The 482,471-nt window shown below is 45.2% G+C and overlaps 4 protein-coding genes and 3 pseudogenes across 4 annotated transcripts; 4 read left to right on the top strand and 3 right to left on the bottom strand.

Annotated features, from left to right (window-relative positions):
- Positions 1-12,880: 12,880 nt before the first annotated feature.
- PEBP4 (phosphatidylethanolamine binding protein 4) lies at positions 12,881-304,978 on the bottom strand. The gene is made up of 7 exons (XM_066639716.1): positions 304,893-304,978; positions 292,753-292,880; positions 290,631-290,763; positions 186,832-186,930; positions 51,910-51,955; positions 45,372-45,488; positions 12,881-13,267 (listed from the first exon to the last, which is right to left on the bottom strand). The coding sequence occupies exons 2-7, from the start codon at positions 292,872-292,874 to the stop codon at positions 13,176-13,178; spliced, it is 609 nt and encodes a 202-aa protein (XP_066495813.1). The 5' UTR covers positions 292,875-292,880; positions 304,893-304,978; the 3' UTR covers positions 12,881-13,175.
- A 48,744-nt stretch (positions 304,979-353,722) lies between these two features.
- On the top strand, positions 353,723-353,842 carry LOC136662642 (5S ribosomal RNA; annotated as a pseudogene).
- A 15,011-nt stretch (positions 353,843-368,853) lies between these two features.
- On the top strand, positions 368,854-368,971 carry LOC136662588 (5S ribosomal RNA; annotated as a pseudogene).
- Positions 368,972-371,319: 2,348 nt separating this feature from the next.
- On the top strand, positions 371,320-391,891 carry RHOBTB2 (Rho related BTB domain containing 2). Its single transcript, XM_066639386.1, has 10 exons — positions 371,320-371,668; positions 378,839-379,040; positions 379,822-379,925; positions 380,833-381,018; positions 382,026-383,035; positions 385,162-385,280; positions 386,182-386,332; positions 387,846-387,934; positions 390,331-390,436; positions 391,234-391,891. Exons 2-10 carry the CDS (start codon positions 378,849-378,851, stop codon positions 391,464-391,466), a joined length of 2,190 nt encoding a protein of 729 aa, XP_066495483.1. The 5' UTR covers positions 371,320-371,668; positions 378,839-378,848; the 3' UTR covers positions 391,467-391,891.
- Positions 391,892-396,181: 4,290 nt separating this feature from the next.
- On the bottom strand, positions 396,182-428,759 carry LOC136662532 (tumor necrosis factor receptor superfamily member 10A-like). Its single transcript, XM_066639782.1, has 10 exons — positions 428,612-428,759; positions 410,756-410,873; positions 407,505-407,636; positions 405,277-405,391; positions 404,126-404,232; positions 403,032-403,127; positions 402,440-402,468; positions 398,428-398,556; positions 397,688-397,736; positions 396,182-397,018 (listed from the first exon to the last, which is right to left on the bottom strand). Exons 1-10 carry the CDS (start codon positions 428,663-428,665, stop codon positions 396,729-396,731), a joined length of 1,119 nt encoding a protein of 372 aa, XP_066495879.1. The 5' UTR covers positions 428,666-428,759; the 3' UTR covers positions 396,182-396,728.
- Positions 428,760-429,265: 506 nt separating this feature from the next.
- On the bottom strand, positions 429,266-429,385 carry LOC136662574 (5S ribosomal RNA; annotated as a pseudogene).
- A 29,712-nt stretch (positions 429,386-459,097) lies between these two features.
- CHMP7 (charged multivesicular body protein 7) lies at positions 459,098-477,337 on the top strand. Its single transcript, XM_066639582.1, has 10 exons — positions 459,098-459,415; positions 465,733-465,907; positions 468,833-469,018; positions 470,238-470,371; positions 472,033-472,081; positions 472,822-472,941; positions 473,357-473,455; positions 474,110-474,170; positions 474,820-474,999; positions 475,699-477,337. The coding sequence occupies exons 1-10, from the start codon at positions 459,141-459,143 to the stop codon at positions 475,761-475,763; spliced, it is 1,344 nt and encodes a 447-aa protein (XP_066495679.1). The 5' UTR covers positions 459,098-459,140; the 3' UTR covers positions 475,764-477,337.
- The last annotated feature ends 5,134 nt before the right edge of the window (positions 477,338-482,471 follow it).

Here is a 482,471-nt window from a genome sequence, read left to right on the forward strand (position 1 = left end):
GGTCTCACAAGACTTTCCTGATGCAACCAGAAGCGGCTTCTGATCGCATCCAGGAGGTGTTCGGAGGTGTGGGGAGGCCATGCGCAGCCTCCCAGACATGACTGGAAGGCACTTCCAGAGGGCTGGAAGTGGGCTCCCTCCAGATTTCATTATATGCTGAATCTGGTATCCACAGGGGATCCAGGAATGGTTCAAGTTCTGGAAATCTGGTTCAGCAGCCACCCCTCTGGCTCCTTCAGCTTCAGTAGGCATTGCTCAGGTGTCTTCAAGTTCTCAGTCAAATGGGCTAGAAACTTTTGCTTTAAAAATGTTTTTTAAAAAGCGAACGCTGTAATCATGTGCCTTTTCTGCATGCAGTGGTGGCTCTGTGTTTTGGGGAAATCTGGGGCAAAAGACCAGTGAGGCCCCCTCAGTGGTGTACTCCCTCTGCTTCAAAAGCATGTGCATACCCAAGCTACCCCCAAACTGGAAAATAGATAGGTGAGAGACCTTCTTCACTGCTGTCACTAGAATGACTGGTTGCAGTGTGAAGGAAGACTCATGCCTGCGGCTGTAACTTCTCCCCACTGCTTCCAGTAAGCTTTTGCCCTGGACTCCTCCTGACTGGCTTGATGGTGGGAACAGTGGTAGCAGGATTTGCAAAATGGCACCAGGATGATCTGCTGCTGCCACTGATTACTCACTGCCTTCTTGAAAGCTTGTCAGAGACCCAGAGCCCTATGATGAGGCTTCCCAGGAAGCATATAGCGACAGCAGTGGCATGACCTGGTGCCACCCCCCCCCAAAAGGGGCCAGCCACATTCTTCATGCAATTTTTTCAAATGCAAAAGTGCAGGACTTCCAGTTTGATTGACAGGGATTGACTCTTTTCCCAAGCTGGATACAACGTAGGCCATTTTGGTGCCGCTGTATCGCAATGCGGGAATCTCGACAGGATTGCACCGCAAGTTTTATTTATGGGTTCCCTGGAGCTTCTGGCTGGCCACAGTGGGAAGCAGAATGGCTGGGGAAACAAAGAGGCAAGGGCTGGTGAGTTTGGGGACAGTCTTGATTTTCCTGCTCTCAAGAGGCTGCAATCCTATGCACACTTACCTGGGAGTCAGTCGCATTGATGCTAATGTGACTTACTTCTGAGTAGACATGCATAGGATTGTGCTGTCAGTTACCAGCAGCCTCTTGAGCAGAGCCTGATGGAAAGCACTTGAAACTCAGCTTGCCTGGTGCAATCAGACAGAGGAAGCCACTTCTTTTCTTCTTCTTTTTTTCCTTTCCAGTGACAATGATTATGAGAAACCTCAGACGGAATCAGGAAGGGGCTCTACCGAAGTGGGCGAAACCCAAACATCCCAGAGCGTGGTCTGAACTGCACTTTGAAAGCACATGATGTGGCAACTTTGCTGAAGCTGAGCAGATTTGAGACTGGATGTGGGCCTGTCTAGGAATGCTGCTTATTCTACCTTGAGTTCTGTGACTGGCAGGCAGGATAGAAATACACAGGAACCACAAAAACCACCCCTTTCTCCCCCAGTGGAACTGGAAAAGGTACTGAAGAGAGCAACCAAAATGATTAGTCGGCTGGGGCACCTCCCATATGAGGAAAGGCTCCAGTGTTTGGGGCTCTTTAGTCTAGAAAAAAGGCACCTGAGGGGGGACATGATTGAGACATATTATAAAATTATGCATGGGATGGATAGTGTGGATGGAGGGATGTTCTCCCCCCCCCCCCCCACACAATACCAGAACCAGGGGACATCCACTGAAATTGAGTGGCAGGAGAGTCAGAACAGAGAAAAGAACATACTCCTTCAACCAGTGTGATTAATCTGTGGAACTCTTTACCACATGATGTGGTGATGCCATATGGCCTAGATGCCTTTAAAAGGGGACTGGAAAGATTTCTAGAAGAACAGTCCAACACAAGCTACAAGCCATGATGGGTATATGCAACCTCCTGGCTTTTAGAAGCAGGCTACCCCAGAATGCTCGATGCAATAGGATGCAGGTATCTTGTGGTCTTGTGTGCTCTCTGAGGCATCTGGTGGCCCACTGTGAGATACAGGAAGCTGGACTAGATGGGCCTTTGGCAGGACTCTTCTTCTGTGCCAGAAGCTCTTTGTTTTGTTTTTAAGCAGATAGGCTAATATGGAATTTTAAAAAATATTTCAGGGTGGTGGAAGGGACCGTAACACCATGATAAAATTCCTGCATCATGTGAAGAAGATGGCCAATTCATCCTTGAGAGTTTCAGGTAGGACTGAGAAAGCCTGCAGTCCAAAATACTGGAGAGTCACTAGCAGGCAGCAACAACAACATTGAGCTGGATGGACCAGTGACCTATATGCTCAATTCAAGTCATCAGAAGTAAGTGTTGGCAGGCTATGGCACTAACCATTGAATCATGCTAATTGCAAAAGGAGGGTGATGTTACCGAAGTGACATGGCTAGCCTCTCCATCATGAAGTAATGACCAAGAGGGTTGGATTAACTAACTCTTGGTATGGCAAACTATATCTGGAAGAAGTGTGGTCTGACATTATTAATTGTGCAGGAGCCAGATTGTAAAGTGATTCGGGAGCTAAGACCTGGAAAATCCAGGTTCAAATTCCTGCTCAGCCACAAAGTTTCCTGGGTGACCTTGGACCAGTCACTCTCTCTCAGCTTCACCTACTTCATAGCACTCTTGTGAGGACTACAGGAGAGGAGGAACCATAAACTGAGCTCCTTGGAGGTCGGGGAGGGGGGGTATAAAATGTGAAAATAAACTGTACTGTACAGCTTGCAGCCAACATCCTTCTTTTCTCTGTAATGAATACTGGGGCTGGCATTAGGTTCACCAAAACCATTGGACAGCAGTTGAGATCCAGGACCTTTCAGAAGGGCTCACTGCTGATCCTTGGGCCCAGAGCCTTTGTGTACTGATCAGTGGTGTCATTAGGGTTTGCATCACCCAGTACAGGAGGCCAGCACATCACCCCCATGATGGACCTCCTCCCATGCAGTGGGCGGGGCAATTCCCTAGGTAGTGGGCATGGTAATGCACCATTGCTCTGTCCCACTGGTTTTTTGGTGAAAACTTTTGATAGAATAGACATATTTCAATGCCGTTTGTTTCACTGCATTCTTCATGAAATTACACATTGATTGACATATAACATGACTGAACTGTTCAAAAATTCCAAGATTTCAAAAATTTTGACTAGTAGTGGTGTCACCCCCACCCCTCACCCCCTTCACCCAGTGGGGCCTGCACCCCCTAGTGATGCCACTGATAGTGATAACAGCTTGTTCATTTCTTAAAGATCAGTTTATTTTACTTTTAAGAAAAGCTATCTGTGTTCATGATGGCATACTATTTACGCACTGCTTATTTGATAACCAAATGAAAAGGAGACCATTAACACTTATGTTCAGGTGGCTGAAGTGATTCAGCTTTGAAAGAAGAATAGCTGGGTTAAGTCTGTTACAGCAAACACAAAAGAGAATCTTGTGATGCTGTCAAGATTAACTATGGCAGAAGCTTCAAGGACTGATGAAGTGGGTCTGAGTCCGCAAACATTTATGCAAGACCTTAATCCGTTTTCAAGGTGCCACAAAAAGCTTTGTAATGTTACAAAGATCAAGGGTTCTTGTACAACTACATGTACTCCTTGGATGTTTGTCGTCAAGCTCTGACTCTCCTCTGTCAGAACTCCAGGCACACAGCTGTCACTGGGGTGCAACCTTTACAAAGCAGTTTTTGTACGTAGGAGGCTACTGGTAGGATGTTTTTGTTGCCACCCTAAACACCCCAGTCAGACTGGAAACCACATCAACAGAGCTAAAATAAACGCTAATGTTCTGATCACATTGCTGCTAACATGGTACAGACTTGGTACAGTGAACATAGGAACATAAGAAGAACCCTGCTGGATCAGGCCAAAGGCCCATCTAGTCCAGCTTCCTGTATCTCATACTGGCTCACCAGATGTCTCCGGGAGCACACAAGACAACAAGAGACCTGCATCCTGGTGCCACCCCCTTGCATCTAGCATTCAGGGGTAGCCTATTGCTAAAACCAGGAGGTTGCACTGGTGGGTTGTGACCCACAGTTTGAGAACTGCTGCACTAGGTAATTAAGGGCTCAATCCTATCCAGCTTTCCAGCACTGAGGCAGCTGCAGTACAGTTCCAAGGTGAGGAACAAACATTCCCTAACCTTGAGGAGGCCTCCTTGACTCCTTCCCAACCGCAGGATGCAGTGCACACCCCATTGGCACAGCTACATCAGCTCTGGAAAGTTGGATAGGATTCATCCCTAAACCACTCACTTGAAGCCTCAGTCTTGCTTAGCTGCAATATGGGGATAATAATGCTCAAAATATCAGATAACCTATGGAGGATTGGAGATGGGAGATGGGGTCAAGGAGAGGGGTCACGAACAAACAAAACTATAAGAAACATTAGAGAAAGGAACACAGGGGAAGAACAGAAATATGTCTTGCAGCCTAGCCCTTACTTCTGGTATTGTTCACCTGATGGCAAGGAATAATTGAGAGACAGTTTGCAACCCTGTCCTCCTCTTTCAAATTGGGTGTGCCATCCAGGATTTCATTAACAACCCAATCCTATTGGGCTACCCTGCTGGCAGAACTAGTGTTAGCACCTCACAAAAGTCATAAATCGCATTTTGGCAGCGCACAATCACATGCTGCCAGAGGCAGGAGTGCTGGTGGGGAGGTCAGTCTTCCCCATGCTCCAACAGACACACAAAGGCCTGCCAATCATGGTAAGATGGTGGGGGAGGTGGGGGTAGGCAGAACAGGGACAAGGTGGGCAGAATGGGGAGGCGACAGGGCGAATCAGGTTTGGGAAGGGGGCGGGTTTGGTGGCAGTGGCCTCCACAGAGTCCAATGGCCCTTCCTGGACCCAAGCTTCGGAGACTTACCTTACAAATGTTCCGTTACCCAGAGGAGATGCCTGTGACTCCCCCCCCCCCAAAGGATGTAGCGCAAGTGGTTTTGGCACGGCTGCATCAGTGAGGGGAGGTGGACAGGATTGGGTCCTAAAGTAGATATTCTTACTGAGAATAAAAGGGATTTTTAAGTATGGAGAACGGTGCACTGGATTTTGCCTTGTATAGATATCCAAGAAGAACATCATTTTCAATACAAGGTAAAACCAATTTCTTGACTGTCTGGCCAAATCTGGAGGCCTGGCAGCTCAGAGAATGTTCACGACACTTTCAGAACTCATCAGGATTCCTTCTGCTGATCCTGTTGATGAACCTTACCTTACTTTTCCATTGGCCAGCGGTATGGTCAATATCAGAGCATCTGTACATGGTCAGCACAAATGGATCAGGTATGTGAATGTTCCACTGCTAAACCTCTCCCACTTAGCTCCTCCTGCCTCTTGATGCAACACCAGAAATCAGGCATCAGGGTGGTGTCAGAGGTTAACTAGTAGGCAATGGCCAAGGACCCATACCTATCAGAGGGCAAACCTGGTTAGGCTGACCCTTGAACTCCTAGTAGAGCCTGGCAGTGCTAGGACCCAATGCACCATTAGGGGATGGGTGTGGAGACACCATGGGGTCCCCAGTGCAAGGCTTATCCCCAGGGCCTCCTGCAACTTGGCATGGGCATTGCCAGGTCTTATGCAACTCCTTGAGGCTTCTGGGATTTGAAATGGTTGGTTCTAAGCAATCCATCAAGAGGAGAAGCCCCTCTCCCTAAAGGCTGGCTTCTAAGTGATTGATTTTAAAGTAACTAATTTACTATAAACTATTTTCTCATTCTCTTTTTCATTCCATTGCAAAAAACCGCTGCAATGGAAAGTCAGACTAACAAATACCAATCATACTTCCTCTGGATGCTAAAAATGATAACTGCACCGAGATAGAAGTATTACTCTGGAGGGAATAAGTTGAAATCTATTTCAGGGCCGGTCTGTTCCATTGCAGCAGTTTGCTGAAGGCTTGGGTGCTGGAGTCTAGCCTCTTCCTACAGGACGTGACGTATTTCCTTTCCATCACTGACTGATTTAGAAACAAAACTTTCTACATTTAGCCACAGAGAGAGTTAGCTTCTCTTTTTTCCTCCCTCTGACACTGATTGTGAGCAAATGAAAGAGAGTCCAAGAGGGCTGGGCTAGTTGATGACTGCACTTGAAAAAAAAAAATAAATTCATTAAGCAACAAAACCCACAATTAATGTTTTCCACACCGCGCAGATCTTGCAAACATCCAAGTGAGAGTATGTGGTTATGATCAAGGTCAGTGTTCCTACTATGCATTGTATATTAACAAAAAATGTGTGTGCTCGTCCAGGTACCCATTTTCTCTCTCTTTATATTCATTCTTTGACATGGCTACACACTCTTCCTCAACAGTTCAACATAAGCAGAATGTAAATACGGTAGAACCTTCAATTTTGACCACCTCTCTATATTGACCACCTCCTTAAGTTGACCTAATTTTCACAGTATGGATAGACACTGCATAGAAACTATGGGAGATCAACCTCTCTATATTGACCACCTCCGTAAGTTGTATCTTGACCACTTCGACCATTGCACAGAGTAGTATTAATTTACCCTCCGTAAGTTGCCCACTGAATGCGATACTGTGGGCCTGTGTTTTGTCTGGTTTGCCCCATCTTGGAAAAACAAGAAGCCACGCGACAATCCCTCCCCTACACCTGCTAGCGCGTGTGCGAAAGGGTTTTTATAGGTGGGCACACTGCACATAGCCGATAGACCTGTGCCGGCTGCCGATTGTACCTGGACATGTACCAAGTTGTGAGGGACATGAGGTTGCTTGTGCATAGTGAAGCCACTGTCCTTTCACTTTGGTTCCCATCACCAGTGCATTACTTTACACTTATATTGAAACACAACTGCTATTTTGCTGCCTATTCTGCTGGTTTGGAGAGATCCTTCTGGAGCTCTTCACAATCCCTTTTGATCTTCACCAATCAGAAAAGTTTAGTGTCATCTACAAACTTGTCCACCTCCCTGCTTATCCCTGTTTCCAGGGCACTTATGAAGATGTTGAAAAGCACCAGTCCCAGGTCAGATCCTTGAGGCGCTCCACTTTCCACCTCTGTCCACTTTTTTTTGTCAATTCCCATTGACACCCACTCTCTGAAGGAACAAACCTTCCCTTAACTGGAGCAGGCCTCTGTGACTGCCCCCCTACACATACATACATACATACATACATACATACATACATACATACATACATACAATGTGAGCACAGCAGCACCAGAACTGGAAACTTGGTAGGATTTGGCCTTTAGTCCTTTGTTTTATAACTCTAGCATTTGTAGATTGGGGAAATTCCTCCATGTTTGGTGCACTAAGATTGGCATGTGCTTAGCGATTGAGAAGCCAAACCTCTACAAGGTCAAGTGTCCTAGATGGACAGATTTGGAATGGTGTGTCCACGTTGGTTCACTCCACGTTGGGATGGAGATTACCACATTGGTAATCTCAGTAAAATTATGGAGTGTGCACATGCAATCGAGTGTGCAGGTCACTTCCACTTGTCCAATCAGGTAACTTGAGGACATCATCAAAGAAAAGTCATAGGGGTATACACCATTTAATGATGAGAATACTTTCTCCAATACCCTTTGTTATGCAATTAGGTCTTTAAGTGAACATTCAGTCCACTCTATTGCCTTTGTTGTGTAAATAGACACTCCCTGCCAGACACTTGCTGGCTCCACAGGCTACTGGAGATAGATTTCCTGTTCTTTGCATTAAGAACCTCTCTGTTGTGTGAACAGACACTCTACTGCAGGCTATGGGAGACCTGACTGCCTCATTAAGAGCATCTTTATTGTGCTTTGACCACATCATATATGCAGTCTGTCATTAATTGAACAACAACCATGATGCAGGCCTGTTTAATGCACAGCCCAGAGGAAGTGGGGGTTGTTCTCTGCCGGTCACCTGAATGATCTATTTGTTGGGAGCTTGGAAAGGGGAACCCACTTGTTCACCTGCAAGTGCAATGACTAGGAATTTCTTGAGCAGTGTAAGCACTTAAGCTAGCAACTGTCTACTAGGCTGCAATCAGGAGCTTTTTACTGCTTTGTCGGAGAAGTGACTCCAGTGTGCAAACTTCCCTGGGTAGGGCAGGGAGTGAAGGGCTTATGAGCTGAGAATGAATGGAAACCCTAGCTCCATTTGCTGGGCGTTAATGGTTACTACACTCATTTTGATGAAAACTTTTCTTTGAGATTTCCAACCAAGCTGAGGCATTTTCCATCTGCTCGCTTGTACTTTTGCCACTCAACTTTTCCCATTTTGTTAATTCCTCTTTTCTTTTGAATTTTTAATAAATTAGTTTCATTATGACCCTTTGTCAGCCTAGTCCTTGTTCATAGGTCATTCAGTGGATTATCATATCTCTTCACCCTGCAGATGCTACAGTGGGTTTGATTTTTAATAAGAATGCCTGGGGTTCAGTGCTCTCCTGGGAGAGGGTTTTTTTCTCAGGTGGTCCTCCTCTGCCTAGTCCCTATAGCTTGGGATGGTGGCAGCAGATACAAACTACAGAAGCCTTTCCCCCATTCAGCTGTTAGTGTAGTAAAAAGAGAGCAGGGAGCAGGAAGGGGTGCATGCAAGCTATCCACTAGGCATTACTCCCCTTAGTCAGCCAGTACCTTTCTTTGATAATCAGCAAAAATGCAAACAAATGTAATTGCTACCCTTAAAGGCATTAAAATACAAGGACTCTCATTTTAGGATGAGGCTCTAAAATCCATTTTTACCAAGCACTTCTTCAGTCCTACTTCTAAATGAGGTGGTGAGATACAGAAACCCACTATAACTGTTGATTACTTACATGGTGAAAAGAGCTCTGTGATACTAACTGTGCAATCCCACACATGTGATGCTCTCTTCAGATTCATAACACTTGCCAACCTTGAACTTTGCCTTTAACATTTAGTTCCTTCTCAGAAGGCAGTTTCCCAATGAACAAATCAGTCACCTGATGCTTCCTGATGAGCTCCAGAGACCATCCTTCTGGGCTCTTTGGGGAAGAGGGCAGAGTGAAAGATAAGCCCAGGGTGCTAGTCGCATTGGAGGCTTCCAGCATTACCATGCAAAATCCTGCCACTCAACTCAGATTTGAAGTAAAGCTCAATTCAAAATCCAGGCCTAATTGGAAAACAAAAATGGAATACAAATGTATTATTCCAATGGTCAGTCTTAGTTCCCCTCCCGCCCCAGTATCTCAATTAAGAGAGTAACAAGAAAAAAGGATGGTGATAATTTCCTAGAGAGGTAAACATCCGACTCTCCCCCTCCCTTTCTCCCCAAAGTAAACACACTGGCCACAAGGAATTAAAGGCCGAGAGGAAAGAATGACTAGAGTCTGACGACAGGATGTCAACAAAGCGTGACCTCTCATTTCTTCTGCCTCCTTGGCCTTAATCTGAAACACCAATTACACCCTCTGAGAATGATAAATATAAAAAAAGGAGAGGTCCCACTTTAGCTGACTTCCATGACATGCTGAACTGTCATTTCCTCTTGCTTCTAATTTTAACTCACACAGCATGTAGGGTTGTGTGTTTTGGACTTTCTTCCTCTTTGCTTGTGGTATGTTACAAGCCAAAAACTTCCTTCTTTTAAAAACCTGTTCCCTCATCTTCACCAAGAAAGGAGAGCGATAGGTCCGCACAAAGCTTCTTGCATCACTCTGGAAACGGAACCATGACAGACGCTCATGAGATCTATAAATACAATGCATCAAAAATGCACAGAATCATGACCCTTTGGCTTACAACAGTATTGTCTGCAGTCCCCTTCTTCCAAAATGCAGCCCTTTAAAAAAAAACCTTAGCAGGCTGTTAAATTTTGATAGGGATCAAATTTTGCATCTAGCCACAACAACTCCTCACATTTGTTTGCGTGCCATTCACAACTACTGCTAGTTGCATCTATTTATATTGATTTATTACATTTACATTCTGCTTGCTTTCCATCTTGGAACTCAAGGTGGCTTACAAGGTGATGCCTCATCATAAGGTGGTGACGGGGAGGGGAGGAGGGTGGATCAGGCCTGGGGGGGGATTGGCAGTGGCAATGCATGCTGAATCCCTATCCCCTCCCAAGCCTGATGCACCTCCCTGAATTAACACAAGTGATGTTGCTAGTGGTGTGTGGGCTGCACCGGATGATTCACATGGGCGGGTGACACCACTACTTTCCAAAAAATTTTTAAATCTTGGTATTTTTGAATAATACCATTATGTTATATATCATTGGAAAGGTAATTTAATGCAGAATGCAATGAAACAAACTGCATTAAAATATTTCTATTCTATCAAAAGTTGTAGCCAAAAAACCCCAGCAGGGGTGGGGTGATGGTACATCACCATACCCACTGCCCAGGCATTGCCATGCTCACTGCATGGGAAGAGGTCCATCATAGGAGTGACATGCTGGCCTCCCATTCCAGGTGACACAAACCCTAGTGACTTGTTAAGAAGGACTTGCACCAGTGATTGAGCTAGTGCAAGTCTGAGTTGACCCATAGCTACTGCTGAGGCTTACCCCATGGCAAGGGGACAATTGTTCCCTTACCCTGGGGAGACCTCCAGGAGCCAAACTCCCCCTGTGGGATGTGGGACACTGGAAGGCTTGCTGGCACTGCTGCATCGCAGCATAGTGAGTTAGATAGGATTGGACTATCAGGGATCATTTTACCACTAGTCATTTTATCATTTGATCACATGATACATTTATCACTAGTCATCTCAAATGCTGTGGTAGGGAAAGTTTTCTTAAGAAAAACAGGTATTTATGTTATACAATGGTAAATGTAAATATAATTAATTGAAATGGCAATTAAAAGCAAACTTAGGTTTCCTCGTTGGTGGGAACGGGACTTGTGCATTCTGACTGTATGCACGTTTGGATGTCAGTTCTGCTGAGTTCCATCAAACTGAGGACCAAATTAAATGTGAGGATGGAGATTCATGAATGCATCTCCGTTGCTTGAAAGTTAAACGTTCTGTAAACAGCAACTGCCAGAGGACTGATTTGAGAAAGAACTGCAGCACGGGGGAGCAAGGGTTAACGCTTTCCCCTAATATCATTTTCCTGATAGAAATTTGCTTGGACAGGAAAAATGAATGCACACCTGTATATTTTTCCTAACTAGACATATAACAGTTTAGGGCGGGTGGGAAATTTCACCATGAAAATGGCACAGAGGAGAAGGATTAAATTGCCCTTTCCCTACATTACAGTTCCAGTCTGGATTAAGGCCTCCGTGGCTGTGATTTGCAAACTGTTTAAATAGACTGAAGCTGCAAACACAGTGGGACTTGCTTCTATGTAGACATGCATAGGATTGTCCTCTGAGATGCACACATGCACCTCTTTTGTCACATCTAGTGTGGCCCTTATTCCCAAACTGGCCGCTGTGTTTTACACAGCGAATTACAGCCTTATTCTAATCTTTCATTTCCATATATGGTGACCCATGTACTGATGTCAGGAAATGAGCACCAGGACAAAACTACATGCAACGTTGCATGGTTCATCAGTCAGAATGATGAGCAGGCCTTGGCAGATGAAGACACAGTCCTAGGCCCTACATTGTTTTGCAGCTGAAGCTACTAGGAAAGGGGTAGAGGAGCCGTGAGGGTGTTTTTGTTATTAAGAAGAGCATTTCAACAGCACAGCTGCCACCATCATTGTCTTCTCTTCTGGGAGAACCCAGATGTGATGTCACAACCTCATGCAGCATTGCGATGCCACTGCCCTGGGCACCACTGCCTCTAGTAACACCTTGCAACAGTACTCACGAAGCTGTCCAGAAACGGGGAAAGGAAAACTCATTTTGGAGTGGTTGTTTTTATTCTGCAAGTGCAAGCTTTATCTCTGTTAAAATAGCTAAGATAAAACACAGGTTCAATAGGTGGTATAGCTGGATGAATAATTCTTTTATATTTACCCCCAAAGATCAACGGTCCTGAAATGATATACGAGTATGATATATCATACTTGCTGGAACACAACCCTATGAACGCAAACTACCAGGAGTCCAGACTCAACATATATGTTTGACTATGAGGAGATGCCTCATTTTCTCACAAATTCCTCCACAGTAATCAGGCCAAGAATGAGTTCACGAACACACAACATTATGCCAGAATTAGCCCTTATCATCTCTCACAACCTGTTGTCGTATAAAAGCTTTGCTGCCCTTATTTCTAAGCGAAGCAACAAAGTGAATCCAGTTGTTCAGAGACACCAGGAGCCATTGGATCTAGCTGGAAAGAGGAGTTGAAATTGCTGTGTCACCTCCTATCCCTCTCCACCAGCACTTATGAGAGTCTACTCTAAGATTACCAGCTCTGAGAGCTGTCTCAGCCAAAGTGATGTATTTGAGTGGCAGAGCCTTTTCAGCGGTTGCACCCTTCTCAAGCAATTCTCTCTCCAGTCTCTCATCCGGACCACAGTTTGCTTAGGAAACTGGTGAGGACCTTTTTGTTCTGGCAGACTTCGTAGGGCAGTCATTGAAACTTCTTAATTACACATTATTTTACCTGAAATATTTTGCTGCAGATAATTGTCTACGAGTAGTTGTTTCTAACTGTACCCCCCCTTTTTTTGTTGCTTGAAAGTGTTTATTTTTTTTTTTCCTTTTTAATATTATACATTACTCTGAGGACTCTGTGAAGCCATATGTAGGATAAAATTCTCCAATCAATAAATCATTCAGTTCTAATATCTGAAATAACTGAGGTAATAGAAATATCCTACCAGTCCAGCAAAAATGAGATGGCTTCCAAGCCTGCGATAGAAAAGTTCGAGGAAACTGAGCCAAATGCAATTTTTGTATTCTTCTTGCTGTAATATGTTAACAGGTGTTTATTTAAAGAAGGCAAACATACAGAGACTACAAGAAAGCACTACACAGTATATTTAGGTTGCAAAGGAGGACATCATAAAGGAAGACATCAGGTAAGAAAGTAGGAACAGGCAGCTTGGTTTGGTGCTCAGTGCATGAAGCATCTGGACATGTCCTTTAATGGTGAAAGCATTAATAGAGGCCTTGAAGTTACATCTTTATGAGAGCCTAGTAGCCCTGAAGCAATTTGTGTTCCAAAAGGGGAAAGCAGGAGCCAAAGCATTTCAGAGCAGAAGGAAGAATTGCTGCAGCTGCTAGTCCTCATAGTTCCGAGTGAGAAACTGAGTTGAAGCCACAGGAATTCCAAGCCCAAACCGGTCCACGAAGTTCTGCAGGTTCCAGGACCCTGGGAAAAGAGAAATGATTGAAATCTTGTGTGACCCAGGATCTTGCCACTCAGACTCAAATGTCATGCGGTAGCTGCAGATCCCTGGGTTTAATTAGGTCATTTCTGCCCAACGTTGCATATATGCAACAGGGACCAAATGTGTACACCTGTGGGCTGGGCAAAAATGGATTAAATCCATGTCTGGCCACTCATACATGAAGTAGGAAGGGAAAGGGGAGTGAATCCCTGGTACGTTGTTTAGTGTAGTGTGTGGAAGACAGATTAGGGTGAGGGAAGCTGGGAGTGGGGGTGAGTTAGCCCCTTCTGCTCTAAGAAGTGAAGTGCTCTTCCTCCCATTTTATATGCGACTGGGGATTGCAGACCTAGGTTTAAAAAAATAAGTTGACCACCATGACAGGTAGCTTGAGCCTTAGTGTCATATGGTCTGTTAGGAGCAGAGTTGCACCCTGCAAGAGACTCAAGCCACCACTACTTGAGACTGGTATACTGGCACACACGACAGCCCTGGGACATACAGTGAGGGGAATCTACCTATGCCCCAGAAGCTGACACTTCAAGACCAGTGACAAATCATGAGGAGAATCCTATGATAGCTTTTGCTGTGCACCAGCCTTCTCATGTCAGCCTCTGTCTACTCCCCCCCACCTGCCCCCTGCAAACTAAATGGCCAGGAACACATTCCAGGGTAGCAATGGCTGAATTAATAAAGTATTTTTCCTCACCAGATGAGCTTCTCTTCACATAAAAGGATCAGGCAATGTCAGTTGTCAGTCCACACCTTGCAGGTGGACCACGTTGTATGTACTGCCTTGGCAAAGGGGAAGCTGGCCTGAGGATGTGGCATTGAATGGAACCAATTGTTCTTTTTCCCAATCTTGGAAGGATTATTGATTTATTTACAATATTTTTACTGTACCTTTCCTGAATCCACTGGGAGATGCCCCAAACAGTATTTCCCCCCCTACATATTTGTATTAGAAATATTCAGTTGAGGCAGGGATTCCCTGCCTTAGGGAATGCCTTAGGGCAGGGGTTTCCAAACTTTTTGGCCAGAGGGCCGCATCAAATATGTGGCATAGTGTGGAGGGCCGGGAAAAAATTTAAATATAAAATTTAAATAAATAAATTAGAGATGGAACTTAGATGAGTGAATAAATGATGAATGGGCTCATTCATTCAACCCCTCTGGCCCTCAGAACACCCTCCAGACACAATCAGAGCATGGTTCTGGTTATATTCAGCTGAGCGGGCCAGAGGCTTTCAGGGGATAAGAGGTTGGCCACGGGCTGGAAAGAGGCTTGCTGTGGGTCGCATCTGGCCCCCGGGCCGGTGTTTGGAGACCCCTGCCTTAGGGCATTGCAGGGGTGCAGTGGGATGTCCCCCGTGGCCCTCCTACTTGTTCCTCTGGGAGCCACCATCTTGGATCTCATGAAATCTTGCAAGATCCAAGATGGTGGTGCCCAAATTTCATAAGATTTGAGTGCCGCCATTTTGGATAACACAAAATCTTGCTAGATTTGGATACTGCCATCTTGGATCTTGTGAGATTTTGTGAGATCCAAGATGGTAGCGCCTGTATGAGCCAGGAAGGAGAGGCTGCGGGGACATTGGACCCAGGTAAGCTTGGGAATCAGTGGGTTGAGGGGAAAGTCCAAAGTTCAGTGATGCAACACAGGTTTTGCATGCAGAGGGTCCCTGGTTCTTTCTCTGGCATTTCCAGGTAGGGCTGGAAAGATCATTGATATTCTGGAAAGCTGCTGCCAGGCATTGTTGACAGTACTGAGTGAAATGGGCCAAGGGTCTGACTCAGCAGAAGGCCACTTCAACTGTTGAGTGAAGAGATTCTCAATTTTAGGGATAAGAGGAGGATAGAAACTCTCCTAGGATATTTCTGAGCACCTCCAGTCTCCCAGTGCCTGCTTGGTTTGTGTGTGCTTTCAACACATTGCTGTGTTATCCCGGAAGGCCTGGCATGCCTCAGGATATGTGGGTGGGTAGGATGACGCTGCAATTTTTTCACACTCCAGGATGAATCTGGGATACACAAGAGTGAGGAGAACCTCAGAGAGCCAGTCAAACTCCTGTGGTTTTTTGACACCGCAGACTTTTAATGGCTTTAATAGTCATTCTCTCTCACTGTGAGACCTTGAAGGGAACAATAGTTCTGTGGGTGGGGCTGAGGGTATCTAACATAGAGCACCCCTGCCAACCCACAATCCTTGGGACTTTATGGAGGAAGCTACGACAGCTAGACTGGTATTCAACTAAAGAATTACAATATAAGATACATCCTCAGAGACTGCCACAATAAGCCCGCTCCTTTGACTGAGCTATAGTGGCCTACACTCAAGCCAATGATAGTAGACTCCTCTGTGTTTATCTGTGTGCAACAAAAAAAATGATTGGAAAACAGCAAGGATGCCATTGGAGAACTTCCCAGCTGCCAAAACATTGCAGGGCTGTGCACAGGCTCATCTCCGTGCCAATCTAATCTCACTACTCATGGAATACTGTGCGAGGTCATTTTTCCAGAGAGACAGGCACACGTTGGTTTCATGATTCAGAGTGTTTCTTCTTTTCAAAAAAATCTCGCTTACACACAAGTCTTCCTTATGACTTTTGAAGAACGGCTTCTCACAGCTTTTCACCAGCCCACCCTGAAGGGCTGGAAATCCCCAGCCGCCCGCGCTGGAGTGGAGAGTGACAGAGCTCCTTGGGGCTCCTCCCTCCAGTGATTTATTTGTCAAGGAAGTATGTGATTAACCCCCTGATGTGCTCTGCTTCTCAGTCTATTAGGAGCTGGCTGGTCCCGCCTCTGTTTATCCATTGTTAATTTAACTCTAGTTCAAAAGTACTGGTCCAGCCACACATGCAGGAGCGCCCAATTCTATTCGCAGCAGCAGTATCCATGAAATTCTGGCATGAAATGGCTTGGCCTGGCTATGGGGAGAAGGAGGAAAACGACCACTATTTTATTTCAAGTGTAAACCCCCTTTCCCACAAGCTTCTGATCCCATGACCCAAAAGCCACAAACAAAAAGTGTATTTCCTGAGAAACAAGATGTTTCTCTCAGTTGGGGGGTGGGTGGGCAGAGGGAGGGCTTTCATATCCATAAAGTTGCATAGGAACCTCTAACTGCGACATGCTGGAAACTGAACTCCTGGGAAACTGGCAATCAGCATGAGGTCATCACCAAGCATCCGGAGACACTGTCATGCTGCTGCGCAGCCACAGAAGGGGTCCGCACAATGATGCAGGCCCCTTAAAGGAAACACTGCTGTGGTGCTCTCATAGATTCAGAGCTGCAGAACCCAGAACGGTTTCTCATAGGTTCCTGACCTAGGACCCTGAGACACTGATGCCAACCATTGTTCTTCAACTGCCACCAGCTTCTTAGATCCCTGCTGTCTGTGAGGCCTTGAGGGAGTAGGGACACCTTCCTTCCAGGCGCTCAGTCCTTGGGTCTGGCTCAGCCTCTGGCATTCTGGCACTCTGCCAGCATTTAAGGAGGGAATGAAAGCAAAGTCATTGCAGCTCTTCATATGAAACTGGGTTCATTTATGAGGTCAGCCTTGGTCACACTGTTTCTCCCAAGCAGTTCAACAATGTGGTCCAGCAGGGACACAGCAGTTCATCATTGTCTTCCCCAGTACCTCCTGAAAGGCTAGGAGCTGTCGCTTAGATATTCTTCAAGGACGCTTAACTCTTCCCCCTTTCAGTTGGCCCTTTGGGATAAAACGTCACAGTTAAACTAGTCTTCTTGCTGTCTTTCAAAGTTAAGGGTTTTGGAGGGAAGCTCATAGCTGGATTTCTTACCACTCTCCAGCCCATGGGGTGGCAAGTCTAATTTTAAAACGTAAGGTGTGGCCAGGTGAGGGTAGATAACCCTTCCCCTCCCTTGTCCCATTGCTTGCTGCACGTTTCACCCAGCCCAGCTCTGATCCTGTACACTGTAGTTGCTCTCATTCCGACTTCCTGGAATATTGCTACACTTGTAGCAATACTTTGAATACTTGCCAATGAAATGAACACTTTGCAAATTACTTTCATTGTGGGGTAATTTGCATTCTTCTTGTCAATGGTGCTTTTGGTTGTTTGTAAGTTGTTTGCTCTTAAATTTGACCCATATTTTCCTTTTATGGGGCCACAAACCTCAGGGTACCTGGGAGACCCCAAGTACGCATAGGTGGGCTGGGCTGACTGGATGCTACTTTCCTGGATTACCCTTAAAAAATCACTATGGGAAAGTGATAGACCTCTTATATTTAGCAGGGAGAGAGTTATGGTCTCTATTCCTCCAGGGCAAGGCCTCTCTTCTAGTGGCTGTTTGCTGGAGTTTCTTCTGCATTTTTTTTTTTAAGATTGTGACACTTTTGAGAACAGGGGACCATTTCTTTCTTTATTTTTGCTTTCTAAACCACTTTGTGAACTTCTTTGCTGAAAAATGGTATCTAAATATTTGATGATATAACAACAAGAGCCCAGAACTGCAAAAAACAGCGCTTTTAGGAACACCGTACATACTGCACTGATACCAACTTGATACTTAGGACTCAGGTTGAAACTTGCATCAATTGCTCAACACCAGTTAACAACTGTGTTTCATGTAGTTTGGATGACATGAGTATTAACACAGGCACTTGTGCACTCAGCTGCATAATGTGCCCCAGTTGGGGCTTAGGTTTCACAATGATCACTAAGTGGTGGTGGTGGGGGGCACAAAGCAGGGCAAAAGTGTGACAAGTGGATGAGGAACTGTGGTAGTTGCCTCTGCAGCAGTTTCAATCGTGATCGCACCCACTACCATTTTTAAATAAAGTAGTAGTAGTAGTAGTAGTAGTAGTAGTAGTAGTAGTAGTAACTTTATTGTCATTGTGCTATAGCACAACGAAATTTATGCACCTTAGAGATACAAACATAAATATATAAAACAATTCCAACAATCACACGCTACACACTCACCCACACATTCTATACAACATGCAACACAATATAAAAACAGTATAACAGACCATAATGCCCAGGAACATGGTAACAACTATATTGCCTTATTCAACGTAATTATGTCTGTGGGATAAAAACTGTTCAGGAAGAAAAGCTTCCATTGTCTTTCAATGGATTTTTTTTTTTGCATTTAAAAATCATGCACAGAGGGGATGTAACTAGGAAAAAACTGCAGTGGGGGAAAACAACTAAAGCCCCCTAAACCCCCATGGTTTCAACCCCACCACTTGCTATGTATCATCAACCCTAAGCCTCAATGGGGGCAAGTTGAGTGATTACGCACCTGTGTAACTGGAATCTTATATTTTGTGGGGAGAGACCTCTTGTTTGTGCCAGCATAGTGTCTCTCCCAGTGACTGTTTGCTGCTCTCTTTCTCTGTGTTTCTTTTCAGACTTGGAGCCCTTAATGAGACAATGGGCCATCTTCTCATTCCTTTTGCTATGCAAACCGCATTAAGAACCATGTTGCTTTAGTTGAAAAGTTGTATATAAATATTCTAAACAACCATGATGACCACACAAGCAATGGTGGGGAAATGGGTCCCTTCTTAAGCATAATTTGAATAAAGCCAACAAAGGTTCCGCTGGGATCTTATACTATGGCAGTCCCCAGACACCCGCACACTGGTGTTTACAGGCAAGTGCGTTGCTTCAAGGGCTTAGTGTGACACCAGTCTCCACCCAGTAAACCCATTTTATGCTTCAAGTGTGGAACCCATATTCCCCAATCTTTTCACTGTGGAAGCAAAATATAAACATAAAGGTGATCTATCCTGTCCAGTAAAGTTTACTCAGACTGGCAGCAGTTCTCCAAGTCTCAGACACTCAGCAGTAAGCAAACTCAATCCTGATTCAGAATCATGAGTAGCAGAGAGATACTTACAGCACTCCCTTAATATTACAGCAGACTCTTCAGAATAACAGCAAGTTTTAAGATGTTCTATAACAGCGATTTTCAGCCTGTGTGCCACAGCAGCTTGGTGTGTCACATAAGGTCTGCAGGTGTGCCACAGGAATTTGGAGCACAGCAGCTGAAAATCCCTAAAAAATTTATTCTGGGTTCTGCAGCTCTGTTTCTAGGGCAACTGTTGGTAGTAACAAATTGTCTGTCCTTCTTCCTCTACTGAGGAAGAAGGACAGACAATTTGTTACTACAGACAGTTGCTCTAGAAACAGAGCTGCAGAACCTGGAAGGGCCTCCCGGAAATTGGAAGTGAGGTGAAGACAAGAGGTGATGACCATAGAGAAGACCATAGAGGTCAGTGTTCCTTGAGAAGAAAAATGTTGAAAACAGCTGCTCTATAAGACACCCCCCCCCCCCAAAAAAAAAATGACTGTCAGGGAGCTCTGCTCTTTTAGCAGTAGCCTGTTTCCTAAAATGATGCAATTGATAAAGCTGCAGTTTCTGCCTAAATGATGAACCCACAGCTTCCTGGGAATTAAAGTAATTTGATCAAAGCATGACACAAATTGGGATTGGAGACTGAGTTTGATTGGAGCCTGTAGCTTGTTATGATTCCATTCTCCTCTCCTTGGACCCACCCATGGTGTCTTTTAACACGATAGTCATGGGGCCCAGGAAGCCGCCTCCTTTATCTAAACTCAGATCTCACTGTTTTAATAAATGCAACCAACTGACCCTGCAGCTCTTGCAAAACAGTGAGCAAAGCATGGTTGCTTCACCATCTGCCTCTAAGGCAATGGGTCCAGCACAGAACAAGTGAGAATGCAGGTGAATGTGAATGCCTTCCCTTTGCTGTCACAAACATAAGGAGGAATCGTAGCCAAGGAGCAAGCTTGTACATGCCTGTTGGCCTCTGGTGACTCAGTGCTGGAGCATCAGGGACCCAAAGGTTTTGTGCAGTGCAGTTTTGCTACTGTGCAAGGGAGGACAGCCCCTGCTCTACAAAGCTTGCTTCCCCTGCCATGAGTCTGTTGGCTTTGAGTCAACCCCAAGATGGTGCCAGTCATGGAACTGCAGGCACCTCCTTGAGCAGGAGAGTACACATTGTGCAATACCAATGCATTCACTTTTCCCAAGAGGCCTGCCAGTCTTGTCTCAGAGCCAGACTGGTAACAGAGGAAATAATTTATTCTGTGCCTGGCCTGCTGAACTCAAGTAAGGTCCCAGGAATGCTGACCTGCAACACACACATAGAAAGAGCAGCAGTTTCCTTCAAGCCATGTGCAGAAACAGTTATCTCACATGGCAAGGCAGAGACTCTCCTTGCTTTGTGCCCACCCAGTCTTACATCTCCATTGTAAGAGGCAGCGATGCCCTGATCCGTACTTGCTGCTATTTGACCTCTACCTCCATGTCTATGGTGGTGTGGCAGATAAAGACTGATTTCATTTTTATATTTTAACATAAACATCTGAGAATGATTTTATAAAGTAAATGCAATGTTGTAATATGGCATCTGCTATGGTAATTAAAGTGATATGTATATTAAGTTATGTTTATGTTACAAAGCCCATGATGTATGTTCAGTGTAGTCCAAGAGTTCAAGAGGTTATTATGGATATCAGTGGATAACCTCTCCTTCATAGTCCATCCTATGTATTTTCTTTTGGCTACTTGTCCTGCTCATTTCAATGAGACTTATTCCTAAGCAAGTGTGTACAAAATTACAGTCTTAGATCATTGTAGACTACTTTAATTGTGACATCATCATCAAGGGCAGAACGGATTACCTTTGCTCTTTCCGAAGTTGTTGCATGTTTGAATGCTATGTTTGGAGCAGTGCTTCTCAGCCAGCAGTATCTTACAGGATAGCAGCTGGCACTTGTTACTCTGGGTGTGTGAAGTGCCACTGCTGCCTGGTTCTGCTTGGCCTGAGACGTCATCAAAAGTGGAGAGGGATGCTACACTACAACTGTGCGTTGGCAGTAAAGTGTGGCCATGTGGCATTCTGGACCCTGCACTTCAGAAGAGAGCAGGCTGGGCATGGAGGGCAGAGAGTAGAGGAGAAACCAAGAGGTAACAACAAGTGAAGCCTGCAGGAATAACTGCATGGTGAGCTGCTCACTCCTGCACACAGGAAGAAGACATATTTGCAAAGTGGAACTTGCAACAAAAGCACAAAAAGCAAAGGAACCATGGGAAAGCCCTGACTAGAGATGCCACCATATGCTCGGGCATCTTTTAAATGCTCAGAGCCTTCATGAAGAACAAGAGAGCAATTCTTCTCTCTAGCAAATGGGCAGGCTGGAGCTGAAGCACGGTCACCAAAGGTACCTGCGTGTGTAGAGGAAATGGTGGGTGGGCAGCAGAGGTCACAAAAATCTTGCTCCTTTTGTTCCTATGTTCCCAGGATTGTGTACGGTGATTGTGGTGTCTGCAGATGTCCATAATTGGGTCTTTCCAAGATTTTAATTAATTTCTTTCAGCATCTGAGCCTTTCATAAGATGAGGCATCAGAGCCAAGTGTCCCTGCCACCCCTTCCGAAACTCACACTTGCTTGCTGGAATGAGACTTCAGTGAATTCCTGCCCTCTTCCCCTACCCCTTCCTTCCTGAAAAGAAATGGATTTCTTTTATTTCTTATTGTGAATATGTGAACGCCCTTCTTGCTTCGAAACAAAATGGCCAACTGATTCACTAATCTTGAGTGCTGGTGACTCACCAGAACTCTTTAACAACCAAAAAAGGGCAGGGGAAAGGAAGAGGAAGCCACTGCGGTTCAGAAGCCTTGAACTCTGTTCTGTGTCTGAACAATGGGAGGCTTCACACTTGGCTTGGCCCATGGCTGGACTCATTTCTTGCAGAATTATTTCATGGGGTCTTGCCCTTAGCTGAGATCTTGCTTCAGTGGGAGAAGCTGTGAACACTCAGCAAACAGCTGCTCTTGCCATAGCTCTCATTTCCATTGCACAGATGATGACAGCTAAGCACAGTGGGGAAGGTACTGCCTTGACCAAATCATTGGAGCCAAAGTGCACAGAGGCCCGAGGCCCAATGCCTGCTCTGTATTTTCACCCACCTAGGATGCTATCCACTAATTTTATTCTGCAGGCCACTTTTGCTGATACACAGCTGCTTTCAGCTATCTCCACTCCCTCCCAGGACTCATGTTGGCCTCCTTCATTGCTGCAGTTCTCATTCACACCCTTTACCTGCCACCAATCACAGTGCTGCCTGCTTCAATAGCATTATCAAGATCTTGTTACACGGTGATACTGTTGCAATCCACTAGCTGTGTGAGTTGCATCAACCATTTCCCATGTAAATCTAATCTTTCTGTTGCCACTGCACTGTTGTGAACAGTGATGTAGTGGTAAATTTTGAAGTGCAGGACCTCATTGGACACACCCATAACCATATCCGACTAAGGCTGTACAACAACAACAGCAACAAAATCAACTTTAAATTTCTTCATGATTTTCTTCCCTTGTTGCTTATTCCTACTTGAAAAATTATTATATTTCATTTCCAGATGTAGCTCATTTAATCTCAATATCTTGGAGTGGGATGTAACAATCTAGAAAAGTCTAAACACTTAAGTACAGAAATAAAAAGATATCCCAGATAAAAATATTAGAGCCAGCCATTTTCAACCACTGTGCCATGGCACACTGGTGTGCCGTGAATGGTCACCAGGTGTGCCGCGGGAGTTTGGTGGAGGGTCATTTATTAATAAAATCATTGGGGATATGAGTCCCCCACCAACAGAAAGGTGTGCCTTGTCAATTGTCCAAAAACTGATGATGTGCCTTGACAATTTTAGAACCTTGTTGGTGTGCCATGAGACGAAAAAGATTGAAAATCAATGAGCTAGTCTATGCATGTTGACCCAGAAATGTCCCACTATGTTCAATAGGACTTTGTCCCAAGTAAATTTGCTAGGATTGTAACCTTAAGGTAACATGAGCTACATACTCACACAAATACTCTTGGGAAAGGTGATAGCTTTAACATATGCCCCTAGGCAAAAGTCTCAGTTTGCCTTCTGATAAGCTGACAATTTTTCTGGACCTAAATCTTTGAAAAAAATTTCAAAGGGGGTACCTGAGTGCTCCTGATGTAGGAAGAGAAGTCACCACTCTATCACAACTCCTGCTGTAGGAGAGGTCCCAGGGCTATGCTCTCCCTCAACTACACCTAGCTGCTTACTTAAATATGAAGCTGTTTACCATCACGGCCCATGAGAGTGGGGTGTGGGAGGTACATCATACCTGGGGCTGGGGTCAAAAAGGGCCCAGAAGACAAAGGAAGTGGAGGAGAATCAGAAATTTCCTGGGATCTCAGAAAATGTTTGCATATACTGTGTGGTTCACAATAGCATTCACATTTTGTGTAAGACTACATACTTTTATATATCGTAATTCATAGAAATTATGATCCAATTATCACATGAAATTAAGATCCAATGGAGAAGGGAAGGGGTCCAAAAGACACTTTGTACTCCCAAAGGGGCCCAAAAGAAACACTGTACCCCCTGATAAAATTCCTCTCCGAGGCCCTGGTTGTAATGTTACTTTGGCCATCAGCTGGGATCCAGCTCCAAGTTCCCCTTCCATCAAAGATGAGTTGGAGGGGGAAGACATGTGGCAGAGTATTTCAGTTGTGGCTACCAGGCTTTGGAACTCCCTCCCCCAGAGGTTAGTTGCCACCTTACTGGCACCATTTTGCTCTTTAATAAAGTATTTTTATTTACACAAGCGTTTGGTTGAGGTTCTCCTCTTTTTTTGCTGATAAAGTTTGACTCTTTATTTTGGGATGCCTGTGGGTTTTGCATAGTTCTCAGTTCTTTGTAAGATATGATAATAATATAGGATATATAAGATAATAATGATAATAAGATAAGACAATATAAGATAATATATTAGATATAAGATAATAATGTTTTGATCATATTTTGTATTTTTCAAAAAACATGAGTTCCCTTGAGGGCCTCTTAGAAAGTGGCAGGCAGCACGCAAATGCCCAGATAATTAAAATAAGATAAATAACTCAACAAATCCAAGGCCATCCTGCTAAGTGCACAAGCACCAGAAGAACCAGACCCAAGTGCCAGGCAGTACACTGCAAACCCCAGTATCTTAATGCATTGGCTGTAGCCACTGACAGAAGGTTTCACACACAAAAATGAAGTAACACTTTAACCTGGTATCAGCAGAGTTCGCGTTTTATAATTTATCTGCCTCATCACAGGGACTCTTCTGGGTGATGGGGGGTCCTGATGCTTTTCTGCAAAGATTAATGATGTCTCCATGGCAGTAGGCGGGAATCCTTTTTTGCCATTAACAACACCCCGAGTCTAGTGTACTTTTGATTATGCTGCTGCCAGAGCTCAGTGTTGCAGTCCCATTCATTTAACGCAAAGAGAAGTCAAACCAACACGCAACACCTGCTGAGTAGCCAGCTGGTGGGTACAGGCAGATCTTGTCTTTGGAGGATTGTCTGGGACCTCCTTAAACCTTTCTGTTTAAATCTCCCAGTTCTTAAAGTGGATGGACAGGAACATTGGGCTCACTCGAGAACTTATCCTGAAGGTCCAAAAGGATAAGACAGAATCCGTTTTAGAAGATGCATTCCGTGTTTGAGGTCAGGCTGAATCTTTGTGAATCTAAAGTAGCTAATTCTAAAAGCTGTGCAAACAACAATGGCTCAACGATGCTGATCAGAACTGTCCATATGGCAATTTCCTAGGCACACTGCTAAGTTAGAGCAGAGTTACAGCCCAATCCTGAGCTGCCCACAGCACCCAGGCTTGGCGGCTCCGAGGAGGGCTACCGCACTACCGCAGTGGGGCTACTCTCTTTAGCGCCGACCAAAAGGTCGACGCTAAAGTAAAGGCGCTCATGTAGGGTGCACAGCCCTGCACGAGCGCCCTGGATCCTGCGGAGAGCAGCTCCGTGGATCCACCTCTCTCCCTCCCTCGACACGCCTCCTGCCCGCCCCTTGGCAAGCCTCCCGCCCGCAGCTGCCAGCCTCCCCCCTCCCCAGAACGCCTCCCCCACGCCCCTGTCCATGTCCCAACTTCCTGTTCCGCAGCCCGGCGGTCCAGGAGACCACCAAGCCGTGGAACTTGGGGCACCGCCTGGCGCTAGCCCAGCACCAGCCAGCACCGGGCTAGCACTGGCGGGAGCCCCGCGGTGAGCCCCGCAAACATGCCTTACGGCATGTTTGCAATTGTGGCCAGTGGCATGGAGCCATGCCGCCAACCACAGGATTGGCCTCTTAGTCAGTTGCGAACCTACTATTAGGTCCAATGGGGCAAATGCAAATGGCGCAAGGACCTCTGGGACCCTGCAGAAGCCTCTCTGAGACTCCTGACGGGGCCGGAAACTGTGCTTCCAGTTTTCTGGAAGCACAGTTTATAACGTCGGGGAACCTCAAAGAGGCTTCCCCGATGTGGGCTAAGGTCACACGAAGCTCCTTAAGTCTCAGGTGAGCAGGGGGGTGGATTTTTGCATGAGAGGGTGGCAACAGCCTGTGGGATGGGTGCCATTGCCCCAGGTGCGGGGCTGGGGAGGTCTGCCCCTGGTTAGAGTGTAGAGTTTAGTTAGAGCTTAGTTAGGTTACAGCCAATAATAAATTAGTTATTAATAAACAAAATGCACTGGAACCCCAAGTTATAGACATCCAACCTATGGACAGCCTCATTGGTTCTCTTGCACCGACACGAAAGTGCCAGGCCAGTAAGCGCGGGTTTGTTTCGATTTATGTACTTCTGACTTTTGGACCATCCTCCGGAACGAAACTGGTATGTATCTGGGGGACTATCTGTAATTAATTCTCATTATTATGACTATTATTGATCATAGTTATTGTCAATAATAGCTATTGTTAGTCTATCATCTTGTTACAGAAAACTATCTGGGATTTTCTCTGTACATAGACACTCAGAACAACTTCAGAAACCTGAAACTCTCAGTTACCACATTTCTTCTTATGATCCATCCTCAGGTTTGAATATGAAACCATGATGATTCTGAACATGATGCGTATAGAGGGAAGCATGAGGTGGTCACTTCTTAGCCAATCATAGCTCCCTGACAACTGTACCACTAAGGGCACAATCCAAACTGCGTCCTGGGCCAACACAAGTTCCTTGCACCTGCCCAGGAGAGTCACAAAAGTGCCATCAGGGAAGAAAGGCCAGCGCATGGACGTGTGCTGGTTTACCCACACTGATTCAAGTTCTGGGAACAATGAGTTTGCATCAACCAAGCTCAGCTGGCGCAAGGGTCTGGGAAGGCATGGGAAGGGTGAGGAGGAGGCAGGAGGGTGGGTGTTCCTGGGGGTAGGCGGGCAGGGAGAAGGCGGTGCCAGATCCTAACCCTGTTCCCGGGCAGCCCGAGGCAGTCCCGGGCTGCTCAGATTTGCACCACCTCCTGAGGTGGCTGTCAGGAGGTAAGGCTGTCCCGGGGCTGAGTCCCCTGGCTGAGTTTCTGGTTGCCTGAAACGTGCGCTGAATACAGCACAGGTCCACCAGCCTGCTTGTTCCAGCGCAAGTTAGGATTGGGCTGTAAGATGTACAGTCTGTTCTCTTTATGTGCAAATGCACTTATCTGCAAGGGGCAGAACTGCCACCTACCTCATTATTTGTGATCTGCTCTCATTATCTGAAAATACTGTGCTGGTACACTGGGGTGGGGGGCTTGGCGCAGCTACGAGCATGCAGGTGGGCTGGGTGAGAGAGGCTGCAGGAGAATTATATTCCTCACTTTTAAGAAAACGGTCCGGATTGAGTCAATTTTCCTCATCCAATGGGCATTGGTGTTGGCCCAAGGAGAATCATTGGACACATTTGTGTTCACTTCCAGAATTGCCCCACCATCTTGGGCACCATCTAGGAGACTCCAACGGAACCTTCATAACTCTGGCAATGTTGAGTGGTCTCTGGAAGGCTCCCTGAGGGCTGCTCTGCAGCTGGGGCAAGCCTAGGGCAGAAGCCAAGAGACAGGTGGAGAAGAAGGACAGGTGAAGCAACTCCCTCTCCACTGCTGAACTCTGAAGCCCCACTGTTGGGCCAGCAACCATCAACGAGTTGAGAGACAGCCACCACGGAGGAGGAAGCATCAGGTATTGGAGATGTTGATGAGCCCTTGCTATCACCCAGTCCCACAGGCTTCAAGGCAAGATTCAGGTTCATAAAGTTCATAGAGTGTGTGGTGGAGAGGGTATTATTATTAATCATTAACAGTATTTATATACTGCTTTTCAACAACAAGTTCACAAAGCGGTTTATAGAGAACAATCAAATAACTAATGGTTCCCTGTCCCAATAGGGTTCACAATCTAAAAAGATGCAAAAGAACACCAGCAAGCAGCCACTAGAAAAGACACCGTTGGTGTGAGGAGGTACCCTAGAACCTAACCCCATTTTCCCCATAGGTTCTATGATTCAGTATCAGCCAATTTGATATCCACAAGGTTTTCCAGGAACTTCACTCTCGCAGATAACAAGAATCGACTAATGTTTTTATAAACACGTTTGTTGTAATCCCACTTTATGTTTTTAGGTTCACATTTAAAGCTTCAGGAGGCTTCCCTGAAATGTCCTGGAATCGCACAAGACTCTGTGTGCTCCAGGTAAGTGTGTATGTGTGTGTGGGGGGGGGGGGATTTGCGTGCAGGGGGTGGTGGCATCCTGCAGGGGGCGCTGTCATTGTTACCTTTGCCCTTGGGTGTTATTTCTATTTCCAGCTTTTAGACTGTGAGCTACTTAGGGACAGAAGTGCTAGCATTTGAGAAAAATACCATAAGCTGCTCTGAGCCCGTGGGAAAGTGCAGGATGTAAATTAAACAAACAAAGTGCACATGGCATAGACCAAGAAGAGGACAAGGTAGCTGGGTCTGTCCATTTCTTCTGCTATCAGTTGGTGTTAATGCATCATCCTCTCATTTGATTTGCTTTGCTCTCAGCGGCTGACTGTGTCAGCTCAGATTATCCAAGTCGCACACACAGATGCACCCCCTCCAGAAAGAACCTCACACGGCTCCCTTGTGCAATGAGGGCCTATCAAAGATAATCACTGCAATTCTACAAAGATTTCTTTGTCTTTAACTGCCTTGAGTGTCACTTCCATTTATTCTCCACTGACTTAACCAAGTATTGAAGACCCACATGGGCCATAGCTTGGTGCCCTCTTCTGGACAGCTGAAACTTTAGGGGTTTCAGCCAATCCACACTAATCTTGCCATTCTGAAGGCCAGCCTGAAGGGTGAAAAGTGGTTTCTTAGGTTTTAAAAATATTGATAATATACAGGTGAGAAGAAATTTTTGGTTTTGTTTTACACTCACTGTGAGTAAAAATATTTTAGGAGGCCATTTAGTTGTGGAAATGTAAACACTGACAGCTTCTGGAAAAGCATTGCCTGGCTGCATATAAGGGGGCTGGCCTTGGTTTGGCAGGCTCCACACTGCTGCCAGGTTGACTGGGAAACAGGATGGAGGCAGCTGATCAGCAGCCACTGCCACAGTCTGCACTCCTTGTGGCAGGGAGCCTGGATCAGGGCATGGAGCTGCAGGAGCCCAGTGGGTGAGAGGGGGACCCGTGGCGCCTGGTCAGGGGGACTGGGTGCCATGGGCCATGGTGACCCCCTGAGGCATGGTGGGGGTAGTTTGAGGGGACAGGGGACTAATCAGGGCATACCATGCCACCCCTCCAGGTCAGAGATTGATGGGGCATTTCCCAAATGTCATCTCTGCCATCAATGTGACACTCACAGCAGAATCCTAACTTGCACTGGAACAGGCATGCCAGTGGGCCTGCGCTATATCCAGCGCACATTTGGGGCCGACTGTGGCTCAGCTGGGGCAAGGGGAAACTTTTCCCCTTACCCCAGGGACAGCTGCAGAAGCCCCAATGGGTCTACTTCACTCTACGCCACCTGATAAGGTGGCGCATATTTGAGCAGAACAGAGCAGCCTGGAGCCGGTCCGTGCTGTCTGGGAATGGGGGCGAGGATCCAGCATAACTGTCGGGTCCTGGCCCTGCCTCCCGCTCCCTGCTTGCCCACGGTCCCACCTTCATGTGCTGGCGCAGCTTACTCGGAGGGGGGCGCAAACATGCTTTACGGCATGCTTGCAACCCTCCCAAGCCAGTGCAAGGGACTTGTGCCAGCCCAGGGGGCACTTAGGATTGTGCCCTCAGTTATTTTACTCACTTTGTGCCACTGTATCCCTAATATTCTTCTTAAAAAAAGAAAACACAGAAAATACAGCTACACACTGCTAACCAGAGGATGCAGCTTTCATCAAAACACTGGACTGTGGTTTTCAAGAGCTGGGCACTGTCACCACACTTACAAAACACACACACACACACACACACACACACACAACACCCCCCCCCCCCAAACAATATTGATCCAGCATCGATCCACAGCAAGAATGGGATTCCCTTCAAATCGTGGTTTTGGGATCTGTGGGGGCTCCCAGGAACGTATCCACTACAGATGGGTGGGTGATGCCTGTATATACAAAATGATGGAAATGTGAAGGAACCTGCACACACCCTCTCCCAGTTGGTGTCTCCTTTGCTTCCCTCCAGCTTGCCGTGACAACCGTGGTAAGGAATAAAAAGGAATAACAGAGAACCATGAGTCTGTATGTGTCCTGGAGGCTTATGTCAGCAGGGGATTATTATGCACCTCAGTGTTTGCCACCTTGTCCTCAAAGGACAAAACGATGAGAAGCTTATGAACACCTTAGGGTGCACCCCTGCTGAGTTTCCTGTCTGAATTAGTGTTGCCTGGTAGCTGAGAGACTTGTAAACCAGGATGTCCCCAGTTCAAATCTTGCCTCTGTCATGAACACAACAGGTGACCTTAACTGCCAAGTGGCAAAAATAATACTGATTTACCTTACAGGTGCATTGAAAGGAAGACTAATCTGATGTATGTGAAGCACTTTGGACACTTGGGGGTTCAAATATTAAGAATTACTACTTTTAGTGCCACAATTAGAATTAAAAATGAGAATTAGATTAGAATTTAAAATCTTAGCTACAGAGAGTATGCAGGGAACTTGCATATCCCTGCTCTTGTTAACACCCCTGAATACCTCACCAATTGAGGATGGTTCTAAAGAAAAGGCCAGCTGGCTTGTATCCACACTAGTATTTCTACTCTTGACTGTCCCCTGCTTCCATTTGAGTTGGGTTCTTTCTCATTGTTCGCCACAGGTAAGAGAACAGAAAAGAAAACCATTTTTACCATTGCCACAGTGGAACAAGAAAACCTTCACTGTATGCCCCTGTTCCTCTACTACATAACTAAGGGTATAATCCTAACCAAGCAAGTTCTATTTTGTTCAATGGGGCTTACTCTCAGGAAAGTGTGGCTAGGATTGCAGCCTGAGGGTCCAAACCTATGCAACCTTCCAGTACTAGTTTAGCCATAATGCAGCCCTGAGGTAAAGGAACAAAAGGCCATTGTTCCAGTGGCTAGGCTTTGAAAAGGTCAACGGGCATGTGGATGTGGGAGAACCCATAGACATTATATATCTGGACTTACAGAAGGCATTCGACCAGGTCCCTCACCAAAGGCTACTAAAAAAAACTCCACAGTCAGGGAATTTTCTCCACAGTCAGGTCCTCTCATGGAATGAGAACTGGTTGAAGACCAGGAAACAGAGAGTGGGTGTCAATGGGCAATTTTCACAATGGAGAGAAGTGAAAAGCAGTGTGCCCCAAGGATCTGTCCTGGGACCGGTGCTTTTCAACCTCTTCATAAATGACCTGGAGACAGGGTTGAGCAGTGAGGTGGCTAAGTTTGCAGACAACACCAAACTTTTCTGAGTGGTGAAGACCAGAAGTGATTGTGAGGAGCTCCAGAAGGGTCTCTCCAGACTGGCAGAATGGGCAGCAAAATGGCAGATGCGCTTCAATGTCAGTAAGTGTAAAGTCATGCACATTGGGGCAAAAAATCAAAACTTCACATATAGGCTGATGGGTTCTGAGCTGTCTCTGACAGATCAGGAGAGAGATCTTGGGGTGGTGGTGGACAGGTCGATGAAAGTGTCGACCCAATGTGCGGCAGCAGTGAAGAAGGCCAATTCTATGCTTGGGACCATGAGAAAAGGTACTGAGAATAAAACGGCTAATATTATAATGCCGTTGTACAAATCTATGGTAAGGCCACACCTGGAGTATTGTGTCCAGTTCTGGTCGCCGCATCTCAAAAAAGACATGGTGGAAACAGAAAAGGTACAAAAAAGAGTGACTAAGATTATTACTGGGCTGGGGCACCTTCCTTATGAGGAAAGGCTACAGTGTTTGGGCCTCTTCAGCCTAGAAAAGAGGCGTCTGAGGGGGGACATGATTGAGACATACGAAATTATGCAGGGGATGGACAGAGTGGATAGAGAGATGCTCTTTACACTCTCACATAACACCAGAACCAGGGGACATCCACTAAAATTGAGTGTTGGGAGAGTCAGAACAGACAAAAGAAAATATTTCTTTACTCAGCGTGTGGTTGGTCTGTGGACCTCCTTGCCACAGGATGTGGTGATGGCATCTGGCCTGGACGCCTTTAAAAGGGGATTGGACAAATTTCTGGAGGAAAAATCCATTACTGGTTACAAGCCATGATGTGTACGTGCAACCTCCTGATTTTAGAAATGGGCTATGTCAGAATGCCAGATGCAAGGGAGGGCACCAGGATGAGGTCTCTTGTTATCTGGTGTGCTCCCTGGGGCATTTGGTGGGCTGCTGTGAGATACAGGAAGCTGGACTAGATGGGCGTATGGCCTGATCCAGTGGGGCTGTTCTTATGTTCTTATGTTCTTTGGTTCTAGAGCAGAAGAGCTCTGATTTGTAGCCCACCTGTTACACTGTGGGGGCTACAGAAAAGCCATGACAACAGTTCTTGAATACTTATCAGCCTTGGATTTTTTTTTCTTTAACCATATGCTCGGTATTTTAACAGTTCCTCCTGAATACCAGCAACATGAGAATGGCTTGACCACAGTTTCCTCCACAGCTAAGATGAAAGAAATGGGGATTTCAATTTGCTTCATCTTCTTGGCTAGCCTCATAAAACACTCTCTTCATGCAGTTTTTTCCATATGATCACATACAGCCTGCAGTGGGAGGAACTTTGATTAGGTATCCCACCAATCTAGTAATTCTGACAGCACCGAACAGATGGAATATATTGGGAATTCATGTTTATTCAACAGAAGCACAAGGGTCTATTAAATCAACAAAAATACTAGGTTAAAATGACAGGAAGGATCTAGTGTAATGCAAGATCAAATGGAATATGTTAAGCTAAGGTTGCCAGCTCAACTCCCACATTGTTCTTGGGTCTCAATATCCACAGCGATGCATGATTTTATATGCCAAGTATACACTCCAGAATGAGTGGAATACTGCTTATCCTCCAACTGCCTTTCTTGGACTCTACTGTCTTTTTGACCTTTATGACAACATAAATGCTGGCTGGGGAATTTTATCTACCTACTGCCTTTACTCGTGTAGAAATAATAGAAGATCACACAGGGTGAAATCTTTCTCTGAGGACTGAGTAGAGTAAAACACTACTCCCTTGAAATCCAAAGGACCAGCCATTATGGAGGATGATCAGGTCATCTGTTGCGAAACAAATTGATGATGCCTAGAAAACTACCAACATTCCTAAATGCATTCTGTGAATTTGGCAGAAAAAAACCGGAGCAAAGCTGTATGATTCAGCAGCAAAGAGGCTAATCTTCCATCAAGCATTTGAGTAGAAGAGTCTCTCTGGTGAGAGTCCTGGGACAGCTGTTTGAAAGTTCAGAATATTAATGTACTAGGTTACTCCAGAATGCCAGAGTTCACACATCTCAAGCTCGATTTGCTCAATTTGCCTGCACGTGAAGCAGCACTTTAAAGCAGTACTACATGGTGTGCCTCTCAAGCATCTTCCTGTTGGTTATGAGTTAATGGTTATGAGTCTACAGGAGGGCTTTTCAACCTTTTATGTGTCTTTGTAAGTACCATTTTGTGGCAAGTACCACTTCTGGGCAAGTATCACTTCCTTCCAGGATGGCTGCTGTGTCTGGAACTGGACAGCTTACCAAACAGGCATCCCTGAAGTAAGGGTGAGACACTTTCAGTTACTCCCACATGGTCTCTCAATTCTGCATCGTCCTTCCCACCCCAATGTGCATATCTTTGGAGGGACAGGGTCTTAACTTCCACACAGTTGCCCCTTACTACTGCCCTAGTCACTTCTGCCTCCAGTGGGGCTAGGCCAGTCAGAGAAGAGTAGCGTGGTCTCTGAGGTGGCAGCAGCATTTCAAACATGTGTAGAATGATGCACAAGTCAAAGTACCTGATATCAACCCCATTACATTCCCTTCCTGTTCCTCAGTCCAAGACAAAAGTGATCAACTTCCAGATGAGCTATTACAGCTTTGGTGGGACCATAGCACTGAGCAGAGCCTCCAATGTAAACAAGGGTGACAGAAAGATCAGATAACTGATTGTCTCAAGCTCTAACGCTGTTCAAAAATCAGTTAGTTGCTAACTGCCTCATAAAGAGCTCAGCTCCTGCAGTTTGCATGTATGTGTAATTATAGGGAGATACATGTCTGAACATCGTTTTTGCTTACTGTTATTTGTAAATAAATAAATAAATAAGATAATATTTCTTTCTAGCTCTCTTTCTTTTTAAAGTCTCATAAACCTAGATCGGTCCCAATAGAGTGTAGTTTTAAAAAGTGGGTCCCAATGTTAAAAAAACTTGGGAACTACTGAATTATTAGACTTGTTTTGAATTAACAAGATTTTAGAAGAGTGAAAGGTGTAGGGAGCCTTAGGGCCCAATCCTATCCAACTTTCCAGCTCCGGTGCAGCTGCAATGCAGCCCCAAGGTAAGGGAACAAATGTTCCCATACCTTGAGAAGGCCTCTGTGACTGCCTTCCGACCACAGGATGGAGTGCATCCCCATTGGCACTGGAAAATTGGAAAGGATTGGGCCTTTAATGGGCAGGAAAATTCCAGTTCTTGAGCACTGCTCTTTGCTTTAAGTTAGACACTGTTCAATCCATACATGCCCTGAATTTTTGGGGTTGCCCAGCACCTGAAACTCCTATTGAAATAATCAGATCATTTCTCTGCATGTAGCCTTTTATCTGATCAGGAGCTGTCTGGAGTAGAAATCTCTTTGATTAGGGCATCTCATTTCTGCTCATCACTGAGGTGCTCAGCAAATAAGGATACATATGAAGGCAACATTGTATGATGCACCATGCTCTACCATGCTTCTATCACCACCATAAAATTTCTCTCAAATATTCCTGCCCATATTACAGCAAAGTAGAGAGTGCGTAAAATGAACTGTCTCAATGGTATAAGTGGTCAATTATCTTAAAGACTTAACAACTCAGCTAAAGTTTCCTGATCTATCGAGGAGAAAACAAGTGAGTCTCGTAAACAGCTGAATTTAGCTGGCAAGGAACTGGGAGGAGCAAAATAAACTGCAGATGGAATAATTAAAAAACAATTGTGGCATAATTACAGGACAACATTGTCGGGCAGCCTGGGTCTCAAGCTTTCCTCTTTATTAATTAGAGAGGATCTGGGATTAGCGTATTTAATTACTTGCAGAGATTCAATGTATCTTTCTTGTCTGAAAGAAATGGTGACTAGGAAAGGCACACTATCTCCTGGTAATTTCTCATATGTGAGAAAGACTTTGTGACACACACCCCCCCCCCCCCCACTGCAGGATGCAGTGTGTGCTCCATTGGCATGGCTGCATCAGCTCTGGGGGAGTTAGGAATGGGACTTAGAACTGGGACTTGTGAGACTTAGAACTGTCTATTTATCCATCCATCCATCCATCTTCCTCTTCTGTGTCTGTCTGTCTGTCTCAGTTCAGACAGAACACCAAGACATTGTTCAGGAAGTTTAGTGATGGTTTACTGTGATGTCTGAATTGAAAAAACAAACAAACAAAAGACTGAAAAAAGCACCTCTAATTTGCGATTGGCTAACAAACCAAAATCAGAAATAATGGTTTGAGATAACTTTGCATATCATGGAGATAAGAGAGCTAAGCAGGTGGAAAATTATAGTTGATATATAAATAAAAACTATGGTTAATGTAAACCATGGCCAGGGATAATGTCCGAGTTTAGTGTCTCTCATACTCATACCTACACTCACCCGGGAGAGGGGGATGATGATTCCCAGCATCACAGGGAATGAGTATTCTGTTGCTTCCAAAGAATGAAATTAAAACAGAATTCTACTCTTTCAGTCAACCTGCTTGTCCAAATACACAAAAGTTTGCTTTCAGTGTGGTGGGAAAAGACTGGACAATAGTCAGACTTTCAATGGGAACACACTGGTTTGAATGGAATGCTTCAGTTTAACTAGACCAGTAGTTCCCGACCTTTAGGAGTCCATGGACCACTGAGGCAAAAACTGGAATCGCTGTGGACCACATGCAATCTCCCCACCCCCTCCACACAAAAAATACAATTAAATTTGTAATAATTAAAGATGAATAAATCTTTTCCTCTCTAACACTGTTTATTATTAGAGATTAGAGATTTATTATTTATAGAGAAGATTTGTGAGTTGCTGCTTTTGTTGCCAGCTGTGACTGAGAGTGGTTCATTCTCTGCCCTCTCGGGTGGTCCATAGGGGAAGTGTCTCCTGAGCGAGTGCTCCCCCATGGAGTGCCAGAATGGACCAACCACAGCCACGGCTGACATTCAGTGCCAGCTGCAGGCAGTCTGTTCTCCACCCTTTCAGGTAGTCCTTGGGAGAGTGCTTGCTCAGTGACACACTGAAAATGATAAAAGGCAAACTTTTTTTTTCTGAGATCTTATGGACCACTTTCCAGGCTCTTGCAGACCACCTGTGGTCCACGGACAAAAGGCTGAGCACCAGTGAACTCAACTGTTGACCAGTATTCCCTATAAGGTGTGTGGCAGCACAGCAGTGCACTTCCTTCTGAGCTCTGCACAACACTGAGCTTCACAACCTGGATGTTCAGCAATGATGTGGTGATGTCAGTGCCGAACATCTGGAGGCAGCATTGTGATGGCCGTGATTCTGCACAGCTGTCAAAGGGGTCAGCGCACTAGCGTGGACACCTTGGAGCAGGGGTGTCAAGCATAAGGCCGGAAGGGGGCTGGGTGTGGTCTGCGGAAACTTTTTATCTGGCCCTCAGGCTCTCGGCTGCTTAGCAGTGCTGAGGTGTTACTGCTGAAAGGACAGCCTACATGAAAATTGGGCTGTCCTATATTTTGAATATGATCAAGATTTGCATATTTTCTCTTCTGCTATTTGCAGCTAATGAGTTCCTAAGTGAGAGGTGCTTATTTTTGGTTATGACCTGTTTAATGACATCACTTCCAGCCCTCAGCAGGCTTGATAAATGCTATTTGGCCCTCTGTATGAAATGAGTTTGACACCCCTGCCTTAGAGGGAATGGTTCAGTTGGCATAATAATAACAATTCTGCAGCCATGTCCAATCATGCTAGGCAAAACATCCCATCTTCTCTTACAGAGGGAAGGGATCAAGTTCAATGCCTCTATCACGCTGCAACCTTGTTTTCTGTTCTAACTCTACATAGGCTAAGAAAATGTCATTTTCTTAATGACAGAATGAAAGAAAATGTCACTGTCATAGGCTAAGTCATGAAAAAAAATGTGAAACTCGATCTGAAATCTGGATCTGAATCCCACAGTTGGAACCAGCTAAAACCTTATAATACAATATTAATTATATTACTGCATGATCACCGCACAATGCTGCAGACTAGTGGATCTACTGGTAGAGGGCTGATAGGTCTGTGCGTTGTGGAGTGAGGCCTTGACAATGCTGGCCTCGGAATGATGGCATTCACTCTCATATGAACCAGTTCTGCACCTGCAGGCATTTCAGAATGCTTGTAAAACCTTCCTGTTCCAACAGGCCCTCTGTTTACACTATCAAAGCCTACCTATTTCCACTGTGCTTGTTCTGTCCTCCATCGCTGTTTTTACAAGTAATGTTTAATGTGATTATTCTGCTTCAATTGAATTTGTTTTTGTAACATTTATTGTTTTAACAAGCATTGTAAGCGGCTTTGAACTGAAAGATAATGTGGGACGCATGTCTTTAAATAAACAAATGCAGGATCCAGCCGCATGAAGCCTTTCTGGCTATTATGCAACTGAATGTCAGCCCCGTGCGGCTCTGGGATTCACACTTAAGGCCAAAGCACATGAGATCTGCCATCAATTCTCCCAACTGTTTAAAAACAGCTACTAGGGAACAGACGTGGGGTCGCCCCACTTGATCAGAGCAGTAATGCTGGGAAGAGGGGTGTTCAACCCTTTCCCCCAAGTTTGGTCCCAGATTTAAACTTTCTCTTTCACAAGCTGCTATTAGCCCTGCCAGGGAGGAGGGATATCCAGGTCCAGCATCTGTGCTTGCATTTTCTTTTCCACCAAGTTTTACCAGTGGACCAGGAGGTGGCCATTATAACAATGTGCTCTTCTGATAAGTGAAGGATCCTGGCCAATTACCAACTGGATGGTGAATGTTTCTATGCAATTCACTGGATATAACTGCAGCAGTGATGCAATATTTCATCCTCATGTTGTGGGTGGTGAACGGGAATTACTGAACGAGTCAGTAATTTTTGCACATCCACGTGCAAAGAGGAAGTGCGCCTGGCTTGGGTCCCCTTAAGAGCCCTCAGGCCCCACCCTACTCTGGGCTCCCACAAATTCCCTGCAGCGGGGGGGGGGGGGGAGGAAGCTCAAATGTCCCTGGGAAGGCCAGACAAACTCCAATCCTGGTCTTGGCAGCTCATGATCAGTATATTGTTTTAGTTAATCCTGATGATTGTAAGTTTTGTTTGCCCTTCACTTAATTTTTAGTAAGCATCTGCCAGATTTTTGTTACTGACATCCTATAGCAACAATTTCAGGTTAGAGGGGCTGCCACCAAAATCACCAAAACCCTGTTGGCCACAGGGAGGTCCAGAAGAAGAGACAGTCCATATACAGCAAGTCTGTCTTCCCTTGTAACAGACCCCTCTCCTCACATAACCACATGCTCCCCCATGTCTGTCACTGTACTAATACTGTACTACTAAGGGCACAATCCTATCCCCTTCTGTCAGTGCTTTCCAGCACTGGCATAGTGGTGCCAATGGGACATGTGCTGCATCCTGCAGTTGGGTGTCACTCATGGAGGCCTCCCCAAAGTAAGGGAATGTTTGTTCCCTTATCTCAGAGCTGCATTGCCCTTATGTCAGTGCTGGAAAGCACTGACATAAGGGGTTAGGATTGCACCCTAAGACACTTAGCCCACTGCTATTACTCTCAGATCATTGAAAACACATGCCAACATCTGGAAGGGAAGGGAGAAAATAATCAACAAAGAAAACAATCAACAAAACCCCTCCTGGTCCTAGCTCAAAGTCAGCAGTCTAGAACAGGGGTCTCCAAACCCCAGGGAGTGCCTCTATCTGGCCCGTGGCCAGCCTCTGATCCCCTCTGGCCCAGTTGACCAAACACAATCAGAATTGTGCTTGTGGGGTGGGGGAATGGGGGTCCATTTAAGTGTATGTGCTTTATTTCTTGGGCTGTGTTGGTGCTTGGAGAAATCCTGGACATCTGAGCCCATTCATTCATTCATCTAAGTTCCTTCTCTAATGAATTTATTTAAATTTTATATTTAATTTTTTTTCCGGCCCTCGACACTGGGCCAGATATTTGATGCAGCCCTTTGGCTGAAAAGTTTAGAGGCCCTGGTCTAGAAAGTAACCAGAATAGCTCAATAATAACCAAACAGTTGCATCCAGTTCTGGTTGCCACATTTCAAAAAGATATAGTAGAAATGGAAAAGGTGCAAAAGAGAGCAACCAAAATTATTCCTGGGCTGGGGCACCCCTTACAACAGGGCTTCTCAAACTAGGGCGTTGAATTGCCCCAGCCTGAGGTCCATAACCTCTGTCCCCTTAAGGGGCGGGGCAGGGGAAGGCAGAGGTGCAATTCCCAGGATCGCATTGCTCAGGGACTGGCATTTACTTACCAGCCCCTGTAGCAGCCTCCTGGGGGTGCAGGGAGGCCTGTACAACCCTCAGCAGGGCTTCCCAGCCTTCAAAAAGTGAAAGTGGTGTGATTGTGCTCCATTTCTGGTTTGCGATTGCAAACCGGAGGCGGAGCACGATCATTCCGCTTTCACTTTCTGAAGGCTGGGGAGCCCTGCAGACAGTCGCACGGGGCTCCCCACACCCCCGGGAAGCTATTGCAGAGACTGGTAAGTGCATGCCAGTCCTTGCACCTCCCTTAGCTATGTGAACCTGGGGAACACATCGCTGCCTTCCCCCCACCCCCTTCCCTGCTCCCCCGCAAAGACTTAGTGGCTATCAAACTTTCCCAGAGAGTTTGAGAACCACTGCCTTACAAGGAATGGCTACAGTGCTTGGGGCTCTTCAGTCTAGAAAAGAGGCACCTGAGGGGGGACATGATGGAGACATACAAAATCATGCAGGGGGTGGATAGAGTAGACAGAGTAATATTCTTTTCCCTCTCACACAACAGCAGAACCAGGGGACATCTGCTAAAATTGAGTGTTGAGAGAGTTAGGACAGACAAAAGAAAATATTTCTTTATTCAGTATGCAGTTAGTCTGCGGAACTCCTCGCCACAGGATGTGGTGATGGCATCTGGCCTAGATACCTTTTAAAAGGGAATTGGACAAATTTAGGGAGGAAAAGTCCATCACGCGTTAGAAACCATGATGTGTCTGTGCAACCTCCTGATTTTAGAAGTGGGTTACCTCAGAATGCCAGATGCAAGGGAGGATACCAAGATGCAGGTCTCTTGTTGTCGTGTGCTCCCCGAGGCATTCGGTGAACTACTGTGAGATACAGGAAGCTGGACTAGATGGGCCTTTGGCCTGATCCAGCAGGACTCTTCTTCTGTTCTTATGTTGTTAAACAATCCTACTCAGCCTAAGTCAGTGACAGGGGCGTGTCATGGGTGGCAGATAGGATTGGACTGCTGTCTAGGCAATGCTCTAGAACACTGTAGTGTAAAGGCTATCATAGTATTTGTTGCACAGGTGGGCAGAGCAATGCAGCATCCTCTGGCACACTGCCCTGCCCTTTCCTCAAATTGCTTCCTCTGACAAAGGGCTCCCTTCCTTTACAGGTGATTAATGCCTCTTTGTGGCGGCACATCTTGCACCTGTTGTTTCTCTGGCTCCACCAACTGATTTCATGTATGACTGGTGCTTCTCTCACATGCTGCTGTGTCGCAATGGGTGAGGCTGCCACATTCCTTTATCTCGCCTTTCATCTCCCTCCTGAAATTCTGCTTGTGCAAAAATTCGCCATGCCAGGTTTTGATTTGGGAGCCAAGTTGTCCCTCTGTGCTCAGGACGTGCTTGGCTCAGCAGCACTGTTATTTTATGAGCATTGTTGCGAGGCTGTTTGTGCAACCCCTGTTGTAAATCTCATTATTCATGATTTTATCTCATGGCCTGATATGCATAATAGCTTTGAGGTGACACTGATGAAACTTTTGCAGCTCCTGGATGCACCAGCAGGGACTTGTCCTAAGTTTCACAGTCTCCAAGACCCCTCCCCACCCCACCCCACCCTCCTTTTCTGCTTTGCTTTCCAAGGGACTTCAATCTGGATGCTGTCTCTCAAATTTGGTTGTCTTTCTCAGTCCAGCCTGAATTGGCAAGCAGCAACTGGTCACCTAAATCCATTTGCCAAGCACCACGATTGCTAACATGCCAATCAGAGGAGTACCAAGAGCACGTGCCGCACGTTACCCCCATACTGCATGACACCCCATGAAACTGTGCTTACCAGAGGGAAGGCGCAGCACCCAGAAGTGATTTGGCAGTGACGTGATAATGTCATCACAATCGTGCACACCACTGAATTGCTTCCAGGATGGTTATTTCCAGCCACTTGGAGACTCAGGGGGGAAGGGAATCTGTCAGCAAACATGGTGTGGGCCTCTGCTTGGCAGGTGGTGTGCCCATCACCCCCAGGATGCGTCACCCAGGGCAGGCTCTCCCCAGTGACCTGCTCCATGCCAATTTGTGAACTTGGTTTCTCACATAAACCTGCACTGCTGAGCACACAGCAAACCCATATGTGTGACCAGTCCCCATATGTTAATTCAAACTGGATTGCTAAAAAGAATGCAGTTTAGGTTTGAAATACCCCACCCACCCATGCCAGACTCCTGTGAATTGGCACCTGTCATAGGCCAGGGGCTGGCTGAGCAAGGTCAAAACGCTTCCCACAGGCAGATCCAGTCTTGGGGTGACAAAATGCAGCAGGACTACGCTAACCAGATTTCACACTGGTATCTAATTTCAGGGTATTAGCCACAACTTTACCACATATTCAACCTTATGCAGATATTCAGTTACACAAACAGAACTTGGGAGAGTTAGAACAGACAAAAGAAAATATTTCTTACTCAGAGTGTAGTTAGTCTGTGGAACTCCTTGCCAACAGGATGTGGTGATGGCATCTGGTCTAGATGCCTTTAAGATGGGATTGGACAGTCCATCATGGGTTACAAACCAAACCACGGGTTACAAAATCTATATACTCCCTTGGTTAATGTAAGTGTTTGGTTAATGCAAGTGTAATGTAACTTTTTAAAAAAAATACAGCTTTTGGTTAATGTAAGTTAAGAAATATTTAGTTCAGTGGTTCCCAAACTCCTACAGGGAAGTTGGGAACCAGATAAGTCTTTGTGGGGGAGGGAAGGGGTGTTGCAGGTGCCACAATCCAAGCTGCTCAGGATTAGGCTGTCAGATCTGGGTCTTTCTGCTAGAGCAAGGTAAAAGTGTTCGTGTAGGGCACTGAGCCCTACACAAACGGACAGGATTCGGTGGAGAGGAGCTTCAACGGACCCACCTCTCTGCCTCCCCACTCCCTCCCTCCTGCTTGCCCTTTCCCCGCCTCCCCGTCACCCCCCCTCCCTGCCCTGTTTACTGTGCCGCGACTCAGCGGTCCATGAGACCCCTGAGCAACGGAGGATGGGTGCCTGCCTGGCGCTAGCCCAGCACTAGTCCAGCCCTGGGCTAGCACAGGTGCTGGCCCTGCAGTAAGCCTCGCAGACATGCCTTATGGCACGTTTGCGACAGTGCGCTCCAGCAGAAAGCCGGACTGCTGAGCTCAGGATTGGGCTCTGAGTCATGTTGGCCAAGGAGAATAAGGAATTGGATTAGACTTTGTGAAGACCAGGGTTGTGAAAGGGTTGCCACAGATCATAGTGGAATACAACAGATTGCGTAATTGATACAAACATGAAAAAGCCAAACATCTCCAAGCCAAAAGCAATATCCTGTACTAAAATATCTTGTTCACAGTCAAAATGCAGGCACTCTAGCTAAGGTAATACAAGTCTCATATCTAACATAACTAGATTTATTATTTATTTTAAGAGATTTATGTTCCTTGCTGGAAGATACTTTCATTGATCAATGCATTTGGTTCATTAATTAATGAAATGTAAATACATTTCCATATTGCCAAAACCTCAGTGTAGGACTCTTTGTGAGGACTGAGGAAAGCATGAGAAAATTGACAATTTAAAAAACAGAATCTAGTACTCATTTTCATTCCCTATTACGTTAGCACACCAAGACCACATAAAACATAAACCTATTTGCTTTTCAGACGTAATTTTGTCCCCCTCCCCCAAAACAATCAACTAAGCTTAAATCTTGCAGCCATTGCTAGAGTACAGAGCAGTTTTAGGATCATAATCATGTTTCTTTCAAAAAACACATCATCTTCAACAATTATTTTCCAAGTACTTCTTAGTTTTTGACAATAGTGATGTCACTTCCTGCAATATCCTAAGATGAACTTGCACAATCAACTTGGTTTTGAGGATAATTCATTAATCTAAACCAGGGGTGCTCAAACCCCAGCCCGGGGGCCACTTGCAGCCCTCGGGGGCTCCCAATCAGGCCCATGGGGAGCCCCCAGTCTCCAATGAGACTCTGGCCCTCCGGAGACTTGCTGGAGCCCATGCTGGCTCAATGCAACTGCTTTCAGCATGAGGACAAGTGTTCAAACTTTCACCTGAGCTGTGGGATGAGGGCTCCTTCCGCTACTTGCTGTTTCACATCTGTGATGCAGCAGTGGCAGTAAAGAAAAGGCTGACCTTGCTTTGTGCAAGGCCTTTTATAGGCCTTGAGCTACTGCAAGACCTCCATTCTTTCATACAAGTTCCATCTCTAATAATAATAATAATAATAATAATAATAATAATAATAATAATAATAATAATAATAATAATAATAATTCATACAAGTTCCATCTCTAATAAATTCATTTCTGTAAATTTATTCAAATTTTAAATGTAAATTAATTTTTTTCTCCTGTCCCCTGACACAGTGTCAGAGAGATGATGTGGCCCTCCTGCCAAAATGTTTGGACACCCCTGATCTAAACATACATGAAAAAGCACAGCAAAAGGACCCTTCATCTATGGAAGGCAAGAATGTGTGATTTTACACAAAGAAAAAAATATTTTAAAAAGGAATAAAGCAGCCTTATAACCAGAATTCAGTAGACCTTCTCTGACCACTAACAAGTAAGATAACATTACCTTTCCTTTCTTTACATTGATAGGCAGCAGAAACAAAAGGCAACCTACGCCTTCTTGATCATGAAAACAGAAGTGGGTTCCAATCACTATTTTTTGTCATTCTGAGGCTTGGCATCCGTGGGACTCTCCGTACTCCCAAAGACTTAGATAAGTATTCACTTAGATAAGTGAACCCCCATCTGTCCTAGCAGTGGTGTGATCCTAGGCATTGCATCGTGGCTATTGCCCCACCTCCGCAAAGACTTAATGCCCAAGTCCCAAAGTCCGAGTAGGATATTGGGAACCGCTGCTATATAATATCTGGCAGATCTGTGCCCACAGAATTAGTTGCTCTAGGAAAGGATTTAACAAAGTTGAAAGGGGAAATTTCTCAGCTAAGATACCAAGGGAGGCATTTACAAAAGGGAGCAAATAAGAAGTGAGGTCAAGTACAAGGTCAAATTACAGCCCTTTTTGCCATTTTTAACCAGAACAAATTGGTTTGATGAACTGTTGCTTGGCATACTTGCACTGGGTCGTCTTCAAACTATTGGGGATAGGGTTGCCAATCTTAAAATTAACAAGTTTGGAGCCTGGCCGGAGCCCTTTGGATCATGGGGTAGGGCAAAAGTGAGGCCCCGAGACAGAACTCAGCTGTTTTGTGCAGGGCTAGGGAAGAGTTCAGTGCAAAAGCTGTTCATTCACCTGTAAGGTGTACAGCCTTGAAAACCAGAACAAAGGAGTCTTATGGTAGCATATATCTAACATATTTATTTACTGAGGCATAAGCTTCCATGTATCACAACCTATTTTGACAAAAGTATGGGATCTACTCTTAATCAGAAGCTGAGCAGGGGCGGCACTGCGCTAAGTATAGATCCTAACTGATGTAAAGGATGCTGAGCTACAGTTTGCAATGTTGCAACAGGTCTTGCGCAGATGTACATCATTCTGGCCTGACAAAAGGGAATGCTGAAGCCAGCCCAGGATTTGTCTCCTTGTGGAGGAGAAGAAGCAGACTGAGGTGGATAAAGCAATGGAAACTATTATGACACTCAAAATGATAAAAATGGCTTTAGCTACAGTGCAAAAGGGAAAGGGGTATCAAGCAAGAGAAGACAATTTCTCGATTGTATCTTCATTACACCAATGAGCATGTCACCTTAAAAACAACTTCCTGCGTAGTTTTAAACTAAGGTTGCTTGGGATATTTGTTTTTCTGGCCTATCAAGTCAACACCATCATGTGGTCATTCGTATGGGTGCTGCCATCTTGAATCTCATGAAATCTTGTGAAATTTAGGCACTACCAACTTGGACCTCATGAGATTTTGTGATATCTAAGATGGTGGTGCCTGACTGAGCTGGCAAGAAGAGGCTGCGGGGGCAACGTGACCCAGGTAAATTTGGGAACCACTATTTGGTATGAAATTTTATGATGCTGGAAATAGACAAATCAACATGAAGAAAATTATGCATCAGTGCATTTCTTGAAAGTAATGTACTAAAGGAGCAAATGCAGACTTCCTTTCCTGGGGGCACAAAGTGGAGTCATTCCTTACCTGAAAATGCTTCTTCTTCTGGGCTCAAGGATATGGTCTCCCGAGGAGGCTGTGCAAACAGGAGGAATTGATAGCGGTGGTATCCACTTTGAGCTGGTGGGGTGGGTCGGGTGTAGTCTGGACACAGAAAATAATGTTGTTCAGAGTACGCATTGAATTAATTCTCTTGACAACAGATACCCTGATAATTCAATATCTGCAATGGGATGAAGTCAATGATAGTCTCTTTCTGATCCCTTATAATCATCTTATTTCTTGACTTTAACAATTTGTCTATGTCAGAAATGATATGTCGCCCACCCTCACTTTTCATCACATGTTCTTGGTCAGTTACATTTGGCACCCCAGCCTGATATGTGTTTCATCTTCTCTTAATCCCTTGCCCCCTCCCAGAAAATACTCTACATTTTAAAACTCTATCTTTCTCCATATACATTTGTGTGAGGTTATTCATTCAGAGGCCTAATGCCCTGTCCAGGTGATGTCATGGCTGCAATCCTAACCACACTTTCCTGAGAGTAAGTCTCATTGAACCAAATAGGACTTACTTCTGAGTAGACCTGGTTAGGATTGTGCCCTATATCACGTTACGTTGTGATATCACTTCCAGATTCTCTCCAGAGGAGGGGGTGCTCACTGCGGCAGCTTCACACCCTTTCTTTTTCCTATGAAAGAGCCTCCACAGAAGAAGGAACAGGGGCGTGAAGGCAGCGCAGAAAGAGCTTCCTCTTCCATGGAAAACCTCAAAGTGACAGCCTTGCACTGCAAGTGGTGCAAGGCAGTCACTTCTGGGTTCTCACCAGAGGAGGAGGTGCTGGTGGTTTTTGCCCCCTGTTCCTTCTCCTGAGGAGGCTCCCCTTTGAAGGAGAAGGAACAGGGGAAGTGAAGTTCCAGCTCCTGCTCCATAGCTAGGGTGGAGTCTGTGAAGTAGTCATGCGCCTCGCTTTGCCATAGTGCCCGGGACACGTGCCTCTTAGGCTCTGTCCTAGTTATATGCATTACATCAGGTTACTTTATTTTCTCCTATTGAGAGCCAAAGTTTGGATTCCTGTTCAGATAAGCTCCTATTCAGATAAGCTTGGATCAGTACTAGGATCCTACTGTGGTTTTTAATGGGCAGTTATGATCTATGGGGCAGGAGGTCTAAATCACACATCTCCTGGTGTATATGTGTGAGCTCAGAATGCCTTTGTCACCTTTCCCTACTTTCCTCCTTGCCTCCACTTTTGTCTGGTTCTTTGCCACCTGCTTGCAAGCATGCTTCTGTCTCTTCTTAACTGGGGAAAAAAAAATCCTCCCTTTAACCTCACCTACTTTCCCCAACAACTTAAGCTCAAAGTCAGTTTCTTCTCTCCAAAACCCTTTCTACTTTTAACCCACCCACCAATGGATGACATGCAAGCCTTAAAGCTTCCCTATGGGAATCATTTATTATTCCAATTTCTGCAGGGCTGGATTAAGCCACGTTAGCCCCCTTACATAGGTCAAGTCAAAAGGCCTCATCCCGTAACACTGCAAACAAAAAAGTTATTTCTAATAGAAAGGACAAAGAGAATAGAAATATCAAAGCTTTAAATTTGCATATATTCATAAGAAAAGGTGCAACAGAAATAATTAAATATACAAGAGAAGAAACCTTTATTGGCATATTTAAAGTACAAACAGTGTAAAACAAAAGATTGGATGGAGGATTCACAAATCAATAATTAAATATAACTATGTTTCACTGCCCATGTGAAAATACTTTATCTTACTTATAATTTCTTAATTAGCATATAGATGCTCTGTGTGTGTGTGTGTGTGTGTGTGTGTGTATACAAGGGGGAGGGTGACAGGATTGGGCCACTGAACGATGCCATTGTATTATGGCAGTGGTTCCCAAATTTGTCCTTAGAAGTTGGGAACCACCTAAGCCTTGCAAGGGAGGAATAATGGCAGCCATGTGATTGCCAGGATTGCGCCGCTGCTGTGGATGAAAGGGTGTTTTTTTTAAACTTACTTTTCACAGTGCCAGCCTCCTTGGAGATGCGGGGAGCCTGCAGATGCGATGTAAACAAGTAATGGATCACGGTCACTATTTTTAGCCATTCTGAGACTTTGGGAGCCTTGTGAAAGCATCTGCAGGCTCCCTGTACCCCCTGGGAGGCCAGTGTTGTGAAAAATTTGCCTTTTATTCCCCCCCCCCAGCAGTGGTGCAATCCTGACAATTGCATCACTGACTTTATTCCTCCCTGTCTCTTAAGGGGGCAGCGACAGGGCTTTCCCTGGCTGGTGGGTCACTGTATTATGGAATTACTATATTGTTGTTGTTGTTGGCAACCTTCAGTCTTGAGAGACTATGGTATCGCGCTCTGAATGGTGGTTCTGGAACAGTGTCTAGTGTGGCTGAAAAGGCCAATTCAGGAGTGACAATCCCTTCCACGCTGGGAGCAAGTGCAGTCTGTCCCTGGTCTGTCTCCCTGGCTAAGGGCCTTCCTTCTTTGCCTCTTTGCCTCTTTGCCTCAGTCTGTTGGCCAAGTGTCTCTTCAAACTGGGAAAGGCCATGCTGCACAGCCTGCCTCCAAGCGGGCCGCTCAGAGGCCAGGGTTTCCCACCTGTTGAGGTCCACTCCTAAGACCTTCAGATCCCTCTTGCAGATGTCCTTGTATCGCAGCTGTGGTCTACCTGTAGGGCGCTTTCCTTGCACAAGTTCTCCATAGAGGAGATCCACTGGGATCCGGGCATCATCCATTCTCACAACATGACCGAGCCAACGCAGGCGTCTCTGTTTCAGCAGTGCATACAGTGCATTACTGTATTAAAACCCACTGTATTATGGTATTACTACCAACCTTTGAAACGTGCCTAGTGAGCTGCCTGATAGTCTTGCACCTCCCTCAGTATGTTTTGTGAAAAAGAGCGTAACAGCAAGCTGCATTATTATGTATGCAGATGCTCCTTAACTGTTTAAAAGCCCAGTCTTTGCCCGAAGGCCCTCTCAGTTTGGATTCAAGGAAAGAGGATGTGATATGAAGGGACTGAAGAGGCTAAAATTCCCCCAGAGTCCAATCAATCAAGGGGGAAAAAATCCTTGAAGAACACCTCAGTTCACCAAAGCTATTTAATGCAAAAATCTTTTGACCACAGATGACATACTGTTGACATTTTGTCCCTTTCTGGAAATAAGCTTATGGCCCATCCTTAGGCCCAATCCAAAGGCCACTTACGCAGCTGGAAAAAGCATTACAGCAGTTTATTTATGGCTGTTGCAAATGCCACAGCGCTGGCAAGCATCTGGATCCATGCTATGACAGGGAGCAGATGCCTGCCACCACTGGTAGGTTTGCACAGGGGTCAGGAAATAGGTAGGGAGGGGTGAATCAGGGGAGGGGTGAGTGGAACAAGGAGGTAACAAGGGCAGGAAGGAGGGCAGATTGGGCCCATAAAGGGGTTGAGTCCTATGGCAGTGATGCCTGTTGAACCCTAACCCCCTTCCCAGGCCTGATCCGCCTTCATGGGTCAATGTGGACTTGCATCAGCTATAGACCTGGTGCAGATCTGAGTTGACACATGGCAGTTGTTGGGGTTTATTCTGGGACAAGGAGACAAATGTTCCCTTCCCCCAAAGAGGCCTTAACATACTGAAACTCCCCTGAGGTATACAGTGGAATTCTTGTTAGTGCTGCTGCACCACCACACAGGGAGTTGCATAGGATTGTGCTGCCGGTCCTGTCCCTGCTTGGGCCAGATCTTGCAAAATCCACGGTGGCTGCAATGGGACACATGCTTGGTTTCTGTGCCAGGTGCTGATATTATTAATGTAGGAAAGCCCATGGGTGAGAAATCTAGTAAATGCACATTCTGGCCAATCTAGGTTTTGGATTTCCATTATAGCCTGAAATAAGAGCAAACTGATTTAAGTCTCACATGTAAAAACACCTGGCGAGATGGTTGTTATTTTTCAAATGTTCTGAGTAGTTAGCTGCTGATATTAACAAAGATTGCTGATTGCATTCATTTCTAACTATACAGAGTCTGAAATGACAGAAAGCTACCCCTCAGAAGCCTGGTTGGGTGGGCATGGGTGAAGGAGGGAGAAACACTCTTCAGTTGTACTGTGATGGACAAGTTTACCCACTGCACTGTTAACATCCCTTCATTCAGAGGTATTAGCAACAGATGCTATCAATATCTGCTGTCTGGCTGGAGTGTGAAACGATTACTTGTGATTGCTGCTCTAATGTTGTCCACTTGCACCTTCTGCGATGGCAACAGGGGGACTCCCACACTTGCTTATTTCCTTGCTGGGAGGCATGACACTGGAATGCATGGACTTGCAGGCTTAACCACATGATGTTGCACTGTGCATGCCAACCCCTTTCATCCCCCCTCTTTTTATGAACCTCCTGCTGTCCCTCACAGAGCAATATTCAGTACCTGTGACCACGATATAAATAGAGCTTTCAGCTTGTCTATTGATATTTTATTTTGTCAATGACAGTTCCAATCAAAAGAGAAAAGTGAAACTGACATCTTAAAAAAAGAAAAGGAAGATGTCTGCTGCAGTGATTTTGAGGGAGGGAACACAGTCTTCTACAATTACACTTCTTTTTAAAAAAGGAAAGGGCACATGGAGTGTTTCTGGGCTGGCTCTAGATCAGAACCCTGGGCTGGCTTGGAGATGTATGGTTTACAAGGCCTAGAGTCAGCTGACTGCATGCAGCCTGGCACTGCCCAGGCATCCTTTCTCTGAGGCATTGACTTGATTAGGCTTGCTGAAGAATCTGGGCATGAGTGGTACAGTAAAAGGCCTGGAAAGGGGGGGGGGATAAAGGGGATAATTTGAACCTGGGCCCAGGGTCAGAAAGGGGCCCCAGAAATTTCCTGGCATCTTACATTTTCCAATCTTACCCAGACTAGCTGCCCACATGGGATGCTGGGGGCATTACTGTGTGCACATGGCAGCGACTACTGCCACAAGCCATACACACCAGGCTCAGGAATGCATACATTCCTTCACAGTGTCACATCTGGGAGAAAACTGACCTGCTACAGTAGCTCCTTGCTTGTGGATCTGCTTACCATGAAGGAGTATAGAGGAGCTCAGTGACACAGCTGCGCGACTGCAGCTGCTGCAGATGACAGTGTTAGTGTACAAAGGACACTTTCCATTCTAGTGTGAGCCTAAATACGATACTGATTTCCTGCAATGATTTTCTATATTTATTATTATTATTATTATTATTATTATTCATATAATATATGTTAATATATAATAATAATATGTTATGTTATGTAATAATATATGTTAATATATAATAATATATAATAAATATAATAATAATAATAATAATAATAATAATAATAATAATAATAATAACAACAGTATTTATATACTGCTTTTCAACTAAAAGTTCACAAAGCGGTTTACAGAGAAAAATCAAATAACTAATGGCTCCCTGTCCCAAAAGGGCTCACAATCTAAAAAAATGCAAAAGAACATCAGCAGACAGAACACCAACAAAAGACAAATGCAAAAGAACACCAGCAGACAGCCACTAGAAAAGACACTGCTGGTGTGAGGTGGGCCAGTTATTCTCCCCCTGCTAAAAAGAGAAGCACCTGCTAAAAAGAGAAGCACCCACTTGAAAAGGTGCCTCTTACCCAATTAGCAGGGGTAATATTTGAAAGATTTTAGAAAGACTTAGGAGTATGTTTGATTTTCTATATTACTGTATCTAGCTGCCAGCTCTGGGCAGAAAGGTAGACCTGAGCTCTGCATTGGGAAGACTGGTAGATCTGGTTTCCAAAGACTATTTCAGCTGCTGCCACTTTCCCCCTGCCTGTTTTGCTCCCATTCTGCCCATCTCCATTGCCACCCCATTGACACAAAAAGGTCTAAGGCAGTGGTTCTCAGACATTTAGTACTGGGACCCACTTTTTAGAATGAGAATCTGTCAGGACCCACCGGAAGTGATATCATGACCGGAAGTGACATCATCAAGCAGGACAATTTTTAACAATCTTAGGCTGCAATCCTGCCCACACTTACCCAGGGGTAAGTCCTATTGACTATCATTGATCAAAGAATATACAAAGTAGCTTGTTCAATGTACAGGTCTGTAACATTTTTCCAAATGCAGTCACATACCATGGTAGCATCAAGTCTAATATATTAAAAATAAAATATTGAAATGAATTGGGACCCACCTGAAATTGACTCATGACCCACCTAGTGGGTCCCGACCCACAATTTGAGAAACACTGGTCTAAGGAACCCTGTGTTGCTACCATCACACTCCTTGGATTTAGCTATCCACTGAGCTAACTGTATTTTTTCTAGCTGAAGAAAGAGAAATATTATTTTCTGTGAGGTAGGTGAAGCTGATAGAGATTTGCCAAAGGTCACTCAGGAAGCTTCATGGCTTTGGTGATTTGAACCTGGATCTTCCAGGACAAAGTCCAATTAGCCACTACACCATCCTGGCTCTGTACCTTCCATTTAGTGATACGACTGAATGATATTGGTATTCATAGGGTGTGTCCAGTTTCAGCTCACCTGTTAATACACGGCCTTGAGGATTCCCATTCTTCAGGTCAGCACCCTGAAATGAGAGGAATAATGCTGCAGATTAGCTGTGTGCACCCCAACAGAGCTCTTGGCCTTCCATTATTCTTTCTCTATCAGTGGTTCTCAAACTTTTTAGCACCAGAATGACAATCTGCCAGGACCCACTGGAAGTGATGTCATTAACCTGGAAGTGATGTTGTGGTTAGAATATCATCATCAAGCGGGAACATTTTGAACACATCTATATGAAAAATCAAATTGAATTAAACAAGTATGTAAATCAAAAGTTTACAGTAAATATAAGTTTAAAAAATTATGTAAAAACCCTCCCAAGCAGTTGCTGATCTGTTAAAAAAAAAAATCACCAAACATCCTGCAATCCTATCCATACTTACCTGGGAGTAAGTCCCATTGATATCATTGTTAAAAGCAAATGCATAGTAGCTTGTTAAAAGTACAGATTTATAACATTTCCCAAATGCAGTCACATACCATCAAGTCCAATATATTAAAAATAAAATACACATTGAAATGAATGGGGACCCATCTGAAAGTGGTTCGCGATTCACCTAGTGGGTCCCAACCCATAGTTTGAGAAACGCTATTCTACGTATATTACAAACCCTACTCAGAAGAACATGAGGAGGCAAGAACAGAAAGCAAGCTGGAATGTGAAGTATACCTGCCAATGTCAGAAAGAGATCATCCAAAGCAGGTAAACACAGGACTCAATTAGAGGCCTTTGTCTCCTGACACACATTCTTAAAATAAAGGCAACAGAATAGATAGCCATATAGTCCTGCTAAGATGGCCACTAGAGCTTATGAAAACGGATGAGTATTCTGTTGTCCACCAATTTCCATGGCACTCTTGGATGCACAACTAGCAACTGCACAGGGAAAGCACCAATCACCATGCTGCAATAGTATGCCCACATGGCTACCACAACTATCCCACTATTTCTCCTCTCCTGGTCCATGAGGATTTTGCAGGTTTAGGGAATAGTAGTTCATGATCAACTTTATCAGTGACAAAGCAACCAAAATTTTCATTCAAGAGGAATAGATGCTACTTTCCAATAGCCTCCTTGCATAAAAGGGGGGAGAGGAACAACAACAAAAAAAAAAACTCACCATGGTGTCTTTCATGACTATATGAAAATAAGTTTCTTCAAGTTTCCATAAACTTTCCTTTTTTCAAAACCCTCCTGACATGTTGTTTTCAGACTAATGTAACCGAAGGGACAGGGAGGGCAAATGTACTGGTGGGAGCTGTAGTTTGCTTGTTAATTTGTATTTAAAGTGTCACTGCCTTGCATGTAGCAATCCAGTACATTATACAGTTTCCTTGAATCACAGGCTGTGCTGTCACTGTGGCATACAGGGACTGACAGACTGATCACACTGGACCTGTTATCTGGGCAACAGGTTGCTGAGAGGCCCACAAAAGCTTGCTTTAAAAGCCCTGACACTATTGTGCGAGCAGGTATTCAAGCAATGGTTAATTAGTATATTTGCAATGGCAAAAAGGTCACCGACATGGTTTCAAAAAGTACAAATATAAGCTGGCACACAGAGATGGTGGGTGAGGTATCAGAAGATGCCTGCAGACCTAGCAGGGGCAGCAATCATATTTCTGAACTGCATCCTTGTAGGGTGTTCACCTTACAAAGTTCCAGAGACTTCAGTGCAGAAGGAGGACACTTCAAATGTGATGCTAAAATTTGCACTTAACCTTCTCTCATACTATTTGCATTATGGGTGGATGCTGTTGCTACAGTAAATCCAGATTTTATATTTGCAATATGTGCTAATCTTCCGATAATGTGAAAGAACACTTTACAAATCTGATTTTGGGACGGAGTTTCCAATTTACAGGCTAATCCAAACTAAGAGTTAAGACTGTGGAACAGAGTCTGCTGTCATAAATGGCTAGACAGTGAGGCGCACAGCATGCTGCCATTGGCCACTTTGGTGCTGCCACTACAAACAGCAATGGTGTTGACAGCCCGCTGTTGCTACCGGTTACCCACAGGAGTGCAGGTAAGCTGGGACAGGGGACAGGTGGTGAGAGAAACAATGTGGGGAAGGGAAGGAACAGTGTGGGAAGGAGGAGAAAGTGTCTGGGAAGGGAGGGGAACGGTTCGAAGGCAGAATGGGGGTGGGGGAGGTAGATCCTGGTGGCACTGCATGTGCCAGGATTCTATCCCTGTTCCCTCTCCTCTTCCCTCTCCTTTACATCCATTACAATAAAATGGCTGCTGTAGATTCAAGGAGAACCATTTGGGCAGCAGAGGATTGCCCCAAGATAAGGAATCTAAGTAGGAGACCTCTGTGGCTGCCCTCCCCACCATAAGATGCAGCACGCACTCCATTGGCATGACTGCACCTGCAAAAGAGAAGTTTAATTAGGATTGGATCCTGAGTCATACATTAAAAACAAAAATGAAATATTTGACAAGTCCATTTTAATACAAAAGTACTGAACTATATTATTGTTTACAGTACAGAAATATAAGATGCTATCTGGGGACTGTAATGACTTTCCCAATACTAATTCCTCTCTGACCTCGCAGATTCTTGATACCTTCGTTGTGCAGTTTTTCTTTTCAAAACTCAAAAATACCCAGAGGTGTGCATAAAAACATTGAAGGGTTAACACCTTCTTACGAGTATCTATAAAATAGCCAATATGTTATTAAATTGAGCTTTTGCCATTTATACCCCCAATACTTTAGATATGCAGCATTTCAGTTTACTCCATTCACTTTGAGATTTAAATGACCTTGATGCCATTTTAGTGAAACACTCAGGTTTAAAAAAGCACAACACAATGAGAAGGAAGGATGAAAAACCACTGAACAATTCAACTCTTTGTTGTAGGAGAATACACAGAGGGTGAAGTGGCACAGGCCAGGGAAAAATCTTTATATGTACCATTTTTACACTGTTTTGAGCTCAGATATGATCTCAGATGCATAAGAGGATGACACACAGGGCTGTCTCACACATTATCAGGCAGCATACCTAGAGCTGTCACCAGGTACACTTGCAATAGGACTTCAGTCAATCTCAGTTCCCTGATAAGTATACATGTATGAAACCTATGTTTGCCAGGAGGCATTTACTGCATGTACGTTTTAGATTGTTAGATGCACTTAGACCATCTTAGCTGTACATATGTGAAGTGGTCCAAAACCAATAGCCCAATTCTGCCTAAATCCCTGCACAGTATGAAGCAGCGCAAGTATGACTTCTGCTGCATCCCATGGGAGTTTCTAGCTGCTGGAGGTCTCCTCGGGGTCAGAGAACATTTATTGCCTTGCCCTGGGATAAGCCCCAGTCAGAAACAAAGCTGGGGAGGGGGTGGCGGTAAGTATGGCATGCGCCGCAACAGTAAGCAGCACCTCTCCCTTGGTGCTGGAGCCATTTGGGGCAGCAATGGCAACGTACCATTGCTGCCCTGAATGGCTCCAATGCCGAGGGAGAGAGGCTGCTTACATGGTGCATTCTAGAGCATGCTGTACTTACTGTGCCTCCTCCCCCTAGCTCCGCTTCAGGCCCCAGCAACTGCTATGGTGCAACTTGGACCTGCACCAACAATATCACTGGTGCAAGTCTGCGTTGCACCATGCAGGCAGATCAGGCTTGGGAAGGGGGTTTGGGTTTGGCTTGCACTGCTGCCAAACCCACCCTGCTCCCAGGTCTGATCCATCCACTCCCCACCCTATCTCCCCATTTCATGCCCCCCCACTCCACCCCTTGAGCTGGGTTTACCTGCTCCAGTGGACCTCCCAATGTCCACCAGCACATGCAGGAAGGTTCTGGCTTTCCTGCCAGCATATTGACAGTAATGCAAAGCACACTGAATGGGATTGGGCCATTAACCTCACAAGTGAAAACTACTGGCCATCAGACTCTTTCAGGCTCAGTTCAAGGAGTTGGTTTTGATCTTTTTTTGTAGTATTTACTCAGGCCTTATTGTAAGATATTTTGAACAGCATTTGGCACCAATATCAACGTTTTAGGTTCCATTACCTACAGGGCTAGAAAAAAATTGATATTCTTCCCTGCTTGCATAAATATTTACTTGGGATACTTGGGAAGCCTGACATAGAAATATAATATCACTTAATCCAATCCATGTCTTCTAAAATCAATTGGACCTGTGCCATTGGAGATCAACTGAGTATTTCTGCAACCACACTGAATACAAAGGAAAGATGGATTTTCACCAAACAATTTTGAAGTCATCCCTCCCCAAAAATGCCTGAATATGTGACTATGGTGCACCTCAGCTCCATTTTCGATGCTACTTTAAATATTCCAATCTAGCAGGGAGACTAAGGAGGTGAGATGGCCAGTATAAATATCCATGGATGTTTTAATGTATTTTTTTAGGACTGTAATGACTGCTAAGAGCATTATTGCTGCTCAGCCATCCAGTAGTTTTTTGCACTCTAAGGCTGCAATCCTAACCACACTTTCCAGAGAGTAAGCCCCATTGAACAAAATAGGACTTACTTCTGAGTAGACCTGGTTAGGATTGTGCCCTAAATCTTTTAATTCCTTCAAAAATGTACATGTCAAAAAACAAGATAGAGCAGGGTGGTCTCACAGGTCCCACTTTGCCAAATCAACCTCTAGTACCAATACTAGTGGTAATGCCCAATGCATCAACTGGGGTAGGTGGGGAGAGGTGGGGAGAGGCCCAGTGTAGGACTTTGTCTTATTATGTCAGAATTTATATCAGGGTTATGTCAGAATGCCAGATGCAAGGGAGGGCACCAGGATGAGGTCTCTTATCTGGTGTGCTTCCTGGGGCATTTGGTGGGCCGCTGTGAGATACAGGAAGCTGGACTAGATGGGCCTATGGCCTGATCCAGTGGGGCTGTTCTTATGTTCTTATGTAACCCAGCACCATGGATAGAGGAATACACTTTTGACACAGTTTCAAACAGATACCAGATAGGTTTTTGCCTTCCTATATCTCCTATTTAGGCTTCAAGTTAATCCAGCAATTTTCAACCTGTGGGCTGCAGCACACTAGTGTACCAGGAAAGGTCTGCAGGTGTGTTGTGGGAGCAAAGCAGCTGAAAATCTCTTCCAGGTCCTGTGGCTCTGTTTCTAGGGCAACTGTCAGTAGTAATGGTTTATCCTTCTTCCTCTGCCAGCTCTGACACCCTCTGAGGAACCTCTGAGGAACCCTCAGAGGAAGAGGGATAGATAGTTCATTACTACAGACAGCTGCCCTAGGATCAGAGCCACAGAACCTTGAAGAGTTTCCCAGAAGCTGGAAGTGACATCACAAGAGATGAAAACCAGAGAGAAGAAGGTCAGTGTGCCATGAGGGGGGAAAACACTGAAAATGGCTGGGTTAACATAAAGAAATGAAGAATTTTTCAGAATCTAGAAGAAGTTGTTTATCCTTTGTTATTTATGCTGCTGATATGAAGTAACTAGGGAGCAAAGTCAGGATGGAAGTCACTAAAAAAGAGATTAAAGAACAAGGAACTAATAAGATCGTTATTACAATCTTATTAGCATGTCTTGTGCAGATGATCTGTGCAATTTTCTGTAGCACCTGTTGCTACTGTACTTCCTTTCCCTCCTCCTAACTAGTGTTAACACTACATATCATTCTGATCAGTAAAATTCCCTGTTTATTCAATACAACCCACACATTCCAGATCTGCTAGCATACTTCAGGTCTAGCCTGCTCCAGCAGTAGCAGTTATTCCCAGTAATAGTATACTGATAACCATTTCGGATAACTCAAAACTTCTAGTATCTGCTTTCAAAAACAAAAATTACAGAAGGAATAAATGAATGATGAATGAAGAACAAATGTCTGATTCTGAGTGATCACTTTTTGGAGTCAAGGGGATGGCAGTGGCATTGCTTTTGGGTGAAGACCACACCAGGTGATGCACTGGAGGGGGATGACACTACTACTGGCAAAAAAATGTGAACATCAAATAATACCATAGAGTTGTATATCATTCAATGTGTAATTTCATGCAGAATGCATGAAACAAACCATGTTGAAATATCCATATTCTATGAAAAGCTGTGGTCAAATAACTAGAAAAGGAAAACACAACTGCCTTAAGTAACAAAAAGTGGATTTTCATAACACAAAATTGTCTGATGAGACTGACTGTTCCAAGAGCCAATGAGTTGTTATGACACACCAGGGTATCAATAAGGTGTCAGTATGAATCAGTTGACATTTCCATTGATCAGAGCTAATACCAGAATTCATATTTGCTCATGTCACCAAGTTGGCCACTGGTTTTTCATTGGTTACTGATTTGTTAGGTGACCTGTCCTTGTTATGAATAAAGAGAATGGGGGTGACACCAACCCTAGTGATGCCACTGCATTTCAGTTGTGTGTAAGATATTGTAATTTATTCTGGATGGTCTGGTACGGAAGGAGGTCTGTCATGGGGTGAAGTAATGGGCTCTCGTATCAGGAGATGCAAACCCTAGTGATATCCCTGGGGATGGTATAGTTCCTATGCTTTTAAGAGATTCATGACAGGAAAAAATTCAACAGATGTGCTCAGAAGAAACAACTTTGCCCGCTAGAAGACATTTACTACAATTTTGGACTTCTGCTCAGCCTCTGTAGAGTTTAGGGAGCAGTTACCAAACCCAGAAACAATTTTTTCACAAGTAGTCTCTCACAAATGTATTTCACAGTCTTATTTTGGAACTCCCTGCTCCTTTGACCATTCCATCAAAAGGGGGGCTTAACAAAATGACTAGAACAAGTATTTCTTTTCTTTTTTTAATTTTAGAGAATTTATATCCTACCTTTGCGGTCAAATACAGCTCAAGGAGAGCTCTCAAAGAGTTCAGCAGTGGTACATGCAACCATTTCCCCTTTTCATAAGCAGAAGGATGAATACTCTGGCACTGTTTTTGTGTCCTAGGGGTTCAACTACAGCATCCAATCAAAATTATGAGCAACCACACTTGTGTGGACAGTGCTCCAGAAACTTCTTCTGGGTTACTGAATACCTACCTACCCTTTTAAAATTTTTGATCCGGCAATGCTACCTGTGAATTTAACTGGCACTTCTTAACTCAGAAGCTCAGAACTTTTGAGGGACAACCTAGATGTGATGTTGAAATTGTGTGATTGCATCTACAATGCCTTTTTGCTTGTTTGTTTGTCTTGGTTGAAACCTGCAGAGGGGATCAGGTGTGGGGCAGGGAAGTTTTTTAAACTGTTTCTCCCTGTGCCCTGTGGTCTGCTATTAGTAGTGGAAGGGAAAACATAAAGGCACAATCCAACTGTGACATACAATACGTTTTCCCCTCCATGCTAATAAATAAGGAGGGATTTTTCCAGGGAATTCCGCATTGGAGAAATATTTAACACGCCCTCCCCCTGTGGCCTCAATCCAAAATGGGGTGTACATGCAACTATTTTTAGTTGAAAAATAAGATGCATTATCACATCTCTGATATCACATCTAGTTTTGCTTTCAGGAAGAAGCTGGTCAGAAACCAAAGCTGCCTAGATGCCTGCCCCCTCTTCATAGTCTATGTAATCTTAAGCCATTTCTGCCTGATGTCACATACGCAACAGGGACCAAATGTGTACACCTGTGGACTGGGCAAAAATGGGTTAAAGCCAAATCCAAAATGCTAGACAAGATAGTTGAAGAGAAAAGCTACCCGGAGTAGTGGAGGACTGTAAGAGATACCGCCTCTACTTCACTACTCCTGCAATAGAGATTTGGATTGACCGGGCAGGATAAATGTACCTGTCAGGCACTATATAAGTTCTCCAACTTAAGACTACTGGAAATGTCAGTGGAGTGGAAGCAAATTTAACATACTTCAATGAAAAACATGATATTGTTTTCTTTAGAAATCAGCATAAGTACAGTTGGCCCTGCTCGGTATCCATTCCAGGACCCCACATGGATACCAAATTCTGCGGATAATTAAATTTGCGGCTGGAGGGCCTCACAACACCTTCAGATGTGATTGGCAGGCACTTCCAGTCATGTCCAGAAGTGTTCTGACTGAGGCCCTCCAGCTGCGGGTTCAGCATCCATAGATACTGAAATCAGCAGGTGCTGAGTCCACAGATAAGGAGGGTAAGGGACTATCTTGGGTTCCCAAATCGGTATCTTCCCTATTTCTGGACGGTGTGCTGTGCATGTTGTGGCAACTGCCTCACAAGAGATGTCCTCTGCAAAACTGAGGTACCCCCAAACTTCTTCCCCTAAAAGTTGATACTTAAGTAGGCCCTTGCAAATAAATCACCCATGACAAAACAAAATATCAAAATGCCATCAAGACATAACTTCTGGGGAGGGGCTCCTGCTATGCATCACCTTGAATGAAAAGTCTAAGAGCTGCCACATGTCGTGGTCTGCAGGTGGAAGTTGCAGGAAAATATGCTGTGTAGGGACCGCTCCATGGTGGGGCCATGGTGTTTGTAGCTGCCCTTTTCATCTGGAATGGCCTGGTGGCACAGAGAGACTCCAGACAAGCAGCGCACATTTCTGGCTGACATGGGTATGAAGGTAGTGTTAGCAACAACAAAAAAGGCTATGCTGCATTGCCACAATAGCAGAGCCAGGTCAAACCACTTAAAAACCAGTTAGATGACAACTCTGGTTGTTAGATCATCGTAGATTTGTAAGCCATTGACTCATTTAGCAATAATGGAGCAGCCTGTGGGTTCTTCAGGGAAAAGACTTCTTGCCAGAATCTCCAGAGCCCTATTCATAACTGATCTTGGGACTTTTTATTAGCTAAATAGCCTTCGTTTGAATGGTGGGTCGAATGGAGTTGAGGCTGCTTTCCATTCACTCCCAGCAAGGAGACCGGCTCCAATCTCGTTTACTGAAGAAAGCAGATGTGTCCCCCTCCTCTTCTGGAAAGATATGGTCTGGTAGAAGAATTTCCTCATTCCACTTCAATTACTGCCTGCAGACCGCCCGCCCACAATGGAGCTCTCTAGCCCCCCTGTTGCTGACTCTTCCTGACCCTACCCGTGCATGGGGTCAGCAGCACATTTCTGTGAGTGCAGGGTGAGATGATTTAATCTTTTTATCCACTCCATCCCATTTATCAGGAGGAATAAATCACTTTCCTTGCCTGCCAAGCACACAGGGCAGTGGAAGATGGAATCAAGCTTTCCATCCCTTTCTGGAATCTCTCATTTGAAAATAATATCCTCGTGTTCACTGTTGGCTTTGGCACAGCCGCTACCACTTGTTACTGCTGTGTGGCTGGCTTGGTTCTGAAATCTGTCTTAAAAGTCATGGCCCAAGAACTTACAGTACCTATCTCATGTATGGTTCTAGATCCAGATATGTCTGCTAGATAGTGAACTATGCTTAAAAGCTGCTGAGATCTTACGATACTCCAATCTCTGAACAGCCAACGCAGGCACTGCTTTTCTAGGGCCCTTTCAAAGGCGTGGTTGAAAATTAAGCAAATATCAGTATATGGATTTGCATTCATATCTGCCTGTTAGGATGTTGCTCATGGAAATAGTTCAGTGAGTGAGCCTTTCTCTAAAGTCAGCACAGGAGTGGAGTTCCAGAAAATGCTTACCTGTAGCTCAACTCTTTTCTCTGGGGCAGCAAGTAATAAGAAGAATGAGAATGATAATATTCATTATTTATAAAGTGCTTCACCAGTTAAGCACTATACAATAATTTTATGAAAAGGAACAGATCTTGACTTCAGGTTTCTTTTCCCTAAAAACACAACACCCTAAGTAAAGAAAAAAGGACACAAAAGGAGAGGGAGGGAGGGTGCAGGACAGGAAGATATGAGAGGTCCAAGTCTCAAGAAAAGAGACAGGCCCAAATCCTAACCAACTTTCCAGCTCTGACATAACAATGCCAATGGGTGTGTGCTGCATCCTGCAGTTGGGGGCAGTCATGGAGGCCATCTCAAGGTAAGGGAATGTTTGTTCCCTTACCTTGGAGCTGTGTTGCCCTTACTTTAGTGCTGGAAAGTTGGTTAGGATTGTGCCCACAGTCCATTCCCACTACTCACAATTTGCTACCCATGAATTCACTAATCCACAGGCAGCTGGACTGACACCTCACACCATTTGCAGGGTGTTCTTGGCTATCTGTGATCTTTCCTGCCTTCCGAAGGTCTCTGCTACATTCAGGCATCCAGTATAGATCTTCAGAATGCTACACAGCACTTCAAAATGGGGCCTTAGTAATGGGCACCATTTTGAAGGTCTCCACTGTTGTGCTGGACTCTGCCATGCTGGTCTCCACTGGATTCTGTCTCTGCTGCTGGCAGGTAATCCCCTAACTGCACTGATCCAATTGGTCAATGGTTCGCTATCTGGGGATCTGCTGTGTGCTGGGGTTTTCAGGAACCTAACTCCAGAGGACAATGAGAAGTGACTGTATTTCCTCAACAATAAACAGAATGCCCAAGGCAGCTCACAACAATGAATTTAAAAAACTTAATCACATATAAAATACAAATATAAACAATAAAACCAGCAAGCAGCGAATAAAGCACTCATAACAGCAGGTGCATTAAAAGTGATGAAACGTAGTGAAGACAAACAAAAACAGAGCAGCAGAGCACAGGGCACAAGCACCATTTCTTTAGCAGCAGTCATTACAGCACAGCAAAAGCAAACCACAGTGACTAAAGCTATAGAAAAATCTAAGGTGGAAAAGCCAGACGTAAAAGCCAGACAGAAAAGTCTTAAGCTTCCGCTGGAAGGTTTATTTGAATCAGGACTGGTGTGGTGAAAGAACCCAATTATCAAGCTGAGAGAGCCCAATTATAATGGGAACCAGATAAATTGCTTCCTGGAGAGGCATTCAGCCCGCGGGCCTTATGTTTGACACCCCTGCCCTAAGGCATTGTGATGCACACTTTGGGAACCCCTGCGCTAGCATGAGAGCAGGATGAGGGCGAATGGAGAGCAAACTGAAGCAGCTGAAGGGTGGTGGGCTGGAAGGGGACAGCAGGCAGATATGAGGTGTGGGGCATCGCTCCCCCAACTCACCACTCAACACAAGCCTTTCAGTCAGCCTCATGGATGGCGGATGGCTCTTGTCAGGAGGCAGAGAGTTCCAGAGAAAAGGGGTACTAAGAGGGACAGACAGAGGAGTGAAAATAGAGGACATCACCTAAGGTTTGGTCAAGTGAAAAGCATCAGCAGAAGGAAAATGACGAGATGGCAATTAAAAGAGAAAGAAAAGAAGGAAGATAAGATGGAATCAAGGAGTGAAAAGGTTTAAAAACAAAACAGTAGAAACAGCTAAGAAATGTTGCACTAAATATAGCATATCTGTACTCTTGATGCATGTTCCCCAGTGAATCCAAATGCCCCCATTTGTGTCTTATTGGAGCCTATTGCAGTAAAGTGAAAAGTATTATAATGAGGCCAAAGAAGCAGATTCCCCAAAGGCTGGTGTCAACCTTTGTGAAGCCTTGAAAAGCGCCTTTATTTCCCCATCACTTTCTTTGAAATGGCTAAACGCACAAGAGACTTGATGGTAGGGAGCTGGGCTGGGCTGCGACACATCAATGCCACCCAGGATGAACAAATTTTACTTTAATAGCCCTGTCGGCATGTTGTCTGCTTGGAGGCTACTCAGCTGTAACTGCCCGTAGAGATTCGTGTATCGCCACACGGCCAGTACGCTCCCCTAACGTGAGTTAAGCTAATGGACACTGATGTGCTGCCATGTTTATTAATGCTAGTTGATGACAGCATTAATATTTCTTAATGACACCATTTGGGTTTAATGTGCCTTTTTTTTAATTCCCGAGGGATGTGGTCTGTGGTCAGCTCGAAACAGAGAAGAAGAAAGGTGTAGTGTACCCTAAGGCTATGGGGTCTGGGGCTGCGGGTGAGTAGGAATGCCACATTCTAGATATTATATAAGCAATTAAGTGAGGGGATCACACATGCACCAGATGACTGCAGTATCGAGTCAGGATGATTTGTCAAAGATCACACGAAAGGCTTTCGTTTCCACTCTTCATACCTCAAATCACAATTTCCACATGGGTGGGGGCAAGGAGAGCCACAAAACAAGATCTTACTGAGCACGCTCTAAGATATTTGTAACATGCACATGCAGGTGAAATCTATGTTGGAAGGGAGGGTGGGAAAGCAGAGCAGCACCCCCTTCCTATGAAGAAGCATCCCAATACCCAGGCTAGTTGTTAGCAATCTAGGATTGGAGGCTGGTTAAGGTTTCAAAAGAAATATTTTACCCGTAGGTGCTGTACATGCATCTTCTGATTGGTCAGAGGCTCCCACTACTTTAGGTCAGAGAACACTCAGGCTGTTCCCTTTGTGTGGAAGTGTGGCGAGGGGTGTGTGGTCTGCCATTGTGGAGACAGAGCACACATCCCGCACATCCTGCCTGTGCAATGGTCTGGAAGGAAGAGAGAGTGTGTGGAAAAAAGGGGCAGGAAAGAAATAGTGTTAGGTTTGCCAAAGGCCAAGGTTACATATCTGTATCTGTTGAGATGAGCTTGTAGAGCTGCAAAATTTGTTGGGCTAGTATGACCAGACACAGTGATCTCCTAGTTCAAAATCAGGAAAGAAAGGCAGAAAAGGGCCTTAAATGCAAAGCCAGAAAGGTTAGGCAGAAGCCCCAGTTAGTTTTGGGGCACAAAGCAAGGCAAAGGAGCCAAGATTGATTTCCCAGCAGAAGGGTCCCTTGAGAGATGGTTTAGTGGATGCTAGAGCTGTGGTTTGCAGTTGCACCTGAGGTTAGGGTGTGGGGGAAAGAAAGATTGGAAGCAGTCTGATACCTGTCCTGGATGCCAACTGGCACAGGGTTCTTGCGTAGCAGAGCAAAAGGGGGTGCTTGATGCATGACCAATTGGTCATGTTTAGTTAACAAGCAGTGATTAATGAATGAACAACAAACATGAGGTGTCTGTGATCCAGTTTTTTACAACAAAAATTTACATAGGGAAGCTTAGATGCTATTGTGGGGTGAACTCATCAAGGACCGCTTTTGTGTCTTGATGACCCTTGGTGGTCCATTCTGGGCTTGAGATGGGTACCCCTCTTGTTCTATACCCTGCAGAAGGTGTGGCAGAGGGTTCCTTGATTGCTCAGGAGGCCTGTGCCTTAACTATCACACAACTCTTGATTGAGTTCACAGTATGGTTCAGGGGTGCCCAAACCCCGGCCCTGGGGCCACATGCAGCCCTCAAGGCCTCTCAATGCAGCCCTCAGGGAGCCCCCAGTCTCCAATGAGCCTTTGGAGATTTGTTGCACTGGCCCGACACAGCAGCTCTCAGCGTGAGGGCGACTGTTTGACCTCTCATGTCAGCTGTGGGATGAGGGCTTCCTCCACTACTTGCTGTTTCATGTCTGTGATGCAGTAGTGGCAGCAAAGGAAAGGCCAGCCTTGCTTTGTGCAAGGGTTTTTTAGGCCTTGAACTATTGCAAGACCTTCATTCATTCATCTAAGTTCATCTTTAATATATTCATTCATGTAAACTTATGTAAATTTATTCAAATTTTAAATGTAAATTAATTATTTTCCCCCGGGCCCCTGACACAGTGACAGAGAGATGATGTGGCCCTCCTGCCAAAAACTTTGGACACCCCTGGTATGGTTGGTGAGGGAAATCCAAGGTTGAAAGCACTTTGTTTGTGTTTGCTAATGACTTTGTTTACTTCAAAGTCAGAAAACTCCCAGGATGTGGGTTATTTACAAGTTTAAATCTACTGATCAATAGTAAATCTGCTGACCAGGCTGATCATAGAATTTTTCAAAGTAAAAAAAAGGGCTGGTTGAACCTTTTGTCTCAGGCAGCCAGTGGTGTCACTAGGTGGGGTTGCGCAGACCACGATGGGACACACCCTGGGGGTGTGTGGTGTGTAACATCACTGGTGGCAAAAATTGTGGAAACTTTTTGGAAAACCTCTGTTTATGAATACTGCCATAAAATTACAAATAATTAGAAATAATTTAATGCAGAATGTAATGAAACAAACAGTGTTGAATTATCTGTATTCTATCAAAAGTTATAGGCAAATAACCAGAAAACGGCCTCATGTAACAAAAAGAGGATTTCCTTAGCTCAAAATTGACCAATGAGATTGATCGTTTCAAGAGCCAATGAGGTGCTATTATCACACACCAGGGAACCAATAACGTGTTAGTGATTGAGCGGGTGGTGGCGTCCCAGCTTCAGAGGGTACTGGAGGAAACGGATTATCTGGACCCATTCCAATCTGGCTTCAGGCCGGGGTTCGGGACGGAGACTGCCTTGGTTGCCTTGGTGAATGACCTTCACCGGGGGATGGACAGGAGAAGTGCAACCCTGTTAGTCCTGCTGGACCTCTCGGTGGCTTTCGACGCCATCGACCATGGTGTCCTTCTGGGCCGGCTGACCGGGTTGGGGCTTGGAGGCACTGTTTTGAAGTGGTTCCACTCCTTCCTGGCTGACAGATCCCAGAAGGTGGTGCTGGGGGATGCCTGTTCTGCACCCCGACCTCTTAGGTTTGGGGTGCCGCAGGGTTCCATCTTATCCCCCATGTTTTTTAACATCTACATGAAGCCGCTGGGAGAGGTCATCCGGGGGTTTGGAGTGGGTTGCCATCAGTATGCTGATGACACCCAGCTTTATCTCTCCTTTCCCCTGATTCTGAGGAGGCGGTTGGGGTCCTGGATCACTGTCTGGAGGCGGTTAGGAGCTGGATGTGGGCAAACAAGCTGAAATTAAATCCGGATAAGACAGAGGTGCTCTTGGTTCGGAAACCCACAGCTCAGGTGCTGGACTATTGTCCTGCTCTGAATGGGGTTGCACTCCCTCTGAAGGAGCAGGTCCACAGCTTGGGGGCTCTCCTGGATCCACAGCTGCTCCTGGAGTCCCAGGTGGTGGCGGTGGCCAGGGGAGCTTTTGCTCAGCTTCGGCTGATTCGCCAGCTGCGACCGTACCTGAGCTGCGCAGACCTGGCCACAGTAACCCATGCCCTAGTGACATCTAGATTAGATTATTGCAATGCGCTCTACGTGGGGCTGCCTTTGAAGACGGCCCGGAAATTACAACTAGTACAGAACGCGGCAGCTCGTGTGGTTGCTGGGGCACGCCGGTTTGACTCTGTCGAGCCGTTGCTCCGGCGGCTACACTGACTGCCGGTTCTGTTCCGGGCCCAATTCAAGGTGCTAGTTTTGACTTTTAAAGCCCTTTATGGCTCGGGTCCGGGGTATTTGAGGGACCGCCTCATTCCCTACAATCCTGCCCGTGCTCTTAGATCATCTGGGGGGGGCCCTTTTGACTGTACCGCCACTAAGAGATGTGAGAGAGGCCAGGAAGAGGGCCTTCTCGGTGGTGGCCCCCGAACTGTGGAATACCCTCCCCTTAGAACTGAGAACTGCCCCCTCGTTGCTAACGTTTTGGCGTGGACTGAAGACCTTTTTATTTCAAAAAGCTTTTAATTGTTGACAGGCTGGCTGGCGTTCTTGCTTTTTATATGAAAATCCACGGGGTTTGTTTGTTTTTAGATTTTTTAATTATTGTAAATTGCTTTTAATGATTGTTTCTAATGTATTTTTAAAGTGTTGTAAGCCACCTTGTGTGCCTGTTGGGCAAAAAGGCGGGGTATAAATTAATAAAATAATAAAATAATAATAATAGTAGGGGTCAGCTCTCATTTCCATGTATCAGAGCTAATACTAGAACTCTAATTCAGTAACACGTTGGCTACTGGTTTTTTGTTGGTTACTGATTTGTTTGGTGAATAATAAATAAATGTTATTTATTTATTTATTGCTATCGCTATTTATTATTACATTATTATTAAATTTGTGAGGAGGTCCATAAGGGGTGACACCATGAGTTACCGGCCCGTGTGACACCAACCCTAGTGATGTCACTGTAAGCAGCAAGACAATGATGATGTCAGCACTTTGCATCTGCACTGACATTTCTGTTGCAGGTTGTAAATGAAGAGGGGGGGCCTCTAAGTGTACCACTTTCTTACAAGTTCTTGAAGAGCACTGCTGTATCCTGAGGACTAGCATAGCACAGACCTGCCTATTCCTAGTGTGTTTTGCAGGGTAATGCCCCTTCTTAGTATGAAAAGCTGAGAACCTGGAGTTAAGGGACAGAAAGTTGCTGCTGGATTCCATTTGCAAGTGAAATAGGAATTGGAAGCTTGTGGGAAGGGCACATAGGAGTGTGGCTTACACCGAGCACAATTTGACCTACAGGAGCTGGTGGCTCAATAAAGAAACTTTGTTCCAATGAATTCCCCAGACTGATTGCCATTTCACTAAAGAATGGGGGGGGGGGGGGGAAGGGAGGTGTGTTCAAACACTTACAGTGATGTCGCAACCTATTAGGGCTGTCAACCAATTAAACGATTTTAGCTGGCTTTCTGCATCTCAAGAGATTAATTTATCAATCCAACTTAAATAAATATGCAAGTACCAAAACCTTTACAGGTTACTATCAGTGCTTTTCTGAAATAGTGATGTGTAAAACTTGCTATCTGACAAGCAAACACTCTTGCTCACTGTCAGAAGGAAAGACCATCTTTAATATTTTCTCCTTCATTCCTTAGTACATAAACATACCAGAACCACAATACCTTTGTAAAATAAACAGGGACACTTACAGGTCACAGCTTCAATGATTAATGATTAATAAGTGACTCATCAACTCAAAGTAGACCCAACCAATTAATCAACTGACACTTTAGCTGATTAATCTCCCAGGGCCCAATCCTATCCAATTTTCCAGCCCCAGTGCAGCCGCAATGCAGCCCCATGGTAAGGGAACAAATGTTCCCACACCTTAAGGAAGCCTCTGTGACTGCTGCCCCACCACAAGATGCAGTTGCATGCCCCACTGGCACAGCTGCACCTGCACTGGAAAACTGGATAGGACTGGGCCCCCAGTTAAGCAGGCTGATGCTTGCAGCTCTAGTAATCAAGCACAGCAGTTACAATGCGCAATTCCCAGGAAGCTGGCTGCATTTGGCCATAGTTCCTTCCAAGTATGAGTGGTTAAAGCCAAAAACATCCCACTGAATTTCCAAGCATCCAAAAGGAAGGTCAAAGAGATAGGAGGTGGGAAGAAGGAAACCACAGCCTTTCATATGAAGATGCTCTCTGCCATACAATGGAGTGTAAGATATGATATGCACAGGGCTGGACTTAGGAACTGTGGGGCCCAGTTGGAGACATTTTTTGTTGCTCCCCAGGTTCACAGACAAGGTCTGCAGAATCTTAGAGATAGAATAAAATTTATTAGAGACTTTATATTTCTATGGTTTAACACAGAGGTGTCCAAAGTTTTTGGCAGGAGGGCCACATCATCTCTCTGACACTGTGTCAGGCGCCGGAGGGGGGGGGAAAGAATTAATTTACATTTAAAATTTGAATACATTTACATAAGTATACATAAATGAATATATTAAAGATGAACTTATATGAATGAATGGTCTTACAATAGCTCAAAACCTATAAAAGACCTTGCAGAAAGCAAGGCTGGCCTTTCCTTTGCTGCCGCTACTGCATCATGGACGTGAAACACCAAGCAGTGGAGAAAGCCCTCATCCCACAGCTCACACGATCAGTCAAACAGTCGCCCTCACGCTGAGAGCAGTTGCATCGGGCTAGTGTGGGCTCCAACAAATCTCCAGAGGGCCAGAGACTCATTGGAGACTGGGGGCTCCCTGAGGGCCACAAGGGCTGCATGTGGCCCCAGGGCCGGGGCTTGGGCACCCCTGGTTTAATGGAAAGCAATCAAAATGTGTGCTGAAAAAGTGCATGTGAGTAAATGGACCAAATGGTTCAAAGTACTTTTTAACAAAAAAAACCTGCATACATGTAAGCCTAAAAGTATACAAACAAAATGTGTAGAATACCTTTGAAAAGGAAAGGTGATCTACTATTATTTAATCACCCTAGAATGGGGTCCCCTTAGGCACGGAGCCCAATTGGGAGCAATTGGTCCAATTTGCTTAAAACTGGCCCTGAATTTGCAGACAGCTTCAAGGCAGTCAACATGTTTGCTATCCAGCTGCAGTGCTGGGTTACCTTGGGATGCCTTGGCTGTGGCCATAATTTATTCCACTGCTGAAAAGGAGTAGGGGGAGTAAAATGAGCCTGTGCCCCCCTTTTTGCTTCCCTTACAATAGAGCATCTCTATTACACTTCTGGAAAACAGGGAGGAGAAGAGGGAACTAGGAAGAGGATTAGTACAGAAAGAAGGACTCCGGGTGAAGGAAAGTGGGTGTGGGAATTGATACAATAGCTGGCAGGAGTCCAGGACAAACAAATGACTGGTTGGACTTTGAGGTCTGTGAATGAAAACAGATCTCATTTGTTACTCACTTTTCCCCACCCCCCTATCTTTGCAGCTGGAACACCCACAAAACAAGTAGCACACAGGATGGAGCACAACTAGCCCTTGGCACTTGCAGACTCTTGCCCTGCCAGGCGGGCCTCATTCCAGAATGTGGTTGCATTGCTGGGTGCCATTCCTGCAGCACACTGTGATTAGACAACAGTTAGCGACCTTGCAGAGTTAATCCCAAACAAGCTGCTGCCTACTCTACCACTTGCTCAGAGCAAAGCATCATCACAGTCAGGAAACCAAATATGTTATTCTTGTGCACACTCTCCCTTTGCATATGTTGATTGTGAGGTCAGGAGTTATGAAATATTTCTTACAAGCACAAGGGGAAGGATGACATGGGCCAAACCAGCCTGAATGGCATATATCTCCCCAAGGGTTCTTCCACAAAACCAACTCTAGGGCTGGAAAGTGTTGTTTAATAGGGAAGGCAATTATCCAGATGACTGCAAAGATAGTATCTTTCAGGCAATATGTATCCATCTGACACACCCTTTGTTTTGTTGGTTTTGTTTTGCCTTTACTTCCAAGGCTTTGAAGACTGTTCACAGTGGAAATGAGGCTCTGGTTTCTGAATTCTAGGAGAATGTAAACTCAGATATGCTGCATGCTCAGAGCCTACATATATGGGTCAAGGCAGTGGTTCCCAAACTGTATGCTGTGGTGCCCTCACTAACAGGGGCACCATGGGATGTCCCTGGCAGCCTCTTCTTCTGGCTCTCATGGGCGTCACCATCTTGGATTGCGCAAGATCTCACACAATTCTCACGAGATCTCACGTGATTTAAAATGGGGGTATGTACTTGGGACAACCGGGAGGAAGAGGCAGCCATGAAAAAGGGATGTGTGACCACAATAAGTTTGGGAACCAATGGCTTAGGGGATTGGATTTACAGGTGGTTTGGGAAGAAGAAGGGGCAGTTTATTACAACCCGCCTAATGTACTCTACATCTGAGTAACCTGGGTTTATCTTACCAAATGTGCTCCTAGCCCAAGAGGCACCGCAGGCTTTGATGCCCCTTGATGTATGCTACAATTTGGTCTCATCACAAACCGTTGTTTTCTGTTGTTATTATTCAGGCCAGTTTACTGGGGATGGTTTGGAGAAAGTTGGTGCATCTTGATTTGTGCAGGGTTGGAGATGGTGGCATCAGGGGGCCTCTTAGTGGTTCTAAAACATTCTATCATATGTTTTGGGGGAGGAACATTCTATCATATGTTTTGGGGGAGGTGGATAAAAAGTGACATGTTCAGATGCATTCAGAGGTGTAACTATGGTGGAACCTGAGGGGCACGTGCTCTAGGTGCTACGCAAATGGGGTGTGTGTGTGCATGACTGCTCCCAGGCTCAGCCCTCATTATGAAGGAGGCACGAGTGATTCACCCCCATTCCTCCTCCCGTGAAGGCTACTTGGGAGCCTCTAAAGGAGAAGGAACAGGGAGTGTGAAGCAGCTGCCATGAGTGCCCCCTTCAGGGAAGAAACTGGAAGTGATGTCACATGACATGTCACATTGTGATGTCACTGCCCTGGACAATGGGACAGTGTGTTATGACTCTGGAAGTTGCATTGGACAATCTCTGACATCAGAGGACCCTAATCCTGCTGCAGCTCTCATACGCATTTTGTTACTCCTTGCCTAGGTGATTTTTTCCCCTGATGTCCTTGTATTAGTCTTGTGTCTAAACCACCATGAATAAAAGTGCCCTGATGGATCAGATCAAAGGTCCACTTAGTCCAGCATCCTATTTCCCACAGTGGAAAACCAATCATAAGCAAGGCTTGCAAGCAAAGAACCTTCCCTGTTGCTTTCAATGTTTGCAAAAAAACATACTAAAGAGGTGTACTTCCAACACGAAGCACCTCCTTTTTTGTCCAAAAACAGTCCTTTGTGGGGAGAGTTGTGAACCCAGTTCGGACAGCAGTGAGAGGGGAGTCAATGGCTCTTTTCCATTGCACTGTTTTCCTGCTTAAAATCCCTTGCCCTAAAATGGCAGTCTGCACCAGAACTGAAATAACTGCTTCTGGGGCAAATCACCACTTTGAGAAAGGGGTTTTTCAGCCAGAAAACAGCATGAGGAAAAAGAGTTAACCTCACCCTCCTTGTGCACTGCTGTACTGACCAGAATCACCACCTGTGCCAGCTGTTCTTGCCAAACAGAGGCACTTCGGGTTGCAAACATACATTTTTAATATGTATCCTTGCAAAAGTGCATTTTAACCTCAACAACTGGTATTCAGGCTGGCAGTACTCACTCTGACCCTGGAGATTCCTCATCGGGCAATGCCCACTATGTCCTATTCTCTAGGAATCCATCTACTCCCCTTTGAAACCCTGTGCAGACTAGAAACACAAACAACACCTGTCGAGTAGATCCTCTGCAGAAGTTCAGACCTCCCAAATACCTTCAGGGTTGTCCAAGGAACTAAATCCTGAAGGGCCAGTAAGATTTCTGGCTCTTGCAGGGCTCTAGATACTGAAAGGAAATTGCAAAGGGCTGTATAAACACATATCTGTTAAACTTCCCAAACCTTTCCCCTTTGTCCTTATTTTGCAGATGATTAATCTGAAGCAGGGGCTTGAAAGGTATTAGAGATTGGAGGCTAGCCTCAGCTACCCCTTTTCAGACCCCCCAGCTATTCTTTGCACTAAAAAACTACTCTCTGCACCCTTCTCATCCAGGAACTCTATAGTCCAGCAATTTTGGACCTTTCTCTTCTCATAGCACACTGACCTCTATGGTTTTCTCTATGATCTTCACCTCTTGTGATGCCACTTCTGGCTTCCAGGAGACTCTTCTGGGTTCTGCAGCTCTGTTTCTAGGGTAACTGTCTATAATAACGAATTGTCCACCCCTCTTCCTCGACTGTCAGACAATTCATTACAATAGACAGTTACACTAGAAACAGAGCCTCAGAACCCAGAGGAGATTTTTTAAAATCAGTTTTTCAACCACTGTGCTCCAAGCTCCTGCACGCCTTTCACAGCACAACAATGTGCTGCAGCACACCTGCTGAAAATTGCTGCACGAGTCTTCTGTACCACTTACGGAACTGGCTGGGGACACATATGCAGTATTAGTCCTTATACCCCTTTACATCCGTATTAGCTATGCAGGGATGCAAAAGCCATATGAAGTACACAAGCAATACAACGGACACCATACAATTAGTTCTGAGTGATGGCAGAGGACTGTTCAGTGCTTCTGCCTTCCTACTGCAGCCCTGACCTCTCACATTTCCCCTACCCAGCTGTTCTTCTTTCCCTGCACTTGTTCCTGCCCAACCACTGCCCCACTGGACCTGAGTATGGATGCCAGCTCCCAGTAGGAGGAAAGACAAGCAACAGTTACTGCTACAGCATTGTGACTGAACAAGCTTCTTCCTGTAACACTGCCGTTAAATTATAGAAACCCTCTTGCTGATTGGGTGCTGGCAACACAAATCCAAGCTATCAATTATTGACTCATATCTGTCTTCCAACTGCAGTTCCTGTCTTTTTTAGATCAATCACTGGGGGGTTGTGTCCTGGTGAGCCCTGCAGCTGCTCAGAAGCTTATCAGGGATTCCTCAATGAGGAATAGAGGTAATAGACAGGAAACTTTCTCTGAAAGTCAGCTTGTCTACTGCTACAGGTCTTTGTCTGCAATAGCACTGATTACAGCACTGAACTTCAGGTCATACAGAACTGACCCTTAATATACTGTATTTCTAAATTGCAGTAACCACTCCATTTGATCATTTTCTTAGGACTCAATCCTATCCAATTTTCCAGTGCTGGTACAACTGTGCCAATGGGGCATGCACTGCATCCTGTGGTGGGAAGGCAGTCACAGAGGCCTCCTCAACGTACAGGAACATTTGTTCCCTTACCTTGGAGCTACATTGTAGCTGCACTGGTGCTGGAAAGTTGGATAGGACTGGGCCCTAAATCAGCGTTCTCCAAAGGGGAGACCACTGTGTGCCAGTAAAAGTGTCCCTGGCACGGATGGAGCTTATCGTTCCACCTGGGGGCCTCTTAATTCTGCTGCAGATTGCCCCTGACCTTTGCAGTGGCCAGCCACTTCTGGGGTCTGTTGCCCCAGCAGGCTTTGCACTGGATTTCCGGGCATGCACAGCTGGCCGCTGTGAAGGTTGGGGTTGATCTGTGGCAGAATGGAAAGGCCCCGGGGCGGAACAGTAAGTTACATTCACCTGTGGGAAGGATCACCATGGGCTGGGGTTTGGCGACCACTGTTCTAAATGGTTGTTTAGAACAACTTGTTCTGACATGATCAGAACCAATGATCTTGCGTGAGAGCTGCTGTCTGATAGCAAGTTGTGGCCTGTTTCCTCTTTCACATTTGGTGCAGCCATTTGATTATATTTACAGTATGTATACCAGATGCAAGGGACCAATAAGAGAGCAACCAAAATGATTACTGGGCTGGGGCACCTTCCTTATGAGAAAAGGCTACAGCTGTGGTTTTCAAACTTTCCTGGAGTTTGAAACCCGCAGTAAGTCTTTGCGGGTGCAGGGGGGAGGCAGCAGGGGAAGGCAGCGACGCAATCCCCAGGATCGCGTCGCTCAGGGGGCTGCAGGGACTGGGGTGCACCCTCCAGCGGAAGTAGAGCGTGATTGCCCCACTCTCCCTTTCCCTGACCTGGGGCACCCTGCAGGCGCTCGTGCAGGGTTCCCCGCAAACAGGGACGGCTGCTGCAGGGACTGGAGGGTGCACCCCAGTCCCTGCAGCCACATCAGAAAGGAAAGCAGAGCGATCGTGCTCCGCTTCTGGTTTTGCGGAGCTGGGCGCCATCGCTCCACTTTCACTTTTCCTGACCTGGGGAGCCCTGCCGGTTGCGCATGCCCTTAAGGGGGCAGAGGCCAGGACCCACAGGCTGGGGCATCGCGACGCCCCAGTTTGAATACCACTGGGCTACAGCATTTGGGGCTTTTCAGTCTAGAAAAGGGGAGCCTGAGGGGGGACATGGTTGAGACATACAAAATTATACAGAAGATGGACAGAGTGGATAGAGAGATGCTCTTTTCCCTCTCACATAACACCAGAACCAGGGGACATCCACTAAAGTTGAATGTTGGGAGAGTTAGGACAGACAGAAGAAAATATTTCTTTACCCAGCGTGTAATTAGTCTGTAGAACTCTTTGCCACAGGAAGTAGTGTTGGCATCTTGCCTAGATGCCTTTAAGAGGGGATTGGACAAATTTCTGGGTGAAAAGTCCATTATAGGTTACAAGTCAGAGTAGGTACGTGCAAGTTTTTGGTTTTAGAGGCAGTCTGCCTCTGATTGCCAGATGCAGGAGAGGGCACCAGGATGCAAGTTGTGTCTGTTGTCTTGTTTGCTCCCTGAAGTATTTGGTGGGCCACTGTGAGATACAGGAAGCTGGACTAGATGGGTCTTTGGCCTGATCCAGCGGGGCTCTTCTTATGTTCTTAATAAGGTTAGTGACATAGTCCTATACTCTTAAAATTGTTCTGGTGGGTGTAACACTTAGGACACAATCCAGAGGTGCCCTTGGCCCAGTGCAAGTCCCTTGCGCAAGGCTGGCGCCGAGGAGGGTCGCATACGTTCCATAAGGCCTATTTGCACCTCCTCAGGAATCGGCAAGGCTGGCGCACAGAGGTGCACCAGCCTGTGGAGGCTGACACAAGCCTCTGTGCCGATTGAGGCTGCAAGTATTGCATCGGCCAAGCTTGACTCTGGGATGGGCGGGAAGGAGGCGGTAGGGAGGTGTTCTGGGACAGGGGGAGGGGGGGCCCTGGGAGTGGGTGAATGCGGGCTGGGAGGCAGGACTGGGACATGGCAGTTATGCCGGATCTCAACCCCTGTTCCTGGGGAGCTTGGAGTGGCTTCAAGCCGCTCCACTCTCCTCGGACTTGTACCACCTCCAGAGGTGGTGCAAGTCCAAGGAGACCCATAGGGGCCAGGGTGCCTTACCCAGAGGTAAGGGGAAAAGTTTCCCCTCACCTCTGGTTGAGCCACTTTGGGCCCCTATTCTGTACTGGATACAGTGCAAGCCTCTTGGCTTGCCTGTTCCAGCACAGGATAGGATTGTGCCCTTCCTCGCATGTACATGTGGCTTTGCCAGGTTTCTTTCTCTAGGCCCAATCCTACCCAACTTCCAGAAATGATGCAGCCATGCCAATGGGGTGTGCAGGGCACCCTGCAGTGGGGGGTGGCAGTCACTGTTTCCTTACCTTGGGGCTGCATTGTGGCTGCATCAGTGCTGCAAAATTGGATAGGATTGAGCTCTCTCTCTCTCTGTGTGTGTTTACAGTGAATTGCTAATTCTTCAATCCCTGACTGATGATGATTGCTAAGAATACACACCCTAACTATTTGAGAATTCAATTAAACAAAATTGCTTAGAAAACACTGAGTAGTGGAATCCCACACAGATGGTCTGATCTTCAGGATGACTCAGATTTAGCTGGACTCTGAAACAGGGCAGGGGAATCACATGGAAAAGAAGGGGGTAGGGAAATGTGAGGAGGGAAATCTGTGGGGGCTGAGACTACCCTAGAGACCCCCTTCAATGGATGAGTTAAGCAAGCAGTATTGCTCATCTTCCCCATTCAGAAGCAGGTCACAGCAGTTATGGTTTCTTGATGTTTACACCGTTTCTCATCTGATGTTTTTTTCCACTGTGAACATACTAAGTTTCACCAAATCTCATTCAATGCTCAATTAATAGTGCCTAAAATACTTGTTTTAAAAATGCAATAAAACTTTGAGATGGTTGTGAGTCAGGCAGCACCGACATGCACCAGGATCCTATCCTCTCTTTTTCCTCTCGTCCTTTCTCATTTTGCTCCTTGGACTTATATCAGCTATATAGCCTCTGTAGATCTGAGGACAGGGATGGACGTAGGAAGTGCAGGGCCCAATTACATAAAGTCCTTATGGGGCCTCACACATTTGTTTATGGGACTTCCTGCTGTATATCCCCTCCTCCACTTAATGAGATAAACCTGGGCACAGCAACCAGAATAGGGATGACATGCTGATGTCACATCACTACCAACCGCTTCACAGTGACTCGATTTCAGGCCATCAGAAGCAAGGGTAGGTGGAAGCTGTTTCCAGAGTGGCCTGATTTGGGGCCAATCAGAAGCATGGGAGAGAGCGTCACTCACTCTGCTGGCCTTTTCCTGGAGGCTTGCCTCCATGTGAAGTGCTGGTTGTGCCGGAGGCAACCCACTCTCTGCTGCAGCACCCCCACCCCTGCCAGGCACAGGGCCAGATTGTGCTGAATTGGTCCAACTGGGTCAAAGTTTGTCTTGTCTGGTCTGGTCTGGTCTGAGGAGACCCATACACCATCAGGAAGCCTATCAGCAGGTAAGAGAAAAATAATTACCTGTCCCAAGTAATCAGGCCTCCTGATTACCACCCCCACCATTTGATGCAGTGTGTACCTCCTTGGCACAGCTGCATCATTGTCAATGGTGGAGATAGGATTGGGGTAATAAATCATGTAAATAGCATGGGGAGGAAAGGGTTATTTTCTCTCTGCATGGCTGCTTTTAACACCACCCACTCAGCCCCGCTCAAACATAAGTCAGAGTCCAATCACAGAACTCTCATAAGAACATAAGAACATAAGAACAGCCCCACTGGATCAGGCCATAGGCCCATCTAGTCCAGCTTCCTGTATCTCACAGCGGCCCACCAAATGCCCCAGGGAGCACACCAGATAACAAGAGACCTCATCCTGGTGCTCTCCCCTACATCTGGCATTCTGACTTAACCCATTCCTAAAATCAGGAGGTTGCGCATACACATCATGGCTTGTACCCCATAATGGATTTTTCCTCCAGAAACTCGTCCAATCCCCTTTTAAAGGCGTCTAGGCTAGACGCCAGCACCACATCCTGTGGCAAGGAGTTCCACAGACCGACCACGCACTGAGTAAAGAAATATTTTCTTTTGTCTGTCCTAACCCGCCCAACACTCAATTTTAGTGGATGTCCCCTGGTTCTGGTATTATGTGAGAGTGTAAAGAGCATCTCCCTATCCACTCTGTCCATCCCCTGCATAATTTTGTATGTCTCAATCATGTCCCCCCTCAAGCGTCTCTTTTCTAGGCTGAAAAGGCCCAAACGCCGTAGCCTTTCCTCATAAGGAAGGTGCCCCAGCCCCGTAATCATCTTAGTCGCTCTCTTTTGCACCTTTTCCATTTCCACTATGTCTTTTTTGAGATGCGGCGACCAGAACTGGACACAATACTCCAGGTGTGGCCTTACCATCGATTTGTACAACGGCATTATAATACTAACCGTTTTGCTCTCAATACCCTTCCTAATGATCCCAAGCATAGAATTGTCCTTCTTCACTGCCACCGCACATTGGGTCGACACTTTCATCGACCTGTCCACCACCACCCCAAGATCTCTCTCCTGATCTGTCACAGACAGCTCAGAACCCATCAGCCTATATCTAAAGTTTTGATTTTTTGCCCCAATGTGCATGACTTTACACTTACTGACATTGAAGCGCATCTGCCATTTTGCTGCCCATTCTGCCAGTCTGGAGAGATCCTTCTGGAGCTCCTCACAATCACTTCTGGTCTTTACCACTCGGAAAAGTTTGGTGTCATCTGCAAACTTAGCCACTTCACTGCTCAACCCTGTCTCCAGGTCATTTATGAAGAGGTTGAAAAGCACCGGTCCCAGGACAGATCCTTGGGGCACAACGCTTTTCACCTCTCTCCATTGTGAAAATTGCCCATTGACACCCACTCTCTGCTTCCTGGCCTCCAACCAGTTCTCAATCCACGAGAGGACCTGTCCTCTAATTCCCTGACTGTGGAGTTTTTTCAGTAGCCTTTGGTGAGGGACCGTGTCAAACGCCTTCTGAAAGTCCAGATATATAATGTCCACGGGTTCTCCCGCATCCACATGCCTGTTGACCTTTTCAAAGAATTCTATAAGGTTTGTGAGGCAAGACTTACCCTTACAGAAGCCATGCTGACTCTCCCTCAGCAAGGCCTGTTCGTCTATGTGTTTTGAGATCCTATCTTTGATGAGGCATTCCACCATCTTACCCGGTATGGATGTTAGGCTGACCAGCCTATAGTTTCCCGGGTCCCCCCTCTTTCCCTTTTTAAAAATAGGCGTGACATTTGCTATCCTCCAATCTTCTGGTACCGTGGCCGTTTTGAGGGACAAGTTGCATACCTTAGTCAAGAGATCTGCAACTTCATTTTTCAATTCCTTAATAACCCTTGGGTGTATGCCATCAGGGCCCGGTGACTTATTGATCTTTAATTTATCAATGAGGTCTGAAACATCTTCTCTTTTAACCTCTATCTGACTTAACTCCTCGGCCAGGAGGGGCCGTTCGGGCAGCGGTATCTGCCCGAGGTCTTCCACCGTGAAGACAGATGCAAAGAACTCATTTAATTTCTCTGCCATCTCTAAGTCTCCTTTTATCTCCCCTTTCCCTCCCTCACCATCCAGAGGGCCAACCGCTTCTCTGGCGGGTTTCCTGCTTCTAACATATTTGAAGAAGCTTTTATTATTCCCCTTGATGTTGCTGGCCATGCGTTCCTCATAGTCTCGCTTGGCCTCCCCTATCACCTTCTTACATTTCTTTTGCCACAGTTTATGTTCCTTTTTATTCTCTTCATCAGGGCAAGACTTCCATTTACGGAAGGAAGCTTCCTTGCCCTTCACAGCCTCTCTAACTTGGCTGGTTAGCCATGCGGGCACCCTCCTGGATTTAGTGGAACCCTTCTTTCTTTGCGGTATACACCTCTGCTGGGCCTCTATTACTGTTGTTTTAAGCAGCCTCCATGCACTCTGGAGAGACTGGACTCTTTTTACCCTCCCTTTCAACCTCCTTCTAACCAGCCTCCTCATTTGAGGGAAGTCCGCCCGTCGGAAGTCAAGGGTTTTTGTTAGAGATTTGCCTGGTATTCTTCCCCCAACGTGCACGTCAAAACGGATCGCAGCATGATCACTGTTCCCCAATGGCTCAGTAACGTTTACATCTCTAACCAGGTCCTGCGTACCGCACAAAATTAAATCCAGAGTCACCTGTCCTCTGGTGGGCTCCGTGACTAGCTGATCTAAGCCACAGTCATTTAGCACGTCAAGAAATCCGGTTTCCTTATCGTGACCAGAACACAAATTGACCCAGTCAATATGAGGATAATTGAAGTCCCCCATGATTACAACCCTGTCCTTCCTTGTCACCTCCCTGATCTGTTTCCTCATTTCAAGGTCCCCATCAGATTTCTGGTCTGGAGGACGATAGCACGCCCCCAGTATTACATTGCTGCACAAGCCTGGTAATTTAACCCACAGAGATTCTACGGTGGTGTCGGACACACCTTCAATCTCTACTTTGCTGGATTCTATCCCTTCCTTAACATAAAGGGCCACCCCACCTCCAACACGCCCCTGCCTGTCCCTCCTGTAGAGTTTATAGCCCAGGATTGCGGTATCCCACTGATTCTCCGCATTCCACCAGGTTTCCGTTATGCCCACTATGTCAATATTTTCCCTTGTCACCAGACATTCCAGTTCTCCCACCTTTGCTCGTAGACTTCGGGCATTCGCATAAAAGCATTTATACATGGAATGCCCCAGGATGGGCTGCTTATTCGCTCCTTTGTCCCCGCATCCTCTCATTGTGCCAAACCGTCTATCACATCCCATCACCCTACCTTTCCCAATTTCTTCTCCTACCCTGCCTTTGTCTTGTTGTTCTCTAACCTCCCCATCCTCATCCCATAGGGATGAGGAGTCCCGAACCGGATGCCCCTCGGCTCCTGTCGGCCTTCCCCCAGGGATCAGTTTAAAAGCTGCTCTGCCACCTTTTTAATGTTATGCGCCAGCAGTCTGGTTCCATTCTGGTTCAAATGGAGCCCGTCCCTCTTGTACAGGCCCCGCTTGTCCCAAAACGTTCCCCAGTGCCTAACGAATCTAAACCCCTCCTCCCTACACCACCGTCTCATCCACGCATTGAGACCCCTGATCTCCGCCTGCCTAGCTGGCCCTGCGCGTGGAACAGGTAGCACTTCAGAGAACGCTACCTTTGAGGTCCTGGCTTTCAGCTTCCTGCCTAAAAGCCTAAATTTGGCCTCCAGGACCTCCCAGCTACACTTGCCCACGTCGTTGGTGCCGACATGCACCACAGCCGATACCTCTCCCCCAGCACTGTTTACTAGCCTGTCTAGATGAGAAGTGATGTCCGCAACCTTCGCACCAGGCAGGCAAGTCACCATGCGGTCCTCACATCCGTCGCAAACCCCCCTCTCTATGTTTCTAATAATCGAATCCCCCACTACAAGAAGCCCCCGACCCCCCTCCCGCCGAGGAGTATCCCGAGTGCGCTCGGATACGGGCCCATCCCCTGGAGAAGGGGTCCCCACTAGGGGATTGTTTCCCTCCTCTCCAGGATGACGTCCTCCAGTCCTGAGACTTCCCACCCGGGCAGCCGAGGAGCTGCACGCCTGAGGTTGGGATGAAGCCTGATCGTCCCCGGAAGTCTCCCCACGGTCCTCCTCTGGCTGCCTGCGCTTCTCCAGGTCGGCCACCAAGGCTTCAAGGGAGCGGACGCGTTCCCTGAGAGCCTGGAGCTCCTTGCACCGAGGACACACCCATGACTTATGCCCCAGAGGCATATAATCATACATGTGGCACTCAATGCAGAACACTGGATAGCCCCCACCCTGCTGCTGGCTGTCTGACTGCATAGCTTTTTGTTGTTGTTGTTGTTGTTTTATTTAGGGGTCCTTTTAAAAACCGTACACTGGATAGCAGCCCTTTTCTCTAGGGAAGAGGAAGGGCAGTGTATGGGGCCCTGGCCTCCTCGCCCTGCTGCTGAACTCGCCCAGATGCTAAACTCTTGTGCCTTACCTGGCACTTAGTTCCCGAGGCACTGGGTTCCCAGAGGCCACACACGTCTGCAGAGAGCCTCACGCGATGGCCTGCCTAGCTTTATACTCCTGGCTGGCTCCTCCCTCCTCCTTCCTTCCTGATTGAAAGGGGGCTGGCCTTCCCAGGTGAGTTTACAAAAGCTCAGGAAGGCAAATGGCTGCTGATGGGCGTGACCTACTCTGCAGGCTCCTGAATGGACTGCTTGGATTAGCCTAATGGGGCTCTTAATGGGTTGGGAATTGGCCCTTCCTAGGTCCTTTCCCTCCTAGTTCTGTTCTCTTAGGCTGGACTGTTTTTGTAACCTCAGGCTAGTTTTTATTTGGGTTTGTTTAATTATTTATTGCTCTTTAGATCCTGTGTCCCAATTTATTGACCTGTTTAGGTTATGTTCTAACTTAGATTAGGTTTAACCTGGGTTAAGTATAGGTTTAATTTAAACAAGTAGAAAAACCTGCTTTCCACTTTATCCTCCTCCCTTCCTTCGATTAAGTGCTACCTTAGGTGCAGCTAACTTTCAACTTTGATTTAAATGCCTGACCCTTGGGCTCTTACTCACGAGTAGGACTCTGCTCTTACTCAGAGTAGCCCTATGTACCTCCCTTAGGTGCTAACTTTCAATTTTGATTTAAGGTTGCTTTAAAGGTAAGGTTAAGGTCAGAAGACAGGGAGTTAGAAAGACAAAGCGTTAGAATGAGTACACTTACCTCCTCCTCCTGCTCCTCCTCCTCTCCTTCTCCAAAACTCCAAAACTCCTCTCCAAAACTCCAAAACTCAGAGGTCTCCTTGCCTTCTCCTCGCCCAGATGCTAAACTCTTGTGCCTTACCTGGCACTTAGTTCCCGAGGCACTTGGTTCCCAGAGGCCACACGTGTCTCTCATGTCATATTGGGTTTGACCATACTTTCCTCCTCTTTTTTTTTGTTTGTTTTTTTGTTTTTGCCTATTTTTCTTTATTTTTGGACACTTCTCAGAAGTTCCTGTGGAGTTCTGAAGTCTAAAGACCTGCTCAGGCAGTGGTTCACAAACTTTTTAGCATTGGGACCCACCTTTAAAAAAGTTTTACTTTACCAGCTGCTCAAACTTCTGGGATATAATGGTGATTGGGCAGCAGTGCTCTCCCCAAGTAGCAGGTTGTTTATCACTTGATGCACATGGCCTAATCCGCCTTGTAAGTTTCACAATCTACCAAAAACTGAGTTGTTATTCCTCACACTTATTTCACAACCTAGAGAGAGGGCAAAGCTGGGTTAAACAACCCCGGCCATGCGGGGGGGGGGGGGGAGACAGGGTTTCCTGCTGTTTTAGGTTTGGCCTTGGGTTTCCTGGGATTCTGTGATACATGATGGCTCTCAAAAGAATGACATGGATAGTTAAACAAATGTGCAAAGTGCGCAGCTGATAAAGAAAAGAAACAGTCGATCCTATGAATTCTTAGTTGTCACTTAAGGAAGCAATTGATCAGAAGTTCAAATTTATCTGATTGTGTATCTTATCGAGCCTCATAAGTGCAGGAATTGATTTACTCTTTTTTGTTGCTTCTATTTCTGCCATGACACAATTAGGATAACACCGTAAACCCACAGAAATTATTTTCAGAATACATAAGAAGCCCAAGTTGATCGATGACATGCAACCGGAACTGTGGGGCAGGTACACAAAACGTCTGACTCTCACCTCACCCAAAATGGCTTCCGACTGATTCCACAGCCCTACCTGCAGCCCAGGTCTAGGTCATAACAGGCCCAAAATCTTGAAAATGCCAGCTGTACTACATGACAACTAAGAAAAAATCCAATGGTATTAAATGGAACAGCTTCTGATTTAAGGAGCAGAGGAAAAAGCTATTTCTTGCACTCTGGAGCAAGAGAGTCACTGACAAGTAAAAGATGAGTAGTGGGAACTATAGACTCTGCATGGGCGCGACAAGTGACATTCCAAATCCTTTCTAGGATTCCAAAGAATTCAATTATAATTTGTCAGAATGTTGATTCCAGTTGTTATACAATACTAAATTCCATTCAAGGGCACGCAACTCAGAAAATCAAACTGTTTCCTCTTTCTAAAAGCTTGGGCCAGAATCCAAAGAACTCTGCAATTAGTTCCATTCACCCAGTGGGGCTTTGCTTTGATAAGTTTCCCAATCAGCAGTACCCTATGATATACAGCAAAGTACTTATGAAATGTAAGGCAGTTTCTTCTGTTCAAAGAAAAATGTAAATAACCTGGGTGTGTATAAGCTCATCGGGTGTGCCAAAGCAGCTCCTTGGATCTTCTTCTTAGCTTTATAATGCCTTTTTTGTTTACAAATTACATTTTAGTCTTGGCAGCAATAGGTTTAGTCTGCTCTAGAAGAACATATGTATGGTAGGAGCACCATCCCAGAACCCATGGCTGGTTCTGGAGGGAGGTGATGATGTGATCCACTATGCAGAAAGACTAGAAACAAAACATATCGTAACAAGACTCCGAGCACAATGTTGGGAAGGGGCTATTACAGCTGTTCCCAATCTTTCCAGCGGGACAACCCACCTCGTCCACCATGGAGGACTGCAATGCTGCTGGCCAGAATGACTTACTGGGTGCCTCCAGAGGCCCTTTCCAGGTCATGTCAGGTTGGCAACCCACTCTATTGGCCTCCGTGGGCCTCAGTATGGCCCACAGAAGCATCCAAGCAGAAGTTACCTTTGAAAACTGGAAGTAGATTTGGGACGCTACTTTGGGCCACTGTGAGGCCCAGCAAGGCCAACAGAATGGGTTGCCAACCTGGCATGACCTGGAAAGGGACCCAATGGACTGGGTCACTGGCCTAGCACAACCTGGGAAAGGCAAGTCATTCCGGTCAGAAGCATCGCTGGATCAGTGCCCCCCCCCCTTCCAGAACAGCTCCAATTTGGAGCCAACAGTCCTGGGGTTGAGCAGGAGGGCCCAACTCACAATCCAAATGACCCAGCAGTGGGTCGCAACTCATGGTTTGGGAAATGCTGGGTTATTATAAAGACAAATTACACCAACAAACTGGAAGCAACATAACAGTCCACTGAAGTACACTTCCTCATTGCACTGCCAGTGGTGACTGCATGTACACTGAAAGGGGAACTGTGCAAGTCCTCCTTAACTGCCTCCCCACTTCAGGATGCAGTGCACGCCACATTGGCATAGCTATGTCAGTGCTGGAAAGTTGGTTAGGATTGTGCCCTGAGTGGTTCAGCAAGTCCATGACTTCAGTGCAGATGGGCTCCTGACACACACTCTTCATACATTAGGATTTTAGGCATGGGAGTAACTTCTAGGTACCCCTCCTGCAGGTTAAAATCATAGCATGAGATGTAGCGTTCAAACCAGAGGATTGGGTGTTTTGTTCTAGGTCACATTTAGACATTATTACGGACAGATAAGAAAACAATCTGATCTTTCCTCCAAAGACTAGATCACTTGTTACCTCTTCAGTTGTAATGTGAACACCCACTCAGTTGTAATGTGAACACACTTTAGTTCATAGAAATTCCTAAGAAAGATAAAACCCAAGATTATCCACACAGAATCAGGCACAAGTCATCACCACCAGATCCACCCCCCTTCTGCAGCCTCCCTGCCAAGTTTAGCCCTCCCCATTCCCATTCCATCTCCCCTCACCCCTCCCTAGCTTACCTGCTCTTGCAGGTGGTTAGAGTACTGGTGACACATGCAGGAAGGCTCTGGTCTGCCAGCATCCAAAGAGTGTACTACTGAATGCGCTGTTGAAAAGTGCTTCACAGCACTTTTTCAGCAGTGGCCAACAGATGAATGCATGTTCCACTGTCAGCCAGAGCACAAACAGCACATAGAATTGGATTGTAAGAATATTTATAATCCACATTATATGTAATGAAATAATTGCTTAAAAATCCTCAGTTATAATTTCTTTTGGGGGGTGGTACATGCGTGACTATAATAAATGGACGAGAGTGGCAGAGCAGACACAGCAGAAGGTTCTCAACGTTGGCATCCTGCAGTACTCTTGTCACTCCTGGAGGCATATGATGCAAGGCGGACTGATAGAAATCAGTGACTATTCTTGGCTAACAGTCCTCCATAATTTCTGGGTTTCTACAACAAACAGCTGATGTCATCTCAGCACAGGGACAAACTCTCACCTATTTACAGCCTCTTTCTGCCAAAGTCAACATCGCAACATTAAGAAGGTAGGACAGCATTGGTTTCTTGCTGTTCTCTTCTGCTCTGTTCAGACGCTCGTCTTCTACTGGAATGAAGGGTCCTTGCCATAGTGGCAACTAAGGCACATGAACATCACTCTCAACCAGCGGTTCTCAAACTTTCAGTCTCTGGAGTATTTTACCTTCCTAAAGAGAGCATTGGGGAGCCCTGCCATCACGTGTGCTGAGTCTTGGGGAGCTCCAGAATGCCAGCTCATGTGTGGAGTGGCACAGCGCCAAGCAGATGGTGGCCATTTATGGTGTGCTTATGGAGCGCCTGAAGGGGCCTCAAGGAGCCCCAGGGCTCCTAGAAGCACAGTTTGAGAAATGCTGTTCTGGTTGGTTGAATATGTAAGCCCTGGATTGAGAACTGGGGCAGATTCACAGATAGAAGCTAAGTTCATAAGCCAAGGGCTGAAATGAGTCCAGAAGGGAATGGATGTTGAGGGGTAGAGCAGATAGCAGACTGAAGGACAAGTAAGCAAATGAGGAAGGAAGCTGGAAGGAGAGGTAGGGGAGTAAGCAGGGAGACAAAAGAGGAACTGATGGAACAGAGGAACTGATAAAAAGAAATATATGGAATAAGGCTGCAAAGCAACACTGGCCAGGTCAGAAATTGACTATTGTCCTGAGGCAAAGACCTAGTTTTAAAATCAAGCGTGATCCAGCAATATGAATGGACTACCTGAGTAGTGATGGAAGAGCCATGATGGAATTTGAAAACAGCATTTCACCCTTCACTCTGCTGTCTTGTGCAGCTCACTACAAAATACGTAGCTTACTGCAAGGGAGCCAGGATGTTGTAGTGGTTTTGGTGTTTGGCGACCAGATCTGGAAGATCCAGGTTCAAATCCCTGCTCAGCCATGAAGCTACCTGGGTGACCTGGGGCCAGTTACTATCAGCCTAATCTACCTCATAGGATTACGTGAGGATAAAAGGAACCATTTACACCACCATGAGGAAGTAGTATAAAAATGTAAAAAATAAATACATAAATAAGGGTGCAATCCTAAAGTGGACTTGGGCTGGCCCAAGTCCCTTGGGCTGGCCCAAGTCCCTTGGGCTGGCCCAGGAGGGTTGCCAACATGCCGTAAAGCACATTTGCACCTCTGTGGGAGGAAGCTGCATCAGCGCATCTAGAAGCGCCGACACGCAGAGGCTGGCAGAAGCCTTCGCAGCTCGCCCGCACTGACACAAGTGGCAAAGGTAGGCATGGGGCGGCGTGGAGGAGGCGGGAGGAGGGGTTTCTGGACAGGGGGAGGGCGGGCGATGGGTGGCCCCAGGGGCGGGCGTGCGGGGAGCCAGAGGCGGGGCTGGGACCTGGCAGTTATGCCACAAGCTGCTTCAAGTCGCTCCGCTTTCCTCGGACTTGCGCCACCTCCAGAGAAGACCCGTTGGGGCCAGCAGCCCTTACCCAGGGGTAAGGGGAAGAGTTTTCCCTTGTCTCTGGCTGAGCCACTGCTGCCAACGAACCTGCGTTGCCTGCTCCAGGGCAGGTTTGGATTGCGCCCTAAGTGTACAAGTGCACAGATCAGGAGACTTCTGGGTTGAATTCCAGTCAATTCTAAAAATAATTCTCTCTACATCTTGAATACGGTTAATATTCATTAGCGACTCGTACTAGTAACGTTGGGAGGTGGTGGCAGAAGAAGCAACGGATGCCTCCGGGCTCAATCCTACCCAATTTTCCAGCACCGGTGCAGCTGCAATGCAGCCCCAAGGTAAGGGAACAAATGTTCTCACTCCTTAAGGAGGCCTCTGTGACTGCTGCCCCACCACAAGATGCAGTGCATGCCCCATTGGCACAGCTGCACTGGCACTGGAAAATTGGATAGGATTGAGCCCTCAGTCAGCACCACACACACGTGCAGCAAAATATGGTTGCTGACTGGTTAGCTATCCTGGTTCAGGTATGAGTGGCTTATGTAAGTGAGTGTGGCTAGTCAGGCAACAGTTGTGCTGACTGAGACACCCTCTGCCCCCATGGCTGCCTCATGAGCGTTACTGGGAATGCAAGAATTCTTCACCCCCACAGCAATGAATGGTATGCTGTTGCTGTGCTTTGGAAAGGAGATCTTACTTATCTTAAAGACTCTAGGAAAAGACAATACAAGGCTCTCTTTCCCTGAAGCACATCTGTTTTCACTACATACAATGGCTCATCCAAGTACATGCAAGAAATGCTATTATTTTAGAGTACTGTTTCTTTTCTGACTTTGGAGTCACGTAAGGTAAGACAGAAATATCTGACAATAGTCTCTAGCTCAGCAGGTTTAATTCAATGACCAGGGCCAATATGCAGAAAAGGGTGCCCCAGGTTGTTGTTGGCATCCTTCAGTCTCGGAAGACTATGGTATCGCGCTCTGAATAGTGTTCTGGAACAGAGTGTCCTCTCCAGTGCGCGAAGCCTGGGTAAAGTTGGTATGGAGGATAGACTATTTCCTATGCAGCAAATCCCCCCTCTCCATGTTGCTGAAATAGTCCAATGGAAAGGCAGAGGCCAATACGGTTGGTTCCAGCGGCGTCGCAGGAGTTGCCAGAACGTGACTGTGTTCAGCTATGAACTGCCTCGGGGACTCCAGCTCTGGATTTTGCCTCGAGGTTGACTCCTGAAGCCTCTTCCATAACTGGATATAGCCACAAGGCCGTGGAGGTTTGGGATCAGAGTTTTCCTTCTCTCAGATGAGCTGCCTTCCCAGGCTGACGAGTTCCATCTACCCGGTGCCCTAGGTGTGTCCTAAACAATGCAAATTGGGAGCCTAGCAGGACATGCCTGCTTCAAGAAGGAAGTAACAGCAGCTGCCTGAGGAAGAAACTTTGGAAGGTGACAGTGACAGTCCATGCTAGTTGCTGGAGACTAATGTTAGCCACTGATAAAACACAGACGAATTGCACAATATATTGGAATATCTGGAAACCAGGAAATACTTAACCATCTTAGAGTGGGTTGCTGAAGCTGATGGGACACATCCAAACCAGTTTTGCCTCTGAGATGTCTGAAAACTTGAGATTAAATTTCTGCCTGCAGCGATTTGCCAAGACAATCTGATCTCTCTCAAGTGAATTGGCTTTAATGAATGTAAATGACAGAAGATTAATCAGCTATCTTCAGAGTCACTGCTACTCTCTGCTGGGTATCGATACACTCCATTCAGTGCCAGATTCCACGATGGCCAGACTGTTAACCTATTAACATTATAGCACAAACAGGCTTACTATGGAGAAGGAAGAGGGCAGGTGGAGTCTGGATTCCGTAGTTGCTATGCTGTTATGGAAAGTGGTTCTTAGGTGACATAGTCCTTGCTCTTATTTGTTCCTAGTATGTTGCATGACTCCTTGGAACCGGTCAGTCTAGAACCAAGGGTGACCACAAAGAGCCTCTCTTAGGGCGCAATCCCAAAGTGCCCTTGAGCTGGTGCAAGTCCTTTCTGCCAGTCCGGGAGGGTCACTACGCAAACATGCCTTAAAGCATGTTTGCACCTCCATTTGAGTCAGGGAGGCTGACACAAGGATGTGCAGTGGCCTCCCTGTGCCGCCGTGGGTCCCTGGATGGATGAGTTTGCACCGGACTTTCTAGGCCAGTGCGGGGGTCTGGGCGGCATGGTGAGGGTGGGGAGGAGACGGGGAGGAGATGGGGAGGTGGCTTTTCTGGGCAGGAGAAGGACAGGCAGCGAGTGGGCCCATGGGTGGGTGGGGAGCAGGAGGCGGGGCCAGGATACAGCACTTATGCCGGATCCTATCCCCGTTCCTAGGCAGCCCAGAGCAGCCTGGATTTACGCCACCTTAGTGCAGGTCTGCTGGCCTCCCAGCGCAAGTTAGGATTGTGCTGTTAAAGTAGCTGCTAGTAAGCAGTAAGCAGGCCTGCCAATGTCCTAGGACTAGAAGTGTGTTTTTTTTGTGATAATGAAATAAAAACATATAACACCATTTTCTGCACTTCTCATTTTTGTAAAAAAAACAAACACAAAACTCGAATTCTGCCAATAAGAAAACCATTCTCTAATACGTTCTCTACATTTTCTCCAACACTTCTACATGCATGTGGCTGCAGCTGCTGACACTATACCACCTATATCACCTACCTAGTACACTTTTAAAGTGCTTATAATTTATAATTCTAATTTATAAAAATGTGCCCTTGGAATAAAAACTCATAACAGTGCATTTGTCAAAAAATGAAATCTGTGAAAAAAATAAAATAAAAAAAACACACCTCTACCTAGGACAAATAAAACCATCATCTTACAGACATTAGAGAAATAAAAGCTGTTGCTGCATTTGGTAGCGTTGGTTTTTAAATTGAGTAATATATACTTTGAAAACTAGATACTGGAAAGTTTACACAAGCTCAATTTTGGAGGTCATTTTATCTTTACCCAGTTCTACTAGTTCCCCCTTATAATGGTTCAAGAATTAAGATTCATTACCTGCTGCAATTTTTTTTTCCTTTCAAGCTCTCTCAGATTCTATCATTCAATAGAAACTACTGGTAAGTGATTTTCTTTAACTACTTATCTTTTTCAGTATTTTATTCTTGATTTTTCTCCCAGAGGGTTAAAACCTCTGAATACCAGTTGCTGGGGAGGGTGGGACCAAGAGTGGCCTGAGTGGATCTGTCACCTGAATTGGGGCAGAGTCAGATTAATCATGCTTTGCTTCGCTCAACCAGATCCAGAGCCTCCGTGTCAGGCTGGCCGCCCAAGACACAGGCTCTTGATTCAATGCCAACCTTTGGGTCGCTGCAGCCATTTTTGACGCCGCTGCAGCTCTGTGTGCTGGGCAGCTCAGGACTGGGCTGCTAATTTTCTACATATCAGTGTGATCACACCTTTTGTATATCAGTAAACATACTTTTATTTTTCTGTTCCATAACACAATGGGGCTCCTCATGGTTCTGTATGAGGTCCTCTGCTTATGTTCATTTTTCTGTCTTTTTGATTCTCTTATTCAGTTCTGATAATATCACATCTACGTAGATGATAATCAGTTTTCTGTTTCTGACCTCTTGCTAATCTCTCATCTTGTCTTCTCGCCATTTCCCCATGGCTGTCTACCCATTTCCTTAAGTTAAATCTTTCAAAAATAGACTTGCTTATCTTTCCTGCGGATTCCTTCTGATCTTGCTATTTTTCTTTCTTCGTAAGTTAGAGAACTTGCTATTAGTTTTGAAAGCGCTCTTTCTTTTTAGGTTTCATTAGTAGCTGAGTCCTATTAAACACAGCTAAGACTTATTCTCGTTCTGTTGTTCTACCCACACTTTGTTCACTTTCTTACAGAACAAACCTATGCACATCTACTCAGAAGTTCGATGGGACATACTCCCAGGTAAGTGTGTATAGAATGGCAGCCTTATTTTGCATCATCAGGATCATAAGGCTTTTTCAGTTGGTCTTCCTGTTCCCTATCCCATTTAAATATCTAGGTTTTATCTTGCATTCTGCAGCCCATCTTATTTTTCCGACACACAAATATGATTGTGTTTGTCTCCTTTTAATTTCTTCGCACAAGTTACCTTTTCCATTTTTGGATAAGATTATTTATTTACTTTCAAATGTATTAGTACTCCAGCTCCTGCTTATTTTTTATTTTGTTCACCTTCGCATTTTCCTGGCTCTCTGTTGCTCATTAAGCCTTGCATTTTATTCCTTCCATTTGAATCTTTGTGCTTTTTCTTCTTTTGCTCCTTATTTATGGAATTCATTGCTAGCTGATAATGGTTAATTGATTCTCTTCCCTTGTTTAAAAAAGTTCAAGAATCATCTGTTTAAACCAGCCTATGACTAAGATGCTCTGGCTTTAATTTCAGCACGCTCCTTTTGTTCCTCCAGTTTCTAATTATTTTCTATTTTGCTTTTGCTATCTGTTTTTATACTGCAAGCCTATTTGGGCAGTTCCTACTTTCATCAGCGTTCTGCACAATGCCCAGGTTACACCACAGCAGCTGCAGCTGACTGTCACAATGGAATGCTGCTGCCACCATTGCCCAAATGCCAGGTGTGAGAAAATATGTGTCAGGATGGAGTGTGGGCACCTGAATGCACATAGGGAGTGATTTCTCCTTGCAATTCCCCCAAAAGCATCCCTCAAAAATCATCAATAAAAGGGATGCAGAAAAAAGAACATTTCATGAAAAGCACTCCTTCCTGCTTTGAGTTAGTCCTAAATAACTGGGGCACTTGGCCAGCTTTAGCCCAATTGGACCAATTTGGCCCAACTGGGGCCCATGTTGTGACAGACAGTAGGTTGCCCGCAGCTGCAGCTGGCACTATGCAGGGCCTCCCTGTAGAGGCTGGTCAGGTGAGCACAGGTTTCGCAGCACCCTTCCACCTGCCCCTGCTCCCGATTGGTCCCAAATTGGGATGTTCTGGAGGCGGTGACAAAATAATGTCAGCATGTCACTGCCAACCCACTTCCAGGTGCCATGCCTGGCCCAGGCTGCTGCCACTGCAGCAAGTGGAAAGAGGGGTGAACAGTAGGGGGGCACAAAACAAATGCGCAGAACTAGGCTCTGCAATTCCTAACGTCGGCCCTGTTGAGGTACTTTATTTATTGTTAGATTTATACTTTTTGAGTAGGGTCCCTAATGTGGTTGACAATATCCATAAAATAAAACCATTTGATTACTTAACATTGACATTTCAAAATTTAAAATAATAAAACAAAGAGACTTACAAGGAGATACTAGGGTGGGGTGGGGGAAAGAAAAACAGGATGAATTTTAAAATACTGAATTCAACAATAACAACAAAATGGCCTCTGTGGTGAGAAGGGGTCAATACAATGGATCCAGGAGTAAGGATGGGATGTAGTTGTCATGACACTTGCCACCCTACTTTGGCTCTCACATATAGGGCAGGGCACTGCCAGGATCATAAGGCCCACACCCACAAAATCTTCAGGTTTATATCCTGCATTCCATCTTTACATAATTTCAGGTTCCTCATTAACAATGTCAGGAATTTTCTTAATTGTTCAGAAAGGCAAAATCTTGGAATAACTGGGATGGTTTTCCAATATTTACCCATATCGCTTTGGTAACATACACTTTCAAGAAGAAGTTCTTTTGAAAAGGATTATCTAGGACAGGGTGGTGCAACTTTGGGCAGCCTTGGGCCACATGACCCTTGTATGATCCCCAGCTGGCTGAACACAGGCCAACCTGGAAGCAATTGGTGGTGACGTGAAATCATTCGGCAGGCCCCACACTACTCCAGCCGACAAGGGCAAAGGTGCAGCGGAGCATCTTTGTGCTTGTCAGCTGGAATGCAGCGAGGCACACTGGGGAAGGGAGCTCTCATGAGGCCTGTCTTTCAAGAGCTCCCTTTCCCAGAATCTTCACCCATCTGCAGCTCTAAACTGGAGGGGAATGGGGGGGGGGCTGCATGCCAAGGACCACCAAAACCAGCATAAGAACATAAAGAAAGCCCCACTGGATCAGGCCATAGGCCCATCTAGTCCAGCTTCCTGTATCTCACAGCGGCCCACTGTATCTCATGGCAGTGCAGCCTCATGGGCCGGGTGTTAGACCATAGTGATATAGAATTTTCTACCAAAATTGTTGAAGGAGCGAGGGTTATTCTGCACCCAAAGATCAAATAAACTGTAAATCCTTTCTAGTGTGGTTTCACTTTTTCACAATTCCACCTAGAATGGAAACACCATCAGCTCTTATCTGCCTGCCATTTTCAACATTTACACACATTAGGCAACTGTTTAATGCCCAGAGATAACAGAAGATCAATTTTAGTAGTATAATTTGATACTGTGTTGTTAACCAGTACAATCTGGCTCGTCCTCTTAGGTCATCAGAGAAGGCCTTTTTACAAGTGCCGCCACATAGGGATGTATGCGGGACGGCGGCAAGAAATAGGGCCTTCTCAGTAGTGGCACCAACGTTATGGAACTCCCTTCCCCTTGACTTAAGAATGGCTCCCTCTCTTGAGACTTTTCGGTGGGGCCTGAAGACCCTTCTGTTTAAACAAGCCTTCTGAGTTCATGGCCTTTTAAACATCTTTTTAAACATCTTTTCTACATCTCTTAGTATTTTTTACAGGCCTGATTCCTATGATCTGCTGCTCTATGCTCTTTTTATCTGATTTTTTATCTGATTACTGTTTTTATGATATTTTTATGATATTTGTTAATATGTTAATTGTTTTTATCTGTTTTTTAATATTATGTTTTAATCTGCTTTTAACCTGTTGTAAGCCGCCCTGGGTCCCTTTATTAACCAGGCATATTGTATCATTTACATTTATGACATTAATATCTTATGCTTATGCCTTCTGCTTGTATTTTGCACTGTTACATGTTGTGAAAAATGAATAATAATAAAAAAGATAGAGCAAACATTGCTAGGTTGAATCTTCAGATGGCTTTGCTAAACCACCATCTAGCCCAGGGGTGTCAAACCCGTTTCATGCAGAGGGCCGAAGTTAGCATTCAGGGTGCCTGCTGAGGGCCGGAAATGATGTCATCAAGCAGAAAGTGACATCATTAAGTAGCTGATGGCCAGAAATCAGCATCTTGCTCTCCTATAGAAGTTCATTAACTGCAAATGACAGAAGAGAAAATACACTAATCTTGATCATGTTTTCAAGATATGGGAAAGCCCAATTTTCATGTGGCCGCTGTTTCAGTAGTAACACCTCAGTACTGCTCAGCAGCTGAAAGCCTGAGGGCTGGATAAAAAGCTTCCAGGGGCCACATCCAGCCTCCAGGGCTTATGTTTGACACCCCTGGTCTAGCCTCACCTTACTTAAACCTCAGCTTTGCCCTTTCTCCACTCCTCTGTTCATGGTTGGCCTGATAGTTCTTTGCCATTTATCTTGTCTCTCTAAGGGTGCAATCCTAATTTTTGTTTAGGCCGGTGCAAGTCCCTTGTGCTGGCCCACAAGGGTCGCAAATGTGCCGTAAAGCATGTTTGTGCCTCCTTGGGAGTTGGCTGAGCTGGCGCAGGGATGTGCACCGACCTGTGGAGGTTGCATCCAGCCTCCATGCTGACTTGGGAAGGGAGGGTTGTGTCAGCCAAGCTTGGCCGACGCAGAGGTCTGGGGTGGTGGGGAAGAGGCAAGGAGGTGGGAGAGAGGCGTTCTGGGGCAGGGGAGGGCCGGGGGAGGGCAGTCCCGGGGCGGGCAGGTGGGGAATGGAGGCATGGCTGGGACCCAGCTGTTATGCCAAATCCCAACTCTGTTCCCTGAGCAGCGTGGAGTGGCTTCAAGCAGCTCCGTTCACCTCAGAATTATGCCACCTCCTGAAGTGGCGCAGGTTCAAGGAGACCTACTGGGGCTGTGGTGGCTTACCTGGGGGTAAGGGGAAGATTTTCCCCTTGCCTTCAGCTGAGCAACTTCTGGCCCCTATTTTGTGCTGGATACAGCGCAGGCCTCCTGGTCTGCCTGTTCCAGAGCAAAATAGGATTGCGCTTCACCACAACTGGTAGAGACCAGGATCTGGGGCAAAGTCCTGGACTCCTGAGCTTGCCAGTGATGGCAGCCTGAGGGGCTCCTTTCACTGGCAAATCCGTGGCCACTGACTGATATTAGGGGGGATGTCCTGACCAGGAGTGTCCTTGGCTGTGTCTGATCAGACTGAAGTGTGACACCATCTATGGCTGTAAGTTCTGTGGCCAAAGATCACAGAATGTCTAGCTTTAGTGTATTAGGTAGTCAACATTTTATATGGTTCATATGCTGAGCAGTTGAGTTCTGGAGTCTACTTTTGTGGGTTCTTTATATTTGCTGTATAAGTATAGCCAGCTGTAACCTCTTTTTGCTATTCATCTTCAATTAAAGTCTCAGTGCCCACAAGCAGGCCACACTATCAAAGGTGGGCTACACCAGTGACATGCCCACCATTTTATCATTGTTTAGGTTTTTGTAAAAAAGAGAGAAGGTGAAAAATTAGGACTGATCAGATGCAGAAAGTATGCACAGCTTCTTTCTTTCTAATAACTGTGTAGAAGAGGGAATCTCATAAAGTTCAACTTTTCTTCCCACAAGTCCACACATGACAAGCTGCACCTGCCAAAATTCCCTCTCCTGTATGCCTATGAAGAACTTGTCCTCCTTAGAGAAAGAAACAGACAAATATATATGGTTGCAAAATTTAAATGTACCAGATTGGGATCAAGGTCCTGGGTATGACCAGGCTGAAGGCTACTGCTTTACACTCAATTCCTCTCCTTGTTGGCACTAAGCACTTAGGTTTATAAAAATAATAATAATAAAAAATCTTCATGTGCCATGGAGGAAGGCTATAAGGGTGAGCCTCAGGCTGAAACACTGGTGGCATCCCTATGGACCACTCAGATTTCTACCAGTGATACCTGCTTGAGGCTCATCCAGCAATATTTGACTGCCACTGCCCTCCCCCTATCTCATGAATTACAGTCTGGGTTTATGCATGAAGGCAAGTGCTGCGGATGTGACTAAACTAACTGCATGTATTTTGTGATTTCCCCACAATCCCATTCTTTTAACCTAAAGTTGAAAACAGCAAACACGGTCAGTAATGTTGAGATAATGGGAGCAACCCCATTAAATCCTCATTTGAGGATACTAAATTAGAAATCTATTCCAATCATGTTAGAGAAGCTCTGCTCCAACATGGTTTTGATGATTGCCAGAGGAAGAGAAAATCTCAATGGCATTCCCAGAGGGGAGGCACAGCGCTCTGCAGGGCACCTCAACGTGCCATGTAAGCTGTCCCTCCCCCTCACCATCAGAGCCATTCTGGGCAGCTCTTGACTTCCGGAATGGCTCCGACCATTCCGGTTTTGCTCCAGTGAGTTGTGCCATCAAGAAAGTTATCATGTCTGCTTAATCATCCTAAATCCAAGCACCTTTTGGGAAGATACACAGAGAATTTGCATCATTTTGCTCCCACATCACATCTGTGTTCTCTCTTGTTCTCCTTTTTGTATGCCTGGAGATGAACAAATTCTGGTTTCCTCTAATTACTGGGTTACTGCTTGCAGCTAAACTGCACTTGTGTAAATAAACTCATAGCCTGGATGTACACAGTATCTTTCATTCTTCCAGATATCATATCCTTCAGGCATATCACAACAATACAGCTAATCAGTATTGCTTCGAACTCCTGCTTCTTGAAGTCTTGTGCAAATATCAATCAATCATTCCCTGTCGCAACCCTGACCAATAAAGACCAGGGTCTTTGTCACCAGAGGGGCATTCACAAAGCCATGCTATTTCATTCTAGCATAATCCAGAATCAAGTTATCACCTAGAATCAGGTTATCACCCACTTGTTCCAGTTCTAGCACAATCAACAGAATCACCACACTTCACATAAAAGGAAACTAGAAAAGAATAAGAAACCATCCTTAATCACGGGGTTCATTTTGATAAAACAGTGCTTAAATTGTGTTAATAAATAACACCAATTGCACAATAATAATGTTTATGATGGAAGCTTGTGAATGCCACTAACAGGTTAGTTCACTGGCAGAACAAGTGTCCCACCAGCTGCTTTACGGCAGTCTTATAAACCTCTCTGCCAGTGCGCAAAGCCACATACTCCTGGAGCACCAGTGGAGAGGCCAGAGCAGCCCTGCATGCGGCAACAGGTTGCCGAAGGCCCAGTGAACTGGGTAAGCTGGTCGGGGAGAGAAACTGGGGTGGGTGGTGGGTGGAATGGGTGGTGACAGCGGTGGAGAGGTAGATTGGGTTCAGGGAGAGGGCACGTTTGGCAGCAGTGGTGCCTGCTGAATCCAAACCTATTTTCAGACCTAATCTCTTGACCCGGGACTACATGGATGTGCACCAGTGATTTTGCTGGCACGGTTCTGAGCAGACTCACCCTGGCCTAGGAGGCATACCCCTGGGTAAGGGAACATTTGTTCTTTTACTCAGAGAAGACCTCCAAGACTGCCCTGCCTGCAGGATGCAGCACCAGCCTTTCTGGAGCGACTGCATCAGCGGGGAGTGGAGGGGGAAGGATAGGACTGGGCAGTTATAGTGCAATCTTGTGTGTGTCTACTCAGAAATTAGTCCCATTATGTTCAATAGGATTTACTACAAGAAAATTGGGCATAGAACTGCACCATAAGACACAGTCATTTCTGTGGTGGAATAAGGCAGTTAATTAGTACCCACTGCTAGTGACATAGCTGGTAATAAGGAATGTAGCATCTTTTTGTGTGTATGTGCAGTCTGTAAAGTTATTACTGTGTTGGAATTTGTCCCTACACTTTGCATTGTAGACAGTATGGAAAGTCTTTGAAATAGGATTGAGGAGGAGGAGGAGGGGGAGAGAGAGAGAGAGAGAGAGAGAGAGAGAGAGAGAGAGAGAGAGAGAGCGCCACTTTTTTGCAGCGAAGTCAACATAACATATCTTTTCTAGTAGATTTTAATACTTGTGTTGTGTACCGTTGCTGCTGAGGGCATGAGCGGGAAAATTCCTAATTCAGATCTCAGCTTAGCTATGAGTTTTAGGTAAATTACTAATCACTCAGCCCATCCAACTGTAATACAGGGATAGTGGCCTATCTTCCTGAAATGTTGAAAGAATTACTAATACACATCAACTCAAGGAATCCCAAGTGCTTCGTCTTTATTTAATGCCTTCCTAAGGCTGTCCTATTGCCTCTGTCTGCCTTCCTCTCTGCTCAACTTCACCCCTCGTTCAATGCCAAGACTGAATCTATCTGCTCTGATTGCTCTATCTTTCTTTCCTGCTCTTTCCTTCCCAACTTACCTGGGTCACAAAGCTCCCACAGCCTTCTCAGTTGGGTGCCGCCATCTTGAAATCTCATGAGATACAAGAAAGAGGAACCTGGGGGAATGGGGGGGAGCAAGTAGGGACACCTTGCAGTGCTCCTGTGAGTATGCCATGTTGCCCTGAGGGGTCACAACACATACATTGAAAACTCCATCCTTGTATAACACCACCATTTGTTTCTTTCCCTCTGTCTTCTTCTCCTAACTCCTGACTTCTACCCTCCTTGCTACATTATCATCCCTACCACCTTCCCTGGTTTCTCCCCTACCACCAAACAAAATACTATTTCTCCCATTCTCAAAAAGTCCCATTCTCTCTGTGCAGCTACCGTTCAGTTTCCCTTCTACCCTTTATTTCCCAGCTCCTGGATTATACCTTCTTCCTCAATTTCCTCTTCTCCAACTCTGCTTTTGTTTGCCAAGGAGAAACAAACTAGTGTATAATATATAATATAATGTTACAATATATGTTAGAAAATGTGAGATGTATTGGTACACAGAGGAAGCATTAGGCAAAAGAAAGCTTACAGCGACATCCCTTCAACAGACCGGGGATTTCTATCAGCAGCAGATGAACTCCAAAGGGGCAGGTTCTGGGCATGACTGTGCTGCCCTTGTCTACCAAAAGGTGCTGGTATTCTTGGGATTTATGTATCTGCCCCTACTTCAAGAAAATTCCAGAAGCAGTTAGATTTTTTCGTTAATTGACTCCCCCAAAGCATTTTTTGTCTCTTTGCTTTTGCATACAGGTTTCCCCCATTTGAGCCTTGCTTTATCTCACATAATTTGTGCTAGGCTTATAGAGATCTTGATAGCAGCTGTGAGTCTGCACTCCCAGGACTGGCTAAATGAGCAGGCAGACAGGCAAACTGTGAAAGTTCACCGACACCTTGCAATGACCATGGTCTTCGAGCCATGCCAACCCACATACGCTTTTGTCCCTCTGACTGACTGTAGTCATGTTCCTTCCTCCTGAAATCTCCGCACTGGCTTCTTTTCCACTCCTGGATCCTGCAGGAATTTAACATCATTACCTTCAAATCCTTCTACAGCCCTCTCCCTGATCTCTCTGCTCTTGTATTAGGACACATCCCTGTCTGTGACCTTCACTCATCCAACTCCACCCCCCCAAGTGTCTGAAGGTTTCTTGCTCCCTCAAACATTTATTTTTTATTTACTGCATTGTTAATCCCACCTTTCTTTAAAGAAGTGCAGCGTGGTGTGCATAGTTTTTCCTTTCCTTTTGTCCTCACAACATTTCTGTAAGGTAAGTGAGGCTGAGAGAGAGAGAGAGAGAGAGAGAGAGAGAGAGAGAGAGAGAGAGGAGACTGGCCCAAGGTCAACCAGGAACCTTCATGATCGAGTAGGAATTTGAACCTGGATTTTCCATGTCTAAGTTCAACTCCTGAACTACTACACCATCCTGGCTATCCATGCTTCCTTTCTTGCTGCCTGTTACACCTGGATGTACCTCCCCATAAAGCTTCCTCCCTTACTTCTTTTAAATCTTCCTTCAAACTTGACTTCCCCATAAAGCCTTTGAACCAACTGCCTAGTCACCAAATTACATTGCAACTAAACCCAAATAAGTGAACATAATACATATTGGTATATTTTTCCCCCCAGTCTTTCTCTGAGAAAAAGAGAAATGGCTCCAGTCACTTCCTTCCCTTTCCTGTTCTCCCTTGCCTCTCTTTTAGATTGTGAATCTTTATCACAGAGATCTGATATCACTCTGTGAAAAGCATGTCTAGATGGCACCATATATACATAAATACATGATTATTATGAATAGGCTGTAAAATGCTATTATTATTACTGTAAATGTTCAAAATGATGTCATTATTATTAGCCCTATTCTAATTCAAGCAACTTTTTTGATAATTTCTCAGCAAATCAGGGTCTGGATGTACAATCCTCACTTAAAGTTGTTTTGCTCAAAGTAGTTTCATTATACGGTTGTAGAGGGGAAAAACAAAACCAATTCCTGGCAGGGGCCACTGTTTGTCTGAAGTTTGCATGTTCTCCCCATGTCCACGTTGGTTTTCTCGAGCCCAGAAAGCTCACATTTATTTTAGTGTTTAATATTAGAAGTGTTTTGGGTCTTTACTTAGAAATTTGGTGATGTTTCTGTGACCAGAAATATGCTGTAGGAATGTAATCCTTGTACATCACTAGCATACCGCAAAATTAGTTTTGTTATGTTATTTCTCTTAAGGTTGCAGTTTTCAAGAACTTATCAACAACTTTGTGAAGACCTGATGTACTTAGGAACATTCAGAAGCTTATTCAACATAACATCTAATGAAAAGCGAACTCATGTTGAGTATTTATATCAAACTCATGTTGACTTTGCCCTGTGAAAAACCTCTTGTGTATCTAGGCCCTAAGTCTTATCCACTGAGCTTGTCACCAACACTGTTTCCAGCAAAGAGCAAATATTTAGTGGTCTTCCATTCAGACACATCATTTAGCTTTCTCAGCCCAGATAACCCATAGATGCTGGCTTGTAGGTCAGCAGTGAACCCAACGCTTTAAGACATTCACTTCCTTCTTTCCAAGGTCACCGCATCAGACTATCTGCCTTGATTGCTTTTACAGTTATGGCAACTACACCACCTTAATACAGCCTTCGCTTTCCCCAGGGTTGTCTTAAATAAGAGGAAAACACTATAAAAATATATTAAAGAATAAATATTGCACACAGTCATGATTCAAATTAATGTATTTTTCTGATGCACCTTGTTGCCCCTGAGGTGTACATACTGTAGGTTATTAACTAAATAAAATAAACCTAAATCAAGCCTCAGTTTGGCTCCTTGTCAAATTTTACTGAATAGGGCACTATATAGACCAACTCTGAACTAAATAACCTAAAGAAGCTGAAGTCACAGCATATAAAAGTGCCTTGAAAGCAATATGTGCCCATGTTCCTTTTCAGTAGAAAAATCTGTGCAAAACAGTACAGAGACAGAATATCTTAAAGAGTGTTGTAGATGTGGACTATCTATTTTAATAATAATAAACAAGTGTATAGCACTTACAGCAGTGATTCCCAAACTGAGGGGGGTGCAGAAACAGAAACAAGCCATTCCCCTTAAGAGGAATGGCCCAGGAAGAGGTGCCCCAATGTTGCCACAGCGACTGTGGCACTATGGGGACCCAGGAGATTTTACACTTATCTGGGGGATCATGCTGGCCTCCAGGAGGGTCCAGGAGGCTCACAGCCCCCTCTGTGAGCCTTCCCGTGGCTGCATAGAGTTCCAATTGCTGATCGAAGCCCACTTCTGGTTTCCAACTGGAGCTCTGCGAAGCCGTGGGGAGGAGGCCAGCATGACACCCCAGGTAAGTGGAAAAGCCCCTGGGTCCCCATGGCACTGCAATCATTGCATTGAGGCCTCCTCACCACCCCACAAACAGCTACTACAGTCCCAAAGTCTGAGTAGGACTTTGGAAAGCACTGCTTTAGAGTGTTCAAAACCTGTCATCCACATTGGATCAATAATCTTTATAATAATCCTATAAAGTAGCAAAGTATAAAGTATAAAGCAAAGTCCAAAGTCCAGCTGAAATGTCTGCGTGACTACTGCTTTGCCGACGATGCAGCTGTCACTACCCACTCTGTCAAAGAACTCCAGCAGCTCATGGATCGTTTTAGCAAGGCCTGCCAAGATTTTGGACTGACGATCAGCCTTAAGAAAACACAAGTAATGGTTCAGGATGTAGACTCACCTCCCTGCATTACAATCTCTGCGCATGAACTGAAGGTTGTCCATGACTTCGTGTACCTTGGCCCAACGATCTCCAACACTCTTTCTCTTGATACCAAGCTAAACAAACGCATCGGTAAAGCAGCTACCACGTTTTCCAGACTCACAAAGAGAGTCTGGTCCAACAAGAAGCTGACGGAACATACCAAGATCCAGGTCTACAGAGCTTGCGTCCTGAGTACACTTCTGTACTGCAGCGAGTCATGGACTCTTCGCTCACAAAAGGAGAAGAAGCTGAATGCTTTCCACATGTGCTGCCTCCGACACATCCTCGGCATCACCTGGCAGGACAAAGTTCCAAACAACACAGTCCTGGAACGTACTGGAATCCCTAGCATGTAGGCACTGCTGAAACAGAGACGCCTGCATTGGCTCGGTCATATCATGAGAATGGATGATGCCCGGATCCCAAAGGATCTCCTCTATGGAGAACTCGTGCAAGGAAAGCATCCTACAAGTAGACCACAGCTGCGATACAAGGATATCTGCAAGAGGGATCTGAAGGCCTTAGGAGTGGACCTCAACATGTGGGAAACCCTGGCCTCTGAGCAGCCCGCTTGGAGGCAGGCTGTGCAGCATGGCCTTTCCCAGTTTGAAGAGACACTTGGCCAACAGACTGAGGCAAAGAGGCAAAGAAGGAAGGCCCATAGCCAGGAAGACAGACCAGGGACAGACTGCACTTGTTCCCAGTGTGGAAGGGATTGTCACTCCTGAATTGGCCTTTTCAGCCACACTAGATGCTGTTCCAGAACCACCATTCAGAGTGCGATACCATAGTCTTTTGAGACTGAAGGTTGCCAACTACTACTATAAAGTAGGTCATTATTACATACCGGATCCAGAGCAGAGGGGACACTGAATCAGAGAGTTCCTGGTTTACAACTAATGGTGCAATTCTATACTTCAGAAATACAAGTCTCAGGGCCCAAACCTATCCAACTTTCCAGCACCGGCGCAGCAGCAATGCAGCCCTGAGGTAAGGGAACAAATGTTCCCATACCTTCAGGAGGCCTCTGTGACTGCCTCCCCAACACAGGATGCAGCGCATACCCCCATTGGCACAGCAGCACTGGCACTGGAAAATTGTTTAGGATTGGGCCCTCAGTGCCCAAACCTATCCCTTCAATCACCACACTGGTGATGCAGCAGCACCAAAATGGGAACCACTGCATCCTGTGGTGGGTGGTGGTGATTGCAGAGGCCTCTTCTAAGTAAGGGAACAAGTGTAAGGTAAGCCACTGCAGTGTGGAGAGGTCTACTCAAACCTGAAATTGCTAAATAGCTGTCACAAGACTATTGACCAATTCAGGGGGATCAGGCCCAGGAAGAGGGTTAGGATATTGGTGCTGCTGCTGCTGCTGGCGCTGATCCCACCCCTCCCGGACCCAGCTTGCTGCCCTCTGAGGTCCTCTAGCCGCAGGTTCATCATCTCCGGGTACTCAAATCCGCAGATGCTGAGCCTGTGAATAAGGAGGGTCAGCTGTCTACTTAAAAAGCACCTGTTGGCAACCTTCAGCCTCGGAAGACTCTGGAATCGCACTCTGAATGGTGGTTCTGGAACAGCGTCTAGTGTGCCTGAGAAGGCCTATTCGGGAGTGACAATCCCTTCCACACTGGGAGCAAGTGCAGTCTGTCCCTGGTCTGTCTCCCTGGCTATGGGCCTTCCTTCTTTGCCTCAGTCTGTTGGGCAAGCGTCTCTTCAAACTGGGAGAGGCCATGCTGCACAGCCTGCCTCCAAGCGGGACGCTCAGAAGCCAAGGTTTCCCATCTGTGGAAGTCCATTCCTAAGGCCTTCAGATCCCTCTTGCAGATATCCTTGTAATGTAGCTGTGGTCTATCTGTAGGGCGCTTTCCCTGCACGAGTTCTCCATGGAGGATATCCTTTGGGATCCGACCATCGCCCATTCTCACAACATGACCAAGCCAATGCAGGCGTCTCTGTTTCAGCAGTGTACACGTGCTAGGGATTCCAGCTCGTTCTAGGACTATGTTGTTTGGAACTTTGCACCATGCACACTTGAAAAAAAGCATACTTGAAAAAAAGCACCATGCATACTTGAAAACACACATAATGTGTGAAGTGGTGGTAGGTGTGTTAAGATACATTGTCTTAGGGCCCAGTCCTATCCAATTTTCCAGTACTGATGTAACCATGCCAACGGGATGAGCACTGCATCCTGTGGTGATGGGCAGTCACAGAGGCCTCCTCAAGGTAAGGGAATAAATGGGGTTGCACTGCAACTGCATCAGCACTGGAACGTTGGATGGGATCAGGTCCTCAGTCCCCCTAGACTTTGCAATATATCATACTGTTTCAGAATGCAACCCTCTGGGCTTGTCCTCTTGCCTTCTGCAAAATGGGAATAATAATTTAATAATTAGGCTTCATTTATGTGCAGAACTCCTTGGCTGACTGCAGTATTGTGGCAGCACATGATGCAATTTTAGATGAGCTGATTACTAAGCTTTGCTCAGCATGAGTCACATCATGACCCATTGGCCTCATGTTCCCCCTCTGAGTGGTGAAATCCTTCAGGAAAGGATTTGATGTGTGGGATTCATCCAAGATGCCTTGCCTTTGAACTGTATGTGATCCACAAGCCAAGGGGAAAGATCTTGCAAAGCACGATTGAGGCCGTCCCCCAGCTGTGCAATGGGTGTAGTGCCCTGGGACGAGATAATTATTGTTATTGCACTGGTGTGTGTTTGTAAGAAGATAAGGGAATGGGAATTAGGAGGACCCAGAGGAAGAAAGCAGTTGGAGAAAAGCCCTGGCTTCTCCAGTATGTAGGAAGGATGAAGACTTTTCCTTGTAGATGAACTGAAAAAGCCAAATGCTGGGAAAAACTGAGAAGATCCAGTGCCTGAAGTGGGCTTTTAGACACAGTTGCAGCAAGGAAGAAGTCACATCATTTTGTTCCACTATCATGATTCAACTACTAAATGAGGGCATAACATGAGGAGAGAGAGAGAGAGAGAGAGAGAGAGAGAGAGAGAGAGAGAGAGAGAGAGAGAATGTGTACTGAGAAACAGACACTTGGCCTCAGCAGTAGTGTACAGGGGGGGGTGCCACAGTAAGTACTGCAGGCACCACAATGTGTGGTGAAAGCAGTCTTTCCCACTCACCGTTGGAACCATTTTGGGCAGTGACAGTGTTGCCATCGCTGTCCAGAATGGCTCCAACAGTGAGTGGGAGGGGTCACTTACACAGCATGTTGTGGCACCTGCAATACTTACCGCAATGCCTCCCCTGTAGCTACACTACTGGTCCTCAGGTCTGCCCCTTTCAATATTCTGTTAGGAGTCCTGTGATTCTGTATGTTTTCTTACTGCTCCAACTGTAGAGAGCACAACTTTTTTAAAAAAATAATTAGTCTTCATGATGACAGAATCCCCATTCACACTGCACTCCTGGAGCATTTGAACTGAGGAGACACATGAACAGGGGCCACACTTCCTACCCAATCATTTCCTCTACACTCTATATGTCTCCAGAACACACCTGGAGAGACAACAGTTCTCCAAGTCAGAGCCGGAGCATTTCTCACAAGGGTTAGGTTTTAATGGCTAGACTTAAGCTGAAATGTACTAAAGTTTGCTTTGCTGTATCGTATTTTGTTGGGTGTTTTATTCTGTTGGTTTTGTATGATTTCCTTTTATGCTCTTATCAGCCCTCAGCCCTTGGGGACAAGTTATGGTTTTGTTGTTGTTTTTATATCCAAAGAAGTATCGGTAAGTAAAATCTCCTTTTTCCAGATACGGTCATTCCTATTTTAACTGAAGCACACAGTAATTACCAATCCCACAGACTGTTCCTCACCCAACGAGATTATTGCAGAAAAGGCACTGCTGCAGACTGAAGAATTTCAAGCATTAAAACTTGGACTCACTTTTTGGCCCCAGAATAGCTTTCAGAACCTGATTTTAGGCTTTGGAATTTCAGACTCCCACATCTTACATTAGCCTCTAAGCATGTACAGAATGTCTTTCCTTTGCCACAAAGTTACCATACCAAACTGCTGGAATAGAAGGAATCTCTTCTAGGCAGGCTTGAGCGCCGCCACCTCTCTTCAGGAGCCAAAGAACGCTCTTAAATTTTGGACACTGACATTTTAGTGTCCTCTCAGAAGTTATTTCCTGATGGGAAAGGCTTCTTTGGGCAGTTTATGAATAAGAAACCAGAACAGCCATTGGGATGCTACAGCCAAACAGGAAATGTTTGTAATTTGAGTAAAATGAGTGCATTCCCCATCCATTTCATTTTGAATCTTTTGTCGATGGGAACTTTTACTTAAAAAGTGAGCCTTTGCTTTGCTTAAAATTATGTGACATTAAAGTTCCCACCCTCTCCCTGGCTCCCCTCTGCGTTCTCTGAGCTCAGTTTCAGGCTAACTGCTTCGTTCTTCCAGACGACTCCCACTATTTTCTCCATCTTTTGCAGCCTGGCTTGAACTTCTGCCCACAGGAAATGCAAAGATCTCCAGAGGTATTGGAAAGCAAGATTATTCCAGGAGGTGCTTCACCCTTGCTCTGATGATTCAGCTACAGAATTAAGTCTGACCAAGAGTGCAAATTAATGGAACCAAACCAGGCTATAGAAGTAAGAGAATCACATATTAGCATGTGGCTTGCCAATATGACCTTCTCTTGCTGTGAAGTCACAGAGACTTGAGTCTTTTACTGTAGCAGAGAGGTTAATATTAAAAACTGTTATTATTGCCGCATGATTACAATCCTGGCAGGAGTTGAGCAGCAGTTCCTGCCAAGGCTGCTCAGACAATGCCCTGCACTTCCCCCTTCTCCTTAGAAGCCAACAGGAACATGATTCCCATGGGGCTTGGGGCTTTCTCAGCAGACAGAGAATTTGGCTCACAGAGCCAACTGCTCCCTTCCTGTGGTCTTGGAGGGAACTCACAAGTTGTGCAGTTGAGATTCTCTATTTAGGGAGCACATGGACTGCAGGATGCCATGCTTAAAAATGCTTGGCTTGAAGACGCTTGGATATTATTGAACCTTGCCAGATTGTAAGAGTCAGTCTGAGATTTTAATAACACTCTGTTAGACGCTTTTCTGCTTCAGCAGGACACATACAAAGCAATGTACAAAACAATACTTTTTAAAAGTCTACAACATACACAAAATATCCAAATTAAAAAAGAAAAACATGAAAAAGTAGGAGGCAGAAAATTATAGCATCAGCATACCAGAAGTCAAGAAAAATGACTGATAATAAGAAAAAAAGTATTCATCTTCCAGTGGAAGGACAACAGTGAGATAGCCTGGTGGATTGCTCTAGGGAAGGAGTTCCCAAAAAACATGCCATTATAGACAAGTGATTCAGGGACACTGTTTGTTCCACAGACATACTACATGACTTCAGCTTACTTTCCTCAATGCAAAATGGAAGTTAAGAATGTGTAATAATGGCTAAGCTTATCAATTCTAGTTTGGTCACCTCATAGTGATCCAAGGCAGTCTCATGGTCCACCTTCCGAAAGAACCTCAATAGAATGCTTCTTTCAGAAAGAGAAATTTACTCCCCACAAAAGCAAGTGAGCAAAGCTTCCTCACCCCATTTCCTTGTAGTAATGGGCCCCCCAAAGTCTATCCCTCAGCACTGAAGCCAGCTTCAGTGCTGATTTGGGAAGCAAACGAACAAGGCTAACCCCAGATCCTAAGCACCCACCCTTGATAACCATAGCCCTGAGAAGCCATCAGAGACAAGGGAAAATAACCCTTGACACAAAGTGTGGGCCAGCAACTTGTCAAAATAACATGAGTCTATTTTTCAAAAGAATTAAATAGAGGAAAGGGTATTAGTGAAACTACATAAAAAAGAGAGAACTTTGCAAACTCATAAGAAGCAGATCATACCGGCAATGCTATACACACTCTCATGGAAGTAAGCCTCAGTGAATACAATGAGACTTACTTCTGAGTAGATATGCACAGGATTGTGTGCATGTTGGATTGCTGGGCAAAAGCAATCTTCCAGTTAAAGGCAAAATGACAACAATAAAATCCTGACTCAGTAGCTAGACATAGCCCTGCCTAAGTTGGCACTTTCTTCAGCATATTCTCTCAGCCAAGAAAGTGGGCTGAACCCTGCAATGCACTGGCTGACCCACTGAGTGTCAAAAACAACAACAGCCCAGAGCAGCTGGGTGTTCTGCCTGAAGTCACTCTGGTTTATGGGTGATCCTCTGCTTCCTGACTGTAAGGGTCAGGACCACCTGAGCCTCCCCTACATGTCCTCCAACTTCATCAAGTGAACTGACATTCCCAGTAGACTGGTGCATGGCAATCTCAGCAGGTGGGCTGGCTCGGGGCTGCTGCCAGACAAGGAAGATGAGCATTACACAAAACAGCTGACAAACACAGCCCATGCAATCAGGCTAAATGGCAGAGGCCTCATGTTTTGAAGTAGCTGTATCTAGTGTGTATACTATTCCCCCTTTGCCTGTTCTCTGTGGAATTCTGTGTGCGCCTCATGGTTTGGGGTCCTTTTCCCTCCTCCCCCCCTCCTCTTGCTAGCAGAGTCTTCCAAAGATCCTTTGTTTACTTCATTTCCATGGCTTTCCCTGCTGAAATTCAAGAATGTCTCAGGTTACTGCTAGCTGGTCTCCAAGCAGGGGAAAAGGTAGAGATCAAGTTTCAAGGGGCTAGCACTTCTTCAACCAGAGGGCAGGATGATGCCCTTCCAGCTGAACAATAAACTCCCAAGCAAATGGAAATTTTCTCTCTCCCTCCTGCAGCTAACCAGCACTTGAAGCAGAGCAGCTCCATTAGCCAACTAGCTGAGACTGCGAATGTAAAGAGCTGGTGGTTCCATCATCAAAAGTACAAGCAGTAAGGAATCACATTTAGCCAGAAACCCTAAAATTTTATGTTGATTTTGGTCTGTAGCTCTAAGCTCATTCAAAACTCTCAGGGAGCAAGCTCTGGGTTACAAATGCATGCGTGAGATTCCACAGCACCTCGGCGACATCTGCTGGTGACTGGTATGATTACAGAATTAACCATTTTAACCAAAGACTATTCTTTTTACTTTTTCCTCTTGCTCATTTGATTCTTTGATTCCCTATTCTTTTACAAACACTTTAATACATTTTTGTATATTATTGTGAGTCTGCCTTGTTTCAGGAAAAATCATTAGGATTGTCACATCTCATTTTGCAGGCACTACTTTGAGAATGATTTTGATAGAGACTACAGAGGTGTAGTATTGTTCTAGGAGGGGTGGTTCTGACTCGGGAGCTTCTCTAGCTAGCCTGATCTCCTGGGTTGGTGGCAGCAGATCCAAACTATCAGGGCATTTTCTCAGTAAGCTGTATGTCCAAACAAGGGGAAGAGAGGGTAACGGGAAGGGAGTGAGCGCTAAGCCCTAGGAGCTACTGCCCCAGATCAGTGTGCAGTCCCTGACGGCCCTTCTCTGGACTCTGACAGCCCAGAATGACTCTGTTGAGCTCTGTTTATTTTTAATCTATCCCATACGGGAAGCTGAGGAGGATGGGAATGGAGCAAAAGGGAGGGTGGTTACCACAAACTGCTGAAACAGTCAGAGAAATACTCCAGTTGAGATGTAACTGAAATATGACAGCTACATGAAAAGCAAAGTTATGCTAGTTATATTAAATTATAAAAGGGTTAAAGAAGGTGAATAGGAAACTTCTGTTTACTGATTTCAATGACATTATTATACATATTTCAAAAGAAAAAAAAGGTCTTTTTCTCATACAGCCCACTATGCAAGCAGAGTCCTCCTTCCTGGCTTCCGCGCCTCCCTCCCCCCCCCCCCCAATTCTAAGGCAAGAATCCCCTTGGCTTCTGCCCTCCCTCATCCAGAGAAAAAGCAAAACCACCAATCCTTCATCCAATGATCATCCTTCAGAGATGGACAAGAGAGCCTGCACCCCCTGCCTCCCTCCCTCCACCTCCTGCTTGATGCAAAATGTTAACCCTTCCCTGACTCCTGGCTGGAACTTCCCTGCTGCTTGCCCATTTTGAATTATGTTCCCACAAGATGCTTCATGTGCTGAAAAAAGCACTTCCAGACAGACTTGAGTCTGCACAAGTGGGGACTTATTTCCAAGCTGCTGGCTCAAACTTGAGTTAATGCCTGAGTCAGTGACACGCCTGACTCAAGTACACACAAATCCGTGAAAAATATGCGTTTTTGCAACTTGGACTCAAGTCACCTGACTTGCATTCCCATCCCTGGCATAATGTATTAGAACCCATTTCATCAGCACACAAATCTTATGCTTTAGTAAATGTGGTAGTTTATAAGGTGCTACAAGTCTTTTCATTGTGTTTGCTACAACAGAAAAACATAGGCGTTCTTCCCTGTGGGGCCTCCCCATTTTGCTCAGCTTGTGCAATGCAATTGCCATTTCACTTGCTCTCTTTTGTTCTAAATAATGATTGAGAAAGAAAAAAAAATCTCACTGTAGAATGTTAGCACAGCAGTTAAGGAATAAACAAGATGCCATCACTCTCAAAAACAAGACTTGCACTGAATGCAGTTCAGAACGAAGGAAGTCACATTACATCTGCGCATGTATGTACAATCCACACACACTCACTCACAGCCTCCATAATTAACTTAATAGGTTTCTTGTAGTTGGCTCATGTGAGTGATGCTCAACATATTCAAGTGTTGACAAGACAGCACTGAACTCAACGCCCACATAATGGGTAAAATCAGGTGCTGAGCTCAGACACACCTTCATTGTCTGAAACTTGTAGTAAAACTACCGGATTGACATTGTGAAATAAATAATCTGGAAGCAGATCAGGATGGAGCTCAGAAATGGCAAGAACCTAGTTGATTAACTCTTCTATTGCCACTCTTTGAGGATTGCATGAAGGACACACTGTATAAACTGAGGAAGAACCCACACCTTATGACTAGAAAGATGCAGGGCTGGATTTATATACAAGCTAAGTGACAATTTAGGGCCTCTGCTGTAGATTAACAGCTGTATATATGTTAACAGAGAAATAATCAAGACAATGAAGCATTTTAACTGGAAAGTACTTCATAATGCAAAAAGGCTTACTGTAAGATATTTACGTTTAATGAGTTTTTCACTGCACCTTTGACCATGAATGCCTGAAATATAAAGGTATTTTCTTCCTCCATTGCTTTGTCTGATGGACTTACAACCACACGTAACGCATACAGTTTCTGTTCTAACTATAAACATGCTTATTGTCAGGATTATATGTTTGCTAAAACAACCATTAAACTACTTGAACAATGCAACTTAATTACAAAGGATGACTCAGGACACAACCAATCTATCAAAGTGCTCAACAGACCAGATATCCAGAACACTATAGCTACCTAAATAAATTTGAGATTTTATTAAGCATTAAATGTTTAAACAAATGAAATTACTTTCGTACTCAGCTACATTTATATATTTATTAAACCACTTCAATCCTGACTTTACAATTTAAAAAAAAATGCCCACAGTGGGTCTGTGGCACCCAATTCCACTACGCGCAGTCAGAGGCCTTGCTCAACACTGTTTTGGCCACTGTTGGAGCCAATGCAGATGAGGGTTGAAGAAGGCATGGACTTCACACAGTCTTTACACAGACCTATAGCACTGCAACACACACTTTGAGAACCTCTGCTATAATATAATGTCTAGAAATGCTACCAAAGTTCATAATCACCTCACTTAGTCCACAGCTTGGTCTAATTTGTAAGGATTGCTGGATAAGAATCCTAGTGCCATTACTCCCAGCAGTGATTTTATGATGCAGGACATAAAATGAGACTGAACTCATACAGAGTCAGAAGTCAGACTGACCAGGCAGCTAAGCAGGAACATGCACAAAAATTCTTTCATATTTGTTCTCTATTCTTGATTAATCTCTCACCAAAACCGGTTGATTGCCATGTTAACAACCAAGCCAATTAGTTGGTAGGCACATGAGCAGAAGTTCTTTAAGATTAACACACGGGTACAAACTGCAAGAGAGGAGATTCCAGTTGGACATCAGGAAGAAATTCTTGATGGTCAAGGTGGTTCAAGCAGTGGAACTGATTGCCAAGGGAGGTGATGGATTCTTCCTCACTGAAGTTATTCAAGCAGAGGTTTGACAGCCACCTGCTGGAGATGCTCTAGGACAGTGGTTGTCAACCTTTTTCATGCTACAACCCCAATTAGTTAGTTAGTTATAACAGACAGACAGACAGACAGTGAGGCTGAGAACCGCAATGTCGATTCGGCCCCCTTCCCAGGACTCTAACTGCCCACCCCCATAATGCCCTCCCAGCACTGTTCAAATATTCTTATTAGAGAGAACAGAAAGAGTTATCATGAAGCCTGGCACTAGTGAAAGCTATTTTAGCCCAATTGCTAAGAACCTGACACAATTTCCTGGTACCTGAAGGGTACACCAGATGCCTTACCTGGTGCTCTAGTCCAGTGGTCTTCAACCTTTTTCATTCCCATAAGTTGAGGTGACCCCACAACTCAGGCTTCGCAACCCCATTTGGGTCCTGACCCAAAGGCTGAAGAACACTGCTCTGCCTAGGATTTCCTGCTACAAGGAGGAGGTTGGACTAGATGACCTTGTGGCTCCCTTCCAATGCTATGATTCTATGATTAACTCCAGTGCTATGATTCTATGATAACTCCTTACACTCATTGATTGCTGTAGACTCAGTGATCAGACCTCCTGAAACAGCCATTTGTTTAGTGTTTCTCAAACTGTGGGTCGGCACCCACTAGGTAGGTCGCAAGCCAATTTCAGGTGGGTCCCCATTCATTTCAATATTTTATTTTTAATATATTAGACTTGATGTTACCATAGCCTGTGACCACAAATGTTACAGAGCTGTACTTTTAACAACTATGTATATGCTTTTAACAAAGATAGTAAACAGGACTTACTCCTGGGTAAGTGTAGGTAGGATTGCAGCCTAGGATTGTTAAAAATTTGCCTGCTCGATGATGTCACTTACGGTCATGTCATCACTTCCGGTGGGTCCCAACAAGATTCTTTTTCTAAAAGGTGGGTCCTGGTGCTAAATGTGTGAGAACCGCTGGTTTAGGGAATATCTTCTCAATCAATTTCTTGATTATTCCTTGAAAATGTTACATGTGATTCTTATCCCACATCTAGCTCTAAGACTATTTCTTGCTCCAGGATGTTTGATTGCAAGGAGGGCTGGGGCGGTTGAATTTTCAGGCAGCTCTCTCCATGGCTGCTACTATGGGGTGAATGGAAGGCAGGTGAAACCAAATTATAATTTCTAGGAAAGCAATACAATAATGTGCTTGTTCACAGCATCATCAACATGAATGCACCAACACTGCCAGTCAGGAGAGAACTCTCAGCAAAACAATGAGCTTTTTTTTTCTGAGAACTATCCAAGAAAGTTCACAAATACAGACCAGATTCTGAATTAAGCCAATGGAGGTTTGTCTCTTAGGATAGAGCCCTTTGTCTCAATGGTAGGTAGAAGAGTTTGTGGGAGGTGGGGAGAGAGAGAGAGGTGGGTTAGAACTGCACTTCAGCCTTTGAGGATAGTGTGCAAAGGTGTCTTGCCTCAGAGATATTGTTTTAAAAATACAGCCGCCTGTAAGGGTTGCAAACTGAAAAAAACAGCTCCAGTCATTTGGGGCTCACATTATAAATTAACATAGCGACAAATATGATGTAATCATTATGCCAATGAATGCAGAAACCTGTTAGTTCACTGAGCACCCCTCCTGCCTTACTTGCTCCCCTTTATGCTACTGTCAGCAATCTGCTTTGCAAGGACCTGTGCGCTAGCAATGGCTGACAGTTCTCTCCACAGCTGTGCCCTTTCTCCAGTGTCTGCAAATCATCTCCATCAGATCTCAAGGAAACTGAGGGTGGACTCCTTTAGCGGAAATGGCTAGTGAGGTTCCATGTACCTGCGGCGATTCCAGAACAGGCAAGCTGCCTGCCAAACATGTCACATCAGCTAGAAACATCTAAACCTTTGTATTGTGCCAATTAACCATGGGAATAAAAGAGGGCTCACCATGTACCCTGATCCTGGCAGGTTCAGGCACTTCTTGCTTTGCTCCCAGGCAGATTTCCTCCTCTATGTGCACAATGGAAGAACAGTGTATAATTCCCTAGGATAACTTCTTTGCAATAAGTGCTTTACTTTTCAATTTAAGGTGCTGTTAATCCAAGGAACTCAAAAAGTGTTTTGAAAGTCACAGTTCAACCTGGTGACACCCTTGAAAAGTTAGTTGCTCTTTGTTTCTTTGCTTCTACCACTGAGGAAAATGAAGAACAGAAAAGTTAAGTGGCAGCTGATGGCAGGTTCTCTAGTCTAGTAGAATACAGGCAGTGTGATGGACACTCTTCCATGGGAAAAATGTGGCATTTTAAATTCAATCTAAGGCATGAGTGCTTGAACATAGGACAGATGTGTCCATTACACACGTTAAGGCATAACACAATTAGGCTGACCCAAACCTTTGCTTTAACCAGAAGTAACTTCACTTTCTTGTTAGTAGGAAAGTTTCTACAATGATGATGAGTCATTTCAAAATAGCACAGTTTTCCTAGTACCATAGGATCTCTCTTCTGGTTCCTTCATCTGGTGGGTGCACAACTGTAAATTATTTCATCTGCCATTCCCCATGTCCCAGGACCAGAGGTTTGCTCACTTACTTTGTGTACTTCCCATCATTCTATTGAAGGAGCCCTCAAGTTAGTTCACAAAATAAAATTATAAGCAATAGATTCCACCAGAGAAAAAGTGTATATTTTAAAGTATAAGAGTGTTTTTATGAAGATCTGATAGTAAACATATTTGTTCATTTGATTCTGTCATAAGATAATGCTGCTTTCTGGTCTTGGGCCATTACCGTAAGCAGCAATATTTTGTGACAGAACCAAATACATTGGGTTGTATCCAAACCTGCCCTCCAACTCTCAGGAGCAGATTTTTGGGGGGAGGGCTGGAAACAGAAAGGGGAATCCTTAAAAAAAAAAAAGTTTGGATAAAACTCATTGAGTTGCCTCAGAAGACGGTTTTAACCTGAAGTGTGAACCTGAAGTGTGTTGAGCTGTTGCACTGCTTTATAAAAACCTTAAGAGAAGAACAGCAACCATGACCTGTTAATGCTGTGGTTCTCAAACTTCTCTAAGTTTTACTCCTGAGGTAAGAATTTGTGAAAGAGGGGGAGAGGGCAATGAAGCAATCCACAGGATTGCATTGCTAACAGGGCTGTAAGCGGGGTGCTTATACTCATGGAGGGCTGCTGCAAGCTGCAGGAGATGCAGGGAGCCCTGCGCAGCCCTCCACGGAGCGATCACAAAGCACTTCCGATTTGCGTTCACAAGCAGGAAGTGCATTGCAGTTACTCCATTTGAACATTGTAAGCCTCAGGTAGTCCTGTGGAGAGCTGCAAGGGGCTCCCTGCATCTCCTGCAGCTTGCAGCAGCCCTCCATAAGCACCCCCTACACCCTCATTAGTGACACAATCCTGTGAATTGCTTCTCTGCCCTCACCCCCTCCCCTTAAAGGGACCAGGGGACCATTACACGAGCTGGTGGGTCGCAACCCACCAGCCTGAGTACCAAATTTATTTAAGTATAGTATATTTAAGTATAGTCACTTAGCACACCTTTAAAGGGGGGGGGCATCTGGAGCAGATGGTTCTTGAGATTTTCCTGCCCTAGACCATTTAGGCCTGTTGAGTCATTTATAAGAACATAAGAACAGCTCCGCTTGATCAGGCCACAGGAACATCCAGTCCAGCTTCCTGTATCTCACCGTGGCCCACCAAATGCCTCAGGGAGCACACAAGACATGACCTGCATCCTGGTGCCCTCCCTTGCATCTGCAATTCTGACATAGCCCATTTCTAAAATCAAGAGGTTGCAAATACCCATTATGGCTTGTAACCCGTAAAAGATTTTTCCTCCAGAAACTTGTCCAATTGGCCTTCTTTACTGCCACTGCACATTGGGTCAACACTTTCATCGACCTGTCCACCACCACCCCAAAATCCCTCTCCTGATCTGTTACAAACAGCTGAGAACCCATTAGCCGAGGACCCACTTTTAGAATGAGAATCTGTCAGGACCGACCCACCAGAAGTGATGTCATGACCAGAAGTGACATCAACAAGGAGGAAAATTTTAACCATCATAGATGCAATCCTACCCACACTTACCCAGGATTTACCCATTGACTATCATTGTTAAAAGATCATTGACTATCATTGTTAAAAGACTATCATTGTAAATAGGAGCTTGTTAAAAGTATAGGTCTGTAACATTTCTCTCAATGCAGTCACATACCATGGTAGCATAAAGTCTAATATATTAAAAATAAAACATTGAAATAAATGGGGACCCACCTGAAATTGGCTCGTGACCCACAGTTTGAGAAACACTGCATTAGCCTATATGTGAAGTTTTGATTTTTTGCTCCAATGTGCATGACTTTACATTTACTAACATTGAAACGCATCTGCCATTTTGTTGCCCATTCTGCCAGTTTGGAGAGATCCTTCTGGTCTTCACTACTCGGAAAAGCTTGGTGTCGTCTGCAAACTTAGCCACCTCGCTGCTCAACCCTGTCTCCAGGTCATTTATGAACAGGTTGAAAAGCACTGGTCCTAGGACAGATGCTTGGGGCACACCACTTTTCACCTCTCTATTGTGAAAATTGTGAAAATTTCATATCTCGTTTCCTTCCTCTATGTATTGGTGGAGTTGTTCTTCATTTTATTTTTTGGTCCCTGCATAAAGCACCACAAAGTGCATGGGAACTCTATGTGCCAAAACATTTGAACTAAGTGAACTGAGCAGAAAACCACAAAAGCTTTTCTCTGGACAACGTTGCTTTCTATAGGTATTTGTTGTTCTTGGTGCTTTTGTATGGGATGAAGAGGAACAAGGGGTAGTGGGCAGATAACAGTATGAATCTAGGGCATGAGAAGACAGATGCCCACAGTGTTTAATTGCGCATAATGTTACAGAAGAGGCATATCTCGTAGTTACTTGTCATCCACTTGCAAATGTGTAGATATCAGTGAGTGCAATTTAATACAAATAACCCAGGCAGGATAATGTTCAGCATGTTGAACAACATAAGTCCCTTCTTGAATCACAATGTTTGAGTTCCTGATTGCAATGGTTAAGCCACAGAGTTACAAAACAGTTTTCAACTGACACAGATGATGAAAAATATTAGAAAAGAAAGCCTGGATGAGCCTAAAAAGCAATTTCAGGACTTTTTTGGAGCCAACCAGCATGCCCTCTACTGGCCATATTTAGCATATATTTTACTGGCAAAGGAGTCCTTTACCTAATTCCAAATCTCAAAGATAAATCCTGGATTTCAAACAGCACTATGCTGGGATGTCTGGATAAAATGAACACTTTGGACCAACTGAAATGGAATCATCCTCTTTCTTTCCCCTCAAACCCCTCCCAGGAGTGTTCAAATATGGTTTTGTAATGGGCCAATCTCTATTCGCTCTACTATACTAAGTGTATATACACAATACACAAAACATAGAAAAATACAGGAAAAACTTAACTACTGGTTTGCCATCTTGCACTGTAGTTCCTAGCTCTGTGGATTGAAATCAGCCTCAGGATTTGATTCAATGTCTGCTAAGGACTATGCGTGCCAAATGGGCAGAGACGTATCTAGACAAGTGCAAGAAGAGTACGTGCCCTGGGTGCCACTTGAGGGGGGGAGCCACTGAAGTAACTAGAAGGAATGGGGGAAGCCAGACTGCAGGGCTGCCTCCTCCGCATGTTTTGGCAGCCCCATGGTTCAGCAACCGCCCCTGTTCTTTCTCTACTGGAGGCTCAATGAGGGCCTCCAAAGTAGAGGGAATGGGAAGCAACTGGATCGCAGGGTTGCGCCGCCACCCCATCCTGCAGTTGAGCCGCTATCCTCATTCCTTCTCCTTTGGAGGTTCAATGTGGTCGCCGTCAGTGTCTCCTCCCCTGAAGTGGAACCCAGAAGTGATGTCATGATGCGGCGGCATCACTGCCCCAGGTGCCACTGCCTCCAGTCATGGTTCTGCAAATGGGCATCAAATGCTACCATTGAAGGCATTTTCTCAATTACTGGCATACAAAAAAGGCAGAATCCGTGAGTTCTGCTATGGCTAAGTAGGGTAAACCCAGTTCATGGGAGTTCACTTGCTTTTGATGTCCAAGGTTGCTCCTACTCTCAATTCTCAGAGAGGAGTCACACAGAGCCACAGCTACCCATCTTAAGGTCACAATTCTGATGAGGAGCAGATGCGATCAATCCATTTCACAAGTTATACGGCAGCAAACCCAGGTTTATCACTAAGCATACACAGCACAACAACCAATCTTGGTAGCCCAACAAATATGCCTGTATGGTTACACAATTATAATGTGTATTTGTACTATTCACACTTTACAGTTGAAGATTTTGTGTTGTACTGCTGTGGCAGAATACATTGCTATACCAAGCTGCCAGTCAGACAGGTAGTCCAATCCTATTCTGCGCTGGAATAGGCAGGCTAACTGGCTTGCGCTATATCCAGCATAGGATTAGAGGTGGCTGGAGTGCAACACAGAGTAAGGGGATATTTGTCTCCTTACCCTGGATACTGCCCCAGACAGCCCAATAGGGCTACTTAGATCTGTGCCAGTGAAATTGCTGGTGCAAGTCCAACAGCCAGGTATAATGCTGGGCTGCTCAGGAGGGAGTTAGGATCTGGCAAAAGTGCCAGAGGTTGGTCCCATCCCCCTTTTGAGCCTAGTCTGCCCAACAGTTCGCCTCCCCTACCCTACCCCAAAACACCCCCGTTCTAACCTCCTACCACCCTCCCCACCCCCTGTGACAGCCTCCCCAGTCGGGCACATACTCCCCCCCCCCCCCCCGCAGACTGGATCTGACATGGGGAAGCTGGTGCACATCCTTATGCCGGCCTCCCCAACTCAAGAGTAGTCACTCCCAGGCAGGTGTAAGTGACTTACGTCAGCTGAACGCTACATTAGGATTGTGCTCTAAGGCCCTCTTTGTGAGGAATGTTTTTTAGACATTTACACTAATTGCATCTGAGGTTAAATTGATGTAATGTGCTGCCTAACATATAAACCTTAGCCATACTGGGCACACTTTCATTGGAATAACTGCATCAATGAACTTTTTGCATTGACTATGGAGGTCAACCAATTACAGTGATTTTTATTTGATTAATGAACTACCTTTTTGCCAATTAATTAAATTTAAATAAATTTGTTATTAACAGGACCTCTGTATATGTGCCTTTCTGAGATACTGAAGGAAAGATAAGATAAATGGCAATTTAATAAACAAATAGCCTCAAAAATACATATTTGCCTTAACTCACAGCCCTAACAATTAAAACTGCTCCACAATTAATCAGCTGAAGATTTTGTTGAATAACCTACCAATTAAAGCAGCATGTGCAAATAAGATCACACACCCCACACTTCCATGCATACACACTCACATTTTACTCTACAGTCTCTTACAGGATGGAATTTAACTGGTTCTCAAGCTAGTTAAGGCTTCTGGCATTTTTGAAGTCCACTCAAGTACCTTATTCAGTTAAAAGCTGCTCTGTAGTTAAGGGCTGCAAGACTCAACTGATCTCCTCTAGCAAGATGAATGGGACAAGAAGCTTTGCAGCTTGTGTGACCAGCTGTCCTGTTTTTTTCATTCAGATTCTCTTGCAGGGCTCTCCACAGTTCTCCTTTCACCAAGAAGCTGCGGCTCAGAAAAGATGAATGAAATGGGGGGCTGTGAGGAGATTACAGGCAACCAGAAGCATAAGCCCATGTACTCAGAAAGGTGGTCACAGGACAGCCCAGGCCATTCACAAACTGTGTGGGCTAGGCTGACAGACTGCCTGAAAGGACCTTTGAGAAAAGAGGTCAAAAAGAGGAACTTGGCTTGAATCTGTGGCCTCATGAATCTGGGGATAATCAGACTTAAAGGATAGTAGTCACACTCTAATAAGGTTCAGTGTAAATACTGGGGTTGTCATCAAAGCAAGGTGGCCCCATCTGGCTCATTAACTTAAGTCTTCCATGTGAGGACAGATAGCAATCACATTTTTGTAAGAACAACAAAGAGTCCTTTTTGGAGGGACTGCACCAAGCCCTAACAGACAGCATCATCCTCCCCGAGCTCTGGAGTGCTGTGATAGAACCCGCATGGGACTCCGAGTCAAGCTGCGCCGCCATGCGGCCATGCAGCTTAGGGTGCAATCCTAACCAACTTTCTAGCACTAGCATAGCTGTGCCAGTGGGGCATATGCTGCATCCTGCAGTTGGGGGGCAGTCATGGAGGCCTCCTCAAGGTAATGCAATGTTCGTTCCCTTACCTCAGAGTTGCATTGCCCTTATGTCAGTGCTGGAAAGTTGGATAGGATTGTGGTCTTAGAGGGAGAGCTGCAGTCCACTTCATCAGATAACTGAAGTGTAATCCTCATGGGAAGGGCTGTGGCTCAGGGGAGGATCATCTGCTTTGCCCACAGAAGGTCCCAGGGTCAATCCTTGGCATTATGAGTTAGGAATGGGAATGATTCCTTTCTGAAACCCTGGAGAGCCCGGGTGCTGGGCCAGCACTAAGCCCCACAAACATGCCTTACCGCACATTTGCAACAGTGTATGCTGGCAATAAGCTGGTGTGCAGAGCTCAGGATTGGGCTCTTGGAAGTTTAATAAGAGAATTACAGTCTAATCCTATCTTGCTCTGGAACAGGCAGGCTGACTGGCCTGTGCTGTATCCAGCACAGGGTAGGAAATGGATCCAGCACAACTTGCTCTTAGATTCTTCTTTTGTTCACGTATAAAGGAAGTAGGTTGTTCCTATAGCTCATTTGAGGACACAGGGAAATTGTTGCACCTGACTGATATCTTTGACATTATCTTTTTAAAATTATGTTAACATAAGGTATATTTGTTTGATGTCTTTTCTGTGAGTCTCACAATTAACTTGGTGATTCAAACAGGATATTCTCTTTATCTCCAGTTAAAGGCAACATAACGGGATTTTGAATATATATGTGATCTGTTTACAGGTTACGTTCTGTTAAAGTGATATCGGCCCCAGTGGGGCCCAACGTGAGGCATTTTTGCAGGGGTGCTACCCCCTGCAAGACTCCCCACCCACCAAGCGGCCACAGTACAGAGTGACTGCAGTGAGCCCAGAGCTGATTGGGCCATGGTGCAAAGCACAGCACCCAGTTTTTGTATTAATGGCAATAGTTACCTATTCATTTCCAAATATAATCTAAAATGCAGGTGAGAAACTTTAACACAGTCTAGAACCAGATCACTTGAAGGATTGCTTTCAGTTAGATGAACCTGCCTTGACTGGCTATAGAGACTCCATTTGGTCACCACTGACTTTATGATCTGCAGAGACAGGGCCATCTTGGTGACAGCTCCTCAATTATGGGATGATCTGTTTGGTGGGATCTGACAGCCCTTACTATAGGTGAACTGCTAATTCATTTTCAATTTAATAGCTATTTGGTCTAATTTCTACTGCCTTTGCAGCATCTAGCTGTCCTTTTAGTGTTACTTTTTCCATTGCCTAGGGTATTATTCTTAATTAGTTTCTTCAATGCTTAAAGAAACCAATTAAGGGCGCAATCTTATGTCAGTGCTTTCCAGCACTGACATAAGGGCAATGCAGCTTTGAGGTAAGGGAACAAACATTCTCTTACTTTGAGGAGGCCTCCATGAGTGACACCCAACTGCAGGATGCAGCACACGTTCCACTGGCACCCCTATGCCAGTCAGGGCCTAGGAGAGGGGGGTAAAGGGGGTAATTTGTACCAGGCCCAGGGTCAAAAGGGGGGCCCAGAAACTTCCTGGGATCTGACATTTTCCTGTCTACTCAGACTTGTTGCCCACACTGGATGCTGGGGACACTACCAGGAGTGGGGATGCTGGAGACACTACTGATGCCACATGGGTGGGTAGCCCTGGGCTCCAAAGACTTTTCCAGCTGTCTCTACTCTCCCCCCACCCTGTTTTGCCCCTCCCTGCCCCTATTCTGCTCACCCATCACCACCCTCCCCCACCCTGTTTCACCCCTCCCCCTTTGCAAAGAAATTTTGCAAAAGAAATTTTGTAACCCCTGATAAAATTCCTCTCAGTGGTCCTGATGCCAGTGCTGGAAAGCACTGACATAACAGGATCAGATTGCACCCTAAGTGTATAATGCTTTAAATATATTCATGCAGAAAAGCAGTTAACAAACAAACAAAGTATTCACATGTCTTGTTAAACAGAGAGCCCTGTAGTACTGTGGTATTATTGTGGATGAAATTCTGAAAGCTTGACAGCTAAAATAAGATTTCTGGCTCTCAGTATTGGTTGTATTTTTCCCAAGTTTTTGACTTGACTTCTTAATCTAGTCTCTCATTTTCTCCCTGGTATTATTCTATGTTCATTTTAACTTCACTGAATTTTAACCTTTTCTCTATATTGATGCCTCCAAGGTTCAGGTCCAAACACTTATCGTCTTACCAAAACATGCTGTTCACAGGCCTTCCCTTCCTTTGTTATAACTTATACACATATAAAATCACATAATCTATCATTGTAATGTAACATTTTAAATCCTCTTTTTTCTTTTTTTCTTGCTTTTGGGCTGTGTGGATACTTATTTATTTGTATTACTTCAAAATAAATACACAAATAAATACCACAAAGCTCAGGCAGACCCATTAATTTCCATTTTGAAAGCTATTGCCTGTACGATCTTTCTTGTTCATAGTTCCAAACACATCTTCCCTCTTGTGAAAGGAAACCATCATGTATGAAGTACTCTGTGTGCTTTTAGAGGATGTGCTCTTGAAGGATGTACACTGGGGCATGCATTAGTTGATGAAAGGGATTCCAGTGTTGAGTTTACTGGATAGGAGCGCATAATGTGGCACATGTCTGAGACAGAGCCACTTCAGACATTACATTTTTAGGTTAGTATGTAAGACAACTATTCAGAAAACTAAAATAAGTAGAAGTGTGTTTTTTCAATGATAACAAAATAAAAACACATAGCACCACTTCCGGGCTGGACTGGGGGGTGCAAGGGTAATTACTGTGACTGCATCTGCAGACACTCTATCACTTACATTACCTACCTAGTACACTTTTAAAGCTATTGTAATTTATAATTATAATTTATAAAATTGTGTCCTTGGAATAAAAACACATTATACCTCTTTCTGTACTTTTCCTCCTTGGGAAAAATCAAAATCTGAGAAAAAATAAAAATGTTTTAAGAACACGTCTAGAAATAAGACAAACACAGGTATCATCAAGGAACAGGGTTAGGTTACAGCTGCCTGTGGTGTGCACATTTGGTGACCCACCTAAGTTTGCCCCCAACTAATGTGTGAAATGACCCATGGGAAACCAAGCAGCCACCTGCCATGGATCGAGTCTGCAAGCAGCAAATTCACGCCTTTGTCACAGTTTGGAATGCTTTTCTGATCCACTGCATGAGGATAGCAGCAGCAAGGAAGAGAGACAGAAAAGACCATTTAAATTCCCTTTAACCACCCACACATACACATAGCCATGCACAATCTATGTGCCACCAGCCTCCCCAATTCTGTTGGGGAATAAAGCATCAAACATGCATAGAAATGCATTGCCCTGTGTGTCTTTGGCCCGTTGAAGCCCCTTCTGCTCACCGCTCTGTTTATACATGATAGACAACTAATTAACATCCAAGCCTCTTGAAAGGTCTTTTCAGAGGTAATGTACTGACAGATTATGTCAGTAAGGAGCACTGATTTGTCTAAGCAGTGATCACATTGTTTCAGACTGAATGAGGTGAATATTAAACTGCTTTAAATGCACTCTTCATAAAGCACTAATTACATACTCCCGGGGGAGAACAGGCAAGGAATACTAAACAGCAGAAAAGTCAACAGAGTTCTTTTTATAGTATGTTGCTGGGTTCTGTGTTTTTCTTTCTCTTGCACTCACTCTTTCTCTCTCCCTCTTACAGTAAAATCACAGCACGCAGAAGAATACACATTTATAGCACAATGGTTCACATCTAATTATATGGCAATCATTAGTTTTAAACTGGCTGTATTATATTTCCTTTGATATATTGTGCCCCCCAGCATCACTCCACATCAAACATTTCTAATGGCAGATTTTCTCCTCTTCTCACAAACCATTTTTTCACTTGAATTTGCTTATTGTCCTTGTTTTTTCTTGTTTTTTTTTTTAAATATCTGATTTAAATTGGCAGGAATAAAAAGGGCAAATGGGGGGGGGGAACGTCTGTTTAAGCAAAATACAAATCCACATGCTCCCTCCTGGAATAGTACATTTTATTAACAACTAGATACTGTATTCATTTTTTTAAAATTAAAAAGAAGCAGTAATCATCCAGCAATCCTTTCTCATGGTTGCTGCTGAACCCCTGGGTTCAACTATACAGCTATTCCAAAAGCATAAAAGGTTTTGCTCTTTTTTTTTAAGTGCAGCAAGGGAATTAAAGTAACTATGAGCAAGATGCTAACTGCAAATAAAACTCTGACAGTCTATTATTCTAAATATATCAAAAGAAACAGGAAGAGGCAGTGCTACAGCTCTACTCCCGCCAGCATGTTCTCGAAATTTGTCTGATGAGTGCATGGAACACAGCGCAGCCAAGAGTCAGAAGAACCGCCCAGGATGCATTCTGTATATATTTTCTAGAGCGCTTCACTCTCCAAGAACATGGAGTGAGAGCTGCCAAGATCTCCGATTACCCTTTTAGACCTCTTTTCTTTCTCTCTGGAATGATGTAGTGGTTACATGTGAATTGTTAGGCCAGAAATTCCCAACCAACAATCTGCCTCACTTGGTGACTTTAGGCAGGCCACAATCTCTCAATCTCAATTTGAATGCATAGTTCTGCATGATCCTACCTTAAAGGGCTATTGTAAGGATCACTAAGGTAAAGTCTGAAGTGCTTTGAACACAGCATTAAGGCACCATATAATGTTCAATATCATAATTGTAAACATGGTTCATTGATCTACTTGATCCTTGATTTATTTTGGTTCATATAGTCAGGGAACACATTAAATGAGTTATGATGACTTTTGAATTCCACTGGACCATGAAACTATCATATGGTCATTGTAACATATGCAGTTTGTTGTACATTTGATTCAATACAAGGTCAGAACACCCTCTCTCTCAATGCATGGCATGGCCACACTGCAAGCCAAAATAATCCATTTCCAATCTTGCTGATTTGCTCTGACACTTCTCTGGTTTCCACAGACATCTATGGAAGTCCTGGATCATTTTTATTTATCCATTTATTTCAAAAGTTTCTATCCTACCTTTCAGGTTTAGAAAGCTTCCAAGGTGATATACAAGGGATATATCATCCCTATGGGACGAGGATGGGGAGGTTAGAGAACAAGACAAAGGCAGAGTAGGAGAAGAAATTGGGAATGGTAGCTTGATGGGATGTGATAGACGGTTTGGCACAGTGAGAGGATGCGGCGACAAAGGAGCTAATAAGCAACCCATCCTGGGGCATTCCATGCACAAATGCTTTTATGCAAATGCCCAAAGTCCTCTTTTCTTTCAAGAGCAAAGATGGGAGAACTGGAATGTCTGGTGACAAGGGAAAACATTGACATAGTGGGCATAATGGAAATCTGGCGGAATGCGGAGAATCAGTGGGATACCGTAATCCCGAGCTATAAACTGTACAGGAGGGACGGGGGGGGGCGTGCTGGAGTTGGGAAGGGATACGTTAAGTTAAGGAAGGGATAGAATCCAGCAAAGTAGAGATTGAAGGTGGGTCCGACTCCACCGTAGAATCTCTATGGGTTAAATTACCAGGCCTGAGGAGCGAAGTAATACTGTGGGCGTACTATCATCCTCCAGCTCAGAAATTGGAAGGGGACCTTAAAATGAGGAAACAGATCAGGGAGGTGACAAGGAGGGACAGGGTTGTAATCATGGGGGACTTCAATTATCCTCATATTGACTGGGTCAATTTGTGTTCTGGTCACGAAAAGGAGACCAGATTCCTTGACATGTTAAATGACTGTGCCTTAGAGCAGCTAGTCATGGAGCCCACCAGAGGACAGGTGATGCTGAATTTAATATTGTGCGGTACTGAGGACCTGATTAGAGATGTCAATGTTACTGAGCCGTTGGGGAACAGTGATCATGCTGCGATCCATTTCGACATGCATGTCGGTGGAAGAATACCGGTCAAATCTCTCACAAAAACCCTTGATTTCCGACAGGTGGACTTCCCTCAAATGAGGAGGCTGGTTGGAAGGAGGTTGAAAGGGAAGGTAAAAAGAGTCCAATCTCTCCAGAGTGCATGGAGGCTGCTTAAAACAACAGTAATAGAGGTCCAGCAGAGGTGTATATCACAAAGAAAGAAGGGCTCCACTAAATCCAAGAGGGTGCCCACATTGCTAACCAGCCAAGTTAGAGAGGCTGTAAAGGGCAAGGAAGCTTCCTTCTGTAAATGGAAGTCTTGCCCTAATGAGGAGAATAAAAAGGAACATAAACTGTGGCAAAAGAAATGTAAGAAGGTGATAGGGGAGGCCAAGCGAGACTATGAGGAACGCATGGCCAGCAACATCAAGGGGAATAATAAAAGCTTCTTCAAATATGTTAGAAGCAGGAAACCCGCCAGAGAAGCGGTTGGACCTCTGGATGGTGAGGGAGGGAAAGGGGAGATAAAAGGAGACTTAGAGATGGCAGAGAAATTAAATGAGTTCTTTGCATCTGTCTTCACGGCAGAAGACCTCGGGCAGATACCGCTGCCCGAACGGCCCCTCCTGACCGAGGAATTAAGTCAGATAGAGGTTAAAAGAGAAGATGTTTCAGACCTCATTGATAAATTAAAGATCAATAAATCACCGGGCCCTGATGGCATCCACCCAAGAGTTATTAAGGAATTGAAGAATGAAGTGGCTGATCTCTTGACTAAAATATGCAACTTGTTCCTCAAAATGGCCATGGGGCCAAAGATTGGAAGATAGCAAATGTCACGCCTATTTTTAAAAAGGGAAAGAGGGGGGACCCGGGAAACTATAGGCCGGTCAGCCTAACATCTATACCGGGTAAGATGGTGGAATGCCTCATCAAAGATAGAATCTCAAAACACATAGACGAACATGCTGAGGGAGAATCAGCATGGCTTCTGTAAGGGTAAGTCTTGCCTCACAAACCTTATAGAATTCTTTAAAAAGGTCAACAGGCATCTGGATGCGGGAGAACCCATAGACATTATATATCTGGACTTTCAGAAGGCATTCGACACGGTCCCTCACCAAAGGCTACTAGAAAAACTCCACAGTCAGGGAATTAGAGGGCAGGTTCTCTCATGGATTGAGAACTGGTTGAAGACCAGGAAACAGAGAGTGGGTGTCAATGGGTAATTTTCACAATGGAGAGAGTTGAAAAGCGGTGTGCCCCAAGGATTTGTCCTGGGACCGGTGCTTTTCAACCTCTTCATAAACATCCTGGAGATAGGGTTGAGTACCGAGGTGGCTAAGTTTGCAGACGACACCAAACTTTTCCAAGTGGTGAAGACCAGAAGTGATTGCGAGGAGCTCCAGAAGGATCTCTCCAGACTGGTAGAATGGGCAGCAAAATGGCAGATGCGCTTCAATGTCAGTAAGTGTAAAGTCATGCACATTGGGGCAAAAAATCAAAACTTCACATATAGGCTGATGGGTTCTGAGCTGTCTGTGACAGATCAGGAGAGAGATCTTGGGGTGGTGGTGGACAGGTCGATGAAAGTGTCGACCCAGTGTGCGGTGGCAGTAAAGAAGGCCAATTCTATGCTTGGGGTCATGAGAAAAGATATTTAGAACAAAACAGTTAATATTATAATGCCATTGTACAAATCGATGGTAAGGCTACACCTGGAGTATTGTGTCCTGTTCTGGTCGCCGCATCTCAAAAAAGACATAGAGGAAATGGAAAAGGTGCAAAAGAGAGCGACTAAGATGATTACTGGGTTGGGGCACCTTCCTTATGAGGAAAGTCTATGGCATTTGGGCCTCTTCAGCCTAGAAAAGAGACGCCTGAGGGGGGACATGATTGAGACATACAAAATTATGCAGGGGATGGACAGAGTGGATAGAGAGATGCTCTTTACACTCTCACACAACACCAGAACCAGGTGACATCCACTAAAATTGAGTGTTGGGAGAGTTAGAACAGACAAAAGAAAATATTTCTTTACTCAGCGTGTGGTTGGTCTGTGGAACTCCTTGCCATAGCATGTGGTGATGGCATCTGGCCTGGATACCTTTAAAAGGGGATTGGACAAGTTTCTGGAGGAAAAATCCATTACGGGTTACAAGCCATGATGTGTATGTGCAACCTCCTGATTTTAGAAATGGGCTATGTCAGAATGCCAGATGCAAGGAAGGGCACCAGGATGAGATCTCTTGTTATCTGGTGTGCTCCCTGGGGCATTTGGTGGGCCACTGTGAGATACAGGAGGCTGGACTAGATGGGCGTATGGCCTGATCCAGTGGGGCTGTTCTTCTGTTCTTATGTTCTTACAAGGTAATTAAAAGAACAAAGAACCAATACATTAAAATTAAAGCAAAACAGCAGAGCAGCAGAGCTTAAACTACCAAAGCCCCAGTGAAGCAGAATCAGTGCATAAAAGTATCTTTCAACTTAAGGCACCGTATCTGTGGTGAACAGGTTGTGAGGAACCTACCCTCCTACTTCACAGTGTGCCATTTACAATATTGATACAATATATTATCAATATAATGCATTGTACAATATGTCAATGCCATTTACAATGTATAAAGATCTTGGATCATCTCTTGCTCAGAAATGACTGCTGGTCAACTCAGCAGAAGACTAAATTACTGATCACCAACAGCAACAGAAATACAGACCATAAAAGTTGCTTCCTATATCTTTGCTGCAAAAGAGCATCAAGAATCTGTAGATGGATGTGTTGCTGATGGTTTTATGACAGCTGATTTCTGATTCGTCCTACTTGACTATTTTATTTCACATTATTATTTATCTGAATTTTCATATTTTGCTGGGACAGTTTTTACCAATACATTTCTTTGGATTTTTCCCAGCCTGCTTACTGAATTATGGTAAATGAAAATGTCGGTGGCAAAGCTCATACAGATATGCTGCTGGTTCAATATCCTGGCAGGTTCAACCCTCAGGGCACAGCCACTGCCTAGAGACAGAAGCTAGTCTCTCACAGACACGAATGCAGAGCATGTTGGCAATGATGAGCCCCAGGCCCCCCTCTCTTCCACATGTTGTGGCAGGCCTTTATGGCCCCAGCCTTTTAGGCACAAATAGATATCCAGTTTTCTTACCCATCACCAGCTCTTAATATTCATGAACTTGGCTCAGGAAATGCTTTTGGTGGTAATAAGGTCTAAAAGCAACCCTCAGGGACATGATTTTGTGATAGTAAGATAACACGGTATCAAGCTCCCATAATAATTATGAGATAGAAAAATGCACTTATCCATGACAACAGAGAGGAGCAGAGGTTGGGTAACAGACGGATGTGCTGCCATCCCATTGAGTCAGCTGACAGGGGCTCTCCTACTTGCCATCAACTAAACTCTTGGTAAGGATAATGAAATTGTCTCTATTTAGAGTGATGTCTAATGTTCTTTGCACATGGGCTCTGTGGGCTATGTTTCCCAAGTAGGAAAAAATAATAATAAGAGGGTATTTAGATGCCTATTGCCTATTGATAGTCAACAAAAGTTCAGCAACTAAATTATATGTTTGTATTTTGAAAATTGAAAACCTCTCTCTGCTTCCTAAATTCATTAGCAGCAGCATGCTAGCTGTCAGCCCTACGTACACTGCTTGCCGGCCTGTGCTCTGAAAGAAAGGGTTTTACACAGAGACACATGGCACCAGCCAAGAGCTCCTTGATTCCTACCCAGGGTTATGAAACTGGATATTAAGAGAAACCTCATGAACCTGCGGTTCTGTTTTTAGCCAAGTTATGAAACTTGCCTGCTGGGGTCAGGGAAAGAGAAGACCAGGAACAATACGCAGAGCATAGTTAGTGGCACAGGTAATGGAGAAGTGAAGTATGCCTTGTCAGTATCTGGAGCAGTGATTTTCAACCTTTTTCATCTCGCAGCACACTGACAAGGCACTAAAATGGTCAAGACACACCACCAGGTTTTTGACAATTGACAAAGTACACCATGCTGCCAGTGGGGGGCTCACATCTCCCACTGGCTCTATTAATAAATGACCTTCCCCTAAATTCCTGTGGCACACCAGTGGACCACTCACGGCACACCAGTGTGCCACGGCACAGTGGTTGAAATGGATGATCTGGAGGCTGGTGAACTATAGCACTACAGGCATGCCCCCATATCCACAGGAGATCAATAGATACAAGAAACCTTTATTGGCATGTTTAAAATCCAAACAGTATAAAACACAGGAGATCAATTCCAGGGAGCCCCTGAGGATATGGAAACTATGGATACGGGGTATGCCTGTATTAATAGAGGCCCCCGTGTGCACCCTCCTTTGCACCCATTCTATAAACATTATTTAAAGGCTTAGTAAGTAAGTAAGGGCCAACCCAATCCTGAGCTGCCCGCAGCGCCCAGACTCAGCGGCTCCGTGGAGGGCTGCCGTCGAATCCTGCGTTCGTCCCCTTCCCCCAAGTAAGATAAGCAGCCCCACAATGAGGCTACTCTCTTTAGTGCCGACCAAAAGGACGGTGCTAAAGTAAAGGCGCTTGCGTAGGGCGCGCAGCCCTGCAAGAGCAACCTGGAACCTGTAGAGCACAGCTCTGCAAATCTGCCTCTCTCCCTCCCTGTCGCCCCTGCCACCTGCCCTCTGGCACACCTCCCTCTGCCCCCGACCACACCCCCACCAGCCTCCCCCCTCCCTGGAATGCCTTCTCCCCACCCCTGCCTCCCATTCTGCAGCCTGGCGGTCCAGGAGACCACTGAGCTGTGGAACCCGGGCAACTGCCACACGCTAGCCCAGCACCAGCCAGCGCTGGGCTAGCACCAGCGGGAGCCCAGCAGTGAGCCCCGCAAACGTGCCTTATGGCACATTTGCGACTGTTCTCGGTGGCACAGAGCTGTGCCACCGACCACAGGATGGGGCTCTAAGTAAATAAGTAAGTGTTTCTTGCTTTAAACAGGGAGTTATAAGCACTCAAGCTTATAGCCCAAAGAGAGCAAGATGCCAGCAGCCTGAGTACCTGTCAAAAATAGACCATATGCTAAACAGGAAGTGGAAGTTTACTGCTTCCTGTTTAACACTGGGTCTGTTTTTGTCAGGCATTTAAGCTGCTGGCAGCCTGCTCTCTTCACGCTATAAGTTTGAATGATTATAGCACCCTGTTCAAAGCAAGAAACACTTACTGGTAAGCCTTTAAAGAATGTTGTGTGTGTGTGTTATAGTTGTTTGTAAAATAAAACAAAATAAATAAAAAACCAAATAAATAAATAATGTTAATAGGCATGAAGGGCTTGCCCCCCGAACCTGTGGATAATGGAAACTGCTGATATTGGATCTGTGGATACAGGGGTCTGCCTGTACAGGCTTATAGTTCTGCCTGCCTTTCTAGCACTTTTTGTGGCACTTTGGTAAAAAAAAGTAGCTGTCACTGGACTAGAGCAGGGTTGCCCAAACCCTGGCCCGGGAGCCAAATGCAGCACCTGGGGACTCCCAATCCGGCCCGTGGGGAGCTCTCAGTCTCCAATGAGCCTCTGACTTGCTGGAGCCCACGCTGGCCCAATGTAACTGCTCTCAGTGTGAGGGCAACTGTATGACCTCTTGTGTGAGCTGTGGGACACGGGCTCCCTCCACTGCTTGATGTTTCACATCTGTGATGTGGCAGTGGCAGCGATGGAAAGGCTGGCCTTGCTTTATGCAAGTTCTTTTATAGGCCTTGAGCTATTGCAAGACCTTATTCATATAAGTTCCATCTCTAACAAACTCATTTATGTAAATTTATTCAAATTTTAAATGTAAATTAATTCTTTTTTTCCTCGCCCCCGACACAGTGTCAGAGAGATGATGCCAAAAAGTTTGGACACCACTGGTCTAGAGCATTCAGCATTCTTTCTCTACACTGCTATTCCATGAAAAAGCATTTTCTATCAGGAATGATCCATTGAGAGTGAGGTCAAAAGGAAGAAGTCTGCAAACCACATGTGACATTGGCTTTATAAGTTATATAGGTCTTCCTGGAGACTTTGCTGTCATTCATTTTCAGTAACTCTCACTTTAGTTGCTTTATATATTTAAAAAATGCAGCTGTAATTAAAACATTACACAGGCCTACACACATTTTGTTGTCGTAAACGTTAGACCTATTCTTGGGTATATTTGGGGTGCTGAATCCAAAAATGGCATCCCGTTTTACCTGATTGGCTCTAGTTTTGGAGGTACAGCATAGCCACCTTATTTGATGCTTCAAACAGCTTCCTTGTGAGGAAGCAGATGCCAAGGCATATAAGGTGGCTATGCTGTACCCCCAAAACTAGAGCCAACTGGGCAAAACTGATGCCATTTTTTTTTATTCAGTATCCCCAAAATATCCTAAATTCATTCAAGCATCCTTGGAAGTTGATTTTTTTGTAGGCCTTATCCACTCAGGCAGAAGCCTCCCCGTCCATTTTCTCTCCTTGAACTTGCACTGGCAAACATGCTGGTGCAGTCTAAGGAGACAATTGAGGGTCAGGGGGACACAGGGATAAGGGGATTCCCTGTTGAAGCCTCCTGGCCTGCCCACCCCTACCTTTGGATGCAGTGTTTCCCAGGTTGGCATGGCTGCGGTGGTGTGGTGGTGGTGGTGAGAATAAAATTGGACTCTCAGTAAATGAAGGCTACTCTAGAACACCTCACAACAGCACATAAAACTTACTAAAAACATGACAGTTTCTCTGTGTACTGTCTGATTTGGTCTCCTGGGCCTCTCAGTGAGCCTGCACCAACTATTTAGCAAGAGCAGATCTGAATAGACCCCCTGCACTGTGAAGGCTTTATCAGAGACCTCTGGGATTGCCCACCACCACCACTGGATGTAGCAGTTGTCATTTTGGTGCTGCTGCAACAACAGGACACACACACACACACACACACACACACACACACACAAGGATTACGCCAGTGGTTCTCAAACTCACTGGGAGATTTTGGGCTTCTCTAAGTAGTTGCTGGGGAGGGGTAGTGCCGGCACTTCCAAGATTGTGCCAGCACCAGGAGGAAAAGTTATATTTTTAAACTTCAAACACTTACTGGGGAAACACTATTTGAAAACCAGAAGTAGCTCCTGATTGCATTTCAGGGAACTTTAGAGGCATAGGGAGGTTTGCACAGGGGTCCGTGGACTCCCTGCATGCTCCAGGAAGCAGCAGTGACCCCCGGTAAGTGTTTAAAGTTTAAAAACAGAACTTTTTCCCCCATCACCTGCACAACCACAAGTGTGCCAGTGCTGCTGTCACCGTCACCCTGCCCCTTAAGGGGGCAGTGACAGAGCTTCTTTGGCTAGGGCGCCATGACACCCCAGTTTGGGAATCTCTGAATTAGGCTCTTATTCTGCTTTGTGATTTAGGTACAGTCTGAAAGTAGGGCTATAAATAAATAAATTAATTGATTGATTGATTAATTGATTAAATGCAAGACAAGACATGTTCCCAGTGGTTGATATGATTGTGCATAGCTATCCTCTGAGGTGCAAAGATTCCTTGGAAAGGAAGTGTCATCCAGCCTTTATAATTTTTTTTCTCTCAAAAGAACATGAAAGAATCTGATAATTACTTCTATCTACCACTCAACTGTACTAATTACCAACCTATTTCTTCACAGTATGACAGACACAGGCTCTCCAAAACACATAGAGATAAATTAGCACTAATTGGTTTTCCTCTGGCTGTTTGAATTAGTATTTAAAGCTCCAATTACAAAGCAGAATAATTACTATTAATGTCCTGTCGCAGTACAAAAGGCAGATATCTTGAGAACAAAACCAGGTGTGTTATTACACTGATTACAGAATATTTAACCTGGCGCGTTAAAGACAAAGGCAAAAGGAAAGACAATTTTTTTAAAGGGAGATGGCTGGAACTGGAGATTCCCGCTGGGTCGAGGGCCCTTCAGAACCAAGGACAGTGGTGGTATGTTGGCATCAAAGGCAGCATGCCGGCATCTGAAGAGGGGAAGCCGCTGGAACAAAAAAAGTGCTTTTTGACAGAAAGCAAACAGCGGCAGTAGCAGGTGGGGGAGCAGAGCCAGCTCCCCGACAGGAAGGTGTGTGAAGCATCTTGGCACAATTCAGAGGGAAACAATGGGAGAAAAACTTGCCTGCTCCTCAGGCAGGCTTTCCAGCTTCCACTTTCCTGACATTTCAATCACACTAAATTGAGAGACATTGGGGAATACAAATAGCTGCCATCTCTGCTCAAGCTCAGAAGCACAAAAAGACAATGAGCCTTGGAACTTGAAAAATCTGTGCGTGGGGGGGGGGGTCCCACTTCTCCCATTTGTCACTGCCCTTGCTAGTTCTACTCCCTAAGTCTGGTGTTTTGCTTTTCCTAGGTGGCCTCTGTACAGGACCACTGAGATAAAATTTATCAGGGGGTATAAAGTTTCTTTTGGGCCTCTTTAGCAGTACAAAGTTTCTTTTGGGCCCCTTCACTTCTCCACTGGATTATAATCTCATACAATCATTGGACCATAATTTCTATGACTTACAATATATAAAACTATGTAGGCGTACGCAAAATTTGAACACTAGCCTTCATGTAATACAAGCAAACATTTTCGGAGATCCCCAGAAATTTCCGGTTCCCCTCCTTTCATTCCTGCACCCTCTCTTTGACCCACGGCCCTTGCACCCCCACACTCATGGGCCCTGGTGGGATTGGAAAATGTAAGTTCCCAATAAATTTTTAGGCTCCCTTCTTTGGTTCCTGGGCCCCCTTTTTGACCCTGAGCCCAGGTACAGTTTACCCCCATGCATGTGTGCAAGAGGCTGGAGGACATTACTGTTCATAACGATTGCAGATAAACCTCTGCAAAAGAAGAGAGGACATCAAATTGGGTCAGGTGCACAATGAAAGTGGCTTTAGCTGAAAAGCACAGATTTAAACAAAATAGTCAATCAGGCTTTATATATGCCAGGTACAGAACTGTCACATTTGGCAGGCAGGGGAAGGGATGTATGGTTCCTTTGCTTTCCACAAGCCTCACTCATTTCCACTCCATATGGTCTACATACCTGCTCCCAAAAAGAGATATTGGCCAACTCAATTCCTTGCTCCAGTCCACTACAACAGCAACAGCTTCAGTGGTTAACGGAAGGAAGAAAGGCAGGAAGGGAAACCAGTAGTTGAATGGGGTTGAATACAGGGCAGGATATGTGGTATGGAGGTTGAGCAGTCGCCTTGTCTGAAAAGGCAAAGCAGGATCAGCTTGGGTTTCACCTTGAATGGGAGACTGGAAGCCACTGGTTAGAGGCGAAGAAATGTGGAATGGCAAGAAATGGATAGCATCCTGAGAACCAGCCTGAGGTGTGTTTTGCAGCTGCCCATGGAAGCTTGGAAAGCACAAGACCCAGGACAATGATTGTACCTTGAAGGAAAACATCTGGAGAAATGGAGAATCCTATCAGTTTATCTTATAGAATAAAATGTGTTTTAAAAAAAAACCATTTAAAAAAATGGGTTTATGGTCAGTTTGCCAATGTTTCTGCAAGCCTTGATTCTGCAAGACTTAAATGTAAGAGTCTTCGAGAAAAGTAGTCTATAAATACTAATAAATAAATAAATGTGCTCCCTACCTCTTGTGATCCTGACCATCAAACTCTCTTCTATCTACATAGTGCCATCCTTGGCTTTATTTATTTAATTTTTAAAAATGGATATCGTGCCCTAGCCTCACAAGGACGCTCAAGGCAACTAGCAATAAAGTAATTTGAAAAACAAAACCAATAGATAAAAAGCAGTCAACAAATCCACCTCAGTAATGCACATCAAAAGTTCATTAGCAGTTAAAGAAAGAAGCAGTAGCTTTTCAGAAATTGTTTCCTAAAAATCATCAGCAAGAGAACCTGACAGACAGATAAAGGGAGGAAGTTTCTGAAACAAGGCATTACAGGAGTCACATTATCTGATTACACTAGACTGCAAAGGAACATTGAGAACTGGCTTTTTAAAAATACTTTCATTAAGCTGAATAGGCACTTCATCTTTCTATTTTGTTTCTGTTCTTCTACAAATATATGATACAAAATTGTAGAGGTGATACTAACTTTTTCTCATATGCTCATGTATACATCCGAGACCCCATCCACAGGTCTACATGAGCATTAACCACATGGACTATTCCTTCATCTGGGAGGTGAATGTTCAGTCAAATTCACATTACTATGCAGTAGTGATTCTCAAATGTTTTAGCACTAGGACCCACTTTTCAAAACAACACTTGATCAGGACCCACCCAGCTTTATGAGACAAAAAAAAAGTTTCACTTTACCAGCCACTCAAGCCTCTGTTTTTACCTTGTTTACTATGGTGGGGGTGGGGTTTCTGGAGCATTTTTTGACATTTGTCAGACTGGGACTATTTTAGTGATCATGTGTTCCTCTTCACCTGGCCTTTGATAGGAGCGGAGGCATGGTAGCCTAGTCGCAAGTAAACACAAATGTGGCTCATTTCCACTTTCCATAGGGCTCAATACATTTTCCTTGTCAGTTTGGAGGGGAATTTCCTTTTCAAGAATTTGGCGGGACATGCATTCATTGCATCAAGATCTCTCTGGTGGCGTTGTGTTTACTCTTGGCATACCATCTGAAGTGTACTGCGGTATGTTCACCTACTCATGAGTAAGCATGGAAATGCTATTCCATTTCTGTTTCCATAGGTTTCCATATTCCTCAATACTGTCAGCTGTCAACTTGTCAGTTTTGCGACACCAAAAATCAAGAACCACTGCTATACAGAAACAAAATATTACCAAAATGCCAATAGGGGCAGCTGGGGCTTTATACAGGGTAGGGAGAAATATACCCCTTACCCCAAGGAGACCTTCAGCCACCTCCTGAGCTGCACTGGATGCAGTGTAGGCCATGCCGCTCTGTTGAGTCAGTGCAGTTTAGGATTGGGCTGTAAGAATGCTTTCAAGCATTTTATTCGTTCTCCATAAAAACAATGGTAAAATACAAATACAATAAAATAAAATCATCATCATCATTATCTGCTGCTGCTCAAAATTATCATGGGGCCCATGAGATAATTTTTTAGAAGATTATCACCAATTTGGGCACATGGTCTCAAAAAAGTTCACCACCCTGCACTAGAGACTATCTCCTCTCTCTACCATAATGCGTTTCCTGACCCAGAATACCCTCTTAACAATATAATTTGTGTACAACAAAGCAACATAAAGAGACATTCTCAGTGATGGCTACACCAATCATGGCATCCCTTTCCACCTGATATTTCTGAACGTTCTTCCAACAAAAACCCCAATTTTTATTTTTAGTAGAAGGCAGCAGCCAGAAAGTGGCCAGAGATGCACCTCTTTGTCATGTTAGAATTGTCAGGTGCAAGTAGGAGGTGAACAAATAGTGAAAAGCTTCAAGGCTTTCCAAGACTACATCTCATGCTTGCACCTGACAGTTCCAACCAGAAAAAGACACAGGATTTGTCCTTTTCTGGCCACTCCCTGAAGTAGGGAATCATTCACAAAATACACATAGGGAATCAAAGCATCAGTATGTTCAGCAGCAACAGTTTGTTTAAACTAGCATCTGCTTCTGGGTCTAAGCAGGTAGGGGGCTATTTTTATTCATTATATTTGTTTTTAAAACAAACTGTCGCCTGCCCAGATCCTTTGGGATGGTGTGGCATGCAAATTGAAATAAACAACTTGTATATACTTTTAATAGATCTCTGATGAATGCCAAGCTACAGGGTTTTTGTTTTTGTTTTTTGGTGACTCTGTACAGCAATTTCAGTAGGTGAGAGAGGAGGAGCTTTCCCACATTTAACAATGAAACCATGCCCCTACTGCATGTTCAACTTGGTGTATACTCTTGATCCCCCTTCAGGAACCATGTTCAAGCAATTCCCTTTCAAGCTTTATAAAAAAATAATGTGATGGATTAACCAGAGGCCAAGTCTATGCAGGTCTCTTTTGGCTCTCTTTCTTACTATTGGATTGGAAGTTATATTGTGCATATCAATTTGATGAATGGGGTCATAAAAAATTCTAAAACAAATTTAAACAAATATGTCTCAGTAGAAATACTGTGGAGGCTGTGGGGGGGGAGTGGGGACAATGGATACTATCCAGAGGTGCCCGTAAGTCACATTTGTGCCTCCTCGGGAGTTGACAAGGCTGGCACACAGAGGCGCGCTGGCCTACGGAGGCTGACTTTAGCCTCCATGCCAAAGGAGGCAGCGAGTCTGACAGTTGGTCCAGCTGACGCCTGGGGCGGGTGGTGGGCGACCCCAGGGGTGGACAGGTGGGGAGCAGGAGGTGGGGCTGGGATCCAGCAATTATACTGGATCCCAATCTCCGTTCCTGGGGAGTTCAGAGTGGTTTCAAGCCGCTCCGCTCTCCTCGAACTTGTGCCACCTCAGAAGGTGGCGCAGGTCCGAGGAGACCTATAGGGGCCAGCATGCCTTACCTGGAAATGTTTCCTCTTACCTCTGGCTGAGCCGCTTTGGGCCCCTATCTTGTGCTGGATACAATACAGGCCTCTTGGCTTGCCTGTTCCAGCACAGGGTAGGATTGCACCCAATGTCTCACATCCACATAATAGATAAGAATAGAGTGAATTAACTGAATAGCCAAGAGCCTTCTGAGGCAGGTGGAAAAGAAAGCTAGGTAAAACTATCCCTGGGGCATAATTGTCCTGTCTTGGTTAAATAGGGGGAGGGAGGTACGTATTCCAGCACTTGGGGGGTGGGTGGGACAAAGGACATGTGGGTTCCAGCATTGGGAATTCAGATTCAATACTAATTTAAATATTTGTGCAACTCTGAGGAAAGTTTCTGTTGAAAAAAGAAGACAGATTCATAATAACACGTCTAACATAAAGATTGTAAGACTATGAAGAAGTTTTCTTTCAGTCTTGATCTACCATATGACCATGGACAGCTCCACCTTTATTGCCCTGACAGGTAAGAGGCTGAAGGTCCAATCCAACTTTCCAGTGCTAATGCAGCCACAATGCAGCCACAAGGTAAAGGAACAAATGTTCCCTTACCTTGAAGAGGCTTCAGTGATTGCCCCTTAACTGCAGGATGCAGTGCATACCCCATTGGCATGGCTGCACCAGCAGTGGAAATTTGGATAGGATTGGGCCCTCAGTAAGCTTTCTGATATGCTTGTAGCTCCTTGTACACCTTCTATGCATATATATTTCACAATAGGGTCTTCATCTATGCTCATATATCTACTGTCATACAAATCTTAACCTCGCTATTCCAACTGATGACCCCCTAAACAGGTTTGGTGACAGAGGAACTAGAAAAGTCCTTTCAAATTCCAAAAAAGCAAAAGAACAGAAAACATAACTTAGTCTTGGAACAGCAAATGCATTGTTATAGATCTCACAACCTTCCCAAAGCTGCGTGGATTAGCTATTTTCTTTAAAGCCTCTTAAACTCCGGACATTTTATCACACTTACATTAAGTCTTCAAACTCCAATAGCGCTTCAACATTAATAACAAAGTTGACAGTTCCCTAAATTCTGAATGCTTAGAAAGAAGCTAATGTGGCTGGTTCAGGGTAAAGCAAGACAGTTTGCTTAACTGTAAGTGCTGTTCTCTGATGGGTCTTCTGAGCAGTCAGTTACACTGTTCAAGTCTGCGCCTGTATAGTGCATTTCTGGAATCTTCCAGAGTTTTGGTTAGGGAGTGGGCTTGGTTTCTGCTCCAGCTCTAAGGGATGGAGCAAGTTCATTCCCACTGAGGACACAACAAACTTAACATGGAAGATCCATGAACAGAATCTTCCGTTTTTGTTTTTAATGAACAACTTTTTCAGAGGTGGGGTTGGGATATGATCAGAGTCATGATGCAAGTGAAGGAGGAGTCATCTATTGCCTTGTGACATCTTCCTGAAGAAAACCACCCCACAGGCTATTTTGCCCTATAGGGTAAAAGAGTACCTCCATGCAGTAGAGCAGCCAGGGGGGCAGCACAGTAAGTACAGCAGGCACAGGCTGCATACTGTAAGCAGCCCCTCCCACTCACCATTGAAGCCATTCCAGACAGCAGTGGCAAAGTGCAGGAGACTCTTTCAATTCGACAAGTGCCTGCATGCTGCTGTCACCTCAAATTGCTCCAATGGTGAGGGGGAGGGGAAGCTTACATGGTGTGTTGTGGCACCTGCTGTACTTACTGCACTGCACCCCCTCAGCTTATGCTATAGCCTGCATTTTTTGCCCCCTACTGGAAACAGTGGTTTCTGGGGGAATTTCCTCAATTACTTCTTATTGCCCCTTTTCAAAGAAGTAGATACAGCAGTAGGAAGGGGGACTGGAGTGTGTGAATGCACAGATAACCAAAGAAGATAAATTCCAGGCAAGTAACCTCTTTCTTGTTCCTGGTCCATGTGCAGTTCCACAACTGGGTGACTGGCAATCTGATTGATCTGGTGGTGAGTGATGGTAATACTATGGCGGGCAACCCTTCCAAAAGCAGCATTGGTACAAGCCCTGACATTACAAGCACCATGTTTGATGTAGGTAGAGGGGTTACCTCGAAGGCTAACACAAATGGTAGCCTTGTGGGTCTAGGCACAGGTCCATGGAAGACTAATAGCCCAATCCTATCTGGAGGTTACTCCTGCTGCTGTAGAATAGCTGTGTATGGAGCGCAGAGCACTCAGTCAGCAGCCATTTTGTGCGTATTGCTGCAAAGTGCATACTCTGGGATGCAGTGCTGATAAAAAGGAGACAAGGCTTAGATCAGAAGCAGGCAAACATTTTGGCTCAAGGGCCACATTGGCATGTGGAAATCGTGCAGCCCTTAACGCATACTTGTTATAATTACCATAATAACTTGCCATAATGAGTTATTATAATTACCATAATAATATAATTACTTTCTATTCCAGTTCTGTGAAAAAATGTTGCGCTCCATTCCTTTTTGAGCACATGACTTCACTGTCCACCCCCCTTATTTTAGCATTCATTTTTTAACAGGTTCTGGGAGAAAAATATAAAGTTTTACTTTTTTGCGCTCTCTCTCTCTCTCTCGTTTATGGCCAATACTTTTAGACCTGCATTGCTCCCAGACACACTTGCTAATGCTCAGTCCTGGCATGGCTGATTGGTCAGTTCATGCCTGTTCCCTTCTCCATGCACACACGCCTCAACAATGCATCTGGGAGAGAGGCTGCTACATTTGGGTGGGCAGCACCAGCATCGGTGTATGTGCGCACAGGAAGGCCAAATTGTTAACCACAGATGGGAAGCAGTCAGAAAACTAGGTTGGAGACTCTGACAGGCCAGATTCGCACCCCCTCACCCCAGGACTATGTTTGCCCACTTCTGCTCTGGATTGAGCATAAAAATAAGATTATCTTGCAGGGCATGACTTTTGAGTAAAGGGCTTGTGTGCATTCAGAAGAAGAACTCTGATCTGCAGAAGCTCTCAGTTGGAATGTATCCACCACACCATAAGGTTTAAGGACTTGAAGTTATGTTGCAAGATTCCTTCCTGTGAAAGGAGATTGGGGACTGCAGGTAGATGAATGAGTGCCCAATCCTATCCAATATTCCAGTGCAGGTGCAACCATGCCAATGGGGCATGCACTGCATTCTGTGGCAGGGAGTCAGTCACAGAGGCCTCCTCAAGATATGGGAACATTTGTTCCCTTGCCTTGCCTGTTCCCTTGCCTTGGGGCTACATTGGGGCTGCATTGAGGTTGCACAGTGATGGAAAGTTAGATAAGATTGGGCCCTGAGGGAGCCCCAAGACAGGCAAAGTAGCCTGGTGATTCATGCTTGTTTTGCCCACCACGGAGCTATTAAAATGCTGTCTGTCTTGTTGATCAATCGTTTATGGACTAAACAGAGTATTAGAGATTGTAGGTGGGAAAGACATACAAGAGGTCCTGTCCACCTTCTTATGAACACATTCTCTAAAGGCCTCCTTTCCCTTACCAACTGCGGAGCAGAAGAGAAAATTGTATTTTACTTCTCAGACTGCAGTCTCCCAGAGCACATAACATAATATTTTAGTAAAAACATTAACATACAACACAAATAGTCCATACAAAAAGTACAAACCAGTAGCAGCAGCAGCAGAAACTCTCAGTCTGATAAAATAATGTATGAAACCGGAAAATCTAAACATCCTGGGCAAATAAAAAGGCCTTCACTTGGCACTGGCAAGACATAAGAACAAGTGCGAGACAAACCTCCCTGGAAAGTTCGGACAAAGGCACAAACAGGCTCCCTGTGCAATGTCTTCTCAGTCGCTTTTGGGCTCCAAAAGCGAGACTGAGATGCACCACGAAAACCTAATCTGGCTGTCATTGCAATGTCCCAGTGCAACCCCTGAGGGCAGTGTTCCCAAAGTGAGCATAATGATGCCCCAGTGTGCTGCAGAAAGCAGCTAGAGATGCTGCCATATCTTCTTGACCATTTGTGAACAGTTTCTTGTTAGTGTTGCACAAGGCAACAGGAAGCAAATTGGAGGACTGCAATCAATGCGATGCTAACAGTGGATAGCACAGGAGACACCGAGACACAGAAGAGCTGCAAACAGAGACAGATAAGAAGAGGTGTTTGTTTTGGTGAATAAGATAGGAGTATAGCTTAAGTCTTACTGAACACAATGAGCTTACTTCTGAGTAAAAAAAACCCCACAATTTTCAAACGCCTCTACAGGTAAGTTATTTGTGTGATGGGGGGGGGGATTTTCTCCTCTATATTTTCTGAGGAGCATTGGAGGCCCAGACTCCATTTCCTATCATGCTGCACTATGGAAGAGCTTTGTACACACCTACAAATATACACATACCCATAAGAGATGATACCTCTGAGCATGTAAAGAGCGCCTGTCTCTTAGGTGCACTGCCCATTTTCAGCTCCCTTGCTTGACAGCTGTGGTCAACAGCCAGGTTAAGGGAGCAGTGAGTTGAAAAAGTTTGGGAACCACTGCTAGGGGGTAGTCCAACAGAGGTAGAATTGATGGCACCACCTCAAGCCTTCCCCCTCAACCTGGGGTTAGCAAGTTCAATAAGCATCCATCAGTGCTGGAGCACATTGCTGGGAGAAAGGGGTGCCAACTGTACCTGCTGCCCTCTGCTCAAGCACACACTGACACATTCAAGGAGAACTCACAACATTGGATCAAACAGTAACAGAGAGCAAGGAGGCACATAGCTCTTAGCTCTTGTCTTAACCAGACAGACAATGTTCTTTGAAATATAGGGAAAGTTTTATTAAAAAGAAAAATAGGTAAAGTACAAAATGAGGAGATTCCTATGGTCAGAGGCAAGACAAAAATAAATCAAACACAGTTTCTAACTACCTGTTTTCTGCTCTAGGAAATTCACCTACACAGGTCAAAGAAGCGGGATCTGCTCCATCATCAGACAGAGGGATGAGTCATCTTAGGTAGTCGGTTGTGATATCCAAAATAAATGTGCAACCTTTATCCCATTTTTTCTTTTTAAAAGTGTATAAAAAGTGTATTTTGGGTTTCAGCCTTTCTTAATGACTGGTTGTATGGTGGGAAAACTAACCTAGCTCTTGGGACTTCACTTAAGCCAGTCAGGAGGGTGGATTCAGTCAATGACCAGAAACTAGAAGGGTGCCAAAGGGTCCTTCCCTTTTATTCTAAAAGGTATAGATGCTAAAGTGGATGACTTTGCACCATATTCCCTCCAATAGGTCATCTAAAGGTATTACCAAGCCCTCTTGTCTGATGGAGAGACACAAGGGGTAATGAATTCACAACAGAGGCACTGAAACGCAAATTCTGGTTTGCTTCTGAAAACTGGAAGCAGCTTTCAGAGGCTTCTGCAGGCCATTCGGAGGCTTCCAGAGGCCTATAGAGTGGTTTGCTGGCCCAGCATGACCTGGAAGAGGCCTCTGGAGCCACCAGGATCATCAGCCAGAGTGAGAAAGATTGGGAACCGCTGGGCTAGATGATGCAATTATTATCTGAGACTGCTTCTCTGATCTTTACAATTTTGAGTGTCTTTTCATTAGGAAACTTTTACTTTCAGTTTGTAAGTGTGGTTATCCCACCAATATGTTTTTTACAACAGGAACATTACAAAATTCAAGGAAGTGGTGATGGCTTTTCTTTATCACTAATGACTATATTCATTATCAGCTACTAGCTCTGGACATACCAAAGAGGTCCTGAGAGACACCCATGAAACTCAATCTTAGTTTCCTAGCATCACTCACAACTTAATCCTATTTGGGCCTCGTGCTCACAAGGTCCTTTACTGCTGCTGCAAAAGACAGATACCATATTGTGGAACTGGGCCACTACTGCAAGTGGCAACGGCTCTGTGCCAGCAGAACCTCTATATCCCCTGGCACCAGTAAGTTGGTGTGGAGAGCAGAAGGGAGGCAGGGATGGGGAGGACCTTTAGGAGACCAGCGCAGAATGGGAGGTGGAACATGGGCTGGAAGAGGGAGGTACTGGCAGCAGCAGAGAACATTCTCAGCAATGCTGCTTGCATGGCAGTCATGGGAAAGAACAGTGGGAAAGCTCACCCCACCATCTGTAGCAGACAAAAGCTCCCTCCACAAAAGAGGAAGGAGCAGTGCCAGCTTTCTGACTAGAACTCTAGAAAGTTCTGCAAATGCTCAGTGCAGGCACAAAACCCAGTTATGGTGCTTCACAGAGACCACAAAGACAGCCATTTCCATAGCAGTTTTCAAAATGCTGTTATTGGACATCCAGCTGCATTTCCTTTCCTTTCTGTGGCAAATGCTAAGTCAGGGAACTTGGACTGCAGAGATAGACTCATTGAGCATGCAGACTGTTTTACAAATACATACTCTTTGTGGTGCAGAGTGCTTTACGCATACAAGACACATACACACGCTCAGTTTCACAGCATCATCAGTGAGCTGACCTGATGAACCAGACAGAGGTTCCCTCCAGTCAGGGAAGATCTGGATCAGCACAGAGAGCCACCTCCTTGTCTGAGTTTGCAGAGCCTCTTCAAACTCCAAGCTGCATCAAGATGAATCTGCACAGACTCGTGGGTGTGCAGTGAGTGGGGAGAGGGAGGGATTTCTTTTTAAGAGACAAGGTGGGTGGAGTGCGGGGATGCCAGCTGGCAATGGTCTATATTTCTACTGACAAGGCTCTACCCTGTAGGTGTGAGGAATTCCAATTAAATATGCAGCCTATTTGTCTGTGTGTGGGAGAAGGTTTGCTATGAAGGAGGGAAGCCTCACATTCAGCTACAGAGCTAACTGCTAAAACAAAAATTAGCTCCGTTCATCAACGAAAGCCAATGAAGGGCTTTCCTCACTCTCAGCTCTTTTCCTGTCTGCCTTGTTTATCTGTCTTGTATTTTTTAACTTGATTGTTAGCCGCCTTGGGTGCCCTTCGGGGAGAAGGGCAGAATATAAATCCAATAAATAAATAAATAAATAAATTTTCCTGTCTCTGTGTACTTTCCTTGTGCCTTTGGCTCATGTGTCAATCTGCTCCTGGGTTCAGGAGCCATGCCACTGGATGCAGGACCTGCATAAGATGCTGCAGAAGAGACTGCAAAAGTGACCACAGCATCTTCCTTCCCAGACAGATGGACTACAGTCTACAGTCCAGTTGTTTAGACATCCCCAAGGATCAGGTATAGATAGGATGACCCATAACACAAGCCAACACACATTTTGCTTCCTTAAACATTACACCAATTCCTGGGTATATTTGGGGTGCCGATTCCAAAAATGGCATCCGTTTTGCCCTGTAATGTCTAGTTTTGGAGACACAGCATAGCCTCTTTAGTGAATGGTTCAAGCAGCTTCCTCATTAGGAAGCCTGCACCATGGCTTCCTCATAAGGAAGCTGCTTGAAGCATTCACTAATGAGGCTATACTATATCTCCAAAACTAGACATTACAGGGCAAAACGGATGCCATTTTTGGAATCGGCACCCCAAATTCATATCAAACCACCATGAAGTTTGGGAAAAACTTTTCTGAACCTCAATTTTGTAGGCCTGTGAAATAAATCCTGACCCTTCCATCATGATTAATGTAAGTAGAATGTTCATTAACCACTTCTCAAAAGCAAACAAAAATAACATTTCAGAAGCTGGACTTAGACCTGGAAGATCCAGGTTCAAATCCCTGCTCCACAATGAAGCTTCCTGGGGTGAACGTGGGGCAGTCAATGTCTCTCAGCCTCACCTACCTCACAGGGTTATTCTAATGACGAAAGGAGGGGAGCAACTACGTATACCACCCTGAACTTCTTGGACAAAGGATGATATAAAAATGTGGAAAATTAAAACAACTAAGGGCACAATCCTAACCCATGTTGCAGCACCAAGGTAAGGGCAATGCAGCTGCGAGGTAAGGGAACAAACATTCCCCTACTTTAAGGAGTCCTCTGTGACTGCAGGATGCAGCACACACCCCATTGGCACAGCTATGCCAGTGCTGGAAAGTTGGTTAGGATTGGGGCCTAATAGTCCTATATCAGACCTTTTGAATGACCAGGAAGTGTAGTCACATAAGCATGCAACCTTATGTTATTGACTTCTAGATTCTCGATGTATAAATGTTCAGAACCAGTTCAGCATGTAAGAATAATTACAAGTATCAAGCACAGGGCAGGTGAGAGGCAGGATTTAGGAGGTCAGTTTACAGCAATTGTGCCGGCAGGTAAACACAACAGATGAGAAGACAGCAGTACATAATCAAGATAGGCAGAAAGCATGACAGAAAGACACACAGGGATCAAGCAAGTAAGGTTGAGGGCAAGGTCTTATCGAGCAAAGCAGGCAGAGCCAGAGACAAAGCAACCCAAACTCTGGGGAAGCTGAAGTCCAGCCAGAAAGTACTTCTGCTATCCATTTAACCTTTTTGTGGTGCTGACAGTTTAACGACATGCATCTGATGTAATGGACTGTAGCATATGCTTATGCAGAGATATTAGTCTGCATTTTAAATTTTAAATTATTTCTTTTCACCCCACACTGACCTCTGTGTCCCACTTGTTATGTCATTTTCAGCTTCCAAATCCAGGCTACTGGAGTAAGGAATTGTCTGTCCCTCTTCCTCCACTGGCTCCACCAGTTAGAGTCAGTTCTCTTTATATACAAATTTGCTATCAGTGAATTCACTTATCCGCAAGGGGCAGAATTGCTACCTTCTCTCAATATCCACACCTCGTTTCTCGTTATCAGCCTATGCACAGACCTTCTGGAGACTGCAGGAAGCTTCAGAATGGTGCCAGTGACTGGCGCAGACCCCTTTAAAATGGCAGCAGAAGCTTCTGCCTGTCATTTTAAAGGGGTCCACACTGGCTGCAGGCACCATTCTGAAGGTCTCTGAATACAGAATTCAGAGGTATTTTGGCACTCCCTGCTTCACTCTGCTAGTTTCGTAAGAGTCTCTGCTGGATTCTTCTTATGGTACCCTTTGCCTCCCAGGGTACCCCTAGTACCTAACCAATTGAATTTGTTATCTGTGAATTCACTGATCACTAGAGTTTCCAGGAACCTAACCCTAGCAGATAATAAGAACTGAGTGTACCCTAGAAACAGAGCCACAAAACCCAGAAGAGTTTTTCAGCTACAGGTATAACCTAATTATCCATGGATGTTTCATGGTTGGTTTTATCTCAACATGATGAGAAGGGACCTTTAAATTAAAGGGGAAAAGTTGTTTAACAATAGCCTCGTTAATGGGGACAGGGCAGCTGGCAGACAATCCATCAATCATTCTCTCTCCAGGCACTTACAACAGCTTCCCTCTGAGGCAAGCAACCTCTCCCTTCTCCCTGAGCATGTGAAAAAATGCTAAGCAGAACTGATTATCACCTCCTCCATTTTCCCCACCACCACTGCAGTTCCCACTGAAGGGATGCGTTGCAGTCTTGGAGTGAAGCCTTTCTAAGCACCTGGAGAGAGACTGATTGTCTGCCTGATGCATTACAAAGGTCAGCAAGGCTGTTTTTAAATCACCTAGCAAAAGGACATTGTTTTTTTTTAATGGATTTGCTTTAATGTGATTTTTGCCATCCACATGTGTTCTGGAAATAGAACCCTCGTGGATACCAAGACTCAACCTGTACTTTCAACCCCTGTGCTCCAGACTCCCACAGCACACCTGCAGACCTTTCATGGCACACTAATGACCTGCAGGCACACTTTTTAAAAAGTGCTGCTCTAAGTTGCTACAAGACTCTTGGTGATTTTTGCTGTAGTGTAGAGTACAGCACACCCCCTAACTTCAAAGCAGTGGAAAGAACACTCATTTCACTTGCAATACTGGGAGCCCCAGCACAGTAAGTGATGGAGGTGGCTAATACCTCTGAGCTCAGCATTTCCAGAGTAGCTGTATAAAGATGCACCAGGGTTACTACACTAGACATGTCAATTCCTTTTACCTACTTAAGGAATAACGGCTGCATGGTCAGAGCCCTACACCATGGCTTCCTCATGAGGAAGCTGCTTGAACCATTCACTAAACAGGCTATGCTGTGTCTCCAAAACTAGACATGATAGGGCAAAATGGATGCCATTTTTTGAATCGGCACCCCAAATTCATATCAAACCACCATAAAGTTTGGGAAAAACCTTTCTGACCCTCAATTTTGTAGGCCTGTGTTATCCAACAGAGATACTTCCAATTAAAGGTATCTAAGCTCCACTCTCATTTTATCATTGAAATCACCTCACAGAAAATCCCCAGGGCCCTGATCAATGCTGAATGGTGGTCACCCACTAACAGGCTACACAGAATTAATTGCTCCTGTATATGCTGTCAATCTCATTAGCAAGATATTAATTAATCACACTAAGATGATCTTTGTAATCTTATCAACCGTGCCCTCCAGCAGCAAAAGCTTTATTGATTAAACTTTTTTCTTCAGCAATTCTGGCATTCACAAATGAGATCAATGGCATGTAATGATCTTTCTTTAAATTTGTGTAGGGGGAAATCTCAGAAGAGTGGATGATGAGGTCTCTAGTAAGGTAAAACAAGAGCAAAGATTCCAATTGCACTAATTGTTACACACACAGCACAGAGTGCACCTCCATCACCCAGCCACTACTGACTGGACAAATTTATGGGGGAAAGTCCATATGGGTTCTTGCCTTGATAGTCAAATGCCCTCACACAGCTGTCTGGGGAAAGCTCTCAAGGAAAGGTGCCTATTCTAAAACTGCCTCATTGTTAGTTCAGTCTCTGCACCGCTCACAGATATGTGAACTGGGACATGCTTAGTGGGAACCCAACTAATTACTCTGAAAAGTAAAACATGAAAAAACCCACCTTGTGCTGTTAGACCAGCCAATGGAAAACTGGATTGTTGCATTCATTTGAACAAACGCATATATTAGGAACCCTTAGATCAGTATTTTTCAACCAGCGACATGTGTACACTAGTGGTACGTGAAGTGTTGTCCAGAGGTATGCAAGGGGCCGTGGTGCCTGGGGCTCTGACGTCACTTCTGGGTTCAGCGAAGAAGCGACTGATCCGAACAAAGCTGAGAGGTCATCGCTGCGCTTTTTCTGTAGTTGCTCTGAGCTTTGCCGAGTCACTTTGCCCTGTTCTTGTGAGCACTCACAAGAACAGGGCACAACGACTGTTTCTTGGAACAAAGAAGTGACGACTCTGAGGTTTGTTCGCTTACCCAGAAGTGACGTCACAGTCCCAGGTATTTTTGGTATTGGTGGTACTTAAGACCATTACAACATGAGAAGTGATACATCAGGAGAAACTGGTTGTAAAACACTACCTTAGATCATGGGCCAGTGTGCTGTACTGGTAAGATGAGAAAACTACTTTGTTAATCAGCACAAAGTTCATTAACTCCACCCATGAGCTACTTACCCCAATACCCAGGGCCAGGCACCTTGGCACCAGGAACAACTTTCCATCACGTTATGGAGGCCAGCCACAAAACCAATTAACACAGAAAGAGCTCTGCAAATTCCCTCCCTCTGCTGTGTTACACAAGAGCAGTCTTCTGCATCTGCTCATTCTTGGGAGCATTCAGTTCCTTTTCAAAACAGGATCTGTCTTGCTTTGGTGGTGCTTTTTCTCACCAGCACTCTGCACAGTTTCCCTGAACTGAAACATGACACAGATCCCTCCAAGGAATAAGAAATCCTCTCCCCTACCCCAAAGCCATTCATTGGATCAGGCCATTTGTAGATTTACTGGTTTTAAGAGCATGGAATGAAAGAATGGGGAACAGGACAAAGTTGTAACACAGAGAAACTTCTGACTCACTGCTGACTAGACAGATACTAATGTCTTTCAGAACTTCAACTTATTAATTTTTCAAGCTAGTTTGCATACACACACATCCATATATATATATATATATATATATATATATATATATATATATATATATATATATATATATATATATATATTTGTTAATTCTGCAATGAACTTTACCTTTGTATTTCTTTACATGATCATGGGAAAAATTTCAGGCTGAAGTACAGTGTGAACAATCAATTGAACAAACTTTGACAATGCCATTAAATCAAGGATTCACCATATGCCAAAGCAAAACTCTGTCTCAGTGTAACTGACATAAAAATACTGTAACAGGAATGCTTATTGTGTAATGTCAGGTATACAGATAACCATCTACAGGCTTTCGTAGCTAATAGCTAAAGATGTTTTAGTGGTTTTTAATACCTGGTGTAGCTACTGGCACACTACTGGAGGTGAAAGAGAACCCGTTGGAGTAGTGTGCGTGTAGTGAGCACAGGAGACAGAAGTGTGAGTTTTATAGCTGGCAAAGAAGGTGCCATGGGGGGGGGGAGTGATGCTCTTTTAAGATTGCCATAGTATGCCAGAGTGCTCCCATGTTCTGTTAAGCTCAACTTAATAAAGGCTCTTACAAAAATACTATAAATCTCCAGCACTCCCTTTCCCTCCATATTTCCTCATCTTCCCTGTCCTCCTCTTCTTTTTCCACTCCGGGCAGAGGCAAGTATGAGTACAGAAAAGCTCCTCCCCAACCAATCTGCTGCCAGAAGCACCCATTTCAGTTGGCCTCATGGATGGGCCAGCCTGACTACTCTACATCCTTCAATGTTGTCACAGAATTCCTACAGATACAAGAAGGGTCCTGAATCAAAATACTGCACTGTGCACTTCCTTCTGTAAATCCCACTGGGCTCCATTGGACACAGAGTAACATACCCTGTATCACACTCTTGGTTTGAAAGTACTAACATCGAAAATGCAAGTGATAGTACTCTCCTTCCCATAGGAATTTCCAATGCATAGAGATGTCTTTCTAAAAATCCAGACTCATTCTCTCAAGCAAGTGTTGTATAGCATTTTGGGATTATTTACCCAGTTAGTAGGGGTAACTGACTTGTGATACATGGAAATGAGAGCTAACTCATATTAACACCTTATTGGTCCCATGCTGTATCATAACAACATCACATTGGCTCTCAGAACAACCAGTATCATAGGTCAGTTTTGAGGTAAGGTAATCCACTTTTTGTTCCATAAGGCAGTTGTGTTTTCATTTTTTAGTTACTTGGCCATAACTTTTGATAGAATACAGATACTCCAATGCAGTTTGTTTCATTGCACTCTGCATTAAATTACCTTTCCAATGATATATAACATGATGGTATTATTCGTACATCAAAGTTTTCACAATTTTGGCCACTAGCGTCAAGCTCAACTTGTAGCTCCCCTAAAGTGTGTTGCCTGGTGTAACTGCTACTCCCTGCACCCTCTTAGCCATGCCACTGCCCTGCAGTTCAGTAAGTATCCAGAAACCTCCATCTCCTTTGTTGATGGTCTTGTTTTGGCTACAATTCTCTAAGCTCAAGAGTGAGAATTTTAGAAAAAGAGGGATAAATAAGGAGCTGTCATGAACCAAGCCAGACCAATGCTGTGTTCAATTAATACAATTAGCAAACATTATGAATTACATTTTCTCTTTAAACAAAAACTGTCTTCACACTTCAGACCTGGTGTACCAAGGCTCTAGCTTTATTCACTGCTTTGAAGAAACCATCCTGGGGGGAAAAAAGTCTATGTACTTCTGAGTAATGGAAACAATGACATTTCTTTTTTAGTAAAAAAAGAAAAGGGCAGTCCAGGTAAAAGACTGCAAGGTGTTTTCCCATGGCTAGGGATAACTTTGTAGGAGAAAAAAAACCCCAATTAATAGCTGGCATGGAAATTTGCAAGTGAAGAATCCACCTACCATATTTCTTTACTGCTTGGAGACCAGAGGTGCAAACTACTACTACTATTACAGATATTCATATTCATAATTTAGTTTGCATCAGGTAGTAAACAAGACAATTATACTACCCTCCCTTCTTCACTTTCCTTCAGTCCAGCAATGCAGGTGCAGTGACAAGAGAGCCTTGCAATACTTCTCCCCTGTTCATTATTCATTTTGTGCCATGAGGATGAGTTTAGACATTTTCTTAACCTATGCAGGTTGAACTAATAAGGAGATTTTGAATGGCAGCAGTAGTGTAGAAAGAGTGGAGGTCTGCTCCTGGTGCCATACTTCAGAGGGATGAAGGGAATGCTGCCCGAGCCCCCGTCAAGCAGAGGCCCATGCTGTGTTTAGCTGTTCCAAACTGCCCCTAATAGCACCCCCCAGAAGCACTCTGGCAGTGAAGCAATGAAATCATCTCGTCACTGCTGAACTACTTCTGGGTGCCATTTTTTGCACTTGCATGCCAGGTACTGGCAAGCCCAGACCTCCACTCAGCATGGTGAGTGTTATACAGCAGGGCGTGACTTCCTCCCCTAAGGGTGTACACACTGGCAACACCACTGAATGGAGACCACAATTTGGGGAAAAACTGCACTTCCTGAATTAGCATTACTGAGTGTGGAACCTCTAAGAGAATTCTCAACACTTCACTAGTCCAGACCACAATTTCCAAGATGCTTTATGGAAGCCATGGTAGGTAACTAGTAGCAAACCGATATTCATTTATAGTGTAGATATGCAGGCTAAACAATACTGCCTTTTGAATGGAATGTAACACATAGGTTTGATATCTGACGTTCTATACAAGGTACTTGTCCATGGATGTCATGGTTGCGATACAGCTGTGCTTCTGTAACCAGTTGTGCGACATATCTTCAAGCTTCTGAAGCTCAGTTCCACTGGATGGTAAGAGATCTCCTCTTTGTCAGTCATTGTTCAGTGAAATGTGCCACAACCATGTAAACTACTAAAGATCACAAACTGATAAGTAACAAATAGAACTACAAGCAGCTTTCAGAAAATGCTCTGTCACCTACATTTCTATAGCACAACAATCTACATTTTAGATTTGCACTGAAGTGTGCTTGAATGTGTGTGCGTGCATTGGGATGGACACAGGGGGGCATGGGTGCGTGGCCCCCACCAACAGTTGTGCCAGCAGGGAAGGACGCCAGCCAGGATGGGCAGCAAAGTTAGGTACCAGGGGAACAATCACTGGGTGAGGCAAGAGAGCAGAGTTGGAATGGGAGCCCAGGTCTACCTGGCAGGTAGCTATGGGCTCAAAGTCTGGATAGGAGCCCAGGTCTACCTACCCAGCAAACCTCAGTCATGGAGGCCAAACTTCTACTGGGAGTCCAGGTCTCCCCACACGGTTGACCTGGTCTCTGGAGTTAAGGTAGTGCTCATTCCCCCCCCCCAACACAAACACTGGATCCACTCCCACATGCATGCATGTTGTGAGTGAATACAGTATGTGCTTCATGTGAATGGTTAATTTCCTCTGCATAACTTGCATGTGATGGATTGTATCTAAAGGCAGGGGTGGTGCCAGGGGTTGGCCAGGTTGGGCACTGGTTGAGGACCCACCAGATCATCCCTGATACCAGGAGGATGGTAGTGGTAGCACCCAATGTAGCTTCAGGAGATGAGTAGGGTGCCATGGGCAACCAGTGCAGAGTTTTTCCCCAGAACTCCCCAAATCTGGCACTGTCCAAAGGTTTCCTTCCTCCTTTTAGGCAAATGCTTTTAACCTGAATCCTCCAGAGGAAGGAGCAACCCCTTCGGTACAACCCTATATTTCTAAGCTGTTGTGTATTTAAAAAAAAAAAAAATTAGAAAAGCTGCCCCAAGTATTCTAAATAAAGAATTTGTTTTAGCAGCGGTTCTCAAACATTTAGCACCAGGCCCCACTTTTTAGAATGAGAATCTGTTGGGACCCATCGGAAGTGATATCATGACTGGAAATGACATCATCAAGCAGGAAAATTTTTTTCAATCCTAGGCTGCAATTCTACTCACGCTTACCCAGGAGTAAGTCCCATTTACTATCAGTTAAAAACCTCATTGATAAATTAAAGATCAGTAAGTCACCAGGCCCTGATGGCATCCACCCAAGAGTTATTAAGGAATTGAAGAATGAAGTGGCTGATCTCTTGACGAAAATATGCAACTTGTTCCTCAAAATGGCCACGGTGCCAGAAGACTGGAGGATAGCAAATGTCACGCCGATCTTTAAAAAGGGAAAGAGGGGGGACCCGGAAAACTATAGGCTGGTCAGCCTAACATCTATACCAGGCAAGATGGTGGAATGCCTCATCAAAGACAGAATCACAAAACACATAGACGAACAGATCTTGCTGAGGGAGAATCAGCATGGCTTCTGTAAGGGTAAGTCTTGCCTCACAAAACTCATAGAATTCTTTGAAAAGGTCAACAGGCATGTGGATGTGGGAGAACCCGTAGACATTATATATCTGGACTTTCAGAAGGCGTCCGACAAGGTCCCTCACCAAAGGCTACTGAAAAAACTCCACAGTCAGGGAATTAGAGGGCAGGTTCTCTCATGGATTGAGAACTGGTTGAAGACCAGGAAACAGAGAGTGGGTGTCAATGGGCAATATTCACAATGGAGAGAGGTGAAAAGTGGTGTGCCCCAAGGATCTGTCCTGAGACCGGTGGTTTTCAACCTCTTCATAAACGACCTGGAAACAGGGTTGAGCAGTGAGGTGGCTAAGTTTGCAGACAACATCAAACTTTTCTGAGTGGTGAAGACCAGAAGTGATTGTGAGGAGCTCCAGAAGGATCTCTCCAGACTGGCAGAATGGGCAGCAAAATGGCAGACGTGTTCAATGTACTTAAGTGTAAGGTCATGCACATTGGGGCAAAAAATCAAAACTTCACATATAGGCTGATGTGTTCTGAGCTGTCTGTGACAGATCGGGAGAGAGATCTCGGGTAGATCTCTTGTTTTTTATATGAACACAGGGTTTGTTTGTTTTTAGATTTTTTAATTATTCTAAATTGTTTTTAATGATTGTTTTTAATGTTGTATTTTTTAAAGTGTTGTGAGCCGCCTTGTGTGCCCGTTGGGCAAAAAGGCAGGGTATAAATTAATAATAATAATAATAATAATAATAATAATAATAATAATAATAATAATAATAATAATAATAATAATGGTGGACAGGTCGATGAAAGTGTCGACCCAGTGTGCGGCGGCAGTAAAGAAGGCCAATTCTATGCTTGGGATCATTAGAAAAGGTATTAAGAACAAAATGGCTAATATTATAATGCCATTGTACAAATCGATAGTAAGGCCACGCCTGGAGTATTGTGTCCAGTTCTGGTCGTGGCATCTCAAAAAAGACATAGTGGAAATGGAAAAGGTGCAAAAGAGAGTGACTAAGATGATTACGGGGCTGGGGCACCTTCCTTATGAGGAAAGGCTATGGCGTTTGGGCCTAGAAAAGAGGCGCCTCAGTGCCGACATGATTGAGACATACGAAATTATGCAGGGGATGGACAGAGTGGATAGAGAGATGCTCTTGACACTCTCACATAACACCAGAACCAGGGGACATCCACTAAAATTGAGTGTTGGGAGAGTTAGAATAGACAAACGAAAATATTTCTTTACTCAGCGTGTGGTTGGTCTGTGGAACACCTTGCCACAGGATGTGGTGATGGCGGCTGGCCTGAACACCTTTAAAAGGGGATTGGACAAGTTTCTGGAGGAAAATTCATTATGGGTTACAAGCCATGATGTGTATGCGCAACCTCCGGATTTTAGAAATGGGTTATGTCAGAATGCCAGATGCAAGGGAGGGCACCAGAATGAGGTCTCTTGTTATCTGGTGTGCTTCCAGGGGCATTTGGTGGGCCGCTGTGAGATACAGGAAGCTGGACTAGATGGGCCTATAGCCTGATCCAGTGGGGCTGTTCTTATGTTCTTCTATACAGAGTAGCCTGTTAAAAGTACAGATCTGTAACATTTCTGCAAACGCAGTCACAGACCAGTATATCATCAAGTTTAATATATTAAAAATAAAATATTGAAATGAATAGAGACCCACCTAAAATTGGCTTGCAACCCACCTAGTGGGTCCTGATCCACAGTTTGGGAAGCACTGATAATAGGATTGATAAACATATGCCCCTCTCCCCAATATTTGAGAATAATGGCATTTTGTTCTTTTCCATTTTGTTTTTACGTGTACACAATAACTATCCATGGTGTGTGTGAGTGCGTTTTTAATTCCAATGCCAGAAGCTCCATAGCAACCTGCAGCTCTCAGGTTCCAACTCTGGTGCTTTGATCACCCTGCCATTTCATTTAAGACGATACATCTTGAGGTGCGAGGAGCTCCAATTAAGTATTCAGACTGTTTGCCTGTGTGGGGGGACAGGCTTTGCTGTGTAGGAAAGAAGCCTCGGCTTTATTGCGGTGACTAATCGCTCAGACACCAGTTGTCTGCTGCACTGGGAGTGGGAGCACAGAAAAGGGCTTTCCTCTGAGGTTCAGTTGCCTCTGCATTGCCTTTTCGGGAAATGTGCTATTTTCCACTCTGCTTCCGGGACTCCTTACATTAAGGCAGAAAGACACACTTGTTCTTCTAGTGGGGTCCTAACACTCTGTAAATCACTGACTCCCTATTACCTGGGGAGCAATGAACCAAACAGCTACTCACCACAGTCAGTCACCACCAGAGGCCCCAGAACCCAGGACGGTGGTGTTATGTGAAGCTGTGATGTCACTTCTGGGTTCTGTTGCAAGAAAAGGCAGCGGTCGCCAAAACAGGAGGAGGAGGAGGTGGTGGTGGTGGTGGCTTTGTGATCTCAATGCTGCCCCATTCCTTCTCCTTTGTAAGCTGAGCCAACAAAGGAGAAGGAATGGGTAGCAGTGAGATTGCAAAGCTACTGAAACAGGAGGCGGGGTCCTCTACACATACCTGCGACCATGCTGCTGCTTTTCCCAATGCCGCCGCCATCTTAGGTGGGCCTCACATGGCACACCCTTCCAGCCTGGCACTTGGGGCATCCCACCCCCACCCCCCACCTGCTACACCACTGTCCACAAAGTGGACAACATGTCTAAGGCTCCAGGCATGGCTCTGGCCCGTAGTACTACAGCAAGGGCCTGTTATCATGATATTACAGCTTGACTATGTTGCAGACTCCATCATTGCCCTCTCGTTAGCAAAGAGAAATGACTGCTTTTCAGACTAATTAAAAGGAGTTAGTGTGTGTTAACCAACCTCTTGCTTGATCATAGTTATCACTCTCTGCATCATACATAGTTTATTTGCTCATTAAGGAAGAGGGAGAGAATGACGAGATGGGTGTGTGTGCTAATTCAAAGTATGCAAATTTTACATCACTCACTTCCGAGCACTGAGTTTCATAAAATCTGAATGTGTGTGGGGAAAACCCCCATAGCCAGCATTGTTGAAGTGGTCCATGAAGCAACACTGCTACAGAAGGTTCATCAATTGTCTTATTAGAATGTACAGGTGGGACCTCAGTATCCACTGATTTGACTCACCACTGATACCGGGGTGGAGGGTCCACTACTAAATGCTTTGTGACCGGTGCGGGGGGGGGGGAGGAGGAGAGCACCAAAATTCAATTTCCTACCTTCCATTCCATTATTCAGCCCATCTAGTGGCTGAAAGTGGTATAGCATCTATACCATCGATGCATTCTGGGGCAACAATGGAGGGGCAAGAAACCTGGGAGTGGGTTTTTAAAGCTATTTTTCCACTGATTTGGTATCCACTGATTTTTTTTTTAATCCACTGGGGGTTCCAGAATGGATAACAAGTGGATAATGAGGCACAACCTGTATATAGCATAAAATCCATAATCTAACAGCTGAATCCTATCCAATCTCCTCCATGCTATTTTCTTACTGGTTTTAACTTTTCGAAACATGTTTCAAAGGGAATCTAGTATCCTCAGAATCAGTATCCATGGGGGTGGTGGTGGTAGTGCTGGAACCAAACCCACATGGATCCCACATGTACGCATTTTCCTGGTCTCATGCAACAGCTTATACTACTGCTTTTGCAACTGGCTGTATCGGAATGTGACCCAGTCTCAGTTTCTAGGCAAATGGAAACAAATACATTATTGATGGGCATCCAACAGACAAAAAAGAGCAATCTTGACCCCAGGAGCCAAAGCTGACTGCTCCAAGCAGGGGGGAAAAATTATATGTGTAGGCCTTTCCACAAGGCACATTTCTGAAAAGGGCATGGGCATGCCTACTCATGAGTAAAACAGGTGAACCAAGGATTCCAGAAGCACTGTGGCAGCTGTGTTCCTTGGTTTTATCACAGCAATATGCTCGCTTTTCTATCAGTCAAAATACCCTAACAAAAATAAGCCTGAATCAACTCTCTTTGTCCCACACATTTCAGACCTGAGTTATTTGGAGGCCATTTGAAATCTGAACAGTGTGGCTCCACTCCTTTCTCAATTCATTCCTCAAGCCTTAAATGGCACCTAAAAGTAAAAGTGAGCTTGCCAACACTGAGTGCAGCATGTGTTGCCATGGGGATGAATGTAGTGTCACACAAATTCACTGCTAACACTTCCTTCAAAGCATTGCACCGGAGAGGCAGATACCAGAAATGTGTGTTTTAACAGTTTGGAAATCTGCTTTAAAAGTTGATGGTGGCTCTCTGTACTCCAGTACAATAGTGTAGCTACACCACAACGCACGGTATAAATGCCCCTCCTACTCACCTTTGGAGTCATTCTGGGCTGTGAAATGCAATGCGCAGGAGACCCCGTTTGGCGTCCTCTGCATGTTGCATTTCGCTGCCCAGAGTGGATCTTATGGTGAATGGGAAGGGTCACTTACATGGCACATTGCAGTGTCTGCAGTACTTACTGTGCAGCCCCCTTGTAACTATGCTACTGTTCTACTATTGGAATTGTCTCCAGTACAGAGAAACTTTAGCCAGTGTAGAGTAGCAGAGTTCTGTGTCGGGCTGAGAGGCTTGATACGAGACTCGAGATCACTCTGGTCCTACCCCCCTCCTGCCCCGCTCCCCCCGTCACACATTCCCCTGCCTGCCCCAGAATGCCTCCCTTGCCTCCCCACACCTCCACTTACCTCTCCACTGCCCAGCACTACCATGGAGCTCTGGGCAGTGGTCACCCATCCTCCACCTGGCGCTGGCTCAGTTCCAGCTTGTGCTGAGCCAGCACCCACATTGGCTAGGCAGTACACATCACAGGCATGCCTTACAGCATGCTTAGGACACTGCGCACCAGCAGTGAGCCAGCATGCACAGGTCAGGATCGGGCCCTTACTCCCCTGCAATTAGTATTCAGAGGCAAACAGCCTCTGGAGCAGGAGGTAGTGAATGTCTATCTAGTAGTGGATCTGACAAGTAGTCACTGATAGACCCGGCCTTCATGATTTTGTTCAATCTCCTTTGACAGCCATCCAAGCTGATGGCCTTCACATCTCGTAGTAATGAATTCCACAGACTAATTACGCACTGTATGAAAAGTTTCTCCATTTGTCCATCCTAAATTTCTCACAAGTTATAGCACCTGCTGGTTCTAGTATTGTGAGAGAGGAAGAAAAACTTCTCTTTGTACAATCTTTACACCAAGCATAATTTAATAAATCTCAGGGTATAATCCTGGGTCACTTTTGGGCTGGTGCAAGTCCGTTGTGTTGGCCCAGGAGTGTCGCAAACATGCTATAAGGCACGTTTGTTACACTGGGTAGTCTGAGTGTGTTGCGATTCTGTCTCTGACTCTGAGCCATACTCAACCTGGGAGCTCCGCTTTTAAACAGCCTCACGAGTAATCTCTGCCTATGGGACTTATTCATTTATTCTGCAACTGATGTCCTGGGCTGCCAGGCGTCCCTGTAGCAGCTCCAACCTTTCTCCTAGCCGGTTTTTTTTTCTTACCTTACACCAAAGTGGACAAGCCCTTGAGGCACTCAGTCCCTTCTCCACCCGAAGCTGGTCTGCCACCTTTCAGGAATTGCGTTGCACCTTGGTGACTGCTGGGTGGCAGCTGTCCCATCTGGAGATGGGTCTCCTCCGGTGAACTCACTGGTGCAAGCTGGAAACCATCATCCATTTAGGCCCTCTGCCATCCATCAGCTTTTCAGGCAAGGCTAATTTTTGGGGTGCAAAAAGGCTCGGGCACCTAATTAGGGCACCAAAACTGTTGTCTTCGACTCGCCTAAAGGCAGCGTGAGGTTTGTTACCCGGAGTGCTACATCCCAATTTAACACTTGGAGGGAAGGTAGAGCAGAAAACAGCTTGTTTATTGCTGGTACCAAAGCAAGGCAGCAAGGAGGCCAGTTGCCTCAGATCATGCGCCAGTGTAGCTAGATGCAGCTAGCTTTTTATACTCATTTCAAACATAGACAAGCATAGACAAAGGGTCCTGCAAAATTGCATCCCTGCTACACTTAAACACCCCCTTTACCCCTCCTATTAGTTGTTGCTTTAGCAAGATAACGCAGACCAGCTCTGTCTGGTCTTCAAGGACTAGGGCACTAGAGAGCCAGGCACTGGGTCAGGGGTGGCTCACAGTTTCTTGCTAACAAGCATTTTAAGCTCACAAGCATTTTAGGACCAGAGTCAGAACTGATGTTAAAATGGCTTTACTTTGGTTAGAGTTTAGTGAGAGCTCTTGGCCCACATCATCAAAATGGAAAATTAAGGCTGCTGTCCTATACACCAGTGTTTCTCAAACTGTGGGTTGGGACCTACTAGGTGGGCCATGAGTCAATTTCAGGTGGGTCCCCATTCAATATTTTATTTTTAATATATTTGACTTGATGCTACCATGGTAATGTGACTGCATTCAGGGAAAGATACAGATCTGTACTTTTAACAGACTACTCTGTGCATGCTTTTAACAATGATAGTAAATGGGACCTTCTCCTGGGTAAGTGCGGGTAGGATTGCAGCCTAGGATTGTTAAAACTTTTCCTGCTTGATGATGTCACTTCCAGTGGGTTCTGACAGATTCTCATTCTAAAAAGTGGGTCCCAGTGCTAAAAGGTTGAGAACCACTGCTATGCACACTTTCCTGAAAGTAAGCCCCAATGAACAAAGTGTAACTTACTTCTGAGTAGACATGCATAGGATTGTGCTGGAAGTTCCAAACTACTTCCGACGGCGGACTTGGGTTGGGATGCAGTGCTGGCGGGGTAGTGCAGGCCACTCCGCCAACACTACTTACTTGCACTGTACCACAACATGCCTTACAGCACATTTGCAACACCTCTTGCGGATGCTGCAGCCATTGTGCCGGCCAACCGCCAAGTTTGGATTGCACACTTAATCATAAATACCTAATATTCCAAAATGAGTTGCTTCCTGCGTGGCATCCTTTCTGGTGAAGGCTGCTGAAATTGCTCATGTTTAAGGCTTTCCAGGCCTCTCCTTGTTCCAGATCCAGTTCTTATATGTTCTACTATGCCTACATACAGAAGACCCATTGACTTTGAACAGAGTGGTTCACCTTCTGTTGAAGGTGTTGTGCTTCCAGCTAGGATCCCAATTTTTCTTTCATCTCTGCCTGCTCAAACATCTCCTTCTACAACCTGACTCTAGTCATGGCCTGATCTCCTGTCTCCCAAGTTAAAAGGGTGGAGCACAGAGAGCAAGAAGTTGTGAAAGTAAAAACAAGCTGCTTTGCTGAATGAGCAGCAACCTCCCCAAAGCCAGATCACTCTGCCTCCACTAAACTGTCTTTCTTGGAACTTCTACCCAACAATGGCCCAGTTGCCAGTGCAATGCTCCGGTCAGACAAAGGATGAACACCAAGAACCTTTCACTGTATTCTGCACCAGTTTACTGCCAGCAGAGTCTTTAACTTTAACTTTAATAAATGGATTTTCCAACTGGAATAGGCTTCATCAATGAGTCCAGGGCCATCGTAGCAGCAACTGCTTTGCAACCAGCAGTTTAGAATTTTAAAGAAAAGGATAAAATATTTCACTATAGTAAGTCCTAAAGTTGGGAATTCAACTCTGATGACTTGGACTCGAGTTGCGAAAATGCACGGTTTATTGCTGACTCGTGAACTCGAGTCGTGCACGTGAAAGACTAGGAAAACCACTTGAGTCAGGGGCCCCCTCACTTGCCATTTGTCCCCATGCATGCTGACTTGAGTCTGTCTGTGTCTGGGTGTGCTTGCTTACTGTTTTCGTGGCATGAAAAACGTCGTGGGACCATCATTCAGATTGGGCAAGCAGCAGGGAGGTTTCAGCCGGGAGGCAGGGAAGGGTTAATGTTTCCTTTTGAAGCCAAGGGGAGGGGGAGGCAGGATCAGGCTCTCTGATAGAAAGGAAAGAACAGATGATCAATGAACACAGGATGGGAGGTTTAGTATTTTCTTTGGCTGAGGAAGGGCAGAAGGAGGAGCCAAGGGGGTTCTTGCCTTATTGGCTGCAAAAGCCCAGGAAGGAGGAGGAGGCAGGGAAGCTGGGGGGGGGGGAGGCAGTTCATAGTGATTACACTTGCCAAGCACATGGCACTGTTGTTACTTGGAGGAGGGAGCCCCATTGAATGACTGGCTGCAATGGGACTACTTCTGAGATCAGGTCATCCACACAGCTGCTGAGTGTGATCCTCCTCCCTCTTGCTGCTTCTCTCCAGGCTCTCACACAGTCCCTCCCACCCCATTCCTCCCTGTTTACAGATGGGCAGGGACAGCAGGGCAGTGTTCAAAGAGAACTCCGACACATACACCCTGGCAGCAGCCCCCTTTTTTCCCCGCTGCAGGTTTTTAAAGGGGGGGATGATTCAACTTGATTCCCTTAAACTACAAAGGGTGACTCAGAGTCTTGGAAAGACTCTTTTTCGAGTCGAATCACAGGGAGCGGTGATTCTAGACTCGACTCGTCAAGCTGCGCTGGACCTTCCCATCCCTGCTAAGTTCCTGGTTATGTCCTGGCTCCAACCTATGGGTTGGTTGTGAAGTCAGAACATACAGAAGTTGAAATAGCTTGCTCCTGCTGGCTCAGCGCTATTGCTCCTGCCTGAAAGCACCAGAACGCACCATCCATAACTTGGACACCTGTAACTCAGACATTCCCAACTCAGGAACCCAGTGTGCTTGAAAACTCCTTGCTATTTGTTAAATGAGATCCACATATCCAAAATAACTCCTAGAGTGGGAACTACCATGACTCTGATTCTGTATTCAGAGTTCTCAAGTGGATTACTTTACCCATGCAACACAGGCTGCAATCCTATATATACATTTCTGGAACAATGACACCATGGGACTTACTTCTGAGTAGACACACACAGGATTGCACTGATCATGGTAAAATCCAGCTTTCCCTCACACTTACTATGTGACAGAGTTGTTAAGTGTGTTAAGCCCCTATTTACCAAACATGACTATATCACTCTAGGATGGCTTTGTACTTATTTCTCAATAACTCCATGGTTCACCCTCAGAAACATCACTTCTGTAGGTACAACTGTAAGATGCACAGTTATGTAATAAACTCCCAGGTTCTAGCTGACTCAAGTACAGATGCTTTTTTGTGGGTATACATATGGAAGGAGGTGGCACAAAAATATACTTGCTATACTACTCTAGCTACCTCCTAGCCATGCTGTGTGTATAGGCACTAAGGCCCAGAGTTGTTAAGTACTCATGTATGGTGAAATGTTTAGAGCATCTTCTACAGTATAGTCACTAGGGCTGCCACATCTGTGAGTGGAAAAAGCCCCTGCCTGTTCTTATTTGCATGCCTTAGTTTTAACATATGAAAATTGAATGGACCCATTGCCTAGCAAGAAACAGTCACTTATCTTTTTAAAAGAAGAAGAAGAAAAAAGGTTGTACCACAGGTTAGTTCTGGTGACAACCAAGCAGTCATCACAGGTACATACATGTGGGCTTCCAATCTCTTTGGGCTACAGAGTCCTGTGCATGCCACCCTCTAAGGGGGGGAGTACCTTCCCCCACCCTTCATTATTTGTGCTTCTCTTTCTCGGTGACGTGATCAAAGGGCTTGCTCCCTCTGAGTAAGAAAGTCAGAGCAGCTGTCTGTCTTCGCCCTGTAGGTGGAAGGCCCCCATGTGCTCCCCTGGGATAGGATTTAGCAGGCCCTCCCCTGCACTTTACATAACTTCTGTTGCTTAGTCACAGCTTTGACACTTTTTTAAAAATGTGGAGCGATTTTCTCAGCAGCATCAGAGCACGAGTCACTCCGGTGAGGGAAGTCCCTTCCTTTCTCATGTTCCCTTGGTAACTGAGTGAATTTGCCTTTCAAATGATTCATGACCAGGGTGCAGTAGGAGTTCCCTCCTCCAACACAGAGCTCTCCCACACAGGCACATATGCTTGATTAATCATTGATTAGAATGTCTCTTCCACAAGGTAAACCTGGGAATCAAAAAGCCACTCAGAACCCTCCTCCGCCACCTCCCCACCACCCCTGCCATTAAGATGGGAGTTGGTGTCACATCCAAACAGAGCCCAGGACTTTGGCATTTAGATGGTGCATCATTCGTGAATAGAGACAGCAACTGATACAAGAACCCCTGGCCTAGAAAACTGTCTAAAGGCACACAATACACTTCTACTACTGACTGGCTTTGTAGGCTGCCTGGATATGAGAGGGCCTGGGAGCTATATGGAAGCTCTTTCAATCTTCTTGGAAGCTGAATATATATATAATTTTAAAAGAAGGATCATGTTTCCTACTTGTAGGCTATTCTCTATGAATCTTTGGCCATATGCAGTGGGTTTCTTAAAACCACATATTTAGGAGCTACAGCAGTGGTTCCCAAACTGTGAAGTGCAGCTCCAATGGAAGACATGGCGTACTCACAGAGGTGTCATGGGATGTCCCCAGAGTTCTCTTCCCAGGCACCACCATCTTGGATCATGCAAGAATAGAATGAGATCTCATGCAAACTCACACAATCCAAGATAGTGATGCCCATGTACAGGACGTCATGGAAGAAGGTAGCCATGACACCGGCAAGTTGAACTAATTGAACACCGGCAGAATGAACTAATGCAACAGTTCTCAAAATGTGGGCTGTGATCCACTAGTGTGTTGCTACCCAATATTTAGCGGGTTGTAAAACTGACAAGCTGATTAGCTAAGAAGGAAAATGTATTGAGCCCTATGGAAACAAAAAATGGAACAGCATGTGTGCATTGACTTGTGAGTAGACAAATGTGCCTCAGTCCGCTTGAAAGGGCAGGCTAAGGGGAACAAAATGTCACCAGAATGGTCCTGATCAGATGAACACACGACCCAACAAACTCTCAAAAAGGAAGTTCCCCCTCCAAGTGGACAAGAAAAATGTTTAGAGCCCATAGAAAGCAAAACTGAGCTGCACCTGCACATATACTCATAAGTAGACAACCATGCCCTGGCTCTTATTGAAGGTCAAGTGACGGGGGATGCAAGCTCATCAGAATGGTCCTGATCCAATGAACCTGGAGCTTAAGGTAGCCCCCAACACAGTAAAAAGGATAAAAACAGAGGGTTGTACAGATGTAAAGTGACAACATTTTTTAAAAGTCTCATAATGCTAGATGGGTCCTCATAGAGGGTCATTCTAAAAAGTGGCTCCTGGTGCTAAAAAGTTTGGGAACCACTGAACTGATGAATGGGTGCAGTTGAGAGTATATGTTCAGGGCCGAGTGACCCAGCCCAAAATGCACCAAAGTGGCTGCCCAATCTAGTGCAGAGTGTGGTTTGAATCAATAAGCAGCCCAAAAGGGCTAAAACTACTGTGAAGCTACCATGGGCCACATGCCCATCAGCTCCCCCAACAGGCCATTCTTTAGGTCAGCCATCTTCCTTTAATGGCACTGTCACTGCTACTCCTCCTCCCAACCTTATGTCACCCCCTGCCTTTCCAAAAGACAGAGGACAACACAGTGCCCTAGAGCCTGGGGCAGTGTCACCATGAAGTCAAGTGACACCATGTCATGTTATGTCACTTCCAGGTTCTCCCTGGAGGAAGGGTGCTCACTGCAGTGGCTTTGTACCCCCTGTTCCTTCTGCTGTGGAAGCTCCCCTTGAAGGAGCCTCCACAGGAGATGGAACGGGGGTGTAGAGCTGCCAGCATCTCCTCCATAACTAGGGCAGAGCCTGGGGCAGTCATGGGCCCCCTCTTGGTGTACTGCCTGGGGCAACAGCCCCTCAAGTTTGCCCCAGTTAAGACTCCTCCTATACCTACTCCTCCAGAGTAGACTAGTGGGCAGTGTGTTAGGAGTAGACTAGTTGAAAGGGACTAGTGGGTGCTGGGGCAGTAATGGTGACACTGCCAGGAGATGGGAGGAAGTGGCAGTGGAGGAGGCAAAGATTAAGGGTGAGGGCTGGTAAAGATGTGTGCACACTGCAGGGATAAGGAAGGGAAATTGGTGCATGGTGTACTTTGTGAACTGCAGGCAGGGATGGATTATGCTAGTGGGGGGCTCTAAAATATGTTATACAGAAGTCCTAAATTTAAAAAATACACATAAATATTAAAGCATAAATTATTTACTTCCACAGTAAACCAATTCAATTTTTTATTTGCGGCACAGCCAAATAATACGATAAATATATCTGACACTTCAGTAATAGTATTATTTACATGTAGGTATCAATTTCAAATGTCAAAAGTAACAAAACTGCAATTTAAAAGTTACACTTTCTACACTTAGCATGAGCTGCACCCACAGTAAAGTTAAATTTGAAAGAAATTTATTCTTCTCATGTTATTAACAATGTCCATAGTGATTACATACCATCCAGCTCCCTGATATGTGAACAACAGGGTTCCATACCATGAGATGAATATTTCACCAGAGACAACTTGCAAGCATTTCGCATGGGGTGTCAGTACATATGTGGGGCCATAGCATATGCTACTTGTGCTACTGGGTAAATCCAGAACGAACCACAGGGGTATGGGGGATATTGGTGCACTTTGTGCTGTAAGAACCAAGAAGGACAGTGCTTCACCATGGCAGTTGAGGTTGGAGCTGGGCCTGCCTAGTCACAGCTCACACACATTGCAGCTGGTTGATGGGCAGCCCAATCCTATCTTGTACTGGAACAGGTAGGCCAGCAGGTGGGTGCTGTATCCACAAATTTCATGTAGTTTGTGGGTCAGCCCGAGGCAAGGGGAAATTTTTCTCCTTACCCTGTGAGAGCCAAAGAAGCCCCAATGGGGCTACTCGGATTTGTCCCACCTGATGAGGTGGTGCAAATCTGAGCAACCTGGGACTCTTCCAGACTGCTTGGGAACAGGGTCAGGATCCAGCACTCAGGATTGCACCTGTAAACCAATGTAATAATAACTAATGTAATAATTATTTCCATCTCCCAAAACCTGCTGCTCAGCAACAAACAGCAGTAGGAGGCTCTGCTCGGTTGACAGAGCTCCAGCATGTGGCTTTTGCGCACTTGAAAAAGCCCTTCCACCCACCTTGAGCCTCTTACCAGCGTTTGTTGCATTGCATCTGGCACTCCCAACTTGGAAGTAACTGGTGATGCCATCATCACCACTTATGTTCAGTGGTACGTCCAATAAGTGGACCATGAAAAGTGGTATGTTGGGGACGAAGGTTGAAAAAAGTTGATCTAAGGAAGTATACCACTTTGAGACATGAGCCTCAAATTCATGTTTTACTACTAGTCAGTATCCACTTGTCTGAGTTACATCAGCTCCCCACACCTTAATTTCCTTAGAAAGGAGAGCAGTGTTACTGACCTACTTTTCACACAGGAAAGCGGATTCAGAAATGATGCTGCCTATGAATATGGTATTCTGCATGTCTGCACATGCTGTGCTATATAAGGACCATCCAGGAACTACGAATGGAACTAAGAAAGGAACATGATTTCCTAAGAATATCTGCTTTTAAAAGGGAATTAAGGTTGCAATCCTAACCACTTTCCTGAGAGTAAGCCCCATTGAACAAAATAGGACTTACTTCTGAGTAGACCTGGTTAGGATTGTGTCCTAAGTTGATAGTTCCCATGGATATCGAAGGAAATGAAAAATGTGGAGACCTCTGTAATCTCAAAAAACAAAGGGGCCTTGATAGATCTGACATAAGTTTTCTAATTGTTCAACCCCAAATATCTCTTCAAAATTATGCAGACCGAACAAAAAAAATTATACAGGTGTGCCCCGATATTCATGGGAGTTCCATTACACACACACACACACACACACAGCTATTGGGGATATGTCGATATCAGGAACACCCCCACCCTCAGATGCACTCACCCATTAGCGCTATTTTTTAAAAAACTAGACGGAGGTTAACAGGAAGTAGAACTTAACTGCTTCCTGTTAACCTTCATCTAGTTTTTTTTTTTAAGCAACCAGGCTGCCAGGAGGGCAGCTTGAAGGTCACTATGAGCTGCTGTTTACAGCCACCCCTTCTAAGCAGCTCATAGCAACCTTCAAGCTGTCTCCTGGCAACCCAGGTTGAAACTGGGTTCACACATGATCTGCAGCATGCCAATTACGAGCGAAAATTGGAAAATGTGACATTTTCATTTGGGATATGACGATGACCTCATACCACAGGTTAGCATTCCAGCCACAAGAGCAGTTTCCCCATCTGGACTGCCCACTGCTGCCATTTTCTTTTCTTCAGGTTCTGGAACAACGTCTAGTGTGGCTTAAAAGGCCAATTCGGGAGTGACAATCCCTTCCACACTGGGAGCAAGTGCGGTCTGTCCCTGGTCTGTCTCCCTGGCTATGGGCCTTCCTTCTTTGCCTCTTTGCCTCAGACTGTTGGCCAAGTGTCTCTTCAAACTGGGAAAGGCCATGCTGCACAGCCTGCCTCCAAGCGGGCCGCTCAGAGGCCAGGGTTTCCCACCTGTTGAGGTCCACTCCTAAGGCCTTCAGATCCCTCTTGCAGATGTCCTTGTAGCTGCCCAATGAGATGCAGTGATCTCTCCCACCGTCAGAAGCAGCCCCTGGCGTCATGTTCTACCCCAATCGAGCAAAGACTTATAACCGGTAAACTGCTGCTTCCTGTGTTGTGCCGGCGCCGTATGGCAAAGTTGGAGTGTCCTCTCCAGTGCACGAAGCCTGGGTAAAGAAGGTATGAAGGATAGGCTGTTACCCATGCAGCAAATCCCCCCTCTCCATGTCGCTGGAATGGTCCAATGGAAAGGCAGAAGCCAATACAGTTGGTTCCAGCGGGGTCGCAGGAGTTGCCAGAACGTGACAGTGTACAGCCACGAACTGCCTCAGGGACTCCGGCTCCGGATTTTGCCTCGAGGTTGACTCCTGAAGCCTTTTCCACAACTGGATATAGCCACAAGGCAGTGGAGGTTTGAGTTTCCTTCTCTTAGATGAGCTGCCTTCCTAGGCTGACGAGTCCCATCTACCCCGTGGCTGTTTGGTCACCTCTTACGACAAGTACGGCCAAACTGAGGGCCTGTTCTTATCCCCAGCCCCCAGGGGATGACGCAGGTGGATTACTTGGCCCCTATATATGTCATTTCTGCCATACTGTATTTGTGGCCCATCTGCATATCTAAATTTGGAAGCATTTTATCCCCACGATCTACATGGAAAGATGCATCTGCACCTATTAGTCTCTTCAGTTGGGTGGGCTGTTGTGGGACCATAGTAGGGGTAATGCAACCTGTATGCTGAACTTCCTGTTTTGGGAGTAAAAAGGGTAATACTGAAAAAATTGCCTGCCTTTTCCAAGGACACTTTCCAGTACTTCTGACTGAATGCTACAGTACCCAGATGGGAGTGTGGGTAGTTGTTGTACAAACGTACTCCAATAGTGAGAGAGCAGAGGATGTCATGCAAGGACCAGATTATAGGTGTGAGTAACAAACACAGCTACGAGGAGATCAGAAGCAATGAAGCAGCCATAAACCACGTACAGTTCACTAGATTAGAACATAAAGAATATATAGAGCACTGGTTAACACCAAACCCATAAGAGAAGATAGAAAGAATTTGCAGACTGGTGAAGGGGTGGCAACACCTGCAATCCCAGACGATTCCACCTGCAGCTCCTTCAGCCCCTCCCCCTTTCTTTTGGATGGAAGAGTCTGGAACATGGACTGTAACACCAGATTGCAAGAGCTACATTTTCTTGAGTGGTACATGCTGGTCTCTCTGGCATGGCAAACAAGCCAACTGGGGAATGCAATAGGCTAGAAGGGCTAGGGTCTAACACCAGCAAAGGATGATTTCTGGGAGGGCAGAGCTCAATAATTCATACTGGCCAACGTTTGCTTACTAGATTTTGAGACCAACAAGTACAAAATAGCCTAGCCAAAATAATACACCTGCACGGCTATTTTGGTACATTTTATCTGATTTATTCCTTCCTAGTTAAAAGAAGCTAATTGACAAGCAATCATTTAAATAAACAGCAGAGGGAATGTTTGTAACCTTTGCTTTATTGAATTGAGACAAATTATTAACCTTTGCATGTTAAATGAAATAGAAGCATCCAGGAAAAACCCTAAATTCAATCTGCATAAAGTAGGTACCTGCTGTGAAAATGAAGGCAGCGAGGCCTGATTCACTATCATCCTCAGAGCAACCTACAAAGTTGCTGTCTACAGAGGGTGGGTAACCTCTGTCACACCACTGAAAAACAAGTGCTAACAAGACAATGGTTACATATGCTGAAATTTCTTTCAGGGATACAGTTAAAATGCATTTGGGCCCTGGTCAAACTGGGAGAACTCCAAAGTCATTTCCATTTGATGAGGACTTGAAATAATGTATGAAATGATAAGAACTGGACAAACAGATGTTGTTTAGAGAGTAAATTACATCTGTCACAAAACAGCCAAAGCAGGTCATTTAATCGTCACAAGGGTTTCAGGGCTGGGTATGCTCTGCGGTTAAAAATAAAAATAAATAAAAATTCTACATAAATGTAATTCAGATTCTGAAGCATACAGAGTTGAAGTTGATGACCAATGTAAATTATGCATATTAAAACAAATAGGGTAAATTTGCCCATTTTTGCACAATTTATTCTGTAATTATTTTTATCTTGCATTTGTTGTTGTTGTTTTGTTAGTCATGGATAGTGGAAAGGAAATATGCCTGACCTGATACCTTGCCTCTTACCATTCAAACTCTTGTTCAATCACCTTTCAGCCTTCTGAGATTCTAGAGTTATTGCTCACACTTTCAAGTTTATCTTATAAGGGCTGTATTTTTGTTTCTAAAATAAAGTATCCATAAATGCTCTGAAAGAAAGCTAGGGTTCTCATAAAGGTGCATCTTGTGCCCAACACCACGGAATTCACCACTTCCACAAAAGGATAGCATATTTACAGCACTGAATAGGATTTATGAGCAAGCTTGTCTCATATTTACCTCTAAATACTGAGTTGAGTTTTTGATCATTTATAGCAAGTCTCAGTGTGTTCTCACTGAATTCAACAGGACTTACTTTCAAATGTGTCCTTAGGGCTCCATCCATGCTCTCTTTCCTATTTGTGAATGAAACAACTGTTTTGATCGGATACATTGATCAATCAATGAAGATTTCATGGGATTACAGATGAGCTCCACACAACAAGTTTCATAAGGGAACATTAATCCTAAGAGTTTTGTGGTGTGGCTTATGTTCCCTGATTGAATAATTTCTATGACTAAGCAGTGACAAAGATTCCATATTGTAACTGTAGTGTTGTAAATAGTCCCTAACTACTTTTTAATGCAAAACAAACTTGCGGTGAATCTAACATTAACTTCTGTGCTGTTCAGAAGTCACCAAAATAATATAACCCTTATACATAAAGGCAAATTGCATCTCAATGCACATTTAAAAGTATAAGAACTTACTGAAGTATCAAGCACAGAAATTGGTGCAAAACTTAGTTCAAAAAATAGACTTCAATCTTTTTCCTAAAAGCAAAATGTGGTTTCTCTACTGGCTAGTTCTCTCTGCTTCTTCATGCCTCCTTCTCAGTACTCAAAATGAGAGAAGAGGGGGCTGCCAGTGAGTTGCCAGAGAATAGATGTGGGCGAGTGTACAATATATAACTCTGAATAGCAGAAGAAAAGAAACGGTAAGGTGAATGATTATGGTGATGGGGATAAGAGTTCTGTCCATAAACTCCAGGCAACAACTCTGAAGATTTTGGAAGGTAAGTTGGGTGATGTATTTGTTTAGGGGATGGGTCTTTGCCCAAAGTTAGCACTGCAGAAAGATCCAAGTGTGTGCTATTAGACTTTGAGAGTTAACAGCTTTGCTGCTGCTGATTTGTTATCAAAGAAGTTGGTCTATTGGATAAAGTTTTCCAATGAACGTATTTGTGTGCATGCCAAGAGGAGTGCTAAAGAAAATTAAATTTAAAATGCAAAGCAGTGTCTTTGATCCAAAAAGTTAATTCTGTCATGATTGTTTGGAACTTTAGGAACATACTCAGAACCTCCTTGACCTCATTATATGGATTGGTTGCAACTACTAGGCACCCAAGGAAGACACTTTGGGCACTGCATGGGCACAAGATTCCTCCAGCATTTCCTCAAGGAATAATAGGTGTATTTACACCTGAACTCTCAGGCAGCAGTCATTTACTTAAGCAACAACTGCAGCAGTAGCGTACTTAGCTTCTGTATTTTCCATTCTGCCATCACATTCTCCTGCCTCCAACATGTCCGTGCCGACAATATGGAAATTAAGTGCTTTACTTGCTGGAGAAAGCTACTGCTGTTTGAGAATGCATGTGCAAGTGCAACCAACATTACAGCAATTCTACCAAAAAAAACCAAACAAACAACAACCCAAAAAGCCCCGTCAAAACCTCTTGTTTTCACTTACCCCTGGCTGGGCCTGGTACTTGACTTGCATGGACCCAATGCCAGTGCTCCCTACTCTCCAGGTGCCCTAAACATGCTTTACGGCACATTTACAGCACCCAGAGCCAGTGCTAAGTCAGTATAGGATTGGGCCCTTAGAGACTTGGCCCTTCCACTGCTTAGGGGTTGCAGTAAATACTGACAACCATCTTACATTATTATATTGGGGAAACAAATGTTTTATCAGTATATCCATTGACCCCAAAGTTTGAATTTCTTGCTCTGAGCAGCACAGGGATAAAGGAGTAGGAAACAATAATGCATTAATTGTCCTGAACAGCAGTTCATTTTGGGTCATGCAGCACCCAAATAAAGAAACTTATAATACCCCAAAGGATTAGGAAACATACTAGATATTCTCAGAATCTGTGCAGAGCAACAACAGATTTTCTAAGGACATATACACAAGCTAACTAAGCATTTGTACAGACAGTATCTTTTTATAGACATGGAAGCACTCTTGTTCTCTTCTAGCAACTGTTAATATACTAGTCTATCTTTTTTCATCCTGGTACATTTTGGTGATGGTCAAACCTGTTTTTCAAGTTTGTACTTTTCCCTTGAAAAAGCTGGAACAGCCACTCAGAATACTACCCAGAATACTACACCCAGAATACAGAGAGAGGGCAGCAGTTTCTAATCCTCAGGGTTATGCAGGACTATATAAATGTGTAAATTAAAAGAAACTAAAGGTAAAAACACTCAAAAACAATTTAATGCAAACTGAAAATGTTTGGTGGTTCCCATGAAGCATAGATAGTTGAAGTGGCAGTTGGTAAAAAAAACTGCCGCAGAACGGGGGAGAAGGTGGCTGCTTGAGCCTTCAGCAGCTGGTGGTAGCTGCTGCCACCCATTTTTTGGGTTGAAAAATGCAACATATTGCTGCAAGTCCCTCTTGTGCTATTCTACTGTACAACTTCTGCAGTCCCTCTTGGGTACTGTATGTGACCTCACTGGTGGCAAGTAACACTTACCTTCCACCTCCCTTTTTTTGCAAGGTAAAATGAAGCAAATTGGTTTTTATACTCCAGAACAATATTTTCCCCTTCTTCCAGTTTTTTATACAGCTATAAAGGCATTCATGCATGACTGGTGTAGCACCAGTATAACTCTAAGGGAGAATGTGCTCCTCTGGAGCCTAATAAATGTACACACTGATTTGGAATTTTAGAACAGCAAAACTCCAATAATCTGGCACTTTTGGCATCCAGATGATACCAGATATACGAGGAGGTACTCTCCTGCCCAGATCTAGCAACAAAGTTGTAACATACTTTACTGTCTTGGAGACACAATCATTACTTACATTATTGTCTAGCAGTGTGGGTTGTTCCCAAGTAGCTTCTGTAGTCTATCTTGGTGATGCCATCACCGAGCCAGACATGACTGTACCTGAACTGGGGCCGGAAAGCAACCCATACAGTTTTGTTGCTGGACTGCCGGGAGTGCTGGACAATTGGTCTTGGATTCTTTGAGTTTTACTGTATTTCTTGCTGCTTCTGTGCTCACAGTAAGAGGCATGGTTTCCAATTACCACCCTTTGTATAAAGGTGCCTTGTACAACTTCGGAGTTGTTGTTTGTTATATAATGCCCTATGCAGTATTTTGTATTTTCTGGATATAACTGAACATTTATTAATTAAAAAAAATATGGCCGGAAAAGAGAGGGGAAACTCACAACACAGTCCTAAGCATGTCTACTCTGAAGTGACTTATATTGTATTCAGTGGGGCTTATTCCTTGGAAAGTGTGTATAGAATTGCAACCTTACTGTCTTTTCACCCTTTTGGTCAATTTGATGTCTTTATCTCTTGGGGAATGTTTACTTACAGTGATTTTCAATCTTTTCCATCTCACAGCACTCTGACAACGCACTAAAATTGTCAAGGCACACCGTCAGTGTTTTGACAACAAGGTGCAGCACACTGCTGTTGAGGGGCTCAAATCCCCAAATGGCCCTACTAATAAATGACCCTCCCCCAAATTCCCACAGCACACCTGCAGACCATTCACGGCACACCAATGTGCCGCAGCATTGAAAAGGGCTGGTATAGAGTATTGAAACGTATACAATGTATAAAGTATAGAAAGCCTTATGAGCCTTAACTACAGCACTTTTTGCTGTCTCCAAAGCACAACATGTATTGGGTCATGTCTTACACTGTTCATGCTTCCCCCCTCCCCCATTCCCACAGTTGGAAAATACAAGACCATTGTGTCACAATAAGCTGAAGCTCTGCCTTGGCACTGTAGTGCATTAAGACTTTCCCCAGGTGAAGGTGGGCGTCTAGGAAAGCAGCAGAACCAAGGGTGGATTTAAGGGATTGTTCTGAAATGTGCAGAAACAATATGATAATGACAATAAACCACCATAAACTACTACTTTTATTTGTTTCGTTATATATTTCTGCATTGCTACATGCACATTCAGTTCACTGTTCTCGCTTGCACTTATTGCCTGCCCCAGTGGCTCCCCTTTTGTCAACTAACTTTTCTCAAGAGCTAAAGGAAAGCCATCCCCTCCCCCCTGCAGCATGTCTTAACTCTCAATCCTTGCAAACCTATGTGTGGTACCTAGCCCTCCCAAAAGCTATATAAAAGCAGCACTTTGCCTTAATGGTGCCCATGAAATTACCAAGATTAGCTGTTCTATTCTTCTAGTGTGCTGGCCAATCACATTTTTAGGTTCAGCATTTTTCCCCCATCAGTAATAAGTTACTGCTGTCATATTGTTCCGGCATCTTAGGCTGTGGGGCGGCTTTGTATCTCTCAGCCATTCACTGATCCTAATTCTGTTGACTAAAGACTGTATTTAAAGGCAATATAAACAGTTTGCTCTTTAAAATACACTTGATCTATAATTTCTATACATGCTTTCTCAACTTTTATTTTAAAACAATTAGCCAAAGAGCTCTTTTTTTCCCTGTGATATTTGCAGCTAGGCTGACAGTAACAGTAATTAAACCCCATCTGTTTGCAGGGCATGAATAATAACAGTTGACACTCAACTTCTCATACCATTCATGGAAAACCTGTTAAACACAGAAACTTGTTGCAGCGAGTATGTGCCCTCAGGGCCGGTTTGTGCCACCCTCACACATGGAGCTCAGAGGCATCAGCACCAAAGCTGAGATTTCTTTTTTCTTTACTCTGGAGAATTTTTTCTCCTTTATCTTGATGCCTTTATAGAACCATTTTCAGCAACAAAATAAATTTCTTCTGATACCAGCAAGCAAGTTTGGAGTCAGATAACAAAGATCTTCCCTCAAGGACTAGATAGTCATAGAAGACATTGAGGGGGATCAATCCATCAAGCACTTTTGTCTTTTCCTGCAGAGACTCTCATCTTCCCTTTGAAATCATGTTTGACTTTGGGCCCAATCCTATCAGGCTGCCCAGTCTTAAAGGTGGCACCACCACTGGGTGCAGAGGCGCCAAAGTGGCTACTGCTGAACCTCACAGCACTGCGGCAGCTGCCAGAGATCTCCTCGAGGAAAGGGGACTTTTGACCCCTTCCCCCAAAACCCGCAATGGGGTTTCTCAAGTGTGGGCCAGCTATTTTGACGGCACAGATTCCACATCAGGACAGAAGGCCTGATATGGAGTTCAGGATCCAGCAAAGCAGAGCTCTGCCAGTCCAGCCCCTCTACAGCCCCAGTTCCTCCCTCCACCCCCCAGAATGCCTCCCCCCGCCCTGAAGCCCTCACTGCTCCCCGTAGCTCTTACCTAACTCTAGGCAGTATCCAGCTGGCACTGGGCTCAGCGCTGACTGGTGCTGGTATTGACTTGACCAAGGGTATCACCTGGTACTGGGCTCAACTTTCCAGCAGCGATGTAGCCACAACACATGTGTGAGATAAGGAAACAAATGTTCTCTTACCTTGAGGAGACCTCTTTAACTGCCCCTCCACTGCAGGGTGCAGCACTAACCCTGTTGGCACGGCTGCATCAGCAATGGAAAGTTGGATAGGACTGAGCCCTGAACTACTCAAGTATCCCTAGGAATGTCAGGACTATAATTGTATTGTATTACAGATTGGAACACAAAAATAAAACCCCTTTGCATCAGGGCCCAGTCTTCCCATTAGCTGTTAAACTGGTTGGATTTTCTTAAGCACTACTGGGGTAGTAAAAAGGATAGAAATAGAGTCTGTAGAAGGGAAGGTACAATACTTGACCTCTCTGGGGCCAAAACAATAAAGAAATGTGCTTCCTTAAAAGTATACAGGCTTTATAAAGATAACATGCCATGTCCATGTGATACAATATTCTTTTTCCTATTGTGGAATGTTGTGATCTGGATTATGTGAGTGGTGGATGTATGGCTATTCAGAGAATGCCTTGCATTGGGCTGCTTTTTATGATCTACTGGACCTTTTCAGTCTTATGCTTCCGTGTGGGCACATTTCTGCTTCTTGGGGTTTTACCTGATTAACTGAAAAAAGGCTTTTGAGAATTATGCAGAAGTTGTGACACAAGTCAGGGTATCTCAGTGTTATATAAGTCAATGAAGAATTCTAACCAGTTACTCCACCTCTGTCTCTTTCCATTCAAACACCCAGTTTAATAACCAGAAAGTCATCTATAAAGGGCTCTAGCAAAGCAGAACAACGTGCAGTCACTAACTATGTTGTCGACAACATCACTACAAAGCAGCAGCATGTCCCACTGACACAGCAGGAAGCCGCAATCAAACAAGGCATACAAATTAAAATCCAATGATGGTAAAGATGAATTCAGGAGCAATAGGGTACAGATAGTGTCATATTGGGGTCTATATCAAAGACACAGCATACCATGATGTAAAGAGAGAAGAAACAGGGCAGAAATGGGGGCCTTGTCTGGATCTTAAAGACTGAAAGACACTCAAGGAGTCTGGAAATGCAGTCTTTCCACAAGAAGATTGAGCAAGAAGGTGTGACAAATGTTCTTGAAAAGGGTTATCCATACAGATGAGCATGGAGGCCTTTATCATGAAAATGTTGGGTCAACAATCCTGGCAACCTGCCGCCTTGTTGTTGGACAACTGCCTGCTACTGTAATCTGCATTTTAGTACTAAATGTGATGGCTCCTCAGGGCCATTGCTATTTTTAGTGACATACCTGTCACCTAAAACTTGCGTATACTAAAACTTGGATTTACAAAAGCAGCACTAAGTTTAATACTGTGCTGTGCACACAAATACACAATACTCATTTGAATAAATGTTTTGCAGCTCCTTTTGTTTACTTACTCCTTCTTCACTTTTATTAGGAATTAATGTCTAGTTCTTATAAACCAATGGCGTGCATGTCGATATATACACACTACTTTTCACTTCTCTTCCCCCCCTCCCTCCTAAGATCAGAACGGGAGGACTTTCTTACCAACCTTCTTAGAAATCAGTCCAACTTGTGGCAGCCAGACTGTTCAAAACTGCCTCTTCAGGAAGATTTGCTGGGATACCTCATACTGATATTGTTGCTTCTTGATGTGATTCCTGGTTTTGATCTTAGATTAACTGGTTTGTTATTTCCTTACAAGGTATTTATTCTATAGGTGATGTTAATATGATTTTTTTCCCCTTCTTTGTAAATTATTTTGGACTGTTAAGAATGTTAAAGAACCACATCCATTGGAAACCAGTTCAATAACTTCATAAAATAAACAAATCCCAAATATTTATCTTACTATAAATTATTTTATTGCATTTTCATTTGAGACTTAATTTGGCTTCAAACTGATTTGTAAGGCAAAAATAAAGCCAATACTGGTTACAATATACATTTAAATTATTTTCCACTTTCCATCCCATAGAAACATTCGCTCATGACACAAACAGTGTGAGAACGGTTCAGCGGTGCATTTAAGACTCCTGTGTGGAAAACATCTTTCCAGTGTCATGGGTTGAACAACGGAACATTCAAAGATATCCCTTATGTGAGATACGCGATAATAGAAATAATCATGCTTTCAAGTCTGGGGGTCAACTTTGCCCTCCCAGCTGAGTCGGCAGAAATGACAGTGCTCTGGCAGGCAAATTCTGCAAATGACATCCCACTCTCTGAGTACCAACACACTGGAGTTTGGGTGTTGAAAGGAGAAAGCAGGTTAACTAATGAGTCATATTGCTAATCCCTGGTGCTGTGTAAAATAAAAAAACCCCAGTCTTATTGATCCCTGCGGCTTCCTCTTACCAACCCAGGGACCAACAAACAAACAAACAAGGGTCATGCAAGCCATATGGGGGGCTGCCCACACACCAGGCAGTTTGGAAAGATGATTAAACCAAGAACCTAGCACTGTACTTTACGAGATAACCCAGAATATGCACACAAACAGCCCTCCCTCTTTCTTACCCCTCTCCCCACCAAGAACACTAGGCTTAGCCAACTTCACCACCAGCAAGCCTGTAACGCCATTCCAACAATTCCTGAAACATTCCACTACTTTTAATGTTAATAAAGCTCTTATTTGCTTAAGATAGCACCTGTTTCTATGGTGACACTTGCAACCCAGAACCTATTCATCAGCCAATAACAGAATATTCACTGACAAAGTCAACCAACAAAAAAAGAAACTGCTTGCAAAATACTTGAGATGAACGGCCCTGATGCAAGCAGCTGCCCTCACTTTAATGGGGGCCTGGTTCTTTCACAGAAGGGTGCTATAATTTGTCCCTCCCCTCTGCACAACTCTACACATGTCCAAGACAGAGATATGTACACAGAGAGATTAAGAGATCACTGCTGACGAAAACAGCCGTGCTCTCTGTGTCACAGAAGCAGCTTGCTAGCCTAACATCCTACTGGGCCATGCTTTTCACACTGCTACTGTACTGCACAGAAGGAACAGCTGTCTCTGTACCATGTTCCTCGCGGAACAGATTGTTTCCTTTGCTGTCCCTGCTGCTTCACCTTCAGGCATCAAAGCATCCTTAATGAGAACACCTGGAGCGCTAAGAGATGGGGCTACATGCCTGTACCTTAGGATTTCCACAGTTGGGATCCCATCCCCCCCCCCCGAAATCTCCTGTCGTGAAAACAATGCTGAGACTCTGAGTTAGCAAAAGTAAACAGAGATTTGTGCAGCATTGCCAGCTCTTGAATGGAGAGCAATCTATCTGGCCCAGGAGAAAACTTAGTCATTTTGGAGGAGAAGATGGGAACCAGGTCTCCTGGGTGATCAACCCAGTTGCTGAGGAAAGAGAGGCAGCACAGCCTTGTGCTTAGAGGTGATAGAATATTTAGGAATCACATTTCCTAGGTTCAACTTCGAAGTTCCCAAACTTCTGTGCATGGGGCTTTAAACAGGTCACATGGAAATCACTGCCTGTCTACGCAGTTTTGATTGCTGTGTGTCAGCTTTTAACAGCTACAAATCATTAAAACAATTTTTTAAAGGAAGCATATTCCTAGATGCTTCAAATCCTGTTTGTGCAAAAAGATTGTTGCACCCTGTTGCCAATCAAGCTCAGCATAGGGCTATTCACCCTTCATATGCCACAAAGGAAAAATTATCAGGCAGGAATCTTTTCCAGCAGGATCATTTTCTGCAATAATACCCAGATACAAAATATTTTTCCACTAAAAAGTTAAGGTAGAAATGCTTTGGACAGCATTGACTTGGCTTTGTTTTTCTCCTCTGACTCTCATTTTATTGGAATCTGTGTAAAATAGAGTTTGAGGACGTTAATTAGCTTTCCCTCCACCCCTTTATTCTTCCTACTGAATGAAAAAAACAAAACATTGTTTACTGGATCTCTGTGTAAACCAGTTCAGACTCTGCCTAGTTACTTGATACTCCTCAGTATATGAAGGATAATGTGATAAATTTATTTCTAATTCACTGCATTATCTTTTGAATATTTTAATGACATTGAATGGAATAAAAAAAGCTATTTCAAATGAACAATTATGCTGCATTAGAGTAAAGGCTGATTATATTTAAACACTGCTTGCATGGATAAGGGGACATATCGACCTCCCGCCTTTAAGAGCTAATTTGGCTCTTATCTCTAAATAATTTTACACTGCAAATTACCATGAAAACCTAAAGGGCTTTAAAAACAATCATCAAAAGATATTATTCCACTTTGTAGCAATGTATATTTTTTTTAATATACATTATTTTGGAGTTAAAGCACCCTCTTTCTGACAATTCGTGAAACATTGTCGTCAATGGTGATAAGCAGTAAACGGTGAATTGTGTAACAGAAGGTGTTCAACAGATTAGGCTGTTAAAATTTGCAACATGATGGGGGCAAAGTTGCGGCCAAAACCCTACACAAAAGTGAATTCAAAATGAAGGATTCTGGGACACTGCCAAAGTAGTGTGGCATGAAAAATGGCTCTGAGCACTTTGATGCTGGTGAGTGTAGTCTGAACTATGGGGCAGGCTTCCCCTTCATTTCACAGTTTTTAAAAAAAGGAATCAGAAAAGGGCAGAGTGATTTTGGCTGATGATGCAAATCAGATAAAGAGTTCAAGAGTGATCCTTTATTTGAGATCAAAATGACCTTAACCGTAATTCTCCCATGTGCATGAGTGCATGTGCTTCACACACACACACACACACACACACACACACACACACGCGTGCGCGCGCACGCACTGATTCTTATTGATGCTTCTCTATGTTCAAGAGTGTAGATCAAATACTCCCGCAGTGAAAACAATTAAAACAAAAGATTGTTATAAAGTTTCATGGATGTATTAGATTGACTAAGCAAGAGGGGATGTGCACACTCAAAAGCATTCCTGCCTTACTAGAAAAACGGTTGTGTGGCTACAACCAGAGACAATTCACATGATTTTAAAAATCTGAATCTCATTTTCTAGTCAAAGGATCAAGGTGGCCACAAACGGAAAGGCCCAATGTAATTCCATAAAGTCTCATTCACAGCTCAGAAATCAGGGTCAATTGCCCGCCCCATTCTGCTCTCTTCCCATTTTCCTAAAAATATTACTAACATATAAATGTAGTATTCCCCCCTACACACAGTTTTAGTCAGAATCTGTTGCTCAGCCTTTGAGCACTGCCATAAAATCAGGTAAGTAAATTTCCTCCTTTTTCAATTATAGACTTGTGGTTGTGAAGAAAGAAGGAACTACCACAGCGCATATGTTGAAGCTACACTGTACTTTTTGAACATGCAGGACTTGCTCTTTGGAAGAGAACTGCATTGAATTTCTGACTTTTTTTTTGCTTGCCTTAAAAGTTATTTTTAATTACAATAATTAGCAACAGCGAATACACTAGAAGGATCTGCATACAGAGGGAGGAATGCTAGCTCCAGCTTTTTTGCGATTAATAAATTAATAAATATTAAAATTAATGAGAGACTTTCAGGGCCCCATTGTTAAAGAATGCATAAGGATTCCTGTGAAAGAATTTGTATAGGACTAAAATTGTACACAAGCTGCCACAATTATTCTGAATGCTTTATTTCTTCAGCCAATTATGAAAATCATGGAAAGTATTAATATCCAATTTTAATTTGCTCAATATTCCCATTAACAATAAAAAGTCTAATTAAGATATCTGTACAAAAAGCCCTTGGCAGTAATTTCAGAGAATAATGGAGGAGAACGACGAGATATTTCTTTTTAAATGCAGGTTGCAAATTAATTGATATCTTAATTAGACTTTAGTACTGAGATTATTAGATCAAACCAGAGCTGGAAAAACCTAAACTTTTAAACATATTATAAAATACAAAAAGGCATAAAGAGAAATAAGCTGCTTTTCTAAATGGTGCTTCTCTGAAGGTGGTAACTCCTAGAGAGGAAGGTCAGAGACAATGCAACAGAATTAGTGGTGATGATAAACAGTAATAGCTGGTCCTCTCTTATTCTTCTGTTCTAGCATTTGCTGACATTTTAAAAACATTCCTGAATTAAATTTCATACTACTCTAGTTTTACAGAGAACCATGATTGCTCTCACTTAGAAGCTCAAAGTAAAAACATGTAGCCAAGTCGGTGGACAGTGAGTTAGTTAAAGGTTAGAGACCAGGGATGGAAACATGAGTTGTGACTCAAGTCAGAGTGGCGAAAACATGCATTTTTTCTGGGGATTGCAGGGAAGCAACTGACTGGAGTCTTCTGCACTGGTGCCTTCACTTGAAGAACAGCATGACTTTTGTTTACTGATGGGATGGGCAGAGGCATTAAGGAGTGTTTAAAGAGAACTCTGACACACACACACACACACACACACACACACACACACACACACACACACGTCCCAGCAGCAGCTATGTTTTTTCCCGCAGAGCCGCAGCTGATTTGTTTTAAAGAAAAGAGTTGGAACTCGAGTATTTGAGTTCCCAAAACACTCTGGGTGACACAGAAAGTCTGTCCATTAGAACTTGTTTTTGAATCGAGTTAAAGGGGGCAGAGACTCGTGACTTGACTTGAGTCAAGCCGTGCTGGATTTGCCCATCTCTGCTAGAAACAGTCAATCATAAAAACATAAGAAGAGCTCTGCCAGGTCACATCAAAGGCTCATCTAGTCCAGTTTCCTGTATCTCACAGGGGTCCACCAGAGGCCTCAGGAAGCACACAAGACAAAAAGAGACCTATATCCTGTTACCACTCTCTTGCATCTGGCATTCAGAGATAGCCTACTACCTACCTGCTTGTCTGTCTGTAAGTGTTTGGCTTATATCAACCTGTAAAAGCAAGACACGTTCATTCTTGGTGCTATAATAAGAATAAAAATGAACTTCATGGATGTGAGGGACGCAGGCAACCATGGATAACTGGATCCACAGACACCAAATCCACGGATTCCAGGGAATCCTTGTATAAACAAGTGGTTGAACAGCAACAGGGATCAGAAAATAGGAACTGTTCTTGGTCAACATCTACAGCTGGAACATACAATTCCCCACTTTATCTCTAGCACTTTATCTAGATTCTTCACTTTGTCTGCTTCTTACATCTATAACATATCATTAGAAGAAAATTAATTCATAAACTGCAGATTCTTGCTGCTTTTCCTGGACAGACACAGGACATTGACTCATGACAATCCAGTAACAACAATCATAACCCCAAGCTGCAAATGATGGTTTAAATGTCTGCTTTTTAGCTTTCCTGTGTGTACTTTTGTAAGAGCTGTGCTGAACTTTCATGCAGAAATTTGCATTTTCAACATGGCAGGATCTTTTGCCATACAAGTCCTATTTTCATCTAAATCTAGGATGTAAAGCACAGCTCAAAGAGAACACTGCTAATTCCCTAAAAGGGCTGATCTTTAGAGCTCCAGGGTCCTGTGTGTTTTCTGAACTCACTCAAAGGGAACAGACCAGGGAAGCTCCTGGGCCTTGTGAGTGAATGAGCTGAATAGTCCCCCGAGACCCTTGGTCAAGGACCAAGTTTGCAGAAGCTCCCCAATCCAACTGAGCAAAAGTTAAACAGTGCCTCTTCACCAACCCCATGTAAGCCCTTACCAGCCATACTGATTGATAATGGCCCTCCCATAAGGTCACATGAAAGGGTCACATCGTGGAGTGTTGGGGGGGAGTGGTGAACTGATTAGGGGTGCCTTGCACCCTGCATCTGCCTGCCAGCCTTCTCCAGTCAGCTAAAACTGAGCCACTTCAATTGGTTCACCAATCCTCTTCCTGTTTACTTGAAATAGGATGGGCACAAACAAAAGGATGCCAGTGCTCCAGGTAAGGGAGCTGGGCTCCAGATCACAGTACCTCACCCTCCTTACCCTCACCTGACAAGGAGATAGCAATTGTAGTGGAAGTTACCATCTCAGGCAGTGCCCAAACTTCATTTGGCCTGGCCCCAACTCCACCACTGTTACAGTTATGATGCTCCTACAACACCACCCCATTTTTCTAGGGAGAGGTGAGTGCCAGTTCCCAGATTTGGTCTCTAGCTCAGTGGTTCCCAAACATTTTAGCACTGAGACCCACTTTTTAAAACGGCTTTCCATCAGGACCCAGTTAGCTTTATGAGACTTTCAAAAAAAGTTTCACTTTACCAGCCACTCAAGCCTGTTTTCAATCATTCTTACTATGGTGGAGGGGGACCACTTCTGGAGTGTTTGTTGAGCTTCATGTTCATCAGATTGGAACCATTCTGGTTCCTGCATTCCCGTTCACCTGAGCATGGTTGCCTACTTGTAAGTAAATGTGTACTAGTAGCTCAGTTTTCGTTTCAATAGGGTTCAATACATTTTCTTTGTCAGCTTGGGGGGAGACTTCCTGCTCCTTTGGGGAGCATCAGATCAGGTACATTCTGGTGGGGTTGCGTTCCCCTCAGCCTGCTCTTTGAAGTGAACTAAGGCATGTTTGCCTACTCGCAAGTAAGCAGGCATGTCTGGCTCAGTTTCACTTTCCATAGGACTCAATGCATTTTCCTTGTAAGCTATCAGCTTGTCAGTTTCACAATCCACAGTCTGGAAAACACAGCTCTAGACTTTTTTGAGGTTCTTCTGCACAAACATAGATCCCATTCATGTGACTGTACAGACAATATGTGTAAGAATAATAGTGAAACCTTCAATGGAGCTAGTCCACAAGTTAACCACTGTTCCTGAGCAGAACTAAAATTAAAAGCAGAAAATGCCCAGATCTAACTGAATGAAATGTTTAGCAAACATATAACGCTGCATCTCCAAAACAACCGATACATTCTAGCAAAGAGAATATCATTGGTACTCACTCTTATGTCCACAACAAGCCAGTGTCTCCAGTAACGGTACTTTGGATGTGCTCTGTTAGGGGCATCCGGATCCACCATGATCAGAACATAATGTTTATTCTGTAAAATATATACAGAAAGTCTTAGGCAGTTATTTGGTGAGCATGTCAAGAAGCAAACTTTCCAAGCAAAACAGTTATAATTCATTCACTTGTCCGTGCCAGCAGTAGTTCTCAGACTCCATTACACTTTTCACTTTTTCCAGAACTATCACTGCATACAGAAAGAAGCAATGGTCTGTGGTCAAGCAGAAAATAAAATAAATAATTTATATCAATTTTTGCAGTCCACTGTACTGATTTTTATGCACTTTTAAAAATTAGCCAACTCTTTGGTTTCAAGACTCTGCTGAAGAATGAATGGAATTAAGTGTTGGCAAAACTGTGATAAATATGAGGTTGTGACTTGTGAACACTATAAGTCAAATTCCTAGACTTACAATGTTTACTCCTTATAGTGTTCACTTATAGTGAACTTATTACTCATCACTCCTCCTGCTGGATAATCTCCTAACCAATGATTAAGTTGTAATTAGTATGTGACTTCAAAACATTATGCCAAAATACCGTATATAGGAGCGATTTCTGTTGATATGCTGCTGGTCTACTAATGATCTCCTTGGAGAAAGAAGACTAAGAACAAGTTCATTTGAACTTGGAGAACTGCCTGAGCCATGGCCATTCTAGTGTGTGCATGCTCCAAAAAATCAACGGACCTAATTTTAAGTTAAGTGTTTATGAATGAGATGTTAGGTGCTTCACTCTTATTTACCCAATGCTAAATTACACCTGGAAGAGAAGAAAAACAAACACCCACCTCCGTAGAAAGATTCTAACAAACAAAACACTTTGTAACTTCTGAAGAATTCTAGGTTTAATAACAAATGCCTTAAGAAACATTTCATCTAAGTTGCCAGTGAGCAAAACAGCTTTCTAGAAAGACTTAACAGATTTACAAATGGTTGCTATAGTGTACATGCATACCACAGAATATTAATTGTACCTTATCATCAACATACAAAAATACAAGAGGAGAAAAAGTGATACAACTATGCACTGCAAGAAAGAGGTTTTGCTAGAGAAACTTTATGTGGTGCAATAGCTAATCAACTGGCCCCTCCTATTTGAGTGGTACTTACCATATAACTGTTTACACTACCCATGATATTTAGCAGTTAAAAAATCATAAGCATTGAACCTTTAGTGGTCCAATGTGGATAGATGTTCGCAGAGAAGGAGATGTCTCATTATGGAACAGTAGACTGAGAACCTGCATCCTCCTGCATGTGAATTTTGGGTTAGGAAAAATTTTAGGAGAATTTTAGAAGAAATTCACATATATAATGAGCTCCTTCAAAGAAGGGCAGGAGAAAAATATAATAGTGATAATGGATTGTGCCTTGTGTTAAGCCATTTCTGCCCAATGTTGCATATACGCAATAGGAATCAAATGTGTACACCTGTGGACTGGGCAGAAATGGATTTTAACTAGTGATGGTTAACCAGTTTATCGATCATATTGCTCTAGGACTCCATTTGAGAAATCTGAATGTAGAGTATGTGCTGAATACAGTCCTCTCATCATCCATAAAAGTGCTTGGAATTAAGTGGAGATCCTGAAAGGCAGGTGGAGAGAACTGGGAAGAAGGTCTAACAGAGGGGAGGGGAAATGAAGAAAGACCAAAGGAAATCCATCTTCAGTAGTAGCCTTGGGGCCATTTCAATAAGGGGAGCAATTAGCCCCCCTTCCATTCAGTATGCTGCTTCCCTGATCATATTATCAGTCCTTTCCAACTGCTGCTTTGAAGCAAAGTAAAGAAAGCTGAGAGATAAACAGGGGTCAACTCAGTCAGATGTAGACTAGCCCGTAGAACAAGTTGCTATCAGCCACCTTCAGCCCATCCAGTTGCAGCCTGACTTACAGAATTACTATAAGAGTTCCTTATATATGAAATGTATTGAACACAATACAGTGTAATATAAATGCTAATTATTACTATATTTGATTTTTAGTGCACGCACCGTCCTGTATACATTCAGAAACAAAATATAACATAAGCGGCTTCAGGAAAGTTATTATCTCTGCAGTGTAGCAGCCTGGGGGGGCATAATGAAAGCAAAAGATAAAAGTTATAAAATAATCTGCATATTAAGGCTATGTAAGCTTTACTTTAGATTTACTTCATAGCTATTTGCTTCAATATTTGTTTGATTTTCTTTCCTTCAGTTTTTTTTTTGCTCACTTAAACACCTGCCCCAGGAAGGAAAATCTGGCTTCATGATTGACACATGGGCTGCTCAATCAAAGTAGGGCAAATTTAATTTCTGTTGCAAATCAGGTGTCACCTGAACTGAATTTGGTTAAAATGCAACTGTCTAAAATGCAATTAGTGCACTTCTAGAGCCCTCGTTGCTGAAAAAGATGCATGCCTATTGTTTGTAGAAGCAAGTGGTAGTTACACATGGGAGGGCTTTCTCTATCATGGCATCCAATTTACACATCTCTCTGCAGGAGGATATCCATACCTCAACCATGCCCATATGCATCCTAAAAGTACTAAAAATGCACAGTACTGTACACATTTTCCCAAGACCATATAAAGTAAATTCTAGGCAAGCAGGCAACTTATTTCCAGATCTTGAGGAAGATACAGGGCTCAAAATGACTGGTCTGCAAGTGACCCCATTACAATAGGATCTATATATGCTCTCCTATGCTCTCAGTAGGCAGCACAGGGCATGGCAAAGGCATAGATTGATTGATTGATGTCTAGGCCAGGATGCCAAACTCATTTCATGTAGTGGGCCAAACAGCATTCACGGTGCCTGCTGAGGGCTGGAACTGACATCATTATTCAGGCAGTGACATCATTAAGCAGATGATGGCCAGAAATAAGCACATTGTTCTCACATAGTAACTCATTAGCTGCAAATGACAGAAAATGTGCAAATCTTGTTCAGAATTTCAAGATACGAGAGAGGCCAATTTTAATGCTGAGAGAGCCCAATTATAATGGAGAGTGAATAAATTGCATCCAGGGGCCTCATTCAGCACGTGGATTTTGTTTGATACCCCTGGTCTAGGCTGCTTTTCTCCTTAAGCAAGGGAACTCAAGGCAGCTTACATTCACAAAGAACAATCAAATAAAATCATACAATACAACTACCAAAACACAGCAACTAAGAAATTAGATATAGTGCAACAATTCAGTTTAAACCAAATGCCTGGCAAAACAAGTTCTAATTTCTGTGAAAACAAGCAGGTGGACGTATCAATATCCCCCTGCATGGAGCTTCCCCCTGCCATATCCCCCTGCATGGCACCCACAAGGTGGGTGCCACGACAGAGAAAGCTCTCCTACATATTACTGCCAAACTTGGTTCTGTGAACAGCAGCACACAAAAGGAGAGTCATGTGCAGGTTGAAATGCTCTAAACCAGTGGTTCTCGAACTGGTGCATTGCGACCCACCAGCCAGAGAAGTACTCTGGCCCCTTAAGTAACAGTAGCAGGGGGATGGCAGCAACATGGTTCCCCAGGACTGTGCTGCTGCCAGGGCAGATCAGGGAGGTTTACTTACCTTCTGCAGCACCAGCCTCTGGGGGGTGTGGGGAGCCTTGCATGGTCAGAAACCACATTTGGTTTTGCAATTGAAAACTGGAAGTGGTTTCAGTTTGCTTTTTTTACACTTACAGAGGCTTGGAGAGCCTTGAGGAGGGCTCCACAGGGCTCCCCAGACCCCCTGGAGGCTGGCATTGAAGAAGGTAAACTCCCTTCATCAGCCCTGGCAGCAGCATGATCCTGGGGATCTCATTGCTGCCATCCCTCCACCCCCACAAAGACTTAAGTGGTTCCCTCCTCCTGAGAAGGACTTTGGGAACCACTGCTCTAAACATTAAACGGTAGTCACCTGCTGCAGTTAATGAATTATCAGTGCAAACTGCCAGCCAGAAATACGAATCAGAACCTACTGGCCTTTCAAACTCCTAGATCCACAAACCTTTCAATAATTCCCGGCTTCCAAAGAAGTAAAACAAAAGTGAGAAATAGACAGTGTGTACCTGCACTATCTCTGCACAGCCCCAAAGTGCAGTATTATGATCAGAGGAGATGGAAATTCTTCTTGACTATTTCCCACTGCTAGCCCCCAGTTCTTTTTCCATACCTAATTAAGTTTCATTTCTGTCCTTCCGACTGCACTGAAATTTATAACACCACACCCCAAATACAACAATATTTTGAAATGACCATGAGGTAGGAGATTTTTTTTTAAGCGGGGGGGGGGGGGGGGAGAAACCTACACTGAAAAGTGTGAAGGAATTTGATTTCTAACTTTAGGTGGGTTCTTGGTTTTGCTATGGTTGTGATTCTCTCACTTCTGCGTCGGTGCCCAGCTGGTGGGAACAGAACGTGTAGTCATGGGACTGTCATCATGTGCTGTCCAGGTTAACATGTAGCATTTCTATTACTATTAACAGACTTTCTGCTCCTCACTCCATCTGTTCTTCTAAATAATTGCAGTTGTACAGACCATGCCTTCACTGCAGGCAGGCTCTAGGGAGAGGATAGTGCTTTTATGCACAAAAAAAAGTGTTAAAAAATAACAGCAAACACAAGAATAGAGCGCAAGAGAAGTTAACAGCAGGCTTGAATTTCAGTACAGATTGTGGTCTGCAAAGGCAGCGTCACACACGGCTTCAGGATGGTCAGACAAGACCCCTACATGAGCGGAAAAGGGGGTTGGCAACCTTGTGACGAGGCTGGCATCCGCCATCTTCATCTTGGTATCAAATTTGTCATTTACATCTTATAAATTATATACTCAGTGCTTGTATGGGATTTAAAAAATTGCTATAGGGCAAGAGGAACAAATGGTTTTTCAGGCCAAAGAATAAACTAAATATAAGATTAATACTGCCTCATCCCTTTCTGGTGGCAAAAAAACAACAGTGACCTACAGCAAAATCAATGGGCAGTTGAGACCCACCCAGACTGAACCCCCATGCCTAGAAGAGGACTGTTGTGATGAAGCCATCTTCATTTTCTCTGTAACTCAGTGATAAGGCAAAAAACAAAAAGCAAGATGAACTCCTATGAAGCAACAAAGCTTACAATCTTTTACACACTTTCCTGAGAGTAAGTCCCAAATAATTTAATGGGTCTTACTTCTGCATATACAAGCATAGGATTTTGCTGAAAATTCTGTTTTTCTACCCACTAGTGAGAAACAAAAACTACTAGATTCAGTTAGGTGGTTGGACTTTGAAATGGAAGATTCAGGTTCAGATCCCTGCTCAGCCGTGAAGCGTCCTTGGTGACCTTGGGACAGTCAGTCACTGTCTCTCAGCCTCACCTACTTCACAGGGTTGTTGTGAGGACAACAGGAGGGGAGGAACCATGTACACCACCCTTCCCTTGGAGGAAGGGCAGTATAAAATTGTGAAAAATAAACAAATACAAATAAATAAATTTGCATAAGGTATTGGGATGTTGCATAAGGCAACATCTAGGATGTTCTGAATGAACTAAAACTCAACAGCTGGGACAATCCACCAAATATACTAAAGAACATCTAGCACTATGACAACATAAAGGGTCATCTTTGCCTCTTTTGGGATCTACAGGGGTTCTAAGTGGACTTTATTGGATTTCAACCCCACTCTTCCATCAAGACAGTATGGTGCTTCAGCATCACAATGATCCTGTGAGGTATCTTAGGCAAAGAGATAGTGATTTGATCCAGTGAGTTCATAACTGAGTGAGGATTTCCAATCATACCTGAGTGAGCAATTCCACATCCAAACTCACAATTTGGATGTTTTATTCTGAATTCATTGTACAGGTGTGCCCCCCATACCTGCAGGGGATACATTCCCACCTACCCTGTGGATACCAAAACAGTGGATAGAAGTACAAAAAAGTGGCATCAAGTACTCATGTCTCTTCCTTTGTTTCCTGTTATAGAACACAAGAGGAGGAACATGAGAAGCAGTAGGCCAGCATGCTAGAGGAGGGAGACTCAGGGCCCAATCCTATGGGCCTTCAGTGCCAGCACTGGAGCTCCAGCACCAGTACTAGGTGTTGTAAACATGTCACAAGGTACACTTATGGCACCGGAGAAGGAGGAAGCGTCAGCGCTGTGCCTCAGAGCCTCACGGATGGCCAGCCAGCATTCTTCCAGCGCTTGCCACAGGAGAGTATTTTAGGGGTGGGGGAGACGGGGAGTGGGTGGAACAAATGCAGGCACAGAGCCAAGGAACACATTGCTGCTGCCTACCTCGGGTAAGGGAGTGTTTACTCTTTCCCCCGAGGAACCCTCTGATGGTATCCTGGCACCCACAGGATCCAGCAGTGATCATTTTGGTGCCTCTGCAGCTGGGTACACTAGGAACCATAGAATTGGGCTGCCTGAGAATGCTAACAGGAAGCAGGACTCTAACAGTAAATAAAAGTAAACAGATGATAAATTGGCATGCAGGGGGTGGAGAACCATGGGTAAGTGAATCAGCAGATACTGGGGGGCACTTGTATTCTAACTTCCTGGATAGTCATTAAAATCTGTAAACACGTACACCTATCTGTTATCTGGGAGCACCAAGCTGAACCTAAAAGGGAAAAGAATTCTATAACAGATTTGGTAATCCTTGTTCTCAGCCCTACACTATCCCTATTCTGATTCTGAAGTCTATTGCAACTACGAATAAAACAGAACACTGAATGAAACTTGGTGCTAGCCTAATTCATCTGTTATCTCATACCTGCTATGTATTATATTATTCCTCATGGTTGGAATACCTTTAATAATGTATATGCATGTACACCATTGTCCAGAATAGTTCATTATACAGTACTAGCGCTGCAGGTAGGCGACAGCAATAGTGGAAGCCTCTTCTGACCCCTGCCATCACCTTAATGGCCCCTGGGGATGTGCACCCCCACTTTCCCAGGACAAACACCATGGCAAGGAGAGGATTACTCTGGTGTGCACCATCAGCCAGAGAATTGATCTGTTACAGAGATTTCTCCTCTCCATCTCTTCCAGTTGCCTGCAGACGAGAGAAATGACTGAAGCCACTAGCCAGAGGATTCAGGAGATCCTGGATTCTATTGGCGCTGTAAACCCCCTTGGGCAGTGGTTCCCAAACTGTGAGTTGTGGCTCCCTGGGGAGCTGCAGAAACCAGCCAGGGGAGCCTCAGCATCCTCGCAAAAAACCCACTCCCCTATTGATGTATAGGATTGTAGCCCTAATGGGGAGCCGCAGCTAATGGCCCAGGAGGTCAAGGGAGCTGCCAGTTGAAAAAGTTTGGGAACCGCTGCCCCAGATATCATTTTGACCCAAAGGCAGGATATAACCTATAGATAAATATGTTGTGAGCCACCTTGAATGCCTCTCTTGCAGGAAAGGAAAAGTGGGATACCAATATTTTAGATAAATATTGTCTTTACATATATTTCTGGGCCACCAACCACCTTGTACAGAGCTCTCTAGTTTAACAGGATTTATTGCTCAAGCCTTCAGCTTTCTTGGTCCTGTATCTTACGGGGAGGGGGGGGGGGGAGAGACTTCAGAATAAATTCATGCTTGCAGAACTAGGTTCATATAGCACCTGGACTGCAGAATACCTGCAACAGATTAACCCAAATGTCACTCTATGATGGAAGATGGTGATATTTGCATTAATCTTAAAGAGCTTGCCAGAAGGCATGGATCATGAACGCTCTGAAAAATGTTTTGAGGAGGTAGCAAAATCTGCATTTTTCATTGCATGTGGCATGCATACAAACTGGAGCACCACCACAAATGAATCAACCTTGGTGCTGGGACAAAGCATCATCAAGCCCTGGAGAGTAAGTGGAAACTGTATTTTGCATTTGAACTGCTCTGTGGCAAAGATAAATTCAACAAGTGTACCTTCTGGCAAAACACTGATGGGACACACTGAACCTGTTGAATTTCTCACTATTGATTCACTATTAAACACTATTCACTGTTTAAAGCACAGAGACTGTCCAAAGAATAGATGTGTTTGCTGCAAAGGAGTTTTAGGGCAGGTAAAAATCTGGTTCTCAATGCGCAATTCAAACAAAGGGGGGATACTTCTACAATTTAATAACATGAAAAAGACTTTCAGTTATGAACCTACCAGGTATAGGCTTTCTGAGCAAGTGAAACTCTCTTAGGACTGGAAGAAGAGCTTCTATGTTCCTACCTGAAACACAGATATTTCTTGCCTGTTTTAACCTGCCCCCCCCTTTTTTATTTTTTTTTTTATTTTTATTTTTTGGAAAAATCAGACACTGTCCAGTCTGGATCCTCTGGTGCCTTAATTCCCCCATCCACAAAGCAGAAACAGCCACCTTACTGTGCTTCATTGTGATATTTGAAGGATTAATTAGTTAACGTCTGCAGAGAGCTTTGATGATGGAAGTGTTAAGCATCACATTTGAACTACTAATTGCTTCTGGATGGGAGAAGCGGCGTATATAATTTGTGTTATTATTGTTAAAGGCACGAGCTGTTCAGATTACCCACAGGTTTGGAAACTTGCTTTGAGCAGGCAGGGACTTTTTTGAGAACCATCGCCAAAGAGGCAGGCAGGCAGGCAGGGCAGAGGGAGAGGGATTAGTGTACGAAGACAGGCAGCTTGAATAGATTCAGAGGAGATGGGGCCGTTCTGAAATTAAAGACTTATCCAAATGAAAGCAAATAGGGTGTTAAGTGACACACATGTAGAGCTCATGGTTTCCTAGGTAACAAGTGCACTAGGGAACTGCCATACATGCACTACCTAAGCAGACTAGCACATATCTGCAACTACTGAACAATGCCAAGGAATGTGTCAGAATTCAGGCTGGATCTATGCTGATGCTCAGAGAATCAAATCTGGCCAAAAACTGCTGTCTCAAATGAGTGGGGGCTGAACTAGAGCAAATAGAAAATAAAAAGAACTGCATATCCACCTAAACTATAAAAGAGCTCAGAAAAGAGGTGGGCAGTTCAGGAAATAAATGGTTGTCTTTAAGTCGGTTTTTCCCAAAATGTGAGTTGCAACCCGATTTTTGGTGCATGGCGGGCCCACCAAGGCCAGGATGCTGCAGGTTAAAATGGTGGATGACCTGGAAGTTACTTCTGGGTTGCATGCATGCATTCCCTGTTTCATTGGCCGCATTACACAGTGTTTCCCAAAGTGTATGTCATGCTGCACTTCCCAAAGTGTGTCACATTTCCCAAACGCTTTGGGAAACGTGGCATGATGAGGCCAATGACAAGGAGAACTCCAACACACAACCCAGAAATGACTTCTGGGTCATCTACCATTTTATCCAGCCGTGTTCTGATCTCAGTGTGCCTTGGATCCACCATGGAACCCTGCTTTAAGTCAAGGAGTGAGCCGCACCAACTTCCAAAAACAAAACTCAAGAAAGATTTCTATATCTGCCCTCTTCTGAAAGCAGCAACAGATAAACCGAATGTGCAGAAAAGCGGAACAGCCATACTTGTTTTAGAAAAAAGCACATGTATAACCAACCCAGCCTATGATATATTTGTAGGTGCTTAAATGACTTGCGGGAGCACTTCTGCTGCAGCTTAAAAATGCACTGAAGTCGAAGCTTCACTTTCTGCACAATCAACATCCTGACTTCATTTCAGCCTTTTCACAACACTCCTGCAAGCACTTGTTCAACAACAGAGTAAGAATTGCTGTTTTGTGGGGGAGCAGCCATGTTGCTGTCGCCTCTACTCCCTGCTTATGATCAATCCTAATCAAGTTCTTTGCTTCGCGTGTTCTGCTGGCATGCGCTGTCACAAAAGCACCATAAAACACTTTGCGACTGAGAGTGATGGCGGGGAGGGTGGAGAGAGGGTAGAATGGGACAACATAGAGTGGCATGGGTCAGGCTCTGCCCCCAGATGAGTGGGTCATCTGTGGAACAGAGATAGCAAATGTTATCCTTTTTTTTTTTCCCCCCTAAAATGGTCTGATAGCACAATGCTATCCCAGCCTAGTGAACATGATGCAGGGCCACTTATGCAGCGCCCATTGCATCCTGCATGCCAAATGGGGAACAGGTCAGCCAGAATAGGAAAGCACTGAAAAAACTTTACTTATCTTCCTGGTTGCCATAAGGTCCCCAATAGGACTTCTCAAATCTAGACCAGCTCTGCAGCTGGTGCAGCTCAGAAGAGACTGCCAGGGGTTGTTTTGCTGTTGTTGCTAGAAGTTACTGAGGATGAAGGCAGGCTTCAAACCCCCCCCCCCCCAACCAAGTCCCTGGTACAAACAGGTATTGTAAAGTTGCTATTAGTTGCAGAGGGGAAAACATGTGCCAGTATGCTTTCTCCTTCTTGGCTATCAGCAGCTCTGGAAGGGCAAATCTGAATTAAGGTTGGAATACTGGGGAAAGAGTTAGCCCCCCCCTTCCCATACCACAGTCCTGATCCAAATCAGGCCTTCCCCCAACACATTTGGGGGGGGGGGAGCCTGATGCTGGCAATGCATTCATGTATCTTCAACCTCACATCAAGTTTTGTCCTTCTTGTCCTCAGTTTTATTATGTAGGACAGGTGGAAAAAACTTGCTTGCAGTAGTTGAACTGACAGGGAAACCCAATAAAAGCCTGGAGCCTTGCAATAGCCCTGGTATCTGTTACTAGGAGACAAAACTACAAATTTGGAAATCCCTGGTTCAATCTCTCTCAATCTCACAAGTGGCAGGGAAAGGAACTACCCGGAGAAGGCATACTGACCAAGGAATGTAGCACCTAGTGGTTAGCATGCACAGACCTGTTTGTGCTTCCTACTTTCTCTTTATGGGACTAACAGCTGAATGGGAAGGCCTTGGTAGTTTGTATCTACTGCCATCATCCCAAGCTACAGAGACCCAGACACAGGAGGGCCATCTGGGAACCATTCCCCTCCAAGGAGTACACTGAACCCCAAGGATTCTTGTTACAAAAAGAAGCCCACAGTAGTGTCTGCAGGGTGAAGAGACATGATGAGCCACTGAACTACTTGTGAACATGGACCAGGCAGACAAAGGGTCAAACTGTAACTACCGGTAATTTATTAAATGTCTAAATAGAAAAAGGCAATTAAATAAGAAATGTCAGTAGCAAAAATACAACCAGGAAAATGAGAAATGCCTGAGCTTGGCTGGAAAGCATAAACATTTTCACGAAAGCAATGCAATAACCATTCATACCCAGCAGATAGAGCTGAGATGCTAATCAGTATCTCAGTCCACTACTGCTCCCCACCCCTAAATGACTGGAAGGAATTAGCAAACCAGGAAAACAACATTACCCCTTAATACAATCCTCACTAGACAGCTCCTAGCTTATTTACATTGCTCAAGGAATCCCGAGTCATTACTACTGCAGGTCAGCATGTGCTCCTCTCTAAGCTCCAACAAATGACTCACCCAGATGACTGGTAGAGAGCAACCTCACTTCCTGTGGGCTGAGATATTTATAACTTTAACTTTGCATGAATAATATTATCAAGGTGCCTAATAGAACCCACCTGGATCACAAAATCCTACCCCTTGCACTCTGACAGACAGGTCTGCTACCCTATGGGCAAGATAAGCAAAGCAGGTGCCCAAGACAGAAGATAAACCCTGAATCCACATCCAGCACATGCCAGGCTCAGAAAGGCATTTTTCAACAAAGGACAAAGGCTGCTTGCAAGAGGCTGCCTCAGAAGTTTTTCACCTCTGAACTTCACAGGAGCTTCTATGAGGTTAAAAGTCCAAAAATGCAGAAAAATAGGCAAAAATGGGGGGCAGGGACAGGGGATTCATCACACCAAGTAATTCTTTCAGCCTTACCACCCTTCCTCCAAGGAGCTCAAGGTGGTATACATGGTTTCTCTCCTCTTTTTGTCCTCACAACTACCTTGTGAGGTAGGTGAGGCTGAGAGATAGTGACGGGCCCAAAGTCACCCAGGAAACTTCATGGCTGAGCAGGGATTTGAACCCAGGTTCCCCAGATCTAAGCCCAACTCCTGAACCTCTACACCAGGGGTGCCCAAACCCCAGCCCTGGGGCCACTTGCGACCCTCGAGGCCTCTCAATGTGGCCCTCAGGGAGCCCCCAGTCTCCAATGAGCCTCGGGAGATTTGATGGAGCCCATGCTGACCCGATACAACTGCTCTCAGCGTGAGGGTGACTGTTTGACCTCTTGCGTGAGTTGTGGGATGAGAGCTCCCTCCACTGCTTGTTGTTTCACATCTGTGATGCAGCTGCAGCAGCAAAGGAAAGGCCAGCTTTGCTTTGTGCAAGGCCTTTTATAGGCCTAAAGTTATTGCAAGACCTTCATTCATTCATATAAGTTCATCTTTAATATACTCATTTATGTAAACTTATGTAAATTTATTCAAATTTTAAATGTTAATTAATTCTCCCCCCCCCCCCCCGCCCCTGACACAGTGTCAGAGAGATGATGTGGCCCTCCTGCTAAAAACTCTGGACACCCCTGCTCTACACCATCCTGGGTCTATTCCTCATCCTCGTATCTGATAGGGCAATACAGTGTAATATTATTGAGCTACTTTCTGGGACTTTTGTAAGTAGTGTTGGTGGCAGGTTGCTAGAGGCCCTCAGCAAAGCCTTGCACTGCCCCCCTCCCACTAAGCTTTTCAGGGCCCAATTCTATTCACCTTCCCAGTGTTGATGCAGCTGCAATGCCAGCCCCAAGGTAAGGGAACGGTCCCTTACCTTGAGGAGGCTTCCTTGAGTGCCCTCCCCACAGGATGAAGAATATGCCCTGTTGGTATGCCTGCATCCACGCTGGAAAGTTGGATAGGATTGGACCCTCATCAGAAGGCAGAAGTCAGCAGCTCTTTCCAGGTATGCAAAGTGCTTTGCACATCTGAAAGGGCTATATAAATGCTAAGTATCATCCTTACTGCTACTGTTACACAGGACCTATTCTAGGAAAGGGTGGAGATCATTCATCCACTTCCTGTTAAAGAAAAGGAAATTTAACTCTGTCTGCAGCAGTTAAGAGGGCTCTTCCCAAAGTAAGAACTAGTACTTAGCAACTAAGTACTAAGAAAGTGGAGCTAGTCGGCTATGATAAAAAAAGGATCCTGGACTTACAGTGCAATCCTGTACATTTTAATTCAGAATTAAGTCCCATGGTGTTCAAAGGGGCTTACTCTCAGATAAGTGTGTACAAGATGTAAAGTTATTAATTAGTAACTTACTCATAGCTCAGTCCTATCTCCCACCACTCATAGCATGCTGTAGTGCTAACAGAGCATGCACTGTATGCTGTGTTTGGGGGGTGAACAGAGACCAACCAGAGGTAAAAACAAAACAAAACAACTTTTACATTTACCTGTGGGTAGGCCTTCTGGCCACCTACGAGTCACCTTGGACTCACACCAACTAATTTGCTGGCATATGTCTGAGGATAGGAAGGGACAGGGTGGGTGTTTTGTCCAATTCCCTTTCCAAACTTGGTCTAGAGAGAACTTATGCCAACTTTAAGATCATCAGTTTCCCTCTTCACTCAATAGCCCTAATCCTGCAGAAAGCATTGCTGGAGCCTACCACTAGGGTAGCTCGCCTGTTCAACCTGCAGAGTTCCTCCACTCTCCTGTCAGCAGCTTCTCCAGCTGCTGCAGCAACACCTTGGTTCCCAGCAGCTTCCTGGGCATGACAGCCACACCCCAGTTTCCAACAGTCTCTGTTCCAGTAGCCTCAGTTCATTCAGTCAGTCATCTTTCCTCCAAGCTCCTTTCAGTCTCTCCAACCTCCTTCCTTCTACAGTCACACCCTTTTCCTTCCTTCAGGTGTAGCTTTTATCTGTGTGAGCCTTGTTACCTCCAAGCAGCACATTCACTGCACTCTAAGGCCCTGGTGTTAACCCCATGCTTGCCTGCCAGAGCAAGGGGCAACTGTTGACACCACACCCTTTCTCCTCGAAGGATCTTGCACATTTCCATTACTGTGGGCTAGAAAATCAGGGATAAGATCAGGTTTGCACCTTTACTGCTGAGATCCACTCCTTCAACCCAATCCCAGCCCCTGTCTTCCCTCCTCCCCATCCCAGAACACCCCAAATCTCCCCCTCCCTGCTGCTGCTGCCGCCGCCACCACCACCACCACCGCCGCCACCACCTTACCAACACAGATGCAGCTCTGGGAGCCACTGGCAGGTGCACAGCATCTCTGACCATTTGCATCAGTTGCCTAGAAGCACACAACTGAGTCTTGTCTTATTGGCAGTCATAAGACAGCTTTGCACTGCTGGAGCATGTTCTAACAGCATGAGGTTCAGACAGGATTTTTTGTTGGCATCCTTCAGTCTCGGAAGACTATGGTGTCACGCTCTGAATGGTGGTTCTGGAACAGAGTGTCCTCTCCAGTGCGCGAAGCCTGGCTAAAGTAGGTATGGAGGATAGGCTGTTACCCATGCGGCAAATCCTCCCTCTCCACGTCGCTGAAATGGTCCAATGGAAAGGCAGAGGCCAATACGGTTGGTTCCAGCCGCGTCGCAGGAGTTGCCAGAACGTGACTGTGTTCAGCCATGAACTGCCTCAGCGACTCCAGCTCCGGATTTTGCCTCGAGGTTGATTCCTGAAGCCTTTTCCATAACTGGATGTAGCTACAAGGCGGTGGAGGTTTGGGATCTGTTTTCCTTCTCTCAGATGAGCTGCCTTCCCAGGCTGACGAGTCCCATCTACCCGGTGGCTGTTTAGTCGCCTCTTACCACAAGTACAGCCAAACTGAGGGCCTATTCTTATCCCCAGCCCCCAGGGGGCAGACAGGATTGGACTGTTAATTAAGTACTGTGGGCCCCTTTTATCCACTGACTCAGCATCTGCACATTTCAGCATCTGTGGATGCTGAGCATGCAGCTCTCGGGCCTCAGAGGACTTTCTGGACATGACTGGAAGCGGCTTTTGGTCCTGTCTGGAAGTTGTTCTGATGCATGGGGAATCACTTCTGGTTCGCACTGGAAACATCTGGTCATGTCTGGAGGTGTTCTGAGGCACAGGGCCCACAGCAAGTTACTTAGCAGTTCAGAGCATCCAACTTTCAGCAGCCAGGGGGGCACATAACTCTTGTGTGACCCCCAGCTGTGCCAACCTGGAAATAATTGATGGTGATGTAATGATGTCACCACTAATTACTTTCATGTTTTGAGTATGCTGAAGTCATTTAGTGGGCTCAGAACACAAGGAGAGGAGGCAGAGGTAGGTGTGGCGGGGCTTTTCTATCTCCCTGCCACATCATTCCAGCTGGAACGGCATGGCTGGGAGACCAAAAAGTTTTTGAAGCAGGGGCAGACTGCAGCTGGGACTGCAGACTTCAAAAAGGGTCTCACAGGTTGCATGTCGCTCGCAGGCCTCATGTTGGACCACCCTTTAGTAGTTACTTAGTAATGTTGGCTGAACATCATAATGTGGCTTGAATTTAATTTGGATTTTGCTTTTACAAGCAACCACTGGGTAAACAAGAATACCTTTGTCACCAGTGTAAGCTACTCACAGGCACATATCCACAGCAAAACCGAGGTCCTTCAATTTGGAAAACTATCCAAGAGAGTTAATTCACTCATGTCAAGTTTGTTAAACTATTTGCATACCAGAGTATAAAGATGCCAATAACTGTAGCACACAGGACTTGCACTTTACTCTTCTAAACCATACTCTGATTTCAAATGTTCCTTGATGAACTTGTCCCTTGAGTCAAACTCCTTCAGAGTTAGAACAGATTCAGGGTCCAATCCTATTGAATTTTCCAGGGCAGGTGCAGTCATGCCAATGGGGCAATGTGCTGCATTTTGCAGTTGGGGGACAATCACAGAGGCCTCCTCAAGGTATGGGGACATTTGTTCTTTTACTTTGGGACTGCACTGTGGTTGCACCAGTGCTGGAAAATTGGATAGGATTGGGCCCTCAATGACTTGCCCAAAGGAATAGGCCACAGACAGATTACCAACTCTATTTCCCATTCAACTCAAGTTCCCTACTCTAGGTACTGTAGAACGTCCAAAGGGAGCTTTCATAAACTGTGGAATCTCCTCGGATTCCAACACTACCTGTGGTGTTGTTGGATACTCTGATGTATTGATGCACCATTCACCTCCTTCGGGTTCAGCCAGTATTAAACAGTCAAATACTTATGCAGTTTATTGTTCTAATATTAGATTATTAATTCAACATAATTGTGTACAGGTGCCTAATTTTTTAAGCTGAGATTCCTGGACAGAGCCCATTTTGTCTTTATGAATGTCTCTTTTTGAAACCTAATAAAATAGTCTATGTTTCTACTCTGCCCTGAGTGCATAGTCAGACCATCATAAGGAATTATCAAGACAGCATAGAAAAAATATCTTCTCTCTTATGTCCTTTAAAATATTGATCCAATGGAGGAACAATCAATTTCTGCTTTCTTGGAGTCCACTTTATCTTCCGGACAGTGGTCTGGGAGCTAAAAATTTACTTTGGCATACTAACTGTATTCCATGTGATTAGTCAGGGTCTGTAATAAGACTGGAGCCACTTAGTAGCACAGGTTTCACAGTTACTGCCCAATCTGTGGCCACTGGAGCACCACTGCTTGGCAGTCGCACGGACTGCTAAGCAGTGGAGAGGTAAGTGGGGGTGTGGGGGGAGGCAGGCGGAGGGCTAGGAGAGGGTGGGGAGGAGGTGTTCCAGGGTGGGGGGAGGCGGGGAGAAGGCATTCCTGGGGGAGGAAGCAGGGAGGGAGGGAGGCAAGACTGATGGAGTGAAGCTTCAACAGATTCAGAGCCTCTGTGTCGGGCTGCCTGATCAACTGATCAAGCGGTATATAAATACTGTTAATAACTTGGAGGCTCAGTGGAGAATCAAGTAGTCCCACTGCGGGGCTACTTGCTTTGCCTGGGGGAAGGGCACAAAAGTCCCCTTCTTCCGAGGAGCCTCCAGAGGCTGCCTGGTGCACGCAGGATGCAGTGGCAGCCATTTTCAGCACCGCTACAGCCCCGCACCCTGGGCATCTCAGGATTGGGCTGTTACAGCTCAAGCACACCACTACGTACAAATGTGTGTGATCAGACATAATCCCTGCTAACTGGGCAGACAGCCAGCTTTTAAGAGTGGGTCCTCTTAAAATTACTAGCAGAGAACTACTGTCTATTAATTCCAGTGCAGGACTTCTTTTCCAACTCTTCAATCTTTCAAAAAGAAAAAGAAAAGAAAAGTGTGGTCAGTTTTGAGATTGGGAACCACTGTCTTCATTTCTTTTGTTATGCTTTTCACAAACTGCTCGTGAGAACTTTTTTGTTGAAAAGCAGCATGTAAGTATTCTTAAGAATAATACATTATATTTCATACAAATGATGGAGAGTTATAGCATTGACGTGAATTCCTTAAAACTACAACATTTTTTTTAAGTGTCATTGCAGACATTTTTATGAAAGTCTGGTAGGGATGGGAATTAGCAGATAAAATTGACTTGGAGCAATCCGGTCCACATGTTGGCCATTCCAGATCCAAAGCATGGGGGAACTTGCCACCCCCATTCTTTCTCTCAAGCCCATGCATACACATTCTAGGCATATATATTTTAGGAGATTCTAGAGCAGGGGTGGGCAAATGTTTCGGCAGGAGGGTCACATCATCTCTCTATGTTGGGGGCCAGGGGAAAAAAGGACTAATTTACATTTCAAATTTGAATAAGTTTACATAAATTTACATAAATGAATGCATTAGAGATGGAACTTCTATGAATGAATGAATTTTACTAAGCTTATTTGAATTGTAATACAGGTATGTAGAACCAGATGAGAATTATGAACTGTTTGCCATACACCTCTTGAACAGTGGAAAACATACTGACTGAGTCAGAAACACATGGAAACATCAAGTTGTTCAGAGGTAATGGGAGAGTTAAAATAATGCTCAGGGAAAAGCAGAAAACACATGGAGACTATAAAAGGCCTAGTATAACTTGGCCCACAGCTCACTTCTGACAGTTGTGACCGGCCATTGCAGGCTAGTCCAGGCTCCAACAGTCTGCAACAGGCCAGAGGCTCATTGGAGACTGGGGGCTCCCTGGGGGCTAGATTGAGGGTCCCCAAGGGCCGCAAATGGCTCACTGGCCGGGGTTTGCCGACCCCTGTTCTAGAGGTCTGACTGAAATGTTGTTCATTCTTGCATGAAAATTAGATTCAAGTTTATGGCATGCAATGGAACATCTAGGTGGGGAAGTGTGCCTCTTCTAAACAGAATGAAAAACAAAACAAAATTGTTTGCAGATATACTAAGTTAAATTCAAGTTTCCATAGTGAAGAGAGCAGTTAGCCTGATGTAAGCAAGATAAGAATCCTCCTCCTAAGTCTTTTTCTGCCGAGAGCTATAAATGGTAAAGTGAGACTAAGCAGCAGCATCATTCTTAAAACTAAAACAAGCAGAGGTGGAAAATAAGACTAGAAGGAAGATGCCTTCTTTCAAAGCTGCCTTAAAATTGGTTGCAATATACGATGACAAAGGCAAATTTATATTTTTCATTTTTCTGGAGATAAAAAGCAATTACAAATGAAGGTTACAGATATAAAAATAAATCTGGAAAGGACAATAGTGTTCTTATCCATCCCCCCCACCCCCATCATCTCTAACATGTACAAAGTACAAATGGGTGGTATGGTTAAAATCCCACTAAAATAACACTGCCAAAGAGGTTAAATGCAGTATGTGGCAACAAAAAGAAAAGTTAAATAAAACAAATACAACCCTTATTGGAGGAGATTGTGCTTTCTTCACTTATCAAGGTGAATAGACAGACAATAGACTGAAAAGAGAAACATAAAGAGGGGATGTAAATTCTCCCAGTGTGGCCAGTGTCACCTGATAACAGCAACTCCAGCCATACCAGATTAATTTACATTCCCTCTCTTCTAGCATGTAACCAGGCTCTTTTTATTCGAATTATGCTGTCAAGAAATTTCCCTGGAAAGAGTTTAATTATGAAAATCATGTTTAAAGCCATGCCACTTTCACTCTTTTTTCAGAGCTTGGATAGAGGCACAGAGGTGCCTATTCAGAGGCAAGGGAGCCAACTGCATTAACGAAGGAAGCTCAATGCATTTTAAAATCTCACCAACGAGGAAGTAGGAAGCAAGGAGTACCTCCGATAGAGCAGAGCCTTCCAACCCAATTACTATCACATGGCGGGACATGCAGATTGGTGACATTTGACATTTTCTGAAAAATGTTTTCATGCAAAATGGCACCTCCATCACAAATTATTTTCATAATTCTGAGATTTTGTAAATATCTCACTCAGTGACATTTAATAAAAAAAAAAAAGGAAAAGAAGCTAAAGCTCCCCATTCCCTGGCCAAAAAACTAAGGATGATCTCTGCCCAACTACAACTTATCAGTACTGTTATTTTTCTTGTCCTAGTGCAATCCTTTACCCTTGTGAGGAATAAGTCAATGATGATTTCAAAACAAGAAACCTGTCAAATATTTACTTGATTCAACTAATTTGATAGAGTTGGATCCACAAAGAAAAGCTGACATTGTTTAAAAAAAAAAAAAAGATAGCTTGTGTTCACTCCCCCAGTTTACATGCCTCATTTATTTTTTAATTTCTTATTTATTTAATGTATTCAGATACAGCTTTTTCCAAATAAAATCTGCACAAAGAAGTTTACAATAAAAACATAAAACAATACAAAATAGACAACGAAGACAGACAAAACCAGCAGTTTTGTCCTTGACCAGTCCTTGAAATGTGTCAAATTTGTGTCATGTGATCAAATGAAATTACGGTGTATCTTTGCATCCGATCATGTTCCACATGAATTGCATGGATTCATTGCATGGATTCTGTCATGCAATAACTGCAAAAAAAAAAAAATCACTGCATGACAAGAATGCTACATGTATGAATCATTTCTTAGTATGCAGACACTACCATGTAACAGGGATGTGCGGTGGGTGGGAAGGCTCAGGAGGCAGAGCCTCCCCGCCAGAGTTCTTCGAAAAGTGCCACTACCATGGGAGGCACACAAGAACTCTCAATCCATGCGCATGTATGTGGGTTGAGAATGCTTGTGCGCATCCCATGCTTTTCAGTGCTTTTCAAAGGACTCTGGCGGGGAGGCTCTGCCTCCCCTGCCTCCCTACCCATTGCATGTCCCTGCCCTGTAAATAACAGACAGTTCATACAAGCACTTTGTACAAATACTATATGTACACACATATATATACACAAGCACACGCACAAATGGTTATACACATATTGGTCCCCATCATCTGTACAATTAAGCACCTTTACAGTGGTGGCTGTCGTATTTAGCTGGGGAGAGTGATTCCTGTTGCTATTCCCCTCAGCACTCCCCCAGCATCTTCTTCAGTAGCTATTTGCTAGTTGTGTTTTTGCATTTTATTTTTTTTAGGTTAGGTGCCCTTTTAGGACAGGAATTATGTCTATTTATTTTGCTATGCAAACTGTTTTGTGAGCTTTTTTGCTGAAAAATGGTACATAAATATTAATAAAAAATATTTACTGTGTCTAAATCAAAACTATCTCCCTAATATACATAGCTATTATTGAGAAAATCAGCTGCAATCCCCCACCCCCCATCCTGATCGTGCATCTGTTCTTCATGCATCAGTAATCTCCTGTCTGGATTACTGAAATGCACTGTACACAGGTTGCCCCAATGGTAGTTCCGAATATTCAACTAGTGCAGAAACTCAGCTGCTCATTTATTGGTTAGAGGGTATAAAAGAGATCATATCACTCCGCTTTTACAATGGCCAAGAGCTCATGTAGCTTAGTGGGTGCAAATCCAGACTTCCCATGTTCAAATCTTACCTCTGCCATGAATTCACTAGGTGGCTTCAGACACGATTTAGTCCCAGCTGCAAGATGGGAATAACAACGATCCTATCTTACAGTGTATGTGATAAGGGCATCAAGAAGTACTTGATGTGTGAAGCACTTTGCACACTCACAGCCCAATCCTAAACAATGTTCCAGCACGGATGCAGCCATAATGTGTATGAGGGGCAGTTGCAGAGGCCTCCTCAAGATAAGGGAACCTTAGTTCCCTTAACTCGCATTGTGCCTGCATCAGTACTGGAGTTGGTTAGGATTGGGCTGTTAGAAAGCACTATGCAAAAGGACTGTGCTGCTTCTAGGGACAGGAGGGTTTTTTTTTAACTTATCTCCAGTCAGCACAGAAGTCCTGGGGGGTATGAGGGGGTATAAGGAGCCCTCTGCAGAGCTCCCCAAACATCTGTAAGTGCAAAAAGAAAAAAAGAAGAAAAACAGGAACTTTGGGTTTTCATCATGAAATCAAGTGTCCATTCTTTTTATTTATTTTTTTTACACATACAGGGACTTGGGGAGCTCCTCAAACCCCCCCCCCCAGATGTTCCAGGACTCCTGCGCTGGCTGGAGCTAAGTAAAAAACACCCTCCCTTACCCGGCAGCAGAGTAATCCTGGAGATCGCCTCACTGCCATCGCTCATCCCCACACACACTTACAGTGCTTCCAACTCCCTTGTAGGAGTTTAGGAAGCAATGCCTTAGAGCAGTGGTTCTTACCCTTTTTAATCCAGAACCCACTTCTGAGAAAGACAATCTGTCTGGGACCCACCCAAAGTGATGTCAGTAACCTGGAAGTGATGTCATAGCCAGAAATGACGTCATCAAACAGGAAGCGACATCACTGTGATGTTAGAGCCGGAAGTGATGTCATCAAGCAGGATGTTCTCGCCTAGAAACTCAAACTGTAAATGACAAGAGACAGTATTCCAACTCAGAAGCTTCTTCCAATTCTCCCTGCCCTCGCTACCATTGCTATCAAGCAAAAAATAAAACATCTGGAACAAAATATTTGTGTATTTATTTACTACTGTTTTTATTTCTGTCTTTATTTACAAAATCTCAAGCTACTTCTTGTATTGCGCTTGAAACTAACAAACATTGATGTGGCTATTGATACTGTGCTCAGCACTAGCCAGAAACAAGTGCACCCTACTCATGTACCTCAATACAAGAAGTAGCTTGAGCTTTTGTAAATAAAGGAAATAAAAACAGTAGTATCCCCCTCAGAAGAAAGATAAGCAGGGACGCTTCCCCTCATCTCCCCCAAGCCTAAGCACGTCTACTCAGAATTGACTCCCATTATTGGCAATGGGGCTTACTCCCAGGTAAGAGTAGACAGAATTGCAGCCTAAGAGAGAAGTTAGAAGAGGGGAAGGGTGCACATCAGAGAAATGGCTGGGGGAGCAGCACTCTCCCTGGGTGCTTCCCCCCCCCCACATGCCAGGCCTGCCCCCCCCAGCTGCTCTCTTGGCAACCAGGGATCCCCCCTCACCCCAGCAAAGATATAAAGAGAGGATGTGCTAGCCAGGGCAGGAAATTATTGTGGCTTCCAGGCAATTTCAGAGAGGGAGAGAGGTTGTGATGCATAGGACGAGAATGGCAGTGGGGTGGTGGCGGCGGCAGCGGTGCTGCTTTCAAGGCAAGCTCACAAGAGGAGGGATCACATGGGTCTGCCTCTACTCACCCAAGCCCTGTGTTCAGGTCTCCGTCTACACTCTCCAGCCCAGTCCAGCTGTGGGGGGGGGAGCTGCTCTGTCTTGCAACCCCAAGGCAGCCCATCCCATCAAGGCAGCCAAGATGACAAAGGTTGGTGGTGAGAAGCCTGGCTGGCTTGTCCACATCTCTCCCGGTCCTTCTTTGTCTGCAATCCAAGCCTGCACTCCACGGTTGGCCCCCCTGAGGGAAGCCTCCAAGTGCAGAGGGAGGTCCAGCTGGAAGGCAGCAGCACGCTTTTTGGGGAAAAGTGGCACGCTGCTTTCTTTGCACATGTGCAAGTCACTCATAGTTATGTCTCTGCTGGGAAGCTTAAAATGGCAAAGCCCAGGCTTTGCCCACTTCCAAAATGGTGCCACCTAGGTCTTTTGCCGTCTTCCAAGATGGCTGCCGCTAGCTTCTCGAATGGTGCCGCTAACCCACCAGAAATCAGATCGCGACCCACCAAGTGGGTCCCGACCCACGGTTTGAGAACCACTGCCTTAGAGGCAACACCCTTTAGGATTATCACATGTCTCTCTGTTATCAATTGCATTTCCTAAACATCCCTTTATCTTGCAAGTGCTAAGAGCAAAGGGTAAGAGCAAGAGCAAGGTGTAAGTGCTTAGAGCAAGCAATAATACAATAGTGGGACTCTCTTCCACTGTCACAAAAGACTTGCATAGTGCAGCCCAATCCTGGGTAGGATTTGGCTGTAAAAATGGATCAAAAGCCTTTCACAAGATCCAGTCTGGTACATATGAAGTCAACAACGTTTCTCTGGACTGTGAGTTTTACAAGGGTGACTGAGGAAGCAAAGATAGCCAGCAGTTGAGTATAAGTAGAATCTGTCAGGCTCACTGAGAACAGAATAAGGGGAAATTGAGACCCCTGAGCAGAGTGAACAGGCCCACTGCAGAGGAAGGATCAGAACAACACAATCACCCAGACTGTTTGGAGACAGCACGAATGAAGCATGTAAATGGAGGAAGGGAGCAAGACAAATGCTACACATATGTACATTAACTAGTTCCGTTGCTGGTGACTATGTGCAGGAAAAGGTGCATCATACTATTCCTTTCCTAATGGAGTAGGCACACATGTAGAGTTCTTGAACTTTCTTTCTCCTACTATGCTATTCTTTTTTAAGATAATATCAATTCTCCTATCCACACTTTATCCTACAAACATAATTATAACCCAAGACTATTATAAGTTTACTCAAAAGTCTCACTTTATTCAATGGAACTTAAGCAGTGGTAGCCCTGAGGGTGCCACATCCATGGGCCCTATGGGGATGGCACCTCCGTGCCCACCACAGCGCTGCTCCTGCCCTCCGGAGCCATTTCAGGGGGCAGACAAAGCCCACCATGACCTTCCCCCTGGCTCTCCAAAAGCCATCCAAGGCTTCTGGAACATCCTTAATAGTACTTCAATCAGAAAACAGACTGTACTTTTAACAGTGGCGTCGCTAGGCGGTGCAGACCGCACAGGGTGACGCACACAGGGGGGGGGTGACACCACTAGTGACCAAAATCGCTAAAATCATGGTTTGTAGGAATAATACCATCATGTTATATACCATTTGATGTGTAATTTCATGCAGAATGCAATTAAACAAACCCTGTTGAAATATCTATGATCTACGAAAATGTATAGCCCAAAACCCAGCAAGGGCAGGGCAATGGTACATCACCATGCCCACCACCCAGGGCATTGGCCCACCCCTGCATGAGAGGAGGTCCATCATGGGGGTGAAGTGCTGGCCTCCCACACCAGGTGATGCAAACCTTAGTAATGCCACTGACTTAACACAGCACCAGATGCCTCAGGCAGCTTTTGGAGCACCAGGGGAAGATCACGCGAGGTTCCATCTGATCGGGTTAGTATGGGGGGGGGGGCAGCATCTTGCGGGCCTGGCCCTGGGAGCTACAGAAACCAGGTCCACAACTGAACTTTCCCAGGCAGCATTCCCTCTAAGATAGCAGTTCCCAAGCTTACTGTACTCATAGCACACTTCTTTCATGATGGCCTATTCCTCCCAGCTCTCTTGGGCACTGCCATCTTAGAGCATGCAAGATCTCTGAGATTGTGCAGATCCCAGACAGCATCTGAGACAGCTGGGAAGAAGAGGCTGCCAAGGGCATCCTGCTGTGCCCTTGTGAGTTTGCCACAGCACCCTCAGCACTATGGCGCACAATTTAGGAACTACAGGTTAATGTTGCTTAGCGACGTTCTGATCAGCAACAGATCATATATATGATGGTCTGTTGCTGAACCCAGTTTCCCCAACTCAAGCCTCCAGAAGGAGGGGAGCTGTGCTCCCCTCACCTCCAGATGCTTTTCTGAGCCCCTGGAGGGTTCCTCAGCCTTAGAATGCCTAAGGCATAAAAACATCACTTCCAATTTCCCTCTAGAAACTGGAAGTAACTTTTTTGACTGAATCGGCCATTCGGAGCCCCACAGAGGCTGTTGGCAAACATTTGCAGCCTCTGTGGGGCTCTGAAAAGCCTCCAGCGGTGTGGGGAGTGCAGCTCCCCTCAGCTATCTAGGTTTTAAACAGGTGATATTGTTTAAGGACTGCATCACTTAACGACAGGGATCAGGAAACGCATCCTGATCTTTAAGTGATGCTCAGCTGTACTACTCTAAGGGTTCCATGCCAGTGTGCAGTTCTCAAAGGGGCACTCAGAAGAGGATATTAAGGTCCAGTGCAAAGACTCTGTTAGGGAAACTGAATCAGTCTCAAAGGACAGTTAAAATAATTTTGTGCACTATGTGATAGATTCAGTTGTCACTGCAGAAGTTCTATGAACTGAAACATGTTGGCTCCTAAACGAAAAGGTTTCTAATCTACCTTTGAGGTCTCCTCTTCCCTTCATTTCCAGAAGTAACTGCAACATGTTCACTATCAGCTTCCAAGATCACCATATACAATTTGCTTAAGCAGCAGCTGACAACATTCTCAGGAAGCCTTGGGTGCAAAAACAACTACGTGTGAAAATGAATCTCTCTCTTCATCTCTCTCATGTTCTGATGGAGAATGACATGCTTTAAGAAGTTGTAGGAATGAGGAACCATTATTTTGCTTTATAAAAAAACAAAGATTCATAAAGATGGTTATTAGCACCATGAACTCCTTCACTATGATGGGAGCTGCACAGCGGCTGTAATTGCTGAACTCCGTGCTACCAGACACCTCTAAAAAGCTAAAATGACTTTAAATGCCTAAACATTTTAAAACAAACCTTGGAACAATTCTCGCCTGATCTCTCTCTCTCTCTCTCTCTCTCTCTCTCTCCAGTTTCTGAGAACTGTTTTATGCCTCATTACCTGCACACTGTGAGTGATGTCTGTCGGTCCTAGAGCTGTAAATACCTTAAATCATGCTTCATTAAGAATATCTATGGTGCTATTAAAGAGCTATAATAGACAACGAGTTAACAGATGATTAAATATGAACTCCATTTGTGTCAGTCACCAGCTTGCAGGAAAAGGCTTTAAGTTTTTTTTTTAACTCACACTCATTAGCTGCTGATATGTGGCTCAGTCAGGTGCTGTCGGTGGAACTGGGAGAGGCAGCTCTTTTGGTGCTTACCAGAGTGTCAATAAGGTGCTCTTTAAATTAGGACCCTGCTTTTCCAACTGTGATTGTGGAAAGATGATTCCCCTTCCTTTATTGCTAGAGTTAGGATCCCTGAGGAATCCAGATGCCCCACTCCAGCACTAAACAGGATCAGCTTGTGCTCTCCTTGCTGCTGGGATTTGTTTTTTCCAAACTGACAATACTGACAGCACTTGCCTAGCTGTTTCCATGCACACAGTCAAATTTTGAGACACATGCAACAGATCAATCTTAAATGTTTGTTAGCCAGAGACAAATGAGGAGGAGGAGGAAGAGATGGGGAAACAAGAGACCAGGATGGTGGTACTCCATAGCAAACAAGATGAAGGGTACATGTATGCACCCAAGTACACATTCACTGTGTGCAATGGATCCTCCTTATCTGCAGGCTCAGCATCCACGGATATTCCGTGGATGCTGGGCCACGGCTAGAGGATCTAAGAGAACCTTCTGGACATGACCAGAAGTGCCTTCAGGTCGCATCCAAAGGTGTTCTGAGGTGTGAGGAGGCCACACATTATTGGAAGAAACATCCGGCCTCTGGCATAAACCGAAGTGCCTTCTGGTCATGTCCAGAAGGTCCTCTGAGGACCCCCTGCAGATTTAATTATCTGCAGAATTCGGTATCCACAGGGGTTCCTGGAATGTACTGCATTCTTTCTGTAACAGTTGAAATCAAGATTTAAAGGCCACTTTCCCTGACCTACTATACAGGAATACAGCCAACTCTACAATCCTCCATCAAGCCTGTGTCTAAGAGCCTACACCTGAGGAAAATTGAGGTACTATTAGTCGGAAGGCTTATGATTCAGTTTATGGATTGTCAGCCTGTTCTGGATGGGGCTGCACGGCCCTTGAAGGACCAGGTTTGCAGTTTGGAACTACAGGTCAGCCTTTGGCATCACTTGCATAGCAAAGGGGAGGCTGGGGGGGGGTACATGGCTCCAGGTGGCATACCTGGGGAAGGCAGCATCCACCACCCCCACGGCAATTCCGCCTCACCACGCAACCTGCCTGTATTCCTCTGTGCAGCCCCACGGGTTCCTCTTCCTTGCCACTACCTCAGCTTGACCCCCCCAAGCTGTTCTCCATTCTGTTGCCATGCCCCTCCCCCTTCATTTCCCAGTGCAGCCCCTACTGGCTGTGATGCTGGCTCACTCAGGAGGCAAGTTCCCACCTCTCCTTTCAGCAGGGCTTCTGGAGCATGATTCTTGGGTTGGAACCAGCCACCCTCAGATTGTTAGACCCGTTTTTTCCTTTGTAATTTTGTTTGTGCCTCCTAGCCCCACCATTGCACCCCCCCCCCATTTCTACCATAGTGGCTTTAATGCGCCTATGGAACAAAAGGACGAGCAGTAGTGTACTTTTAAAAATAAATCAAGCGGAACAAAAGATGAGCAATAGTGTACCTTTAAAAATAAATCATAACCACAACTGAAGTGTGTTCCGCTTCCTGGATCATTTGTTTTAATGTAGGCACCTCCAAGGGGGAGGAATCAACAATTGCTGCCTTAGTGGGCATATCTGAACAGCACTCCACTTCCTTCCTTGATCCATGCTGATTCTTGCACAAAAACTGGCAGCATAGGGGAGCACTGATCAGGAGCCAAAATTGGGCATCAGCTTTCAATAATCATTTTTAAACACTGGGGCAGGGAGAATCACTATAAAAAGAAGGGAGATGATCCTCCAATATTTAAAATGCCCCAGCTCTGTCTCTCTGCTGCCTCCCTGTTCAGCTATGATGTGAGCTGCTGACCATCCAGCCTCCCTACTTAGAAAAATCTGATACAGTTTGCAAGGTAAGTTATTTGGTGGATGCTGGAGGGGGTGCCTGTGCATAGGAAAACTATCTTGCTTCTTAAACAGAAATAGTTTTCCTAAATAGTAAACCCTTCTCAGCAAACCTTAAGACTCACAACCTCTGGAGTCCTTGACAAGGCTCCTGCGTGCTTCAAATTATTTGTAAAAGTGTCGACAGGCACTCAGTGTTCTACAGAGACCCCCCTCCCCCAATGTGAATTTGCAGTGCAAAGCAGAGAGTTTAACTAGCTGAATTTCTGCTTGGGGCAGAACTGGTTTCAGTATTTCCCATCTGCAAGCTCGGGATAACGATGTTCATTCGCCTTACAGTGTTGTTGCAAAGGTGACTCCGGCATGTGAATCCTTTGTACACTCAACTTAGTGTTTGCACTGTATTAACAGTTTCTTGCCTGGTTTCCCAGATCTGGTCACTGTGGCAGGGTGACCACCCTCCTCCTTTTGCAGCCGGGATTGGGACCATCCATGATTGAGTTAGTGCCATATTCACATCCTTTACCACATTGCCCAATCCTACAGTCTAAAAATCAATGTGGATAGACTAGTTATGACCACATATGGATCACAGAACAACATTCACCTTGATGGAGCCCAAATCGAGCAGGTTCAAGCATTCAAATACTTGGGACTGCTGGTGCAGGAGAAAAAAGTAGCATCCACCATCAAAGTCTACAGCAGGATTGGCCAGGCAACAGTAGCATTTGCCTCATTAAAATAGTGCTTCTGGAAGGTCAGTATCTCCATCAAAACCAAAATGTGTCTCTTCTGAACACTGATCCTGCCAATTCTCCTATATGGATCAGAAACATGGACTCTGCTCAAACCAAACATAAACAAGCTTGAGGTTTTCCTAATGCATTGCTTGAGACAGATCCTGGGTGTCTCTCTTCATGACAGCCATTGTAACATGACAATTTAGAAAAGGTGCCATTATCAATCCTCAGTTGAAGAACAAATTTAAATAAGCAGACGACAACAGTTTGGCCACATCTGAAGAATAGTAGTTGGCTGGGGAGCGACCGCCCTACTGGAGGTTTCAACAGGCAGCACAAAAGAAAACGTAGCTCAGACACATTGAGGAAGATCTAAAAAACCACGATTGATCAACGATGAGGCTAGAAATATTGCTAACAATCGCCAAGAGTGAAAGCATGTCATGAATGACACAAATCCCAGCAGCATCTATAACAGTATATTGGTTGAGAGAACAACCTGCTCCCCAAGTGCCAGCTAAGTACTGAAGAAGAACAGATGGGGCCTCCATATGCACAGATTATTTACCTGCGGATCTGGCTCAATGTGGATCCCCTGGACCTGTATTGAGACAGAGTTGGCCCAATCTAAGCCTTCTGAAGGCAACCAAAACTGTGCTCCAGTCACCTCCAGAGGGCTTCAGTCGCTTTCAGAGGTTTTAAATGGGCCCAAACCACGGATTTCATTATCCACTGTTTTCTGTATTCGCAGGGGTTCTGAGAATGGATCCCCTGTGGATACTAAGGCCCTACCTGTATATTGCTTTTAAGATAAGCATATAAGAAAAGCCCTGCTGTATCAGGCCCAAAACCCCTTTCCTACAGTGACCCACCAGCTACCTTTGGGGGGCTCAAAGTCTGAAAGGTCATAGTCCTCCCCCCTTGCACTGTCTGCTTCCCAGTGGCTGCTATTCTGAGGTAGACTGCCTCTGAACCTGGCAGTGATCAGGAACAGCAAGAAACTGTTCCTTGGATGTTACAAATAAACAGCAAAATACATGTACAGTACTCTCAGTTGAAGGTTCAAATAAAGAGGAGTTTTATGGAACAAACAAGGGCTTGTTTTTGAATTAGTTTACTACCATGTCACCAATTTAGTACCATGTCACTATAAATATTTTGAAAACAGTCTTAAACAGGGTGGTTACTGTATTTCAGAATCCAGAATCCAGAATCCAGAATCGCAGAATCGCAGAATCTGCGATCCAGAATCCAGTGTGGATTCCGAGCCAACAGGTTCACCACTGATATGGTATTCTCCCTTAGACAACTGCAGGAGAAATGCAGGGAACAACGACAGCCACTCTTTATAGCCTTCATAGATCTCACAAAGGCTTTCGACCTGGTCAGCAGAGACGGCCTCTTCAAGATTCTCCCCAAGATTGGATGTCCACCCAGGCTCCTCAGCATCATCAGATCTTTCCACAAGGACATGAAGGGCACTGTTGTCTTCGATGGCTCCACATCAGACCCTTTTGACATCCGAAGCGGAGTGAAGCAGGGCTGTGTTCTTGCACCAACCTTGTTTGGGATTTTCTTCGCTGTCCTGCTGAAGCAGGCCTTTGGAACTGCAACAGAAGGCATCTATCTCCGGACCAGATCAGACGGAAAGCTCTTCAACCTCTCCAGACTGAGAGCAAAATCCAAAGTCCAGCTGAAATGTCTGCGTGACTTCCTCTTTGCCGACGATGCAGCTGTCACTACCCACTCTGCCAAAGATCTCCAGCAGCTCATGGATCGTTTTAGCAAGGCCTGCCAAGATTTTGGACTGACAATCAGCCTGAAGAAAACACAGGTCATGGTTCAGGATGTGGACTCACCTCCCTGCATTACAATCTCTGAGCATGAACTGGAGGTTGTCCATGACTTTGTGTACCTTGGCTCAACGATCTCTGACACTCATTCTCTCGATACCGAGCTAAACAAGCGCATCGGTAAAGCAGCTACCACGTTTTCCAGACTCACAAAGAGAGTCTGGTCCAACAAGAAGCTGACGGAACATACCAAGATCCAGGTCTACAGAGCTTGCGTCCTGAGTACACTTCTGTACTGCAGCGAGTCATGGACTCTTTGCTCACAACAGGAGAGGAAACTGAGCGCTTTCCACATGCGCTGCCTCCGACGCATCCTCGGCATCACCTGGCAGGACAAAGTTCCAAACAACACAGTCCTGGAACGTGCTGGAATCCCTAGCATGTACTCACTGCTGAAACAGAGACGCCTGCGTTGGCTTGGTCATGTCGTGAGAATGGATGATGGCCGGATCCCAAAGGATCTCCTCTATGGAGAACTCGTGCAAGGAAAGCGCCCTACAGGTAGACCACAGCTGCGATACAAGGACATCTGCAAGAGGGATCTGAAGGCCTTAGGGATGGACCTCAACAAGTGGGAAACCCTGGCCTCTGAGCGGCCCGCTTGGAGGCAGGCTGTGCAGCATGGCCTTTCCCAGTTTGAAGAGACACTTTGCCAACAGTCTGAGGCTAAGAGGCAAAGAAGGAAGGCCCATAGCCAGGGAGACAGACCAGGGACAGACTGCACTTGCTCCCGGTGTGGAAGGGATTGTCACTCCCGGATTGGCCTTTTCAGCCACACTAGACGCTGTGCCAGAACCACCTTTCAGAGCGCGATACCATAGTCTTTCGAGACTGAAGGTTGCCAATACAAATACTGTATTTCAATGCACCAACAACAATTCATATGCACACTAGCGTAGCTAGAAGGGGTGCAAAACACTAAGTTTTACAGGGCGCCTCACCTGGGTGTGCAAGCAGTCCATCCCCTTTTGGTGCCATCTAGAGCCCTCCTTAGATTTTTCTCTGTCCCAGTTTGTGGAAGGTCAAGACTGGATAGGTCAGTCTTCATCACAACAACATGTCTCTCCATGAAGACTCTCATCATACACTAAGCAAATGAACAGCCCTAACCAACATCGTGATCTCCTCTCTGTTGTGCCAAGTCTGATGATCGCGTTGTCCAGGGCTTGCTCCTCAGTGGCGTTGCTAGGGAGGTGCAGGGGGTGCGGGCCGCAAGGGGGAGGCGACATGTACTGGGAGATGACGCACTAAAACCACAGTTTAGGAGCAACTCCGTCATGCCATACACACCATTGGATGCAGAATTTCCAATGAAATGCAATGCAAAAAACCAGAGTGAAATAGCTCCTTTCTCAAAAGTTATGGCCAAAAAACTGGAGAGAAAAAAATGCATGGAGCCCTATGGAAAATGAAACCGAGTCATATCACGCGTTTACTAGTGAGTAGGTGTACTTGCCATAGTCCGTCAGAAAGGGCAGGCTGAGAGGAATCCAACGACACCAGAATGGTCCCTATCCAATGAATGCAACCCCCCAAAAACACCCAAGAAGGAGGTCCCTTCCTCCCAGCTGCGAGTATATTGAGCCCTATATGGAAAGTGAAACAGACTCACGGTCGTGTTTACTCATGAGTAGGTAGATGTGCCTTGGCTTGTGATGGGGCCAGGCAAAGGGGAATGTGAGGGCGCCAGAATGTTCCCAATCCGATGGAACTGGAGCACAACAAATGCTCCAGAGGGCAGCCTCTCCCCCACCCCCTAAAAAGGACAAAAAAAAGAGGCTTCAACTGGTAAAGGAAATGTTTTCTATTTTGCACTTGTAAAGCCAGGTGGGTCTTTATCTTGATGTTTGAAATAGAAGAACTTTAAACTGGACACTGGGGAGGGCTGGAAATCTTACTGATTCTTTTTGGGGGGGGTGTTAATGCAGGCAGGCTACAGAGAAAATTCACTTGGTGGAACAGGACTGGCTCCCCTTACTTAATTATTTCTTTTCTTTTATAATTATTCATAATTTTTTATTTTAATTTGCTTGATGATGTCACTTCTGGTCATGACATCACTTCCAATGGGTCCTGGATAGATTGTCACTCTAAAAAGTGGGTCCCGGTGCTAAAAGATTGAGAACTGCTGCAATAAGGTGCTAGTAAGCTGACACATGGTATATGTGTGTGAGGCTCTGCAAGTTTTCAAAATCACTAAAATCAAAGTTTGGAGGAATAATACCATCCTGTCTTGCGGTGAGCAGTCAGAAGCAGCCATAGTTCTATCTGTTCCTATTTTTATATCTTTCTTTCAGCTTGTTGCTCCTGACAATGTGGACAGACTACTTAAAAGTTTGTGACTCACCACCTGTGATTGGACCCTTGTCCTTCATGGCATAAAGTCTGGTCAGGTGGAGTTGGGTAACAAGCTGGATGAGATGGTATATATCACAATCTAGGGAGGATGCAGCACACACTATCCTAAAGACAACTGTGGTGAGTTCCCTCTGGAAGAAACTTAACCATGGCATCTGAAATGAACCTTTTCATGGCATCTGAAGAGTCACAACTCAATTTCCAGCCTCCCGTTCTTGGGCAAGGTGATGGAGAGCGTGGTGGCATCTCAGTTCCAAATCTTGCTGTATTAAGCAAACTGCTGAAATTCATTCCAATCTGATTTTCCACCCCGAGTGACAAATTCAGAATGGAAACTGCCTTGGTCACTCTAGATGATGACAAGTGCCCTGTGCCAAACGGCTCAGTGTGAACTGCTGGTTCTCCTGAACTTCTCAGCAGCTTTTAATACCATCAGCCATGACATCCTTCTGGAGCACCTAGCTGGGACAGGGCTAAAGATACCATAATGTGATGGTTCCAGTCTTTCCTGGTGGAATGGTCATAAGAAGAGCCCTGCTGCATCAAGTCAAAGGTCCATCTAAGTCTGCATCCTGAGTCATCCACCAGTTACGTATCTCTGGGTAGGACACAAGCTGGAGATGAAGACATACTTTTCTTTCAGTGTTGTTCCTTTACAACTGGTAGTCAGAGGTCCCAGAAGGCAGTGTTGGAGGATGACTGGTTCCACCCCTTGTCTGTGGAATACAGAAGGCATCTATCTCCGGACCAGATCAGACGGAAAGCTCTTCAACCACTTCAGACTGAGAGCAAAGTCCAAAGTCCAGCTGAAATGTCTGCGTGACTTCCTCTTTGCCGACGATGCAGCTGTCACTACCTACTCTGCCAAAGATGTCCAGCAGCTCATGGATCATTTTAGCAAGGCCTACCAAGATTTTGGACTGACAATCAGCCTGAAGAAAAAACAGGTCATGGGTCAGGATGTGGACTCACCTCCCTGCATTACAATCTCTGTGCATGAACTGGAGGTTGTCCATGACTTTGTGTACCTTGGCTCAATGATCTCCGACACTCTTTCTCTCGATACTGAGCTAAACAAGCGCATCGGTAAAGCAGCGCATCGGTAAACAAGTGCATCGGTAAAGCAGCTACCACGTTTTCCAGACTCACAAAGAGAGTCTGGTCCAACAAGAAGCTGACGGAACATACCAAGATCCAGGTCTACAGAGCTTGCGTTCTGAGTACACTTCTGTACTGCAGTGAGTCATGGACTCTTCACTCACAACAGGAGAGGAAACTGGACGCTTTCCATATGCGCTGCCTCCAATGCATCCTCGGCATCACCTGGCAGGACAAAGTTCCAAACAACACAGTCCTGGAACGTGCTGGAATCCCTAGCACGTATGCACTGCTCAAACAGAGACGCCTGCGTTGACTTGGTCATGTCGTGAGAATGGATGATGGCCGGATCCCAAAGGATCTCCTCTATGGAGAACTCGTGCAAGGAAAGCGCCCTACAGGTAGACCACAGCTGCGATACAAGGACATCTGCAAGAGGGATCTGAAGGCCTTAGGAGTGGACCTCAACATGTGGGAAACCCTGGCCTCTGAGCGGCCCGCTTGGAGGCAGGCTGTGCAGCATGGCCTTTCCCAGTTTGAAGAGACACTTGGCCAACAGTCTGAGGCAAAGAGGCAAAGAAGGAAGGCCCATAGCCAGGGAGACAGACCAGGGACAGACTGCACTTGCTCCCGGTGTGGAAGGGACTGTCACTCCCGAATTGGCCTTTTCAGCCACACTAGACACTGTTCCAGAACCACCATTCAGAGCATGATACCATAGTCTTTCGAGACTGAAGGTTGCCAACAAACAAACAAACAGTCATTAGCCTTGTCATTAGCCTGTGGAATACTGAAGAGTTCTATTCTGTTCCCCATGCTTCTGAACAGTGTCATGTAAAACTGCTGGCATTCAGTTGTCTGAGATGACATGCTTGATGACACCCAGCTCTACTTCCCATTTATTTTATTTATTTTTCACATTTGAACCTGGATCTTCCAGGTCTAAGTCGAATACCTGAATTATGACACCATCCCCTCTCATTTCCAACTTTCAATCCTAGAGAGACAGTAACACTTCTGAATAGGTGTTTGGAAGCAGCTTTGGTCTAGATCAGGGGTGTCCAAAGTTTTTGGCAGGAGGGCCACATCAGCTCTCTGACACTGTGTTGGGGGCTGGGGGGAAAAAGAATTAATTTACATTTAAAATTTGAATAAATTTACAGCAGTTTACATAAATGAATATATTAAAGACGAACTTATATGAATGAATGAAGGTCTTGCAATAGCTCAAGGCCTATAAAAGGCCTTGCACAAAGCAAGGCTGGCCTTTCCTTTGCTGCCGCTACTGCATCACAGACGTGAAACAGCAAGAAGTGGAGGGAGCCTGCATCCCACAGCTCACATGAGTGGTCAAATAGTCGCCCTCATGCTGCGAGCAGTTGCATCGGGCCAGTGCGGGCTCCAACAAATCTCCGGAGGACCAGAGGCTCATTGGAGACTGGGGGCTTCCTGAGGGCTGCATTGAGAGGCCTTGAGGGCCGCATGTGGCCCCAGGGCCAGGGTTTGGGCACCCCTGGTCTAGATGATAACAAGCTGGAACTTAGTCCAGATAAAACAGAAATCCTGCTAGCTGGTGGCTCCACCAATCTGGTTAAAGGTACACAAATCTGTGCTGCATGGGATTGCACTCCTACTTTTTACTAAAAAAAAAAAAAAAAAAAGCATACAAGTTTGGGGGTCACAGATCAGCACCTGTCCTGAATCACCTATGGCCAGAAGTACCTTGGCCTAGCTTCCACTGGTGCACCAATTGCACCCCATCTGGATGAAGCAGATTTATGGCCCAATCCTATCCACTTATAATACAGGTGTAATACCAGGTATGTCTGTGCTACAAAGGCCTTGCCATTGTAGCAGCCCCTCTGCCAGCAGCTGCTGCATGGCCACCAGTGCAGCACTCAGAAAGCTGCGTGCCACCAGCAGCGCAGTACAGACTGGCCACTGGCAGGGTTCTGCTGGCAGAGAGGTGGGGATCACACAAGGATGGAGATGGGATGAGGCAGAGCCAGCAGCATCCAGATCCCAAAACCTGTCCTGGGCTGGACATGCCGCCAGCAGCCTCCTCAGAGTTATGAAGTCTCATAGGGCTTAGTGACACATTGGTAAAAATGCCCCCTTCCCACCCCTCTCACCAGCCTCTTATCTGGGACAAAGTTCAGGATGCAGCAACCACTTCCACTGTTGCTGGATAGGACTGGGCTGATAGTTTCTGCAAGTCATGCTCCTGTCATATCCAGGCTAGACTAGTAAAGTGCTTTTTACATGGGCCTACCTTTGAAGACAATTTGGAAGCTCCAATTAGTGTGAAATGGCCAGGCAATATGAACCACACCTGTACTCCACAAGTTATGCACAAGCCAAAGTGGTGGCCTGAGTCTTTAAAGCAGCATTTCTCAAATTGTGGATTGCAACCCATTCTCTGGTGGGTCACAGAATGCTGATCAGAACAACCAACACTTCTGGGTTGTTGAGCTTCCGCATTTTTTAAATGCAAAAGTCCACCACAAGAAAGTATTATCACTGAGGAGAACATTTTCATCAGTGAGAACACAACACCACTCAGCCCAGAAACAACTTGCTGCTCCAGGAAGTTGGGAAGCATACAACAATATTCAGGACATTCACTCACAACCACATATATGTGGTTCCTTCAACAGTAGAAAATTGTGGGTAATTGTGGCAACCTAAATGAAAATGTCTTGCACTGGTATTATTTTCTATACCTTTCTTTCAAGGAGAGCTTTGTAGGCAGACAGTGTAGGAGTTTCCTCTTGACACATTTGTAAGCATCGAGTCTTTGTCTTTGTTTCAAGGGACAAAAGACAAAAGCTAAACTCAGTCCAGAGAGCAAAAGATACTACTTGGGAAGAAATGTCCAAATAAGAGGCTCTCCTTTTTGCACAATCATCGACCTGAGCCTCACAGCGACATACCTGCCTATTAATAGGACCTCGGTATTTTGAGTATAAACTGCATGGTAAGAATGAAACACTTATCTCTAGGGGCAGTGTTAACCGGCACAGTAATTGAATCCCGTTGCTTCTGTTCAGCTGGATACCTACCTATGATTAAGTTAACTGGAAATGCCATTTCTGTCTTGTTCAAACTCTAAGTGGCAAAAGACCTTTATCATTTACTCCAGTCTCTTCTACTGTTTCTGACTGACCTGTCTGTCCAGCAGGCCAGAGGGTCAGGCCAGATCAGCCTCCTGGGTCAGAGAAAGAAATTAACTCTGGTTCCCTTTGGGACAGCAGCCTCTTGTTTCATCCAGGAAAAAAAAATTACACGTGTTGGGGGCAGAATCATGCACTATCCCTCTAGGACTAGTTATTAGGCTTCTTCCAAAGCATTTTGGAAGTTGCCAGGATAGACCTCTCTGCCAACCCCATCACTGAAATTTAATGCCAGTTCAAGCAGTCAGTTAGCCCTTCACCTATGACAGTTTAGATATGAAAAAAGCTTTTCCCACAACTGTTGATGCAAATCAAGAAAACTCTTGCAAAATACTCCAGTTCAAGGCACAAAAATAATCTACAGGAATGGATTTTCCTGGAGTATGTAAGAAAACTGCACAATTTTTTTTTTTTTTAAATTACAAAATCCATACTGGAAAAGCAGGGGGAAAGGAACAAACCAGAAGTCTTTTCTGCATATAATTTAGTAAGATGTGGACATAAGAACATAAGAACAGCCAGCTGGATCAGGGCAAGGGCCCATCTAGTCCAGCTTCCTGTATCTCACAGCAGCCCACCAGATGCCTCAGGGAGCACACAAGACCACAAGATACTTGTATCTTGCTGCCACTCCCCTGCATTTGGCATTCTATTTACCCTCACAAATACACACACAACCACACACACACACACACACACACACATGCACCCCAACAAACTGCATGAAACCTACTGAACACATGAAACCTACTAACACATGACACCTACTGAACATACCTTCCCTCCTACGCCAGTAAGGGGTAGGTAAAAAAAAAACTGCAATCCACAGCCAGATCGGATGACAAAAGAATTCCTGCCTGGTCCTCATAATGAGCAACCAGCTGATCTCAGACTGTAACCCAAGATGGAGTTTTTCTCCAGAAATCTGTCCAATGCCCTTTTAAAGGCATCTAGGCCAGACGTCATCACCCCATCCTGTGGCAAGGAGTTCCACAGTCTAATTACACTCTGGGTAAAGAAATTTTTGTTTTGTCTGTTCTAACTCTCCTGATACTCAATTTTAGTGGCTGTCCCCTGTTTCTGATGTTGTATGAGAGGAAAAAGACCATCCATCTACCCATTCTATCTGGTTGTCTACCTTCAGTCTCGAAAGACTATGGTATAAGCCTATAGCACCCAGTATTCTCAAGCGGTCTCCCATGCAAGTACTAACCAGGCCTGACCCTGCTTAGCTTCCAAGATTAGACGAGATTGGGCATGTGCAGGTATCCCTGCACAATTTTGTATGTCTCAATCATGTCTCTCCTCAGGTGTCTCTTTTCTAGACTGAAGATCATCAAATGCTGTTGCCTTTCCTCATAAGGGAGGTGCCCCAGCCCATTTTAGTCACTCTCTTCTGCCCCTTTTCCAATTTCACTATGTCCTTTTTAAGATGTGGTGATCAGAACTGAACACAATACTCCAGGTGTGGACATACCAGCAATCTGTACAGTGGCATTATAATATTAGCTATTTTATTCTCAGTCCCCTTTTTAATGATCCCTAGCACGAAACTGGCCTCCTTCACTGCAGCTGCACTCTGGGTCAACACTTTTATCAAGCTGTCACCAGCACCCCAAGATCTCTTTCCTGAGCTATTGCAGACAGCTCAGAACCCATTAACCTGTATGTGAAGTTTGCACTTTACACTTACTTACATGGAAATGCATCTGCCATTTTGCTGCCCATTCTCCCAGTTTGAAGAGATCCTTCTGGTGCTCTTCACAGTCCCTTCTGGTCTTCACCACCTGGAAAAGTTTTGTGTCATCTGCAAACTTAGCCACCTCAATGCTTACCCATCTCCAGGTCATTTATGAACATGTTGAAAAGCACCAGTTCCAGGACAGATCCCTGAGGAACACTGCTTTTCATCTCTCTCCATTGTGAAAATTGCCCATTGACGCCCACACTCTGTTTCCTGGTCCTCAACCAATTCTTAATCCATAAGAGGTCCTGCCCTTTAATTCCCTGACTGTTTTCTCAGTCTCCTTTGGTGAGGGACTGTATCAAATGCCTTCTGAAAGTCCAGATATAGAATATCCACAGATTCTCCTGCATCCACATGCCTATTGATCTTTCCAAAGAATTCTAAAAGGTTCTTGAGGCAAGCCTTACCCTTTCAGAAGATGTGCTGATTCTCCCTCAGCAAGGCTTGTTCTTCTATGTGTTTTAAGATTTCATCTTTAATGAGGCTTTCTAACCATCTTACCTGGACTGCTAATATCTGCTATCCAACTGAATCTTGCAGGTATGTGCTGTTTTTTGTGACTGTAACAATGATTTTGCAAAGATTCCTATTTTCAGCCTTCACTGAGCCTCTGCTAAAAGTTTCTTATGACACTGCCTTGAATACTTAAATTCATGAATGACTAGGACTCCCAAAGTGATTGAATCCTAAGCAATTAAAAAAAGGTTCATAATTTTCAAAAATATTTTAAATTTGCAAAGTGATAAAATGTCAATGTTAATGTGTTAATTTCTATCATGCCTTGTTTCTCTGAAATCTGTGAAAAATGTGAAGCTTAAATAAGTCCTGTGGAAGGGAACAGTGCATCATTAACACAGCTAGATCTATATCACAGACTGAAGCAATTACCATTCAGTGAAACACTGCAAGCTGTGAAGAGCTTTCATTACTAGAGGTTTTACAGGTCATTCACCTCCGTCCAATCTTATGCTAAAACAAGCATTTTCTGCTCTATAGATTTCAGCTTCACTTAAATCAGTAATTGCTTTGATTCTGGTACATATGGAACATGGAGTCTTCATGACTAAGAATTCTATTAGTCAATAAGTTTGCTGCTTTTATGAATCATTAGTCATCTTGTCTCAGTTCTTTTCCACACTGGGTTATGGACAGCGATCTTCATTTTCCTGTCCAGTGAAACTTGCCTTATAGACCACCTATCTGGTCCAATTATGCTTACCAGGTCAATCAGCAGGTTAAACTGTAGATTTTTTTTTCCTGCCAGAGATACATGCTTTTTTGTCATTTAGAAACAAGAGTTGAGAATAAAAAGCTTTCAAGAAAAATGATTGTGCTTCTTTGGACATGAACATGGGATGCATGTAGAGCTCTGCACTACAACATGCTGTCCAACTTTTTTTCACCAGAAACTCAAGTTAATTTTCTTCTCCCTAAAATAAAAAACCAAACTCGAAGCATTTTATTGCACTACTTCATTTTCACCCCAGCACACTGAAAAGTGTAAAAACAAACCTATTCCTAAATATCAAAACTTGCCAATTTTTAGTTCTTCATTCCTTGCCATATGTGAAAAGAACAATTTACAAGAAGAGTACAAATATTATAATTTAATTATCCTATAAAAATAAACTTTACAATTTAATTTAAAATGGGATTTGTCTTTATATTTTAAAAAAAAGTTGCCAGAAATAAATTATTCTTTATAATAAAATGCACCTCTTTTCAGCCTAAGGCCAGGGCACCAGTTAAGTACCTCTTAACCATCTATTTTTGCGGGCATAAGTGGTATTTAAACAGTTTGAAGGCCTCACTCTCATCTTCCTCCAGCAGGAGAAATGAACCAATCTTTGACAGAATGTAGCCTGCACTAACATCCTTTTTCAGAATTTGGAAAGCAAGCTACTGATTTATTAAATGCATACATAAATGCAATTCTCTACAAAGGACTATTCTGTACTTTGGACTATTCTGTACAAAGGAGTTCTGTACTTCCCCAAGTAATGAGAAGCTTCTGGATTAGCACTACTGGGCATATTTTACTTTGGATGAGAAAGCACTGTCCATCCTGAGATAATACTTACTTCAGTCTCTCTCTCTCTCTCTCTCTCTCTCTCTCACACACACACACACACACACACACACACACAAGCAGGACAGATCTCCCAGAGAACCTAGGCAGCCCCCCCCCCATGATGTGCTACCACTTTCAGTTAACTCCAGCTAAAAGCTCTCAGCTCTCTTTCCACCTCTGTTTTTTTCCAAGTTGCCAGCTGTTAAATTCTCTCAAACACCCATCAGCTCCCTCCCCTCAGCTAGAGCAGTATCACTTTCTCCCAGCCTGATGGATCCATCATTCAAAAACAATTAGATTTCCCACCTATTGGCAGACCATCTTCTGACAATTAGCTTCCATTAAGAAATCAACTGGCTACCCTGAACTATTTATTATTATTATTATTATTATTATTATTATTAACAGTATTTGCATACCGCTTTTCAACAAAAAGTTCACAAAGCGGTTTACAGAGAAAATCAAACAACTACTGGCTCCCTTTCCCAACAGGGCTCACAACCTAAAAATATGCAGAAGAACACTAGCAGACAGCCACTAGGAAAGACACTACTGGGGTGAGGAGGGCCAGTTACTCTCCCCCTGCTAAAAAAAAGAGGAGCACCCACTTGAAAAAGTGCCTCTTATCCAGTTAGCAGGGGTCTTTATTATTTGAAGAATTTATAGCCCATCTTCCTCTGGGTGAAGGTAATCAAGGCGGCTTACAGAATTAACAACATTAAAAACAAAACAAACCCCAATGGATCATTATAAACAGTTAAAATGACATTTAATTAAAAATTCCAGCCCATTAAGTCAGTTATCAAATGCCGTCCTAATTAAAAATATCTTAAGTCCTGCAGAAAGGTCTCCAAGTGGGGAGCCATTCTTAATTCCAAGGGGAGGAAATTCCACAATTGGTGCTACCGCCAAGAAGGCCCTGTTCCTCACCACTATCCCCTTCACCTTCATCAAGAGCAGCACATTCTAAAGGGCCCACTCCGATGATGTCAGAGGACAGGTCAGATTATATGGAAGGAGGCAGACCCTCAAATATTCTGGTCCTGAGCCATAAAGGGCTTTAAAACTTAAAACTAGCCCCTTGAACTGTGCCTGGAAATGAACTGGCAGCCAGTGTAATCACTGAAGCAGCAGCTCAACTGAGTCGAATTGATGATCCCCGCAACCACAATCAGATGAACAGAAGTATGGTAATCATAACATGGTGAAAGACCTGGGTGGCCTGGCATTCCTTCCCACTGGATGATACTGGCATAAAAGTGTATGTTGCTTAGTGATGTTCTGACAAACAACAGATCTCATACATGACAATCTGTTGTTAGTTTACTGTACAGCTACAATACTCAGCTGAAAAATCCTGACCTTGGTGGTGGTGGTGTGATTAGGTGGCCCCAGAGGCCTCTTCCAGGTCACACCACGCCTCCATGGGACTCTGAATGGCCCACAGAAACCTCCAAAAACTACTCCTAGTTTTCAGAAAACTACTTCTGGTTTGCTTCTGAAACTGGAACAAAAAGCTTCCAACAAAAAGGTACTTTTTAATGCATTTTTCACATAACAGAGAAGTTGTTTGACAGGGTTCAGAGAACATAACCCTGTTGTTAAGAGATATATATCTCTTACTCTTATGCCTGTACTGGCATATTCTTCATTTTGAAGTAATTTTCCTTTTCTATATGGAAACCTTTCTTTTCAGATTCTGAATAAGATTCTGAATATTTCAGATTCTAAATATCAGATTCAGATAAGATAAAAATGACCATCCAGTGGTTCCCAAACTGTGCACCGCAATGCCTCGGGGTGCCCTATAGTGAACTCCCAAGGGCACCGTGGGATGGTCCTACTGGCCTCATTATTCTGGCTGTCCTGGGCACCGTCATCGTGAATTGAGCAAGACCTCACGTGATCCAAGATGGTGGTGTCCGGGAGAGCTGGGAAGAAGAGGCTGCCATGGAAGAATTGTGCAGTGACCATGGTAAATTTGGGAACTGCTGACCTAGTCTGAATTGTGATCCTTGCTACCTAGAACTGTACTGAAGAATTTGTCTTTATACTTTCTTTGATTCTGTATTTAGCACTTTCAGTGAAGTTTAGATGAGTAATCTTCCTCCTGGGCAGGAGGTCTGGCTCAGTTGGTAGAGCTGCCGCCTTGTATGCCTGAAGATCTGAGGCTGCCAGTTCGAAACAACCGGAAGTACCCAAGAACGGACGACACACTGATATACTGATGAGCTGACCCTCGGTGGCAGAGAGAAGTTGCCGTCAAGTGGAGCGTGGGAGGCGAAGGGCCAGAGAGAGAACAGAACGGGAAGGAATCCAGCTGGAATGAGTTCTATGAAAAACTAGAACTATTCAATTGTAAAAATCCCTACGGGGGTTTAGAACAGCCTGCCTATGCAAACCGCCTTGGATTAAAGTCTGAGGAGAAATCTGGCGACCAAAGAAAGGCGGTATATAAATACTTGTATAAATAAATAAATATTCAGAAGACTGAGTGTATCCCAGTGAAGACTGCCTGACCTGCTCGGTTTTGTACTTTTAAAGGACCTTATGCACAAAATTGGCAGCTTGATGGCTAAGGAACTCTGAATTACAAAGGACACTGGAGTGTCAGTAGGTTTAGGTACATTCTGCCTTTTACACATTAACTAGGTCACTAGAATCACCTGGAAAATGAAATGAAAGACATTTGTGGTGGCAATGCAATTCTCAACCCAAGCAACAGATTAAGATTCTGCACCAGTTCACAATTGTTTGTGCATCTCACAGTAGTGACATCATCATAAAGAGAAAAAGAGATTTTATTATTTTTAGTAAGTATTCAGATTTGGACTTTGCTTGATACCTAAAGGAAGGGAGGCTATATGAATCCTTCCACCCAGAGAAAACTTGGACTGCAATCCTATGCATACTTTCCTGGGAGTAAGCCCCATTAAGTACAGTAAGTAATCAGAACCTCTCTTGGCATAATATATACATATACAAACAGACAGTTCACATACTTAAAGAGTAGTTCCCCGAATGTACGGATGTGCCACCCATTTCTCTAATGCTATTGGCTGAGCTACGATGTTTCAGGAGATGTTTTAGAAAAGCCCCCATTGCCTCAATTATAGTTAGATCCTCAGAATACAACAGATGTTTCAATTGAGTCTCATCCGAACAAACTGCCCACTTGTTCAAATAAGGAGCTAAATATTTTTTTGCGGGCCATTAGATAAAATGCACAATACAAAAACATATGGGACAAGATTCAGTCCTGCCCAGCTCACATCTACAGCATCTTTCGTTATATGTGATCTTGTTAAATCTTCCATACAGCACAGCTGAGGGGAATACATTGCACCTGGCCAAAGTGAAGGCCCTGCACTCAAAAGGGCGCTTTAACATAGTGAAGTACTGTGGCATGTGACCAGCTCTGGTAAAGATCTGATGGCTCAATGGGGAACAGAATTTGCTCACAGCACTATATAAATTCTGTGCTTGAATATCAAGTAATCTCTTTTTGATTAGTTGGAAAGCCGTTATAGCAGGCAATGAGCCCAACACCTCCAAGCTGATACCCATTAACCTGATTTTGTGAAAGACCACCACAGAGCCCACCGGGGCTAGTGAGTCTTTTAGGAGGTTGTATAGAAGACTGTTCTGATTTAGGCTGTAATACACTCTAAGCCAGAATTCACAAGCTCTACTGTGGAAGTTAGTCCCAAACTCTTCCAATCCATATGTCAGTATCCTACAGAAATGAATTCTGCCTACCAGAACAGCATCTGCCAGAAGGATTTGAAAACAATACCAAAAACTATTCAGCTGAAGCACTGAGGTGAGAATCAGGGAACCTGATTTAATTTCCAAATGTACTGTAGAGTCACTGTGCAACATGGAAAACATCTTCCAATTGCAATGCTTTCTCTCATTCAAAGTAAGACTAGTGACCCCCAGTGCCCAGGGCCAAAGGCATAATGAGGGCAGAGCCTAACAAGCTCCTGCCTGGGTGCTATGCCAAAGGGGGGCACAATTTCTCTGGCCAGCTGCAGCAGACCCCCAAGTGCTAAGAGGTCTGCTGCAGTTGGGCAGAAGCAGAGAGCTCCTGCCCAGAGCTTCCCACTCAATTTTCTTCTTCTGCTGAGCTGCAGCAGACCTCCAGGCTCAAGCCTGCTATGACTCAGCAGAAGACAAAAACTGGCCAACAAGCTGCTGTAGAGGGGAATGGGTGGGCTATCACACTGTGAGGCCGCTGCTGTCCTCCTCCGAACTGGGAAGTGATGTGAAAGCGTCACATGACATCACAATGTCACATAACCTGGGCACCGCTGCCCCCTCGTAACGCCTCTGCCCAGGGCAAATGTATAAGCTTAAGGAGTTTGAGAGTACATTCCTCTCACCCACAGCTGTGCACACCATGCCTCTATGGTGGACTGGAAGTACACAAGAGCAGCCCAGCTTTCACTCCACCACAAAGGGAAACTTGTGCTGCCTGAATCTGAGCTCCAGCAGTGGCATTGGGCCACTGACAACTATGTTACAGGGCCTCTCTAGAAAATAGTTCTCTTGGAAAGAGTTTCTTTTAAAGGAAGTAATAAATAAAATCAAAAAAATAAATCTTCTAAATGAAGTAGTAATTTCATTGGAAAGAACTGTTCTTTTTTAAGATATTCTAATTGGTCAAATATTGAGCCTTGTACAAACATAGCAGCATGATAATAAAGTAGTTTACCTAATTGTTCTAAAATATCTTTAATTACCAATTTCATTAGCGCAGCTGGAACCTGGTCCCTAGAGGTATAATAGTTCAAACAAAAGAAATGGAAAGGAGCACAGAGGAGACCTTCCTTATCTCATGCTATTCTCAGACTCATAAGTAACAAGCAGCTCACCCTCCTCATTCATGCAACATTTGGGAGGCAAATCAATTATTTGCCCTACAGCAGCAGTTCCCAGACTCTCTGGGAGACTTTGGGCCACTGTAAGTAGCTATGGGGGAGAGGAGGGGGCAGCAGGACAAAATCCGGAAGTCACTCCTGATTGCATTTTGTGGCACTTTAGAGACACAGGGAGGCTTTTGGATCGCAGGAGCGCTGGCACTGCTGCCACCATTGCCCTGCCCCTTAAGGGGGCAGTGACAGAGCTTTCTGGGCTAGGGCATTGCAACAGCTCAGTCTGGGAACCTCTGCCCTAAAAACAAGGGCCCTAAAACAAATGAGATGTAGCTATAGGGAAGCTGAACAAGAAGCTGAGCTGAAAGGACAGAGATGAAGGAACAGAAGTCTGTCTCTAGTTGTGTTAATTCTAGGTGTGATGAACATTTTAAAGCAGTGATTCCCAAACTGGTGTGTTGTGACCCACCAGCCAGGGAAGCACTCATCCCTGGCCCCTTATTGATGATGATGATGATGATGATGATGATGATGATGACGACGATGGCTTGGATACCAATCATCAATTAAATAAATTATCAGCTCTACATGGATGACCTGAAGTTGTATGGAAAGTTCCAATCTGAAACAGAATAATTAATAAACACCCCTCATATATATAGTAATGATATTGAAATGGAGTTTGTACTAGTTAAGTGTGCTGCATTAATAATGAATAGAGGGAAAATAATAAAAACTGAAGGAATAGAATTGCTCAATGGAAACAATATTAAGAACTTGGATGAGAAAGAACATTATAAATATCTGGGCATACTTCAGGCAGATAACATCAAACATACTGAAGTTAAAAGAAAAATTGAAAATGAATATAACAGGAGAATCAGAAAAATTCTAAAGTTCAAACTTAATGGTGGGAACACCATACAAGCCATAACCACCTGGGCTATACCTATCATTAGATACACTCCAGGAATAGTAGACTGGACACAGGCAGAGCTGGAGACATGATTAGACTATAAGACCAGGAAAATAATGACTATCAACCATGTTCTGCACCCTCATAGTGTTGTGGACAGACTGTATCTCCTTCACAGCTTAGGTGGAAGCGGAATGCTGCAAGTCCATCAAACAGTAGAGGAAGAAAAAGAAGGCCTTGAAGAATATATAAAGGATATCCAGAAGGATGTACTTAAAATGGTTAACAATGAGAAATTATTAAATACCAATGAAACAAAGCAGTCTTATAAGAAAGAATAAATAAAGAAGTGGAAAAGTGAGAAATTAAGCCACTGCGTGGACAATATTTGTGATGTATTACTGGAAAAACAAACATCACCAAGACCTGGCAGTGGCTCAAAAAAGGCAACCTGAAGAAAGAAACAGAGGGTCTAATAAATGGCTGCACAAGAACAGGCATGAAGAACAAATGCAATAAAAGTAGAAGTAGAAAAAACAACAACAAACAGCAAGTGCCGTCTCTGCAAAGAAGCCAATGAAAGTGGACCATCTAATTAGTTGCTGTGAAAAGATCTCACAAACAGGCTACAAAGGCACAGCAAGACAGCAGCAATGATACACTGGAACGTCTGTAAAAAAATACAAGGTACCTGCAGCCAAAAACTGGTGGGACCACAAAATTGAAAAAGTCCTTGAAAATGAAGATGCCAAAATATTATGGGACTACTGACTACCGACAGACAAACATCTATCAAACAATACACTAGACATAACTGTAGCAGAGAAGAAAAACAAGTTAAAATCATCGAGACAGCAATACCAGGTGATAGCAGAGTGGAAGAAAAAGAACAGGAAAAACAAGGAAATATAAAGATTTACAAATAGAAATTGAAAGGTTGTGGCAGAAGACCAAAGTGATTGGCACCCCCGGTGCTATTCCAAAACACCTTGAAGAGCACCTGAACAGCATTGGGGCCACAGAAATTGCCATCAATCAACTGCAAAAAGCAGTGTTGCTGGGAACAGTTTACATTTTGCAACAGTATTTAAAACCGTTAAAAACCAGGTATCCCAGGTCCTCAATGTCTGGATAACAAACCAGCCAAAATACCTGACTGTGCAAAATTCTAATCAACATTATCAGCAATAGCAGCCCAAGAACAGCCTATTTGAACAAATGCAATTAAGGCCAGAATTGAAAAATCATCAAATGATGCAAAATGCAGATTGTGCGAAGAAACCAAAGAAACAATTGAACATATACTGAGTTCCTCAAGAAGACTGCACAGACTGATTATAAATTTAGACATCATACAGTGGCTGAAATGGCCCATTGGAGTTTATGTGGAAACTAAAACATTAAGGGCGCAATCCAAACCTGCGCTGGAGCAGGCAAGCCAGGAGGCTTGCGCTGCATCCAACACAGGTTCATTGGCGGCGGCAGCTCACCCAGAGGCAAGCCAGAGGAAACTCTTCCCCTTACCCCTGGGTAAGGGCTGCTGGCCCCAATGGGTCTCCTCGGACTTGCGCCACCTCTGGAGGTAGCGCAAGTCCGAGGAGAGTGGAGTGGCTTCAGGCCGCTACGTTCTCTGTGGGAACAGGGGTTGGGATCCAGCATAACTGCTGGGTCCCAGCCCTGCCTCTGGTTCCCCGCGCGCCCGCCCACTGCCTGCCCTCCCCCTGCCCAGAAACACTTCCTTCCCTCCTCCTCCCCACCCCCCCACACCTACCTTTGCTGCTTGTGTCAGCACAGGCGCGCCAACACAAGCAGCTGCAGGGAAGCCGTTGTGGAGGCTTATGTCAACCTCCGCGCATCTAGATGCGCCGACACGGCTTCCTCCCACGGAGGCGCAAATGTGCTTTACGGCACATTTGCGACCTCCTGGGCTGGATTGCGCCCTAAAACAGCTAACAACTGGTGGGAGCATAGACCAGAAAAAGTGATACAAAATGAGAAGACGACCTTGTGGGATTTTTGAATACAAACTGATAAGGTTTTGGTGTTTTGGCGCACAACACACCAGACATTACAGTAATAGAAAAAAATTAAGTGACCATCATCAACACAGCAATACCTGGCAATAGTAGAATTAATGAAAAAGAAAATGAAAAACATCAGTACATATCAGGATCTAAAAACTGAAATCCACAGATTATGGCGCAAACCAGCAGTGGTCATCCCAGTGGTCATCGGCACATTATGTGCAGTCCCAAAAATGCTTGACTCACATTTAAAGCATCTGAACATTGACAAAATTACTATCGATCAAATTCAAAAAACCATCCTGCTTGATTCAGCACACATTATTCGCAAAAATATTACAATGTCCTGGGTGGAACCCGACCAGTAACTAACACCAAGTCCAGCTAAAGAACCAGCAGCTGTGTCATGAGAAATAATAATAATAAAAACAGTATTCCAAAGCACAGTAGCCTAAAAGAGCAGCTAAAATATAAAAGAATGAGACTAATAAGCAAACTACTAATTTTCCAATATACCAGAACAGTTTATTTCCATGTGGTAAGAAGATAAGTAGGATTGTTTTATGGAAATGATGGCATCCTCGTAGATAATATTTTATCTCACAAAAGGTAAAAAGAAGAACAGATCATAAAAAGAAGGGCGGGAATGTCAAACAGAAAAAGCATCTTAAAAAGTACTATCTAAAGCAGGAGAGATGAACAATTTCTCATGCAGGGATTGTGCTCCAATGGCTGATTCAAACATTAAGGATTCTTGTTGCAGCCTGCCTCCTCCTGGCTAAACAAGGGATGACACCTCCTCTTAAAGGGTGCCTGAGTTTCCACAGCAGATCTTCTGAAGTGTGCCAATGAGCTAGATAAAATCTGCGGACAGCTGGATTGGTCGATTAGAAAAATAGTGCCATAATACTTTTATTAGGACAGACTAAAATGAGACCAATGAAACAGAGAGCCAGCTTTTGAAGTTCATGGAACTCTCTTCTGGCACAACACTGGAAAGGAAAAAAGGGAGGGAAAGAAAGAAGGCCAAAAAAAGAGTTGCTGCTGGCCCAAGGCATGGCAGAAGCCAAGTCTGCAGTATGCTTGTAGTCTGAGGGTGACTCAGAATGTTCTTTGCACACTAAAGTTGGTGCCCATTGCTTCTCTGATCTTTTGATTTCATCTACTTAGAGCTGAATTCTATCCTTCTCCCCAACGATGCAGTGGCACCAAAAAGGAGTGCACACTATCCAGTGGGAGGGGGGCTTTGGAGTGGAAAGGGGAATATTTCCCATCAGCTCTCTGTAAGACTTCCACTCGCCAATGAGTCTCCTTGGACCTACACCAGCTCCTTAGCTTGTGCAAGTCTGAGGAGAAGAAAGTGGTGGGGATAAGATCCGGCATGTGCCATTGCACTGGATCCAACCCCTCCCTACAGCTCCCCACTCCCCATTCCTCCCCCCACCCAGTATCACCCCCTCTCTGCTCTTCCCCAATCCCCACCACTACCTTAACAGGTCTGGTGGGGATGGTGGGGTCTGTCCGTATGGTTGCGCTCTGTCGGCATCCATTTTATGCCCACAGAACTCTGTTCCACTGTTGTAAAGCCTTCTGCTCAATTGGGCTGTTAGTCTAGAAAGAGTATTCTGAATTACTATCTGAAGACTTCACCCTGTTGTAAACTTTGGCCTCTAGTAGAAACATCTTTATGTCCTTATCCCCAACATCAATTCTGAAGAAGAGTTCTGTGGGACTTGAAAGTTAACTCGGTGTTTGTGAATTTTAGCTGGTCCTAGTGAAGGTATTGTGAGACAATATCACGAATGACTCAATATGCCATCTGTTGCCCTCTTTCTTGGACCTCACAGACAGATGCTATAATAACAGCAGAAAACTGGGCAATAAGAAATATAGGACAAAACATACCATGCCCTGGAGTCACTGTCTTCTCTTAATCTTAAAGAGCTCTAGCACTGCATGGTCAGATTTATATGATTATGAAATCCTAGGACCATCCCCCCTCCCCGTTTTACGGTGGGGAAATGTACAACCTGACACTGCACCTTTTACATGTCAGCCCTCGTAGCTGTCAAAATGAAGCCATTAAAGTGACGGTACCCTCATTCCCTTGTTAAAAATCTGACTGCTCCCTTAGGCTACAATGGAATACATCGACAAATTAATGAGGATGTGACAAAGTTTATGGGTCATATTATATTCGTCTCCCATGGTTCTCCTTGCACAAACCTGAAAAAAATGACTGAAAACAAGGGAAGCCAAGGGTGAAGGACCACTGGATTTTTTTTTCAGAGCATGTGCATTCACCAAAAGAACAATCCTGTACATGTCATAATTAATCAGCCACATGTTAGACAAGCAGAGAGCATTCTATCCCTCTGGTAAGGGAGTCAGATTAAAGCCTTGTCTATTTGCTGTCTGTCTTTCTCTCTATGCAGTTGTCTTTCCTCATTCCCACTCCTGGAAGCGCTATACGGAAAGGGGGCTTGCACATTATAAACACTCTCCCATCTCACATTTCATGCCATACATCTCCAAAATATTACCAACATTTTTTCTCTGACATCCCCCACTACTCATTGGAGACCAGATGATACAAAATAATTTTAAAAAATATTAATTTACTGAATTCCAAATAGGCACTGCCATTTAGAGAGACAAAAGGTTATAACTTAGAGGGGGGGTGTGGGGGTACACACACACACACACACACACACACACACACACACACACACACACACACACACACACACACAGTATAGAAGTATTTGACTTGCATAGTGTCTCTCCTCTTTATCAAGCAGAAGAGACAGCTGATTCCCCCACATAATAAATACAAGTTTGCTACAAATACAAATACAAAGAGGGAGGGCGGGAAGAGGGTGGGGAGGAGGTGTTCCGGGGAGAGGGAGTAGGCGGGATGGAGGTGGGACCAGATCCTGATCTGGATCCAGAGCCTCTGTGTCAGGTTCACTGCTGTAGCCCTGCACACCAGGCAGCTCAGGATTGGGCTGCCCGTCAGTAATTTATATGCTCTAACCCAGACGTAGCCCGCAGCCAGCCTCTTGTCTCCTGAAAGCCTCTGGCCCACTCAGCTGAACATGACCAGAACTGTGCTCTGATTGTGTCTGGAGCATGTTCTGAGGGCCAGAGAGGCTGAATGAACAAGCCCATTCAATTATTTATTCACTCATCTAAGTTCCATCTCTAATTTATTTATTTAAATTTTATATTTAAATTTTTTTCCGGCCCTTCACACCATGCCATATATTTGAAGCGGCCCTCTGGCCAAAAAGTTTGGAGACCCCGTTCTAACCAAAAGTCATTGCAAATAACTTAAAAAAATAAAATCCACATGAGATTTTGCACTACAAATATAAGATGCACAATGCAACTAAACTATATATCAAAAACATTAGGATAATTCTTCACATGACAGCTTTCCACCAAGTGATCTCCTTGACAAGGTTTGGCGATATATTTAACATTCTTGTCTCTAACTTGCCACCGTATATAAAGCTGTTCCCTTTTATAGCCACTCAGCTAAAAAATTGCCTACTTACACAATTAGCGACCTTAACAGTTAAAATGAGATGGCTTTAAAAGTTCTAGGGCCAAATCCCATCCAACTTTCCAGTACCAATGCAGCCGCAATGCATCCTCAAGGTAAGGGTACAAACTTTCTCTTACCTTGAGGAAAGTGTGTACCCTTGCCTCCCCCCCCCCCCCCCCGCAGGATGCAACACATGCCCTATTGGAATGGCTGTATCAGTGCTGGAAAGCTGGATAGGACTGGGTCCTCAGTTTTATGGTTATTGTATATGTCATGGTTGTATCTTCTCAAGAAGTTGGGACACCTTTGGGACCGGCTGCTGGACTCCGCCTTTTCTCCTCGTCCCCCCCATGTCTTCAGGTACATCAGCCTGGGCAGTGGAGGGGGCAGTGAGTGGAGAGGGAACAGCCTCCACTCAGTGGAACAGCTGGAAGAGAAGACTGCAGAAGGAGAAGCAGTGGACCACCTGTGGGGCCAGCTGCTGAACTCCAACTGCCTTTTCTCCTCCTCCTCCCCACGTCTTCAGGTACATCAGCCTCTGGCATGCCAGAGGCATGAGCCCTTGGCAAGAGCTGAAGGGCTCTTTGCCTGTGGATCTTCGACAGTGGATCAAGAGGCTGTGTAACTCTTTGCTATGGCTCTTGTTGCTGAGCGGTTCATCATCTTTGGATCCCTGATCACCAGCCCTATACCCTCCCCTTTTATGCAGTGCCATGCTGTTTAAAGATTGGATATCTGGGAAGGGTTAGGAGGCATTGTGTCAGCATTAGGGTCTGTGTGAGACTGAATGCAGGATTGTGAGTGGGTGGTTGAGGAGGTATCATGTGAGTGAGTTTTGGTTGTGATTCAGGAGTGTTAACTTTTGGTCTTGGGTTAAGGAACTAAAGGAGAAGCTGGTGTTCTCTGTCTTGGTGAGAGAGGGACAGGGGAGAAGGTGGAAACCTCTGGCTCACTGAGACGGGGACAGGGGAGAAGGTGGGGACCTCTGGCTCCGTGAGAGGGGGGCAGGGGAGAAGGTGGGGACCTCTGGCTCCGTGAGAGGGGGGCAGGGGGCAAGAGAGTTCAGTGAGAGGGGGTGTGGTACGTAGTAATAATTTAATAGTGAAGTAAGAGTGACTGAATGCTGAGTGGAGTGTATGGTCAAGGTTGTGTGGTTTATGGGTCAACCCTGATGTCAACAAAGGGTGACATCGCGAGGGAGTTGGGGAGTGGGAGTGCAGCCACCCCATTAATAGAGTGAGTGGATTTTTTTTTAATTTTTATCTATTTATTTTAATTTTGGGTTCCAAGTTTTATTCTGTTTTATTGTTTTTTAAATGTTTTATTTTTATACATATTTATATATTTTATGCTTTTATATGATTTCGTTTGTAAGCCGCCTTGAGTGCCCTTTACTGGGACAGAAAGGCGAGATATCAATTCTATAAATAAACAAACAAACAAACAAACAAACAAACAAACAAATAAATAAATAAAATATCCATTGTGAACAGAAACCCTATTATCTGAGAATCTGCATCTGAAAATGAGCCATGCACACCAAAACTTCAACATCTTTGTCTACACCGCTCAGCTCATACAAATGTGTTTGCATTTGTCAAGTCCCAAGCACCACAGAGCCAGCCTGATAAGTGTCTTTTCCTAGCCAAGGGAAAAGCCAGATCACCTAATTAATGAATTATTCCTTTATATCCAGTATTTCTGAAGCTTTGCTTCAGATGTATGAGACACACTCCACATGTAGGAGATGTATATTGATTACACATATCAGTGAAAGGAAGAGGATAACATATTAATTGACTAATTTCCATGCAGTAGAAGCTAATTGGCTAAAACAAGCTAGTGCTAGAACAGGATTCTTTACAGCACAATTTATTTATTTATTAGATTTACATAACGCTTTTCTAAAAACCCAAATGCTGCATGTTGTCAAATACTCAGAACTAAGTTCCACTGAGTTCAATGAGACTTACATTGAGGTAAGTTTGTACAGGACTGCAAATGGGCAGCCTGATCCTATCAGGCTTCAGCGCTGGAGGGGTATGCTTGTGCCACCCAACGAGTAAGTGACACTGGAAAGGACTATGCTGCCCCATTGATGCTGCATTGGAACCCCTGGCTGCTGCTGGTAAGCAGGTAAGTGCCAAGCAGTGTGGGGGTGTGCGTAAGGTGGCATAAGGGTATGAGGGAGGTGTTTCTGGGTGAGGATGGGTGGAATAGGGGTGGGTCAGGTCTGGAAGGGCGGTGGGACAGGCAGAGGTTTCCTCCGCTGAATCCTATCCCGAGTCGGGCTTGGAAGCCTGACATGGGGCTTCTTGATTCTGCGCCAGCAAAATAGTGGCGCTGACTCAAGAAGCCCCATTGAGCAGACTGGGGAGTTATTTGGCATAAGAGGACAAAAGCCCCCTTCCCCCAAGGAGAACTCCAGCCTGCTCTGAGGTGCCACTGCTGAAAGGGGGCCTGTGTGATAATTGGGCTCTCCCAGCACCTCACAGCTCAGCAGCTGATGGTGGTGCTGGGAGAGCCCAACAATCACACAAGCCAGTAAAGAGTTTCTGTGGGGTGCAGCTGGCCTGCAGGCCTTAAGTTTTTCACCCCTCTCTAATTTCTGTACCTTGTTTTCTAAAGTTATGAAACATTGTGGTTTAAGGACACTATCTTGGGAAGTGTATTTTCCAAACAACTATTATAAAGGTGGTTTATTATTATTATAATACAGTATTTCTATATTGCCTTTCTCACCAACTCTCACGAGTGAGTCTTACAGACCCAAGGTGGTTCACCAATTTTTACAAATGGAGTTTTTACTGTTAATGTTATGTGAGAAACTCACTGATCTCTTCACTTCCTGATGTTTTCCTTCCTGTGAGGTCATAATTCTTTTGCTGACAAGCTAGTATGTGTATTAGGCTATTATAAAGGTTATTTATTATAACCTTTGGATATATTTCTACTTTGCCTGAGAATTAAAGAATTCTGCCTCGGCTTTTGACTAACCCCAAGTTTTCTGTAGTATAGAGCATACAGAGACTAGAAGACACCTACAAGAATCCTGTTCTAATCCAAAGAAAGGGGGTTCCAAGGCTTCTAACATCATATCCATAGCCTGTTTATAGGCTGCTTGTCCGGCTTTATTTTTTTAAAAATTGGCAAGTTGTGGTAGTGATACCCAACAATTAAGGACTTATTCAGATTGCTGGTTTTTATTTCAATTTTTACTTTACCATTTGTTGTTGATCCCAGCGCAACACAATATAAAATGAAACAGAACAATAAATACACTAAGGCCATAGAAAAATGCCAATAAGAGAAGAAAAAAGAAGAAAAAACCAGCAGCAGGTGTTACATTTATAGCTACTGTATTTCTAGCCCAATCACTCAGGATCAAAACAGATCACACACAGTAGAGCTGTGATTAGAGTATCCCACGTGGTATCCCATGCCGCATGTTAGGGCAATGGTTCCCAAGCGTACCATGGTCATAGCGTCTGTCTTTCACAGCAGCCTCTTCTTCCTGGATCTCCCAGGTGCCACCAGCTCAGATCGTGCAAGACCTTGTGAGATCCAAGATGGCAGCACCCGAGAGAGTTAGGAAGCAGCCACTGCCAGGGACATCCTGCAGCACCCCTGTGAGGGCGCTGTGGCACACAGCTTGGGAACCACTGTATTAGGAGAATATAATATTCTCATTAGATCAGGATCCCAGCACTGGGAAGGAAGGGGGAAGAGAGAGAGAGATTACTTTTTCACCCTTCACACACACACTTGCACATAATTTTTCTGATGAAAATCATTCTACCAAAACTGTTTGCCCAAGTGAGAAAACCTACAGATATCATATATACCATATGGGTCCCTGTCAATTTCCCTGGAGGAGGGGGCAAATAGCACCTCTGAAATGGGTTAGAGAATTAAACCTCCATCCTACCCCAGCACCAAGGCCCCAGTCCAATCTGCCACTCCTTCATGGATTTTATTTAAATTTTTTTAAAAAACTTAATCATAGATCTCCCACATCATGTCTTGTTGTACCCTCAATTAACCAGTTTAACACTGTGCCTGTTTTATCTATTTATATTTTTAAATCCCTCATTTTCTGGGGCCAACATGGCAACAACTGTCTCCATAATTTATACTGACAATGTGAAGTTTTATTTCTTTTCATGTTTGTACATTTCACCTTCCTGCCCATACTATATGTAATCTCTTCCTTAAATTCATCTGTAACAACTGCCAATGGTGGGTTACAGCTTCTCTAATTAGAAGAAAGGGAATAATAATGCAGTCTGGTGTACTGTTTGCCCAGAGAGAGGGATGGAAATCAGCAGTTTTATCATGGACATGGGATAACTAGAATGTCCCAGCCTCCACTATATGACTTAGAGTTGCCTGTACTAAAAGAAGAGAGGCATAACTAAAAGGGGAAAGAACATAGACAACAGTAGAATCCCATGCATGTCAACTGAGAATTATAAGTTCCACAAGTTCATTGGGGCCTACTTCCAAATACGTGACTAGAAAGAGCACATGATACTTAAGGAAGATCTCTCAGAGTCTTGTGCAGGAGTGAATGCTTACAACCATGCCTAATTTGGGACATAAATTACACCCCAAAGCACCATGTAGCCACATGCTTTATAGCCATGATCAGTGACCAACAGCACAATCCTATTCACATTTACACAGAAGTAAATCACACTGTGCTCAGGTAAGTATGTATACTACACTTTATAGGATTACAGCCCATGACATGAACTTCTTGTCCCAATCTTAGACTTGATGTAATAACCAAATACCAGCCATTAGAAAAGACCCTTCTACCCTTGTAAATTCTTCCTAGCATTCCATCCCATTCCTTCCAGGAATGGCAAAACAACAGTCCTTGATGTTGTGTTAACTTCCTCACTTACCACAGCCCAGAAGTCACTATGAAGCTTTAGCAGTAACCTAGTATATAGTACCTTCTCCCAGGAAACAAAAAAAGGAATTGCTATAGTGTTTACAAGCCACAACGGTTGCTCCAACAAGGATTGTTAATCTGCTCAACAAAGCAAACAGAACATATGGGGGAAAAATGTTCCAGGCCACAAGCAGCCCTTTTCCACCACATGAAAATGAGTTGGAACAATAGTTCTGAGATGGAATGATAGTTCTGAGACAGGTTCAATACCAGTAGAAAGACAAGCAGGTGCAATCAAAAACAATTCCAACAAGAAAGTAAAAGGGGATCTCAAAAAGCCAGTGGGCTCCACAAAAACCCTAGTGACCAAGTGAACATAACAAAGGACATGCATAGGATATGGAGGACAGAAGAGCTCACCAAAGAGGATGAGTAGTCCAGATTTGTTGGGAGAGTGTCAGGAATACTGAAGCGCAGTACAAGCTGAGACTGCCAGGAATGCAAAGAGCAACAAAAAGTGGTTTCTGTTTAGTTATGTTTAAAAGAAAAGAAAAAATGGTAGGCTCACTGCTTAGTAAAGGCAAAACTACTCAACTCTAACTTCACAACTGTGTTCACTCAGAAAGGAGATTGTGCAAATATTTATGCTGGCCCATTGGCCAAAGGAGGTAAGTGAGCCCCACATCCCACAATGAGTGTAAATGCGAAAGGGACAGATCTGCAGATTAGGATTGACAGGGACCTGGTTAAGAACTACCTAACTGACCTAAAATGAGTTCAAGATTTGAATCAGATGAACTGCATCCTAGAGTACTAAAAGAACTTGTTGACGTATTCTCAGAATCTGATGTCAGAATTCTGACGTATTCTCAGAATCTTAGGATCTTAAATAAATTCTGGGAGATGGTGCCACAAGAGTGGAGACAAACAAATGTACCCCATCTTCAAAAAGGATGCAGGAAATTACAGGCTCATCGTCCATGTCTAGAGTACTGATATTGGCACACATTTAGTGATTGGGCAGCCAGACCTGTCCATCTGGAGAAAACTGGTGGATTCAGTTTGTCCAATCAGGTAAGTTGATGACATAATCAAAACAAATTTACATATGTGCCAGATCACAGGTACTGTCCATTGTTCTCTGCCAATCACTGAGTGACCCATTTGTTGGAAACCTAGAGAGGAGCACTCATCTACAAGTGCAAGGCCTGGCTTCTTTAAGTAATGTAAGTAGCTTAAGCTAGGAACAGTCTAACTAGATCAGGGGTGTCAAACATAAGGCCTGTGGGCTGGATGTTGCCCCTCAAAGCAATTTCTCCAGCCCATGTTATAATTGGGCTATCCCAGCATAATTGGGCTTTCTCGTATATTGAAATTATGAAAAAGATTTGAACATTTTCTCCTTTGTCATTTGAAGCTAATGAGTTTCTGTGAGAAAATGAAGTGCTTATTTCTGGCCATCAGTCAGAATGATGGCCCTGAGCAGGGCAGATAGACAGCAGGCAAGCACTAGGACTTGGGACCCTCCTTCCTCTTATAGGATTCAGAATGGCCATTGTAAGAGAAGTTGAAAAGAGAGAGGAATGGATGGGGCTATTTTCAAAGGACTACAAAACCAGCCACTACTGGCAACAACTTGTGTCACCTTATTGTCAAAATAGCCCTGTATAAACCCCAGCTGTATGCCTCTGCAGGCAGGCCTAGGATTCTATGGTTGCAATCCTATGCAGCCTCATCTGGGAGTAAATTCCATTGAACTCAATGGAATTTACTTCTGAGTAGACATGCATAGGATTGTGCTCTAAATCCTACTGCAGTCAACAGTAACATGCACATGGATTTTATCAAATCCACATTTCACCCTTTGGCCCAATTCATTTATCACTGAAGATATTTCCATGTGGTCCAATCCCACACTGCATGGGTTAATGTCTAAACAGGAACCATCTGGGAAGGATGAATTATTTGGTTATTCTTATGCCAGTGTCACTCCACCCTGCTGAAGTAACCAAGTCATTTACTCGATCAGTGTGGTTCCTATATACAGACACAAACCGATGCAGTATGGAACCAGACCATGTGGAAGTGGCTTGTATGGTTCAATGGTAATGGATAAATCAATCCTTAGTCTCCATCTGTTCTAACCAAGATGTTGATCATGATACACACGTACCCATCCTGGTTTTAGAAGCAGGCTACCTCTGAATGCCAGATGCAAGGGAGTGGCGACAGGACACAAGTATCTTGTTCTCTTTTGTGCTGGCATTGGCATCTGGTGGGCCACTGTGAGATACAGGAAGCTGGATTAGGTGGGCCCTTGGTCTGATCCAGTGCTCTTCTTATGTTCTTAAATTTAATAATAATAATAATAATACAGGTATTTATATACCGCCTTTCTTGGTCTTTATTCAAGACTTTATTCAAGGCGGTTTACATAGGCAGGCTGATTCAATCCCCGTAGGGATTTTTACAATTGAAAGAAGGTTCTATCTTTCAAGAATCACAACAGTCCAGGTGTTTCACTCTGATCTGGTTTCACATTCTGGCCTCCATCCTCCCACGCTCAGAGCAGATGGAATCACTCGGCTTCAGCTTGTCAGCTGCTTCAAGGTCGCACGATGCCGGTGGCCTCGAACTGGCGACCTTGTGGATGTTTTCAGGCAAATGGAGGCTCTACCCTCTAGACCAGACCTCCTGCCCAGGAGGAGGTTATCCTGGGCCATTTATCCTGCCAATATAAATAGCGTATATTCTTACCTTAAGTTCAGAGATAATTTCACCACTACTGTAAAGCAACTACTTCTGGGGCAGAAAGCAGCCCATAGCTCAAAGTTACATTTACAGTCAATTAAGCAACTACTATTCTCAGTTGACACCATGTGGGATACACAAAGGAGATGAAGAAATTGTATCACAACTATATTTAGCTAAAGGTCTGGTCTAAAACACCAAAGTGGGAACTCTAAAAAGAAAAGAAAAGAATGTGTGGGATTCAAGATTCATCCAAAGCTCATCCTTCATCCCCAAAATGCTAATCTGTCTCCGCCAGGAAGAAAAAAGGCCTCTCCAAAACTAAAGTTGTCATCCTGATGCCTCTGTCTGTTGTGGTTTACTTGGGCCAGGGCCCAATCCTATCCAGCTTTCCAGCACTGATGCAGCCATGCCAACAGAGTGTCTGCTGCATCTTGCAGTGGGGAGCCAGTCACTGAGGCCTCCTCAGGGTAAAGGAATGTTTGTTTCCTTAGCTCGGGGGCTGCATCGCCATTGTAAAGTTGGATAGGATTTAGCCCTCAGAAAATTTTTGGGCTCAACAAAGGGTTTTTATCCCCTACTGCAGCAGTTTTCAAACTCTCCAGGAGTTTGAAAACTGCTGTAAGTCCTTGCAGGGGTGAGGGGAGGCAGCAGGTGCGAGGGGAAGGCTGCAGGGACTGGGATGTACTCACCTGCATGTTAGAGAGCAGCCAAGGACCAGCTGCTTCAACTAAAACATCCATGCCACTGTTGGATTTGGAACATTCGGTGGGCAAATTTATGCTAGAAGGCAACAGCAATAAATATTGTTTTATTTATCATTTGCAAAACCATGTCTGAAAAACTGTTGTCACTTTTAGACAACAGTATTCAAGAAAACTATTGACAATAGCAGCAGGTCCAGCTTTTGGGGGACCATGGACCCCAGACAAAAGGTTGAAATGTAGGACATGTCCAGGAAAAGGAGGATATCTGGTCACCCTGGCCATGGGTGACAAATTAGAAACATGTTATAGCTCTCTTCGAAAAGGGATAACAACAGATGTACAAATAGTTAGCCACTTGTAAAGTAAAAGAAATTAACACAAATACGACTGTACTCCAGCTGTTTTCAGACTCTTACACTGGTGCAGTTTCCATACTGTTTCATCACATTCAGAAATCGGGAGATCTCCACCAATGGACATTCTGGCAAAATGTTTTACACCAATTAAAAAAAAATATTTACAAAGCTTAATAATTGCTGTGGGCACCTCTGGGCCACTTGTTGAATGTTTATGCCTTCTTGACTGTAAGCCCTCAACAATATGCTAGTTTTATTACTGACTAATGTATTTTTAAAAAATTACCATCATCAGGATTTCATTACAGAGATAGGTTTCATTTTACTTATTGGTACTGAAAATAAAAATTACTTGGTGCTGAAAATAAAAAATAAAAAAATAACAGAAGTTATGTTTTATTTTAACGTTAATGTAGGCCTGCCTAAAAACTTCCAGTATAAATTAGCTGAGCCAAGAGGTGTCATGTCAATCAACTCAATCTCCCTCAACTGGTGAAATGCAAGATTTTGTGTGCCCTACTGTGGGGAGGACCATTAGCCTGGATGGCTAAACGACGACTGGACAAATTCATGGAGGACAGGTCAATATCGCTGGCTACTAGTCTTGATGGCTACGTGCCACATTCAGGGTCAGCGGAAGTATGCCTCTGAATATCAGCAGCAGGGAAGCAATGGTGGAACAAATATATGCCCTTTTTCTCCTGCTTATGGTCATCCCAGAGGCAGTAGGTGAGCCACTGGGGGGGAAACAGAATGCTAGACTATATGGAGCTTAGGCCCAAGCCAGAAGGGTTTTTCTTATGTTTATATTCTATTCTGTAAGATGGCTCTAGGAGAAATAGTTTCTCTCTGGATTCAATCTACAGGGTGAGCAAAAAATAAGTATACAGTACTGATTGGGTCATTGTATTTTTATTTTATTTTTATTTTTCATTATTATTTCAATAATAATATTTCTCCATACCTGTAAAATAAAAATAGTAATGAAAAAGGATAATAAAATTACCATGACCCAGTCAGTGCTGTATACCTATTTTTGGCCCTTCTGCCAAAAATCTTTATCTATACAAAGGCAATTTGGCAAAACAGGCCATTTACAAACAATCTCAGACTCTAATGATGTCAGCAACTTTTTCTCTCTCTTACCTAATAGCATCAAAACATCCCGCACCACCTTCAAAAACGAGTGCTTTAATAACCTGACCTTAATAATAGGATCTAGGTTTTAAAGAGACCATGAGGAAAGGGCATATCTGCACAACTGGTGTTTCTTTGCAGAGTACACTTCTTGCTATGGTGTTGTATACTGCGGGTGTAAAAATGGTTTAAGAAAACAGTGATGCATTAATGAAAAGAACATCTAACAATCTGACCAAGATACTTCAGCTTGGATAGGCATACCCAATTTTGGCCTAAATTCCACAGGATCATCTCAGAGCTATGAACTAATATTCCAGCAAAGAGAAATTGACAGAACCAGCTACAAAATGACACATTTGCTTCAAGTTGGCAAGCCCCTTTTGTCTCATTCTGCTTTTATAGCATTCAAGTGGAATTTGAAATCACTGTATGTGTTACTGAGATTGGGCACCCACTTTTCCTGCTGAGGAAAGTAGAGGATGGTGTATATTCAGAACCGCAGGACAGAAATTAAAGCCTCAAATGTGCAGTTTGCAAACAAACATAAGTTACTGAATGTATAAAGTAGCTCAGAAATTGATGCAATTGTAGCTGGTACATATCAGCATATGAAAAATCAAAGTTGTTTTTTCCTTCTTTCTTCTATTGTTATGACTAGGAAACAAAATCTGATCTCTTAAGATGATTTAATCACTCTATGATGATGGCTGGCTAAGATACAACTGAGCTCTGAGCAAAGCTAAGAGAAATAATGATTATCAAAGAAGAAGCAGCCTTGCGGACACTGAAGGACACTGATTGACAGTAAATGAAATGAAATGGCCAGATTCTGTTGACATGGTTTGAAATCCAGGGACAGAGTTGGTATGTGATAGATTGTTTCCTCAGGTTTTGCTAGAACCACCTTGCACTTTTCATGTCTTCTTTAGTTTATTGCTTTTTAAATGCCATGAGGGGAACAAATAGAACAGAGGACGCCTATTTTATACACATCATGCACTCAGTACCAATGAAATATGGTTAGATTTAGAGGAACAGAACAGCTAAGGTGGGCAAAGAGGTACTATTCATTCTGGGATCAGGAAGTCATTCATAAATTCAATGACTAGGGTTGGGAAGAATCAATGGAAGCGGCTAGGATATAACATTGTTTTATTCATCTCTGCCTCCCTCACTGGGTTGCTGCTTGCTACATCGTCCAACAAGTAAAAACCAACTGTGCATTCTCATGATATCAGTCACATAAAGCTGGTTACCGAAGAACATTTTCCTAACAGCATATTTCCCCAGCAACATTGATTGATTGATTGACTGATTGATTGATCATGTACACCTAGCCTCTTTCCAGTTCCCAAGACACAACGGTATTATTGTTTTAAACCTGGGAGGTTCCAAAATGAGAGAGGACCCACTGATATCTCCTATACCACAACACTTTTATCATGTAATAAAAATGCAGGGAAAAAACAACCAGTAATAGAGCAAGAAAAAAACTGTTTGTTACAAATGTGATGATGATACAACTATGCAAGGGACACAGTTTTGAGACAGGAGGAAGGAGGAGCTTTTCCTGAAATGCACAATACTGACATCACCCATATCCATGGGTGAATACATTCAAGCTCCCCCCACCCACCCCGCAGATATGGAAATGAAGGAATCCTACCTCCATGTCCCCCATGCCCATTAACTTTGTGTTGCTTCTTACCAGTAGTGCCAAGCAAGGCTGTTTCTTCCTTTTACAGAAGACTATAAGCATGCAAGCTTATTGATTGATTGAGACCTTTATTGGCATAAAACAATTTCCAGGAGAAAGAGACAATGGACAATATAAAATACACACAGTAAAAACATGAACGTGATTAAAAAAAATCAAACATTATACTACTGTACTCGGGGCACAAGATAAAGCATGTGGGGGGAAATTATGGGTTATCCCATTTTAACAAATTATTGGGAATGAGATTGAGAAACTAAACTCTAGCACAGTGTAACTCCTGTAGCTTTGTTAGCTACATTAACTATTATGCACCTCATCAATTCATATATGTTTTACTTTTCAAGTGAGTAAAAGGCAAGCTTATAGAATGACAAGTAGGCATGTAGCCTGAATGCTAGGAGAGACTATGTGGACATTAGCCTGGATGCTAGAGGAACACAGCCAGAATATTGACAGGAAGCTTCCTGTCAACATTCTGGTTGTGCCTCTCTAGCATCCAGGCTGCCTGCCTGCCTGCAAGTCATAAGCTTGCATGCTTATAGTGTTCTGTAAAAGGAAGAGACCTTCTTGCTTGGTGCCAACAGTAAGAAGCAAAACAAAGTTAATGAGTGCAGAGCACAGAGAACCACAGATACTAGATTTGTGGATAAGGAAGGGTGGGGACACACCTGCTGCTCTAGTCTGCTCTAAGACACGAGTCACCATCTATCACTACAATCCATCACTACAGTTGTACACCATCCACCATCCATCACTACCAAGATACCATCCATCAATACAATCATGATACCCATATTTTTTTCATTTCTACAAATCTTCAGGGTCCTAATTCTTAATCATCATGGGCTTTTCACATCTCAACTGCCAATTCAAACCCATTGGTCAACAACTAGCAGTTTGCAAGCCAAATATGGATGCTGTATGACTGTTCGCTGGTCCACTAACTTCTGGTCCACTGGTCCACTGCTTCTCTCTCATTAGCCTGCTTATTGCCTGTTTCCCTCCTCCTTCTTCTCTAATTCACCTGCAGTACCCTAATAAGATAAAGTGAAGGGTGAACATAAAAGCTTATTAATCACTTGCTTAAGTGAAAGAGGTGGCAATATGGTTGCTAAGAAGCCATTCCCATGTGTTCTTTTTTCCTTTTCTGTAGAACAGGATGAGAAGTGGAAAGACGTCCTCGTGCAGACACTGAGCAATAGGATGGAGGGGATTAGGGGAAAATAGCATTGGAGGAACATGAGGAAAGCATATATGAAAAGGCTCCCAGGAACATGACCCAATGCTACAGGACTGAGTGACAGATTCACTACAGCCAGCCATCTTGTTGCCCCTGCTGTAACATCTCTTATCTTCCTTTTCATTGGTTTTACTACAACAAGTTTGTGGTTTCCTGCTTCTGCCTCCAATTCCTGCCATTGCCAAGGCTGTTCCTTATGCTTGCAAGAGCCTCCTCCTGCCATTATCTGTTGCGTATACTCTTCAATTAACCCACAACACTCACTATCTGTAAATGAATTGTTCTGCAGTGAACTCATGATTTAAAGACCCTCAATTCAACGCGCATCAGGAGAAAGTTTCTGAAGTCCACAGAATTCCATTAAACCCTGCCTCACAGAGTTTCTTCAACAGTGCTGACAGAGTTCTGTAAGATAGGTAGGTGTGGGGGGGCTCTCAAGGGCAGACTTACTTACCTCCCAGGACTCCTTTGGGAGAACCCTCCATTCCTAGAACAACAGGAATGGAGAAAACACACTTCCATTCCTAGAGCACCTTGCTAAAGGGTAGAAAGGAGAGCACCAGACCATTGTCATGGGAGCCATGGTACTTAGGTATGCCTGCCCTTGACCTCCCTCCCACACCTTTTAGGGCACTGTCAGCATTGTTTCTCTCTCCACCAGAGCACTCTAGGAATGGAGATGGTCCTCCATTTCTAGAGCATCCTGGTGGAGAGAGGAGCAGAGCAGCAGCAGCAGCAAGGGAGCTTTTTAAGACAGAGGCTTAACAAAATAATAGGTGTCCGGATTTAAGGAATTTTCAGCATTAACAGACACCCCTTCCACCCATAGACCATAAAAATGAGGGTCTCTCTTCATTCATCTTTACTGCAATTTGATACCATGCATCCTTCTCCTACCATATCCTTCCTGCTCTTTCACTGAGCATTGATTTTCCACTATACCAAACTTATCGGGGTCACAACACCACCTCAGCCTCTTCTTCTCAGTTCAACCAGGCACCACCACATTGGGCCTCATGAGTTCCAAGATGGCGACACCCAACTCAAAGCATTCCATCTAAGGTAGACTTTTGAACTTTTCTGCCAAAGGGACTTCTGTATGGCTGCCACAGGGCCACTGCACACTGCAGAGAATTCTGGGGCATGTTTTAGGGCACATGAGTCATGCTTAAGGAGCATTAGAATGGCTTTTGGGCCCCACAGACATGAATTGAGGGAGAAACTAAATGCATTTCCTCACCTCACAGCATGGGCTGCTGTTGGCAGGAAAACACACAGCACTATAATGACACTTTTGGGGGCAGCCTCACATTAATTGTAGCATTTAAACCTTTCCTCTAAGTGCAGTTGAGACCATCTAGATCCAATGGGTACAAACTGCAAGAGGTGGAGATTCCGGTTGAACATCAGGAAGAAATTCTTGACAGTCAGGGCGTTCCGCAGATTGCCAAGGGTGGATTCTCTCTCACTGGAGTTTTTCAGGCAGAGGCTCAACAGGCATCTGCTGGAGATGCTCTAGTTGGATTTCCTCTTATAGGCAAGGTGTCTGACTAGATGACTAGTTCTAGGATTCTATTATTCTATACCCAACTCTCCCCTGTGGCTGCACTTTTCAGAATATGATCTGTAGTGGTAGGCAAACTTTTTCCAGAGAAGGTTGCCTGGCATTACTGATCTCATTGAGAAGCCACTACTTTCAGGCAATACCAGCATTACCCACAACAGAGCTCGAAACATACTGTGTCTAATAAATGTTGTTGGAGCAGAATTCAGACAAAGTGCATATTGGTTTACATGGGCAAAGTCATATGGGATGATGGTTTATCATTTTACTAGAAGCAAGGCTAGAGGAATTAGTTTGGTCTGAGTCACAGAGAACAGAACCTCCTTTTGAATCAAGAATAACAACACAAAGAGATCTCCAGGAAAGTAATTTATATAAACATGACCCTCATGGGTCAGACTTTGGACTACATACATAACAACTGAAATGAAGAATCATCAACAAAATATGGGTCCCCAGCAGGAATAATTTCTACTGTATCTGTCTGAAAATTCCATGCTCCCAATTACAGGAACTTTACAGTGGAGAAACCAACTATCTTACAGCCTGTCAAGCTGCAGTAATTACAGTGGACAGACAATCTTCATTAAATGACATCTGCTGAGTGCATGTTTTAAAATGTGAGATTCATATGTCATGGTGGTTTCCCATCATGGTAATGAAGAGCTAAGAGTGGCACATGCCTTCAAAGTGTGAGAACAGATGAAAAAATATTTTCATAAGAAAATGGGATTTTAAAATTATGGAAGTCTTTAAGGTGTGAAAGATGCTGGATTTGACAGTATTGTACCCCGAATCTCACTCCAGGCCACACATACTATGAGGCAATATAGATATACACATGTATTGCTTAAGTAAGAGTATAGCTTTCTTGCATGCAATAATAAGAATACATCAGGACAAAAGGATATGGGTTTCCACACTAAACTATGCAAAAAGTAGATAGAAAACAATCTGTATTTTCTTTTGAACTCCAGTCTGACCTAATATGTGAATAGCTAAATTCTGCCATCTAAAATGTTTTCCTTCTACTGAAGTTTCTATTTAATTGCATATTAATTAACCTATATTGAAAAACTACCATAAATATATGCTCAACAAGCTGCTTCCCAATAGCATGTGATATCACTTTATACTAGGGATGGTCAAACTTCCTTAATGTAAGAACCACACCGCGATAAACTTCAGATGTTTAAGAGCCACAAGAAAGATGTTTGAAAGCCACAATATTTAAGAAGCATTTACATTTTAAAATACTTTAACCCAGTGGACTCTCAGTTTGTACCTGCTGAATAATTATAAGGCTTGTTAGTGTTGAGGCATCCCAGGAACCCCTTTCTTTTTTTTCTGTTGAAATACCGAGTTTGGTTGGGGCTGGCTGCCACAAGCAAGGTAGCAGAGTAAAAGATAATTAGCTACTTCTTATCTTATAAATGTTATTAAAAAAAAGTTTCCACAGAACGTTTCAGAAGGTCAGACATGTGTTAATGAGAACCATGATCCATATCAGGAGAGAGATCCTCAAACAGAAATAGGCTTGGTTTAATTCCATAATCCAGATTAATTATTTCATTACTACTTCATTACCTTGAATGCATAGTCTTTGTAAAGCCATCTACCTTCCTTTCAGATCAGAAGAGGGGAAATGAAACACTTGTCCAATTCTTAGGGCCAAACTACACGTCTTCCAGGACAGCCAAATTACAACCTCCATACTTTTCCTGATCAAAACCACCACACAGATACTGGCTGCTGTTTGGCCTATGGTATAAAATACTGTCTCCCCCTCCCTCCCAGGAAACAACAGCTTGTGTGTGTTGGGGGGAGGGGATTAAGAAAAATGTGCGTCAGAGGCATCCCTGGGGTGCAGTGCTCATCCACAGAAGCACAACACACCAGAAGTCTGGAGTGACACATGATGTAATCATGCTGCCCTCAACCTTCCAGGCTATCATATTTCTTTAAAAGCAAAAAGTCCACCTCTGGACTGCCTCTGCTAGGCTATCTTCACCCCACACCAGGCCCAGGCACTCACTGGCAAGTGGCAAACACATGATCATTGGCAAGAGTATGAGGTAGTGGGCCCAGAGCAGGCCAAAGATTGCAAATGGAGGCTCAAGCAGTCTGGTGTCAACCCTTCTGGGGATGGCACCTGGTGTAGCCCACACCACCCACCCCCATAGTGACACCACTGATGCACAGGAAGAACAGTTTAAAAGCTTCTGCCATTGTAAACTAATTCTCAGCCCTTCGTAGCTGCATTTGAAATGATTAAGAAGCTGGGAGATCCAATCAAACCTCATGTTGTTTGGTCCACGGGTGTTGTTGTTTGTTTTTTTTAAAGATGGTATGGATGAAGATTCTGATGCTCAGGGGATAAGATATCTTAGAAGAGCTATCAGGCTCTCTCATCAGTTGTTTCCCAATAAAGTCCAATAATGCCCAACTTGCCATTCCACATTCCCTGCAACAGATTTGGATGACAGCATTCCAAACTCTTCACAACAGAACAGGAAATTCTGTAGCTATGCAAATTGCACAAAATGTGATTATTAAATCAATTTAATCAAATCTATTTTACATAGATTACACAGAGCCTGTGTTTATTAGCACAGAATTCCTGCTACCCGCCTGTTTATAAGGTAGGGGATTTTGACACAAGCAGGGAAAAATCTGTTGAGATTGAGAACTGTTGATTCTCTGTGATCTGCCATTGTAAATTGCAGAAATCTAACAAGGTCAAGTGGGTAGCAGAAAAGCTCTGGCTCCAACCCAGGACCATACTTATCCAGTGATGGCTCTGCTTGTCTCTTCAAGTTCTGAAAATGCCAAAAATGACAGCTGCAGCCCAATTTGATACATGGTACTTGGAAGTATGTGTTACTGAATTCCATGGTAAGTCTGCATGCAACTACAGCCTAAATTTAACACTGTAGAACCCATCTTTTCTTCAAACTGCATTAGAACCATTGGCTCATACCAACTGGATGTAAAACTCTGGACGCAATCCTTACTTGCGCTGGAACAGGCAAGCCAGGAGGCTTGCGCTGTATCCAGCACAGGACTGTGGCCAGCAGAGGCTTAGCCAGAGGCAAGGGGAAACTCTTCCCCTTACCTCTGGGTAAGGACTGCTGGCCCCAATGGGTCTCCTCAGTCTTGTGCCACCTCTTGAAGAGGCACAAGTCCGAGGGGAGCGGAGCAGCTTGAAGCCACTCCATTCTCCCTGGGGACAGGGGTCGGAATCCAGCATAACTGCTGGATCCCAGCCCTGCCTCCCTCTCCTCGCCTGCCTCCAGGGCCACCCATTGCCTGCCCTCAACCCATCCAGGAACGCCTCCCTCCCTCCCCCTCCCCACCTCTCCACGCCTACCTGTCACCCTTGTGTCAGCTCACCCGAGCCGACGCAAGGAGCCGGGAGGAAGCCAGCACAGAGAGCCTCTGTCAGCCTCCATAGGCCGGCGCTTCTGGGAGCACCGGCCTGGCTTCCTCCCATGGAGGTGCAAACGTGCTTTATGGCACATTTGCAACCCTTCAGGGCCGGTCCAAGGGACTTGGGCCGACTGAACTCAAGGTTAGGATTGCGCCCTCTGAAAAACAATCTCAATATTCTTCCCCCCCCCCCACACACACACGGTTTGTTTACAATTATGAAAAGTTGATGTGAAAAACCAAGGAAGGAAACTACTATGTTGGGTACATTTTTGTAGGAAATTGCCACATGCAGATTTGGATCAAAGCAGTGCTGACCCAGTGGCTGAATCAATGACTTCCAGGACACAACCAGAAGTGTCTTCTGCACTTGGCCTCCCTATGCCTCAAGACAACTCCCCATGCTTCAGAACATCTACTGGACACAACTGGAAGCCACCAGTGGAAGCAGGGAGTGGCTTCCAGTCTCATCCAGGACACCCTCTGAAGCCTTCTGCAGTGCAGGCTCAGCATCCATGGATGCTGAGCCCGTGGATAAGGAGGGCCCACTATATCTCTAAAACCCAGGAATCAAAAAGGTCATGTGATCCTGGCTTTCTTTTGAAACGTTAATACTGAGGAATGCACAGAATGAAAAGAAGAGTTTGCTGCATGTTAGAGAGCAGCCAAGGACCAGCTGCTTCAACTGGAGCAGCAAGAGCTTAGTGGAATCCCTTTCATAGTATTTTAACTGCCCACTGCTACTGCTGCCGCTTGCCTGAGTAGGAATATGTAGGAGGGGGAGTAGGATCTCCAGCTTTCAGCTTCCAGGGTACTTCCATTGCACTGCAGCATCTCTTTTCCTCCCACTTGCCAAATATTTGTTTAATGAGGGAATTCCAGCCCTAAGTAGGCTCTGTGGATAGCTCTCTAACTACAGGAATCTAATAAATGAGAAAAGACTAACCACTGCAGCTGGCAAAACATCAAAAGGGAGGCTGTCATGAGACTGCTGCTCTAGCTTCCGCAGATTAGATTACTGATCTGTTATTTTATGGAACTCAGAAGAGGACAGCAAAAGGAGGGGAATTTCCTTTCATTTAATACCAAGTGAAACTTCTCCTTTTGTACCTGTCCCATATAATCTTCCCACCTGAAGCATCCTTCTTGTCTGACACTGTACTTATGCAAGGCATCCAGACTTCAGCTCCTTATGTAACACTGAGTTGATGACCAGGAGCTTGCTACCAGCCTGCATATCTGCACACAAGCCAGCCTCAAGCAAGAACCAGAATCCTAGAACTCCCTTCCACTGAAGACTCACAGGGGCCAGAGCCTGAATATTTTATTTATTAAAACACTTATGGCACCTCTCTAACACTCATAGGAAAGCCCCCAAGGCAATTTACAATCAAGAAAGAAAACAGAACAACCAATAAAAGATAATGTAAAAAATACAATTAATTAGTAGCCCCAGACATCAATCAAAAAGCAGAGAGCCAGTCAAAATAACCAGAAAGAATCAAATCCAAAAAATCTAATGGAAAGCACAACACATCAGCAGCAGAACTAGTGCAATTAAAGACATGTTGAAACAAAAAAGTTTGAAAGGTACTTGTGGAACCAGCAAAGAAAGGGTGTGATTAGTCCCCTGTTTCCTGCCCTTTTCCCTATATTTTTGGTCAATTTCAATTTCCCAGAAGCTCCTATGCTAGTTCAGCAGCCTAAAGCTGCTGGGGTAGACTCTGCAGACAGCCTTTATCCTTTGTTTTAAAATCCATTATCTAGCTCATTTGTTCTTCTCCACTGGGAAAATTCCTCCACATCTGGGCAACTGAGATTGGTCTCCACTCAGCAATTGGGAAGCCAAACTAGGTCAAGGGATAGGATGGAGGAGCCAGGTGGGTTCCACTTCTCCAATCAGGTAACTTGCTTACATCACCAAAGCAAAGTAGCATATTTCGGCTTTGGGTGCCCTTCGAGGAGAAGGGCGGATTACAAATCCAATAAATAAATAATAAATAAATATTTTCCAGCGCGGAGGAAGAGAGGGGTTGTTTTCTGCCAGTCACCGTTCATTGAGAGCCCAGAGATGAGCAGCCACATGCTAACCCACAAGTGCAATGACTGAGGATTCCTTGAGCAATATAAGTAGGTTGGGAATGACTCTAGCTAGATCACCATCAGGGACCCTTTGTTGCTCTATCTCAGGGGTGCCCAAACCCTGGCCCTGGGGCCACTTGCGGCCCTCGAGGACCCTCAATGTGGCCCTCAGGGAGCCTCCAGACTCCAATGAGCCTCTGGCCCTCCGGAGATTTATTGGAGCCCCCACTGGCCCGACACTGCTGCTCTTAGCGTGAGGGCAACTGTTTGTCCTCTGCGTGAGCTGTGGAATGAGGGCTCCTGCCACTGCTTGCAGTTTCACATCTGTAATGCAGCAGAGGCAGCAAAGGAAAGGCCAGCCTTGCTTTGTACAAGGCCTTTTATAGGCCTAGAGCTATTGCAAGACCTTCATTCATTCATATAAGTTCATCTTTAATATATTCATTTATGTACACTTACGTAAATTTATTCAAATTTTAAATGTAAATTAATTCTTTTTTCCCCCGGCCCCCGACACAGTGTCAGAGAGATGATGTGGTCCTCCTGCCAAAAACTTTGGACACCTCTGCTCTATCTGTAACTGACGTGTCGTCCCCCCCCCCAATGATGAGCAGCAAGTGTACTTAGTGCTCTTACAGCAACGGGCCCAGGATTAGTGGTGCCTGGCGCGCAGGCACAAAGCATAGCATCCAAAAATAGGTTGGCAGTGACATTATGATGTTGTCAGGTCATTGCCAATTGCTTCCAGAGTACCACAATTTGCAGCAAAATTGGAGGAAAGGGTAGGTGAGAGGGCCTTTCCACTGACAAACACAGCACGGAGCTCTGCTTGCCAGCAGCACAGTAAGGATGAGGGACTCAGGGAGCACACCAGTCTCTCCTCTCCCAGAGTACCACACCTGGGGCAGCCAGCCTCAGTCACACACACCCACACATTAACACCACTAATGTTATGCATGTGCATAAATATCCATGTAAAGTTTCTGTTTCAAAGGACCCAATAGTAATCTTGACTTCTACTAGTTAAAGTGTCAGCTGGACATTGCTGCATGTATAGATAACCAATTCAAGAACAGAAAGATAAGAAGCTGCCATATATTATACACACACACAGGTCCGCCCACGTTTTGCACAGATTCGGAACCCACCGATTTCCTCATGGGTCCCCCAAACTCCTGGGCGGGCAGACCTGGGCCCTCCACAGGCGATGGGAGCTGTGCTCCCCTCACTTCTGGAGGCTCTTCTGAGCCCCCAAGAGGTAGCGTGCAACCACCCACTGCCTCTGTAGGCCTCAGAGTGGTCACTTAAACTGAGAAAGTGCTTCTTCTGGTTTTTCTGTGAAGCTGAAAGTGACATTTTTATGGCATTCTGAGACCTGGGGAAGCCCCCATGGGGATTGCAAAAAAACTGAAAGTAGTGTTTTTCAGTGTAAATATAACGGAACCCCCGTGGATAACGCAGGCCACCTGTACGGACACACACAAACCCGAGTCAGACTGGCTTCTGTATTATTAACATTGATTGGCACAAGTTCTCCAGGGTTTCAGATAAAAATGCTTCCCTCTACCTAGAGATGCTGCCAGGAACTGGGACTGTCTGTATTCCAAGAATGGAATATATCCAAGGGCTTCAGCCCCTCCCAGCAGAGCTTTCCATATATTTGAACATATGCAATTGCAGGGCTGGATTTAAGCCAACTGGACCAATTACTCCAATTGCTCCCAGTTGGGCCTCATACCTAAGGGGCCCCTGCGCTAGGGTAATCTACTCTAGTCTTGTATGTGCTTTTATATTAAAATGTGTTTAGATCCATTTGGTCCATTAACTTACATGCATTTTTTAAACACACATTTTGGTTGCTTTCCATTCTACCATAGAGTTATATAGACTACAATAAATGTTGTTATATATCTCTCAGGCTGCAATCCTAACCACACTTTCCTGAAAGTAAGCCCCATTGAACAAAATAGGACTTACTTCTGAGTAGACCTGGTTAGGCTTGTGCCCTAAGAGTCTATAGACCTTGACGGCAAATCTGGGGCCCCTAAAAATGTTCCCATTTGGGCATCGCAGCTCCAAAGACTGGCCCTGTGCAATTGCTTCAAAATGTGATCCTATAGGATGCACCAAATGCTCCATCTGAATTAGTCAGTCACCCTCTATCTAGGAATGCCATTTGAATCTCTCAAAGAAAATAAAATGAACACTGAAGATGAAGATTCTGGTTTGTTTCTTTCATATCTTTTTATCCTTGACTTTTTTTTTTAAGTTTTCAGATTGCAGACTCAGAAAACCAGTCTACTGAAGTTGAAACTACTTCACTAAGTAGCTCAGTTAGCAAACATTTGCAGCATGTTCATGGGTCTTGAACCAAAGCACTGTCAAAGATTGTTTATTGTATTAGCTAATAGCCATCACAATAAGATAAAACATGTAAATCCAAAAATACATCAAAGATACAAACAATGATAAAATGATAAAATTAAGTCAAAATCAAGCACAAAAGGCACCTACACCCATCATATTAAGGAATCTCCTTTACAATCTACCGCTATTTCCACCAGGTAGTTGGCACAAATAGTTCTGGCAGCTTTAGCAAACAACGCCACACTATAGGTGACCGATGGGTCACAATCAGAAAGTAACCAGTACAATTTCGTAAGTGTGTTCTCCCCTTGAAGGGTAGCCAAAATAGGCTCCAAAAATCTTACCCTAGGATTTTGATAAAGCTGACAATGAAGCAGGTAATGTACAATATCTTCGATCTGTCCTGCTCCGCAAATACAAAGCCTCGAATGCCTGGGAATGGACATATATCTGCCATCTAGAACTGCAGTTGGCATAGTTTGAAAACGCAGTTCAGTGAACGCCTTTCTCAAGGAGGCAAAGGTAAGTGAATATAAATATTGCACTCTTGAGTGACTTGGTTTCAGGAAACAATACAGCTGGGAAAAATTTGAAGATTTTACTTTATCTAAGTCCTGATCATTATCCAGTTTAAACAGCCATTCCCTTAGCATTTGTTTTATTTCAGAAAAGACAAAAATGTCAGTAGAAAGAGCTTTAGATTTTAGGAGCATTTGCACCAGAGTGGCCCAGCCTCCTCTTCTCCACTGCTCAGCCAAACAGAGTTTAGGAAGACGATTTTCCGGCATGTCCTGCTTTGCCTCCTCTAGAATGGAAAAATTTTAGTAAGGCATAACTTGATTTTTGTGCTAATGTTTTAACATTCTGAAGTTGGAATTTCCAGCTGTTTCTTTCATCGAAGAATACACCCAAATATTTAAAGGCAGGGACTGTATCAAATGCAGAAGAAAATCTATAAATGCTGCAAAGAGCCATTTAAATGGCCTGCTTGTATATTTACAGATTAAATGATGAAGGTCAAAGATTTGGTCCACCGTACTATGGCCTTTCCTAAACCCAGCTTGTTCTTGATGCAAAATATCATTTTCCTCAACCCACTTAACCAACTTCAGAAGGAGATAACGACAGTAAATCTTAGAACTAATATCCAGTAGACTGATTGGGCGATAATTCTGGGGGTTGGAATTATCCCCTTTTTTATAAACTGGAAAAATAATACTCCGTCTCCAGCCTTCCGGGAAAAATCCTGTGGCATTAATGTAAGTAAACAATTTGGCAAGGAAAGGGGCCCACCATTCAATGTTGGTCTTATACACCTCAGGAAGAATCATGTCCTCACCAGGTGCTTTTCCTGTTGCTAAAGCATCTATAAGTTCACAAACTTCCTGTTCCGTGACTGGGGGCCATTCCGGTGTTAATGCCAAAAGAGACTGACTATTGCTAACATTATTTTGCCTGGCATTGGCATCACTGTCAAATATATAACTAAAATAGGAACACCATGTACCGGCAGCAATACAGTCGTTCATTTTACAGTTAAGGCCCTGGTTGGGAGGTGAAATTAAGGACCAAAACTTTTTTTCATTCTTTTCCATGGCAGCTTTCCCCAGTTCCTTCCACTGAGCTGACATGTCAGCCCAAATCACTGTGATTTTAAAAAAAACAACACAAAAACCCTAGCCCGGGTCTTAGATCAGAGTTTCCTGCCTAGCCTGCCTTAAGCTTGATGGCAAACAGAGTGAGGAAAGGACACAGCAGAATGATCTTCCTTCTGTGCCACATTTTGTCTGTGCCCATTCCAAATTAAGCTCCTTCGTCAAGGACAGCTTACACAGCATCTAGCATGATGAGAAAAATCATTATGGCCAGGCTCTTGGTTGCTACTGTCATGCAAGGAATGGTCTCCAGTGCCCTGCTTGCTCATGCCCCTGGCTACTTTTCCTTCCCATAGGGACATTATTTGCAACAGTACATTATTGCCTGACTATCAATACCCTTGTGAACACACTGACACTTCTAGTGAGGACAGCCAGCAGAAAATGTCACCTTCAGCCTTGACAGAGTCAAGGCATTAGATACAGGCATAGAGAGAGAAATAAAAACATTTAGAACTAGATAAACAGCTACATGTATCTAGCCAGTAAATGAGCTCCTGGAAACATCTATAGTTTAATTTTTTTAAAATTATACACGATAATAAAAGTTATAGAAACGGAATAGATTTGGAAATTCCAACTTTTAAAAGAGAGCTTGGAAGATTAAAAAATTAAAAACATTATTTCAATTAGTATGAAAACACATTTTATTTGAAAAATGGGATAGAGTTTTGAATCTCTACACTAAGCAAAGCAATATCCAGGAGTATAATACCCTAGGTCTCCATACAGGCAAAATGAGTTATTAAACTGAGAGATGAATGGCTTGTACAGTGCAAGTTAACTGCTTCAATTAAAAAAAGAAAGAAAGAAATAGCCATTAATTTACTATCTGTCCCAACCCAGTTTCCCCTTTGAAGAGAGGCCCACCAACTCTGTGCATTTCTATGACTTTTCAAAATTCAGAAGGGGAGTTTTCATACTAATGAAATGCCAAAAAAAAAAAAAAAAAAACACCTCACCCCTCACCTTAAGAAACAGAAGGCATAAAAATAACCTAGTTGCATACAATTCAATTGTTGAAAAATAGCAAGAATGTAAATGAAGGTGCATTCTTATGTATAACAGTGTTTCCATCAGCTCCCCATGGCAGGGCAAGAAACTCAGTCTCTCTGTTCTGCATGAATAAATATGTATAAAAAATGTAATGCTGCAAAGGACTAAAATCCAAGAACTGCGATAGTGTTTCTCAGAGGCTGGGAGGAAAACAAGCCTCCAGCTTTTCTCATTCTTCAGTATTTATGTAAAGAACCATTGAAATGATAATGTGGAAATTTCCCCCCTCCATGTGCAAGAGTTCCATTTTTCTTTATAGTGCTTAGAAAAATTCAGACACTAAAGCCATCTGTACAAACTTGTTAATAGTAGCAATACAGGCATGCTCTGTCTTGCACACCGCTGATGTTAATTGCTTTTAAGATAATGCCAATTACATCAAAGAAAGGGGACCTGTACCTTTATTTTTGAGTTAGCCTACACAAGATGTTCAACACAGATCCTACTTACCAGGCCTGCATTACATTAAGTCCTCCTTATCCACGGGCTCTGCAATTGTAGATTTGAGTATCCTCTCCATGCCTCGGAACACCTCCCAGATTTGACCAGAAGTTGCTGGTGCAAACCAGAAGGGACTTCCAGCTACGTCTGGGAGACCTTCTAAGGAGGCTAGAAGGCCATGTGCGGCCTTCAGAGAGTCAGGTGCAGACCCCAGGTAGGTTTAGCAGCACCACACAGGATCCCACCAGTTTCATTACTCACAAATTTTGGCACATACAGGGCTGATACAGATACTGATACAGTATCCTACAGATACTGAGGACCCACTGTATAACATATGCCTACTAGAAACAGTACCACGTTGAGGATTCTCTATATTCCACTTATTGATAATCAATCCTTATTGATTATATCATCCTTAATGATTAAGAAGGGGTAGTAATCGAAATCCTGCAGAGTCAGCATCAAATTTCATCTTTGTTTACATCCTTTCACAAAAGGTGTGGTCTCCATTTTCTCTTCTTTATTGTGGCTGTGCAGTTGTACAACTTTCAGCCTTATTACATGATAAATGTAGCCCAATACTACTGTTCCTCCCCCCCCCCCATGCAGAGGTGCAAAAATGGCTACCACTGCATCGGGGGGGAGGGGAATCCAGGATTTCTTCTCTCGATAAGGAAACAATTGTTCCCTTACCTGGAGGTAAGCTTCCATGGCATGGTGGGAAGGGTGTCTACTCAGATCTGCACTAGCTAAATAGCTGGTGCAGGTCTGCACGGACCCGCACAGCACAATAGGTTCTAGGAAGCGAGGATTTGGCAGAAGGTGCTGCTGCTGAACCTGCCCCTTCTCAGACCCTTTCTGCGTATCCCCCACCCCTCCCAGTTTCACCTCCTCCTGCCCCCATTCAGCCCACCTCCCACCCCTCCCACCCCTCTTACTGATTTACCTGCTCAGGAGGGTGGCAGGAGAACTGACAATATGGGCAGGAAGGCTCTGGCCCACCAGCACACTAAGTAGCGCATTATCAGAGCACTTTTTTATGACTGCCGTTATTTTACAGAAGTCAGTGCCAGAGGAAGAGGTACTGTGACAATGCATGGCCTGAATAGGATTGGGCTGCTAGAGATACAACAGCAGCATACATAATCACAATGCTCATCATGTAAATATTTTTCTTGAGCTGTTTGATGCAACTATAGTTATGTGCGAAGATCCCTTAGAACAATATTATACAGTGGGACAATGTTATACAATAACTGTGGGGGGTTCATTCCAGAACCCCACACAGATAATGAAATTCATGGATATCAGGTCCCTGTTTAAATATCCCTTTAAATACAAAAAAGTGCATGAAAAGTTGGGCTTCCCATGCAGCAAAATTTCACCATTTTCAAGCCTCCTGGGTTAAAAGTAGCTCTAAAAACATTCTTCTGGGTCTCCCAACATCACCCCAGAATGCATTGGTACAGAGCTATACCACATTCAGGGCCCAATACTATCCAACTTTCCAGCTCTGATGCAGCTGCAGTGCAGCCCCTAGGCAAGGGAACAAATGTTCCCTTACCTTGTGGAGGCCTCCATAACTACCCTCCCACCACAGGATGCAGCACAAACCCCATTGGCACAGCTGCACCAGGGCTGGAAAGTCGGATAGTGGCCAAAATTGTGAAAACCTTGGTATTTTTGAATAATACTATCATGTTATATACCAATCAATGTGGAATTTAATGCAGAATGCAATGAAACAAACTGCTTCAAAATATTTCTATTCTGTCAAACGTTATAGCCAAATAACCCAAAAATAAAAACACAACAGTAACAAAAACTGGATTTTCTTAACTCAAAACCAACCAATGAGACTGATTGTTCTGAGAGCCAATTAGGTGTTATTATAATATAGCAAGGAACCAATAAGGTGGTAATATGGGAGGAGCCTGGGGGGAGGTGGCAGAGGAAGGTAGAAGCAAGCTGCTGGGGGGAAGAGGTGGATTTTTCCCCATTTTCATTTTTCAGGTTGTGACGTCACTTCCAGGGCATCATTTTGAGCTTGGCACCAGACTACACAATCATTAGCTATGCCACTGGGTGCTGCCTGCAACACTGCAGGTATCCCCACAGAGATTTCCTACCACCATTACCTCCTGTACCACTTATTCTGAACTATCTGGATGGGAGATCTTGGGGACAGAACCCCTCCACCCATCTAGTTTAGAAAAAGCGGTGGTGACAGTTTGCCAGACTTCATTCAAATTTTCATTCTTCCATGAATTCACTGGCGTGAACTTAAGAAACCTCCCCCCCCCCCCGTAACCTCTGAACCACTCACCTAAAAAACAGGAATGACAACTGAACTACTTAGGGTTCCTGTGAAGGTGAACAAGAGAAGAACTATAACACTCTGCCTGTTTTGAAATGCTATGTAAGTCAACCATCAAGTAGCCCCACGCACTGTTTTCTCCCCCTCACAGCTGAGCATGCAGACCCATTTAGCATATGTTGCAGAGAGGGAGGAAGTGTGCATTCAGCCAGCAGCAGGAGTTCCAGCCAAGCCAAGGCCAGCCTGCTCCTGTGGAAACTCCGCTCAACGGCCCCTCCCCGTCCTTGTTACACAACCTTGCCTAGGAGTTCCTGTGTGGGCAGACGTGGGCTTTCCTCAGAACTGACAACAGTTTCTCGCTGTGGCTCAGCAGGACCTGAGCAGCTTACATAAACACCGTTGCAGAGATATCCTGAGTGTGGGCTGCGCAAAGTCAAAGAGGGGGAGAGAGGGGGAAAATGGGGAAAAAAATTAGCAGTCTCACCTCTTGCGGTGGGAGTGAAAGAAAGAGAAAGATGACTCAAGTGTTTTATAATTTGTCACATTTTAAACTGCCATTTGTAGGCAGGGAATACATCTCCAAAATAATCCCCTTTCTCTCCCCCCCATCCCCACCCCACACTGTCTAATTGAGATCCTCCTCTGCACTCCACCCCCAGAAAACAGAAAAATCCATCACGGTGGCAGCTGGAGAGAAGCTAGAAAACCCCAGGACTTTTGCAGGCTGCTTGGCAACACAGGAGGATCCCCCTAATTTAGGAGAGTTACTCATTTCTGTCAAAGGCTGGTAAGCAGGCAAGTAGGAAGCAGGGAGGGCAGAGAAGCCTGCAGGGAGATGCGCTACACAGCAGCCTGCTGCGCCTGGAACTCCACTGCTTGCTTTGCTGTGCTGGCTCGCGACATTCATGTAAGCCTGTGGAGGTTGGCTCCAACCGGAGCATCCCTCCCGTAGTGGAACATTCCAGATCCACCTTGCATGATGTAGTCACGCACTTTTATCATGCTGTGATTCATGGAGCCTCTAACTGCTGGGCTTTTACTACTGCTGAACAGTTTCCATTTTCTCCGATAGCTAAGAGTCTTTGACTGCAGACCCCGATGCCAAAGAAGTGATCTATAGCGGTAGTTCTCAAACTTTTAGCACCAGGACCCACTTTTTAGAATGAGAATCTGTCAGGACCCACCGGAAGTGACATCATCAAGCAGGAAGAGTTTTAACAATCCTAGGCTGCAATCCTACCCACACTTACCCAGGAGTAAGTCCCATTTGCTATCTTTGTTAAAAGCATATACATAGTAACCTGTTCAAAGTACAGGCCTGTAACATTTCCCCAAATGCAGTCGCATCCCACGGTAGCACCAAGTCTAAGATATTAAAAATAAAACGCACATTGAAATGAATGGGGATCCACCTGAAATTGGGTCACAATCCACCTAGTGGATCCCAACCCACAGTATGAGAAACACTGGTCAATAGTAACAGTAGAAAGTCCAGTTTAGTCATTGCTAGGAAAACAACAGCGGTACTTCTGAGAGTCTTAGAGTAGCCAGGGTTAAAGGACGACCAGTCAAAATAGTTCAGGGATTGAAACATGGTAACTATTTTCTTCGGACACAATGATCTTGCCAAAGGCAACTTCCTCCATTGCTGCAAGAAAATATGGGATAGCTACAAGTTACATTTGTCCTCAGTTTGACAACTGTATTGGGAGCTAAATGGGGGGGGGGATCAGAGCAATTGTCACTGTGTGTGCATATTCATGTCTGCTCAAGAGTAGACATTACTGAAATAAACTGGATAAGGCCAAAGCTATCAGTGTAACAGAACTGAGAGCAAGAAAAAAGAATGTACATTACCACTCAAAGTATTTATACACCACTTTTCAACTAAAAAGGTCACAAAGCAATTTACACAGCAAGAAAATGCAGAAAAAGGCGAGGAACACTCTTTAAAAAGTCATAGGAGAGATGGCCACTGAGAGAGCCGCTATGCTGGGATGAATACAAGAGAACAAATACAGCAACACCTTGCGCTTTTGTCTGGTTAAAGACATGGCTGAAAGTCAAAAAAATGGGTGAATGTCAAAGCAGAGCCTTATTTAGTTTGCAAATCTACTTTGGCTGGAAAAAAAATCTAATTATATAACATATGCGAATGTGTGTGAAACCTAAATAAACAGAAATAAAAGAAAATCAAACAGAAGAATGTCTACAAAGTTTCAATGAAATTGTATAAAAAAGGAAAGCACAAGGACAAAATTCGAAATGTCATTATAATTGAAAACGGCTGAAAGAGCAGAGTGATGAAAGTCAAGTGGATGAAAGTCAAGGTATTGCTTTACTTAAAAGATAGGCTAACTAGACCTCCCTTGCCCAGCATGCCCCGCCCTTTAGCAATCAATGAGCAGCACCGCTGCTCATCATCTGCTTGCGTGTGGGGAATGCTGCATAAGGGAGCTCTCCAAGGCTGGCCAGTCTCAGAGAACTCCCTTGCCCAGCATTCCCCGCCCTTGAGCAGCTAATGAGCAGCATTGCTACTCCTTGTCTGCTTGAGGACAGGGCACACTGGGCAAAAGAGGTCTTGTGAGGCAGGCCAGTCTTGTGAGGCCTCCCCCAGGTTCCCCCACTTCACTCCAGCTGACAAGTGCTAAGGTGCTTCATGCCTTCACACTTGTCAACTGGAGTGAAACCGGGCATGCTGGAGGCTTTTCTGTCCTCTTGCCGCACTATTCCAGCTTCTCCTTCAGAGAAGGAGAAGCTGGAATGGTACAGCAGGGAGACTGAAAAGCCCGGCTGCACCCTCCTCATTTTGAGCCTGCGAAAGTCATTTGGCAGGCTCAGAACGTGGAAGTATTTGGTGGTGATGACTTCAAGTCACCATGAATTATTAGCAGATTGGCCTGCAGTGCCTCGGGGGGGGGGGGGTTACGCAAGGGTCATGTGGTGCTCCCGGTGGTCCAAAGTTGGATCAACCTGTTCTAGGTCAGTCCAACAGGATATGGGGGAAGCCAGTCAAATCAATTCTACATCCAATTCTTAAAGGAGAAAAGGGAGGAAACATATGAAGCTCTTCATACAGTGAAAGACCACTAGTCCAGCTAGTGCAGTAATCTGATTGGTCACAGCTATCCCCATCTCTGAGGCCTCAGAGCCAAACTACTTGTTACATAAAGGTCATTATTACAACTCTCCTCCTGGGGCTGCCACGGGAGCACTGAACCAGACTCCAAAAAAACAACAACCCTAACAAGTATATCAGTACAAACAATGTGCTCATAAGATGAGTTTGGTTTTCAGGCAAAGGTCTGCAATTGCCCTGAAGCTTCTATTTCAACTCCTGGTTGGGTGTGCTCAGATGCCAACGTACATGCTCAGCTTCAAGTGCCAACACATGCAGTCCTTTTGTGAGTAGATCACACATATCTGGCAATAGGCACTATAGCCATGTGGAAAAGCATGTTGTCTAGACTGGTGGATTGGTCTATTGAAAAAAATGTACTTATACTGTGCGCGTAGCATATCGGAATGCTAGTGCAAATGCGTCAGGATGGATTCGCAGCAGTCCTTCGGTTCATATGAAGTATCCATTTAGAATGGGCAAGTCCACCTGCATTCTTTGGTAGACAAACAGATGCACTAGGCATGGAGAAAGTCCCAGCGTATTATGAATTTTAAAAACTATTTATGTAGCCGATTTTCGGCATTCTGGGATGTACCTTCTCTTCACTCAAACAGCTGATAAACCCCTGGTTATTCCACAGAATGACTGTACAGACAAGGTTCAAAAGAGAATGACAGGCTGCCTCTTGTGCAAATGTTCCCTTCTCCTGGTTTGCCAGAATACAGACAGGCTTCTTTAATTGCCAAAGACAGAGCTACAGGGGTGCCCATCACCCATCAATAGCATTTAGAGGCTGGGGACTCTCCAACACCCATGGGGAATGCCAATTAGGGATTCATGTGCATATCAATCTTAATTTCATTTGGGTTCTGACTCCGTTGTCTCATTAATCTACCTCCTCCTTTACAGTAACATTAACTGATGTGCCCGGGTTTCCTGACACCATGTTGTGGGAGCTTTTGCACTGCAATGTCAGATTGGCACATTCCCATTCTAGCACTGGGGTGTAAAAGACAGTGGCTGTTGCTAAGATGCATCTGAGTGAAAGGAAAGAGATGCAACTCACACACTCTGTCTCCATTCACTGCTTTCATATAATGCACAGAAGGTATTTCTGCATTTAAGACTTGCAAAGTGATAGCTTGCAATAATTCAACATCAGGAATTCCCCCCCCCCAATAATATTCACAGCCAACCTGCTAATGAGTCTTTTTGACCCATGTGCCATGTTACCTCTAATTTTACAGCCTGTTGGGATTTGAGTTCTATGGACAGCCTCACATTTGGTTGGGAATTATAGGCTGAGTAGCTGTTCTGTTCTATTATTACGCTGTCAATCTTGTATTAGCACATTATAATATGGTACACTGAATGCATCTGTTCTGTATATCACAAGTCCTTAATTATCATTTGTTGAATCATTTTGTTTTTTATGCAATTGTTAAGCAATTATTTCATCCAAGGCGATTTAAGTTTTGATTACTGTATACTGTTTGCGGGGATCAAAGCAACAGACATCAACATCCTGCAGCTTTAAGATGTACAAAATCTCTCTTCTAAATGCACACTTAAAGGAATGGGGAAATGGACTGTTCATGACCTAATAGGTCTTTCACATCTTTCCTTCCTCTTATCCTGCCTGGAGGGGTGGAATGCTGTCTGGGATGGTTGTGGTCTGGACAGAGTGTAGGTAATAATGTGGATGTGAAGTGACATTTCTGCCAAGATTGCTCATGAAAGGAGGTTCTTATCGCAAGAGGCACCAGCAGCTCAGCTCTGCCTGCACTAAGAAACAAACTTGTTCACAATTTGCTATGTGCGTTTTTATTTGGAGCCCCAAAGTGCTTCATTATTAGCAAGCAAAATCTCAGGTAATTTTATTATCATCCATCAATCAGACACAATTCCCATTTAAAAAAAAATAGAGGTAACACAGAAAGGTGAAGAAAATTTCAAAACAGGGAGGCCTTAGAATCTGGCAGCAGGAGGATTTTAGGAAATCTGAGAAGTCCTCCAGCTCAAACTTGCACAAAAAATACCTGTTACCTTTAACATTTGGCCATCTCTAATAATGTAGTTGTATCATTCGGGTGGTGGCACAATAAGAACGAAAAAAGAATCAGATCTGAGTTGCCTCTGAGGAAGCAATTAACATGACTACCATTAGCAGGAGGCATTGTGAGCAACAAGAAAAAACATTTTGTGCAGGCCTTGTTAGTGTTGGTTGTTGTGGACCCACCCCTCCTTCTTTAACCAGGCCCATTTGGCACATTTCCTTTTTGGTTATGACCCCTTCTGAACCCTGAAAAACTGATAAAAAGGCATATTGTAAAGACAAGCACCTCTGAGAATGTGAACTGTGCAAAAGCAGCCTCTTGCTGCTCATTTAGAAAGAGGGATTGGGGCTTTCTTCCAAAGCAAATGGCAGGACAAACATATAGGTCTAAACCCAAACATCTCTCTTTTTAGAAATTAAGTACTTTCACTTCCCTTGACAGTATTCCAGCAACACAGTTCCAAAGTTTCTGCTTAAAACTGATACATAGAGCACTATCATAGTGCCAGTACAATATCTTATGTAAACACCCTCTACTCAACACTGCCTTCTTAGAGTCCAATCCTGAGCTCGGCGCACTGGCTTCCCACCAGCGTGCATGTTGCAAATGTGCCATAAGGCACGTTTGCAAGCCTTACCGCCAGGCCAGCACCCTTGCTAGCCCAGCGCTGGCTCAGTGCCCTACACGAACGCCTTTACCCTATCGCCGACCTTTTGTTCAGTGGTAACTTGAGTAGCCCCATTGCAGGGCTATTTCCCTTACCCTGCAGTAGCCTGTGGTGAGCAGGATCCAGCGGTAGGCATTTTCGGTGCCACTGAAGCTGCATGCCACAGGAGCTCAGCATTGGGCTTTTACTTCTCTACTGCTTAACAAAAGAGGGGTTGCAAATTAGAGCAAACCTTCAAATAGACACTTGCCTGGTCATCTGTGGGTTTACGGGTTTATTAAAACAATAAAGTTATGAAATCATTTATTTTAGGTCACCACTAACCAACACAGATACATTCATTGTGATGGGTATAACTGTTGTGGACTTACTTTCAAGCCTGAATTAGAATTAATGTAACAGTGACAAACCACCTTTCATCTACCTTTAATGAATGTAAAAGTGATGAACCAATGAACATTGAGATATTGAATAGGAATGTGATTTTGATTGAATCTCTAGATGAAGAGCAGTGATGAATAAGGAAGAGATCACAAAACTCAGCACAATCTAAGAATTATGTTGGCTAGCCCTAACATTTTTCTAAGATACCTAACTTTTAAGGTGCAGCAAAAAAAAAAAATCATTCAGTCAGAAGAAAGACCTGTGGCCTTGCCTGAAAAAAGCTAAGCAGGATCAACTCAGATTTTGCCTTGGATGGGAAACCAGAAGCCAATGGCTTGAGATGAAGGAAAGTGAACTGGAATGGATCACATTCTGAGAACCAGCCTGTTGTGTGTTTTGCAGCTGCCTGTGGAAGCTTGGAAAGCACAAGACCCAAGACAGTGATTGCACCTTGAAGGGAAACATCTAGAGAAATGGAAAAAAATGGGGTTTATGTAAACCACCTTGATTCTCTGTGACTCATGTCTATGAGTCTTCAAGAAAGGTGGTATATAAATACTGTAATAATAATGTATCCTTGCTTAAAACTGCTCACCTACACGTGGTTTTTCCTCTCCTTTTCTATGTAGTTACTGAGCAGCAACTGATGACAAATACAAGCCTGAATCACGCAACATATGCCATTGTCCATCTAATTTCAACAGTGAGGCAGAAGTAAAACCAAGTGCATCACAAGACGACGACGACTCTTGGCCTAAGTGAATATGGCGAGAGGACACAGAATCCTCTGAGGAAGTCATCAAATGCAGTGATAAAAAGAGAAATGTGTAAGAGTAGGTAAAAGGTAATGCCGTAAATTGCAGCTTAAAAACATCGCTGTGGGTAAATTGCTTTTTAACAAGCAGACAAGCTCTATCAATAGCATCTACCGTATGTTTTTATAAAGTGCAGAAATATGTTTTTAAAAGGCCAGTAAATAAAGTTCCTATCGATTTGATCTCAAGTGTAATCTGTTTTTCTGTCTGCCACCAACACTGGTAATAAAGCAGAATCATGTAATACGGCATTTCGGCTAATGCGACTATACATCACTACAGGGACTGCATGTTTGCTGGCGATCTATCATTTTCTATTGGGATTGCTTAGCTGTAGAATTTATAAACTTGCTCCAAATTGATGCAATGTCCAATTTTCTTTTCCAATTTATTTTTGGTTGAGCAAAGCAATATTGAGGCGTCTACAAGACAAGGTTTCCCATCTATCCAGATGTTCCCAGATTAACTCAAACTTCCTGCTCAAGCAAGTGTGAACCCCTTGTGGAAGGAAGCATGGCTAGCAGCAGGACTCTCTCCTGGTTGATGCTCTCCTCTCCTGGAAACCACAGTTATGCTGATGGCTTCTCACTTTCAACATCCCAATTGCTCTTCAAACAGAGGTTTATACTATGCTCCCACAGAAAAAGTTGATAACACGGATTCATTTGCTTAAACAAGTTGGTTTGATCAGGTAAGAGACATGGGATAGGTAAAGTTGATACTGTTTCTTTGAAGAGTAACCCTAGCTCAAATGCTCAACTACTGAACTGTGATTCAGTTTAATGTTATCTATACAGAAATCAGGTAACTATACCAATGGGCCAGTCACCAATACTTAATGGAAAACCAATGATGTAGTTCAGAAGTGTACTTTAAAAAAAAGAAGACAGGTGCAATAATTTTTTAAAAAATTATCTATACAGCAATACTTTGACTTCCATCCATTTGACTTTCATCACTTTACTCTTACAGCCATTTTCAGTTATAAACACATTTCAAATTTTGTCTGTGTGCTTTCCTTTCATCCAATTTCATCCAATCTTCCACAACATTCATCAACATTTTTATGTTTATATTTCATTTATTTCTGTTTATTTAGGCTTTGCGTGCATTATATAGTTATATACATATTTCACAGTCAAACTATATTTACAAGCTAAATAAGGCTAGTCTTTGACATTCATCCATTTTTTAAACCATCTGTGCTCTGGTCCCTAACCAGACAAAAGTGCAACATATTGCTGTACCTAAATAATGTCTCATGCAGTTGCCATGACTTTGCAGGATTACTCCAATACTGTATTCATTAATCATTCAGATCTTAACAACAACAAAGGTGGAATTGGTCAGATACCTCTACTTAGAAAACTTTGATCCCAGGGTTACAAATCAAGGTGCCCACAGAACTGTGCTTCCTTCATGAAAGCAGCAAAATCAAGACCAGAGCAGATGCATGCACATCCACCTGCAACTATAAGTACTCCTTATTCCTTCCTTATATTATCTTCAGCTGGGCTGTGTGTGCGTCAGTGGATCAATCACATCATTGCAAGATCCCTGGAGATTGTACCTCCAGGAAGCTAAGCTGGCTGATGATAAAGCAGGCTATCCCTCAGTTCAATGAGAAAGCAACCAAATTATTCCTCTCCTCCCCAACACTAATGTTTGTAATTAGTGCATTAAGTTAAATAAACCAATTCTATGTGGACAGAGATATTTTTCTGTATCAATTAACCCTGTCATATTATTTTCATTTAACATTTTTTATTCAGTATAAATGATTTTCTTGCATTGGTACCTCCTATGCTTCCCTAAAAGTTTTGCTCAAAAAAATTACAACTACAGTAAAATACCAAGAAGCACACAACAAAAATATACATTTACTTGTTGTTGTTGCCCCCCCCCCACAGGTGTATCTCCAACTCTCCTGCCCACGTCTCTCCTCTCCTTTACCCTTCCTCTCCCACTCTGTGCCTCTCTTCCTTTTCCAATCCAGGGAGCAGGAAGCACTGAGGCTGGCATATCACAAGATAAAAGGGGGCAGCATATGGCATATTGCCTCAGCACCAGGAAACCTTCAGCCAGCCCTGAAGGACGATGAAAGAGCATTATTTCCAACAAAAGTATGTGTTGATCAACACTGCTGATCAAAGTACTTTCTCTCTAGCAGAAAGTCCAGAAAAGCTACCAGTCAAACTAGTTTGCATCCAAGTTCTGTTGTCAGTGGGTTATTTCTGAAAGAAGCTTTATAAGAGCTTGTATAAGAGCTAGTATAAGTATGTATAAGAACAATACATTTCATCACTAATGAGGCCATGGGCTATGCACTAATTGAAATTTAGTTAGGCTCAATCCCACCAGATGTTTAAAGAGTCTTATTGGTTAAAATATATTTAGAACATAAGAAGAGCTCCACTGGATCAGGTCAAAGACCCAACTAGTCCAGCTTCCTATATCTCAAAGTGGCCCACTAGATGTCTCAGGGAGCACACAAGACAAGAGAGCTGCATCCTGGTGCCCTCTCTTGCATCGGGCATTCTGAGGTAGCCTACTTCTAAAGCCAGGAGGCTGCATATACCCGTCATGGATTGTAACCTGTGATCTTTACTTCCAGAAGTTTCTCCAATCCCCTTTTAAAGGCATCCAGGACAGATGCCATCACCACATCCTGTGGCAAGGAGTTCCACAGACTTATTGCACGCTGGGTAAATAAATATTTTCAATTGCTTTCCCCCATTTTTCACTCATTTAATTTGTCTTCCTCTCCACAACTTGAGAATTAATCATTTCCTCCTAGATAACCATCTATTAACCAAGGAAAAACAGCCAAATAGCTATACCACTGATACACAAAATTTTCCAAGCAAAATCTTGAACCAGGGAAAATGCAATACATCTCTCAGGCTTTGTAATTTCTTTTACATCATGGCTTAATGTTATTCTATTTGAGATGTAGTTTGTGATGGGGATCAACCCAACTCTTTTCCTTATTCTGAACCATACTGTATTATTTAGTGAAAGTATATGGTAACCATCTGGCCTATTTCCCTAGTGAATTGCCAAGTCTCATGGTCACCAGCTACTACTGCTTATTTTCAACTGGTGTGCCATGGCACATGAGTGTGCTGCAAAAGGTCCACAGGTGTGCCATGGGAGGTTGGAGTTCAGCAACTGAAAATCTCTTCTAGGTTCTGTAGCTCTGTTTATAGTGTGTCTGTCTGTAGAAGTGAATTTTCTGTCTCTCTGATGGTGCCAAAACCCAGAGGAGTCTCCTGGAAGCCAGAAGTGAAATCACAAGAGGCGAAGAACAAAGAGGTTAGTGTACCATGAGAAGCAATATGTTGAAAATAGCTGGCCCACACACATATATGTTTCCGGATTGGCAACCTGGGTGCAGTTGATTGTGCACATTGAACATATGAAGATACTTTATACCAAATCAGACCACCACTTATTCTGACTGACATTTGGTCTTTAAAGTCTCAAGAAAGAGTTGTTCCCAAATCTGCCGCCTGAGATCCTTTTGACTAGAATTACTGGGGATGGGACCATATCCCTGCAAGCATGTGCTCCTATGGTCCTTGCCCTTTAAAACTATCCTTTTGACAGAGGCTGCCAATTGTTGACACATATTCAGAATATGAACACCATCAGCTATAGTTTTGAAGAAAGTTTTTTTGTTTTTTTTTTGCAATTAAATACATCTAACCGTTCTTTGCATTTTCCAACTGCGAATGGGAATCCCACTGAAGCCTTGAATTGAGCAGGTCTTAAAATCCCATAAGCAACACCTTTAAGTATACCTTCTGTTGATGCTTCAGTGCAGAGAGTTTACCTCAAATCCACTTGTGAGCTGTCAGAAAAAGTGCCCTCGGGAATTCAGCCCCAGAGGGTCACTTTCTCAAAAGGTTAAAGAGCTAGAAGCATAAGCCTCACTTCAACACCCCACCTCTAATCTGGCAACCATCTGGCCAGAAATTCATTCATTCAGAAGGGAAGATGCTTCAATTGGACTGCTATTACCCCAACACCTGATTTTTAATATGCGTGCTGCATGTACATATACACATACAACTGCAATCAAACTTATAGCTCCTTCTCTCACTCTCTAATATTTTCCCTATCAACAAATAAATGCTACTACAAGGATTTTCCAATTAAGTCTAATAATGTTGTCTCTAGCAATAAGGGGAGATGCTCAATACTGGCATTTTTTGCTGCATTTGAAATAACAGATGTCCATTCATAAATACACACACACTCACACAGAGATGATTCTGTACCGCAGGTTTAGAAGTTTAGAATACAGTTCAACTCAACATGCATGAGGAGTCCAGGGAGAACCCTGAATGCTGCTAGGTTTAGGTTTCAGCCATCGTCTCACCTGCAGGCAGTCCTTTTTGGTGAAGGAGGAATAACGAGGGTTCCTACAACTTCAGAAGCATCCCAAGGCATTCAAAAGTTAAAATATATACATGTTTTTTAAAAAGCACAAACAATAACAACACAGGGAACACGGAATCTCAGAGTCAGCTTTCTGCTTCTGATCTCAGTGCACTTCTTCCTTTGCCTAAAATTAATTTTTAAAAAAATACTACCACATGCTGTAAACCTGAGCACATTATGTGCTATTCATCCTCACTCAAGAGAGACTTATTTGGAATTCTACCAAGCTATTCTGGAGAAGTCTAATAGTGAGTTGCAAACAGGCTGGAGACAGGAAAGTAGCACATACACCATTCAAATGGCGCTCCCTGCTGGCTTACTAGATGTCTCTAGTAAAAGAGTAAGATTTCTGTTGAATGGGTGACAGTCAAAACTAGAACTGCCTAGATAAAGTTGAGGTAATTGGAGCATTAGAGCAAAAGCACAGACCAACAATACATTAAAAAAAAAATCAAAGACAACTTCTCTCTTTTAGAAAGATGTGGAAGTCACACTCATTTCACATAGATTCAAAATTATCATTTTCTGTTTTCTAAAAATAACAAGATTTCAGAGGAGCCATTATGGGAAAGGGGGGGAGGAGAATTCAGATTACATAGGAGAATTCTTCAGGAGCACACAGATCTCTGCTTACTATGAACTAAGCATATTATCTTAACCCAGGGGCTCCCGAACTACTTACATTGGCGATCCACTGCACCTTCCACAGAGGTTCCAGGGCCCAGCGAGGTTATGACCCAAAGTTTGGGAAACACTGTCTTAAACTACAGTGCTTTTTAAAAACTCAATCTTGAAACATGTGCCTCTGAATCATGCTATGAATCTCTCCCTTCCCCTTCCAAATCTCTTTGCCTTGGTTCACTTCATGATCATCAGCCTTTCTGCAGCCTCAGGGAAGGTTCCAGAATGATTTCTGCATAAACCCTTTCCACAACAGTTACATTTTTAAGCAGCATGGATACTAAAGACAACAGCCATTAACTGACTTGTAAAATTAACTCTTAATCCCGAGGCAGAGGACCTAGCACAGGTGAAAATTATTGCCTGTACAAACATAGGGATATTTGTTTCCCTTGCATTTATAGCTGCTGTCATGTTTTATTACTCTTGCCTCTTTGAAAATATAAACAGCACAGCAATCATTGCAAAGCTAAGACTGTCTTTAACTTTCTTCCCTGCTTCCAGAGTTTTACTAACTTAGTGAACTGGATAGGACTCGCTCAGATGTACAGGCTTGCATCTTCTGGATCACTTTCTGGGCAAAGCTCCCATAAGCCAAGGAACTTTGGGTTTTCTGTGTCTGACCTAGAATGATATTTTGGTGCAGGAGTGAAGCGCTATACTGCAGAGGGCCTCTTCAATGCTTTAAGCAACACGGTTCTGAAGCACAGAAACATTTAGAGGAGGGAGCAGAAGTCAGAGAAATCCGCTCCCTAGCAAGATCCCACAGCAGAGTTAACTCTAGGATCTTGACATCTCAACCTGCTAAATTCCCTGATGAAATTTCATAGGAAATGGTGCCATCTAGTGGTCTTTTTCCAATATGGTAAAAATTTCATAAGGGTGCTAGTGTATTTAAGGCCAATCCCTGTGAGCTACAGAACTGTGGATCTGAAGAAGAGGAACTGTCCTGCACAATGCAGTCTTATAAATGAGATATCTGTATGCGCCCAGAACATACTATTTAAAAGATTTCAGTATCCACGGATGTTGAGCTCGTGGCTGGAGGGCCTCAGAGGACCTCCCGGCCATGACTGGAAGTGCCTTCTGGTTTGCACCAGAGACTTCAGGTCGCATCTGGAGACTTTCTTAGGCCATCCCACAGATTTAATTATCCACTGAAATTGGAACAGATTCCCCTACAGATACTGAAAGCCCTCTGTAATCATATTAGGCTACAATCCTATTCCCACTGACCTAGGAGTGTTCTATTGAAATATAAATCCTATAGCATGAGAAAGAAAGAAAGAAAGAAAGAAAGAAAGAAAGAAAGAAAGAAAGAAAGAAATAAATAAATAAATAAATAAATAAATAAATAAATGACAAACTAACCCATCCCACTAAGATTAATGAACAACTTGATGGTACAATGTAATGATCACAAATATTATAGAACAGTGTGCTAATAATAGGTCATAGTAAATTTAAGAATTTAAAATTACTCCAATACAGTCTAGTACCAAATATGCTTCACATCTTTTATAATAGCCATAACTTGATTTTTGACCATTTTAATATCATAAATAGATCACTAACTTATTTTAGCCACTTAAATTTTTTTGCTTGTATCAGTTAGTGGCAGCGTGTGAAACTAAGGTATTGAATGACTAGATACTGAATGTCTACCAAGTTTTGGCAAAGTATGAAATAAGCTTATTTCATGCTGCCTTATATACTTTACCTATAGATTTTAATAGAATGCCAAGGTATTTTATATAATTCCCAGCATGTTTTGGGCAAAGTACAAAACAAGTTCATTTGACCTCATATATTTTACCTAGGGATTTTCACAGAATGCCTAGGTATTTTATACAATACACCAGTGATTCTCAAACTCAAGGAGAGTTTGACAGCCTGTAAGTCCTTGCAGGGGCGGCGGGGGGGAGGCAGCAACATGATCTTGGGGATCTAAATGTGAAAGTGGAGCGATCATGCCCAACTTCCGGTTTTGCGGAGGTGGGGCGCAATCGCTACACTTTCACTTTTGAAGACATGGGGAGCCCTGCAGATGCTCGCGCAGGGCCCCGCACCCCCGGTAGGCAACAGGAGACTCTGGTAAGTCCAGCCAAGCCCCTGCAGCCCCCTTAGCGATGCGATCCTGGGGATCACATTGCAGCCTCCTCCCTGCCTCCTCAATGCCCCCGCCCCTTAAAGGGGCAGAAGACAGGGCTTTCAGGCTGGGGTGTCGTGAAGCCTCAGTTTGAAAACCACTGCAATACATGGTATTTTTGAGCACAACATGAAATCCGTGTATCTTGTCCCAATGTCTTCAACTTCGCCAACAATTTTAATACAATGCCTAGGTATTCTACAGAATGTCTACCACATTTTCAGCAAAAGTATTCCACACAAGTATTCCTTAATATCACTCAGTGCTGGTAACAAACTTGGTAACCTATAGAATACCTACAAAATGTGGGCAGATCATTTTTATTTTATACATTGTCTTTAAGTTTTAGGTATGCTGTAGAATATCTAGGCATTCTATACAACACCTTAGTTCAGTGGTTTTCAAACTGGGGTGTCATGACACCCCTGCCTGAAGGCCCTGGCCTCTGCCCCCTTAAGGGGTGGGCTAGGGAGGAGGCAGCAACACAATCCCCAGGATTGTGTCGCTAATGGGGCCACAGGGACTGGGACGCACTCACCAGTTCCTGCAGCAGCCGTCCTGGGATGTGGGGAGCCCTGGGCAAGCGCCTGCAGGGCTCCCCAGGCTTCTAAAAGTGAAAGTGGAGTGACAGCGCTCCACTTCAGGTTTTGAGGAGGTGGACTGCGATCACTCCACTTTCACTTTGGACGACCCGGGGTGCCCTACAGACACTCACACAGGGCTCCACGCACCCCAGGACGGCTGCTGCAGGGACTGGTGAGTGCATCCCAGTCCCTGCAGCCCCATTAGTGACACAATCCTGGGCATCATGTCGCTACCTCCCCCCCCGCCCCCGCCAAGACTTACTGTGGTTCAAACTTTCCCTGAGAGTTTGAAAACCGCTGCCTTAGTTTCACACAACACCAGTAACATACATTGTATACCAATTTCCAATATTTTGCAAAAATCATTCTGGCTGTTACTAAAGCAGGATTACTGATCCAATTTGTTTGCCACAATTCAACAGACATATCATGCAGATCTGGTGATAACTGCAACTGAAAAATGTCATTTATAATGTCTATAAATTGTGCTGTTCTCTCACATACTTGCTGTAAACTACTGTAAAGTGTAAAGTGTTCTGCTGTAAAGTGGCAGAACATGGAGGAGGGTTTCTCTAGCAGGTCACAGCTTCATATGGGGAGGAGCATGGTCCTTTATGTACTCCACTCCTAAGCCATTTAGAGCACAATCCTAACCAAGTTTCCAGCACCAAGGTAAGGGCAATGCAACTCTGCAATAAAGGAGCAAACATTGCCTTACTTGAGGAGGCCTCCGTGACTGCCTCCCAACTGCAGGATGCAACACATGTCCCATGGCACAGCAATGCTAGTGCTGGAAAGTTGGTTAGGATTGCATCCTTAGGACTTTAAAGGTAATGAGTAGCATCTTGAATTGCACCTGGAAATGGAACAGCAGTCATTGTAATTGAAGTAACATTGGAGCAACATGATCATACTTCCTGGCACCAGTTATGAATTATGCAACAGTATTCTGTACCAATTGTATTTTCCAAACAGTCTTCAAGCATAGTCCTATGTAAAGCACGTTAGAGTAGCCTGACATAGATGCAATCAGCACATGGGTAATCACAACCTGGTCTGAGACAGAAAAAGATGCAATTGTACAAAGGTGCCCCAAGCTAGCCACTACATGGGCCTCCAAGAGCAGTGGTGGGCCCACGAGTACTCCCAAACTTCAAACCTGGTTCTTCAAGGGCAGTGCAGCCCCATCCAGAAAAGGCTGACAAACACCTTTGTCTTCTCCAGATTTAATTTCACATTATTAGCCTTCATCTAGCTCAGCGGTAACCAAATCACAGCCTGCTGGATCTCTGAATTACCTGCAGCTCAGCTGTGACAGCAAAGCCTTTCTGTTCCATGCTGCAGCCCTCCGTTTTCACAGCCGATCATCTCAGAAACCCACACTGGGCAGCTGCTTCCGCTGCCCATCGCCACAGAATTCTCTGCACCCCAGTTTCCTGGCAGAAGTGGCTGCCCAGATAGGTAATTCGATGATGCAAGATCTGGCACACAGGCCAGGGCTTGGAGGCCCCTGATCTAACCCATTACTGAATTTGTGTAATGATTTGGGATTTCTATCGTTTCCCCAGCATCAGAAACTCCCCAATAACCTTTCTCAGTAATTTCATGTAAACCGTTGGGGGGTGGGGGGTGGACAGAACTAAACATTATGGAATGCTTAAGACCAACACCACAACATCAAGCAAAAGTTCCCTTTGGGAATCTGCTTTCCAGGAAAGACTGGAACTATCATAACACAGAGCCTCCAAGCCCCAACCTGGCCAAGGCATTCTAGGAGGTTGCCATGTTCAATGGCATCAGAAACCACTCAGAGGCCCAGCATACGTAATTCAGTCACCCTGTCTAGTTCCTAGATTTAAAATTTAACGCTACAGCTCTGGAATTTTGAACATAATATAAACTTAAAAATAACTTGGACAATTCATAAAGCATAGTTATCAAGCATTTTTTTTTACTTTGTAAACAGCGCTAGAAAGATGAAAAATAACCACTACCACACTTCAGTACGCAAAGGAGATGCTCTAGGGGAGGCTCTCAGGGGCAAACTATGTGAATCCCAAATATGCTATGTTTTTAAAAAGGGGAAAAACTACAGGAAGGAAATTTAGAGAGAAGTGACAGTGTGTGCACATGCACTTTTCCCTGCCCACCCTCTCTCTACTTCAAATTACACACTCCCAGTAGCATGTGTGGTACAGAAAGCATACATTTGGAAACAGAGAAAAGGCAGGTGGTAAAAGGGATAAGCACTCACTCCCCAGCTAATTTTATGCACCAAATTCCCCTACACCAAAGCTTCCTTTTTAAAAAAATCTGGTTGAAGCTGTGAGATACATTCATGTGAAATGTGTACTTAGCCCTTCAGTCTTCTCACCTCTGAGGGAAACATGCCAAGTAATCTCCAGTTTACAGCCTGTCTTCCTAGAGTTCCAGACAAAAAGGGAGAGAAATGTTAAGGAAGGGGAAAAAAGAAAAAGAAAGAAAGAGCTGTTTGCCTTTATCTGAGCACTAGGAAAAGTGCTCAGTACACTATGATGAACTTGGCCCAATCAAAAAGTACACAGGATTATCTCTTCTCAGCATACAGCTTGAAAACTAACTCAAATTGGCAAGCACTTCAAGAAGGTGAAACACAGCTGATCTGGAATATTCTATACCTTGTCTTGCCATGTAGTAGCAACAAGGATTTCCAAAGTTGAACAGCCACAAAAATGGCTTGCACAGCACAGGGAGAACAGATATCTATAGTGATCTAAGTAAACTTCAATTTCACCTTTCCTAGACTGGTTCCCAGTTCATTTGCTGTTCAGGAACCCAATCCTGAGCTTGTACATTCACAGCCGTCAACATCAGCCCAGTGCTGGAGGTAGCTCAGCACCAGCTGGCTCTGTGCTACCACCAGTGGACCGTTGGTGCTCCACTGCTCCACTCCACTGTGGTGCTCCACTCCACTGTGGTTGCACAGACGCGAGAGGTGACAGAAGGGTGGGTGGTGGTGTGGGAGGAGGTGGGGAGGAGGCATTCCAGGGTGGGGGAAGGCATGGGAAGGGCAGGAAGAGGCGTGCCAGGAGGGGAGAGAGCGGGTCAGGAGGGAGGCGGGATTGGCAGAGTTCTGCTCCACTGCATCCAGAACCTCCATGTCAGGTTGCAGGCCGAACATGGTGGCTTTGATTCTGTGGCAGCCCAAGGGCTGCCACAGAATCAAGTAGCCCCGCTGTGGGGCTATTTCCCTTACCCAGGGGAAGAGGATGAAAGCCCCCTGCCCCTGGGGAGCTGCTGCCAGCTGCCCTGATGCATACAGGATGCTGCAGCTGCTGCTTCAGTGCCACAGCAGTCCTGGTGCAACAGGCAGCTCAGGATTAGACTGTAAGTGAACAATGACACAGTCCCATTGAAAGATCAGCTATGACTCCAAGCCAAATAGAGTACACAACTCAGAACACTCTGAGGGCTACTTCTATATTTTTGCTAATTCAAGGGGACCAAAGTGTTACAGAGAAGTTTTTATCAAACAGAAATAATTTTAATTCAGAGGGCTTTTAAAAAATCCATTCTTTGTTAAACTGCTTCTCTCTCTCTCTCTCTCTCTCTCTCCCCCCTCACAAGAACATAAGAACCACCCCACTGCATCAGGCCAAAAGCCCATCTAGTCCAGCTTCCTGTATTTCACAGTAGCCCACCAGATGCCTCAGGGAGCACAACAAGACACCTGCATCCTGGTTCCACTCCCTTACACCTGGCACTCTGAGGCTGCCTACTTCTAAAAACCAGGAGGTTGCACATACCCATCATGACTTGTAACCTGTGATTGGACAGATTTCTAGAAGAAAAGTCAATCTCCTTTTAAAGGCATCTAGGCCGCAGGCTATAACTACATCCTGTGGCAAGGAATTCCACACTAAGCATTTTCTCTGAACTCCTTTCTCCATTAGTTCTCCCTCATTTTCTTTCTCCATTACATAGTACTCTTGCTCTTCAATCTGTGCAATACCACAGGGTGTCCTTACTCAGGTTCTCTGCAATCCCATAGCTGCTACCTCTTCTTTTCCTCTGTGTACTCAAGACATTCTCCTTGAATTACCACAAATCTCTTTGCATTCCTTTTCTGTTGACTTTTTCTCTACCATGCAGGCATTTCCCCCTCTCTCAGTCCGCTTTTCCCCCTTTCAGCTTCAATTTTCACTCTCTTTCTGTCTCTAATGCACACACACAGCAACCAAGTTTGCCAGCAAAAGCATACAAAGCTTTCATTAGCCAGCAATTCAAAACAGTAAAGGAATTTCAGGTGTAGGTGGACGACTGGCTGCAACTGCCTGGGAAAAAATGGAACACCATGTGCAACACAGATATAGTAATGCAAACAGGTTGTGGGAGGGGGGCGCTTAGGGCCAAACCACATTTATGGTAAAGGGATCATTTGATCCTGAATTGCTTTTAAAATTTTAAGTACAGGCATGTCCCCATATTCATGGGGGATCTGTTCCACAAACCCTCTGAAGATACAGAAACCATGGATATAGTGGTTCCCAGCCTGGGGTATGTGGACCTCCAGGGGTACTTCCCAGGACCTTTAGGGATACTCAAAAAAGAACTGAATAATGGTGGGAAAAGGCAGGTCTGTGTATGAATGCCTTGCACAGCTGGCAAGGCAGGAAGGAAGACAGCTAGCAGGTTATGAAAGCCCCACTAACTGCTTGTTTCTGGTCAAATTTGACATAACAGCAACTATATTAATTACAAACATTTTGCTAATATGAGGGGTACAATTTATGGAAATAGGCTGCCAGGAGGTACACAAGTGAAAAAACACTGATATAAGGGGATGCCTGTCTCAATGTTGCCCGACTCCCATGTGCATTCACATTATTTAAAGGTTTACTGGAGCTACAGGTTGCTGTAAGTGTTTAAGCTTATAGTGCAATGTGAACAGGCTACCAGCAGTTTGAATGCTTGATTAAATGATCTCTAATGCTAAACAGGAAGCGGTTAACTTCTGCTTGTCTGGCCCAGAAGACCCTAACTGAACATCTTGCTCTCTAGTTCAACCTTCTGGATACCCTGGAATGACTGTAAAAAGGTTTGGGGGAACAGTCCTTCAACTCCACTTCTAGGAGAGTCTAACAAATGTCTACACTTGTTAGTAGACAAGTTAGAGCCCAATCCTGTGCTTGGCAGCATGGACCTGTGCCACCGAGCACTGTTGCAAACGTACCATAAGACACATTTGCCAGCCTCATTGCCGGGCTCCCACTGGTGCTAGCCCAGTGCTGGCCGGTGCTAGGCTAGCATGGGGCGGTTGCCTAGCTTCCATGGCTCGGCGGTCTTCTGGATCGCCAAGCTGCGGAACGATGGGCAGGGGAGGGGACGGGGAGGAGGCGTTCCGGGGAGAGGGGAGGCCGGTGGGGGGCGGAGAGAGGGTAGGGAGGAGGCGTGCTGGGGAGGTGTGATGCAGGGAGGGGGCAAGCTGGAGGCGTGCCTGGGGGAGGGATGTGAGGCAGGTCCATGGAGCTCCGCTCCGCAGGATCCAAGGCGCTCATTTAAGGCTGCGCGCCCTACACGAGCACCTTTACCTTACCGCCAACTGTAAAATGAGTAGCCCCATTGCAGGACTGCTTACCTTACCTGGGAGAAGGGGACGAAAGACCTCTTCTCCAAAGGTGCCTCCCGCAGTAGCCCGGGACTACGGGCAGGATTGGGTTGCCCATAGACGTACTATATAAGGTATATAAGGCATAGGCCCAATTATTAATTAAAATAATAATATATCATTAGCATTAGTATTTATTATTATTAATAAATAAAATATTACTTTCATGTCTCTTTTTTTATCATTTGTACTAAAAAGTTTGGGAAACACTTCCTTAAACGGATAAGCACAGAACCAAACTTCACTTTTAATACAACACGTACTTGGATTCTCAGGTATTCTCAAACACTCATAGGAAAAAGGATGAAAATAACAGCTACTTAGAAAGGCTGCAAATGAACCAGCAGCTCCACAGTCACCCAATGAGCCTTACATGTTACAATCCTGATTTAACCCAACACGCTCCAGTTTATTACTTTCCCTGCCACTGTGTATGATATTTTAGTGTCGTTTTGAAAATCATGAGTTGGTCATAGACCCCTGAATGAAGTATAGCAGTATGAATACTGTTTTTAGGCAGTACCTACCAGGAAGCTCTTCCATACAAATCCCATTGGCAGAGACAGGAGTAGCGCTCACACTACTATGCATAAAAGGACTTCAAGTTGAACTATGCCATTTGTTCTGAAAGAAGTTATGCTGAAGTTTTTGCTCCTATAATACTGTGCTGTAATTAAGACATGCCTTGAAACAATGCACTTAAATGTAATATATTATGGAGCCACTAGATGCTGCTGTACACCAGCCTGCCTGTCACACAGGAAGCAGATTTGCGAAACAACTAACAAGACAGGCTAGAGCAGCAGTTCCCAAACTGTACATAGTGACACCCTGGGATGTCACAAGACACTTGCCAGGGCAATGCAGGATGTCCGCTGCGCAGCAAAGAGACCATGCTATGCCACTCCAAATAGCAGCTGGAGGCTCAGTGCAATGGGAAGATCTCCAGCACAGTTTTTGTGTGCTGGAAAAAGCCCTCTGGTCCACCCTGACCCACTTACCAGAGTTAGAAGCAGTGTTTCAGGTCTGTAAACCCAGAAGTATCCGGATGACATCATTGCTAGTCACTTCCGGGAGCCGTGTGCAGCATTTACAGCACAATGGGAGGGCATCATGTGTCCCAACAGTTTGGGAATAGCTGGGCTAGTGCATTAGCTATGAGATATTCCTTTTGAGTGGTAATATTTCTAGCTATATTTCTAACTGATAATATTTTCAGCTAAATGTGGAATGTTTCCTATGAGACTCCACTTTCCTCCTCCTTCAAATCATGCCTCTACCCTAAGGTCACTTTTCAGACTCTTTGAAAGATCTGTGCTTATTTTTTGTGAGCAAACACTCCTCCCAACATAACCACTTCTTCCCTTTCCACTTGGGTCCTTGTCCAAAATAGAAAAAGAAAAACAACCTGCAAAACATGTTTAATACATATGCACTTGGAATCAGCAAGGAAAAAACCTACAAGGGGGCCCCCATAACTGTGGATCCCGTAGCCACTGATTCATTTATTCACTGTTTGGGTCTGGGGGCCATCCATTATATGCACCCCTGTGTGCACCCCCTCTGGAGGCGAGGGTAACTCAGCTCTCCTCACCGCCGGAGGGGCCTCTGAGCTCAGCAGAGGCAGAGGACGCCTGTCCTTGGCGTCTGCCAAGCTCAGGCTGAGCTCTGAAGCTCAGAACACATGACTTCCAGTTTCACAGAGAACCAGAAGTGATAAATGCCTTATAAGGCAGAGCTTCCTTTGCCTCCGGGGGGGGAGCCCCCGGGACTACAGGGATTGGTGTTCACCCATATCCATGTTTTCAGCTATCTGCAGAGGGTTCCTGAATGGAACTCGCATGGATAAGGGGGCACACCTGTATAGGTGTCTCCCTATGCAGTTGCCAGGAGGGTTGTGTGGTTATAAGTAGAGGTGGGTTTTTTCAATGATTAAAAACACATACCGCCTCTTCCTGCACTTTTCATTTTTTGTGAAAGCAAAAAAAATCTGCAAAAATAAAAGAACATTCTCTAATGCCGCTACATATTCTCTAACACCTCTACATGCATGTGGCTTCATCTCCTGACACTATACTACCTATATCACCTACCTAATACACTTTTAAAGTGATTATATTTTATAAGTACAAAATGCATCCTTGGTATTAAAACAACGTAACACCACTTTTTGCACTTCTAACTTTGGAAAACATCAAAATCTGCAAAAAAAAAATAGTTTTCACTCACCTCTAGTAAAAAGGAGCTATACAGTTGCTATGCTATGCAATTGGCTGTTCATGCACTCGGTCTCTTTTAACTTTGTAGTGTATGAGTGTAGCACTTTCTGGTAACAGCAATATTCAGAATACATATTTATTTATTACATTTTTGTTCTGCCCTTCCTCCAAGAAGCTCGGGTTGATGTACCTAGTCTCCCCTTTCATCCATGCAATAACACTGTGAGTTAGGTCAGTCTGCAAGATACTGACCAACAGAGCCAGCCTTAGGAGCTGCAGGGCCCAATTGCAAACATTTTTTGCAAGACTGCAGGTTCACAGTTAAGGTTTGTACAATTTTAGAGATACAAATAATGTTTATTATAGACTTTATGCTCTATGGTAGAATGGAAAGCAATCCAAATGTATGCTTAAAAAGTGCATGTCAGTTAATGGACCAAATGGATCTAAGCACATTTTAATATAAAATTGTATATAAAGTAGATTATCCTAGCACGAGGGCCCCCTAGGCAAAAGTCCCAATTGGGAGCAATTGGTTGAATTGGCTTAAAGCTGGCCCTGTTCAATGGGCCACAGTCATTCAGTGATTTGAAGCCAGGTCTTCTTGTACTAGGTCTGACGAACCATTTGTTTAACCATGCATTACCTTGTGGTGGTACGCATATGAGATCCTAAGACAACTGTTAAGTCATAGTTTTCTTTGGATAAAATATTAAATATCAAAACCCACTTTCAAACATTTCAAAGCCTGCAGTTGTGTTGATGGTATCAAGAAAATAAATAAAAAAACTTGCAGGTGTAAAACAACTTGTGATTCAAAACAAGGACCATAGTGCTATGTTCAAAACAGCTCTAACACAATCACAAATATCTGCATATGATGATATCATTTAGGTCTTACCTTTTCTGCCCGATGGTATCGGATGTTTGGGCTACTCCATTCCTTGCTGATCCATTTACGGTACTGGTTGCAATCCGGAATATAAGTGCAGCCAACATCTCCCAGTTCTGGGTAGGAAACCTCTAAAGAACCTCTGTAAGAAATAGAATATTAAAGTTTACACTAATTATTAGAGGCTATAAAATGGGAGTGAGTTGCAGTTCAGCAGTATCCTCATTTTAATTACATCTAATATTCCTCAAAGGAAAGCTTACTTTGGATAATTTAATACAGACACAGTTTTATTTGGATTATTTAATATAGTTGTCACAACAACTGTCATATATTATAATTATTCCATGGAACTTTGATTTTAAGGATACAACCTTTCTTAATGCAGAATAACCAATAGCTTGTTTGAAGCATACAATTATGTACAGACTTAAGGTAATTAGCATATGGCTAATAGGTTCTTTCCGTGCCTTATTTGGTTCATGCCAATAGAATATTCAACAATATGCAATTGTGTTAATAACTGTTTTTATTTCGATCTGATATGAAGACCTTAACGTCATGATTAAAATCAATACTTCCACCTTAAATACGTACCTTTTGGAAGAATACAAAAACACTACTCTATGTGAGCAAAAGGGCAAATGAAATGTGAATGCTGCCCTTAGTGTCCTGTGCTATTTAATAAATTCCATGAATTGCCCACTGATGCAACTATCCTGTACTGCATTCATAACTAGAAGCATTTATGTAAGTCAGAGCTAAACAAAAAAGAGATAGCATAGCTTAGGACAGTCCAAAAATTAAATGATGTTTATAAAAGGGGTTGTTCAGTCCTGTAGATGATGGAAAAGAACTAAAGTTATGGGTTCCTCCACAAACTGATGAAGAATTAAATGTGAATAGCATGTATTGCTTCAGCCATACTAAGGTCATTGCAAAAACAGTACTAGCAAAACAAAAACAAGTGATCAATTATATCTCAGGAACATCATGCATATTTATTTATCCTAGTGAAACTGCCTTTCTATAAATCAAAGCAGCTCAAACATCTATAAAATATGCAGAATTAAAATATATATCATTATATCTTGTCCGCAGATACATAAGTCAGTGAACTATAAGCAGTGAATTTTGTATCAAAATTACATCTTCACAAGTCATCAAATAAACCTTCAATAAATATTTACCTCAACTTTAGTGCAGCCATTACAATCCTGACTTCTCTGACCAAAATGCATCTTATTTAGGGCCCAATCCTATCCAACTTTCCAACACTGAGGCAGCCACACCAATGGGGCATGCACTGCATCCTGCAATGGGGGGGAGGGCAGTCACAGATGCTTCCTCAAGGTAAGGGAATGTTTGTTCTCTTACCTCAGGGCTGCATCAATACTGACAAGTTGGATAGGATTGGGCCCTTAGAAAATAAAAATACAGATTACTTTTGATTTTAGTATTGGTATTGGTCACCCCCTCTATCAGATTCAAAATCAATTTATACTTTGGTTCTAGATATAAGAGCAATATAGTAAGTGATGACAAACATACAATGGGGGACGCCTCAAATGCACAGGTGCTATTCTGATACTTAGTGGTACCATCCCTTCTAAAACTGGGAAAGCACAATTTGAACCTCAGGCGATATCAACCCACATAACAAATCCTCAAAATATTTCAGGGTTAATTATTCCAGAGTAAGGAACATGAACCAGCCAACATTAAGCACAGTTAAGTATAATGAATTTAAATAGGAGAGCTAAGCTTGTGTCAATTTTCTTATTCCCCCAAAATTCATGTCTACCTGAAATGCTCTAGCACCACTGTTAAAAGCACACAAATGTTATCATGCAATGTTATATCATGCAACATCAGCATTGTCCTGATGCAAGTGCAACAATCCCTCCAGATGAACATGAAACTTCTATTGATTATGCGCTACTATGGTATCCAAAGAAGCAACAACCATCAACAGCAAGAGATGTTTCCAATGCAACCATTGGTCTTAATATGTTAAAGCATCCTCTCCAACATTCCAAATCTAGTGGTGGACCTAATGTGGGCGAAATTTAACATTAAAGAGAAAAACAAGCATATTCTTCCAAAGCATGTACTTATACTAATGTCTCACTTGCAAAACTTGCTGTCTTCATTGTCCAGCTTTTCAAAGACACATGTCTCTGCATTCACACCTTCTTGCACAGCAATGGCAATTAAGCCAACTGCTAAGAAGTAAGTGACCAGAAGCTTCATCTTGACCTGCCAAACACAAATAATAGAATGGTTAGATCAGGGGTGTCAAACATAAGGCCTGGGGGCCGAATGTGGCCCGTGGAAGCTTTTTATACGGCCCTCAGGCTTACAGCTGCTGAGTAGTGCTGAGGTGTTACTGCTAAAAAGGCAGTCCACATGAAAATTGGGCTCTCCCATATCTTGAAATACGATCAAGATTCATATATTTTCTCTTTAGTTATTTGCAACTAATGAGTTCGTAAGTGAGAAAAAAGTTTTTTTTGTTATGACTTGTTTAATGACATCACTTCCTGCCTAATGACATCACTTCCGGCCCTCAGGAGGCATCATGAATGCTATGTGGCCCTCCGTATGAAATGAGTTTGACACCTCTGAGTTAGACAAGGCCAAAATTCTAGCCTCCTTGCAGTTTTACAAGCTATAGGCATGTAATTTTTCCAGGTTCTACCTCAAAATGCAGAATTATTTGGCCACATGATATGATTTTTCACGTGCTCTTGTTACACCACCAGCGACAGAACACTCATTTTACATCTGTCCACATCACTTGTTAAATCACATTGCTCACATTCAAAGTTTCTGCTGTTGCCAATCTCACATTTAATCCCAATTCTTGGACATAAACTGGTGCACATTTAAACAAACAAAAAAAGCCCCTAGTACAGTGGTTCCCAAACTGTGGGAACTGCAAACTGCTTGCAAACTGCAGGAGTTGACCTCTTTGCAGGGTAATTAGCAGCTACAGTATCAGATTTTTGAATAGCTTCAGAGCTTGAGGCAATTAGTTTTCTGATCTCTCCATCACACTTTGGCAACCCACCAAAAATCAGGTCGAAATCCATCCATCCATCTGTGCATCTCAACCTACACTTTGGGAACCACTGGTCTAGGAACATGTAAATTTCTGAGCTTTCTCTTTCCCAAAGAGTCATGTTAACTCATGTTATATTAAAAGTACAGTCCTATGCAAATATATTTGTAAGTGCTACTGAACAAAGTAGGGCTTTTCCTGTGTTAATATACAGAAGCTAGCACTCCAATATAATTTTATATTTATTTTCAATTCAATTTTTCCTTTTTTATACACATTTTATTTATTCATTTGCAGGGTTTTTATCCTGCCTTTCTCCCACACTGAAGGGAGTTCAAAGCCCTTCCAAGTTTTGCTTTGTTTTTGTTTTTAATTTAATGAAGAGATTCAAGTTTGTTTTATAAACTACTGTAACTCATTCCAAGGGTTTGGAATGAAATGGCCTAGATCAGTGTTTCTCAACATTTGTCCTCCACTGTACCACTTCACATAGTTCACCTATTAGAAGTACCACCAGAAGTAACTGCCAATGATGCCACTGGCAATTACTTCTGGGTTGGGAGGCCAGATGCAATATGACAAACCCCAGTAAGAGGCTCAGATTGGACAGAATGGCTTTGGAGCTCTGCCTACCAACCCTCCTACCACTGTTTGTCTCATTGCATTTCTGGTCTCCTACCAGGTGGCAGGTGTCCGTCTTGCAAGTAACAGCAGACGCCATCTGAAGTACCACAGGTGGCACCCTCACCATTGGTTGAGAAACACTGAGCTAGATCTTTAGATGAAGTATAGTAAATTTCAACGTAAGAAAAAGTAGCAGAAAAAGAAACACATTAATTTAATGTGATTTAAATTTAAAGCTGATTGTTTTATTCTGTAGATTTAGAAGGCCATGTCATGACAAGCTCTTGCACTTTAGGATTTACCACTGACTACAATCTATTGTTATCAAGGCTGGTCAATTTTTAGTTTTCAACAATGCTGTCTATTCGTCACTCAGCATGGGAATACTTGCGTCCATCAACAGTTGAGCAGGTCCCCATTGCTCAAACCCAGGCCTTTGGTCACAGAGCAACACCAAATGGAGAGGGACTGCAAAGACGAAGGATAAAGGCAGGCTACTCAGCCAGGATCATGCTGGCACCTACCAGAGTGAAAACTATAGCAAGCCCTCACATAAAGTCATTTCATTTTAAGTCATTTCGTTTTAAAGTTGTTGAGAAAAAAAAATGGATTCCTAGCAGGGGCCACTGTCTGTGTGGAGTTTGCATGTTCTCCCCATGTCCACATAGGTTTTCTCCAGCCTGAAAAGCTCACATTTATTTCAATGTTTAATATAATAAGTGTTTTGGGTCTTTATTTAGAAGTTGGGTTATGTCTCTGCAACCAGAAAATACGCAGCAGGAACTTAACTCTTGTTTACATATTGAGCCCAAGGTAAAATTGGTTTCATTATAAACCGTTCCGCTTAAAGTTGCAGTTTCCAAGAACCTATCAACAAGTTTAGGTGAGGTCTTCCTGTACATTATATCTGCTTTTGAAACTAATGTGGTTTTATCATAAGAATCTTCTGTAAACTGCTTTCAAAGGTCCTTAGGGCTACACAACAAGAATCATGTTTCTAAATAGATGAATAATTTACACAGAGAGAGAGAGAGAGAGAGAGAGAGAGAGAGAGAGAGAGCATAGTTATTCACAAGAACAGAAAACAGAATAGAAGGAACTTCTAGACCAGTGGTTCTCACACACTTAGCACCAGGACCCACTTTTTAGAATGAGAATTTGTCAGGACCCACCTGTCATGACCAGTAGTGACATCATCAAGCAGGAAAATTTTTAACAATCCTAGGCTGCAATCCTACCCACACTTACCCAGGAGTAAGTCCAATTTACTATCATTGTTAAAAGAATATACATAGCAGCTTGTTAAAAGTACAGGTCTGTAACATTTCCCCAAATGCAGTCACACACCATGGGAACATCAAGTCTAATATATTAAAAATAAAATATTTAAATGAATGGCAACCCACCTGAAACTGGCTCGCGACCCACCTAGTTAGCTGGTGGCATAGTTTCAGAAATACTGTTCTAGACTGCAATCCTATACACACTTTGCTATGAGTAAGCCCCACTGACCACAATGGGTCTTACTCTTGAGTAAACATGCCTAAGATTGCATTGCAATCTAATGTAGTGGTTCCCAATGTTTTTTTCATTTTCATACACTTTGGCAGTCCATTTCCATTAATCGTACCTCTAGTATCAGAAAAATTTTGTAATTAATACAGTTGCTGTTATTTCAAATTTTTCAGCTTCTGATCCATGTCTGATAATGCACAAATTGATGACCCAAAGCTAGCTGTTGGTGGGGCTTTTGCAGCCAGCTAGCTGCCACCAGCTAACTGATGGGGCTTCCTTGCCAGTCCCATATGGCATCCTAATACAAACCTGCCTTCTTCTACCATTATTCAATACTTTTTTGAGTACTCTTAAAGGTCCTGGGGGTACACATACCCCAGGTTGGGAACACTGCTCTAGTGAAACCAGTTTTAAGCTGCAATCCTAACCACACTTTCCTGAGAGTAAGTCCCATTGAACAAAATAGGACTGACTGCTGAGTAGACCTGGTTAGGATTATGCCCTTAGTTATATAAGTAAAAGATAGAACAATTCCCACTGTTTACCTAAATATCCTCCTCCCCATTTAAATTCATAGTGCTAATTCTGAGTAGAAAACATGAGGGTGGTAGCTTTTCTTGTTAATTAAGAGTTTTAAAAAGTGGAATCATGGACATGAGTTACATTAAAATAAAACTCATTTCCCCCCTAATCCTCACCCAGTTCTAGAACTGGCCTGGAAAAACCCTCATTTAATTCTGAATCCCCATGTTTTGCTGTGCTTAAACACAGTACCACCAGGTTGAACATTGCATGAAGGGGCTAAAAAAAGCAATATTTGCCTGTGTGAGGGGATTGAGTCCGCTCAGTATATTTTGTGTGTTATCTGCCTTGACCTATGAGGGGAAAAAAAGGGTTCTTAACTTGTTTTTGCAAGGTAATGAAGCCTGTAGGAGTACAATTAAGTACAACATGGAACATTGTCCCTTAGGCAACAACAAAAAACATGGAAGAGTTCACACTTGCTAGGACAATGATTTTCAAACTTTTTTATCTTGTGGCACACTGGCAAGGCACTAAAATTGTCAAGACACACCATCAGTTTTTTGACAACTGGCAAGGCACACCATGCTGCTGGTAAGGGGGAATAACATCTCCCCAATGGCCCCACTCATAAATCACCCTTCCCCAAATGGCCACAGCACACCTGAGGGCCATTTGTGGCACACCAATGTGCCGCATGGCACACTGGTCGAAAATTGCTGTGCTAGAAAAAATCCAGACAAAATAAACCAGTTAAGATGGCAGCACTCTGGCAAAGCAGCAGCCATTTTTTTCTAGGAAAGGCTTTGTCCTTTCCATTCAAGTATGGCTATGGTGCTTAGCCAAGGTTATTTGTTCAGATGAATTGTCTTCTACATGGTTTAAACCAGTCTAACAGAGTGTAGGGTTGGCCAACTAACCGTTCCCTCCATCCTTTGTCAGGGATGGGAAAATATCTTGGTACGGTTTTTGCCTCAGGTAAAATTTTTACCTCAGAGTTCTTGTGAAAAATACTTGTAATTACAAATGGTCAGTTAAAAAAGGCGGGAAAGGCAGTTACAGAGGCCTCAGACCAGAGGGAGAACTCATATTCTCAGCTCCAACAGCAAAGACCTTGCCTTATATATGGAAAAACTTTTAGAATAGAGTTTCTCAAACTGTGGGTCAGGACCCACCAGTGGGTCACGAACCAATTTTTGGTGGGACATGAAAAGTTTTTGAAACTTAAAAAAAAAACTTGTTTAGCTGGTAGGAGGTATCTTCATACCCCCAACTACTAAAATGTCACATTTTCCAATTTCCTCCAGTACAGTGGTTCTCACACATTAAGCACCGGGACCCACTTTTTAGAATGAGAATCTGTCAGGACCCATTGGAAGTGATGTCATGACTGGAAGTGACATCATCAAGGAGGAAAATTTTTATCCTAGGCTGCAATCTTACCCACACTTACCCAGGAATAAGTCCAATTTACTATCATTGTTAAAAGAATATACATAGTAGCTTGTAAAAAGTACAGGTCTGTAACATTTTCCGAAATGCAGCCATATATCATGGTAGCATCAAGTCTAATAAATTAAAAATAAAATATTGAAATGATGGGGACCCACCTGAAATTGGTTCACGACCCACCTAGTGGGTCCTGACCCACAGTCTGAGAAACACTGCTCTAGTAATTGGCATGTCATAGACCAGGGGTGTCAATCTTGTTCCATACAGCAGGCTGAATAGCATCCATGATGCCTGCCAAGGGCCAGAAATGATGTCATAAAGCAAGAAGTGATGTCATTAAGCAGGTCATGACCAGTAATACACACTTTTTTGTCTCTCATGAACTCATTTGTTGCAAATGACAAAGGAGAATATGCAAATATTTTCAAGATATGGGAGAGATTAATTATCATGCTGGCTGTCCATTCAGCAATGACATCTCAGCACAGCTCAGCCAGGGTGACCAGATGTCATCAGGGCAAAAGAGGAGAAAACACCCCAAAAAGTAGCACATCAAAGAAAAATGTGGGACATGACAAAATAAAAGCTAAAAACACTATGTTACTAAATTTAAAACTACCGTATTTTTCGCTCTATAAGACGCACTTTTTCCCCCAAAAAAAGTGGGGGGAAAAGTGTGTGCGTCTTATGGAGCGAATACTGCAAAAAAAAAAAAAAAAACTCCGCCCCTGGCCCCGCCCCCTGCCCGCTCTGCTCGGCTCCGCTTCCCAGGAAAGCGTGGGTGGGGTGGCAGGCTCGCTGAGAAAGCCCACGTGTCTACTCAGAAGTAAGTCTCAGAGTCACTGGGGCTCACTCCCAGGAAAGCGGGGGTGGGGTGGCAGTCTTGCTGAGCAAGCCCCTAGAGCAGGCGAAATGAGTCAATCGCGGGCTTCTCTCCTGTCCACGCATCCCTAGGAGTGAGCCCCTGGCAGGCTTGTGAGCCCAGGGAGCGAGCCTAGGGAGTGAGTCCAGGGAGCCCAGGGACTGAGACGGGCTCCTCCCTGGGAGAGGAGGCGCTGGCAGGCTTTTCTCCTGTCCACTCATCCCTGGGAGTGAGCCCCATTGGCTCTACTGGGGCTTACTTACCTTTCCCCTGCTTTTGCACTGGTATGTATGGAGATCTGCGCCCCCCCCCACTTCCATCTGTTGGTTCTGTGTGCAAGGGGTTTTGCAATGGCCTTGCTGTGACGCCTATACAGAGATCTTACCTGCCCCACACTTTTCCCCTGCTTTTGCACTGGTATGTATGGAGATCTGCGCCCCCCCCACTTCCATCTGTTGGTTCTGTGTGCAAGGGGTTTTGCAATGGCCTTGCTGTGATGCCTATACAGAGATCTTACCTGCCCCACACTTTTCCCCTGCTTTTGCACTGCTATGTATGGAGATCTGCGCCCCCCCCCACTTCCATTTGTTGGTTCTCTGTGCAAGGGGTTTTGCAATGGTCTTGCTGTGATGCCTATACAGAGATCTTACCTGCCCCACACTTTTCCCCTGCTTTTGCACTGCTATGTATGGAGATCTGCGCCCCCCCCCCCCACTTCCATTTGTTGGTTCTCTGTGCAAGGGGTTTTGCAATGGTCTTGCTGTGACGCCTATACAGAGATCTTACCTGCCCCACACTTTTCCCCTGCTTTTGCACTGGTATGTATGGAGATCTGCGCCCCCCCCCACTTCCATCTGTTGGTTCTGTGTGCAAGGGGTTTTGCAATGGCCTTGCTGTGATGCCTATACAGAGATCTTACCTGCCCCACACTTTTCCCCTGCTTTTGCACTGCTATGTATGGAGATCTGCGCCCCCCCCCCACTTCCATTTGTTGGTTCTCTGTGCAAGGGGTTTTGCAATGGTCTTGCTGTGATGCCTATACAGAGATCTTACCTGCCCCACACTTTTCCCCTGCTTTTGCACTGCTATGTATGGAGATCTGCGCCCCCCCCCCACTTCCATCTGTTGGTTCTGTGTGCAAGGGGTTTTGCAATGGTCTTGCTGTGATGCTTATACAGAGATCTTACCTCCCCCACACTTTTCCCCTGCTTTTGCACTGCTATATATGGAGATCTGCACCCCCCCCCCCACTTCCATCTGTTGGTTCTGTGTGTAAGGGGTTTTGCATTGGTCTTGCTGTGATGCCTATACAAAGATCTTACCTCCCCCACACCTTTCCCCTGTTTTTGCACTGGTCTGTATAGAGATCTGCTCCCCCCCCCTTGTATTGGAATCCAGGAAGATCTGGTGAGGAGGTAGATGTGGTGTCAGCAGTGGCCCCTTTAAGGGTAAGGCCTGGGCATCCTGGGCACAGCTGCAGCCACTGGAAGGCAATAGGGCCCTCAGGGATATAAGGAGTACCAGAGGCAGAAAGGGTTTGTGGGTTTTGAAGGGGGGGGGGGGACGGAGGGAGGGGGGGACGGAGGGAGACTGACTGACTGACTGACTGACTGACTGGGTTTATTGAATTTGGAATCTGACTGTGGCTGGACTTGTATACCCTGATGGATTTAACTGACCTACCTGGAACCTGACCTTGGACTGTAATTTGGCTTATTGGCTCTGGACTCTGATTTGGTAACTCTGAATGATGGGACTGATTTACTTGGCATCTGTGAACTGGAACTGGACTCATTTTTGCTTGCTGCACTGGTGAGTTGCACAAGGGGGACTGATCAGCCTTAAGCGGGCATGAGGCCCAGTGGATTGGGATTTGGCAGAACATCATTGTAGCAGAAAGATAATGTGATCCCCTATTTGTGTGCACCTGCTTTTGTGAGCTTCATAAATTCTGACTCTAGTGATGATGAGTTCTTGGGATTTCCAGAAAACTAGAGTACTCAAACCTTTAAGTCTCTCCATTTGTTAATGACAGTGATAATGGTTCTTAATGCCACTGTTGACTGCTGTTCACTTTACATGGTTCAAATGTTATTCTGTTATAGTTTATTAAATATTTTATTACACTATTTGGTTCAGAATATTTTTTCCTTGTTTTTCTCCTCTAAAAACTAGGTGCGTCTTATGGTCAGGTGCGTCTTATAGAGCGAAAAATACGGTATATTACCTATAATTTATTACATATAATTTATACAAGAAGGCTCTGTGTTGCCTTCTTACAGGGACAAGGAGGTCATTTAAGTTCTTTTCCAGGCTAAAAAAGAGGACATGTCCTGGAAAAAGAGGATGTCTGGTCACCCTGAGCTAAGCAGCCAAGAACAGTTGATGATGGTGTGGAGGGAGACCCGGAGGGTCAAATAAAGAGCTTCTTGGGGCTGCATCAGGCCCCCAGGCTTTATGTTTGACACCCCTGCCACAGACCATGTGTGAACTGAAAATTTTCAGCCTTTTCTCTGACCTGGATGTTCCTAATTACACATCTTGCTCTCCAATTCAGCCTTCAGGGTACCCTTGGAATGACTATAAAAAGGTTTGGGGGAACAGTCCATGAATGTCACTTCTAGGATATAGTAAATGTCTACACACACCCACATACTATATGTAGGGTCTAGCAGCCTTAGGAGCACAGGACCCTGATTATTATTAATTAAAAATGTATTAATCAGGGCTTTTTTTCTAATGGAACGCGGGGGGACAGAAATCTGGCACCTTTTTGCAGGGGCCCCTCCCCTTTGGAGGCATTCGGGGGGGGGAGCAAAACAGAGGCATTCCCTGGGTGGGTGCTGGGGGGTACAGGGTGGGCGGGCCCCTGGCCCCTGCCTGACTGCACAACGACCTCCTTCTGCCCCCATCCCCAAGCTCTCGCCTGAGCCCAGCCTGCCTCCCCTCCTCTGCGCTCTGCTTCCCCGCACAGCTTCCAAGCCAGTGGAGGGCACGGGGGACATGTGCCGACGCCGAGGAGGAGGACGGACAGCCAGCCAGCCAGCCAGGGAGACAGGCTGCAGCACCCACCGAATGCCCAGGTACTGGCTTGGCGGAGGAGGAGGGGAAGGAAGCTGGCTGGTGCAGCCCCCGTGCCAATCTGCAGCAGGAGCCTAGGCGTGTCTACTCAGAAGTAAGTCTCATTGTGCTCAATGGGGCTTGCTCCTGGGAAAGGGTGCATAGCCTTGCAGCCTGAGAGCCCAAGCCTATGCATGTCTACTCAGAAGTAAGTTCCATTGTGTTTAATGGGGCTTACTCCCAGGAAAGTGTCATAGTCTTGCAGCCTGAGGAGACAGGCAGAGGAGGGGCTCTGAGGCTGCAGTCCTCTCCACACCTTCCTGGGAGGAAGCCCCACTGCCTCTAAGGGGACTGACTTCTGTGGAGACAGCCATAGGCTTTGGCTCTGAAGCTGCAGTCCTCTCCACACTTTCCTGGGAGGGAGCCCCATTGACTCTAATGGGACTGACTTCTGAGTAGACAGGCACAGGATTGGGCCCTGAGGCTGCCATCCTATCCACAGTAAGCCCCATTCACTAAAGTGGACTTCTGAGTAGACATGCATAGGATTGGGCTCTTAGGCTGCAATCCTAGGCACTTTCCTGGGAGTAAGCTCCATTGACTAGAACGAGATTTACTTCAGAGTAGACATACATAGGACTGGGCTCTTAATCCTGGCAGAGATATATATCTGCACCCGTTTTCACATGCTAAGGGCAGGTGAAAAGGAATTCTACGTGTGTACAACATGCTGTCCAGCCTTGCCAGAGATCCTCCTCATCCTTCCCCCACAAGCATGCCCTCCGCCAGCCAGCCAGCGTTTGCAGCTCCTCTCCAGCAATGCATAGCAGCTGCTCAGGGCAGCAGAGAACATACAATTGCATGCCAAGCACCTTCCCAATGACACAGAGTATTCTGATACCTGAATTAAACCATATTTAATCGCTTGTTTGCGAACGTAGCTGTTTCTATGTGCACCTAAGGACCCCTCTCGTGTAAGAATTCCTTTTTTGTTCTTACTCCCACAGTTGCTTAGAGTAATTTTACTACATGGAACTCATGTAAGCCATTTTTCGGAATCCATTCACTGCTTCCTCTCCTCGAAGTAGTGCCACACTACATACTACACGCTGTAAGTGCACCTGTACAGTATTTTTCCCCATGTGTAGAAAAAGTAGCTAGGGGGAAGGGGATGTGGAGATTGATAGCCCAATCCTATGCATGTCTACTCAGAAGTAAGTTCATCTTTAGGGGGGAAGCACATAAAAAATATTTTATTTCTCCAATAAAAAATGGTTTAAAAATTAAATAAATAAATAAAAAGATTAACAAGTTGTGAGTTCCTGCACCTTTTTTTTTTTTTTTTACCAAAAAAGCACTGGTATTAATTATTATAAAGAAATATTTCTTTCAAGATTTTTTTTTTTTTTTTGGTCTAATGGGTCTCAATAGATATTTAAAGTGGGTACCGGTACTAAAAAATTGGGGAACCATCTGAGGAGCTCTATATAAGCAGCTTGGTCTACTCAGATTTGAACCAGCTCAATCACTGGTGCAGAACCAGGGTAGGGCTTTCCGGTACAGGATTGGGGCACCTCCCTTATGAGAATGGTTACAGCATTTAGGGCTCTTCAGTCTAAAACAGGGGTGGGCAAACTTTCACCTTTAGGGATCCTGGACCTTTCACAATTGTGTAGGAGAGAGAATTTCAGCAGGTGCAGCTTGTCATCTATGAGAAATGGAAATAGTGGAAATGGAAAAGGTGCAAAAGAGAGTGACTAAGATGATTACGGGGCTGGGGCACCTTCCTTATGAGGAAAGGCTATGGCGTTTGGGCCTCTTCAGCCTAGAAAAGAGACGCCTGAGGGGGGACATGATTGAGACATACAAAATTATGCAGGGGATGGACAGAGTGGATAGGGAGATGCTCTTTACATTCTCACATAATACCAGAACCAGGGGACATCCACTAAAATTGAGTGTTGGGCGGGTTAGGACAGACAAAAGAAAATATTTCTTTACTCAGCGTGTGGTCGGTCTGTGGAACTCCTTGCCACAGGATGTGGTGCTGGCGTCTAGCCTAGACGCCTTTAAAAGGGGATTGGACATGTTTCTGGAGGAAAAATCCATTATGGGGTACAAGCCATGATGTGTATGCGCAACCTCCTGATTTTAGAAATGGGTTATGTCAGAATGCCACATGCAAGGGAGGGCACCAGAATGAGGTCTCTTGTTATCTGGTGTGCTCCCTGGGGCATTTCGTGGGCTGCTGTGAGATACAGGAAGCTGGACTAGATTGGCCTGATCCAGTGGGGTTGTTCTTATGTTCTTATGCCCTTCCAAAAATGGAGACTAAATAGGTGGTAAGTGTCCTGTGACCAAGCCCCAAGTATGTTTACTTGGAAGTAAGTCACACCAAATTCAAAGGGATTTGTTCCCTTGTACGTGTGCACAAGACTATAGACTTTGTTAGGTTAGCATGCTAGTTGTAAAAACAAAATTTTTAAAAAATTTCAGGTTGCACCAACCTGAGAAGCAGAAGCAATGACTGTTCTCTCTCTAAATGCAGGTCCATCTGCACCGCTAATCAGACCACACAGGTCTCTTCAAAAGAGAACAGAAGGTCTCAGAACTTCTTGGATTGGGGGGGGGGCACAAGGAATTCAAATTCAATGGGTTCCCTATCACTGTTTTGCTAGTTGCAAAAATAAAATTAAAAAATAATCAGGTTGCATCTATAGCTACTGAGAGAAGGAGGCAATGACTGTTCTCTCTCTAACTTCAGGTTCAAGTAACACAAGCCCAGGACTGGGCTGCTAATGTTGCCTGACTATCCTTCCAGTTCCAGAAATGCAACTATCATCCACCAAGCTTTCTCTTCATAATATCCTGCTACTTACCCTCTGTGTATTTATTCAGGAGTAAAACCCACTGAATTCAGAGGAATTTGTTCCCAAGTAAATGCATTTAGAATTGCAGCCTTAAATTCTGCTTCTCCCTCTGCAGCATAGTTCTTAAAGGATTAGGGAGCAGCCACATGTTCAGGAAAGGAAACACTGATCCTAAGGCTGCATTCCCAACAGACTTACCAGGAAGCAAATCCTGTTTAAGTGAGCAGGACTTTCTTCCGAGGAAGAATGTTTCAGTTTGCACGGTAGGGATATAAAACGGTTCAGGTTCTGGTCATTGTTACCTGGGACTGAGGAATCCAAGCCAGGCCAGAAGTTTTCTGCCACCAGCAAGCAACTAATCCCAGCAGCTGTGAGGGCGATTAAGCACTCAGTCATTATGTAAAGGCCTCCAGATGGACAGCTGGCAGATGCAAGGGCGGGACAGCCAAGCAGGAAGGAAAGCCGTCACTGGGTGTAGTTTGCAACTATCTCTCACATCTCCAGACTGGCAGTTGGGGAGAAATTCTGATGCAGAATCTGCCCACTGGTGGGTCTTCAACTGAAGAGCGAAGGGTGCAATGTAATAACAAGGGAACGGATGGATGCAGAATTTGAAAAGAGAGCAGTGACCTAATCTTATGCCCGTGGAAAATAAGTTGTACCCTTTGAATTCAACGTACCAGTTATGCCCTCCCCCCGCCCACAAGCTGCAGCAGAGACAATGAGTGCGCTCCAGACAAGTTGCTCTCTCCCAGTTCCCGAGCACTGTGCTAATCTGAAAAGTATCTTGGCAGAGTATTTTACTATCCATGAAATATGCCATTATTTTGCTTCCATAAATCTAACATAAGAGGCACAGTTTGGACTCCCAGAAATGAACTTTGCTCCTTCTGTGTGTGTCCCCCAGCAAGTTGTAAACAAACTGGACAAATTGCTCCCAGTTGGGCCCCATGCCCAAGAGGGCCCTGAGCTAGGGTAATCTAGTCTTGTATTCAATTTTATACTAAAATATGCTTAGGTCCATTTGGTGTATTAACACACATGCACTTTTTAAGTGCATGTTTTGATTGCTTTCCATTCCACCATAGATATACTGCAGATACTCGCCTATAAGTCAACCCCACAGATAAGTCGAGGGCAGGTTTTGAGCCAACAATCATGGAATTTTCTATGACTCTTGGATAAGTCGGGGGTTAAACTTAGGGGGCTGTCTGACTATAGTTTTGTCTGATTTTACCCGAGGCCAGATCCTGAAAAATGACTTACCACTAGGTGTTACCTAAGAACTGTAGTCTCTAATTTATTAAAAACACAGTAAAAGATCATAAGATACATTTTTATTCTTTTTTAAATTCTGGTCTTCACCACCTTTTTGTAAACACTATCAGAGTAAGTGCATTGTAAACAACATACCAGTGGTTCCTAACCTGGTATTCGTGTACTCCCAGGGACACTCAACAGGACCTTTAGGGGTACTTGAAAAAGAATGGCAGAAAAAGGCAGGTCATGCTCCAGAATGCATGGCCTGGAAGGGAGGTAGCTAGTTGGCTGTGAAAGCCCCACCAATAGCTCGTTTTTGGTCATCAATTCATGTATGAACCAGTGATTGAAAACCAGCACAGTAAAAAAGCTAAAACATAATATGGAAAGTGATCAATCACCCAGAATTTCTCAGCACACTTCTGGTGCAAAACAGTGCAAAGGCAGAGTCTTCTGTTCTTCAAGCAGATAAAAAGAGAAAACACTGTGATGAATACATGAAGTCTGGGCTTTCATATGGAGGAGATGAGGGCTTGTATTACTAGTTACAAACATTTTGCTAATATGAAGGGTACAATTTATGGAAATGGGCTGCCAAGGGATATGCAAGTGAAAAAGGTTGAACCATGAATCAAATCCACCTTTAAGGTATCTGGTGTGTTAAGCCAGAAGCTCTGCATACAGCATATAACACATAACTGGGATTGTGCAATTTAATTCACTGCAGAGAGATGCAGCTGCATATATTTGCAGCCCTTTTTACTCAGAAGTAGACCCACTGCTTTCCATGGGTGTTATTCTTAAGTAAGGGTGCATTGAACTGTAGCCTGGGAAGGAGGGTCCCATCCTGGTGTTTCAAAAAAACCAGGCTGCAGCAGAAGGAAGGAGAATAAAAGGTTAACCAATTGCTTCTAAGGAGCTGTGCCTGTCTGCTGCTTGAGAAACTTGGGGCCTATCTGTCTGCCGCTTGAGAAAGGAAACTGTTCAGAGTTGAAAGGCTTTGCCCTCTGATTGACCGGGAGATAAGGCCAAGTGATAATTTGAGCTTGATTACTTGGCAAAAATTTCACGTACTATAAGTGAGTATCTACAGTAAATAAAATTCATTATAGATTTAATATACCTCTAAGATTCTTCAGACCTGGGCTGTGAACCTGAAGCTGCCCCCCAAAATGTTTCCAATTCGGTCATGCAGCCCCATGGCTGGCCCTGCCCTCCCCACAACATTGCCACACCTGTAGCAAATAGCATAGTTAGCTGAACTTAGTGAAAAGTTTCACCAGCTGATCCTTGCACATCAAACCTCTGAAGCAGGTCAGGCATTTTTCTTATCTAGTTCTGGCTAGTTGGCAACCCTATGATTAATGGGGTTATTCCCAAGTAAGTGTCATTTAGATGTCTGCAGTCCTATGCACAACCATGAAATCTTCATCCTTGGAACTTGTGATGAGGCAGGGCCATGAAAGCCATAAGCCATTATGCCATGCTCATTAACACAAACACATTATAGTTTATATGTTTAGCAGTTTAATAGAGAAAATGTTCAAATGTTTACTTATGTCAATGAACCAAATGTTTATGCTACGCTATGGGTGTTTATGTTTAGCATGCTCACAAACATATTAGTTTATATAAGAAATAGGGAAAATGTTATATTCATATGCTCAGCATATGTTTAGAACAAAAAAAGAGCATTTTTCTGGTCTTTGTCTGAAACTGCAAAAAGAGAGAGGCTGTAAATCAGCAAAGAAATGTTTCTGGGCAAACTGTCAAAGCATCAGATAAGGTGAACCGCTTCATGGAAAAGGGAGTATAGGAAGCTGGAATTTCCATCTCAGGCTAATTGCTAGTATGACAAATGATTTAAGCTTCTCTTGGAATCAAATTTACAGCCTTGTATATTCATTATACCAAAGCATCAGATAAAGAACTGATAAAGGAAGGCAAATTCCACCTTCAAGTTGCTTCTAAGCAGAGAATTGAAAAGGAAAAAAGCATTTTTGGACTTTTAAAACATTATATTTTCAGAAGGACAGTGTTATGAATACTGAGGGACACCAGAGCATCACAGAAGTGCCAAATAAATTACTAAGTTAGCATGCATACCAAATATTCTCCAATATTTAATAGTTATAAAATGTAATTAACAGGGCATAGTGGCTTCAGAAGTGAATAGTTTAATCAAAGCATGAAATACACAGAAAGGGGGAAACTATTAAGTTTTACTTAAAGCCACAAGTTTGAAAATTGTAATTCAGAAGCAACCTTGGCAGAAATAATCTGTCTCGCAGACGGCTCACAGATATGGAATATAGGAGCTGTATCCCTGTAACCTTGAGGAGGCAGATGTCTGGCAAAGTTAATTAAGAGAGTCTAACAAGGAGACTCTAAAAAAAGTTACTCCTCACAAGATGAGAACTCTGTTTATCTCTGTAGAGACAGATTTACAAGTGAGATTAGATGCAACATACAGGATAACAAATAGGGAGGAAGCAGGATGCACTTGCAATAATAAATTATTGCAAGAAGCGAGGAAACTAAAGGTTATACACAGGTTAGAGACATTTTAATGAAGAAAACTAGCAACATTAGATAAGAAGGCCTTGGCAAAAACAAGTTATCTGTTGCCAATTAAAATGGCATTTTCTAAGATACAGACACCTGCAAATCAGCTAGACAGGAACAGAAGATAACAGAAAGAACATTCCTGAGAAAGTTCCCCAATTAAGCCAAAACATAACAAGAGCCTCTAAGCTGACAGAAGAAGCTGAATTTAGTTAAAATGATTGAGAAAGGTTTCTTAAAATCCTTCTTACAATAAGAGGTTAGTTTGTCTTGTATTAAATATATGTTTATATCACTATACGTCACAATAACAAGTCACATATAGGGAATTACACATGGGATAAAGAAAAAACCAAAAGGCTTAATTCAAACAGAGGTTAGCAGAAAACCCACAGTGATTGATGAGACCAGACAGAAAGGAATTTAGAAAGATAATTGCAAAGGACATACCAAAAACAAGTCCTGAGTAATAAATGAGTAAAGAGTGCCATCTAGTGGTTGTTCGAAACAATGTTTTCTATATGTGTCAAATGTACATTTTGCCTTTTTTGGAGTTTGTAACTTGAAGCCAACCAATCAAATGCTTGTAAAGTTATCTCTAGCCAACCCTGAGAAAGCCTCCATTTCTGATGTCACACACCAGCCAATGAGAAATGTAAGACTCCTCAGACAAAGGAGCCAGAATCAAATATAAGGGAGAGGCTCACACTGGAAAATTGCTCTCTCTGAGGGCTCTGAGAGTTCCCACATGGCTCTCATTGCTCTCTTCATTTTGGACAGGAGTCCCTGAGAAGCCCGTTGCTGGCAATGAAATAAAGCTTGCAGACAATCACCACTCTTGCTTACTGAGTTTGCTTTTGAACTTTGCTTTGACCTTGCAACAGTGAAGTCTTAATATTGGGGTGGCAATCCTAAACACACTTGCTAGCGAGTAAGCCCCATTAGACACAATGAAACTTAATTCTGAGTTAGCGTGTAGATGTCAGCCTTACTTGGAAAAGTTTATTTGAAGCATATTGAATTTACAGATGCCCTCCCATACCTGTGGAGCTGTTATCCATGGATTCAGTTATCTGTTGATCCAGGGGGGGCTCATGTCCCCCATACCCATTACAGTGCCATAGGATTTTTTTTACTAGCAGTGGAAGTGTTTCTTGCTTTAACCCATTTCTGCCCAGCCCACAGGTGTCCACATTTGATCCTTGTTGCATATATGCAATGTTGAGCAGAAATGGCTTAACACAGCAACATTTCTGCTTCGCTGAAGAACACAAAATGCAGGCAGCCCTGCTTCCTGTTAATGTTCAGTTAGTCTTCCCCGTAGCATGCAGGCTGCTTGCCTGCACATCATGTTCTTCAATGAAGAATGTTGCTTTGTTAAAGCAAGGAACACCCATGTTTCCAGTGCTACTAAACAAAGATGAAGGTAATGGGCTCAGGAGAGTTGTGGAGGCTGCTACTTACATAGGGTTCCCCTATATCTAGGGGGACCAGAGAGGAACCCCTGCGGATACAGGGGGGAGACACCTGTACTTCCAAATATGAGCATAGTTATTATAATTAGGGACAGAAAGCTGGGAGAATCTCACAGATCAAGTTTTTAAAAAAAAACTTTTAGTAGCATAGTATGCCTGAAATCTATATATACTTACATATGTTCCAGTGGACCTTACTTCTAGGTTAGATGTGTTTAGGCTTGCACTACACTTTAGGAAATGCTAAGGCTGAAATACTATACTCACTTACCAGGGAACAGGTCCTAGTAAACTCGATGGGACTTTTGAGTAGATTGCACAGGATATCACTGTTTATTTCAAAGAATTTGAAAATAAAATTATATTACATTGTTAGCTTCTACATATTTCCTTGTAATTCTATAACCTTCTAAAATATTATTCACCCTGTCACAATTACTAACAACCAGTTTATGTCAATTTTAAAAATTTAAATACTTATACCTCATCTTTCAATTTGTACTGCATTCCCAAAACCTTTTCATCATTACTGCAAACAGAACACCTACCTGCAAAACAAATTACTCCTCAAAAGGGTGTGCCATGGGACTGAAAGTGGAACCCAAGGCCATTTCCTCTGCACAGTTACAAGGCTATTCAAAAATAATGCCAGAGCTCTCTGGGTATTATGATGGATAGCTGTGGCACTGACCAACAGGCTCTGGGCAATTGAGAAACCTGCAACAACCATTAAAAAAATGTCCCCAAGAAAGAATGCTTTATATTCCGGTTATAGGATTGCCTAACTCAAAACTACAATTGTTACCGGAATACGCTCAACTGGTTCAACAACTTCTCCCAGGGTCACATGCTAAGAGTTGGCAGCAGCACTAACTCTCTGTGTGTCTGCTCACCACTGGTCTCCAATTGGTGAGCTGTGCCCCTACTAAAGTGTGTTGCACTACTACTAGTTGATGCTGTTACCATTCTTCTTGGTTTAGGAGAAATTTTAATTTTTGTGTTTTTAAGAAAAGGGGGCGGAGGGAGAAAGAAGAGAAAGATGGGCATATACAATAACAAAATTAAATGCTGTAGAGTATGTTAAATAACAGTGCAATCTTAATCATGTGTACTCAGAAATAAGTCCCATTGTGCTTAACGGGGCTTCAGGAAAATGTGTACAGTATAAGATTATCTAGTCTGAAAAGATTAATCTCTTCTGAATGCATTCACAGTACATGAATGCATACTTATATGCTGAGTTCAGTGAGACTTACTTCTAAGTAAATACACATAAGACTGCACTGTTAGCCTTTCCTTTAACCTGGCCTTCATCAGGATAGCTCCAGGCTAAGCAATGGGTGTAATTCTGATGGTAATGCATTGAAACTAGAATATTTTAACTTACAGTGCAACCCTATCTTGCTCTGGAACAGGCAGGCCAGGAGGCCTGCGCTGTATCCAGCGCAAGATTGGGGCCAGAATGTGGCTCAGCCAGAGCAACGAGGAAACTCTTGCCACCTCAGGACGTGGCACAAGTCCAAGGAGAACGACCGACTTCAAATCGCTCCAGGCTGCACCTGGAATGGGGTTGGAATCCGGCATAACAGCCGGGTCCCAGTCCAGCCTCCCACTCCCCACCCACCCCTGGACTGCCCTCTGCCTGCCCTCCCCCGTTGCAACCCTCACTCCCCAATTTGGCATAGAGGCTGGCCTCTGTGGGCCAGCGCGCATCCCTGTGCCAGCCCAGCCGACCCCTGAGGAGGCACAATCATGTTTTTTGGCATGTGACCCACCCGGGCCAGTGCAAGGGACTTGTGCCAGCCAAGGGCGCTGTTAGGATTGCACCCTTAGCTTTGCTTGGTCTGATAGTGGTGATAAAGCTAGTTCAGTAAAGAAGCATTTGGCGGGAGAGATTTGTATTTTAAAAAACAAAGGAGATAAGCTGGAATGAGCAGAGAATGATTTCTGTATGGAATTCAGGGAGAACAAAATGATAGAGAGATAATGCAAGATGCTCACTGAAATTTATGGGGAATTTTACGTAGAGCAAATAATTTGGAACAAATGGCCTATATCCAGTGCAATCCAGTCTCAGGCTTATTCTGAGCCCCAGTGTGCAAATCAATTATTACTGATTGTTTATCAAATGAACACTTTACATCTCCAGTATTCCAGGCAGTCAATAGTTTACTCATCCACACAACAACCTTGTGAGTCAAGCCGATACCTATTGTCTCCTCATAGGCTAATGGAAACCAAGAAAAAGGACACTGGCAACACCCATTTTGTAAGTCATCTATATGGCTGAATGGTTCTTGGAGTGGGATCTTTCAGGGCTATGCACAGCACAATGTGTGGTGGGGAGAGGGAAAAGCACCAGAGGGGATTAGGATCCAGCCTTGTTCTTTTTGCACCTGCTAAGAGCAGGGTAAATTGAATGCCCCCTGGCAATGGACCAAACACTTTATGAGAGTGTTTGCACCCCGATTGTCCCTTCATATCACTGTGATTAGGAAAGAAAGGAGTTCAGAGAGAAACACTGCACTATCCCCAAAACTTCAGCACATAAAATAAAGCTGTAGTGACAAGGGGCATTCTCATTGCTTCCCAAGGCCTGAAGCCAGGATGTTTTTACACTAGAGAGAACATTGGCAAGAAGTCACACTTAAAAACAAAACAAAACAAAAAATGTCTCACTACAACAGCGTTTACATTTTGCACTTAGCACAGCAATTTTTGTTTGCAAGGTCAAATGACCATGGTCTAATGCATCCAGAACCCTGGGGCTTTCTAACCCAGCAGACATTTCATTCTAAATGCATACAGTATATGCATTTGGAAGTTATTGCTAGAGAGGTTCACAGCCAGTGGGGACAGGACATGGCATTTAGTGTAAATTTAAACAATGTTTTTATTTATGAGATTTAGATGATGATTTTAAACAAAGAGTTCTCAAATTTATTTACAAAATAAAATAATTAGTTTATTCCTTGTCCCGAACGGGTCACAGTCTGAAAGAGATATAGGAAAACAGAAGAGGGGAGGATAGTCGTTAATAAGGAAATAAAGGATAGAGAAGAATATGCAGATTCCACACACCCGCATCCATAGCTATATGGATAGTAGGAGGAGGGGTGGCCATTGTTTCACCCGGAAGTGGCAACTCCAACGGGCTGTCCCTTTTGGTGTCAGCCCACCACTTGCATCAAGGCCTGGGAGAAATAATCTAGCCACCCAGAAATAGGCTGTAGAGTCAAGTGTTTCAAACGTCCTTGTAGGTAATGGCTCTTTCCCCCAGGTCTGAGTGAAGAAAACATGGCTCCCTTTTCTGTCCCCTTCTCTTCTTGCAAACAAACAAACAAAAACTCTATAGAATTTTCCAAGACCAGCAGACTGAATTGCAGCCAGGAAATCTTGTCCATTCTAATTTTAAAAAGACAGCATACAGTCTATACAATTAACAATAAAAGGCAACAACAGTATAGAGGCAGTTTAACAAAAATAAATTAATTCCCATAAAGCCTGCCTAAATAAAAATAGCTTAGGGTGTCAGAAGGTGGGCAAGGAGGCAGTGGTGGTCCTGGCCACTGTGGCACCCGGGGCCACACCTGAAGGTGCCCCCCCTCTAAGGCCTCGGGGGGGGCTTAAAAACTGGAGGTTTTTGGGCTGAAAACCGGAGGTGATGATTTAAGGCCCTCCATGCATGGTCTCTCCATCCCTCAGAGCACCTTCTGGGGAGGCAGCAGGTGCAGGCGGCCCTCAGAGCTGCATGGCTGGGGTGGCAGTAGTCCCCTCCAAGTTGTGCCGCCCTGGGTCACTTGTACCTGTGGACCTAGGTACACCATTGCAAGGAGGGAGCCCAACAGGCCTCATCATGGAGGGAGTTCCACCGGAAAGGCTTTGCCCATAGCACTCGCCAGCTACTAGCCAAAGGTGACAGGCTCCTTATGGTATATGGGAAGCTCACATGTTCAAGAACATAAGAACATAAGAACAGCCCCACTGGATCAGGCCATAGGCCCATCTAGTCCAGCTTCCTGTATCTCACAGCGGCCCACCAAATGCCCCAGAGAGCACACCAGATAACAAGAGACCTGCAAGGCTTCCTGGGAATTGTAGTTAAGAACATAAGAACAGCCCCGCTGGATCAGGCCATAGGCCCATCTAGTCCAGCTTCCTGTATCTCACAGCGGCCCACCAAATGCCCCAAGGAGCACACCAGATAACAAGAGACCTGCATCCTGGTGCCCTCCCTTGCATCTGGCATGCTGACATAACCCATTTCTAAAATCAGGAGGTTGCGCATACACATCATGGCTTGTAACCCGTAATGGATTTTTCCTCCAGAAACTTGTCCAATCCCCTTTGAAAGGCATCCAGGCCAGTTGCCATCACCACATCCTGTGGCAAAGAGTTCCACAGACCAACCACACGCTGAGTAAAGAAATATTTTCTTTTGTCTGTTCTAACTCTCCCAACACTCAATTTTAGTGGATGTCCCCTGGTTCTGGTGTTATGTGAGAGTGTAAAGAGCATCTCCCTATCCACTCTGTCCATCCCCTGCATCATTTTGTACGTCTCAATCATGTCCCCCCTCAGGCATCTCTTTTCTAGGCTGAAGAGGCCCAAACGCCGTAGCATTTCCTCATAAGGAAGGTGCCCCAGCTCCGTAATCATCTTAGTCGCTCTCTTTTGCACCTTTTCCATTTCCACTATGTCTTTTTTGAGATACGGCAAACAGAACTGGACACAATACTCCAGGTGTGGCCTTACCATAGATTTGTACAACGGCATTATAATACTAGCCGTTTTGTTCTCAATACCCTTCCTAATGATCCCAAGCATAGAATTGGCCTTCTTCACTGCCGCCGCACATTGGGTCGACACTTTCATCCACCTGTCCACCACCACCCCACGATCTCTCTCCTGATCTGTCACAGACAGCTCAGAACCCATCAGCCTATATCTAAAGTTTGGATTTTTTGCCCCAATGTGCATGACTTTACACTTACTGACATTGAATAGAAGTAGGGCAGAGAATTCAGTCAACACCTCCTGCTATAAGCCTGGCCAGTCAAGAGACAGTAAAGTAAAGCTGAAAGCAGAATAAAGTATTGCTGTCTCTGGGATATACAGGTAGCCCCTTACAGGGTGAGGTAAAAAAACAATAAAGAATTGGAATGAAGGTAGTTCAAGGTGACTTGTAAACATGAGACAGGATTTACTTTCACTTCTGGCAGAAATTAATTTTATTCTCCTTCAGTAAGAAGTAATTATTTCCTTTTACAAACTGTCTTAAATTTATGTAAAGTGCACTGTGGTCTCACAAAAGCCAAAATGTTAATTTGTTCCTGCTCAAAGCAAAAGGTATCAGAATGGTGTGGCTTTACCTCCAGCCCACAAGCAAAACTGGACCCCATGTCAGGCTACAGACTTCTTGCAAGCTAAAGGTGAGAGGCACGTAGACAACCTGAGCCTTTAATAATGTATACTTTTGCTCCAGGTTGAGAGTGGGTGTTTTTTTTTTTGGGGGGGGGGGGGGAGCTGCTGTAGTGTTTACGATCAAGTGTAACAACAGCATAAAAAAAAAATCTGTGAATCCAAATCATACCAATAGTTCATTTCTTATCTGTCTGTTATTATGAGCAGTGGAAATAAGAGCAGATGGCTGGATTAGACCAAGGTCCCATCTAGTCTAGCATCCTGTTTCCTGCAGAGGCCCCCAGTTGTCTCTGGGTAGCCCACAAGTAGGAGATGAAGGCATACCCCCCCACCACAATTGCTCCTGTGCAGCTGATTTTCAGAGGCGAACTGCCCTAGGTCTCGGAGGTAGCATACAGTCATTGTGATCCGGGAAGATTTTGACTGGCAGACTGTAAAGAACCTTGATTCAGGGCTGCTTCAGGCCCTGCACCTGTCAACAAACATCTGTGCCTGGTGAGGAGCCTTGGGAAAGATCTTGCTTTCTCCAATGCAAAGGGCACTACAAGCAGCATGCACAATTCCTTACTCGATGTTGCAGAATGGGTAATCACAGATCTATCACCCCAGGCAAAACATTCATATCCTCTCACATCACTCAAAGCAATGCTTGTCCATCACATTGTTTTCACACAATGACACCAGTCACTGAGTGTACAGTAATCACGTATAGAGAGTATAGACCGATGTACATGCTTGTTTGAACAAGCCTTCTGATTTGGGCAAGGCATGCACAATTCACTACCTGTGATTCTCCACCCCTTGTTTTTGGAAGGGGGTGGACTCTAGGAGTTAGGGCAATCACACTGCTGATACTGCTAGACCTGTGTACAGGCATCCCCTGGTATCTGTGGATCTCATTACCCATGATTCCCTGCACCCGCACCCATTACCTTTGTTTACAGTCATGCGTACTTACTTGCTTTAATCAGGCACTATAAACAGAAGGCTTATAGCAAGACAAGTAGGCAGGCAGCTTGCAGCTAGAGGCAACGATTCAGCAGACATTAACAGGAAGCAGGAAGCACATTCACTTAGTCATCCCCTCTAGCTGAAGACTGCCTGTCTGGTTGTCTTGCTATATGTGTCTGGTTACAGTGTCTAGACTCTAGGCAAAGACACTACAGTGCAGCGATTTTCAACCTTTTTCATCTCATGGTACACTGAGAAGATGCTAAAATTGTCAAGGCACACCTTCTGTTTTCTGACAATTGACAAGGCACACTGCACTACCAGCAGAGGCTCGCATCCCCCAGTGGCCCTACTAACAAATGTCCCTTGCCCAAACTCCCGTGGCACACTTACAGAACATCTGTGGCACACCAGTGTGCCACAGTACAGTTTTTGAAAATGGCTGCTATAGTGCCTTTACAGTCTCTAGTTAAAGCAAGTGTACAATTCCTTCACACAATTATAAAATACATAAACAAAGGTAATGGGTGTAGGAGAAGCAGGGAACCACAGAGATGAGGGTTCCCCTGTATCTGCGGTTTCCTGTATCTGTGGTGGAACCAGGAACCTTTGGATATGGGGGGATGCCCATACTTGGTTTCAGATCCCTGGCACGGGATTTTGTCCAAGTCTTCAAAATTTGTCTTCTTCATAGCAATTTGGATTCACACGTTTTCTTTGTAAATGTGAAAGTTGAGATCCTTATTGTTTTATTAAGAGCCTTGGAGTCAGAAAAGGAAAAGAAAGTTTTTGCCCTTGCCTCCACTTCCCCTCTCTTTATCTTTCTCACTCTCTTAGATTGCCAGTCTGTGTTCATGTCTTTTTCTTTTTCTTTTTTGGTACAGTGCACTTTCATAAATAAAATATGATGATGATGAAAATGCCTCACTGGCGTCATAGTGTGAATTGCTGCTCAAAAACAGGTTTAAGCTGAAATGCAAAGTCTCCCGTATGTCCTGTCAAGAAGACACAAATGAGTTGCATAACAGAACAGACTGAATGGAAAGAACCTGAGTTTGTGCAAACTTTCCACCTAGTGGTGGGTTAAGGAACATGCAGAAGGTGAGATCATTTTCAGATGGCTGTGATATCCAAACTGCCAGGATAGTGCCTCAAATGTTACCTTTTCCGTATGTACATTTTAAGGTAGCAGAGCAGGAAAAGGCTGGGTCTTTGCATGTCAAGAAATTGCTAGGGAAAGATCTTCTGAGTTGACAAGTTTCTAGAAAATGTAACACATACGTAAGTGATAGAACTCAATTCAAAACCTCACAATATCTTAAGTAGCGTTACCAGATACAAAGTGGGACAGATTGCCTATACTAGTGATTTTCAACCTTTTTCATCTCACAGAACACTGACAAGGCCCTAAAATTGTCAAGGCACACCATCAGGTTTTTGACCATTGACAAGGCACACCACATCCCCCACTGACCCTACTAATAAATGACTCACATCCCCCACTGACCCTACTAATAAATGACCTTCCCCCAAATTCCTGTGGCACACCTGTGAATCACTTGCAGCACACCGGTGTGCACAGTGGTTGAAAATGGCTCGTCTATACCTTTAACCATTGTATAGAAGCTGTAATTTTGGCAGGTGCAGCTCAACATGGAAGGGTTTAAAAAGCTGCACCTGCCAAAATTATCTCTTCTATACAGTGGTTAAAGGTATAGGCATTGTATCCCACTTCGTATCTAGTAACCCGAATCTTAAGGAGGATATGTATCCTAAAAAGAATTGACTCTGTTTGTTCTGAGTTTTATTACTTTTATATTATTTTGAGTATACAGGCACCCCCCATATGCACAAGGGATGCATTCCAGACCCCTCCCCCTTCAGATATGGAAACCACAGATATGGAGGAACCCTAACTTCATGCCCCCCTCCCCACACTCCTTATCTTTGTTTTTAGTCTCATCCTCTAGGGCAGTGGTTCTCAGAAAGTTTTAGTAGTGGTACCACTTTTTAGTGCTGGGACTCTCTTTTTCTATCTCACTCTCTTAGATTGTGAGTCTTTGTTCATTTTTTTTCTTTTTTTCTGTACAGATCTATAACATTTCCCCAAATGCAGTCACATACCATGGTAGCATCAAATCTGATATATTCAAAATAAAATATGCATTGAAATGAATGGTTACCCATCTGAACTTGGCTCATGACCCACCTAGTGTGTCCTGACCCACAGTTTGAGAAACACTGCTCTAGCACCAATGTTGAACATTTCTTGCTTTCACTGTTCGCTATATGCATGAAGTTTATAGACAGACAAGCAGGCAGCCACAAACCAGACAGGAACAGTCCTCTGCCTCCAGGACAATGCACTGCCTCCTAGTGTCTTGCAGGTAGACAGGCCTGCTCTTTGGTTCACTTAGGGCGCAATCCTAAACCCTTATGTCAGTGCTTTCCAGCACTGACATAAGGGCAATGCAGCTCTGAGGTAAGGGAACAAACATTTCCTTACTTTGAGGAGGCCTCCATGAGTGACACCCAACTGCAGGATGCAGCGCATGCCCCATGGCACCGCTATGCCAGTGTTGAAAAGCACTGACATAAGGGGTTAGGATTGCACCCTTAGGGTTATAGCCCACTCCACTTCTGAACAATAAGTTATTTCACAGATATCACAAAGATAGATATGCCTCATTTTCTCCCCCCCCCCCTTTCCTCTTTGCTTCTTTAAAAACGTGAACAGGGCAAGGTGATGCCTAAGGCAGCCTTTAGTCTTCAGGAGTTTAAGTGTAGAGAAATTTTGGCATGTCCCTGAAACAATAAGCAAATGCTTACACAAAGCAGGGGCAAAAGCGGCATATGAAATGTAACTGAATGGTCTGATCAATCAATGCCCATACAGCACTTCAAGCACAGTATAAGGTAATTTTCAGTAAACCAACTGGTTCGCAGTTTATGTCCGGTAGCCATGCCAAGTAACTTCGGTCTGGATTAACCACCACATATTCACACACCACATATGGCAGCAGATTCACTGCAAGAACAGACAGCCAGCACTGGAGAGATTAGGCATGAGGGGGTTTTTTTTTTTTACCTGCCAGAGTCCAAGCTACTGGATTTTATCTGCTCCATTTGCTAAAGGGCAGTTGCATTCGGTCATGCTGGATTAAGCATTAACAGTGTCTTGGACTGGAGAAGAGGCAGTTAGGCCTATGATGGAGCTCAGAACAGATGTGTTGGGGAGGGGGGAATCACACACACTGTTCTTACTGATGAGTTTAAAGGTTTGTATATGACCGACGACACTCCAGTTCTGATTTTGGTTCCCTTTTTTTGGCAGTGTCCCACCAACTTTGTCAAGGCACAGCATTACATCTTCACTAGTTGAGCTCACAACCATTTAATATCCCCTAAATCTGCTATAGCAGGAAACCTCTTGCAAGCTCCTGTTCTGCTCAGGAGATTTGAATGGATTCTGACCGCTTTTTGAGATTAACCCTTGGAATGGCTTTAAAATTGTCAGGGATGTGTTTTGTGTAGCCTGGGCACATGGAGAAGAGAGGTCTGCACATTTACTTAGAAGCATTCCAAATCAGGAATGAGCACATAATTCCACAGCAGCAGACGCTTTGGAAAGAAAATGCAGACTTGCCTTCTCCCCAGTGCTTCATTTCTGAAATGAAAGATGGTAGGCCTGATTTGTATTCTGGAGTGAATTATCAGTTTGCTGCTAAAGAACTTGAAAAGTTAGAGCTATGTCTGCCATGGCTGGCACCAGGGCCTATGAGAGGAATTTTAGCAGGGGGTACAAAGTTTCTTCTGGGCACCTTCCCAAAGAGGAAGGGGGGCAATGGGGGCAGGCAGAATGGGGGGGGGAATAGGTCAGGGAAGGGTGCTGACAGCCACAATAGTCTTTGGAGCTCAGGTCTACTAGGCTTCTTGATGCAGAGTCCAGGTCTACCCCCCCCCCATGCAGCATTACCAGCTAGATAAAGTAATATGGAAAACCAAACACACTCCTAAATCTCTCTAAAAGGCTGGGGATAAGAATCGGCCCTCAGTTTGGCTATACTTGTCGTAAGAGGTGACTAAACAGCCACCAGGTAGATGGGACTCGTCAGCCTGGGAAGGCAGCTCATCAGCGAGAAGGAAAACTCTGATCCCAAACCTCCACGGCCTTGTGGCTATATCCAGTTATGGAAGAGGCTTCAGGAGTCAACCTCGAGGCAAAATCCGGAGCCGGAGTCCCTGAGGCAGTTCATGGCTGAACACAGTCACGTTCTGGCAACTCCTGTGACGCCACTGGAACAACCATATTGGCCTCTGCCTTTCCATTGGACCATTTCAGCGACGTGGAGAGGGGGGATTTGCTGCATGGGAAACAGTCTATCCTCCATATCTACTCTACCCAGGCTTTGCGCACTGGAGAGGACACTCTGTTCCAGAACCACCATTCAGAGTGTGATACCATAGTCTTCCGAGACTGAAGGATGCCAACAATAGGAAACGGATTGCAGAATATTAGCATTATCATATTTAGGCTCACACTAGAATGGATCAAAATGAACTTCTGCAGCAGCTGTAAGTGCACAGCTGGGTCCCTGAGCTTCTATACACTCCTCCATGGTAATGGGATCCACAAGCCAAAGAGCTACTGTAGCAGGCCAGTTTCCTCCCAGATCTGACACTGTGTTAAGGAGGGTCATGGATGCTTTCCTGAGCCTGGTGTGTATGGCTTGCAGCAGCAGTTAACACTGCATGCACATGGTTGTGCACCAGCATTATGCGCTGTCATTAGTTCAGGTAAGATAGGAAAATGTCAGGTCCCAGGAACTTTCTGGGCCCCCTCCTTTGGCTCCTGGGCCCCCTTTCGGACCCTGGGCCCAGGTACAAATTAGCCCCTTTACCCCACCCTCCTCCTAGGCCCTGGCTGGCTCCTGGAGATTGTAGCAGATGGTTTCAAGTCCCACCCCAAACGGCTTCAAATGAGCCCCTTGCAGCACCTGCCGCACCTGCTATCCGGCATTACCAATCAAACTGACCAGAAGGAAGTACAGTGGGCCTCCTGCATCCGTAGGCTTGGAATCCACAGATTTTAGCAACTGGTGATGGACTGAAATGCTGAGGCATGGACTGAGGCAGTATTGGGCACAATCCAGAAAATACTTCCTAATGCAGAAAATACTGCATTAGGGTGCGCACCAGGTCCAATGGAGCGGGTTGCGGAACCTCAGCGCAACCCAGGAGTGGCTTCGGGATCTCCCGATACTGCCCGGTGGTGCTGTAACCTGTGATGTCTGTGGACTCACAGGTAAGGGAACACTGCTGCATACTTTTAAGGGGCCCTGAGCAGCCTCATCAGCTTCATCTTCATCCCTTGGATTTGAAAAGGAAGAGGGGAATTGAACAGACAAATAAAGTGAGAAGAGAGGGCTGGGACATCAGTAGGAAGAAAACATTATAGCCCAGGGCTTTCCAAACCCCATTTCAGGGACTGAATCTGGGGTCTGTGGAAAGCACCAAGAGCAGAGCTTACTGTTCTACCTCCGCACCATGTATATTTCGAGTAGATTTGGGCACCAGGATGCTCTGGGCAGTCACATCTGCCCGGACACCCTGCTGCACAGCCTTCTGGGATACTGGGCAACAGACATGACTGCCCAGAGTGTCCTGGTGCCCAGATCTACTGAAAATACATGCAGCGCGGAGGTGGAATGGTAAGCTCTGAATGGGGACCACATTTTAGTTGGTCAGCAGTCGTGAATTTGCCAACCGCTGTTCTAGTCCACCATTGTCCTCTCCTTCACACTTCCTCTTCAGTCCCCTCTTTTTTTTTAATCCAAGAAGTTAGAGGAAAGGGGGTGACAAAAACAGGTGGACTGAGGAAGCTGGCAGGTGCCCTCTCCCAACCTGCCACCTCAGGTGGCTTCATGGACTGGCTGTCCTTCACAACACCTGAACAAGGACAAAGAGTGAGCAAGTCTCACCTAATGAACCAGGACAAGAGAGAGGAGGAGGAGGCAGGGGAAAAGGGAAAATAATAGGGATACGACACCTTACATTGACCAACATTTGTTCCTTGTGTGCTTTCTGTTCTCACATATTTGGAAACCTGATCATTTGTCTCTCTTCAAACTGGTAGAAAAGATAGTGTTACTACATAGTCTAATCTGATTTCCAGAAATTTACAACTCAGCCAACGCTCAGGGGAAGTTTAAAGTGACCAGATACAAAAATAAAGGGCTTCTGTAACTTTGTGAAGAAAAGAGAATTCTGGTGGGTGCAGCTTGTCTCACAATGATGCTGAAGGACCAAGTAAAGCTGTACTTGCTGGCATTCAATTTTTTATAGCATCCTTGCCCTCCTTGGTGTCTGGTCAACCTAGGTCAGGTACACATTACCCATGCCTCCCATCTGCACAGGCCCACAGCTGGAAAGCCAAGTGCTGCCCAGAAGTCATGCCTATTATATGCCACGTGGCTCATTTTATTACGGTCATCTGACTGCTCCGGTATGCATGGACAAGTTCTCCAGAATGATCACACAGCAAAGACGGTGGCTGTGGGAGGTGACCTTGGAATCCTGATCAGCTTGGAGTTGCAGCAACCACACAGCAGCCACAGCAACATCCACGAGCTTCTGATTTTCCCTGCAGGGATTACATAAGACACCTGACAATACCCACCCACCAGCCACAGGCATCTTGTGAGAACTCTTGCCTGGGTAACATTCATCCAGCTGCAGATCTTTCACAGGAGGAAAAGCTTCTATTTTGGGAATGATGTTTTCATTTGACCTATATATACACACACTACGTACAATTTGCAGTCACAAGGCAGGTGCTGAGCACCCACAACTAGATGAGAGTCTGTTTTCTTTTGGTTCAGCAGCTCTTGGATTTAGGGTAGCGAAGGGGGTGTCAAACTCATTTCATATAGTGGGCCGAATAGCATTTGTGGCACCTCCCCACACTCAGAATTGTAAAGCCAGAATAAGTTTATAATTTAGATATTTCCATAGACAGCAGAGTGACAGCAGAGTTGCTCCGGCGGCTACACTGGCTGCCGGTTCTGTTCCGGGCCCAATTCAAGGTGCTAATTTTGACTTTATGGCTCGGGTCCGGGGTATTTGAGGGACCGCCTCCTTCCCTACAATCCTGCCTGTGCTCTTAGATCATCTGGGGGGGCCCTTTTGACTGTGCCGCCACTAAGAGATGTGAGAGGGGCAGCGGCCAGGAAGAGGGCCTTCTTGGTGGTGGCCCCCAAACTGTGGAATACCCTCCCCTTAGAAATGAGAACTGCTCTCTCGTTGCTAACATTTCGGCGTGGACTGAAGACCTTTTTATTTCAAAAAGCTTTTAATTGTTGACAGGCTGGCTGGCGTTCTTGATTCTTGCTTTTTATATGAGAATCCACGGGGTTTGTTTGTTTTTAGATTTTTAATTTTTGTAAATTGTTTTAATGATTGTTTTTAATGTTATATTTTAAATTGTTTGTAAGCCGCCTTGTGTGCCTGTTGGGCAAAAAGGCGGGGGTATAAATTAATAATAATAATAATAATAATAATAATAATAATAATAATAATAATAATAATAATAATAATAATCCTGCTCACCATGCTGCAGGTATCACTTTTACTATCATCACAACTAGAAACACTGCCATATGATAAAGACACAACGAACACACAGATAAGAGACTGAACATGACTCAGCAGTGTGATACACTGGCACATGCGGTTCATCCCATTTTCATACTTCCCAAAGCCTTGAAGTAATACTTGAATACTTGAAGTAATTGCCCTGCGGGCTGGGGATAACAATAGGCCCTCCGTTTGGCTGTACTTGTCCTAAGAGGCGACTAAACAGCCACTGGGCAGATGGGACTCGTTACCCTGGGAGGGCAGCTCATCTGAGAGAAGGAAAACTCTGATCCCAAACCTCCACTGCCCTGTGGCTACATCCAGTTATGGAAAAGGCTTCAGGAGTCAACCTCGAGGCAAAATCCGGAGCCAGAGTCCCTGAGGCGGTTCATGGCTGAACACAGTCACGTTCTGGCAACTCCTGCGACGCGGCTGGAACCAACCATATTGGCCTCTGCCTTTCCATTGGACCATTTCAGCGACGTGGAGAGGGGGGATTTGCTGCATGGGTAACAGTCTATCCTCCATATCTACTCTACCCAGGCTTCGCGCACTGGAGAGGACACTGTTCCGGAACGCGATACTATAGTCTTCCGAGACTGAAGGATGCCAACTGAACTAATACCACCACTCTGCTCAGAGGCTGACAAATTTTACTAGACTAAGGGGCTGTCTCCTCCTTTGCGGACCCCCACGGTGGGCTCAGGGAGTGGAGTTACTGCTGGGGAGAGTTGGGGTTGCCTGGACTTACCCCATCCTATAAGAAGTCACAGAGGCTTAGAAAGGGGTCTGCACCAATGGTTGGTTTATTTGTGTTAAGTTCTTTACACTCATCTGGCCCTTTACCTCACAGGAGCCAGTGCAGTGTCCATTCATAGAGATTCCCCCTCTGGTCCACTTCACAGGTGCTGGGGTGTAAACAACTTTACACCCTGCCCTGGGCAGGTCATCCCAGATGAGTAGGACACTCCATTCGCCAAAGGGTCTGTCAGAGCCTCTCCCAAACTGGAGACAGGTCCCAGCAAGAACATGGGACTGGCCAACCTTCCCCCAGAGCCCAGGGAGGAGCAACCTCTCCCTCTGGCTGCTGGCCTCCTTATGAACCCAGCAGCCATCCCTGTGAGCTCCACTCAGCCATGTGATCAGCCTGGGTCTTACTCCCAGGGAGACCTCCTGCCTGGGGACTGTGTCCTGGAAGTACTCTCTGTGTTCCCCTACTCTCAAGGAGACTCCTGCTCCCGAATAGACCTGTGTTGCTGGTTTAGAAATAAGTAAGTAAATGATCTGGGAAGGCAGGAGAATTTTTATTCCAAGACATTGTTGGCATGCTTTTCTTTTGTTTTGTTTTGAAAATGTTATTTTTTTTAAAGAAGGCAGTTGGAATTGAACACTCCACAAAAATCCTCACGGATTTTATATTCTAACCGAGGGACACTTCAAAGGAACCAAGCATTGTATCTCAGAGAGCGCTAGTTCCCACAGATACCTCCTTGCTCTCTAAAGCATTAAGAGCCCAATCCTATTCCATTTTCCAGTGCCGCTGCAGCCATGCCAATGAGGCCTGCACTGCATCCTGTAGTGTGGAGGCAGTTATAGGAACTGCCTCAAGGTATAGGAACATTTGTTTCTTTACCTCAGAGCTGCATTGCGGCTGCACCAGTGCTGGACAGTTGAATAGGATTGGGCCCTGAGTGTGCTGCAGTAACCTCCTCTATCATGTCTACACAGAGCACAGCCTTCTCTATGGTAGCGCAATATAAGTGGAACTGTTACATGAAAATCCCTTTTTGCCTTTTAGTTGTGATTTTCTCTCTATATCTGGTTATGTTACTATGGACTAAAATATCATGCAGGCTAAACTGTTCTCCCTACTTGGGAAGGCTGCGGGCCCGGACGTCCTTCCCCTTGATATATTCAAGGTTGATGCAGATTGGTGGGCACTACTGTTGGCAGACCTGTTCACAGTTGTAAATAATACTGGTATTATGCCCAACTCATGCACTCTAGCAATCATTACGCCCATTTATAGAAAAGGGGCTAGAAAGCACCCAGGGAGCTATCGCCCCATCTCTTTGCTATCCTCTCGGGGCAAGATTTACGCAAAATACCTCTTGGACAGGCTCACCAAGTGGTTGAAAGAAAATAACATTATTGGCCCAGAACAAACAGGCTTCTTACCTAGTAAATCTATTTTGGACAACGGTTTAGCCCTATCCCATTTAGTCACTAAGTATGCCAAATCTAAAAATTTCCATCTTTATGCCGCCTTCCTGGATTTAAAAGGCACATTTGACGCGGTTGACAGGGAGCTACTTTGGCTAAAACTGGACAATTTAGGTCTGGACTCCTTCTCTTAATCAGGAAGCTCTACTCAGAGACTAGCTGCTGTGTTAAATTAACACCATGTGGGAAACTTTCAGCCCCAATTCCTACTAATTTAGGAGTCAAACAAGGATGTGTCTTAGCCCCTATGCTGTTTAACATATTCATTAATGAGCTGGCTCCTCATTTGTCCTTAGCTGATGCCCATCCTCCCAAATTAGGTAATTTACCATTCCCCCTCTGTTCTGATCTCGTTCGGGGCACAATCACTCTGCTTTTACATTCACTGCTGCAGGGAGCCCTGCCAAAGGTTCGCACCGGGCTCCCCGCACTCTGGGGAGGCTGTAGGAGGCTTGGGTAAGTGCACCCAAGCCCCTGCAGCCCCCTGAGTGGCACGATCCTGAGAATTGCGCTGCTGCCTTCCACCCGCCCCTCTGTCTCCCCCCCTGCCCCTGCAAGCACTTACAGTGACTCAATCTCTCCGTGAGAGTTTGAAAACCACTGTTTTAGACCAATGCTTCCCAATCTTTTTAGCACCGCAACCCACTTCATTGTCCATGTCAGCCAGGTAGCATCCCAGAATGCCTTGTAGCACCACAGCTGATGCTGGCCTGCACGTTTTTTGCTATCCACCAAAAATCAGCTCATGATCCACTGATGGGTCATGACCCACAGTTTGGGAACCGCTGTTTTAGACTATGGGCCCAATCTTATCCAACTTTCCCTCGCCGATGCAGCCCCAAGGTAAGGGAACGTCTGTTCTCTTACCTTGAGGAGGTCTCCATGCCTGCCCCACCACCACCACAGGATGCAGCAAACACCTGTTGGCACGGCTGCATCAGTGTTGGAAAGTTGAATAAGATTGGGCCCTAAGGCTTAGTCTGGATGTGATGCACCCATGCAAAAGGGACCCCCCACTATGTGGCCAGTCACATTTAGAAGGCCTTTGGCCCATGTAGCTGCCCTGTTGACAATCTGTGGTCCAGCAGATGGTATACATGTGGACCAACGCATGGGGCAATGCAAGGTGCCAACATCTTGGGCTACCTATAGGAGTGTGTGTGACTCATGTGGTTGCGTTGTGTTTAAATTGGACCTGCATTTCTCTTATTGCATTATAGGTGATTATTCTTTTCATGGGCTAGTTATATAGCAGCAATGTGCAGTGCAATGCGGGGGTGGCAGGTGAGGCAGAACCACCCCACTGGGGTTCTTTGAAAAGTGCCGCCACTGCTGCTAGGGCTGTGATCACGCAAACACTCGCAACCCACGTGCTCCGAACAGTGGCTGGAGCGCATGGGTTGTGTTTGTGTGATCTGAGTCTTGGCAGTGGTAATGCTTTTTGAAGAACACTGGTGGGGAGGTCCTGCCTCACCTGCTGCCCTCACACTGCACGTCACTACTATACAGTATGTAAGGGTGCAATTCAAACCTGCGCTGGAGCAGGCAAGCCAGGAGGCTTGCGCTGCATCCAACGCAGATTCGTTGGCTGCAGCGGCTCAGCCAGGGGCAAGGGGAAGCTCTTCCCCTTACCCCTGGGTAAGGGCTGCATACCCCAATGGGTCTTCTCGGACCTGAGCCACCTTTGAAGGTGGCACAAGTCAGAGGAGAACAGAGCGGCTGGAAGCCGCTCCATTCTCTCCAGGGACAGGGGTTGGGATCCGGCATAACCGCTGGGTCCCAGCCCCACCCCCGGCTCCCCACATGCCTGCCCCTGGAGCCGCCCATTGCCCACCCTTCCTCCGCCCAGAAACGCCCCTTCCCGCCTCCCGTGCAAATGCGTCAACACAAGTGGCAGCGCAGGAGCCACCACAGAGGCTTCTGCCTGCATCCGCGCATTGGCACATCTGAATGTGACGACGCAGCTCCCACCCACGGAGGCGCAAACATGCCTTACGGAACATTTGCGACACTCCTATGCCGGCATAACTGCCAGTTAGGATTGCGCCCTAAGCTATGTAAGGTAGAAAGGCAAGACAGAACTCTTTTTTTTAAGTCCCAAAGGTCATAGATGTAACTTACTTTTGCACTCATAGCATGGATGTTAGCAATGCTGGTGCTTCCCACGTTGTTAGAATTGTATGCATTTGACTTGGTATGTCAAGGGATAATTCTTCTTGAGGTTTTGTTTGTTTTTACATGCTGCAAACCAAACCGAGAGCCAATTTGGGCTAGTAATGCGGGTGAACATTTTGGAGAATGAGTGAACAGGGTGACAGGAACATTTTATTCCTGGGTGGTTATGTAAGTTCTCACAAGGGATTATTCTGCTCCCAGAGATAATAAACACAGGTAACAAACATGTAGTTGTTTTGTTAAGCCGAGCCATCTTGGTTACTACCCTTGGTGGTATGCAAAGTTTGATTGTGAAAGTGTTTTTTCTCTGCATCACTATTAAGAACTAACTATGTGGTTTTCCTGCATGTAAACATCTCTAACAAAAGTTAGTAGAACCGGTTGTATAACAATGACATAACAAATTACAGAAATATGCTTTATAGAAGGTCTTTGTATATCAGGAAGCTCCTTAGGGCAGGGATTTTGTTTCATAACCTATGTCTAGTTACTACAGCCATAAGCACTGCTACTACTTCGTCCACAGTTGTAGTTCATACACTCTTTCTGCCCTTACCCATGTTGTTGTCCTTGTTCTAAGGCCTCTCCTACTGTTTCATCTGCAACATGAACAGTTACTTAGACAACAGCACTGAACCTAGCCCTACTCAGATTTACTCAAAAGTCTCACTGAATGCCATTGGTTTTACCATCCCCTAAGGAACTTCATATAGCAAGGGTAGACTCTCCGTTTATACCTGGTAAATAACTATAAAGCTTGAAAACTTTTTATTTACATTTCATAATAATTGTGATACAAAAAGGTGCTCAGCCAACATATTTCCCCAAGCCACACATTATGTGTCAAAGAGCCATGTGTGGTTCAAGAGTTGCAGCTTGGCCACCCCTGTCATTTAGGATCGCAGCCAAATCTATACTACGAAACTGAGATTTTCACCACACCTTGCCAAGTCAATATTATTTCTCACAAAAGATTTTAGGAATTGTAGTTTGGAAAGATGTAGAGAATTATATTAGAGAGCCCTAGTCTTAGATACCTCACAAAACTGGTGGTTGGTTGGCAACCTTCAGTCTCGAAAGACTATGGTATAAGCCTACAGCATCTGGTATTCCCAGGCGGTCTCCCATCCAAGTACTAACCAGGCCTGACCCTGCTTAGCTTCCGAGATCACAGTATAAGCCTACAGCACCCGGTATTCCCAGGCGGTCTCCCATCCAAGTACTAACCAGGCCTGACCCTGCTTAGCTTCTGAGATCAGATGAGATCTGAGGCATGTGTAGGGCAACAGTTTCTCTTCCATTCTCCAGTCTAATCTCTCTCTTCTTCCCCTTGTCCTTTCAAATATCCCTGCTCCTGGCTTGTGTCCCAATCAGCAAAACCACTGTCAATTGCTCAGGTGACAGCATCTTGCAAAGTTCCCAGGCACAGCCAAGAAATTATCGCTAATCCGCAAAGCCGGAAGTCTCACCCTGTTGCCACTTGGTGTGACTGCATCCCCCTCTGGCCACTCTGGCCATCATGCAGGTCTCTGGTGCCCACTATCCAGAAGGCTAATGGTGATCCACCCACTTGATGACATATGACTTCCCAATCTGAGAATCATCATATTGAGTAATCTGTTCACATGTGTATAGGATGTCATAACATTATTGTAAACATACTTCTTGTAGGTGAGGCAAGATTCCATTTAATCCGTGGGAAAGCCCTTGAGCCATCCAGAGACTGGAGAGGTATTTCTTCTCTAAGGAGTAATAACATAGCCATTGAGTATAGGCCTTCGATATGACTCATGGACCTGTTGAGTCTATATCACATGATGGTTGGTTATGCATAGGCTAGTCAACCGTTCTCCACTGTTTGATTTTTAGAGTACAAGCGTCAGGTTAAGAAAGATTTACAGAGCCTGTGATGTTCCTGTATAATTTTGAACATATATAAAAAACAGTCAATATCAATTTTAGCTTTGTGGAGGCTTGGGGAGCCCTGCAGAGGGGTCTGTGGGGCTCCCCACATCCCCCCCTTCCGGAGGCCAGTACTGGCTGGTAAACATAAACCCTCTCCCTTTATCCCTGGCATCGATGAGATTCTTGGGATCAAGTCGCTACTTTTGCCCCTCCCCCACAAACACTTACTTCAGTTCTGAAACTCCCTGAGAGTTTGAGAACTGCTGCATCACACCATCCTGGCTCTCATTAAGGAAGCACTCTGGGCCATACATAATTTGCACTACAAGGAATCATTGGTGATGTGGAAATGTGGTTTCCTGTTAGGTCTGCCCTGGAAATTGGGCCAGTATGTCCAACCAATAGGAAAGTCAATCCTAATATCAGGGCCAACCCAAGATCTCTCAGCGCTGGAGGTAGCGTACCAAATGCTGCCCAAGCTTACTCAGCAGCAAATTGGCTGCTTCCATCCCTCCTCTTCCTCCTCCCACTCCTTGGATTCAGATGCTTTGGCTCTAGCTCACCACAAACCTCTTATCCACATTTCTGTGCCATTCCCTTATTTTTCCAGTCCAGGGAGTGGAAGGTTCAGTGGTGAAAGTAGACAGTGCCTCTCTCTGCCCAGTGGATGGCCTTACACCTGGCCTATATTCCAGCTGCTTTGGGAGAATAGCATGGTCTGCAATCTCAAGAGCTACTGAGAGTTCCAGCAATATCAAAAAGGCAACGTTGAGTTCAAGACAGAGATCACTTGCCAGGGTTATGAAAGCTTTTCCATCCCATGCCCATCCCATCAGAAGCCAGTTGGGAAAAACTTCAAGGAAGGAATTTCATCTGGGAATGAATACTGCTTCCAGCTCCATGTGAACCTCCACATGCTTCCCCAAATGGGAAGGCTGGATGGAGGTCCCAAACTAGCTAGGGCCTCCCTGCTCAATGATGGCTTTTTTTAAGAAGTGGGAAGATCCCCACCCCTTTTAATACAAGGAGTAACCCCCTCCAGACAGGCATTCATTATCCTGGCCAGCTTCCCACTGAGCTCTTCCCAGCTGGCATGCGCTAGCCACAAAGAGCAAGAGTGCAAATGACGCAAAGTGGCTCTTGCAGTGCCCTTTTAATACTCCCCTTTTAATACAAGGAGTAACCCCCTCCAGACAGGCATTCATTATCCTGGCCAGCTTCCTACTGAGCTCTTTCCAGCTGGCATGCGCCAGCCACAAAGAGCAAGAGTGCAAGTGACGCAAAGTGGCTCTTGCAGTGCCAAGCATCCTGTCTCCGTCCTCGAAGGCAACCACATCCAACCAGTTCCAGCAATTACAACAAGGGTTTGATTCTGACACCTCGTGATACGGATGCTGTACAATCACTGGTAGCTAAGCCAGGCTGTCTCTGTGGCTTTGTCAGCAAGGAATTGGGCAAAATGCATCATCATCAACAGTATTTATATACTGCTTTTCAACAAAAAAAAGGTTCACAAAGTGGTTTACAGGTAAAGGCTGCAATCCTAACCACACTTTCCTGAGAGTAAACCCCATTGAACAAAATAGGACTTTCTTCTGAGTAGACCTGGTTAGGATTGTGCCCAAGGTCAATTAAATGAATGACTCCCTGTCCCAATAGGGCTTACAATCTAAAAAGATGCAGAAGAACACCACCAAACAGCCACTAGAAAAGGCATTGGGCTGGGGTGAAAAGGGACAGTTATTCTCCCTCAGTTAAATATAAGAGGAGGAAAAGCACCTCTTGCCTGTTCAGCAGGGCAACACAGGATTAGGAGTCCTTGATTAAAAGAAGTGGAGATCTCAAGTATCCAGTGGGCAAACCATGTGGAACCCTGCACTACGCAGAAGAATTCATCTGGAGCTGACACAGTGGTGGAGGAGGAGAAAGCTCTGTTTTCTTCAGGGCTGGCCCATCAATGAGGCTGATTGAGGCAGTTGCCTCAGGCAGTCGGTTGGTCCAGAGCTCCCACTTCTGTCCACCCATTCACCTCCTCTGCTCCTCCTCCTCTTTGCACTCCCTGACTTGGAAGAAGAGGGAGACGGAGTGGAAGTGTGAAGGAAAAGATTGCAGTGGGGTAGAGAGTCAAAGACACTTGGAGGCGCTTTAGCTCACTTCCCTCCTCCACACTTTCTCTTCTGCTCTGTCCTCTTCTTCTGATCTGGGGAGTAGGAGGAGTAAGGGACTGGCACATTACCAGATAAGGGGAAAACAGCTGGCTTTCTTAGGCACCGGCAGGTCTTGGGCCAACCCCAATTTCCATCAGTATCTGCAAATAGACTCTTCAGTTGCTTTTGGTCAGATTTGGCATGAGACTTCCATAATCTCCAAAACAACTTTATGTCTCCTTGGGGTTATCTGTGAAGCTAGGAGAGAGCAGTGCTTGTGAATATACTCTTGAGAGTATATATACTCTCTGTTGAGAGCAGAGCTCTGATGGGAAAACCTGGGAAACTGTGACAGTGTTGTGTGCACCAGTACTGGTTCAGGGCAGTTGTGTGTGTGGGTTGCCTAATGATGTACTAGTGTCCTGTGGGATTTATGTTACGCCATGGCTAAGAGCTGGAGTATGATGAACCTTCAATGATGGTCAGTATGTTTGTGTTCCCTGGATCTGAATGCCTACCAGATGAGGTGGTGTGAGGCGTCCATGCGGGATCGTACATGGATACCATTCCACTTCCTATCTTGTTGAAAGAGGAGGTGGCACAGGCAGAAGCTTTCTCATTATTTTATAGTGAATGAACCACACAGAACCTAATGATGAAATAGTTTTTCATCCACTTAACTGAAGTGTTGCCACATTAGAAAAGTTAGTGATATTTCACCACTGTATTTGTAATCTTCTATGCTCTTGCCCAAGACCTCCTGGTGCCTCAGATGGCATGCCAAACGCTGCCTTCCCTTTACCCAGTGATGTGCCAGCCTCTGTTCCTCCCACCCTCCAGCCCTTACTTCCCTTCCACTTTTCCTCTCTGTCCCCCTTCCTTTTGCAACCCAGGGAGTGGAAGAAGAGCAGTGGTGCCAAGTAGGTGGACAGGGATGGGCACCCCCCATCAACCTGCTGCCTGTTGGAGAAAAGGGGTCTATGAGGGGCAAATTAACCAGCCTTATATAATGGACTCTTTTTTTCTGACTACTCACCAACCGCTTCTAGTTTGCTGCTAACAAGAGAAGAAGAGCAGAGGCAGTAAAAAGGTTTCAAAGAAAACAACTTTACTTAGAATTCACAGGCATGTGCATTTCTGTTAGTCCTAGATTTGGAACAGGTAATCCTGAAGCTTTTTCCTTTGCCATTGTGTGAGACCTCGTGGTATGTGACTAGTCAGCACTCATAGAGAGAGACCTTGCGCCTTGTAAGTTCAGGACGAGAGAGTCAAAGAGGAATCAAGTCAAGCAGGGACACATCTTTACTCGTGTCACAAAGGACAAGAGTACAGGTGGGGGGGTGAGGTAGCCTCTGAGGGCCCAATCCTATCCAATTTTCTAGTGCCGGTCTCCTCAAGGATGGAAACATTTGTTCCCTTAACTTGGGACTGCATTTTGGTTTTACTGGTACTGGCAAGTTGGATAGGATTGGGCCCTGACTCATATACCTTGTGGACAATACACTGCCCCCTAGTTTGCTGTAGATTGTACCTACGTACTTCCCACCACTACCTGAGGCAATTGCTTCAGTTGACCTCAGGGATTGGCCGGCCCTGCTCTTGCCCATCATTCTCCACTCCTCTTGTGTTTCCTCTTCTCCTCCATTCCTCCCTTTTTGAATCTGAGGAGCAGCAGAGATGAGTAGATGGAGTCATGTGGGAGGCATTGCTGCCAACCTGAGACAGCTGCCTCAATTGGCCTCATGGAAGGACTGCCCTCTTCTACACCCCCTTCCCAGAGTTATGCGACCTTCAATCATCTGGAATTAAAACTTGGTCTCAAAATTCAAGGTATTGAGTTCTGTCTAGATCAGGGGTGTCCAAAGTTTTTGGCAGGAGGGCCACATCATCTCCCTGACACTGGAGAAAAAAAGAATTAATTTACATTTAAAATTTGAATAAATTTACATAAATTTATATAAATGAATATATTAAAGATGAACTTATATGAATGAATGAAGGTCTTGTAATAGCTCAAGGCCTATACAAGGCCTTGCACAAAGCAAGGCTGGCCTTTCCTTTGCTGCTGCTACTGCATCACAGATGTCAAACAGCAAGCAGTGGAGGGAGCTCTCATCCCACAGCTCACGCGAGAGGTCAAACAGTCGCCCTCATGCTGAGAGCAGTTGTGTCAGGCCAGTGCGGGCTCCAACAAATCTCTGGAGGGCCAGAGGCTCATTGGAGACTGGGGGCTTCCTGAGGACCGCATTGAGAGGCCTTGAGGGCCACATGTGGCGCCAGGGTTTGGGCACCCCTGGCATAGACATTAAATAACATGGATTGTTTAATCCAACATGGAACCTTGCAGAACCCCACAAACCAGTTCCCACAGGGCAGAGTTAGCATTTCCAATGTCTTCCAGTGGAAATCTCCAGGATAGCTGCTAGGAGGACCACATTCCCCTTTAGGCCCTAAGGCTTAGGGAAATGTGGTGCTTCTCTCCATCTGAGATCATATCAGAAACACATGATAGAGTCATGTGTAATATCAGGATATGATAGAGTCACGTCCTGGCTGCACATGGTAGGAGATTTCCACTGCCACCTGAAATGCAGGAACATGGTTACATTTCCACCCGTTCATCCACCTTGGGGCGGGGGGGAATGTCTGAAAGTTTCAACATCATTTTTGGTGCTCCCCCCAAAACTGGTGACCTTCTAAGAGCCCAATCCTGAGTTCTTCAGCGCTGATGGTACAAGTGTACCACCAGCACTGGGTGTAGCAAATGTGCCATAAGGCACATCTGCGATACATTGCACCGAGTCAGCACTGGCACTGGCCCAGCACCAGTTGGCGCTGAACCCAGTGCTGGCCAGGTGCTGCTTGGAGCTAGGTAAGAGCTCTGAGCAGCAGTGAGGGCCTCAGTAGCAGGGGGAGGCATTCTGGGGTTGGGGGAGCTCAGGATGGGAAGAGGAACCGGGGGGGGGGAGGGGGCCGGATCCTGAACTTTGTGTCAGGGCAGAAGGCCCGACACAGTCTCTCAAGTGACCGGTGCAGATTTGAGAAGCCCCATTGCAGGGCTTGGGGCTTTCTCCAGAGGAAGGGGACAAAAGTCCCTTTTCCCAAGGAGACCTCCAATGACTGCTGCAGTATTCAGTAGTAGCTGCTTTGGCACTGCGGCACCTTTAGGATTGGGCTGTAAGGTTTCCCATAGGCCTCAGAACACTTTCCAGAGGCAAATGGAGCACCATGCATCTCTCTGGAGGGTCGAGGTCGGGCTGACCCCAAAGGTAGTCAAATCAGCAGGTACTGAATCCACTGAATTGAGGATTAAAATGGAATAAGGACAAGACAGACAGACACATACATACATTCTGGAAATTCTGGAGATCAAGAGGAAATGTTCAAAATAAAGTCAAGACAGAGTCTAACTAAAACTTCCCTGACATTAAGCACCCACTTACAATCCTTCATGCACCACAGGGAAAGATCTTTCTAGAAGTTAACACTTTCCTAGTTGGACAGCAGTATGGCTTGGCTAGTGCCTTGCAAAGTCCAACTTGTGTCTTGCTTCACCTGCACATCCTGCTCTCTCCACCCAGCTATGTGCTTGGCACCACAGGAAACAGTTTCTAAATAAGTAATCTGCCCCCCTTTAAGGAGATAATAAACAGTGTTTGATTCTTTCAAAAGATTATTCCTCCAGTGTACTCTTTAAAAATATTTTTAATACCTAGACACTGTTTGTCACCATCCTGTGAGCACACAGGAAAGAACCCAAGAAGCTGCATTCTTTACAAAATGCATTATGCTACTGCAACACATACCTTTTGTGTACACACATGCATTTTGTCCACATTTGAAGTCCCCCTCTCCATTTCAGAACTATAGGCATTTCCCCTGCCCGTATCCGTGGATCCCATATCTGTGGATTCACTTATCCACGATTCTCCAGCCCCCCACACCCATTACTTATGGGTAAGTACTCATGTATCTTCCTCTGTATACTGTTATAGAATGCAAGAGGAGGAACGCGACAAGCAGTCAGCCAGAATGCTAGAGGAGAGAGATAGCCAGAACGTTACCTGGAAGCTAGAAGCTTCCTGCTTCCTGTTAGTATTCTCTTAGGGCACAATCGCAACCAGGTCTACTCAGAAGTAAGTCCTATTTTGTTCAATGAGGCTTACTCTCAGGAAAGTGTGGTTAGGATTGCAGTCTTAGTCTCTCTTCCTCTAGCATTCTGCCTGGTTGCTATTTGTATTCCTCCTCTAGCACTCTACAGCAAGCTGCAAAGGAAGAGACATGAGTGCTTTGCAACATAGTAAGTATAAGGTTCCCTTTTATCCACAGTTTCAGTAACCAAGAGAGGCCGGGAACATATCCCATACAGATATGGGGGGGGGGGGGGAGAGACACTTCTGTATTGCAATCTGCAGGCTGGGGCTTTATTGCCCATCTAGCCCAGCATCATCTTTTTCATTCCCCAATTTTTGGTTTCATTTTTTGTTTAACATTCTTATACCATAGTCTTTAGAGACTGAAAGTTACCAGCCATTTAAGAATATTTAGATATTGCTTTTCAGTAACCACAAAAAGTCCACAAAGTGGTTTACAGAGAACATCAAATAGCTCAAATGACTCCTTGTCTCAAAGAGACACACCATCTAAACATTTTTCATGTAAATCTCAGTTTAATCACACTCTAAATTTTTAGTTTTAACATCCAGGTCCTCAGCCTGATGGAGTCTTTGAGGAACTCAAATGCATCCCTGCAGCTTTTTAGCTGGTTCCCCTACTGCAAAGCCTGGCACATTATCAAAAATATCTTAGCAGTAACTGGTGATCATACTGTTTGATCACAAGTATTATTAGCCTGGGGGGAGGGAGAGTTGTAGAGAACGCCTCATAATGATGCTTGCTGCAGGTTGAGGAAGAAGCCAGTGCTAATTGCTTATGTAAGAATTATACTACGTAAATAGAAAAAGAAAAAAAAACCAAACTCTTTAGAAGGGAAACAAAGCAGGGACAAGATGAAGCAATAGCTATTCATGCACTTCGAAGGTATGCACTATCACAATCTATGACAGGATTAACCTGTCCAAGAAGCTGAGGCAGTCATCTCAGGTGACAGAAGGGTGGGGGGTGCTGCCTGCCCCAATTGCCCACCTGCCTCCATCACTCCTCTTTTTCCTGCTCCCTGGAAAGGAAGGAAGGAAGGAAGGAAGAAAGAAAGAAAGAAAGAAAGAAAGAAAGAAAGAAAGAAAGAAAGAAAGAAAGAGGAGCAGCAGATGAAGTGTGGAGGAGACAAGAATGGTGGGCTAGAGCATAACCTTTCCTCCACGCTCTCCTCTCCTCTTTTTTCATCGCCACACTCCTTCTTCTGCTCTGTTCTTCCTTTTCAAATTCAGAGACTGAGGCATTGGTACTGCCAATACGGGTGCCACTGGGGTGGGTGTCACCCCCGTGCTGCGCAACACATCCCAAACTCACCAGAAGAGACATGCGGCACCCAGAAGTGGTTCAGCAGTGATGCGATGGAATCATTATATCATTGTGGGCACTGCCAAATTGGTTCTGGGGGGGGGGCATTTCTGGCCATTTGGAGGGAAGGCCCATCTGCCACCAAACGCTACCCAGGCTTCTGCTTGGCAGGGGCTCAGATCATGCACCTGTCACCCCCTCCTAGGGTGATCAGCCCTGCCACCTGCCACCGCCCACATGCTATGCTACTGATTGGGCATGGGAGGAGAAGCAAGGCCAGCATTTTGTGTGTCTTCCCTAGACTTGGGAAGTCTTGGGCCACCCCCTCCTATAATGACAAAATCCACCCAGCCTGCCTTAGGCTGTGCTCACTCTGCTGCAGTCTGTACTTTGAAACAGGGACACACTGGGAGCTCCCTGCCCTTTTTCTAAAATCTGTTTTTTCCACCATCCTTCTGATGCCTGCAACCACATTTTCTTTGCCAATTTAGTTTCAGTTTGTCAAATTCTAGTTCTGAAAAGGCACTAAAGCAATTCCTCTAAATAGCACAGGACATGAAATACTCTCGAACAGGGGTGCCAAAACCGGCCCTGGGGCCACATGCGGCCCTCGAGGTCTCTTAACGCGGCCCTCAGGGAGCCCCCAGTCTCCAATGAGCCCCTCCCTCCGGAGATTTGTTGGAGCCTGCACTGGCCCAACCCAACTGCTCTCAGCGTGAGGGTGACTGTTCGACCTCTTGCGTGAGCTGTGGGATGAGGGCTTCCTACACTGCTTGCTGTTTCACGTCTGTGAAAAGAAAGGACTTTCACGGCAGCAAAGGAAAGGCCAGCCTTGCTTTGCGCAAGGCCTTCTATAGGCCTTGAGCGATTGCAAGACCTTCATTCATTCATATAAGTTCATCTTTAATATATTCATTTATGTAAACTTATGTAAATTTATTCAAATTTTAAATGTAAATTAATTCTTTTTTTCCCTGTCCCCCAACACAGTGTCAGAGAGATGATGTGGCCCTCCTGCCAAAAACTTTGGACACCCCTGCTCAAATGGTTCTCAAATGTTTACCACTGGGACCCCCTTTTTAGAATGAGAATCTGTTGGGAACCACTGGAAGTGATGTCATGACCAGAAGTGACATCATCAAGCAGGAAAATTTTTAATAATCCTAGGCTGCAATGTTATCCACACTTACCCAGGAGTAGGTCCCATTGACTGTCGTTATTAAAGGCATATTCATAATAGCCTGTTAAAAGTATAGACCTGAAACATATCTCCAAATGCAGTCACATACAATGGTAGCATCAAGTCTAATAGTGGTGGGGTCAGGGGTTAGTGAGAGGCAGAGCCCCACTGAAATTCCTTTTACCAGGATACACATCCCTCATCTAGCACCAGGATTAACCCATTTTTTCCCAGCCCACAGGTGTACACATTTGGTCCCTGTTTCGTATGTCCAACATTGGGCAGAAATTAAACAAATACTAGCAATTTGGATGGATCATGGAACTGGCCCAGTCAGTTCAGTGCCTGCATAGATATTCGCCTGAAGGCTAAGATAGGTGAGGTTGTTTGCAACAGCAGAGACTGAGGAGTCAGGCAGGTTGTGGAGCCTGGAGCTGGAATGACAAAAGTCACTCCATTCTGCAGAGTGAAAGGGGTCACAGCACAGAATCTGAGGTCAGGTAGGCTGTTAGGGCTGCAGGTGGACATGGTGTTAAGCCAAGGAATTTACATAGCCTGAAGGCCGGATGCTCAGAAACTGGCTTTTTCTGGAATGCACTGCAGTCACTTATGCATTCCCAAGTAAGGAGAATGCTTGTGTCCCAGATTCCTTGCACTGTAGAAGCTATTTCACTGTTCCTTCTTTTATAATTCAGATCGGGACGACTGTGGACGTTCTCAATTCCAGGAGGATATCAGTGCACACAGAGCCAGCCTCAGGAGTTGTGGGGCCCCACTGGAAACATTTTTTGCGGATCCCCAAGTTCACAGCCAAGGTCTGTAGAATCTTAGATCTAAATAAAATTTATTATAGACTTTATATCTCTATGGTAGAATGGAAAGCAATCAAAACATGCACTTTAAAAGTGCGTGTGAGTTAATGGACCAAATGGATCCAAACACATTTGAATATAAAATTGCATACATGTGTAAGCCTACAAGTAAACAAAATGTGTACATTACCTTTGAAGAAAACCACTTGTTTTAGTGCAGGGTATCAAATATAAGGCCCATGGGCCAAATGCAGCCCCTGGAAGCAATTTATTCACCATCACCTCATTATAATTGGGCTCTCTTAACTTGGCAATTGGGCTCTCTCATTTCTTGAAAATATGGACAAGATTTTCACATTTTCTCTTCTATTATTTGCAGCTAATAGGTTTTTATGTGAGAACGAAGTGCTTACTTCTGCCATCATCTCTTTAATGATGTCACTTTCTGCTTAATGATGTCACTTGTGGCCCTCAGCAGACACTGTGAATGCTAATTCATCTCTCTGTACGAAATGAGTTTGACATCCCTGTTTCAGTTACTGTGAAATGATTTAGTAAAAATATGAATTTATTTTTAATTTTACCCTAGTGTGGGGGGCCCTTAGGTACAGGGCCCAATTGGGAGCAGTTGGTCCAGTTGGCTTAAAGCTGGCCCTGAGTGCATGCAAGCCCTAACGTGAGCATGAAAACATTGCCACCTGCATCCGAATAGCCTAGCCTCTGAGATTAGTCACGAAAGATCAATTACAGTTGCAGAAGCAGAGGTGCCCCTAAGGCACAGCAGCACATAAATAAAAGGGTTAGGTCACCCCTGCCAAAAAAAACAACCAGCAAGTGGCAAATGGCACATACCTGCCTGGTCGCCACTGTCGTGGGTGCACGTAAGTGCTGGATACAGACTGTCCCATTTAAACAAGGATTTCCCATGGATTGTTTCCCACCAAACGGCAGCTTACAATTACTCCCTCCTACAATTCATGCACACAGTACCATTCATACAGTATGTCACAACATACAATTTACCCACTCCATTTCGTAACTCGGTCATTGGTTGGCTGTCTGCTCCTTGCTGACTCTACGCCTTTCGGTTCTCAATGAATCACCGTCATCTTTGACATGTTCCCAGGCGCTTATCGTTCCCTGTGGAATGCTTACCTCTTGGCTCCCATTGACTCACTGTCACCTTTCCTTTGCCTCCTCCAGCTCCTTCCCAGGAGCTCACTGCATTCTTTCTTGTCCCAAGTACCTGTATGCAGAAGTATAAAACATGAGGTGCCAGAACCGGTCAGGGCCTGCACTGGTAATTCTGTGGCTTGCGAGGGATGTGGAACTGGGGGAGGAATGTTATTGTAGTGGAGACTGGTACACAAAGATCCCAAACCACGCACCCATCAAAGTTCCTGGAGAAGCATTTCTTTGTAAACATTAGGATGAAACACTGCAATCCCCCAAGAGACCATTTTCTGCAATGTTTTATATATTACAGTCAGTTCCTGCTACCTGCAGATTGGCTTATCCGCGGGCAGCAGGACTAACACTTACTTTGTGCCATTCACAGGGTGTTGTCAGCTGTCCGTGGTCTCTGCTGCCTTCTGAAGGTCTCTAATGTGTTCAGGCAGAGCTACAGAAGGCTGCAGAGCCCTTCAAAATGGTGCCCGTGACTAGCGCAGAGCCCTTTAAAATAGCCATGGGAAGTTTCTGTGGCCATTTTAAAGGGTCCCCTGCTAGTCGCTGGCACCATTTTGAAGGTCTCCACTGCCATGCAGGATTCTGCCATGCTAGTCTCTGCTGGATTCTGTCTCCACTGCTAACAGGTAATCTACCCCTCCCCCCTAACCCTATTGATCCCAGTGATCAATGGTTCACTATCCATGGATTCACTAACCACTGCGTTTTTCAGGAACCTAACCCCAGTGGATAATGAGAACTGACTGCAGCTTTCCTCCTGCTCGTTTCATGTCCTGCCCTGATATAGGTCTTTTGGAAAAGCCCCCCCCCTTCCCCGCAGAATTCTTACACTTTTGGAGTAAGCATGATGATATGTTGTCTCCAAAAGCAGACAGTACACTGTCTACTTTTGTACACTGTTTATTCTGTACACTGTACTATACACTGACAGTACAATGATTATTCCACTTTTCTTTTGCTGCTGTGAACTACTTGGAAAATTTTAGCATGCCGTGCCTTTCTCTGGAGCTTCCAGCCTTGTTTTCAGCATGGGACCAGTTCTAGATGAGTGTTTGGCAGAGGCTGAGAGACAACAGGTACTGGAGAAGAGAGTGGAGGCATTCTCTGGCCTCTGCCATTAGACAAAGGGCCTTTGGGAGCATGCAACTTCCGCCTTAAAGGGTAACGCCATGGCAAGGGGGAGATCATTCTAGCCCCCACCATTGGCTAGTGAAGGGAGCTCAGTCCCCCCCTTCCTAACTGAACAAGAACTATGCTCCAACTACTAGCTGCCCAGAGACTGGGAAAGAGACTGGAGTCATACAGCATAGGGCTGGGAAAGCCAAGGAGCTGATGACGAACTGCAGGGCCTTTCAAGTTGTGGCACCATGTCTCTGGAATGTCTCTTCTCTACCAGAAGACTTGAGGAAGCCCACTCGTTATCATAGTTTCTGGTGGGGTTTAAAGACTTATTTATTTTGCATGGCTTTTGAGGAAGGAGGAATCTCCTAGGAACACCTTTTTAATTCCTGTTGCTGCTTTAGCTGTTTTATATTTTAATCTGCCCTTGTATCATATTTTTAAAACATTTTTAATTGTTTTATTCTGTTTTTATTCAGATGTTTTATCTTCAGTATGTTTTACTTCTATGTTGTAGACACAGACATGTTCTGAGTGTCAGGAAAGCACTGTACAGGGGGTACCTCAGCATCCACTGATTTGGTATCCACTGATTTGACTCACCACTGATATAGAGGTCCACCTCTAAATGCTTTGTAACAAGGAAAAAAAAATACCAAAATCCAATTTCCTACCTTTGTGCTGTTAAATAATTATAATTTCATTCCATTAGATTCCATTATCCACCCCATCTGAATGTGGTTCAGTATCTATATGATGCATTCTAGGGTGACAATAGAGGAGCAAAGTGGATCGTTAAAGTGAGTCTTTAAAGCTTTTTCCACTGATTTGGTATCTACCGATTTTTTTTTTAATCTATTGGAACTCCCGTGGATAACATACAGGCACAACCTGTATAAATCTTTTAAATATATAAATAAATAGGCCAGAGACAAATGGGCTCCTGAATTGTTTTCAGTCATTACGGTAAGCCTCCCTGGGGATCATTTTGACTGAAAGGCAAAAACTGAAAGGCAGGACATGCATGCATGCAGTAATAAATAAATAATATTGAGCCACCTGGAGATCCCTCGCAAAACAGGAAAAGTGGGATACAAATATTTTAAATAAATTTAATAAATACTGAACTTAGCAAATGTCCTTGGCACCAGCTGCCTTCTGGGCTTAATTCTAAATGCCTATATGAGTCACTACCTATGTTTTGCAGAAGTTCCAGCTCATATCCCACACCATGCAAGGCAACACAACTATGAACTTCCTTGACTCTTTATAGGGGCCAGCAGTGACAAGCAGGGGTTGTCATGAGACAGTATGCAGCTTGCAGCCACAGTGGGATTGCTTGGGGGGAAAGAGAGACTGGTAATGGTAGTAATGGTTAATTACTGAGCTGCCTGCTCCAAGGGAGGAACCCAGTAAAGGGGATGGAATACAGGCATCCCCTTGTAGCCACAAGCGTTACGTTCCCACTCCCCACAGATACTGAAATTGCGCATAAAAGGGAACCCTATACTTACTGTGGCACCAAAGGCTCCTGTCTCTTCCTTTGTAGCCTGTTATGAAATGCTAGAAGACGAACATGAGAAGCAGCATCTGGAACACTAGAGGAGGGAGACTAACAGCCCAATCCTATCCACACTTTCCTGGGAGTATGCTCCATTGACTCTAATGGGATTTACTTCTGAGTAGACATGCATAGGCTTGGGCTGTAAGAGAACACTATTGGGAATCAGGAAGCTTCCTGTTAGCATTCAGGCTGACTGCATCTCATGTTCCTTCTCTAGTGTTCTACAGGCCGCAAAGGAAGAGACACGAGTGCTTGGCACCACGGCAAGGAAGACTGATAAGTAATGGGCATGTGGGGTGGTGAAGAACTGTGGCTATGTGAATTCACAGATATGGGGGGGCACACCTGTTATTAGAAAAGTCGGAACCTGTTACAGTAGTTTTTGGATGCTCAGTAAAGTTTGTGGCCCTTTTGTAATCCAAACTCATTTATAATCCAATTGGGGTACGCAGCAAAGACTCCATGTAGTGTACCGGCTATCATCTCACACACTGCAGCTGCTGAAGTCTATTTTGAGCTCTTGATAACATACTGTAGAACAATTTTGTTTTTCTGTCATATCATCCAAAGAACAACCAGTTGCTTGACTTTAAATCAGAAACCATTTGCATGAGAGCTAGGATGGCTGTGGTGGTCGGTCTGATGTTAGGTTCAAATCCTGCTCAGCCATGAAGCTTTCTGGGTAACTTTGGGCCAGCCACTGTCTCTCAGCCTAACCTACCTCTCAGGGTTGTTGTGAGGACAAAAGGAAGCAGGTACACCACCCTGAGCTCTTTGGAAGAAGGTTGATTAAAAAATGTAAAAAATAAATATAATAAAAATCAAGCAAGGTCAGGCTACTCTCTCCAATCCTAACTAAGCATTCCACCAGCGAACTACTCTATTCCACTGGTGGAAGTGCTGGCCCACAGCATAATTTGTGTTCTGCTGACATGTATAATGAGACCACCAGCACATATGGCTGGCGCAAGAGGTCATCCTTCAGCAAGCTGGCAGTGGGGGTGGGCAGTGGGAGGAATGGGGTATGGAGGGGGAGGAACAGGGGAATGTTTGTAGAGGGAGAGGAGAAGAGGGAAAGGTAGGAGGCAGAACAGCGGAGGGATGGGTGGATATCAGCAGCAGTGACTTGCTCCAGTATCCTAACCCCCTTTCCTGTCCCTTACTCGCCTCGGTTCTGCACCTGCAAAATGGCTGGCACAGATACAAGGATTCCCACTGGGGCTGTGGAGACTTGCCCCAGGAGAAGGGAACATGTGTTATCTCACCTTGAAGAGACCTCCGTGACGGCCCCTCCTCCACAGGATACAGTGAGCTCTGTTGGCGCAGCTGCTTCTGGGGCGGGGGGGGAGTAAGTTAGGATCAGGCCATTAGTACAGCAAGAGGATTAGAGCTTTCCGCAAAGTGGAATGGGGTGGAGGCCATTCATGCGGAGATCTCTGGTATTAGATCCAGAGGGGTTACAAGCAAATTCCTATTTTTATCTGAGAAACTGGGGGGGGGGGGGGAGGTATGTGAATCATTAAAGCAAAGATGCATCATTTCCTTCATTTCTGCACAAGCTCTTCTACAATGATGTTGCATATTTTGTTCCAGTCTGGCTAAAAGTGGGGGAACATCAAGGGAATGTAGCAGGGAATTCTGAAGCCCTGCTCCAACCCCTGGGAATTGTATTCATTCTCCGGAGGTTTCAGAAAAGCATTGCCCACACACATTCAAGGCTGTCTTCATATTCATGAGAACTAGGGGTTGGGGTTTTGTTTTAAGAAAAGCTAACATTCTCCAGAAGCTGAATTCCACATCCGGCACCACATTCCACACTTTCCCTGGTGCTCCTGCGCAACCACAGAGTCCCAAGGTGACCTTCCAAGCATTCCACCAAGTAAGGGAGAAAGGCAGAACAGAACCAGGACAAATGGCTTCTGCAACAACTGCAATCCAAACTGCACAAATGATTGAATGAGGTCCTTTTGGAGAGGATCCAGCACTACTACTTTCTTGTTAGAAAGACTCATGTGAAGATCTCTGTTGACTCGCCCCCCACCATCATTCATCTCCATTCTCCTGCCCTCCCTGGGATCTCCAGTTGGGAGGACAGAGCAGATTCTAAACACAGAGATAGACTCCCATGCATGGAAAATTCCTTTCTGTTGAGCCTAAGCCTCTGTTGTGGTTCAACAGGTTTTAGTTCCCAGCTCTTTTTTTTTTTTTTTTGGACTGCTGAGAAAAAAACCACACACACACCAAACCTTCAGCTCCAGGGCATCCGTTCAGGTCACATGGGCAGATACTGTACATATAAAATAGAGCTTACTTGCTCATGCCACTTACACTTCAAACAACCGAGAGAGCCAGAACTTTGTTCCTCAGAGGCACTGAAGCAGATCAAGGAGCACAGAGAACGGAAGGTGTCTGAAGGCAACAAATCTATTGTCTGGAGAACTGGTGCACAGGTAACACCTGGAGCTATCACTGCTCACTTCCGCGGGGTTTTCCCCATTTTTTCCTCTCCCAATGCCAGCTCTGTGGTTGTTAAAGGGAATGGGAATTCTAAGACTTATGACAGCCTGAGATGTGTCTTTCTCAATGGTGATCAGAAGACTCGTGGAGTGTGACAGAGCAATTTCAGGCTACAGCATCTTGGGGAATGGTGCTTCGTAATTCTTTCAAAGAAAGTTTTCATGAGAATCTCCCCAGACCTTGCAGGCCAGGGGAAATGATGTGAGGCAAGAGCTTTTACATACTGTGTGATCCCCCCCGCTCCGTTGTATGGGCTATTCACTGCAAAGAAGATTCTAAGTTTTTCTATGCACTGGGCATCCAGAGATGACAGGCAGGGGACTGTGTAGGGCAGCACACTGCAGGAGGCCGCAAGTTGTGGCAACAATGAATTGTTGTGCATTACAAGCATCAGATCCTACTTGTGCCTGCTGGAACAGCATCTGAGGTATGGTGGGGGAGACCTTTTTTTTTTTATTACTTAGGCTGCCAAAATGCACAAGAGATGTTCATCCTTGTCTTCTCAGAACAAACAAGTGTCTTTCCATTTGCTCTGATGGAAGACGAAGGGCCTGATCCTATTCCATTATCCTTAGGCCAAGCACAGGAGATGTTCATCCTTGTCTTCTCAGAACAAACAAGTGTCTTTCCATTTGCTCTGATGGAAGACGAAGGGCCTGATCCTATTCCATTATCCTTAGGCCAAGCACAGGAGATGTTCATCCTTGTCTTCTCAGAACAAACAAGTGTCTTTCCATTTGCTCTGATGGAAGATGAAGGGCCCGATCCTATTCCATTTTCCAGTGCCGCTGCAGCCATGCCAATGAGGCTTGCACTGCATCCTCTAGTGTGGAGGCAGTCCCAGAGGACTCCTCAAGGTATAGGAGCATTTGTCCCCTTGCCTCGGGGCTGCATTGTGGCTGTACCAGAGCTGGAAAGTTGGATCGGATTGGGCCCTCAGCCTCCCTATGTGTTATGCAACGACAAGGGGCTTCTGTTCTTCATAATTCCCCTTTCCCTGGCCTGATACAGAATCACATCTCCTGCAGCATCTCTCAGTTCTGATTTCAGAATGTCAGGGGAGAGGCCAGTGCATTCTTTCCCACGTGTCTGCACACGGGCCAGCAAAACAATGCCAGTCATCAAATGAATGGTGTGGAGTGCCATTCATTAGAACCAGATTGTACCTGCATTTGAAATTCAAATTACATAGGCTGGGTTACAATGTGTCTGCCCTTTCCTATGTCCTCTGATAGCCTACAGTAGCCCTCTGCACCTTTAGTTATGCTACTTATGCGACTCATGCTGTTTCATGTGAAATGGAAGAATGAATTTGTAGAGTCTTTCAAGGTAAAATATGAAACACCCCAGAGAAATGTGGCTGATCTTATCAACATCCTTTAAACACTCTTCAAAGTTTTGTCAATGTTTTGCCCTAGCAGGGACTTCTAAGTATGCCTCAGGTACTTGAGGCTGGCTCAGAACTTCTCCTCACCTGGGGGACTGTACCAAATGTCCTTACCTGGTGATGTGCCAGCCTTTGCTTCTCCAGTCTCCTGGATTAGAAGAAGGAGACAGAGTGGAAGAGAAAGGGTGGAGGAGAGGAGAGTGATGGGCTAGAGACACCCTCTTCCTTTTCCAATCCAAGGAGTAGGAAGAAAAACAGTAGGGACAAGTGTGCAGATGGACATAGATGCCCCCCACCAATTTGCTGCTTAAGCGTCCCAACTTTCCAGCACCTGTGCCATCACAATGCAGTCCCAAGGTAAGGGAGCAACTATTCCAATACCTTGAGTCAGCCTCTATGACTGCCTCCCCAACACAGGAAGCAGTGCAATCCCCATTGGCACAGCAGCACCAGCACTGGATTGGACTGGATTGGACTGCTTCAGTTGGCCTCATGGATAGGCCGGCCCTGCCTTAAATCTAACCTTTGCTAGAATTCAATGGCAACATTACTCCCATCTCTAAAACTCCAACACCGGTGCTGAACCTGGGCCATACACAGCTGTATGTAGAACATTTACTATAGCAACATGCAAAGCATCCCATTTTTTTACTTATATGCCTAAGATGTGCTAAGGGTACACCTAGAACAGTAAAATGTGAATGCAATGACTAGTTACAGCTCTTTGTTAAATGTCCATTTGCTGGGGGGGCGTGAGAACACAGAGTGAGAAAAGAGAGTGAGAACACAGGTTCCCTGCAGAGTTTGGAACTGCATGTTTCATAGGGATTTAAAAAATATCTAGTCCTATATCTTCACAATCCTTTCGAGCATCTCCAATTGCCAGATGAATTAGCCTTCCACTCTAACTTCTCATGGAAAAGATACAGATGATTCACCATTGAGATACCAAGGCTTGAAGCTGAAGTTCCCTACCTGACAGTGACTGTGGACCACTGTGCCGGCATTCAGGTCCATTGTGGATCACCAAGTGTGCAGCTGTGGAAGGACATGGTGATGGTCAATGACATCATTGTGCCACTGCCAATGGCTTCTGAATAGCCCCAATTTGGGGCCAGTCCGAACCAAGGGAGGGCAGGCGGGCCCACAAAAGCGCCAGTGAGGCAACAAGCATATGGCGCTCAGCTTGCCGGCCATCTGCTAGGCCCAGCCAGCTTGTGGACCACCTTCCAAGTTCCCATAGACCACCTGTGGTCCATGGACCATGGGTTGGGAACCACTGGCCTAGAGCAGCGGTGTCCAAACATTTTAGAAGGAGGGCCACATCATCTCTCTGACACTGTATTGGGGACTGGGGAAAAAAATTAATTTACATTTAAAATTTGAATAAATTTGCATAAATGAATATATTTGAGATGGAACTTATATGAATGAATGAAGGTATTGCAGTAGCTCAAGGCCTATAAAAGACCTTGCACAAAGCAAGGCCAGCCTTTTCTTTGCTGTCACTGCTGGATCACAGATGTGAAACAGCAAGTAGTGGAGGGAGCCCTCGTCCCACAGCTCAAGTGAGAGTCAAACAGTCGTCCTCACAGTGAGAGCAGTTGCATCGGGCCAGCATGGGCTCCAGCAAGTCTCTGGAGGGCCAGAGGCTCATCGGAGACTGGGACCTCTCCATGGGTCGGATTGGGAGCCCCAGAGGGCCACAAGTGGCCCCCGGGCTGGGGTTTGGGCACCCCTGGCCTAGAGTGACATCCATAGTGAATCAGGGTCAACGGCAGCACTCCACCGTTACCACAAGTTCAACATCTTTGTCACTCAAGTCTCCTTTTATCTCTATGACAGTATTTAAAAAGGAAAGGGTGCAAAGATCTTTGGGATGATGAAATGAGGTTCCAAGAAATAACTTGGAAGTGTGAATGGGGGAGTAATTTCTAATGCAGTGTCAGCCATTGCAGGGCCAGACATCCTAAATGAAAGCAGACAGCACTCGTGAGATGATCACAACATAAAGTAGCATATCCTCTCTGGGCACATAATCAGCTTTGTTAACCTGTGGTCAAGAAGTGGTGTCAGGGTTCCCCTGACTTACCTGAGAGTAGAGCTGTCCAGGAGCCAGTCCCCAAACTGGGCAGCCACAGCAGGAGGAAGGAGGAAGCAGGAGGAAGGAGCCTGCCTCAGCCCCTGCAGCTGGCAAGGGAAACAGAGTGGCAGGCCTGCCACAGGCAGACCCTCACACCCGCCGGGAGGGCAGTAGCGAGGCCAGAGGGGATTAGCTTGCAGACTCCTGGAAGCAAGCTACAGCAAGCCGCAACTGGGTACTCAGCAGTAAGCCTGGCCTGTTCCTGAGCCCAGTGGGGGACCAAGCCAGTCCCTGGCCGACTGGGTGAACCTCCAGCAGATGGCACAAAGCTCCAGGGCTCGCTGTTGCCCCCTTGCTTGCCAGTCTACAGGGGCAACACTGCCCACGAGCCCAGTCCACTCCGGGGGTGAGGAGGTGGGAAGCACTCCCTGCAGCCTGGCTGGCAAGCAGAGCAAGAGGGAGAGGCCCAGCTGAGAACAGGGAGAGATGGCTCACAAGGAGGCAGGGGAGGAACCTAAGGGGGCTGGTCTCCAGCTTAAAGCCAGGTCTGGCCAGGGATGAGGGCAGGACTGGCGAAGACACTGGTTGGAGCAGATGCTGGCCAGCCCATGAGCCAAAGCAGCCTGGGATTAGGAGAGTCCCAGATAGTGGGGAGAAGATCTGGGTGACGTAACCCCCTTCCCTCCCAACCCTACTGTGGCCACTTGGGCAGGGCTGCCATTGCTGAGGCCAGACCATGAAGTGCCCTGCTGCTGCCCCCTGTGACCCTGGGGGTCCCCTGTGCCCCAGGCCTGACAATAAATATTCTACATAAATAAAGAGAGGAGCAATTGCACAGCCTCTGCTTTCAGCATCCTTCCAGCAGAAACAGCAGGCAGGGCAATTAAAGTAAAGTGGGACAGGAGACCCCTGTGAACCAAGACTGAGGCAGACAATCAACGGCAGTTCCTTGAGAGGCAGCTCTCTGCTTAATTTGGCTTCTGCAGACTCAGTGCCTCCCCTACTTTCGACCCTGGCCTTTGTCGTCAGGAAGGACTAGTAGTACTTGCAAATGCTTTGATTCGTTTTCTTTAAGGATACGATTCTGGGTTGATCTGTCCTAGAAACTGCATCGCAGAATAATGCCGGGTCACAAGACCCACTCTGACTCAAACACTGCAGAGAGGAAGATGAGTACTCTGCAGAAACTCAGCTCCCAGCTTCAGAGGACACAAGATTTTGTGATCTCCAGTAACAGGGTGCAAGCAGTGCTCCTGGTGGCCTTGCTCTCCCCTCTCCACCCAACCTGTAAGCAAAACTCTGGCTTTAAGGATGGGATAGCCTGGAGTAGTTTGCATCATCTCTCTCTAGATCAGCATTTCTCTATGTGTGCTCCAAGAGCCCTGGGGCACATCCTTCAAGGGCTCCACAGGCACACCATCAGTGGCCATCTACCCCCTGCCTGGTTTGCTCATCCATCATCCATCCTGCCTCCCCTGTTCATGTCCCTCATTCTCTGTCTGTTCCAGTTTTTGACTGGTATTCAGTGTTGGGCTTGGTATTGCACCAATCCACGCATGTGCCAGTGCTTTGGGATTCCGCAAGACTCTGGGCATGCACGAGGAGGGCTCCCAAAGACTCCTTTTAGTAGAAGGGATCCAGAGATCAAAACATTTGAGAACTGCTGCTCTGGGCAGGCTCAGTGATATTTTGCTGGATTTTATAATGGATTTTATAATTTGCTGGATTTAAAAATAAATAAATAATAATAATAATAAATAATAATAATAATTTTCCATGCATTGTTTCCAAGCGACCTTCAAGATTGGCCCCCACCCTGCAAAGAAGTGGCCGGGCTCTTTTTGCGATACTCTCCAACCCTGATCATTTATGGTGTTGTATTTATAGCAGCTACAGTGGTGGTCAACAGTCGCCCCAGAACTATCTGTTCAGGATAGGTTTGTTCAGATTAGAGCTTACTCTGGATTTATGAAGGAGTTGGTGCAATGAAAACCTTCCTCTCTGTCCTCTCACCAATCCCAAGGGGGTCCAATGAGGGCATCAATTGACCTCAAGACCTCTTTGATGCTTCAGATTTTGGGGTCTTATTGTTTCCTAGCTCTCAGTTTTTCTGCCAGCCTTTTCATTCCCCCACCCCCTGTCTCATGTGCAGAAACACTTCATCACTCCCGGGAGATGAAAAAAAGAGCATCTTAAGCTTGAGGGACGGCCCAAGATATTTGGATCCATGAGGCACAAAACTAAATTGACAATCTACTGTTTTCTCATAGCAACCAGGGCTGTGATACCCAAGGGTGGCCACCACACTGTGACTCACAGTAGGGCTGGGCTTCATGCATATCAGCACATGTGGTCAATTGGGCCTCAATGGCCTTCTTTTGCACAGTCTGTCCCCAGGTCAATACCAACAGCCTTGGTGGTATCTTCGGCTTGTGTTTGGTAAGCCTACCCATCTATTTTTTAGGATCTAACAAATGATAAAGAGGAGAAAAGGCAGGAGAAAGAAAGATCTGTGATTTCTCCCCTTTCTTGGCAATAGCGGAGTTTATGCAGAAATAAGAAATAAAGCAACTTGCCCAAGGCCTCACAAGGACACAGAGTCAGAGACTGAACACATTTTTTAAAGTAAAGCCACTCATTTTAAACACAAGCCTTTTCTCACTCTGCACTGCAGTTCCTACACTGCAAAAAGAAAACAACACCCTCCAAAAAACAAGGGCATTGATAACACTTTGCTGCCTTATGAATGCAGAGTGCAAATTAATGCACTGCAAGGCACTTGCAAATGAAAAGTGTGAAGTATTACTGGTAATATTATCCTATTTTTATGCAACTTTCCTTGGCAATAGGAAACAGAGGGAGGAAGCAGCAGGAGATGAGAGAGAAATGATGGGATGTGCTATTAAAAGCAAAACCATGTCCAAACAGAACATTTTTTTCACAGTTTTTTTTTCTTCTTCTTCATATGGCATCAGCAGCTCTTAATACTGTATGAGGCTGTGAATACTGTATGAAGCTTCAGTTCAGTGGGGAGTGAGGCCTCTAAATGTTTCATGCCAACAGCTGCAGAGCTCCCCTTGGACTCCACGTTTGCTTGCCTGCCTACGTGCACAGAAACGAGGCGTGCTTGCTGAACAGCCTATACACGGCACAGTCATTAGCATGATTTTGTAACAAGGCTTCTTCTTCAGTTCCGGTGACCAAGTCAAGGAATTTGAGCTATTGTCGGACACTTTGGGACTCTAGTCTGCTTCTTCGGATGAAGGTGCAACATAGGGGGTGAAAGCAGCAGAGCTGGTGCTCTGCTAGAGAAATTCTGTTCTGTGTATCGAGCCTGAAAGGGTTGTAGTGACCATTTCTAATGGTTCTTCCAGTGTTCAAATTATAGGGGGAAAGGGAGGGCAGGTCTTAATGAAACCCACTAGCCCTATCCCCTGATTCCCCTTCGTTTTACCCAAATCATGTCTTTCCCGAGCCTCAGCAACAACTGAGAAGGCCATCACAAAAGGTACAGGGGCCAGGCCCCCTTGCTTCCAGACCGGGAAGTAGAAGGCCGCGCTTCAGCTGAATGTAGGGCTATGCCTCAGGACCTGAACCCTGAGGAGGTAGAATTAATGGAGGTTCAAAGATCCGACCCGTCTGATGCACACCACACGGTGTGACAGATGGAAACGGCACAGAGATAAGCAAACTGGACACATCAGACGTCGCCAAAGCCATAACAGTCAAATATTTGATCTGAGTAGGATTTTTAGATGTGGGTGAGATGGAGACATTGAAGGGAATAATAGATGAATACTGCAGGGCCTCGGGAGCAGTGATAAACGAGGATAAAACCAAATGTTATTCTCTTGGGTCGAGGGGGAAAAACATAGAGGTGAGGGCCATGGGGGCTGTTTTTGAAATGGATGAAAGGAAACAAGAGGTTCAAAAGGTGGAATTTAAAAATTTTAGGTATAATTTTTGGACTGAAACAAAGAAGGTGGAAAGAGAACTGGAAACTATGGGCCTCTAAGGTGGAGGAAAAACTGAAGAGGTGGAAAAAATGGAACTTGAACCTGTAGCAGCAGCAACTGTTACCCTGCACATGCCTGATCTCATCTGATCTCAGAAGCTAAGCAGGGTCAGGCCTGGTTAGTACTTGGATGGGAGACCACCTGGGAATACCGGGTGCTGTAGGCTTATACCATAGTCTTTCGAGACTGAAGGTTGCCAACTAACCAGCAGAGGGTGTGTTACGTCAACGTGTATTGTGTTCCAATGGCGTCCAATTTGGCGGTGATCTATCCCCCGCCGAAACAGGTGGTGGACAAGGTTACCCATCAGGTTTTTGTTTTCTTGTGGGGCACTGCCTTCTTCCCTCTTGCCCGAGCAATGGCACATAAGAAAGTGAAAGGAGGAGGACTAGGGGTTTGGGCCCTGGGACCTTTGTTCTTGGCGACCTTTGTCTCCTATAACTTTGGTAACTGGGCGAAATGGAGGCAGAGGCCGCAAGAAGGGGGAGCCTTTGCATCTGTATGGGCCCAATTCAGAGATACTTGGGAAAAGACGACCTGGGGTCAGAAATGGTGGGCGAAAGAAGAGACGGGATACGTACTCACTCAGGCAATAAAACGATCTTTGCTGGAGTACATGAGGGAGGCGGTGACTCTGATGAAGGAGATGGGGCTCTTGGCCAAGCCGTATAAAACCAGCAGGCTGGAAGGGAAACAACTCAAGTGTTACGTGTATGAAACGACGGTACAGGAGTTTATCATGAGGCCTCACCAAGAGAAACAGCAAAGTAAGATGCACCTTTCTGCGTACCTCTTGCAGGAAAAGGTGGCACACAGTGCCTTTAGCGAGAAGAGAATCCCCTTTAGTTTATGGGAATTAAGGTGGAAGGCTTTCCATCGGGTCCGCAGGGTGGGAGCGGCAAACCCATGGTTGCAAGAAGATCAGAAGTGGTGCAAGAGGCCGAACTGTTCAGGGTCGGGACCCTCTAGATCAGAAGGTGCCCCGCCGCTGATAGAAACGGTAGCCCATTTCGTCCAAGAGTGTATGCCGGCGAAGGAGTTGTGGAGGGGCATAGCGAGGGCTTTAAGTGGCCTGAACTGACCCAACAGGCCTGGGAGACTATCGTCTCTGGGAAGGAGCTGGCGGGAGGTATGAGGGGACCCAAGAGGATAAGTAATGCGGGACAACGGAGGGGAGGAGATGATAGGTGGGAGGTGCCGTGGTCTACGGTAAGATTGATAAATCTGTATGTCTTTTTTGTACTGGGCATCCAAAGGGGCAAAGAAATAAAGGAGAAAAAGTCCGCCAACACTCAGGGATGGGTCCGCTTTGTGGTCTCCAGAGTATACAGCATCGCAGCTTACGAAAGAGTGAGAACCGGTAGAGACAGGTGGAAAAAATGGTGGGAGTGGTTAGATGGGGTGAATCCATCTATAACGTGATGTACCTGGCAGGACAAAGTTCCTAACAACACAGTCCTGGAACAAGCTGGAATCCCTAGCATGTATGCACTGCTGAAACAGAGACGCCTGCGTTGGCTCGGTCATGTCGTGAGAATGGATGATGGCCGGATCCCAAAGGATCTCCTCTATGGAGAACTCGTGCAAGGAAAGTGCCCTACAGGTAGACCACAGCTGCGATACAAGGACATCTGCAAGAGGGATCTGAAGGCCTTAGGGATGGACCTCAACAAGTGGGATACCCTGGTCTGAGCGGCCCGCTTGGAGGCAGGCTGTGCAGCATGGCCTTTCCCAGTTTGAAGAGACACTTGGCCAACAGTCTGAGGCAAAGAGGCAAAGAAGGAAGGCCCTTAGCCAGGGAGACAGACCAGGGACAGACTGCACTTGCTCCCGGTGTGGAAGGGATTGTCACTCCCGGATTGGCCTTTTCAGCCACACTAGACGCTGTGTCAGAACCACCTTTCAGAGCGCGATACCATAGTCTTTCGAGACTGAAGGTTGCCAATACAATACTGTGTTCTAGTTAAAAAGTTGGTGTAATGTGCCTTTAGTTGAAAATGTAAAATGTGATTTCTTTCCTTTGTATTATTTATTGTAGTATGAAACTTTTTAAATAAAAATCTATTCCCCCCCCCCCAAATCTATATTTCCCCTTGCTTCCACCCTCTACTGGCTGAAGGCCAAGGTCCACTTAGACAGGATCTTGCTTCCAACCACAGAGAGGTGGTGCCACAGGTATGGCCTTGCAGGGCATGTGCCTGGGGTCCACTGCCTTGCAAGGATCCACCAGGTACAATCCACACCTGTATTGCTGACACCATGGGTCACAGAAGCTGAGATAGCTAGTACAAAAAAAACAAAAAACAAAAAGGAGGGAGAATCACAGTACAGCTCTATATTTTACTAAGAATCTAGACTGCTGCGACTTGTGTGGCAGCCAATGGGGCTATTCTCAGGACTCCTGAAATAATGCAAGAGAGTAACCCTATTGGCAGAAGGGGGAGGAGGATGTGTCTGTGACGGCCCTTCCTCATTCCCCCCTCCCCATATCAGGCATGCTTGCCCCCTTGCTGCTGAAGGCAAGGGAGGAAAGTGAGCTCAAGGGGGCACATGCCACAGACGGTCTCCTTCCTACTCTTCTGTCCTCCCCTACATGTAGTCTCCTTACAAACAGAGGGAGTAGGGTTTTCAATATGAGCCCAGAATAATGCAATGTTAAGTGCGCATTCTGTTCTGTCTTTCTTTGCTTCTCTCGCTGGAGGTATGCACTGAAAACAACTGTGATCTTGGAACCAGCCCTGCTATTTATAGATAGAATCTGAAACCAAGGTTAAGCTGGATGGCCACTTAAGCACTAGCGCAAAATCCGTCTCGGGGAACGAACATTCCTATCAGATTGGTCCATGCAACAGAGAAAGAACACAAGCTCCTGTAGATTATGTAAGCAGCAGAGTTATGTCACACAGAAAGCAGACAAGATCAAAAGTACACCGAGGCTGCAGCGCCTCTCAAATGATATCATCAGTATCATCTCAGGGTGCCGTTTTATGTGAGATGTGTGAGAAGCCTTCCAAGGTGTGTTGGTCACACACCCTGAAACACCATGGCTCCATTCAGTCCTCGTGCCAACCCACATGCACGCCACAGTTAAGAACTGCCGCCCTGGCAGGAGCTTCCAAAACACAAAACAAGAAAATCAGGGTTTAGAGCTACTTGACTGCTTTTGATTCAGACCTTGGAGAAGAATTTTATCAGGGGGTACAGTGTTTCTTCTGGACCCCTTTTGGGGGCACAAAGTTTCCTTTGGGGCCCTTCACTTCTCCATCGGATCATAATTTCTACAATTACAACGTATTAAACTATGTAGGCTTGCACAAAATGTGAATGCTAGTCTTCACCACAATGTATGCAAATGTTTTCTGAGATCCCAGGAAATTTCTGGCTCCCCTCCTTTGGCTTCCGAGCTCCCTTTTGACCCCTAAGCCCAGCTATGGTGTTCCCCCCTTTCATGGACCCTGATGAGATCAGAAAATGTAAGATCCCAGGAAATTTTCAGGATCCCTCCTTTGGCTCCTGGATCCCTTTTTTGACCTTGAGCTTGGACATAACCTACTCCCTGCGCTGCCCTTTCATGGGCCCTGCTTTTGATCATAATGTGACCGCTGTGTTATCAAGTGCTCTGTCTTCAGCAGCTGCCTCAGTTCTAAGCCTCAGTTCTAATGCCAGTTCAATTACCAGTAGTCCTTGGCTGTCAGAGGTTGCAAGTTGCATGTCTGAATGCTCTCCAGTTGGCAGAGAGGATGATTGTCTTCTTGCACCTAGAAAAATCCCGTACCAAGAAGGATTGAATGAAGAGAATTCCTCTCCTCCCAAGTAGAAACATCTGAACATGTCACCTCCCATCTTTGCCCTGAAGTGATGGAATCCAGGAAAAGCTTTGCCTCCATGTTCTGCTAAGCATATCAGTTACCCCTTTAGATTCAATAATACAAAGTGGAATCCCCATAAGCACACATTAGAACAGTGGTGGGGTTTGGTGGCTTTAGTTAATCCACTCCCTCTCAGCCTCAGTCCTTCCGTCTGTAATATGGGGATAATAAGACTTACCTTACAGGGTTGTTGTAAGGATGACATCAAGATAATACGCATGAAACACTTTATATGCTCAGAAAGTGTTAAGTGTTAAAAGCAACAGGTGGTTTAGTGTGCTGAGATAATCTCTCATAAAGGTGCAATGATAAGGCATTATCAGTGTCTTCCATCTCCTTTTTTCCCCTCTGTGGTATGTGATCCCTTTCCCCATTTTCCTTGTTCATAGTGCTGTGCTATAATTCTACAAAGTGCTTGCTTGATCATTTGCCTGGGCTCAAATGGATACCATAAAATCATCTGTTTCATTGTCTCTCTGCATCCCACTTTCACGTCCCTTTCAGTCTCACAAATGGAAATTAGACTAAAAGTCTAATCCTAACCCACTTTCCAGCATTGGTGCAGCTGTGCCAATGGGGCATGCACTGTGATGGAGAAGCAGTCATAAAGGCCTCCTCAGGGTCAGGGAATGCTTGTTCCCCTCCCTTGGGGCTGCACTGCAGCTGCATCAGTGCTGGGAAGTTGGTTAAGATTGGGCTGTCAATTAGCTTCATATTCCACTGAGGCAATGTGGTCCTCAAACTTTTAGCACCAGGACCCATTATTTAGAATGTGAATCTGACAGGACGCACTGGAAGTGATGTCATGACTGGAAGTGACATCATCAAGCAGGAAACTTTTTAACAACCCCAGGCTGCAATCCTATCCAAACTTACCCAGGAGATAGCCCCATTTACCATCATTGTTAGAAGCATATATTTAGTAACCTGTTAAAAGTACAGATCTGTAACATTTCCCTAAATGCGGTCACATACCATGGGAGCATCAAGTCTAGTATATTAAAAATAAAATATTGAAATGAATGGAACCCACCTGAAATTGGTTCGTGGCCCACCTGGTGGGTCCTGACCCACCATTTGAGAAACACTGCACTAAGGCAACAGGACTCTTGAAGTCAGTATGAACTACTAAGGAGGTATTAATGCATGCTCCCTTGAGGAAAGAACCTGGAGGATCTCATCTGGTTTCTCCCAGAAAGAAACCATGGGGGATTTTAGATGTAATCATTAACATGACAGCTTCCTATTTGGCTAGAATGAACTGGAGGGCAGGAGGGTTGTGTGCCCTCATGCATATGTAAGAAACACAGCACAATTCAGATTATCTTTTTTCCAGGGCCAGCTCTAACCTTAACTTACAATTTCAATGCTTTTTGATGTATGAGTGAATTTGTAGCTGTTCTACATGGATTTTTTTTTAATGCTACAATGTGCTTATGGAAGATATGGAAGCAGGGACTGACAGAGAGTGTTTCCCATCCTACTTGCCCAACCCAAAACAGATACAGGTCATCAGTGGCTGGAGATTCTCCAGTTGCACAGAGAAGGAATCTCCTCTAGATGGAGCACTAGAGAAGCTGCCTCCAAGAGCAACTTCAGACTCATTTCACCTGCATCTGCCTTTCTTCTACTTTCAGACTCTGTTGAGAAGAGGAAGAGATGGAATTCAGAGGCAAAACCCACCTCAAACTGAAGAACAACAAACTGAACCATGCCTTGTAAGTACTCAAAGCTGCTGAGTTTCTGTTTCTCTGGGCTTTGTGATGATGCTCAATAACTATGCAACCAGTACAAGCTGTGCTCTGGAGTATTTTGCTTCTTGTATTTCACCTTTAAGGAACCCATGCATTTCCAGATATTGTACTCTATATGCAATAATTGATTCAAAATTAACTAATTTCCACATTTTTACATCACCTTTCCTCCAAGGAGCTCAGGGTGGTATACACGATCCCTCCTTTGGTCCTCATAACAACCCTTTGAAGTAGGTGGGGCTGAGAGAGCATGAGTGGCCCAAGGTCACCCAGGAAGCTTCATTGCTGAGCCAGGATTTGAACCTGGGTCTTCCTGGTCTATGTCCAACTCCCAAACCACTACACTATCCTGGCTCTCAAAAGATCATGAGATCTTAGCACAATCTCTGTTTCCTCAAAGGTTCACGAGTTCTTAGCATAATCTCTATTTCCCCATCTTCCCCCCCCCCGCACCGCACACACAGACACACGTGCACAAATTATTCAAAGTTCTAAAGTTTTTTTAAAAAGTTTAAAAAGTTAATTTCTAAGTATTAAAAAAAGCACTTAGAATTGAGAAAAGAAAGTTATAAGAAAAATATTAATGCCCATATCAGAACTTTTCTACTTTTCTTTTTCTTCTCCCTTCCCCCCTAGTACTTTAAGGGTTGGCCCAGCCACGAAGCTGGTTGAAAACTTTTTCTAGGTGAGCAGGACCCGCCAAGTGAGAAGAGGTTCCTTGCACCTCATGCCAGCCTCTTCCCTCCCCTGGTTGTAGGCTCCATCCTCTTCTTGCGCACTTGGAGAAAATGATGAGAAGGGCTTCCCTCCTTTGATGTTCAGCTCCTTTGCTGGTGCTTCTGAAGTGGCCAGTGGACAGAATGACTCCCAGCGGGGTTAGCCCAAGCAGGGCAGTATCTGGGTGCTCACACTGGTAGTGAGGTCACTACCACCTGCCATACAGTGAGGAACCACTGCCTGAAAAGCACTGCTCTATGTATCCCTATCTGAGCTCTCTGCCTCCATCTTGAATAACAGAGGTAGTCTTTTTCTAAGGGTTTAGGTGTTAAATATGTTATCATCTAGTTTGGGACTCACTTTTGCTATCAAATAGAATAGAATACCAAATAGAATCAAATAGTTTGGGGCACAGCACAGACCTAGAGGATGTTCAATCCCTTAATTCCATGAGATTTTCCCCAGCCTCAGTCACCCTCCCTCCAAAGAAGATACAATTTGTTGCAGTCTCTTTAAATTGCAATTCAGTACAAACTGTATTGACCTTTTCCTCTGCTGGAAAGTTGGATAGGATTGGGTCTTGAGGGCCCAATCCGATCTAATTTTCCAGTGCTGGTGCTGCTGTGCCAATGGGGTATGCGCTGCTTCTTGTGATGGGAAGGCAGTCACAGAGGCCTCCTCAAGGTATGGGAACATTTGTTCCCTTACCTCAGGACTGCATTGAGGCAACACCGGCACTGGAAAGTTGGATAGGATTGGGTCCTAAGGCTGCAATCCTGTACACTATGTCACTGGGACTAACTTCTGAATAGACATGCATAGGAGCACACTGTGAGAGACTTGCTCCACAAACCTATACGTAGTTACTTAGATTGTCCCATTTTTTCCAGTGGGGCTTACCCTTCAATTCATCCTAGAGTATTAAACCTCACATGCAGGTATCTCAAGAATTTGTTTGGATGGAATTTGGATTAGTCACCTGAGTTACCTTGTCTCTCTTTGAAGCTGGAAAAAAAGCTAACAGCTTAGCTTGTGGTCTTACCTAGTTTGGCAAATCTTATTTTTACTTTTTTTAGTTTTAAAATACTCGGTTTAAATTTCCCAAATTATATGACAAACCCAAAGAAAGAGGCTTAGTATAAGTCAGAGTTTTGAAACCTGAAACTGTAAAAGCCAAACAGCTCTGATGTTGCCTTGTGCATGTTTATCAAACGTCTTTTCGAAGTGAGCTGTTTCAAGATACATGCCTGATCTTGTCTGATCTCAGAAGCCAAGCAGGGTCAGGTCTGGTTAGTACTTGGATGGGAGACCGCCTGGGAATACCAGGTGCTGTAGGCTTGTACCATAGTCTTTTGAGACTGAAGGTTGCCAACCATTGTTTCAAGATGGGGGGTGAGCATGATGAGGATTCACTGCTTTTGTTGCATCTAGTTTAGTGCACTCTTCCACTGCTGCTGGCTCAATCATAAATTGCATCAGAAGACAGAAACATTTGGATGCACCATCCAGAGAAAGTGGAAACAATACTACAAGCACACCCTTATTCAGGTGGTTACAGTGCTGATCACCTTGTATTTTCCTCTGCCACTCTCTGGCAATGAAAATCTGCAGAAAGAACAGGCTACTTGCTTTGGGTTGGGGGCCAAATATGCCCTGCTGTGCTATGCTTCAGCACCACTGCCCAGACTGCCCTCCTTTGCAAGTTCATTCCCAGCATTATCTGTATAAAACATTCCTCTCCCTGTTTGATGACTTGAACTTTACTCTAGGGCTATGTAAGGAGCTTGATGGGGGTGCGTTTATGAACAACTCAGGAGGAGAAATGTGGGTGGGGTAGAGATCAGAGTACAGGTGCCAGCCAAGATGCAAAGGTGAAAGGAGACAGAATATCCCTGCTCTAACAAGGAGCACTGTTCCTATTCCAACCAAGACGGTTTCTTGCCTTTTTGATTGAGTCTGAACTTTACCCCAAGGGGATGGTTCTTAATCTCCACTTTCACCAAGCTGACTCAGAGTTGCTGGTTGCATCCTGACAAGCTCCTGGCAGCTTGCATCAGCCTTCCAAGGGTCTGCCAAACTAAACTGGGGCTTTTGAAGGTCCCACACAAGTCCCCCCACACTGCAGGAGTCAGAGGCAAGGGGGAGAGGTTGGAAGAACTTCAAGGTGTTTACTGGTAATCATTCAAAGTCATGTATAAGGGCTTTTGGAAAATAGATTGTAGCAGAGGCAGGGTCCCTTGACTGTAGCAAGGCTTGGTCTTGACACCTTCTGAGACAATTGGAGCTGGAGGCTTAAGAGAGGAGCAAGGGATGGGAGTATCTGGGATAATGCAGAATGTTGTGCTAAAGTTCAGAAAAAGCTGCAGAAGGTTCTGGTTAAGGCTACACATCAGAGCAACTTAAAGAATACACAGGTTGCTGGTAGTAGCATAAAGGATTTTGGGTAATGAAGAATGTGAGCCAATGAGAGATTTCCTCAAAGGGCTTGTAGCAGCTTCAAAGATGTGATGTTAGAGGGAATAGTTAAATGCCCCCCCAGCTAGTATTTTAATTAAGGGGAAAAGTCACAGAAACCCAAATGAAGCATTAAACATCTCGGTTTGACCCTAAGGCAGGTCATATGGGATTTGAGGAAACACATGGATGAGGCAGAAGGATTTAGCAGGATACTTGCTGAACTGTTGGTCCCGGAGGATGCAGGATCTAGTGAATTTAAGGCAGAGTAAGAGTTGGGAATCTAGGGAAGGTGTGCAAAGCCAGGCAGTGTAGGTGCTAGACAATTGTGCATCTATGCAGAGGAATCCAAAAGCATTTCTTGGTTCCTTGGGCAAAAAGAAGCTTTGGGAAAAGGGTTCCTCTCTCAGATTGCCTGAAAGACTTCCTTGCTCCAGGGACCCCTTCACCACACCTTCTCAGTTTGAACCAGAGTTGCTCGAAGAACAACTCAGACCCTGCTGTTGAGCTTGGCGTTATCTGCCTGGAGCAAGGGCGATTATGAAGCCGGGCAGATGGGAGTCTTTTGGGATAAGTTCAAGAGGCTTATATCAGGCAGACATGGGAACAGGGAACAAACTGCATTTTAATTACAGCTGTGATAAAACAGAAGGCTGGGGGGGGGTGCAGAAAATCAGCAGCTGCTTTTGGTAATATCCAGTATTTTCTTTTTAGTGCTGCAGAAGCACCATTGGGTGTTGTGTGTCTTCACTTTCAACTGAGCCACTCACTAGTACTCAGAGCTCCAGGGAAACTGCAGAATGGGTTCCTGGGTGACTCAGACTGGTGCACATCACTGGGTCTTTCCGTTCCTGTGACTTTGCCAGAAGAGAGGTAGCCCTTCAGGTATCGAGGCTCCTGGATCTCTAACAGATGTGCGGTGGAGGGGATTTGGGCAGGGGCAGCATTGTAAACTCATGCTGCAGCCACGTGACAAGCTCTGCCTAGTCCTCTGCTATGCCCATAAAGATATAGCAGATATAAAGCATCTGTCAAGATACAGTTGTAAAGATACAACATCTTGTTAGAGATGCAGCAGCCTCAGTGCTCAAAGGGTGGCTATTTCCAGGACAAAGGAAGAGGGGCAAGGCTCCTTGCCCACCACCACATTCATGCCTGCAATTTACATTCAGGGTCAAAGAATGACTATGTGAAAAGAGAAAACTGGCTGGAAGGCATGTCCTCTTACCTCGAAACAGGACCACCAGCTCCTTATCTAGCAGGGTTCCGGTGTCTTTAAGAGCTGCAAGCAGAAGATTAGACGTCTCTCAGCACGAGGCATAAGGAAAAACATTACCTGCCACGTCTTCCCTTTTGTACAGCTCTTAAAAAGCACAGGATCCCAGCCAGAAAGAAAGTTGGCAAACATCCCAGTAAGCCTGTACCTCATTCTCACAGTGACTCTGGCAGAGGGAACATTCTGTACGTGGTCAGGAGTTCTCTGTTCTCTCCCATGTTCCACAAAGGAGCTACAGCATTTAAACCAGGGTCTAAATCTGCCTCAGTTCACAGAGAAATTTACACTCTGTAGCACTCTCTGTGCTACACAGACAAGTTGCTGTAAGAGGCGCCAAGGAACTCTGCAAATTGTGCTTCTGTGAGGGAGAGAGGCGAGAGGCCTCCTTTAACAGAAATTATCAACCCATTTACCAAGCTACAAATTTCCAGGATCTTTTGGACAAAGCCAGGACAACTAACTTTTGTAGCATGGTGTAGAAAAGGCATGAGATTTGAATAGTTTGGTATCACGTAGAAATATTGTTTTACCTATTTGTAGTTACCTAATCCAGAAATGAGAAGCATTTTTGCTGCTCTGTGGCAGGTGCCAATTTAAAATTAACCAAATATACCCCATAATAGTCCCAAAGACTCCTCCTAGGCACACCCCAGCTAGAGCGTGGAGGGGGGGCACACCTGTTTTTACAAGCCCAGCTATTGCAAATCCAAATCCTGGCCCCACTGCAGCTTGTAGTCCCAGCCACATGGTTCTAATTATGTGACAACTCTAAAGCTGCTTTATGAACTAACCGGAACCACATTCAAACATGTGCTGTACTTACAGCACTTCTTGAAAGTCCCTTTGTCATGCCCACTCTCTTGTACTTGCTGTGTGTGACTATGAAAACATTTTCTCTCAGCACAATTTCTAACTCCTTCCTCTGCTTACATAACACAGAAGGAACACACACACTTCCCAACTTATAAACATTTTTACTCAGAAAAAAAGTCCACAGAGCTTGGACATCAGGACTTTCTTCCTAATCAGCACACAGTACATACTTAGAATATACATCTTTACAACTCAATCCTATGCAAAATGTGCAATGGGATTTACTCATATTAGCAGCCTTAAAGTTTCACCAGTCACCCCCACACACTCCATTGACTTTGGTGATCCAAAGGAGGGGACTCCGGTCATGCATTGCCCATAGCACCCTACTTCCCAAATTCCTGGAGATGGGTGCTCTCCCCCCCCCCCCCGAACATGATGAAATGTTGCAAATTCCCAAAGGCCCTGTTATAATCTCCAGGATTGCTTTTCATGGTTACTTGATTATTAGTGCTGATTCTTGTAGACCCCAGGCCAGTCCAGAGGGTTGGCAGAGATACAGGGAGGAATTACAAAGAGCCACTGAGAAGTGGGTAGAAGATCTGGTGCGGCAGGCAGGCCTGAAGTTTTCCAGCCCGGCTTGAGTGTCATCTGCTAACTCATCGCTGCATGCACCTCTCTACCTCTCCAGCAATATCACTTGATATTTTTAACAGATCTGTCTCCATGGCAACGTACACAAGGACCTCATAATGTTTTGTAAGGTTGCTTCGCACTTTATAATTTTAATGGGTACATGTTTGCAGACCCGTGTTGTGTAAGCTGCTGCAACCTTCCTGCAGTGTGCAAAGGACTGAAAATAGAGCCGTGTGCATGCGCTTTGAATGTCGGGGCTTTCACAGGGGCACAAGATGGGTCTCTGATGTGTAGCCATTTACAGTGTAATGTGTGGAGCAGCCCCAAGTATCCTTCTACTAGGAGTATTTGTGGTAGAGTTCTGCCCAGAATTTGGCTGTGACTGCAAAATGGGAGACCTGTGGTCAGTGAAAGGTTCGGAGGCTACTTATGGTTAGAAGAATGAGACAGAGCAAAACTAGGACCCTGAGGGATCTTCCAGCTTTAGAGGTTCAGAGAGAATCTGCAGAGCTGAGATATCCACAGCAGCTTGAGAACTGTTTTTTCCTCTGTTTCCCCCCCGTATCCAGTTCTTCCTCTAACTCACCTTCTTACCTTTCTCCAGTTATATTGCCTCCCTGTGATTCTTCCTCTGGGCTAAACATCAGCCTGGCCTGTGCCAAAGAATGGTGCTGCAATATTATTCTGCAGCCAGAATGATGTAATTTCACCCAAATTACATAATTCCTTTTAGTGTGTTGCATTTAAAGCCCCCATCCTTGTCCTTTCTTGGCTTCAGATAACACCTGACTGCAGGGAAAGAGGGTGTCCAGGGATTGTATCTTTGCATGGCCAGTGCACCATTTGTTATGCATCTTGTGTGCAAGAGGAAGGATTCCAAACAGGGAACTCATGTTTTGCTGCTGTTGGGAAGGAGTCATAGCTCCATGGCAGAGTGTATGCTTTGCCGAAAGTCCCAGATTCAACCCCTGGCAGCACCTTTAGACAGGATTAGGAAAGGCTCTATCTGAAACCCTGAAACATCACCACCAGTCACTGTAACTAGAATTGACCTAGAAGAACCAACGCTCTGACTTAGAATATTACAACTTAATATATTTTCAACATGATAGCCAACAGTGCAAACAGAAACTGCAGTTTGTATTTCCTGTACAACTAAAGATCTGTTCTCCGATGAAGAGGCCAGGACTGTGTGTGTGATCACACCCTTCCATCATAACATGTGTCTAATGTTTATAAAGGGCCAACACACTAAAATTGAGTGTTGGGAGGGTTAGAACAGACAAAAGAAAATATTTCTTCTCCCAGCGTGTGATTAGTCTGTGGAACTCCTTGCCATAAGATGTGGTGACAGCATCTAGGTGCTTTGAAAAGGGAATAGGACAGATTTCTGGAGGAAAAGTCCATCACAGGTTACAAGCTGTGATGGGTATGTGCAACCTCCTGATCTTAGAAGTAGGTTACTTCAGAATACCAGCTGCAAGGGTGTAGCACCAGGATGCAAGTCTCTTGTTGTCTTTTGTGCTCCCTGGTAGGAAGCTGGACTAGATAGGCATTTAGTCTGATCCAGTGGGGCTCTTCTTATGTTCTTGGGCCATCTTTATGAAGCATATGGGGGGAGCATCCACCTCTACCTACTCACTTCTCTTCCCTGCTCCTCCTCCCATTTCCTGGGTTGGAAAGGGAAGAAGAGGATGGAGAAGAAAGGAAGTGTGGAAGAGACTGGTAAGCTCTCCTCTGCACTTCCTCTTCCATACTGTCCCCCCTTTCCTTTCCCGGTCCAGGGAGTAGGAGAAGCAGTGGCTGGCATATCACCAGGTACCAGAGAAAGCATTTGGCATGCCGCCTCAGGCACCAGGAGCTCTTGGGCTGGCTCAGGGGCTTGTTATTTGTGTGGAACTACACTGTTGAAAAAGCATGGAACAGCTAGACCAGAAACATACTCCATTTTCTCTTTCTGGTCGCTTCAATCACCGAAGCCAAACTTTTTTGACTGGCGACTCCCCTGACCTACTGGGCTGCTGGCTGTGACTCCCTGTTAGGGCTACAATCCTATGCATTGTACAAGGTGGTGGCTTTTTGCAAGGATTCCACAGCTCCCCTGGCTGGTTTCCGTGGCTCCCTGGGGAGCCACAGCTCACAGTTTGGGAACCACTGTCCAAAGACTTTCGACCCTCCAACTTCTTCGCTGTACTCTGCAGCACCTCCTACTGGTCAAAGACAACATTGGCGTAGGCAAATGTGCACCAGTTCAGTTGTTTTCTAGATTGAGCATGGAGCTGGAAGCATTTTGACCTAACCCACAATTGTGCTTTTGTTTTGCAAAAGGCAGGAGGTCATTCAGGACTGACTGAATGGTAAAAGACTGACAGTAAAAGCTGCCAGGAACTTTTTATGCCACAATTAAGCACCTGCTACGACAGAGCAAATAAACCAAATCATGCGGCTGGCAAGCAAGCTTTATGCATTCCTTCCCCCATGACCTGCTGGAAGAAGGAAGCTGAACACTGCATCTCAGCTGCCTTCAGATTTCATTCCAGCCCAATGCGGGGAAATAAAGAGCTCTGTGCGTGAAGCTGGTGGCTTCTCCAAGGGCCCTGTGAGCTCACCGGGAGCTGCCTTTAAAATCAAAACACCAACAGGAGTTCCCAGTCCAGTATACCAAGGTTTCTTCTGCTATGGAGAGAGAGATCCCCGTCTTACAAGTTAGGTGAGAAATGGAGAAGGGAAGCTGGTGCAGAAGGGTGCCTGAGAATGCAGCCAGTGGGGGGGGGGGCTGGGAGATGGAGGCCTCAGGAAGCTTAGAGGTGCTTGTGTGACTGGACTGTAAAGCTGCAGAGTGAGGTAGATGCTGACATGCGGCTGCTGACTGACGCTGCATCCACGCCAGCCCTTAGATCAATTCTGAGGGGTCGTGGCCAGGCTGATCCAAACAGGAAGAGAACAGGAACAAGTTAATTTTGGTTATGCATGGTGGGGAGGGGGGAACACAGGGGAGAGAGAAGGAAATAAGCCTCGAGTGAGGACAATGAGATATCACATGATTGAGATATGCTGGGTCGCAGCAGCTGGTCTTGGCTGCAAGCAAGAGCCTGGCTGCTTGATCTGCCTCTCATTGGTCAGTCCGCAGGGATAACTTGAGGTTGGAGTCTCTGTCCTCGAGCCGCAGGAGGTGGGGGTGGAGATGGCAGCAAAGAGTGGAGGGGTGAAGTGCGATTTTAGCACAGCAGAGTCGGCTGTGCAGGGTTGGGGGAGCTTCTGCAGAACCCACCTAGCAGGCAAGGCTGTGAACGTGGGGCAGGTGCATTATGTGGCAGGAGCGGCAGAGTAAATTTGTCCAGTTGTTGATACAGGAGTAGTTTTTCATCCACACACGTTTGCGGGTCTCTAGACTGCTGTGCACTAGCTGGTCATTCAAAAGCAAGCCCCATGCACTAAGTTTGCAAAGAGCCATACGTATTGCTCTTTGTTCTGGGGGTTGGCACTGACCCTTAGGGGTGGCTTTGTATGCAGCAGGTACCACGTTCACTCTCTGGCAGAACTGCCAGGTAGGGCAGAGAAAATGTGTTGTCTGAAACCCTGGAGAACTGCTGCCAGTCAGTGTTCACAGGACCAAGCTGCACGGGCCAGTGGCTTGACTCAGCATATCACAGCTAGACATGCAGCAACTGTTATCCTGCACATGCCCGATCTCGTCTGATCTCGGAAGCTAAGCAGGGTCAGGCCTGCTTAGTACTTGGATGGGAGACCGCCTGGGAATACTGGGTGCTGTAGGCTTATACCATAGTCTTTCGAGACTGAAGGTTGCCAGCCAACCAACCATGGTCATCTGGGGTGATGGTGCATGCATGTTGTCGCTGGGAAAAATGGTGCCCCCTGATGGTGCAGTGGGGTGCCAACAGGGCCACCAGTACTGTAGGTTCCAGGGTTGGTCTGGTCAGGTGGGCCCCTCAATCAGGCCTACCTCTAATGCCACCCCTGTAATAGGTGTTCACTTGCCTGACATCCCTAGAGCTAGAAGCTCCTGAAAAGGATGTAACTACAGTCTCATTTTGCCAAGTGCCCAGACAGGCAGGGCCACAAGAAGGATAAAGCAGAGCTGGCACTTTCAGATGACCACATGATTCACTGGATCAGAAATGTGCCCCTGATCCCCACATTAGGCTGACTCTGCTCCTTTGAGGCTGCAATCCTATTCATACTTACCTGGGAGTAAGTCCCATTAAACACTTACTTCTGAGTAGACATGTGTAAGTTTGCACTGTGAGTCACTTGCACATGTCTGTGAGTTCCCATCCCCTCTCTTCAGTGGTCACACTAAGGGAGAAGTTGTGGTGTCTCAACAACACTGGCGAGAAAATCCTTTTGTCCTGTGGGACAAGGGCCGGCTCATTCTTGAGGCCACAGATTATGGGGAGGGGGTGCCCATCTCTACCCAGATACTTGCCCATTCAGGAAGTGGCCCTTCTCCCTTCCTTAGTTACTTAACATCATTACAGCCAAGGGATATTAGACATGATGGGGAAGAATGGGTGGAGCAGGCGTAGGAGAAAGCATGAGTATTAGCGCCTGTGATTGTACACAGCATGTACAGAGATGTACACAAGGAGTTGCAGGGCAGCAAACACTGGGTAAGGGAGCAAGCACACCTCTGAAGCCATTGTGATTGCTGAGGGCATCCCTGATTGGAAAAACTTGAGTTTTAAGATGTCCCTGTTACCATTGCAGGCTCTGGAGAGCACCATATTAATCTCTCCTTACTTGCCAGCAGGTCTAATAGCAGCAGGAGGCCACTGAAGGACTTGCCAAGTGGATGGTTTCTGGGGTGCAGGCTTTAAGCTACCAGATCCTTTCCAAAGAGTGCACAGTCAATAAGGATAAACACATGTCTCTGTGGGCATCTCCAGGGTTGCAACACTAAACACACACTTACTAGGGAGTAAGCCCAGCTGAAGACAAGTCGATTTACTTCGACTGTCGGACTGTAATTGCTCTGGTGGGCATGCCATAAAACCCCGTTAAAAGCTCCCTGCAGCTCTCCATACAGCATACTACTTTCATTTTAAATAAACATAGGAAGATTGGTGTCATGTCATTGTGTTCTGGTTCTTTTTCCTCTCACACAATACCAGAACGAGAGGACATCCATGAAAATGGTGTTGGGAGAGTTAGAACAGAAAAAAGAAAATATTTCTTTACTCAGTGTATAATTAGTCTTTGGAACTCCTTGCCACACAATGTGGTGATGGTGTCTGGTCTAGATGCCTTTTTAAAGGGGATTGGACAGATTTATGGAGGAAAAGTCCGTCACTGGTTACAAGCTGTGATGGGTATGGGCAACCTCCTGGTTTTAGAAGTAGGCTACCTCAGAATGCCAGGTGCAAAGGAGGGCACCAGGATGCAGGTCTCTTGTTGTCTTATGTGCTCCCCAATAGTGTGGGCCACGATGAGATACAGGAAGCTGGACTAGACGGGTCTTGGGCCTGATCTAGTGTGGCTTTTCTGATGTTTTGGAATGCACAACCTGTTTGCTCTGCTGCTGCTCCCATTCAGAGGGGCTGCTGTTCCGAAAACATGGATGGAGGGCAGGAGGATGAGAAAGGGACGCTGCAGATCCTGGAGAGGGAAAGGGATGAATGAGAAGAACGTCCAGGCGGAATGAGGCGGGGGTCTCTGATGCCAGCTTCTAGCAGGGGTTCAAAGAACACCAGTAGAAAACCAGGGAAGGGGATGGAGGAGCTGGATGCTGCGGGATGGGAAGCAGAAGGACGCTTGGCTCCCCTTCCTTCCCCCCCCCCCTTCACTCTGCCCAGAAAGAACACAAACAGAGGCAACCAGGGAAGGGAAGAGAGTCAGGGCGGAGGGATGGAGGAGCTGGATGTTGAACGATGGGAAGCAGAAGGACCCTGGTAGTAGCAGAGGCTGCATCAGCTCCTCTCCCCTCCCTCCCCCCTTGACTCCTCCTGCTCCTCCCCTTCACTCTGCCCAGAAAGTGCCCCCACTGCTCTGCTCGCTCCCAGCCAATGGGCAGCCGCCGGGGTGTGGGGCGGGGCCTGCTCTGCGCTCCTGGGTGGTGGGGGGGCAGCATCTTTTTTTTGTGAATGAAAAGAGGCGGTGGGGGAGTCTCGTTCTCGGGCTGCCGCGCAGCTACTCCAGGCGCATCTCTGCCTTGGGAAGGGGAGAGGACCTCCTGGCCTGCCTGACTGCCTGCCCGCCATCTCCATGCCGGGGCTCCGGAGAGGAGGATGCCGGTGAGGACGCGGCCATGGCTGCAGCTGCCCAGCGAGGGGATGATGCGTCCCCCCCGGGGGTGCCTGCGCGGATCGCCAGGGCAGAGCATCTGAGCAAGAGAGCTTAGCAGCCCCCCAGGACGGGCAGCAGGGCGCGGGCAGAACAGGATGACCAGCACCATGTCTCCCCCAGGGAAGAGCTCGCGTCTCTCCGCCGGCGATCGCCCTCTCCGATGTGTTGGTGTAAGTAGCGCTCCTTCCCCCCCCCCCCGCCCGTCGCCTGCTCGGTCCAGCCCCTCGTTTTCCTGCAGGAGAGAGCCACAGCCCCCATCCTGGGCATGTCTACTCGGAAGTAAGTCTCATTGTGTCCAAGGAGACTTGCTTCCAGGAAAGGGTATTGCAGCCTCTAGCCACACTTTCCTGGGAGTAAGCCCCATTGACTAGAATGGGGCTTACTTTGAGTAGGAATGCATAGGACTGGGCTATGCACACTTTTCTGGGAATAAGTCCCATTGACTATAACGGTGCTTACTTCTGAGTAGACATGCCTAGGATTGGGCTCTGCAAGCCTGTGCACACTTTCCTGGGAGTAAGCCCCATTGACTAGAATTGGGCTTACTTCTGAGTAGACATGCCTAGGATTGGGCTCTGCAAGCCTGTGCACACTTTCCTGGGAGCAAGCCGCATTGACTAGAATGGGGCTTCTTTCTGAGGCTTGGGCTGCCAGCGCTGCCGCTCTGCTATTTTAAGGCAGGCTTAAAAGGACAAACGCTAAATAGGGGCACTGCTTTGCGAGTGGAGCTGAGTCAGCTCTGTGTGTGTGTGTGTGATGTACAAAAATGCACTTTTTTTTTTTTTAAGCAGCGCATTTGCTGACTCCTCTGGCGTGTGTCTGATGGAACTTGAGCAAATGTCCGTCCTGGAGAAACGCGCTCACAGAAGGCACAGGGACGCCTGCAGAGCAGCCCATCCTCCTCGCCTGTCCCTGGGGCTCCTCCTCTGGTCGCGGAGTGGCTGCGATGCCCTGCCGGGAGTGCGCTGGGTAGGGAGAGAGCCTCTTGGCAGCCGCTCAGCCCTTCTCGTTGCATAAACCCTGGCTGGAGAGAGCCCGTCCGGAGTGCTCCTGGTGCAGCCTCCTGCAGTGGGATGTGCGGGGTCACTCGATGCACAGACAGCCGTGCGAGATGTGTGTATGTGTGCACGCACAGACACGCGTGTTTGTGCCTGCTTCCCCTTGAGCTGCACCAGCACTGCTCGGATGCACTCTAGACAGCAGTAACGTGGCCAAACGGGCGTTGGCCTCGGGCAGGCTGTAGGGCGGTTCCTCCCCTGGTCATAGGCGGAGATGCTAGGGCTCAGAGCCCCGCCTGTCTACTGAGAAGTCCCATTATAGTCAGTGGAGCTTACTCTCAGGAAAGTGTGGAGAGGATTGCAGCCTCAGAGCCCAGTCCTGGGCTTCTCTACTCAGAAGTAAGCCCCATTACTTCTAGTCAATGGGGCTTACTTCCAGGAAAGCATGGATAGGATTGCAGCCTCAAGCAGCAGGGAGTCACAGCCCAATCCTGGGCTTGTCTACTCAGATACAAGTCCAATTATAGTCCATGGAGCTTACTCCCAGGAAAGGATTGCAGCCTCGGCCACTCCCCTCCCCGGAGTTCGGAGTGGCCATTTGGTGGCTTTGGTTGCATTCTTTCTATTTGGAGAGTCTTCCTTGCCCCCCCACCTTCATTTATTTCTATTGGGTCCAGTGAGGTGGACTGGGTCGGTGGGGGGGGGGGGAAAGACGTTTCTTGCCTGGCAGTTGCTAGGAAACGGGCCAGGCTCCCCGGAGATTCTCTGGTTGCCTTGGCAACAGAGACTGGGGATGCAGCTTGCAAGGAGGCATCTCTTACTCTGGTTCAGAGATCGAGGGGCAAATTGGGTGGCTGGGAAGAGGCGCGGCGGGGGCAGGATGAAGGAGGCCCCCAGTGCCGGGTAGGGGAGTGGTGGGAGGACCCCAGGGAGTGGAGAGGGGCCGCAGAAGAGATGGGTAGGCTGGGACTGAGGTGATCGCAGGAGCAGGTCCCAGGCAACGAAACCCAGGATGGATGGATGGATGGATGGATGGATGGATGGATGGATGGATGGAAGGACTGCAGGAATAGAAAGGGGTTTGCTTGGGGTGGGCAGGTCTGCGATGATCTCTTTCCACTCAAGCTGAGATCTTAGGATTTGTGGGGAGCATGGCTGGAATGGCAAGGATGAGGACATGTGGGGGGAAGGGAGGAGCGCAGCTGGAGGAGAGCACTGACCTGCGTCAGAGACTGAGGGCACAAGCCTAGGATTTTCTACTTAGAAGTAAGTCACACTGCCTTCAATAGGACTTACTCCCAGGAAAGGGTGCACAGAATTTCAGCCTAACTTGATGGCCCTTCTGAGAACAGTCACATGCGCACTCACATGCCCAGGAGTTTGCTGACTGCCTCCACAACCCTGCTGGAGTGGCACATGGCGCTGGCTGGCTTCCCTGTTTGCTCAGAGTCCACCCCACCTCCCCACATGTGTCTTGCGCACTCCTTTCCTCACAGCCCAATCCTATGCTGGTTTACTCAGAAGCAAGTCCCACTCTAGCCAATGGGGCTTACTCCCAGGAAAGTATGCATAGGATTGCAGCCTCAGTTACTGAAACCTGCTCCCTTTGGGAAGGAGTTCTTTTTGAACTCTTGCCCTGTGTGGGGGAGGGAGGCACAGTCTGGTTAACTCTTGCTTGGCTGAAACCGACTTGGGGTTTTCATGCACAGATTTGTGCTCCAAAGTAAGCCCTGGAAATAACCCCTGCCCCCCAAAAACCCAAACTGCCTTGATCCTGACCTTTGGGAGGGGGGAAACCCCCCCCCTTTTCGGTTTGTTAGAATGCATATTTTATAATATACAAGTCTTTATATAATGTAATTGCAAAAAATGAACTTCCTTCTCCTAATCCCCTCTTGCCACTGAAGGTTTCTGCAGGTCGCTGGGAGGCCTTGCGGGAACGTACACAAAGAGCTTGAGCATTCTGGGTGTTTCTCAGGCTGAAACTCTCAGTATCAAAATCAGCTCTCTCTCCACGTGGATTGAGAACCAACTCCGCCCCCTTAACCTTTCTCTTTCCTAGCAGCGCTGCACATTAAGAACTTTCAGGAGGAAGGATCACAGTGTGCCTGCACATAATGTCCCAAGTTTTACTTGCTAAGCATGTTTTGTGTGTCTGCCCCATCCAGAAGTTCCATTTTAGGTGGAGTCAGTTTATGCTCAGACACATTGAACCTGTGCTGGTTGACTGAAGGTCCGAGGAGACCAGGGTTCCTACATGTGCATGATCTGTGCTCAAAATCCCCTGCGGATGTTGTTAAAAGTCCGTCCCCCCATTTCAGTTTGGTTGCTTATTTCTCCTGACCCATTTTAAATGTAGGTCTTTGCAATTTTTTGTTTGCTTTTGGGAATACATGTAGCACTCCAGAGTGCTTGCCGAGTCAGTGGGGTTTGAACTGTTAAATAATAGTGGTGAGATTACACAGGCCAACACACATTTTGCTTCCTTAAATGTTACACCAATTCCTGGATATATTTGGGGTGCTGATTCAAAAAATGGCATCCATTTTGCCCTATCACATCTAGTTTTGGAGCTATAGTATAGCCTCATTAGTGAATGGTTCAAGCAGCTTCCTCATGAGGAAGTCTACACCATGACTAGACCAGGAAGATGTTGCAACGAGCAGCGGTAGGAGGCTCAGCTTGGTGGGCAGAGCTCCAAAATATACTTTTCCACACTCCTGTCCACCGTGAGCCTCTTACTGGTGTTTGTCATGTTGCTTCCGGACTCCCAACCCAGAAGTAATTCGCAATAATGTCATTGTCAGTTACTTCTGGTGGTTCTCTGAATAGGTGGATCATGCGAAGTGGTATGGCGGAGGACAAACCTTGAGGAAACACTGTCCTAGGGCACCTATTGGCTGCCGCTTGTGATGTCAGAGATTTCAAGTGTCGGGAAGACACACACACACACACACACACACACACACACACACACTAGGAAGTGCTTCTGCTGTTGTTGAATGAAGAGAAGTTCATTGGAGGACCTGATCCAGAGGTTTGGGGAAGCAGCAGAAGTGAGGAGTGAAACTGCATTAAGATTTAGGGCAATGAATCCAACAAACAACTCAAGGCAACATTGCCCTCTTAAACTCTCTAGATCAAGACCCAAGATGGCAGCAGGTAGTAGCTACGTTGCCTTGTTCAGCCTCTCTAAGTTTGTGGGATCTGTGCCAGGTACAGAGGACAGCTATATTGTTTTCCCCATTATTTAGCTGTACTGTATTACTGTTCTAATTTTTTTTTAATTAATACTGTGCGCTGCAGCACAGAAAATGGGTGTTGGTTTCACATTAGGCAAGGAGTCCAGTTTAAAGGGATGCCTCTTGCACTGATTGCAACTTTCTTGGCTTGTGCTTCTGGGAAAGTGCTTAGAATGGCCCCCACTTACCAGAGTGTTTGGAGACTGTGTGCTTCTCCTGTGCTGGACTGCACAACTAACATGGTGTAAACACACACACGCACGCACGCACAGACCAGCAAGGTTATCCATGCTGGAGTAGGGTTAGGCCTGCTGTCCTCCCACTCCCTCAGAGTATCTGTTATCTGTGGACTGGATATGTCATCCTTGTTGCTTGATCAGCAATATTGGGAGCAGCCCGCAAAGGAGAAGATGCAGTCGAGGCACCCTTTGCCTCATTGCATGGAAGAAGCTTTATTCCCTGGCCGCTGGAAGCTTTATTCCCTGGCCATTCAGCATCAAAAATGGCCTAGAAATTGATGCTGTGCTCCATAAGCTGTTCCAAGTGCTTTTAACTGTTGGGCACCTTAGTTAAAAGCTTTGATGACTTCTGTATGCTGGTGTGATCCTCAGCCAATGTGATTTGGCAGCACCCCATTAGAACTAATGGAATTACCCAGATGTAGAAAGGCACAAAGAACTGAGTTGTGAGACTTCTCTTTGTACAGAAGTCAGCTATGCTTTCAGATTCCCATCAGTGCAATGGAGACTTCGTACTCCATCCTTGCCAGCCTGTAACTTTTCCCCCAGGATTACTCCGTGTTGGAATTGGAAAGTAAGGAGGATGCACTGATGAGTCCTCCTGGAATTTTCAGCTTGGGTCACTGAGAGTCCCATTCCAGTCTCCTCAGAGCTGGGGTTGCTGTTGTTACTGACTTGGGAGTCGTGTTCTGCTTTCTGCGGTGCCACCATATCAGCTTAACAGTATGAGCACCACGAAGCATTGAGCGTTTGAAACTGTGCATTTGTTGTTGTGGACAGAAGCAGCTCCCCCTCTTCCCTCTTCACATCAGTGTTTTAAATCCCCTGATCTAGGCTGCAGTATGTTAATTCCCATAGACTGAGACTTTGGCTCAATGTACTTTCTCTGGTCCATGTGTCTTGCACAGTTCTCTTCCAGGGGCTCATGTCCAGAGGCCGCTGATGCTGGTCGCCAGCTTCTCTGCCGGGATCTAGCCTGAAAATGCACCTGTTCCCATTGTGTGCCCTCCTGGCCGCAGCAACCAATTGAGTCTTTTGGCTGCAGTACTCCCCCCCCCCCACAGTGCTGTGCCCAGTCCACACTCCATTGTGGTGGTCTTCCCCACCTTAGAAAATGAGAATCCCCAGCAAGGAACCCTGTGCGCTTGCTGCCCTGTGGTGTTTTATGAAGGCATTCTGAATTTAAGATATCCCCAGTGCCAGCTTTGTAGTTACTAAGCAAGACAGAAAGGGGTTGGCTGCTCTGTGATTACCCTGAAATGCCCCCGAGGCTGCTTCTTAGAAGTGTGTGTGTGTGTGTGTGTGTGTGTGTGTGTGTGTGTGTGTGTGAGAGAGAGAGAGAGAGAGAGAGAGAGAGAGAGTCAAAGAGAACGAGAGAGATCAATTCTGTGCTGTGGAGTAGAGTGAGACATGGGGATGATCATGGGGCGGAGGTGGTCGAGAGAGGAGGAGGAGACAGATTCCATGTTCAGTCAGGTGGATCTGGAAGCTTCCCTAGCCAATGCTGGGAAGGGAGGAAAGGGGGGGGGAAACTATCACATGAACAAGCATGAGAGACAAAAGGAGGGAGGAGGCTGGACTCCAACCAACAGGGCATGTGTCTTAGGAGGAGATGAGCTGGTGCATGCTTCCACGAGCTTATTAAATTTGAAAGGGATACATGCCGGGAACAACTGTGGTGTCTTTGGCTCCGTGCCCCTCATGAGGGCTTGTTGGCCTTACTCTGGCTTCAGTGTAGAGTGAAACAAGGTAGTCACCCAAGCCCTCTACCGTGGGCAGCCCTCTTTGCAGGGAACAAGTTAGGGAGTGCTTCGTGCGCCTAGAGCACAGCATTCTGCTTGAGAAGAGACGTCTGGCCACTGTTTTAAGACAGGCAGGTTGGTTCAGCTGGTGTTCATTGGTTAGACAATGTGAGGATCCTACTGAGTTGGACCTTGGTGAGGTGAGTCTTTCAGAGGGAGACAGGATTTGGCTTTCCTGGACTGGGCACTCAAGCAGCCCCAAAGGGGCTTCATCCTTTGTGTTGCCAGAGTGGCTGGGCAGTTTGGTCTCCTCTCCTCGCATTCCAGGCAGGATTGCAGACACCTCGTGTAGCAGAAATAGAATTTTTAGTCTGTATCAATCTCAGGAATATATGGAAGTTTATTTGTGTTGTTGTGAGCCTCAGTTCTTGCCCCCTAATAAATCTTCCCCAGGACTTTGCCTGGGGTGCTTTTCTTCTTTGGTTGGTTGGTGAAGTTTGACTTTGTGTTCTGTGGATTTGACTGTAGCCCCACTGTGGCTGTAGGGAGTATGAACTCATGGGTTTGTTTGTTTTTTTCTTTTCTGAGACAGGTAGAGACTACTAGAGATGCTTTCTGTTTGTGAATTAACATGGAGTGAGGGAACCCCAAGGGAGAGAACTATGCCTCCTGCAGCTTACAATATTATGAAACGGTGGATTGACATGACTACCTCTGGGCCAGACTGGATGCAACTTTAAACATGTGATATGGCCTTCTGTGTTTGGGGGTTTTAGCATATAGCAGTGCAGTGCCTTCCCATCTTTCTCCCCCCACCATCCAGATCACGATCTTCCCCCCCCCCCAATGACTGTCAACCCCAAAGGCAAGTTGCCATTAATGCCGTTGGCAACTGTGGGGCTGCAACCCACTCCTGCACACAGCAACAGTCTCTGTGGCACCTGCAAACGTGGTGCTTGCAACAGCAGAAAGGTTGAAGAGATCTCTGTAGACTCTGGACCCTGCAAGGAGCAGAGAACAGGAAGATGGACCTACAAAGGAACTCGGGAACAAACTATGGAGATATCTCAGTGATCTTGACTCACCTTTTCTCTTATCTTTTCCTCTCTCCTGCCACAGGTCCCAATTAATGGATTCTGACATGGATTATGAAAGGCCAAACGTAGAAACTATCAAGTGCGTTGTGGTTGGGGACAACGCGGTGGGCAAGACTAGGCTTATCTGTGCCCGTGCTTGCAATGCCACACTGACTCAGTACCAGCTTCTTGCCACTCATGTGCCCACAGTCTGGGCCATTGACCAATATCGTGTTTGCCAGGAGGTGAGTGACAGGTTTGTCGGTGAGTGTTGCATGGGACATCTTGGTGCTGGCAATCCGGTGGCTGTGCTCACAGGTGGCACCTGCTCTTGGAGCTCATTTCTCTGAGGTGATCTCAAGTGATCCATCTGGTTTTGGAGAATTCATTATTATTTACACCAGTAATTTTCAGCATTTTTCTTCTCATTGCACATTGACCTCTGTGGTTTTTTCTATGGCCATTGCCTCTTCTAATGTCGCTTGCGGCTTCTGGGGGACTTGACCAGGTTCTGCAGCTCTGTTTCTAGGGCAACTGTAGTAACAAATTGTCTGTCCCTCTTCCACCAGCAGAGGAAAAGGGACAGACAATTTGTTACTGCAAACAGTTGCCCTATGATCAACAGAGCAACAAAATCCGGAACAGTCTTTGGGCAGTTTTCAGCCACTATTCTCCAAACTCCCACGGCACATCTGCTGACCTTTATTGGCACACCAATGTGCCGTGACACACTGATTGAAAATTGCTGAGTTAAAGTATCATACTGTTCCCTGCCAGGTGAGTAGTGGATGTCTTGGTGTCTTATTTCATCCGCTGTTGCAGCCATTTGGAAGTGTCTGTTGGGGAACCCAGTCCTTGGAGGGGAGGAGCCAAATGCAGTTGGGCACAGTGGGCAGGACCTTGCTGCCTTGAAACCCCCCCCCCCAGTTGTCAGACTGATGAAAAGCAACTAGTGATTAGCCTCTTCCCCTTCCCCTCCTGCTTTGTTTTAAGGCAGTCTGGCATCTAACCTTTGCCTCCCCTCAGGTATTGGAGCGCTCCCGAGATGTGGTAGATGACGTTAGTGTATCCTTGCGGCTTTGGGATACGTTTGGGGACCATCACAAGGACCGGCGCTTTGCTTATGGAAGGTGAGCACTAGTCAGCTGGGCGCAGCATCTGGAAGCCAGACATTTGGATTACTGAGTGGCCTTGGGCAAATGAAGAAATCTCAGTCTGACCTTCCTTGCAGGATGGTTGTGATGATAAGATCCTAAATGACTGAGATCAGTGGCCAGCAGGGGCAGGGAATGCAGCTCATCCCCAGTGTTGCCCTTCATTTCATCCTTTCCATAGGAGTGAATGGCTGTGATTCACCTTTGTGTGAAAGAAAGCTTTAATCTTGGGAACACTGTTATGGTAGAAGTTAACCTGTAGAGAATGGCTGTGTGCAGGATGCCATGCTTTCAGATTAGGGACTGTTACTCCCTTGCAACAGTTCCCAGCTAAAGGGAGTTCTCATTCTGTTTTCTGCTGCACTGCAGCGCCACTCGTTTAATGGTCAGAGTTGGTATTGCAGCTCTTCAGCCTAGGAACCAAGGGAGGCCTCTCTTGCTCCAGGCTGTGATCCCCTGACTGAGCAGCAGCCTCCCTCCAGTAAGCCAGGACTTGACTACCAACTTGTCCACAACTGCACCTTCTTCCTGATCCAGCATCTGTCCCCCTGACCTGGTATTTGACCCTGGTCTATCTTGACCATGTCTGCTGGTTCTGTCTCCTTACACCATCACTTGTCTGCTCTCCAATCAGTTAGAACCCATGTTCTTAGCATGCTGGTGTTTTACTTGCAGGAAATGTTCATGCTCAGGGGAGCCCTCCAAGATATGATCCCCCCCCCCTCCGCCATGCATTCAAAAGTGATGCAGTCCATTCTGCTGCTTAGGATTCTACCACCTCATTCTCCTGTTTGTGTAGACCAGGCCTTGTTGAAATGCTCATTGCACTTGGCGTGCTGGGTACCAAGATGACAGCTGATTCCTGCCTCTTCTTTGTTCACAGATCTGATGTCGTAGTATTATGCTTCTCCATTGCTAACCCCAACTCTTTGCATCATGTGAAGACCATGTGGTACCCTGAGATCAAGCACTTCTGCCCCCGAGCACCTGTCATTCTCGTTGGCTGCCAGCTTGACCTCCGTTACGCAGACCTGGAAGCAGTGAACCGGGCTAGGCGACCTCTAGCCAGGTAGAGGAGAAGGCAGAGTGGGCAGGAAGCGGGCTGGAGAAGCTAGTCTGTGGGTGGCCAAATTGAAGGCATGGGTGCCATAGGTCTCACAGAGAGTGGGAGTTTGTGGTACTGCTGGACTGGAGCATGCGCTTGTGGGCCTGACTATTGCAGTGTCAGGTCTGCATTTGGGCTCCTTCCTCTGTGCTATCACCAGTTAGAGCTAAGATTGCACCAAGACGTCTGAACTTCACTGCAGTCTAAAATGACACAGTCTCATGGGTTGAAGTTGATTTGTGCCCAAAAAGTATTGCAAGGCAAAACAAGGGGATTGGTTGAGCACCTTGTGGTTAGAGGAGAAAGCCAGGCCACATAGGGAAGAGGCAAAGTGCAGGTTTAATGCAGTACCCTGCTGTGGAGTTTAAAATCTGATTTCCTTTTCCTTGTTTGTGTGCATCCAAACAACATGTCTTTCAAGTGGTTGGATGTGCACAAGGTGAATGTTCAGCTGTGCACGCTTGTGCACCCTGGTCTTCAGCTGGTGCTGGTCCCTGCCTCATTGCACTGCGATGGGGACATTTGAGGAACCAATGCAGGCTGTGAAATCTGCGCAGTCTGAAGAATGATGTCCAGACAGGGTTTTTCCACACAGAACCAGGCCGGCTTTTTAAAAGGAGCATTTTTAACGTTTCCAGCTTGGCGCTAGCACCAAGCAGGAAGCTCCCTGGAATGAGGCACACTAAGAGCAGGCGAGATAAATGAGATGAATAGCAGAGCCGGGGGGGGAAAGGCGGCAGAAAGGGAGACAAGGACCAGGGGAGCCAGTCTGGCTCTGCCTGCTAAATGGGGTGCAGTGTTTCATTCAAGTTTTCTGCTTAAAAATAGATTACACATTGAAATGAATGGGAACCCACCTGAAATTGGCCCACCACACACCTAGTGGGTCCTGACCCACTTGAGAGAAACGCTGCATCAAATTAATAAAATACTGAGCACGTGTCAAACCTATTTTTTTCCCTTTTTTTCAGACCAATCAAACCTAATGAAATTCTGCCCCCAGAGAAGGGGCGAGAGGTGGCCAAAGAGTTGGGGATCCCCTATTACGAGACCAGTGTAGTAGCCCAGTTTGGCATCAAGGATGTCTTTGACAATGCCATCCGAGCTGCCCTTATCTCCCGCAGGCACCTGCAGTTCTGGAAGTCTCACCTACGTAACGTCCAAAGACCGTTGCTCCAGGCCCCCTTTTTGCCCCCCAAGCCACCCCCACCCATCATTATAGTTCCCGACCCTCCTTCCAACAATGAAGAGTGCCCAGCCCACCTGTTGGAGGACCCCTTGTGTGCAGATGTCATTCTGGTGCTGCAAGAGAGGATCAAAATCTACGCACACAAGATCTACCTCTCCACTTCCTCCTCCAAGTTCTATGACTTGTTCTTAATGGATCTGAGTGAGGAGGACCAGCAGGGGACAGGGGGAAGCAGCACCCGGGCCGGTGTTGCTGAGCGGACACTCCATCAGGAGGAAAGACATCACGGGCGAGAGTTCCTCCTGAGAGCGGCAAGTTTTGATATCTGCGAGAGTGCTGAGGAAGCTGGTTCCGGCCAGCAAAAACCGTGCCTTAGAGCCTCCACCAGCGACGGGATATTACGGGGCAAGAACTATGGGGAACGAGGGCTAAAGCGGGGCAGGATCCTCTCCTCTTGGAGCCGTGCCTTTGTCAGCATCCAAGAGGAGATGGCGGAAGACCCCATGACCTACAAACCCCGACTGATGGTGGTGGTGAAGATGGACCCTTCCATCCAGCTGGGACCCTTCCGAGCTGTGCTCAAATACCTGTACACAGGGGAGCTGGATGAGAATGAGAGGGACCTCATGCACATCGCCCACATAGCGGAGCTGCTGGAAGTCTTTGACCTCAGGATGATGGTGGCCAACATCCTGAACAACGAGGCATTCATGAACCAGGAGATCACCAAAGCCTTCCATGTCAGGAGAACCAACCGCGTTAAGGAGTGCCTGGCCAAAGGGACTTTTTCTGGTATGCCCTAGAGCAATGGGACTTGGCTGTTTGGGCACTGATGTTCTGTTTTACAGGGCAGGGGGTTCAGTTGAGCTCAGATGACCTTCTGTACCCCCTTGAGTTTGGGTGTTGCTCAAGGAAGGCCTGTCACTTCTAACTGGCCCTGTCCTATCCAACTTTACAGTGCTGATGCAACTGTGCCTATGGGGTGTGCATTGCATCCTGCGGTGGGAGGGAACTCACAGAGTCTTCTTCCAGGTAGGGAAATTTTGTTCCCCTTGGGGCTTGCATTGAGGCTGTATCAGAAAGTTGGATAGGACTGGGCCTTCAGGAAATCAGCTTCCTCTGAATTTTCTTTCCTTGTCCAATAGCAACTATGGGGAGGATGGAACTGATCTAGATTAGGACTGTGTTGGGCAATTGCTTGAAAGTCATGTAGTCTACTTTGGGCTCAAGTTATGAAGAATAAGGCTGTAGAACCTTGAACTGTATGACTTCAGGTGTGCTTGTGTGCCCATCTTTTTTTGAGACTTGCAAGCAAACTCTCCCTACATGTGATTACCTTGCACATCAGGGAGAATAATAATTCTTCACATTGGTGTCACGATTTCTGAGTGTGTAGCACACTTCAGAAGTATTCTCTTGAGAACATAAGAAGAGCCCCACTGGATCAAGCTAAAGGCCCACCTAGTCCATCTTCCTCTATTGCACAGTGGCCCACCAGGTACCTGTGATGGACTTTTCCTCCAGAATGTAGTTCCTGCCATCGTCCTTGATGTAGTCCTTCCAATAACTCTGCAAATATTGTCATCTCCATGTTGCAACTGAAGCTAAGTAGTGGTTTGCCTAAGACTGCCTGATGAGGTTCAAGCCAGAGAAGTCCAAATTCGCAGGCTTGTCTCAACCACTATACTAGCTTTCAGATAGGGGACTATGCTGCGCCTTTCTTCCTTGGCAATCTAAAAATGTATTTTTTTTATCGTGTGTGTGGCTGTGTGTGTGTGTGTGTGATTCAAACATACGCACATCTCTGCTGCCTGAAGTGTTACAGTCCAGGGAAAACTTTTACTACTTGAAACTGGTGACTGTATACTTGTCCCTTATACTCGAGAAGGACTGTTGAGGCTGCTTATGCTACCAAAAGGTTTTTTGTTTGATTCCTCAAGGCATCGGTGTTTCTTATGCAGGTTCCAGTTCAACTCCAGTGTGAAACTGGTAGGTGCCAATTTTCCTGATCTGGAAACTTCTGCACCAGTGCCTGCTTTCCTTCTATTTCCTTGCCATTTGTCCAGCAAAATTTCCATGCAATCCTGGTGGTTATCACTGTTGTGATTAGGGACAATGACAGTCCCTGAAATATTAAGCCTGTAGAATAACTCCGAGGTCAGAGGATATCCTCTTCCCTTGGCCTGGACCATGCTGGACTGTAGGAGGGACTTCTTGTAGATCTGTCCTCCATCTTGCTGCAATTTGTGGAACGTTTCTGGGTTTACTGACATGCCCTTTTAAATCACAAATGTTTGGTGTCATATTAACTAGTTGTTCAGTGTTGCTTTGGTCTTGGTTTCTAGTGAGAAAAGTCCATCCACTTTGTGATGTGGCCAGGTGTGGGGATTGATTGGGTCCCCTCTGAAACAGTGTTTCCTCAGAGTGTGCTCCTATGAGCCCTGAGACTCCCTGAGACCCCTTCAGGGGTGCCACAGGCATACCATAAGTGATCACCCTCTGCCCCTTGATGCCCCTTAAAGTCTAGTCTTAAAGACTAACAATTTCAGTTCTGCATAAACTTCCGTGGAGTAGCGTCTGCTTCATCAAATGCAGTCAATTAACTCTTTAATGTAGTAAAAAACCTCTGCCTTGATTAAGACCTCCTTCTGGTCTTGTTACAACACAGGCACTCTAAAGAAGACAGAGAACAGCAACCCAGCTTTTCAATGCCCACCTCAGAGCTGATTCACACAACCACATTGGAGGTGGAATGGTTATTAAGGTGACAGCAGATCATCAAGTAGAAGTAATCTTGTGGAGACCCAGTCCATAATTTGGCTTGCTCTAGTCTAGGGCTTCTCTGCCGGATAGGATGGGACGCAGTGCTTTGTCCATGAACAGTGAAGAGGTACTGACTTCTTTTTGCTTGTCTTCAGATGTCACCTTTATACTGGACGATGGTGCTGTCAGTGCCCACAAGCCCTTGCTTATCTCCAGCTGCGACTGGATGGCTGCTATGTTTGGGGGTCCATTTGTGGAGAGCTCAACTCGAGAGGTAAGGTTCGGGGCTGGGTTATTACCTCTTCTTCCTTCATGGCCCTCATGAAGGGGGAAGGTAAGGATAATTTTAGTGCAAAGAAGCATTTCTGAAAAGATCTGGACACTCAGGCAGCTTCCTATGAGTCTGATGGTTGGTCCATCTAGTACTGTACCCTGCTTCCTGCAGTTGTCCAGCTAATGCCTTCAGAAAGCTCAGAAGCCAGTCTTGAAGGCCGCAGCCGTCTTCTGCAGGTGCTTCCCAGCAACTCGGGTTCAGAGGTAGACTGCTGTGAACCTGAAGGTTCCATTTAGCTGTTAGGCTTCTCTTACTTTTCCATGAATGTGTCCAGCCTCTCCCCCCCACCCCGCACGTGTTTTTTGGAATGTACCCTGTCATTTGGAGAGGGGATCACATGGGGGGGGGGTGTCACGTAGGTCTGATCTGTCATCTGATCAGGTCTGAGATACGATACGTAGAGAAGTTCTCGACACAAACTCTGTTGAAATGAATAGAAGCTTCAAATGGCAGCTCCCATTTACTTCAGTGAGGCTTGTGCAGGAAGACTTCCTGGTGGGCTGCGCCTCATTTTAATTAGCGGCAGGCTGGGCACCAGTCTTTTGCTGTTCTTCCTCTGGCACCACCATGTCTTTGACCGTCCTTTATGTCTGCATTCTGGAAAAGCCCTTCCCTTTGCAGACTGCAGACCTAACAGCCTGAATTTTGCAGAACAACCTTTTTTTGCTGGCATTATAATGTGAGATGGGCCTCAAGTCTATAAGTTGCAAGTTATCTATGCAGTTGTGCCTGTGTTTGGAGCATGGGAATGGTGCTAATGTAGTTGTATCTTTTTTTCATCCAGGTGCATGTATTGGGAAGAAATTTAACCCTGCTTGTGCTTATGTCCTTCCCCTTCCAGGTGGTGTTACCTTACACCAGCAAAAGTTGCATGCGAGCTGTGCTGGAATACCTGTACACTGGCCAGTTTTGCTCCACATCCGACCTTGATTACATGAAGCTCATCATCCTGGCCAACCGCCTATGTCTACCACACCTGGTTGCACTCACAGGTAATTGGGCAGCGGTGGGCCAAGGTCTGATGTCACAGATGTAGTCGAGCACGACTCCCATCGGTAGCCAGGAAGTCTGTATATTCAAGGCCAAGAAAAAGAACCGCTCAGATGTTCCTGCTTACAGGCTGAAATGTACTTCTTCTGCCTCCATTCTAATGCTGGTTTCAGAAGGGGCTAGGTTGTGGATGTGGGCATATCATCTGGAGAGCCTTCCTTTAAGGCACTGCCATGGCAATAATGTTCAAGGCAAGAAAAGACATTGGAGAATACAAGTAGGGGCCTCGGTATCCATGGGGGATCCATTCTTGGACCCTACACAGATGCCAACATTCGGGGATAATCAAATCTGTGATCCAACCCCTTAAGCCCTCTGAAGGGGATTGGAGCACAGCCTCTGTAGGGCTTTCTGAAGCTTGCCAGCTTTAGAATGACCGAAAAGAAACCATAAGTGATGTTTTTATACCCTATAAGGCATTCTGAAGCCCAGTGAAGCCCTCCAGGGGGATCCATGTTGGGCCTGATCCATGGATACAAAATCCGTGGATATGGAGGCCCCATCTGTATACATTTTGGCTGACCAATGGAATTCCACCATCTTTGCTGTTGAAACCATGCTTAGGCCAGGAGGTGGAGCATTTGGCCTCTGGTCTGCACACATGCAGCGGAATGAGAGGTTCACAGATCCTGTGCCACTTGAACTTGCAGGAGGGAGTTTGCATTTTGCTGGTGCCTCCATGTTGGACAGTGAACATCTAGAGTGTGCGGTTGGTAGAGCCATAATCATAGTTGGCCTGAGTAATAAATGTAATGCAGACTCCATTGTACTATAGGTAGCATTCTTCATCTCAGGGCTTGCTCAGGATATTTTGCTTGCTTGCTCATATATTTCTGTCTACAAATGCTTCGCTCTGTGGTTGTCCTTTCTATAGAAGAAATAACTTTAATTCTTTTTTTTAAACAAGTAAACCTATAATATGCAATATACAGAATATGCAAGCATTACAGCGAGAAGAAAGATAGATTTATCAATCCTGTTTTAATATTTAATAAGATATGCTATTCCGCAAAGCAATGTTAAATTGTTCCCAATAGAACAAATGATGGTTTATTATCCTGAATTTTGTCATTCTGAAAATGAGTTTTAAAAAAACTTCAGTTTTAAGATTAAATTTATTATTGGTTTACCTTCCTTCCCTAATTCTGATAAAGTTGATCAGTATAAACTTAATATGCCACATCCCAACCAAGCCGTTAATGTGGGACACTTTAAACTCCATTTTGAACATATTTCTTGTTTCCCTTTTATGTCAGCCTTTGTTTTACATTCAGATATTAGGGCTTATTTTTAAAGTGAAACTCTAGCAGACATGTAAAAACATTGATTTTTTTTTTCTTTTTTACTTAAAAAACCAACAAAGAAGGAAATTGCTTTAAAAAAAAAATCCACCCTTAGCAAATAGTAGAGTGATGGATACTGACCTGGTTTTATGTGTTTGTGTTTTTTTTACAGAGCAGTTCACAGTGTCAGGACTGATGGAGGCGACTCAGATGTTGGTGGATATTGATGGTGATGTCCTTGTGTTCCTGGAATTATCTCAGGTACAGCCTGCCTGGCCGTAGCATGTTTTCTTTAACAAGGTGTTTAGAGATAGAGTTGGGAGATGTCACAGCTGGGGCTTAAAAGAGCTTGCTGGTGGTTCTGCTGTCACTGTAAAGGCGCATGATGTGTTAAGAAAGTCCACTGAAGCTGCTAACCCTCAAAAGCATTTTACTACATATCTTGCTGTACACGTACCTGTATTAATCATTTGTCGCCTGAAGGATTGTGAAAAGAATCAGCTCTCACAAGGTTTTCTTGTTTGGTCACCTGTAGGAAATTCTTGCTCACCCAAGATGAGCAGACAAGTGGTTATTTTCAAGCCTGAGGTAGAAAATGTAAGGAAGCATGTCTTCCTAGCACATTTTGCTCATCTGGTTAACCTAGAACAGCCATTTTCAACCACTGTGCCGTGGGACACTGGTGTGCCATGAGTGGTCCACAGGTGCGCCACAGGAATTTGGGGGAAGGTCATTTATTAATACGGCTAATGGGAAATGTGAGCCCTCAATGGCAGCGTGGTGTGCCTGGTCAATTGTCAAAAACCTGATGGTGTGCCTTGACCATTTTAGTGCCTTGACAGTGTGCCATGAGATGAAAAAGGTTGAAAATCACTGACCTAGAAGCTAAGTAGTATTCATTAACTGGGGGAGACTCTTATCTCTGAGAGAAAAATCCACTTAGAGTGTAATCCTAACCCCTTATGTCAGTGCTTTCCAGCACTGACATAAGGGCAATGCAGCTCCGAGGTAAGGGAACAAACAATTCCTTACTTTGAGGAGGCCTCCGTGAGTGACACCCAACTGCAGGATGCAGCACATATCCATCCCATTGGCTGGAAAGCACTGACATAAAGGGTTAGGATTGTGCCCTTAGTGTAGAGCAGTGGTTCCCAAACATTTTTGCCCCAGGCTCCCTTTTTAAAAAACAGCATTCTATCCGGACCCACCTAGGTTTACCAGACTCTTAAAAACGGAGATCTAGAAAGAAGTAATATTTATTCCTTGAGAACAGAGACTCCTGTGTCCATGCCATTTTGTAATACATTAGGCCCTTAGCATCTGTGGGGGATCTATTTCAGGACTCCACCCAGACACCAAAGTCAGTGGATAATGAAATCTGCCGGGGACGGACGGACTGCGCACCTCCACAATGACTTGACCTGGGGGTCATGCATAATAATAATAATAATACAGGTATTTCTATACCGCCTTTCTTGGTCCTCAGATTTCTCCTTAGACTTTATTCAAGGCGGTTTACATAGGCAGGCAATTTAAATCCCCGTGGGGATTTTTACGATTTGAAAGAAGGTTTCTATCTTTCAAGAAACCACAACGTTCAGAGGTTTCTTTCTTGATCTGGTCGCACTTTCTGGCCTCCATCCTCCCACGCTCAGAGCAGATGGAATAGCTCGGCTCAGCTTGTCTGCTGCTTCAAGGTCGCACGGTGCCGGTGGCCTCGAACTGGCGACCTTCGGATGTTATCTTCAGGCAAATGGAGGCTCAACCCTCTAGACCAGACCTCCTGCCCATAGCCTTCTGGATTTGACTAGAAGTCACTTCCAGTCACGTTCAGGAGGTCATCTGAGGCCTTGCAGCTGTGGGCACTGCCTCTGCACATATTCAAATCTGCAGATGCCGAGCTGGCAATTACAATAAACATAAGAAAATAAAAAATATTTTCTTAAAAGTATACAAAGAGCTTTGGATGAATTTACACAGATACTTGCTTACATTTTCTACATCAGCCCGCAAGCAGCCTCAGGCTGCATGGGTTCTACAGGTTTCTTCACCTGCGGTGCTCTGGGACTCAGCTCGCCCTCATCTAGCTTCTCCATCCTAGTCTCTCACAGATCAAATCTAGCCACTGTCTCACCCTGAAGGTTCCAGCACACAGACCTTTTACACGGATGACCTAAGAGAGAGAAGGAAGGAGGGAAGGTGCCCTGCCCCTGTGCCCCTCTGCTCAGACAGAGGTTACCTGAGGTCTCACTAAACACCATTGGGGCTGCCTCTTCTCCGCTTAAGGCTCCCAGTAGCCTAAGTAAAGCCGCAGTCAGCAGTTGTTCCTGACTGTTAATCTGTCACAATCCCTTGACTTGCCAAATGCCAAGAGCAGACAGCAGGAGATGGCCATTTGCGTGAGAGCTTTCCAAGGGCATCTGGCTGACCATTATTGGGAACAGAAACCTGGCCTCAATAGATGTTCAGTCTGATGCAACAAGCCAGTTCTCTGCATGCTGGTATAGTCTGTGGCATGCAGGAGGAACCCCCCACCCCACTTATTCCTGGATATATGCAATGCCATTTCCATATTCCGGTTTACAGTGCCATATAATGCTGTGCTGCCACAGCTCGTGACCATATGCCTTGGCTCATGCCTTTTCTTTTTTCTTCAGTTCCATGGTGCCTACCAGCTTGCCGACTGGTGCCTCCATCACATCTGCACCAACTATAACAACATTTGTCGCAAGTTTCCTCGGGAGATGAAAGCAATGTCAGCAGGTTAGCATGGATTAGGAGCCGCCTTGGGTGGCCTTCGGGCAGAAAAGTGGAATATAAATCGAATAAATAAATAAATATGTTACAGGGTGGGGAAGAGGTTGTTAAAGCAGCATGATTTTAATAAATAAAATCCACATTGCTCTGTCTAGCACTGCCTTTCCTTCTCTGTAGCAATGGGCCCCTTAGAAATGTATACAAGGTAAGGAAGGTCTTCCTTAACATTTAACAGCTCCCAAACTTACTGGGGTCATAGTACCGCTGCAGCCTTTTCTTCCCTGCTCAGCCAGGTCCCACCATCTTGGATCTTGCCTTCTCTAGTCCCTTTGGAAAACCCAGCTCCTGTCATCTTGGGACAAAAGCCAATGCCATCCTGTTGTGTTGCTAACACTTGGTATACACTAGACCTGCATGTATTTTATATGATGTATTTTGCAGAAACATGCTGTTGCTAGGTGGTGTATGGGTCTGTTGCAGGAAGCCCTTAGGAGAGGCATTCCCTTCTGTGAGAGAATAGAGCGAATGCCTCTCCTAAGATGTTGCTTGTCATTGCAGATTGGTTGGCAACCTTCAGTCTCAAAAGACTATGGTATAAGCCTACAGCACCTGGTATTCCCAGGCGGTCTCCCATCCATGTACTAACCAGGCCTGACCCTGCTTAGCTCATTGCAGTTTCAGTTCTTTTTATTAAGGATTAAGTTTAGCTTTTTAGTCGGGGGGGGGGGGGAGACCTACTTAATTGGTTAAAGCTTGTAACCCTATTAATTGTCTTTTGACTCTCCTCCTTCCTCCCGCTGCAGAGAACCAGGACTATTTTGAGAAACATCGCTGGCCCCCAGTCTGGTACCTGAAAGAGGAGGACCACTATCAGAGGGCTAGGAAGGAACGTGAGAAGGAAGACTACCTCCACCTGAAACGGCAGCCTAAGAGAAGATGGCTCTTCTGGAACGCCTCTTCCCCATCCCAGTCACCTTCCTCATCAGCAGCCACAGCTTCATCTTCATCTTCATCTTCCTCCTCGGCTGTGGTTTGACAGATGTGCTGCTCATGCTTCAGTGTCTCTTGGGAGAAGAAGGGGGACCGCCCCGAATCAGCACCTGGTTCAACAGGCTCGAAGAAGACGCCACCAGCCAAAACCTGCAGTGGGGAAAGCACGCATGAACGTCCCCGGGAGGTCTCTGAGAACCTGTACGGGTGGCGCTCCAGAGCCAGAGCACCTCGCATCCCATCCACGTGGTCCCGCTCCCTGCCTCGGCCGGCATCAGTGCAGAGCAGCCAGAGGCCGCCCATGCGGAATGGCAGGCCGACCAATTCTTCACAAGGGGCTTGCACACTCACAGCAGAACCAAACCTCACGTTTACAGGAATGCCAGAGGTTTTTTATTTTAAAAAATATTCTGCTACATCGATGCAGCAATTGTGCAATTTTTTTTTTAAACGAGTTTTTGTTTCCTTTGCAAAAAGTGATTGGGTGCCTCACATTGTCCCATCCTTTGCACCATGACACCTCCAGCTGCCAGGGACTCTGCCCCAGGATTTCTGCTGGGCTCCTTTGACGGCAGCTTCCCTTTTCCTGTTGCTTATTTACTACCCAGCTTTTATCTCTGGGATGTCTGCTTACAGAAGGGCACATACCCTGAGAGCAGCAGGTGGCTGTGAACCCTCCTCAAGAAATGCAGGCCACTCTCAAGGAGTCTCATGCCAAGAGGAGGCCCAGCCCAGCTCTAGGACTAAACTGCAGTGGGAAGGAGCAGCTCAGCCTGTTGCTGGGACAAGGCTGCTTTTTCTTCTCCATGACTTGCACACAAGTGGCAAGATTTGAGCAGACCAAGTTAAGACAGCAGGGAAGAGTCTGTTCTACCCTGGCCTGCTTTGTCTGGTGTTGAAGAGCAGTCTGCTTCTGCAAGAATGTGGAAGCCCCCAGAGTTGACATGTTTTTAATAAAAGAAACCAATACACAACCGTTTGGATTTTAGTGCTGAAGGTTCAGTTGTAATAAATGGTATTTTAAAAAGACATTGGTGGTTCTTGTGTGATTTTTGGAAGGGTGGGAAGTGGGAAAGAGGAGAGTGGTAGCTTAACTGGGCAGAATCCACTGAATAACATTGGCTTGAACTTCCCCATTGGTGGGGGATGAGGGTTACAGAGAATTCTGCAATGGTGTGGCAGGCCCTTCTTCCTGGGAGACTCCAGGATAAACATGCCCTCGAGTTGCTGGTAGGCTGCAGGAGCAGGTGGAAGTCTAGTACATGAAAGTTTTCTCTTCTTGCTCCCATAGTCTAGCTTTTAGAGTGAGTGAGATAACACTTTCTTCCCATTCATCTACACTTCATCAACCACCACCCTGTCATTAGAATTAAGTGAGGATTAAGTTGTGTCCTAAGGTAGTCATGACCAAGCCTCATTGGGATTTGTATTAGCCACAACTAACAGCCGAATTGGTTGCTGTCGCTCTTTGGCTGTTAGTTATATGCATTTATGTGGCACTTCACCCAGAGCAAGACCACAGGTAGCTGTGGGAATCTGCACATACAAGTCAATGGCTGCATACAGAGGCCACCTCCTTCCTTGGGAGCTGATCCGTCTTGAGATGCTGATCTCCTTGTTACCTTGGCTAGCCTTCCAGTTTTCTGACATGAAGACTGATTGAAAAGAGAAGTCATCTCCTCTAGCTGGACATGACTAACATCCCTTAGTTTTGCATTTACATGTACTTCATTTACATGAAGGCCACCTTCCTTGGGAGCTGATCTGTCTTGAGATGATGATCTTCTTGTTACCTTGGCTAGCCTTCCAGTTTTCTGACATGAAGACTGATTGAAAAGAGAAGTCATCTCCTCTAGCTGGACATGACTAACATCCCTTAGTTTTGCATTTACATGTACTACTTTAGAATCCTTGATCAGCCCCTGAACATGCCCAGCGAGTGAGGCTGAACTGTCAAACTGCTGTACACCCCAAGATAGCTGCACAAGCACACTTGCATCTTATTCCGCATTGTTTTTGACCCATTTTTGCCCAGTCCACAGGTGTACACATTCAATGGCATGATCCTTCCACCTTGGAAAGAGAAAACCAGCCCCGAAATAAATAAAAGTGTGATTTGATGCCTCAGTGTTGCTCACCAACCAACTACCACATCATGACATTTAGAACTCCTGTGACTGAGCCCCAGCATCTATCTTCTCCCCTGCCTCTTGGGCCAGGTGGTTTCATAAAGCAATTTCTACTGCAGGATTCTAACATGTGCACCCCTTGCAAAGTTGGGAATGGCACTCTGGAGCAGCATTGTACAAGCACAGATGAACTTATTTCACATCCTTACTCTGATGTTTGCAATGAGCCCTCAAGAGTTCATGGTAGAATGCAAGAAAAGAACAAATGATGGAAGAAAAAAAACACACACACACATTACAAATGTGACTCTGCTGAGGGATTGATGTGCTTTGGCCTTGTGGTTGGGCTCACACTTTCAGTAACTTGAGACAGGAATTCCATAAAATCCCCGAATAGCATGTAAGTCAACAAGGAAACCCACCCTTTATCATTTTGCCTAACACTAGAACCAAATGGAAGCTGCCTTGCAAACGTACTTAGAGATAACACAACATGTATTTTGTTTTTTTATTTAATTTATCCAGCTCTAATAATGTACATGGCACAACAGAGCTTCATTAAAACAAACAAAGAGAGAAAGAAGGTCTTTGCTTCCAAAGAGCCTACAGTCAAACTGGGGATAGTAGGACAGGCAAGAGTATTGCAGCACAGATGTGAGAAGTGTGGCTGCATTCCCTTGCCCTTGATTAGAGTTCTATACATCCCTCTTAAGAATGAAGTAGTGACAGTTCCCTTTTACGAAACTAGACCCTCTCTTGTATCAAAACATAACTAGAAACAGAACAGATATTCTTATGTTATAATACAAAATAGCTCATTAGAAATGTCAAAACACTTCAACTTGAAGTAACTTTTGCCAAATTCTGTCAAGGAAATCAACTGACGAACATGGCTGTGTTTGAGGTAGCCTGTGAGGTAGCCTCTGAATGCCAGGTGCAAGCGAGTGCACCAGGATGCAGGTTTCTTGTTGTCTTGTGTGCTCCCTGAGGCATTTGCCATTAGATACAGAAAGCTGGACTAGATGGACCTTTGGCCTGATCCAGCAGGGCTCTTCTGATGTTCCTTGTTTCTTATTTAAAAATACATCCCCCAAATGCTTCAAAATCAGTTAATAATTTACCAAAGGAATAGCTGGCCTAGAGACAGGGTTAATTGCATGTTGCAGTTCTTATGAACCCTAGGAGGTACTGAATGAGGTATTTGGTGCTAAGTCATATTTCCCTGAGAGACTCTGCTTTCACTTAATTCACAAAAACCAAGGTTCTAGTCCTCAATTTGTGGGATATCACAGAAATCCTGAGAATGGCTGCCTAGGTGGGTAGCACAAAACGACACAAAATGAGATATCTTCCACTGGCCTCTACCATCTCTCCTGGTCCTACTCAGCTCTCTGCTTAATTCAGTGCATGCTCATTTTAAAGGGTCAGTGAATGGAGATGAGGTCAGTGAACATTGATGAGGATGAGAACGGTGTGGGAGAGAGGAGACGCTCAGCCTTCAACTCTCCTCTGCTTTTCACATCTCCTCATTCACAATTTAGCCAAGCTCAGGAGGCTGCAACCTAAAATGGAGGACAAGCCGGAAATTGCATCTGGGTCAAGCCTCCACTGTTCTCAAACTGGGTTGCACCAGCACAGTGCAACACTGTTTAGGAAACACAACATTTTCCACAGTGCGGAAAATGATGCACAACCCAGATGCTGCCTTCAGCTCATCCACCATTTTAGGTTGTAGTGCTGGAGGACCTATGACCCATGATCCACAAAAAATCGGGTCATGACCCACAGGTAGATGGTAACCCATCTAACCGTTGGGTTAGATGACAATTGCACTAGCAGGTGGATACCGCCAGATACCTCCAAAGATGTCTGCAGGAGCCACTTTGGGGACCTCTATTCTAGTCCTGACAACTGCAGAGAGATATCTGAAAATGGGTAAGCAAGGGCTGGGAAAATCTGAGAGGCCAGATGGGCTGCTGAACATGGTTCAGTGTACTTGGGTGGAGGGCGGGGATAGCCCTCCTTCCATGAACACGAAAACCAGAACGTTATGAAGGAATGGAGAAACATTGCAACCTGTTCAGTCTATGCTTCATCTATGCAAATTTGCAGGGTACTCCAAAGCCCTGACAATGGACAAATGCTACCTTAAATTGAAGCCAAGTAATGGGCCACCTTCTGAAATTCATTTAACACCTGTACAGCAGTATCTTGCAGCACTTGGGGTTTTTGTCAACCAACAACATTACAAGTCCAACCAACATTACCACAGATTTGGAGCCCTGGGATTTCCTTATCTGCCAGTTACCCCGAACCTGCGGGGGGGGGGGCAGACTTGGATCCTCTGGATGTTCTGAGCCTCTTGAAGCTTTGCTCCCCTTGCCTCCAGAGGTCCTTCCGAGCCCCACAGAGGCTGTCTGCATCTGCCTGCGTCCTCTGTGGGCCTCAGAATGGCCATTTAGACTGAAAAAGCACTAGTTCTGCAAAAAAAGCAAAAAAAAACAAACACAGCACTTCTGGTTTTGCAAAAACCATTTTTTCAGCCTAAATGGCTATTCTGAGGCCCACAGAGGCTGCAGGCAGATGCAGACAGCCTCTGTGGGGCTCGGAAAGGCCTCTGGATGCAAGGGGAGCATAGCTACAAGGGGCCCCCAAAATCCACGGATTTGAACATCCGCAGGGATTCAGAGAACAAAACCCCCACTAATAAAGTGGTTGCCTGTATATTGTAACCCCAGAAACAAACTTTTGTACAAAATTAAATATTTTGAACATCAGCAGCCTCAAAAACCCTCCACAGGCAGATCAAGCAGCTCAGCAGTAGGGTACCACTAGTTATTTCATAAGAAATATTTACAAAAGAAATATGAAGTTGGTACCACTTCAAATAGGCTCAGTCCAGCAGATAAAAAAGGTTCTTCCTGATGCCTAAACACACAAGATTGCACAGGCCGTACCAGGTCAGGAAGCAGCCCTGTCTGGCAACAGGTCTACTGCAGCTGCCAAAACATTCAGTTAGGAAAAAAATGTCACCAGGACCATCCCCTACGAAAAAAAACTTTGCCATCTTATATATGGCTTTAGGAGTGAATACTCCTCCCCCTTGCCCAAGGCAGATACTCTTCCTAAAAGCCTGTCCAGACAGGGCTTGCACACGGAGACAATCTCACCAGCAGAAGTCACTCTTCATAGCAATATAGGCTTTTCGAGATCAGTTCATCTCGTACAGTTTTCATGACACCCCTGAGTTCAATAGCACAGAGCGTATCCAGCAAAGTGTCCAAAGTCGCCTCCTTCCCCTTCTTGGTCTGCCAGGTCCGTAGCATCAGGAAATGCTGGTCATTCACACATTTTTCATCTGCCTCGGCAATATCGATATCATTGTCCGTTAGGCCAAGGGCCCTCATGAACCTCTTCCATGAGTTGAGAGGCACCACTTTACTGAAAATCTCAAAAGATAGACGCAGAGCTAGAAGGGGAGGAAATATATTAGGGCTGTGTAAATGTCGTCACTCTGCAGGAGTGTAGAAAAAGCATAGAATTGGGGGGAAGGAACTGGGCTAAGAACCTAGCTCTGCGTAGGGCCATTCGTGAAGCTCCCCTGAGGGTGTGGCCTCGGGCAGTGGAATGGAGGAGGAAGAGAATGCATACCAATATTCCCTCTAAGGCAGGGGTTCCCAAACTTTCCAGTGATGTAATGCTTTCCCTCCACTAGTGCCAGTCGTGGAACCCAGAAGTAAGTGCTGATGTCATGATGACACGTGATGTGATGTCATCAGCACTTACTTCTGGGTTCTGCAACTTCAGATGACCCTAAAATCAGTGTCAAACAAGTCAGGGTGGGTGCCTACCCCCCCCCAAAGGAAAACAACAAAATGTGCCATCTCTGGTCTGCAGTCTGTCCTGTCCCAATTGTGCTGCTGAGTGGCTTGGCCAGTACATGGCTCACACTGCCCCAGGGCATAGTGTTGCAAGGTGAACCTCTGCTCTAAGGACTTCTGGGAACTCTGAGCTAAATAGAGCTTGGCTTCAGTGGACTTGAGCTGAAAGGGAACAACGGTACCTATCCACCAGCAAGTGTTTAAGTCCATACTGATCGATGGCTTTAGGGGAGATGGAAGAATTGAAGGATTCTTACCGTCTGTTGGGTCCTTCCCATTTTGTGGAACCAAACGCCTCTCTGTTTCCTTAAACAAGAAGTAACACAGGCACGCACATTACCTAAATGACTTATGAAAGACCACTTGAAAAACAAATGAGACTCTGGGCACCAGCTTTAGACAGTGGCTGACTATGTCTGATCAGCAGTCTGAGCGAAACAAGATGATTATTGGGGTCTGCATTCTTAAATGCTATGAGGTCCTGATTCAAATCAAGACTGCAGAGTGAGCAAGTGTGTAGCAGGTTTCAACTCTCACCCCTGCAGTCCCAAACCAGAACCCAGTGGGTGCTATTTTAAAAGGGAAAAATCTTCCAATTGGCACCAATGAAAGATTTTTTCCTCCCCTAAAACTAGTCTCATGGAGTTCAGATCCAGACTGCAGTAGAGGTAAAGTGCAAAGCCTTGTTGTATACACCCACATGCATGCACATTACAGTCCCGGTCCTAACAAGGGCTCCAAGCAGCTGTTACTGGCATTTTACAACTACAGACATGTGGACCCTCACCTCTGTGACCTGGCCCTGTGTTTGTGACCCTATTAATGCTGTCAGTTAAACCAGCCTCCTTTTTTCTATGGCGTACCAAACTCATCCCGTGTATATAAAGCTTGTGCTTAGAGAAAAAGAAACTCAAAGTTTCCTGGCAGTAAGCCCTATCAAACACAATGAGACTTACTTCTGAGTAGGCATTCATCAGATTGCATTTATCTCAATTACCTTCTCCAGCAAAGACATCATTGTGCTGGCCTCCTCCGTGTTTGGTGATCTCTGGTCTACTTGTTCATTCTGACTCTCCGGATCCCCTGATGACTGCAGAATGAATTTCCTCCTTAGCCGCTGGAGAGTCTTGCAACAAGTACAAAAGGTAAGGATGCTTACTTGTAACTATAATTCTCTGAGCAATTTTCTGCCCAGACACACATAGCGCAGTTCTGCGCAGGTGCAGAGTGGACCTGGGAAGCTTCCAGAGCTTTATTGAACGTTCTGCCCCCGAGCTTGAGCAAGGGAAACCCCATGCACACTGTACGTCCTTAAGGACAGAGAGAACATTCATTCCCAAAGTTTAAATTATACACAGGTGACCCCCAGAAGATCCAGTTATCTTCGGTTCCCCATGCCCCATTGTCTTTGTTTAGGTTGATTACATTCCCCCAAAGGGAGATGAAGAGCAGTTCGCTCTTAGTCTCTCCTTCTAGGCTACTTGCCTGTTCATCTGGTTTTAAGCTTTTTGCTTAAAGTGTTTGTTCAAGCAAAACACCTTATCACTTCGGGGGAATGTAATCCACTTACACAAAGGTAATGGGTTGCAGGGTGGGGAGCGGAGATAGGGTTCTCCCTTATTCACAGTTTCCGGTAACCATGGGGGAGAAGAAATATATTCCCACAGATACTGGGGGACGCCTGTAATATGAACAGCTGCAGAGAGGGCAGTTGGGCGGATTGTGTGTCTGCACAGATTACCACTTGAAGAACTATAGTTACAGTTAAGCAAACCGTCCTCCTCTTCCTCCTCAGTGGGTCTCTGTGCAGTCACATGCAGTGGAGAGTAGCCAGCTTCCCCTGCATTTGGAGGTGGTGCAGGTTGGCCATAATGTGCAACAGTTCTCAAACTTGTGTCAAGGGCATAGAACTTGATGAAGGTTGATGGTGTAGACCAGCACTTCCCAAGTTCCCCCGCCCATGACGAGCCCCGCCCATGCAGCAAACGCAGCATACAACTTCCAGGTGTAGCTGGTGATGATGTCTAACTGGGGATCACCAACTACTTTCAGGTCAGAGACCGCGATGTGACACTACAAACAGTGGTAAGAGTCTACGGGTGGCTTTTTCAAGCGCACAAAATGGGCTTTTCCAAACCAACCGCGGGAGCTCAGCCCGCCAAGCCAAGCCTCCCACTGCTGCTTGTAGTCTCGTGATCTCACTGCCACCTGGTGAGCAACCCTCATCACCCCTGCTCGCTTGTCACACTGCCCCTGGGAGCCTCGCCTCACAGATCGGGGACCTCAGATGGAATCCATGTTCTACAGAACCCTGGAAGCTGACATCTCTCAAGATAGGAATAGCAGATGTAAGCACTCTGGTGAGATATTATTTCAATGAGGCTTGTGGCTTTCCCTTACCCTCCTGGCAAGCCACAGGGTGAACCTGTGGACAAAATCCTATGTCTCCTTAGAAGTAAGTCCTATTGTGTTCAATGGGGCTTACTCTCAGGAAAGCATGTATAGGATGGCAGCCTTAGTTACCCAATTCACTGCAGCCCAATCCCTACTAAATCCCACCCACATGCCAATGAAGCCACCAGAATTCCTTTTAGGATTGAGCCTTTTTATGCAGTGTCAATTCAGGAAATGTACACCTAGGCTTTCCTTGCCTATATTTCAGCTTTCTGGACAAAATATGCTGAGGTAAAAACAAACTTGTATCTTCCCTGACTTTATCAGTCTTAGGATACAATCCTAACACATCCTTGGGCCAGTGAAAGTCCCTTGCGTAAAGGTACGCAAGCGTACCGTAAAGCACATTTGCACCTCCTTTGTAGTTGGGGAGGCTGGTGGGATCTCCCTGCACCGGAACAACATCCTGATCAGATAAGTTTGCGCTGGCTGGGCAGGGGTTTGGGGGGGGCATGGAGAGGGCGGGAGGAAGGCATTCTGGGGAAGGGGGAAGGTGGGCAGTCCTGTGGGTGGGTGGTGGGGAAGCAGGGGGTGAGGCCAGGATCTGGCACTAACGCCGGATCTTAACCCTGTTCCCAGGCAGACTGGGGCAGCTCAGATTTGCGCCATCACTTCAGGTGGTGCAGATCCAAGTAGGCCCATCGGGGCTGCTACAGTTCTACCCAGAGTAAGGGGAACCAATTCCCCTTGCCCCGAGCTGAGCTGCAGTCAGCTCCAAACTTGTGCTGGATACAGCGCAGGTCAGTTGGCCTGGCCTGCCTGTTCCAGCACAAGTTAGGATTGCGCTGTTAGTTATTTACTTCAAAGAAGGCAGCAATAATGTTGGTGGTGCAAAAAGACATGAAGTCCAGGAGCGGTGGGTCTCACTGCGAGGGGCGTCTTGCTCATCAGTGTATGTGTGTGTGGGGTGGGGGGCGGTTTACACCCCTTAGTGGAGATATGCACTACAATGAGGGAGGAAGATAATTGAGAAGCGTTCCTCACAATTCTGCTTCCACAGCAGTTGAAAAGGAATGGGGAGATTGAAAATTCTTCTCGCCTTTGAGGCACACGGCATGCACCAGGTTTTCCTCCCCTTTTGAGCAGAGGCAGAATGCTCAACAATGCTCTGGAAGCTTCCAAGGTTAGCTCTGCACATGCAGAGAACTCCACTACATGTGACTGCACAGAAACCGCGAAGAATATTCACTAGTACACTCATACTTCATAAAATCCAACACCCTTGGTCTGCCCATGAAGGCAAAATAGATAAAATTAGGAGGCTGTTGCAAGCAGCAGCAATAAGTGTCTTACCAGGCAAGGGGTACTAATCCTGCCACCCAAAGGTCCTTATCAGATACATTTTTACTCATCAGCAATGCCCCTCTAAGAAAGACGGGATTCATTTCCAGTTAAAGGGCTACTCACACAGGCTGCACTCCTGAACAATGTGTGTACAGGATACGTTTTAAGTAACAAATACCCCTGGAGTAGAATCTTGTCCATGGAAAATATTCAATTGATTTCAAGTGCTGCAATTTGGCAGTACTGTGAATCCGAATACTGATCTCTCATACAGTTGTACAGTGAACCCTCAATTTAATGGACTGATGGGGGAAGGGATATTGTAATGCCAAAAGCCCCATTAAATCCAAGTGCATTTAAGTCAATGGAAACGGCTATGTGCAAAACATACTGTATAGGTCTATTTTTTAAGGAGGCAGAGAACCTCTGTTTCTGAAGTCTTTGAAATGAGGGTTCATTAAATATTTAAGTATTTGATTACAAATGATAGGCTAAAAGATATACAAGCATATGCACTATCACTATCTCTGTGGGTGGATTAGCAAAATAGCTCATCTTTCCCATTGTGTTCTGATTGGCTATTTATGAATGCATGAAGCCATCACCTACAGAGTCATACTATGCGTCCATTTTGGCCAGTATTGTCAACACTGACTAGTAGAGGCTCTCTAGGGTTCAGAAGGGGTCTTTCTCTGCCTTCTCTGGTGACCTCAGGAACTGAACCTGGGGCCCTCTACATGCTAAGCATATGCTCTGAGCTACTGACTCTCCCCTCCATAGCTTAGGGCAGGGGTTCCCAAAGTGTTATGTCGCAGTGGCCTCTCCTACTTCTCCCGGGCACTGTCCTCCTGGATCTTGCAATATCTCGTGAGATTTGGGTGCCACCATTTTGGTGGCAAGATCACGGTATCTCACAAGATTTGGGTGCTGCCATCTTGGGAGATTTCATGAGACCCAAGATGGTGGCATCTGGCTGAGCCAGGAAGAAGAGGCTGAGAGGGCACCACGACCCAGATAAGTTTGGGAACCACTGGGTTTTGGCGTTTGGAGAGTCTATTATGTAACCTTCAATTCAAAATTGATTCTGCTCCACTGCCAGACCATCACTCAGTATCTGAACGTCCCACAATTGCTACACCAAGTCCAGCAAGCCACACACCCACGAGTCATTGGATTAGCATTAAAGACGGTATTATGAACCAAAGACTCTTTGCAGCAGCCAAGGTCCAAGTCATTTATACTCAGAATAGAAGCAGATCTGATTGACTTACCCCAGAGCTGCATACGGTCACTCGAGATTCTGTCACATTGGCAGCAAAGAAAGAGAGAAAAAACACCATTATCAAGTTTCACTTTGCAGGACCCTGATCAAGGTTAAATTTTCCATAAGCTTCTTGGGAATATGGATCAGATGTGCAACCATTTCAGATGATCCAAGGAACCATGAGTGGTTGGATCACGAATGCAATGAGCACAGAGCTCCGACGCTCCCTCAGCACCACACATGCTCAGTTGCAAAAGAGAAATTCTGGTTTGTTAAACCACAAATCTGTGTGTCATCCAAAACCAGGAGCTCTCTTTTTAACAGTGGTTTGCAAACCAGGATATGAGCTAGGACCCTGTCTCATCCTTTCTAAAAGCTGAAACATTTACTTTTATCCCACTCCTTCCCTCCAAGGAGCTCAGGGCAGTATACACAATTCTACCACCACCACCACTTTATCCTCACAATGACCCTGCAAGGTAGGCTAGGGCCAATGAGTTTCATGACTGAGTAGGCATGTGAACTGGGGGCTTGCCTGGCTACAGTCCAGCCCTCTAGCCACTATGCTGTACTGGCTGTCAGAAAAATGCCATGCTTACCTCTGCGTCTCTTCACGCACAAATATACTGCCAAAATACACACAGCCACAATCATGATAATGCCAGGATATATCCAAATGCTATATCCACTGGAACCTTGAGAAAGAATGGAAAAAGAAAAGCAAGTCAGCAAGACCTACATCAATCCCTTCCACCCCCACCAACCCCCTACTCATCAAAACTAGATTAGGTTAGTTCAGTGGTTCCCAAACTTTTAGCGCTGAGACCCACTTTTAAAAATGACACTCTATTAGGACCCACCTAGGTTTGCCAGACTTTTTAAAAAAGAGATCTAGAAATACAGTAAAAATTTTATTTATTTATAAGTGATCATAGCCATTAAAAAGACCCTCAAACATTTATCTCCCTGTATTGACACATGCTTGCAAACTGCAGGAGATGAGCTCTTTGCAGGATAATTAGCAGCTACAGTGTCTGATTTTTGAATAGTCTATGGGCTTGAGGAAATCAGTTATCTGATCTTTCCATCACTCTTTGGGGATCCACCAAAAATCAGGCTGCGGCCCATCAGTGGGTCCCAACCCACAATTTGGGAACTACTGGGTTAGTTACATCAAAAAGCCATCTTTGGTAGAGCACAGTCAGAAGGAAAACTGCATGGCTGGTTCAAGATCTCCCAGCACCTGAAGCAACATGCTTAATGCTACCTCTCCTCCCAGCCACTGCCTCCTTGAAGGAAAAAAAGCAGATGAAACCTAGAAGACGCCTCCACACTTCCACTCCAACCCCCACTTTCTTTACATATCCAGGGAATGGGCGGGACGGGCGGGACAGGGAAGCCCCAGGTCAATCCACTGGAGGCAAACTCCTCATTCAATCTCAGAGATGGGCCAGCCCTAGCTGCTTGTATTCCCTCTTAAGTGGTTCCCAAATTTACCTGGGTCACCACACCCTGTGCCCTCATTGTCCTGGCTCAGGTGGGCACTGCCAATTTGGAACTTGTGAAATATCATGAGATCCAAAATGGCCACACTCCTGTGAGAATGCCACCCTAAGGTATCGTGATGCACACTTTGGGAAACCCCGTCCTAAGGGAACTGCAGTGCCGCAGACACAAATTATCCTGCTCTTACCTGCTGCAGGAGTTGGTGAGGTTGGAGGGGTAACTGTTGAGGGCTTTTCACATTGTATATCGCTCTCTGGGGTACAAGGATGCACCATCACTTCTCCATCAGGGCACCTGGGTGACAAAAGAAGAAAAACAACAGGAAGCCAGAATTCCAGACGCCTCCATCCTTCACGAGACACAGCATGGCTCCCCCTCCAGCTTCCTAGATTTAGTAAGTATGGAATAGAGTATTGGGCTACCACAGTACTGGCCCACCCATGCAGCCACCCGATTAGCCTGAACCTGCTACCACCACCGCCCTCCAGCATGCAGCCAATGCAGGCTGAATTGATCTCCTTCCTGGTCACTTGAGCAAGGAGGAGCTCATTCCCCTCCTTACTGTGATCCTCGCGCACTGCTGTGAAACTCCAAAGTGCATGACTTCCAGTTTCATTTACAGTTTGCACTGCCCCTATAAATGGACCTGGAGGTCCCACTCTTCTGGGTTTCATGGCAGCGCATGAGGAGCATGGCGAGGCTTCTGGTTTTGCTTGAAAGCACAGAGGCAGTGGACTCAAGAAGCATCAGGCGGCATTCTGAGTTGGGCCACCACAGACTGCTGTATCCAGATGCCCCCATCCATCACTCGTATTTCTTCCACTTCATTCTCTCTGTCTTTCCAAATCTAGGAAGCAGGAGGAGGAGAAGCGGTAGAGGCTGGCATGTCACTGAGTGGGGGGCAAGTTTTAGTATGTAGGCACCAGTTACAAAACTCCAAGGCTTTCATTCACCTTTTGGAAAACTCCAATTTTTAGAGAAAGGCCTGCTCAATACGTGGCCAGTCTCTGCTCAAGGCTTAGAAATCTGAAGGGATTTGGAAGAGGGTGAACTGATGACAGTGAGCAAGCCTGCTCTTAAAACACCTCTGTTCCTCCAATTTCCATTTCTCCACTCACATAGCCCACTCCTATGTATATCCCATAAGTTCCAATTTCCCCATGTGGGGAAATTGCTCTCTCGCTCTCTATTTCATTCTGATCCGAAGCAGGGGGGGACGGGACCTGAAAGAAATTCCCCACTGTGCACATTTTTTGCTTCCAGAATATACAGTTGCCAAGTTATTGCATCCACATTTTAAATAGCTGGGTTGTCTAATGGGAAGAGCATAGTGCTGACCTGGGGGAGCATTTAAGGCACGTCTCACAGGGCAACCCGGGGGAACAATAGGAGCCGGTTTTGCAGGCACACTGCGTGTTGTTGGTTTTGGTGCAAGGTTTGCGCTCCACCTCATCTGGAATGACAATGAAACGGAAAGAGGTACAATTCAGTAAAGTGTCCCTGCAGCAGAATTGAGCATATATGAACAAACAGTTGGACCTTGGTATCCTTAGGCCATCCATTCCACGATGCCAGAGGATACTGAATTCAGTGGATAATGAAATCCGCAGGGGGCACATGCACTCCCACAGTTGGGAGTGGGGGCTGTACCTGGCCCACTGGAGGTCACATGTGGCCTCCCGGCCTCCTCAGAAGCCTCCCAGATGCGACAGGGAAGCACTTCCTGTTTGCGCCAGGAACCCAGAGATCCTCTAAGGCCCTCCAGCCGTGAACTTGGCATGCGCGGAAATTCAAATCGAGCATGCGGATAAGGAGGGCCCACTGCACGAAGTAGGCCCACTTCTACTGAATCCTAACACTGGGTCACCTCGTTCGGTATCAGTGGCGTAGCTAATGATCGTGTAGCCCAGTGCCAAGGTCAAAATGTTGCCCAGGAAGTGATGTCACAACCAGAAATGACGTCATGCCTGGGCTTTTTCAAAAGTGAAAAGGCATCTATCTGCTACCTGGGGTCAAAGAAGATTTATAGTCCCACCCCCCCAACAAAATCAAATTAATAAATAAAAAGTATGCCCCTGGTAGGTTCGAGACACTGTGTCGGGGTGAAGAGGGATGGTTATTCTTCTCTTGCTAAATATAAGAGGGCACCTCTTGAACAACAGTTTCATAGGTCAGTTCTGAGTTAAGAAAATCCACTTTTTGTTCTATACGGCAACTGTGTTTTCATTTTCTGGTTAATTGACCATAACTTTTGAAAGAATGCAGATATTCCAAAGGGGTTTGTTTCATTGCATTCTACATTAAATTACCTTTCCAGTGATATATAACATGATGCTATTAATCATATATATCAAGATTTTCGCAATTTTGGTCACTACTGTCAAGCTCAGCTTGTTGCCCCCCTAAAACTTGATGCCTGGTGCAACTGCTACCCCTTGCACCTCCTTAGCTATGCCACTGTTCAGTATTGTCTACACACTGACTGGCAACGGCTCTCCAGGATTGGGGTCTTTCCCAGCACTTACTAAGAGATGATCTCCGACACTCTTTCTCTCGATACTGAGCTAAACAAACGCATCGGTAAAGCAGCTACCACGTTTTCCAGACTCACAAAGAGAGTCTGGTCCAACAAGAAGCTGACAGAACATACCAAGATCCAGGTCTACAGAGCTTGCGTCCTGAGTACACTTCTGTACTGCAGCGAGTCATGGACTCTCTGCTCACAACAGGAGAGGAAACTGAACGCTTCACCTGGCAGGACAAAGTTCCTAACAACACAGTCCTGGAATGTGCTGGAATCCCTAGCATGTATGCACTGCTGAAACAGAGACGCCTGCGTTGGCTCGGTCATGTCGTGAGAATGGATGATGGCCGGATCCCAAAGGATCTCCTCTATGGAGAACTCGTGCAAGGAAAGCGCCCTACAGGTAGACCACAGCTGTGATACAAGGACATCTGCAAGAGGGATCTGAAGGCCTTAGGGATGGACCTCAACAAGTGGGAAACCCTGGCCTCTGAGCGGTCCGCTTGGAGGCAGGCTGTGCAGCATGGCCTTTCCCAGTTTGAAGAGACACTTTGCCAGCAGTCTGAGGCAAAGAGGCAAAGAAGGAAGGCCCATAGCCAGGGAGACAGACCAGGGACAGACTGCACTTGCTCCCGGTGTGGAAGGGATTGTCACTCCCGGATTGGCCTTTTCAGCCACACTAGACGCTGTGCCAGAACCACCTTTCAGAGTGCGATACCATAGTCTTTCGAGACTGAAGGTTGCCAATACAATACAATACAATACAATACAATACAATACAATACAATACAATACAAAGAGATGGTAGGGATTGAACCCGGGATCTTCTGCATGCAAAACAGGGGCTCTACTACTGAACTATGGCCCCATCCCTAAATTCCTAGCATGCAAAATCTTGTGTAGCTGAGTGTATGTCTTTAGTGTTGTGCTCAGTTTCACACCCCATCACCCTGCTTGCCTGGCTAACTCCACTCATTTACAGTAGTGGCAAGTGTGAGACAAGGCTGCCCCCTGCAGGCAGGACTCAACACCCACTCATTACCTAATAGTCTGCAGGTTTTGCAGCTAGAGCACGAACTGTGTTCATTCTTGTGTTGGAAGAATGTGTCATCTGGACAGGGAAGGCAAGTCCCTTCAGCTTCTGAGCGCGTACAGTGTGCAGAGACGTAAGTGCCTGAAAGAAAGTAGTTAAACATGTTAATGCAGATACGTTTGTTGAAAAATGGTATATATTCTTATTAATAAATGATAAATAATAAATAATAAATAATAATAATAGCACCAGAGGCAGCAGCATGAGATTTTTCAATGACACCAAAGTGTCTCTGCTCACTTCCGTTATAAAGTCTGGTTAGCTGAAGGGACCAAATTCACTCCTCACATATGCGGGTGTCCCCCGCAGAATATCCCCCATCCCCCGCGGGTATCTGCAGAATCTGTGGTTTCACTTATTTGTGGTTAACAAATCCACTCCACCCAGCATGACTCATAGCTCTTCCTTTGCCAAAGCTTTGCAAAATGTAACCTTTTTCCTTCGCTACAGAATGCTGTGAAAACTAAACTGACACCAAGAACACTAGACTTATTATTATTATTATTAACAGTATTTATATACCGCTTTTCAACTAAAAGTTCACAAAGCGGTTTACAGAGAAAAATCAAACAACTAGTGGCTCCCTGTCCCAAAAGGGCTCACAATCTAAAAAGATGCAAAAGAATACCAGCAGACAGCCACTAGAACAGACAGTGCTGGGGTGAGGTGGGCCAGTTACTTTCCCCCTGCTAAAAAAAGAGGAGCACCCACTTGAAAAAGTGCCTCTTATCCAATCAGCAGCACTTAGAGCTGCTACGCCAGTGATTGTCACCTTTTTCATTTCAGGACACACTGTCAAGGTACGAAAATTGTCAAGGCGCACCATCAGTTCTTGACAACTAACAAGGCACACCATGCCATTGGTGAGGGGCTCTAATAAATGACCCTCCCCCAGACTCCTGTGGCACACCTGCAGACCATTCACAGCACAGTGGTTGAAAATGGCTGTGGTACACCAACGCTGTAGGAGGCGACAGAGAGAACTAACAGGAAGTGGAGTTAGAATTCTCTATCTCTCTGCTTCCCTCTCCTATCCACTTCCTGTTAGTGTTCTCTCTGGTGCCTCCTATAGCGTTAGTCTAGCAGCTCTGTTCTCAATGCAAAGCCTTGGCAAAAGAAGAGAGGCGAGTCATGAGTGTGACCGGGTGTATCTAAGTAGGGTTTGCTGCTATCTGTGGTTTCGGTATTTGCAGAAACAGCAGGAAACTATCCCCCGAGAGGATACCGGGGGATGCCTATACTGCATAAGCTCTGCCTGTCCTTATTTTCTGGCACAAATTCCCTAGTAAATTGCTGTTGCTATTTTGTCTTCAGGGGGTCAGTTTACTTGAGGATGTGTGACCAAAACAGACTTCACCCCACAGGAAACATGGAAAGGTTTCGTTATGTCTAACTTCTTCAGTTTGCACTCTATTTGTGCTCTGGAGCTAGTTTTTCTATAAAATTTGCTTTTGAGTTGAGAAAAATGACTGAGCTTCAGGTGACCTCATCTCTGCCAGGTGCCTCAACAGGAAGACTATTCATTTGTTAAAGTTTATCCAAGACAAGAGCAGGTAGCGCATGGGAAATCTTAGCTGGAAATGTGTGATTCAGAAGCTTGCAGTGAGGGGAAGAGGAGAGATTAAAAAAAGAGAGAGCAACAACTGTCAACCAGTGAGCCTTGGGGGAGGGTAACTTAGTAGGACCACTGGGCTGTGTGGTGCGCCTTGACAGTTGTAGTGGTCTATGTACTGTGAGAGGAAAAAGGTTGAACATTGCTGGAATAGAGTAACTTTTTTGGGAAGGAGCTTTTATGGTCTTTCCCATTTCCACATTTTGGAAGCACACTCCTTCTTTCCCCTCTTTGACCCTAATGAGGGACCACTGTGCTGGTTCCCTTGGAATGGAAATAGACCTCCAAGCTACACTGAGGCAGGCCAAGCCTTAAATCTTGCAGATGACGTAGGAGAAGGAAGGCACATTGGATAACTAAAGATAACTCTTTTGCATGTTGGGATGGGGGAGGGGAAGAAAGCCCTACTCACTGAGATCTAGAAACCTGAGATGTAACCTGGCTTAACTTTCAGATGTATATCCCATTATTTCAAAGGTTCTATTTCCTGCCCTTCAACCATGATAACAAGATGACTATAAAAAGGAAACTCTTACGATTACTTTACTAACACACCAAACTTAGGAAGTCAGTGACAAGAGCTTATTGAAATAAGCACACAGAGCAACTTTTCAACCAGGTCTCAAAGTTGTACAAAATTTATCAGCAAACATTTGCAGTTAATCTATCATCTCCATGTGATAAGCTTCACCTGTGAATCAACAGTGGAACGGGGAAGCAAGGAAATGACTCGGGGATTGTTTGTGTGATAACAGGGCCTAACATTAAGTGCACAAGGCCACTCTTTTTTTCACCTGTAACATGCTGGAGGGGATGTTATTGGATGGAATGCCAATAAGAGAGGCTAGTGACTCAGAGACTGAGCTGTGAAGCAAGACTTTGACCAGCTTTCATCTTGCCTCATTCATGAACTCACCAGGGTTCCCAAAGTGTACATCGTGCACCTTAGGAGTTGTGGGATGTTCCCCAGTGGCTCTTCCTACCTCTTTCCCCAGGTGCTGCCCCCATGGATCTTGAGATTTCTCATGAGATTCATGATGGTGGAACCAGCTGAGCTGGGAAGAAGAGGCCGGGGGCACTGTCACCCAGGTAAGTTTGGGAAGCACTGCACTAGGGGGCCTTAGAAGAAGCCACTGCTGGATCACATTGTTGAACTGCTTGGGAGAACCGACAAAGTTGTCCTCTTAAATAAACCTAGTTTCATCTGAAGGAATGAGCTGTAGTGACTCATTCCTGCCATAAGCACTGGCAGAGCAGCAGGAAACAGGAGACTGAGCCGGACTCAGGGGTTGAGAACATCAAAGGAAGGTGTCCCACCTCCCTCAAGGCTTTGCACGGCACAGGACTCTGGTAAGCTGGAGTTATGGCAACTGAAGAACCACCTGCTGGGTTGGTGCTGGTACCCAAGATCAGGAGCCATGAGAGTACCATAGTTATGGAAACATCTTCTGCTCTGCTCTTATCAAGCTGCCTGGTGGTCATTTGGTTACACCCTCTTCAGAGTTCAACTCTTCCTGCTTTAAAAGCAGCAGCGGCAGCTGACCTGCAGGACAAACTAAGATACCAGATGGCGTTGGGAATACAGTACCTGGAGGGCACTTCTTGCACCAGCGTCCGTCATGTTGGTAGAAATCATAGGTCATGCCTCTTAAGGCCTGAAGATGATGGTTTGGCGTTAAAGACAGGCTGGCGGCTTTGGCATCAGGCTGAAGACAAAGGCAAGGGACAGGACAGAAAATAGCGTTAGCCCATCGCACTTTCTCAGAAGATATTTCTGCTGAAGTGGCAAATTCTACAGAGTTGAAACATGGTCATTCAGGATTGGCCCAGTCACCTGGAAGGGCTCACCTCTGTCTAAGCCCAACTCCACTGCTCTTCAAAGTTTACAACTGCAGGGCTGGCTGCTTGATCTCCCCCCCCCCCCCAGCAACTCAGACCAGCAGCAACTCAGACTGGCAAGGGTAGCAGGCAGTGGGGAAGGGGGAGAAGAGAGAGAAGGGAGTGGGTAAAACCCCTTCTGGCATGATTACGTAATCATGCCACTAGGCGAGCCTGTGTTTGCGCCTTCTTGGGAGCAAGCTGCGCCAGCCCACAGAGGTGCGCTGGCACATGGAGGCTGCATCCAGCCTCCTTGTCAGCTTGCAGGGCGAGCCTTGCATCTGTTGAGCTCGGCTGACACAAGGCTCTGGGGTGGGAGGTGAGGAGGTAGGGAGGAAGCAGGAGGGAGGCGTTCTGGGGTGGGGGTGGGGGACGGTGGTCCCAGGGGCGGGTGGGGGGGCTGGGATCTGGCTGTTATGCCAGATCCCAATCCCCGTTCCTGAGCAGCGCGGAGTGACTTCAAGCCACTCGGCTCTTCTCGGACTTGTGCTACCTCCTGAGGTGGTGCAAGTCCAAGGAGACCCAAAGGGGCTGAAGTGGCTTATCCAGGCGGTAAGGGAGTTTCCACTTATCTCTGACTGAGCCACTTTGGCGCCAAGGGGTGGCCTGTGGACCATAATTTGAAGACCCTTGTTCTAGCCCTTCCTGATTTTTCCCAACAGAAGCTGGTCCAGTAATTAAAAGTGTTTACACATTGCCTCTGTTCTGTTATACACTATTCTCGACAACCAACACAGAACCAAAAGTTGTCCTAAGAAATCCTAGCTATTAAAACAAGGCTTGCAATCGGGGAGAGAGGATGCAGAGGCACAGAGAGGTCAGTGGCCTTGCCTGCCCTCTCAAATGTGGTACGGAGCTAGGCTGAAACGCTCCAGGACCTGTTGGCCCAGAACGCTCAATGCTAGGTTAGTTTGATCTACTGCGTCGAACCTTTCAAGCCCTTCCAGCCTATTTTTTAAAAAATCATTTTTATTGCTGTTCTGGGTGAGAGAGTCTGGCTTGCATTTGTCCTGCTTTGTCCATAAAGCCAGCAAGTTATTTTAGGGCTGCTGTGGGTTACTTTAACCTGGTGGATGGGTTTTTATTCTCTGTTGTGCTGCCTAATTATTTGTTAGGGCCTTTTTTTTAGTTTTGATCCTTTGAGTTGTATGTTACTGTAATAACATCCAGAATGTTTGTACATCCACCTTGGTCTGGTAATGAGAACCACAGATTTGCACAGTCTCTCTGTCCCAAGTAATACCCACAACCACAGATTTGCACAGTGTCAGCATCTTTAAACCCTCCCTCTCTCCCCCCCACCTCCCTCTGGGACCACCTCAGGCCAGTCTGCCTATGCAAAATAATGCCCAGAGATCAGGTTGTATGCAGTAATTAACAGTTGAGATTTAGGGGGTTGGTTATGAAAGAAGAAAACAGACCCCCAGGGCATTGAAGTCTTGTGACAGTGTGGAAAAGTACCCACACCTGTGTGACGTTATAATTTTTAGAGCAGCATTTCTCAAACTCTGGATAAGGACCCACTAGGTGGGTCACGAGCCCATTTCAGGTGGGTTGCATAGCACCTAGCTCACCCACCATTGAAAATACATAGCAGAAAATATAGGGTACAGTGCTGCTGGGCAGGGCTGGCTCACAGTAAGAGAGAAAGGCAAGGCGCTTTGCCCTGAATAGGTGGGAGGATGGGATGCTGACTGGGGAAGGACTCAAGTCTGCCGTCTGCTTTGACTTCCAAGCTGAAATGTTTGAATTCAGAGCTATGCAAAATTACAGTATGAGCACACTATGTAATGGGACCTTTGGCTGTTCGCAGCTTAGGTTTAAAGCCTAAATTGATGATGTCACTTCTGGCCACATCACCACTTCCAGGTTAATGACAACACTTCCGGTGGGTCCTACTCCTCAATTGTCATTCTAAAAAGTGGGCCCCAGTGCCAAAACGTTTGAGAACCATTGTTTTAGAGAACATGGTTGGTTTGAGGACTTTCCTCTGTGTGCTATGTCGAAGTGAATAGTGAAGGATGATTGGACTGAAGGTGGTAGTCAATTAAGGAGATGCTGAGAAAGGCATTTAACCTCATATTAACTTCTGGTTTCATTCAGTCTCTGATGGCCATCTCGCTGTTTGGTAAGCAGGGCTCCTTGTGTGAGCTACCTTTAATAAAATCTCTCTCAGAGTTCTACAAATAAATTGGTGTCATGCCTTTTTTTTGGAATTTAAATTTTTCCTCCACCCTTCCAAGATATCCAAAAGATTGCGATTCGGATCCCAGGCCTTGAGCCAACACTATTTATTAGACTAGGAAGCAACCTCAGACATGTCTCGATTTCTCCGGAGTCCAAAATGCAAACCAAAGTAAACTTAAGAGTTTATGCCAAAGCAAACGGTTTGTTTCACTTCAAATGGGCAGCAGCGATTTAGAGCACAACCCTAATGTTTGCTCAGTGTAATTGGCATGGACAAGGGGCTTACTGCCAGGAAAGGAACACAGCCAAAAGTGGGAGCCCAGATTCCTATGCAGGCTTTTTGGGGAGCAGGTTCACAGGATGAGCCTAAAGGGTTCTGTACAGAGAAAACCTCTTCAAGATTCTTGCACCAGATCCACCAGTGCTGAGGCTTTGGATGTAGGTTGCATGTCTCAACCAGGCTTACAGGGCTGAGGCCAATTTCTTAGGTTTCCTCAGGTGGTGGATGGAAAGAGGGAGGCTGAAACCTGTCTGTTCAGCTCCCGAATTCAAAGAGGGGAACTGAGCAGAACAGGAAGGGTGGGGGTTAGAGCAGCATTTCTCAACTGATGGCACGCGAGGTGGGTATCCAGTGGGACGCGCAGCACTTCCACATATCCGCCTGCTGGAGGAGACTGTGACGCTACAAACAGCAGCGGGATGCTCTAGTGGTTTTTGCATGCTTGAAAAAGCCCTCCCACCTGTCCTGAGCCTCTTCCCAGTGTTTGCAGTGTCATGCCTGGCCCGACCCCCTAATTCGGAAGCAACTGGTGATGGTGATTTGACCCTGGGAAGTGGAATGTCAAGGGGGTGGAGGTTGAGATGCTAGAGCATCTGAAAAAGGAGCAGTTGCTACTGCACTGCTGGTTAATGGGGAGAGGGGACAGTGATGTCCCCAGGCTGGGGCAGGGAAGGTCATCCCCAGGTGCAAGGCTCAAGGGAGCAAGTCACAACACTGCCTAATCTACCCTTCTGCAAAACTTTGGGCCACTCTGGCCCAGGGGCCGCGCTCTTGCCATGGATCGTGTTTTTGCTGCTTGTCAATGGGAGCATGTGATGGCTGGGCCCAAAGAAAGATCACCACAGGGAGAGGGCTTTTTGGATTTAAATCAATGCAAGAGCCCAGAAGGTGATGGTGGTGGGGGGGGTGTCATTATGTCACCCCTTAATTTCCAGAATGCTGAAGCCCAGGTAATCACTGCCACCCTCCGTGCAATCCACAATAAGGACACCTCTGAGAAAGGCTGTATTTAGCATGCTGACCAAGGTGCTGGGAGGACTTGAGTTGATACTGGGACTTTTATGTGTACACACGGGCTTAGAACACACTCCCATTCACTGAAGTAGTCCCCTTCCCCGGGGAAAAATATGGGAACTATCTTTCAAGAAATTCCTTGGCTGGTATGGAAGCCTTGGGCCTTGGGAAGTACTTGGAAGCCACTCCCACCTATAAATGGATCTGCTCCCCACAATGCATGCCTCAGGCTTGCTTAAATGCCTGCAGGTGTGAAAGCAAGTTTCAGATATGCAACAGAGAGAAAGGAGGACTTGAAGAAGCACTTGCAGTTTCTGGCGCTATTCTAAATCTATGCAGAATTGAGAGAAAAGGAGATGCTTCCGCAACAATATGCAATCCTTTGAGAAGAAGAAACAGAAGGAAGGGTGTCATTCCCTGGTTTCCAAACTAGTCTGGGAACCAGGGGCAGCGTCTGGGTCGACCAGGCTGGGCACTGACAAGAACCCACTTGACCAGGTCAATCCCTGAACACTCAATACTGGTGACAATGGTAGCACTCCAAGTGCCATTGGGGGCAGGCAGGGATGTAGTGGGGGGTTCAGTACAGGGCTTTGCCCCAGGGCCCCCAGCGGGGGAGGGAGTCCAGGTCCCATATTCTAGGATGTTGAATTATGTTGCAACTGCTTTCCCCCCACCATTTTAAAATGTAATTTAGTTTTAGAATCAGCACTGGTTATATGTTTTAGAAATAAGGGGTGCAAATACAGGAAAGAAATAAAGTACATCATGGAAACATACCAGGGGAACAGAACCAGAGATGTCTCTAAGAAAAGAGACTTCCAGTTACAGCAGTGCCTGGCACTTTCATCTGGTTAGGGACCAGAGCATGGACGAAAGTCAAAAGTGGATGGATGCCAAAGCATGGGTCTTATCTGGCTTGCAAATTTATTCTGGTCAGGTGAAGAATGTAAATAACCAAGTATACAGCACATGTGAATGCTGCAAACAGGAGGTCTGGCTCAGTCGGTAGAGCTGCCGCCTTGCATGCCTGAAGATCTGAGGCTGCCAGTTCGAAACAACTGGAAGTACCCAAGAACTGACGACACGCTGATATACTAATGAGCTGACCCTCGGTGGCAGAGAGAAGTTGCCGTCAAGTGGAGCGTGGGAGGCGAAGGGCCAGAGAGAGGCCAGACCGGGAAGGAATCCAGCTGGAGCGAGGAGTTCTATGGAAGAACTACTACAATTGAGAACTACTCAACTGTAAAAATCCCTAGGGGGGTTTAGAACAGCCTGCCTGCCTATGCAAACCGCCTTGGATTAAAGTCTGAGGAGAAAGCTGGCAACCAAGAAAGGCGGTATATAAATACCTGTATAAATAAATAAATAAACATAAGAACATTGTGGAAGGTTGGATGAAATGGGACGAAAGAGGAAAGCAGATGGTGTTTATAAATGAAGAAAGAACAAAGCAGTGAAAATCAGGTAGATGAAAGTCAAGGTATTGCTGAATAGCCAAAAGGAGAGTTAGAACAGACAAGAGAAAATAATTCTTTACTCAGCGTGTGGTTGGTCTGTGGAACTCCTTGCCACAGGATGTGGTGATGGCGTCTAGCCTGGATGCCTTTAAAAGAGGATTGGACAAGTTTCTGGATTTTAGAAATGGGCTATGTCAGAATGCCAGTTGCAAGGGAGGGCACCAGGATGAGGTCTCCTGTTATCAGGTATGCTCCCTGGGGCATTTGGTGGGCCGCTGTGAGAGACAGGAAGCTGGACTAGATGGGCCTATGGCCTGATCCAGTGGGGCTGTTCTTATGTTCTTAGCCAGCAGTGGTTCTCGAGGGGCAAACAGACAGGTCTCCCTCCACCCCACAGCCCTTCAGCAAACACTTTTCCTGCTGCACATTCACATTTACAGGGCCAACCGCTTCAATGCAACATGCCTATGTTGGAGCCAAGCCCCCTGCACCTGGCCCCCTATCAGGGCTGGTGGAGCTGCTGTTGAGCTGCCCACTTTGTGCTCTCTCCTTCTTCTGCTCCTCTTGGGTGGGGATCTGGGGGAATATTTCCCTAATGAGTCATAGAAGGAGGGAAGAAGATAAAGAAATTATCAGCAGCTCAAGCACCTGATCTAGTCTCTTGCCACTGGCTGGCCGCAGCTATTGTTTTATTCCAGGGCCCTGGAGAGAACTGGAGCCACAAGCACATTGCCACTGGTTGACACTCCAGGAACCAGCCCAGCAACAGCTCCTCACCCCTCTGCATGACTCAGCTCATCAAGAATGTCTACAGGCGTTTCCGCTCTGCCAGGTTCTGAGGAGTTCTCCGGCAAAGTGGCGGAGGGGCCAGCGGGCACAGTCAAACCGACAAACATTTTCCATTCCAGTTTCGACAAACCTTTGCTTTCAAGACAAGAAGATCCACAGACCGCCAGCTGCAGAGCTCTGAATGTGTTTCCCCACCCAACATGATCAAAGATATGACAAGTTTCAGAACAGAGCAAAACTTCACAAGACGTTAAAAAGCACCCAGTCCCTCCACCTGAAATTTCAGACTTTGTTTGCAAAAGCCACAGAACTTCAGCACAGCGGATGCTCCGGGGTTTTGTTCCTTAACATTGTACTATTCTGACTAGCTTTGGCTTGTAAAGTGTTTCAGTCTTAACATGGACCTCACAGCAGTCTTGCGAGGCAGGCCAGCTAAACTAACTGGGCAAAGAGGAGCCTTTAGAATTAGTGGCTCTCTTAAATTTAGAAGGAATTGGGGTGAGCCACAGTCCCTACCCATCCCAGCACAGCCTTGCACTCTTGTTATTGGTGCCACCCTTGCATTTCTTTTTGGACTGTGAGCCTCTTTGGAGATGGGAATTATATAGTCATTTATTTGGCTGTGTTAGCTTCTTTATAAACTTATTTTTGTTGAAAAGCAGTATAATAAAGGGGAGAGATTCTAAAGCCACACAACTGAGTTGTACTTACTTGTTCCCACTTTCATCCCATCCTTCCTCTAACAAGCCCATGTACACTAAATCAGAGGATTTAGGACAGGTCCTGCCTATTTATACACAGATTTTTTTATACAGGGATTTGACTAAACACAAATGGCCACTGCAAATGAGAAGGAATGTGCTGAACCCTGCAGAAGGGGAAAAATGCATCCCTTTAAAATCAGTTTTAAAAACTGAACAGTCCTTTAACAATAGCCTTCTTAATGAGAGAGAGAGAGAGAGAGAGAGAGAGAGAGAGAGAGAGAGAGAACGCACCGAGCAAAGCTGGCTGACAATCCTTCTCTCTCCAGCAGACCCCCCCTTCCCCCTGAGCACATGAAAGAAAGGTGATCGATTTGTATTGGTGAAGTGAGGGGCTGAGTGAAGCTTTCTAAGCTCTTGGAGGAGGACTGGTTGATGGATTGTCTTCTTAATGACTCTTATCTTAGAGTCAAAAGGTCAGCAAGGCTGTTTTTAAATCAACAGAGTAAAGAAACTTTGTTTTTTAAATTGATTTGCTATAGTTCGTTTTTTTGCCATCCACTTGAGTGCTTGGAATGGAACCCACGCGAATAATTAGTCTCAACCTGTATACAGCCAGTGATGTACATTACACTTGAGAAGTCAGTGCTTCCCAAACATTTTAGCACCAAGACCCCACATTTAAAAATGACAATCTATTGTAACCCACTAAACAAAATCTACTTTGTTTACGAAATGCAAAACAAAAAAAGAGCTCTAGAAAGAAATAATATTTTATGTATTAATAATCATTAATAAATTATTAATAATTGCAGTCCTGTGCTTCTACTAGGGACCTTGCATATAGTATGTGTATATAGTCATTTTGCTAGACACTCTCTAGAAATGGAGTTCAAGGACTCCCCCAAACCTATATAGTAATTCCAGAGTACCCAAAAAAACTGAACCAGAAAGCAAGATGTACAGTTAGAGATTTCCAAGCCAGATAAAGGGCTGAAACTGGATTCACACATGATCTATGGTACACCAGTTACTAGAGAAAATAGGAAAATGTTACATTTTAAGCCATTTCTGCTCAACATTGCATATACACAACAGCGACCAAATGTGTAGACCAAATGTGTACGTATATCTGAGGGTCAGACAAGAATGGGTTTAATTTGGGGGCATGTAGATCATCTCATATGACAGGTAAGCATTCCAGCTAATAATTTTCTTCTCCAAATTGGGAAACGGTGCTTGCAAAGTTTTAATGTTTCAAAAACTTTTTGCGATCCACCAAAAATCTGCTCGTGACCCACTGGTGGGTCCTGACCCACAGTTTGGGAAATACTGCTCCAAATATGTACCAGTTAGGTTCCAGGTACACCTCTGTATACAAGTTGAACCATGGTTCTCCCCCACCCCCACCTTATCAACCCATGCCCTTAGATAAACAGCTAGCAAACACAAACAAAATAATTCAAAGAGGAAAAATCATTTCCTGGATTGCACCACTTAAGGTGAAATGTGAAATGAGCCACGTGCTTGAACACTCCCCCACTCAATAAGAAACAAGCATGGCAAAGAGAAGAGTTCAGTCTCACCAGTTTGCACTGATAAGGCCAGAGTCAGATGCCCATGAGAGAATGTGGCAAACATTACACCAGAATTTAAAAAGGGTTATGGGAATGTACACACCAGCCAACATCTTCTCCAGGTTAATTGGTGAAAAGTAGTTAAAGGTAAAATTATTAAGCACATCAAAGAAGCAGGACTGGCTGAAGGAGAATCAGCCTGGTTTCTGCAGAGCTCAGTCCTGCCTCGCTGATCTTCTAGAACAGGGGTGCCCAAACCCTGGCCCTGGGGCCACTTGCAGCCCTCGAGGCCTCTCAATGCGGCCCTCAGGGAGCCCCCAGTCTCCAATGAGCCTCTGGCCCTCCTGAGATTTGTTGGAGCCCACACTGGCCCAATGCAACTGCTCTCAGCATGACAGCCAACTGTTTGACAGCATGAGCTGTGGGTCGAGGGCTCCCTCCATTGCTTGCTGTTTCACATCTGGGATGCAGCAGCGGCAGCAAAGGAAAGGCCAGCCTTGCTTTGTGCAAGGCCTTTTATAGGCCATGAGCTATTGCAAGACCTTCATTCATTCATATAAATTCATCTTTAATATATTCATTTATGTAAACTTATGTAAATTTATTCATATTTTAAATGTAAATTAATTCTTCCCCCCCCCCCGGCCCCTGACACAATGTCAGTGAGATGATGTGGCCCTCCTGCCAAAAACTTTGGACACCCCTGTTCTAGAGCAGCGGTTCTCACACTTTTAACACCAGGACCCACCGGAAGTGATGTCATGACCAAAGTGACATCATCAAGCAGGAACATTTTTAACAATCCTGGGCTGCAATCCTGTCCGCACTTTCCAAGGAGTTAGTCCCACTTACTATCATTGTTAAAAATATATACAGAGTAGCCTGTTAGAAGTACTGATCTGTAACATTTCTCCAATGCAGTCATGTGCCATGGTAATGTCAAGTCTATTAAAAATAAAATACTGAAATGAATGGGGATCCAATTGAAATCAGTTCGTGACCCACAGTTTGAGAAACACTGTTCTAGAGCAATGTTTCTCAAACTGTGGGTTAGGATCCAGGTGGGTCATGAGACATTTCAGGCGGGTCCCCATTCATTTCAATATTTTATTTTCAATATATTAGACTTGATGCTACCATGGGATGTACCTGGATTTGGGGAAATGTTACAAATCTGTACTTTTAACAGGTTACTGTGTTTATATTTTTAACAATGATAGTCAATTGGGCTTACCCCTGGGTACGTGCACATAAGATTGCAGTCTAGGATTGTTGAAAATTTTCCTGCTTGATGATGTCACTTCTGGCCATGACATCATTTCCGGTGGGTCCTGACAGATTCTCATTCTAAAAAGTAGGTCCCAGTGCTAAAAAGTTTGAGAACCACTGTTCCAGAGTTGAGAGTGTCAACAGGCATTTGGATAGAGGCAATTCAGTTGACACTGTATAGTTGGACTTTCAATAAGCTTTTGACCCTCACCAAAGGTTCTTGCATAAACATAAGGGTCATGGAATAAGAATTCAGGTCCCTTGAGGGATTGGTAATTGGTTAAAGAATAGGAAGCAGAGGAATAAATGAGCAATCCTCATGGTGGGGAGAAGTAAGAAATGCAGCCCCACAACAATTTGTCTTGGAACCAATTTTTTTGTAACTAGTTCATAAATTATCTGGAATTGAAGTTACCCTTGAAGAGACCTCTGGCCAATTCAATCTGCTCATAGGATGCAATGAGACAGTGTTGGCCCCACTGCATTCACACAGGTTAGGACTGAGCTGCCCATGAAAATGTTGGCCCACTGTGTAGAATCAGTGATGAAGGCAAACTGCATGCTAGGGGTTAAATTAAGGAAGACATGGAGAATAAGGGCCCGTTCCTATCCAACTTTCCAGCACTGGTACAGCTGCAATGTAACCCCAAGATAAGGGAACAAATGTTCCCATACCTTGAGGAGGTTTCTGTGACTGTCCCTCCACTGCAGAATGGAGCACATACCCCTTTGGCATGGGACCCCTGCTAATTGGGTAAGAGGCACTTTTTCAAGTGGGTGCTCCTTTTTTTAGCAGGGGGAGAGTAACTGGCCCACCTCACCCCAGCACTGTCTGTTCTAGTGGCTGTCTGCTGGTATTCATTTGCATCTTTTTAGATTGTGAGCCCTTTTGGGACAGGGAGCCATTTAGTTATTTGATTTTTCTCTGTAAACCGCTTTGTGAACTTTTAGTTGAAAAGCGGTATATAAATACTGTTAATAATAATTTGCCTTTGGCATGGCTGCACTGGCACTGGAAAGTTCAATAGGATTGGGACCCATCTAATGCCAAATGCAAGGGAGTGCAGGAGAGGTATCTTGCTGTCTTGTGCAGGCCCACTTTGAGATACAGGAAGCTGGACCCTTAGCCTGATGCAGTGGGACTGGTCTTATGTCCATAGCTCAAAGAGTGCCATATGAAACAGTAGTTCGAACCAATTCTCTAGTCAAAGAGGCCAGATCAAACCCACAGGCACCACTTCCTCATCACCAGAGCACCCAGCACTTTCAACAGAGGCAACCTACACATTCGGCTGAGAAAGCATGAACGAAAAGATATCCTTGAATCATCCCCAACACAGCTACTGTATACTGATAGAAAATTTGCTTGCAAGTCCATTCATTCTTAAAAGACATTAAACACACACACACACACACACACACACACACACACACACACACACAGAGGTGCTAGAAAAGTCCCCTCTCTAACTAAAATCTTACAGAGTCACCGCTAATCAGGGGCAGACAGTTTGGGGCTATATGGCAGTTGCATATTTTTCTGGGTGTGTTCAGCACAGAACCAACTTCTTCGCATGGCGCACACTGATGTCATTTAGCAAGAGCTAAAAATAGCCAGGCACAACACTGGCTGATGTAACCCTAGCAAGACACACACACCACCCACCCACCCACCGACCGCTTTGAGGGGAAGCATGACATCACCCTGTCCTTGTCAGCACATTCCAGCATAATTTCTTTCAAACCCTGATAAGCTCTCACTGTTTTGCTCAAAAGAGAACTTTGCATAATACCCCTCTGCTCCCAGCATGCCCCTTCTACAGAAAGCAAACAAGATCCATTTAAGAGGTAAAAGGCTGGTCTGCTCTGCATGTTTATCACACAGAGCCTGCTGGAAGTTGCCTCTTATCTTAAGAGGGAGTGCATGGGGGGGGGGCATAAGTTTAAGCAACAGTGCAAGCACAAAGTTGTCCAATATACGTCAAATAAAGTTACAAGATTTTCTTATTTGAGCGAGTGTGTTTCATACTGAGCAGAGTAATTCATGAGTATTTTTCCCCTATATACTGTAGCAACTCAAAAACGGGGGGGGGGGGAAACCGGACATAAAGAGTGGTTTGGGAGTTGGACTTAGATCTGAAAGATCCAGGTTCAAATCCAAGTGAATAAATAAAATAAAAATAAATTCAAAAGAGGGTCTACCTAGAATGTTACCGACTCCAGGACTACAGCTCTGTAACTTTCACTGTCATCTTCTTCATCCATACAGACCAGGGTTTTCTTAAAGGCACAGGTTGAACTCCTGTCCCAAACACCAGCTCCCTGGTGCTAGGAATGGGAACTTTACAGAAGGCCATACTGCCCTGGGACAAAGACCCCTTTTCCAGTTTTTATTAACAACATCGGGCACAAGGGGGCATTTTTGGGCAGGATGGAAACAATCCCAGGATTACCATACAAAAGGCCTAATCTTATCCAACTTTCCAGTACTAATGCAGCTCAAAGGGAAGGGAACAAACATTCCCCATGACTGCCCCCTCACCAAAGGATGCAGCATGCCCCATTGTCGCACTGGAAAGTTGGATAGGACTGAGGGCCCAATCCTATTCAACTTTCCAAAGGAAACAAATGTTCCCTTACCTGGAGGAGGCCTCTATGACAGCCCCCCCTGTTGCAGGATGCAGCACATGCCCTGTTGGTAGGGCTGCACCAGCACTCAAATGTATTGGCAACCTTCAGTCTCGAAAGACTATGGTATCGCGCTCTGAAAGGTGGTTCTGGCACAGCGTCTAGTGTGGCTGAAAAGGCCAATCCGGGAGTGACAATCCCTTCCACACCGGGAGCAAGTGCAGTCTGTCCCTGGTCTGTCTCCCTGGCTATGGGCCTTCCTTCTTTGCCTCTTAGCCTCAGACTGTTGGCAAAGTGTCTCTTCAAACTGGGAAAGGCCATGCTGCACAGCCTGCCTCCAAGCGGGCCGCTCAGAGGCCAGGGTTTCCCACTTGTTGAGATCCATCCCTAAGGCCTTCAGATCCCTCTTGCAGATGTCCTTGTATCGCAGCTGTGGTCTGCCTGTAGGGCGCTTTCCTTGCACGAGTTCTCCATAGAGGAGATCCTTTGGGATCCGGCCATCATCCATTCTCACAACATGACCAAGCCAACGCAGGTGTCTCTGTTTCAGCAGTGCATACACGCTAGGGATTCCAGCACGTTCCAGGACTGTGTTGTTTGGAACTTTGTCCTGCCAGGTGATGCCGAGGATGCGTCGGAGGCAGCGCATGTGGAAAGCGCTCAGTTTCCTCTCCTGTTGTGAGCGAAGAGTCCATGACTCGCTGCAGTACAGAAGTGTACTCAGGACGCAAGCTCTGTAGACCTGGTAAATTGGATAGGATTTGGTCCTGAGCCCTTAATCACTTCTACGATAAGATAACATTATGACAAACATACCCATGCTAGCTAGATGGGTCTTGTGGCAATAGGACTCCTTAGTGGTTTTGGAGATTACAAAGTACTCCTTGCATATTATCTTGATGTAGCCCTTGGACTCCTTTTGGGGGGAGAAAGACCAGGCTCAACAGCCTTGTTGGGCCTAGTAATGAGAAACAGATTGCTGTTGAACTATGCCATGGCACAAAGGAAGTCCAGCATGTGGGTTGGTGCAAAAAATGAAGAACCTGCCCATGGCAAGAGATCTGGAGAATCAGGGGGGTAGTATTTTAACTGAGGAGAGATGCAAGATGACAGTTGACAAATAGGGACTACATTTTATTTGTGCATGGACTCGGCCTTGGAGAACTGCCATTTTCCCAAGCTGTGCATTGGGGGGGGGGCAGGCAGCACTTGCTCAGTTTCAAAGGAATAGCACTCTGCATGTGCCCAGAAACAACAGTGATTAGGATTAGCAGAACGGCTAGGGGGCAAATGTCAGGAGCAGGTTTGGAGTTTGGTGTGACTTGGAAGGCAGCATGAAGAAGAAGGGTCTATCTTTGGACTGGAAGCACTTTGTGGAACAGACGAATGCCTGGCTACTAAGCCAAGGATATATTTATAAACCCTTTGAGCATCACCGTACATACTTGATTGCCCTTTGCTCAATTGTTTTGGGTGAATTTGTTAGCCACCTTGGGTACCCTTTAGCAGGAGAGGAAAGGCGGTACCTGTACAAATATTTTAATAAATAGAATAAACATAAATGATGCTAATAGATGCTCAACCACCTGAGTTCACTATGTGTTTATAAGGCCACCAACAGATAAGGTAGAGATTTCTACCCACTGGGGGGGACTTCCTAGATATGCAGAAGTATGTAAATTATTGTGGGAAGGATTGCTATTAATTTTATTGGCAGCTTTTTGAAAAATGGTCTTAAGGAATGCTTGAAATAACTAAAAATAAACCACACATTTTTCATAACTTCAAGACACACACTGTTAAAAAAAAACAAACACCCTCTCTCATCCTACCCAGTTCAAGTTTATAAATTAGAAGAACCCCAAAGTCTGAGGCAAAGCGCGCATGCTCAAGGGCCTTCAGCGGGCAGGGAATGTTGAGGTGACCCCTTAGAAAAGAAGCAGGAGATGCAGGAAAAGGGATGGGCCTGTTAGAGCTGATTGGACCATTTGCGGGTTGGGGGAGCAGCTGCAGTTTGTTGTGGGTCCCCCATTTGTTTAGCTGGGCACAAAATGCTCACTGTGATTAGGACAAAGACGTAATGGTCTGTAGTACTCAGATCTGTAGTTCTGAGACTCTTACAGTCATGCCCCAGCTAGGGTTAGGCAACCAGCACTTGATGCAATCAGTGTGACTTCCAGAACAACACAAATCATGGTAAATTGGGTTTTGGCTCACATGCTGGGCTGGGCTGAGCAGAGCTTGGTGTCAATAGGGCAATGGGAGTGATGGCCTCTGTTTATCACTTGCTCTTAAAGCCACAATCTATTTAAATACAATCAGCAAACAGTACCGCCTGAGGCCACACCAATTTATCACCCAACAATTACCTAACACCATCACAGAGACTGTGCGATCTCCTGGCTAACAGAGATAAAGACTGACCAGAAAAACTTTAAACTCACCTGCTACCATGCAAAAAGTTCAAAACAAATAATTTTTTTTTTTTGCTTATTTATCTTATTTAACTACCCCCCCCAACCTTATCCTGCTCCTTCATCTGAGCTGCCTCCTTGCTTAGCAAAGTTTGATTAGCATATGAATAAATAATCTATTTTGCAGCATTCCCAGGAAGGGATGGGAAACTAACCTGAGACATACCTGAACAACTTTTTAACTACTCTACTCCAAACTACCATCCTGAACAGGGACTTCACATTCTAGTAGGTTTACTGCTTAAGGGCCTGATCCTATTCAACTTTCCAGCACTGATGCTGGAGGTCTGGTCTAGAGGGTTGACCCTCCATTTGCCTGAAGATGAAGATAACATTGGAAGGTCTCCAGTTCGAGCCTCGAAGCACAGGCCTTGAAGCAGCTGGCAAGCCAAGCTGAGTTATTTCACCTGCTCTTTGGAGAGATGAAGGATCTGCTGTCAGCCTGCATGGGAGGAATCTGGAGGCCAGAAAGCGATAACAGACCACAAAAGATCCATCTGAAATGTTGTTCGGTTCTTGAAAGATAGAACCTTTCCTCAATTAGAACAGGGATTTAGAACAGCCTGCCTATGTAAACCACCTTGAATTAAAGTCAGAGGAGAAATCTGACGACCAAGAAAGGTGGTATATAAATACCTGTAATAAATAAATAAATGATGCAACCCTGTCAGTGGGGTGTGTGCTGCATCCTGGAGTGGAGGGGCAGTCATGGAATTCTCAAGATAGGGCAATGTTTGTTCCCTTAGGTAGGGGCTCCATTGCATCACGTTTGGAAAGCTGGATAGAATTGGGCCCTAAGGCCCTAGTCAGTCTTTGCTTTGGTATTGATAACAGTACTGCTGATTTAAATCAAGAGTTGATTTCAATTCACAAAGCTGCAGTTTGACTCAGAGCTCCAAGCAAATTAAATTCAGAGAAGGCAAACCAAGAATGAATACTGTGTTCATTTGTTCACATCAAACTGACCCTTGGTGATTCATCACTGTGGCTTAAAAGGGCTGGCACACTGTCTTACTTCCTAAAGTGACACAACCTAAACAACACACAGGGCCCAGGAGGCCAGTGACAAATGCTGAGATCTTACACAATTATGGAAGTCAGTGGACAATGAAGGTCACCCATTCACGTTCACACTCACACTTTCTGTGCTCTTATGCCATCACAGTGAATCTGATGGTTACAGAAGGGAACTGGGCGTCCAGAGATCACAGGCCCACTTGTGTTTATTCCAAAGTAAAAGCTACAGGAACATTATCTCAAAGTGGTGGTCATTTTCATGTGGCTTTTCTGAGGGTCCCAAGGACAAGTCCACAGGGGTATTTTCACCAGTGGTTTTGCTCTCCCACACGATCTACAATATTCCTCCTTGCCTGATTTCAGCTTTTCCTATGGGGTTCAATTTATTTTTGATAGCTGATTGAGAGCTCAATCCTGTGCATGCCTACTCAGAAGTAAGACCCATTATAATCAACGGGGCTTACTCCCAGGTAAATGTGGAAAGGATTGCAGCCTCATACAGTAACATGCGTGCACACATGTAAAGAGGGAGAAATGTGCAGAAGGAGACCCCAATACTTCTGCCAGGGGACTGCCACAGTGAGACCTTTTTGAGATTTCGAATGAATGAATGAAAGGGGGGGAACACACCCCACATGATTGCCCTGGCCCTAGATTGCAGGGCTGCCCTGGTTCTCAGGTTCTGCAGCCCAGGTTTGTCTACTTAACAAAAATAAGGAGGAAAGAAAGGAGAGGAGAAGGAAAAGGGGAAAGAAAAGAAAGGCAGCCTCACTGCAGCCTGCCTGGAAGGAGCTGGGCTTGTGCCAACAGCTACAATACAGGGGTAGGTGATGATGAGTGGCACGCAGCACCCAAGGGTGCTTGAAGAGAAGCCTGGCCAAAAAAGGAGGGGAAAATATCTGGCCATCTCCGATCTTCTCCCCCTGCCACCCCCAATCTCACTGTTCAGTCTGGCCTCCCCCCCCCCCATTCACGCTGGCTATTAACAAGCTGGGAGGGAGACTTGGGCTGCAATCCTACCCACATTTACCTGGGAGAAAGCTCCATTGACTACAATGGGACTTACTTCTGAGTAGACATGCACAGGATTGAGCCAGGAAACTTCTTCACCTCCCAAAGTACTGCAGCCCCTCTTCCCCTCCCTCCTTACTCACCAGCCATGCGTACCAGGTTTACTCGGGAGTCAGGGTCCCGACTCTGCGTACCAGGCTTAAGCCAAAGTTGTGGCAGAAGCTTTCTGCAGGGCTCTGGGACGGAGCCCCACTGAATCTGGGCACAAGTAGGGCTAAGGATGGAAGTGCCCGACCAGGTACTAGCGCCTCACTCGCCTGGCTCGGGTGACTGCCGTTCAGGAGGACTGGTACTTGCCGTAAGAGCTGGCTGAAGCCTCCCGCCTGAAGACCCTCCTTTGCCACTGATGCACGCCCGACCGGATCGGGCACAGACGACCCCCACCCCATTCCCACCGCCCCAAATGCAGGAGCTGCCTGTTGGCGTTCTTTTCTCCCAAACACGGACGACCCCAGAGACACTTGCCCGGGCATGTTCCCGGGACAGTGAGAGTGAGGCTGGGGGCTTCCCGGCAGCGCCACCGCCTGCAGAACGACCCCTTCCTCTCCCTCCCTCCTTTGGAGGCGAAAAAGAGGGGCTCCCCAAACCAGGGAGGGCTCCCCCTGCCAGTCCCCTTGGAATCTAACCCCCACCGACCCACCCACAAGCCCAGGGCTGCTGAGATCGGGTAGATGCCCAATTGCCCCCTCCCCAATTTCCCTACAAAATCTGACGACAGTTTTTCAACCTGCGTTTCACTGTCACTTTCAGCTCAGCCTGAAACTGAATGGAAACCTTGATCCGAAGGGGACGGTGCTGTCCTGGCCCCCTGGAAGCGGGGATCTGCCCCCCCAGGCCCGCCCACCCCACTTTTCTGGCTTGGGTCCAAATCTCTGTGTCCCCCTTCCCCCCCCTCCCTCGCTCCAGGAGAGGAAGCCTCCCCGGGGACAGCGAAGTTGCCCAAAGTTTTCCAAAGTTCCCACAGGCAGCATTTTCGGGGGGGGGGGGGGGAAAGAATCCAGAGCCAGCGGACTCCCCAAGGCAAGCCCAGGCAGATCTACTCGGGAGTAACTTCCACCGACTTCCCCGGCGAAGGAAAAGGAGCGCGGGCTGCACTCACCAGGACCCACACGGTCACCCCCCAGACCCAGAGCAGCGCGGCTGCCCGGCGCATCCCGGCCGGCCAGGGCTCGGCAGCCACCTCCCTTCTCCCGGCACGGCGAGTCCCAGCAGGCGAAGAGAGACGATCCAGCGTGGCTCACCCTTGGCCGGGCAGGTCTCGACTGAGCGCGCGGAGGAGCAGGAGGCGGCGATGCTGCTGCGATGCTCCGCCCATCCCCTGCGCGCAGCCCGGGGGTTTCCCCAGGCGAGGCTGAGTCCAGGCCCAGGGTCTTTCTTTCTCCCACTGATCCCTGCGCTTGGAAACTGGTGGGATTCCCCTGCCCCCCCCCATCCTCTCCATAGCTACTCAGAAGGAAGTCCCACTGTAGTCAATGGGGCTGACTCCCAGGCAGGGGTTGATGGGGGGCATGAGTGCATGTCCCCCCAAACTATCCCACCAGTGGGGAAGGGTGCCTGCCAGGGCGGCGAGCAGCCCAAGCACAGCCAGGAGCCCAGGTCTACCCACTTGCCTGGAAGAGGCAGAATGGGAGCCCCGGTCTACCTGGCAGGTAGATCTGGGCTCCAAATCCAGGCTGGAGCCCAGGTCTACCCACCTGGAAGGTGTGGCTCCAGATTTGGTTGGCAACCTTCAGCCTCGAAAGACTATAGTATAAGCCTACAGCACCCGGTATTCCCAAGCGGTCTCCCATCCAAGTACTAACCAGGCCTGACCCTGCTTAGCTTCCAAGATCAGATGAGATCGGGCATGTGCAGGGTAACAGTTGCTCCAGAGGGCAGTTGGAATGGGAGTCCAGGTCTACCTGGCAGGTAGATCTAGGCTCCAAGTCCAGGTGGGAACCCAGGTCTACCCGCCCAGGAAACCTCAGCCAGGAGCCCAGGTCTACCTGGCAGGTAGATCTGGGCTCCAAATCCAGGCTGGAGCCCAGGTCTACCCACCAGCAAACTGGCCACGGAGGCCAGTTCAACCAGGAACCCACCTGGAAGTGGCTCCACAGGACAGTTGGAATGGGAGCCCAGGTCTACCTGGCAGGTAGATCTGGGTTCCAAGTCCAGGTGGGAGCCAAGGTCTACCTGTCCAGCAAACCTTGGCCACAGAGGCCAAAGTTCAATCAAGAGCCCAAGCCTACCTGCCTGGTTGACCTGGGCTCTGGAGTTAAGATAGTACTGATGGAACCCCCAACCCAGACATAAACACTGGATCCACCCTTGTTCCCAGGCAAGTGTATGTAGGATTGCAGCCTGACAGCCCAATTCTAAATGGGTCTACTCAAAAGTAAGTCCCATCATGTACAGTGGGGCAAACTCCCAGGAAAGGGTGCATAGGATCCTAACGTGAACCAGCTAGCCCAAACTTGGAGTGGGTTGCTGAAATTCAAATGGAACCAAATTCAAAACAAATGGATAAAAATTGAAAAAGGGCATTATTAAACAAAATTTCACCTCAAAACAAAAAGGTACAGCAAAGTGCCAGTCTAGACATGTTTACTCAGAAGACAGTCACACTGTGTTTTATAGGGCTTACTCCCAGGTAAAGATGCCTAGGATTATAGTATTAGGCTGCAATTCAATATGCACTTTCCTGGGAGTAAACCCCATTGAACCAGTGAGTCATACTTTTGAGTAGACATGCATAGGATTGCACTGTGAAGTGTATGTGACCTACATACCACCAGACATTAACATATGCCCCTAGGCAAATTTCTCAGTTTGCCTCCTGGTGAGCCTATAATGCTTCTCCACTAAAGTTCTTTTGCAAAAAAAATTCAGGCAGCCCTCCTGCTGGTGATAAGACTGATTTGGCTGTAAGAGGAGTTCTGCTGTCCTTTCAATGCTGCCCAGCCCTGCCCTTAGGAGAACCAACTAACCATTTTTTAAAATAACTTTTATAGCCTCTGTGGAGTTAGAGAAAAAAAATTGGAACTGAAATACTGTATAGGGGCATATATTTGAGTTTATGAAGGGCAGCAGCTAAGGACCAGTCCAGGAGAGCTACAATGTAGGTTACATCCCTCTTGTCTATTTTTTTGAAACAGTAAAAGACCAGCATGGTTGTTGGCATCCTTCAGTCTTGGAAGACTCTGGTATCACGCTCTGAATGGTGGTTCTGGAACAGAGTGTCCTCTCCAGTGCATGAAGCCTGGCTAAAGTAGGTATGGAGGATAGACTGTTTCCCATGCAGCAAATCCCCCCTCTCCACGTCGCTGAAATGGTCCAATGGAAAGGCAGAGGCCAATATGTTTGGTTCCAGCGGCATCGCAGCAGTTGAAAGAACATGACTGTGTTCAGTCATGAACTCAGGGACTCCAGCTCCGGATTTTGCCTCGAGGTTGACTCCTGAAGCCTTTTCCATAACTGGATGTAGCCACAAGGCAGTGGAGGTTTGGGATCAGAGTTTTCCTTCTCTCAGATGAGCTGCCTTCCCAGGCTGAGGAGTCCCATCTACCCGGTGGCTGTTTAGTCGCCTCTTACAACAAGTACAGCCAAACTGAGGGCCTGTTCTTATCCCCAGTCCCCAGGGGATAAAAGACCAGCATAATCAGAAGAGCCCTGCTGAATCAGGCCATACGTCCAACTAGTCCAGCATTCTGTATCTCACAGTGGCCCACCAAATCCATCATGAAGAAGGATTTGACATGGAGTGCAAACACCGTGGCTCTGGTCAAGAAGGCCCAACAATGGTTGTACTTTTTGAGACTCCTAAGCAGAAAAAAACTGTCTGAGACACTGTTGGTAATTTTTTATTGCAGTTACATAGAGAGCATTCTTTCTTATTGTCTCTGTGTTTGTACAGTGGCGGAGAGGAAAGCGCTCCAGAGGGTTATCAACACTGCTCAGAGAATTATTGGCTGTTCCCTCCCTTCTTTGGAGGAGCTTTACAGTACAAGGTGTATGTCGTAAACCTAAAAATTCTGAGAGATCCCTCGCATCCTGGTTATCAATTTTTTGAACTATTGCCATCAGGAAGAAGATATAGGGTGATAAGAACAAGAACGAGTAGATTAAGTAACAGTTTTTATCCCAGTGCAGTGTCTAGATTAAATTCGGGGGTACAGTGACATGTTGAACAGAGTTTTAGCAATTCGGTCATTGTATATGTAGTCTGCCTGACTTTGTTGTATTGTTGTTCTGTGTGGGTCTGTCTTGTTTTACCTTGCGAAAGCACCTAATTCCGTTGTACTTGTGTATACGGGTACAATGACAAATAAATTTTCTATTCTATTCTATTCAAATGCTTCAGGGAGCACACAGGAAAACAGACACAACCTGCGTCTTGATGCCCTCCCCTGCATCTGGCACTCTGAGGTAACCCACTTCTAAAACCAGGAGCTTGCATATACCCATCATGACTTGTAACCCATGATGAACTTTTCCTCCAGAAATTTGTCCAATCCCCTCTTCAAGGCATCTAGGTGAGATCCCATCACCACTTCCTTGTTGGAGGAAATTAAAAGCAGTTTCCTCTTTGGGGGGGGGGGAAGCAGAGTAGCTTAAGCAGCGGACCCCCCTTTTGGGTATCACCCCAGGGAACCTCCCTCACCCAGCTGACTGCTATTCAATGAAAAAAGACAAAGAGGCAAAGGCTTGTTAAAGTTGCGAAAAGAAGTTGTTTACTTACAGTTCCACTGAGTGTACATTTACAGCATCTGATTAGGATCAGAGGTTCAGCTAACTTAGAGATAGCAAGACCCTAGAGCTGCCTCGCCCTGCATGGACATGTGCTCAAGATGGCGTAGGTACAGAAGAGCTATGCTGTGTGCCATCTTAACAGGTCAGTGGTCAGAGGCCAAGAGAGAGAGAGTGCTCAGAGGAGAAGGGAAGGAAAAGAGGGCCACACACCACAAGGATCACAGAGAGAACAGGTAGGAAGGTCAGTTTCACTGGACAGCATCCTGCCCTCTCTGGACAGCAGGCGGAGTTGTACCAATTCCAACATTCCTGTGGCAAGGAGTTCCACAAACTAATGACACACCGGGTAAAGAAATATTTTCTTTTGTCTGTCCTAACTCTCCCAACACTCATTTTGAGTGGATGTCCCCTGGTTCTGTGATGTGAGAGGGAAAAGAGCATCTCTTTATCCTGCAGCGTCTGCCTCCTACACAACTTAGAGCCCAATCCTACTAAGCAGGTCTACTCAGAAGTAAGTCCCATTAGAGTCAATGGGGCTTACTCCCAGGAAAGTGTGGATAGGATTGGACTGTCAGTTATTTCTAAATAAATATTACAAAACATGGACGGAAATGTCCTGACAGTCAGGGAAATGGAACACACTGAATAATATTATCTTTGTGGTAGGAAGTGGAAGGAGAATTTTAAAGGGGAGGGGCGTAGCTAGATAGGAACAAATACCTCCTAGAAACAAGTCCGCATCAAAACAGTTGCCACAGAGGGAAGGAAGGTTTGATGCTGCAATTCTGTAGTCACCAGTAATCAGCTCTATTGATCGTCACAGTATAATGAGACAATTATCATTTTGCAAAGTATTTCACTTTTTCTTTTTATAACTGTATGCATCTTACTGACATGGTGTAATCCCTTATTGAGAGAGCTTCTACAAGATTTCAAAATAGGGCTGGAGCATTTAGCCAAGCACTTGCAAGGATAGGCACTCTTGACTTGGAAAGAGGCTCCATGCTTGTCAACCTAATTGATCTCAATTCACATTCACTCATTTGCTCATTCACAGCATGAATACTCAACCCTGGAGGACCAGTCCTCCCAGGGTGGCTAACAACAAACAATAAAACAGAGGAAAAACCCATTATTATTTAGAATATGTACATACCTCTTCTCAACAACAAAACATTCTCAACACAGTTTATGGTGCAAGGAAAAAGAATAATCATTCCCAATGGAATAAGAGCTCCCAGTTGGGGGGGGGGGGAAGTAATTAGAGATGCCTGTAAACAGCTACTGGAAAAGATGACCTGCTGGAGTAAATAGGGATAGTTGCTCTTGCCCTTCACAATATAAAAGCTTAGCATGTCTGCTCAGAAGGAAGTCTCATTCAAGTCAATAGGACTGGCTTCCAGGAAAGTGTGAATCGGATTGCAGTCTAAGGGCCAAATCCTATCCAATTTTCCAGTGCAGGTACAGTCACATTCATTCCCTTTTGTCAAGGCTGCATTGTGGCTGCACCAGCACTAGAAAGTTGGATAGGACTGGGCCCTAAGAAAGGTGCTCCTTTCACATAGGAAGCTGACTTATACTCAGGGCAGGCCCCTCAATTAGGCAAACTAAGACATTTGCTTCAGGCAGGAGATTGGTTAGATGTGCCCATTTTTATCTGCTCACTTTTCCTCCTTTTCCAGCTCCCACAAATGAAGAGCAGTTTATAAGAGCTCACCCAAGACTCCCCATCCAAGGAGCTGGAGCAGAGGTGGCGCATCAGGAGGTGAGAGGGTGCAGTGTTTGGCCTGCTACTCAGGTACCTGGAGATCTTGGACCAGCCCTGCTTATACTGCATCAGTTCATCTAGTCCAGGGGTGCTCAATAGGTAGATCGCGATCTACCGGTAGATCGCGAGGCAAAATGAGTAGATCGCGGAGTGCCGACCCCCCCCTTCAGGTGCCTCTGGGAAGAAACGCCGGGAGTAAGGCCCATTGTACTCAATGGGCCTTACTCCCAGGTAAGTGTGGCTAGGATTGCAGCCTCACAGCCTAATCCTAGGCATGTCTACTCAGGAGTAAGTCCTGTTATACTCAGTGGGGCTCAAGGTACACCAACATACATTGTACACATAAATGTTATATGTTATGATGGCGCGAACATTGTAAAAAAAACTCTTGGTAGATCTCCGGGCCTTGCTGGGTTTCAAAGTAGCTCTTGAGCCAAAAAAAGTGTGAGCACCCCTGATCTAGTCCAGTAGTGTTGACTGAAAGCGTCCCTTTCTTTTCTTCTTTTCTTTTCTAGATTGATCTTGGGTTTGCAATATCATTTTGAGTTCCTCCAAACTGGTATTCCCCCAAACCATTTTTGTGTTTTAGATTGTGAGCCCCTTGGAGGTAGGTCTACAGAGGGCTAGGGAAAAAAAGCTAAGCCCATGGATATAAACTGAATATATGGATATATATGAAACATGGATATAAGCCCATCCATGTTTCATATATGAAACATATATGAAACATGGATATAAGCCCATCAGGATATAAACTGAACTGATGCAGTACATGAACACTGTATCATCTATGGTTGAGTAATATAAGCAAAAGAGATAGAAATCTGCCTCAAAGCTCTAACAATCTAAGGCCACAATCCTAACCAACTTTTCAGCACCGACATAAGGGTAATGCAACTCCAAGGTAAGGAAACAAACATTGCCCTACCTTGAGGAGGCCTCAGTGACTCTCCCCCATCTGCAGGATGCAGCACCTGCCCCACTGGCACAGCTATGCCAGCGCTGGAAAGTTTGTTAGAATTGCGCCCTAAGTTTTGAAGGGAGGGAGAATCAACACTGAATGGATTGTCCTTGTTGCTTATTTTAACTGAGTTTAAGTATGTGAAATGGAAACCATGGCATATGTTTCTCTTTTCCATTCCTTTTCGGATGTTTTCCTTATGTAAATATCTACCAGCAATTTTCAGCCGGTGTGCTGTGAAAGGTCCAAAGGTGTGCCGCGGGAGTTTGGTGCACAGCGGTTGAAAATCGCTGAAAAACTCCTGGGTTCTGTGCCTCTGTTTCTAGGGCAACTGTCAATAGTAGTGAATTGTCTGTCCCTCCATCAGCGGAGGAAGAGGGATAGACACTTCCTTACTACAGACAGCTGCCCTAGAAACAGAGGCACAGAACCTTGGAAGAGTCTCTCAGAAGCCAGAAGTGACATCACAAAAGGCGAAGGCCATAGAGAAGACCATGAGAAAAAAACGTTGAAAGTCACTGATCTAGACCAGGGGTGCCCAAACCCTGGTTCTGGGGCCACTTGTGGCCCTCAAGGACTCCTAATCTGGCCCGCAGGGAGACCCCAGTCTCCAATGAGCCTCTGGCCCTCCAGAGACTTGCTCGAGCCAGTTTTGGTCTGACGCAACTGCTCTCAGCATGATGGCCAACTGTTCAACCGCTTGTGTGAGCTGTGGCACAAGGGCACTGCTTGCTGTTTCAAATCTGTGATGCAGCAGTGGCAGCGAAGGAAAGGCTGGCCTTGCTTTGTTCATTCGTTCATTCCACCTTCATTGGCATAAACAATCCATCAAGAAAACAAAATTAAAACATTCAAGGTAGCCACCAATCATTGATCAGGCAAAGAAATACAGAGGAATTTACGCCTCGACAGTGCCTTACTTTGCAACATTTGATGAGTGGCACTTATTTCTCCCGTCCAACAAGTACCGGACCAAGTCTGTATCTGAACCATGAAAGTTTTCCAGGAATGGATATAGAAATTGATGGCATAAATCAATATAGTGGGTACAATACAAAAGTACATGGGTCAAGGACTCTTTTGAGGTCAGGTCCAAAGAACATGACTGTGGACTCTCCAGTGGTCTATTAAATCTTGCCCTTAGTATATTTGTAGGTAAGATAATAAACCTACCCAGCGTAAAGGCTTTGTGCAAGCTTTAGTTATTTAAAGACCTTCATTCATTCATATAAATTCTGTCTCAAACATGTAAATTTATGTAAATTTATTCAAATTTGAAATGTAAATCAATTATTTTTTTTCCTGGTCTCCAACACAGTGTCAGAGAGATGATGTAGCCCTCTTGCCAAAAAGTTTGGACACCTCTGATCTAGACTGTAAGCCCCTTGGAGCAGAGGACCCATCATTTCACTCTGTGTAAAGCTCTCTCTCTCTTGCTCTGTGTGTGTGCTTGTACTGTATACAGACATTTAGATGCAAACTTGTTCAAACTTATCTGGGAGCTTACCAGCACAAGCCTATGCAAGTCTACTCAGAAGTAAGTCCCATTGTACCCAATAGGGCTTACTCCCAGGAAAGTGTGTATAGGATTTCAGCCCAATGGCCCAATCCTATTGGTCCCTATTAGCAGAACAAGTGTTCCCACCTGTTATAAAACACATCACACCAGAGCATGCCTAGCGGGTTCAGAGCAGAGCTGAGATTTAAACTGGGAAAAGTTTTGATTCAGTCTCTTAGCCTCGATTCTACACCAACTCTAAATTGTATTGTTAGCAATAATAATGTAACACACAAACTGACAAACCAATCAGGATTTTTTCCATTCACTTCAGAGCAGTAAAACACACAGACAGAGCACCTATTGGCCTAAGTCACATCCAGTTTCCTTTTTACCAACAAGGAGATGTGCCTTCTCACACATGCCGTTTATTGGGCCAGATAATAGCAATTAAACTGTCTTATTTAGTCCATGTTTCTTTCAGGCATTTCTGCTTGAATCAATTTTTCCCCTATGGCAAAGAGGTCACTCGTCGGTCATCAAGAAGGAAACGGCACCCTTGCACTTCCTCAAGATAACTGTTGCATCCAACCGTCCTGCTAAGAGTTGCCACTGCGACACCCTGTCATGTGCTTATGTGGAAAGCCAGGATGGTGTCACCAAATGCAGCCTGACGTCACAGTGAATCAACGGTCTAGCCACACGTCCCTCTCTCTAGAATGCTACCTGCAAGAGCAGCTTCTCAAGCATCCCGGGATGAGAGAAGGAGGAGAATCAAAGCCTGAGTGATACATGGAAGGGTTCTGCAAATAAGGACATTTGAAACGAACATTATTTTTCAGAATTTGATTAATGAGTGTTTGATTTAAGGGATCTGTTTTGAGCTTGGAGTCCTGTATGGAGAATTGCTACTTACAGTACAGGGCTCTTTGTGCCAAGCACACACCCATAATTTAAGCCCGTGACTCATAAGACATAATCCTACATGTGACACCCAAAATCACCCTGCAGGTTTTATAGAGATCAGCAACGATTTTAATTTTCCTCTGAATTCTTATGAAGTCAATAATGTTTGTTTATACTGTTTACATTTTGAAACGTTTTTTACTGTACAGATCCATTTGGTCCATTAACTCACATTCACTTTTAAAGTGCATATTTTGATTGTTTTCCATAAGTAAAGATATATATGGATATGGAGATATAAAGTCTAAAATAAATTTTGTTTATATTGCTAAGATTCTACAGACCTCAGCTGTGAACCTGGGCCCCCCTCATGAAATGTTTCCAGTTGGGCCCCACAGCTCTAAGGCCAGCTGTGGGTTCAAGAACGTATGCATTGGATTATATCATTTTATTCTCCAAAGGGGAAAGCAAATTGATGTCCTACATATTATCCACTTTTATGCCAATAAAGGTGGAAGGAAGGAAGGAAATTATTATCCTCTGAAAATAACATGCTTTGAAATTTCTGCACCTTCCTGGAGGGGTTTGAAATATCTCCATCCTTCCTGCAGGTGAAACTGTATGCCAGCTATGAAAGGTTTACTCACAGGAAATACATTCCAGCCAAATTTGAAGAGGGACCAACATTTCCAGTGCCAAGCTGCCTGCTGCAGCCCTCTTTCTGGTTGCACTCGGTGAATCTCACAGCGGCATCCAGAGGCAGGGCCTTGGAGAGGGGGGTAAAGGGGGTAATTTGTACCAGGGTCCAGGGTCAGAAAGGGGGCCCAGGAGCCAAAGGAAGGGGCCCAGAAAGTTCCTGGGATCTTACGTTTTCCTTTCTCACCCAAACCTGCTACCTGCACATGATGCTGGGAGACAACTGTGGGCATGCAGTGGCAACTCCCTGTGCCTCAGAAGACCTCCTGGATGCGACTGGTAGTCATGCGGCTTCCAGTCATGTCTGGGAAGGCTCCGAGGCTCCCCAGCCATGGGTTTGGCATCTGTGTATATTCAAGTCTATGGATGCGGAGCCTGCTGATGAGGAGGACTCACTGTCGTTCTTAAATGCTAGCAGAAGAGATAAGAACAGCTTTACTGGATCAGGCCAAAGAGGGTTCCTCTAGCCCAGCCTCCTGCTTCCCACAGTGTCACACTGGCCGTCTCTGGGAGAGCCACAAACAGGAGCCAAAGGCCTATCCCTCTCTTGCCGCTGCTCCCTTACAACAAGTATTCAGAGGCAGACCGCTTTTATACACCTCCAGGAGGAGAACAATTAGATGATGCAATCCCCTTGGTATGTGGCCTCAACCAGGCATGTGACCTTGGCTTAGTGCCCAGAACATCTCCAGATATAATCATGGAGCCCCTTTTCATTGGATCAAACTTTTTCTTTATCTTAAGGGGTGGTTTGAAACAAGGTCAAGCCACTGCATCAGGTGGTGGGGTGGGGACTTTTCCCCACTGCAGCAACCCCCCCCCATTGGCCTTCTTGTTGCTGCCTCTCCTCTTTGCACCCTGCCTGGGTAGGCTTCCTCTCTCTCATCTTCTCACCCCATCTCTCCTCCACTCACCCCTTCTTCCAGTCTATCTCCTGTTCACCTGTTTGCCTACCTGATTTCTCTTCCCACCTGCCCACCAGCTACCGCTGGGCAATCTCCAACTGGCCACCCCTTTACTCAGCAGTGCCGTGTCAGCTGCCACCTGCTATAGGGGCAGCAGTGCATTCTGCCAGGGAGAGAAAAGTGATGAACAGCCCATGGAGTGTGCCAAGGGGTGGTGAGAAGCAGTTGGGGGGGGGGGTATGAGCTGTATTACCTCCTGTACCAGGAGGTAATACCAGGAGGAAGCTTGGGCTGGTGCTAGTTATCATCAATCAATATACTCAAAGAGCAGTACTTTGTGTATATTTCATTGGTCACTTCTGTCTGCCAGTAATGGAATTGGAGTGGTGAACTCCATCAAAATCAAGAGGACTTACTTCAGAGAAACTGCATTTCAGCTGGGGGGAGCACCATTATGAAATACATCTTCATTTCTCTTTTATGAATCTGACCCATGGGTCACAGCTCAACTTTCCCCAAAAGCACTTTGCCCTATCTCAGCCTGACCTACCTCACAGGGTTGTTGTGAGGACAAAAAGAGGGGAGGAACCATGTACACCATCCTGAGGTCCTTGGAGAAAGGGCAGTAAAAAAATGTGAAAAATAAAATAAATATCTCACCCCCCCCCCCCAATATTTTTTTGTCCTGGTCCCAGCATTGGGGACCTTTATGTGTGTGTGTCTGAATATGCCTATCAAGGTGACAATCAAGCATTACATAATTGTGGTTCTTGAGGCTGACTTTTGTGTTGTTGTTGCAAGGAATTTAGGGTGCAAGCATGATCTGAGCTCACGTTGTGACTGCTCCATGCAAGTTTGACTCATAACTGGTTTCAAGGCAATGTGTGGACAGTTCTTTAGGAAGTCAGAGGTTTATTTTGTCAGCCTCGCTCTTCGTTCAGGTATGTATGCTATATATGGTCATGATGGGATGTTGCTGACTCATCCCTTTATAACAGGTAGGAATTTCCAACTGCCCCCAATGCCCAGATGCTGAGACAAAATCCTTCAGTTTTCCACCCATCTGGCTGCCAACAATTCTTATCTTTCAGACACAGGCTCAGTGTACTACTCCAAGGCAGTCATATCTCTAACCCAGCAACTGCCTTTCAAGAGGGATGGGAGAATCAGGCTCAAGAAGGCTGTCCATGAAAAGGGACAAGGAGCCCAAACCTCTTAAGTAATACTGAAAGAAGTTTTACTTCCTGTGAAAGAAGTTTTAGTGGTGCACTTAGGGTGATTCCTTGCCTTTGTTTAAGGCTGCAATCCTATCCACGCTTTCCTGGGAGTAAGCCCCATTGACTATAATGGGACTTACTAAGTAGACTGGCATAGGATTGGTCTCTAAATTCAGTGTTTACTGTTTCGGTGCACTTCACATTTCAACTTGTGTTCATGTGTATTTGTTTATGGTATATTTGTGTATGTGTCTTTTCTATGGGGTCTAGAATGAATTAAGTACTGCAAACAGTGAGTGAAGATCAATCACTCTCTCTAACTCTTTCCTTCCAGCTGAGGCACTGTGTCAGGTTTTGGGAGTGTGGCGTGGTGTGTGGGGGGACAGATATATAGTGCAACCTATGAATATCTAACCAGAAGAAAGTCCCACGGGCAGCCCAATCCTATCCAGCGCTGGCACAGTGGGGTTGCACAGCCTCTGCTGTATCCTGCACTCATTAGGGGCACATTGGTGATCTCCTTGGGGCAAGGGGATATTTTCCCCCTTACCCTAATAATAATAATAACAGGTATTTATATACCGCCTTTCTTGGTCTTTATTCAAGACTTTATTCAAGGCGGTTTACATAGGCAGGCTTATTTAAATCCCTTATTAAATAGGGATTTTTACAATTGAAAGAAGGTTCTTTCTTTCAAGAACCACTACATTCAAGGTGTTTCGTTCCGATCTGGCTTCACATTCTGTGTCAGCTGCTGTCACATTCTTGTCTTCAGCTTGTCAGCTGCTTCAAGGTCGCACGGTGCCGGTGGCCTCGAACTGGCGACCTTCGGATGTTATCTTCAGGCAGACGGAAGCTCTACCCTCTAGACCAGACCTCCTGCCCCAGCCAGTCCAATGGGACTACTTGGATCTGTACCAGCCAAGCCAGAGCAGCCTCATGTAGGGCATTCAGGCTTGGGAGGGAGGATGGGATATGGTAGAGGCCTGCTTTGCTGACCCTGCCCCTTTCTTGGGCCTGATATGCCCCCATTCCACCCTCCCCTCACCCAGCAACACCCCCTTCCTGCTTCTGTTCTACCCTCCTGCTTCACCCCCCGCACCTGGTGCTTCACTTACCTCCACTGATGACTGTCTTCCCTGCTGGCACTGCCTACCTGCATTGCCCACAAAGTGCGTTATGGCATGTTTGTGACACCTAGCACCAGTGCAGGGGCCACTGCACCAGTGGAGCAGATAAGTAGGATTGCACTCTGAGTTTAACAGGGCTCACTCCCAGGTAATTGAGTGTAGGATTGCAGCCAGGGTTGGCTGGACCACGTCTGCTGCCTGATGCCACCCCTTACTCTCTGCTGTTGCTGCCTTTGCTAGGGGAAGCATGTACCATTAGGAAAAAATGCCTCATGTTCCCTTTAAACTTTAAAGACCATGCATGGAATGAGGACTTTGCTATTTTCTCTCCTTGCTCTGTCCTTACACAGGGTTTAAAGTTTAAAGGGAATATATCTGTTTAAATGCCATGGGAGGATAGATTGAGGGGAGGGAGGTGGATGATCCAATTCTTGCTTATTTTAGCAAGCAGGGAATACATCCATGTGGCTTGTGTCTTGGGTAGGCTGGAGGGAGGAAGTGGCAGGCTCAGGGAGAACCCCAACCCTCTGTCGCTCCCTCCCTCCCACCACATCTAATCATTTGTGACTGAGCTGGTCAGGATTGCAACTTTAGCATGGTCCAAAGTCCTCTTCCTTAAGTCTGCAGCCAGAAATTTGCTGCAAGGACGTAAGGGATAGAGAGACAGTCCATGCAGAACAATGAAGTGAAATAAAAGGTTGCTTAATCTGTTTGAAGGTTTCTGATTCTATTTTAATTATCTGTGTTATCAGCACAGTCATTATAAGCACACTAATTAGCCCCATCCTATCTCCCACCATTGTAGGACAACCAGGACAACCAGAGGTATTTTTCCTTACTTCTGCATAGGACTTCTCCTGGAGCCACTGACACCTGCACCACATTGCCTCAATGGGCTTGTGTCACCAGAACGTGAGTTCTTGCAGTGCAATGCTCAGGTAGGATGCACCATTAGTCCCCAAGTTAAGACCTGGTTCAGTCTCAGAGGTCTGTTCAGAAGTTGGAACAGCTGGCTCTTGCCAGCTCAGTGCTTTTGTGCCTGCACGAAAGAACCAGAGAAGATGGACTGCACCTCCATAAAAGTGTTGATCTGGCTGTCCATAACTTGGGGACCTAGTGCATGACATTTGAACAATAGTGCTTATTCATCATCCCCAGTACCTTCACCCTCAAGCTGGAATCCTGAAAGGCAGGAGTAGGGCCAAGTCTTATTGAGTGATTTGCCAGAACAAGTGGCAACATGCTTTTCCTGACATCTTGCAGACGCAAATACCCTGGGTTCATGAACAGTGGGCCTGGAGACTCATCCAACAGTCTGCTTAATAGTTATTCGTGATTATTCTATGGCTGTGCCAGTGGTGTTGCTAGGAGGGTGCAAGCCACACTGGGTGACGGGTATTGGAGGTGTGACACCACTACACACCAAAATTTTTAAAATCTTTGTATGATTGAATAATACCATCATGTTATGTATCAATCAATGTGGAATTTCATGCAGAATACAATGAAACAAATTGCATTGAAATACCTCTATTCCAACAAAATTATAGCAAAAAAACCAGTGTGGCAGAGCAATGGTACATCACCATGCCCACCACCTGGGACATTGCCCTGCCCACTGCATGGGAAGAGGTCCATTATAGGGGTGATGTGTTGGCCTCCCACACCCGGTGACCTAAACCCTAGTGACGCCACAGGGCTTGTGCTTTAGCTAAGTTAGAAAGGGGAACCATATAAAGAACGTTGGGTTACAACAGTTGACTCTCGATGGGAGGGAGAGCACTTCAAAGGGGGTTCCCTCTTTGTTTGGGGAAGTAAGAGCCCAAATTCTTAGAAGCATAAGTGAAAAAGAACAGTTGAGGAGACCCGTTGATAATGGCTGATTGGTTGATGCGTTTACAGAAATTGGCTGAGTGAAGAGTTATGAGTGGTGTGGTGTGGTGTGGTGTGGTGTGATGCTTTTCCTTTAATTCTCATTATAGAGTTACGAGTGGTGTGACATTTAAAGGCATAAGTAAGCTGGTCCATTTCCTGCTATGCTCAATCTCTGCCAGCCATCTTGTTGTAGTGGTTTCAGAGGCTCCCACATAATGTTACTTTGGAAAATAAATTCTCCTCGGAGCTTTCACAGGCAAATTGGTGTCAAGCCTCTATTTGGAATTTCCACAACAATCTTCACCACTAAAAGGACGGCAGACAGGCCAAATTCTGGCTAGAATCAAATCAGCGTGGTCAATACCTGTGCCGTTGGTCAAAGCTTGACCTGCAAAAATCAGTATGGGCAGCTTTGGGTGGCCTGGAGATGTATAAGAACATAAGAACAGCCCCACTGGATCAGGCCATAGGCCCATCTAGTCCAGCTTCCTGTATCTCACAGCGGCCCACCAAATGCCCCAGGGAGCACACCAGATAACAAGAGACCTCATCCTGGTGCCCTCCCTTGCATCTGGCATTCTATCATATTTATTTACCTTTAAATTGCCTCTCAATAAAACTGTGGCCAAACCTTGGATCACAAACCACATGCCGCTCTGTGACTACATGTGCAGCTCTCAGAAATATATTGGCCGAGCTCCTTGTTGCATCACAATTAACATAAAAAGTAAATAAGAAATTTTCAAACATCCTACAGTCATTATTGGCTGGGTGTACACTGGATAAAAACACAAGTTTCGTGTTCATGGGGAATAAATATATTTAAAAGCCTCTGAAATGTTGGGCACAGTCCTGACCAGGTCTACTCAGAAGTAAGTCCTACTTTGTTCAATGGGGCTTACTCTCAGGAAAGTGTGGTTAGGACTGCAGCCACTGTGGTTCTCAAATGTCTGGAGTTCATCTTATGTGGCTCTTAAGTTAAGCAAGTTTGGCCACCCCTGCGACAAAGCATTCCCAGATTGGAGGACAACAATAAAATCAATAAACTTGTAACTGTCAGATCAGTATAACAAACAAATAAAATTTCAGGCATTTGCAATAAGCAGTTTATTGCAACTCCAACTGGTAAAGTCAGTAGTCAAAAGCTCAGCTGAATAAAGGTCCAATCCTATCCTTGATCTGCACCAGTGAGAAACCTCCACCCCCAGGGCAGGCCCAAGACCTTCTGGCCCCTGGAGTACTTTGTCAAATGCAGAGGTGTCACTAGGGGTAGTTCCACCCAATGCAAGAGTTCGCTGCATCATAGTAACACCCTGTTGGCTCTCAGAACAATCAGTCACATTGGTCAGTTTTGCATTAAGAAAATCCGCTTTTTGTCACATAAGGCAGTTTTCTTTATCTGTTATTTATTCATATCTTTTGATAGAATACAGATATTTCAGTGCAGTTTATTTCATTGCGATCTGCATTAAATTCCACATCGTATGATATATAACATGATGGTGTTATTTGAAAACGCCAAGATTTCACAATTTTGGCTAGTAGTGGTGTTGCTACCCTGAGTGTGTCACATGGTGCAGTCTGTACCCTCTGCATCTCTGTAGTGATGCCACTGCCAAATGCTGCCCCAGCTTCTGCTTCATGGCTATCTTTCTACCTGTGCTCTGCTCTGCTGGAAAGGTATTCCTTGTATGTAAGTGTTTATATGGGTGAGATGATGGCACTTGAACCCTTAATATAGGGGTCCCTAGCTTGCTGAGCCATCCTTGTGCATATGTGTGTGTGGTGTTCTGGGGCATCTCACCATAGGTATGGTGGTACCTCTGGCTGAATTATTCATTCCTATTGTTGGGTAGGGGGTGTCCCCCCTCCCGTACCTGCCTCCCCTACGCAGTTCACCCTCTGGCGCTTCTCTGGCTGCCAGTGTTGAGGCTGATTGAATGCAGTGATTGGTTCCTTGGAGATTATGCTGATAGCACAAGGATATTCCATGGATGATGCACCAACATCACAGCAATGACACGTGGATGACGCACCAACAGTGAAGGCACATTGACATCACACAGATGACACACTGACTTCATAGCGATGACTACCATGTCATAGTAAGGACGTGCTGCCATCAGGATGCCACTATGTGGATAACTGTGTGGGTGTTTCTGGGGACATGGGGAGGTGTTACTTAGAAGAGCTGAGCCAGCATTGTTTTGCCTGGATGGACTTGGCATTGAACCCTTCTTGCACCAATATCAGTGCACTGTCACTGTGGCAATGCCAGGACAGGCCTGGGCTGTGATGGATGTTGTGCCAGTGTTCATGTGACATCTGACTAGGATTGATCCAGGCAGAGATTTTAAGGTTAATTTAAATGGACTAGTGGACTTCTTGTGGACAGTGGTTCCAGTAGACTATAACAGGAAAAGGTTACTTGAATGTTACTATTTAGTTTTACAGATGCAGGAACCATGGATGTAGTGGTAAATTTTGAAGAGCAGGAGCTCATTGTACATCAGAATTGTATGTCAAAAAGTATTTGTATTTTGCTGTTTTTATTGTATTTTATATCTGCAAGTCGACTTTTGTTGAGGGTAAAGGTGGGATAAAAATTGATTAAATAAAAAAGTTGTGACTCCTGACATAGCTATGACCCACCCACTACAACTGTACACCTAATAATCAACATCATATTTCTTCAGTAGACTGTTTTCTATTCCTACCATTTATTTTTTCCGTTGAAACCTTGGTGAAGTCATCGATTGGGAGGCGGACTTAGACCTGGAAGATCTAGGTTCGAATCCCCCCTTGGTCACGAAGCTTCCTGGGTGACCTTGGGCTAGTCACTTTCTGTCAGCTTCACCTACCTCATAGGGTTGCTGTGAGGACAAAAGGAGAGAAGCGGCTGGGTACACCTCCCTGAGTTCTTTGGCAAAAGGGCGGTATAAAAATATGAAAAATAAATAAAAATAAAATTTAAAGATATAGGTCATTTCATCCCAAAGTGCTGGAGTGCATTTCAACAGTTTTAAAACATATGTGTAAACGCTGAAAACTATTAAGGTATTGAAATAAATAAATAATATTGGAGAGATAGCCTATGCTTGCTTTCTCAGAAGTAAGTCCCACTGTGTTAACTAGGACTTGCTCCCAGCTAAATGTGCGCAGGATTATAGCCTTTAAGTAAGCCCAGCTTCATACCGTTTTTTCAGGTAGCCCTTGGGGAAGAGAACAGCCTAGCCCAGTGGGCTAGGGCCTAGCCCACTGGTTCTCAAGCATTTTTGCACCAGGACCCACTTTTTAGAATGATAATCTGTTGATTGTCCAATCAGTTGGACAATCTGATGTCATTAACCTGGAAACAGTCATGGCCGGAAGTGACATCATCAATTTAGGCTTCAAACAAACAGTGATCAACCAAAGATCCCATTGCACAGTGCACTTTTACAGAGCTTGGAATTCAAACGTTCCAGCTTGGAAGTCAAAGCAGAAGGCAGACTTGGATCCTTCTCCAACCACACAGCTCTCCCCCCTTTCCAGCATCCCCTCTTCCCACCTCTTCAGGGCAAAGCACCAGGCCTGTCTCCCACTTGGAGCCCGTCCTGCTCAGCAACTCTGTACCCTGTATTTTCAGCTCTGTATTTTCAATGGTGGCTGAGTCTGGTGCTGCATGACCCACCTGAAATTTGCTCATGGCCAATTTAGTGGGTCCCAACCCACATTTAGAGAAACACTGGACTAGACATAAACGTATGCCCTCCCAAGCAAACTCCTCCTGTTAAACCTGATGGGTTTTCTTAGCTCAGTCCCTATGAAAAGAGTTTCAAAGGCAGGACTGAAGCACTTCTCATAATGATGTCCCCTCTCCTGTTGTACAAGCAATTCTGATGCTTTGCTCCATCCTTGCCCCTCCTCCTTAACTATGACACCTTGCAGTAAGCTCTTGCAGTAAGTTAGGTATCCATGCCTGGACAGCAGAGATAAGCATTATCACCTTCTAATGACTGGGTATTACTTTGCTGTTAAAGGCAAAGGAGAGAAGGAGCTGTTAAAGGAGAAGAGCTCTGGCTTGAGCTTAATTCTGTCATTCTGGTTGGCAGCAGCTCAAGCAGAGGTATTTCCCAAACCTCGCTTCCTTCCCCAGAGCCTTTGTAACTGGTGATGCCCATAATAAAATTTAAGACTGTTTGCATGCACAGGGTGTGCTCACTATGGATTTCTGGTCCCTCCTGTGCAGAGGTAGGTCAATGGGGTCATTGTTCTCTCCCCAACACAGCCCCAAGCCCTTGAAGCAACAGATCTGAGGTGTAGGAGCAATACTGAGTCCACACCCTGATCTTCTGACTATAGCCCCAAGTGTTTTGTTTGATGGAAGGGAAGGGAGTGAACATTTATTTGTATGGAGAAGGAGGAAATTTATTTTACTTTTCACCTCCAAGGAGGTGTCCTCCAAGGAGCTCAGTGTGGTATACATGGTTCCTTTCCTCTTTTTGTCCTCAGAACAACCCTGTGAGGTAGGTGAGGCAGAGAAGGAGAGAGAGAGAGAGATTGACTGTCCCAAGGTCATCCAAGAAACTTCATAGACTTGGAAGATCCAGGTTCCAATAAACTCCTTAATGGGCGGGGTGGGGGTGGGAGAGCACTGTTCTTGTCTAGACTGCTGTCCCTTTGACTAGGAAACATTCCCAGTGCCTTCTCCCACCACTATGAAACTAGATGCAAGACCAGTCCTAGCCTAATTTTTGACTCCTGCCGACTATGCCAATTTCTTCTATGTCCAAATATCTCAACTCCCTTCTAATGCCCGCTTTTTAGCTAATTGACACCCTCTTTATCTCTAGAACAACCGCTGTGGTGTGCAAAGGAATGAACACAGAACTCCTTATCTATAGCAACTACCCAAATTTATTGCTATGAACACAGACACTCCCTGCCTCTTATCCAGAGGCTTTCCCTCCCCAAAACTCCACTTAACTCAGTGGGTAAAAGTCTGAAGCCTCCAATTCAAGTCCAATCCGGTCTCCAAAGCACAGTCCAGTCTTCCCAGTCTTCTGTGTCCTCCAGCAGAATCCTGACAGTCCCCTTCTCCTGTAGGTCTGGATCAGGTAGCCCTCTTGGTCTGGTTCCTTCTGGGTCAGGCAGCATCTCTCTCCAAGTCCAGGTTTCTGTCAGGGTCCTGCTTCTTTGGTCCTTCTGAAGCTGCCTTTTATCCTTTGTGTCCCATTAAGTGCAAATGCAGCTCAGCTGTGAGCTACCTCCTTAGCTCATTCAAAGCCCCATCAAGGTCAAATGAAGCTCAGGTGTCCAACCAGGTCTCCGTTGGCCTTGACTGATTACAGCTGTGGAGCCAGCCCTGCCAAAACATGCTGTCAAAACATGGAATCGCTGTCAACACCACATCAGCCACCTGATCATCTTCTGATCTTCCATTACAACCAGGAAGCAAAATTAAGGTTAACCTTTCACAGTAGAGTTGCCTAGGAGTGGCTAGCTGGCTAGAGAAAAGACTTGGCCCTCCTAAGAGGTGTGGATGTACATGAGCCATCTTCAATTTGTCAAGAGGTGGAACCCACCTCAAACCAGACCTGCAATGTTCAAGGTTTAGGCTGATGCAGTTTGCCTAACCAGACCCTCACAGGTGGCAATGAAAAAGTCGAAATGGACTTCAAGGAGTGACTTCAGGGGGCTGTGATGCACAAAGGCTGCTGGCCAGTCATCATGTGAAAGCGTTTGCTGTTGGAAAATAACAGTGTCCATGAGGATTTTAAGATGCTCAGCATTTGCTTATGGAGTACATAGTACCGTCCAACTCCTGGATGGACAGAGAAACGTTTAAGCATTTTTAAAATGGTTTTGTCCCCTTATAAATGAACATTTTTGTAAGATTGCTAAAGGTGGCGAGGTGCCAGGCAGCGGCACTGCTGGAGCATTCTGCCCCCAGGGTGGCAATTACTTACCATGCTGAGTGTTGCAAGCAGCAGCAGGCTGGGCCCACTGACACATGGTGTGCAGAAATGACTGCACAGCCCCCTGGAAATAGTTCAGTGATGATGTGACGGCATCATTGTGCCACCACCAACTGCTTTTGGGGGACCGTGATTTGCAGCTGTTCAGAAGCAAGGGTGGGCGGGATGGCCTATCTGCTGCCAAATGGAGCTCCTCTCTTCTGGGGCATGAGTAGCACACCCATTACCCCCACCCTGCCCCAGGGCATGTGGCACCTGGGGTTGTCCACCCCAGCCACCTCTATTAGCGATGCCACTGGTCCCAGGCTAATGCAGCTATCTTTCTGAAAATAGCTTGAGCCAGCCTGGTTCACATGCGTTCCAGGCCCTGAGAGAAATTGGTGGTCAAAGTCCCCACAGATGTTGCTTGTTCCATTTCAGCTGGCTATGTTTGTCAAAAAAGTTGCCGACTGACGTGAACTGTGAGGTTGGCCTCTTCCGCTGCTGAATCATTCTCAAGGCAGTCCAGAGTCCATGGTGCTTTCCAGATAGGAGGAGTTTCTTGTTTGCAGGTAACTGGAACAGCAACTTATTTGCATTCCAACCCAGAAAGTTTGGGGCTACTAACAGATTGTGCTTGAGAACTGTAGCCTTAAACAGTAATAATATCCATGCACTCAAAATATTAAAATTAAATATTAAAAATTTAATATTTTAATATCAAAATATCAAATATTAAAACAACATGCAATTAAAATATTGTCGACTAAAACCAATTAAAATTACCCCAGGATTTTCACCTGGCTATTATTTATTACACTTTTTATTCCAGCTTCCCTGCAGGGCGGCCAAGATGGCAATTGCCATCTTGACCACAACAGTGTATTCTCATAACAGCCCTGTGATATAGATTAGACTGAGAATGTTAGGCTCAGGGAAAAGTGAGCCTCATGAGCAGAGCTTTAAAGCTGGCTCAGGCCAATCTAATGCTACACCAAACTGCCACGCAGAAGGCAACAGTCCAGGCAAGGGGTGTGAAAGATAACCCTGAAAGTGACCCATCTTAATTGAAACAAAGAGACTGGAGGCAATATAGGTGAGACACATACATGCAACAAAACCTGGATACGGTGGGCTTTGTGCAATATTGTTGCACTTACCAACACCACTGGCCAGCGCAATGAGGCAGCCAATGCAATCACTAGAGATGTTTGTTTCCAATAAGATTGCAGCCTAAGGCCTAAATCCTAACCAACTATCCAGCACTGACATAGCTGTGCCAATGGGATGTGTGCTGCAACCTGACGTTGGATGGCACTCACAGAGGCCTCCTCACAGTAAGGGAATGTTTGTTCCCTTCCCTCGGAGCTTTGTTGCCCTTATGTCAGTGCTGGAAAGTGGGTTAGGATTGCGCCCTAAATCTTACTGAACACAATGGGCTTACTTCTGAGTAAAGCAAATAACATTTGTTTCCAAAGACCTCTAACAATCACTGCCAGCAGGATCAGCAGTGAGGCCATCGTCCACTGGTGCCAGTAGTGGGGGAGGGTGGGGAGAAACTGTTTCTGGGCAGGGAGGGAGGTAGCACAGGGGTTTGGGATTAGCAGAATTCATGTTCAGCCATACCCTATGCTAGTTATTTTCAACCAGTGTGCCGCGGCACATTGGTCTGCTGTGAATGGTCCACAGGTGGGCCATGGAAATTTGGGGGGAGGGTCATTTATTAGTAGGGCAAGAGCCACCAGCTAGCAGTGTGGTGTGCTTTGTCAATTTTCAAAAAACTTGTGGTGTGCCTTGACAGTTTTAGGGCCTTGCCAGTGTGCCATGAGATGAAAATGGTTGGAAATCACTGTCCTATCCCTAGAGGCAGGAGAAAACAGTTTTATTTTTTGCATGGATTTTGGTGTTTTCTAAAAGTTAGAAGTGCAGAAAGCAGTGTTATGGGTTTTTATTCAAAATTTACACTGTAATTACAAATTATAATTACTTTAAAAGTGTATTAGGTACACGATATAGTGTCAGCAGATGCAGCCTGTGGACCCAATCCTATCCAACTGTCAGGCTCTGGTGCAACTGCAATGCAGCCCAGAGGTAAGGGAACAAATGTTCCCATACCTTGAGGAGGCCTATGTGACTGTCCCCCGACCACAGAATGCCGCGCATACCCCATTGGTATAGCTGCACCGGTCCTGGAAAATTGGATAGGTCTGGGCCCATAGTCATTACTCATACACCCTTCCATTAAATAATAAATAAAAACCAAATAAAATTTTACTTTTATTAGTAAAATACTGTTTTTACTGTTAGTAAAATACAGTAAAATTAGTAAAATACTGGTTTTACTGTTCACAGATTTTAGATTTTTTTTTTAATTTACAAGAATGAGAAGTGCAGAATGCAGTGTTACATGTGTTTATTTTGTTATCACCATTTTCTCCCACCTCTACCTATCTCCCTTCCCTCTCCTTTCTCTCCTTGGTCCTACACCAGCAAAATCACTGGGACAGAACCAAGGTGTCCTATAAGGACACCATCAACATGCTGATGACACCCAGCTCTATCTCTCCTTTCCTCCAGACTCCAGGGTGGCAGTTGAGGGCCTGGAAGCAGTGAGGATCTGGATGGGGGCTAACAAGCTGAAATTAAATCCGGATAAGACAGAGGCTCTCCTGGTTCGGAAATCCTCGATGCAGGTGCTGGACTATTGGCTTGCCCTGAATGGAGTTACACTCCTTCTGAAGGAGCAGGTCTGCAGCTTGGGGGTCCACCTGGACTCGCAGCTGCTCCTGGATTCCCAGGTGGCGGTTGTGGCTAGGGGGGCTTCGCCCAGCTTCGGTGGGTGCGCCTGCTGCGGCCGTACTTGGATCGTGCAGACCTGGCCACGGTGATCCATGCCACGGTGACATTGAGGTTAGATTATTGTAATGCGCTTTATGTGGGGCTGCCCCTGAAGACAGTTCGGAAACTGCAATTAGTGAATGCAGCGGCCCGTGTGGTTACTGGAAGTAGGCGGTTTGACTCTGTCAGCCCGCTTCTCCAGGGGCTACATTTGCTGCCCATTCATTTCCAGGCCCAATTCAAGGTGCTGGTTTTGACCTTTAAAGCCCTATACTTCTCTGGGCCAGGGTATCTTAGAGATCGCCAACTTCCGTACAATCCGGCTCGTCCTCTTAGGTCTTCAGAGAAGGCCTTTTTACAAGTGCCGCCGCCTAAGGAGGTACATGGGGCGGTGGCAAGAAATAGGGCCTTCTCAGTAGTGGCACCAACGTTATGGAACTCCCTTCCCCTTGATTTGAGAATGGCTCCCTCTCTTGAGACTTTTCGGCGAGGCCTGAAGACCCTTCTGTTCAAATAAGCCTTCTGAGTTCATGGCCTTTTTAACATCTTTTCTGCATCTTTTTAGTGTCTTTTACTGGCCTGATTCCTGATGATCTGCTGCTATAGGCTCTTTTTTACCTGACTTTTTATCTGACCACTGTTTTTTATGATACCTGTTAACGTTTTTATGATATCTGTTAATGTTATGAACTCTGTTTTTATCTGTTTGCTAAATCATGTTTTAATCTGTTTTTAATTGTTGTAAGCTGCCCTGGGTCCTTTTGGGGAGAAGGGCGGGGTATAAATAAAGTTTGTTATTATTATTATTATTATTATTATTATTATTATTATTATTATTATTATTATTATTATTATTATTATTATTATTATTATTAAGGGAAGAGAAGACTTTCCCAGGGTAAGGGAACAAAAGTTCTCTTTCACTAAGAGACCTTTGCAACTGCCCCCCCCTATAGAATGGGCAACTCTGTGATGCGTGAGCATTGGTAGGAAGGATTTGGAAAGGATTGGGTTTATGACTGTGGACTGCCTTGGGTGGCATCAGCATCATTATACTTTACTAGGAACAGCACATATACTATGGCAGTATCTGTAATGTAACAATATAAAAACAAAAATATCTGCCTCTCCTAGGCCCTTGGGAAGGTCTCGATAGGTAGATATATACAAAATCCAGTCAAAAACAACATGACTGTGCAAAAATTGAATACTAATAATAATAATTCACAAATCTGATGCTTGCTATTGATCTGAATGTTATCATTCTTTATTTACCACATTTTTATGCCCTTCCTCCAAGTATCTCAGGGGGGTGTATATAGTTCCTCTCCTCCTTTTGTCCTCACACCTGGAGGTAGGTGAGGCTACCACCTCACCTGGAAGTAGGTGAGATTGATCCAAGGACACCCTGGAGAAAACTTGTTGAAACTTCATTGCCAATGCATTAGAATTGACAGAGAGGTTTGATGCTATTCCTTCAGGTTTGAATGGAGATAGCAGCTTCAGAGAAAGCTGTCAGACCAGGTGTTCATCTATTGCCCAAATCCTAACCAACTTTCCAGCACTGATTTAGTGGTGCCAATGGGGCGTGGGCTGCATCCTGCAGTTGGGGGGCAATCACAGAGGCCTCCTCAAGGTAGGAGAATGTCTGTTCTCTTACCTTGGAGCTGCATTGCTCTTACCTTGGGGCTGGAAAGTTGGTTAGGATTGCACCCTAAGTCATTCTTGCCAACACAGGCTGACAGTGGCCCTCAGGCAGGACTTTTCCTTACCTGGAGATGTTGGGGATTCCACAAGAATCTTTTGTGTGCAAAACAAGTGCCCTAACACTTAATCACAGCCCTTCCTATCATGTTACAGCATGAATTAACTTCAAAGGGCCCAGAGGATAGTGTTAGGCTTTCCAAGACAGCACCAATGACAATCACACCCAAGATCATGATGCAATCTTTCAGGCTTGTAATGCAAGCCAGGAAGTCACTATAATGCCTTTAAATCTCTCAGTCCGAGGTCTTTAATCTTTTTGAATGGTTGCGTATTTTTCCATTTGCTACTTTCTCAAAACTTTCTTGAGGTAGTTTCCCTGATCAAACTGAAATGTGGCTATTACAAAATCTCAACCTCAGACTCTGCTCTGAAGGCAAGAATGAAGGAGCCATCTTGCTGAAGCAAGGAAGGCAGGGAAATGGCCAGTGTCCAGGTAGATTTGTTTCAATGTGAGTAATGCAATGTAAAGTAATGCACACTGGGGCAAAAAAAAAAAAAATCAAAACTTTACATGGATGCTAATGAATTCTGAGCTGTCTGAAACTGATCAGATCTTGGAGTGCTGGTGGACAGCTCGATGAAAGTGTTGACCCAGTGTGTGCTGGCAGTGAAGAAGGTCAATTCCATGCTTTGGATAATTAGAAAAGGGATCAAGAATAAAATGGTCAGTATTATAATGCCATTGCACAAATTGATGGCAGGGCCACCCCTGAGGTATTGTGTCCAGTCACCACATCTCAAAAAGAATATAGTGGAACTGGAAAAGGTGCAGAAGAGAGAACCCAAAATTATTACTAGGGGCACCTCCCTTATGAGGAAAGGCTACAGCATTTGGGGCTCTTCAGTCTAGAAAAAAGGCACCCAAGGAAGAGATTTCTGCAAGCAGAAATTGAGACACACAATTGAGAGACACGAAATTATGCATGGGATGGATAGAGTAGGTAGAGGGATGTTCTTTTTCCCTCTCGCGCAACACCAAAACCAGAGGACATCCACTAAAATTGTTGGGAGAGTTAGGACAAAAGAAGATATTTCTTTACCCAGCATGTCATTAATCTGCGGAACTCCTTGCCACAGGATGTAGTGATGGCACCTGGCCTGGATGCCTTGAAAAGGGGATTGGACAGCCTTATGGAGGAAAAGTCCATCAAAGGATACAAGCCGTGATGAGTATATGCAGCCGCCTGGTTTTAGAAGTAGGCTACCTCAGAGTGCCAGTTGCAAGGGAGTGACAACAGTGTGTTGTCTTGTGTGCTCCCTGAGGCATCTGGTGAGATATAGGAAGCTGAACTAGATAGGCCTTTGGCCTGATCCAGCAGGGCTTATGTTCTTATGTAGCTCACCAGGGCTCCACAGTTTTAATTCATCCATGGATTTTATTTTGTGAAATGTTTCTGTCCTGCCTTTGGCTCCAAAGACCCTCAAAACAGCTTTCAGTATCTGCAGTAATAGCAGTAATGAAGAAAGTGAACTCAGTCACAGAAATGCCTAAAAACGGAAAATGTTGCAGAACATTTTCTTTGCAAATTGCTGCAGATCAAAAGGCAGTTAATGGCGCAGCTGAAGGAACAGTTAAAAGTTGGTAACTTTAAATCATTCTGAAGTCAGTTCTGCTTTAGCGCCAAGATTTACAATGCCATCTTCTTTCCTCGAGAGATTTCTGCAAGCACAAAAATCTTTCAAGGTGTTATGGAGGAGCCCTGCCATGAAACCAAGTGAGGTCGCTGAATGTGAGTGTTGTCAACAGGGCCAGCCCAAGACTGCCAGCACCCAGGGCAGGCTAGGAACCACTTCTCCTCTTTGGATTTGAAAAGAAGGGAACGAAAGAGGAAGTGTGGAGGAGTGAAGGGTAATGGGCTAGAACAGGGATGTCCATCTTGTTTCATACAGTGGGCTGAAGAGCATGCATGGTGGCTGTGGAAAGCTGGAAGTGTCATTAAGGAGGAAGTGACGCGCAGGTGATGCCCAGAAATAAGCATTTTTCTCATCTAATAACTCATTAGCTACAAATGACAGAAGCGAAAACATGCAATGCTTGATCATGTTTTCAAGACATGAGAGAGCCCAATTATCACATGGACCACCCTTTGATCAGTGCCACTTCACTGCCCCGTCATTGTCTGTGGAAAAAAACTGCAGCCAGCTGCCCTGCCTGCTTACACCTGAGGAGGCTCTCCTTACACCTGCTTTCTTGGGTGTAAGGAGAGTCTCCTCAGGCGTAAGCAGGCAAGGCAGCTATGGTGCTTTTCCATGAACTGCAATAGGGTGTTTATGCCTCACTTGTGGTGAGGCTCCGTGCAACATATAGTGCTTTGCAAGCTAAGGTGAGGCTCCCTACAAAACGTAGTTCTTTGCACCCCCTCTAGCTTTGCTACTAAAGCCCACAGGAGCCAGTCATGCAGTTGGAGAGTGTGATCACTAGGAACTGCCTCCTCCCCCTCCCCCTCCATGGCTTCTCCAGGAAATTCCAAGGCAAGATCCCCCCTTGGGCTCCTCTTTCTGCCCTGCCTCATTCAAAGAAAAAAACCAGACCACCCACCCTTTGTCCAATGACCATCAGTTCCTTTAGAGATGAGCAAGAGCAAAAGCAAAAGATTAACCCTTCCTTGCCTCCTGGCTGGAACTTCCCTGTTGCTTGCCTGGTCTGAATGATGGCCCTATGAGGTCTTTCACACCATGCAAAAAGCAAGCAAGCACACCCAGGGCTCTGCCGGTCCCACTCCTTCCCATCCCGATTCCTTCCCCTACCCTGCCTTGAAACGCCTCCATGCCCTGCCCTCAAAGTCCTTCCCACCACCCAGAGCTCCAGCCAGCATCCATCTGATGCTAGGCCAGTGCCAGTGCTCCCTCCTCTCTGTGTGTTGCAGATATGCCTTACAGCACATTTGCGATACCCAGCACTGGTGCTGGAGTTCAGCGCTGGCACTAGAGGCCCATTGGATGGGGACCTTAGTTTGCCCCTTCCACCGCCCTCTTTTTTGCCTTCTGAAGTCTCCTTCAATCTCTCCCTTCCAGCCCCTTGGCAGAAGCAGCAAAATTGTGGCACTGGGAGAGCCCGGTTATTATGCAAGGCACCCTTTCAGCAGTGACAGAGGAAGCGCTGCTGAAAGGCTGGCCTGCATGATAATTAGGCTCTCCCAATGCTGCACTTTCAGCAGCACCGCTTCTGCCCATGCATCATTTCACAGCTTAGCAGCTGAGGAAGAGCTCACTCTTCACATGGTCCTGATAAAGAGCTTCCACGGGTCATATCTGACCCTTGGGCCTTATGTTTGACACCCCTGGGCTAGAGTCCTAAGCTTGCTTGCACCACTTCCTCTTCTGCTCTGTTCCTTTCTCTCTGTCTGAATCCAGGCAGCATGAGAAAGAGCAGAGGTTGCAGTGGGCAGGCAGGTGGAGGTAGGAGCCACCATCAATCCACTGTCTGAGGCAACTGCCCCTTATTAAGGGCACATGATCCCAAAGCGGACAGATTCATCTTCATCACAGGCACAGGGAGAGGTTCTCTAGTGCAAGCTGTTGTGAAGTAAATTAGAGCCATGCAAGAGTGTGCTGCTGTTCATGTGCCCCCATGTTTCTTTCGCTGGGTTTAAGCAGAAGAAAGTCATGAAAAGCAGGGCATCAAGCAGAATTCATGGATGGGAGGAAGCCAGTAGACTTTTCCTCTCGAGCAGGGGTCCCCAAACTTTCAGCTGTCAGGGCCACATCCTGCAGTCATGTTCTCATAGTGGGCTGGAGCAGGTCAACAACAGAAAATAATATATGCATTTTGCACATAACTCTAAGAATGTTCACAATAGGGAAAAATATTGGCAATAATTGCAGTTGTGGGGTTGCATGTATGTGAGAGGGACAGGTGGAGAGGAGGCAGAAGAGCTAGAAGTTTGTGGGGGGGGGGAGTTACACATCATTATAATGCAAATGGTCAGAATGTGTTGGTGGGTGGGTGACTTTTGGCTCTTAGGCAGCTGTTTGGGGCCCTGTGCTCTACAAGCACCAAAACAGTTTGGGTCAGCCCTACCCCTTTCTTGCAAATACTTGCACCTTGCAGGTGAGGAAACCCTGAAATTTCACTGTAGGGGAAAACCTCCAACCAAAACATCCGATCATGTATGACTCAGCCAAGCTCAGCGATGTGGTGTGAGCATCTTGTGACTTCTATTGTTTGAGAAAACGGTGACTGTGAAGTTGAATCTTGAAAGTGCGCTTCCTGTGATTGCAGGCAAAGAATTTTCCATGTCATACTTCCTAATGCGAAGGAATTATATTAAACCATTATAAACTAATTATATTGGTACATTTAGCTCAGCATTGTTGACACAGACTGGCAGAGGCTTGCCAAGGTTTCAGAGAGGAACATTTCTCTGCCCTACCTGAAGATGGAATTTGGGACCTTTGCAACATGAAGCACATGTCCTTCCCTTGAACTATGGCCCGCTCATTATGCTTCTATGATGAGCTAAAGCGAGATCCCACACTTGCTTTCTTGTCCTTACAGTTCCCAGTTTTGCTTGCGTTCAGTCCTACAGACATCACTGCTGTACTCTTGCTTTTCAACAAGTGTGGGCACAAAGTGGTGTACAGAGCAAAATAAATAAGTGGTTCCCTGTCGAGCAGTGCAAATAAGGGCAGGTGTGTCACCTGAGGTGAGAGTTTCTCAGTGAAGCACAATCCACAGGCTGGTCCTTCTCACTGGCAGAGAGGCAAAAAATGGTTTCAGACAGCAGTGAATGCTGATCAGCCATCCAGGGCCCAGGGAGGGGGGGGGGTAAAGAGGGTGATTTGTACCTGGGCCCAGGGGCAGAGGGGGGCCCAGAAGTTTCCTGGGGTCTTGAATTTCTGATCTCGCCTGGCCTTGCTGCCCACATGGCATGTGGGGCTGGCTTGCCTTGGGTGCCTCCTGGGGGGCCGGTGAGGGGCTGGCCCAGAGGGGCCCCTGTGGCCTGGTGCAGGCCGTTGTGTTGCTGAGCTGCCAGCACCACCCCTTAGTCTTCTGTCCTGTGTTACTCTGCGGAACTCCTTGCCACAGGGCGAGGGGTTGGCTCGCCTTGGGGGCCGGTGACGGGTGAGGGGCTGGCCCAGGGGGCCCCCTGTGGCCTGGTAGAGGCCGTTGTGCTGCTGAGCTGCCAGCACCACCCCTCAGTCTTATGTTCTGCGTTGCTCTGCGGAACTCCTTGCCACAGGACGCGGGACTGGCTCGCCTTGGCGCCTCCTGGGGGCCGGTCCAGGGGCTGTTTTGCCGCTGAGCGGTTCTGTGACTCTGCGGAACCGCCCGCCACGGGAGGCGGTGCCGGCCCGCCTCTGCCGGGACTCCGGCGGCGTCTCTGCGCGTGCGCGGCCAGGGGGCGCAGGCGCCGTCGCCGGGAGACGCCCAGACGCAGGCCGCGGCCGGGCGCGCAGATGGGCTCCCCGGGCGAGGCGCGGGCCGCGGCGGCGGAGCCGGAGTGGGAGGCGGACGAGGAGCGCGCGGCCTTCCTGTTCTCGGCCTTCAAGGGCGGGCGCGAGGCGAACGCGGCCGACTGGGACGGCAAGATGGGCTTCTGGACGGAGCGCGTGCTCGGCCGGGGGCGCCGCCGCGGGGCCGTCCGCACCTCCCTGCGCGAGCTCCAGCGCGCCTTCGAGCGCCGCGGCAGCGTCCCGCTCTGCCTGGGCGCCGTGCTCAGGGAGCTGCTCAGGTGGGCCTCTGAGCGCGTGCAGAGTGCGCCGCCCGCTGGGGGGAGGGCCAGGGTGCCTCTGAGCGCGTGCAGAGTGCGCCGCCCGCTGGGGGGAGGGCCAGGGTGCCTCTGAGCGCGTGCAGAGTGCGCCGCCCGCTGGGGGGAGGGCCAGGGTGCCTCTGAGCGCGTGCAGAGTGCGCCGCCCGCTGGGGGGAGGGCCAGGGTGCCTCTGAGCGCGTGCAGAGTGCGCCGCCCGCTGGGGGGAGGGCCAGGGTGCCTCTGAGCGCGTGCAGAGTGCGCCGCCCGCTGGGGGGAGGGCCAGGGTGCCTCTGAGCGCGTGCAGAGTGCGCCGCCCGCTGGGGGGAGGGCCAGGGTGCCTCTGAGCGCGTCAAGAGTGCTCCGCCCGCTGGAGGGAGGGCCAGGGTGCCTCTGAGCGCGTCAAGAGTGCTCCGCCCGCTGGAGGGAGGGCCAGGGTGCCTCTGAGCACCTCTAGAGTGCTCTGCCGGAGGGAGAGGCCAGATTGCCCCTGAGCATATCCAGAATGCTCTGTCTTCCCACGGGATAGTCTATAGCTGCTTCTTATGCTTGATTGTTGCAGTGGGGAGTTCATGGGGGGGCATTGCTTTTTGGGGGGCACAGAGTAGTGGCAAAAGGAGCTGAGCTCCTCACTGGGCCTTTCCCCTGCTCTGCTCAGGTCTCTGCCACAGCTTCACCAGGTGGCCTTCAGCAAGCCTTGCCTCCTGCTTGGCCTCAGTCTTCCCTTCTGCAGTGGGGGGCAAAGGTTCTTTGTTGTGAATGCTGCTTGTACTGATGGTTATCCTGTGTTGGCCCTGCCTGGCGCTTTATTGTGCGTATTTTATTCTCATTTTATTGTATGATTGTTTTCATTTTATGAATTTTTAATAAGCTGCTTTTGGGTGCCTTGATAATAGGGGGAAAGGTGAGGTATAATGTTTTTAAACAAATAGATGTTTGCCTCCTGCACCAGCTGAAGTGTGTGAGAGACGACGGGACGGGACGGGGGCTGTAAGAGTGCAGTCCTTCTTGCAATCTTGTGCACCCTTCTCTGGGTGTAAGCTCCATTGAACACAATAGGACTTTGAGTATATATTGGATTGTTCTGTTACTTAACGGCAGTAATGGGTAACAGGCTAGCAAGCAAGTGGGCATTATGAGTGCCCCCCCTTATCTCAGTGCAGTATTGAAACTGAGTGTGTGTGATCCAGTGGGGAAATGTGGCAACCCTGTCTCTGGGCAATGGTGAACATAATGTCTTGTGGGCCACACAGAACCCTGATGTACTACAGTAGTGGTTCCCAACCTGTGGGGAACAGGTGGTCGCTGAGGCCCTGAGAAGTGGTCCCTGAAATCTCAGGGGGGAAAAAAAGAGATGATCACCTTTGATCACTTCCAGTCTTTCACCAAGTGAGGGCTCCCCCATGGACCACTGAAGTGTCAGCTGTGGCTGTATGTGGTCCGTTCTTCTCCCTCTCTGGTGGTCCAGTGCTTGCTGATGTGCCAGCTGCTGGAGGGTCCATTCCCCCCATGAACCATAAGAGAGAGCAGAAAATGGATCCCCCACAGCTGGCATTTCCAGTGTCTTACTGAGCGCTCCCCCATGGGCTACCAAATTGAATCGTATTTTTTGAGTGGTGGGGATGGAAGGAAGTGTAGTAGTAGTAGTAGTAGTAGTAACTTTATTGTCATTGTGCTAGAGCACAACGAAATTTATGCACCTTTGAGATACAAGCATAAATATATACTACAATTCCAACAGTCGCACTCTACACACTCACCCACACATTCTATACAACATGCATCATAATATAAAAACAGTATAACAGGCCATAATGTCCAGGAGCATGGAAACAACTGTTGGCAACCTTCAGTCTCGAAAGACTGAAGAAAGACTTCAGTATTGCGCTCTGAATGGTGGTTTTGGCACAGCGTCTAGTGTGACTGAAAAGGCCAATTCGGGAGTGACAATCCCTTCCACACTGGGAGCAAGTGTAGTGTGTTCCTGGTCTGTCTCCCTGGCTGTGGACCTTCCTTCTTTGGCTCTTTGCCTCAGTCTGTTGACAAAGTGTCTCGTCAAACTGGGAAAGGCCGTGGTGCACAGCCTGCCTCCAAGCGGGCCGCTCAGAGGCCAAGGTTTCCCATGTGTTGAGGTTCATTCCTAAGGCTTTCAGATCCCTCTTGCAGATATCCTTGTAGCATAGCTGTGGTCTACCCGTAGGGCGCTTTCTCTGCACAAGTTCTCCATAGAGGAATTCCTTTGGGATCCGACCATCGCCCATTCTCACAACATGACCAAGCCAATGCAGGCATCTCTGTTTCAGCACTATATATGCTGGGGATTCTAGCTCGTTCCAGGACTGTGTTGTATGGAACTTTGTCCTGCCAGGTGATACCGAGGATGCGTCGGAGGCAGCGCATATGGAAAGCGTTCAGCTTCTTCTCTTGTTGTGAACAGAGTCCATGACTCGCTGCAGTACAGAAGTGTACTCAAGATGCAAGATTTGTAGACCTGGATCTTGGTATGTTCCATCAGCTTCTTGTTGGACCAGACTCTCTTTGTGAGTCTAGAAAATGTGGTAGCTGCTTTACCGATGCGTTTGTTTAGCTTGGGATCCAGAGAAAGGGTGTTGGAGATTGTTGAGCCAAGGTACACAAAGTCATGGACAACCTCCAGTTCATGCACAGAGATTGCAATGCAGGGAGGGGAGTCCACATCCTGAACCATGACCTGTGTTTTCTTCAGGCTGATTGTCAGTCCAAAGTCTTGGCAGGCCTTGCTAAAACAGTTCATGAGCTGCTGGAGATCTTTGGCAGAGTGGGCGGTGACAGCTGCATCGTAGGCAAAGAGGAAGTCACGTGGACATTTCAGCTGGACTTTGGACTTTGCTCTTAGTCTGGAGAGGTTGAAGAGTTGAAGTAACAACTATATCGCCTTATTCAATGTAATTATGGCTGTGGGATAAAAACTGTTCAGGAATTGTGTGGTGCTGCTCTAATAGTTCTGTATCGTCTGCCCGAAGGCAACAGTTCAAAGAACTTATGAGCTGGATGGAAGGGGCCTCTCAGAATACTATGTGACTTCTGAGACAGCCAGATGTATAGATGTCCTCCAAAGCTGGTAGATGAAGGTTGATGATGTGCTGCGTGATCTTAATAATTCTCTGCAGAGCTTTTTTCTCCCTTGCAGAGCCATTTCCATACCACACCAAGATATCATAGGTTAGGACACTAACAAATTTAATATGGTGTGGGCATATGGCCCACACCAATTCCACTGTTTGCCTCAGTGGTCCGCAGGCTCCTAAAGGTTGGGAACCACTGGACTACAGGTTGTCACCATGCTCTTGCAGTAAGCCTGTGTGGCAAACATCAAGTTAACGTACACCAAGCACTTTGTGCAATCAGAAAAAGTGGAGTATTTGTGTTACTTAATAAGAGCTGATATGATCTAGTGCAGTGGTTCCCAAACTGTGGGTCGGGACCCACTGGTGGGTTGCAACCTGATTCTTTGTGGATCGACAAAGGGTGATGGAAAGATAACTAATTGCCTGAAGCCCTGAAGCTATTCAAAAATCAGGTATTGTCCTGCCCTGCCCTGCCCTGCCAGGAGCTCAGCTCCTGCAGTTTGCAAGCATGTGTAAGTATAGGGAGATAAATGTTTGTGGGTCTTTCCTTCTGGTTATTATTATAAATGTAATATTTCTTTCTAGCTCTCCTTTTTTACAAATCTGGTAAACCTAGGTGAGTGCTGATAGAGTGTCATTTTAAAAAGTGGGTCCCAGTGCTAAAATGTTTGGTAACCACTGGTCTAGTGGCTAAGTGAGCTGCAAATTGGGACGTTCGCAGGTTTGAATCTGGTCTCTACCATAGCTCACCTTTGGCAAGCTACTACTCACACATCTGTTTTCCCACATTTGCATAATACTTACCTCTTCACACCAGCTGCATTATGGGGATAACAGTTCTTTCTTTATGGGATTGTTGTAAGAGTTCATCACAAAATACATATGAAATATCAGAGAGTGCCATACAAATGTAATTATGATGATGAGAGGTAATGTGTCAGATTTTAGTGGCATATGCTGGCTCATTTTTACGTTTCTAATTTTAATATTTGTTTTAAAATTCAGGCAGAGAACAATGTGTAGTAGTTGGAAGAGTATACTTGCTTGGGATTTGTTCTCTGGTTGATTGCCACTTCAGAAAGTGTTCAGGTGCGTGTTCAGAAAATGGAGGAGCTCATCCATGGAAAATCTCAGGAAGCGCCTGCCTCTGTCAGTCATGTTGTGGAAGTATTTTTGGTTTCCTTCTGAGCACACTCATTACCATTTCCAAGGGGGTAGCTGTGTGTGTGTGTTGCTACAAAACCAGCAGATGCTTGTGGCAGCTTGAAGCATAACCAGTTTATTTCAGCATTTGGAAAGCTATAGTCTGCTCATCAGATGCAAAAGAATCAAAAAGGTTCCTTTGCATAGCATTTTCCATTTGCTATTCTGAACTAAATGGTTAGTCTTTGAGGTGTGAATGTCCTATCAAAGGTTACTTAAGTCTGGTGGAAAAGATTTGCATGGAAATGGGTTTTTTTTGGGGGGGGGGGAGACACGGATACAAAGATCCAGATGGAATTGCAGTTGGCCAACCATAATATTACATTACATATGTACTTTACATTTGTTATTTTGATGGTGTCCATACAACCATGTCAAATAAATTACGGTATAGCCTATTTCTAACCAACTTTTCTCTGCCAATGCAACCCCAAGGTAAGGGAACAAACATTACCTTACCTTGAGAAGACCTCTGTGACAGTGTACAGTGAGTAATTCACCTATTAAGAATAACCCAGTTCAGTTACATTTACCACGGCAGAATATGATTTCCAGTGGTCCTGGTTGCAAATACTTACTGCTTATTGTGTGTCATGTATATATTAGACTAGAAATTTGCTAACAAATGTCGCAGACTGTAGTTGCTTTTCATGTCTTTTTGGTTCTGTTGCCAACTTATACCGGTGTGTGTGTGTGAGATATAAGATATGTGAGGATTGTAGTTCCTGTATCTCATGAAGTAGGCAACAAAAGCTTATTATGCCAAAGAATATTTATTTACTTATTTACAAATTTATACCCTGCTTTATCTCCCTCACGGGCATTCAAAACAGCTCGTAGTCATTAAGGTTGAAGGCTCTTTTGTGTGTATTTTTGGGCATAGTACAGGTAACCTTAAGGCTGATAGGAGTCTGACAATTCAGTCCCCTACTTGTTTTAAGGTTCTTCATAATAAAAGGAAGTGGACTTGAAGTATAACCCTTCTGTCAGAAATCAGTCATGGGAGATGGGATGAATTACTGAATCTTACTAGATGCGTGTGGTTTAGCAATACTGTATATAATTAAGATCTTTTTCAATCTGTGTTTTAAATGAGATTTTCTGAATGCTTCCATTTGCTAGCTGACTTGATTCTTCTTTTTAGTGGTTGAAAAACTGTTTCCTTGAGTATAGATCGTGAATACAAGATTGTAGTTCATTGAGGAGTATAGTGCTTCAAGTATAGGTTTTAAAGTTAAGCAGGAAGCCAAAGCTTGGAATTGAGACTTGAGGACTTTGGTTAAAGGATAGTTATCACTGTAGGTACTGGGGTTCTTGTGGCGCCCTGGAGATTGTGAGGCATTAATGGAGGGGGGAGCAGCGTGCTAACAAAGAGTTTGGGAATAATGCAGAAGTGAGGGTTAATACCTATGTTATGAGAGACCCTCAAATGCAAGAAAGGAGTGTTACCCTGCTTGGATGTGAAAGGGTATGGGACAACAGGTAGTACCTGAGAGAGCATAGGGAAGATCTGGCAGTGTACTGAAAAATGTCTTAGACTTAAGGAAATTCAGGATTCTTGAGGAGGAGCAGGTATGCTAAAATGTGTGATAAAAGGGTGTTTTAGGGTGCAGTGTTTAGGGTGTGATTTTGGTGTTTTAGGGTGCTTGGTGTAGTTGTTGGGGTCAAGAGGGCTTTGAGTGCTGGAGGCCTTAAAGCTGCACTTGGAGGATAATTCTGTGAGAACTTTACACGGCTTTAAGCAGTAGAAGCAAATGCTGGGATTCCTAACTGAAGCAATATGTCAAGGTTCAATTGGAAGATACGGGTGGAATGGAGAGGCTCTGTGTGTGTGTGTTTGTAAGCATTCATGTGTTTGTTGCATAGAATGGATGAAAGCAGCAGTTATGTGACATGGCTGCACAGATATTCTGTGAAATTTAATTAGATATTCTCTTTGATTTTGTTGAATTCTATAACATCTCTCTCTCTATATATATATCTTTCCATTAGACGGGGCAAGCTGCAGAGGGAGTCTGACTTCATGGCCAGCGTAGACAGCAGCTGGATCTCCTGGGGTGTGGGAGTCTTCATTCTGAAACCCCTGAAGTGGACTCTGTCCAGTGTACTAGGTGACGGTAAAGTGCCCGAAGAGGAGGAAGTTCTGATCTATGTAGAATTACTCCAGGTAGGCTTTCTGGTTCCTGAGAATTGCTTACAATGAAGAAGCTGGTGAGAGTTGATCAGGGTTTCCCTTGAATGCTGTGGCAACCCTTTTTTCCCACTGAGCTTGTTGGAAATCTTTCAAGAGAGCTGTGGCTGTTCTTGATCTGTGTCCCAAGAATCACTGTTTTTATTTATTGTAAGCTTTATTTTTTTTTTTTTTTGAGAAACTTGTAAGCTGCCTTCAATATTTGACTTGGCAAGGAAAAGGTGGAACATAACATTTTAAAATAAATAAATAAAAGAGTTCACATTTCTCCTTGGGAATTCCAAGAACAAAGCTGTTTGCTTGTCTGTTATGTAAGCAATTGATGATTGTCTGATTTGGAAATCAGCCAGTATCACAGGTCCAGCTGTGAATGGATGGTGCATCATGAACTTGCACCGTATTCTCACAGGACTCCCCCTTTAGTCATTATTTTATATCTGCACACCATACCTAAAAGGGTGAACCTTGCATTTGGAGTGCCTCATTTTCCTTGATTAAACATCCAGAACTGTTTCCACTAGCTGTGCGAAGATCTGTACAGCAGTTAATGGTTTTGTCACTCATTGTAATAGCTTACACTGTGGCCATTTTAAAGGTAGTCAAACCACTATTACTTCATAGTAATGCCGTTTAGATCATTGGGACAATTCAGGAAGTAACTGCTTCACTATCTATAAATGCGCGATCTCAGCCCATTTTAAAGAACCTAGGGCGCAATCCTAACCAGCTTTCCAACACTGGCATAGCTGTGCCAGTGGGGCATGTGCTGCGTCCTGCAATTGGGGGGCAGTCATGCAGGCCTCCTCAAGCTAAAGCAGTGTTTTTTCCCTTACCTCTGAGTTGCATTGCCCTTGTGTCAGTGCTGGAAAGTTGGTTAGGATTGCAGCCCTAGTCTCTGAAGGTGAAGCCAGGACCCTAATTGCTATAAACAAGTTTGGTTTTATTAGTCTTAATTTAATATTTGTGTTTTATTTTTGTTTCTTATGGTTAAATAGCAAATTTATGTTCCCCATTGAATAAGCATTGAATCTCATTGAATAAGAACATTGAACATAAAACTTGCTCTGTTCCATTTTCAGTGTCTTAAATGAAAATGGAACAGAGCAAGTTTTATGTTCAATGTTCTTAAGTAATTCCGGTCACTATGCAAGGCAGTGTGTGTGTGTGTGGGGGGAGGGGGTTCATTCAGTAGCACTTTTATAATGAGTCAGTAAGAAAACGAATGTCAGTAGTGGAATTGTACACCCGCCTATACTGCAGTTCAATGTTTGTGAAGTATTAACCGATTATCTACTCCAAAGGCTGTCAAACTTGAATTGAATCTTGTATTTACATAGTATGGCTGTGCCAAAAAGGGTTGAGTGCTATCTCCAGGCTTTATGGGTGAAATTAAAATGCTGTTGTATGAACAAAACAAGACATGTAATCATTTTTCATGGGTAATTTCTTAATTTTTTAAAATTCCTATTGAGAAAATTCAGAATTACAAATTGCTACCTACAGAAACAGCACAACTGCACAAAGTATATTGCAATTCTATACAGTGAACACCCTTGGAATGTTTTTCTTGATTCAGCAAGAGCAATCTGTGCCAGAGTTCCCTTCTGGATCAGACCCTATATCTGTAAAAGGGTTTTCTTTGGGGGGCTGGAAAACCGCTCTGGATTGTAACCAAGAGAGGATAATGTTTTCCTAGATTGTGCTGTTGTGTTTTGTGGTAGGGAATGTGCAAAAAGCTAAAGTAGACATAAGAACAGACCAGTGTATGACAATTGCGGTGACTAATTATGAAAACAACTCGGAATTTTCATTTCCACACATGATTGTATCTCCTGTTAATGGCAAACCGGTAGTGCAACTTGAAACAGGTAAGTGCCACTTTCAAGTAATGACTTTGCTACTTCCTAGATGTTTTCACTATAAACACTGCAAGCCAGCTAATTTAATTCTAGTTTAGCAACACTGATCTGCTTGTTTAATGCACTGCAGCCAGGTCTTTAAGTATTCATCTCCCAAGTGAGATTTTGAAGAAAATGAAGCACCATCTTACTTAAAACATTCAAGTGACTTAAGTTTTCAAAAATGGTGCCTTTTCACTCATGCTGAGTATGGTGGGCGGGGGGGGGGGCATTTCACTTCTCTTATAGCAGGGGCTTGACTTTTGGGGAATCCTTTAGAAAGTGTTGGCCATGCTGTAGGCTTAGTCACTTCCCTAAGCTCATGCCATTGTCTGTGGGAGGAAATGGAGAAACCTAAACAGCAACTCCTTAGGAAAGGTGGGGAAGTCCCAAATACCACAGCTGCGCAAATAGTCTGTTCAAGAATTGAAACACTTTCTGAGCTTCATTGACATTTGGGGTTGACACAAACTTTGTTTTGGAAATATCTTATTGTTCTGTTAATCTTAACACATGTTGGACAAGTGATTTACCTACTAAAATGGGGAATGGAGGAGAAGGGAGATAATTTTTCAAAATCCTGTTAAGTTGCCCTCCTTTTCCTCACTCGCAGCAGTCTTAACAATTAATAACTTGGAAGACTCTCTAAGCAGGCTGGAGTTAAATGAGTAAGAGCTTCAAACAAGTGGATGGTACAAAGAATGTGATTGTAGCGCACTTAGTAATAAAATAAATGCTTCCATCATTTGACACAATTGAGTGTTCATTCTTGCGACTTGGAGCCGCTGGATCCTGTATGCATCCCTGTACTAATTTTTGTACCATATATTTATTATAAGACTCTAGGAACAGGTAAATGTTAAGAACTTTGATTGTGTGTAGACTTGGTGTAAATGTAGCAGCGTTTTTCCATGTCAGGATTTTGGTATAACATAGTGTACTGTATTAGCTCCAGCTGTTGAGGCAGGAATGGGATTTCAATGCAGATGGTTCTTTTCTTTAGGAGAAAGCAGAAGAAGTCTATCATCTGTACCAGAATTCTGCACTTTCCTCGCACCCTGTGGTTGGTCTGTCAGAGTTGCGTTCTCTGTGTACCAGCATCTGTCCAGATGAAAGGACGTTTTGCCTGGTTCTGCTCCAGCTGCAGAAGGAAAAGAGAGTCACGGTTTTGGAGCAAAATGGAGATAAGGTACAAAGAAAAGACAAAGGCTTCTAGTAGTCCCATCTCCTTATGGCTCTGAGTTTGGCCAAATAAAGCAAGTATTCCATTTGCCCTGTTGTCTTTCAGCAAGCAGCTTTTCTTTCTAACATGAAAGTGGCAGGAAGCAGTAGGGCATTTAAATGCAAACCGCTATAAGGCAAATTGGCAATAAGGACTCCTGGGCCAGTGCTGTTGAATGGGGATAAGGCTTGCCCCTGTCTGTACTTCTGTATTTCTACACACACATCCACACACTCACCCCAGGAGATATGGGAATCTGAATGTGTTTGGGTATGGGATGAATACTGTAACTGAAACAGGTCAGTGTGCTCTGGAATGAACAAATGCCCCTGAGACCTTGCATTGAAAGACTTGGGGGGGGGATATTACATTGAAAGTGTGTGCCTTGGGCAATGTATTTCTGCTGTGAAGAAGCACTGGAATTGCACGTTCACTCAGTGCTGTACAAACAAGATAACTGACGAGGCAGAGGGAGGGGCAGGAAAGTGAACTCTACAGTCATTTCTCAGCTTGTGATCTCTCTGTCCTGTAGAACTGCTCTTGCCCTGTCTTTGGTGTCTTTAGCAATACAGTACTTGTATTCAGGATTATGACATCCAAAGCTGAACATCTGTGACTGTTGTTGCCACTAGATCAGGGGTGTCTAAAGTTTTTGGCAGGAGGGCCACATCATCTCTCTGACATTGTGTTAGAGGTTGGGGGAAAAAATAATTAATTTACATTTAAAATTTGAATAAATTTACATAAGTTTACATAAATGAATATATTAAAGATGAACATATGAATGAATGGAGGTCTTGCAATAGCTCAAGGCCTTGCACAAAGCAAGGCTGGCCTTTCCTTTGCTGCCGCTACTGCATCACAGATGTGAAACAGCAAGCAGTGGAGGGAGCCCTCATCCCACAGCTCACACGAGAGGTCAAGCAGTCGCCCTCACACTGAGAGCTGTTGCATCGGGCCACTGTGGGCTCCAACAAATCTCCAGAGGGCCAGAGGCTCACTGGAGACTGGGGACTCCCTGAGGGCTGCATTGAGAGACCTCGAGGGCTGCAAGTGGCCCCAGGGCTGGGGTTTGGGCACCCCTACACTAGATGAAAGTTGAATAAAGAGTAACTTGACACAAGAAATTTTACCTTAAATAGTGAGATTTATGGTTTTACATCAAGTAACAAGGCTTCTGTTCCAGATCATGAAGTTTGCTCGAGGTCTTCATGCCAAAGTATCCCCTATGAATGATGTGGATATCGGGGTGTATCAGTTGATGCAGAGTGAACAGCTGCTTTCGCAGAAGGTGGAATCTCTTGCCCAGGAAGCAGAGAGGTAGCGTGTCATTCATCTTTGTGGAGAATGGTTATGTTTTGTGCAAAGCATTGCTAAGCTATGTGATGCTCCTTATCAAAGCTAACGATGGCAGCAAGAAACAGGGCCTTCTCTGTGGTGGCACCACACCTCTGGAACATGCTTCCAGAGGAACTTCAATCAGCCCCCTCTGTGGAGCAGTTCTGGTGAGGCTTAGAAACATTACTTTTTTCACCTAGCTTTTGAGGAGGGAGGTTAGGAGCTTAATGTTGTTTTATACTGTGGGCCTTTCTTATCGTGGGTGTTTAGTTCCGAAACTCCAATTGAATAATAAAGTTCTGGTAAGTTTTGCCTTTGGGGACAGAGGCAGAATATAAATTGATCAAAAAATAATGTACACCTTTTTCTTACAGGAGTTCAGCAGTATAGTATGGTAATATTGTGGTTCTTAAATTTTTTGGTCTCTGGTCTTCACTCATAAAAATTATTGTGAAGTCCCTTTTGAGCTTTTGTTATTTGGGTTCTACCTATTGATGGTTACTGCATTTCAGTTTAAAACTAGATAAATTATGAAAACAGAACTAATAGTTGTTAAACAACATACATATGGCCCCGCATTATCTGTTGATTAGGAACCTGCAGATTTCAGTATCCACGGGTCCTGAACCCACAGGTCGGACCCACCTGAACCCTTCAGAGTCGCTGTGCTCCCCTCGCCTCTGGAGGGTGTTTTGAGAGCTGGGAAGGCTGCGAACATCCTCTGCAGCCCTCAGATTGTTTTCTAAGGCCTCCCAGAGGCCTTCAAGCGTCACTTCTGGTTTTTTGTAAAAACCAGAGGTGACCCTTTAAGGCCTGACAATGTAACCTCTGGTTTTTATGAAAAATCGGAAGTAATCTTCCGAGGCCTCCCGGAGGCCTTAGAAGGCATTCTGAGGGCCCTGAAAACATACTTCAAAGGAGATGGGAGCACAGCTCTCCTCTTCTCCGGAGGATTGTAGGGCTTGGAAACCCACTGATTTCTTTATCTGTGGGGGTGTCCTGGAACCGTACCCTTGTGAATGAGGACACCACTGTATTTTCAGCACATCTTCCACAACATTAGGATAACTATTTGGACACAGATCTACCCCGGGAAGGCTTCCCCATCCCGGTCATGCGTCCGCTTTGGCTTCTGCCACAGGAGACCCAGCTGGGCTAGAGTTGAATGTAAGGAAAGATAGTGTGACCTTTTGAAAGCAACTGCTGGATCTCTTGGAGCTTTGGCATCTGCGCAGTGCAGTGCTAAAGCAGGCCCAGCAAGAGCTGCTGTGAGTGACTGTCAGGCTGAGGGAAGCAGAGGGAATGAACACCAGGTGAGGGAGAATGGGATGAATGAGCAAGCAGAGGCAGGGGACAATGATGGTGATTTAAGGGCAACACCTGGGAATGGTGTGGGTCTTACAAAGTGGTTTTGGAAATCCTGTATGGGTCTTTGGGAACTCCAGGGATCCAAGTTTGAGAAACACTTTGGGAACGCATTGTTCTCATTGCTGTCACAAGGCATCTTTGGAGAGTGTTTCATTTGATCAAAATCTGAGAAATACATCTCTTGACAGTGAGATGGACTAATGGTTTGAGGACAGCGATACGGGATTGTAATCCTTCCTCTAAAATACTGAACTGTTAGCATGTTGGTTTTGTAGATGTAAAGAGGAGGCCAGGAGTGCATGCAGAACCGGGAAGAAGCAGGTGGTAAGTTCAGTGCCTTCTCAGTCAAGCAGCTGGTCTTGAAATAAAACATGGTTTTGCCACGAATCTGTGACATAGATGCTGCTGTGGTGTCTACATGCCCACAGCTGCTGTTGTCTGGGATTTCCCAGGCTTGGTGCTCCAGTGAGTTTTGAGCCTTGCCGGAGGAGCATGTTGCAGTCACGCAAGGCTCTTTCCTGACTGTGCACAAGCTGCTCACATGTAGCATGGTATATACATGCCTTTTCTGACAGTAGTGCTTCTGTTGCAAGAATGTTGCCTTCCTAGCAGACACAAATCCCCCCCCCCCAATAATGCAACAGTCACTCTTATGGGTATGCAGCTATTGCATATTTCTTTTGATGTGATATGGCAGTCATCAGTATTTAAAATATACTGATTTGAGACATAGATCCTTGAGACTTTCTCCCCATTCCCTGTCTATTTTATGAACCTTTTCTCTTTAACTTCTTGAAGGTTGGTGCTTCTTTCACTGCCAGCACTTCCTTGTGCATCTTCCTCAAAGAAAATAAACCATAGCATGGCTATTTCTCCCTCTCTCCAGCAGCAAGTCTTTCCTAGTTGTTGCCTATATTGGAGCAATCATTCACTGGTATTTGAATAAACTTTGAGACTGAAGCTAAATCCAGTCACATTATTTGCTCTCCTGCAGTGAGTTACTGTTTAAGTTTCTCCAGATAATTTTTATCTAAAAACCAAGAGTGGTTCTTCTATGTTTTTAGGCACTGAGATGTTTGAAATCTAAGCGAAGAACAGAAAGACGCATTGTGGAGCTTCACTCCAAGCTGGATGTGGTGCAAGGCATTCTAGATCGGATATACGCTTCCCAGACGGATCAAATGGTATTCTTATATTTATGTGCCCAACTGACCCCTTTGGCCTGGAGCTTTTTACTGTGTCTAATCCAACTCTCAGAATTTTCTCCCTGAAAATCTACTTTATATTGAAAATACCCCTTCGTTTACTCTGTGGTGTTGAATGACTTCTGAATTTGGGGATTGCTTTCATTTATGCCCTTACAGCTAAAATACGTCTTCCTTTCTATCTGTCTCTTCTTGACATGCAGCATATGCCAAGGCCAAAACTTCTGTGGGTTCACATTTGGTGGAAGCTGTAGGGCACCATGTCCCTTGTAGAGACTTCTGCTTGGGTGCTTCTACATTCCTTGTCTATGCAAGTGATTTCTGAGGTAGAACTGCAATGGACCAGTGCAGATGTATGTTAAAACCAACACCCCACTGTCTTCTCTCCAATAAGGTGTTTAATGCCTACCAGGCTGGAGTGGGAGCTCTGAAGCTATCCATGAAAGATGTCACCGTGGAGAAGGCAGAGAACTTGGTTGATCAAATCCAGGAGGTAATGCCAGAGGGGGCTACTGCTTGGACAGAAGGAGTGTGCACATATTGGTCATGTGGACCAGATGTTTTGGGTTGGAGATTCCGGATCCATCTAGATCAGCCATGTTCAGCCACTGTGCCATGGCACACTGGTGTGCCATGAATGGTCTGCAGGTGTGCCACAGGAGTTTGGGGGAGGATCATATATTTGTAGGGCCATTGGGGGATGTGAGCCTCCAGCCAGTGGTGTGCCTGGTCAATTATCAAAAAACTAATGGTGTGCCTTGACAATTTTAGTACCTTGTCAGTGTGCCATGAGATGAAAAAGGTAGAAAATCACTGATCTAGATCTAAGTGAGAGTTCAGAGTAGCCGATTTGAGGCTGCATGTTCTTTGTAGTTTTTTGTGTCATGGCTTCCTGCTACTTGACTTGGCTCGTACTTCATTTGGACATCAGTGGGGAAGACCCAGAATGCTGTACTAGGAATGGGGTGACCAGCTTAACATTCCTGCTTGGTTGTGAAGCTCAGTGGGAGAACTTGGGCTAGATTGAGATATGTTAACTATCCCAACTAATAGGGTTTTGAGAGAATAAAATGTCTGCCATCCCCCCCCACTCCTTGCAAGAGGGGCAGAATAACAATGCAATGAACTCCTTCTGCTTCTTCTCCAGCTTTGTGATACCCAGGATGAAGTCGCCCAAACCTTGGCAGGAGTGGGAATCAATGGCTCAGGTGAGTTTATATGTGTTGGGTCCCAAGCACTACTCAAAAGGGTTTCCTTTTTTTGCAAGCTTGCACCTGGACATTTATCACTGTTGGAAGGACCCTTGAATTTATGTATTGGAATGCAGGTTAGTGCCTTATCGATCCTGCTGGTGACTAGAGTTTGTGCCAAGTCTACAGCATAGTAGGTGGACAGCAGATTCCAAACAACTGTCCCTTAATTATGGTGCCCGTTTATATTTTGTCAATTTAAGAGTTCTGAGGAATGTTCATTTTTCAAGTGTCCTGTTTGTCCGTCTCAAGATTATCATAACTGTCCAAAGGACCTGCGTCTCCCTCTTTCCTTGCAGCTGTTTCTGCATCCTGTTTTCACCTCTTTCTCTGTTCTCCTGTGGTTCCCTGTTGAATGTGGCTTTTACAGTCCATTAGCAAGGGAGGCCTAGATCTTGATCCAGTTAACTGGACCTGTGGCCCTATGACTGCCTGCTAGTAATTCAACTGTTGTATGATTTTAAAATAAAATAATTCGTTCTTGTACGTGTTTACTTGGGAATAGGCTCTGCTGAACTTGGTGGGACTTCTGAGTAAACATCCATTGGAAAACCAGAAGATTGATTTAAACTATTTTGACAAGAATGTGTGTGTTCTTAAATCTCAGAAGCTGACACTGAGGAACTGGAAAAGGAACTAGACAACCTCCTCCTGGACTCCTTGAAAGATACTCTGGACTTTCCTTCCGTTCCCCAGAAACCATTGTTTCCTCCATCTGTGGTGCTTCCCAGCATCTCAGATGCTGAGCTTGAAGCTGAGTTGGAGAAACTGACCTGTTCAGATGGAGGTGTGTTCTTGTTTTGCTATATACTGGATCTGAGGTTGTTGCTTAATGTGTTCTTGGGGTTCCCAGAAGCTGTTCTCTTAACTCCTTTACCGTTTCTGACCGTCCATCCCTGGGTTAATGGTGTAGTTGCCTGACCCTCTTAACTGGGTTTTCAAACTGGACTGGGATGTAGAAATGCATAATGAGCCTTGTCTCCTTGGCCATAGTGAAAAAAAGTCAAAGCAGATTCTGACTTGCGCCCACTGGTGGCAATACACGTGTTGTACCTCACAAGTAAAAATGCCAGCTGCTTCAGTGGAAGATGTAAATTCCTAGTAGCGAAAAGTTATTTGCTCTTAAAATGTTTTTAGATACTTGGCATACGCACTTTCCCCCTAAATGACCTTGTTGGTATCTCCTGAATGTTGAAAGAGGGCCTATCTTGCGATTATCTGTTTAAAGATCTTAGTATTTGCTAGGGACTATTAAAGAACTGTTCAGCAGGGATGAATATTCTTATTTCCAAGAGCACTATGTATGTATGCACAGCTTTATAAAATTACATAAAGAAAAGGACAGGTTTCCCCCCCCCCCAGTGCTTACTATCTGCATTTCAGTTGTGAATGGGGAAGAGACAAAGTGACAAGGAATGATTGTGCAATTATACAAGGCTTTTTCTTGTTGACCTGTCTCCTCTCTTTGTGTTCTCTTCCCTTATAGGTTTGACACAAAAGATGGACTCGAACTCCTCTGAGCCTAAAAGAGCTCAGGAATTGCACCTCTAGTGGCTCAGTACTGCTTTCCCACTATGAAGATTTCTGATGATCAGAATTCCAAAAGTAACTGGTAGAATGTGGGCAGAAGCCCCTTCCTTGCTAGAGAGCACTTTTGTAAGAGCCAGGATGTACTGCCACGACAATCCATCCTCTTTTCAAGCAGATCCCAACTGCTGTTGCCGTTTGTTTTTTCAGTGCCAAACTACGGTGTCTTTGGTTGACGTGTGCACTTGTGTTGACAGTTACGGTTGCCCTTCTCTGGCAAGCTGACTCGCCTCCTGGGATGTCACGTCGCCTCTCTAAAGAGCATCCTACCACTTAAAAGAACTCAGCCTAGTTGCAGCAACCATCGGGAAATACCAGAAAGCACAGCAGGCTCACTGTTTTTCTGGTACCTTGCTGTTTCTGTGTGGTTGTGCAACATATTTAGCGCACATGATAAAACACTGACTCTGGCAGCCAACCATTGGCAGCAAGCTTACACACATATTGATGGTCTTTCTGTTCTTCCTTCTCTGTGTTTGCACGGTTGTGGACAACTTAGATGTATGACAGTTTTATTGTTGGAGACTTAGTGTTGCTGCTCCCACAAGGGGGCAGCACCTGCCAGCACATAATACAACTTCCCTTCTCCCCTCCCCCCCAGTATAGCCTTAAGGAAACTTGCAGGAGATTTAGAAATGAAAGTGTTCAGTTCTTGTTGCTGCTTGAACATAAAAAAGCATTTTAAAAAGTGCTTGTTGGTGAACGTGCAGGAAGAGCAAACAGTGGGTGCCTTTTGCTTTGTGGAAGCATATCCTTCAGGCCTCCCTGGTGCTGCAAAGCAAAGTGGTTCTGCATGTGAGGCGCCTCCCTTGGGAGCTTTGCTGTTTCCTGTTGCCACAAAGGGCAAAACCATTTACAGGGTGGAAAAAGCGAGTGGCTGCAATGCTGGTGAACCCTGTTGGGGTGGCATTTATTTGGAGGGGTGGAGGAAGTACAGTTGTTTTCCCCTTTTTTACAAAGCTGTGCGTGGATGTAGAAGGCCTCAGGCCAGCTCTGTCATGCTGGCAGTTACCTTCTGTAGGGCTAGAATGCTCACTTGGGGAGCAGGCACTGCACATGTGTCCCTCGTGGAGAGCTAGAGCGGGATGTAGTGAGAAAGTGTGTGTTACCATAAAGCCACCTGCTATCCTACCGAGTGAGCTGTGATTCAGTCCGGCTTACAGAGAGAAATGGCAGCCTGAATTTGGGAGAAGGAAAAAGGCTCTGTTTGCCTCTTCACTGAACTGGGTCGGAGTGGATCTTTTACAAGATATTTTCAGTGTGTGTGTCCTCTCTCCCCCTCCCTCCGGACAGCACCTTGCACAGCCTTGTGATTAAAGGCAAACAACAAACTGAACGGTACTAATTTTTAAGATGAGCATCTTTTGGTAAGCAGATGAAAGAGGGAGGAAAAATAATCATCTTTTAAATCAATGATGTAATAAAGAGGAGTAAAGACTTTGGGCTATTGGTCCTTTGGCTCACTCACACAGACAAGATTCACCTTTCATGTTATTCTCCAGAGCTTTGTTTCTCTGAAATAAAGACTTCCTGTCGGATATCAGCCTGGATAGAGCAGGCTGTGGAAGGATCAGTCAGCTGGATTCTGTGATGTCCCCTGACCCTGCTTTCATGGTATCTTATTTTTGGTCACCTCTAACATGACCTGCTGCTGTCTGGTTCAGGAGCACAGTATTTCCAGAAAGCTCAGTCTCGTATTGGGAGCAGAGGGCCTTATTTCATAATATTCCTCCTGCTAATCATTTACAGAAAGTTCACAGTTTCATTTGGGCTTTCCTCTTGTGTCCAACCACGGTGCCACCTTTTTGTAGATCATGTATTCGCCTTTAATTTTTAGGTGCAAATATCAATTTTTGCAAAGTTTTGCTTTGCTTAATCATTTAGTAGTAGCTGTCCTACTTAAGGCTGCACTTCTAGTTTTTTGTTTGCAAATAATTTATTTGTTTTGAATGGAGGAACATTAGTAGGAAGTGGCCTTTGGCTGAATCAGGCCATAGGTCCATCTGCCTCAGTCTTGATTGCACTGACTGGTGACAATTCTTCAGGGTTTCGGGCATTTTTCTTTTTATCCGGAGATGCTGCTGGAGTTTGAACTTGGGGGCCTTCTGCGTGCAAAATATGTACAGTATGCTCTCTGTGGGGGATCAATTCCAGGACCGCCCATGGATACCAAAATCCCCACATACTGCGGCAGTGCCTCAATTACTCACCTGGAGGCTGCACCGGGCCCTCTGCTGGTTGCACCAGCCTCCCAGCCATGACTGGAGCCACTTCCGATTCATGCCAGCAAATTTCAGTTGCATCTGGGAGGCCTTCTGAGGCCCGAACATAAGAACAGCCCCACTGGATCAGGCCATAGGCCCATCTAGTCCAGCTTCCTGTATCTCACAGCGGCCCACCAAATGCCCCAGGGAGCACACCAGATAACAAGAGACCTCATCCTGGTGCCCTCCCTTGCATCTGGCATTCTGACATCGCCCATTTCTAAAATCAGGAGGTTGCGCATACACATCATGGCTTGTACCCCGTAATGGATTTTTCCTCTAGAAACTTGTCCAATCCCCTTTTAAAGGCGTCCAGGCCAGTCCACACCCACAGAAGCCAAGCTCACAGATAAGGAGGACCCACTGTATCACTGAGAGAAGCCCCCCTTCAGTCATATGAATATGCAGATTGACCTCCATAGTGAGGATAGAATGAGGAGTTTATTTTGCTGGCTTTTACGATAAAGAATCAGCATCCATCAGCCAGAAACTTTACTACTTGGTGAATGAAAAATCTACCCCATGGGGTCAGACTGTCTCAGTGACATGTCTTTCATCCCTGGCACCTCTTCCAATTCAAGGTGCTTGGGTTGCAGCCCTACAAGAGTCAGAGGGCTAGTTTGACAATTGGTCTACTCTAATGGCATATGGCTGCATCATGTAGTCATTATCATTGCATGTTCTCTGCCTGTCCAAAATCAACTTGAGATTCTTTCCCTTTCTGTTGCTGCTGGCTGTCCATATATATTTGGCCAGTTTTCAGTGTGCACAAACATGCACCCTTGTCCCTGGAGGCAAAACATTTCACAACCAAATCTCTCACTATTTGCAAACTAGCCCACAAACAGTCATTCTGTGCACAAATAACACAAATCATTACTTTTTTAAAAAAGCTGGATTTTGTGACATGAATGAGCATATTTGCATAGGTCTGATTTTGCTAACAGTGGGAGGGCCAGGGGACATTAAGGTTTAAATTCATCTGGCACTGTGGCATCTAAGACTTCTGCAGAGGTTGTTCCTACCATAACATTGTAGTAACCTTAAGGGATAGAAACTTGTTTCTCAGCTCTTTTCAACAAAAGCTGAAATTCAAAGCAAACCATTCATGACACATTCACAGTCCTACCTATATGCAGTAATTATAGGGGATTTACGTATGCCCACAGTACTGTGCGGATTGTACACAGCTGAATTTGGTGCTTTGCATAGCTGTGATTAACTCTAGAAGGGCTAATGGAAGATTAACTGTTTTCTTTGTCTGGCCCCAAATCCTGAGTCTTTGAGACAGGAGTGCTAACATTGTCTTCTACTTTTCAGAGCAGGCCCCCTTCGTCCCCGTCCCCCCCACATCATCTCTATAAGAGATAAGAAGCAAAAGTCGTACTGTGCTTGCATCTAAAATATTTTCTGCTGTGAAGGAGATATTCATCACTTAAGGCACAGACTGTTCATAACTTGAAGTGGCTTGCAATTTTCATGTTCTGGCACCAAGTGGGAATGTAATCAAGACGAATGAAGAGAAAGGGAATATAAAGCCACAGTTGTTAAAAGAGGGCAAATCTATGTAGAGAACATAATTTTTTTTTTGTGGGAGAGAGATTGTAGAATAACTACATTTTATGAATGATGATGAATGAAATACAGTACTTGGTGACACACTGTCCCTGTCACAACCACGTATGATTTGGAACTGCATGGGGTCGTGCCCAAAATTAGATACCCAAATAACTAGCTTTCTGTTCCAGATGTGCTAATGATATATGCACACAGGTATGAATTTGAATGTTAAACATTCTAGAGCAGGAGTGTCAAACATAAGGCCTGCAGGCCAAATGTGGCCCCCTGAAGCAATTTATCCGGCCCCCTTTATAATTGGGCTCTCTCATACCTTGAAAATATGACCAAGATTTGCACATTTTCTCTTCTCTCATTTGCAGCTAATGAGTTTCTATGTGAGAAACTGGTCGTCATCTGCTTAATGACATCATTTTCTGCTTTATGATGTCATTTCCAGCCCTCAGCAGGTGCCATGAGTGCTAACTTTGGCTCTCTGTATGAAACCAATTTGATGCCCCTCATCTAGAGTTGTGCGAGCAAGATGTGATATAGGGATAGCTGACACCCCATACCATGGTGTATATTATGTTGTTGACATGGTGAGGGCTTAATAGGAAATGCAACTCTTGGTTTAAGGAAGGGATCTGTAGGTGGAATGTACAACTTTCTTGCTGAGACTGCCTGCAACTTTGCACAACCGTGAAGGTTTGGCAACTTGGTGTTTGGTTTGTCTTACTTCTGGCTTTTCAGGTACCAAACTGTTGAACTGTGCAATTCCCCCAGTAAATGGACTTGGTTACGTGAACCTTTCTGCTTAGTAAAGAGTAAACCGTTTTAGGGGGCAAGCGCTGGGTGGACAGACAATATGTCAGTGAGGCTGACTCCAATTAACCACTGTTGCAATTCAGCGGTGACCTCAACATTGGGGTTAACAGAATTTCATTTCGGAAGAACAGCTTTGCAAACTGTGATGAGCCTTGTCTCTTTCACTTGCTTGAACTCTCATGGCTCAGGAGCATGCCAAAAATAAAATAAAGGTTCCAGGGTTAAATCCTGCTGAAAGCACATGCTTTAAAAAAAATACACATCCCCCCCCCCCCTTCTTGGAGTGCTTCTTGAATAAGTATTTGTTTTGCTGAACTCATGAGGTCTGGACCCTTTTCTGGTGAAAGGGGCCTGTGCAGGATCACCTTACAGTGGTAATTTTGTTAAGTGGCAGAATCCTATTACCTGGCTAAACAGAAGCAGATAATCTCCTTTTTTTGGCCCTTAGTTTACCAACTGTTGCTAGGTTATTACGAGCCTTTTAAAAAAGGGCAAGTTTTTGTGTGGTCATGGACAGTGTTTCTTATTTGACCAAGCTGCTGCTACCTTCTAATCCAACTTATCTGCACTTGCTCTTTATTAAAGCCCTGCTCTTGTATCTTATTGTGCTTTTCCAAACAGTGGCATCAGGGAGGGGGCTGAGAACCGCCTGTGGGGTGGTGTAACTTCATTCAACACTGTGCCCTTTGATTGCTGAACTTGGGCAAAGCATGGCTAATGGGTGTTGCAGCAGTGTGTGTGTGTGTGGGGGGGGGAGGCATGGCTATCTGGCTTGCTCCCATGTATCTCCTCCACCTAGATACAGCAAAAGAACAGGTCTATCATATTAAGAACATAAGAACAGCCTCACTGGATCAGGCCATAGGCCCATCTAGTCCAGCTTCCTGTATCTCACAGCGACCCACCAAATGCCCCAGGGAGCACACCAGATAACAAGAGAACTCATTCAAGTGCCCTCCCTTGCATCTGGCATTCTGACACAGCTCATTTCTAAAATCAGGAGGTTGCACATGCACATCATGGCTTGTAACCCATAATGGATTTTTCCTCCAGAAACTTGTCCAATCCCCTTTTAAAGGCATCCAGGCCAGACACCATCAGCACATCCTGTGGCAAGGAGTTCCACAGACCAACCACACGCCGAGTAAAGAAATATTTTCTATTGTCTGCCCTAACTCTCCCAACACTCAATTTTAGTGGCTCTCCCCTGGTTCTGGGGTTATGTGAGAGTGTAAAGAGCATCTCCCTATCCACTCTGTCCATCCCCTGCATAATTTTGTATGTCTCAATCATGTCCCCCCTCAGGCGTCTCTTTTCTAGGCTGAAGAGGCCGAAACGCCATAGCCTTTCTTCGTAAGGAAGGTGCCCCAGCCCCGTAATCATCTCAGTCGCTCTCTTTTGCACCTTTTCCATTTCCACTATGTCCTTTTTGAGATGTGGCGACCAGAACTGAACACAATACTCCAGGTGTGGCCTTACCATCGATGTACAACGTACATGTAATGTAATGTACAACGTACAACGTAATGTACAACGGCATTATAATATTAGCCGTTTTGTTCTCAATACCTTTTCTAATGATCCCAAGAATAGAATTGGCCTTCTTTACTGCTGCCGCACATACCTACACAGCAAATGCCACATTTTTAATAGTCATTTTCAACCTAACTTCTACTATTCTTTACCCAGGACTAGCCCATGCCCAGTGCCAAACTTAAGGTATGTTGTGCTGCTGCTCAAAATGCTTGGTGCCATTTTTTACTGCTTCAACCCCTTCCAAATCTCCCCCCCTTATGTATGTGTACCTTGTCTTCACTACTCATCATCACTACTATGCCTACTCCTGTAGTTCCTGCTCACTAATTAGCTGCTCACTGTGATTTCCAAAGGTAAGGACTGCTGAGAGTGGACACTAGTGTCCTAGAGTTTTTCCTAACTCTGCTTCCTCTGTCCCCCATCCTCTGCTGCTTAGATTTGAGGGAAGGAGGACTATGTGGCTTCTCCATCACCACCATGGGCCAGG

Source organism: Tiliqua scincoides, chromosome 11 (genome assembly GCF_035046505.1).
Source record: "Tiliqua scincoides isolate rTilSci1 chromosome 11, rTilSci1.hap2, whole genome shotgun sequence".
NCBI classification, from domain to species: domain Eukaryota; kingdom Metazoa; phylum Chordata; class Lepidosauria; order Squamata; family Scincidae; genus Tiliqua; species Tiliqua scincoides.

Coding starts and splice junctions, on each gene's coding strand:
- RHOBTB2 (XM_066639386.1), top strand. CDS start 378,849: ATGGATTCTGACATGGATTATGAAAGGCCAAACGTAGAAACTATCAAG. Junction 387,935..390,330: donor TGTTCCTGGAATTATCTCAG/GTACAGCCTGCC, acceptor TTTTTTCTTCAG/TTCCATGGTGCCTACCAGCT. Junction 390,437..391,233: donor GATGAAAGCAATGTCAGCAG/GTTAGCATGGAT, acceptor CTCCCGCTGCAG/AGAACCAGGACTATTTTGAG.
- PEBP4 (XM_066639716.1), bottom strand. CDS start 292,874: ATGAAGCTTCTGGTCACTTACTTCTTAGCAGTTGGCTTAATTGCCATT. Junction 186,931..290,630: donor GATACCATCGGGCAGAAAAG/GTAAGACCTAAA, acceptor TATATTTTACAG/AATAAACATTATGTTCTGAT. Junction 51,956..186,831: donor GGCTTGTTGTGGACATAAGA/GTGAGTACCAAT, acceptor CTCTCATTTCAG/GGTGCTGACCTGAAGAATGG.
- LOC136662532 (XM_066639782.1), bottom strand. CDS start 428,665: ATGCGCCGGGCAGCCGCGCTGCTCTGGGTCTGGGGGGTGACCGTGTGG. Junction 410,874..428,611: donor GGGTGACCGTGTGGGTCCTG/GTGAGTGCAGCC, acceptor CTTTGTCTTCAG/CCTGATGCCAAAGCCGCCAG. Junction 403,128..404,125: donor CTCACCAACTCCTGCAGCAG/GTAAGAGCAGGA, acceptor TTCTTTCTCAAG/GTTCCAGTGGATATAGCATT.
- CHMP7 (XM_066639582.1), top strand. CDS start 459,141: ATGGGCTCCCCGGGCGAGGCGCGGGCCGCGGCGGCGGAGCCGGAGTGG. Junction 469,019..470,237: donor TGGAGCAAAATGGAGATAAG/GTACAAAGAAAA, acceptor CTTCTGTTCCAG/ATCATGAAGTTTGCTCGAGG. Junction 474,171..474,819: donor AGTGGGAATCAATGGCTCAG/GTGAGTTTATAT, acceptor CTTAAATCTCAG/AAGCTGACACTGAGGAACTG.